This window comes from Erythrolamprus reginae, chromosome 1, assembly GCF_031021105.1.
Source record: "Erythrolamprus reginae isolate rEryReg1 chromosome 1, rEryReg1.hap1, whole genome shotgun sequence".
Lineage (NCBI taxonomy): Eukaryota > Metazoa > Chordata > Lepidosauria > Squamata > Dipsadidae > Erythrolamprus > Erythrolamprus reginae.
In genome coordinates this window covers 412,789,525-413,288,169 of record NC_091950.1, presented here as the reverse complement: position 1 = coordinate 413,288,169, position 498,645 = coordinate 412,789,525, and the positions used below count along the sequence as shown (strand labels likewise).

The window sequence follows — 498,645 nt, the reverse complement described above, 5'->3', positions numbered from 1 at the left end:
TTAAAAGATGTTTTAGCGAATAGCATATTAATACAATATAAGAAATCGGAGCAGCTATTTATTATCTAGATGTCAAAAGTAAAGGAGGTAGCATTGGATTTATATACCATAATGTTTAAAATTGAATTATTGATGTATTTAAACAATTTGATGTTGGTACTTTCATTGTACAGTACTGTGATTGGTGAGAAAATTTTTAAAAATGTGGAAAAAAAATATATACGTTGCCGAAATATGTTGATTGGTACCCGTGTTCTTTGATAGGACTGTATGGTGGGTTTTATAATGGGTTTTATAATGTTTTATAATGGGGGTTTTGTAGCTTAATATTTATATTTGACTTCTTACTATTATTGTTGTACTGTATTTTATTTGTTGTAAGCCACTCTAAGTCCCAATGGGATTGGGCAGCATAGAAGTCTGTCTGCCTGTCTGTCTAAATAAATAAATAAATTGTTGTGGTTAGCTCTGGCCCAGCTCCTGCCCCAAGGACTGTGGATGTGGGGGAGACATCCACATGCTGCAGGCCTGTTTTGCCCCCCTCCCTCCGTGGAATCTGCTGATGAAGGCTCCTCTGACCAAGAAGACATGAGTGACAGGGAGGAGGAGAGTGTGGCAGACAGCTCAGAAGGAGATCAATTATCTAGCTCCTCCTTGGATTCAGAACAAGAGTTAATGATACAGCCACGCATGCAGAGAGCGATGCATAGGCAACAACAACTGAGAGATTATTATCAAAGAAAATGAGGCCACCTGTGGTTGGGTGGGGCTGTGGTAATTAGTGAGGCTGCTATACATAACAGCCTGTGGGTTTGGCCATTGTGGAGGATTATCTGATCATTGTGTTTGGTGACTGCTTTGCTGCCTTTTACTTTTTGTGTGCTGATTTTTCCCTGCTTTGAAACTAAACCAGGGCAAAGTGTGTTTCACTTTGTGAAATAAGGACTTTGAATTGCCTCACAGCTGCAAGCTAAGTATCACAGGACTGATAAGGGACTTGTAGAAATTACCAGTTTGTTTGGAGACGAGTGCTCTTTTGCTATAACAAAAGAGGGCTTAGTTTAAGTGACTTTTCATTATAAAGAACATTGTTTTCAATTTTCAAAGGTGTGTGTGTCTGAAATTTGTACCTGTGAATTTTTGGGAGAAGTCTACCAGAGAGCCCGACAGAAAAATAAATAATCTTTCTTTCTTTCTTTCCTTCCTTCCTTCCTTCCTTCCTTCCTTCCTTCCTTCCTTCCTTCCTTTCTCTTTATCCCTTGAAGGTTGTGAAGCATCCAGAAAGATAGCCGTTCTTTGCAAACTTCGTAATGACCCATCACATTTTATTTTGCAGAGTATCTGCATTTAGCATTCATTGTCGGGTTCTCTTAAAATCATCGTTATTACTAAAACGTTTTTAGGAAGTCCATCTTCCTGCACACAGCTGAGGTTTAATTTGCTAACATTTGGAAGCAAAAAGAAAACACAATCCTGTGCAAATCTAAAACGGAATAAAATTGTACAAGTTTTACTAGGTTTCTTACTAGGTTTAGAAAACTATGTCGCCTTAAACACGACCTAAACATAGCCCATAAAATCATCTGCTGCAACGTGCTTCCTGTCAATGACTACTTCAGCTTCAACCACAACGCATGAGTACACAACAGATACAAACTTAAAGTAAACGGCTCTAAACTGAACTGCAGGAAATACGACTTTAGTAACCGAGTAGTTGATGCATGGAACTCACTAACAGACTCTGTAGTATCATCACCCAACCCCCCAAAAGTTTCCCCTTAGACTATCCACTGTTGACCTCTCCTGATTCCTAAGAGGTCAGTAAGGGTCGTGCATAAGTGCCCATGAGTGCCTTCCATCCCCTATCCTAATGTTTCTCTCTTACTAGTATCATGCAGGGGTGGGCAGCCTGCGGGACAGGATGGAACACAGTTCCACTGGCAAAAATGAAACCGTGTGCCTATCTATAGCTGACTATCCCTCCCGTCCTCCTCCTCCACTTTCCTATTAAAAACACTTCCCTCCTGAACCTTATTTAACCCTTTAACATATTTAAATGTTTCGATCATGTCCCGCCCTTTCCCTTCTGTCCTCCAAACCAGTGTTTGTTTGTTTGTTTGTTTATATTAGATTTGTATGTCACCCCTCTCCGTAGACTCGGGGCGGCTCACAACAGAATAAAACAGTTCATAACAAATCTAATAATTTACAATTTAAAATATTTTAAAAACCCCATTATTAAGCAGACATACGTACAAACATACCATACATAAATTGTATAGGCCCGGGGGGAGATATCTCAGTTTCCACATGCCTGACGGCAGAGGTGGGTTTTGAGGAGTTTACGAAAGGCAAGGAGGGTGGGGGTTCTAATCTCTGGGGGGAGTTGGTTCCAGAGAGTCGGGGCTGCCACAGAGAAGGCTCTTCCCCTGGGGCCCGCCAACCGACATTGTTTAGTTGATGGGACCCGGAGAAGGCCGACTCTGTGGGACCTAACTGGTCGCTGGGATTCGTGCAGCAGAAGGTGGTCCCAGAGATATTCTGGTCCGATGCCATGAAGGGCTTTATAGGTCATAACCAACACTTTGAATTGTGACTGGAAATTGATTGCTGGCTGGGGGTTTCTGGGAGTTGAAGTCCAAATATCTCCAAATTGCCAAGGTTGGGAAACACTGCTCCAGACTATACAGATCGAGTTCAATCAATCTTTTCTGGTCACAAAGCCAATCCTCAAAATGTCTTCTGCAACTAATCGTACTTCTGTCGACTGCAGACTGTCCACAAACAAACGTTTGTGAATGTTCTCCACAGTTTCTTTCTCCGCAGTAAGAAATTCAATGACAACACACTGTTTATAAGGTACATCACTTACAGACACCAGCTACGCTATCAGCCTGAAGAAACGCAAAATTTAGACACCCACTCCTGACAATTCAAATAATGTACAATGGTACCTCTACCTACAAACGCCTCTACTTATGAACTTTTTCTAGATAAGAACCAGGTGTTCAAGATTTTTATGCCTCTTCTCAAGAACTATTTTCCACTTACAAACCCGAGCCTCCAAAACTGTAACCGGAAAAGGCAGGGAGAAGCCTCTGTGGGGCCTCTCTAGGAATCTCCTGGGAGGAAACAGCCAGAAAAGGCAGGGAGAAACCTCCGTGGGGCCTCTCTAGGAATCTCCTGGGAGGAAACAGGGCCGGAAAAGGCAGGGAGAAACCTTTGTGGGGCCTCTCTAGGAATCTCCTGGGAGGAAATAGGGCCACAAAAGGCGGGGAGAAGCCTCTCTGGGGCCTCTCTAGGAATCTCCTGGGAGGAAACAGGGCCTCCACCCTCCCTGTGGTTTCCCCAATCGCACGCATTATTTGCTTTTACATTGATTCCTATGGGAAAAATGGCTTCTTCTTACAAACTTTTCTACTTAAGAACCTGGTCACGGAACGAATTAAGTTCGTAAGTAGAGATACCTCTATATATCTAAAGTTTCACATTTGTACTGTAGGCTGAGAAGAAAAATGTGGTGCATTGCTTTCTGGGCGACCCTCCTATTTAATGCTAAAGACAGCCATTGATTCTTCACATTGGAAGGACTAAGTCAGGATATTTCCTGCACAATCCACACTGGATCCTAATTCAATATCTGGCATTTCATTTGCTCACAAGTAATGGAGATAGTTACCCTGAAATGTTTGAGCTGCTGCCTTGGTTTTATTTATTTGCTTGTTTGGGAACGATATTGATCTGCTGCCAAACCGAACGGATTCACAATATTGTACAGTGCAAAAAAACCCACAACATTCAATAAAATCTAAAACAACATAAAATTAAAAAGCTCGAAGCAGCGATGTTAATAGGACAATAATTAATAATAATAATAATTAAGGGGCGTGCATAAGCGCACCATTGTGCCTACCGTCCCTGTCCTATTGTCTACTTTTTATCATTACTTATCTAATGTTTTATATGTACAAATTATCACCCTATAATTGTTTTACAAAGAAAGAAAGAGAGAGAGAGAGAGAGAGAGAAAGAAAGAGAGAGAAAGAGAGAGAGAGAGAAAGAAAGAGAAAGAAAGAAAGAAAGAGAAAGAGAGAAAGAAAGAAAGAAAGAGAAAGAGAGAAAGAGAGAGAGAAAGAAAGAAAGATACCCCAGGCACCAACCCTCATCTACTTGTCAGCAAATTAAAATTTGAAGGCTCTTCAAACCTGCTCCTCTTGAACTGTGGTTCAAAATAATGTCTCTTAACTGAGCTTCCGGGATGGGGTCCAGAATGGAAAAACTCTGATTTAGAGAACTTATTATTATTTTTATTATTATTTATTAGATTTGTATGCCGATTCTCTCTGTAGACTCGGGGCGGCTCACAGCAACAATAAAACAATGTACAACAAATCTAATAATTTAAAAAACACTAAAAACCCCATTATTAAAAGCAAACATACACACAAATATACCATGCATAAACTGTTTAGGTCCGAGGGAGATGTCTCAGTTCCCCCAGGCTTGATGGCAGAGGTGGATTTAAGGAGTTTACGAAAGGCAAGGAGGGTGGGGGCAGTTTTAATCTCCGGGGGGAGCTGGTTCCAGAGGGTCGGGGCCGCCACAGAGAAGGCTCTTCCCCTGGGTCCCGCCAAATGACATTGTTTAGTCGACGGGACCCGGAGAAGGCCAACTCTGTGGGACCTAACTCCATAACTAATCTATTCATGCACCTGTAGCACAGATATAGTTTGAAAAGATTGGGTAAAAAAAATGTTCCTCCATTTCCTTGCTCATTTTCAAATGCTTTCTTTTTATGTTCCTTCACAGAAGGTTGCTAGCAATAGCACTTAGACATGTACACCACTTCGTGATACTTTACAGCCCTCTCTGAGCAGTTTAGAGAATGAAAATATTGCCTCCAACAGTCTGGGTCCTCATTTTACCAACCTTGGAAGGATGGAAGGCTGAGTCAACCTTTAGCTGGCCAGAATCGAACTGCTGGCAGTTGGCAGAATTAGCCTGCAATATTGCATTGTAACTCGTAATGGGCTGCTGCCCCCACGGGGGAACAGGTGGCGGGATACAGTGGGGGTAGTAGGTTTATGCTCTATCTATCTATCTATCTATCTATCTATCTATCTATCTATCTATCTATCTATTAGATTTGTATGCCGCCCCTCTCCGTAGACTCGGGGCGACTCACAACATACAATAAAACAATTCATAACAAATCTAATAAACTTAAAAAAAAACATTAAAAAAACCCATTATTAAACCAGACATACACACAGACATACCATACACAAATTGTATAGGCCGGGGGAGGGGGGGGAATGCCTCAATTCTCCCATGCCTGACGGTAGAGGTGAGTTTTAAGGAGTTTACGGAAGGCAAGGAGGCTGGGGGCAGTTCTAATCTCCGGAGGGAGCTGGTTCCAGAGAGTCGGGGCCACCACAGAGAAGGCTCTTCCCCTGGGACCCGCCAGACGACATTGTTTAGTCGATGGGACTCGGAGAAGGCCAACTCTGTGGGACCTAATCGGTCGCTGGGATTCAATACTTAATATTGAATACTTAATCGCTTTTTATTGTCTTTCCTTCTCTCGTACCTTAGTATGATCTTTAGGAAATAATTGAATAATATGTTTTTACCCATAAACGCTTTAATTATTTTAATCATGATCTAGAACTGAACTTTTATAGCAATGAAAGAAAATTGAGCTACTTGACTAATCTGCTATCATACTGAACCTTGTGGGTTCAGTACAAAACCTCTTTGGTGGTACAGTGGTTAGAGTGCAAGCTACTTCTGCTGATCACCAGCTGCTAGTAATTTGGCAGATCGAATCTCAGCAGGCTCAAGGTGGACTCAGCCTCCCATCCTTCCAAGGTCGGTAAAATGAGGACCCAGATTGTTGGGGGCAATAGGCTAACTTTCTGTAAACCCGCTTAGAGAGGGCTGTAAAAGCACTGTGAAGCGGTATATAAGTCTAAATGCTACAACTACTACATCATCATCATCATTATTATTATTATTATTATTATTATTTATTAGATTTGTATGCCGCCCCTCTCTGCAGACTCGGGGCGGCTCACAACAGTGACAAAAACAATATATACTGACAAATCTAATTATTAAAATCTAAGATAACAATTATACATCTAAAAATCTAAAAGCAAGGAACCCCAATATAAAAAACATACATACAGTCATATCATGCACTAGGACTACATAGGCAGGGGGAGATGTCTCAGTTCCCCCACGCTTGACGACAGAGGTGGGTTTTAAGGAGTTTACGAAAGGCAAGGAGGATGGGGGCAATTCTAATCTCCGGGGGGAGTTGGTTCCAGAGGGCCGGGGCCCCCACAGAGAAGGCTCTTCCCCTGGGTCCCGCCAAACGACATTGTTATCTCTTAAGTGCTGACATCTGCTGTGGGCTATTGAGGAGTGTGGGGGCTATTAAGATGTTCTCCTTTACGAATTACAAGCTGAAAACAGAGACTGGCTTATGGAGTAGCACAGCTCATTTCCGGACCACGGGTGCATTGGTGGGGTGGCGATTAATGAATATAAGGTGATGGGAAGCACAGCAGCCCTAACAAGAGTTTTTCTTTGATATTGTCAGTGAGTGCCAGGAAAGAAGTAAAGCAGACACTAGCAAACCAGGTTTGTGTTTGTTTGTGTTCCTTTCTCTTTTCTTTTTGTTTTGGAACCTGACAGAATTGGTTTTTTTAATTTATTTTTAAAAAAAATATCTTTATTGATTATTTACATTACCAGAGCTTATAAAACTTTCGCTAGACCCATCCTAGAATATAGCTCATCTGTTTGGAACCCATACCTCATTTCTGACATTAATTAATTTAATTTATTTATTCATTCATTAGATTTGTATGCCGCCCCACTCCGAAGACTCGGGACGGCTAACAACAATGTAAACAATGTAAAGACAATGTAAACAAATCTAATATTAAAAATAATCTAAAAAACCCCAATTTAAGGAACCACTCATATATACTAGCGTACCATGCATAAATTTTATAAGCCTAGGGGGAGGGAACATGTCAATTCCCCCATGCCTGACGACAGAGGTGGGTTTTAAGGAGCTTGCGAAAGGCAAGGAGGGTGGGGGCAACTCTGATATCTGGGGGGAGCTGGTTGCAGAGGGTCGGGGCCACCACAGAGAAGGCTCTTCTCCTGGGTCCCGCCAAACGACATTGCTTAGTAAACGGGACCCGGAGAAGGCCAATTCTGTGGGACCTAACTGGTCGTGGGATTTGTGCGGCAGAAGGTGGTCCCGGAGATATTCTGGTCTGATGCCATGAAGGGCTTTATAGGTGATAACCAACACTTTAAATTGTGACCGGAAATTGATTGGCAACCAATGCAGTGGTTAGCTCTGGCCCAGCTCCTGCCCACAGGTCTGCTTTGCTCCCAGTAGAATCTGCCGACAAAGTCTCCTCTGACCAAGGAAGCGTGAGTGACAGGGAAGAGGGGAGTTTGGCAGACAGCCCAGGAGGAGATCAGTCATCTGTATCATCACTGGATTCTGAACAAGAATTAATGACACATCCACGCATGCGTAGAGTGATGCATAGGAGACAACAACTGAATGATTATTACAAGAGAAAATGAGGCCACCTGTGGTTGGGTGGGGCTGCTGTAATTAGTGCTACAGATAAAAGTGCAGCCTGGTGTTTTAGCCTCATGGCAGTTTATCTGATTCATTGTTTCGTCAAGATTGTGGGTTTTGCTGTTCAGGATTGTGTGTGTGGACTCTCTGGACTTTAGACTTGGACTCAATTTCCCAGTTATTGGGTGAGCAATTGGACTGCATTTAACCTGTGCCTTGTGTGTACCAGAAAATCCCTTTGACATGTAAAAAGGGAGCTGTTTCTGTTTTTCTGTTTATAAAAACTTTTGGGTTTTTCTTTTATCGTGTGGTGTATGTCTTCTTGGACTAATTACCCTGTAATTACGGGTGGTTGAGACACGCCGGCAGAACAAATACCCTCGAAAATGTCCAGAGATACTTCACCAGAAGAGCCCTTCACTCCTCTACCCGTAACAGAACACTCTACGAAACTAGACTTACAATCCTGGGTCTAGACAGCTTAGAACTAAGACGCCTCAAACATGATCTAAGTATTGCGCACAAGATCATATGCTGCAACGTCCTGCCTGTCAAAGACTACTTCAGCTTCAACCACAACAACACAAGAGCCCACAACAGATACAAGCTTAATATTAACAGCTCCAAACTTGACTGTAAAAAATACGACTTTATTAATCGAGTTGTCAAAGCATGGAATTCACTACCGGACTCTGTAGTATCATCCCGTAACCCCCAACACTTTACCCTTAGACTATCCACGGTTGACCTCACCAAGTTCCTAAGAGGTCAGTAAGTGCACCAGAGTGCCTACCGTCCCCTGTCCTATTGTTTCTCCTATATCTCCTATATCTTCTCTTCTACTTCTGCTATTCTCTCATAGTTATATTTCACTCCTTTATTTTCTCCTCTATTCCCCTTTTAATACATTCTACCTGACTATATCCTCTATAACCCTCATTGTGTATTATTGTGTATTGGACAAAACAAATAAATAAAATAAATAAATAAAATAAATACATACAAACAAGACAAAATAAAGCATTATGCTTTATACATTAAGTAACTTTGGTATCAGAACTTAGAATGGATACCTGCTATATAGCAGGATAGTTTTATTTGCAGCGTATTCATTTGCAACCATTTAAATTCCTACTTACTTACTTACTTGCTAGGGAAATTATTTTACACTTTGCCCTTCCTCTGAGTTGTATTTATTTATTTTATTTATTAATTGGATTTGTATGCCGCCCCTCTCCAAGGACTCGGGGCGACTCACAACATATCAAACAATATACAATGTACATATCTAAAAATCCAATTGATATCACTAAAAATCTTAATTAAAACTATTCATTCTCATTCACTCCACAAGACATGCTACACTTGTCAGCTAGGGGGCGAGAGTCTAATGGACCCAAGCCTGGCGGCACAGATAGGTCTTTAAACTTTTACGGAAGCGAGAAGGGTGGGGGCAGTGCAAATCTCTGGGGGGAGCTGATTCCAGAGAGCCGGGGCCCCCCACAGAGAAGGCTCTGCCCCTAGGCCCCGCCAAACAACATTGTCGAGTTGACGGGACCTGGAGAAGGCTGACTCTGTGGGACCTGACCGGTCACTGGGACTCATGCAGCAGGAGGTGGTCCCACAGGTATTCTGGCCAGATGCCATTTAAGGCTTTATAACCAACATTTGTTTTTTCCCTGAGAAAATGTGGTCATTGTTAAATAGATCTAGCAACAATCTTTTAAAAAGCAACCTTGAAGAATAAAGGGGGACCTAGACCTCTGGCAACCAGTAGAGGGCACTGCAGCATTGCAGTTTGTGAGACGGTTGCTAAATCTCCCTCAAAAGGAATCCAAAATCTCTGGTTTGGAAGAGTCTGTAAAAGATTCAAGAGATTGCAGATCCGTTGCTGGTTACAACTGCTCCAGTCAGCAATATGCTAGGCTTTCAGAAAGCTGAGTCTATCCTATCAAGATCTGCCTTTAAGCATGTTAAGTAGAAACAGGTTGTGAGATAGATAAAGATAGATAGATAGATAGATAGATAGATAGATAGATAGATAGATAGATAGATAGATAGATAGATAGATAGATGATAGATCTCATCACCTCGAGGCTCGACTACTGTAATGCTCTCTACATGGGACTACCTTTGAAGAATGTTCGGAAACTTCAGATCGTGCAGAATGCAGCTGCGAGAGCAATCATGGGCTTCTCTAAATATGCCCATGTTACTCCAACACTCCGCAGTCTGCATTGGCTGCCGATCAGTTTCCAGTCACAATTGAAAGTGTTGGTTATGACCTATAAAGCCCTTCATGGCATCGGGCCAGAATGTCTTCGGGATCGCCTTCTGCCGCACGAATCCCAGCGACCGGTTAGGTCCCACAGAGTTGGCCTTCTCTGGGTCCTGTCGACTAAACAATGTCGTTTGGCGGGACCCAGGGGAAGAGCCTTCTCTGTGGTGGCTCCGACCCTCTGGAACCAGCTCCCCCAGAGATTAGGACTGCCCCCATCCTCCTTGCCTTTCAGAAACTCCTTAAAACCCACCTCTGCCATCAGGCATGGGGAAATTGAAACATCTCCCCCTTGCCCATGTAGTTTTTGTGTATGATTTGATTGTGTGCTTGTTTTTTATATATTGGGGCTCTTTTGGATTTTTTAACTTAAACCTGTAATTTAGATTGCGAAATATTAGATTTGTTACTATGTTTTGTTTACCATTGTTGTGAGCCGCCCGAGTCTACGGAGAGGGGCGGCATATAAATCCAATAAATCTAATCTAGATAGATAGATAGGTAGGTAGGCAGGCAGGCAGGCAGGCAGGCAGGCAGGCAGGCAGGCAGGCAGGCAGGCAGGCAGGCAGGCAGGCAGGCAGGCAGATAGATAGATAGATAGATAGATAGATAGAAAAAAAGAAAATGTTTCAGAGTAAAATGGGCCGGAAAAGATAGGGAGAAGCCTCCGTGGGGCCTCTCTAGGAATCTCCTGGGAGGAAACAGGGCCCCCACCCTCCCTGTGGTTTCCCCAATTGCACACATTATTTGCATTTACACTGATTCCTATGGGAAAAATTGCTTCTTCTTACAAACTTTTCTACTTAAGAACCTGGCCAAGGAACAAATTAAGTTCATAAGTAGAGGTACCACTGTATGTCTCCCAGGGGAGTGGGAGATGTGTGGAATGTCACATAGACAAAAGGTCACACAAGTCAGAGTGCTTTGGGTTGATATTCCTAGAGGGGTCTGTAATATGGTAAATGATTTAGCTTTACTAGATAAATGGTCAAAGCAATGGAAACTGCAGTTTAATGTTTCCAAATGTAAAATAATGCACTTGGGGAAAAGGAATCATCAATCCGAGTATTGCATTGGCAGTTCTGTGTTAGCAAAAACTTCAGAAGAGAAGGATTTAGGGGTAGTGATTTCTGACAGTCTCAAAATGGGTGAGCAGTGTGGTCGGGCAGTAGGAAAAGCAAGTAGGATGCTTGGCTGCCTAGCTAGAGGTATAACAAGCAGGAAGAGGGAGATTGTGATCCCCTTATATAGAGCGCTGGTGAGACCACATTTGGAATACTGTGTTCAGTTCTGGAGACCTCACCTACAAAAAGATATTGACAAAATTGAACGGGTCCAAAGACGGGCTACAAGAATGGTGGAAGGTCTTAAGCATAAAACATATCAGGAAAGACTTAATGAACTCAATCTGTATAGTCTGGAGGACAGAAGGAAAAGGGGGGACATGATCAAAACATTTAAATATGTTAAAGGGTTAAATACAGTCCAGGAGGGAAGTGTTTTTAATAGGAAAGTGAACACAAGAACAAGGGGACACAATCTGAAGTTAGTTGGGGGAAAGATCAAAAGCAACGTGAGAAAATATTATTTAACTGAAAGAGTAGTAGATCCTTGGAACAAACTTCCAGCAGACGTGGTGGGTAAATACACAGTAACTGAATTTAAACATGCCTGGGATAAACATATATCCATTGTAAGATAATAAACAGGAAATAGTATAAGGGTAGACTAGATGGACCATGAGGTCTTTTTCTGCCGTCAGTCTTCTATGTTTCTATGGTAGCACATGACCAGCGTGGTACGCCAGCCACTGGCCTGTGTCTTTCTGTCTCCACGCTATTCACACCCAAACCACTTTCTTCTCAAATAATCCTGCCTGGTCATAGTTCTGCGCACCCTTGAGTCTATAAGTCGCTCTTTGTCATCTCCTGAGTCACTCAATAACATCTCTGGAGGTGCCACAGTCTCTGGTTGGCTTTCAGCCTTTAACTCCACATCCTCTTCACTCTCAGACTTGGGTGTGAAGTACACTGGCCTAGGATACCAAAACACGCCTGTCTTCCGATCCTCGAAATCTGTGATCAGCTGAGCAGGACGTGGATGGGTGACAACACTAGGTATGTTCATTACCTTGTTATTTTAAAACATAAAATAGAAACATAGAAACATAGAAGACTGACGGCAGAAAAAGACCTCATGGTCCATCTAGTCTTCCCTTATACTATTTTCTGTATTTTATCTTAGGATGGATATATGTTTATCCCAGGCATGTTTAAATTCAGTTACTGTGGATTTATCTACCACGTCTGCTGGAAGTTTGTTCCAAGGATCTACTACTCTTTCAGTAAAATAATATTTTCTCATGTTGCTTTTGATCTTTCCCCCAACTAACTTCAGATTGTGCCCCCTTGTTCTTGTGCTCACTTTCCTATTAAAAACACTTCCCTTTAACCCTTTAACATATTTCAATGTATAATTGCAGGCTGAATTACTGTCAAATAGAGAAAACAAGAACAAGGGGACACAATCTGAAGTTAGTTGGGGGAAAGATTACAAGTAATGTGAGAAAATATGATTTTACTTAAAGAGTAGTAGATGCTTGGAACAAACTTCCAGCAGACGTGGTTGGTAAATCCACAGTAACTGAATTTAAACATGCCTGGGATAAACATAGATCATAGAAACATAGAAACATAGAAGACTGATGGCAGAAAAAGACCTCATGGTCCATCTAGTCTGCCCTTATACTATTTCCTGTATTTTCTCTTACACTGGATATATGTTTATCCCTGGCATGTTTAAATTCAGTTACCGTGGATTTACCAACCACGTCTGCTGGAAGTTTGTTCCAAGCATCTCCTACTCTTTCAGTACTACTACCACTACTACTCAATCTTCTATGCTTTTTCTCTCACACCCATACTATCCCCCTCAAAAATGGGGTGTTTCACTGCCAGGACCCAGGATGTGAGAATACAAATTTAGTGTTTGGGTTTCAGCTGTGACTAGATACTTGTCATTTGGCATAATAAGGGACCAAGAAATGGAAAGAGAGGCCTGCCATAATGGAAAGTGAACGAGAACTAGCAACCAAGAAGCAAAGCCTTGTACAAAGGACTGGACCTAGATGCAGAATTATCTGGTTAACAGTGCTTAAGGCTTAATTTGTTGACCTAGAAACATAGAAACATAGAAGTCTGACGGCAGAAAAAGACCTCATGGTCCATCTAGTCTGCCCTTATACTATTTTCTGTATTTTATCTTAGGATGGATATATGTTTATCCCAGGCATGTTTAAATTCAGTTCCTGTGGATTTACCAACCACATCTGCTGGAAGTTTATTCCAAGGATCTACTACTCTTTCAGTAAAAATAATATTTTCTCAGGTTGCTTTTGATCTTTCCCCCAACTATCTTCAGATTGTGTCCCCTTGTTCTTGTGTTCACTTTCCTATTAAAACACTTCCCTCCTGGACCTTATTTAACCCTTTAACATATTTAAATGTTTCGATCATGTCCCCTTTCCTTGTGTCCTCCAGACTATACAGATTGAGTTCATTAAGTCTTTCCTGATACCTTTTATGCTTAAGACCTTCCACCATTCTTGTAGCCCGTCTTTGGACCCGTTCAGTTTTGTCAATATCTTTTTGTAGGTGAGGTCTCCAGAACTGAACACAGTATTATTCCAAATGTGGTCTCACCAGCGCTCTATATAAGGGGATCACAAAATAAACCAGTCTGATGTCAAATCCGTGGCCATAATTCAGCCTTTTGAACCTGGTGGCCTCCAGATGTATTAGGGCTGTGATGACGAACCTATGGCCACAGGTGGCACGCAGAGCGCTCTCTGCGAGTACACGAACCGTTGCTCAGATCTACCGCGTCTGCGTGTGTACCTCTCCCACCAGCCAGCTGATTTGGTATCTGCCACGCAGGCATGGAGGGCTGTTTTGCAGAAGCTAAAAAAAAAAAGAAGCCAAAATTCGTACGCACGCACATCCCTTCACGAGATTTTGCTCCCTGTACATGCACAGAAGCAAAAAGACATCCCAGCAGACGTAAGATAACTGAAGCTGCACACGCAGTGCACCAGTAACAGCAGTAATAGGAATCTGCCCCGGCTTCCACAGGGGTTTTGTTGCATTAAAAAGAGGAGGAAGGACAGCGATGGGCTCCTACGGGTTACAGTCAAGTACGCAGAACCGGTAGAAAAGTTTTAGTCAGGTATGTAGAACTGGTAGAAAAAAATTGAATTTTTTTTCTTTTTTCCCCCTTCTGGGCTCTGGGTATGTTTTTCCTATCGTAGTAAATGAGGTTGAATGTGTATAATTTTAGAAGAGCTGTATATGGTTGTGCATGTATACATACGCATAGTTTGTAGATAATGTATATTTTTGTGTGCCTGTGTGTAATATGTATGTACGGGGGGGGGGGGGCGTTTGCCCAGGTTCGCCTGGTGCACCAGTTGCGGCCCTATCTGGACCGGGACTCATTGCTCAGAGTCACTCATGCCCTCATCACCTCGAGGTTCGACTACTGTAATGCTCTCTACATGGGGCGACCTTTGAAAAGTGTTCGGAAACTTCAGATCGTGCAGAATGCAGCTGCGAGAGCGGTCATGGGCTTACCTAGGTATGCCCATGTTTCACCATCACTCCGCAGTCTGCATTGGCTGCCGATCAATTTCCGGTCACAATTCAAAGCGTTGGTTATGACCTTTAAAGCCCTTCATGGCACTGGACCAGGATATCTCCAAGACCGCCTTCTGCCGCACGAATCCCAGCGACCGATTAGGTCCCACAGAGTGGGCCTTCTCCGGGTCCCGTCAACTAAACAATGTCGGTTGGCGGGCCCCAGGGGAAGAGCCTTCTCTGTGGCGGCCCCGACTCTCTGGAACCAACTCCCCCCAGAGATTAGAACTGCCCCTACTCTCCCTGCCTTCCGTAAACTCCTTAAAACCCACCTTTGTTGTCAGGCATGGGGGAACTGAAACACCTCCCCCGGGCATGTACAATTTATGCATGGTATGTTTGTGTGTGTGTGTGTTTGTTAGAAAAATGGGGTTCTTTTTTAAATATTTTAAAGTTATTTGGATTTGTTATGAATTGTTGTGTCTTGTTGTGATCCGCCCCGAGTCTGTGGAGAGGGGCAGCATACAAATCTAAATAATAAATAAATAATAAAATAAATGTACACATATGGGTAGAATTAAATAATATATTTTGCATGTTCAGTAATAGTAAACAGATAGGAAAACTGTATCTCTTTGAGGCGAGGAGAGGCCAGGCACCCTAACCCTTGACGTGACATCAAGTTGGCCACCTTTAAGTCAGTCACATGACCTTTAAGCCACCCCCAGTCACGATTGTCAAGCCACTCCCACCTGGTCACATGTTTGGCAAGCCACACCTACAAAACAAGCCACGCCCACAGTGTGGTAGTAAATTTTTTTGCAGCCCTTCACTGAGGAAGGAGTATTATGTGTGTTCACCTCCTTGAATTATTTATAAAAACAATAAAGTTGGGATATAAATAAAAGTAATGGAGCGCATGTATGAAGAGTATGTAGGCACTATGCCTGCCTCCAAAAGTGTGCACGGATACCCATTCTTCCGGTCACCCAATCATAAATCTTCCAAACTGCAGAGCTCAAACATGCACTGCCTTGGAGCTGTACAGGATTGTAGACGGGAGGCGAGGAATCGGTTTTTCAAAACAGAGACTCGGAATGGGAAGTAGTAAGGTTTATAATACATGGTGTTAAGTTTATAGTACACAGCATTGCTTCCTTTAAATGACAGAACGCAACAGAGGGAAAGGAGGAGGTTCGTACATTAACCGTTACTAAACACTAAAGATCATCAAATCTTGTTATGTTATACATGTACAGCAACTAACTGCTTTACAAAAAGCAAAATAATACAATATATCGTCACATGTATTTACAGTATAGTAAATATACTTTGTTTTCTGTCAAATTTTACACAAAAATATTTACAGGGTGAATATACGGCATTAAAAAAAGGATGTGGCAGATGCAAAAAAGGTGAGTTCTGTTAAAGTCTGTTGCATAACATTAAGACGTGCTTCGTGGAGGGAAGGCAAAATTAAAGCAGAAACGATGTTGGGGGTGTGGTGGGGAGAGAATATCTCTAATCCCCCCCCCCACAAACAGATCACGAGAAGAGCACCGGCCGTATCCTCAAATATTCCATCCTGCAGCACATGGGTTTCTCAAATGTTCCCTGCTTATGGGAAATAAAAGGATGCACATCCAAGTGGAAAGAAAGCACAGATGGTTTCAAAGGAATTTTTATGCGCACAGGCACACGTTAAAAAAAACAAATTGCATCGTGTTTGAAATTCAAACTCAAGGAAAGATGGCAGAAAAACACACACAAAACCATCTCCCAACCCCACAACCTGCTAAATATTTACAGTACTTGAACAGCACATGTGGAAACCTATGTTTTAACATATTTTAAGGAGTGTCAAGAATTTAACTCCCCCCACCCACATTTTGAAGTTCTGACAGTTCTACCCTGCAGGACAAATCTAGGTTTTCATGGTATTGAAATCCTAATGGGATCGGGTCAGGTGCAACACAGTCAAGTTTCTAGCCCTCTGCCAACACCTGCTGATAACCAGAAGTTGAGACATGCCGGTTGAGAAGTGCAAATTCACACTACACTTTTGCACAGGCAGGAAATCCCTCTACTCTCCAGCAAGTTACGTAGAAACACTTTTATTTCATGGATCTATCCCTTAAAAAGAGAAGGCACATGGATACTCCCCGGGCAAACACCCACTTGGCAAAAGACACACTTTCCCCACCCCTCCTATGCTCATTGTCGTATTTTTGGGAGGCAATTTTGATTGGCTGAAATATCTCGATTCCCCCACGCCAGGGGTAGGCAAAGTTGGCTCTTCTATGATTTGTGGACTTCAACTCCCAGAATTCCTGAGCTAGCATGATTGGCTCAGGAATTCTGGGAGTTGAAGTCCACAAACCATAGAAGAGCCAACTTTGCCTACCCCTGCCCCAACACCAATGCCTCCTCCAACTTAAACAAAAGGAAAAGGGAATTTTTTTTAAGCGGGCGTGCCCAACTTTTGGAAACTTTTAAGAGCTGCGGACCTCAACTCCCAGAATTCCTCAGCCAAGACAGCTGGGAATTTGGGGAGTTGAAGTTCACAGGTCTTGAGTTTGGATGGACGCCCCTGTTTGAAAGCAAGGGGATATTTGAGGGTCCGCTATCCAGTGTGGCTGATACCAAGAGGGGAGAAGATAAGAAAAAATGGGGGAAAGGGCCAAAGCTGGGGGAGGGGACGACAGAGGAGAGCCCCCCTCCCTAAATGAAAGCAAACAAGAGTTAAGGCACTGAACAACTTAGCCAGAAGTTATTTTAAAATAGGAGGGGGCACCACTTCTGCCCCCAGGTGGAGGAAACAAGCATTTCCAAGCTGATTGAGAGACTAATTTAGATTGACATCTTCTTCAAACTGCCAATTGTCATCAAACTGCCCTCAAGTGCTTCGGTTTTGGAGTAGTCCCAAGCTATCTTAGGCACATTTTTTTCTATCAGTCTTATTTCAAATCTGCGCTATTTTGCGGGGCCTAAAAAACTGGAGAGGGTCATACATTTTAATCACAACTTTCCGGGGTTAACTTTACCATACGCAAAAACCTTAGAGCAGTGATGGTGAACTTTTTTTTTGCTGGGGTGCTGAAAGATCATGGCCACGTGCTATCGTCCATGTGAGAGTGCCCATGCCCATAATTCAATGCCTGGGGAGGGTGAAAGCCGCTTCCCCCGCCCCCTGGAGGCCAGAAACGGCCTGTTTCCTAACTTCTGGGCCCCCCGATAGATTCGTGTTTCACCTTCCCCAGGCTCCAAAGGTTTTCCTGGAGCTGTGGGAGAGGGTAAAAACGCCCTTATTCCACCCAAAGGCTCTCTGGAAGCCAAAAATTCCCTCCCAGAGCCATAGTTCCCTCTAAGCTGAGCAGTGAGCAATCGCTCACTTAAAAATCATCATCAACTCAGAGTTTTCCAAACCTGCCCAGAAGCCGAGAGGGAAAGAGTGAGAGGGAAGGAGAGAGAGAGGAAGAGAGGAAGAGAGAGAAACAGATAGAAAAAAGAGAGGAAGGAAAAGAGAAAGAAAAAGAATGGGAGTAAGGAAGAGAGAAAGAAAATCAAAATCTAGTTTGAAACTAGCTCAACTATTTAAGTGGCATTTTGATATTGATAGAGTTGCCCTATTAAGAGCTCACTGTTATAGACACACAGTACAGTATTTTATTTTGAAATTCTCTGAGGCAAAACAGGGTGGGTTTTTTATTTGTTTATTTGTTTGTTTGTTTATTTATTTATTATTTCTGTGCCACCCAGTCCCGAAGGGACTGCCGCTCAGACACTATACTTTTCCGCCCACCCCCCCAAAAAAATTAGAGGGAACACTGCTCAGAGCCCGTGTGAGCCAAAAATCAGCTGGCCAGCACACACATACACGTTGGAGCTGAGATGGGGCAACAGCTCCTGTGCCAGCAGATATGGCTCCATGTGCCATCTGTGGCACCCGTGCCATAGGTTCACCATCACTGCCTTAGAGCATTTTGGAAAGGAAGCAATAGACGGGGACCCAAAGTTCTCCGGCTTGGCTGAGAGAAATGGTCAGTGGTGTGAAACAAGTCACATTTTGGACCGTCTTCATGCAACCTATTCAATCCTAAACCCAAATTCTTGTGGCTGTTTCCATAACAGGATCAAACAAAAATTGGTAGGTATGCAGGAAGTCCTTGACTCTCAAGAGTTTGTTTAACGACCATTCTGTTAAGATGGCACTGAAAAAAAAAAGGGACGTTCGACCATTTTTCAGAGTTACGACCTTTGTGGCATTCCCCATCATCGTGTGATCAAAATTCCAACGTTTGGCAACTGGTTCATCTCTAGGACCGCTGCTACGTCGTAAGGTTACATGATCACCATTTACGACCATCTCATAAAACAAAATCAATGGGGAAGGCAGACTCACTTAACAACTGGGTTACTATTTATTTATTTATTTATTTATTTATTTATTTATTTTATTAAATTGGACTCGTATGCCGCCCTCTCTGTGGACTCGGGGCAGCTACCGTGTTTCCCCGAAAATAAGACACTGTCTTATATTAATTTTTGCTCCAAAAGTTGTGCTATGTCTTATTTTTGGGGGGTGCTTTATATTTCTCAAATAAGACAAATTTACAGGCAGAAAAGCTGACAGCCCCAAAGAAAGTGTACCGTACAGTACACTGATTACAGTACGGTACCCGTCAGTATGGCACCCACACACACAAACAACGGCACTTATATGGTACAACAGTATACTCCCGCTATTGCAGCTTCCGGCCACCAGAGGAACTACAGTCTACGCACTGTAGTGGAAACTGTAATGGCGGTGAGACAGCAGCAGACTGTGTCTGCTGTACTGGATGGTACAAAGCGATGGAAGGGCCAGCAGGGGACGCCACATTATTACGGTACCGCTATGAACAGCTTTGAATGGTACCGTATGTTTTTCCACCGTACTGTATGTAAACTTGACTACGCCTTATTTTTTGGGGGTGCCTTATATTAGCAAATTCTGCAAAACCTCTGACATGCCTTACTTTCGGGGTATGTCTTATTTTCGGGGAAACAGGGTAGCTTATCAACTGTAGTGATTCACTTAAAAACAGTGGCAAGGAAGGTTTGTAAAAAGGGGGCAAAAGTCACTTAACCAATGTCTCACTTAACAGAAACGTTGGGCTCCATTGTAGTCATACGTTGAGGACCACCTGTAGTTTAAAGCAGGGGTGTCCAACCTCAACAACTTTAAGACTTTAGGGCTTCGACTCACAGAATTCCTCAGCCAGTAATTGAAGTCCACAAGTCTTAAAATGTTGCCCACCCCTGCGTTAAAGTGTTTTCCGAGCTCACCCAACATGGCTGGATTTCTGAACCACAAACTGCCTTACTTCAGCTCAGAGTTGATGTGTGAACCTATCCTGATGGTTTTTAATAAGGGGAGACTTAGCTACATGCCATGGAGAGCATTCATACCTGCAAAACCTCTCTACCACCCCTTTTCTTTGTAAAGCTGAGCCCACCAAGCACTTCAAAAAATCCCCTAATACCCAGAAAGGGCAACTCTTGCAGATGAAAAACTTGTGGCTGTGCATGGCAGACCGCAAAGATGCTGCAACAAAACTAATTCTAAAAAGGGATTTAAAATGTTCTTGTAACTAGGTTGAGTTTATGCCTTTTAAAAGTTCCCTGGGTGAAGGAAACCAGTTTCAGCAACTCAATTTTTTTTTTAACTTGGCTGGAGATTCTTGTTTTGGGATTAGCAGAGGAAGGGAAAGAAACAAAGCAGAGGGCTTTTTCTCAAATCCTTCTGGAGTAGGACATGTACTAATCGCAAGGTCAGCCTACAGCAGTGATGGCAAACCTTTTTTTCCACGGGTGCCAAAAGAGCGTGGGGGTGCACTATTGTGCATGAGTGAGTGCCCACACCCATAATTCAACGCCTGGGTAGGCGAAAACAGCTTCCTCCATCCCCTGGAAGGGGCGAAAACAGCTTCCCTTGCCCCCTGGAAGCCCTTTTGAGGCTGGAAACCTTCCCAACTTCTGGTGGGCTGGACTCTTGTTTCATCCTCCCCAGGCTCCAAAGGCTTCCCTGGAGCTGGGGAGGGTAAAAACGCCCTCCCCCATCCCCCTGGGGGTTCTCTGGAAGCCAAAAGCGCCCTCCCAGAGCCTCTGTGCAAGCCAAAAATCAGCTGGCCGGCATACACATGCACGTTGGAGCCTGCATGCCAGCAGATATGGCTCCACATGCCACCCGTGACACCTGTGCCATAGGTTCGCCATCACTGGCCTACAGGCTGTTATCAGCTTTTGCCAGCTTTCAGAGCAGGGAATCTCCAAACCTGGCATTGTTAACACTTTTGGGCTTCAACTCCTAGAATTCCTCAACCAGCATGGTGAGCAAAAGAATTCTGGGAGTTGAAGTCCACAAGTCTTAACAATTGCCAGGTTTGGAAAGCCCTGCTCTAAAGAGATTGGACTACCTCTCTCCAAATCCCTAACCAATACTGCCAGCATGTCTCATTCCATAGGTGGTACACTTCGGCCTCTAACTGATTGATATAAGTACAATCTGGTTTCCTAGTTTCCAGGCAAGACCAAACATCCCACTGGCTGGATGGGCAGCAGCTCTTCTACATCTAGAAAAGCCCAGTCTGGAATAAACAGGCATATTTGGAATAAGATGTTTTGGCTTTAGATGGAACCACCTCTCCAGGTGTGGTTCAGGTTACAGAATGGATGCAGGTAGCCAGGCAGAAGTTTAAAAGATTTGGGGCCTTTTGAAGAAGCTTCCTTGACTGCCAGGGAAATTTCCCCCAAATCACCGACGTTTGTTGGCACTCAATGACCATCCACTTGGTTTCTACCTTTCCACACCACTGGTTTTTGGCATGTGGTCGTGTCATCTGTGTGGCACACGGAGTAATTTTGGCAGCGTAGGTGTAACTTCTCCAAAACATCGGATTTGGCACGACAACATAGCTCACAAAAAGACCAGGAAAGAACTGAGTCTTGGGACAACGCTGGGCCTCCTCGGAGCACAGAAATCTTCACTTAAAACCTGAAGGAACTTCCCCTTCCATCTTTTCCACTTGTGCGTCAATTAATTCGGCTGGAGATCCAGTGGACCAATCACCTTATTTGTGACTTTTCTTGGTTTGGCAGACATTAGCATCTGACACTGCATTCACAGCCCACCTTCCCGGACATAACAAGATTAAAACAAGTTCTTCTCCATACTGGTACAATAAAAGCAATTATTTTTATATATACAAAAACACAAACTACGTTTCGAATGATTTGCTAATATAACATGCTACCCGACAGTAATAAATCTGGACCTTCATTGTACCATCTCTGAAAGGTTTAGCTGTGGAATTTCACTTACTGAAAATCGCACTGAAAGTTCATTACAGGGGTCTTAGGGGTATAAGTTTGGCTATTTGTGGAGGTGTGGGAGTATAACTTTCAACCGTTAATTCATTTCTGTTTTTTCCTCCCCGTTTAAAATCAAGAGGTTATGGCTTTCCAAATTCAGACAGACGGAGCCTTTTCGGACATAGTTGGCATGGTATGGCTAGCCGGCCTTCTTGTTTTTGTCGGCTGAGGCTTCTCAAACCTTGATGGAAAGCAAGTGGCAAAATTTATTTATTCATCAGATTTGTATGCCACCCCTCTCCGCAGACTCGGGGCGGCTAACAGCAATAATAATACAATGTAAATAAATCTAATATTTAAGTTAATTTAAAACCCCGATTTAGAAACCAATCATACATACTGACATACCATGCATAAATTTTATAAGCCTAGGGGGAGGGAAAGTCTCAATTCCCCCATGCCTGACGACAGAGGTGGGTTTTAAGGAGCTTATGAAAGGCTAGGAGGGTGGGGGCAACTCTGATATCTGGGGGGAGTTGGTTCCAAAGGGTCGGGGCCGCCACAGAGAAGGCTCTTCCCCTGGGTCTCGCCAAATGACATTGTTTAGTTGACGGGACCCGGAGAAGGCCAACTCTGTGGGACCTAACTGGTCGCTGGGATTCATGCGGCAGAAGGCGGTCCCGGAGATATTCTGGTCCGGTGCCATGAAGGGCTTTATAGGTCATAACCAACACTTTGAATTGTGACCGGAAACTGATCGGCAACCAATGCAGACTGCTGAGTGTTGGTGTGACATGGGCGTATTTAGGAAAGCCCATGATAGCTCTCGCAGCTGCATTCTACACGATCTGAAGTTTCCGAGCACTTTTCAAAGGTGGCCCCATGTCAGAGAAAATAACAAATCCAGGATATTCCATCTCCTTTTGGCCATAAAAATTCAGGGGGTGTTTATGGGTCAGTGATTTTTCTCTGTTTATTACTTCTACTTTACTGTGAAGTGTACGAAGCATAGCAATCAAAAAATGTTCTATAAAAGCACTTACTATAATTTAGGTCAGCCAAAGGGATGTATATGTGTGTTTGTCTAGGGAATCTAAAAAAAAAAGTGGTGGAAAGTTTAACAAAACTCAAAGAGTTTGTTCGATCTTGCACAAAGTGCTATTTTTGGAAGCATCAAGGGATACACCTCCTCAAATATCTAGATCAGTATTTCTCAACCATGGCAGCAATTTCTGTGGGAGTGGACTTCAACTCCCAGAATTCCACAGCTAGCGTGGCCACTGAAGAGAATTCTGGGTGTTGAAGTCCACCCACCCTGATTTTTGCTCCAATTAGGAAAACACTGGTTGGGGACGATTAAATAAAGGAATATCTCGACAATCCAAAACTGTGTTCCCTTTACAACATTCAGAACTGGGCTCAGAGGACCAGTAAAAGGAAGTCCACAGCTAAAGAGGACACTACACTATGCAAGTTTATTGGCTTTTAAAAAAAATCTCACTACTGTGCAAACAAGATTGAATATTAACACTTGGGGGGGGGAAAAGTAGACACAAAATAAGCTGTAAAAAAGAAACAACCCCCCCCCCAATCAAAATAATCCCTCAACTTACAAAAAAATAAAAATAAAATTGAAGCTATCCGAAGTAAGATGACCATGATTTCTGCGTCTTCGGATACAATGATCATCACTTCTGCCTATAATTCTCCCCCCCCAACACCCCCCAAAGTTCCTCACGTAGTCCCACTCGTCAGCTTTGAAACCACTGGTTGGAAAATGATCGGAGGAGGAGCAAGTCTTTAAAAAAGAAAAGAAAAGAAAGGCAGCTGTATGAAATCGAAGTGAAAATCCAAAAGAAATGTACAGGAACTGTTTTAAAAGTTAATTGCCTGGCACCATGTCGGAAAGGCGTGAGGAGGTGGGAGGGTCAAATATAAGTGCGGCGTGATTGTTTTGGGGATGTGGGCCAGAGGGAAGAAGTCAGGGTTTGGTTTGGTTTAAAAAAAAAGAAGAAGAAAAAAAGCTTCACATCATCTTCTTAACATTGTGGCGCTTGAAACTGCCGGTGCTCCGTTGCTTCTGCACTTGGCTAGCTGACCCGTGGCGAGTCCTTCCGCTGTTGGAGTGTGCGGCCGTTGGGGAAAGTTCCACATTCTCCTTGTCGATGCCTTGAAAAAAAACACAAATGCGTCAAGAAAGAAAGAGGCAGCCGTGGGCAGATTAGCAGTAAAACCTTTGGCGGTTGATTATACAAATGGTAAAATAAGGTCAGTGGCTGCATCAAGGGGAAGGAAGGAAGGAAGGAAGGGGAAGGGAGGGAGGGAGGGGAAGGAAGGAAGGAAGGAAGAAGGAAGGAAGGAAGGGGAAGGAAGGAAGGAAGGAAGGAAGGGGAAGGAAGGAAGGAAGGAAGAAGGAAGGAAGGAAGGAAGGGGAAGGAAGGAAGAAGGAAGGAAGTAAGGGGAAGGAAGGAAGGAAGAAGGAAGGAAGGAAGAAGGAAGGAAGGGGAAGGAAGGAAGGAAGAAGGAAGGAAGGAAGGGGAAGGAAGGAAGGAGGAAGGAAGGAAGAAAGGAAGGGGAAGGAAGGAAGGAAGGAAGAAAGGAAGGGGAAGGAAGGAAGGAAGGAAGAAGGAAGGAAGGGGAAGGAAGGAAGAAGGAAGGAAGGAAGGGGAAGGAAGGAAGGAAGTGCATAGAAATGCATATGGAGCTGAACTGAATTGGAAGGCAGCAGAAACCTAAGCACTCTCCTCATTCTTGGAATCCAACGTCACCATCCCACTGGTTACAAAACAAAGGTAGCTCAGGATACAGGTACCATCTAATTCCAGGGAAACTGACTAAAATAACTTTTAAATTCATATATAAAGGCAAAGGCTGCAAGTTCAAATCCCAGTGAGGGTATGGCTAGCTGATGAGGCCAGAACAAGGCTGAAATAGATCTATCCTAGTCTCCCTTAATTTTTCAAGTTCAGCAAAAACATGTGATATGTACAGTATATAGTTAGTCGGCTATGAATAAATTAACTGCCTTGGAGTTGAGCTGAGAGGCAAAAAGGAAGCTGTGATGCTCCTTTAATACACCAAGGTGATTCGACAGAAAAAACATATAACCCCTCCCTGTTTCAAAGCTGAGGGGATTAGATACTGTAGCCTAGAGGTTAATTCTCTGCCTTACAAGGCAAAGGCTGCAAGTTCAAATCCCAGAGAGGGTATGGCTAGCTGATGAGGCCAGAACAAGACCAAAATAGATCTAGTCTAGTCTCCCTTAATTTTCAAATTCAGCAAAAACATGTCACACATGCACATGCACACACACCTATAGATTATAGTGTAACATATAATATGTTAGATTTATAAATTATAGTTGTTGGCTATAAAAAGCTTATCTGCCTTGGATACATGGCCCCTAGTGGGTCCGAGAGGCAAAAAGGAAGCTGTGATGCTCCTTCAATATACCAGGTGACTCGAGAAAAAACCCACACATAACCCTTCCCTGGTACAAGCTGATACAGGAGGCGAGCCTGTAGCCTAGAGGCTAAGGCTACTGCCTTACAAGGCAGAGCCCCAGGTTCAAATGCCAGTAAGGTTATGGCTACCTGATGAGGGCAAATAAGCCCGAAATAGATCTATTGTAGTCTCCCTTCCTTTTCATTATCAGCAAAAATATGTTATATGTGTGTGTGTGTATATGTGTGTAACATTGTTGCTGATAATGAAAATGGAGACTAGTATAAATCTATTTCAAGCTAGATGGACCATGAGGTCTTTTTCTGCCATCAATCTTCTATGTTTCTAAGCTATTTAGCTCTCATCAGGTAGTCATACCCTCCTGGGATTTGAACCCCGGGCAGCCTGCCTATAACTCTCACTTCTCTGTCCCCCTGCCATTTTTTCAGTATAAATTTTATTATTTGGATTTGTATGCCGCCCCTCTCCGAAGACTCGGGGCGGCTAAATTAAGGGTGTGAACTGAATCTTTCCCAAAGGATATGTAATTTGCATCTCTTTCTGAAGAGAGAGCATTATTGGGATTTTAAATCCCACTTTGGAACTTTTAAGATTTGTAGACTTTGCGGTACTCCCAGAATTCCCCAACCAGCCAAAATTGCCAAGGTGGGACACCCCCCTCCCCGGTTTTAAACCAAATTAATGTGTGGGGATAAGAAAAAGTTTGGAAGGAAAGAGAGAAATGGGTCAGAAAATGAGAAAAAGAAGTAGGATGGAAAGAGAAATACAAATACTCCTATCAGAAGATGTAAGCTAACATTCAGGGGAGGAAATTATAGAAACTGTTCAAAGGACTTAAGTAGTCTCTAAAGAACGAAGAAAGAATAATATATTGACAGCTTTTGGGAGCAGAATTCTTTAAAAGGTCAACTAAGGTATTAAGACAGATATGGGGAGGGGGGAGAAGAGAGTTATTTCCTTTTTTCTCCTGTCACTTTAAAACTGGGGACCATCCAAATATAGTCAATTTAAAAAGATTTGGAGCAGATAGGAGAATGTCCCTAGTATAATTCATAATTTCCTGGAGGAAGAGCCGTTTAGTTGTTGTTGTTGTTGTTGTTGTTGTTATTATTATTATTATTTATTAGATTTGTATGCCGCCCCTCTCCGTAGACTCGGGGCAACTCACAGCAACGATAAAAACAATATATAATGACAAATCTAATAGTTAAACTCTAAAATAACAATAATACATTTTAAAAAGTCTAAAAACAAGGAACTCCAATATATAAAAAACATACATACAGTCATATCATACACAGAAAACTACATAGGCAGGGGGAGGTGTTTCAGTTCCCCCACGCTTGACAACAGAGGTGGGTTTTAAGGAGTTTACGAAAGGCGAGGAGGGTGGGGGCAATCCTAATCTCTGGGGGGAGCTGATTCCAGAGGGTCGGAGCCGCCACAGAGAAGGCTCTTCCTCTGGGTCCCGCCAACCGACATTGTTTACGGGACCCGGAGGAGACCAACTCTGTGGGACCTAACCGGTCGCTGGGATTCGTGCGGCAGAAGGCGGTCTCGTAGATAGTATTTGTCTATAACCCGAATATCACAGTCAGGTGGAACTATCTTCAATCTCCAGGACTAATAATAACTAAGTCCTTGACTTAGAACCACGATTGAGCCCAACATTTCTGTTGCTATGCAAGACAGTCGTTAAGTGAGTTTTGCCCCATTTTACAATCTTTCTAGCTACGGTTGTTAAGTGAATCTGCTTCCTCATTGACTCGGCTTATCAGAAGGTTGCAAACGCTGATCACATCACACCAGGACACTGCAACCATCATAAATCTGAACCAATTGACAAGGGTCTGAATTTTGATTGCGTGATGCTGCTGTGTGTAAAATGAGTCATCGTTCACCTTGTTTCATAAATAAAGATAAATGGTCAAAGCAATGGAAACTGCAGTTTAATGTTTCCAAATGTAAAATAATGCACTTGGGGAAAAGGAATCCTCAATCTGAGTATTGCATTGGCAGTTCTGTGTTAGCAAAAACTTCAGAAGAGAAGGATTTAGGGGTAGTGATTTCTGACAGTCTCAAAATGGGTGAGCAGTGTGGTCGGGCGGTAGGAAAAGCAAGTAGGATGCTTGGCTGCATAGCTAGAGGTATAACAAGCAGGAAGAGGGAGATTGTGATCCCGCTATATAGAGCGCTGGTGAGACCACATTTGGAATACTGTGTTCAGTTCTGGAGACCTCACCTACAAAAAGATATTGACAAAATTGAACAGGTCCAAAGACGGGCTACAAGAATGGTGGAAGGTCTTAAGCATAAAACGTATCAGGAAAGGCTTAATGAACTCAATCTGTATAGTCTGGAGGACAGAAGGAAAAGTGGGGACATGATCGAAACATTTAAATATGTTAAAGGGTTAAATAAGGTCCAGGAGGGAAATGTTTTTAATAGGAAAGTGAACACAAGAAGAAGGGGACACAATCTGAAGTTAGTTGGGGGAAAGATCAAAAGCAATGTGAGAAAATATTATTTCACTGAAAGAGTAGTAGATCCTTGGAACAAACTTCCAGCAGACATGGTTGGTAAATCCACAGTAACTGAATTTAAACATGTCTGGGATAAACATATATCCATTGTAAGATAAAATACAGGAAATAGTATAAGGGCAGACTAGATGGACCATGAGGTCTTTTTCTGCCGTCAGTCTTCTATGTTTCAGTGCTGTTGTAACTGACTGGTTATTAAATGAATGGTTGTAAGTCAAGGACTACCTATATATTATCTTAACGAAGATGGGTGGTTTAGCAAGGAGGAAGAAGGAGGCTTGCCAATGCTTGAGAAGAAACTTATCACTGTCTCATCCTAGAGTTGAAATTATCTGCTATAATCATTTTCGAAATTGGGGATTGAGTTATCAGTTTGGAAAGCCGGTTCTTGAAGGTGGTTTGAGAAATGCAGGGTGGGGGAGATGTATATTGATTACAGGTGAGACTTACATTTGGTCTTTTGGACTTATGTTTGTGGATGTTTCACTCCCCAATATCGCACTGAAGATGCTACCTAGAAGGGTAATGAAATGTCTACAAACAATCAAGCTCTGAGAGTATCAAAAACTCCAGCAGAGACAGGTTCCAGACTGATTCAAACAGTAACTTCTCAGATGGACTTCCACCACTGCTGATGCATCTCAGGTGGACTTCCACAATGGCTCAAGCTTCTCAGATGGAAATCCATCATGGCTAAAGCTTCTTAGAAGGACATCCACCACTGCTAAAGCATCTCAGGTGGACTTCCACAATGGCTCAAGCTTCTCAGATGGACATCCATCACAGCTCAAACTTCTCAGATGGACATCCATCACGGCCCAAGCTTCTCAGATGGACATCCATCATGGCTCAAGTTCTCAGCTGGACTTTCACCACTGCTAAAGCATCTCAGGTGGACTTCCACAATGGCTCAAGCTTCTCAGATGGACATCCATCACGGCTAAAGCTTCTCAGATGGACTTCCACCACTGCTCATGTATCTCAGGTGGACTTCCACAGCGGCTCAAGCTTCTCAGATGGTCATCCATCATGGCTAAAGCTTCTCAAATGGAACTTCCACCACTGCTAAAGCTTCTCAGATGGACTTCTACCATGGCTAAAGCTTCTCAGGTGGATTTCTACTACTGCTAAACCTTCTCAGGTGGACTTCCGCCACGGCTAAACCTTCTCAGATGGACTTACACCACCGCTGAAGCAATGCGGTTCATGCTAACTTTTCCTATTAACCCAACCTTCTTAGAAAGACAGGGACTGGGGATGGAGCTGTGACTCAACAATGGCAGAGCTCCAGAATTCACTACACTTCCACTGTGCCTGGCTTCAGTCCCCAAGGTAGAACGATTAACATGCACAAAGGACTCCAAACAGAATTAACAGAGCCGGTTCAGTCTTTTCTAGAAATGAAAGCAAGGCTGACTGCTGACTCTGTAACATCAACCCCAAATTAATGTCCTGCCCCGAATATGGACAAGTACAGGAACAAAAGGGAGATTAAATCAAAATGCAGCACAGAGTCCTTGCAGAACCGTGCAAGGACGAACAGTTCTTATAACACTTTGGCCAGATTCCCCAGGCATCACTTGGATTAATATGTCCTGCAGCAGGAAAAGAAATATATACCCACTCTATTCTTGGCAGAAATTGTGTTAAGTTGCCATTTTTCTGCATGTAAATAAGTCTGCCCAGAGGCAAGGCTTTTACTGAGGATAATCTGAAAATCTCAAAGAAAGGGGGGAAATATTGGGTTTAAGAAACAAAGCAATTCTTATTAAATTGAGGCTCTGTGAAAAGCTCTCAGAATAGATGAACAGCTTCCTCTCCACTACTGTTCTCCTGAGAGATTGCAATGATTTGAACAGTTGCAAGTATGTAAGACATATTTGTGGCACGTGGAGGTGATCTGGAATCAAGAAGAATACAAGCAGAAATCTCATTTTTAAAAACTTCAGTCATTGTCGTAAGGTACTGAGCTAAGATAAACACGTCTCGCACAGACTGAGTTTGGAAACTGACTCATCATAGTAGGTGGAGTAGGGCATCTTTTATTCACTCAGTCTCCTTGGCAACCGAGGAAGTTAATCCCATGCTTGGACTCTCCTTAGCAGCGCACAGGAGAACCAGCCAACCTCACCCTCTTAAACATCAAGATTTTGGGGAGGAAGACCACAGAATAAGGCAAGCAATGCTAGCAAAGAAAAACAGAGAAGAATACATCTACCGTATTAAAATTGGTAACCCAAAGAGCCAAAAGGAACTTCTGTTCAGGAGTCCTGGTGATGCAGTGATTAGAATGCAGTATTGCAGGCTGACTCTGCCCACAGCCTGGAGTTTGATCCTGACAGGGCTCAAGGCTGACTCAGCTTTCTGCCTTCTGAGATCAGTAACACCAGGACCCAGATTGTTGAGGGCAAGATGCTAATGCTATAAACCATTTAAGAGAGTGCTGTGAAGCATCATGGGACGGTATATAAGTCTGAGTGTTATTGCTATTGTTCTGCCTCTCAATACTAGTCTCTGCAGAACAATGACCAGAAATGGTTTCCTTGAGTTGGGGCCTTCTGGGAAACAGTTTGCAAGACTCAGCTTGGATCCTTGTCTTTTTCAAACCCCATCCTAAGATCTCAATGGGATGGGGTTTCATTTTTTTCTAAGCCTCTCCTCTTCCTGTAACAATGACATTGGCAAAAAGAATCCTAACCACACATACGAACTGAATAAACAACCTCTCATGGCTAACTCACATTCTGTAAAAGACCTTGGAATACTAATATCGAATGACCTAAGTGCTAAAGCCCACTGCAACAATATCGCCAAAAAAGCCTCTAGAGTTGTTAACCTGATCCTACGCAGCTTCTGCTCAGGCAATCTCACTCTACTCACAAGAGCCTACAAAACTTTTGCCAGACCCACCCTAGACTACTGCTCATCTGTCTGGAACCCACACCACATCTCAGACATCAACACCCTTGAAAATGTCCAAAGATATTTCACCAGAAGAGCCCTTCACTCCTCCACTCGAAACAGAATATCCTACGAAAATAGACTTACAATCCTAGGCCTAGAAAGCCTAGAACTACGGCGTCTAAAACACGATTTGAGTATTGCCCACAAGATCATATGCTACAATGTCCTACCAGTCAATGACTACTTCAGCTTCAACCGCAACAATACAAGAGCACGCAACAAATTCAAACTCAATACGAACCGCGCCAAACTTGACTGTAAAAAATATGATTTCAAGAATCGAGTTATCAAAGCGTGGAACTCATTACCGGACTCAATTGTGTCAACCCCTAACCCCCAACACTTCTCCCTTAGACTCTCCACGATTGACCTCTTCAGGTTCCTAAGAGGCCAGTAAGGGGTGTACATAAGTGCACTGGTGTGCCTTTCGTCCCCTGTCCAATTGTCTTTCCTTTCTTTCACCCATCTTATATATTCTCTTCCTGTCATATATCCTCTCCTCTAAGCCCACTTTCACCCTTTTACAGTAGTCCCTCGCTATATCGCGCTTCACCTACTGCGGCTTCACTTCATCGCGGGTTTTCAAGAGATATTAATGAGAAAAATCATTCACGGATCTTCGCTGGTTCGCGGGTTTCTGAGGAAGTCGATCGGCAGATTTAAACAGCCCGCGGAACTCGATCGGCAGGTTTTTCAAAAAAAATATATCTAAAATTGTAAATACTGTATTTAAATACTGTATCTAAAATAAATACTGTGTGGGAAGGGTTTATAAACACTTAAAACAATGAAAATATACCAAACAATTACAATATAAATACATAAATAAGTACTATCAGTCAATAAATTCCCCATCGCGGATTTCACCTATCGAGGCCGGGTCTGGAACGTAACACCAGCGATAGGTGAGGTCTTACTGTATATTATCACATGTCTATTTTCTTCCTATATACTTGTGTATTGGACAAATGAATGAATAAATAAATAAATAAATTTGCTAAAATTCAAGACACCAGTCCAGAAGGACCTCAGAATTTATAACTCAGAGGCGCACCAACATTTTCAGGGTGAAGGTGGCACGTGGCACTCCAGGGAAACCCTCCCAAAAGCGAACAAGCCAGGGCAGAAACTAAATTTGATGTAAACTTAAGTAACATTAAAATCACCTGCATTTGTGTTCTCTCCCTGTGTATTTAATAATTTATTCATTCTACCCCATTTGGTTTGGATTGTATGGATGGGATGCTTTCGACAGGAATAAGATGCAGGTCAGTGCAGATGTTTAATGTGAGAGAAAGAGGGCGAAGGCAGCTCCTCTGCAATAGTTCCCAAGATAATTATGAGTAGATGTAGATAACGTGTTTCCCTGAAATTAAGACACTGTCTTATATTAATTTTTGCTCCAAAAGTTGTGCTACGTCTTATTTTGGGGGGTGCCTTATATTTCTCAAATAAGACAAATTCACAGGCAGAAAAGCTGACACCCCCAAAGAAAGTGTACCGTACGGTACACTGATTACGGTACGGTACCTGTCAGTATGGCACCCACACACACAAACGACGGCACTTATATGGTACAACAGTATACTCCCGCTATTGCAGCTTCCGGCCACCAGAGGAACTACAGTCTACGCACTGTAGTGGAGACTGTAGTGGCGGTGAGACCGCAGCAGACTATGTCTGCTGTACTGGATGGTACAAAGCGATGGAAGGGGCCAGCAGGGGATGCCACATTATTACGCCACATTTAGCAAATTTATTTATGAACAGCTTTGAATGGTACTGTATGTTTTCCCACTGTACCGTATGTAAACTTGACTATGCCTTATTTTCGGGGGGTGCCTTATATTAGCAAATTCTGCAAAACCTCTGACATGCCTTACTTTCGGGGTACGTCTTATTTTTGGGGAAACAGGGTAGTAGAGTGCTTAGCCTGGCAAGTTTCTATGGATAGATTTTATTTATTTATTTATTCATTCGATTTTTATGCCGCCCTTCTCCTTAGACTCAGGGCGGCTTACAACATGTTAGCAATAACACTTTTTTAACAGAGCAAGGCTATTGCCCCCACAATCCGGGCCCTCGTTTTACCCACCTCGGAAGGATGGAAGGCTGAGTCAACCTTGAGCCGGTGATGAGATTTGAACTGCTGACCTTCAGATCTATAAGTCAGCTTCAGTGGCCTGCAGTACAGGACTCTACCTGCTGTGCCACCCCGGCTCATGCGGAACATTAAAGAACTCACCACATGTCTTTCTTGGTTTTGGAGTCTTACATCAAATCTTGCCAACCTGAAGCACTGCCATATACTCTTGAGAATTATTAGGGAGGGCCTGTCTTCACCCTCCTTCTCTCACACAACATGTCAGGACTGACCGGCCTCTTATTCCTCTGGCATTCATGCCCCCTCCCTCCTGGGAATTCAATCCACTACATTCTATCATAATTGGCAACTTTTGAAGAAATTTGGGGAAATGCCCCGGAGGCTTTGAAAGGGAATAGAACTAGAAGTTAACAGAGCTGGGGTGGCGCAGCAGGTAGAGTGCTGTACTGCAGGCCACTGAAGCTGACTGTAGATCTGTAGGTCAGCAGTTGAAATCTCATCACCGGCTCAAGGTTGACTCAGCCTTCCACCCTTCCGAGGTGGGTAAAATGAGGACCTGGATTGTGGGGGCAATATGCTGGCTGTGTTAAAAAGTGCTATTGCTAACAAGTTGTAAGCCCCCTTGAGTCTAAGGAGAAGGGTGGCATAAAAATCGAATGAATGAATGAACAAACAAACAAACAAACAAACAAACAAACTGATCTCCTTTGGAGATGGAATGGGTACAGTGATGGTGAACCTATGGCATGGCTGCCACAGGTGGCATGCAGACCATATCTGCTGGCATGCAAGCCGTTGCCCTAGCTCAGCTCCAATGTGCATGTATGTGCTGGCCAGCTGATTTTTGCCTCACACTGAGGCTCTGGGAGGGTGTTTTTGGCTTCCAGAGAACGTCCGGTTGGATGGGAGAGGAAGATTTTACCCTCCCCCAGCTCCAGAGAAGCCTTTGGAGCCTTGGGTGGGCAAAACATGAACCTACTGGGCCCACCAGAAGTTGGGAAACAGGCCGTTTCCAGCCTCCAGAGGGCCTCGGGGGGGGGATTGTTTTTGCTTTCCCCAGGCATTGAATTATGGGTGTGGGAACTCGGACATGTGCGATAGCTCGCGCCCACGTTCTTTCTGCACCTGAGGAAAAATTGCCATCACTGGAATAGGACATCCACTCAAGGCCCAATCCCCTCTGCTGTTCCTGAACATGTCCTGTCTCTTCAAACATTCCTTTGTCAAGGGAATCATAGAATCATAGGGCCAGAAGGGACCTTGGAGGTCTTCTATACCAATCCCTCGCCCAAGATAGGAGTCCTTATATCGTCCCATACAAATGTTTGTCCTATCTTTTTTTTTTAAAGCAATGGAGCTCTCCAGGAAACAACTTCAAGGAGACAAGCCATTCTCACTGACAGGGAATGAGCCGAGGTGGCACAGTGGGTAGAGTGCAGTACTGCCTGCCACTAAAGCTGACTACTAGATCTGCAGGTCAGCGGTTCAGATCTCATCACCGGCTCAAGGTTGACTCAGCCTTCCATCCTTCCGAGGTGGGTAAAATGAGGACCCGGATTGTGGGGGCAATAGGCTGGCTCTCTTAAAAAGTCCTGTTGCTAACATGTTGTAAGCCACCCTGAGTCTTAAGGAGAAGGGCGGCATAAAAAAAAAATCAAATAAATAAAATGAATAAATAAATTCCTCCTTATTTCCAGGTTGAATCTCCCTCTAATGGCTTCTTGTCCCACTCTAGGGTGCCATGGAGAATAAATGGAAGGCCCTCTTCTCTGTGACAAGCTCTTCAAGAGGGTAGACATCATTTGATTAGCCATGTTATCCACCCACTCCCCAATACAGTGTTCCCTTGATTTTCGCAGGGGATGTGTTCCGAGACCACCCGCGAAAGTTGAATTTCCATGAAGTAGAGATGCGGAAGTAAATGCACTATTTTTGGCTAGGAACAGTATCACAAGCCTTCCCTTAACACTTTAAACCCCTAAATTGCAATTTTCCATTCCCTTAGCAACCATTCAGATTATTACTCACCATGTTTATTTATTAAAGTTTATTAAAAAAAATTTTTATTAAAGGCAGACGAAAGTTTGGCGATGACATATGACGTCATCGGGTGGGAAAAACTATGGTATAGGGAAAAAAACCCCGCAAAGTATTTTTTAATTAATATTTTTGAAAAACCGTGGTATAGACTTTCTGCGAAGTTTGAACCTGCGAAAATCGAGGGAACACTGTATTACTTTCCTTTTCCAAAAGCTCATGCAAGTAGAATGGAACAGATGGAGGGGGAGAGAGAGAAAGAGACACAGAGAGAGAGAGAATGTGTACCTGGGTGAGGAAGGTTGGATGAAAACAGCTGATTTAGAGCAAGGCAGAGATGCTTCACAGACAGACACAAGATGAGAGAGGTAAGATGAGCGATCAACCGTCAGGATTGGGGGAAAGATACAAAACATTTACTAGACAGGGATAATGTGTACATCGCTCTATCCCTCCCGGCGTCCTTCCCCTGCCCAACTCAAGCAAATCGGATATATAGAAAACCTTCAACGTGTTTTTTGTTTGACTGGTACACTTTTCAAGAGGAGAACATTGGAGAAGGCCTGACTCGGGCCCCAGGACCTGTTTTAATGCAGAAGGAAAAGGCAAGCAAATCCACTCACTTTGTACATCTACCATGCTGCGTGTCAAAAGGAGACATTTTTTAAAAAGGTTCCTTTTTGATGTCTCTAGCTCACTCTTTCTCAATTTTGACAACTTTTTAAGATGCATGGACTTCGACTCCTAGCATTCCCCAGCTAGCATGATGGTTGAGGAATTCGGGAGTTGAAGTCCACACATCTTAAAGTTGTCAAGAAACCCTGTTCTTAGTCTAAAACAGAGTGTTGTATTGGAACTCCCAAAGGAACCTCAACTAGACGAAGTAGACATTATTATGCATTGAAATAACGGAACATACTTGTAGCTTGGGTTTTAGACTTTGGCAGTGGTTTGCTCTCCAATTATTATTATTATTATTATTATTATTATTATTATTATTATTATTATTGTTATTATTATTATTATTATTATTAGTAGTAGTAGTAGTAGTAGTCATCGTCGTAGTATTAATTAGGTTTATATGCCACCCCTCTACGAAGTATACTCTTTTTTATATGCTGTAAACCAGAGGTCCCCAACCTTTTTTGCACCAGGGACCGGCTTTCAACTAGACCAGTTTTCCATGGCCCGGTGGGGGGGGGGGGGAGCTAGCTGTCAGCGGCGCCGTAAAAAGGGCGATCAAGAGAGGAATGGGTGAATGAATGGACGGAGGGTGGGAAGGAAGGAAGGAAAGAGGGAAGGTACAGGAACAGAAGAAGGGTGCAAAGAAGCAAAGAAAGGTGTGAAAGGGGAGAGTAAGAGAGGAAGGAGTGAAAGAAGGGAATGAGGGAGGAAAGAAGGGAGGAAGGAAAAGGAAAGCAAGAAATGGAGGGAGGAAAGGAAGGGAGGAAAGGAAGGAAGGAAGGAAGAAAGAAGGAAAGAGGGAAGGGACAGGAACAGAGGAAGGAAGCAAGGAAACTTATGAAAGGGGAGAGTAAGAGAGGAAGGACTGGAGGGAGGGAGGGAGGGAAGAAGGTAGGAAGGAGAAAGAAAAGAAATAGAGGAAGGAAAGGTAAAAGAGAGAAAGAAAAAGAGCAAGAAAGAAAGAAAGAAAGAAAGAAAGAAAGAAAGAAAGAAAGAAAGGCAACTTCAAAGAAAGGCTCACTGAGCATCTCTCACTCTCTCTCTCTTTCTATCCCTCTTTCTTTCTTTCTCTTCCTTTCTCTCTCTCCTCTTCCTTTATCTCCTCTTTCTCTCCCCCCTCTCTCCCCCTTTCCCTCTCTCTTTCTCTCTCCCTCTCTTGCTATCTCTCCCCCCTTTCCCTCTCTTTCTCCCTCTCTTTCTCTCTCTCCCCCCTCTCTCTTTCTCTCTCTCTCCCCCTCTTTCTCTCTCTTCTTCTCACTTTCTCTCTCTTGTTTTCTTTCTGTCTCTTTTGCTTTCTCTCTCTCTCTCTTTCTCTCTTGTTTTGTTTCTCACGCTCTTTCTCTCTCTTGTTCTCTCTCTCTTGCTATCTCTTTCTCTCCCCCCCTTTCTCTCACTCTCTCTTTCTCACTTTCTCTCTATCTTGCTGTCTGTTGCTTTCACTCACTCTCGTTCTCTCTCCGTTCTTCTCAGCGGTGACGCGCGCACGCCCTGCCCGCCTCACATTTGCCGAGAGGACTTTCGCCCCGGGCTCTCAGCAAGGGGGTTTGCATGAGAGGCGGGGCCGGCGGAAGGTGATATTCAATGTCGGGGGCGCACGGGCGGTCTTGCGCGCGCTCCCTATCTCCCTGCTAGCCCACTCGGAATACGTATTCAAAATAAGAAAAGCCTTTGCCGGCGAAGGCTTTTCTTATTTTGAATACAGTATTCCGAGTGGGCTAGCAGGGAGATAGGGAGCGCGCGCAAGACCGCCCGTGCGCCCCCGACATTGAATATCACCTTCCGCCGGTCCCGCCTCTCATGCAGCCCCCTTGCTGAGAGCCCGGGGCGAAAGTCCTCTCGGCAAATGTGAGGCGGGCAGGGCGTGCGTTCCGGGTGCGGGAGGAGCTGCGGTGAAAGGCAGGAGGTGGCAGAGGAGCAGAGGGGGCAAATCGGGCGGGCGGTGGGCAGCGTGGAAAGGCCGAGGGGGCCCTGGCGCCGCGGACCGGCTGAAAACCCCCAGCGGCCCGGTGCCGGTCCGCGGACCGGCGGTTGGAGACCCCTGCTGTAAACCACCCCGAATCTTTGCAGAGGGGCGGCATATAAATTATTATTATTATTATTATTATTATTTATTAGATTTGTATGCCGCCCCTCTCCGTGTAATTAATACATTTAAAAAAAGCTAAAAATGCTATTAACAAACACACATATCCATTCAAACAAATTCACTATACATTCATCATTATTGTTTTGAGGGTTTTATAATTGAGGATTTTATTTATCTAGTAATTAACATTAGACTTCTTTGTATTATACTGTATTGCATTTTTTATATTGTTGTATTGTTGCATTGTTGTATTTTTTGTACCGTTGTTGTTGTTTATATTGTTGTTGTCAACTGTGCTGAGTCCCACTGGGATTGGACGGCATAGAAGTCAAATGAATGAATGAATGAATGAATGAATGAATGAATGAATGAATGAATGAATGAGCAGGATTTTCTTGTCCTATTCTCCTTTGCTTATGAAATGTCTTCCGGGACAGTTTGGTCAGTTGGTTGTGTGATTGGTTTTTCACTCAGAGTTAAATTTAAATTCCGAGCAGCAACAGGAGAACCAATCACCTGCTCGGAATTTAAATAAGTTCCAAACGAGCAAACAGTCACACCAGCAACTGACACAACTGTCGCACAAGAAATAAGCTAAGGAGAATAGGACAAGAAATTCCTGCTGATGGTGTTACCTAGTTTGGTAAAAAAATATATTCAGAAACTAAATTGAAATAAGCTTGGAGAACGAACCACTGCCAAAATTATTATACCTTCTCCAAAAACTCCCAGAGCTCTCCAAACTTCTATGATTGAAGCAACCCCTTTTTGACAAATCAAGAGATTTGTCCTGCGTGTCTTACTAAAAGTTCTCTCTCTACTTCTGATGTAACTTTAGGAAGTGTAGAGCAGATACTTGGTCCTGCTTCAGACATTCACTTTGGGGGTCAAATTCCTGCTTTCCCGATTTTTGTTTTTCATGGAAAACTTACAGCCTTCGCTAGAGCAGAGATCTCCAAACTTGGCAACTTTAAGACATGGATAGCCTTGAGAAAAGGAGGGCCAGAGGGGACATGATAGCTGTATACAGGTATATGAGGGGTTGCCACAGAGAGGAGCGGGTCACTCTATTCTCCAGAGCACCAGAGGGCCGAACGAGGAACAACGGCTGGAAGCTGACCAAGGAGAGATTCAATTTAGAAGTAAGGAAGAACTTCCTGATGGTCAGAGCGATCAGCCATTGGAACAACCTGCCTGCGGAGGTTGTGAACTCCCCAACTCTGGACACTTTCATGAGGAGATTGGACTGCCATTTGGCTGGGGTGCTTTAGGATTCCTGTTCAGGCAGGGGGTTGGACTTGATGACCTGCATGGTCCCTTTCAACTCTAACAATAAATAAAAATAAATAAAGACTTGAGAACTTCTGCTTTCAGGCAATGGACAACTGTAAACTCAAGTTTTTAAGAAAATGTTGGATAACTATTTGCCTGAAGTGGTGCAGGGTTTCCTGCCTAAGCAGGAGGTTGGACTAGAAGACCTCCAAGGTCCCTTCCAACTCTGCTATTCTATTCTACTTATTCTATTCTATATTCTGTTCTATTCTATTCTTCTTCTAGTCTATTCTTATATTTTACATGGAACGGGAGAGAAACCATGCAGCCACTTCTCACATTACACCCTAAAAGACAAATAGGAAGGGGCTTAAACTATTTCTGTTTAGGCTGCATTCATATAACATGAATTACAAGTCAGCTGGGTAGGAACAGCAGTAATAAAAATGCAACAATAAAACAACCTATTAAACACGAAAAGCCTAGTGCCCAATCAATAACATATATCGAACTATGCAACCTCTTGCTATCCCACTACCTGGGAGGAAAAGTCCAGCTCTTACCAGCATTCTAGGAAAACAAAAATTGTAAGCTTCAGATTGTGCAGAATGCAGCTGCGAGAGCAATTATGGGCTTCCCTAAATATGCCCATGTTACTCCAACACTACGCAGTCTGCATTGGTTGTCGATCAGTTTCCAGTCACAATTCAAAGTGTTGGTTATGACCTATAAAGCCCTTCATGGCACCGGACCAGATTATCTCAGGGACCGCCTTCTGCTGCACGAATCCCAGCGACCAGTTAGGTCCCACAGAGTTGGTCTTCTCCAGGTCCCATCAACTAAACAATGGTGTTTGGCGAGACCCAGGGGAAGAGCCTTCTCTGTGGCGGCCTCGGCCCTCTGGAACCAACTCCCCCCAGAGATTAGAATAGCCCCCACCCTTCTTGCCTTTCATAAGCTCCTTAAAACCCACCTCTGTTGTCAGGCATGGGGGAATTGAGATATCATAGAAACATAGAAGTCTGACGGCAGGAAAAGACCTCATGGTCCATCTAGTCTGCCCTTATACTATTTTCTGTATTTTATCTTAGGATGGATATATGTTTATCCCAGACATGTTTAAATTCAGTTACTGTGGATTTATCTACCACGGTGCCTCCGGCCAAACGCGCCCCTGGCTTCTCCGCCCTGCCCCATTGCCCGTCCGATCCGCCCACTCTCCTCCGCCGCCGCCTCCTGCCTTGGGGCGAGCAATCCGGAAGTCCGGGACTGTGTAGCTTTGCGCCATGAAGAGAAAACGGCCGACTTTTCCCTGCTGCCGTTTTCTCTTCATGGCGCAAAGCCACACAGTCCCGGACTCCCGGATCGCTCGCTTCTCCGGTCAGCAAAACCATCTGCCCAGGAAAGCGCCGCGCTGGCTGGAGAAGCGAGCGATCCGGGAGTCCGGGACTGTGTGGCTTTCGGCCGGGCTAACAGGAGGCGGTGCGAGGCCGGGCGCTGGAGACGTCTGGGAGGGCGAGGAGGCTGATGGCTGCTGCGCACTCCACTCTCTCTCCGGCTCTCTCTCGCTCTTTCTTTTTCTCTCTGTTGCTGGCGTGGTGAACGAGAGAGAAAGAGAGAGAGAGAAAAAGGAGGGGAGAGAGAATGAGAGAAAGAAAGCAAGAGAAAGAGAGGGAAAGAAAGCAAGAGAGAGAGAGAAAGAAAGGGGGGAAGGAGGGAGAGGGAAAGACATAGAGGGAGGGAAGGAGGGAGAGAGAAAGAGAGCAAAAAAGAGAGGAAGAAAGAAAGAAAGAGGGATGGAGAGAAAGAAGGGAAGGAAGGAAGAGAGAGAAAGAGGGAGGGAAAAATAGAGTGAAATGGAGGAAGAGATATTTTTTTTGTCCAAACTTTTCTTTAGCCCCCCCGCCCCCCCCCTTCAGTGTTCCCCAGAATTTTGAAAACATGAATAATGTGCCGCGGCTCAAAAAAGGTTGGGAAACACTGCTCCAGACTATACAGATTGAGTTCATTAAGTCTTTCCCCCTAAGCTTCTACAATTTATGTATGGTATGCTTGTATGTATGATTGGTTCTTAAAATAAGGGTTTTTAGCTGTCTTAGTATTGGATTGTCACATGTTGTTTTTACCACTGTTGTTAGCCGCCCCCGAGTCTATGGAGAGGGGCGGCATACAAATCCAATAAATGAATGAATGTATTAATGAATGAATGAATGAATGAATGAATGAATGAATGAATGAATGAATGAATAAATAAATAAATAAATAAATAAATAAATAAGCAAGCAAGCTTTTAGATACCAGGGAAAGGATGTTTCACTGCACAGGTGCTACAGAAAAGATATGCTTCCTAGCTACCACTAGATGGCGATATTTGAAGAAGGAAAGGAACCTGGAAGGTGACTGTCACTCTATCTTAACTTGGCTGCTAGGGCCTACACAAAGATGCTTTTTTCCAGAGGCAACTGGACTTTCTTGGTTTTTTTCTTTCTTCAGCTCTGACCGGATAACGGCATGGCATCGGACCAGAATATCTCAGGGACCGCCTTCTGCCGCACGAATCCCAGCGACCGATTAGGTCCCACAGAGTTGGCCTTCTCCGAGTCCCGTCGACTAAACAATGTCGTTTGGCGGGTCCCAGGGGAAGAGCCTTCTCTGTGGCGGCCCCGACTCTCTGGAACCAGCTCCCCCCAGAGATTAGAACTGCCCCTACCCCCCTTGCCTTCCGTAAACTCCTTAAAACCCACCTTTGCCGCCAGGCATGGGGGAATTGAGATATCTCCCCTGGGCCTATACAATTTATATATGGTATGCTTGTGTGTGAGTCTGTTAGTTTGTGGGGTTTTTTAAATCTTTAAAATTTTAAATTGTTGATTACTTATGATTTGTCTTTTACATGTTGTGAGCCGCCCCGAGTCTTCGGAGACGGGCGGCATACAAATCCAAGTAATAAATAAAATAAATAATAAATAAAGTATATATGTCTGATTAATAATGGAGTTTTTAAAAATGTTTTTAAATGATTAGATTTGTTATGAATTGTTCTATTGCTGTTGTGAGCCGCCCCGAGTCTACGGAGGGGCGGCATACAAATCTAATAATAATAAATAAAATAAAATAAAGTTCAGGAAGCTTCTTGGATGAGAAGCGAAACATCTTTGAAAGAAAAAAACCCCAGGAAAGTCCAGTTGCCTCCTGAAAAAAAAGCACCTTTGGGGCAACCATGACCTGGATGACTGACAGTATCTACAGACTTGTTAGGGCCTAATTAAGGAACTCCCAAGGGAAAAAAACAACACCCTTACCAACACTGACAGGGCAAGCTCCTAGTACAGTGTTTCCCAACCGTGGCAACTTGGAGATATTTGGAGTTCAACTCCCAGAATCCCCCAGCCAGCGAATGCTGGCTGGGGAATTCTGGGAATTGAAGTCCAAATATCTCCAAGTTGCCAAGGTTGGGAAACACTGCCCTAGTACACTGTGTAAATAGAGAACAAGTCCTACTTCAGTGATGGCGAACCTTTTTGTCCTCGGGTGCTGAAAGAGCATGTGCGCACGGTATTGCACATGCGTGAGTGCCCACACCCATAATTCAATGCCTGGGGAGGGCGAAAACAGTTTCCCCCCACCCAAAGGCCCTCTAGAGGCTAGAACGGCCTGTTTCCCAGCTCATTGATGGGCCCAGTAGGCTCGTGTTTTGTCCTCCACAGGCTCCAAAGGCTTCCCTGGAGCCAGATGAAGGTAAAAACACCCTCCTCCATCCCCTGGAGGCTCTCCCAGGAGACTCCTAGAGAGGCCCCACGGAGGCTTCTCCCCACCTTTTCCAGCCCTGTTTCCTCCCAGGAGATTCTCAGAGAGGTCCCACAGAGGCTTCTCCCTGCCTTTTCCGATGACAGTTTTGGAGGCTCAGAGAGAGAAGAGGCAAAATAATCTTGAACACTAGGTTCTTATCTAGAAAAGTTCGTAAGTAGAGGCGTTCTTAGGTAGAGGTACCACTGTATATTAGTTGGTTCTTCAACCCAAGCTCATGGGTCTCCTTCAATAAGTGGGAATGCCAAACCTACCGAAGACGGGGACTTCTGGTGCAATGGGTGAGAGAAAAGATCCACCACCCACCACCTGAGAAGAGGGCTCAAAGCAGAATTGGAATGGGGTGACCTCAGGTTGAGAAACGGAATGGGCAAACTGACCTGGGGAATGCTGGGAAGTTGCAAGGGAGGTCATGGAATTCGAAAGGTTCAGGTTTGCAGTGATGCTGAGCTGGCTCTGCACTGCAGGAGGGTAAGGAGAGGTTGGGGTTAGGAGGGACTCTTCACTGATCTCCTCATCCATTCCGGGCAAGTAGGTGTCGATCAAGGCGTCCAGGAACTTCACAATCAGCTCAGCGTAGTCGGGTATTTGACTTTGCTAGAAGAAAACGAAAAAAGAATGAACTCCCTATATCTGCAAGTCTGCGGAGAGGGGCAGCATACAAATCCAATTAATAATAATAATAATAATAATAATAATAATAATAATAATCTGTTTGTTTTTGGGTGGTGTCCGTGGTGGACTTGGAGGGTTTTTCTTTCTTGCAGATGTTTCATTACCCAACTAGGTAATATAATCAGTGCTGGAAGAGAGTGGTTTCTGTTTTCTATGTGTAGGTAGCCTACCCTGTTGATATGGGTGGGAATTATCTTGGGGGCTCCTTGGTTAGGCTGTTGGCTCAAGGAGCCACCAAGAAAATTTCCACCCACTAACAGGATAAGCCACTAGAATATAAACCCTCCTCCCTTCTAGGACTGATGTTGTTATCTAGTTGGATAATGAAACCTATACAAGAAAACAACCAAGTTCAGAGACCACTAAGGACCCCATAAATTCAATGCTGAGCTACAAATATTTTATTTTATTGGAATCATCTCCCTCCCCCTTATCTTAATCAATGGATCCCACACTCCCCAAACGGTCTTCCCCAACTGGGACAACTCCTTTTACCCCTTGCCAATGTCAAAGTAGTCCAGATCTACTAGTTTTTCTCATCATTCCTTTCACCCATTTCCTCCCATGTTGACTGTATGACTTTAACTTGTTGCTTATATCCTAAGATTTTTATTAATATTGCTTCTTCATTGCTTATTTGACCCCTATGACAATCATTAAGTGTTGTACCATATGATTCTTGACAAATGTATACTTTATTTTATGTACGCTGAGAGCATATGCACCAAGACAAATTCCTTGTGTGTCCAATCACACTTGGCCAATAAAAATTCTATTCTATTCTATTCTATTCTATCTAAGGCCAAATCTCCTCCAACTAAAAGAGCAAATGGTCAGCCAGAAACTATGTGCTCTGAATCAAGCTCTCTGAAAAAGGTCAACTGGATTGCATGTGGTTAATTATTTGACTTTTTCCTCAAAGTAGGGAAAAAAAACCCAACATTCAACTTCTTTTTATAGATTTCTTATGATATGGCTGCCTATGTCAGTTTTTTATGCTACCAAAGCTTTATATAATTGGATTTCAGGTCTATAGGTCATAATGGACAGAACCCCTCAGTTAAAATAAGATTTTTTTAAAATCATGATTAACTTACACCACCCACTTCTGAAATCAGGTTTCTTAGTTTCTACCAAGTCAAAGTCAATTTGAGGTTGTGTCCATCCAATGTCACCTTGGTGATAAAACCATTTCTAATGTAGCATGTTAAGCTAATGCAATATTTCTCATTTGGTTCATGGCTCAATAATTCTAGAGGATTGTTAAGGAGAGTCCTCTGGAGAAAGGGGTGTTTGGGTTTCAGCTAGATACTTGTCATTTGGCATAACAAGGGACCAAGAAAAGGAAAGAGAGGCCTGCCATTATGGAAAGTGAACGAGAACTAGCAACCAAGAAGCAAAGCCTTGTACAAAGAACTGGACCTAGATGCAGAATTATCTGGTTAACAGTGCTTAAGGCTTAGTTTTTTGACCTAGAAACATAGAAACACAGAAGTCTGACGGCAGAAAAAGACCTCATGGTCCATCTAGTCTGCCCTTATACTATTTCTGTATTTTATCTTAGGATGGATATATGTTTATCCCAGGCATGTTTAAATTCAGTTACTGTGGATTTATCTACCACGTCTGCTGGAAGTTTGTTCCAAGGATCTACTACTCTTTCAGTAAAATAATATTTCCTCATGTTGCTTTTGATCTTTCCCCCAACTAACTTCAGATTGTGCCCCTTTGTTCTTGTGTTCACTTTCCTATTAAAAACACTTCCCTCCTGGACCTTATTTAACCCTTTAACATATTTAAATGTTTCGATCATGTCCCCCTTTCCTTCTGTCCTCCAGACTATACAGATTGAGTTCATGAAGTCTTTCCTGATACGTTTTATGCTTAAGACCTTCCACCATTCTTGTAGCCAGTCTTTGGACCCGTTCAATTTTGTCAATATCTTTTTGTAGGTGAGGTCTCCAGAACTACATACAGTTATTTGGAGATTCTTGTTCTACAAGCATTTCTTATCCTGGAACAACTGGTATTTGGGGAGGAAGGGCACAGATATTCTTATTATCATAGTAGAATGCTATGACAACTAGCTACATAGAATCCTAGAATTATCAAGTTGAAAGGACCATCTAAGCCCAATCCTCTGCCCTACAGGCAATCTTCAATTTACAAATGTTCATTTAGTGACTGTTTGAAGTTACAACAGCACTGATCAAAGTGGCTTACGACCCAGTCCTTGCACTTACAACCATTTGCAGCATCAGATCAAAATTCACAATATACCCAGTTTCCCTGAAAATAAGTAACCCCCAAAATAGGAGAGATTTCGTAGAATTGCCTAATATAAGTCATCCCCCGAAAGTAAGACGTAGGAGACGTTTCGTTTCGCAGCATTGCCGAACAGAACATATATAACATATATTTGAAGAAAGTATAATTGTTGTACATGGAAATAATGGTACGGTAGTAGTAAGAAATTCTTGATAGGATTCAGTTTGTCTGGTTAGGCTGGTTTGTGATGACAACTACTGTACAGTATATAATAAATGTTCTTTTTTTGTTGTTCAGCAATAAATGTGAATTCTTCTTCATTGAAAAAAAATAAGACATCCCCTGAAAATAAGACGTAGCACATCTTTGGGAGCAAAAATTAATATAAGATGCTCTCTTATTTTTGGGGAAACAGGGTATGAATACATCTTATGTTATATACCATGGGTCTTCAACCTTGGTCACTTTAAGACTGGTGGGTTCTGGGAGTTGAAGTCCACAAGTCTTAAAGTGGCCAGGGTTGGAGATCCCTGATATGTAGGACTGTAAAATATTTCAAGTCTGAAAACATTTATTATTTGGACTTATATGCCACCCTACTCCCAGAGGACTCCAAATCAGAAACATCCATTCCAAGATCAGAACAGCCAGTTTGCCCCACCTCTCCACTCTCAAAACTGCTCTGAGATGAGACCGTTTCTAGTGGCTACTGATATTTCCTTATTAACTCTCTAGTGAGATTCGGACTCTCATATCCACCCTGATTTTACCAAGTCCTGCTCACAGTCACGCTCTCTACATGGGGCTACCTTTGAAAAGTGTTCGGAAACTTCAGATTGTGCAGAATGCAGCTGCGAGAGCAATCATGGGCTTCCCTAGGTATGCCCATGTCACACCAACACTCCGCAGTCTGTATTGGTTACCGATCAGTTTCCAGTCACAATTCAAAGTGTTGGTTATGACCTATAAAGCCCTTCATGGCATCAGACCAGAATATCTCCGGGATCGCCTTCTGCCGCACGAATCCCAGCGACCGGTTAGGTCCCACAGAGTGGGCCTTCTCCGGGTCCCATCGACTAAACAATGTCATTTGGCGTGTCCCAGGGGAAGAGCCTTCTCTGTGGCGGCCCGGACTCTCTGGAACCAGCTCCCCCCGGAGATTAGAACTGCCCCCACCCTCCTTGCCTTCTGTAAACTCCTTAAAACCCACCTTTGCTGCCAGGCATGGGGGAATTGAGATATCTCCCCCGGGTCTATACAATTTATGTATGGTATGTTTGTATATACAGTGATACCTCGTCTTACAAACGCCTCATCATACAAACTTTTCTAGATACAAACCCGGGGTTTAAGATTTTTTTGCCTCTTCTTACAAACTATTTTCACCTTACAAACCCACCGCCGCCACTGGGATGCCCCACTTCTGGACTTCCGTTGCCAGCGAAGCACCTGTTTTTGTGCTGCTGGGATTCCCCTGAGGCTCCCCTCCATGGGAAACCCCACCTTCGGACTTCCATTGCCAGCAAAGCACTCATTTTTGCGATGCTGGGATTCCCCTGCTGGGATTCCCCTGCAGCATTGCAAAAACACAGAAGTCCAGAGGTGGGGTTTCCCATGGAGGGGAGCCTCAGGGGAATCCCAGCAGCACAAAAACAGGCGCTTCGGCTGGCAAAAGGGTTGAATTTTGGGCTTGCACGCATTAATCGCTTTTCCATTGATTCCTATGGAAAACATACAAACTTTTCACCTTAAGAACCTCGTCCCAGAACCAATTAAGTTTGTAAGACAAGGTATCACTGTATGTCTGATTAATAATGGGGTTTTTAAAATGTTTTTAAATTATTAGATTTGTTATGAATTGTTCTATTGCTGTTGTGAACCGCCCTGAGGCTATGGAGAGGGGTGGCATACAAATCTAATAAATAAATAAATAAATAAATAAATGAATAAATGAATAAATAAAAAATAAATAAATACAAACAAACAAACAAAACAAACAAGTAGATAGATAGATAGATAGATAGATAGATAGATAGATAGATAGATACATACCTACCACTATGTGGCATTCAATCTGAAAATAGACCAAATCACTCACCTTAGAAAATGGTCCTGCAAACCTCCACAAACCGTTAAATCCAAAACCTGAAAATCAACAGCAGCAGCAACAAAGAGAGAATATTTTTAATTAGGAAAATGACGAGAGAAATGGAACTGCCTCATAATCTGCAATCGTTCCTTCTTATTCTTTGAAGCCTGGTCTACACATCCTGATTAATCCCTTTGATGCCTGCACCACCCCATGAATCCATCAAGGGATTCACCCTTTGGGCCATAAGCACCATTGGCTTATCATATCAGAGGTCCCACAACTCCATTCTATACCTGGAGGTTAGTCAACCTAATTAGATAATTCAGTGTGTAGCAGACAAGGGAGATTCAATTCACACTTCTAAACCAGTTTGAGTGTGCAAAATGTGACATGCTTTTCAGCCCCTGAAATGTTGTGATTGCTTAACATTCTTTAACGGTTCAGCTCTCTATCCATTTATCTTCAAAATCCTAACTACTACAACAATGTCTCAACCTCAGACATTTCTGATATATGCGCAATAAAATATAATAGTTTGATGCCTAAGGCAGGAGCCATAAAACTAGTAAAATGCAATTGTTATTGTAAACCTTATTTTAAATTAGCCTTCTATTTGCTTTCTTGCAGCCGTTAAAATGGGACAGAAGGAACAATTTAAAAGAAAGTGAAGTGAATTGAGACTGTGTGTGTGTGTGTGTGTGTGAGATATTCTTCTGAAATTCTCACTGAAGGGAGATTGTTTTACTTTGTAGGTGAGAGGCATTTGTGTTGTTTTAAAACCTTCTTTTACCTTTTTGTAGTTTTTACCAACCTTTCTTATAAAAAATCTGCATGAAGGACAGTCACTATGAAGGAGTATGGGCCCAAAGGGCATTATTTTTAAATGTAAAAAAGTAGAATTAGTACTCCTTGGCCATTACTTTTAAGATAAGGCAATCCTTTTGCAAAGCTTTCAAATGAAATTATATGTCTTTCCGCAAAAGATGTCAGGAAAGGTTTGGCGCAGTGTTCATTTAAGCCAAGGCACATAGAACTGGAATGGACCATACAGTCCAGGGGTCTCCCAACCTTGGCAATTTTAACCCTGGCATACCTACACTCCCAGAATTTATTTATTATATTTTTTTTATGACACTTTCTCCTTAGACTCAGGGAGCTTACAACATGTTAGCAATAGCACTTTTTAACAGAGCCAGCATATTGCCCCCACAATCCGGGTCCTCATTTTACCCACCTCGGAAGGATGGAAGGCTGAGTCAACCTTGAGCTGGTGATGAGATTTGAACCGCTGATCTACAGATCTACAGTCAGCTTTAGTGGCCTGCAGTACAGCACTCTACCTGCTGCGCCACCTCGGCTCTCCCAGCCAGCTAAGGAGTTGAAGTCCTCCAGGCTTAAAAGTTGCAGACCCCTAATACAGACCATGGATTCCAGTTCTCAGTGGAGGAATACAAAGCCTTTTCAAGAGGTGGCTGTTTAGCCTTCAATGAAAGGGAGCCCATAAGTTCCTAGGACAGGGGTCAGCAATTCGCGACTCTGGAGCCGCATTTGGCTCTTTCATCCCTCTACTGCTGCTTCCTGTCACCAGTTGGCTCCACAATTGATATTCACAATTGAATTCAGTTAGGACAGATAGAGGAAAAAGTATGCCGTACTAGGAGGAGACTCTATGGTGGGGGAACTGGACTTCTGGTCAGCTCCAGAATTGAAGGGGGGGGGGGGGAGGGTGCTTCCGGTTAGGAGGTTTGTGATTCTCTGAGTGTTTAAAGTTGCCAACCCCTGTCCACTATACCAGGGGTAGGCAAAGTTGGCTCTTCTATGACTTGTGGACTTCAACTCCCAGAATTCCTGAGCTAGCATAACTAGCTCAGGAATTCTGGGAGTTGAAGTCCACATGTCACAGAAGAGCCAACTTTGCCTACCCCTGCATTATAGTATCAAACTTCCTTCCCCAGAAAATGTTTAAAAGTGTTTTAGGTCTAAATGGAGAATGAAAAAATCTATCCTTCAAAAAGCCTTTTGGCGTTTTACTACAAGTGACTTTCTTTTGAAAGGTAGCCTAAGGCAGTGTTTCCCAACCTTTTTTGAGCCGCGGCACATTATTCACATTTAGAAAATCCTGGGGAACATTTGGACAAAAAAAATCTCTTCCTCCCTTTCGCTCTATTTCTCTCTCTCTCCCTCTTTCTCTCTCTCTCTCCCTTCCTTCCTCTTTCTTTCCCCCTCTCTCTCCATCTCTTTGTTTCTCCCTTCCTCTCTTTTTTGCCCTCCTTCTCTCTCCCTCCTTCCCTCCCTCTATGTCTTTCCCTCACCCTCCTTCCCCCTCTTTCTCCCTCTCTCTTTCTCTCTCCCTCTCTTGCTATCTTTCTCTCTCTTTCTCTCCCCCCTCTCTCCCTCTCTTTCTCTTTCCCTCTCTTGCTATCTCTTTCTCTCCCCCCTCTCTCCCTCTTGCTATCTCTTTCTCTCCCCCCTCCCTCTCTCTTTCTCTCTCTCCCTCTCTTGCTATCTTTTTCTCTCTCTTTCTCTTCCCCCTCTCTCCCTCTTTCTCTCTCTCCCTCTCTTTCTCTCTCTTTCTCTCCCCCCTCTCTCCCTCCCTCTCTTGCTATCACTTTCTCTCCCCCCTCTCTTTCTCTCTCTCCCTCTCTCTCTCTTTCTCTCCCTCCCTCTCTCTCTCCCTCTCTTGCTATCTCTTTCTCTCCCCCCTCTCTCCCTCTCTCTTTCTCTCAGCAGCCGCATTGGGCAGTAGCTGTGGGGCGGTGGCAAGGTCGTCAGCTGTGAGGCGGAGCTCCGGAACTGAGGCACAGACGGCGGCGGCTAGACGTGTTGCTAGACGCTGTACATGCCGGCGTTGCGCTGGGCATGGACGTGGGGTTGGAGCCTTCGTCCCGGCCCAGACAGCAGGCAAGTGCCAGCCACGCAATTCTAGCATGTCCAGCCGCCGCCGTCCGTGCCTTTGTTCCAGAGCTCCGCCTCACAGCTGACCACTCTGCCGCTGCCCCACGGCTACTACCCGCTTCGGCTGCAGCTGCGGCTGCCGTCACCATCACTCTCCCACTGCGCGCCGCCCTTCCGCTGCCGCTACCCTCCCACCAGGCCCCAAAGCTCACCTGCTGCCGCCGCCAGGGAGGCTCCAGCCGGGCGGGGCGCTACAGTTGCCGGAAAACTTGGAAGGCGCTAAGAAGGAAGCTCAGCTTCCGTTCTCACAACTTTTTGCTCTTCGCAAAAAGTTTCGAGACCAGAAGCTGAGCTGCTTTCTTCGCGGCACACCTGACCATGTCTCGCGGCACACCAGTGTGCCGCGGCACACCGGTTGGGAAACACTGTTCTAATCAAATCCTTTTGGGACCATTATCTGAGTCCCTCTGGCTGCATGAGGCCTGGGAGCATCAGTGTGCAGACAATATCCAGTTATGTATCTCAACTGATTTGCAGGGTGATGATATTATGGACTTCTTCTGGTGCAGGAAGGCTGTTAAGGCTTGTTGGTAAGCTCTGTGATCATTGTGTTGGTTCATTGACGCAGGCACATTCTGACTATTTTCTCACTTTTTTGTTTTAAATTTATTTATGATTTCCCATTATCTAAAACAGTGATATTCAACCTTTTTTGAGCCGCGGCACGTTTTTTACACTTACAAAACCATGGGGCACATTGAGGGGGGGGGGGGGGGCGGCTAAAAAAAGTTTGGACAAAAAAATTCTCTCTCTTCCTCCCTTTCGCTCTATTTCTCTCTCCCTCTTTCTCTCCTTCTTTTTTTTCTCTCTCCATCCCTCTTTCTTTCTCTCTTCCTTCTTTCCTCTTTTTTGCTCTCTTTCTCTCCCCCACCCTACTTCCCTCTGTCTTTCTCTCTCCCACCTTCCCTCCTTCTCTTTCTTTCTCTCTCTTGCTCTCTCTCTTGCTTTCTTTCTCTTGCTCTCTTTCTCTCTCTTTCTTTCTTTCTCCTGCTTGCTTTCTCTCTTGTTTTCTTTCTCTCTCTCTTGCTCTTTCTTTCTTTCTCTCTTTCTCTCTCTTTCTTTCTCTCTTGTTTTCTTACTCTGTCTGAGCTTCGCGGCACACCTGACCATGTCTCGCGGCACACTAGTGTGCCACGGCACACTGGTTGAAAAACACTGGCCTAAGGTACCTATGAAAGATATTTTAAAAAAATATAGTTTTAAATGTTTACAGTTTTTTACATTTTTAAATGTTATTTAATAAGTTTATTGGATTGTTTTTCACTTGTTGTGAGCCGCCCCGAGTCTTCGGAGAGGGGCGGCATACAAATCCAAATAATAAATAAAATAATAATAAATATGCGCTACAGTTGCCGGAAAACTTGGAAGGCGCTAAGAAGGAAGCTCAGCTTCCGTTCTCACAACTTTTTGCTCTTCGCAAAAAGTTTCGAGACCAGAAGCTGAGCTGCTTTCTTCGCGGCACACCTGACCATGTCTCGCGGCACACCAGTGTGCCACGGCACACTGGTTGAAAAACACTGGCCTAAGGTACCTATGAAAGATATTTTAAAAAAATATAGTTTTAAATGTTTACAGTTTTTTACATTTTTAACTCACCACTTTGAGTGACTCCAGGCCTCTAAATCAGTGTTTCCCAACCTTGGCAACTTGAAGATATCTGGACTTCAACTCCCAGAATTCCCCAGCCAGCATTTGCTGGCTGGGGAATTCTGGGAGTTGAAGTCCAGATATCTTCAAGTTGCCAAGGTTGGGAAACACTGCTCTAAATCACATCAATGTTTCTCAATGTTGACTGCTTCATGAGGTGTGGACTTCAACTCCCAGAATTCCCTGGCCAGCTTTGCTGTCCGGAGAATTCTGGAAGTTGAAGTCCACACATTGGAAAGTGGCCAAGGTTGAGAAACGCTGGTTAACATGCCATTAAGAACACATATTGTGGGGAATACCTAAAATAGTCTTACATAACCTATATCTGAGCCGATCTCTCTCCCCCCCCTCCCAATTCTTAAAAGAGTTGTAAGATACATACTTTGCAGATAAGACGTCTGGTACTGTGGTGGAGATTCTTCATGGTAAACCACACTCTGTACAATCCCATGAATGGGATTCAATAAATTTGGATCCTGACATTGCGATAAGAGAGTATTTATCTTGAAGTCCAATAAATTGTGCCTAGACAACGAAATAAATGCAATGTGTGATCAGGTTTTATCTCCTTCAAGTTTTTTCTGCAGCAAATAATTGGGTTTTCAAGGGTGTTTATCCATCAAGGTTTTTATTACAATATAGAAATGAATATTGACATAGAAGTGGCTGTGAAAGTCATTCTTGCCAGGGAATTTCACTTCCAATCCTACTAAGCTAACTCCATCAAAATTTTAAGCACCATACCAAAGTACAACCACCAAAATTCTAGGATGCGGGTGTAGGTAGATAAACTCACAATGATCATGTTCATCTCAAAAGCAAACACTATTTTTTATTTTTTTTAAAAAAAATCTTTATTAAATATTTATATAAAAACAAAAATGACACACAAACAAAAAACATACAGATATATAATATAGCTACTACTTTTGTATCAGTACTTAAGCATTTAATGATTAACATACAGTATATAATAATAATAATAATAATAATAATAATTATTAATAATAATAATAATAATAATAATAATAATAATAATAATTTAATAGATTTGTATGCCGCCCGTCCCTGAAGACTCGGGGCGGCATACAAATATTGTATGGGTATTCCCATACAAATGCCAGCTATCCTGCTGGTCCTTATTCCTTACAGCCTATTTATATTGTTATATTTCGTTTTCAAACTTTCTTATAACATACATTTCATAATATACATATATGCTTTCTGGGTTGTATTATTTCTAGTAACTGTGAATTGGTATTTCAGTAAATCATTAAATCAATAGTGTTGTGGTTAGCTCTGGCCCAGCTCCTGCCCCAAGGACTGTGGATGTGAGGGAGACATCCACATGCTGCAGGCCTGTTTTGCCCCCAGTGGAATCTGATGATGAAGGCTCCTCTGACCAAGAAGACATGAGTGACAGGGAGGAGGAGAGTGGGGCAGACAGCTCAGAAGGAGATCAATTATCTAGCTCCTCCTTGGATTCAGAACAAGAGTTAATGATACAGCCACGCATGCGGAGAGCGATGCATAGGCAGCAACAACTGAGAGATTATTATCAAAGAAAATGAGGCCACCTGTGGTTGGGTGGGGCTGTGGTAATTAGTGAAGCTGCTATAAATAGCAGCCTGTTGGTTTGGCCATTGTAGAGGATTATCTGATCCTTGTGTTTCGTGACTGCTTTACTGACTTTGAACTTTTGTGTGCTGATTTCCCCCCGCTTTGAAACTAAACCAGAGCAAAGTGTGTTTCACTTTGTGAAAGAAGAAGGACTGTGAATTGCCTCACAGCTGCAAGCTAAATATCACAGAACTGACAAGGGACTTGTACAAATTACCAGTTTGTTTGGAGACCAGTGCTCTTTGCTATGCCAAAAGAGGGCTTAGTTTATGTGAATTTTCATTATAAAGAACATTGTTTTGAATTTTCAAACGTGTGTGTGTCTGAAATTTGTACCTGTGAATTTTTGGGAGGAGTCTACCAGAGAGCCCGACAGAACAGTTAGATGGGTTTGGCAACAGTTTGTCTACATTTTTGAATAATCATAGTTAAAGGATTTATAAGATTACTATTTGTTTTCACTATTTTGTTTTAAAAATCTATGATCCCAACAGCTATACTATACTGTCCTTGGAAACTGCATGACAAATTTGGGTGGGTTTTTGGAGGATTCCACAAATGTTGGGCTGGGTAATTCTGGGAGTTGACGTCCACCCATGGCTTAAAATGGCTAAAGTTGAGAAACGCTGTTCTAAAGGCTGCTTCAGACATCACACAATTTAAAACTTGAACAAGGTTGTTGGAACTTTTAAATATTTATGTCCCACCAAATATATACATCACATTTTTTCTTTCTGCCTGGACAATTTCAAGTGAACTCCGCCAGAGCCAGAGTACACAGGGAGATATTAAAAAAACACAGCTTGCAGATTATTTTTGGGCAAGGAAATTACTTCCTTTGGAAAAACTCAACACTTACACAACAGGAAAGACCTTTGGGAAAACCACACTGGCTTCTGCTAAATACTCGTACAGGATTCGCTGGTCAAACTCATCTGCTGTGTACTTTACCAATGTTGCCTGTCCAAAGAGAAAAATGAGAGAGGGAAAGAGAAGGAACGAGAAACATCAGTTTGCGATTTCTAATCAACTGTTAGATTAAATCAACTATAGTTGCAGATATGCAGATAGTCAAAATGGGCAGGGCTTTGATCATACAGACACAGAATATAGAATCACAGAGCTGGAAGGGAATTTGGAGGTCTTCTAGTCCAACCCCGTTTATTTATTTATTTATTAGATTTGTATACCACCCTTCTCCGTAGACTCGGGGCAGCTCACAGCAACAATAAAACAATGTACAACAAATCTAATAATTTAAAAAACACTAAAAACTCCATTATTAAAAGCAAACATACACACAACCATACCATACATAAATTGTATAGGCCTGGGGGAGATGTCTCAATTCCCCCATGCCTGACGGCAGAGATGGGTTTTAAGGAGTTTGCGAAAGGCAAGGAGGGTAGGGGCAGTTCTAATCTCCGGGGGGAGCTGGTTCCATAGGGTCGGGGCCGCCACAGAGAAGGCTCTTCCCCTGGGTCCCACTAAATGACATTGTTTAGTCGACGGGACCCGGAGAAGGCCAACTCTGTGGGACCTAACTGGTTCCTGGGATTCGTGCGGCAGAAGGCGGTCCTGGAGAGACAAGAGACCCTGTACTGGGGCCCCCAAACTTGGTAACGTTGTGGATCAAGTCTTAAAGGTGCCAGGTTTGAAGATTTCTGCCCTGTACCATCCCAGGCAAATAGTTATCCAGTCTATCCAATCTTTTGAAAACCTCTGGTGATGGACCACCCACCAGCTATTCCATTGATTCATTGTTTTCACTGTCAAGAAATTTCTCCTTACTTCTAGGTTGGTCCTCTCTTTAACAAGCTTCCACCTGTTACTTCTTCTCCTGCCCTCTGGTGCTTTGGAGAATAGGTCAATCTCCTCTTCTATGTGACAGCCCCAAAAGTTTTGAAAGACAGACAATCATGTCTCCCAAATCCTCCTCTTCAATAGGCTAGACGTATCTAGCTCCCTCAACCATTCATCCTAGGATTTAGCCTCCAGATCCATTAGAACAGTGAATCTGACTTCCCGATTGATTTTGCTATATGAGACGGTCGTAAAAGGTGATCATGTAACCTTGCGACGTAGCAGCAGTCATAACTATGAACCAGCTGCCAAACGTTGGAATTTTGATCACACGACAATGAGGAATAGAAACATAGAAACATAGAAGACTGATGGCAGAAAAAGACCTCATGGTTCATCTAGTCTGCCCTTATACTATTTCCTGTATTTTATCTTACAATGGATATATGTTTATCCCAGGCATGTTTAAATTCAGTTACTGTGGATTTACCAACCACGTCTGCTGGAAGTTTGTTCCAAGGATCTACTACTCTTTCAGTAAAATAATATTTTCTCATGTTGCTTTTGATCTTTCCCCCAACTAACTTCAGATTGTGTCCCCTTGTTCTTGTGTTCACTTTCCTATTAAAAACACTTCCCTCCTGGACCTTATTTAACCCTTTAACATATTTAAATGTCTCGATCATGTCCCCCCTTTTCCTTCTGTCCTCCAGACTATACAGATTGAGTTCATGAAGTCTTTCCTGATATGTTTTATGCTTAAGACCTTCCACCATTCTTGTAGCCCGTCGTTGGACCCGTTAAATTTTGTCAATATCTTTTTGTAGGTGAGGTCTCCAGAACTGAACACAGTATTCCAAATGTGGTCTCACCAGCGCTCTATATATGACACAAGGGTCATAACTCTGAAAAATGGTCGTATATACCATTTTTTTAGTGCCATCGTAACTTTGAATGGTCACTAAACAAATTCTTCTAAGTCAAGGACTACCTCCGTACCTACCGGTTTTTGTTTGATCCTGTTATGGAAACAGCCACCAGGTTTCCTTAATTTGGGTTTAGGATTGAACAGGTTGCATGAAGATGGTCCAAAGTGTGAATTATTTCACACCACTGACTATTTTTCTCAGCCAAGATGGAGAACTTTGGGTCCCCGTCTATTGCTTTCTTTCCAAAATGCTCTAAGGCAGTGATGGCGAACCTATCGCACGGGTGCCACAGGTGGCATGCGGAGACATATCTGCTGGCACATGAGCTGTTGCCCCATCTCAGCTCCAACGTGTATGTGTGTGCTGGCCAGCTGATTTTTGGTTCACACAGAGGCTCTGGGAGGGCGTTTTTAGCTTCCCCCAGCTCCAGGAAAGCATTTGGAGCCTGGGGAGGGCAAACCATGAGCCTACTGGGCCCACCAGAAGTTGGAAAATAAGCCATTTCCGGCCTCCAGAGGGCCCGTGGGGAGAGGCGGGAGCTGTTTTCACCCTCCCCAGGCATTGAATTAGGAGTGTGGGCACTCTTTCATGCGCGATAGCGCATACACATGCTCTTTTGGCATCCGAGGGAAAAACGTTCGCCATCACTGCTTCATCATCTCTGTTACTCTTCTCTGCACACTTTCTAGAGCAGGGGTATCAAACTTGATTTCATTGAGGGACATGTCAGGGTTATGAAGCTGACTGTAGATCTGTAGGTCAGCGGTTCAAATCTCATCACCGGCTCAAGGTGGACTCAGCCTTCCATCCTTCCGAGGTGGGTAAAATGAGGACCCGGATTGTGGGGGCAATATGCTGGCTCTGTTAAAAAGTGCTATTGCTAACATGTTGTAAGCCGCCCTGAGTCTAAGGAGAAGGGTGGCATAAAAATCGAATGAATGAATGAATTATTATTTAATTTATTTAATTTATTTAATTTATTTAATTTATTTAATTTATTTATTTATTTATTTATTTATTAATTTATTAATTAGATTTGTATGCCGCCCCTTTCCGTAGACTCGGGGCGGCTCACAACATAATAAAACAGTTCATGACAAATCTAATAATTTACAATTTAAAATATTTAAAAACCCCATTATTAAACAGACATATATACAAGCATACCATACATAAATTGTATAGGCCTGGGGGAGATATCTCAGTTCCCCCATGCCTGACGACAAAGGTGGGTTTTAAGGAGTTTACGAAAGGCAAGGAGGGTGGGGGCAGTTCTAATCTCTGGGGGGAGCTGGTTCCAAAGAGTCAGGGCCGCCACAGAGAAGGCTCTTCCCCTGGGGCCCGCCAATCGACATTGTTTAGTTGACGGGACCCGGAGAAGGCCCACTCTGTGGGACCTAATCGGTCGCTGGGATTCGTGCGGCAGAAGGCGGTCTCGGAGAATGAATGAATGAATGAAATGAATGAATGAATGAATGAATAAATAAATAAATAAATGATTTCCAGGGTCCACGGTAAGTATGGCCAGTGTGGATGTGGTCAGCTCAACATCACTCATGTTGGGGGCCAGAGAAAATAGGCTCCATTTTTGGCTGCAACAGTCTCCTACAACCCTCTGCCAGAGCTCCGTTTTCACTGGCAGAGGCACCGTAGGGCCAGTCCTTTGCTGTTTCCAGGGCAGCAGATCTAAACGGACCAGATCTAAACATCCCATGGGCCGGATCTGACCTGCAGGCCTTGCGTTTGACACCCCTGTTTTAGAGCATCTTTTTTTGTATTGAAGATGTATGACATCTTGACATGTTTTGATCCTCAGCCTACCCTGTTTTGTGCCGAAATTATTATTATTATTTATTATTATTTATTAGATTTGTATGCTGCCCCTCTCCGCAGACTCGGGGCGGCTCACAACAGTGATAAAGAACAATATGTATTGACAAATCTAATAATTTAAAATCTAAAATAGCAATTGTACATTTAAAAAATCTAAAAACACGGAACCCCAATATAAAAAACATACAGTCATATCATGCACTAAAACTACATAGGGAGGGGCAGATGTCTCAGTTCCCCCACAACGACAGAGGTGGGTTTTGAGGAGTTTACGAAAGGCAAGGAGGGTAGGGGCAGTTCTAATCTCTGGAGGGAGCTGATTCCAGAGGGTCGGAGCAGCCACAGTGAAGGCTCTTCCCCTGGGTCCCGCCAGACGACATTGTCGACGGGACCTGGAGAAGGCCAACTCTGTGGGACCTGACCGGTCGCTGGGATTCCTGGGGCAGAAGGCGGTCTCGCAGGTATCCTGGTCCGGTGGCATGAAGGGCTTTATAGGTAATAACCAACACTTTGAATTGTGACCGGAAACTGATCGGCAACCAGTGCAGATTGCGGAGTGTTGGAGTAACATGGGCATATTTGGAAAAGCCCATGATTGCTCTCGCAGCTGCATTCTGCACGATCTGAAGTTTCCGAACATTCTTCAAAGGTAGCCCCATGTAGAGAGCATTACAGTAGTCGAGCCTCGAGGTGATGAGGGCATGAGTGACTGTGAGCAATGACCCCCGGTCCAAATAGGACCGCAACTGGTGCACCAAGTGAACGCCCCCCTCGCCACAGCTGAAAGATGTTTCTCTAATGTGAGCTGTGGATCGAGGAAGACGCCCAAGTTGCGGACACTCTCTGAGGGCGTCAATAATTCCCCCCCCAGGGTGATGGACGGACAGATGGAATTGTCCTTGGGAGGCAAAACCCACAGCCACTCCATCTTATCAGGGTTGAGTTTGAGTCTGTTGACACCCATCCAGGCCCCAACAGTTTCCAGACACCGACACATCACTTCCACTGCTTCGTTGATTGGACATGGGGTGGAGATGTAAAGCTGGGTATCATCAGCGTACTGATGATACCTCACCCCATGCCCTGGGATGATCTCACTCAGCGGTTTCATGCTTGATCAGGATTTGTGTACTTTCCTTTCCATAAGTAGCCAAAGTAAGGACTTCTGGAACAAGTCTCCTTTGGGAAAGGACCTCCTATCATTGCAGTTGCTATTCTTCAAGCAATATTTCCAGGAGGGGATGGCCATGTGACCTGGATGATATACTTACAAGGACAGTCAGCAGCAGAGCTTGGATTTTGGGATCAGTGAGGACTTCCTCATCAAGGAGGACGTTAGACTCGGATACAGATACTTTGCGGAGATGGGGATGCTGTTGGGGTGATATCCTTTGTGTTTCTGCAGGAAGGAAACAATTATAACCAGGGGTAGCAAGAACAGACAACAGTTATGTTCTACGTAGGGCTCCCTCAATAACTATGAGTTTTGAATGAAAGAGCTGGGAACACCATGGAGGATTCAGGTCCACTCTTATCTCAACCATGGAATATCACTGTAGCACAGAGTAACAATCATTGCCGTAACTAGACTGGAAAAAGGGCCATTTTTCTGCAAGTGTCTTTCACACACTTTTATTTATTTGTTAAATTTATTTGTCACCTCTCTTGCCATGGAGCTTCTCTAGGTAGCTTACAACAACAACAACAAAAATGAAGAAATAGAAACATAGAAACATAGAAGATGATGATCTTCTCATGATCCATCTAGTCTGCCCTTATACTATTTCCTGTATTTTTATTTTTATTTTTTATTATTGATTGATTGATTGATTGGATTTGTTGGGCCACCCCTCTCTGTAGACTCGTAGACTTTTATCTTAAGATGGATATATGTTTATCCCAGGCATATTTAAATTCAGTTACTGTGGATTTACCAACCACGTCTGCTGGAAGTTTGTTCCAAGGATCTACTACTCTTTCAGTAAAATAATATTTTCTCATGTTGCTTTTGATCTTTCTCCCAACTAACTTCAGATTGTGTCCCCTTGTTCTTGTGTTCACTTTCCTATTAAAAACACTTCCCTCCTTATTTAACCCTTTCACATATTTAAATATTTCGATCATGTCCCCCCTTTTCCTTCTGTCCTCCAGACTATACAGATTGAGTTCATTAAGTCTTTCCTGATACGTTTTATGCTTAAGACCTTCCACCATTCTTGTAGCCCGTCTTTGGACCCATTCAATTTTGTCAATATCTTTTTGTAGGTGAGGTCTCCAGAAATATGTAAACAGAAGATAACAGAACAATAAAAAAACCCCAATGATAACATCTCACATGCAATTTTTAAAATTCTCATTTAAGCATTCAATTAGTGAGGTCTATTTTATACTTCTGTAAGGTCTCTGATTTTAGGCAGAAGCCGATGAACAATTTCTACTCCACGATTCTCTCTCATGAAACGGGAGGAAGGAATTCTTCAGAGCATCCTTAAAATCTTTTCAGAAGGTGCTACGCAGGGCAGATTCAGGGTGTGAGGTCCGCTGCATAAATTAATTCCAACCGTGGGAAACTTTGTTATATTGTGGATTTGTTTATATTGGCCGATTTTATTGTATTTTAGCATACCAAGTGAGCAACAGCAAAATAAATAATTATATAAGGCCCTTAATTAAATATACATAACAATTAGCTCTAAGGGTGTTGTGCTAGAAGCCTTACCCATTTCGTAATCATTTTCTGCCACTCTCCTCATTTTTGGTGGTGTGGTGATCCCTGATTCCATTTCTTGCCTTTTAGGGGCTTTTGTATCCGACACTAAGTGGTCAAAACTTTTTCGGGTACCTGTGAAAATGAAACCAGTTAAATTTGCTTGCTCCTTTAGACCACTCCTTTGCAGTCCTTAGAAACATAGAAACATAGAAGTCTGACGGCAGAAAAAGACCTCATGGTCCATCTAGTCTGTCCTTATACTATTTCCTGTGTTTTATCTTAGGAGGGATATATGTTTATCCCAGGCATGTTTAAATTCAGTTACTGTGGATTTATCTACCACGTCTGCTGGAAGTTTGTTCCAAGGATCTACTACTCTTTCAGTAAAATAATATTTTCTCATGATGCTTTTGATCTTTCCCCCAACTAACTTCAGATTGTGTCCCCTTGTTCTTGTGTTCACTTTCCTATTAAAAACACTTCCCTCCTGGACCTTATTTAACCCTTTAACATATTTAAATGTTGTGATCATGTCCCCCCTTTTCCTTCTGTCCTCCAGACTATACAGATTGAGTTCATGAAGTCTTTCCTGATACGTTTTATGCTTAAGACCTTCCACCATTCTTGTAGCCCGTCTTTGGACCCGTTCAATTTTGTCAATATCTTTTTGTAGGTGAGGTCTCCAGAATTGAACACAGTATTCCAAATGTGGTCTCACCAGCGCTCTATATAGCGGGATCATAATCTCCTTGAGCTTGGTTGTATGCTTGAAGACATTTCATTACCCAACTAGGCAACACCAACAGTGAACACCAAACACATTGAGGACTAAGAATTCCACAATTCAACCCTGAGCTACATATATTCTCTTCTATTGGAATCCACTTTGTAATCTGGATAAACAGAGATTGCAAATAATAGCTTGTGGTTCAAAGAATACTGGCAGGAAATTAAGCAGTGTTTCCTTTTCCTCCACTAACAACAGCATCCATGGGCTGCAAAGCCTGGTGGAACTGAAGGCTCAATGCATGGAACATGAGATAACATGATTCTAGATTCCATCCTCTCTATTTAATACAGGTAGTCCTCGACTTACGACCGTTCGTTTAACAAAGGTCCAATGTTACAATGGTCTTGGAAAAAGTGATCCCATGACCTGAATTTGCACATAGGACCGTCACCTCACCCAACTTACGATGGGAATTCCATTCCCAACTATGGTCATAAGTTGAGGAATATCTGTACAGAAAACAAAAAGGTATATTTGATGAGAACGTCTAAAGCAAGTTTGCAAACGGGCCTTTTGTTCTGTTCTGGCCCAAGTCTTTGTGGTTAAAAGAAGATGATTGATTGATTTTATGGGCTGCCCTACTCGTTGGCGGCTCGCAACATCTAAAAACAATATAAAAAGACAGTTTAAAACCCATTTAAAAACCCCATTCATATCTTTTTGTGGCAGGATCTAGGTGGTATCACATTGATCAATAGCCCCAGCCCTGCCGGCAGAGCCAGGTCTTCACGGCTTTCTGGAAAGCCAGTCGGGTGGAGGCAGTATGGATCTCAAAACATAGTTGGTTCCAGAGAGCTGGAGCCACCACAGAGAAGGCCCTTCTTTGCAGTCGTGTCAGCGGACATTGTTTAGCTGATGGGACTCAGAGAAGGCCAACTCTGTGGGTCCCTATCGGCTGCTGGGAGCTATGGGGCAGAAGGCAGTCCTGAAGATAGTCTGGCCCTAGGTGATAACCAACATTGCATCTAGAGACTGATTGGGAGCCAGTGCAGTTTGTGGAGAGTTGGTGTGATGTGGGTGTAACCTAAGTGCATACACAACAGCTCTTGCAGTTGCATTCTGGACCAGTTGTAGCCTCTGAATGCTTTTCAGGGATAGCCCCATGTAGAGCGTGTTGCAACAGTCTAACCATGATTGACACACCCAACCAACCTAGCAGCTTTTTAGTGTTGGCTTGAGAAGGCTGTCCCATATCCAGGCTCATGGATTTCCTTGTGCGGGGACTGATCTGCCCAACAGTTGGGTAGCTAGCAGCGAGATGTCTGTCAGAGTTCTTGGGAGAAGACCAAGGCTGGTTTTCTCTTAGTGTCCTAAAGAGAGAGAAAAAAGGAAACCAGTCATTTCAAAAACAAATCCTCTCCACACAGCCAGACATTAATCGGACACGTGAGCTTTCTTCTTTTTACTAAACTGAGATGCTACCCATGCAGTACCTTACATCTAGTGCTTTGGCCCGAAGCTGGGAAGAGAGATGATTCAAGGCCACAATGGATCGGACCATTTCACTTAGACATAACTAGAACAAAATATTCAACTTTATCTCTTAGAAACATAGAAACATAGAAGACTGACGGCAGAAAAAGACCTCATGGTCCATCTAGTCTGCCCTTATACTATTTCCTGTATTTTATCTTACAATGGATATATGTTTATCCCAGGCATGTTTAAATTCGGTTACTGTGGATTTACCAACCACGTCTGCTGGAAGTTTGTTCCAAGGATCTACTACTCTTGCTGTGCATAAAAAGTGCAAGATTCACTGTAATACAAGAGTTTGCTCAGGACACAGGCTCTATAAACCTGGATGTTTGTATGATCTGTCAGCTTCTTATTAAGCCATACTCTCTGAGTCTAGAGAATGTGGTAGATATAATATATCTAATATACAGATTATTATACACTGCTCAAAAAAATAAAGGGAACACTTAAACAACACAATATAACTCCAAGTAAATCAAACTTCTGTGAAATCAAATGTCCACTTGGGAAGCAACACTGATTGACAATCAATTTCACATGCTGTTGTGCATATTCAACTTTGTACAGAACAAAGTGTTGAATGAATATTTCATTCATTCAGATCTAGGATGTGCTATTTGAGTGTTCCCTTTATTTTTTTGAGCAGTACATACTGTATATAAAATTCTCGAACGCCATCACTCTGCTAAACAAATAATTCCCTCAATAATATCAAACTATTTACTAAGTCTTCACTACTATTAATCTGCTCATGATGCCCATCACCCGTTTCCTCCCACAAATGAGTATGACTATAAATCGGTTGCTTGGATTGTCATATGCTGTTTACTACTGTTGTTAGCCGCCCCGAGTCTACGGAGAGGGGCGGCATACAAATCCAATCCAATCCAATCAAATTCCTTAAAGTTCTTGACGTTTGCTTGCAACTGTTTAATTACCCAGCTAGATGGCATCATCATCATAAGCACAACTGATAATATGACCTAATTGGGCCATGAAAGCTCTGCAAGCAAAGAATCAAGCTGGGAGATCACCAAGAAGCCCACAATTCAACCTCAAAATGTAGATATTCTCTTCAATTGAAACATGTAGATTAGCTAGAATGAAGTAGAATAAATTATGGTCTAGCATATTATGAGAACCAGCCAGATTACGGTGTCTTTCATAATTTATTTCAACACAGCATGTCATGTAAATATAGCCATTACGTTACATTAAAAAAATATTCTGTAAGAATCAAACTAAGTCGTCATAACGCATATTCCTGCTAGTCTGTAGGTACTACCCCCCCTCTCTTTTTCTCTCTTTTCTTTCTTTCTCTTTCTTTTCTTTCCTCTTTCTTTTCTTTTCCATCCCACTTCCAACTCCCTTTCCTTTCCACATCACCCTTGGACTACTAAATACTAGAGTTATAAGATTATCCAAATAAGAATATTGAATACAAAATAGTTACCTATAGACAAATATTTGGAAGACCCGTTGTACCTACCTGAACGGTCTTCTCGATGCACTGGAAGGAGAGTCCAACATGGGTATTTAACCAATCCGATTGGTAGAGACTGAGTAAAAATTTACATAATAAAAGTTACCGCCCCCTTGCGGTCCCCCCATGAGCTCAGTTTTAAAAACGAAAGGCACTTAAGAGGATAACCAACTTTTATTGACCAATGCAATAACTCAGGAACCAACCCAACCTCCGGTGTCCCTGAACTTCAACTACCGGGTGGGTTTGGACTCTCCTTCCAGTGCATCGAGAAGACCGTTCAGGTAGGTACAACGGGTCTTCTCCACTGCATCTGGAAGGAGAGTCCAACATGGGATATACCAAAGATCTTTAAAGCCCATGGGAGGGAGAAGGTCTAACTAGGGACTTAGGAGAAACACAAACTCTTTGAAGAACCCTCCTGCCAAAGGCCGCTTCCGCTGAAGCAAAGGAGTCCAACTTATAATGTCTAATAAATGTTGTAGGGGCTGCCCAGGTTGCAGCTCGATAAATGTCCTCTATCGATGCTTGAGTAGACCAAGCCGCCGAAGTCGCCGCACTCCTGGTTGAGTGAGCTGTCAATCCTTCTGGAACTGTGTGTCCTCCAGCCTTGTAGGCCTCCGAGATACAGTCCTTAATCCACCGACTAATGGATTTCGCCGATAATCCAAGTCCCTTCCTATATTCAGAAAATGAAATAAAAAGATTCTCAGACTTACGAAATTCCTCTGTCCTTCTAATGTAAATCTTTAGAGCTCTCCGGACATCCACCTTATGCCACAGTAACTCTGATGGATGACTCCCGTGAGAGCAGAAATCTGGGAGAATAAGTTCCTGTTTCCTATGAAACACTGTATTTACCTTTGGTACAAAGGTGGGGTCCAAACGAAGAACTACCCTATCCGGATAAAAGACACAGAGGTCAGGTCTCACGGATAACGCTGATAACTCCGACACCCTGCGTGCAGATGTAACAGCTACAAGAAAGGCTGTCTTGATGGAAAGTAGCCTAATTGGTATAGACCTCAATGGTTCAAAGGGAGGTTTAGTTAAAGCCTTAAGTACCCACGTGAGGTCCCAGGATGGAAATCTCCTGACAGGCGGAGAATGTTTATTCGTGGCTCCTTTAATAAAATCTCTGATCCAAGGATGCTGAGCCAAGGGACGAGACTCTGGAGTTTGAATCATGGTGGCTAAGGCTGCCACCTGTCGCCTCAAAGTATTAGGAGCTAAGCCACGTTCCACCCCGGCTTGCAGAAACTCTAAAACAGTTATTACAGAAGCTTCCCTAGGATCCTGTAAATCCTTGTCGTAAAATTTACAAAACGCAGCCCAGGTCGCCTGATAAATTCGTGAAGTCGATGGGCGCCTGGCAGCCTGCATGGTATCTATAACCTTCTCTGGTAAGTCCAACTGCTTTAATTTATGCCTTTCAAGTGCCAACCTGTCAAGTGTAGCCACTGAGGATCTGGGTGTTTCAGATTCCCCTGGCTCAACGAGATGATCCGATCTGGAATCCTCCACGGGGGTGACACTGAAAGTTCCACCAAGTCCGCGAACCACGGGCGACGTGGCCAATATGGCGCTAGTAAGATCACTTCCGCCTCCTCGTGAAGGATCTTTTCCACCACCCTCGGGATGAGATTCACGGGGGGAAATGCGTACAGGAGACCTGGAGGCCAAGGTGACAGTAGGGCGTTGGTCCCCTCTGCTCCTGGATCCGGAAACCGTGTGAAAAACCTCGGAAGCTGAGTGTTCTGGCCGCTGGCAAATAGGTCCACTAGGGGGACCCCAAATCTCTGGGTCAACTGGTAGAACAGGTCTGGATCGAGTCGCCACTCTGACGGATCCAGGGTAGCCCTGCTGAGCCAATCCGCTGTGGAGTTGCTGATCCCTGCGATATGTTCCGCGGTCAGTGACGCCAAATGGGTCTCGGCCCAGGTGAAGAGCCTCATAGTTTCCTCCATAAGACGTTGGGACCTCGTGCCCCCCTGATGATTCAGGTGGGCCCTGGTTGCTACATTGTCTGTTAAGATAAGTATGTGTTTGCCTTCTACTAGGGGGGCAAAGGCCAACAGGGCTAGGAACACTGCTCTTAGTTCTAAGAAATTGATATTGACCGAAGCCAATTCCTCTATTGTCCATTGTCCTTGGGCCATATGACGTCCCAGGTGGGCACCCCACCCGTATAAACTGGCGTCTGTGGTCAGAATGAGATGGTCCTGGGTACGAAAGGGGGAACCCTCCTGAATTGTTGCGGTGAGCCACCACTTCAACGACTCTTTGACCCTCCTTGGTAGGAAGATAATCCTTTGCGAGTGACTGACCCTGGCCCTCTGGGCTGGCAAAAGAAACCACTGAAGGCCTCTTATATGGTGTCTGGCCCAGGGAACTATACCTATGGCTGACACCAACGTACCTAGCACCTTTGACAATAGCGCCATCGGGGCCCGTCTGAGGCGGATCAAGCCGGCAACCAGGCGATGAATGTTCTCCTGCCTCTCGGGAGAGAGGGTTACCTTGCCTGATATGGTGTCGATGATGGAACCCAGATGTTGTAGTCTGGTTGTTGGAGACAGCTGACTTTTCTCCACGTTTATAGTGAAGCCATGCGCTTCTAAGGTCCGTATTGTTCTGGCTAAGTCCTCTCTGGCCTGCCTGGGAGACCTGGACAAAATAATTATGTCGTCCAGGTAGGCCATCAGTCTGATAGAATGAGACCGAAGACTGGCCGTCAGGGCGTCCAGCAACTTGGTAAAAGTCCGTGGGGCCGAGGAGAGGCCGAAGGGCATTGCCCTGTACTGGTAATGTACGCCTTCTGAGCAGAACCTGAGGAACTCCCGGTGTGTCGGGTGTACAGGTACGTGGAGGTAGGCCTCCTTTAAATCTATTGAAGTCAACAGGTCCCTGGACCGTACCGAGGGAAGAATAGTCTGTAAGGAGTGCATATGGAACCTCCTGTACTTGATGTAGATGTTGAGTTGTTTCAAATTCAGTATCATTCGGTATCCTCCTGAAGTCTTGGGTACCAGGAAGATCCTGGAGTAAAATCCCCTGCCAACTTCCTGCTGAGGTACCTGTTCGATGGCTTGTATTTCCAGTAAATGGGCAATCTCCTTGCGGATCTGCTGCCTCTTGTGTAGGTCCCGAAGCCTCGGGCAACTTACAAAGCGATGAGGAGGGGGCCCCATGAATTCCAGACGAAGTCCTTCCGATACGGTGGCTAAAACCCACTTGTCCGAGGAAGTGAGCAGCCAGGAGGGGCTGAAGTGCTGCAGCTTCCCTCCTAGAGGTAGGGGCCCGGAGGAGTCATTTGGAACGACGATATCCCCTCTGGTTGCCTCCACGAAAGGGCCGCCTGGACTGCTGGAAGCCTCTGGGACGATCCTGATAAGATCCGCGATCATTCCTGAATGATTGCTGGGAGTACTGATTCTGGTGAAAACCTCTCTGCGCCTGTCCTTGTCCGGTAGAAGCATCCCAACGTGGGTTCTGCCGTCTGGTGTAGGGAGTAAAGCGACGGTCCTGGCGTCTATTGGACTTAAGGAGGACCTTCCTCTTGTCCTTGTCCTCTATGAGGACTTTATCCAAAATGTCACCGAAGAGCATCGATCCCTGCAGTGGAGCTGAGGCCAGGCGCCATTTTGATTTCAAGTCCGCTGGCCAATTTCTCAGCCACAAAAGCCGGCGCGATGACAGCGTAGTGGCCATGCCCCTACTGGCAAACTTAGCTGCGTGTAGGGTGGCGTCGGCGGAAAACTCAGCTGCGGCCTGTAGTTTGCTGATATCCTGGCGAAGTCTGGCTTCCTCCGGGCCAAGGCGTGACTGCAGTTCCTGGAGCCACATGATGGAGGCCCTGTTGAAGAAGGAGGCCGCAGCAGCCGCTCTGAAACCCCAGCCCGCCATTTGGTGGGTCTTGCGTAATAGGGTTTCCGCCTTTCTGTCCTCTGGTTTCAAGCTCTCCCCTGTCTCTGACGGTACAAGGGCACTGGAAACCAGCGTGACTACTGGCTGGTCAATGGGGGGAAACTCCAAAAGTTTTTCCACCTCATCGTCGAATGTGTAGAACTTGCGCTCCAAATTCGAAGGGCCCTGAGCCGCTGCGGGGTGTTGCCAGGGCTTTTTGACTCCCTCAACGAAGATATGCGATGCCGGGATGTGGTCCGACTCGGGTTGGGGTTCTCTCAAAAGGGAAGCAGATGTCTTGCCGGTCTCTGCTTCTGGTGTCTTAGCCGCTCCCTGCAGGTCCCTTACCTGCTTTGCCTTAAAAAGCAGAGTCCGAAACAGCGTGGGCTTAAACAGTCCGGCCACTGGCTGCTGTTCTGGGGTGTTCTCATCCTCTGAGAACTCATACTCTTTATCACTGTCCTCGCCAAAGTCCGGATCCTCTGAGAGAGACCCCAAACCCGAGGGGGGCGGTACTGGCCAAAGGCTTCTTGCCTGAGTCTGAGGTCGGTTCACTTGCTGGCCTGTCCCGGCATTTACTCCTTGAGCATAGACATTTGCAAACATCTCCTGTAATTCTGGAGCCATGTGCTGCCACGAACCAGACTGGGGGCGCAGCCCCGCCGCTGTGGGTGTAAATGTGGCAGAAGGTGCCTGGGTGCCCCTCCTTGGGAGCCCGGAAGGTTCAGGTCTAGTCCAGGACAAGGCTGGAGACGGGGCCTGTGGCAATGACATGAACTGTCCCTCTGGGGACCAGTCACCCTCCTGTAGGGGTCCCAGGTGTCCAAAGGCTGACTGGGGGGTCCCAGGTTCAGGTGTGGTTGGCTGCCTCTGAGTCAGAGGTACTGGAGAAGGGGAGGGGTGCAAGGCTGCCTCCAATTTCTTCTCTAGTGCCTTTATGCGCTTTTCTGCCTCTTTTAATGAGGCCACCGAAGCAGGGGACTGGGAGGGCTTTGACCTCTCCTTATCCTTCCCCTTAGCCTTCTCCTTGCTCACCACTGGGGAGCTGGCCTTCTCGGTATTGGGCTTATCCTCCATTGTACTCACAGCTCCGGTGTTATAATAGGAGTATCACGAGAAAATTGCCTCTCAACAGCTTCGTCACGAAGGAAAAAATGGCTGCCGATGCTGGCCTCGCCCTTGCGGCTGCGCATTAGAGCCGTAGCCCAATTCGCGCCTCTCAGCTGCCGGAAGCCCTTCCGGATGGCGCTCCTGCGCTCCGTGGGGGGGTGTAGTCAAAATGGCGCTGCCCAGCGTTTTCGCGGGTCTTTTGCGCTCACCCCCCCTTTCGCCGCTTCTTCGGGCTTTCCCAGCCCGGTCTCTGCCCTCCAGGGCTCGCCCAGTCCAGCCGCGGCGATCCCAGCGCTGGTGGTGGCGGCGGCGGCGGCAGCGGAAGTCTCTGCGGCATTCCTCGCTGCTTCACAGCTGATTCGGGCTCCGGCGCTGCCTGCGAACCCCTCCGGGGGTCGCCGTTCTCCCCGAGCCTCCCAGTGGGGGGGGCGGACCCCCCCACCTTCGGCTCGCAGCCCTTGTTTGACCGCTGAGGCCAGGGACTCCGGGCTGAGGTGCTCCTCTTGGGGGCAGTTCCCTCGGGGGGAAGCAGCCCCTAAGGAGATCGTTGGGGGTGTTGTCCGCGGAGGACAGAGACCCCTGCCTCCAACGTTGATCAGATCTGTAAGGAGACAAAAGAAAAAAGATTAAACTGGTAATAACACCTTAAAATTTATTCAGCAAAACTCAGTATGTCTCTACTCTGGGACTGAGTTTTTAAAACTGAGCTCATGGGGGGACCGCAAGGGGGCGGTAACTTTTATTATGTAAATTTTTACTCAGTCTCTACCAATCGGATTGGTTAAATACCCATGTTGGACTCTCCTTCCAGATGCAGTGGAGAATGTATATACAACAATATATATAAGCCACTGTATAAAAATATTGTTTACCCCATCCCCCTCCTACTTCTTTTTTTGTATGCCCATCCCCCCTTTCCCTTTCTTTTTTTTCTTTTTTCTAAATAATCTTATAAAGTATATTATATATGGTATGGCTAGCTGATGAGGCCAAAATAAGGCCGAAATAGATCTATCCTAGTCTCCCTTAATTTTCAAATTCAGCAAAAAAACATGTGACATATACAGATAGAATTGTCGGCTATCAATAAAATTAACTGCCTTGGAAATGGCCCTGGGTTGGGCCGAGAGGCAAATAAGGAGCTGTGATGTTCCTTCAATACACCAGGGTGATTCGACACAAAAATATGTAACCCTTCCCTGGTGCAGAGCTGAAGGATTTGGATACTGTAGCCTAGAGGATAATTCTCTGCCTTACAAGGCAAAGATTGCAGGTTCAAGTCCCAGTGAGGGTATGGCTAGCTGATGAGGCCAAAATAAGGCCGAAATAGATGAACCGTTGTACCTACCTGAACGGTCTTCTCGATGCCCTGGAAGGAGAGTCCAGCATGGGTTTAGCTCAAGTCTTATTGGTAGGACTGAGTTTCAAATTAACATAAATAAATAATAATTAGGTACCGCCCCCTTGCTGCCCCAAGTACCCAGTTTTAAAAAACGAAAAGATGTAAAGATAATGAACTTTATTAACAACCATAATATCATAAGAAACAGTATCATCAAACAAAACCTCCCATGGTTCTTCGGGAGGGTATGGACTCTCCTTCCAGGGCATCGAGAAGACCGTTCAGGTAGGTACAACGGTTCTTCTCCCATGCCTCCTGGAAGGAGAGTCCAGCATGGGATATACCCAAGGTCCAAGGTTCAGGGAGGGAGATTGTGAACCATGGGTGGTACCTCCCCGCACACCTTCTGGAGTACACGTCTGCCAAAGGCAGCTTCAGCTGAAGCGAAGGTATCCAATTTGTAATGGCGAATAAAAGTTGTGGGTGAACTCCAGGCCGCGGCTCTGCAGATATCCTCAAGGGGAGCTTGTGACGCCCAAGCTGCCGAAGAAGCCGCACTCCTTGTTGAATGAGCCTGTATACCACTCGGTGGAGTCCTTGCACTCGCCTTGTATGCCTCAACTATACATAGTCTCACCCACTGGCTGATGGTATTAGAAGATACCTTGAGGCCCAGTTTACTAGCACTAAACGACACAAACAAAGCCTCAGTTTTGCGTAAACTGCCGGTACGCCTGATGTAAAGCTTCAATGCTCTGCGTACGTCTATCTTGTGCCACCTAAGCTCTAAAGGGTGAGTACCATGAGCACAGAAATCCGGTAACACCAGCTCTAGAGCCCTGTGAAAGTGAGTGTTGATCTTTGGGAGAAAGGTGGGGTCCAGACGTAAACAAACTCTGTCTGGATAAAATTGACACAAGTCTGATCTGACCGACAGCGCGGACAGTTCGGAAACCCGCCTTGCCGAGGTGACTGCCACCAAAAAGGCCGTCTTGAAGGAGAGGTAACGCAATGGAACAGTTCTCAACGGTTCAAATGGTGGTCCCGTGAGGGCCTGAAGGACCAAGGTCAAGTCCCATGTGGGAAAACGACGAACAGGAGGGGGATGCATGTTGGTAGCCCCTCTAAGAAAATCCTTAATCCAAGGGTGACTAGTTAAAGGTCCCCCATCGTCCCGCTTTATAATGGTGGCAAGCGCTGCGACCTGGCGTTTTAGCGTGTTTGGCGCCAAACCTTTCTCCAAACCTTTCTGCAAGAATTCCAGGACAGGGATGACTGTGGAATCCTGTGGTCGAAGGTTCCTGTCATTGCAGAAGGAATGGAAGGCTGCCCATGTTGCCTGATAAATTCGGACTGTGGAAGGGCGTCGAGCCGCTTGAATAGTTGCGATAACATTCTCGGGAAGGAGGCAGCTCCTCAACCTGTCCCCTTCAAATGCCATGCGGTTAAGTGGAACCATTGGGGTTCCGGGTGGTACCCGAACCCCTGACTGAGGGATATCCGGTCGTCCGGTATCCTCCACGGTGGAGAAATGGACAGTTCTCTGAGGTCCGCAAACCACGGTCTCCGAGGCCAATGAGGCGCTAGCAAGAGCACCTCCGCCTTCTCCGACAGGATCTTCCTTACCACTGATGGAATAAGTGGAATCGGAGGAAAGGCGTACAGTAGGGCCTTTGGCCACTGAAGATGTAGGGCATTGATCCCTTCGGCTCCCGGAGTTGGAAATCGGGAGTAGAACCTCGGGAGTTGGGTATTCTGGGGGGTGGCGAATAGGTCCACCACCGGTTCCCCGAACCGACGCGAGACTTCTTGAAACAAACCTGGATCGAGCCGCCACTCCGCCGGGTCCAGTTCCTGGCGACTGAGCCAATCCGCTTGTTTGTTGTCCTCCCCCGCGATGTGCTCTGCATGGAGAGAGCAAAGATGAGTCTCCGCCCAGTCGAAGAGGAGGACCGTCTCTTCCATCAATCTGAGAGAGCGCGTTCCACCCTGGTGATTTAAATGCGCCCTGGTCGCTACGTTGTCCGTGCGTACGAGGACGTGATGACCTTCCAGTAGGGTGGCGAAGGCCAGCAAGGCCAAGCGGACAGCTCTCAGCTCCAAAAAATTGATGTTGATTGGACATAGCTCCTGGGGACTCCAGAAGCCTTGAGCCACCTGAGACTGGATGTGAGCGCCCCACCCCAGCAGACTGGCGTCCGTGGTGAGGATCGTGTGCTGGCATGGTCCGAAGGGAGTGCCCTGCCGTAGTGCTGGAGATCTCCACCAGCGCAGGGAGAGTTGCAGCTCGCGTCCCACGAAGGTTAAACGGTGGGTATGGCTCAGTCTTCGACGCTGGAACGGGAGCAAGGTCCACTGGAGCAGTCGATAATGGTAACGGGCCCAAGGGACAATGTCCACACAGGAAACCAGGGTCCCGAGCACCTTTGACAGGAAAGACAATGGCACTGTTCGTTTCTGTTGAAGGCCACCTATGAGAGAATAGATGCGGTGTTGTCGCTCCGGGGATAGATATACCCTCTGAGAGACCGTATCTATCACCGCACCCAGATGAATGAGTCTGGTGGCAGGAGTCAAATGGCTTTTTGGCATGTTGATGGTAAAGCCGTGACGTTGTAGACAAAACATCGTAGTTTGTAAGTCCTTGTGCGCCCTCTGGCGGGTTGGAGACAGAAGTAAAATGTCGTCCAAATATGCGAGAATCCGGATTGGCCGGGAGCGCAAATCGGCCAGCAGTGCATCTAGTACCTTCGTAAAGGTACGCGGGGCCGATGACAGGCCAAAGGGCATGGCCCTGTACTGGTAATGGACGTCGTGTAGACAGAACCGAAGAAATTGTCGATGGCTCGGATGTATGGGGATATGCAGGTAGGCCTCCTTTAAATCCACTGAAGTAAGAAGGTCCCCTGCCCGAACAGAGGTCAGGATGGAGCGGAGGGAGGCCATCTTGAACCGTCGGTACAGAATATACTGGTTCAGACGTTTGAGGTTCAAGATGAGCCTGCAACCCCCGGAGGCCTTGGGTACAAGGAACACCTTTGAATAGAATCCCGTACCCTTGGAATAGTCCTGAACAGGTTCGATCGCCTGTATCTGTAAAAGATGGAGAATTTCCTGATCCAACAGAGACCGCCTTTCGAAGTCTCTGGTGACAGGGCAGGTGGTAAAATGATGTGGAGGATTGTGTAGAAATTCGAGCTTTAGTCCGTGTGAGATAGTGGCTAAGACCCAAGGGTCTGAAGTAGTAGCTCGCCATCTCTCGCTGAACTTTTGTAGCCTGCCCCCCAAAGGAATGTCGTCCAGGCAGTCACTTGGCACGCCTGGTGTTCCGTTGCTGGTATCCCCGGTATGGTCGTCTCGTCTGGGAGAAACCTCTGCCTCGTTCCTGGGAATACTGTCGGTCATTCCTGTAGGATGTGGAAAAGGCCCCCTGTGAGTAAGGTCTGGCCTGCTGTGAAGGGGCGGACCACGAGTCCCACCGAAAGGGCTGCCTACGGGAGTACGGACCAGCCCTTCGGTCCTGGCGACGGAAAGATCTTGGGAGGACCTTCCGTTTATCCTTATCCTCCACCAGGACAGGATCTAGGGCCTCCCCGAACAATTTTGTACCCTCAAAGGGAGCCGAAGACAGAGTCCACTTCGACTTGGCATCCACCTGCCAGTTCCTGAGCCAAAGCAGGCGCCTTGACGAAATGGTGGAAGCCATAGCCCTGGAGGCAAATTTCGCGGCATGCAGGGTGGCATCTGTGGAAAATTCCGCAGTCGCGAGGAGTTTATTCAAGTCCTGCCGCAGTCGAGTCTCCTCAGGAGCCAGTCTCGCCTGAACCTCCTGAATCCACATAATGGATGCCCGACTGAAGAAGGAGGCAGTGGAAGCTGCTCGAAGAGCCCAAGCGGCCATCTGGTGGGTCTTTTTGAGAAGAGTCTCCGCTCTCCTTTCATCCGGTTTCAAATTGTCCGCCGTCTCTGAAGGCACAACCGCGCGGGAAACCAAAGTGGCCACCGGCTTGTCCACGGGGGGGAACTGGAGTAGCGTCTCCATGCTGTCATCAAAGGTATAAAACCTGCGTTCCAGGTTAGAAGGCCCTTGTGCCGCCGCCGGATGTTGCCACGGGCGCTTGACATTCTCGAGGAAAATCTCCAATGCAGGAACCTTGTCCGATTCCTTAGCGGGTTCCTTGCATAAAGCAGCCGAGGTGCGTGGCCCGTCTGATGGCTCCACTAGTGGCGTTGCTCCTGGCACATCTAAGGCTTGCTTTGCCTTGCGCAATAAAACCCTATACAAGGAGGGTTTAAAAAGTCCCGCCACTGCTGGCTGCTCTGGAACAGTGAATTCATCATCTGACAGGCCATCACCGTGGTCACTGTCTTCCTCAAAGTCAGTGTGGTCAATGGACATAGAACCCAACCCAGTCGGGGGCGGTGGTGCTGACCAGATGTCTCTGGGCTGGATAGGCTGAGAGGGAAAGACATTGGCTCGTTGTGTTGCCGCAGCTATGCCCTGCGTAAATGCATTGGCCACAATGTCCTGTATAGCAGGGGCAAAGGCCTGCCAAGCATCTGCATTGTCTCTAAGCCCCGCTGCCGTGGGGGTGAAGGTAGATGAAGGCACATAACATGGTGTCTGTAACTCCCCCTGAGACAGTGCCTGCCTATGAGAGGAGGTAGGCCTCTCAGGCCTTGCTGCAGGTGATGGCAATGGAGGGGGAATCTGCCTGTCAGGGGACCAGTCTCTCTCCGTTGCGGTGCCCTGGAGCCCCATGGAAATAGCAGGTGAAAGAGCAGATGGAGGAAGAGGCTGGAACGGGCCTATAGTCAGTCCCCCTACGATGGGGGGGGACAAGGCCGCCTCCAAACGCTGCTCTAGGGCCTTGATCTTCCTCTCAGCCTCACGAAGAGAGGAGCTCGATTGGGAGGACTTATTCCTAGGCTTGCTGGCCTTATCCTTCCCCTTGACCGGTGTTTGAACTGGCTGGGCCTGCTCCTCCCCACTAATAAGTTGGTCTGCCATATTAATTATTATATGGGGCAGCGTACTCACGAACGAATCCACAAAAAACAAGGCACATCCACAGTCGCTTATCAGTAATAGAAAGCTCTCACTCTCAGTAAAGCATGCAGGCAGGGCTGACAGCGAAAACGCAGTTTAATTGGCTGCCAGCCTACCACGTGACCTCGTCGACTGTCTCTGGGCAGATATCACAGCACTGACAACTTGGCCAGCTGCCCAGTTCGCGCCTATTTAAAACGGTGATTGAAGCCGTTTGCGCTCCTGGCTCATTGCCAAACAAAACATGGCGGCATAAAGCTCGCGCGAAGAATCGCCTCATAGGGCGAGCAAACCAGCAGCACAAGGCCCGGGAAACAGCTCCTTCGCCGCCATCCGACTCCCTGCCGGCCGCCAAAGCCTCCGTTTGTCGCTCGCCGTTTTGCTAGCGCTCGATCAGCTGTTCGGCGGCTTGTAATAGCCGCCGCGGCTTTTTTTATCGGCGTCCGAGTCTTCCGCCGCCCCCGGCAATGGGGAGGGACGGACCCCCCCCATCTGGGGTGAATTGGGCTGATTAGACCACCAGGTCATAATCTAATAACAATAGTAGCCCGGTTGCTCCTCGGTGGGCAGTACCCGCTGAGAGAAGAGGCCCCAAAAGGAGGAAAGGTGGGGGTGGTGCCCGCGGAGGGCAGAGACCCCATCAGAAAAGCACGAACCTATTAAAAGACAAAAGGAAAAAATTACAAGGTTCAACATAATTAATTTAATTACATACATTAACATTAACATACTCCACCAAAGGGGAGAGAAAAAACTCATGTCCTTAACCTCGACTGAGTTTTTTAAAACTGGGTACTTGGGGCAGCAAGGGGGCGGTACCTAATTATTATTTATTTATGTTAATTTGAAACTCAGTCCTACCAATAAGACTTGAGCTAAACCCATGCTGGACTCTCCTTCCAGGAGGCATGGGAGAACTATCCTAGTCTCCCTTAATTTTCAAATTCAGCAAAAAACATATATATTCTGTAAATTCAGCCCAGGAAACTGAATTCAGTTACCCTGGTTAAACTAAGTATGATTTAGCATATTGTCTGAATACAGCCAGCATATGAATCTGGCTAGTGAAACACCATGCTTGAGCCTTCCAGGGTCAAGTCCTTTACAGCTCTTTTTTTCTCCCAGAATTATTTTAGTGGCAAGTAATTTTGTCTTTTGCCTCCCACCCTTCTCCATTTTTTTCCTCTGTGTGATAAATCATTTAGCCATAAATTATCAGACGTCTTCCATAATTTGCAAAAACAAACAAATTCTCTCCTGGATGGAGTGTAATGTGTGGGTTGAAGTGTCTTTCCAAGTCCCTTCTTAAATGTCATTTGGCATCAAAGAACAGCAGCAAGGGACAGATGTCTGAATTTAACACACGATTTCTATTAGGTAGAATATTATAGAACTGTCCATATCCTCTAATAAAGTTTTGAAAAGTCCACTGACCTATAACTGGCTTCATTGTGGTGTAGGGGATATGTCTCCATCGGAACGTTTTCCATTGAAATGTCCGTCAAGAGGAGTGATTTCCTATGTTTTAAGCTGCACCGGCTCCTAACTTCCTCGGACATAGTTAGCAGAGCTGAACAGACAAAAGGAAGCACAGAAATGTTCAAAGGATATTTGACATATTTCACATCCAAGCAGCAGAGACAGCATTCTTCTTCTAGTATTTAGTGAACACTCCCTATCAACCACGGTATTAGAAACATAGAAACATAGAAGACTGACGGCAGAAAAAGACCTCATGGTCCATCTAGTCTGCCCTTATACTATTTCCTGTGTTTTATCTTAGGATGGATATATGTTTATCCCAGGCATGTTTAAATTCAGTTCCTGTGGATTTACCAACCACGTCAGCTGGAAGTTTGTTCCAAGGATCTACTACTCTTTCAGTGAAATAATATTTCCTAACGTTGCTTTTGATCTTTCCCCCAACTAACTTCAGATTGTGTCCCCTTGTTCTTGTGTTCACTTTCCTATTAAAAACACTTCCCTCCTGGACCTTATTTAACCCTTTAACATATTTAAATGTTTCGATCATGTCCCCCCTTTTCCTTCTGTCCTCCAGACTATACAGATTGAGTTCATTAAGTCTTTCCTGATATGTTTTATGCTTAAGACCTTCCACCATTCTTGAAGCCTGTCTTTGGACCCGTTCAATTTTGTCAATATCTTTTTGTAGGTGAGGTCTCCAGAACTGAACACAGTATTCCAAATGTGGTCTCACCAACGCTCTATATAAGGGGATCACAATCTCCCTCTTCCTGCTTGTTATACCTCTAGCTATGCAGCCAAGCATCCTACTTGCTTTTCCTACTGCCCGACCACACTGCTCACCCATCAGAAATCATTACTCCTAAATCCTTCTCTTCTGAAGTTTTTGCTAACACAGAACTGCCAATGCAATACTCAGATTGAGGATTCCTTTTCCCCAAGTGCATTATTTTACATTTGGAAACATTAAACTGCAGTTTCCATTGCTTTGACCATTACATCAAGAAATCAAAATCCTTACAAACTCAGTTCCGTTCATTATTTTTAAAGAAATAAAAACAAAATTCAAGGGAGGCTTTATGCTGCGAATTCTCCACTGTGACAAAATTCTAGTCCCTAAGATCCTAAAGCCTGATATGACTCTTGTTAAATCCTCAACAAGAGATACCCACCCTCAATATTTTTATAAATGCCTTTACAACTTGGCAAACCCTCTACATGATTTTGGCAATCTAGGTTCCCACATGATGACAATTTCTACATATAAAACCTCCACGAAATACTAAAATTTCACCAGATTTGGATATTTCACAATATTTAAATAATATATTATTATTATAATGTAGGAGTGCAGACATGTTTTAGGATCACTGGACGCTACGATGTCTTAAAGAAAAGATTTATAGACTTAAATGGGTACAGGTATATCCCTGACTTAATGCCACAACTGAGCCCAAAAATTTCTGTTGCTAAGCGAGACAGTTGTTAAATGAATTTTGCCCCATTTTATGACCTTTCTTGGCATAGTCGTTAGGTGAATCTCTGCAGTGGGAATTTAATAACACGGTTATTAAAGGAATCTGGCTTCCTCATTAATTTTATTGGTCAGAAGGTCGCAAAAGGTGATCACATGACCCTGGGATGCTGCGAGTATCATAAATCCGTCCATCACCCTGGGGGGGGGGAATTATTGACACCCCCCCCCCCCGGAGAGGGTTCGCAACTTGGGCGTCCTCCTCGATCCACAGCTCACATTAGAGAACCATCTTTCAGCTGTGGCGAGGGGGGCGTTTGCCCAGGTTCGCCTGGTGCACCAGTTGCGGCCCTATCTGGACCGGGACTCACTGCTCACAGTCACTCATGCCCTCATCACCTCGAGGTTCGACTACTGTAATGCTCTCTACATGGGGCTACCTTTGAAAAATGTTCAGAAACTTCAGATCGTGCAGAATGCAGCTGCGAGAGCAGTCATGGGCTTACCTAGGTATGCCCATGTTTCACCAACACTCCGCAGTTTGCATTGGTTGCCGATCAGTTTCCGGTCACAATTCAAAGTGTTGGTTATGACCTTTAAAGCCCTTCATGGCACTGGACCAGAATATCTCCGAGACCGCCTTCTGCCGCACGAATCCCAGCGACCGATTAGGTCCCACAGAGTGGGCCTTCTCCGGATCCCGTCAACTAAACAATGTCGGTTGGCGGGCCCCAGGGGAAGAGTCTTCTCTGTGGCGGCCCCGACTCTCTGGAACCAACTCCCCCCAGAGATTAGAACTGCCCCTACTCTCCTTGCCTTTTGTAAGCTCCTTAAAACCCACCTTTGTTGTCAGGCATGGGGGAACTGAAACATCTCCCCCGGGCATATACAATTTATGCATGGTATGTTTGTATGTATGTTTGTTTAGTAAATGGGGTTTTTTTTAAATCAAACCGGGGTTTTTAAAATATTTTAAATTATATTTGGATTTGTTATAAATTGTTTTATTCTGTTGTGAGCCGCCCCGAGTCTGCGGAGAGGGGCGGCATACAAATCTAAATAATAAATAAATAAATAAAATAAAATAAATATGAATTGCTTGCCAAGCATCTGCATTTTGACCAGCTGACCATAGGGTGGCTGGAAGTTGAAGTCCAGCTCCCTTAAAGTTGCCAAGACTGAGAACCCTGCAATATAGTCAAAATATTCAAAGAGGGTCTCTAAGGTATTACAGCTAGGAGTGGGGAGATTGAGTAAGGGTGGGGACCAAATCTTTCCATCTTAGGCAGTGTTATTATTATTATGGCTCACAACATATCAGAACAGTATAACAATACATCTAAAAATCAAATTAATATAGCTAAAAAGACTTAAAAACTCTAATATAATTTTAAAAAACCATTCATTACCATTCACTCAACCAAACATACTAAACATTCATTGATCAGGTGACTAAGCTCTAGTGGCCCCAAGCCTGGCGGCATAAATGGGTCTTTAAACTTTTATGGAAGGCGAGGAGGGTGCAGGCAGTGCGAATCTCTGGGGGGAGCTGATTCCAGAGGGCCGGGGGCCCCACAGAGAAGGCTCTAATTACAGCAGCCCCACCCAACCACAGGTGGCCTCATTTTCTCTTGTAATAATCCTTCAGTTGTTGTCTCCTATGCATCACTCTACGCATGCATGGATGTGTCATTAATTCTTGTTCAGAATCCAGGGATGATACAGATGACTGATCTCCTCCTGGGCTGTCTGCCAAACTCCCCTTTTCCCTGTCACTCATGCTTCCTAGGTCAGAGGAGACTTTGTCATCAGATTCTACTGAGAGTAAAACAGGCCTGCGGCATGTGGATGTCTCCCCCACATCCACCTCCACATTCCTTGGGGCAGGAGCTGGGCCAGAGCTAACCACAACATGCATCAAGACAAATTTCTTGTGTGTCCAATCACACTTGGCCAATAAAGAATTCTATCTATTCCACTACAATTTTTTCCTGATTATTTGGGTTGGTGGGTTGGATATAATGCCTTTGGAGTACAGTAGGTTGTGGCAGTTAAAGTGTTGACTTTGTTATCAAGAAGATCTAGGCTTAAGTCCACTGTACATGAGGCAGTTGGGACCCTGAGAAGGCCGACTCTGTGGGACCTGACCGGATGCTGGGATTCATGCGGCAGAAATAATTGGAAGTAATCTGGCCTAATGCCAAGCAGGGCTTCGTAGGTCATAACTAAAACTTTGAATTGTGTCTGGAAACTAATAGGCAACCAACGCAGTTCGCAGAGTGATGGTGAAATATGGATATGCCTTGGAAGGCCCATAACTGCTCACGCGGCTGCATTTTAGATGATTTGAAGTTTCTGAACACTCTTCAAAGGTAGCTCCATGTAGAGAGCATTGCAGTAGTCATTTTGTTATGAATAGAGAGGAATACTTTCACGCTGTATATTACCCAGTCTGGGTTGGACTGGATTGGATTCAAAACCTCATAGATTTGGGGGTTTTACCTGCAAGGTAAGCCACACTCTGGGTATTCACCTCAAACTTATCACAGTTCCTATGTTTGTTAACCAGAGCGAGGAGTGTGTGCAGAATCCTTACTGTTCTTGCTACGATGGCCGGAGATGGGTGCCGGTAACCTAGTGAAATAAACAGTGTAAATACACAATCAGGTGTCTGCAAAGAAAGAAAAGTGTCAGTTGAAAAGTGGGAGAATGCCTTAAAGAGAAGGTGCATAAACTTAAATGAGGATTCAGAAACTAGGATGGGAGTTGAAGGTTTACCCATCCAGACCCTTTGAAACCTGTTTGCAAACGTAATTTTATTTTAATGTGTACTGATTGCTGTACATTCAAAGTGACAATAAAGCTATTCTATTCTAGAAACATAGAAACATAGAAGTCTGACGGCAGAAAAAAGACCTCATGTGGTCCATCTAGTCTGCCCTTATACTATTTTCTGTATTTTACCTTAGGAGGGATATATTTTTATCCCAGGAATGTTTAAATTCAGTTACTGTGGATTTATCTACCACATCTGCTGGAAGTTTGTTCCAAGGATCTACTACTCTTTCAGTAAAATAATATTTTCTCATGTTGCTTTTGATCTTTCCCCCAACTAACTTCAGATTGTGTCCCCTTGTTCTTGTGTTCACTTTCCTATTAAAAACACTTCCCTCCTGGACCTTATTTAACCCTTTAACATATTTAAATGTTTCAATCATGTCCCCCCTTTTCCTTCTGTCCTCTAGCCTATACAGATTGAGTTCATTAAGTCTTTCCTAATACTTTTTATGCTTAAGACCTTCCACCATTCTTGTAGCCCGTCTTTGGACCCGTTCAATTTTGTCAATATCTTTTTGTAGGTGAGGTCTCCAGAACTGAACACAGTATTCCAAATGTGGTCTCAACAGCACTCTATATAGCGGGATCATAATCTCCCTCTTCCTGCTTATTATACCTCTAGCTATGCAGCCAAGCATCCTACTTGCTTTCCCTACCGCCTGACTGCACTGTTCATCCATTTTGAGACTGTCTGAAATCACTACCCCTAAATCCTTTTCTTCTGAAGTTTTTGCTAACACAGAACTGCCAATACAATACTCAGATTGAGGATTCCTTTTCCCCAAGTGCATTATTTTACATTTGGAAACATTAAACTGCAGTTTCCATTGCTTTGACCATTTATCTAGTAAAGCTAAATCATTTACCATATTACAGACATATTCTACATATTCTATTCTATTCTATTCTTCCCTATCCTATCCAGTAAAAACTGGACTTTAGTAGCCTGCAAGACAGGTTGCTGATTCTCACAACCAAAAGGAATAAGCACTGATTATGCAAAGTTAGCAATGCTAACTACTAATATTTAGTGGCTTCGATAGTTGGTGTGAGTTTCCGGAAAGGCAGCAATCCTTAGAATCTGGGACACTGGAGAGCTGGGTGGCATATAAATTTAATAAATAAATAAAATGCAATGCCTCTTTGAGGCTTTTGCACACAAGGAAGATGTATTGTTCACTGGTATTTAAAATCCCAAATTGGAATGAAAGGACACTGAAAGCAATTAATTGTGTTGATTGTCAGGGAGGTATGTCACATCAATCCCAAGAGAATGCTAGGCCTGATTAACACAGAAAGGTAACTATAGAACAAACACTACAATATGAGAAAGCCAGAATTATTTCTAAGCATAATTCCTCCTTAAATGCAGTTCAAATTCACTTTGGTCAGCATCTTCTTTACTTATACTTACGTATAAATATATTTTCACTATGTATTTTCACTTTGCCCCCTAACGCGTAGCAACAATTTCCCTTTGTAATCCAGAAACAACTCTTCAACAATATACAGTGTTCCCTCGATTTTCGCGAGGGATGCGTTCCGAGACTGCCCGCGAAAGTCAAATTTCCGCGAAGTAGAGATGCGGAAGTAAATACACCATTTTTGGCTATGGACAGTATCACAAGCCTTCCCTTAACACTTTAAACCCCTAAATTATCATTTCCCATTCCCTTAACAACCATTTACTCACCATTATTACTGGTACTCACCATTGAATAAGACACTTAGTGATCCTGATATTTATAAACATAATTATTTATTACCAATATTTATTTTTTTTGTTATTTATTTGCAAAAATTATTAGTTTGGAGATGACGTATGACGGGAAAAACCGTGGTATAGAAAAAAAACCGCTAAGTATTTTTTAATTAATATTTTTAAAAAAACAGTGGTATAGGCTATTCGCGAAGTTTGAACCCGCGAAAATTGAGGGAACACTGTACATTGTTATACATTGTTTTATTGTTGCTGTGAGCCGCCCCGAGTGTACGGAGAGGGGTGGCATACAAATCTAATAAATAATAATAATAATAATAATAATAACAACAACAACAACAACAATAATAAACAGATCTCCCCTTTTTACAAATGACCCAAGTCTCAAACCAGGGCTTTGTCTGTAAAAATTGTGTCGTTTCCTGAAGCGCATCTCAGTTTCTCGCACAAAAGTTCCTTTCAGCCTATTATTCTATGTATTTTTTTCCTCTTTCCCACTCCAGTCTTTCTCTTCAGTATCTTCTGTTCCCCTTTGAGGAACTCTAAAATGCTCTAAGATCCTTTTCTGATGCAATTCATTGGCACAATATACAGAATTCCTTCCCACAAACAATGCTGTTGTGTCCAGTTGACTGGGCCCGACAGCAACATAGAAACATAGAAAATTGATGGCAGAAAAAAACGTCATGGCCCATCTAGTCTGCCCTTATACTATTTCCTGTATTTTATCTTAGGATGGGTATATGTTTATCCCAGGCATGTTTAAATTCAGTTACTGGGGATTTAATAACCACGTCTGCTGGAAGCTTGTTCCAAGCATCTACGATTCTTTCAGTAAAATAATATTTTCTCACATTGCTTCTGATCTTTCCCACAACTAACCTCAGATTGCGCCCCCTTCTTCTTGTGTTCACTTTCCTATTATTTATGAACCTTATTTAACCCTTTAACATATTTAAATGTTTCGATCATGTCCCCCCTTTTCCTTCTGTCCTCCAGACTATACAGGTCGAGTTCATTAAGTCTTTCCTGATACGTTTTATGCTTAAGACCTTCCACCATTCTTGTAGCCCATCTTTGGACCTGTTCAATTTTATCAATATCTCTTTGTAGGTGAGGTCTCCAGAACTGAACACAGTACAGTAGTACCTCTAGATACGAGCTGCTCCACATGTGAGTATTCCAAGTTACGAGCCACGACGGGAGTGAAATTTCTGTTCCAGACCCGAGCTCAAATTCAGGATATGAGCCGAGCTTCCACTAGGTGGCGCAATAATCCTTGCTTCTGGTTATCTCCGCGGGGGGGGGGGGGAGGAAGAAACAAAGTCTAAAGCCATTTGTTCCAGATACGAGTTGATCGACATACGAGCTCTGTTCTGGAACGAATTAAACTCGTATCTAGAGGTACTACTGTATTCCAAATGTGGCCTCACCAGCACTCCATACAGCGGGATCACAATCTCCCTCTTCCTGCTTGTTATACCTCTAGCTATGCAGCCAAGCATTCTACTCGCTTTCCCTAGCGCCTGACTGCACTGTTCGCCCATCTTGAGAGCAAGAAAATTAAGCCACCGCATCGCCTTCCTACCTTTTAGCAGATGTCCCACAAGTGCAAAGTTGAAATTAGAGTTGAAATTGAGTCCCACAAAGTGGTCCATCTGCTTGCAGTGCCACTCTAGAGGCTTCCTGATCTCCATGAAGACTTCCTCGGGGCTCTGTCCAGGAAGAGGACAAAGTACAGGCATCACTCAGAAAAAGACCCACACTTACTCTTGATTCATTCCATGTAGATGCACTCAGCAATCAACTTGTAAGGAGAAAATATTTGTAACTCAAGTCTGAACTGTGGAGAGCCTGGGTGTTCTCTAAGCTTGGTTGTTTGCCTACAGGAATTATTCAACTAAGTAACATCATCGGTGGATGCCAAGGATTCCACAGTTCATTTCTGAGCTACTAACCTTCTCTTCTTGCGGAATCCACTTTGTATGCAGTATAAACAAGGACTGCAAATAACAGTCTGTGGTTCAAAAAACACTCACAATTAATTCTGCTGCACGAATCCCCGCGACCAGTTAGGTCTTCTCCAGGTCCCGTCAACTAAACAATGTCGCTTGGCGGGACCCAGGGGAAGAGCCTTCTCTATGGCAGCCCCGGCCCTCTGGAACCAACTCCCTCCAGAGATTAGAATTGCCCCCACCCTCCTTGCTTTTCGTAAGCTGCTTAAAACCCACCTCTGCCGCCAGGCATGGGGGAATTGAGATACTCTTTCCCCTAGGCCTCTACAATTTTATGCATGGTATGTCTGTATGGTTTTTATAATAATGGGTTTTTAACTGTTTTTAGTATTGGATTATTATTATATGCTGTTTTATTACTGTTGTTAGCCGCCCCGAGTCTGCGGAGAGGGGCGGCATATAAATCCAATAAATAAATAAATAAATAAATAAATAAATAAATAAATAAACAAACAAACAAACAAACAAACAAATAAATAAATAAATAAAATAATAAATTAAGTAGAGTTTCCTTTTTCAGCAGCACCTGTGGGCTGCGAAGTGCTCAGGTTTGAACTGAGTACTTAGTACTCTCTAAGCTTGGCTGTTTTCTTGCAGACATTTCATTACCCAACCAATATTGGTGGGAGTGTCCTTAGTGGTGTTGTGGTTAGCTCTGGCCCAGCTCCTGCCCCAAGGACTGTGGATGTGGGGGAGACATCCACATGCTGCAGGCCTGTTTCCCCCCCCCCGCCGGTGGAATCTGATGATGAAGGCTCCTCTGACCAAGAAGACATGAGTGACAGGGAGGAGAGTGGGGCAGACAGCTCAGAAGGAGATCAATTATCTAGCTCCTCCTTGGATTCAGAACAAGAGTTAATGATACAGCCACGCATGAGGAGAGCGATGCATAGGCAGCAACAACTGAGAGATTATTATCAAAGAAAATGAGGCCACCTGTGGTTGGGTGGGGCTGGGGTAATTAGTGAGGCTGCTATAAAGAGCAGCCTGTGGGTTTGGCCATTGTGGAGGATTATCTGATCATTGTGTTGCGTGACTGCTTTGCTGACTTTGATCTTTGTGTGCTGATTTCCCCCCCGCTTTGAAACTAACCCAGAGCAAAGTGTGTTTCACTTTGTGAAAGAAGGACTGTGAATTGCCTCACAGCTGCAAGCTAAGTATCACAGAACTGATAAGGGACTTGTACAAATTACCAGTTTGTTTGGAGACGAGTGCTCTTTGCTATACAAAAAGAGTGCTCTGTTTATTTGCATTTTCGGTATAAAGAACATTGTTTTGAATTTTCAAACGTGTGTGTGTCTGAAATTGTATCTGTGTATTTTTGGGAGGATTCTACCAGAGAGCTCGACAGAACACCAATATTGGTGGGAGTGTCCTTGGTGGATCCTAGAAAAGGTTGTGTGAACACATCCACTACGTTTTATTTTATAAACCAGGGTTAAAAAAAAATAGCAAGAACTTTTGAACAGTGTTTGGCTGGATTCACAGATGAGACCAACAAGATTTTTAAATTGTGGCTTCGTATCTATGAAAATTCAAAGTCACGGTTGTCCCAAAGATGCTTTTTCAAGAAGCAACTGTACTTTCTTGTTTTTCTTTGAAGATGTTTTTCTTCTCATCCAAGAAGCTTCTTCGGTTCTCATTGGATGGTGAGGGATGGAAAGATTTATATTCCTTGCAATCATCTGGTCATTTGCATTCCTTTAGAATACACTCCACATGTTGCAAGAATATTTGCAAAGTCCAGGTGGATTTTTTCTTTCTTTTTTTTTAAAAAAAATTATTGAATATTTACATTTAAAACAACAGAGACAGAGACACACACAGGAAAAAATATACAAACAAAACATAACATACAAAAGCATGCAACTTTATGCTACATAGGTTACTTTGGTATCAGAACTTAAGCATCTGACGATTACCATATATGCCAACCATTCTGCTGGATCTTATTCCTTACAGCCTATCCATGTTTTATTCTATTTCATTTTCTGATTTTATTATAAACTACGCTTTTTAGATTACTTCTGTCTCTTTGTGTTTCTTTTTCTGGGTTACATTATTTCTTATTACAGTGGTACCTCGTGATACGAACCCCTTGTGATACGAACCCCTCGTGATACGAACCCAGGGTTCGGAAAAATTTTGCCTCTTCTTATGAACTTTTTTCGGCTTACGAACCCACCGCAGATTGCAAAATGGCGCTCCGCTGGGCGCCGCCGCCTGGCTGTCACCTTTTAAAACAGCCAGGGGCTTCTCGGGGTTCTCCCGAACCCGAACTTTTCGGGTTCAGGAGGCCGCCAAGAAGAGTCGCCACCTGGCTGTCACCTTCTGAAACAGCCAGGGGGCTTCTCGGCATTCTCCCGAACGCCGAACCCGGAAGTTTGGGTTCGGGTTCCGGAGGTCACCGAGAAGCGCCCGGCTGTTTCAGAAGGTTACAGCCAGGCGCCGCCGCCCAGCAGAGCGCCATTTTTGCAATCGGCAGCGGCGTTTTCGACCGATCTGGAGGCTGGAAAGGAGGTGGGGAATCCCAATAGGGAATTCCATGGGCGGAGCTTTGACGTCACGAAGATGTCCTTCCTGGAGGCCACGTTTTAAAAGGTGACAGCCGGAGGGCGGCACCCAGCGGAGCGCCATTTTGCGATTCCCCCCCCCCTTTGTACGCATTAATCGCTTTTACATTGTTTCCTATGGGAAACAATGTTTCGTCTTACGAACTTTTCGCCTTACGAACCTACTTCCAGAACCAATTAAGTTCATAAGACGAGGTATTACTGTACTCTGAATTGGTAGTTCAGTAGGCATCAATTGGTGAGTTTAGTAACAGTTTGTCTGCTTGTTTAGTTGACCATAATTAAAAGGATTTATAAGATTACTCTTTATTTTTATTTGTTTTCTTTTGAATGTGTGTACAGTGTTAAAGTTTCAAATATTTTTTTTTACTTAACCGGTCGTACCACCTGTCCCAAGTGTTGTAAAAGATTTATATTCCTTGCAATCATCAGCTCAGTTGCTGATTCTTATAACCAAAAGGAATAAGCATTGATTGTGTAAACTTAGCAATACTAACCACTAATATTTAGTGGCTTCCAAAGTTAGTGTGAGTTTCCGGAAAGGCAGCAAGCATATTCTTACTGCAAGTAAGCAAGCCTTAGAATCTGGTTAGGTCCCACAGAGTGGGTCTTCTCCGGGTCCTGTCAACTAAACAATGCCGCTTGGCGGGACCCAGGGGAAGAGCCTTCTCTGTGGTGGCCCCGGCCCTCTGGAACCAACTCCCCCCAGAGATTAAAATTGCCCCCACCCTCCTTGCCTTTCGTAAGCTCCTTAAAACCCACCTCTGCCGCCAGGCATGGGGGAATTAAGAATTCTTCTCCCCCTAGGCCGTTACAATTGTATGCATGGTATGTTTGTATGTATGTTTGGTTTTATATATTAAGGGGTTTTAATTCGCTTTTAGTATTGGATTACTATTGTATATTGTTTATGATTGTTGTTAGCCGCCCCGAGTTTTCGGAGAGGGGCGGCATATAAATCCAATAAAACTTGAAACTTAAACTTGAAACTTGGGACGCTGGAGAGTTGGGTGGCATATAAATTTAATAAATATATAAAACGCGGCTTTTGCACACAAGGAAGAAGTATTTGTTGACTGCAATTTAAAATCCCAAGTTGGAATGAAGGGACACTGAAAGGAATTAATTATGTTGCTTGTCATTTGCATTCCTTTAAAATACATTCCATGTGTTGCAAGAATATTTGGAAAATCCAGGTGGATTTTAAACCAACGTAACATGCATGCACACTTTCAAACCAAGAATACATTAAGGCAGAAGCTTGTCCACCACAAGACACAAACTGAACAACGTGATCTATGCAGTACAATGCAGTGAGACATATACAAATCTGTGCATTGGGGAAACAAAACAACCACTTCACGGATGCATGGCAAAACATAGGCGAACAAACCCATCAGGACAAGATTCTGGGGTCCATCTACATTCTGCCACACAAATCCCAGCGACCGGTTAGGTCCCACAGAGTTGGTCTCCTCCGGGTCCCGTCAACTAAACAATGTCATCTGGCGGGACCCAGGGGAAGAGCCTTCTCTGTGGCAGCTCCTCTGGAATCAGCTTCCTCCAGAGATTAGAACTGCCCCCACCCTCCTTGCCTTTTGTAAACTCCTTAAAACCCACCTCTGTCATCAAGCGTGGGGAAACGGAAACATCTCCCCCTGCCTATGTAGTTTTTGTGCATGATATGACTGTATGTATGTTTTTATATATTGGGGTTCCTTGTTTTTTAGATTTTTAAAATGTATTATTGTTATTTTAGATTCTAACTATTAGATTTGTCATTATATATTGTTTTTATCACTGTTGTAAGCCGCCCCAAGTCTATGGAGAAGGGCGGCATACAAATCTAATAAATAATAATACAAATAATAATAATAATAAAAGACAAAGGCCACTCTTTTGAAAATAGCAAAGTCTATTTTGGACAGAGAGGGCCACTGGTTTGAAAAAAGGGCTCAAAGAGGCCATTTATGTCAAAATTAACAGCCTTTCTTAACTGTGTGTGTGTGTGTGTGTGTGTAGAGAAATACTACATCATTTCTCTCCAGTCTACAACACAGTCCTTTCAATAGGTCCAAGAAGGCTCCACGCCCATTTGCACTACTCAGGTCATCCTGAGGACACAGTGGGTTCAATGACTCTGCAAATGACCAGCTGCCTGCAAGCAGTATAAATCCTTCCCTTCCCCACCATCCAGCCAGAGCGGAAGAAGCTTCTTGGTTGAGAAGTAAAATATCTTCAGAGAAAAACAAGAAAGTATAGTTACATAGAAACATAGATGTCTGACGGCAGAAAAAGACCTCATGGTCCATCTAGTCTGCCCTTATACTATTTTCTGTATTTTATCTTAGGATGGATCTATGTTTATTTTTTATTTTTATTTATTTATTTATTTATTTTGTCCAATACACAATGAGGGTTTTAATGGGTATATATCAATATACACATAGTAAAATACATGATGAAGGTTATAGAGGAGATACTCATAGTAAAATATATCTAAGAAATAATAGAAAAGAAGATATAGGAATAGAATATATCAATGAAAGAATAGAAGAAGAGATATAGGAATAGAAGAAAGATATAGGAGATATAGGAGAGCAATAGGACAGGGGAAGGAAGGCACTCTAGTGCACTTGTACTCGCCCCTTATTGACCTCTTAGGAATCTGGATAGGTCAACTGTAGATAATCTAAAGGTAAAGTGTTGGGGGTTTGGGGATGACACTATGGAGTCCGGTAATGAGTTCCACGCTTCGACAACTCGGTTACTGAAGTCATATTTTTTACAGTCAAGTTTGGAGCGGTTAATATTAAGTTTAAATCTGTTGTGTGCTCTTGTGTTGTTGTGGTTGAAGCTGAAGTAGTCGCCGACAGGCAGGACGTTGCAGCATATGATCTTGTGGGTAATACTTAGATCTTGTTTAAGGCGTCTTAGTTCTAAACCTTCTAGGCCCAGGATTGAAAGTCTAGTCTCATAGGCGTGTTTAAATTCAGTTACTGTGGATTTATCTACCACGTCTGCTGGAAGTTTGTTCCAAGGATCTACTACTCTTTCAGTAAAATAATATTTTCTCATTTCTCTCCAGTCTACAACACAGTCCTTTCAATAGATCCAAAACATTATGGGATAAACATAAACTGTAGTTTGCTGAACAAGACACGGTGGCCTTGGTGGCCAGCTAAGGTAATTGGAATTAAATCTCACAAGAAATCAAAAGCAAACAAAGAGCACAAGTTCTGATTTGAAGTAGTCTAAAAATACTTCTGGGGGAAAAACCAGCATAAGGTGGGTGCGTCCAAGATCTGTTTGTCTTTGCTTTCGTCTTCCACGTTCTATTTTAGTCTGCAGCCCTACTGGTCAATTTTAGTATGCATCACCTAAATCTTACGACAGTGCTTGTAATACTGCTGAGATATTAAAAATAACCCTAGGCGCCATAAAATAAAAAATCTCATTTCTTGAAACTCAAGGAATGTCAAACAATATTACGTTCTCAAAACTCAAGCTACTTTTCAACAAGGAAGCAGCTCATTTTTCCCTCCCAAAAAAACTGATTCACCCCTGGTGAATAGATGACGCATATTACAGCAACGCTAAGAAAACATTCATGCTTTCTTTTGTTTCTTGTGTGCTTTGGGAAATGCTTTGCTTACTTTATCATTAAATACCCGGAGGTTGTCCAGAGTGTGAAGGTTCTGCTCAAGTAAAGCCGTGCCTGCGGAATACAGATTGACCTCGTCCAGCTGTAGAACTGCCATGGCCACCCAAAAGAGTATCTTGTGCATAGGTGAGTCCTGAACAGAAACGGAGAAATGAAACGACAGAACCGGAGCACATCATTTGGATAGAAGGGAATACATTGATACCTCGTCTTACAAACACCTCGTCATACAAACTTTTCAAGATACAAACCCAGGGTTTAAGATTTTTTTGCCTCTTCTTACAAACTATTTTCACCTTACAAACCCACCGCCGCCGCTGGGATGCCCCGCCTCCGGACTTCCGTTGCCAGTGAAGCACCCGTTTTTGCGCTGCTGGGAACCCCCTGAGGCTCCCCTCCATGGGAAACCCCACCTTTGGACTTTCGTTGCCAGTGAAGCACTCATTTTTGCGCTGCTGGGATTCCCCTTCAGCATCGCAAAAACATAGAAGTCCGGAGGTGGGGTTTCCCATGGAGGGGAGTCTCAGAGGAATCCCAGCAGCGCAAAAACGGGCACTTTGGCTGGCAAAAGGGGTGAATTTTGGGCTTGCACGCATTAATCACTTTTCCATTGATTCCTATTGGAAACATTGTTTCATCTTACAAACCTTTCATCTTAAGAACCTCTTCCTGGAACCAATTAAGTTTGTAAGACAAGGTATCACTGTATTTGTAAGTTAGGGTTGAATGGTAGGGTCCTTGGTGCTCTCTGAGCTTGGTTTTCTTGGAGACCTTTCATCACCACACTAAGTAACGTAGTCAGTGATGTGGCAATGAAGTATCTGCAAGAAAAACACCAAGTTCAGAGAGCACCAGGGACCCCACAGCACATTTGTTCTGCTGTGAAAGATACTGAACAAAAAGTCACGTCTTTCTCATGTCCAGAAAAGTGGGCGCATCTGGCATACGATCTCCAGGCTCCAAGGAACCTGTAACTGGAACCATGGGTAAAAAAACAAGATCGAATGGACATGGACACTTGGCCCAGTCTGGATGGGATGATCAAAAAGTGGCTCGAGAGTTTTATTCTACTGATGACTGGTAGCTGCTGCTGTCATTCTCTCGTTCTTTGGGTTGCTTTTTCTATAAACAGCCTTCCAAATTTATACCCACAGCCAAAACGAACTGTTGAGATATGTTTTCTTTTATGTACACTGAGAGCATATGCGCCAAAGACAAATTCCTTGTATGTCCAATCACACTTGGCCAATAAAGAATTCTATTCTATTCTAAAAATAAAAAAAGATTTAGGCCATGCTACCAATGTACAGGCATACCCAGAGAGAAAGACTAATATATACACCACAGATTCTACAAAAACAACAACTTTGGGCAGAGGAATATATGGGCAAGCTGGCCATTCATATTGCCCATGAAGCTGAGACAGGCTTATTTATTTTAGGAAAATTGACATGGCTACCTAACTCACTCATGGTGACTCCAGGAGGCTTCCCAATGTGAACCAACCACCTGGTGGGCTCCATATCACCGTGGGATCCCCAGGCCTGCTGGCAGAACCATGTCTTCAGAGCCTTTGAAAGAATATCAAGGTGGAGACCAATCTTATTTCTTAGGAGCCTTGGAGGTGCAGTGGTTAAGAGTGCAGTGCTGCAAGCTACCTCTGCTGATCACCAGCTGCCAGCAGTTTGGCAGATCGAATCTCAGTAGGGGCAAGATTGACTCAGCCTTCCATCCTTCCAGGGTCGGTAAAGTGAGGACCCAGATTGTTGGGGAAGTATGCTTACTCTCTGTAAACTCTACGGAGAGGGGTGGCATACAAATCTAATAATAATAAAATAAAATAAAAACTGCTTAGAGAGGGCTGTAAAGCACTGTGAAGTGGTATATAGGTCTTATTGCTATTGCTATTATCTCCACGGGGATGATGTTCCAAAGGTTTCAAGGGAGGAAACCACCACCAAGAAGGCCCTTCTTGGGTCTCACTAGATGGGACTCCTTAAGAGAGGAACCACCTTCACTCTGCCTCCCACATTTTTGGATAGGGCATGTTCTGTCTGGGTGCCCCCAGACCTCAACACCAACTGGAAAAAACAGCCGGACACGCTGGTAAAAACAAAGGCACTTTATAGTTTGAAAAATAAACACAGAGAAAAACCTGTTCTTCCCAACAGGCAGGCTATGAGACTTCACAGCAGAGTCCTGACGGCCAGACAATACAGCAGACTTCTTGCTGGCACACCCACCACTGTAGAGAATAAGACCCACACCTTTTTTCTCCCAAGGTTTCAGTATTCAAAGTCACAAACCAGAATTCCAATACGCCAAAGATCACAGCCAGGTCCCAGGACTCCCAAAGATAATACTCCACAAGCCAGGAAGGGTGGGTCTGCCTTTTCAGCCTTTCCAGAGAGCACCACACCCAAACCCAGCTGTTGCCTCTTTAGTGCTGAAAGTACCTGGCTAATTGTCCCCTTCGTTGTGTTGCTCTTCTCTGCCGGAGATCGATGATTGCTTGTGCATTTTCATCTAAGGAATCCAGGCTGCTTGCTGGGGAGAGCTCCCTCTCGGGGGACTCTGGCTGTCCTCCCTCTCCCTCAGCCTGAGATTCCTCCTCCCCGTCTGCCTGAACCTCCTGTTCCTCATCCTCCCCCTCTGAGCAGGAAGCCGGCAGAGGATCAGCCGTTCCCTGAGGGGCCTCAGACGGAATCACAACAGGGCAGATGTAACTTCTTGTCCATGGAGATTCTCAATCATCCTGGTCAAGAGTGCTTTGCCTTCAGTGACATATGCAGGCATTGTTCCAAAGATCTTTTTTTTTTTGCAAAAGGCAACTGGACTCTCTTGACCTTTTCTCTGAAAACGTTTCGCTTCTCATCCAAGGAAGTCCAGTTCCCTTTTAGAAAACAGAGCATCTTTGGGACAAACCTCCCTTTTCTTTCTCCCATTTCTTTCTCTGAATTGCCCCAACCTCTTTTCTTTTTTTGGTAAAAAAATAAATACGGACCTCAAAAAAAAGAAACCAAATAATCTGCTGGGGGCGCTACCAATTTACCTTATTGAGGAGTGGCTGGAGCTTAGTCAGGGCTATGACGGTGGCCTCTATCAGAACTTGGCTGTTGTAGTTATCGGGCCCTTTCAAGCAGCTCTCCAGACCCTGTCATTGGTTAAAAAAAAAGAAATATCAAAGTAATATCAGCTTGTTTATACTGATTTTTAATCCCTGCAGATGTGGGTTCCCCTTTCACATTGTGGTCTTGTTTCCTGGTGCCTCAGTCAATCCAGGATGCCTCTGATAAAAGGAGTCCTTTTGTTCTGCCTTGCTTTTTCTGGAATGGAGCCATTAAAACCATCAGTTTCAGTTTACCTTCTGCGTTGCCTAGTCTTGGCTTTTATCTCCTTCTATGCTGATTGGAAAGAAAATTGCTTGCACTTTTGATTCTTCTCCATGACACATTTCTTCCTAGTTAACCAAAAGCTCCAATCCCATGAGCAGAAACCTTCATCCTTTTTTTTTTAGTTTATCTGTTCTAACAATACACTACTGGCTAGCCCATTCCCACAGGTGTACAGCTGAAGCATTAGCACAGGGAATGAAAAAGCATTATGAGTGGATCAAAATAAAACACAATTGGGGAAAAAACAATCTCTCTCTCTCTGTGTGCTTAAAATGAGGGAAATATTTAGTATTTTAGTATCTAGTGGTCCCTCTGACCCAGGGGAAGAGCCTTCTCTGTGGTGGCTCCGACCCTCTGGAACCAGCTCCCCCCGGAGATTAGGATTGCCCCCACCCTTCCTGCCTTTCGTAAATTCCTTAAAACCCACCTCTGTCGTCAGGCATGGGGGAACTAAAACATCTCCCCCTTGCCCATGTTGTTTTGCCGCTTGATTGATTGACTGTGTGCCTGTTTTTTATATACATTGGGATTGTTTTATGAATTTTTAAACTTAAAATTGTAATTACATTGGTGGGCATTGGATTTGTTACTATGTACTGTTTTTATTATTGTTGTGAGCCGCCCCGAGTTTGCGGAGAGGGGCGGCATATAAATCCAATAAATCTAATCTAATCTAATCTAATCACATGCAGATGTGAAATATGATTTAGCACAGTGTTTCCCAACCTTGGCAACTTGAAGATATTTGGACTTCAACTCCCAGAATTCCCGAGCCAGCGAATGCTGGCTGGGGAATTCTGGGAGTTGAAGTCCAGATATCTCCAAGTTGCCAAGGTTGGGAAACACTGATTTAACACATGGAATTGAAGATGACCAGCACTGGAGATTTATTAAAAGCTCATTAGGTTTTATTTCCAAATGTGAGTTGATCTGTTTACACAATTTGCATTTGTCTCATGTGACGCTATACAGATAGTCCTCAACTTACGACCACAATTGAGCCCCAAATTTTTGTTGCTCAGTGAGACGTTTGTTAAGTGAGTTTTGCCCCATTTTATGACCTTTCCTACCATTGTTGTTAAGTGAATCACTGCAGCTGTTAACACGGTTGTTAGAAACATAGAAACATAGAAGACTGACGGCAGAGAAAGACCTCATGGTCCATCTAGTCTGCCCTTATACTATTTCCTGTATTTTATCTTACAATGGATATGTGTTTATCCCAAGCATGTTTAAATTCAGTTGCTGTGGATTTACCAACCACGTCTGCTGGAAGTTTGTTCCAAGGATCTACTACTCTTTCAGTGAAACAATATTTGCTCACGTTGCTTTTGATCTTTCCCCCAACTAACTTCAGATTGTGTCCCCTTGTTCTTGTGTTCACTTTCCTATTAAAAACACTTCCCTCCTGAACCTTATTTAACCCTTTAACTTATTTAAATGTTTCGATCATGTCCCCCCTTTTCCTTCTGTCCTCCAGACTATACAGATTGAGTTCATTAAGTCTTTCCTGATACGTTTTATGCTTAAGACCTTCCACCATTCTTGTAGCCTGTCTTTGGACCCGTTCAATTTTGTCAATATCTTTTTGTAGGTGAGGTCTCCAGAACTGGACACAGTATTATTCCAAATGTGGTCTCACCAGCGCTCTATATAAGGGGATCACAATCTCCCTCTTCCTGCTTGTTATACCTCTAGCTATGCAGCCAAGCATCCTACTTGCTTTTCCTACCGTCCAACCACACTGCTCACCCATTTTGAGACTGTCAGAAATCACTACCCCTAAATCCTTCTCTTCTGAAGTTTTTGCTAACACAGAACTGCCAATGCAATACTCAGATTGAGTTCCTCCTCTAGTCATGCTAGATGGACGTCTGTCATGTAATCACAATTTGGTGGCCCTGTAATTGGCAAACATTTACAACGGTTGCAGCATACCAAAGTCATGTGACCACCATTTGGGACCTTCCAATCCAGCTTTTGCCAACCAAAGTCGATGAGCAGGGAAGCCGGCTTCACTTAACAACTACAATGATCTGCTTAGCCGTGCCGAGAAACCCACAAACTCTCATAAAATCGGGCGTGTCTCACTTAACAATTGTCTTGCATCATATTGGAAATTCTGTCTCCGGCTGGGATCATGTGTCAAGGGCTACCTGTATGCAAATGCAGGAGAAAGAAAAGAAAGAACGTTCCGGTAAAGACAAAACAGAAAGACACACCTTGCTCAGGATCCGGATGATTTGTTTTATCTGTCCATGTGACACCCGTTTGCTAATGCAACCGAAGACCACAAGGGCTCTTGGCTGGAGGGATGGATTATACTGGAATGCAAACCTGTTAAGGGAGAAAGACGATAATTAAAGCCTGCAGGTATAAGACCACAATGAAATATGAAATAAGTTTTCAGATAATATGTACTATTACTATTTTGTGTGTGTGTGTTAATTCATTTTTGCTTTGTTTTACATTGATTGTTGTATGTTGTAAGTGATGATGTCCTTGATTATGCCTTTTGAACGGTATGCAGTATGTGTTGTTTAATGGAAAATTCAATAAAAAATATTTGCAAACAGAAAGTGCCTCAAACAGAAAAGAGGAAGGAACATAGTGACCCAGGCAGAATTTGTAGCTTAGGTGACCTACTTCTGAGCTAGTTCTGTCCACTGGTCAAGCCATTTGCAGGTCGGGATATCTCTCATGCACGCCTGCAGGAAAATCAAAAGGTCAGATGATCTGATTACGTCATACTAAAGCATTTATTCAACCGAAAGTGAGCATTACTTGAACAGGGATTACGGTGGTTTCGTATTCAGGGAACTGAAAAATGACACCCATCTTTATTTATGTTTCCTTGTTGGCAGCCTTAAACAATTCAAACAGCCCGCACTTAATGCCTATTCCTTCAGAGACTGTTCAAAATTACAACTGCGTCAGAAGGGCTTATGATCTGGGCCCAAAGTTATAATTGTTACAGCACCCACCACCACAGGTCATGTGATTGTGATTTGGGCACCAGGAAATCCGTTTGCACGTACGGTGGGTTGCTGAGTGCCCTGCGATCATGTGTGATTTTACATGTGCTTTTTTCCCCACTGGCTTGTTTATTTATTTATTGGATTTGTATACCGCCCCTCTCCGAGGACTTGGGGCGGCTCACAACGTAAAAAAAAAACAGTATACAATATCATAGAAACATAGAAGACTGACGGCAGAAAAAGACCTCATTATCCATCTAGTCTGCCCTTATACTATTTCCTGTATTTTATCTTAGGGTGGATCTATGTTTATCCCAGGCATGGTTAAATTCAGTTACTGTGGATTTACCAACCACGTCTGCTGGAAGTTTGTTCCAAGGATCTACTACTCTTTCAGTAAAATAATATTTTCTCATGTTGCTTTTGATCTTTCCCCCAACTAACTTCAGATTGTGTCCCCTTGTTCTTGTGTTCACTTACCTATTAAAAACACTTCCCTCCTGAAACTTATTTAACCCTTTGACATATTTAAATGTTTCGATCATGTCCCCCCTTTTCCTTCTGTCCTCCAGACTATATCAAAGTCTAAAATATAATTAATATAATTAACTACTCTGAAACCCTGGAACATTAAAAAATCATTCATTCACATTCAACAACAAGCATACATCGCACTCGTCAGCCAGAAGCTATGGTCTAGTGGCCCCAAGCCTGGCGGCATAGATGGGTTTTCAAGTTCTTACGGAAAGCAAGGAGGGAGCTGATTTCAGAGGGCTGGGGCCCCCACAGAGAAGGCTCTTCCCCTAGGCCCCGCCAAGTGACATTGTCTAGTTGATGGGACTGGAGGAGGCCGATTCTGTGGGACCTGACCGGTCACTGGGACTCATGCGGCAGAATTTCCCCAGAAAGTCAAACTGCTGCTTCCTGGCCAGAAGATTCCCGTTTGAGTCTTGGGGAGCTGGCTGAAGGTGGAAGGAATTCCAGGAGGGGCATTTTTCACACCCAGCTCCTTTGAGAGCAAAACCACGACCTGACAGATGTTCTGCAACAGAGTTTGTGTTCTCAAGGAGGGAATCCCTGGAGGTTTTTACTCTGCTAGTTATTGCTGATTACAAGGGGTAGTGCTCATCCCCCTTCAAGGGCCATTGAGAAAACACTGTCTAAAGATGTTTCCGTGGCCAGCGTGATGTTGCAGAGCACTGCTACCATCCCACTGAAGTGGTACCTATTTATCTACTCGCATTTGCATGCTTTCAAATGCCTAGGTGAGCAGGAGGTAGGGTGAGGATGGGAGCTCATCCCTTTGCGTGACACTCGGGCCTCAAATGTCGGCTGTTGGCTTTCCAGCCAATAAGCCCAGCATCTTAACTGTTTAGCCCAGTGTTTTTCAACCAGTGTGCCGGGGCACACTAGTGTGCCGTGAGACATGGTCAGCTGTGCCGCGAAGCTGAGAGAGAGAAAGAAAGCAAGAGAGAGAGAGAGAAAAAGAAAGAAAGCAAGAGAGAGAGAGAAAGAAAGTGAGAGAGAAAGAGAGAGAAAGAGAGAAAAAGAACAAGAGAAAGAAAGCAAGAGAGAGAGAAAGAGAGAGAAAGAAAGCAAGAGAGAGAGAGAGAAAGAGAGAGAAAGAAAGCAAGAGAGAGAGAGAAAGAGAGGGAGGGAAGGAGAGAGAGAGAAAGACATAGATGGAGGTAGGGAGGGAGAGAGAAAGCAAAAAAGAGAGGAAGGAAGGAAGAGAAAGAAAGAGGGATGGAGAGAGAGAAAGAAAGAGGAAGGAAGGGAGAGAAAGAGGGAGAGAGAAATAGAGCGAAAGGGAGGAAGAGAGAGAATTTCTTTGTCCAAACTTTTTTTAGCCCTCCCCGCCCCGCTCAATGTGCCCTAGGGTTTCGTAAATGTAAAAAATGTGCCGCGGCTCAAAAAAGGTTGAAAATCACTGGTTTAGCCATTGTGCCATCTTCCCCAAGGAGACTGGGTGAAAAAGTCCCACCTGAAATATTTCAGAACAAAACATCTGCAGCACAGGGTGTTTTCAGCCAGTCCCCATAAATGAGAAAGCTTCCTCTTGTTATTAGGGACTGAACCCAAACACCCAATGGTGCAAATGTTCTGTGCCAAAAATTCTACATGGATTTGGGGTCAGAGTGACTTTCTGCCATGGAGGAGAACTTCAGCACTAAGCTGGAGAAGAGAAACCTGGATCATGAAGATCTGAGCTGCGTCTGGAAGGGAGTCACCAGACCCAGATTTTTTGCACCATCCGCGTAAGGATCCAAGCAGTTGTTAAATGACTGCAATGGGGAGAGCAGTTGTTGAGTGAGATGATCAGTTGAACTGATGGCTGCAACAACTTATGACCTAATTGCTGAACTGTGTTTTGTCACAGAGCACCAAGGACTCTTCAACTGTTACATAGAAACATAGAAGACTGACGGCAGAAAAAGACCTCATGATCCATCTAGTCTGCCCTTATACTATTTTTTGTATTTTATCTTAGGATGGATATATGTTTATCCCAGGCATGTTTAAATTCAGTTACTGTGGATTTATCTACCCCGTCTGCTGGAAGTTTGTTCCAAGGATCTACTACTCTTTCAGTAAAATAATATTTTCTCATGTTGCTTTTGATCTTTCCCACAACTAACTTCAGATTGTTTCCCCTTGTTCTTGTGTTCACTTTCCTATTAAAAACACTTCCTTCCTGAACCTTATTTAACCCTTTAACATATTTAAATGTTTTGATCATGTCCCCCCTTTTCCTTCGGTCCTCCAGACTATACAGATGGAGTTCATGAAGTCTTTCCTGATACGTTTTATGCTTAAGACCTTCCACCATTCTTGTAGCCCATCTTTGGACCCGTTCAATTTTGTCAATATGTTTCTGTAGGTGAGGTCTCCAGAACTGAACACAGTATTCCAAATGTGGTCTCACCAGCGCTCTATATAGCGGGATCATAATCTCCCTCTTCCTACTTGTTATACCTCTAGCTATGTTATACCTCTAGCATCCTACTTGCTTTCCCTACCGCCTGACTGCACTGTTCACCCATTTTGAGACTGTCAGAAATCACGACCCCTAAATCCTTCTCTTCTGAAGTTTTTGCTAATACAGAACTGCCAATACAATACTCAGATTGAGGATTCCTTTTCCCCAAGTGCATTATATAACATTTGGAAACATTAAACTGCAGTTTCCATTGCTTTGACCATTTATCTAGTAAAGCTAAATCATTTACCATATTACAGACCCCTCCAGGAATATCAACCCTATTGCACACTTTAGAGTCATCGGCAAATAGGCAAACCTTCCCTACCAAACCTTCCCCTATGTCACTCACAAACATATTAAAAAGAATAGGACCCAGAACAGACCCTTGTGGCACACCGCTTGTAACCTGTCTCTGCTCAGAATACTCGCCATTAACAATAACTCTCTGATGTCTACGCTTCAGCCAGCTGCAAATCCATCGAACTATCCAGGGATTAAGTCCAATCTTCACTAATTTATCTATCAGCTCTTTATGTGGAACCGTATCAAAGGCTTTGCTGAAGTCCAGATAGGCGATATCCACAGCACCACCTTTATCCAACCCCCTTGTGACAGTCAATGATATCAATGAGATTAGTCTGACATGATTTGCCTTGTTCTCCTAAATTGAGGACTACCTGTACATAACCAGTGAGTGTGGCTGCAGTCCACACTTGTGTCTATTCTCAGATCCCCAGAGATAGAAAATAACTTAGTCTCTGCCACCTCTCTCTCACACACACAGACACACACTTTTACTTAGACATGCATAAATAATAGCCATCTATTATATTGGTTTACATAATAGCCATCTATGTTGCTTGAGGCAGGCAGGATTCCCTTGGGTACCATTTATTGGTGGTCCAGGGAAAGGGAGGGTTTTGCCTTCTCTTTCTGCTCAAGATCCCCATGTACAATTGGTGGGCCACCGTGTGACACAGAATACTGGACTCGATGGGCTTTGGCCCGATTCAGCATGGCTCTTCTTAGGTTCTTATTTCAGCAAGAGGAAATGAGACTTGAATTTTTAAGATAGGAAAATAGAATACTGTATACGGTGTTAAGTGTGGGAAAGCGTGATTTTTGAACGCTCTACCACATGAAAACACCACCCTAATCCACATTTATACATTCAGCATATGTATCAGGAAACAGTCTGAGCTAAATCCCTTTTCTTTATGTATATTCATTTGTTTAAAACCTTTAAAATATTATCCCTTTTCTGATGTGTAGATTCCATTCCACTGTACAGTGTTCCCTCGATTTTCGCGGGTTCAAACTTCGCGAAAAGTCTATACCACGGTTTTTCAAAAATATTAATTAAAAAATACTTTGTGGTTTTTCCCCCTATACCGCCTGATGATGTCATATGTCATCGCCAAACTTTCGTCTGCCTTTAATAATTTTTTTTAAAAAATAAACTTTAATAAATAAACATGGTAATAATCTAAATGGTTGCTAAGGGAATGGGAAATTGTAATTTAGGGGTTTAAAGTGTTAAGGGAAGGCTTGTGATATTGTTCCTAGCCAAAAATAATGTATTTACTTCCGCATCTCCACTTCGCGGAAATTCAAGTTTCGCAGGCGGTCTCGGAACGCGTCCCCCGCGAAAATCGAGGGAACACTGTATATGTGGACTAGATTGTGAGTGAGCACAAGTTCTCAATCAGATTAATTTAATATTTTCTTTTTTATTTCCTATCATAAAAATGTTATACTGTACATCAGAAAAAAAACAACTCAAAACACTTCAATCTTAATTCTGATCTCTGCTGTGTAAAATATGCACTTGCCATAACCGATGTACTAAGGGCTACTTGAATTATCTACAAATTACACAATTTTGCAACCCTAATATCTTACTCATGCTTGTACACACATATCCTGACGTCCTTGCCATACCTCCATAATTTCCAGCAATGCTTCTGTGACTGTTTCCAGAGATGTGAGTGCAAATGTTTCTCTTTCATAGGAACCAGGAGAGAATGACCGGTCTCGATAGCTGGATCGGAATGCAATGACCGCTGCTGATTTCACTTTGCTAATTCCAAACAGCAAGTAGAATTTGGGCAGTGAGAACTCTGTTAAACTCAGCCTCAAAACCTGCTTCGTTTCCTCTGTGGAAAGAAAAAAAAAAAGGAACAAAGACTTTGATTTCTGTTCCATCTTTGAAAACTGAAATGCTTCAATCTCCACAATGGATGAATGGCTGCAAAAATGGATGGAGTTAGCAGACATGGCTAAATTGACTGTTATGACAAAAGAAAATTATATAAATACAGTGATACCTTGTCTTACAAACGCCTCGTCATACAAACTTTTCAAGATACAAACCCGGGGTTTAAGATTTTTTTGCCTCTTCTTACAAACTATTTTCACCTTATAAACCCACCGCTGCCACTGGGATGCCCCACCTCCGGACTTCCATTGCCAGTGAAGCACCCGTTTTTGCGCTGCTGGGATTCCCCTGAAGCTCCCCTCCATGGGAAACCCCACCTCCAGACTTCCGTGTTCTGTGTTTTTCTGATGCTGCAACAGAAGTCCGGAGGTGGGGTTTCCCAGCGAGGGGAGCCTCAGTGAAATCACAGCATCGCAAAAACACAGAGGTCCGGAGGTGGGGTTTCGAGGACTTCAATGTTTTTGCGATGCTGCGATTTCACTGATGCTCCCTTCTCTGGGAAACCCCACCTCCAGACTTCCGTTGCCAGCGAGCTTGTTTTTGCGATGCTGCGATTCCCCTGCTGGGATTTCCCTGCAGCATTGCAAAAACACAGAAGTCCAGAGGTGGGGTTTCCCATGGAGGGGAACCTCAGGGGAATCCCAGCAGGGCAAAAACGGGCGCTTCGGATGGCAAAAGGGGTGAATTTTGGGCTTGCACGCAGACTCAAGCTCAACCCGGATAAGACGGAGTGGCTGTGGGTTTTGCCTCCCAAGGACAATTCCATCTGTCCGTCCATTACCCTGGGGGGGGAATTATTGACCCCCTCAGAGAGGGTCCGCAACTTGGGCGTCCTCCTCGATCCACAGCTCACATTAGAACAACACCTTTCAGCTGTGGCGAGGGGGCCGTTTGCCCAGGTTCGCCTGGTGCACCAGTTGCGGCCCTATCTGGACCGGGACTCATTGCTCACAGTCACTCATGCCCTCATCACCTCGAGGTTCGACTACTGTAATGCTCTCTACATGGGGCTACCTTTGAAAAGTGTTCGGAAACTTCAGATCGTGCAAAATGCAGCTGCGAGAGCAGTCATGGGCCTACCTAGGTATGCCCATGTTTCACCATCACTCCGCAGTCTGCATTGGCTGCCGATCAATTTCCGGTCACAATTCAAAGTGTTGGTTATGACCTTTAAAGCCCTTCATGGCATCGGACCAGAATATCTCCGAGACCGCCTCCTGCCGCACGAATCCCAGCGACCGATTAGGTCCCACAGAGTGGGCCTTCTCCGGGTCCCGTCAACTAAACAATGTCGGTTGGCGGGCCCCAGGGGAAGAGCCTTCTCTGTGGCGGCACCGGCCCTCTGGAACCAACTCCCCCCCGGAGATTAGAACTGCCCCTACTCTTCCTGCCTTCCGTAAACTCCTCAAAACCCACCTTTGCCATCAGGCATGGGGGAACTGAACATCTCCCCCTGGGCACGTTTAATTTATGCATGGTATGTCTGTGTGTGTGTCTGTTAGCATATGGGGTTTTTAAATATTTAAATATTTTAAATTTGTCTGATTGCTTATGATTTGTTTTTTACATGTTGTGAGCCGCCCCGAGTCTTCGGAGAGGGGCGGCATACAAATCTAAGTAATAAATAAATAAATAAATAAATAATCGCTTTTCCATTGATTCCTATGGGAAACATTGTTTCGTCTTACAAACTTTTCACCTTAAGAACCTCGTCCCAGAACCAATTAAGTTTGTAAGACAAGGTATCACTGTACTTTTATTTCTACTTGGAAACCACTTCTGGACTTTGTGCGTAAGGCGGAAAAAAACGTGAAACTTTGATTTTGGGTTTTTACCTATTAGATAGGTTTGTTGTTATAAAAAAGACCATTGAACTTACCTGAACGGTCTTCTCGATGCACTGCAAGGAGAGTCCAAGATGGGTTATACTCCAGTCTGATTGGCTGGGACTGAGTTTTAATTTAAATAATTATTAGGCAGGCACCGCCTCCCCCCCTTAGCCCTCCAGTCTAAAGTAAGGCGAAGGAGCAGTAAAGCAAAACCATTTATTAAACAATTAATGTTCAAAACCTCAAACCATGAAAATCAAACCCCCACAGAACCCTGGTCCCAACATCGGGAGGGTTTGGACTCTCCTTGCAGTGCATCGAGAAGACCGTTCAGGTAAGTTCAACGGTCTTTCTCCAATGCACTTGCAAGGAGAGTCCAAGATGGGATATGCCCAAGTTATGATCACAGGGAGGGACAGGACTGGACCAGGGGTTTCTCAAACGAACAGACCCCTTGCAGCACCCTTCTCCCAAATGCAGCTTCCTCTGAGGCAAAGGCATCAATCCTATAGTGTTTTATAAAGGTTGACGGCGCAGCCCATGTGGCCGCTCTACATATGTCCTCTAAAGATGCCTGGGTACGCCAGGCTGATGAAACAGCAGCACTTCGAGTCGAATGTCCTGTTATCCCCGGAGGAACTGGGGCTCCCTCAGTTCGATATGCCTCTGCAATACATTCCCTCAACCATCTACTTATCGTTGTGGAAGACACCTTGGTACCTCCGCTTCTGGTGGAAAAGGACACAAACAGGGCCTCAGATGTTCTAACAGGCTGAGTCCGTCTGACATAAATTTTTAGGGCCTGCCTCACATCCAGTTTGTGCCATCTCAAAATAGACGGATGAGTTCCTTGAGTACAGAAGTCCGGCAGTATGATATCCTGACTCCTGTGAAAAGCGGTGTTTACCTTTGGAATAAACGCCGGATCTAGTCTGAGCACAACCCTGTTAGGTTCAAACTTACAAAGGTCCGGTCTTGTAGACAAGGCGGCAATCTCAGAGACCCTCCTGGCTGAGGTGATTGCAACCAGGAAGGCAGTTTTAAGAGTTAGTAGTCTCATTGAGATCTGACGTATGGGCTCAAATGGAGGACTTGTCAAGGCGTGCAATACTAAAGGAAGATCCCACGAAGGAAACCGATGTATCACTGGTGGTTTGAGATTAGCCGCTCCCTTCAGAAAATCTCTAATCCAGGGATGTCTGGTAAGTGACCTGAACCCATCTGTTGGAAGGATTGTGGCCAGCGCGGCGACATGACGGCGTAAGGTGCTAGGGGCAAGGCCCTTGTCTAGTCCTGTTTGCAGGAAAGTTAGTACCACCTGTGGTGATGCCATCTGAGGGTCTGACTGTCGCTGTTCACAGAAATCGTGGAAGGCCTTCCAGGTTGCCTGGTAAATGCGTCTTGTGGAAGGCCGCCGGGCCGCTTGTATGGTCTCAATGACCGTGTCAGGTAGAGCTTGTTGTTTTAGATACTCCCGCTCAAGCGCCACACGGTTAGCTGCCACCACTGTGGCTCCGGGTGTGAGAAGGACCCCTGCGTCAGAGAGATCCTCTGATCCGGTATTTTCCAGCTGGGCGCCCTTGATAGTTGTACTAGGTCCGCGAACCATATGCGGCGGGGCCAAAACGGAGCTATTAGTATCACTTCCGCTCTCTCCTCCAGAATCTTCCTTATCACTCTGGGGAGGATGGACACGGGTGGAAACGCGTATAGGAGACCCGGAGGCCATTGAAGAGTTAAGGCATCCACTCCCTCCGCGCCCGGATCCGGGTAACGAGAGAAGAAGCGGGGAAGTTGGGTGTTTAAGTTGGTAGCGAACAGGTCTATCACCGGCTCCCCGAATCTCCTTACCACCTCTTGGAAAATCCCGGGGTCCAGTCGCCATTCGCTCGGGTCGAGTGTCTGACGGCTGAGCCAGTCCGCCCACACATTCTCCACGCCCGAGATGTGTTCCGCCGATAGAGAAGCCAGGTTCATCTCTGCCCATCTGAGAAGTAATGTTGACTCCTTCATAAGTCGACGTGACCGTGTTCCCCCTTGTCGGTTGATGTGGGAACGTGTGGAGACGTTGTCGGTAAGGATGCGTACGTGGCAGCCCCGTACTAAGTGAGCTAGGCTGTGGAGGGCTAATGAAACAGCCTTCAATTCCAGGAAATTTATGTTGATTTCTATTAGGTCCTGAGGGTCCCAAAGTCCCTGCACCATATGTGAGGAGAGGTGAGCTCCCCACCCTGTCAAGCTGGCGTCCGTTGTTATAGTAACAAAGTCCCTGTCCAAGAATGTGGAGCCCTTGGTCAGTGAATGGGACCTCCACCATCGTAGAGAGTTGCGAACTCTGGGACTGAGGGAAACTCGCCTGTGAGAGTGACTGGTCTTGAGTCTCTGATATGGTAGCAGGAACCACTGGAGTGGACGCAGATGGTGTCTCGCCCATGGTACTATATCGATACACGATACTAGTGTCCCTAGGATCTTTGATAGCAGGGCAAGAGTGGGATAACATTGAAGTCCCAGTTCCCCTATCAGAGTTCTGATTGTCCTTTGTCTTTCCTGGGACAGGAAAACCATCCCCTTGACAGAGTCTATAGTGGTGCCCAAGTGGGCGAGGCGATGAGTCGGTGTTAGATGGCTCTTGGACCAGTTGACTGTAAAGCCATGGTCTTGTAATGTCTGGATTGTCAAAAGAGAGTCCCTTTCTGCTTGCTCTCTGGTCCTTGACAGAATGACGATATCGTCGAGATACGCCATCACCCGTACCGACTGACGCCTGAGACTTGCTGTGAGGACGTCCAGTAATTTTGTGAACGTCCTGGGGGCGGAAGAGAGTCCAAAGGGCATCGCCTTGTATTGGAAGTGCGTGCCGTTGAGGTAGAACTGGAGAAACTGTCTGTGATGTGGAAATATGGGTACATGAAGGTAGGCCTCCTTCAGGTCTATGGATGTCATCAGGTCGTTTTGTCTTATGGAGGCCAGAATGGACCTTAGTGAGTACATCTTGAATCTCCTGTATTTCACATAGAGGTTCAACTGCCGGAGGTTGAGGATCATACGAACGCCTCCTGAGGCTTTTGGCACGAGGAAAATTGCTGAATAGAATCCCCTGCCTTGGTGATCCAAGGGTACCTCCTCTATGGCCCCTATTTCTCGGAGGTGAGACACCTCTTGAAGCAGGAGTCTCCGCTTTTGTGGATCTGACGGAATGCGGCAAGGGAGGAAGCGATGTGGGGGGGGTCGAATGAACTCGATCCGCAGACCCTGGGAAACCGTAGATGTCGCCCATGCGTCCGATGAGGTGGTCTCCCAGATGTCCGGGAAAAGCCGCAACTTGCCGCCTAGGGGGATCTCGCATTGAGAGTCATTTGCTTTTCCTAAAGCCTCTGTTGCCCCCTCTGAAGGAGCGACGACCGTGGAAGGATCTGCCCCTGTCGGACTGGTAGGGCCTGTCCGATCTGAAGGATCCCTGGTTGAAGGAGCCCTGGAAGTATGGCCTCGACGCCTGGGTGTTGGTCGAGGAGGGCTCCGTTCGAAAGGGCTGCCGGCGCTGATAGGGTGTGGAGCGCCTATCTTGTCGTCTGTTAGCCCTGGGCATCACCTTCTTCTTGTCCTTGTCCTCGACCAGTACATCGTCGAGGACCTCCCCGAACAGCTTTTTCCCTTTGAACGAGGATGAGGCGAGGCTCCACTTAGACTTGACGTCCGCTTGCCAATTGCGGAGCCAGATGAGTCTGCGTGAAGCCACTGAAGAGGCCATTGCCCGCGATGCAAATTTAGCGGCATTGACCGTGGCATCTGCTGAAAACTCAGTGGCCGCCAACAACTTGTTGAGGTCCTGCCGCAGTCTGCCGTCCTCTGGGTCCGCTCTGTCCTGGATCTCCTTGATCCATAGAATCATGGCCCTGTTGAAAAACGAGGCCGCCGAGGCGGCTCGCACTGCCCAGGCCGCCATCTGGTGGGTCCTGCGAGTCACGTTCTCCGCTCGCTTGTCCTCCGCCTTCAGTCCCTCCTGAGACTCAGAGGGCACTAGGGCATTGGATACCAGGCTCGTTACGGGCTTGTCCACCGGTGGGAATTCCAACAGTTCCTCCATCTGGTGGTCGAAGGTGTAGAATCTGCGGTCCAGATTGGAGGGGCCCTGGGCCGCCGCCGGGTTTTCCCACGGGCGCTGAATGGTCTCCAGGAATAAATTGGAGGATGGGATGTTCACAGTCTCCTGTTTGGGAAACACGAACAGACCCCCTGTTGGCTGAGATGCTTCTGGTGGAGCTGCCTGACCACTCTCGCCGGCCTGATCGATGGTCAGCTTGGCCTTATTTAGGATCACCTTGAAGAGGGACGGCCTGAAGAGACCCGTGTAGGCGGGCTGTTCCGGGGGTTGGTCATCCCCGGACAGGTCTTCCTCAGCCTCACTAAATTCCTCTCGGTAGGCCTCCTCCTCATCCATGGAATCTGTTACCGATTGCATGCCAGGAGCCGTCCAGATGTCCCTAGGTCTCATTTGGGGGAGGTCCCCTGGAGACCTGTTGGTGCTGTTGTGCCCCCGTGACCAGGCCCTGGTTGTAAGTGGAAGTAATCAGTTCCTGCAGGGCCGGGGGCATGTTCTGCCACGCATCCTGGGTATGGCGAAGGCCTGCCGCCGTAGGGGTGAAGGTGGCAGTCTGTCCGTATTGCAAAGGTTGAGTGGGGGGGTAGATGGAAGGCCACCCCACCGCATGCCTCCCCGGGCCATAATGCTCAGGCTTGGATGGTAGCCAGGTCTGGCTCCCTCTCTCTGGGGACCAATCCCTTTCTGAGGCAGATGTTGCCATCCCCTGGAATAACGTGGGGGAGGCACTGGGAGGATTGGCAGTAAATTGCTGGGTGGGGGGCAAAGCCGGGCCAGCCGCCTTCTGTGATGCCTCCAGCTGTTTTTCCAGCGCTCTGATGCGCTTCTCAGCCTCCCTTAATGAGGAGCTCTGAGATGACTTGGTCTTAGAGGACTTTTCCTTGGGGGTGCAAGGCTTGGGAACAGTAGCCTCCTCCCCAACAGGCGCTGCCTGGTCTGCCATGTCCCTGGTATTAACTCACGGTCTCCGCTGAGCCACAGAAACTAATTGGGTCAGCCACAGGGATCTTTGCAGCCGCTGGTCGCTACCGGGAAGGCGAAAGTGAAAATAGATCAAGACTTTTCCTCACTGCGCCTGTGCAAACAGCCTCTTTCCACGAGGCTTGTGTCCCGGTGCATTTCCAAGCCGGCGACCTCACCAACATGGCCGCCGGCTGGTTGTCATGGCGACGGGGCCTGATTGGCTGAGAGTAGTCAGCCGGGCCTCTCTGGACCATCCCAAGATGGCCGCCGGAGGACGTCACGGCGACCTCCCCAAGATGGCCGCCGGGCGTATCCCTGGCAACCAAGGGATACATTGCCGGCGGGCGGGAAAGGCGGCGATTCCCGCTCCCCTTGCTTTCCGCCGGCGAAATTCTCACATCCAAGAGCCGATCCGCTGCTTTCCCCCGTGGCTCGGATCGGCTCACGCCTGCCTTTTTCCTCGGGGGTGGTTGGCGCAGGGAAACGTCCTCCCTCGCGGGCCGCCGTGAGAGGAGCTTCCTCCCGGCCCCGTGGTGTGTTCGCCGGGGGGGGGACGGACCCCCCGAGGCGTCAACCACTTCCTCGACCTCCGGGTGCCACCTCGGGGGTAGGCAGCCCGGGCGCTCACTCCTGCACCCCCCGACGTGGCCCAGCAGAGTCTCCTCTGCCTGGGTGGGTGCCAGTGTGGAGGAGCTGCAGGCACTGGGTAAACCCACTGGAGGTTAAGAACCCAGGCCCGCCCGAGGCGAAAAACCCCCATATACCTAAAGAAAAGAAGAGAGAAAAGTTAGTAACATATACAAACACAAAAATTAAACTAATTACAATTATAATGTAAGAGCAATAACTCAGTAGTCCCTTTACTGCGACTGAGTTTTTTAGACTGGAGGGCTAAGGGGGGGAGGCGGTGCCTGCCTAATAATTATTTAAATTAAAACTCAGTCCCAGCCAATCAGACTGGAGTATAACCCATCTTGGACTCTCCTTGCAAGTGCATTGGAGAATGGCTAGTTTATACTATTTTGTAAAAGTAAAAAGTTGAGGTTTGAAGTTACTGTCTTTCTCTACTGCACCAAAGGGTATTAGAAGTCAATGCCTTTTTTTCTTTTTCGTTCTACATTTCTCCCTTCCCCTTTCCCCCCTACTATTTGCTTTTTCATTTTTGTATTTTATATTATAAACTAATTAAAAAGAAAACTGAAATGCTAAAGCAAACTTCTGGGAACTAGCTTATATTAATGTCTATTCCTGAAAGCTAACCCAATGTTTTTAGACTATATACAGACATTGTTCTGTGGGCCTTGGGAGTCACCCACCAGCCACTCCATCATTCGGACATGCAAGCCCATGATGCACAAGCAAGTTGCGAAGTTTGCATGACCACATTCGGTACCATCAATGGCAAAACTGTGGAAAAGCAAAATTCACTGGTTGTAAAGAGATGAATGACTCTTTTTACTATGTGAAATATATAGCTCCTTGGATGAATGGGGATACTGCACATAATGTATAATGCTGAACATCATACATAATGCTGAGTATCATCAGCACATGAAGATATCTCTCCCCCAACTTCTGGAAGAGCTCTAGCAGTGGAGAAAAGATGACTCTATGGGTCCACATGAGAGCCATCACTGGTTTGATCTTCCTTCCAAAACCATAGTTATTCACCGAAGAAGGTACAGAACCCACGACAAAAAACCAAGAAAAAAGTAATCTGCCTCTGCCTCCCAGCATCCACCTGTTATTTATCTGGCTAGCGTCCTTGCAGCAAACAGCCTGATCAACTTCAGCATGTGGCTTGTCAACTGAGCTGAGCTGCCACCGTTGGGGAACACAAGGCAAGGAGGGTGGGGGTAATTCTAATCTCTGGGGGGGAGTTGGTTCCAGAGGGCCGGGGCCGCCACAGAAAAGGCTCTTCCCCTGGGTCCCACCAAGCGACATTGTTTAGTTGACGGTACCCGGAGAAGACCCACTCTGTGGAACCTTACTGGTCGCTGGGATTCGTGCAGCAGAAGGCGGTCCCTAAGATAATCTGGTCCGGTGCCATGAAGGGCTTTATAGGTCATAACCAACACTTTGAATTGCGACCAGACACTGATCGGCAACCAATGCAGACTGCGGTTGGTGTAACATGGGCATATTTGGGAAAGCCCATGATTGCTCTTGCAGCTGCATTCTGCACTTTGTTAAAATCACTAGAAACTCTGCCATTATTAGGTAATTAATTGGGCATCAAATCTTAGAAGTAAAAAAAAAAAGAGAGGTTAGCAAAAAAAATACCCTAGCTATGCTGGCTACTTGTTTAGGAAACGTATCATAAAAACTTTCGGACAGATGGGGTAAGTTATTATTTTATTTTATCCTTTAAAATGTAATTTCCGCCTATAGAGATAAAATGGTAGGACTGAAGCAAGGAAAGCTAAGCAACCTTGTCAATGAGGCTTATCTCAGATCTCATTACACTGGGATTGACTGCCACCTGCCTACACCCTATTGTCTTCCTGCTTTTTTTACATTCAATAGCTGCATTCACATGACACGTTAATGATTAATCAGAGTTTACTAGATATTTATTTCTAATCTAATTTTACTCTGTTTGCTAGGTTCACTATCTATAAATGTGCTAAGCTTTGATTTAGTATGTGGTTCATTTTGGTTAACAGTCAGTTCTGGATGATCCCATGCCATTAGCTGGCGTGGAAAGTTGTGCCTCCCGGGGTTGCGGTTTGAGTTGTGCGGCCATACAAATCTATTTAATAAACAAAATGAATAGAAACATAGAAACATAGAAGACTGACGGCAGAAAAAGACCTCGTGGTCCATCTAGTCTGCCCTTATACTATTTTCTGTATTTTATCTTAGGATGGATATGTGTTTATCTAAGGCATGTTTAAATTCAGTTGCTGTGGATTTACCAACCACGTCTGCTGGAAGTTTGTTCCAAGGATCTACTACTCTTTCAGTGAAATAATATTTTCTCATGTTGCCTTTGATCATTCCCCCAACTAACTTCAGATTGTGTCCCCTTGTTCTTGTTTTCTCTCTTTGACAGTAATTCAGCCTGCAATTGTAGACCTAAATTGTGATGGTCAATGAGCAGGTCATCACATGGTTCATCACTCAAGTCTAGGAGGACGTTATTTGCAGGCCATTAAGCACATGGAATGTGTGTGTGGGGGGGGTGTTTCCCAGAAACTGGAAGTAAACACGAAGGCAGAGATCCTTTTACCATCCCAGCCAAATAACTATCCAATCTATCCAATCTCTTTTTGAAATCCTCCAGTATTTTATTTATATAAGTGTTGGTTATGACCTATAAAGCCCTTCATGGCACCGTACCAGAATATCTTCGGGACTGCCTTCTGCCGCATGAATCCCAGTGACTGGTTAGGTCCTACAGAGTTGGCCTTCTCCGGGTCCCGTCGACTAAACAATGTCATCTGGCAGGACCCAGGGGAAGAGCCTTCTCTGTGGCGGCTCCGACCCTCTGGAACCAGCTCCCCCCTGAGATTAGGATTGCCCCCACCCTCCTTGCCTTTCACAAACTCCTTAAAACCCACCTCTGCCGTCAGACATGGGGGAACTGAAACATCTCCCCCTTGCCCATGTTGTTCTGGTGTTAGATTGATTGTGTGCTTGTTTTTTTAATATTCTGGGGTTGTTTTCTATGATTTTTTAGCTTAACATTGTAATTAGATTGGTGGGCATTGGATTTGTTATTATGTATTGTTTTTACCTTGTTGTGAGCCCCCCCGAGTTTACGGAGAGGGGTGGCATAAAAATCCAATAAATCTAATCTAACCTTATTGGATTTGTATGCCGCCCCTCTCCGGAGACTCGGGGCGGCTAACAGCAATAATAAAACAATGTACAATAATAATCCAATAAATACTAAAAATAATTAAAAACCCATTAATATAAAAAACCAAACATACATACAGACATACCATACATTAAATTGTAAAGCCCCAGGGGGAAAGAGCATCTCAATTCCCCCATGCCTGGCAGCAGAGGTGGGTTTTTAAGTAGCTTACGAAAGGCAAGGAGGGTGGGGGCAATTCTAATCTCTGGGGGGAGTTGGTTCCAGAGGGCCGGGGCCGCCACAGAGAAGGCTCTTCCCCTGGGTCCCGCCAAGCGGCATTGTTTAGTTGACAGGACCCGGAGAAGACCCTCTCTGTGGGACCTAACCGGTCGCTGGGTAACTAGAGCACCTACACCTCTGAAAGACCAGCTGTTCCACTGATTAATCGTTCTTGCTGTCAGAAAATTCCTCCTGATTTCCAGGTTGGATTTTCCCTCTGAGGAGCTTCTACCTGTTGCTTCTTATCCTACTTTCAGGTGCTTTGGAGAATAAATCGACACCCTTTTCCCTGTTACAGCCCTTGAAGGTATCACGTCTCCCATTAATCCTTCTTTTGAATAGGCCTAGTTGACTGCCGGCTGCCTGCAATTTGGCAGTTCGAACCTCACCAGGCTTAAGGTTGGCTTAGCCTTCCATCCCTGGATAGTTCAGTGGATTTCAAGCTGGCTGAAGCATAGAGATCAGAGAGTTATTGTTAATGGCAAGTATTCTGAGCAGAGACAGGTTACAAGCGGTGTGCCACAAGGGTCTGTTCTGGGTCCTATTCTTTTTAATATGTTTGTGAGTGACATAGGGGAAGGTCTGGTAGGGAAGGTTTGCCTATTTGCCGATGACTCTAAAGTGTGCAATAGGGTTGATATTCCTGGAGGCGTCTGTAATATGGTAAATGATTTAGCTTAATGGTCAAAGCAATGGAAACTGCAGTTTAATGTTTCCAAATGTAAAATAATGCACTTGGGGAAAAGGAATCCACAATCTGAGTATTGCATTGGCAGTTCTGTGTTAGCAAAAACTTCAGAAGAGAAGGATTTAGGGATAGTGATTTCTGACAGTCTCAAAATGGGTGAGCAGTGTGGTCGGGCGGTAGGAAAAGCAAGTAGGATGCTTGGCTGCATAGCTAGAGGTATAACAAGCAGGATGAGGGAGATTGTGATCCCCTTATATAGAGCGCTGGTGAGACCACATTTGGAATACTGTGTTCAGTTCTGGAGACCTCACCTACAGAAAGATATTGACAAAATTGAACGGGTCCAAAGACGGGCTACAAGAATGGTGGAAGGTCTTAAGCATAAAACGTATCAGGAAAGACTTCATGAACTCCATCTGTATAGTCTGGAGGACAGAAGGAAAAGGGGGGACATGATTGAAACATTTAAATATGTTAAAGGGTTAAATAAGGTCCAGGAGGGAAGTGTTTTTAATAGGAAAGTGAACACAAGAACAAGGGGACACAATCTGAAGTTAGTTGGGGGAAAGATCAAAAGCAACGTGAGTAAATATTATTTCACTGAAAGAGTAGTAGATCCTTGGAACAAACTTCCAGCAGACGTGGTTAGTAAATCCACAGTAACTGAATTTAAACATGCCTGGGATAAACATACTGTACTGTATATCCATTGTGTTGTGATTCCGTCTGAGGCCCCTCAGGGAACGGCTGATCCTCTGCCGGCTTCCTGCTCAGAGGGGGAGGATGAGGAACAGGAGGTTCAGGCAGATGGGGAGGAGGAATCTCAGGCTGAGGGAGAGGGAGGACAGCCAGAGTCCCCCGAGGGGGAGCTCTCCCCAGCAAGCAGCCTGGATTCCTTAGATGAAAATGCACAAGCAATCATCGATATCCGGCAGAGAAGAGCAACACAACGAAGGGGACAATTAGCCAGGTACTTTCAGCACTAAAGAGGCAACAGCTGGGTTTGGGTGTGGTGCTCTCTGGAAAGGCTGAAAAGGCAGACCCACCCTTCCTGGCTTGTGGAGTATTATCTTTGGGAGTCCTGGGACCTGGCTGTGATCTTTGGCGTCTTGGAATTCTGGTTTGTGACTTTGAATACTGAAACCTTGGGGGAAAAAGGTGTGGGTCTTATTCTCTACAGTGGTGGGTGTGCCAGCAAGAAGTCTGCTGTATTGTCTGGCCGTCAGGACTCTGCTGTGAAGTCTCATAGCCTGCCTGTTGGGAAGAACAGGTTTTTCTCTGTGTTTATTTTTCAAACTATAAAGTGCCTTTGTTTTTTACCAGCGTGTCTGGCTGTTTTTTCCAGTTGGTGTTGAAGTCTGGGGGCACCCAGACAGAACACATTGTAAGATAAAATACAGTAAATAGTATAAGAGCAGACTAGATGGACCATGAGGTCTTTTTCTGCCGTCAGTCTTCTATGTTTCTATCCTTCCGAGGTGGGTAAAATGAGGACCCAGATTGTTGGGAGCAATATGCTGACTCCGTCAGCCGCTTAGAGAGGGCTGTAAAAGCACTGTGAAGCTGTATATAAGTCTAAGTGCTGTTGCTATTGCAAGTTCCCTAATAAATTCATCACCTGAATTTAGCAGTGAAATGCCTGCATAAGGGACATATGGTGTCCTTGTGCATCTCAACGTGATGGTAATATTTTTCCTACGCTAAATAATGCTTACACGGCCCTTCCACAAAATGAGATTAAAAATTGATTAATTGCTTCACATTTTCTCCACTACCGATCTCTGCGGCACTGCATTGTGACTTAACCACAGGCACAAGCCCTTATTTACCACTCTATGTTTAAACGTTGCAAATGTTACATGTGTTCCTAATTTACAGCCGTGGCAGGCTCTAAATTGTATCTGACAGTGCTAATTTGTAGAGTGGAGCCTGGATCGATCCTATACTCTTTAGAGCTTGTTCAGGGACTTTAAAGATCCCATTAAAATGTCACTTACTGAAAAGTACACTCTGTGTGTGTGTGTGTGTGTGTGTATCTCACTCACCTGCATCTAAACATGAGACTTGAATATTTAAATGTTGTGGATAAACTAAATTATATTTAGATTTGTAATGAATTGTTGTATCCTGCTGTGAGCCGCCCAGAGTCTGCGGAGAGGGGCGGCATACAAATCTAAATAATAAATAATAATAATAAATAAATAAGTTATAAGGAGTCTAGAATGACCAGAAAATACGATGCAAAGTATTCCATAACTCAATTCATACAATGAAGCTTGGTTGAAAATGATTTGTGGCAAGATCACTCGAGGCACTGGATCTTAAATCATGACTGATTAATTTAAAAAGACATCTGTGACATGTAACTTCCCCCTCTCACTTTATTTTAAGCAGGGCTAAAGTGAGGATAGAACTAATTTATTGTCTTAGTTTTACTATTTTTATGTCTCTAGTGCTGTTTTTACTATCCATGCTGAAGGGCCCTTTGTGCTCTCTAACTTGCAAACATTTCGTTATCCAAACTAAATAATAACATCAGCACTGAAGATGTTACTTACTAACAAAGTAATAAAATATCTGCAAGAAAACAACCAAGTCAGAGAGCACCAAGGACCCATCATTTCAAATCCGAGCTACAAACTTGCTCTGCTGTCAGTACTATTAATTATTCAATTCAATTCAATTCAATTTATTAGATTTGTATGCCGCCCCTCTCCGAAGACTCAGGGTGTCTCACAACAATGATAAAAACAATATTATAATGGCACAAATCTAATATTAAAAATAACTAAAACCCTATCGTAATTAAAACCAGACAGCACATACATACCAAACATAAATTATAAAAAGCCTGGGGGAAAGGTGTGTCAAATCCCCTATGCCTGGCGGTATAGGTGGGTCTTGAGTAGTTTACGGAAGACAAGGAGGGTGGGAGCAGTTCTAATCTCCGGGGGGAGTTGATTCCAGAGGGCCGGGGTCGCCACAGAGAAGGCTCTTCCCCTGGGGCCCGCCAGACAACATTGTTTAGTCAACGGGACCCGGAGAAGGCCAACTATGTGGGACCTTATCGATCGCTGGAATTTGTGCGGTAGCAGGCAGTTCCGGAGGTACTCTGGTCCAATGCCATGTAGGGCTTTAAGGGTCATAACCAACACTTATTATTTTGTTGTGATTAGCTCTGGCCCAGCTCCTGCCCGAAGGACTGTGGATGTCGGGGAGACATCCACACGCCGCAGGCCTGTTTTGCTCCCGTTGGAATCTGCTGATGAAGGCTCCTCTGACCAAGAAGACATGAGTGACAGGGAGGAGGAGAGTGTGGCAGACAGCTCAGAAGGACATCAATTATCTAGCTCCTCCTTGGATTCGGAACAAGAGTTAATGATACAGCCACGCATGCGGAGAGCGATGCATAGGCAGCAACAACTGAGAGATTATTATCAAAGAAAATGAGGCCACCTGTGGTTGGGTGGGGCTGGGGTAATTAGTGAGGCTGCTATAAATAGTAGCCTGTGGGTTTGGTCATTGTGGAGGATTATCTGATCCTTGTGTTTCGTGACTGCCTTGCTGACTTTGACCTTTTGTGTGCTGATTTTTCCCCACTTTGAAACTAAACCAGAGCAAAGTGTGCTTCACTTTGTGAAAGAAGAAGGACTGTGAATTGCCTCACAGCTGCAAGCTAAGTAGCTCAGAACTGATAAGGGACTTGTATAAATTACCAGTTTGTTTGGAGACGAGTGCTCTTTGCTATACAAAAAGAGTGCTTAATTTATTTGAATTTTCGGTATAAAGAACATTGTTTTGAATTTTCAAACGTGTGTGTGTCTGAAATTTGTATCTGTGAATTTTCGGGAGGATTCTACCAGAGAGCTCTCCAGAACATATTTGAATCATTTTTAAAGGATAATTTAAATGAATGAACTAAAAATGAATAATTTTTAAATTTTAAAACGCTCTTTTTTGTTTTATTAAATTGTAACTCTCTTGAGATTTCTTGGCACAGGATAGCCTAAATGGACATTTTCCTATTGAAAAACTCTCATCCCACAATCTGCCACTAGCGGATGGTAGCTTAGTATGGTATTTGTGGGTTTGGAGCACTGGAGGGTCTGTATGGCTTCATCCTATCCAATGAACGCAGCCTTGCACCCCAGCAGCTTGTGACACCATAAAAGTTGTCCCAGCCTTTCTCATAATATTAGCATCATCCCCATTTTAAAGAAAATAAACTGCTAAGCACAAGGTCACCCACCTTAGATCTCTTGTTATTTTAATATTATACATGGAGACAAATCCACACCCACTGGAGGTAGAGTTAAGTTTAGTACTGGATACAGGATTGAATCAGCTGAACCCTGGTCACACCCAAAGCATTAAACTATTCTTCAACTCCACTTGATTTGAATTGGAACTAAATACAGGTAGTCCTTGATTTACAACCACAACTGAGCCCCAATTTTTTTGCTCAGTGACACATTTGTTATATGAGTTTTGCTTCATTTTTACAACCTTTTCAGCCATAGTTGTTAAGGGAATCAATGCAGTTGTTAAGTTAGTAACCCGATTATTAAGCGAATCTGGCTTCCCCATTGAGTTTGCTTATCAGAAGAGACCACATAATAATAATTAATAATAATAATTTATTGGATTTGTATGCCGCCCCTCTCCGCAGACTCGGGGTGGCTAACAACAATGATAAAAACAGCATGTGACAATCCAATAATAAAACAACTAAAAACCCTTATTATAAAACCAAACATACACACAGACATACCATGCATAACTTGTAATGGCCTAGGGGGAAGGAATATCTCAACTCCCCCATGCCTGGCGGTATAAATGAGTCTTGAGTAGTTTACGAAAGACAGGGAGGGTGGGGGCAATTCTAATCTCCGGGGGGAGTTGGTTCCAGAGTGCTGGGGCCACCACAGAGAAGGCTTTTCCCCTGGGGCCCACCAAACAACATTGTTTAGTCGATGGGACTCAGAGAAGGCCAACTCTGTGGGACCTTATCGGTCGCTGGGATTCGTGTGGTAGCAGGTGGTTCCGGAGGTAGTCTGGTCCAAAGCCATGTAGGGCTTTAAAGGTCATGACCAACGCTTTGAATTGTGACTGGAAACTGATCAGCAGCCAATGCAGGCCACGGAGTGTTGAGGAAACATGACCTTGGGATACAGCAACAGTCATAAATATGAACCAGTTGCCAAGCATCTGAATTTTGATCACATTATCATACCTGTGAAAATGGTCATAAGTCACTTTTTCTGTGCCGTTGCATCTTTGAATGGTCACTAAACAAAATAAAATCAAGGACTATCTGTAAGATTAATTTTATTGGGATTCAACCTATATGTTCCATTCCTAAATTTTGATAAACCTTCATGGCACCGGGCCAGATTATCTCAGGGACCGCCTTCTGCCGCACGAATCCCAGCGACCAGTTAGGTCCCACACAGTGGGCCTTCTCCGGGTCTCGTCAACTAAACAATGTCTTTTGGCGGGGCCCAGGGGAAGAGCCTTCTCTGTGGAGGCCCTGGCCCTCTGGAACCAACTCCCCCCAGAGATTAGAATAGCCCCCACCCTCCTTGCCTTTTGTAAGCTCCTCAAAACCCACCTCTGCCATCAGGCATGGGGGAACTAAGATATTCTTTCCCACTAGGCTTCTACAATTTATGCATGGTATATTTGTATGTATGATTGGTTTTATAACAAGGGTTTTTAGCTGTTTTAGTATTGGATTTTCACATTCTATTTTTATCACTGTTGTTAGCCGTCCCAAGTCCACGGAGAGGGGCGGCATACAAATCCAATAAACAAACAAACAAACAAACAAACAAACAAACAAATAAAGTAGGATAAATTTATGATTTCTTGGCCAATTTCTTGGCTTGGTTGGCACATCCATCAGTGAAGAGCTGCAAAACATTTTACTACCACACTGTGGCGTGGGTTATTTTGTAGGTGTGGCTTGCCAGCCTTGTGACCAGGTAGGAGTGGCTTGACGATCATGTGATGGGCTGGTGGCTTAAAAGTCATGTGACTGGCAGGTGGCCAACTTGACATCACTCATGCCAAGGGTTTGGGTTAGGGTGCCTGGTCTCTCCTCAACTCAAAGAGATACGATTTCTCTTACTATTACTGAACATCCAAAATATACTACTTAATTCTATGTATATATGCCATATATGTATACAGTGATCCCTCGATTTTCGCGATCTCGATCTTCGCGAAACGCTACACCACGATTTTTCAGAAAATATTAATTAAAAAATACTCCACGGTTTTTTTGCTATACCACGGTTTTTCCCACCCGATGACGTCATAAGTCATCACCAAGAGTCACTTCTCTGTCTCTTTCTCTTTCTTTCCTGTCATTCTCTGCTTCAATCATTTTCTCATTTCTCTTTTTTTCTCCCCTTTTTTCTATCATTTCTCTCTCTCTTCCTTCCACTCTTCTCTCTCTTTCTTTCTTCCTCTCTCACACTCTCTTCCTCCCTCTCTCATCTCTTTCTTTCCTTCTCTCTCTTTCCTTCTCTCTCCCCCCCTCCACTTGCCCATGAGAAGAAAAAAAGCAACCTCTGCCGGGGAGCTCCCCTTGTGCCCCCGCTTTGTGCCTGCCTCTTTTGGGGATTTTTTTCTTTTTTCGCCTTTGGTCTCCCATTAAGCCTGCCACTTGGCCGCCGCCGAGGAGAAGCGCGGGGAGGGCGAGAGAGGGAGATCGTGGCATGCGAGGTCCCTGCAGAGCAGAGGGGGTGGCTGAGGCAGCAGAGGCGTAGCGGCGGTAGGCGAGCTTGGAGCCTTGCTTCGCCTCCTTCGCTGCAATACAAACGAAGGGGTCAGACGCAGCCTCGGCGAGCCGAAGGTTTCCGCGGCTCTGACCCAGAGCAGGAAGGGCTGGTGGGGGCGGCGAATCCACCTCCCCAGCCACCGGCTCCACCATCTGCGCATGCGCGGCCATTGAAAAAAGGGCGCGCATGCGCAGATGGTGTTTTTACTTCCGCACCACTATATCGCGAAAAATCGATTATAGCGAGAGGTCTTGGAACGTAACCCTCGCGATACTCGAGGGATCACTGTATACATATTATACACAGGCACACAAAAATATACATTATCTACTATATAAACTATATGTACACACTCATGCACACACAGCTCTTCTAAAATTATACAGCTTCAACCTCATTTACTGTCATAGGAAAAACATACCCAGAGCCAAGAAGGGAAAAAAAGAAACATAGAAACATAGAAGATTGACGGCAGAAAAAGACCTCATGGTCCATCTAGTCTGCCCTTATACTATTTCCTGTATTTTATCTTACAATGGATATATGTTTATCCCAGGCATGTTTAAATTCAATTACTGTGGATTTACCAACCACGTCTGCTGGAAGTTTGTTCCAAGGATCTACTACTCTTTCAGTGAAATAATATTTTCTCACGTTGCTTTCTCACGTTTCCCCCAACTAACTTCAGATTGTGTCCCCTTGTTCTTGTGTTCACTTTCCTATTAAAAACACTTCCCTCCTGAACTTTATTTAACCCTTTAACATATTTAAATGTTTTGATCATGTCCCCCCTTTCCCTTCTGTCCTTCAGACTCTACAGATTGAGTTCATTAAGTCTTTCCTGATACATTTTATGCTTAAGACCTTCCACCATTCTTGTAGCCCGTCTTTGGACCCGTTCAATTTTGTCTTCAGAACTGAACACAGTATTCCAAATGGGGTCTCGCCAGCGCTCTATATAAGGGGATCACAATCTCCCTCTTCCTGCTTGTTATACCTCTAGCTATGCAGCCAAGCATCCTACTTGCTTTTCCTACTGCCCGACCACACTGCTCACCCATTTTGAGACTGTCAGAAATCACTACCCACTACAAAAAAAATTCTACCGGTTCTGCATACCTGATCATTTTTTTTTAACCTGTTATGCATACAGCCCATCACTGACATCCATACATAAATATGACAAGTGGATGAGTTATATTCCAACCAATGTCAATGTCTGGGGCACTGGCAGTCATTGTGGCCAATGAAGAGAAATGAAATAAGGGAGAAACAGAACCGAAAGGGGCAATGGACCATCAGAATTGTACAATTAAGACACTGCTAATCTGGGTTAGCTTTCTAGTAAGTGTTAGAATTCCAATCAGACTGAGGAAACCTGAGCTACATGTTCAAAGCAAAATTCCTTTTGTTACTTACAGTAAATCAATAATCTAAAAGGTCCAGAATTGGGGAAGGATTCCAGGAATGGACTGTATGTTTAAAAATAAATCTACATAAAGAATTATCAAAATATTTATGACTGGGAGAGTCATGTTAACAAGTTAAATAAAAGCAAGTTAAATAAGAGTCACGTTAACAAGTTAAATAAATATGCCAATGAATAGGCATATCAACTGAGTCAGCCATTAGGAGCTAACCACCTCTGAGTCTGTGCAGAGAATCGAAACTGAAAGTTTAAGCTTAAGGCTGGGCATGGCTCAGTCCACCCTGCTCTCTTGTCCACTCTGTGCTTCTCTGCTGCGGAAATGGGGTAAAGGTGGATAAAAGGAGGGCCCGGATTGTGGGGGCAATATGCTGGCTCTGTTAAAAAGTGCTATTGCTAACATGTTGTAAGCCACCCTGAGTCTAAGGAAAAGGGCGGCACAAAAAAAATCAAATAAATGAAATGAAACTAATTGTTCTCTGCTACCTGTAACTGCTTAAAGAAGAATCTATATCGTAAAATTTATTTCATATATACTGCTCAGAAAAAATAAAGGGAACACTCAAATAACACATCCTAGATCTGAATGAATGAAATATTCTCATTGAATCCTTTGTTCTGTACAAAGTTGAATGTGCACAACAGCAGGTGAAATTGATTGTCAATCGGTGTTGCTTCCTAAGTGGACAGTTTGATTTCACAGAAGTTGGATTTACTTGAAGTTATATTGTGTTGTTTAAGGGTTCCCCTTACTTTTTTGAGCAATGTATATTAATAATAATAATAATAATGTACAGACTCTGTAAAGAAACAGATGAAACAATCGATCACATACTCAGCTGCTGCAAAAAGATCGCACAGACTGACTACAAGCATAGACATGATCCTGTGGCACAGATGATCCACTGGAACTTGTGCCGGAACTACCATTTACCAATGGCAAAGAACTGGTGGGATCATAAGCCCGAAAAAGTGGTCGAAAATGAGCAAGCAAAACTACTGTGGGACGTCCGACTTTAGACTGACCGAATTCTGAAGCATAACACACCAGACATCGTGATCGTGGAGAAAAAGAAAGTATGGATCATCGACATCGCAATCCCAGGAGACAGCAGAATTGAGGAGAAGCAGCTAGAGAAATTAGTGAAGTACGAAGATCTAAAAATCGAGCTGCAACGACTCTGGCATAAGCCAGTGAAAGTGGTCCCAGTGGTACTTGGCATGCTGGGCGCTGTGCCAAAGGATCTCAGCGGACATTTGAAAACCATCGGAATTGACAAAATCTCCATCTGTCAATTGCAAAAGGCCGCTTTACTGGGATCGGTGAACATAATTTGCCACTACATCACGCAGTCCTAGGTGCTTGGGAAGCACCCGACTGGTGATGAAATATGAAATCCAGCATAGTGATCTCGTTTGCTGTGTTGTACTGACATAATAATAATAATAATAATAATAATAATAATAATAATAATAATAATAATAATTTATTAGACTTGTATGCCGCCTCTCTCTGGAGACTCAGGGCAGCATATTGTATATTGTTGTATATAAAAAAGTTTAATGAATCTAGCTGAATCAGTCATCTGTATGTGCTTCTGGTTTTGATTTTGCAACGAACTCTAATAAGACTTACCACTAAAGTGAAGTTGTGAACAAGTGCACAGAGAATGAATGATGTTGATGACCAGGCCGTGGGTGGACGCTCTGAGAGAAAGAGGACCGGTGGCTACCAACAGAGTAACAACGTGGAAGAGGTAGGGGAGATGTGCAGCCACGTCGAGGGAATTGTTAAAAGACAGCATCAGCATGTAACGGGCGAGAATGGCAATGTCATCCCACATGAGGTGCTGCTCTAACGTAGCCGTTGGAGAGAGGCAGGTCTTGTCAATTATCTTGCACATCCGTCCAATTACCTGGAAAGGAAGAACCAGACACGTTGAGTTAGAAGGCGTGGGCTTTAAACAACGGAACAAAAAAGGTGGCTTTACGAACAAGAGGATTCTATGTGACCGTCTCTAATCAAGGAAGAAATATTGGATATTGTGGACATTGCCTATCTGGGCTTCAGCAAAGCCTTTGATACGGTTCCACATAAAGAGCTGATAGATAAATTAGTGAAGATTGGACTTAATCCCTGGATAGTTCAGTGGATTTGCAGCTGGCTGAAGCATAGAGATCAGAGAGTTATTGTTAATGGCGAGTATTCTGAGCAGAGACAGGTTACAAGCGGTGTGCCACAAGGGTCTGTTCTGGGTCCTATTCTTTTTAATGTTTGTGAGTGACATAGGGGAAGGTTTGGTAGGGAAGGTTTGCCTATTTGCCGATGACTCTAAAGTCTGCAATAGGGTTGAGATTCCTGGAGGCGTCTGTAATATGGTAAATGATTTAGCTTTACTAGATAAATGGTCAAAGCAATGGAAACTGCAGTTTAACGTTTCCAAATGTAAAATAATGCACTTGGGGAAAAGGAATCTTCAATCTGAGTATTGTATTGGCAGTTCTGTGTTAGCAAAAACTTTAGAAGAGAAGGATTTAGGGGTAGTGATTTCTGACAGTCTCAAAATGGGTGAGCAGTGTGGTCAGGCGGTAGGAAAAGCAAGTAGGATGCTTGGCTGCATAGCTAGAGGTATAACAAGCAGGAAGAGGGAAATTGTGATCCCGCCATCTAGAGTGCTGGTGAGACCACATTTGGAAAACTGTGTTCAGTTCTGGAGACCTCACCTACAAAAAGATATTGACAAAATTGAACGGGTCCAAAGACGGGCTACAAGAATGGTGGAAGGTCTTAAGCATAAAACGTATCAGGAAAGACTTAATGAACTCAATCTGTAGAGTCTGGAGGACAGAAGGAAAAGGGGGGACATGATCGAAACATTTAAATATGTTAAAGGGTTGAATAAGGTTCAGGAGGGAAGTGTTTTTAATAGGAAAGAGAACACAAGAACAAGGGGACACAATCTGAAGTTAGTTGGGGGGAAGATCAAGAGCAACATGAGAAAATATTATTTTACTGAAAGAGTAGTAGATCCTTGGAACAAACTTCCAGCAGACGTGGTAGATAAATCCACAGTAACTGAATTTAAACATGCCTGGGATAAACATAGATCCATCCTAAGATAAAAATACAGGAAATAGTATAAGGGCAGACTAGATGGACCATTATACCAGTATATTTTTCAATGTGGACACTGTTTCGTCCCATTCGGTTAGCACTTTCCTTACTTGACTGACAAAAGGAGGACAGAGGACAAGGGAAGGAGGAGAAAGAAATGCCACTCATTGATTTCCATCCACACATGAAGAGAGTAAATAATGAGATTCGCTTACTTTGCTGGAAACCAACTTCACATTTCCAGAAGCCAGAGCAACAGCTGTATCTGCCATGACCTCTGCTTTGATGGATCCCAGTCCTCCTGTGGCACTGGTTTTGATAAAACTGTCCAACACCACATCAAGTAGATCAGTTATCTGTCGAAAGGCAAGAAAACAGACGGGGTCAGTAATAGAATAATTCGTGGTTGAGCCGTGGTGGCGCAGTGATAGAGTGAAGTACTGCAGGCTCCTTCTGCTGACTGCCAGCTGACTGCAATTTAGCAGTTCGAATCTTACTAGGCTTAAAGTTGACTCAGCCTTCCATCCTTCCGAGGTTGGTAAAATTAGGACTCAGATTGCTGGGGGCAATATGTTGACTCTGTAAACTGCTTAGAGAGGGCTGTAAAGCATTGTAAAGTGGGATATACTGTACTATTTATTTTTTTTATTTATTTATTAGATTTGTATGCCGCCCCTCTCCGAAGACTCGGGGCGGCTTACAACATACAATAGAACAATTCACAACAAATCTAATAAATTTTTAAAAACATTAAAAAACCCCATTATTAAACCAGACATACACACAGACATACCATACATAAATTGTATAGGCCCGGGGGAGATATCTTAGTTCCCCCATGCCTGACGGCAGAGGTGAGTTTTAAGGAGTTTACGGAAGGTAAGGAGGGTGGGGGCAGTTCTAATCTCCGGGGAGGACCCGCCAGATGACATTGTTTAGTTGACGGGACCCGGAGAACGCCAACTCTGTGGGACCTAATCGGTCGCTGGGATTTGTGCGGCAGAAGGCGGTCCCAGAGATATAGGTCATAACCAACACTTTGAATTGTGACCGGAAATTGATCGGCAACCAATGCAGACTGCGGAGTGTTGGTGTAACATGGGCATACTTAGAGAAGCCCATGATTGCTCTCGCAGCTGCATTCTATACGATCTGAAGTTTCCAAACACTTTTCAAAGGTAGCCCCATATAGAGAGCATTACAGTAGTCGAATCTCAAGATGATGAGGGTATGAGTGACTGTGAGCAGTGACTCCCGATCCAGATAGGGCCGCAACTGGTGCACCAGGCTAACCTGGGCAAACGCCCCCCTCGCCACAGCTGAAAGATGTTTCTCTAATGTGAGCTGTGGATCGAGGAGGACGGCCAAGTTGCGGACCCTCTCTGAGGGGGTCAATAACTCCCCCCCCAGGGTTATGGACGGACAGATGGAATTGTCCTTGGGAGGCAGAACCCACAGCCACTCCGTCTTATCAGGGTTGAGTTTGAGTCTGTTAACACCCATCCAGACCCCAACAGCCTCCAGGCACTGGCACATCACTTCTGCTATAAAAGAGGTGGAAGGGACCTTGGAGGTCTTCTAATTCAACCCCTGGCTCAAGGATGAAATCCTATGCCCTTTCAGACAAATGCTTGTCCAATCTCTTTGTGAACTTTTTCTTTTGATGATGATAATTATAATGATTTTGATGATGATCATTTTGATGATGATAATCTTGCTGTCAATCTATGCTCATCTGAGTATTGTACGTAGCATCCTGGTAAGTATCATCATTCAGTATTAAATGTGAGTTACTTATACAGTAAGCCACCTAGAGTTACCTTAGTGAGATTGGTGGCATAAAAGTTTGATAATAGACTATAAATATAAAAACTTTTTATGTATTACTATGTATAATTCTAATATTTTCCTAAACCATTTGATTTTGTATCCTTTCCCTTTTTCTTTCCCTGTTTATATTCCCCTCCCTTTTTCATTAATTTAATAAATAAACTATTTTTAAAAAAGTTTGAGAATAAATAAATACATAAATAATCTGATGTCCGGAAGATTTAATTATATAGAAACCTTCTATATAATTGAAGGTTTATATAGGACATTGGATTAAAATCCATACTTAAATTAACTTAACCCTCCTGTTCTGTTTAAGAAAAGTAACAAATCTTATGTTCCCGGGTCACCCTGACCCGGACCGAAAACTCTTCATTTGCAGTGCTTATGTTTGGTCTTTTTGAAAGCTTTTTTCACTTGGAAAGTAGTCTGAACATTTCTGCACACAATGATATGAAAATTGAAATGAAAAAAGTAAATCTTATTGGTTTATTTTGCGGATATAATGCACGCCCCCCCTGTTTTTGTGAAATTTTTTTCAATTTATGGATAGTTTTGCTTGCAAAATGCATTCTATTTTACTAAAGTTGGTATGGGATTGGTAGCTTGAACATTTCTGAACATAATGATATGAAAATTGAACTGGAAAAATTGATGCATATTGGTTTATTTTGTTGATGAAATGCACGCCCCCCCGTTTTTTTTAAATAGTCTTCACTTTATGGATAGTTTTGCTAGCAAAATACATTCTATTTTACTAAAGTTGGTGTGGGATTGGTAGCTTGAACATTTCTGAACATAATGATATGAAAATTGAACTGGAAAAATTGATGCATATTGGTTTATTTTGCACATAAAGTATGCCTCAATTATTTCAATTTATATAAAAATTATGCTGTTAATTTCAAACTTACATACTTTTTTTTAGTAAAATGGATTTGTTTCATAAAATTAGTTCTCTGGCTACAATGTGGTTGATTTTCAAAAGGATATTCCAAATATTTCTAGACAAATATGTATAAACAGTGACAATAATGGCAAACAGCAAGGCCGAGGGGGGGTGGCCCTTTTGTGGCAAAAATAAACCAATAAGAACCATTTTTTTCAGTTCATTTATATTTTTCTTATATTCAGAAATGTTCAATTTAGTATATCAAACCTTTTTGGGGAAAATTCCTTAGGGATTTGTAGCCTTAAAAAATAGAAATTGACACGAAATTAAAAAAGGATGGGGGGAGGGGCTTTTTGATCAAAATAAAAATATAAGTCTCAATTTTTCCAGTTCAATTTTCATATCATTATGTTCATAAATGTTCAAACTAGTTTTCCAGTTGAAAAAGTTTTCAAAAAGATCAAATTCAAGTACCTAAAAAAAATATTTTTGGTCCGGTCACATACGAACAGAAACAGATTCAAAGTTATGATTTTTTTTTGCCCAGAAAACAATTAGCCACCACCCCAAAAATATTTTTTGATGATCAGCATTGTTAAATTGAGTAAATGAATGCCTAAGATTTTAAAGAATATTTCGGATTTGGAGCATAAAAAAATAAAAAGTGAAAATGGTTGCAAGCAGCCAAGGGGGGGGGGAGGCCTTATTTCTGATGTTAAAAAACCAATAAGAATCATTTTTTTCAGTTCCTTTATATTTTTCTTATATTCAGAAATGTTCAAGCTACCAATCCCACACCAACTTTAGTAAAATAGAATGCATTTTGCAAGCAAAACTATCCATAAATTGAAAAAAATTTCACAAAAACGGGGGGGGCGTGCATTATATCCGCAAAATAAACCAATAAGATTTACTTTTTTCATTTCAATTTTCATATCATTGTGTGCAGAAATGTTCAGACTACTTTCCAAGTGAAAAAAGCTTTCAAAAAGACCAAACATAAGCACTGCAAATGAAGAGTTTTCGGTCCGGGTCAGGGTGACCCGGGAACATAAGATTTGTAACTTTTTTTGCCCAGCAAAAACTAAGCCCCCCACCCCCCAAAAAAAATTCTCATAGAGAGAACCCCTGAAATGATGAACCAGCATGAAATTTCAAGTTTCAGATATGCAGGGAAAATTTTTTACAGGGACTCAAACTTGGCTTCGGGTCACATACGACCCGAACAGAACAGCAGTAAGTACGGATTAAAATTAAGTATGACAATTTTATTTATCTAAATATTTGTATTACTTTTATCGTAAGAAAATGGTTCAGTGTCAAAAGTCCTCTAAAATAATGGAATGAAATTCTTTAAATCAGGTAACCTAACCCAGATCTCTTGAATTTCACCCATGAGAATAATAATTTTTTTTTACAAAAAAATTTTTCACAACTGTGTGAAGCTGGAAGGTTGAATTTGTCAGAAATGCTAGTTTTTTATGCATATAAAATTTGATTCATTTACTACCTTATTATCAACAAAAGTTCTGAAAGACAAATCCAAACAAATGCTATAATAAAGTTTAAAAGATATTTAATAGTTTACTCTGAACAGGGAAAAAGTGGACATTGAAACCTACTTCCTTACAAGCCAGTGTGGTTAAGGTAGTAGAGTACAAAGAGGGATGAAGGAAATGACCAGGCTGAGTCCGAGGGAAGAGTCAAATGCATCATCAATCTTGAGTCCTTTCCTCCCCACAAGAGATCTGAGTCCAGCCCACCTTGAATTCCTATCTACCACCAATCTGCTTTTACTGTTAGTAGTTCAGATTCTTATAGAGAGCATCAGCCACACAATCAACCTGTGTTCATCTGAACTGCCTGGCTCCTGATTTCCTGTGCTGGATGATGCAGGTTCTAGTCCTCCCTTACGCTTAGAAACTGGCTGGGTGACCTTGGTCCAATCCTTTCCTTTTGGCCCAAGTCAGTGTCAGGCTCTGCAACCAGACGGTTCATAAACAAGAGCACCTATCTTATCGGGTAATGATAGCTTTGTTGGGAAAAAACCTAGGTGACACTGCAGAAAACAGCAGACCCTACAAGTATGGGGAAGAAATTGTAAAAAAAATAAAACAATGAGTCCGAACAGAGATGGAATGGGACTTTTTGTCTCCGACTTTTCATTCTCCTTGGGTATTTCTCCTCGGGCGATTATCCCCCCACCCCGTGACTTACCTCCTCAGGTGACACGCCTCCACCCACCGGACCAGACTATCTCAGGGACCGCCTTCTGCTGCACGAATCCCAGCGGCCAGTTAGGTCTTCTCCAAGTCCCGTCAACTAAACAATGTTGCTTGGCGGGACCCAGGAGAAGAGCCTTCTCTGTGGCGGCCCCGGCCCTCTGGAACCAACTCCCCCCCCCAGAGATTAGAATTGCTCCCACCCTCCTTGCCTTTTGTAAGCTGCTTAAAACCCACCTCTGCCGCCAGGCATGGGGGAATTGAGATTCTCTTTCCCCCTAGGCCTTTACAATTCTATGCATGGTATGTCTGTATGTATGTTGGTTTTACAATAGGGGTTTTTAACTGTTTATATTGGATTGTGATATGCTGTTTACTACTGTTGTTAGCCGCCCCGAGTCTACGGAGAGGGGCGGCATACAAATCCAATAAAATCAAAATCAAATCAAATCAAATCATTTGCCGTAGGCCAGTGATGGCGAATCTTTTTTTCCTCGGGTGCCAAAAGAGCATGGGTGTGCACAATCACACATGCGTGAGTGCCCACACCCATAATTCAATGCCTGAGGAGGGCGAAAACAGCTCCCCCCACCCCCTGGAGGTCTTTTGGAGGCTGGAAATGGCCAGTGTCCCAACTTCTGGTGGGCCCAGTAGACGTGTTTCACCCTCCCCAGGGTCCAAAGGCTTCCCTGGAGCTGGGCTAGGGTAAAAATGCCCTCCCTCATCCCTCTGGAGGCTCTCTGGAGGCCAGAAACGTCCTCCTGGAGCCTCTGCGCAAGCCAAAAATCAGCTGCTGGCACACCCATGCATGTTGGACTAAGCTAGGGCAACAACTCGCATTCCAGCAGATATGGCTCCTTGTGACACCTGTGGCACCAGTGCCATACCCTGTTTCCCCGAAAATAAGACATACCCCGAAAGTAAGGCATGTCAGAGGTTTTGCAGAATTTGCTAATATAAGGCACCCCCCGAAAATAAGGCGTAGTCAAGTTTACATACGGTACGGTGGAAAAACATACGGTACCATTCAAAGCTGTTCATAGCGGTACCGTAATAATGTGGCGTCTCCTGCTGGCCCCTTCCATCGCTTTGTACTGTCCAGTACAGCAGACAGTCTGCTGCTGTCTCACCCCCATTACAGTCTCCACTACAGTGCGTAGACTGTAGTTCCTCTGGTGGCCGGAAGCTGCAATAGCGGGAGTATACTGTTGTACCATATAAGTGCCATCGTTTGTGTGTGTGGGTGCCATACTGACAGGTACCGTACCGTAATCAGTGTACAGTACGGTACACTTTCTTTGGGGGGGGTCAGCTTTTCTGCCTGTGAATTTGTCTTATTTGAGAAATGTAAGGCACCCCCTGAAAATAAGACGTAGCACATAAGACAGTGTCTTATTTTCGGGGAAACACGGTAGGTTCGCCATCCCTGCCCTAGGCAATAGGTCACTGGCACCTGCGTCCTATACCCTTGGACACGGCTGTTTCACAGAAAGAGGGTCCGTCCTGAGTGTTCCATTCTCCCCTCCCCAAATAGTCAGCCCCCAACCAATCAGCAAGAAGAGCCCACACTTCCCCCTCCCCCAAGACAAACCCAGCAAAAGGAGAGAGGAAGTGATATCCTAGCGATCTTTTTGCTGAACTGGAGACCAGGCTATTTTGGGAGAGAGGGTCTTGCACTGTCAAGTATTGAATACAGTAGAACAGTGTTCCCCATATTACTCCAGCACTCCGCAGTCTGCATTGGTTGCCGATCAGTTTCCGGTCACAATTCAAAGTGTTGGTTATGACCTATAAAGCCCTTCATGGCACCGGACCAGAATATCTTCGGGACCGCCTCCTGCCGCACGAATCCCAGCGACCGGTTAGGTCCCACAGAGTCGGCCTTCTTCGGGTCCCGTCGACTAAACAATGTCGTCTGGCGGGACCCAGGGGAAGAGCCTTCTCTGTGGGGGGCCCGACCCTCTGGAACCAGCTCCCCCCTGAGATTAGGATTGCCCCCACCCTCTCTGCCTTTCGTAAACTCCTTAAGACCCACCTCTGCCGTCAGGCATGGGGGAACTAAAACACCTCCCCCTTGCCCATGCTGTTTTGTTGATTGATTGACTGTGTGCCTGTTTTTTATATATATTGGGATTGTTTTATGAAATTACTAATTTTAAATTGTAATTAGATTGGTGGGCATTGGATTTGTTATTGTGTACTGTTTTTTATTATTGTTGTGAGCCGCCCCGAGTTTTCGGAGAGGGGCGGCATATAAATCCAATAAATCTAATCTAATCTAATCTTGGCAACTTGAAGCTAGTTGGACTTCAGCTCCCAGAATTCCCCAGCCAGCGAATGCTGGCTGGGGAATTCTGGGAGTTGAAGTCCAGGTAGCTTCAAGTTGCCAAGGTTGGGAAACACTGCAGTAGAAAACATATTGTTTCTTCTTCAACCACAAACTGAGAAAAGGCAGGGGGAAGAAATCTATCAAAACCAGTACCTGTCCCAAACTACCCCATATCTTGGCTTGAATGGAAGGATACATCTGTTTCTCATTTATTGTCATTGTGATAAGCTTATCAAGAATGGCTGTGACTCGCTGGCGCCGAGCATCATCGTTATGTTTGCAGAAGCGGACCAGATTCAATAACCAGGGGGTCATATATTCCAGGCAGAGATGTTTTAGTTCAATACCTGAAATTTAAATAAACAAAGAGAGATGTATTAGAAAAGAGTCTTGAACAAAAGTTTGCCCAATTATCTTTGGGAACAAAGCTTGGAAGTTGGTGATGTTCAGGCCCCCATTTTTTAATTTCTTTCTATTACATTTAAAAACACACATAACATACAAACATATATTACAATCATTATGATTACAAATGAAGATTGGTTAATCAAAGTTAATAGGAATGTTATTTATATATCCATCCAATACATATACTGTATTTATATTTTCTACACTTCAATATGTACACATTTATTTTCTGCTCCTAGTTGATATATTACTACATACCCCTCTTATACATTTGTCTCGTTTTTTAACCCTTTGTAAAGTCTGTTCCATGTTATGTAATATTCAGAATATTCTTTATCTTGTAGCTCCTCAGTTTTTTTGTCCATCTTTGCACATTTGACATTTTTTAAAATATAATTTCTTCATCCTTAGGTGTGTCATTTTGTTTCCATTTTGCTGCATAAGTTATTTCGGTGGTTATGTACTATTAAATAATATATTTCTTTCGAGTAGTTGCCTGTAATAATTCCTAATGGATAAAATTCTGGCTCCCAGTCAGTATATATTTTTACTATTTCCTCTATTATTTTTCTAATTTTGATTCAAAATTTCTTTGCTTTTTCACACGTCCACCACATATGGAAATAAGTACCATGTGTATTATGACATTTCTAGCACAGCGGTGAGATTTTATTTGTCATTTTTGCTAATCTTATGTGTGTTAAATGCCACCTATAAAACATCTTGCACTGATTTTCTCTAAATATTGTGGCTACTGTTAATTTTGAGTTTCTTTTCCGCAATTTTCCCATGTGTCCAATTCAATGTTGTACCCTACATTTTGTGCCCATTTGATCATAGTATCTTTTACAGTTTCCTCTTCCAAATGTTGTGTGATACTGTTTCCCCGAAAATAAAACAGCTTATTTTTGCTCCCAAAGATGTACTAAGTCTTATTTTCAGGGGATGTCTTATTTTTCTTCAATGAAGAAGAATTCACATTTATTGCTGAACAACAAAAATGAACATTTATTATATACTGTACAGTAGTTGTCATCACAAACCAGCATAACCAGACAAACTGTGAATCCTATCAAGAATTTCTTACTACTACCGTGCCATTATTTCCATGTACAGCAATTATACTTTCTTCAAATATATGTTATATATGTCCCGTTTGGGAATGCTGCGAAATGAAACGTCTCCTACGTCTTACTTTCGGGGGATGCCTTATATTAGGCAATTCTATGAAACCTCTCCTGTGTTTTATTTTCGGGGAAACAAGGCACAATGCTGAATAACAAAAAACCTCTAACAACATTGCTTAGGACGGCAAACCTTTTTTGGCTCGGGTGCCAAAAGGCTGTGCACCCATGGAACAGCATGACCATGTGTGCCCACACTCATAATGCAATGCCCTCCCCCGCCCCATGCAGGCGCACAACCCCCCCGAACTGACCCCCCCCTGCGCATACGCAGAGGCATCAATGAAGCCTCTGGACTTCTGGGAGGCCCGTTGGGCCATTTGTTGCTGTCCCCAGGAAGCTTTACTGAAGCCAGGGAAGAGCGAATATGGCCGAAAAGAAGGCCGAAAACCAGTTGACTGCTTGAGTTGACGTAGGGCAATGCCTCATGTGCCCTCAGGTATGGCTCCGCGTGCCACCTGTAGCACCCATGCCATAGGTTTGCCATCCTTGGCTTAGGTATTCTGCAATGAACCGAAATGGGCCTTGGGCTGCAGATCAAAGCAGGGCACCTTCAAACACAATGACGCATATACCAGGCTTCGTGGATAAGACTTGCCAAATATTAGCAGAGCCGATAGCACACTCTTGACTTGATAACCTGTGTTGAATTTCTTCAGCAAGTTTAAGAAGAGAGACGTTTTCATGGTCACAATAATACAAACTGAATGTAAACCACTCAAAACTTGGTAGCAAAATTTTTTGACTTCAGCAACAGAGTGGTCAATGCCTGGAATACATTACCCGACTCTCTAATTTCTTCCCCAGACCCTCAAGTCTTTAACCTTAAATTGTCTACTATTGACCTCACCCCATTCTAAGAGGTCTGTAAGGGGCGTGCATAAGTGCATTAGCAGGCCCACTGTCCCTGTCCTAAAGTCTCTATGTATTCAAAAAATATCATGTACTCGGAACCATTTTTGTACTTATTATCTATTCATACTGATGTACCCTGTTTCCCTGAAAATAAGACAGCATCTTATATTAATTTTTGCTTCCAAAGATGTGCTACATCTTATTTTCAGGGGATGTCTTATTTTTTTTAATGAAGAAGAATTCACATTTATTGCTGGACAAAAAAATGAATATTATATACTGTACAGTAATTGTCATCACAAACCAGCATAACCAGACAACCCATGAATCCCATCAAGAATTTCTTACCACTACCATACCATTCTTAAGCATAAAATGTATCAGGAAAGACTTAATGAACTCAATCTGTATAGTCTGGAGGACAGAAGGAAAAGGGGGGACATGATCGAAACATTTAAATATGTTAAAGGGTTAAATAAGGTTCAGGAGGGAAGTGTTTTTAATAGGAAAGTGAACACAAGAACAAGGGGACACAATCTGAAGTTAGTTGGGGGAAAGATCAAAAGCAACATGAGAAAATATTATTTTACTGAAAGAGTAGTACATCCTTGGAACAAACTTCCAGCAGACGTGGTTGGTAAATCCACAGTAACTGAATTTAAACATGCCTGGGATAAACATATATCCATCCTAAGATAAAATACAGGAAATAGTATAAGGGCAGACTAGATGGACCTTTTTCTGCCGTCAGTCTTCTATGTTTCTATTATTTCCATGTGCAACAGTTATACTTTCTTCAAATATATGTTATATATGTTCTGTTCGGGAATGCTACAAAATGAAACTTCTCCTACGTCTTTTGGGGGATGCCTTATATTAGGGAATTCTACGAAACCACTGTGTCTTACTTTCGGGGGTGACTTATTTTCGGGGAAACAGGGTATATACTTTGCCTGTAATCATATACATGCTTGACTAACCAACTAACTAACTAACTAACTAACCAAAACCTCTAAATCTCCATCTTTTCAGTGAGTCTGAATTGTATTGTAAGCACTGGGAAAGAGTTCTTTTCCCTTTCCACCCACGCTTCCTACTGGAAAAGCAGAAGTAGATGTCAGGTGGGTGGGTTGCAATTTATTTTGAGCTTACAGACTCATGCGTGTTGGGGGGGGGGGAGAGAGAGGGCGGCTTTTTCTACTACAAATTGGACCAGAAGGAAATGAGCAGGTGATTAATTCATTATCTTCGCAATGAAAGCAACACGCATCATGACTTCTCAAATTTCATATCCTGGATGGAGGAATGCAAATATTCAGCAATGTATGTCCTTGGGTGTTGGCCAAGCCTGAATAGGATTCAAAACCTGTACCCCAAGTCTTAAGTTCGGCCCCCACCAAGATGGCATTTCTGAACATCCTTTTGTCCCTTCTTTTATTTCACATCGTATTTTATTTATTTATTTATTGAGAAAATTTATATGGCTGCCCAACTCATGGTGACCATAGGAGACTTGCAGAAATAAAACTCCTGGAATATCAAGCCATGTTTAAGGACCACCTAAATAAGGGATGTAGGAGCAATGGTTTTTAATGATTTTTCCCTAGGCATTTAACAAGCCTATTCAGATTGGAATAGAATAGAATAGAATAGAATAGAATACTTTATTGGCCAAGTGTGATTGGACTAACAAGGAATTTGTCTTTGGTGCAGATGCTCTAAGTGTACATAAAAATAAAAGATACGTTCATCAAGAATCATAAGGTACAACACTTAATGATTGTCATAGAATTCAAACAAGCAACAAGGAAACAATCAATATTAATATAAATCATAAGGATACAAGCAACAAAGTTACAGTCATACAGTTGTAAGTGGGAGGAGATGGGTGATAGGAATGATGAGAAAAACTAATAGTAATGCAGCCTTAGTGAATATTTTGACAGTAGTGAGGGAATTATTTGTTTAGCATGAATGCTGGTGTTTTAGGGGAAAAACTGTTCTGGTGTCTAGTTGTCTTGGTGTGCAGTGCGCTCTATAGTGTCATTTTAAGGGTAGGAGTTGAAACAATTTATGTCCAGGATGCGAGGAACCTGTAATTTTTTTCATGGCCTTCTTTTTGACTCGTGCAGTATACAGGTCCTCAATGGAAGGCAGGTTGGCAGCAATTATTTTTTCTGCAGTTCTGATTGTCCTCTGTGTCGGTCTTGTTGGGTTGCAGTAGTTAGGTGAGAAATGAAACCACTCTGGAGACCTATCAATTTGCTCAGACTGAAGAAACTACTAGGATAAACCCAAAGGTGTTTTTTTCAGGAGGCATCTGGACTTCCTTGGTTTTTCTTTTGAAGACTTTTTGCTTTTCCTCCAAGAAGTTTCTTCAACTCTGGCAGAATAGCGGGGAATGGAAGGATATTCCACTATCCTTGCCAGAGCTGAAGAAGTGTCTTGGATGAGCAGCGAAATGTCTTCAAAAGAGAAAAAGCAAGGAAGCCCAGTTGCCTCCCGAAAAAGCCACATTTGGGGACAACCATGACTTGGATGATTGAGAATCTCTACAGACTACTAGGATAGTGTAGCATAGACTAAGATAGACCTCACCTACAAAAAGATATTGACAAAATTGAACGGGTCCAAAGACGGGCTACAAGAATGGTGGAAGGTCTTAAGCACAAAACGTATCAGGAAAGACTGAATGAACTCAATCTGTATAGTCTGGAGGACAGAAGGAAAAGGGGGGACATGATCGAAACTTTTAAATATGTTAAAGGGTTAAATAAGGTCCAGGAGGGAAGTGTTTTTAATAGGAAAGTGAACACAAGAACAAGGGGACACAATCTGAGGTTAGTTGGGGGAAAGATCAAAAGCAACATGAGAAAATATTATTTTACTGAAAGAGTAGTAGATCCTTGGAACAAACTTCCAGCAGACGTGGTAGATAAATCCACAGTAACTGAATGTAAACATGCCTGGGATAAACATATATCCATCCTAAGATAAAATACAGAAAATAGTATAAGGGCAGACTAGATGGACCATGAGGTCTTTTTCTGCCGTCAGACTTCTATGTTTCTATGTTTCTAAAGTTTCAAAGAAAAGGAAAGAAGTTGCCATGATTCAACTTCCCGATGCTATTCAAGGAACAGATTGTTAAGAAGCTGTAAGTTGCAGAAAACGTTCTTCCTGCTTCGTCTGAGTCATGTGACCCTTTTGCCATCCTGACTAGAGAATTCTGGGAATTGAAGTCCACACACATCCTCAAGTGGCCAAGGCTGAGAAACACTGCACTACGCATTTCAATAATTCTGTCTATCCATAGATTTTTTTAAAAAATGGGAGCAGATGTTATATTTCCATATGTACTGTAAAAGAGATGGGGCTCATGTTGTTTTTAATGACTCGCCAGATTTGTAGAAATGTATTTTGCTCTATCTCTTCAGGGTGTTTTAAAGAAAAATTCTCATATTTCAATGTAAATCTGCCTTTATTAATTGCTGCACTCATGGATTCACTAAAACCCTTGATTTCATTAAGCATCTGCCTATATACACACTTCTCCCAAATCACTGATAGTACATTTTTCATGTAAAAGCAGGGGTCCCCAAACTTGGCAACTTTAAAACTTGCGGACTTCAATAATGCAATAAAAATGAAGGCATTACATCAGAGGTCTTCAAACCTGGCAACTTTAAAACTTGTGGACTTCAACTCTCAGAAATCCCCAGCCAGCATAGCTGGCTGGAGAATTCTGGGAGTTGAAGTCCACAAGTCTTAAAGTTGCCATGTTTGAAGACCTCTGATGTAATGCCTTCATTTTGCTGGCTGGAGAATTCTGGGAGTTGAAGTCCACAAGTCTTAAAGTTGCCACGTTTCAAGACCTCTGATGTAATGCCTTCATTTTGCTGGCAGGAGAATTCTGGGAGTTGAAGTCCACAAGTCTTAAAGTTGTCAAGTTTGAAGACCTCTGATGTAATGCCTTCATTTTGCTGGCAGGAGAATTCTGGGAGTTGAAGTCCACAAGTCTTAAAGTTGCCACGTTTGAAGACCTCTGATGTAATGCCTTCATTTTGCTGGCTGGAGAATTCTGGGAGTTGAAGTCCACAAGTCTTAAAGTTGCCACGTTTGAAGACCTCTGATGTAATGCCTTCATTTTGCTGGCTGGAGAATTCTGGGAGTTGAAGTCCACAAGTCTTAAAGTTGCCATGTTTGAAGACCTCTGATGTAATGCCTTCATTTTGCTGGCTGGAGAATTCTGGGAGTTGAAGTCCACAAGTCTTAAAGTTGCCACGTTTCAAGACCTCTGATGTAATGCCTTCATTTTGCTGGCAGGAGAATTCTGGGAGTTGAAGTCCACAAGTCTTAAAGTTGCCACGTTTGAAGACCTCTGATGTAATGCCTTCATTTTGCTGGCAGGAGAATTCTGGGAGTTGAAGTCCACAAGTCTTAAAGTTGCCATGTTTGAAGACCTCTGATGTAATGCCTTCATTTTGCTGGCAGGAGAATTCTGGGAGTTGAAGTCCACAAGTCTTAAAGTTGTCAAGTTTGAAGACCTCTGATGTAATGCCTTCATTTTGCTGGCAGGAGAATTCTGGGAGTTGAAGTCCACAAGTCTTAAAGTTGCCACGTTTGAAGACCTCTGATGTAATGCCTTCATTTTGCTGGCTGGAGAATTCTGGGAGTTGAAGTCCACAAGTCTTAAAGTTGCCACGTTTGAAGACCTCTGATGTAATGCCTTCATTTTGCTGGCTGGAGAATTCTGGGAGTTGAAGTCCACAAGTCTTAAAGTTGCCACGTTTGAAGACCTCTGATGTAATGCCTTCATTTTGCTGGCAGGAGAATTCTGGGAGTTGAAGTCCACAAGTCTTAAAGTTGCCATGTTTGAAGACCTCTGATGTAATGCCTTCATTTTGCTGGCTGGAGAATTCTGGGAGTTGAAGTCCACAAGTCTTAAAGTTGCCATGTTTGAAGACCTCTGATGTAATGCCTTCATTTTGCTGGCAGGAGAATTCTGGGAGTTGAAGTCCACAAGTCTTAAAGTTGCCATGTTTGAAGACCTCTGATGTAATGCCTTCATTTTGCTGGCTGGAGAATTCTGGGAGTTGAAGTCCACAAGTCTTAAAGTTGCCATGTTTGAAGACCTCTGATGTAATGCCTTCATTTTGCTGGCAGGAGAATTCTGGGAGTTGAAGTCCACAAGTCTTAAAGTTGCCATGTTTGAAGACCTCTGATGTAATGCCTTCATTTTGCTGGCAGGAGAATTCTGGGAGTTGAAGTCCACAAGTCTTAAAGTTGCCATGTTTGAAGACCTCTGATGTAATGCCTTCATTTTGCTGGCAGGAGAATTCTGGGAGTTGAAGTCCACAAGTCTTAAAGTTGCCATGTTTGAAGACCTCTGATGTAATGCCTTCATTTTGCTGGCTGGAGAATTCTGGGAGTTGAAGTCCACAAGTCTTAAAGTTGCCATGTTTGAAGACCTCTGATGTAATGCCTTCATTTTGCTGGCAGGAGAATTCTGGGAGTTGAAGTCCACAAGTCTTAAAGTGGCCATGTTTGAAGACCTCTGATGTAATGCCTTCATTTTGCTGGCTGGAGAATTCTGGGAGTTGAAGTCCACAAGTCTTAAAGTTGCCACATTTGAAGACCTCTGATGTAATGCCTTCATTTTTATTGCATTACTGTCACAATGGCCAGTGCCACACCCTCTCCCATTTAGTAGCAGCCACCCCTTGCTCCCCGCCATACTTTTGATGTCACAGCTACACTGGCCCGCTTGAGAACTGCCTGGGACTTTTGATTATCCCTTGGCTTCCCCATCAACTTTGTTTGCTGGCGGCTCTCAGGAAGTTTCCAGGAGGTCCTTACTTAATGACTCATGATCCTCGCTCAATGAAAACAATGGATATTGAATCAGGATTGCAAATTGCTAAGCAATGTGATAGAAACATAGAAGATTGACGGCAGAAAAAGACCTCCTGGTCCATCTAGTCTGCCCTTATACTGTCTTTTTGTAGGTGAGGTCTCCAGAACTGAACACAGTATTCCAAGTGTGGTCTCCCCAGTGCTCCATACAGCGGGATCACAATCTCCATAAGCAACTGCAATTATTCACTTAACAACTGTGGCAAGGAAGGTCGTAAAATGGGGAAAAACCCGTTTAAACAACGTCTCACTTAGCAACATAATTTTTGGGCTCAATTGTGGTTATAAATTGAGGTCTACCTTGACAGTGGTGCTGCGGATGATTTAACACAGATGTATGGGCTTCAAATCCCAGAATTCCCCAGCCAGCCTTGAATTCTGGGAGTTGAAATCCGCACATCTTAAAGCTGCCAAGGTTGAGAAACACTGATATGATGGTCAATTCTTGATGAGTTGCTGAAATAGATTTTAAATGAATTTCTATACTATCAGGATGACTCCAAAACCCGTCAGAACCTGCTGGAGAAAATTGCTTTGGGGTAGAAATTCTGGCTCCAATTATCGTTGTTTAGTGAGGATTCCCTGTATTATTAACTATTATTTAATACAGCCACCCCGCCTCCATTTATCCCCAGTATCTGCGCTGCTGACTTCCTCATTGGAGAGATCAAGCGATACTAGTTATTTTATAGTTGTGTATAGTTACACTTATACAAACAGGAAAAGCGAAGTAACATTACTTACTAGACTTGCTAAATCCAGAAATGCATTCTTCCAGAAACTCTAAGGTAAGGTGGGGTTCATTAGCTGCCAGAGTCTTACTAATGGAGACAATGAAAAGGGTGTTGTTTGCAGGGATACAAAGACCTGATGTTTCCAGTAATTGGCCTTCAATCTTTAAATTAAAAGTACAAGTTAAGGCACAGAGAAGATTATAGGCCGCAGACCTGCAACAAAAAACAAGGAATGCATTAAAAAAAAAAGTTTCCTCGGTGAGGTGCAGAAAGTCTATGTTCAGAAGCAGATTTCATTCATTCAATTTATTCATTCATTCATTCGTTCGTTCAATTTCTTTAAAAAAAAATCTTTATTGAATATACATTAAAAAAGACATAGAAAAATATAACAAAAAAGAAATCAAAGCAAAACACAAAAACAATGACAAAACAAACAGTAAAGAAAATGCAAATTCCATAGTGCGATGTAAATGGTGAACATCATAAAAAGGATAATAAGGCAACAATTTAAAGCGTTTTCACTACCTAGAGTTTGTTCATAGTAACTTATCAATATTTATTTTATTTATTTATTTATTATTTGGATTTGTATGCCGCCCCTCTCCGAAAACTCGGGGCGGCATACAAATCCAAATAATAAATAAATAAATATATAGTCAATATATAAGTAAATATATGAAATATAAATACATTATTATTTGTGTTTTCATATCTCCGGGAACGCCTTCTGCCGCACGAATCCCAGTGACCGATTAGGTCTCATAGAGTTGGCCTTCTCCGGGTCCCGTTGACGAAACAATGTCGTCTGGCGGGGCCCAGAGGAAGAGCCTTCTCTGTGGTGGCCCCGACCCTCTGGAACCAACTCCCTCTGGAGATCAGAACTGCCCCCATCCTCCTTGCCTTTTGCAAACTCCTAAAAACCCACCTCTGCCGTCAGGCATGGGGAAATTGATTCCCCCGGGCCGTTTCATTTTATGTATGGTTTGTTTGGGATGCATGACTGTTTTTTATAATAAGGGTTTTAAACTGTATTTTTAACCATTAGATTTGTACTATGTATTGTTGTTGTAAGCCGCTCCGAGTCTCCGGAGTGGGGCGGCATGCAAATCTAATAAATAAATAAATAAATAAAAAGTATGATTTACCTTTTTTTTTACATTCTCTGTGAGCAAATCCTATGTAATCAGTAGTCAAGCTAATCTCCCTAAGTTTATAATCAATTTTTATAGCTGTCCATAAATCTAACAGGTGAGATTACTGGTACAGTACTTTTCAATTTACAACAGTTCATTTAGTGACCATTCAAAATTTCACCAGCAAAAAAGGGGACTTATAACTAATTTTCATGCTTACGACCATTGCAGCGTCGCCGGGGTCACGTGATTCATAATTCAGGCGCTTGGCAACTAACTTGTATTTATGAATGTTGCAGCATCATCACCTTTTGTGACCTTCACTTAACCAGATCACTTTAACAGCCGGTGTTGCTAGCTTAACAACCGCAGTGAATTCACCTAACCACCGTGGCAAGAAAAGTCGCAACATGGAGCAAAACTCACCTAACTTTAATATCTACATGAAACCGCTGGGTGAGATCATCCAAGGGCATGGGGTGAGGTATCATCAATATACCGGTGATACCCAGTTATACATCTCCACCCCATGTCCAGCCAACGAAGCAGTGGAAGTGATGTGCCGGTGCCTGGAGGATGTTGGGGCCTGGATGAGTGTCAACAAACTCAAACTCAACTCACGACAAGACGGAGTGGCTGTGGGTCTTGCCTCCCAAGGACAATTCCATCTGTCCGTCCATTACCCTGGGGGGAGAATCACTGGCCCCCCTCAGAGAAGGTTCGCAACTTGGGCGTCCTCCTTGATCCACAGCTCACATTAGAGAAACATCTTTCAGCTGTGGGGAGGGGGGCGTTCGCCCAGGTTCGCCTTGTGCACCAGTTGCGGCCCTATTTGGACTGGGACTCACTGCTCACAGTCACTCACACCCTCACCACCTCGAGGTTCAACTACTGTAACGCTCTCTACATGGGGTACCTTTGAAAAGTGTTCGGAAACTTCAGATTGTGCAGAATGCAGTTGCGAGAGCAGTCATGGGCTTCCCCAAATATGCCCATGTTACACCAACACTCCGCAGCCTGCATTGGTTGCTGATCAGTTTCCGGTCACAATTCAAAGTGTTGGTTATGACCTATAAAGCCCTTCATGGCACCGGACCAGATTATCTCAGGGACTGCCTTCTGCTGCACGAATCCCAGCGACCAGTTAGGTCCCACAGAGTGGGTCTTCTCCGGGTCCCGTCAACTAAACAATGCCGCTTAGTGGGACCCAGGGGAAGAGCCTTCTCTGTGGCAGCCCCGGCCCGCTGGAACCAACTCCCCCCAGAAATTAGAATTGCCCCCACCCTCGTTGCTTTTCGTAAGCTACTTAAAACCCACCTCTGCCGTCAGGCATGGGGGAATTGAGATACTCTTTCCCCCTAGGCCTTTACAATTTTATGCATGGTATGTCTGTATGTATGTTTGGTTTTTATATTAATGGGTTTTTAATCGTTTTTAGTATTGGATTATTATTGTACACTGTCTTATTGTTGCTGTTAGCCGCCCCGAGTCTCCGGAGAGGGGCGGCATACAAATCCAATAAATAAATAAAATAAATAAATAAGTCTCTTTTGAAGGGTGACAACAAACCTACCTGCTTTTTATTCCCCGCAAGTATTTGTATACAGTACAATAAAGATTTTTTAAAAAACGTGCTAATCAATTGATCAGAACCAGCTTTTCCGTTCATCACAACGCTTCCAAACCGGGTAATCTGACTTTGAGCCCTAAAAATCAGGGAATTGGATACATGTCCTCTCCTCCTGCCCTCCCAACATACACCTTACAGAAACAATTTTTGGTGAAAGGCAAACAAATTGGGCACAGGTAGTCCTTGATTTGCAACAGTTTGTTCTGTGACCGTTTGAATGTTACAAAGGCACTGAAAAAAGAGACTTGGGATCGTTTTTTCGCACTTATGACTGTTGGAGCATCCCCATGGTCACGTGATTTACATTCAGACGCTGGGAAACCGACTCATATTTATGACGGTTGCAGGGTCCCGGGGTCATGTGATTCCCTTTTGCGACCTTCTGATGAGCAAAGGGAATGGGAAAGCCAGATTTGCTTAACAAATGTGGCCTGAAAAATTGTAAAATGGGGCAAAATTAAATTTCTCACTTAGCAACATAAATTTTGGGCTCCAACTGTGTCCTTTAGTTGAGGACTGCCTATAAGAGGGAGAAAAGGGTAGGCGGAAAGAATCAGCCTCGGTATCGAGTTAAAGAAAAACGAGAATTTGGAAGTGGAAGAAATTCTGGCTGTGCAGAACACCAAACCTGTGGTCTACATACAGGCAGTTCTTGACTTACAACCATTCATTTAATGACCGTTCATTAAGTTACAAGGGCACTGAAGAAACTTATGGACTTATGACCAGTTCTCACACATAACCATTGCAGCACTCCCAGAGTCACATGATCAAACTTTGAGGGCTTCGTACCAAGTGTACAGGGTACCTCTACCTAAGAACGCCTCTACTTACGAACTTTTCTAGATAAGAACCAGGTGTTCAAGATTTTTTTGCCTCTTTCTCAAGAACCATTTTCCACTTACAAAGCCGTCCCTCCAAAACTGTAACAGGAAAAGGCAGGGAGAAGCCTCCGGGGGGCTTCTCTAGGAATCTCCCGGGAGGAAACAGGACCAAAAAAAATGGGGAGAAGCCTCTGTGGGGCCTCTCTAGGAATCTCCTGGGAGGAAACAGGGCCAGAAAAGGCAGGGAAAAGCCTCTGTGGTCCTCTCTAGGAATCTCCTGGGAGGAAACAGGGCCAGAAAAGGTGGGGATAAGTCTCCATGGGGCCTCTCTAGGAATCTCCTAGAAGGAAAAAGGGCTGGAAAAGGCAGGGAGAAGCTTCTATGGGGCTTCTCTAAGAATCTCCTGGGAGGAAACAGGGCCAAAAAAGGTGGGGATAAGTCTCCATGAGGCCTCTCTAGGAATCTTCTGGGAGGAAACAGAGCCAGAAAAGGCGGGGAGAAGCCTCCGTGGGGCCTCTCTAGAAATCTCCTAGAAGGAAACATGGCTGAAAAAGGCAGGGAGAAGCCTCTATGGGGCCTCTCTAAGAATCTCCTGGGAGGAAACAGGGCCTCCACCCTCCCTGTGGTTTCCCCAATTGCACACATTATTTGCTTTTACATCGATTCCTATAGGGAAAATTTGCTTCTTCTTACAAACTGTTCTACTTGAGAACCTGGTCACGGAATGAATTAAGTTCGTAAGTAGAGGTACCACTGTATATTAAAAGATGGTGAGGTCCCATGGTTTGGGGATTGTTACTTTTAACCTTCCTATTGTTACTTTTAAGCTTCTGATAAGCAAAGTCAATGGGAGAAGTAAGATTGGCCTTACATATATGATTCACTTAATGGCTGTAGCGATTCGCTTAACAACCGTGGCAAAAAGGTCACAAAACGGGGCACGACCCACCTATCAACTGTCTTGCTTAAGTAATGGGAATTTTGGGCTCAACTGTGGTCGTAAGTCGAGGACTACCCGCAGCTGGACTCATTCAAAACGAGGCCTCCAAAATCCCTCCACCAATGCAAGCGAGACGTACCGTAGACTTGGGTCTGAGCTCCCTAGGTTGAGCAGGGCGATGTTCAGCAGGGTTCCTGGCACATCCTTGGGACGGATTTTCGTATGTTGCGGTATGGAGTCGGGCTGGGATAATTCCCATCGTGTCCGTATATGAATGATGGACTGTACAATAGCTTCGCACTCCTGGTGCATGAAAGTCAGAGGGGTGCCTTGGTTGGCAATGGTTAAGGTGAACTGGTTTTCATCAACAAGGCAGATCTCCTCTATTTCAGAAGCGTAGTAGATGTCGTTCAGGAACACGGTCTGGCCCAGGACTCGGGTGCGCTCAGCTGAAGTCACCTGGACAGCTGTGGAGCCAACCTGTGGAAGGCATTTATTTACTTATTTATTATTACTAAATACTAAATATGCCCATGTCACACCAACACTCCGCAGACTGCATTGGTTGCCGATCAGTTTCCGGTCACAATTCAAAGTGTTGGTTATGACCTATAAAGCCCTTCATGGCACTGGACCAGAATATCTCCGGGACTGCCTTCTGCCGCATGAATCCCAGTGACCAGTTAGGTCCCACAGAGTTGGCCTTCTCCGGGTCCCATCAACTAAACAATGTCGTTTGGCGGGACCCAGGGGAAGAACCTTCTCTGTGGCGGCCCCGACCCTTTGGAACCAACTCCCCCCAGATATCAGAGTTGCCCACACCCTCCTAGCCTTTCGTAAGCTCCTTAAAACCTACCTCTGTCGTCAGGCATGGGGGAATTGATACTTTCCCTCCCCCTAGGCTTATAAAATTTATGCATGGTATGCTAGTATGTATGATTGGTTTCTAAATTGGGGTTTTAAATTAACTTAAATATTAGATTTGTTTACATTGTATTATTATTGCTGGGAGCCGCCCCGAGTCTGCAGAGAGGGGCGGCATACAAATCTGATTAATAAATAAATAATTGCATTTGTATGCCGCCCTTCTCCGAGGACTCGCGGCGGCTCACGACATATATAAAAACATAGTAGCACATCTAATCCAATTAATATAATTTTAAACAACCCTAAAAATCCTAAAATAATTTAAAACATTCATTAAGCATTGAGTTTGGGTGGGAGGAAACAGAGAAACATAGAAGACTGACGGCAGAAAAAGACCTCATGGTCCATCTAGTCTGCCCTTATACTATTTTCCTGTATTTTATCTTACAATGGATCTATGTTTATCCCAGGCATGTTTAAATTCAGTTACTGTGGATTTACCAACCACGTCTGCTGGAAGTTTGTTCCAAGGATCTACTACTCTTTCAGTAAAATAATATTTTCTCATGTTGCTTTTGATCTTTCCCCCAACTAACTTCAGATTGTGTCCCCTTGTTCTTGTGTTCACTTTCCTATTAAAAATAGAATAGAATAGAATAGAATAGAATTTTTATTGGCCAAGTGTGATTGGACATACAAGGAATTTGTCTTGGTGCATATACTCTCCTGAACCTTATTCAACCCTTTAACATATTTAAATGTTTCGATCATGTCCCCCCTTTCCCTTCTGTCCTCCAGACTATACAGATTGAGTTCATGAAGTCTTTCTTGATATGTTTTATGCTTAAGACCTTCCACCATTCTTGTAGCCCGTCTTTGGACCCGTTCAATTTTGTCAATATCTTTTTGTAGGTGAGGTCTCCAGAACTGAACACAGTATTCCAAATGTGGTCTCACCAGCGCTCTATATAGCGGGATCATAATCTCCCTCTTCCTGCTTGTTATACCTCTAGCTATAATGCCTTTGTTAAGGCCACATGTGTGGATCCGATTTTGATCGCCATGATGGAAAAAGGATGTTGAGACTCTAGAAAGAGTGCGGAGAACAGCAGCAAAGATGATTAGGGAGTTGGAGCCTAAAATATATGAAGAACGGTTGCAGGAACTGAGCATGTCTAATTTAATGAAAAGAAGGACCTGGGGTGACATAATAACAGTGATCCAATATCTCAGGGGCTGCCACAAAGAAAAGGGAGGAGTCAATCTATTCTCCAAAGCACCTGAGGGCAGGACAAGAAGCAAGGGATGGAAATTAGGGTGGCGCAGCAGGTAGAGTGCTGTACTGCAGGCCACTGAAGCTGACTTGTAGATCTGTAGGTCAGCGGTTCAAATCTTATCACCGGCTCAAGGGTTGACTCAGCCTTCCATCCTTCCGAGGTGGGTAAAATGAGGACCCGGATTGTGGGGGCAATAGCCTAGCTCTGTTAAAAAAGTGCTATTGCTAACATGTTGTAAGCCGCCCTGAGTCTAAGGAGAAGGGCGGCATAAAAATCTAATTAATTAATTAATAAAAAATAAAATAAAATAAAATAATAAAATAAAATAAAGGAGAGAAACCACCTAGAACAAAGAAGAAATTTCCTGACAGAACAATTAACCAGTGGAACAATGTCCAAAGATATTTCACCAGAAGAGCCCTTCACTCCTCCACTCGAAACAGAATATCCTACGAAAATAGACTAACAATCCTGGGCCTAGAAAGCCTACAACTACGATGCCTTAAACACGATTTGAGTATTGCCCACAAGATCATATGCTGCAACGTCCTACCGGTCAATGACTACTTCAGCTTCAACCGCAATAACACAAGAGCACGCAACAGATTCAAACTTAATACGAACCGCTCCAAACTTGACTGTAAAAAATATGACTTTAACAATCGAGTTGTCGAACCGTGGAACTCATTACCGGACTCAATTGTGTCAACCCCTAACCCCCAACATTTCTCCCTTAGACTCTCCACGATTGACCTCTCCAGGTTCCTAAGACGCCAGTAAGGGGCGTACATAAGTGCACTGATGTGCCTTTTGTCCCCTGTCCAATTGTCTTTCCTTTCTTTCACCTATCATATATATTCTCTTCCTTTCATATATCCTCTCCTCTAAGTTCACTTTCACCCTCTTTTATATTACCACGTGTCTATTTTTCTTCCTATGTATTTGTGTATTGGACAAATGAATAAATAAATAAAGTTGTGAATGCTCCAACACTGAAAGTTTTTAAGAAGCGATTGGACAAACCATTTGTTTGAACTGGTATAAGGTTTCCGGCCTGAGCAGGATGTTAGACTAAAAGACCTTCAAAGTCCTTTCTCTGTTCTATTCTAATCCTAGATTTGAGTCCACTCCTCTTAAAGAGGCTATGGTTGAGAAGCACTTACTGCAAGATACCAGATTGGGGAAAAGCTGTGGTAAAACACCCCAAACACAATCAACTGGAGATCAAAAGCACACAACTTTCTGCAACACTCCGTGGTCTGCACTGGCTGCCGATCGGTTTCCGGCAACAATTCAAAGTTATGGTAACGACCTTTAAAGCCCTACATGGCATTGGGCCAGAAGACATCCGGAACCGCCTTCTACCGCACGAATCCCAGCAGCCGATAAGGTCCCACAGGGTTGGCCTTCTCCAGGTCCCGTTGACCAAAAATTGTCGTTTGGCAGGCCCCAGTGTAAGAGCCTTCTCTGTGGCGGCCCCGGCCCTCTGGAATCAACTCCCCCCAGAGATTAGAACGGCCCCCACCCTCCTTGTCTTTCACAAATTACTCAAGACCCACCTTTGTCGCCAGGCATGGGGGAGTTAGGATATTCCTTCCCCTAGGCCATTACAAGTTATGCATGGTATGTTTGTGTGTATGTTTGGTTTTTATAATAAGGGTTTTTAGTTGTTTTATTAAATTGGATTGTTACATGTTGTTTTTTATCATTGTTGTTAGCCGCCCCGAGTCTGCGGAGAGGGGCGGCATACAAATCCAATAAATAATAAATAATAATAATAATAATAATAATAATAATAATAATAACAACTTACTTTAATGGAAACTTTGGTGTCTTTGTGGGCCAGTTTGAGGGCATTGTGGAAAACCTTCAGGTCTTCTTCCAAAGCCAAAGTGGCCGCCGGAAGTTTCTGCTGGTCGTGGTCAATGTGCTCGGCCAATTTCCCGGGCGAGTCAATGAAAATGAGCCTCTTGCTGCCTTTCAGGCCCGTCAGGAGCCGCTCGTGGTACTTGGTGTACTCCCTCACCCACGAGTTACAGTTGTAGATGAAGACAGCAGAGACGTTTTCATAAGCGAATCCTGGGAAAACTACAAACCACTTGGACAGGAAGTCTGTTTTGAAACGGTTGCTGGGCCCGGCGTGAGTGAGGTCCACTACGATCTCGTATGGCTTGGCGTAGTAAGGCTTCAGCGTCAGCAAGACATGATATATCAGCAGGTCACCATTGATTTGGCCAGTCTTAAACCTAGGTGGAGGAAGATAAATCACAATTATATAATCGATTATAACAACAGATAATAAATAACGACGGAAATCTAATGTCTTGATTTATTTAATTGTGAATACAGTGTTCCCTCGATTTTAGCGGGGGATGCGTTCTGAGACTGCCCGCGAAAGTCGAATTTCCGTGAAGTAGAGAAGCGGAAGTAAATATACTATTTTTGGCTATGAACAGTATCTCAAGCCTTCCCTTAACACTTTAAACCCCTAAACTGCAATTTCTCATTCACTTAGTAACCATTTAGATCAGGGGTCCCCAAACTTTTTACACAGGGGGCCAGTTCACTGTCCCTCAGACTGTTGGAGGGCCGGACTATAAAAAAAACTATGAACAAATCCCTATGCACACTGCGCATACCTTGTTTTAACATTAAAAAACAAAATGGGAATGTACTATTTAGAGGGGGGGGAAGAAGTCTGAAATTCATACATGTTTATGTTTTGTTTTTAATTTTCTTTTGTTAACATCTGATTGGCTAAACAAGGTTTTCTTGGTTTATAGAAAAATGTATAAAATATTTATAGAAAAATATATAAAGAAGGAAGCACTTTGGCATAATGATTAATAAGTTGGAAATATAATTGGTGTTGTACTTTTTGAAGGAACATTAAGGAGGGAATTTAATTAAAAGAAAAGTATGTACCTGGATGACAACATTAGAAAAAAAACTTTTGCAACTTTTTTGATGATTGATATTAGTTACTGACAAAATACCGCATTTTATTCAGGGAAAATTAGATGGTACATTGTATTGGTTGAATGTATGTTGAGAAAAATTTAAAAAAATTTACACCCCCGCCCAAAAAAAGTCCTTCCTTCCTCCGCCCCCTCCATTCATTTCATTCTTCCTTCCTTCCTTCTTTCTTCCCTCCATTTCTTCTTCCTTCCTTCCTTCCTCCTTTCCTTCCTTCCTTTTCCTGCCATTTCTCCTTCTTTCCCTCCCTCCCTCCTTCCCACTTCTCTCTTCCCTCTCCCCTTTTCCCCTTCTTTCTCATTTGTTTTTTTCCCTCTCCCTCGTTCTTTCCCGCCATCATTTTCTCATTTTTCTCTCTCACATTCCCTCCCCCCTCACTTGTTTTCTCTCCTTCTCTCTTGCTTTCTTTCTCTCTCTCCTTTTCTTCTCTCTTCCTTCCTCTCTTCTTTCTTTTTCTGCCCTGCAACACGCCGCGGTGCAGTCGGTTGCAAGCAGAAGCTCCCAAGACGGTGGCACCGACGTCGGGTCGCAGTACATTGCTGGCGCTGGCCTGCTGGCTGGCCCAGGACGGAGGTGCCAGCCCCATGCCCAGCGCAGCGCCAGCAATGTACGGCGTCCTGCAACACATCAAGCAGCCGCCGCCGGTGCCTTGCAGCCAACCACTCCACCGCCGCCTTACGACTACTGCTGTGCCCTCCCGCTTGACCCACGCTGCGCCACCTTCGTGGCTTGCCCTGCTGCCCCGCGCCCACCAGAGCTCCCGGTGCAGCCGAAGCGCGGGGCAGAGTAGGCAGCGGCGGCGGCTGCTTCAGGCCCGCCCCCCGAGCTGAGCTTCCTTCGAGGCAAAACTGCAAAGCTCACCTGCCGCCTCGAAGGAAGCCGAAGGAAGCTCAACTCAACGAGGACCGGCTGTTGGTCCCTTGAAGCTGCCGCTGCCCACTGCAGAGATCCCTTCGCCCGAACGGAGGCGGCGGGCTCAAGGGACCAAGAGCCGGTCTTTCTCGGCGCTGAATTGTTGCAGCCTCTGAGTCCGCCTCCGGGTGAAGGGATCTCCTCGGGGAGAAAGGAAGGAAGCCAAAGGAAGGAAGCCAAAGGAAGCTCAGCTGAAGGAGGGCCGGCTGTTGGTCCCTTGAAGCTGCCACCGCCACCAATGCCCACTGCGGAGATCCCTTCGCCCGAACGTAGGCGGCGGCAGGTTCAAGGGACCAACAGCTGGTCCTCGTTGAGCTGAGCTTCCTTTGGCTTCCTTCCTTTCTCCCCGAGGAGATCCCTTCGCCCGGAGGCGGAGTCAGAGGCTGCAACAATTCAGCGCCGAGAAAGACCGGCTCTTGGTCCCTTGAGCCCGCCGTCGCCGCCTCCGTTCGGGCGAAGGGATCTCTGCAGTGGGCAGCGGCAGCTTCAAGGGACCAACAGCCGGTCCTCGTTGAGCTGAGCTTCCTTTGGCTTCCTTCGAAGCGGCAGGTGAGCTTTGCAGCTTTGCCTCGAAAGAAGCCAAAGGAAGCTCAGCTCGGGGGCGGGCCTGAAGCAGCCGCCGCCGCCTACTCCGCCCCGTGCTTCGGCCGCGCCGGGGCCAAGTAAGCCGGGCTAGGCCCGTCGCCTCCGGCTCCAAGCGCGGGGCCTGGGCGGCGGGCAAGCATCGGGAGGGCCTCCCCGTTGCCTGGCCGGGACGGTGTGGCCGTTAACAAGTTAGTGCGCGGGGGTCCTGATAAATTGTTTACTGCCCCCTCCAGACACTCTTGCAGGGCTTCCAGGCTCCCTGCGGGGCAGCGAAGAAGCAAAAAAGCAGCACTCTCCCGCTCTCTCTCTCCCTCTCTTTCTTGCTTTATTTTTCTCTCTCACTCCCTTTCTATGTCTCCCTCTTTCTCTCTCTCTCTCTCCCTCTCCGCAGCAGACCCCCCCAACACCAAAAGTGCCCAAACGCGCGCAAACTTCACCGATGCAAAAAAAAAAAAAAAAAAAGCAGGAGGGACCAAGACCGTCTGCAGCTGAGTGTCTGGAGAGGAGGCGGAAAGCCAGGGGGCGGGGAGGAAAGCAATTGGCCAATATCTTTCTCGCCTTTAGGGAGAGGAACTGTTGCTGCTCTGCCATAGGGTGCTTTCCTGCCCGCCCCCTGGCTTTCCTCTTCCTTGCCGCCGCCAGACGCTCAGCAGCAGAGTGGAGGGGAGATTCGGGAACTTAGTATATTATATGGTAAAATCTTGCACGCTGCTGCGGGCCGGGTAAATAGCCTCAGCGGGCCGCATCCGGCCCGCGGGCCGTAGTTTGGGGACCGCTGATTTAGATTATTACTCACCATGTTTATTTCTTAAAGTTTATTAAAAAAATATTTATTAAAAGCGGACGAAAGTTTGGCGATGACGTATGACGTCATCGGGCGGGAAAAACCATGGTAAAGGGGAAAAAACAGCAAAGTATTTTTTAATTAATATTTTTGAAAAACCGTGGTATAGCCGTTTCGTGAAGTTCGAACCCTCGAAAATCGAGGGACCACTGTATATAGATCAGTATTTCTCAAATAGTGGGGCGGGCCCCCCGGTGTATGCGTGTGTGTAGCAATGGCGGGGTGGGGGTGTGACCCTGGGACATGTGCTTTTTTTGCCACAGGGAGGAGGGATTTTTTGCACTGAACAATAGCACACAGCACAGAGTAAGAGATATGAAGTGCATATAACAAACCCTTAAGAGGCACCCTAGAAAAACATTTAATGGGGTTGAAAAGAAAGGAGGAGAGAGACGGAGATAATGAGACAAATGTAAGTCTCCCGAAAGCAAAGAGGAGGAAATATGACGAAGCGTTTGTAGCGCTTGGTTTCACTGTGACTACGGTGGGAGACAAGGAAAGATCGGTATGTTGACTGTGTCTAAAAATGTTGGCAGTGGACAGCATGAAGCCAAATAAATTAAGGTGTCACTTAAAGGCATTACACCCCAATCACACTGATAAGCCCCTTGAGTTTTTTCAGCGAAAACATGATGAATATTGCAAACAATCGCCCTGATGGAAAGTTGGGGGAGGATGCGAAATGTTTACTTCTTCCTAGTGGGGACGTAACAAAATAATTGAGAACACTGGTATAGGTTAATTTAGTCAAGTGATTATAAGAAGTATGTAGGATACAACACAGTAGTCCATCCTTTTGGCAGGTCTAGGCTGCAATGAAGGGAATTGTTTTGGGCCACATATAAACAGAATACTGTATACAGAAATCATGTATATAAATCATATAATAATGTTAGAGACTTATAAATCTTGTGGGGCCACATTTACTAGCTGTCCAGGGCCACGTGTGGCCTGTGGGTTGGATATAGAAATAAAACAACAATGATACAATCATATAGTACATTAAAATCTAACACAACATATACATATGGCTCAATTGATCCCATAAGTAATAATTCCATGCCTGATGCTGAGAAACACACATATTCATATTCCAAGCTGTCTGGAAAACTAATTTTTTGCTGGCAGAGGCACCACAGGCTGAAACTTCGCTGTTTCCAGAGCTGCCCATGGAGCAGATCTAAGCACCCCATGGGCTGGATCCAGCCTGCAGGCTTTGAGTTCGACATTCCTAGCTTAGGGCATCACTATGGTGGGACAAGTCTAGAATAGATCACTTTCTCCAAACATATGCAATGAGCTGCAACCCCACAATTCCCAGCAAATGACCATTTAGTTAATGAGGTTCTTCTCCCTCTTGGGGAATGCTGTTAAGACACGGAGATCTATGAATCAGAAAGGAATATTATTAACCCTATAAAAAAAGATAAGGATGTCCCTGCGGATTTTACTCTACTAGTGGTTGCTGAGTATAGGATGTGGTGTTCACCTCGTTTTCATGGCCATTGAGCCAACGCGGTCTGAAGACATTTCCGTGGTAACGTGGCCAACATCAAACTGCTTAGAGAGGGCTGTAAAGCACTGTGAAGCGGTATATAAGTCTAAGTGCTATTGGTATTATGTCGCAGAATACTGTTTCGTTCCCACCGAAGTGGTACCTATTTATCTAATTGCATTTGCATGCTGTTGAACTGCTAGGTTATTGTTGTTTTTTTAATAAAATAAAAATAACTAATAATAATAATAACAACGCAAATTATACAAATAACTAAGAGAGAAAAATCAAACTGTTGTTAAAAGTAAATATTGTCGTTTCAAGGCACCATTATACCATGGAAAAATATAGAGGAAATGAAAGTAATCACAAAGAAATGGATACTAATAAACACGAGATTTATGTATATTAATAAATAGGGGAAAATTGTTATAAATGAATAAGCTGCAAAAACCAATTATCCTGCAATTTAGCAGGTGCAACTACTAAGTTCTGATACCAAAAAAAACTCATGTATAAAGCGTAATGCTTTATTTTGTCTTGAGGGTATGTATGTATGTAATTATGTAATCTTATGTAATTTCTTTTTTGTTCTGTAAATGTCGTGTTGTTTCTTTTTTTTTCTTAATGTAAATAATTAATAAAGATATTTTTTTTAAAAAAAATAACTGCTAGGTTGGCAGGAATTGGGGCAAGGATGGGAGCTCACCCCATGGCATGGCAACTCAGGTCTCGAACCTGGGCTGCTAAGTTTATTTATTTATTTATTTATTGGATTTGTATGCCGCCCCTCTCCGGAGACTCGGGGCGGCTAACAGCAACAATAAAACAGTGTACAATAGTAATCTAATACTAAAAACGATTAAAAACTCATTAATATAAAACCAAACATACATACATACCATGCATAGAATTGTAAAGGCCTAGGGGGAAAGAGGATCTCAATTCCCCCATGCCTGACGGCAGAGGTGGGTTTTAAGTAGCTTATGAAAGGCAAGGAGGGTGGGGGCAATTCTAATCTCTGGGGGGAGTTGGTTCCAGAGGGCCAGGGCCGCCACAGAAAAGGCTCTTCCCCTGGGTCCCACCAAGCGACATTGTTTAGTTGACGGGACTTGGAGAAGATCCACTCTGTGGGACCTAACTGGTCGCTGGGATTCGTGCAGCAGAAGGCGGTCCCTGAGATAATGGACAAGCCCAGCATCTTAGCTGCTGAGTCACCACACCCCATTATTGATCCTACAATCTCAACCTATCACTTCGTTGCTCATTTGAAAATCTGCATGATGACACAAGGGGCTTCAAAGATCACACACAGAGTTTTCCCACTAAATTCAATGGTGAACATAGATAAAACAAAACAAAAAAGAGTCTATCAATGATTCAAAAAATTTGGGCCCATCGGACATTGACAAACAAATCGGAAACTCTCTCTCAGAACAAGTTCCACATGAAGTCCCTATTGAATTGTCCAGTCTGCAAATGTTCACATTACACCCATGCTTAAACATGAGAATAAGGTCACCCATAAGAGCAGAGCTATTGTAATTAAGTTAACTACTGGCATTCCACTTACAAGCCTGGCTATTTAATGAGATAATAATTCAGACGCTTAATTTGCTGGGAGCTGAAATGTGGTGTCCTGCTACTTAATTGGATGTGTCCAGAAGCATCCAAATGATTAGGAGGAGATGAGCAGAAATATGTAGACACCTTCGGGATATCAACAAGTTCATTTAAAGCAGTTATTCTAACCTAGTTTAAAAAATTCACTGTTGTTTCTGGAGGAAGATAAGATCTTGGAGGCATTTAGTGCAACAGATATTTGCAGATATTAACCAAATCTGGATTCCAAATCTGGAGGTATAGGTAGTACATTAACCAAGGAATAGTTGAGGGCTTCCTGGATTATTTTTCCGTACAGTTTAAATAATGCGCTTAGAATCAGAAATTGTTCTAGGATTAGAAAAATACCATTTTCATGGAAAGAAAAGACAATACCAAAAGATGTAGAAGTATTTCAAAACATTATAGAATGTGCAGAATTAGATATGATGACAAAACGTTTGAATAATCAAATTGAAACAGAATTTTATAAAATATGGGACAAAGTATATGATTGGTGGAATTTTAAAATGATGGAGACTCTACTGAAAAAGAGGATAAATCAGCACCTAAAAAACAATAAATTATTGGACCCAAATCAGCATGGCTTTACTGAAGGCAAATCATGTCAGACTAATCTCATTGATTTCTTTGACTATGTCACAAAGGTGTTGGATGAAGGTGGTGCCGTGGATATTGCCTACCTGGACTTCAGCAAAGCCTTTGATACGGTTCCACATAAAGAGCTGATAGATAAATTAGTGAAGATTGGACTTAATCCCTGGATAGTTCAATGGATTTGCAGCTGGCTGAAGCATAGACACCAGAGGGTTGTTGTGAATGGTGAGTATTCTGAGCAGAGTCAGGTTACAAGCGGTGTGCCACAAGGGTCTGTTCTGGGTCCTATTCTTTTTAATATGTTTGTGAGTGACATAGGGGAAGGTCTGGTAGGGAAGGTTTGCCTATTTGCCGATGACTCTAAAGTGTGCAATAGGGTTGATATTCCTGGAGGCGTCGGCAATATGGTAAATGATTTAGCTTTACTAGATAAATGGTCAAAGCAATGGAAACTGCAGTTTAATGTTTCCAAATGTAAAATAATGCACTTGGGGAAAAGGAATCCTCAATCTGACTATTGTATTGGCAGTTCTGTGTTAGCAAATACTTCAAAAGAAAAGGATTTAGGCGTAGTGATTTCTGACAGTCTCAAAATGGGTGAACAGTGCAGTCAGGCAGTAGGGAAAGCAAGTAGGATGCTTGGCTGCATAGCTAGAGGTATAACAAGCAGGAAGAGGGAGATTATGATCCCGCTATATAGAATGCTGGTGAGACCACATTTGGAATACTGTGTTCAGTTCTGGAGACCTCACCTACAAAAAGATATTGACAAAATTGAACGGGTCCAAAGACGGGCTACAAGAATGGTGGAAGGTCTTAAGTATAAAGCGTATCAGGAAAGACTTAATGAACTCAATCTGTATAGTCTGGAGGACAGAAGGAAAAGGGGGGACATGATCGAAACATTTAAATATATTAAAGGGTTAAATAAGGTCCAGGAGGGAAGTGTTTTTAATAGGAAAGTGAACACAAGAACAAGGGGCCACAATCTGAGGTTAGTTGGGGGAAAGATCAAAAGCAACATGAGAAAATATTATTTTACTGAAAGAGTAGTAGATCCTTGGAACAAACTTCCAGCAGACGTGGTAGATAAATCCACAGTAACTGAATTTAAACATGCCTGGGATAAACATATATCCATCCTAAGATAAAATACAGAAAATAGTATAAGGGCAGACTAGATGGACCATGGGGTCTTTTTCTGCCGTCAGACTTCTATGTTTCTATGTTTCTATGTATTAAAAATTAAATAAGTAAGAATGTATAACTATTTGAAGATTTCTAAGATAGAGTGAAATAGTTTATAGTGTGATAAAGTTAGAAGTGTTATTTTTTCCTACATCTTTTATATTTTATCTTTTTCAATAAGTATATGATATTTTATAGATAAAGAAATTTAATCAATATGATTAATATAACAAAAATAGAGTTAAATTTAATAAAAATGTAATCTACACGTGTGACATTTCTGTATTGATCTGACAACAGTCAGGGTTTTATATTTTTGTATTAGTTAGACTTCTACGACAAGCGGAGCAATGGCAGCTCCTTAAATGTTTAACGTTGTTTATCTTTGTTTGTCTTTTTTGAAAAATAATAAAAATATATTTAAAAAAAGAAAGAAAAAGAAAAATACCATTTTCTGACTAATCACAACTGGGGTGTAACGCTTTTTAAAATACTTTTGGTGCCGCAGCTGCATAAGATCATAAATTTGTTTGGAAAGATTATCATCATTAATAAGATTCAGAGAGCTCATTTGATAAAAATGTACTCTCATCTTACCCTGACGCTTTCAAAAGTATTTATTCAGAGGATCCTACGATTTAGGATCCTCTGCTGTGCACATATATTCATCTATGTACGTATGGGCCATCTCTGTGTTTGCTCACATGGCAAAGGTAGATAATATGAGGTGTATACGTGTGTATAGACAAGACACAGTTTATATACACTGTATGTAAAATTATCATGATCAGCGCCCAACCAGCTGGTAGCCCTTGGCTAAGTTTACTTATTTATTATTTTATTTATTTATTGGATTTGTATGCCGCCCCTCTCCCCAGATTCGGGGCGGCTAACAACAATAGTAAAAGACAATATGTAACAATCCAATTTAATAAAACAACTAAAAGCCCTAATTATAAAAAACCAGACATACACACAAACATACCATGCATAACTTGTAATGGCCTAGGGGAAGGAATATCTTAACTCCCCCATGCCTGGCGACAAAGGTGGGTCTTGAGTAGTTTGCGAAAGACAAGGAGGGTGGGGGCCGTTCTAATCTCTGGGGGGAGTTGATTCCAGAGGGCCGGGGCCACCACAGAGAAGGCTCTTCCCCTGGGCCTCGCCAAACGACATTGTTTGGTCGACGGGACCTGGAGAACGCCAACTCTATGGGACCTTATCGGCCGCTGGGATTCGTGCGGTAGAAGTTAATACTTGGATGGGAAAGCATTGGGAATATGAATGCTGTAAGCTAACTTGGGACATAAAAAGTAAAATAAAAAAATCCTAAGAGACATGGCAAACCATTTCCACGTTGTTACCAAGAGAACTAGAGAGTCATGTTCATCAAATTACCAAGAGTCAATCTGATTCAAATAAGGCTTTCATTTTTCCTAGCTAAAGTAACTGATTTCAAAAATGAAACAGAATAAGACCTGGACAGACCCTGGTTAGGAAACCACCAAAGAAATCCCAAGACGGCTAGACCAGAAATTGCAAAGACATTTGGGAAGAGCGCAACGACAAAAACGCTTCCTCATTTTTGCCTAGAAAATTACACAAAGATGTTCGCAAGGTCAGGAAATGAACAAGACTTATGGGGAGACTTTATTATTGCATCTCGGTTCTCTATGGACTCACAACAGAGTAGGTGATTTCTAACTGTACTTGCTCTTCTTTCAGAGAGCAAAGTATCCATAAATGGTCACTACAGTACTGATCAAATTCAATCCCACTCAATGTACATGGTGTCCAGGGGGAAAGCATTTTGAAATCCCCTGATATTTCCCTGCAACTTGTGACCTAGTTTAAGGCGTGATTGTAGATGACATCATACCAAACGGCTAAGCCATGGAGAAATATCGATAGCTGAGGAAGCAAGTTATTGCAACAGTTATGCTCATTTTTGCTTGATTCTGCCAGGCAGCCACTGCTGCTAGCGAAGCCACACTCTATCTCTGGGGATAAAACGCAGGGTTAGAGATGAATAGATGTGGCAGACAACTTATTCATCTTCCGGCCGGCAAGACTTTTTAGCCTGTGTTGAGGGAAAAACCTTTTGCCAGGGTTGCTGACGCTCCTAATAAAGGAAACTTTTGTGTTCACTCCTGTTCTGTCAGGCTCTCTTTGGACTCCTCCCAAAAATTCATAGGTACAAATTTCAGACACACACAGACACGTTTGAAAATTCAAAACAATGTTCTTTATAATGAAAATTCACTTAAACTAAGCCCTCTTTTGGTATAGCAAAGAGCACTCGTCTCCAAACAAACTGGTAATTTGTACAAGTCCCTTATCAGTTCTGTGATACTTATCTTGCAGCTGTGAGGCAATTCACAGTCCTTCTTTCACAAAGTGAAACACACTTTGCTCTGGTTTAGTTTCAAAACAGGGAAAAATCAGCACACAAAGGTCAAAGTCAGCAAAGCAGGCATGAAACACAACGATCAGATAATCCTCCACAGTGGCCAACCCCACAGGCTGCTATTTATAAATTAATTACCCAACCACAGGTGGCCTCATTTTCTTTGATAATAATCTCTCAGTTGTTGTTGCCTATGCATCACTCTCCGCATGCGTGGCTGTATCATTAACTCTTGTTCTGAATCCAAGGAGGAGCTAGATAATTGATCTCCTTCTGAGCTGTCTGCCACACTCTCCTCCTCCCTGTCACTCATGTCTTCTTGGTCAGAGGAGCCTTCATCAGCAGATTCCACCGGGGGCAAAACAGGCCGGAAGCATGTGGATGTCTCCCCCACATCCACAGTCCTTGGGGCAGGAGCTGGGCCAGAGCTAACCACAACAACTTCCGAGGCTTTGTCATGTTTGGGGAACTGGGTCAGACCAGAGACTCTGAGTTCTAGTCCTACCTTAATTGTGAAAGACGGCTTGATAACTTTGGGCCAGGCAGTCTCCCTTAGTCCAACCCATCTCACAGGGTTATTGTTGTGGGGAAAATACGGTAGGAGGAGGGAGAAGTATTGGGTGGGTGGTGAATTATTTAGAAAAATAATAAAGGTGGAATAAAACTTACAAACAAACGAAATATAGGAAGAGGACAAGGTGACATGCAAAATTCTTCAAAATCTGACATTTCTTGGCCTCAAGTTAGTGGAAGGTATATCTTATTTATTTATTTAGTTATTAGATTTGCATGCAGCCTCTCTCCGTAGACTCGGGGCGGCTCACAACAACAATAGAAAGACAGTTCATAACAAATCTAATAATTTTAACAATTAAAAAAGAAAACATTAAAATCCCCGTTATTAAAACATACATACACACAGACATACCATACTTAAATTGTATAGGCCCGGGGGAGATGATTCAATTCCCCCATGACTGATGGCAAAGGTGGGTTTTAAGGAGTTTACGGAAAGCAAGGAGGGTAGGGGCAGTTCTAATCTCCGGGGGGAGCTGGTTCCAGAGGGTCGGGGCCGCCACAGAGAAGGCTCTTCCCCTGGGGCTCGCCAAACGACATTGTTCAGTTGACGGGACCCGGAGAAGGCCAAATCTGTGGGACCTAATCGGTCGCTGTGATTCGTGCAGCAGAAGGCAGTCCCGGAGATATTGACATATTGAACAGCTAGCCTCCAGAAGTTATGAATGCTCCAACACTGGAAATTTTTAAGAAGATGTTGGATAACCATCTGTCTGAAATAGTGTAAGGTTTCCTGCCTATGCACGGGGTTAGACTAGAACAGTGTTTCCCAACCTTGGTAACTTTAAGATATCTGGACTTCAACTCCCAGAATTCCCCAGCCAGCATTTGCTGGCTGGGGAATACTGGGAGTTGAAGTACAAATATCTTCAAGTTGCCAAGGTTGGGAAACACTGGACTAGAAGACCTCCAAAGTCCCTTCCAACTCTGTGGTTATAGTTTATATTTTATTAGATTTGTATGCCGCCCCTCTCCGAAGACTTGTTGTTGTTGTTGTTGTTGTTGTTATTATTATTATTATTATTATTATTATTATTATTATTATTATTATTATACTATAGCATGCTATAGGGACAGCCACATTCATCTATTCAACTACTTAGAATCTGAACAGCAAAAGAGAAAGAGATCTTGTGCTAAGCAAACACAACGAAAACTGAGCAAAAGAAAAGCCTTCGAAACAAGCCCTGAGATGTTTTTCCCCCTTAATTCTGCAATCTTGACAGCAAATTTGGGCAGAATGGCGATGGTTCCTCCTCCACACCTTCCCTTCTTCCTCTAAACGCATCACATGCCTTCAGCAGAAAGGAAATGTGTCATCTTTGTGGTTTAGTTTTCTAAATGGAGAACTAAACCCCATGTTTCAGAAGCACGTTCACTTTTAATGTATAAAAACAACTCCAACATCCAGGCAGTGCCACGGTAAAGACAGAGAAAAATATTTCTGGGTTACATTATCAACGATTTTCACAATACTTTCTGCTCACGTCCCTCCTTCAGGTAAGTCTGCATTACTTTGGACACGAGAGAAGGGTTCCAATATTTGAGGGAGGGGGGGCTGTCACAAACAAGGGTGGTGGTGGTGTGGTCAACCTATTTTCCAGGCAGGAGAAGAAGCAATGGGTGGAAACTAATCAAGGAGCGAAGCAACCTAGAACTAAAGAGAAATTTCCCAACAGTCAGAACAATTAACCAGTGGAACGACTTGCCTCCAGAAGTTGTGGATGCTCCAACACCATAGATATTTAAGAAAAGATTAGATAACTGAAAGAGTAGTAGATCCTTGGAATAAACTTACAGCAGACATGGTAGATAAATCCACAGTAACTGAATTTAAACATGCCTGGGATAAACATAGATCCATCCTAAGATAAAATACAGAAAATAGTATAAAGGCAGATTAGATGGACCATGAGATCTTTTTCTGCCGTCAGACTTCTATGTTTCTATAACCCTTTGTCTGAAGTGGTGTAGGGTTTCCTGCCTAAGCAGGGGGCTGGACTAGAAGATCTTTAAAACCCTTCATGGCATTGGACCAGAATACCTCCGGAACCACCTTATATTTAACATTTAAATATATTAAAGGGTTAAATAAGGTCCAGGAGGGAAGTGTTTTTAATAGGAAAGTGAACACAAGAACAAGGGGACACAATCTGAAGTTAGTTGGGGGAAAGATCAAAAGCAACATGAGAAAATATTATTTTACTGAAAGAGTAGTAGATCCTTGGAACAAACTTCCAGCAGACGTGGTAGATAAATCCACAGTAACTGAATTTAAACATGCCTGGGATAAACACATATCCATCCTAAGATAAAATACAGAAAATAGTATAAGGGCAGACTAGATAGAAACATAGAAACATAGAAGACTGACGGCAGAAAAAGACCCCATGGTCCATTTAGTCTGCCCTTTTACTATTTCCTGTATTTTATCTTACAATGGATATATGTTTATCCCAGGCATGTTTAAATTCGGTTACTGTGGATTTACCAACCACGTCTGCTGGAAGTTTGTTCCAAGGATCTACTACTGGACCAGGAGGTCTTTTTCTGCCGTCAGACTTCTATGTTTCTATGTTTCTATACCGCACAAATCCCAGCGGCCAATAAGGTCCCACAGAGTTCGCCTTCTCCAGGTCCCGTCGACCAAACAATGTTGTTTGGTGGGCCCTAGGGGAAGAGCCTTCTCTGTGGCGGCCCCAGCCCTCTAGAATCAACTCCCCCCGGAGATTAGAACGGCCCCCACCCTCCTTGTCTTTCGCAAATTACTCAAGACCCACCTATATCGCCAGGCATGGGGGAATTAAGACATCTCCCCCAGGCTTTCTTATATTTTATGTTTGGTATGTATGTGCTGTATGGTTTTTAAATTGTTGGGTTTTTTTAATACAATTTTATTATTAGATTTGTTCCATTGTTATAAGGTTTCTATTATTGTTGTGAGCCGCCCCGAGTCTTCGGAGAAGGGCGGCATACAAATCTAATAAATTGAATTGAAGACCTCCAAGATCCCTTCCGACCCTGTTGTTCCGTTATGCATCCTTCTATACCTTTCAACTTGCTCTGTACCACATCTTACAGTACAAAGGAAGCAAAGGTCTCCTACTGAGATTGGCTGAGACTCAATGCAGGAAGCTTGTGGAAAAAAGAAAACAGGGCATGCTCCTAATTGTATCTCAAAGGTTATTAACACAGGAAAAGAGAGAGGGAGAGACAGAGAAAATTGCTTGGAAATTGGAAAGCTGTCAGGAACCCGTCAAGAGTAACTAGGGCAAATCCAACAAAACATTTTCTCAACAAAACAGGCATGCAGTCAGAGCGAGCTTCGGGGGATGAGGGGTTCTCCCTGGGCTTTTGTCTGCTTAGGGCGAAGTTCTGAACTCTACTATCAAGCACCACAATTAACAGTGGGAGCTTTGTGCTGGCAGTGGCAGCACTGTACACAGACAGCTCTGTAATAATCAAGGCAGGGCACATCTGCAGATGCTCTCAGTACAATGTTAATGGTCCAACCCCTTTGCAGCTTGGTGTTGGAAGGGAAAAAAACCCAGCCACCCCAAATTGATGTTAGTGGCAAATGTATTTATTACACGGGTTTTATTATTCTGCTCCTCCTTGTGACATACAAATGGGATGGGGTTTTAGGTGGGGTAGGGAGGAAAAATAGCAAGGCTTCTCAGAACGCATGCTTTGATCTTATAAAATCCCACATTTACTCCACAGTATCTCCAGTCCTGGAGATCTTAAAGAGAATATTTTTATTTTAAAAAAATTGTGCTAGCCACCAAATTAATGCCAATAATATGAGACTTCTGGCATTTGCCCAGAATTTTGATCAGCAGGATTATGAGGTCTCAAATCACACACAGAGAGACCAATATAATATAGCAATAAAGAAAAGAGCAACAAAGATGATTAGAGTACTGGAGGCTAAAACATATAAAGAACAGTTGCACGAACTGGATATGTCTAGTTTAATGAAAAGAAAGACTAGGAGTGACATGAAAGCAATCTTCCAATATTTGAAGGGCTGTCACATTTTTGGAGTTGAGTGGCTTATAAATCTAACCAAACAAATAAAACCAAACAATAAAACCAAACAAATAAAAATAAAATAAAATAAATAAAAGGGAGTCAACCTATTCTCCAAAGCATCTGAAGCAATGGATGAAAATTAATCAAGGACAGATCCAACCTAGAACTAAGGAGAAATAGTAGCTGTGAGAGCAATTAACCAGTGGAACCACTTGCCTCCAGAGGTTGTGAATGCTCCAACATTGGAGGTTTTTAAGAAGAGACTGGACAACCATTTGTCTGAAATGGTAGAGGGTTTCCTGCTTGATCAGAGGGGTTGGACTAGAACACCTCTAAGGTCCCTTCCTACTCTTTTATTCTATAGGGTGAGCACTTTAATTTATCTTCTTTGGTCTTTAGGAATGATCTTCTGTAGAATCACTTTTGATGGACAGGCGGAAACAGTCCTGACATTCATTCCAATTTTATCCAAACCTAAGACACACCAAATAATCTCCATCCATTTCCCCCCCACCCCAAATATCTGCAATGACTGAAAGTTAGAATTTGAATATATTACAATCAATCTTACATACTGTGCTATTTGCATATGTCTTCCTTAGCCTCCTTCAACTCTGTATTGTCTGGGTCAAGAAGGCTGGTAGTGTATTAAGCTTAGGTAAATCTTGCTGACTGCTAAAAGCCACTTTTTCTCAGCCTAAAATCAGGATGAACTTCAATTTGCTCTGGACAGCAGTCCTCTCTCTACCTCTTAATTTTCACTATAAACATTTTAATTTATTCATTTTATTTATTTGTTTTGTCACGTACGTATTGGGGGCATACAAAGATATAATATTAATCTATAGTGGTACCTCATGATATGAACCCCTCACCATACGAACAACCCGAGATACGAACCCGGGGTTCGAAATTTTTTTGCCTCTTCTTACGAACTTTTTCCGTCTTATGAACCCGCCGCTGCCGCGGAGAAGCCCCACAGCCCGGCTGTCACTTTTTGAAACAGACGGGGGGCTTCTCAGCGTCCTCCTGAACCCGAACACCAAACCTGAACTTCCAGGTTTGGCGTTCGGGAGGCCGCCGAGAAGCCCCCCGGCTGTTTCAAAAGACGACAGCTGGGCGGCGGGGCTTCTCGGCGGCCTCCCGAACGCCGAACCCGGAAGTTTGGCAAAGGTTTGGGTTCTGGAGGCTGCCGAGAAGCCCCGCCGCTCGGCTGTCGCTTTTTGAAACAGCCCGGGGGCTTCTCAGCATCCTCCTGAACCCGAACGCCAAACCTGAACTTCCGGGTTTGGGAGAACGCTGAGAAGCGCCTGGCTGTTTCAAAAGGTGACAGCCGGGTGGCGGCGGTTTTTTGCGTTTTTGTTGTTGTTGCATGCATTAAATCATTTTACATTGTTTCCTATGGGAAACAATGTTTCGTCTTACGAACTTTTCACCTTATGAACCTCCCCCGGTAACCAATTAGGTTCGTAAGACGAGGTATTACTGTACATGATACTAGTAAAAGAGAAACATTAGGACAAGGGATGGAAGGGACTCTGGTGCACTTATGCACATGTAAATTAAACATACCACAGGCTACTGCATGATTTATACATGCTTATAGTTAAAGGTTATCTTCAGAATAATTGGTCAAATAACTAAAGCCAAAATCGTTATAAATCCAAACCTAATTCTGCCATATTGTCTTTTTGCAGGGGGTAGATCTCTCATCAACATGAGGCTTTTGGATCACATGGGCTTAGGATTCATCCTGTGGATCATCCTTCCATCTTGCAGAAAAGTAAGAGTGACGGCGGATTTGATGACAACTCTATATCCTTCAGTTCCTGCTTCTCAGCCTCCAACATACCCACAATCAAATTCCATTCTTACAACACTGGATTCACAGGAGACAACCACTGACACAACACAGACTTCGGAATTTACTGCCACCGTTAGATCCAAACAACTAACAGAGACACCCACCCCTACTGCCCTACAATTATCTTCAACACATCCAACAGGGACGCTGCCTGCTTCCTCTGCTCTCGCTAATACAGATCCTGAACTCACAACTCTTGGGAGGGATCCCTCTAAAACCAATCCCTGCGAAGAAAATTACAAACAACAAACGCTGATCTGCCTGATCATAATTGGGGTGCTTGCGTTCATTTGTGTGCTACTGCTCTTGGTCATCGTCGTTATGACAAGCAAACTGTGCTACGACAGGAAAAAACAGGCTATCAAGCGTTTTCCGAGGAGCAATGGAGATTTTCTAAGCACCAACAGCTTGTGGCCCATTGGCTTAGAGACGTTACAGAGGTTGTCCACCGAGAGCCCAAAACCCCAAGGCCTAAGCCTGGAGAGACCGATAGAAGGCCAAGGACAAAATGGGGAGGACGTCAACAAAAAACTGGTTAGCGAAATAGCAGATCGACAGAAGCAGAAGGAGATATCGGCAAACGCGTACAAAACGGTCATCACCACTGTTGAAATTTAAGCCTCACTTAGACTTCTTATTTGGGAGAGAGGAAGAGGCATGGGAAATCTGCGGGCAGATGTACTGGTTCCTCGGTGCTGGTAATTTTTCAGGTCCATGTTAACATCAGAGGTCAAATCATCTTTACAACTACTCAAAGATGGTTTCATTTCAAGAAAAGTCTGATAGAAACACAGAAATATAGAAGACTGACGGCAGAAAAAGACCTCATGGTCCATCTAGTCTGCCCTTATACTATTTCCTGTATTTTATCTTACAATGGATATATGTTTATCCCAGGCATGTTTAAATTCAGTTACTGTGGATTTATCAACCACGTTTGCTGGAAGTTTGTTCCAAGGATCTATTACTCTGAAATAATATTTTCTCACGTTGCTTTTGATCTTTCCCCCAACTAACTTCAGGTTGTGTCCCCTTGTTCTTGTGTTCACTTTCCTATTAAAAACACTTCCCTCCTGGACCTTATTTAACTCTTTAACATATTTAAATGTTTCGATCATGTCCCCCCTTTTCCTTCTGTCCTCCAGACTATACAGATTGAGTTCATTAAGTCTTTCCTGATACGTTTTATGCTTAAGACATTCCACCATTCTTGTAGCCCGTCTTTGGACCCGTTCAATTCTGTCAATATCTTTTTGTAGGTGAGGTCTCCAGAACTGAACACAGTATTCCAAATGTGGTCTCACCAGTGCTCTATATAAGGGGATCACAATCACCCTCTTCCTGCTTGTTATACCTCTAGCTATGCAGCCAAGCATCCTACTTGCTTTTCCTACTGCCCGACCACACTGCTCACCCATTTTAAAATCACTACCCCATAATCCTTCTCTTCTGAAGTTTTTGCTAACACAGAACTGCCAATGCAGTACTCAGATTGAGGATTCCTTTTCCCCAAGTGCATTATTTTACATTTGGAAACATTAAACTGCAGTTTCCATTGGTTTGACCATTTATCTAGTAAAGCTAAATCATTTACCATATTATAGACCCCTCCAGGAATATCAACCCTATTGCACACTTTAGAGTCATCGGCATGATGCGCAGGGAGAGAGCAGGCATGGCTACAGCTGGGGGAAACTAAGTGGTTCCCACCTCTATTTACACCTAATCAGAAGTACGTCTGAAAAGGTGAGACAGGCTTTACGAATACAATCTTAAATATGCAATGTCCTCAGATGTCCATTCTTCATAGAAGCTTAGAAGATTGATGCCATCTAGTCTGCCCTTATACTACGTCCTGTATTTTATCTTAGGATGGATCTATGTTTATCCCAGACATGTTTAAATTCAGTTACTGTGGATTTACCAATTGCGTCTGCTGGAGGTTTGTTCCAAGCATCTACTACTCTTTCAGTACTCTTCCTCCGTTATTCATGAAAGCTGGGCCTCGGAGATGCTGCAAGCGTATCTATCCACCACCGTTCGCCTCCCCTTAGCAGCACGGACACCAATCAGACTGAAGAGGCTAAATGCCTCCCTTACCTGTTCTTGCATGAAATTCTGAGTTGCTTATCAGAGCCCTGCAGGGTCATTGGGTGCTTTTCTGGGCAGCTTCTCCAAAACGTTTGTGGGAGGATATGATTTCAACTCCTTATGATTTCTGTTGAACTGAACGCATATGTTCCAAACAAGGAAGCAAGCGTTTCCAAATCAATCTCGCCTTCTCCTTTGTCCTGTCTGTTGCTTAGGCAGAAATTCAAGCAGGACCAATAATAATACACAATGGTTGCCTTGACAGAGGCCAACTGAAGATTTGATCTGCATCTACGGGATAAACTAAGCTTATTTAGTATTAATTTTAAGTTATTCCTAAGGCTTAGAGCTGGTTGAGGGATTTTGAGAGATGGAAGTCCACCCATCTTCAAGCAGTCACGGCTGAGAAGTACTGACTTAGAAAGTTATGCCATCCCACCATTTGGGTTTATGATTTTGTCTTATTTTATGATTCTGAATGCTAATTGTTTCCATAAACAGGTTAAATGTACTATTAAACAGAGCTACTTTTCCCCTAAGGTGAAAAAAAACAACATCTCTCCCCCCAACCACACCCATCATTATAGCCTTATTACAGTAAAATATGCGTGCAACTTCTATAATCTCCTTCTTTGTGGATAATCTGAAATCGGGAAACTCTATGGAGACTCACATAGAAACATAGAAGTCTGACGGCAGAAAAAGACCTCATGGTCCATGTAGTCTGCCCTTATACTATTTTCTGTATTTTATCTTAGGATGGATATATGTTTATCCCAGGCATGTTTAAATTCAGTTACTGTGGATTTATCTACCACGTCTACTGGAAGTTTGTTCCAAGGATCTACTACTCTTTCAGTAAAATAATATTTTCTCATGTTGCTTTTGATCTTTCCCCCAACTAACTTCAGATTGTGTCCCCTTGTTCTTGTGTTCACTTTCCTATTAAAAACACTTCCCTCCTGGACCTTATTTAACCCTTTAATATATTTAGAAACATAGAAACATAGAAGTCTGACGGCAGAAAAAGACCTCATGGCCCATCGAGTCTGCCCTTATACTGTTTTCTGTATTTTATCTTAGGATGGATATATGTTTATCCCAGGCATCTTTAAATTCAGTTACTGTGGATTTATCTACCACGTCTGCTGGAAGTTTGTTCCAAGGATCTACTACTCTTTCAGTAAAATAATATTTTCTCATGTTGCTCTTGATCTTTCCCCCAACTAACTTCAGATTGTGTCCCCTTGTTCTTGTGTATACTTTCCTATTAAAACACTTCCCTCCTGGACCTTATTTAACCCTTTAATATATTTAAATGTTTCGATCATGTCCCCCGTTTTCCTTCTGTCCTCCAGACTATACAGATTGAGTTCATTAAGTCTTTCCTGATACGTTTTATGCTTAAGACCTTCCACCACATTTACAAAGAACGGACCTATTACACCCTACCACATACATAACATTACACTAACACTTTCATCAGTTGTTATTTTTCAAGACACTCTGGGAAAGGCCATATATTAAACTACTATTTGCAAGTGTCTAATAAAATCTTTGAATTCTTCCAGACAGAAGCTCTCGTGTTTAAACAGTCTCTCTTTAATTTATTTTTTAATTTCTTCACTTATGAATTCTAGGGATTAAACTTTTTCCTCTAGGATACGAGCCAAGCATGGATCTAAGCAGTCTACACATTGCTAATAATTCCAAAGGGACCTAAAGTAATTATGAATAGTGAAAATGAATTTGGAATGGGGAGGACTGGAAAGAATAAACTCCATTTCAGGGATTTTCATTGCCCCTAGAAACGAAGAATAAACTTTTCCAAATATGGGCAATGCAAAACAGCAAGCATCTGTCCAGAATACTTCATTCAGTCTGTGTTGAACGGAATTTGGGAAGGGGTTGTCACAGGTGTCCGAGAATGTGCCTTTCCTTCTGCCAAAATTCAGGCAGCAGAGGAGAACCCACCCTATTGCCTCACTCCCATCTGCTTTTCAGTTTTCCATGCTCAAGTTTCTATTTTGAAGAGCAACAGAGATGATCAGGGAACTGAAGGCTAAAACATATGAAGAACCGTTGCAGGAATTGGGTATGTCTAGTTTAATGAAAAGAAGGGCTAGGGGTGACGTGATAGCAGTGTTCCAATATTTGAGGGGCTGCCACAAAGCTATTTTCCAAAGCAGCTGAGGACAATAAGCAATGAGAGAAGCAACTTAGAACTAAGGAGAAATTTCCCGATAGTTAGAAATAATTAATCTAAGGGTAAAGTGTTGGGGGTTTGGGGATGACACTATGGAGTCCGGTAATGAGTCCCACGCTTCGACAACTCGGTTACTGAAGTCATATTTTTTACAGCCAAGTTTGGAGCGGTTAATATTAAGTTTAAATCTGTTGTGTGCTTTTGTGTTGTTGTGGTTGAAGCTGAAGTAGTCATCGACAGGCAGGACGTTGCAGCATATGATCTTGTGGGCAATACTTAGATCTTGTTTAAGGCGTCTTAGTTCTAAACTTTCTAGGCCCAGGATTGAAAGTCTAGTCTCATAGGGTATTCTATTTCGAGCAGTTACTTCTTTTAATGAAGATGAAAAAAAATCCCAATTTCTTGAGAAGAATCTTTGCAGGGCAATGGGTTCTCCTGAATGCTTTGTTTCCAATTTTGCAGGCTGGGGAAAAAGGAATGAGCCCCCCCCCCAAAGCACTGCAGTATTTTTAAACAAGAGGCCCTCTTTACAAGTGATGGAGTCAACTACAATTATCTATGGAGATGCTCAGTCATTCAGGCCTAGATGGTCCCAAAGGTGCTTTCTTTTTTCAAAAGATGACTGAATTTTCTTGTTTTTCTTGAAGAAAAATGTTTTAAAAAAAGAAAGAAAGAAAGAAAGTCCCATTGCCTTTTGAAAAAGCACCTTTGGGCCAATCAAAAGCAAAATTCTGAGATTGGGCTAAAGCCCTTAGTGGTCCAAGTTACAGTGATACCTTGCCTTACAAACCTAATTGGTTCCAGGATGAGGTTCTTAAGATGAAAAGTTTGTAAGACGAAACAACGTTTCCCATAGGATTCAATGGAAAAGCAATTAATGTGTGCAAGCCCAAAATTCACCCCTTTTGCCAGCCGAAGCGACCATTTTTGCACTGCTGGGATTCCCCTGAGGCTCCCCTCCATGGGAAACCCCACCTCCGGACTTCTGTGTTTTTGCAATGCTGCAGGGGAATCCCAGCAAGGGAATCCCAGCATTGCAAAAATGAGCGCTTTGCTGGCAATGGAGGTCCGGAGGTGGAGTTTCCCAGTGAAGGGAGCATCAGTGAAATCGCAGCATCACAAAAACACCGAAGTCCTCGAAACCCCACCTCCGGACCTCTGTGTTTTTGCATGCTGCGATTTCACTGAGGCCCCCTCACTGGGAAACCCCACCTCCGGACTTCCGTTGCCAGCAAAGCGTCCATTTTTGCACTGCTGGGATTTCCCTGCAGCATCACAAAAACATGGAAGTCTGGAGGTGGGGTTTCCCATGGAGGGGAGCCTCAGGAGAATCCCAGCAGCGCAAAAATGGGTGGTTTGCTGGCAACGGAAGTCCGGAGGCGGGGCATCCCAGCGGCGTCGGTGGGTTTGTAAGGTGAAAATAGTTTGTAAGAAGAGGCAAAAAAATCTTAAACACTGGGTTTGTATCTCGAAAAGTTTGTATGATGAGGCGTTTGTAAGATGAGGTATCACTGTATTTTCCCTTGTACTATGTTTGCTTCTTTGCTTTTAGAGAGGGAGTGGCAACACCTTTTGGTGGCCTTCTTTCAAATATTTAGGAGGAGACAAGGATGCAAAGCAGTTGGGAATATCTCATTGAATGAATGGAATCAGCAGTGTCGATTTTATATTTCAGGTTTTCAGAAACCCAAACCTGAAGCTGCCCAAATGTCTGAGTTATTCCTCTGCGTGACTCAAACATTAAGCAGAGAATTTTTTTATCTGGAAAACAGATCTAAAGTTTACTTTGGTATGATTTCCAAATGGAACTGGGGTTTCATTCTGTTACTTCGTTCACCTAATGAGCAATCAGACCCTTGAATGTACTTGGCACAGCAGAGCACAAGAATTGCAAGAGGCCGGGCCGTTGGGTGATGTCAGTTTTGGCCAATGTTTGAGAAAGCAGCTCTATTGCAGGTGATTTTCCTTGTTACAGGCTGCTCTTATCGTACTCTTTTCAATTCGAAGGTCAGGCTCACCAGACCTTCAAAATGTTACAACAGATGGACAGATTTCACCATAATTTCAGGTGGAAAACTATGATCATCCTAATCCAAGCCAAGTGCAAAGCATTTTAGAGAATTCTGGGAAGCCTGGCACTCTAATATTAATCGGCCATCATTAAGCAGGTAGACATCAACAGCAACAAATACAGTGGTACCTCTACCTAAGAACGCCTCTACTTATTAACTTTTCTAGATAAGAACCAGGTGTTCAAGACTTTTTTGCCTCTTCTCAAGAACCATTTTCTACTTACAAACCCGAGCCTCCGAAACTGTAACTGGAAAAGGCAGGGCGAAGCCTCCGTGGGGCCTCTCTAGGAATCTCCTGGGAGGAAACATGGCCGGAAAAGGTGGGGAGAAGCCTCTGTGGGACGTCTCCAGGAATCTTCTGGGAGGAAACATGGCCGGAAAAGGTGGGGAGAAGCCTCTGTGGGACCTCTCTGGGAATCTCCTGGGAGGAAACAGGGCTGGAAAAGGCAGGGAGAAGCCTCCGTGGGGCTTCTCTAAGAATCTCCTGGGAGGAAACAGGACTGGAAAAGGTGGGGAGAAGCCTTCATGGGGCCTCTCTAGGAATCTCCTGGGAGGAAACAGAGCCAGAAAAGACAGGGAGAAGCCTCCATGGGGCCTCTCTAGGAATCTCCTGGGAGGAAACAGAGCCAGAAAAGGCGGGGAGAAGCCTCCGTGGGGCCTCTCTAGGACTCTTCTGGGAGGAAACAGGGCCTCCATCCTCCCTGTGGTTTCCCCAATCGCACACATTATTTACTTTTACATTGATTCCTATGGGAGAAATTGCTTCTTCTTACAAACTTTTCTACTTAAAAACCTGGTCATGGAATGAATTAAGTTTATAAGTAGAGACACCACTATACTATTCAAAAGAAACCATCAACAAGCCAAAAGGGAACAAAAAGACCAAAACACTCCCCCACCAACAGTCAACACCCAGATGAGCAGAGATTAACATCAAGATTTACCTCAGACCAACAATCAAGAAGTGAACAATACCCCAATTTGCCAAATAAGCTACAGTAATAGTAAACAGGCCACTCCTACACCAACACTAACAGATCAAACCCAACTCCCTACTAGCACTGATGATGTTACTTAGTTTAGGTAATGGAATATTTCTAAGAAAACAACTAGGCTCAGAGAACACCAAAGTCCACTCACCAAAAAATCTGGACAACCTTAAGTAGGGAACAAAGAAGAACAGAAAATCCCAACTCTCTATTGTTATTGTCTAGTGGTCTTACTGGTTTGTGCAGCTTCAGTCTTTGATGGTCACTCTATAAAAGACAGGTTTAATTCTGTCCATCTCATAGATGATAGATACTTGCGGTGGGTTGTTAACAGAATATAATTCTTTATTGGCCAAGTGTGATTGGACACACAAGGAATTTGTCTTGGTGCATATGTTCTCAGTGTACATCAAATATTGATTTGTCAAGAATCACGAGGTACAACACTTAATGATTGTCACAGGGGTCAAATAAGCAATGAAGAAACAATCAATATTAATAAAAATCTTAGGATTCAAGCAACAAGCTACAGTCATACAGTCCTAAGTGGGAGGAGATGGGTGATAGGAATAATGAGAAAAAACTAGTAGAAATAGAAGTGCAGACTTAGTAAAACGTTTGAAAGTGTTGAGGGAATTATTTGTTTAGTAGAGTGATGGCGTTTGGGAAAAAACTGTTCTTGTGTCTAGTTGTCTTGGTGTGCAGTGCTCTGTAGCGACGTTTTGAGGGTAGGAGTTGAAACTGTTTATGTCCAGGAGTGATCAGGGTTGGTTAGAACCTTGGCAACTTGAAGAGATCTGGACTTCAACTCCCAGAATTCCCCAGCCAGTTGGTAGGAGAATTTTGAACAAGAAAGCAGCGTTCCAATATTTGAGGGGCTGCCACAAAAAAGAGGGGATCAATCTGTTCTCCAAAGTACCTGAAGGCAGAGTAAGAAGCAATGGATGGAAACTAACCAAGGAGAAGCGACCTAGAATTAAGGAGAAACTTCCTGACAATGAGAATAATTAACCAGTGGAACAGCTTGCCTCTAGAAGTAGTGCTCCAACTTTTGAATTTTTTAAAGAAGAGACTAGACGATCATTTGTCTGAAACGGGTTTCCTGCCTGAGCCGGGAATTAGACTAGAGAAGGCCTCAAGAGTTGTTAATCTAATCCTACGTAGCTTCTGCTCTGGAAATCTCACACTACTTACCCGAGCTTACAAAACTTTCGCCAGACCCATCATAGAATACAGCTCATCTGTTTGGAACCCATACCTCATTTCTGATATTAACACCCTTGAAAATGTCCAGAGATACTTCACCAGAAGAGCCCTTCACTCCTCTACCCGTAACAGAATACCCTACGAAACTAGATTTACAATCCCGGGTCTTGAAAGCTTAGAACTATGACACCTTAAACATGATCTAAGTATTCGCTGGCTGGGGAAATTCTGGGAGTTGAAGTCCAGATCTCTTCAAGTTGCCAAGGTTGGGAAACACTGGGTTAGAAGATGGGTGACTAAATGTTTCAAATAAATAAATACATATTATAAGGCTTTAAGTGAGAATCACCTAGAACTGTTATGGTGAGCATATGGCACATGTGCCACAGGGGGCATATGGAGTCATATATGGGGGGACACAAGGCATTGTCCTATGCCAGCTGATTTTCAGCCTTCTTTTCAGCCATTTTTCGCCATCCCGAGTTCAGGAAAGCCTCCTGAAGCCTGGAGATAGCGAAAAATGGCCCAATCAGAAGTTCAGGAATGAATTTTCAGTTGGCCTATTGTTGTGGTTAGCTCTGGCCCAGCTCCTGCCCCAAGGACTGTGGATGTGGGGGAGACATTCACATGCTGCAGGCCTGTTTTGCCCCCGGTGGAATCTGATGATGAAGGCTCCTCTGACCAAGAAGACATGAGTGACAGGGAGGAGGAGAGTGTGGCAGACAGCTCAGAAGGAGATCAATTATCTAGCTCCTCCTTGGATTCAGAACAAGAGTTAATGATACAGCCACGCATGCAGAGAGCGATGCATAGGCAACAACAACTGAGAGATTATTATCAAAGAAAATGAGGCCACCTGTGGTTGGGTGGGGCTGTGGTCATTAGTGAGGCTGCTATAAAGAGCAGCTTGTGGGTTTGGCCATTGTGGAGGATTATGTGATCGTTGTGTTTCGTGACTGCTTTACTGACTTTGACCTTTTGTGTGCTGATTTTTCCCCGCTTTGAAACTAAACCAGAGCAAAGTGTGTTTCACTTTGTGAAAGAAGAAGGACTGTGAATTGCCTCACAGCTGCAAGCTAAGTATCACAGAACTGATAAGGGACTTGTACAAATTACCAGTTTGTTTGGAGACGAGGGCTCTTTGCTATCCCAAAAGAGGGCTTAGTTTAGGTGAATTTTCATTATAAAGAACATTGTTTTGAATTTTCAAACGTGTGTGTGTCTGAAATTTGTACCTGTGAATTTTTGGGAGGATTCTACCAGAGAGCCCGACAGAACACCTATTGGCCCGTTGTTTACTCTTCCCAGTCTTCATGAAGTTTTCCTGAACACTGGGAGAAGCAAGAACCAGTCCAACGGGCCAACCCGAAGTCTGGGAGGGAGCTTCACTGAGGCCTGTGCGCATGGGGGAGGCCGTGCGCATGCACAAGGGCAGCACGGGGAGGGCCGTGCATTATGGGTGTGGGTACGTGAACACATGCTATCCCGTGTGCATTCATGTGCCAAAAAAAGATTCGCCATCGCTGACCTAGAGGAAGAACAGATGTTAGTGAAGCCGTTGCAAAAAAAAAAAAGAGTTTCAACAAAACTTGTCTCCTTAGTTTCAGAGAATCTCAAAGTTCTCCCCAAAGGGCGGATAGCTAAAGCAGCTGCCTCAATTCAGTTTTATTGAAATACGCGTAGAGGATTTCCAAGTGTGTCTGTCGAAGGACAGAGGATTCCAAGTTTAGGAGAAAACACCCTTTTCAGCTTCCTCACCAGGATTCCCAGCAATGATTCCCAGCAATCTCATGTGTAATGGCGAAGAAACATGTTTAAAGATCCCGGAAAACCATTGCGAGGCAAGATGATGTAATCCTCCTCATGAGATGGACTACAACTTCAATCATTCCTACCCAGCATGTTATTTCTGGAAAGAGTGAAAAAAATGAGCTGAGTGGGCCAGTGAATATGACTTACTAGGAGATAACTGTGTTTTTATGGTGGAATTGTAGTCAAGCACTGATTTAGAAACATAGAAAATAGAAACATAGAAGACTGACGGCAGAAAAAGACCTCATGGTCCATCTAGTCTGCCCTTATACTATTTTCTGTGTTTTATCTTAGGATGGATCTATGTTTATCCCAGGCATGTTTAAATTCAGTTACTGTGGATTTACCAACCACGTCTGCTGGAAGTTTGTTCCAAGGATCTACTACTCTTTCAGTGAAATAATATTTCCTCACGTTGCTTTTGATCTTTCCCCCAACTAACTTCAGATTGTGTCCCCTTGTTCTTGTGTTCACTTTCCTATTAAAAACACTTCCCTCCTGGACCTTATTTAACCCTTTAACATATTTAAATGTTTCAATCATGTCCCCCCTTTTCCTTCTGTCCTCCAGACTATACAGATTGAGTTCATTCAGTCTTTCCTGATACATTTTATGCTTAAGACCTTCCACCATTCTTGTAGCCCGTCTTTGGACCCGTTCAATTTTGTCAATATCTTTTTGTAGGTGAGGTCTCCAGAACTGAACACAGTATTCCAAATGTGGTCTCAACAGCGCTCTATATAAGGGGATCACAATCTCCCTCTTCCTGCTTGTTATACCTCTACCTATGTAGCCAAGCATCTTACTTGCTTTTCCTACTGCCCGACCACACTGCTCACCCATTTTGAGACTGTCAGAAATCACTACCCCTAAATCCTTCTCTTCTGAAGTTTTAGCTGACACAGAACTTCCAATACAATACTCAGATTGAGGATTCCTTTTCCCCAAGTGCATTATTTTACATTTGGAAACATTAAACTGAAGTTTCCATTGCTTTGACCATTTATCTAGTAAAGCTAAATCATTTACCATATTACAGACCCCTCCAGGAATATCAACCCTATTGCACACTTTAGAGTCATCGGCAAATAGGCAAACCTTCCCTACCAAATCTTCCTCTATGTCACTCACAAACATATTAAAAAGAATAGGACCCAACGTTTTAATTAAAACATTCTTCTCCCAAATAATTGTGAAATTTAAGTGTTGGTTTTGTACAGTAAATGGATTACTTTATAGTTACCATAAGTACAGGAAATTCCTGGGTCAAAAACAGAAAAGCTATGAAATTCAAATAACTTCAGTATATAAATTTGCACACATAAATTGCAATGGGCATAGATTTTGTTTTAATGTCAATTATAGAATAGTATATAATTTTATTGGCCAAGTGTAATTGGACACAAAAGGAATTTGTCTTGGTGCATATGCTCTCAGTATACATAAAATATCATTTTTAAGCAAGAAGGAATTAGGTTGTCTGGGTCTTGAGCTTTTCCTAGCTGCTATCTGTGAAATAGGTCTTGCCCTTCCTTTTCTGTGATCACTAGGGGCTGTGAACCCAATGATATGGGTTCAATTGTAGGAGGCTTGGTTGTTGCTGGTGTGTCTGAAATGAAGGCTGTGGAAATAGGTGACTGTAGTTTCCTTTCAAACTGCAGTAAAAGTATGGTGGGTGTTGTGATTCCGTCTGAGGCCCCTCAGGGAACGGCTGATCCTCTGCCGGCTTCCTGCTCAGAGGGGGAGGATGAGGAACAGGAGGTTCAGGCAGACGGGGAGGAGGAATCTCAGGCTGAGAGAGAGGGAGGACAGCCAGAGTCCCCCGAGGGGGAGCTCTCCCCAGCAAGCAGCCTGGATTCCTTAGATGAAAATGCACAAGCAATCATCGATCTCGGGCAGAGAAGAGCAACACAACGAAGGGGACAATTAGCCAGGTACTTTCAGCACTAAAGAGGCAACAGCTGGGTTTGGGTGTGGTGCTCTCTGGAAAGGCTGAAAAGGCAGACCCACCCTTCCTGGCTTGTGGAGTATTATCTTTGGGAGTCCTGGGACCTGGCTGTGATCTTTGGCGTCTTGGAATTCTGGTTTGTGACTTTGAATACTGAAACCTTGGGGGGAAAAGGTGTGGGTCTTATTCTCTACAGTGGTGGGTGTGCCAGCAAGAAGTCTGCTGTATTGTCTGGCCGTCAGGACTCTGCTGTGAAGTCTCATAGCCTGCCTGTTGGGAAGAACAGGTTTTTCTCTGTGTTTATTTTTCAAACTATAAAGTGCCTTTGTTTGTACCAGCGTGTCTGGCTGTTTTTTCCAGTTGGTGTTGAAGTCTGGGGGCACCCAGACAGAACAGTGGGAAGGAATTTTAGCAGGTTACTTCAGCCAGACCAGGATCTGTTTATATGTTTTTAAAAAATCCACAAATAGCTGGGATTAGAAATAGTCCTTTAAAACAGTTGTTCTGCAAAGGGAGCATCCAATAGAGGACATCCCAAGTCAAGTGATAAAAAGAAGTGGAGATGTAGACAGGACTCACATATGAAGCTAAAAAGCACATGGTATCTTCTAAGTATGCATCAGTCTGGAAATATAATATGGAATGGTTAAATTAGTTGGATGAATGTGTCCAGGAGGGAAGTGTTTTTAATAGGAAAGTGAACACAAGAACAAGGCGACACAATCTGAAGTTAGTTGGGGGAAAGATCAAAAGCAACATGAGAAAATATTATTTCACTGAAAGAGTAGTAGATCCTTGGAACAAACTTCCAGCAGACGTGGTTGGTAAATACACAATAACTGAATTTAAACATGCCTGGGATAAACATATATCCATCCTAAGATAAAATACAGGAAATAGTATAAGGGAAGACTAGATGGACCATGAGGTCTTTTTCTGCCGTCAGACTTCTATGTTGCTATGTTTTTTAAGATAATGGGGGTTTTAGAAATTTTTAGATTGTAATATTAGATTTCTACACATTTTATATTGTATTTATTATGTTGTAAGCTGCCCTGGGTCAGTTGAGAAGGGCGGCATAGAGAAAAAAAGAAAGAGAGAGAGATAGAGAGAGGGAGAGGGAGAGAGAGAGAAAGAAAGAAAGAAAGAAAGAGAGAGAGAAAGAAAGAAAGAGAAATAGAGAGAAAGAAAAAGAGAGAAAGAAAGAAAAGGAGAGAAAGAAACAAAGAAAGAAAGAAGAAAAGAAAGAAAGAAAGAAAGAAAGAAAGAAAATCTTGGTTTTGAGGAGATGTTCATCAGTATAATTGCCATGTAAGAATAACAGCCTTTCAAAGAGCACTCACTGTTCCTAATAGATGTCCATGCTATTGGTGAACTTTCCCTTTGTTTCCTTCCAACTGGATTCATGAAGTCCCTGCCCAATCCTGCAACGCAGGATTCTTCTCGTTCATTTCTAATTTTCTTCCAATTCACTCAGTCCTCTACTTCCCCAAACGTGAGAGCCAGGTTTCACATGATTAGAAGCAAACAGCCTAATCTGGCCCACAACAAGGCACAGATGGAGGCTGTTTTTTTTCTTTTCAAAAAGAACCAATGCTAGTCTTTAACATAAGAGTGGGTGGGAGGATGCAATAATCTCACAGTATAAAGAGAAGTCAAATTTGAGGACCAGAAAATTTTCTTATTAAGCAGTTTGGTTGTTAAGGGAGACATCACGCGACTTTTGACTTTCCCTGTTGGATTTTTTTGGGTGAGAAGCTGGTTGAAGGAAGTCACAAAAAATAATCACATGACCCCAGGATCCGCAACCACTGTCAATGCAAGCCAGTTGCCAACATCTCCAATTCTGATCACGTTACTAGGAAAATGCAATGGTTAAGTGCTAGGGCTAATCAAAAATCATTTCTTTTGACTGCCACTATAACTCTGATTGGTCATTAAATAAATGATAGAGGACCACTTCTACAAAAATCATCTTTGGAATGGTTTCCCTGCTATTCTACAACAGATTATTTATTTATTTATTTATTTATTTATTTATTTATTTATTTATTTATTTATTTATTTATTTATTTATTTATTAGATTTGTATGCTGCCCCTTTCCGTAGACTCTTTAAAATTTATTTATTAGATTTGTATTATAAATTCTTAGCATCATTATATGCCCATTTACTGATTCTACTCCAGCTGCTAGCAGAAACCCAACACCTATACAGTGTTCCCTCGATTTTGGCGGGTTCAAACTTCACGAAAAGTCTATACCACGGTGTTTCAAAAATATTAATTAAAAAATACTTCGCGTTTTTTTCCCTATACCATGGCTTTTCCTGTCCCGATGATGTCATATGTCATCGCCAAACTTTTGTCCGCCTTTAATAAATATTTTTTAAAATAAACTTTAATAAATAACCCTGGTGAGTAATAATCTAAATGGTTGCTAAGGGAATGGGAGATTGCAATTTAAGGGTTTAAAGTGTTAAGGGAAGGCTTGTGATACTGTTCATAGCCAAAAATAGTGTATTTACTTCCGCATCTCTACTTCGCGGAAATTCGACTTTCACGGGCGGTCTCGGAAAGCATCCCCCGTGAAAATCGAGGGAACACTGTATATCCAATCACTTACCTCTTTATGACCTTATCTTGAGATTACAACTTCTCTCCTGTGGTTTAGGAGTATCTAGTCATTGGGCAGAGTCAAGCCACCCATTGCCACTAACACAATAGTCCCCCAGCTTATCTCCTCAGTTATCTTGGGAATAAGCCAACAAGCTAATACCAATGGGTGACTGAATGGGTGCAACCTTTCATAGGACCATAGTAAAGTGAAAGCTTGCAATAAGAACTATCAGTGTACACTCAAATCAGGAAAGAGAGGAAGCAGAGAAAAATAAAAGAGCCTGAATTGAGGGGCCCTTTGTGCTCTCTGAGCTTGGTTATTTTCTTGCATACCTTTCATTATCCAACCTAGCTAACATCATTAGTGCTAGTCACTATCACTAATGACATTACTTAATTTGGGTAATAAAAAGTCTGTTAGAAATGAACCATGCTCAGAAAGTACCAAGGACCCCACATTTCAACCCTGAGTTACAATTATTCTCCTTTATTAGAGCCTGAATTGCATTTAAATGGCATAGAAACATAGAAGACTGAGGGCAGAAAAAGACCTCATGGTCCATCTAGTCTGCCTTTATACTATTTCCTGTATTTTATCTTAGGATTGATATATGTTTATCCCAGGCATGTTTAAATTCAGTTACTGTGGATTTACCAACCACGTCTGCTGGAAGTTTGTTCCAAGGATCTACTACTCTTTCAGTAAAATAATATTTTCTCATGTTGCTTTCGATCTTTCCCCCAACTAACTTCAGATTGTGTTACAGCTCCCTTTTCATAAGCTTCCAGAAACTGATTTATCCTCATTGGTCGGGGACAGAAATCACCCACATCAGTTACATCTCTGTCCCCTTTACCTACTTTAACTGTCCAAAAAAGTTCTGAATTCCTCACTGAGCACCTGGGTACCTCTGTATGATGGATGCAAACCATCCCTCTTAAACAACTCCCTATTAGACCACCTACTGACATCATGACTTACATAGCCAAAACCTTCAGCTTTACACCAACAGCCACCATTTATTTACTTACTTACTTACTTACTTACTTACTTACTTACTTACTTACTTACTTACTTACTTACTTACTGTTCTGCCGGGCTCTCTGGTAGAAACCTCCCGAAAATTCAAGGGAACAAATTTCAGACACACACACACACATGTTTGAAAATTCAAAACAATGTTCGTTATCCCAAAATTCAAAATAAACTAAGCACTCTTTTTGTATTGCAAAGAGCACTCGTCCCAAAACAACCAGGTAGTCTGTATAATTAACTTTAAGCAGTCATTAAGTGCCCCTTCTTCCAATGAAGTGAGACACACACACACACACACACACACACACGTTGCTCTGCATTGTTTTCAAAGGCGTGAAAAATCAACAAAGTCCAGAAAACAGCAACACAGGATTCCTGGCCAACTGCGATCAGATATTCTTCCACAACTGCCAAACCCACATGCTGCTATTTATAGCATCAGCCCTAATTACTGGAGCCCCACCGAAACACAGGTGGCCTCCCTTATTTCCTGTAATATGTTCTTACTTGGTCTCTTCTACGCATAATTCTGCACTTGCATGGGTCCAAAACGTCATCATCTGAATCAATGGAAGATAAGGGAGATTGACTGCCTGGGCTGTGTGCCAAGCCCTCCTCTGCCGAGTAACTCCCACCTTCTTTGTCCGAGGAAACTAAAGTCTGAACTGATTCTGTCGGCAATAACACAGGCCTGTGACATGTTGAATTTTCCCCTGCATCCACCTCCCCATTCCCTGGGGCAGGAGCTGGGCCAGAGCCAACCACAACACTTACTTACTCACTCACTCACTCACTCACTCACTCACTCACTCACTCACTCAATTTTTTAATGCCGCCCTTCCCCTTAGACTTAGGGCAGCTTACAACATGTTAGCAATAGCACTTTTGAACAGAGCTAGGCTATTGCCCCCACAATCCGGGTCCTCATTTTACCCACCTCCGAAGGATGGAAGGCTGAGTCAACCTTGAGCCGGTGATGAGATTTGAACAGCTGACCTACAGATCTAGCAGTCAGCTTTACTGGCCTGCAGTACTGCCCTCTACCCACTGCGCCGCCTGGCTTTGCAATGAAAAATGAAAATGTAAGAGAATTTTGAACAAGTAAGCAGCGTTGCAATATTTGAGGGGCTGCCACAAAAAAAGAGGGGATCAATCTGTTCTCTAAAGTACCTGAAGGCAGAATAAGAAGCAATGGATGGAAACTAACCAAGGAGAAGCGACCTAGAATTAAGGAGAAACTTCCTGACAATGGGAATAATTAACCAGTGGAACAGCTTGCCTCTAGAAGTAGTGCTCCAACTTTTGAAATTTTTAAAGAAGAGACTAGACGATCATTTGTCTGAAATGGGTTTCCTGCCTGAGCCGGGAATTAGACTAGAGAAGGCCTCAAGAGTTGTTAATCTAATCCTACGTAGCTTCTGCTCTGGAAATCTCACACTACTACTTACCAGAGCTTACAAAACTTTCGCCAGACCCATCCTAGAATACAGCTCATCAGTTTGGAACCCATACCTCATTTCTGACATTAACACCCTCGAAAATGTCCAAAGATACTTCACCAGAAGAGCCCTTCACTCCTCTACCCGTAACAGAATACCCTACGAAACTAGATTTACAATCCTGGGTCTTGAAAGCTTAGAACTACGACGCCTTAAACATGATCTAAGTATTGCCCACAAGATCATCACCGTCCCCTGTCCTATAGTCTCTCCTATATCTCCTATATCTTCTCTACTATATCCTCTATAACCTTCATGGTGTATTATTGTGTATTGGACAAAACAAACAAACAAACAAAAAGATCTCCAAGGTCACTTCTAACTCTGTTATTCTATTAATGCTTATGATAGGCAGTTCTACAATGCTTTGGGTAGCCTTCTTTGTCAAGTATCTTCCAAATGACTTGAACTGTTTTATTGTGTTGTGAGCCGCCCCGAGTCTACGGAGAGGGGCGGCATAGAAATATCAAATCAAATCAAATCAAAAAATAAATAGATAAACAGATAAATAAACAAACAAACAAATAAATAAATAAATAAATTACTAGCATGCGGGGGTTGGAGTTATAGTTCAATCCATCTAAGAAGCATATTGAACAGACTTTCCACTCCCCTACCAATAAAGAAGAAGCATCTGTTGCAAAGAGCCCCAAAGGGCTACTATTATTTGCCAAATGAAAGTGGTTATTTTCCTATTTGGCGCGAGCTTCCACGAGATCTAAGTGTTGAAAAATGAATAGCTCATTCCCAGAGGAAAATATGAGCGCATACTTACAAAGCAGGATGAGGCCGCCAAGTATATGCCACAGCTGAAATATTGAAGGATTAGATAAAGGGGCAAGTGTTGGTAATGACCTGAGTCCCAGCATCCGGTCAGGTCCCGCAGAGTCGGCCTACTCCAGGTCCTGTCAACTAGACAATGTCGCTTGGCGAAGCCTAGGGGAACAGCCTTCTCGGTGGGTGCCCCGGCCCTCTGGAATCAGCTCCCCCTGGAGATTCGCACTGCCCCCACTCTCCTCGCCTTCCACAAGAGTCTTAAGACTCATCTATGCCACCAGACTTGAGGCTATTAGATTCTAACCCCCGGCCGACAAATGTAATGTATGTTTGTTATGTGAATGCTAAGGATTGATTTTAATATTATTTGAGTTTTTGGAGTAATCAGTTTTAATTTAATTGGATTAGGATGCTCATATTTTTTCTTTTATATGTTGTAAGCTGCCCCGAGTTCTCTGAAAGGGGCAGCATATTAATCCAATAAATAAATAAACAAATAAACAAATGAATGAATGAATAAATAAATAAATAAATAATAAAGAATGATGAATGAAGGAAGGAAGGAAGGAAGGAAGGAAGGCTAGAAGGAAGGAAGGAAGGAAGGAAGGCTGGAAGGAAGGAAGGAAGGCGGGAAGGAAGGAAGGAAGACTGGAAGGAAGGAAGGAAGGAAGGAAGGCTGGAAGGAAGGAAGGCTGGAAGGCTGGAAGGAAGGAAGGAAGGAAGGAAGAAGGAAGGAAGGAAGGAAGGAAGGAAGAAGCAAGCAAACAAATAAGGAGACCCCACCATCACCTCCTTCTTACACTTATTTATTTATTTTTTTATTAATAGAGTTGAAAGGGACCGTTAGGTCATCGAGTCCAACCCCCTGCATGAGCAGGAAACCCTACAGCACCCGAGCCAAATGGAAGTCCAATCTCCTCTTGAAGGTGTCCAGAGTAACTTAGTTACTTAAGAATTTGCATTTTTATCATAATGATGTCTCGTAGTTTGAGCAGCCCAATCAATATGGAGACTGCAGTAATTCTCCAGTAAAGAACAGCAAAAACAATCCCTACCAGCAAGCAGCCAAGCAAACTCTCTAAGGAAACAAAACATCACTTAGTTAACTGTGGAGGAAGATGCCTGAGCTGTGCAGCAGCACCCACACGCAACCACAAAGGAACAGAGCGCTTCCTGCTCGCAGCTCCCTCCGTTGCTAACAGCCATACAAAAACTGCTCATCAGGAAATCCAGCCAGGCAAAGGGCCCTTAATGACAGCCAGATCAGTCTCACTCTCCTCTAAGCCCAATTGTTTGGTTTTTATATTAATTGATTTTTAATCATCAATACCAAATTACTATTGTACACTGTTTTATTGTCGCTGTTAGCCGCCCCGAGTCTCTGGAGAGGGGCGGCATACAAATCCAATAAATAAATAAATAAATAAATATCATTCCGAGCTCTCCTCACCTCTGTTATTCTGCATGCATTGGCATCCCGCGTCTTCGGAGAGGGGCGGCATACAAGGTCCAGGAGGGAAGTGTTTTTAATAGGAAAGTGAACACAAGAACAAGGGGGCACAATCTGAGGTTAGTTGGGGGGGGGGGGGGAATCAAAAGCAACATGAGAAAATATTATTTTACTGAAAGAATAGTAGATGCTTGGAACAAACGTCCAGCAGACTAGATGGATCATGAGGTCTTTTTCTGCAGTCAATCTTCTACGTTTCTATGTTCAGTTCTGTGTTAGCAAAAACTTCAGAAGAGAAGGATTTAGGGGTAGTGATTTCTGACAGTATCAAAATGGGTGAGCAGTGTGGTCGGGCGGTAGGAAAAGCAAGTAAGATGCTTGGCTGCATAGCTAGAGGTATAACAAGCAGGAAGAGGGAGATTGTGATCCCCTTATATAGAGCGCTGGTGAGACCACATTTGGAATACAGTACTGTGTTCAGTTCTGGAGACCTCACCTACAAAAAGATATTGACAAAATTGAACGGATCCAAAGACGGGCTACAAGAATGGTGGAAGGTCTTAAGCATAAAACGTATCAGGAAAGACTTAATGAACTCAATCTGTATAGTCTGGAGGACAGAAGGAAAAGGGGGGACATGATTGAAACATTTAAATATGTTAAAGGGTTAAATAAGGTCCAGGAGGGAAGTGTTTTTAATAGGAAAGTGAACACAAGAACAAGGGGACACAATCTGAAGTTAGTTGGGGGAATGATCAAAGGCAACATGAGAAAATATTATTTTACTGAAAGAGTAGTAGATCCTTGGAACAAACTTCCAGCAGACGTGGTTGGTAAATCCACAGTAACTGAATTTAAACATGCCTGGGATAAACATATATCCATTGTAAGATAAAATACAGGAAATAGTATAAGGGTAGACTAGATGGACCATGAGGTCTTTTTCTGCCGTCAGTCTTCTATGTTTCTAAATGTGTGGATTGTGTATTCCCCTCCTTTTCTTTCTAATGTGAATTCCTCCAGTCCATAATAGTTTTATTATTTTCAGTGCTAATTAATTCTGGCTTGCTTTGGTAAATGTGCATTGTGCATTTCCTTCAAGAACTTGAGTTATATGCTCCAACACACCCAGTCTTATAATTTACTGCAATTACCCATCAGACAACCTTAAGATCATAAGTACAAGATCACACAGATTGTCAAAGTGGAGCCGATGTCCGAACTGGGGTTTCCTCACCAGTTTAGCTCCCTGCTGTGCCATACTGGGTTTTGTTCTGGTTGCCATGACACCAAGCCACAAAGTGGTTTGAGTTCATCTTTTGGTTTGGTGTGATAATCTACCCATTATAGCTTTGTATTATCTCTAATCAGACTACAATGGCTTCTTTGGCAAATTGTAGCAAAAAATAGAAACAATAAGGATTTAGATGCATTAGTATTGGATATATCCCTTTTGAAACTATAATTAGGAAAGTGTAAAGAATGGCTGAAGCTATTAGTCATACTTGATTAAATCCTGACTTAATAAGCAAAGATATTGTGCTCTTTAAATGCAAATACACTGTACACAGCCTTTAAGCTTTCTGGTTCTCACGAGAAAGTAACAAATCCAGGAGGATGTGGTAATAATATCAAAAGCTATAATGTCCAAAGCTATGATGTATAGCTTCCAAACAAGTTATGTTGCTCTTTTTCAGAAATCATTAACCATGGTTCCTTGTTCTTATACACCCGGAATCTATATTTAGCTGCAATTTCTTGGCTTCCCCAACTTATATAAGAGGAGAAGTAATGGAGCTTTGCAGGCTCATGCAAACATCTCATGCCTATTTGACCTTACAAAATAGGGTTGAGGAAAGTGCTAGGAAATTCCTGGAAGCCTGGCACTTAGACAAATTGGCCATGAACAGATACATAGTGTTGAACAACGTTGAAGCACTATTCAAAAAGAGGCAATCAAAAGGCTAAAAAACCACAACACCTCCTGGCCAGTAATCAATGCTCAGATAAGATCAACACCAAGATAATAATACAAGATCAACAGTGAACAATACAGTGGTACCTCTACCTAAGAACGCCTCTACTTGTGAACTTTTCTAGATAAGAACCGGGTGTTGAAGATTATTTTGCCTCTTCTCAAGAACCATTTTCCACTCACAAACTCTAGCCTCCAAAACTGTAACTGGGAAAAGGCAGGGAGAAGCCTCTGTGGAGCCTCTCCTGGCAGGAAACAGGGCTGGGAAAGACAGGGGGAAGCCTCTGTGGGGCCTCTCTAGGAATCTCCTGGGAGGAAACAGGGCTGGAAAAGGCGGGGAGAAGCCTTCGTGGGGCCTCTCTAGGAATCTCCTGGGAGGAAACAGGGCCGGAAAAGGTGGGGAGAAGCCTTCATGGGGCCTCTCTAGGAATCTCCTGGCAGGAACCTGGGCTGGGAAAGACAGGGGGAAGCCTCTGTGGGGCCTCTCTAAGAATCTCCTGGGAGGAAACAGGGCCGGAAAAGGTGGGGAGAAGCCTCCATGGGGCCTCTCTAGGAATCTCCTGGGAGGAAACAGGGCCTCCACCCTACCTGTGGTTTCCCCACTCGCACGCATTATTTGCTTTCACATTGATTCCTATGGGAAAAATTGCTTCTTCTTACAAACTTTTCTATTTAAGAACCTAGTCACGGAACAAATCATAAGTAGAGGTACCACTGTACTTCAATTAAGGAAGTGTCAAGAAGCTAACAGTAAATAACAGGTTAATCAAGGAACCACGACCACCGCCATCAACACTGACAGGGCAAGCCACTACTATATTCAATGAGAGCAAATCCTTCTCCCCTTCTAACACTGATGATGTTACCTAGTTTGGTAATGAAATGTCTGCAAGAAAATGACCCCACAGGACTGTGATTGTCAAAACCAAATCAATGCAGAAACACAAACACACATATTTCCTAACCTTTACTAAGACTCCTGAGAGAAAGCTGCAAGGGATGAATGATATTCTCACAAGTGGTGGTGTAAGGAAATGGTGCAAGCAAGAAGTAGGAAACACATAGTTATGCCAGAGGTCTTCAAACTTGGCAACTTGTAAGACTTGTAAACCAAGTTGAAATCCACAATTCTTAAAGTTGCCAAGTTTGAAGATCTCTGAGTTATGCCAATATTTTTCACTCAACTTTTTAATAGCCCCTTGATTCCTCCTGTTCTTGTTAACTTTTTGGCAGGAGTTTTGGTGTGCTCTCTCTCATCTGTGGAAACAGCTATGCTAACATGTTTAAATATTTCTTAATTTGAGGGGCTTCCGGCATTGTCCGCTGATAAACTTCCTCTTTATTTCAGACTAAGATCCTTTTGCAATACCATTTAAAGTGTTTTGCTGCATTCTTACTTCCCTGATCGTTGAACGCTAAAAAGTTATGCTATAAACAGGAGATTGAGTAGTGCAGGAGAAATCTCAAAGGTAAGACAAGACTTAATTATACTTTTTGTTTTTTAAAAAATCTTCAAAACAAACAAGGAATGCCAGAAACTAATACCAAAAAAAAATAAAAATTAGGAATGGGTTGGCCTTCAAATGATCTTCGCTCCTTTGAATAGCAATTTAAGTGTCATGTGCTTCCTGTCATATGTAAAATATATTAAAATAAGTTACTTTCTCAAAATTTTATACTGAAGTCTGTTTTGTGACCTGGGGACTTTCACTTGGTTAAATTCTAACACTGGGATCCAAATTAGAGAATTGAGTCTGTGATTAGATCTCTTTGTACGTAAAGTTCAGTGCAAATAGGAGCAGAAAATTGGATAGTAAGAAACTCATAATTTCTGAAGTCTGCCACCTCCCTTCAAATTTCACCTTGTTCTGCCGAGCGGGTTACAAATGCAGTTTTAATTTTTGAATGAGACTACGCAGAAATTCTATAGTTTCTATATGTGGTGTTCCTTTAACCACAAGCCACACCATTTATGGCAGAATTTTATACATGTTTATTCAAAAGGGTGTGTTGGGTTCAGTTTTTGGAAATGCCAGGTTTGGCTGTTTTGACAGGCAGACAAATCACAGGGGGGGGAAAAGACCCATGATTCTTTCAAGTGTAGATGGCTCACTAATCAAGCATTGATGTGAAACACTAATTGTTGTAAATGGCAAATTACCCCCAATGCAAGAAAAACAAGACTCTCTGTAAAGGTCCTGCTCAATTCTTATGCTTATTTTGCTTATTTCTTATGATTACAGTGTTCCCTCGATTTCCGCGGGTTCAACCTTTGCGAATAGCCTATACCACGGTTTTTCAAAAAATATTAATTGAAAAATACTTTGCGAGTTTTTTTCTATACCACGGTTTTTCCTGCCCGATGACATCATATGTCATCACCAAACTAATAATTTTTGCAAATAAATAACAAAAAAAATAATTATTGTTAATAAATAATTATGTTTACAAATATCAGGATCACTAAGTGTGTTATTCAATGGTGAGTACCAGTAATAATGATGAGTAAATGGTTGTTAAGGGAATAGGAAATGGTAATTTAGGGGTTTAAAGTGTTAAGGGATGGCTTGTAATACTGTCCACAGCCAAAAATGGTGTATTTACTTCCGCATCTCTACTTCGCGGAAATTCGATTTTCGCGGGCACTCGGAACGCATCCCCCGCGAAAATCGAGGGAACACTGTATTTCCATGCATTGGGGGGGAGCCAACTTTCATGTCTAAAGTGAGACTAGAACTCACCATCTCCTGGTTTCTAGATCAGCACTCTCACCACTAGATCAAGTTGCCTCTCAAAAAGATCAATGTGCTTTTGTTCTTTTATTGAAAAAGAACAAAATGGGCTCTACGCTTGCTTATTTGTAGAATAAGAAAGTTGGAAGGGACCTTCGAAGTCTTCTAGTTTTACTAGAAGACTTCAAAGGTCCCTTCCAACTTTTTACTAAATCTGCACTTCCATTCTACTAGTTTTTCTCATCATTCCTATCATCCTTTTCCTCCCACTTAGGACTGTATGACTGTAACTTGTTGCTGGTATCCTAAAATTTTTATTAATATTGATTGGGTCTTCATTGCTTATTTGACCCCTATGACAATCATTACATATTATGCCCCATGATTCTTGACAAATGTATCTTTTTCTTTTATGTACGCTGAGAGCATAGGCACCAAGACAAATTCCTTGTGTGTCCAATCACACTTGGCCAATAAAAATTCTATTCTATTCTATTCTATTCCAACCCTCTGCTCAATCAAGAGACCCTGTAGCAGTGATGGCGAACCTATGGCCCAGGTGCCCCAGAGAGCTATATCTGCTGGCATGCAAGCCGTTGCCCTAACTCGGCTCCAACGTGCATGTGTGTGCTGGCCAGCTGATTTTTGGCTTGCACAGAGGCTCTGGGAGGGTATTTTTGGCTTCCAGAAAGTCTTTGGGGGAGATAGGAGAGGGCATTTTCACCCTCCCTTGGCTCCACGGAAGCCTTTGGAGCCTGGCCAGGGTGAAACACTACTGGGCCCACCAGAAGTTGGGAAACAGGCTGTTTCTGGCCTCCAGAGGGCCTCCAGAGGGCTTGGGAAGCTGTTTTCACCCTACCCATGCATTGAATTATGAGTATGGGTACTCAAACATACACAATAGCACACGCCCATGCTCTTTCGACACCCGAGGAAAAAAAGGTTCGCCATCACTGCCCTGTAGAACTGTTTCTTTAAAATATATGTAGCTTTATCTCTTCAGGCTTTTCTTTTTAAAGAGCAATTCTCATTTCATTGTCAATTTTTGCCTTTTACTAACAGCTGTAGTTTTGAATCCATTAAAACTATTAAATGTATCGCGAATATGGCTAGGTTGCCCTTACGTACATTTTCCCACCCCTACAAATATATATATATATATTTGCAAAGCCTTCATTTTTATTGAATTATATATATATTTCAGGACATGGTCTCCTTAACGTATATTTATACTGTACATTTTGTTCTATTGTTTTGTTCCTCAGGATGGCTAAAAAAAGATGTTCATAAATTAATGTGTTGTACACTGAAATGCATTTTTAAAACAGACAGCTTTAAAAGCAGCAAGTAAGTTGAAGCTAAACAATACACTCAACTAAGCATAAGGTTAAATGGGCAACCCAAGAAGAAAGAAGCCGTAATATCAAAGCCATGAAACAAAACTATTTTGAATATGCAAATAAACCTGGGAGATGATAGGCCCATAAATTAAGGAAAGAAAAAAACAAAAATAAATATCCAACAATTAAATTCAGTAACTGAATGTAAACATGCCTGGGATAAACATAGATCCATCCTAAGATAAAATACAAAAAATAGTATAAGGGCAGACTAGATGGACCATGAGGTCTTTTTCTGCCGTCAGACTTCTATGTTTCTAAGATGAAGTTGGAGAATTACAACATGAACTGGGAGGGGGGGGAAAACCTATTATCTAAAACATCTTTATAATGCTGTACAGATGAGAGGAAATGAGGAAGAGAAAAGCAATAACTACTTAGAAACATAGAAGACTGACGGCAGAAAAAGACCCCATGGTCCATCTAGTCTGCCCTTTTACTATTTCCTGTATTTTATCTTACAATGGATATATGTTTATCCCAGGCATGTTTAAATTCGGTTACTGTGGATTTACCTACCACGTCTGCTGGAAGTTTGTTCCAAGGATCTACTACTCTTTCAGTAAAATAATATTTTCTCATGTTGCCTTTGATCTTTCCCCCAACTAACTTCAGATTGTGTCCCCTTGTTCTTGTGTTCATTTTCCTGTTAAAAACACTTCCCTCCTGTACCCTATTTAACCCTTTAACATATTTAAATGTTTCGATCATGTCCCCCCTTTTCCTTCTGTCTTCCAGACTATACAGATTGAGTTCATTAAGTCTTTCCTGATACGTTTTATACTTAAGACCTTCCACCATTCTTGTAGCCCGTCTTTGGACCCGTTCAATTTTGTCAATATCTTTTTGTAGGTGAGGTCTCCAGAACTGAACACAGTACTCCAAATGTGGTCTCACCAGCGCTCTATATAAGGGGATCACAATCTCCCTCTTCCTGCTTGTTATACCTCTAGCTATGCAGCCAAGCATCCTACTTGCCTTTCCTACCGCCCGACCACACTGCTCACCCATTTTGAGACTGTCAGAAATCACTACCCCTAAATCCTTCTCTTCTGAAGTTTTTGCTATCACAGAACTGCCAATGCAATACTCAGATTTAGGGTTCCTTTTCCCCAAGTGCATTATTTTACATTTGGAAACATTAAACTGCAGTTTCCATTGCTTTGACCATTTATCTAGTAACGCTAAATCATTTACCATATTACAGACCCCTCCAGGAATATCAACCCTATTGCACACTTTAGAGTCATCGGCAAATAGGCAAACCTTCCCTACCAAACCTTCTCCTATGTCACTCACAAACATATTAAAAAGAATAGGACCCAGAACAGACCCTTGTGGCACACCGCTTGTAACCTGTCTCTGCTCAGAATACTCGCTATTAACAATAACTCTCTGATGTCTATGCTTCAGCCAGCTTGAAATCCACTGAACTATCCAGGGATTAATTCCAATCTTCACTAATTTATCTATCAGCTCTTTATGTGGAACCGTATCAAAGGCTTTGCTGAAGTCCAGATAGGCAATATCCACGGCACCACCTTGATCCAACACCTTTGTGACATAGTCAAAGAACTTAGATAACAAAAATTTGGCAGTCTTGCTAGAGGAGGCACAAACAATGCATAACGACAAAATAACATTAAGGGAGTTGAAAGGAGCCATCAAAAAACAAAAAGGCAAAAAATTAAAAATTAAAAAAATTAAAAACCGTCAGGGCCAGATGGGCTACCAGCAGAGAGATATAAAAAACTATAGGATGTACTGGAAGAAAAATGTTAGAATTATGCAATGAGGTATTGGCATCCTTCAGTCTCGAAGATCATGGTATCATAGGAAGCCTGGGTAGGTTAGTATGGAGGTATGGCATCGGACCAGAATATCTCCGGGATCGCCTTCTGCCGCACGAATCCCAGCAACCAGTTAGATCCCACAGAGTTGGCCTTCTCTGGGTCCCGTCAACTAAACAATGTCATCTGGCGGGACCCAGGGGAAGAGCCTTCTATGTGGCGGCCCCGACCCTTTGGAACCAACTCCCCCCAGATATCAGAGTTGCCCCCACCCTCCTTGCCTTTCGTAAACTCCTTAAAACCCACCTCTGTCGTCAGGCATGGGGGAATTGAGACTTTCCCTTCCCCCTAGGCTTATAAAATTTATGCATGGTATGTCTGTATGTATGATTGATTTCTTAAATTGGGGTTTTTAAATCAACTTCAATATTAGATTTGTTTGCATTGTATTATTATTGTTGTTAGCCGCCCCAAGTCTACGGAGAGGGGCGGCATACAAATCTGACAAATAAATAAATAAATAAATAAATTTTGGCAGAAAGATTAAAATCAATATTAAACCAAATCATTCATTCGGACCAAAATGGATTTCTTCCAAAATATCAAATTTGTAATAATACAAGGATGATTATGAACGTATTAGAATATTACGAAGTTCATTGAGACAAACAATTGGCTTTAGTATTGGTGGATGTGTAAAAGGCATTCGACAATCTGAATTGGAGTATTGGGAGAAAATTTGGGATGAAAATTATAAACTCACAATGGCAGCATCCTATAAAGAAAAACATGGGGCTACCTTTGAAAAGTGTTCGGAAACTTCAGATTGTGCAGAATGCAGCTGCGAGAGCAGTCATGGGCTTACCTAGGTATGCCTATGTTTCACCAACACTCCGCAGTCTGCACTGGTTGCCGATCAACTTCCAGTCACAATTCAAAGTGTTGGTTATGACCTTTAAAGCCCTTCATGGCACTGGACCAGAATATCTCCAAGACCGCCTGCTGCCGCACGAATCCCAGCGACCGATTAGGTCCCATTGAGTGGGCCTTCTCCAGGTCCCGTCAACTAAACAATGTCGGTTGGCGGGCCCCAGGGGAAGAGCCTTCTCTGTGGCGGCCCCGGCCCTCTGGAACCAACTCCCCCCGGAGATTAGAACTGCCCCTACCCTCCTTGCCTTTCGTAAGCTCCTTAAGACCCACCTTTGTCGTCAGGCATGGGGGAACTGAGACATCTCCCCCGGGCATATACAATTTATGAATGGTATGTTTGTCTGTATGTGTGTTTAGAAAATGGGGTCTTTTACATATTTTTAAACAGTAATTTAGATTTGTTGTAAATTGTTTTCACTTTGTGGTGAACCGCCCCGAGTCTACGGAGAGGGGCGGCATACAAATCTAAATAATAAAAATAAAATAAAATAATAAAACAGCTATAAAATGCTCTATAGATGGCATCTACTCCGGCAAGATTGGCGAAGTTGTCTCCAAATATAACAGCTAACTGTTGGAAATGTAAACACGATCAGGGGATGTTCTACCACATGTGGTGGACGTGCCAAAAGACAAAAAAATATTGGAGAAAGATTCAAAGATGAATAGAGAAAATTATAGAACAAAAAGCAGAACTAAAACCGGAATTGTTTTTGTTAGGGATTTTAAAAGGAAATATAAATAAAAATAATCAATATCTTACATTGCATATAACGACAGCAGCTAGAATTATTTACACCCAACATTGGAGATCAGAAATAGCCCCTTCAAGCACAATGGTAATTAAAAAGATATTAGAAAGTGCTGAAATGAATAAATTAACTATGGATATACATGACAGAGAGGAAATTGAATTTTACAAAATATGTAAAAAGGGAATAATTAGCTAGAACATAAAAGTAAAATTAACAGATAATGATATGACAATAAATAAATCAAAACAGGTATGGTTATTTGTATTTATGTAGATAGATGCATGAAAACAAGATGAAAAGTGAATATAGTTAGACAAGATGTTAGATATTAAGAAATTATATGTAGAACTTAGGAAATATAAAAATAATATAGGTAAAAGAGTAAGATATAAAAACGAAGATTGCGCAATGATATGGTATGCTATAAAATGAATTTTTTATGGTATATGGTGCTATGTTACATTTTATTATGTTATTTATATGTTGTTATGTATGTATAGTTTGTATTTCATGTTTTTAAAACTGTTTAAGAAAAACTATTTTTTAAAAATAAAAAGGAATAAATGTGTTGTACATTGAAATATAAATTTAAAACAGCATGTAAGTTGAAGCTAAACTTTTGTTTCCTCGGCTATTCTATTGTGTACAATGGTACCCAACTGCTTTGAAGCTCATCAAATTTGGTACTCAACACATGTAAACATTTTGTGCTGATACTTGTCATTTGTTTGGTACTGAATGCACAAGCTAGAATTTGTCAATGTCGGTTGCCTCGCCACTCACTACACTTTCTGGGTGAAACAAATGACACAGTAGCTCTTGCCCTGTGCACCTTCCCTACCTTTGCTTTGCGCTCATTTTATGTATTTTTATGCTTTTTTTCTTATCAGAACACGTAAAATGAAGTTTTTACTTTACTTAATCCAAGTATTGATTACTTTTTAGGTTTATTTCACATGTAAAGCAATGATATACAACCCTATCTTTTTACATATTACCCTAAAAATGTGCAATGTCTTTGGTTTGGGAACACATTAAATTTAATTACATTATTCCTTATGGGAATAATATGTTTGGTACTCATAGTTTTTGTTAGTCATTGCGTCTCCTAGAACCAATTAATGATGAGTACTGGGATACCACTGTATCACCTAGTCTAGGGGTTCTTAACCCCTGGTTCCTGGAGCGGCATCAGGCCATGGCATGCCAGAAACCGGGCTGTGCTAACAAGTGAAGACCCATCCATGGGATGTAGGCAGCACGTGAAACTACACCCCTTCTGGTCCGCAGAAAAAACTCTCTCCACGGAACCGGTCCCTGGTAACCAAAAACTTGGGGGCCTCCGGGGCCTTGCAGAGGGGCGGCATACAAATCTAATAAATTATTAGTAGATGTAGAAGTAGAAGTAGAGTAGAATTCTTTATTGGCCAAGTGTGATTGGACACACAAGGAATTTGTCTTTGGTGCATATGCTCTCAGTGTACATAAAAGAAAAGATACATTTTTATTATTATTATTATTATTATTATTATTATTATTATTATTATTATTATTAATTGGATTTGTATGCCGCCCCTCTCCGAAGACTCGGGGCGGCTCACAACAACAATAAAAACAATATAGCAGTGGAACAAATCTAATATTAAAAACATATAAAACCCTATCATTATTTAAAAAACCAAACAGCACATTCATACCAAACATAAAACAAAGTATAAAAAAGCCTGGGGGAAAAGTGACTCAACTCCCCCATGCCTGGCGGTATAAGTGAGTCTTAAGTAGTTTACGAAAGACAGGAAGGGTGGGGGCAGTTCTAATCTCCGGGGGGAGTTGGTTCCAGAGGGCCGGGGCCGCCACAGAGAAGGCTCTTCCCCTGGCCCCCGCCAAACGACATTGTTTAGTCGACGGGACACGGAGAAGGCCAACTCTGTGGGACCTTATCAGTCGCTGGGATTCGTGCGGTAGCAGGCGGTCCCGGAGGTAATCTGGTCCAATGCCATGTAGGGCTTTAAAGGTCATGACCAACACTTTGAATTGTGACCGGAAACTGATCGGCAGCCAATGCAAGCCACGGAGTGTTGAAGAAACGTGGGCGAATCTTGGAAGCCCCACGATGGCTTTCGCGGCTGCGTTCTGCACGATCTGAAGTTTCCGAACACTTTTCAAAGGTAGCCCCATGTAGAGAGCGTTGCAGTAATCGAACCTCGAGGTGATGAGGGCATGAGCGACTGTGAGCAATGACTCCCTGTCCAAATAGGGCCGCAACTGGTGCACCAGGTGAACCTGGGCAAACGCCCTCCTCGCCACAGCCGAAAAGAATCATGAGGTAAAAATACTTAATGATGGTCAAAGGGTACAAATAAGCAATCAGGAAACAAGATTATTATAAATCATAAGGATACAAGCAACAACTTGCAGTCATAAGTGGGAGGAGATGGGTGATAGGAATGATAAGAAGACTAATAGTAATAGTAATGCAACAGTGAATAGTTTGACAGGGGTGAGGGAATTATTTGTTTAGCAGAGTGATGGCGTTTGGGAAAAAGCTGTCCTTGTATCAAGTTGTCTTAGTGTGTAGTTTGTAAATGTTTCTTGTTACTAGGCCTTTAACAGGCAAAATGCTTGTATGTATGATTGGTTTTTTAAATTGGGGTTTTTATTTATTATTTATTTATTATTTAGATTTGTATGCCGCCCCTCTCCGCAGACTCGGGGCGGCTCACAGCAAAACAAAACAATTCATCACAAATCTAAATTGAAGTTAAAATATTTAAAAAACCTATTTGCTAAAAACATACATACAAACATACCATTCATAAATTGTATATGCCTGGGGGAGATGTCTCAGTTCCCCCATGCCTGACGACAAAGGTGGGTTTTAAGGAGCTTACAGAAGGCAAGGAGAGTAGGGGCAGTTCTAATCTTTGGGGGGAGTTGGTTCCAGAGGGCTGGGGCCGCCACAGAGAAGGCTCTTCCCCTGGGGCCCGCCAACCGACATTGTTTAGTTGACGGGACCCGGAGAAGGCCCACTCTTTTTAATATTAGATTTGTTTACATTGTCTTTTTTTATTGTTATTAGCCGCCCCAAGTCTTCGGAGAGGGGCGGCATACAAATCTAATAAATAAATAAATAAATAAAATGTGGTGCTGATATTAACATCTACCTTTTGTCTTCTTCATGCCACCCAAAGAGATTCCCCGGAATTTTGACAATGGCGATCAAGGCCGTCATTCTAATTTTCATCTACGCACAACTGTGGTGGAACTCCATCGCTGCAAAGGGGCCTGGAGGCGTGTCGCTCAGTGCTGAACCCCAGAGCTTTTCATCCGAATTAAACCAATCAAAAGATCCTGCCAAAGATGTACAGCAAGTGCCGTCCAGCAAGCCCCAGCTTCCTACCACAACAAAAGAACCTAAGCGTGTAGACGAGCATTTAATAGCCGCCGTGGTCATTGGGACCATCTTGTTGCTCATGATTGTGATTATGGTTGCCATCTTCCTTTGGAGGCAACGGAAAAAGTCAAATCTGCCTCTTCCCCACTGGGCAGGGCGCTCCCCGTTTGCCGACGGAGACCTGCCTGACGTCACTGTAGATAAGGAACAGCTACACGGCATAAAACGGATGTCCGTCCTCTCTCTTTTGCCCTGGAGGTTTAGCAAGGACACACAACTGCTGGAAAATGCAGAAGGACAACTGTCTGAATCAAGGAAGACCTTGGACGTTCCACAGGGGTCAAGTGAGGCCGGTACAGGGAGCGAGTCCAGCCAAACCGCCACGGCAACCTTGGATTCTACAGCCAGCAGCCAAACCCAAATTTCCGAGGATCCAAACAACTTAACTGACATTCCGCTTCAGCCTGAGAGTCCAAGGCTGCAAGATCCTCCTTCGGCCAGCTGGCCTAGTGGAGTCAATGGGGATATTTGTCTCCCCGAATCCCATCCCACGGAACAACGTGTAGAGATCCAGGGTTCTACACTACCGGATCTGCCGCAACAAAACGTTGATGAAGCGGTGCTACTTCCTCCACCGCCAGAAGATTTTTTATCTAACTGATTTTTATAGATGTTGGCACAAGTAATTGCTTCCTCCTGGGTTTTTTTTTAAACGTATACTGAAAAAACGGAGTAGATCCATTTACTTTCATCTTTTCATACAGGTAGTGCTCTGACCACAATTTCTCTTGCTAAACAAGGTAGTTGTTAGATGAGTCATACCTAATTCCATGAGCCTTTTTGCCACCATTATTAAGCCAATTGATCCATTTATCAAAACATATATATTTAATCATACCTCTGAAATGGTATAGGGTTGCCTGCTGAAGCAGGGGCGTGGATTAGAAGACCCCCAAGGTCCCTTCCAGCTCTGTTATTTTATATTCTATGTTCTAAATCATCACAGCTAACCAATTCACCTGATGTGAATTCAGCTTCCCCCATTGCTTTCGCTTGTTGGAAACCATCAGGTGTCATGAGTGCTCCTCATCCAACTCTGATAATGATAGATTCTGTTGTGGTTAGCTCTGGACCAGCTCCTGCCCCAAGGACTGTGGATGTGGGGGAGACATCCACATGCTGCAGGCCTGTTTTGCCCCTGGTGGAATCTGCTGATGAAGGCTCCTCTGATCAAGAAGACATGAGTGACAGGGAGGAGAGTGGCAGACAGCTCAGAAGGAGATCAATTATCTCTCTCCTCCTTGGATTCAGAACAAGAGTTAATGACACAGCCACGCATGCTGAGAGCGATGCATAGGCAACAGCAACTGAGAGATTATTATCAAAGAAAATGAGGCCACCTGTGGTTGGGTGGGGCTGGGGTAATTAGTGAGGCTGCTATAAAGAGCAGCCTGGGGGTTTGGCCATTGTGGAGGATTATCTGATCATTGTGTTGCGTGACTGCTTTGCTGACTTTGATCTTTGTGTGCTGATTTTTCCCCCGCTTTGAAACTAACCCAGAGCAAAGTGTGTTTCACTTGGTGAAAGAAGGACTGTGAATAGCCTCATAGCTGCAAGCTAAGTATCACAGAACTGATAAAGGACTTGTATAAATTACCAATTTGTTTGGAGACCAGTGCTCTTTGCTATACAAAAAGAGTGCTCTGTTTATTTGCATTTTCGGTATAAAGAACATTGTTTTGAATTTTCAAACATGTGTGTGTCTGAAATTGTATCTGTGCATTTTGGGGAGGATTCTACCAGAGAGCTCGACAGAACAGATTCTGAGGAGGATGAGCCAAGCCCATCTTGGTACCTTGGGCAAGTGGTGTTGCCAGCTGATGCAGAGAGTGAGAGTGAAGGAGAAATAGACCTGGATGAACTCGAAGGACCACCACAGGTGGCAGATATGCCAATGACATATCTGACTTAGAGGAGAAGGAGGAAGATCAGGAGCCCTTGCTAGATGCCCACTTTAGAAGATTAAGAAAAAGACAAGAATACTTGTATGGAAAAATGAAGTAGTCTGTAGTTTCTTAACCCTAGGGAAATGTTGACCACTCCCTATAGGTATATAAGGGTGGCGTATGGGTAATTTGCGGGTGGAGTTCCAACATTTTGCAATGGAGTCGGATGACGTTTGAGGTTTTAGCCAGGTTACGCTAGCCACCTGTTATTTTCCTGCTCAAATCCTTGGAGTAAAAGTGCCCTGTTTGTGGATTTGCTGGGAAGCTGTAAAAGTAGGTCTGTGAAACTGGAGACTCCTTATCTAATGAAGAAATGCGCAAGTAGCTTTGATCTTTTGCAGCAGCCTAGCCGCTGAACTGTTATTTCTTAACTACTCTCACTGAGCAACTGCCAAGATTATCTCACGTGCATGACTTTGGCTTGTATAACTGAGACTTTCTATATAAAAAGATTGATTTGAAATATCAGTGCGTGGATTCCTCCTTTGTTTTCAAACTGCGTAGGCCCGGGATAGAACATCAGGGAACATCCCAAATGGTGAAGACGTGACCATGGGACACAACAACTATTATACACAACGCACATGCCAGTTGCCAAGTGCCGGAATTTTGATCATGAGACTTTGGGGGATGCTGTGACAGTCCCTAATGCGAGGACTAGTTGTAAATCACTTTTTTCAGTGCACATTATAACTTCAAAGTCACCAAATGAATGGTGGTCTCAATTGAAAAATACATGTACATTCAAAGATGCTTTCAGGAAGACTCCTTAGCCCAGAAGTTTTTAAACTTGGCAACTTTAAGACTTGTGGACTTCAACTCCCAGAATTCTCCAGCCAGCACATGGGTTGAAGTCTACAAGTCTTAAAGTTGCCAAGTTTGGGGACCCCTGCCAAACATTCAGAACAACAGTGTGAGCTGGGGTTGCAAAGACAGATTTCAGGAACATAGAAACATAGAAGTCTGACGGCAGAAAAAGACCTCATGGTCCATCTAGTCTGCCCTTATACTATTTTCTGTATTTTATCTTAGGATGGATATGTGTTTATCCCAGGCATGTTTAAATTCAGTTACTGTGGATTTATCTACCACGTCTGCTGGAAGTTTGTTCCAAGGATCTACTACTCTTTCAGTAAAATAATATTTTCTCATGTTTCTTTTCATCTTTCCCCCAACTAACTTTAGATTGTGTCCCCTTGTTCTTGTGTTCACTTTCCTATTAAAAACACTTCCCTCCTGAACCTTATTTAACCCTTTAACATATTTAAATGTTTAGATCATGTCCCCCCTTTTCCTTCTGTCCTCCAGACTATACAGATTGAGTTCATTAAGTCTTTCCTGATAAGTTTTATGCTTAAGACCTTCCACCATTCTTGTAGCCCGTCCTTGGACCCGTTCAATCCCGTTCAATCTTTTTGTAGGCGAGGTCTCCAGAACTGAACACAGAATTCCAAATGTGGTCTCACCAGCGCTCTATATAGCGGGATCATAATCTCTCTCTTCCTGCTTGTTACACCTCTAGCTATGCAGCCATCTTTCAACCCCATGGATTTATTGCTCCTAAATTCTTATGTTATATTTTTATGAGGTTTTTTAAAAGCCTTTATCACCCTGGAATTCTTCTAATCTAGTGTGAACTTTTTCTAATAAAAAAACCTGCACTTAACGTGACTATTTAGTGCTTTTAAATGATCACTCAGGAAAGTAGAGGTTTGACATTGGTACCCTCGCTCTGAAGTCTTGACCCTTCTGAGAAATTTCGTATTTTGGAATTAGAACACAACTTCTGACTGAACAGTCATTTTTAATTTCATATTTCTTTTCCTTCCTTATTACCCTTAGATGTTTGGCTGTGGCCTGTGTATCCACAAAGTTATCAAGAATTTATTCTCTCCTAGTTTCCTTTTTGCTTGAAAGCCTATTTATATATCTTATCTAAAAAGCTGTGCCCCCACCTTTTTTAAAAAATAAAAAAGGCACCTGATTACAACCTGAACTATTTTCAGTTTTCAATTTCTATACATTGGCCGATTGCGATACATGGTGTTCTATTACACATATTAGGTGGTAATGATAAGAATACAGTACAGTGATACCTTGTCTTACAAACTTAATTGGTTCCTGGACGAGGTTCTTAAGGTGAAATTTTGTAACACGAAACAATGTTTCCCATAGGAATCAATGGAAAAGCGATTAATGCGTGCACGCCCAAAATTCACCCCTTTTGCCAGCCGAAGTGCCCGCTGCTGAGATTCCCCTGAGGCTCCCCTCCATGGGAAACCCCACCTCTGGACTTCCGTTGCCAGCGAAGCATCCGTTTTTGTGCTGCTGGATTCCCCTGCTGGGATTCCCCTGCAGCATCACAAAAACACGGAAGTCCGGAGGTGGGGTTTCCCATGGAGGGGAGCTCAATGGAATCCCAGCAGTGCAAAAACTGGTGCTTCGCTGGCAACGGAAGTCTAGAGGCGGGGTATCCCAGAGGCGGCAGTGGGTTTGTAAGGTGAAAATAGTTTGTAAGAAGAGGCAAAAAAATATTAAACCCCGGGTTTGTATCTCGAAAAGTTTGTATGACAAGGCGTTTGTAAGACGAGGTATCACTGTACTTATTTAGCTGCAGCTTTAGTGTGTGATGGGTTTTCTTGCAGGTTTCAGAAAATGGTGTACTTGTGCAATTGCATTTCTCCTCATTTTATTTATTTTATTTATTTATTGGATTTGTATGCCGCCCCTCTCCGAAGACTCGGGGCGGCTAACAACAGTAACAAAACAATGTACAATAAAAATCCAATAAATACTAAAAATGATTAAAAAACCCATTAATATAAAAAACCAAACATACATACAGGCACACCACAAATGAAATTGTAAAGGCCCAGGGGGAAAGAGTATCTCAATTCCCCCATGCCTGGTGGCAGAGGTGGGTTTTAAGGAGCTTACGAAAGGCAAGGAGGGTGGGGGCAATTCTAATCTCTGGGGGGAGTTGGTTCCAGAGGGCCGGGGCCGCCACAGAGAAGACTCTTCCCCTGGGTCCCGCCAAGCAGTATTGTTTAGTTGACGGGACCCGGAGAAGACCCACTCTGTGGGACCTAATTGGTCGCTGGGATTCGTGCAGCAGAAGGCGGTCCCTGAGATAATCTGGTCCGGTGCCATGAAGGGCTTTATAGGTGATGACCAACACTTTGAATTGTGACCGGAAACTGATCGGCAACCAATGCAGACTGTGGAGTGTTGGTGTAACATGGGCATATTTGGGAAAGCCCATGATTGCTCTCGTGCATTCTGCACGATCTGAAGTTTCCAAACACTTTTCAAAGGTAGCCCCATGTAGAGAGCGTTACAGTAGTCGAACTTCATACATAGAGAAGCATGCCAACTGTTTTAAGTTATTAATGAGAGGGAATCAGATTACTAACTTTCAAGAGACCAGGGTTTATTTTACCACCAAAAGAGCCGCTGCTTTATTTAGTATGATTTATTTATTTAGTAGGATTTATATGCTGCCCAATTTCAATGAATTCTGGGCATCTCACAACTCTTTTGTTCTCTCACAAGGACAATTATTCTTAGATGCATTTAAAAAAAGAATTTGGTCCAGTTGTCACAAAACATTAGAAACTTTTAAGCCAGCATTCCTCAATTTGTTGGGCAAATTGTAGGAGTTGCTATCCCCAAAATATGTGAAGGATATCGAATTGGGGAAAACTGGATGCTATGAATTAAGAACCATAATTTTCCCTTAATGTCATTCAACAAAATGTTTGCAACTCAGGGGTGAAATCCAGCAGGGTCTAAACAGATCCTGGAGAACCGGAAGCAGGAATTTTGAGTAGTTTGACCGGTAGTGGAAATTTTGAGTAGTTTAGACCAGTGGTTTTCAACCTTTTCGGAGCCGCGGCACATTTTTTTACATTTACAAAATCCTGGGACACACCGCCAACCAAAATGACACTCTAAGACACTCTTCTCTCTTTTTCCATCCCTGCCTCCCCCCCCCCCCGTGTGTGTGTGTGTGTGTGTGTGTGTGTGTATACATACACACTCTTGAACTATTTCCAAAAACAGGTGAGGGCTGGGGGGGTTTTCTCTCTTATTCTTTGGGTGCTTTTTATCATATGCTTTAAATCAAGAGTCACTTCTCTCTTTCTTTTGTTTCTCTCTTTTTCCTCTCATTCTCTGTTCTCAATCATTTTCTCATTTCTTTTTTCCTCCCCCTTTTTCTCTCATTTATCTCTCTCCCTTCCTCTCCTTTTCTCTCTCTCTCTTGCTTTCTTTCTCTCTTGCTTTCTTTTCTCTCTCTCTCTCTCTCTCTTGCTCTCTTTCACTCTTGCTTTCTCTCTTTCTTTTCTCTCTCTCTTGCTTTCTTTTCTCTCTCTTTCGCTCTCTCTCTTGCTTGCTTTCTCTTACTCTTGCTTTCTCTCTCTTGCTTTTCTTTCTCTCTCTCTCACTCTCTTTCTCTCTTTCTTTCTTTCTCTTTCTCTCTCTCTCTCTCACTCTCTCAGCAAAAAGTTGCGAGACCGGAACCTGAGCTTCCTTCTTCGCGGCACACCTGACCATGTCTCGCGGCACACTGGTTGAAAAACACTGGTTTAGACAACTGGTAAATAGCACATGTGGCTGGCCCCAGAATGGGGTGGGAATGGAAATTTTGCAATATCCTTCCTGGAGAGTGGGGTAGGAATGGAGATTTTGCAGTATCCTTCACCTGCCACGCCTCCAAGCCACGCCCACAGAACCAGTAGTAGAAACATCTGGATTTCACCACTGTTGGAGTTATTTTATTAAGCTAGCCTGGGAAGTATTTGGTTTGGGAGAATTTTTACTAAAGGAATACTACAGGTGATCAGAAGCAACATTTGAAAAGTCTGGTTTTTAGCCAGGCAGGAGATACAGAGACCAAATTTTTGTCTTTAGTAGGTCACAGAAAAATGTATGACTGAGACAGGAAAGAAAACGGTAGGTTTGTTGCTACAGATGAAGTATACAATACAATGAATAAACCTGGATGATTAAATGTTTTATGGAGACACAAAGTTGAAAGTTGATTGCTGAATGAGATGAGGGGGGAATATGAGGGCAGGAAACCCAATGAGGGAATAAATAGCATATTTGGTTCAACACAGAGCAGAGGGTAAGACAAAACTGATATTCCCTTGTTTCTTTAATGTAGTTATCAAGAATGTTTTTGTGGACTTTAGAAATACATTAGGCAGAGAAATGAAAGTACAGCACAGCTAATCCTGTGTTCTTGGAAAATTTGATAGTGACATTTAAAACAGCAGTGAATAGATAGAAACATAGCAACATAGAAGTCTGACGGCAGAAAAAGACCTCATGGTCCATCTAGTCTGCCCTTATACTATTTTCTGTATTTTATCTTAGGATGGATATATGTTTATCCCAGGCATGTTTAAATTCAGTTACTGTGGATTTATCTACCATGTCTGCTGGAAGTTTGTTCCAAGGATCTACTACTCTTTCAGTAAAATAATATTTTCTCATGTTGCTTTTGATCTTTCCCCCAACTAACTTCAGATTGTGTCCCCTTGTTCTTGTGTTCACCTTCCTATTAAAAACACTTCCCTCCTGGACCTTATTTAACCCTTTAACATATTTAAATGTTTCAATCATGTCCCCCCTTTTCCTTCTGTCCTCTAGACTATACAGATTGAGTTCATTCTGAATCTGTTTACTTAAGGCAGGAAAACGGATGGAGAAATATTAAGACATCGCAAATACTGGTAAAACGATACAGGCAGTCCTCGACTTACAACCACAATTGAGTCAAAAATGCTCAATTGCTCAGTGCTGTGATATCTGTTAAGTGAGTTTTGCCACATTTTACCACCTTTTTTTGCCACAGTTGTTAAGTGAATTCCTGCAGTTGTTAAGTTAAAACACAGTTATTCAATAAACCTGGCTTGACTTTGCTTGCCAAAAGTTACAAAAAAATAATCACAAGACACTGGGCACCCTGCAACCATCATAAATATGAATAAGTTGCCAAGCATCTGAATTTTGATCACATGACCATGGAGTGGCTGCAACATTCATAAATGTGAAAAACAGTCGTAAGTCATTTTTCTTCTAATGCTGTTATGGTCACTAGACCAGTGATTTTCAACCTTTTTTGAGCCGCGGCACATTTTTTACATTTACGAAACCCTGGGGCACATTGAGCGTGGGGGGGGGGGACTAAAAAAGTTTGGACAAAAAGATTCTCTCTCTCTCTCTTCCTCCCCTTCACTCTATTTCTTTCTCCCTCCCTCTTTCTCTCCCTTCCTTCCTCTTTCTCTCTCTCTCTTTCCATCCCTCTTTCTTTCTCTTCCTTCCTTCCTCTCTCCCTCCCTACCTCCCTCTATGTCTTTCTCTCTCTCCTTCCCTCCCTCTCTTTCTCTCTCTCTCTTGCTTTCTTTCTCTCTCTTGCTCTCTCTTTCTTTCTCTTGTTTTCTCTCTCTCTTGCTTTCTTTCTCTCTCTCTCTCTTGCTTTCTTTCTCTCTCTCTCTTGCTTTCTTTCTCTCTGAGCTTCGCGGCACACCTGACCATGTCTCGCGGCACACTAGTGTGCCACGGCACACTGGTTGAAAAACACTGCACTAGACGAACTGTTGTAAGTTGAGCATTATTTCAAGTGGTCAGTTGTAAGCAATGAGTAACAAGAAAATAAAATGCCTTGTTTAAGAGCATGTTTTTGGCCATTCTGCTATAAAGTATGGGTTGGTTAGGTCAAGAAAAACAAACGTATTTGCAATGAGAATGGGACTCTTAAATTCACGCAAGAACAAGTAGTAATAATCTCCAGAATAAATGTGGACTAACTACAAGGGGTGGACAAAAAATGGAAACACTTGACTTTTTGGCATCATAATGTTTGAACATGTTCAAATCAATCAAAGCTTGACATATTTTAATGTTGTTGTTTTTTTAAAAAAAAATGTTATTTGATATTGTTTTATTAAACTACCTTTTTTAAAATAGAAATTTAAGGAAATTGGTTATAACCTTCTAGAAATGGCAGACCTCTCAGACTTTCAAAGAGGCCAAATTGTTGGCGCTCGAATGGCAGGCGCTAATGTAACAGAAAGTGCCCGAATGTTTGGCGTTTCAAGAGGTAATGTCTCAAAAGTAAAGACTGCTTTTGAAAGAGAAGGTCCTCAGCCAAGCACAGGTCTAGTCGAAAGTCGAAGTTGTCTGAGAGAGACCGTCGGACTCTAAAGCAAATTGTTAGGGCGGATCGCAAGACCGCAGCTCCTAAAATCACTGCAGAGTTCAATAGACACGTAGAGAACCCAGTTCCCACAAAAACTGTTCGAAGGGAGCGTCACAAATCTGGATTCCATGGAAGAGCTGGAAGGTGTTTCCATTTTATTGTCCACCCCCCTGTATAGCTGTAAATTAACATAATGAGGGTGATTTGGAAAAAATAATAAATAAGGATTCAATCACAAAATAAATAGACATATGCAGGGGTTAAATGCTCCCGGTTCGCTCATGCCTATAGGTCGGCGGTGAGCTGGTCGCAAAGGGAGCATGAGGCTCTGTCCGCCTGCCCAGATGCCATGTGGGTTTTTTACCCTCTGCGCATGCGCAACGTATTCTGTGCATGTGCAGAGGGTAAAAGAACCCAAATGATGGTGTTTGGGCAGGTGGGAAGAGCCTGGCGCTCCCTTCTCAGATGACCCATAGGCACAAGCGAACCGGGAGCATTTCACTCCTGGACATATGAAACAAAATAGGCTGAGAGAAAAGACAAAATGAAAAAGTAGCAGTTGGGTGGCTAGAAGTATAACAAGCAGGAAGAGGGAGATTATGATCCCGCTATATAGAGTGCTGGTGAGACCACATTTGGAATACTGTGTTCAGTTCTGGAGACCTCACCTACAAAAAGATATTGACAAAATTGAACGGGTCCAAAGACGGGCTACAAGAATGGTGGAAGGTCTTAAGCATAAAACGTATCAGGAAAGACTGAATGAACTCAATCTGTATAGTCTGGAGGACAGAAGGAAAAGGGGGGACATGATCAAAACATTTAAATATGTTAAAGGGTTAAATAAGGTTCAGGAGGGAAGTGTTTTTAATAGGAAAGTGAACACAAGAACAAGGGGACACAATCTGAAGTTAGTTGGGGGAATGATCAAAAGCAACATGAGAAAATATTGTTTTACTGAAAGAGTAGTAGATCCTTGGAACAAACTTCCAGCAGACGTGGTAGATAAATCCACAGTAACTGAATTTAAACATGCTTGGGATAAACATCCATCCATCCTAAGATAAAATACAGAAAATAGTATAAGGGCAGACTAGATAGATCATGAGGTCTTTTTCTGCCATCAGTCTTCTATGTTTCTATTAAGAAAGTCCTCATTTTTTTCTCTCACGCCTTCAATTATTATCCAATAGTGTTGAAATATTATTCCTTACTCTTTTTTTGTGCTCTGCATAACCCTGCTTATTTTGAAAGGGTGCATATATGCAAAAAAAGAGAAGTTTAAACAGGAAACAACACTATCATGACCTGGAGGACTTGGCATCATTGAAATACGTATAAAATTAGGTGTCATATCGCAGAATGCTGCAGCAGAATATCCGGCTATCTATTGATAAGTTAAAATGAAGTGCCAGGGGACCATAGAGGGAAAATACACTGCTCAAATACACTGCTGCACTTAAACAGCACAATATAACTTCAGGTAAATCAAACTTCTGTGAAATCAAACTGCCCACTTAGGAAGCAACACTGATTGACAATCAATTTCACATGCTCTTGTGCGCATTCAGCTTTGTACAAAGTGACCAGTATACATTCCCAAGTATACAAGAGGGTGAAGAAGAACAAATGCAATGGTTTGGTTCCAGATCTAAACTGCCCAAAATTTGTGGCAGCATCTGAATCAAAGCCAGCAAACAGAGCTGGCAAAACCTCAAATGTTATTACCGTAAGTCGAAATAACTGGCCACAGTGGAATGGGTTAAAATTCCTATAGAAGGCTATGAAAGGCTAATCATAAATGAGAAGTGCTTGGTTGCACATATGGCAAATACACTAAAGGCAATACAACCAGTTACTGAATCTAAGGAAGTACAGTAATTATCGTTTCACAGTGGTATGTCCCAGGCTGGATAATTTTGTACAGAAACATATGGAGCAAGCACTGTATGATGGCGGTACTTGTTTACTCAGACTTCCTTTACATATCAGCAGGACTCCTATTATAAAGCTCTGATAACATCTGGTGATAAAGAGTGGGAAAAATGAGAGAAAATGGAAAGAGGGCAATTACTTTTTCATAAAACTATACATTAGAGCAGGGGTCCCCAACCACCGGGCCGCGGACCAGTACTGGGCCGCGGGGCATGTTGCACCGGTCCGTGGTGTCAGCAGCTGCCGGCCCTCATGCCGCCACCCCCTCCCTCCAGCGCTTCGCCTCCCGCCGGGCAAGAGGCGTCGGGAGGCAGGTTCTGCCGGCCACAGGACGATGGACGGGACAGAGGGACGGGAAGGACCGAGAGGCTCAAGCCTCTTTTGGCTTCTGCCGCGGGGCGCTTTTGCGTTTTTGGCTGGGGGGAGGCAGGAGGGCCAGCCTGACCCCCTGTCTCCAGCGCTTAGCCCCCGCTGGGCAAGAGGGCTTGGGAGGCAGGTTCTGCCGGCCACAGGGAAATGGCGGGAAAGAGGGGTGGGGAGGACCAGCACCATGCTTAATCCCGCCCCCAACCACACCCCTTTCCGCCCCCACCGGGCTATAGAAAAATTGTCTTGCTGAAACTGGTCCCTGGTGGAAAAAACGTTGGGGACCACTGCATTAGAGTACCAATTAGCGCAGGTGAAAAGAGACGTAGCCTCTCATGGTATTTAACTCAGTTTAGTTTGAGGGTGAAGATTCATTCATTTGAGGGTGAAGATTCATCCAGTCAACAAAGCAGTGGAAATGATGTGCCCCAACAGCCTGGAGGCTGTTGGGGCCTGGATGGGTGTCAACAGACTCAAACTCAACCCTGATAAGACGGAGTGGCTGTGGGTTTTGCCTCCCAAGGACAATTCTATCTGTCCGTCCATCAACCTGGGGGGGGAGTCATTGACCCCCTCAGAGAGGGTCCGCAACTTGGGCGTCCTCCTCGATCCACAGCTCACATTAGAGAAACATCTTTCAGCTGTGGCGAGGGGGGCGTTTGCCCAGGTTCGCCTGGTGCACCAGTTGCGGCCCTATTTGGACCGGGAGTCACTGCTCACAGTCATTCATGCCCTCATCACCTCGAGGCTCGACTACTGCAATGCTCTCTACATGGGGCTACCTTTGAAAAGTGTTCGGAAACTTCAGATCGTGCAGAATGCAGCTGCGAGAGCTATCATGGGCTTTTCCAAATATGCCCATGTTACACCAACACTCCGCAGTCTGCATTGGTTGCCGATCAGTTTCCGGTCACAATTCAAAGTGTTGGTTATGACCTATAAAGCCCTTCATGGCATCGGACCAGATTATCTCAGGGATCACCTTCTGCTGCACGAATCCCAGCGACCAGTTAGGTCCCACAGTGTGGGCCTTCTCCGGGTCCCGTCGACCAAACAATGTTGTTTGGCGGGACCCAGGGGAAGAGCCTTCTCTGTGACGGCCCTGGCCCTTTGAAACCAACTCCCCCCAGAGATTAGAATTGCCCCCACCTTCCTTGCCTTTCGTAAACTTCTTAAAACCCACCGCTGCCATCAGGCATGGGGGAACTGAGATATTCTTTCCCCCTAGGCCTTTACAATTTACGCATGGTATGTCTGTATGTATGTTTGGTTTTTGTAATAAGGTTTTTTTTAGTTATTTTAGTATTGGATTGGATTGTTACATGCTGTTTTTATCATTGTTGTTAGCTGCCCCGAGTCTATGGAGAGTGGCGGCATACAAATCCAATAAATAAATAAGTAAGTAAGTAAGTAAGTAAGTAAGTAAGTAAGTAAGTAAGTAAGTAAGTAAGTAAGTAAGTAAATAAGTAAATAAGTAAATAAGTAAATAAGTAAATAAGTAAATAAATTCTCCATGCTTGTGGGTTGGTTTCCAAACGTTTCATTACTAGGCTGGGTAACCTCTTTGGGCCAGCTCCTGCTCCAAGGACTGTGGGGGTTGATGTGGGAGAATCCTCCCATTGTCAGAGGCCAGTTTTACTGCCGACTGCTTCCGACAGCGAAGCGTCTGTAGCAGATAGTGAAAGTGAAGTGGGATCCACAGAGGAGGTAATTACAGGCAGCCCATTAGATAGTCGCCCGTGAGTGATTCATCATCATTATCATCATTGGATTCGGAAGGGGAGACATTCATTGATGTGCTCAGACGCAAGAGCAACTGCGGAAATACTATAGAAAATAAGAGAGATTACCTGTGGCTGGGGGTAATTAGACTAATGGGGCTGCTGTTAAATTTATTTATTTTATTTTATTTATTTATTGGATTTGTATGCCGCCCCTCTCCGTGAACTCGGGGCGGCTAACAACAGTGGTAAAAACAACATGTGACAATCCAATAGTAAAAAACAGCTAAAAACCCTTGTTATAAAACCAATCATACATACAAACATACCATGCATAAATTGTAGAAGCCTAGGGGGAAAGAATATCTCAGTTCCCCCATGCTTGACGGCAGAGGTGGGTTTTAAGGAGCTTACGAAAGGCAAGGAGGGTGGGGGCTATTCTAATCTCTGGGGGGAATTGGTTCCAGAGGGCCGGGGTCGCCACAGAGAAGGCTCTTCTCCTGGGTCCCGCCAAACGGCATTGTTTGCCAGCGTTCTTGCATCTGGGTGTGGAAGTTTATCCGTTCGGTGAAAGAGAGACGTGTACTTTGCATCAGGATTCTACAAGGACTCTTTGAACTCTTTTCACGACTTTTGAACTAAATCATAGTTACGTTTGTGACTTGAGAACTCTGGAAGGGGGTTGGCTGTGACGTCTTTACAGCTGCCTTGAATCTGCTTTGTGTTTGTTTATTGTTCTTCAAGCATTCAAGGCTGTTGCTTTGAAGGAGAGCACTTTGACTGACTAAAAGTGTGTTTGGCTCGTATTTTCCTTTTGATAAAACAGTGTTCTTGACTTTACAACTGTGTGTATCTGACTTCCTACTTTTGAACTTAATTGGGGGCTCGTGTCGAGAAGCCCGGCAGAAGAATCTTCAGCAGAGTTTAGGGCAGGTGTCCTCAAACTTGGCAACTTTAAAGACTTCTAAGAATTCTAAGAATTGAAGTCTACAAGTCTTAAAATTGCCAAGTTTGAAGACCTCTGGTTTATGGGATGTCCATGTTCTTTTGTTTATAAGGGCTGCAGGTGTGGGTGTGTCAAGTAAGGGTCTTGTGATGGGTCAGTTGTGGGTCATCAATGAGTGTTGTGATGGGTCTTGTGATGAGGAGGTCATATCAAGTTAGGACAGGGGTAGGCAAAGTTGGCTCTCCTATGACATGCGTACTTCAACTCCCAGAATTCCTGAGCTAACATTATTGGCTCACATGATTGGCTCAGGATTGGCTCAGGAATTCTGGGAGTTGAAGTCCACAAGTCAAAGATGAGCCAACTTTGCCTACCCCTGTGTTAGGATCATTGGGAGGTGAATTACTGCTGGGGGGCAGTTGCGTGGGTTGTTTGAGGGTCAGTGCTCTCTCTGGTTGGCTGTGTGGTTGAAATGGATTCTGAGGGGTTCGTAGGCCGGTTGTAGGTCAATGTGTCAGTTGATGGAATTGCTTGTGGAGTGCCAGGCTTCGATGAACTCACAAGGATGTGGCTTGGGGTAGTGGTGGTAGCGTGGCCAATTAATTTTTTCGTTGCTCCAGGAAGTCTTGAGTAGTTGGGTAAACACTTGTTTGGATCTGATGTGTACTAACTCCTACATCGAATCTCTGCAGGAATTTTAGAGAAGCGAGCCTTCCTTATTTTTCAAAAGCATTTTCGTGTTTTGAGATGATTCATCGGACAAAAAGAATGGTCTGGCTTGATTGGATAATGCTTGTATAAATTTCTTGTTTTTACTTAACTAAAATTTTTCCCATCTTGTATCATGGGGCTTTACTTCCTCAAAGTAACTTCAGATGTAACAGATAAATGCACTGCTAATAAACTACATCTGCATCATGTCTGCTGTTAATCTGCCCAGTTCTAATTGTTCAGTAATGGAAATAACCAGACAGGAATGCTATTTCCTGATAGACAAATTTCTGATTTACTCTGTCCTCCGGGGAATTCATATGTTTGAATAAATATATGAATCCAGACAACTTCTCATAAAATATTCCACGCTTGTTTCAAACACGCTGAGTTGATACTGAACCTAATTCTTGAGTAAACACATTGCAGTAAATAATTCTTCAATTATTTATTAAATAAACAGCTATTGGCTGGGTTCGCACAACATTCTAAGCTAAAATCAAACAATATATTACAGGGCACTGTAAGATACGAAGCGAAAGAAAGGAAATTAATGTCAGAATAAACAACATACAGGGTCTGTGTGTTCACTTGACATGTAAAACATAATATGCTATAACATATGATCTCCGTAACGATGATTTAGTGCAGTGTTTTTCAACCAGTGTGCCGTGGCACACTAGTGTGCCGGGAGACATAGTCAGGTGTGCCACAAAGCTCAGAGAGAGAAAGAAAACAAGAGAGAGAAAGAAAGAAAGAGAGAGAAAGCAAGCAAGAAAACAAGAGAGAGAGAAAGAAAGAGAGAGAGAGAAAGAAAGAGAAAGAAAGAGAGAGAAAGAAAGAGAGAAAGAAAGAGAGAGAAAGCAAGCAAGCAAGAAAACAAGAGAGAGAGAAAGAAAGAGAGAGAGAGAAAGCAAGAAAGAAAACAAGAGAGAGAGAGAGAAAGAAAGAGAAAGAGAGAAAGAAAGAAAGAGAAAAAAGAAAACAAGAGAGAGAGAAAGCGAGAGAGAGAGAGAAAGCAAGAGAGAGAAAGAGAACAAGAGAGAGAAAGAAAGCAAGAGAGAGAAAGAAAGAGAGAGAGAGAGAGGGAGGGATGGTGGGAGAGAGAAAGACATAGAGGGAGGGAGGAAGGGAGAAAGAGAGCAAAAGAGAGAGGAAGGAAGAGGGATGGAGAGAGAAAAAAGAAGAAGGGAGAGAAAGAGGGAGGGAGAGAGAAATAGAGCGAAAGGGAGGAAGAGAGAGAGAAAAATTTTGTCCAAACTTTTTTTACACCCCCCCCACTCAATGTGCCCCAGGGTTTTGTAAATGTAAAAAATGTGCCATGGCTCAAAAAAGGTTGAAAATCACTGATTTAGTGTATCAACAATAAACCCCGAATACAAATCACTCTTCCATAAAAAAAACAGGCTAATCCTCAAACAAGTAAGCACTTTATCTGTTATTTGTTGTGTGAACCCAGTCAAGGTCTCTATAATTTCATCCATTAAATGGAGTTAGAGCAAATAGTACTGGATTACTTGGGCCACGAAACCTGTTTATGAGGAATTACATCTATTTAAAAGCTCAATTAATTAAAATTGGAGGCTAATTGGATACTAATGTTAGGGAAAGGGCAGAACTGTGTTTAGAACGGAGCCAAACCACCAGCCCTACCACCTGCAACAATACACATTCATATGTTGGTCCAGATACACCTACGGTATTAGCTGTACAAAAATTGTTGTTTATTGTTCTTAAAGGACTTGTAAAACAGGAAATTGGCATTTCACTTGTGGCCAATTTCTTGTCAAATATGCAAAGAGCGTGCTATTTACTTTCCTTCCATCCAACCAATCATCACTGTTGTTGTTCACATTGTCCACATATTCACACAGAAACTAGAACAGTGAGTGCTGCATTAATCCTACAACCATCAAAAGTTTCATCCTGGTCTGGATTTGCAAGTGTCACCTGTGCCTTTCCACCTGTCCTCTTCCCAGACACCAATAATGCAGGTGAATAGAAGGAGAAACCCAGATTAGAGTACAGGTAGTGGTTACAATTATGACCACAACTGAGTTCAAAGTTTCTGTTGTTAAGCGAGATAATTTGTGATGAGAGCCATCATGGGGCTTCCCAGATTCGCCCACGTATCTACAACACTGCATTGGCTGCCAATCAGTTTCCGGTCACAATTCAAAGTGTTGGTTATGACCTTTAAAGCCCTACATGGCATTGGACCAGAATACCTCCGGAACCGCCTGCTACCGCATGAATCCCAGCGGCCGATAAGGTCCCACAGAGTTGGCCTTCTCCGGGTCCCGTCGGCTAAACAATGTCATCTGGCGGGCCCCAGGGGAAGAGCCTTCTCTGTAGTGGCCCCGGCCCTCTGGAATCAACTCCCCCCCGGAGATTAGAACTGCTCCCACCCTCCTTGTCTTCCATAAACTACTTAAAACCCACCTATACCGCCAGGCATGGGGGATTTGAGACACCTTTCCCCCAGGCTTATTATAATTTATGTTTTGGTATGTATGTGCTGTTTGGTTTTAATTATGATAGGGTTTTTAGTTTTTTTTAATATTAGATTTGTGCCTGTATAATACTGTTTTTATCGTTGTTGTGAGCCGCCCCGAGTCTTCGGAGAGGGGCGGCATACAAATCTAATAAATAATAATTATTATTATTGTTGTTGTTGTTGTTGTTGTTGTTGTTGTTGTTAAGTGAATTCTGCCCAATTTTATGGCCTGTTTTGCCATCCTTGTTCAGAGAATCACTGCAGTTGTTAAATAAGTAACAAAGTTGTTAAGTGAATCGGGCTTCCTCGTTGACTTTGCTTGTCAGAGGGTTGCAAATGGTGATAATATGACCCCAAGACGCTGCGACCATCATAAATATGAGCCAGGTGCCCAGGGTTCAAATTTTGATCACAGAGGTTTTGGGTTGGCCCTGAAATTTCAATACAGTACTAGAAAAGGATTTTCCTTATTTAAAAGTCACTGATCATTGTAATCAAATCTATGCCAGGTAGTTCATAATCCAGAACAACCAGATACAGGCGGTCCTCAATTTATGACTACAGTTGGAACCAGAATTTCAGTTGATATGCAAGGCAGCTATTGAATGATGTCCAATTGCCACAGTTGTTAAGTGAATCATGCAGAGATTAATTAAATCTGTTTTCCCCCACTGACTCTGCTTATTAGAATCTCGCTGGTAAGGTCATAAATTGTGATCACATGATCTCGGGCTGCCAAAATCATTGTAAACACCTACTAGTTTCCAAGCACACCAATTCTGATCATGTGAATGTGGAGATACTACCGTAAGACTTATGAGTGTAAGGGCAGTTGCAAGTCTTTTTCCCCCCCCCAATGCGACTGTAACTCTGAACAGTCGCTAACTGAACATTGTATGTCGAGGACTACCTGTACACACAAAACAGCAATGAAAACACAAAGGAGAAATGCAATAGTAAATAATATAAATTACAAAGTATACGTTATCAACTAAACCATTGCTGTTAATACCGCTAAGAACAAAGGGAGGCTGACAACATAGCCAGCCGTAGTAGGGGAGGGGAGATATATTATATGCTCGTCTTTCAATTTTCATGTGTGCATTGTACATTGTTTAAATGTAATGTTATGTCTGTTTTTTATTGTTTTTAATGTTTATATGTAAATAAAAATTATCATTTTTTAAAAAAAAGAAAACACAAAGAAGAGAGAGTGAAGCTATTCTCCAAAGAACCTGAGGGCAGAACAAGAAGCAATGGGTGGAAACTAATCAAGGAGAGAAGCAACTTAGAACGAAGGAGAAAATTCCTGACAGTTAAAACAATTGATCAGTGGAACAGCTGTCAAGAAGAGACTCGACTGCCATCTGTCAGAAGTGGTATAGGGTCTACTGCTTTTGCAGGGGTTGGACTAGATGACCTACAAGGTCCCTTCCAACTCTGTTAATCTGTATATTCTGTTATAATCTCCATATTGAATTCTACTCTTGTTCCACACAGTTCTCCTCGATTCCACCACATTTGCCAGTGATCTTTTGTCAAACTCAATTCCTATAGTGGCATAGAGGTTTTTTGAGTGGGTGGGTAGTCCTCAATTTAACAACAGTTCATTTAGGGACTGTTCAAAGATATAACACTGAAAAAAGTGACTTATGATCATTTTTCATGCCTATGACCATTGGAATGTCCCCACATGATCAAAATTCAGATGCTTCATTATGACAGTTTGTTTGTAGTGTCCAGTGGGAGGGTCACGTCATCACCTTTTTCTGATCTTCTGACAAACAGAGTCAATTGGGAAGCCACATTCACAACAACCGTGTTACTAACTTAAGAATTGCAGTGATTCATTTAACAGCTGTGGCACCCTTCATGGCATCGGACCAGAATATCTCTGAGACCGCCTTCTGCCGCATGAATCCCAGCAACCAGTTAGGTCCCACAGAGTTGGCCTTCTCCGGGTCCCGTCGACTAAGCAATGCCGTTTGGCGGGACCCAGAAGAAGAGCCTTCTCTGTGGTGGCCCCGACCCTCTGGAACCAGCTCCCCCCAGATATCAGAGTTGCCCCCACCCTCCTTGCCTTTCGCAAGCTCCTTAAAACCCACCTCTGTCGTCAGGCATGGGGGAATTGAAATTTCCCTTCCCCCTAGGCTTATAGAATGTATACATGGTATGCTTGTATGTATGAGTGGTTCTTTTAATTAGGGTTTTTTAGATTGTTTTAATATTAGATTTGTTTACATTGTCTTTTTATATTCTTGTTAGCCGCCCCGAGTCTTCGGAGAGGGGCGGCATACAAATCTAATAAATACAATACAATACAATACAAAAGTTCATAAAAGGGGGCAAAATTCACTTTTTAAATGTTTCTCTTCAGCAACAAAAATTTTGCCCTGAATTGTGGTTGCAAGTCGAGGACCACCTGTATTTAAATATTTTAAAGTATTTTTTTGCATATCTGCAAATCTCTGGTTTGTCTACCTCCCCACCTCACCCAATGGAATACATAATGTCTCCTTGCTTATACAGCCAAATTAAGGTTCCTGAAATAGTCATCAGAAACAGAAGGATTTGCACTGTGCTGGATCTTCCCACCAGGCAATGATTTTTTTTACAACCAGAATCCATGCCGTTTCTGCTAACTGGGTGCAACTAAAAAAGCATCGCGGAGGATTGCAAAGCAAGCTGGTAATTATGGAGGCAAAAGTCTGCCAGAAAAGAAGGCAGCAATGCAGAGCTAGGAGTAGCCAAAAACTGTAAAATAAGTAGCACTTTCAATGCTGCAAAGTTCATAAAAGACCATAGACTGAAATAGACAAAGCCAAACATGTCCTTGGGCCAGGAAGGATCGTCCCAGTTTAATCAAACAGAGAAGTGTCCCTAATGCGACTATGCCTTAAACACTCATAGAGCCTATCTACCTACCTACCTACCTAAAATATCTAATGATATTTTATATAAGGTGAATGTGTTTAGTACTAGTTAAGATTTTTTACTGTATTGGCCATTTATGGAAAAAAGAGGAGGAGGAGGTGGAAGAGATGGTGGTGGAGGAAGAGATAGTGGGGGAGGAAGAGGAGGTGGGGAGGAAGAAGTGATGGTGGAAGGGGAGGAAGTAGGGGTGGTGGTGAAGGAGGGTGGTAGTGGTGGAGGAAGAGGAGGTGGGGAGGAAGAAGTGATGGTGGAAGGGGAGGAAGTAGGGGTGGTAGTGGTGGAGGAAGAAGTAGTGGGGGAGGAAGTAGAAGTGGAGGAGGAGGAAGAGGAGGTGGAGAAAGAGGAGGAGGAAGAGGAGGAGAGGGAGGAAGAAGTGATGGTGGAGGAAGTGGAAGTGGAGGGTAGCAGGAAGAGGGGGAGGTGGTGAAGAAGGGGGGAAGTCGAGGTGGAAGAGGAAGAGATGGTGATGGAGGAAGAGGAGGAGGGGGAGGGGAGGAGGTGGGGGGGGGAGGAAGAGGTGTGGTGGTGGTGGTGATGGAGGAGGAGGAGGAAAAGAGGCTACAATCCCCAAAAATTGACTCCATTTCATGGACCGCCTTCTGCCGCATGAATCCCAGCGACTGGTTAGGTCCCACAGAGTTGGCCTTCTCCGGGTCCCGTCGACTAAACAATGCCGTTTGGCAGGTCCCAGGGGAAGAGCCTTCTCTGTGGCGGCCCCGACCCTCTGGAACCAGCTCCACCCTGAGATTAGAACTGCCCCCACCCTCCTCGCCTTTCGTAAACTCCTTAAAACCCACCTCTCCCGTCAGGCATGGGGGAACTGAGATAACTTCCCCAGGCCTCGATTGCTTATGTATGGTATGTTGTGTGCATGTTTTTTTAAATTATTGGTTTTTTGTTTTAATTATTAGATTCGTATTGTACATTGTTTTTCTATTACTGTTGTGAGCCGCCCCGAGTCTACGGAGAAGGGCGGCATAAAAATTTAATGAATAAATAAATAAATAATCTAGGGGAAGTTTGCACTGGACACCTAGTGTTGGGTATTGGGCTGCAGTGAATCCAAACTAATCTCCCCCAGAGTGCAGCCCTTGATCAGTGTGGGGCCAGGCACCTCCCATCCAGCGTCAGATTGCTGACTCCTGCTTCCAAAAACCTCAAGAGATTTGCCTGCAAGGATGAAACCACAGCACTGGAAGCGATTACTCCAATTATATTACTCACTCAAATGTGTCCACAATTTATACCTACATCAATATTTTTTTCACTTATGACACTTGGGACTTTTCATCATTTTGGTTTGCAATGCAGGAATCAATTTTGATACCCACGTTTCATCCCCAACTGAAAGATTCCTTCAAACCTTAGCTTTGGCAAGTGCCTGCAACAATCTCGGATTATTATTAGCAAAACACACAAGCTGTTCACCTTGCAAAGCAACAACGACAACAAACCAATGACATAACTCCTAACCAGAAAAACTGAGATAAACCGTAGACTTGAGACGGCTTACAGCAATGATATAGTGTTATTTTATTGTTGTAAGCCGCCCTGAGTCCCATTGGATTGAGCGGCATATAAATCAAATAAATTAAATTACATTAGCTTCTACCATGTTTCCCCGAAAGTAAGACAGTGTCTTACTTTCTTTTTATCCCCAAAAGCCCCACTATGTCTTACTTTCGGGGTATGTCTTATATTGGAAAAAAATTGTCGAATTTTTTGTTTTAACCATAAAATTAACATTTAGACGCGGTGATGTATGGAGGGGGGGCGGCGCGGAAGTGGGCAGGAGGCAGCGCTCATTAAGATCAGAGGGAGGTGGCAGACGCGGCGACGTATGGAGAGGGGGACGGTGCGGACGTGGGCAGGAGGCGGCGCGCAGCTAGATGAGAGGGAGGCGGCAATACCCCCGTGTTTCCCCGAAAGTAAGACATATGTCTTACTTTCGGGGTACGGCTTATATTAGCCAACCCCCCTGAAACCCCCGATACGTCTTACAATCGGGGGTGTCTTACTATCAGGGAAACAGGGTATCCCCTGAGCCCTTAGTTCTTGTCCTATCTTGAAGCCCTACAGAGCAGAGGTCTCCAACCTTGGCAACTCTAAAAACTTGTGGACTTCAACTCCCAGAATTCCTCAGCCAGCAAAGCTCTTCTTCCCTGGGAAAGCAGTATGACTAGTTCTGTATATTATATTGTATTCATTTTGGATATTTCGGAGGAAGGTACGAATTCATTTTTAGGGGATTTATGTTCCATCGATTTATGGTGCAATATTTCTATATTTTCATTTTATTTGGGTACGAAAGGAAGAAATGTCTAATTTTGCTTTTCTAGTCTGCCCTTATACTATTTTCTGTATTTTATCTTAGGATGGATATATGTTTATCCCAGGCATGTTTAAATTCAGTTACTGTGGATTTATCAACCACGTCTGCTGGAAGTTTGTTCCAAGGATCTACTACTCTTTCAGTAAAATAATATTTTCTCATGTTGCTTTTGATCTTTCCCCCAACTAACTTCAGATTGTGTCCCCTTGTTCTTGTGTTCACTTTCCTATTAAAAACACTTCCCTCCTGAACCTTATTTAACCCTTTAACATATTTAAATGTTTCGATCATGTCCCCCCTTTTCCTTCTGTCCTCCAGACTATACAGATTGAGTTCATGAAGTCTTTCCTGATACGTTTTATGCTTAAGACCTTCCACCATTCTTGTAGCCCGTCTTTGGACCCGTTCAATTTTGTCAATATCTTTTTGTAGGTGAGGTCTCCAGAACAGAACACAGTATTATTCCAAATGTGGTCTCACCAGCATTCTATATAGCGGGATCATAATCTTCCTCTTCCTGCTTGTTATACCTCTAGCTATGCAGCCAAGCATCCTCTCCTCTAAGTTCACTTTCACCCTCACATATATTACCACATGTCTATTTTTCTTCCTACGTATTTGTGCATTGGACAAAATGAATAAAATAAATAAATAAAATGGATAGGTGCTATCCAAGAACAAACACAGAGGACTGCTGTGGGAAGAAATGACAGCAAAATCTGCAAAGGAAACAACCAAAACCGGCAAGCTAACTTAAGGACTGGAGGCGTGGGAGGTGGCAAGATTGTGTGGGTGAACAAGAAGTGGCACAGAATTATTTCGCGCATCAGAAACCATTTAACTGGCAAAGAGCTGCCCCTCCCCTGAAATCCAAAAATCAGCACTGAAGAAAAACAATCACTGCCAACCTGCCTTCCATTGAGGACCTGTATACTGCACGAGTCAAAAAGAGGGCGGTGAAAACTGACCCCCTCGCATCCTGGACACAAACTGTTTCAACTCCTACCCTCAAAACGTTGCTATAGAGCAGTGATTTTCAACCTTTTTTGAGCCGCGGCACATTTTTTACATTTATGAAACCCTAGGGCACATTGAGCGAGGGAGGGGAGGGGGGCTAAAAAAAGTTTGGGCAAAAAAATTATCTCTCTCTCTCTTCCTCCCCTTTGCTCTGTTTCTTTCTCCCTCTTTCCCTTCCTTCTTCTTTCTTTCTCTCTCTCTCCATCCCTCTTTCTTTATCTTCCTTCCTTCCTCTCTATTTTGCTCTTTCTCTCTCCCTCCCTACCTCCCTCTATATCTTTCTCTCTCCCTCCTTCCCTCCCTCTCTTTCTCTCTCTCTTGTTTTCTTTCTCTCTCTTGCTCTCTCTGTCTTTCTGTCTTTCTCTCTCTTGTTCTCTTTCTTTCTTTCTCTCTTTCTTTCTTTCTCTCTTTCTTTCTCTCTCTCTTGCTTTCTCTCTCTCTTGCTTTCTTTCTCTCTGAGCTTCGCGGCACACCTGACCATGTCTCGCGGCACACTAGTGTGCCACGGCACACTGGTTGAAAAACACTGCTATAGAGCACTGCACACCAAGACAACTAGACACCAGAGCATTCATATAAGTGCGATTGGGCACGCAACAATTTGTCTTTGGTGCAGATGCTCTCAGTGTACATAAAAGAACAAGAGACATTTGTCAAGAATCATGGGGTACACAACACTTAATGATTGGCATAGGGGTCAAAGAACCAATAAGGAATCAATCAGTGTTAATATAAATCGTAAGGATACAATTAACAAGTTACAGTCATACAGTTATAAGTGGGAGGAGATGGTTAATGGGAACGGTGAGAAGACTAACCGTAATAGTAATGCAGCCTTAGTGAATAGTTTGACAGTGGGGAGGGAATTGCCGTATTTGTTTAGCGTGAGTGCTGCTGGTGTTTTGGGAAAAAACTGTTCTTGGGTCTAGTTTCCTTGGTGTGCAGTACTCTATACCGATGTCGTTTTTTGAGGATAGGAGTTGAAACAATGGAGGTGAGGTGTAGAAGAAAGAGGTATTTGATTGTATTTTAACAGACAGTGGATAATTGCTAATGTTGAATATACCTTTTGTATGGAACTTCCTTCCTTCCTTCCCTCCCTCCCTTCTTTTCATCCATCTATCCCCCTCACCCCGACAGGGGAAAATTGCTAATGTTGAATATACCTTTTGGATGGAACTTCCTTCCTTCCTTCCTTCCTTCCTTCCTTCCTTCCTTCCTTCCTTCTTTTCATCCATCTATCCCCCTCACCCAGACAGGGGGAAATTGCTAATGTTGAATATACCTTTTGGATGGAACTTCCTTCCTTCCTTCCTTCCTTCCTTCTTTTCATCCATCTATCCCCCTCACCCAGACAGTGGAAAATTGCTAATGTTGAATATACCTTTTGGATGGAACTTCCTTCCTTCCTTCCTTCCTTCCCTCCCTCCTTCCCTCCTTCCTTCCTTCCTTCCTTCCTTCCTTCTTTTCATCCATCTATCCCCCTCACCCAGACAGTGGAAAATTGCTAATGTTGAATTATACCTTTTGGATGGAACTTCCTTCCTTCCTTCCTTCCTTCCTTCCTTCCTTCGTTCCTTCCTTCCTCTCTCCCTCCCTCCCTTTCATCCATCTATCCCCCTCACCCAGACAGTGGAAAATTGCTAATGTTGAATATACCTTTTGGATGGAACTTCCTTCCTTCCTTCCTTCTTTTCATCCATCTATCCCCCTCACCCTCCCTTCTGCATTCTCTACGTATTTTTAAAATATATTTCTGTACAAAAGCTCTTTGTATCTTGTTAATGCTTCAATAAAATTGTGCTTAAAAAATAAATGAAGGCCCATTAATAATCTTCACTCATACTTCCCCACTATACCACAATTCTTCCTGCAAAATGGCAGGAATTATTTATAATTTATAACTTTCGAAAATCAAAAGAACCATCAACCACACTTGAAAAACTTCACTTGACAATCAACAATAGCAGTTTACGAACAATTCCAATAGAGTTCTAAAACAAAGAGTTTTTCTGCCTATAGAAAAATATGCTGGCCTATATTTTACCAGAAAAGTTCAGCTTTCACAGCAAATGCAGAAAATTCCAAAAAACAAAAACAAAACCCCCAACCACCTTCTTCTTCCAGTCCAGAGAATTTAATTCATTTCCGTGTGCTGAATTTACTGAAGCCCCTGCCACGATGAAGAGATGGCGACTAGATTAAATGACTTCATAATAATTTCATGAAGGGCAGTATCAACAGCTGCCATCACCGAGGCTTTATGAAACTCGTATATTCAGGCAAGATCTCTCTCTCCGAATGATAGAGGCCGTCTAGAGAAGGTTTCAGTTCTTATAGCAGTGATGGCGAACCTTTTTTCCCTCGGGTGCTGAATGCGTGAATGCCCACACCCATAATTCAATGCCTGGGAAGGGCAAAAATAGCTTCCCCTGCCTCCCAGAGGCCCTCTGAGGGCTAAAAATAGCCTGTTTTTCAACTTCTGGTAGGCCCGGTAGGCTCATGTTTTGCCCTCCCCAGGCTCCAAAGGCTTCCCTGGACCCAGGGAAGGGTAAAAACGCCCCTCCCCATTCCCCCTTGAAATGGAGATGAGCACTGCCCCCTAGAGTTGGGAACAACTAGCACATATGTGCGAGAGGAACCTTTACCTTTTGTTTATACGTGGGTCACCCAGAAAGTAATGCACCACTTTTTTTTCCCAGCCTACAGTAATGGTACGAAAGCGAAACTTAATTCGTTCCGTGACCAAGCTCTTAAGTAGAAAAGTTTATAAGAAGAAGCAATTTTTCCCATAAGAATCAATGTAAAAGCAAATAATGTGTGTGATTGGGGAAACCACAGGGAGGGTGGAGGCCCTGTTTCCTCCCGGGAGATTCCTAGAGAGAACCCATGGAGGCTTCTCCTTGCCTTTTCTGGCCCTATTTCCTCCCGGGAGATTCCTAGAGAGAACACATGGAGGCTTCTTCCGGCCTTTTCCGGCCCTGTTTCCTCCCAGGAAATTCCTAGAGAGAACCCATGGAGGCTTCTTCCTGCCTTTTCTGGCCCTATTTCCTCCCAGGAGATTCCTAGAGAGGCCCCACGGAGACTTCTCCCTGTCTTTTCCGGCCCTGTTTCCTCCCAGGCGATTTCTAGATAGGCCCCATGGAGGCTTCTCCCCGCCTTTTCCAGCCCAGTTTCCTTCCAGGAGATTCCTAGAGAGGCCCCACAGAGGCTTCTCCCTGCCTTTTCCAGTTACAGTTTCGGAGACACGGGTTTGTAAGTGGAAAATAGTTCTTGAGAAGAGGCAAAAAAATCTTGAACACCCGGTTCTTATCTAGAAAAGTTTGTAAGTAGAGGCGTTCGTAGGTAGAGGTACCACTGTACATTATTTGAATCGTCAGGAGTGTGTGTGTAAATTTTGTATTTCTTCAGACAGATAGTGTAGCTGCAGCAGTGTATTGAAATGGCATTTGTAAGTGATGTACGTTACAAGCCTCCATCCACCCTACAGCCCTGAGCTAGCTCTAATGTTTGGGCCATTAAAGGATGCCATTCACAGACGATATTTTGAGGATGACGAAGAGGTGATTCGAACAGTGCAGAAATGGCTTCATGACCAGAACAAGGAGTGGTACCAACAGGGCATACACACCCTTGTGTCTCGCTGGAGGAAGGCCATAGAACGGGACGGAGATTACGTGGAAAAATAGGGAGTGTAGAAGAAACATCATTCTTTCTTGTGTGTAAGTTTCATTGTGTTCAATAAATAATTGTTGAAGAAAACAAATGTGGTGCATTACTTTCTGTGTGACCCTCGTATTTATCCTGTTGTGTTTTTTCTGAAGGCCTTATATAAGATGTAGAATTCATATCAGTCATGTGAACACAGTCATGTGCTCTCACGAGTAACTACAGTTGTGACACCAGCGGTTCTGTGTTAGCAAATACTTCAGAAGAAAAGGATTTAGAGGTAGTGATTTCTGACAGTCTCAAAATGGGTGAACAGTGCAGTCAGGCGGTAGGGAAAGCAAGTAGGAGGCTTGGCTGCATAGCTAGAGGTATAACAAGCAGGAAGAGGGAGATTGTGATCCCCTTATATAGAGCGCTGGTGAGACCACATTTGGAATAATACTGTGTTCAGTTCTGGAGACCTCACCTACAAAAAGATATTGACAAAATTGAACGGTCCAAAGACGGGCTACAAGAATGGTGGAAGGTCTTAAGCATAAAACGTATCAGGAAAGACTTAATGAACTCAATCTGTAGAGTCTGGAGGGCAGAAGGAAAAGGGGGGACGTGATCGAAACATTTAAATATATTAAAGGGTTAAATAAGGTCCAGGAGGGAAGTATTTTTAATAGGAAAGTGAACACAAGAACAAGGGGACACAATCTGAGGTTAGTTGGGGGAAAGATCAAAAGCAACATGAGAAAATATTATTTTACTGAAAGAGTAGTAGATCCTTGGAACAAACTTCCAGCAGACGTGGTAGATAAATCCACAGTAACTGAATTTAAACATGCCTGGGATAAACATATATCCATCCTAAGATAAAATACAGAAAATAGTATAAGGGCAGACTAGATGGATCATGAGGTCTTTTTCTGCCGTCAGACTTCTATGTTTCTAAGAAGGAACTGGTTTTCCATAAAGTCTTGTAACCGCAGAGCCCTCTCTTACATTCCTGCGTATTCCATGCCACTGGGAAGCTTCAGGAGGACCAGTACAGGTAGTCCTGGACTTATAACAGTTCATTTAGTGACTGTTCTGAGTCACAGCTGCACTGAAAAAGTGACTTATGACCATTTTTCACATTTACAACTGTTCCAGAATCTCCATGGTCACATGATCAAAATTCAAACACTTGGGAAACTGACTCACATTTATAACGGTGGGAGTGTCCCAGGGTCATGTGATCACCTTTTGTGACCTCCTTACGAGCAAAGTCAATGGGAAAGCCAGATTCACTTAACAACCATATACTCACTTAACGTCTGCAGTGATTCACTTTACAACAGTGGCAAGAACAGTTGTAAAATGGGGCAAAATCCTACATGGCTTAGGACCAGACTACCTATGGGACCATCTTCATGCATCCCACTGGTCAATTAGGTCCCACAGAGTCGGCCTTCTCCAGGTCCCATCAGCCAAACAATGTCGGCTGGCGGGGCCTAGGGAAAGAGCCTTCTCTGTGGTGGCCCTGGACCCCTGGAATGAACTCCCTCCGGAGACACATACAGCCCCCTCCCTCCTGGTCTTTCGTAAAGCTCTGAAGTCCTACCTCTGCTGGCAGGCATGGGGACCATGAGCCACGAGATTGTCCCCGGCCGATATGAATAATTGAATTGGATGAATGTGGATGACTGCATAAGGGGGGTTAGATTTTTATTAATTTTGTATATGTCCTTTTAAAATAATTAGATTAGAAGGAAAAGAAGACTCAGATTATTATAAAATATGGGCAAAATTTTATGATTGGTTAAAGAAAAGAGCAACAAAGAAATAAATAAAAATTTATGCAAAGCAACACGTCGAATAAAAGAATTGAAAAATTAATACTATGTGAAAGAAAGAAGTAAAATTCTCTGATCGAACACCTTAAAAGTGGGGAAACTTTCATTTCCCAAATGTTGTATGTGTATGTTTTTCTGTATGTTTTTTCTTTTGTATGTTATATTTGAAAAAAACGAAAAAATAAAAATAAAATAGAAACATAGAAACATAGAAGACTGACGGCAGAAAAAGACCTCCTGGTCCATCTAGTCTGCCCTTATACTATTTTCTGTATTTTATCTTAGGATGGATATATGTTTATCCCAGGCATGTTTAAATTCAGTTACTGTGGATTTATCTACAACGTCTGCTGGAAGTTTGTTCCAAGGATCTACTACTCTTTCAGTAAAATAATATTTTCTCATGTTGCTTTTGATCTTTTGAAATACTGTAATTAGATTTCTCATATATATTGTGTGCATTTACAATGTTGTACACCACCCTGAGTTGTTTCAAGAAGGGCGGCATAGAAATCAAATGAACAAATAAATAGATAAATAAATAAATAAAATTCACTTAGCAAATGTCTTGCTTAGAAGCAAAACGTTTGGGCTCAATTGTGGTCGTACGTCAAGGGCTACCGGTGTGTGGAATGAAAGTACTGTACACTGATAGGATAAAGGAAAACTGGGTTCAAAATAGACTTAAGATCCAGATGGATCTCGACAGACTCAAACTGGAAATTCAATGGAGAGAAAAATAAAGTTTTACACTCAGGCGAGAAAAACCAAATGTGGATTAGGTGAAATTTGGCTCCATAGCAATAAATAATGAGAAGAATCTTGGAGGAGTCCACCTACCTGGAAATAACCGAGGTTGGGGAAAAACTGATCTACATCCTTAGTCTCTATACACACAAGCAAAACTGAAAAGAACATGTTATTTTAGACTATGAAAGAGGACATTAATAAAGGAAGGTTTTGGAGAAGAGAAAAGAGTGAAGCCAGGAGCTGAACCCTACATTAAAAGAGAAGAGATATTTAAAACTCTTCTTAGAAGGGGAAAAATAAAGCCACTGTTGGCTGTGATAGTAAACTTTAGCCACGTTCTTAACCTAGATTAAAGCTACCATCAGGTTTAGTTACCCACTCTCAGTAGCCCAGACCGGTCAAAATAAGCCAAAAATACAAAGCATGCTAAAAATATAGCTAAATACATATAATTATGGCAGTGTATTTTTAAAGCAGCTACTGAAATAGGACAAAATAAGGAAATGTAGTTGGGAAAAAATGAAGTTTTACTGATACTTTTAATGTACACATGGCCTTTCTAAAATTCCTATGCATCAATCGCTGTTGTGGTTAGCTCTGGCCCAGCTCCTGCCCCAACGAATGTGCAGGTGGATGTGGGGGAGACGTCCACATGCCGCAGGCCTGTTTTGCTCCCAGTAGAATCTGCCGACGAAGTCTCCTCTGACCAAGGAAGCGTGAGTGACAGGGAAGAGGGGAGTTTGGCAGACAGCCCAGGAGGAGATCAATCATCTGTATCATCCCTGGATTCTGAACAAGAATGACACATCCACGCATGCGTAGAGTGATGCATAGGAGACAACAACTGAAGGATTATTACAAGAGAAAATGAGGCCACCTGTGGTTGAGTGGGGCTCCAGTAATTAGGGCTGCTGCTATAAATAGCAGCGTGTGGGTTTGGCCTTTGTGAAATAGTAGTTCTTCAGGAATCGTGTGTTGTTGTTTTCTGGACTTTGTTGATTTTTCACGCCTTTGAAACCAAAGCAGAGCAACGTGTGTGTGTGTGTCTCACTTCATTGGAAGAAGAAGGGGTGTGAAGTTTCTTCACAGCTGCTAGCTAAGTACTTAATGACTGCTTAAGGGAAATGGTATAGACTACCCGGTTGTTTTGGGACGAGTGCTCTTTAAAATACAAAAAGAGTGCTTAGTTTATTTTGAATTTTGTGATAAAGAACATTGTTTTGAATTTTCAAATGTGTATGTGTCTGCAATTTCTACCCTTGAATTTTCGGGAGGCTCCTACCAGAGAGCCCGGCAGAACAAATCGCTAAACGTTATCTTAATAAAGATGCCGTTCAAACCGCCTGCTTCACTCTGGAAAAGACAGTTTTAATAAACCGTCTCGACTTAAATCATGCTAGGAATGTTTCTGATTTTTCCATGAAAAATGGATGGGACAATTGGGAGTTGAAAGGAATGAAGGCTGAGTGGTGATTCACATGAACTTCTGATAGAGAGGATGAGGCTGGACGACATGATCCTTGGCTCTCTGAGAAATAAAATTTCATTTAAAACCGCCAGAGTCCATTCTTTCTTCCTTTTTAAAAAGAGTTCCTGTTTGGAAACGTAGGATGATTTCAGAAAGACAAAATGCTTCGACATGAACGCAGAAGGAAAGAGCCAAAGGCTGATGGAGCGATATCACACATGCAGATAAAAAGGTGGAACTGGATGCAATTTGCACAAACTACGCTCGCTGCATCCTAACGCCCTGAAAGACATCCCAGAGGAAGAGACAGAGAGAGAAGGGGGGAGACACATAATGTAAGAAGTTTAGAAACTTGGCTTTCCCATAAAAGAAAGGGGACTGCCCATTTTGTTGAGCGTGCACCCCTCGCAATAAATTTGAGTCAGCACCACCACAACGGCTCTGCAGTCTTCCGAAGGGAAGCTGATCAGGTGGTTGCAGAGCCCCTGGAAACGGCAGTACGATGCAGCTGAAGAGGCAAAGCACAACCCACAGACAAACTGTGGCTCGGCTGGAGAGCAAACCGAGCTTCCCCTCTGAATCTTCCAGAGAAACGATGCACTAAACGCTACAGTGGGGGGAGAGAGAGAGAGAGACAGAGAGGTGAGTTGCTTTGGCTCTTTTCTTTGCCTCCTTTCATAACCCAATCCTCTTGCCAAGGAATGAGCTGTGTGCGCGCACGGGGGTGTTATGTGCCTAAAATAAAATTAAAAAAAAATAAAAATCGAGAGAGACAAGAGAAAAATACCACAAGGAAACTGTCGTCTAACTTGGCAGTTCCCGGCATTAGCGATCTGCTGCAGCGACAGCTACAAAAATCTCCGCTGAAATCTTTGATTCGGTCCTGAAAATGTTTTTTTTTTCTCTTGGAAAAAAGGGGAGAGGGCTTGGGTGAGAATGAAAAGCATCATCCAAGAGAGGGAGGAAACACAGACAGGGAAGCATGCCTCAATATTCTCCGAATACCTCTTTGAGAATTGGTGAGAATATCCTCCCCGATTTCTAAGCCTGCCTTAAAATTGCTCCAGATATGCATTCTCGAACCCATGGATGCCGTGTGCTCTTGCGTGCCTTATACCTACGGCACGGGTAGGGGGGCTGCTATAATGACTGCTGGCATTTTAAGACCTAACGCTGACACCCAGCTGAGTCCTGCCTGCCACCTTCGCACAGAAGCATCGTTTTATAACAGAAAGAATATCCGAGAGACAAACAGGGGATTCAGATTGCTCGAGAGAGACAGATAGAAAGAAAGCGGATATTGTACGACATTTGGAAGATCCTAACAGTTTGGCAAGAATGCTACCATTAGGAGCTGCAGGAGGATGGGATAGTGGAAAGGGGGAAGGGAGAGAGATGAGATGAGATGGACACTGACAGACAGCAAGACAGGAGGGTGGAGAGCTTCCCTAGAAATAAGCATGTTCTTTCGGCACCATTAAGGGTGATGCCACAGAGGTGAGAGTATGTCTGACTTTATTAAGATACAATTCCACTGCCGAGGGGTAAGTGCTTTCCCAAACCCCCACCAAAAAACCCCCCCAACCAGCCTTCTAAAATGTGCAATAAACTGGGCATGTGTTACATTTGCTTCTAGGCAACGATGGAGAACCGGATCTTGAAGGCATCGCTTGGCGTCTTGGCTCTTCTCGTCTCCATACCAGCCATTCAGGGTATTTGTCCTCTTTTGTGTTCATGCTCAGGAAATGATAGAATCGTGGACTGTTCCGGCAGTAACTTGACCGCGCTGCCCTATGGACTCCAGGACAACATCACCTATTTGAATTTGTCGTATAACCGTTTCGTGGACCTCGACTACCAGCTGACTCAGTTTGCCCATTTGAGAACCCTGGATGTTTCCAACAATTGGCTCCGGAGCCTCCCGGCTCAACTGCCCCGATCCCTGTGGGAAATATACGCCACGCACAACAGCATCAGGGTTCTCCAAAAGCTTGACACGGCTTACCAGTGGAATCTTAAAGTCCTTGACGTGTCAGAGAACCTGGTGGAAAGGGCTGTGCTGATTAACAACACGATGAGCAGCCTCGTATTCCTGAACCTCAGCAGCAACAAGCTTTGGACCGTCCCCACCAACATGCCTATCAATGTGGAGACAGTGGATCTATCCAACAACTTCTTGTCCCAAATCCTTCCTGGCACGCTGAGAAGACTCACCCATCTTTCCCAACTTTATCTGCACAACAACAAGTTCACCTATATCCCTGATAAAGCATTTGACCAGCTGGCTCAAGTACAACTCATCACACTTTACAACAATCCCTGGGCGTGCCAGGATAAAACGCCAGCCCTCTCTTATTTGAAGGATTGGATAGGTAAAACGCAAGCCACGATCTTTGGGGTGCTGTGCCCGGAGGAGGAAGTGGAGGAGGAGGAGGAGGAGACTGTATCATGGGAAGGCTCCGGGCCATTCTCAGCTACTCCAACCCTGGCGCAGAAACACCTCTTCGTGAAAGCCATAAAGGCAGCGGATACAACTGACTCCGCGGAGGCAACCGAACAGAGTGAATTAATGTATGAACAACAGTCCGGAATGGCAGACGTCAATGTAAATGCCACTGATGACCCAACAATAGCATTCACCAGCAGGCCACTGGTTCCCTACCCAGAAAATTTCAGCACAGAGAACCTTAATTCTTTCGAAGTGGCTGCAGCCACGCATATGGTCTACATCCAAGAGACCACCTCTGCGAAGCCCAGCCCGAAAGGTCTGGCCGAAGCCCCCACGATTCCTATGACCTTGAGGATCACCAGCGGGGTGCCTACGAACTACCCAAAGAAACCACAAAGCACAACAATCAAGAAAGAAGAACGCCCCACAAAAATTAGCCCGCGGGCACCCTCTAAAGCAAATGTGCCCAGGGGGTATTTGTTTTCGGCCGTCATGCTTGCTGTGGTGGCCGTGGCAACTGGCAGTGAATTTGTGTTTAAATGAATGAATTACTTCATTATTCCATATTAATAACATGTCCGGGGAAGGGGAGGGGGAAGAGAAATGCTCGTGTTCCACAATGAATTACTGTAGATGCAAAAAAGAAATGCCTGTTTTAAGATTCTGAAATATGACCGAAGACTATAATAACTCCTCTTGAATGGCAGGGCTGCAGAAAATCACGTCTTGGTAACCAAGCTGCTACTCACTTAAATTATGTCTTACTGAATTAAGAAAATAAAAAAAAGGAAGAAGATTATACCCATTAATACGATTGTTTGTATGAAATTTGTTATTTTGTATTTACATTTTTAATTTTCTTCACAAAAATATTTAAAAATGTCAGTATTTTCTGTATTGATTATGAATAGTTTTTGTCATTAAACATCTCGAAACAAAAACATTTGAAAGGCCTGCGTTGTACATCTACTGGGGGGAAGAGCGGGGGGATAAAGATAGCTAAAACACAATGACTTCTAACTATGGTTTGTTGCCATAATTCTTGTTAACATCCTAGAAGAGATGAGGCATGCCAGCTCCTATCAAGTTTTCATTTAATATTAATATCTAATTACTGTTTTAAATAGGCCTGGGAGCATGTAGTCCGGGGCTCCTCAAACTTGGCAACTTTAAGACTTGTGGACTTCCACTTCCAGAATTCTCCAGCCAACTAGGTCAACTGGAGAATTCTGGGAGTTGAAGTCCACAAGTCTTAAAATTGCCAAATTTGAAGACCTCTGCTCTAGTTCTTAAGAGGTTACACAAAGACTTTACTTATTCATTAGAGTTATGTCACATTTCCCTTTCATTCAGAGCTAAAGGTCGTGCAAGAAGTGTTCTCCTCTCATTGTTCCCTTTTCATCTTGAAAGGTAGGCTGGCCCGAGAATGAATGACTGGTTCAATATAATCTCAATGCTCCCATCCCTCGGTATCTCCTGGGCCAGCGAGGGCAACTGACTGCTACTTACAGCAAACAAACAATGGTTTATATATTGCATACCTAGCCCATAGCTCTCTTCAGAGAGGGGCGGCATACAAATCTAATAAATTATTATTATTATTATTATTATTATTATTATTATTATTATTATTATAATAATATTCCACGCAGGTTGAAAGTCAACGTCCATGGCCCCATGCTCACTCAGCATCAAGCTGGGGAGAGGGGACCTATTTTATTTCCTTCCTCAAATTTCTACCCATCGGTCAGCCCTGCGAGGCAGGAAAGATCAACCACACAATAATAATAATAATAATAATAATAATAATTTATTAGATTTGTATGCCGCCCCTCTCCGAAGACTCAGGGCGGCTCACAACAATGATAAAAACAATATTATAATGGCACAAATCTAATATTAAAAAACTAAAAACCCTATCATAATTAAAAACCAAACAGCACATACATACCAAACATAAATTATAATAAGCCTGGGAGAAAGATGTCTCAAACCCCCCATGCCTGGCGGTATAGGTGGGTCTTAAGTAGTTTACGGAAGACAAGGAGGGTGGGAGCAGTTCTAATCTCCGGGGGGAGTTGATTCCAGAGGGCCGGGGCCGCCACAGAGAAGGCTCTTCCCCTGGGGCCCGCCAGATGCCATTGCTTAGTCGACGGGACCCGGAGAAGGCCAACTGTGTGGGACCTTATCGGCCGCTGGGATTCGTGCAGTAGCAGGTGGTTCCGGAGGTACTCTGGTCCAATGCCATGTAGGGCTTTAAAGGTCATGACCAACACTTTGAATTGTGACCAGAAACTGATCGGCAGCCAATGCAGGCCACGGAGTGTTGTAGATACATGGGCGAATCTGGGGAGCCCCACGATGGCTCTCGCGGCCGCGTTCTGCACGATCTGGAGTTTCCGAACACTTTTCAAAGGTAGCCCCATGTAGAGAGCGTTGCAGTAATCGAACCTCGAGGTGATGAGGGCATGAGCGACTGTGAGCAATGACTCCCTGTCCAAATAGGGCCGCAACTGGTGCACCAGGCGAACCCGGGCAAACGCCCCCCTCGCCACAGCTGAAAGATGATGTTCCAATGTCAGCTGTGGATCGAGGAGGACGCCCAAGTTGCGGAACCCTCTCTGAGGGGGTCAATAGTTTCCCCCCCCCAGGATGATGGATGGACGGATGGAATTGTCCTTGGGAGGCAAGACCAACAGCCACTCCATCTTGTCTGGGTTGAGTTTGAGTTTGTTGACACCCATCCAGTCCCCAACAGCCTCCAGGCACCGGCACATCACTTCCACTGCTTCATTGACTGTATTCAAGTGAATGCTCTTTTACTGCCGTAGAGCAAAATAATAAAATCTGGCGAGTCATTTTGAGTATCTCTCTGACCCAACTTGCACTAAAAACAAAATCCAGGGGTTGTTTTGAGTTTCTTTGTTCTTTGTCACGCTGAGTAATATTTTCTGAAAGTTCCACCCTACAACAGTTTGCTCACTCCCTCTTCATTCCTTATGCCAGCTTTCCATTCTTTCACCGGACGGGAATCATTTTTCATTGATAAATGAACACCGTGACTTAGTGGTCTGGAAACTAACAGCAAAGCTCAAGGTGAGGCAGGGTTGAATTTTGTTCAGGGTTTAGAACAGAGGTGGGGAGCTATGGCCCCTTGATGACGTGCGGACTTCGACTTCCAGAATTCCCCAGCCAGCCAACAAGTCATAAAAGGGCCATAGTTCCCCACTCTTGGCTTAGAACCACAAACTGAGATAGATAAATAATGTTTGCATCATCTAATCAGGCGAACATGGGATATAATAAAGTGTCCTGACATTCCCTGCAAGTGTGGGTACCCAGAGCAATCAAGGAAAAAGATATTGACAAAATTGAATGGGTCCAAAGACGGCCTACAAGAATGGTGGAAGGTCTTAAGCATAAAACGTATCAGGAAAGACTTAATGAACTCAATCTGTATAGTCTGGAGGACAGAAGGAAAGGGGGGACATGATCGAAACATTTAAATATGTTAAAGGGTTAAATAAGGTTCAGGAGGGAAGTGTTTTTAATAGGAAAGTGAACACAAGAACAAGGGGGCACAATCTGAAGTTAGTTGGGGGAAAGATCAAATGCAACATGAGAAAATATTATTTTACTGAAAGAGTAGTAGATCCTTAGAACAAACTTCCAGCAGACATGGTTGGTAACTGAATTTAAACATGCCTGGGATAAACATATATCCATTGTAAGATAAAATACAGGAAATAGTATAAGGGCAGACTAGATGGACCACGAGGTCTTTTTCTGCCGTCAGTCTTCTATGTTTCTATGTTTCTAATGTCTACCTAGCTCTGGATGGAGCCCCATCTCTGAAGGTGTCCATTATTCACTCATGTGAAGTGTTAATACTACTATATAATGCCTTAGTAAAGCCACACTTGAAATACTGCATTCAGTTTTGGTCGCCACGATGTAAAAAGGATGTGGAGACTCTAGAAAGAGTGCAGAGAAGAGCAACAAAGATGATTAGACGACTGGAGGATAAAACATATGAAGAACGGTTGCAGGAACTGGGTATGGCTAGTTTAATTAAAGGAAGGACCAGGGGAGACATGATAGCAGAGTTCCAATATCTCACGGACTGCCACAAAGAAGAGGGAGTCCAACTATTCTCCAAAGCCTCTGTGGATAGGACTAGAAGCAATGGGTGAAGACTCAACAAGAAGAGAAGCAACTTGGAATCAAGGAGAAATTTCCTGAAAGTTGGAACAATTAATCAGGGGGAATCAATATGCCTCCAGAAATTGTGAATGCTCCAACACTGGAAGTTTTAAAGAAAATGTTGGATAACCATTTGTTTGAAGTGGTGCAGGGTTTCCTGCCTAAGTAAGGGGTTGGACTAGAAGACCTCTAAGGTCCCTTCCAACTCTGTTATTCTATTCTGTTCTGTTCCTTAATGGGTGCCTTCAGAAGGTACAGCCTTGAATGATTGCCCCAAACCCCAAGCCTCCCTTGTTTAAGGTTAATGCTCCTTCTATTCAAAAAGCAGGGATGCGGTTTTTTCAATATCAGACTCTAACAAAAGTGGTCAGGTAGAGGTGGCATTGCCTTGAAGTTTCACTGATGAGAACCTGGCTGGCTGGAAGGAGTCCAAGCCTTAGCATCTTCTCTGCAAAACCATCCTGGTGTGCTCCACATACTGGAGTGCTATAAATCTAAGTGCCAGTACTATTGCTACTACAGTGTTCCCTCGATTTCCGCGGGGGATGTGTTCCGAGACCGCCCGCGAAAGTCGAATTTCCGCGAAGTAGAGATGCGGAAGTAAATACATCATTTTTGGCTATGGACAGTATCACAAGCCCTCCCTTAACACTTTAAACCCCTAAATTACCATTTCCCATTCCCTTAACAACCATTTACTCACCATTATTACTGGTACTCACCATTGAATAAGACACTTAGTGATCCTGATATCTTTAAACATAATTATTTGTTAACAATAATTTTTTTTTTTGTTATTTATTTGCAAAAATTATTAGTTTGGCGATGACATATGGTGGGAAAAACCATGGTGTAGGGAAAAAAACCGCGAAGTTTTTTTTAATTAATATTTTTTGAAAAACCGTGGTATAGGCTATTCGCGAAATTTGAACCCGCGAAAATCGAGGGAACACTGTACTCCCAAACTTTCTGGGCAGCAGAGACTGGCTGTACTAACGGGAATCTGGGAGATTGCAATCTTAATGTTTGGGATCTTAATGTCCCCCCTCCCCAATTGACTTCACTGATTGGAAGCTGGCTGAGAAAATTGTCAATATTGATCACGTGACCACAGGACACTACCACCGTCATAAATCCATGCCTATTGTCAAGCACCCAGATCATGTGCTCTGATGGTCGTGAATACGAGGGCCGCTGAACTCTAAACAGTCACTGAATGAATGACTATAAGTCGGGAACTATCTGTGATTGATATGTGGGCAAGAAATTAGGAAGAGCCACAAAATAAGTACCGTGGTACCTCTACTTACGAACTTAATTCTTTCCGTGACCAGGTTCTTAAGTAGAAAAGTCTGTAAGAAGAAGCAATTTTTCCCATAGGAATCAATGTAAAAGCAAATAATGCATGCGATTGGGGAAACCACAGGGAGGGTGGAGGCCCTGTTTCCTCCCAGGAGATTCCTAGAGAGGCCCCACGGAGGCTTCTCCCCGCCTTTTCTGGCCCTGTTTCCTCCCAGGAGATTCCTAGAGAGGCCTCACAGAGGCTTCTCCCCACCTTTTCCGGCCCTGTTTCCTCCCAGGAGATTCCTAGAGAGGCCCCACAGAGGCTTCTCCCCACCTTTTCCGGCCCTGTTTCCTCCCAGGAGATTCCTAGAGAGGCCCCACGGAGGCTTCTCCCTGCCTTTTCTGGCCCTGTTTCGTCCCAGGAGATTCCTAGAGAGGCCCCACGGAGGCTTCTCCCTGCCTTTTCCGGCCCTGTTTCCTCCCAGGAGATTCCTAGAGAGGCCCCACGGAGGTTTCTCCCCGCCTTTTCCGGGGCCCTGTTTCGTCCCAGGTGATTCCTAGAGAGGCCCCACGGAGGCTTCTCCCTGCCTTTTCCGGCCCTGTTTCCTCCCAGGAGATTCCTAGAGAGGCCTCACAGAGGCTTCTCCCCACCTTTTCCGGCCCTGTTTCCTCCCAGGAGATTCCTAGAGAGGCCCCACAGAGGCTTCTCCCCACCTTTTCCGGCCCTGTTTCCTCCCAGGAGATTCCTAGAGAGGCCCCACGGAGGCTTCTCCCTGCCTTTTCCGGCCCTGTTTCCTCCCAGGAGATTCCTAGAGAGGCCCCATAGAGGCTTTTCTCTGCCTTTTCTGGCCCTGTTTCATCCCAGGAGATTCCTAGAGAGGCCCCAAAGAGGCTTCTCCCTGCCTTTTCCGGTTACAGTTTCGGAGGATCGGGTTTGTAAGTGGAAAATGGTTCTTGGGAAGAGGCAAAAAAATCGTGAACACCCGGTTCTTATCTAGAAAAGTTCGCAAGTAGAGGTGTTCTTAAGTAGAGGTACCACTGTACTTGCAAGATGCAGCTGCTGCAAGTGCTTCTCAAGCTGGACAACTTTAAGGCACGTGGAGACTTCAACTCTCAGAATACCCCAGCCAGCTTTGAGTTGAAGTCCACGTGCCTTAAAGTTGTCCAGCTTTAGAAACGCCGAGTTGCTGAAGCTGCGGGACGTTTCTACTTGGTGAATACAGTGAGGATCCTGCTCCACAGAGCAATTATGGTGGCGCTGCTGTCTTTGCATCGCTACTGTGCTTGCTTTCTAAGCAATGAAGGCTGCAAAGAAACCCAAGCCCCGTTTCCTTTACGGAGAGGCTGCGGACGGCAGCACCCTGACCAGAATGTAAATTTCCCGAGCTGGATGCAAAAGGTAGAGAGAGGGGCAGGATTGGCACCACTGCCTGCTCTGCCTAAGTCCTCCTCTGCAGCTTCCCCAACAGGTTACATACTGCAGCAGACATTTCCATGGTTACCCGAAGCAGAGGATTTTCAAGGGGTGGGGGAAGGAGGGCCACTCCTCATTAGAAAACCATATATTTTCCCCACTGTGGATCAAAGAGAGAAGAAGAAGAATGGCAAAAAACAACAACAACAATGAAGGCGGGAGAATTGACAAGCTGGGTACATAGCTAGACAAAGGCTGCATGGCAATTTCATTAAGACTAGTGGCAACGGGGTCAGCTCAGGGAAAGGAACAGCCAAGGGGGTCTGGCGTCGGTCACCTGTGCCCAGGCCAGAAAGACAAAAGCAAAAATAAGACGCAAATCACACACACACACACACACACACACACACACACACACACTCCTCCAAGTCCTTTAGCAACCTCTTCTAAGTCAGAATAGGATTAAACAGATGAACGGGGTTGGAAGGCACCTTGTAGGTCATCTATTCCAACCCCCTGCCCAAGCAGGAGACCCTGCACTAGGGGAGTCAAACTCTTTTCATAGTACAGGTATGACAGTCTTGGTATATTCGGGTTTCTTCCCGTGTAGGATTTGGAAATTTCTGGCGATGTTTCGATGAGGTCCCACTCGTCATCTTCAGGCTGGTGTTTCTGTCCTTGTTCTAAGGCGAACACTGCGAGACCTAAGCTGCCTTCCTTCTATAAAATACTGGTGGCTGGGTGTGGTTTGATGGCTCAGCAATTGCCTGCTGTGTAGAAACTTCCTGGTGAGTCAGTGGGGTAACATCTGGGGTCGTTGATGTAGCTGAAGTATGCTGATTAGTTAATGGTTGTTGATTAGGCGTGATATCCTGAGTATGCCTGATATCATGCCTAATCAACAACCATTAACTAATCAGCATACTTCAGCTACATCAACGACCCCAGATGTTACCCCACTGACTCACCAGGAAGTTTCTACACAGCAGGCAATTGCTGAGACATCAAACCACACCCAGCCACCAGTATTTATAGAAGGAAGGCAGCTTAGGTCTCGCAGTGTTCGCCTTAGAACAAGGACAGAAACACCAGCCTGAAGATGACAAGTGGGAAATGGCCCTGGGTTGGACCGAGAGGCAAAAAAGGAGCTGTGATGTTTCTTCAATATACCAGGGTGATTCGACACAAAATGTAACCCTTCCCTGGTACAGAGCTGAAAGGATTGGATACTGTAGCCTACAGGTTAATTCTCTGCCTTACAAGGCAAAGGTTGCAGGTTCAAGTCCCAGTGAGAGTATGGCTAGCTGATGAGGCCAAAATAAGGCCGAAATAGATCTATCCCAGTCTTCCTTAACTTTCAAATTCAGCAAAAACATGTGAGACACACACACACACACACACACACACACATATATATATGTCACATGTTTTTTTTGCTGAATTTGGAAATTAAGGGAGACTAGGATAGATCTATTTCGGCCTTATTTTGGCCTCATCAGCTAGCCATACCCACTGGGACTTGAACCTGCAACCTTTGCCTTGTAAGGCAGAGAATTATCCTCTAGGCTACAGTATCCAATCCCTTCAGCTCTGCACCAGGGAAGGGTTACATATTTTTGTGTCGAATCACCCTGGTGTATTGAAGGAACATCACAGCTCCTTATTTGCCTCTTGGCCCAACCCAGGGCCATATGTTTTTTTTAGCTGGAATTTTAAAATTAAGGGAGACTAGGATGGTCCCATTTCGGCCTTGTTCTGGCCTCATCAGCTAGCCACACCCTTCCTTACTGGGATTTACACGGGAAGAAACCCAAATATGCCAAGACCTTCATACCTGTACCTGCGAAAATCTACAAAAATATGTATGTATGCATGTATGTATGTATGTATACACCCATACACATACATGTACCATAGTATCAAAACATCCATAGTTATACATTTCTATCCAAAATGCCATAAATACTGTATATTTCTTTTATACTCTTATCTCTCATGTTTTCCTTCCATATGTCATACTACTCCCCTCCCTCTATCTCCCTCCCCTCTACCTTCTTTCTCCCTCCCTATCTCTTTTCTACTTCCCTCTTCTCACTCTCCCCTTCCTATCTACTTCCCCTTCTCTCTCTGAACCTTCCCTGAGTATATCTAATTATAGTCCATTTTATGGGCAGCAGACAAACATTGGAGCTATTCTTAAACTTATATATTTCCCCTTTCCCCATACTTACATGCAGGTGAAACTCGAAAATTAGAATAACGTGCAAAAGTTCATTTATTTAATTAATGCAACTTAAAAGGTGAAACATAATCTATGAGACTCATTACATGCAAGGCAAGATAGTTCAAGCCGTGATTTGTCATAATTGTGATGATAGAAACAGAAACATAGAAGACTGACGGCAGAAAAAGACCTCATGGTCCATCTAGTCTGCCCTTATACTATTTTCTGTATTTTATCTTAGTATGGATATATGTTTATCCCAGGCATGTTTAAATTCAGTTACTGTGGATTTATCTACCACGTCTGCTGGAAGTTTGTTCCAAGGCTCTACTACTCTTTCAGTAAAATAATATTTTCTCATGTTGCTTTTGATCTTTCACCCAACTAACTTCAGATTGTGTCCCCTTGTTCTTGTGTTCACTTTCCTATTAAAAACACTTCCCTCCTGGACCTTATTTAACCCTTTAACACAGGGGTCCCCAACCACCGGGCCGCGGACCAGTACCGGGCCGCGGGGCATGTTGCACCGGTCCGTGGAGTCAGCAGCTGCCGGCCCTCATGCCGCCACCCCCTCCCTCCAGCGCTTTGCCTCCCGCCGGGCAAGAGGCCTCGGGAGGCAGGTTCTGCCGGCCACAGGACGATGGATGGGACAGAGGGGCGGGAAGGACCGAGAGCCTCAAGCCTCTTTTGGCTTCTGCCGCGGGGCGCTTTTGCGTTTTGGGCTGGGGGGAGGTAGGAGGGCCAGCCTGACCCCCTCTCTCCAGCGCTTAGCTCCCGCTGGGCAAGAGGGCTTGGGAGGCAGGTTCTGCCGGCCACAGGACGATGGCGGGAAAGAGGGGCGGGGAGGACCAGCACCCCCATGCTTAATCCCGCCCCCAACCACGCCCCTTTTCGGCCCCACTGGGCCATAGAAAAATTGTCTTGCTGAAACTGGTCCCTGGTGGAAAAAACGTTGGGGACCACTGCTTTAACATATTTAAATGTTTCAATCATGTCTCCCCTTTTCCTTCTGTCCTCCAGACTATACAGATTGAGTTCATTAAGTCTTTCCTGATACGTTTTATGCTTAAGATCGTCCACCATTCTTGTAGCCCGCCTTTGGACCCGTTCAATTTTGTTAATATCTTTTTGTAGGTGATTATGGGGTACAGCTCATGAAAACCCCAAATCTACCATTGTAGAATGTACAATCCTTGTTTTTCACCTGTATATAATATATTCTTCTAGGTATATCTACCATTATTGTAATGCTGCCTCCTTCCCCCTATTTTTGGGTATACCACCTTTAATTTTCCACTTTCTTTCAAATTAATTGCTATAGGTAATCTTCCAAACATCCTTGTTGTCTCTTATATCTCTTAATTTTGGGCCATACTCCACCCTCTCCTCGATTTATATCTTTACTTATATCTTTATATTTCTAATCTCTTTTCCAATTTCATATCTTCCTTCCAACTTTAATACTCAATTTTTTAATTTTAACTCATTCTCCAAATTTAAACAAATTCTTTTATTTCTGCCCATTTTCTGATAGGATTCCCAAAGAAGAGAGGAGGATGCTGGCAGGCACAAAGAAACGCAGGGGGAAGAGAATCTAAATTTCAGAATCCTATGCAGATACCAATTCATCAATGTTATGCGTTGATAACTACAACGCTTTATGGGTGCTGCAATTTTCACTGTGAAGTTTCCGGATGAAATGTGCTAGTTTTGAACTTAAAATATCCTAAGGCTTGGCACTTACAAGACTGCCCTGTCCACCCAGAAGCAGCCACTGAATTTGGCCAATGTGGACTTGCTGCCAACTTCCACCAGACAGATGAGGCAGTTTTGTTTGGCGGCAGCCTCTGGACATTAGGTTGGCACCGTCACTATTGGCTTTCTAGAAATTATTTAAGACATAACATTTAATAGGGCTTTTTGGGTGCATCGAGCGTTTTTCTTTTCTTGATGTTTATGCGTTCACATCCAAGAAATTATTTATCAAAGATCTCATCTACTAACTTCTGGTTTTTTATTAATCTTTTTTCAAGTTAGCAGTACAGTGATACCTTGTCTTACAAACGCCTCGTCTTACAAACTTTTCAAGATACAAACCCAGGGTTTAAGATTTCTTTGCCTCTTCTTACAAACTATTTTCACCTTACAAACCCACCACTGCCACTGGGATGCCCTGCCTCTGGACATCCGTTGCCAGCGAAGCACCCATTTTTGCGCTGCTGGGATTCCCCTGAGGCTCCCCTCCATGGGAAACCCCACCTCCGGACTTCTGTGTTTTTGCAATGGTGCAGGCGAATCCCAGCAGCGCAAAAACAGGCACTTCGTTGTCTGGAGGTGGGGTTTCCCAGCGAGGCGAGCCTCAGTGAAATCGCAGCATCGCAAAAACACAGAAGTCCGGAGGTGGGGTTTCGAGGATTTAGGTGTTTTTGCGATGCTGCAATTTCACTGATGCTCCCTTCACTGGGAAACCCCACCTCTGGACTTCCATTGCCAGCGAAGCGTTTGTTTTTGCAATGCTGAGATTCCCCTGCAGCATCACAAAAACACAGAAGTCCGGAGGTGGAGTTTCCCATGGAGGGGAGCCTCAGGGAAATCCCAGCAGCGCAAAAACGGGCGCTTCGGCTGGCACAAGGGGTGAATTTGGGGCTTGCATGCATTAATCGCTTTTCCATTGATTCCTATGGGAAACATTGTTTCATCTTACAAACATTTCACCTTAAGAACCTTGTCCCGGAACCAATTAAGTTTGTAAGACAAGGTATCACTGTATTTTGAAGAGAAGGGAGAGCTATTTATTTAACTGAATACAGAATAACAGAGTTGGAAAAGACCATAGAAATCTTCTAGTCTAACCCCACCTGTGAAGCAGGAGACCATATATTATTCCAGACAAGTGACTATCCAGTCTTTTCTTTAAAACCTCCAGTAATGGAGCACCCACAAGTGCTTCATTAACACCAATACCACCGATAACACAGCTACTCTCCAAAAAGACCTTGGCTTTGTGACTGAATGGTCAAACATCTGGCAACTCCACATCTCAACCAAAAAATGCTCTGTCCTCCACATTGGCAAAAAGAATCAGCACACAAAATACAAGCTGAATAAACAGGATCTTAGAGACAATCCTCACTCCGTAAGAGACCTTGGAATACTCATATCAAATGACCTAAGTGCCACTGCAACAACATCACCAAAAAGGCTTCAAGAGTTGTTAACCTAATCCTACGTAGCTTCTGCTCAGGCAATCTCACACTAATAACCAGAGCATACAAAACTTTCGTCAGACCAATCCTTGAATACAGCTCATCTGTCTGGAATGACACCGCATTTCGGACATAAACACTTTAGAAAATGTCCAGAGATACTTCACCAGAAGAGCCCTCCACTCCTCCATTCACAACGGAATACCCTACGCATATAGACTTACAATCCTAAGTTTAGAAAGCTTAGAACTACCCCACCTTAAACACGACCTAAGCATAGCCCATAAAGTCATCTGCTAAAACGTCCTTCCTGTCAACAACTACTTCAGCTTCAACCACAACAACACCGGAGCAAACAACAGATACAACTTAAAGCAAACCGCTCCAAATTCAACTGCAGGAAATAGTAACCAAGTAGTTAATGCACGGAACTCACTACCTGACTGTGTAGTATCATAACCTAACCCCCAAAACTTTACCCTTAGACTATCCACTGTTGACCTCAGCTAATTCCTAAGAGGTCAGTAAGGGGTATGCATAAGTGCACCAGCGTGCCTTCCGCCCCCTGTCCTAATGTTTCTCTCTTACTATTATTATGTATATAAACATTGTTATACCTTTGTATACTACCAATATGTACTTGACAAAATAAATAAATAAAAAATAAATAGAAACATAGAAGACTGACGGCAGAAAAAGACCTCATGATCCATCTAGTCTGCCCTTATACTATTTTCTGTATTTTATCTTACAATGGATCTATGTTTATCCCAGGCATGTTTAAATTCAGTTACTATGGATTTACCAACCACGTCTGCTGGATGTTTGTTCCAAGCATCTACTACTCTTTCAGTAAAACAATATTTTCTCATGTTGCTTATGATCTTTCCCCCAACTAACCTCAGATTGTGCCCCCTTGTTCTTGTGTTCACTTTCCTATTAAAAACACTTCCCTCCTTATTTAACCCTTTAACATATTTAAATATTTAAATGTTTCAATCATGTCCCCCCCCCCCCTTTTCCTTCTCTCCTCCGGACTATACAGTTTGAATTCATGAAGTCGTTCCTGATACGTTTTATGCTTAAGACCTTCCACCATTCTTGTAGCCCGTCTTTGGACCCGTTCAATTTGGTCAATATCTTTTTGTAGGTGAGGTCTCCAGAACTGAACACAGTATTATTCCAAATGTGGTCTCACCAGCGCTCTATATAAGGGGATCACAATCTCCCTCTTCCTGCTTGTTATACCTGGAGTTCTGGAGGTGAGCCACTCCACAGGTTAATTGCTCTCACTGAAAAGAAATTTCTCCTTAGTTTTAGGTTGGATCTCTCTTCAATAAGTTTCCAGCCATTAGTCCATGTTCTCTCCTTTCTAGCAGCCCCTCAAGTATTGGAAGACTGCTAGCATGTCACCCCTAGTCCTCTTTGTTAGACTAGAATTTTTACTGATGTACAAATCTTGTGTGTTAGTAGATGTCTGGGATAGCAGAACAATTCTCCTGTTATATAGAAACACAGGAAACTGGCCACAGTGATTAAGGTGCCTCTCAAGGAAGTTTGTCCTCCCACAGGACTCTTTTAAGACTTTGAAAAAAATTTAAGAGCTACCATGACCTTACAGTATGCCACTAGCTCAAACCATGGGCCTCCAGCTTCAAACCTTATGATTGAGCAGTACAGCTATGCCACCTTTTCTCTCACATCATATGTGAACTCATGGCTTTTTGATTGCTCTAGCTCGATATCTCTGTTAAGGAGTGTGCAAAACCCTTGAGTTATGAAGGAAAACATGGGATTCCAGCAGGTATCAAAGGAGATACAAGACATCAGTCATACAAGACAGGATATCAATTATACAAGACAGATACAGTAAAGTGTATATAAAATAGTGCCTATTTTAGAAATGGCACTGTCAAGTTAAATAGTCCGGTCATATACATTCAAATCAGATTCCTAGAGAGGACCAATGGAGGCTTCTCCCCACCTTTTCCGGCCCTGCTTCCTCCCAGGAGATTCCTAGAGAGGCACCATGGAGGCTTCTCCCTGCCTTTTCCGGTTATAGTTTCGGAGGCTCAGGTTTGTAAGTAGAAAATGGTTCCCCTAACTGTTGGAAATGTAAAAAAGAAATTGGCACATATTTTCATTTATGGTGGACGTGCCCGAAAGGAAAGATTTTATTGGAACAAGGTGGAAAGATGGTTGAGAGAAATAACTCAACAAGAAATTAAGAAGACTCCAGATTTTTTTAAATTAGGTATTACAAATGATGAATATAAAAAAGAAATATATTATTTAATAATTCATATTTTACTTGCTGCAAGGATTGTTTTTGCACAAAAATGGAAAGACATGGAAATTCCCAAGGACGATGAGGTCTTTAGTAAGATCATGGAATGTGCAGAATTAGATATGATGACGAGGCGGTTGAATAATCAAGTGGAAACAGAATTCTATAAAACTTGGCAAAAGCTTTATTGTTGGTGGAACAAAAGAAATGCTTAATGAGGTTGAAGTACAGAGTTTACTAGTTAAATGTACTAGATATAGAATAGATTATATAAATAAAAATCACAGAGATGTTTACTTTTCTGTATTGATCTTAATAATAATCAACTTTTATTTTCCGTATTAAGATGACTTCAATACTGAACGGAGCAATTGTAGCTCCTTTTTATGTTATGTGTTATGTTTTGCCTATTTTATGTTTGTTTGTCTTGTAATGTCTTATTATTTTGAAAACAATGAAAATATTTTTTTAAAAAAGAGAAGAGGCAAAAAAATCTTGAACACCCGGTTCTTATCTAGAAAAGTTTGTAAGTAGAGGCGTTCTTAGGTAAAGGTACCACTGTACTAGAAGTTGTTCTCTGGTAGAATCCTCCCAAAAATTCACAGGTACAAATTTCAGACACACACACGTTTGAAAATTCAAAACAATGTTCTTTATAATGAAAATTCACTTAAACCAAGCCCTCTTTTGGTATAGCAAAGAGCACTCGTCTCCAAAGAAACGAGATTAGATAAGATTAGAACTAACGTGGAAAAAAAAATTATTTTACTGAAAGAGTAGTAGATGCTTGGAACAAACTTCCAGCAGACGTGGTTGGTAAATCCACAGTAACTGAATTTAAACAGGCCTGGGATAAACATATATCCATCCTAAAATAAAATACAGGAAATAGTACAAGGGCAGACTAGATGGACCATGAGGTCTTTTTCTGCCATCAATCTTACGTGTTTCCGTAATTTGTACAAGTCCCTTATCAGTCCTGTGATACTTAGCTTGCAGCTGTGAGGCAATTCAAAGTCCTTCTTTCACAAAGTGAAACACACTTTGCTCTGGTTGAGTTTCAAAGCAGGGAAAAATCAGCACACAAAAAGTCAAAGTCAGTAAAGCAGTCATGAAACACAACGAATGATCAGATAATCCTCCACAATGGCCAAACCCACAGGCTGCTGTTTATAGCAGCCTCACTAATTACCACAGCCCCACCCAACCACAGGTGGCCTCATTTTCTTTGATAATAATCTCTCAGTTGCTGCTGCCTATGCATCGCTCTCCTCATGCCTGGCTGCATCATTAACTCTTGTTCTGAATCCAAGGAGGAGACAGATAATTGATCTCCTTCTGAGCTGTCTGCCACACTCTCCTCCTCCCTGTCACTCATGTCTGCTTGGTCAGAGGAGCCTTCAACATCAGATTCCACCGGGGGGGGGGCAAAACAGGCCTGCAGCATGTGGGTGTCTCCCCCACATCCACAGTCCTTGGGGCAGGAGCTGGGCCAGAGCTAACCACAACAGAAGTCATGACCTAAAGTTTTTGAATCTGTTTCTACAAGACAAGCAGAGACAGAGTCTGGGGGAGAGTCAAGATGGAAATCAGCCTGGAGTCCTTGCGTTGTTACAAGAGATTGGAGTCCAAGCACCCTCGAATTCTGTTGATTCTTATCTAGTGCCAAATTTGGGCTGACAGTTGACTAAATTTTTGTGCCTAAGTGCGAGCAATAAATCTTCTTCGAGGGAATTTAACATGTGGTCCTGATTCTTTCAGCCTGACAATTTCTAAGCTCCACGTACATACAGAGTAGGGAAAAACAGGTGTAAACAATATCCAACTTCCTTCAGTAGAATATGTTGTATAACCTGATTATTTGCAGCAATATTTACCAGCGGTTTATTTTCAATTTTGCACGCCAAGTTCAAAAAACAAAAGAAAAAGTGCAGAGCCAGGAAATGTTGGTCCCACCATAGCATTACAAACTTAAAGAGGTCAGCAGCCCAAGGCCTGCATTTCTGCAAAAAACACGCACACGGGCTGTCCTGCAAAGGTCAAAAAGTTTCACACCAAAGAAAAAGAGCCACGTGCTACTTTTAAAAAAGGCAGAGGCATCTGAATTACCCACCACCCACTTTCCTTTCTATGATTGAGTAACTGTCAAAGACAGAGAGAGGGAGGGAGGGAGGGATGGAATACTGTGTTCAGTTCTGGAGACCTCACCAAAAAAAGATATTGACAAAATTGAACGGGTCCAAAGACGGGCTACAAGAATGGTGGAAGGTCTTAAGCACAAAACGTATCAGGAAAGACTTAATGAACTCAATCTGTATAGTCTGGAGGACAGAAGGAAAAGGGGGGACGTGATCGAAACATTTAAATATGTTAAAGGGTTAACTAAGGTCCAGGAGGGAAGTGTTTTTAATAGGAAAGTGAACACAAGAACAAGGGGACACAATCTGAAGTTAGTTGGGGGAAAGATCAAAAGCAACATGAGAAAATATTATTTTACTGAAAGAGTAGTAGATGCTTGGAACAAACTTCCAGCAGACGTGCTTGGTAAATCCACAGTAACTGAATTTAAACATCCCTGGGATAAACATATATCCATTGTAAGATAAAATACAGGAAATAGTATAAGGGCAGACTAGATGGACCATGAGGTCTTTTTCTGCCGTCAGTCTTCTATGTTTCTATGTTTCTAAGGGGACACAATCTGAAGTTAGTTGGGGAAAAGATCAAAAGCAACATGAGAAAATATTATTTTACTGAAAGAGTAGTAGATGCTTGGAACAAACTTCCAGCAGACGTGCTTGGTAAATCCACAGTAACTGAATTTAAACATGCCTGGGATAAACATGTATCCATTGTAAGATAAAATACAGGAAATAATATAAGGGCAGACTAGATGGACCATGAGGTCTTTTTCTGCCGTCAGTCTTCTATGTTTCTATGAGAGATAGAGAGGGAGTAAGAAAAAGGGGGAGGGAGGGAGTAGAAAGAGAGAGGGAGGGAGGAAGTGAGAGAGGCGGGAGAGAGAGGGAGGGAGGGAGATGAAGGGAGAGAAGGTAGGAGAGGGAGGGAGGGAGGAGGGCAGAGAGGAAGAGAAAATGAATGCACACCTAAAACTTGGATGTTTTGAAAAAGGATTAGAATATAATACGAAGGGGTGGAGCCTTTTGGTAGGCAAGAGCCACAACAAACTGTTTTTTTTTTTGGGGGGGTGGTGTCAAAATGAAGTATTGCAATACAAAGGGAAATAGCAAAAGCTTCCAGGGCTGGGATTTCCCTTTCCTAAAATAAAAAATAAAAATCAGGGGAGGCTCTGCTTTAAAAAAAAACACATGCTATTATATCTATTTTGAGATTTGTGTTACTGTTTTTATACGTTTCCTCCTTCAACACTGTAGGGTGGCCTTAGAGGTCTATACCAAAAATGAATCATTAAGGATTTTGGTTAATCAGGCTACAAAAGTGAACCAAGTACAACATAGGACTGTCAACACTAAAATACTTATGCTCCTAAGCCATTTGTAGTTTTAACTAATGCTCACGATCAAAACCTTGTTGCCGATTTCTCTTGGGAGAAACCCAAGAGAGAAATTCCGCTCAGGGGTGGGTTCCAACTTACTTCGCTGCCAGTTCGCTTCTTCCCGTACCGCATGGGTGTGCCGTGTGAGCGGGCATTCGGTAACAGGGGGAGGGAGCCAAAAAGAAGATGGCGACCTCATGCACAATGCCAGAACTCAGCTACTGTGCATGCTCAAAAGAAAAAATTTAAAAAATAATAATTAATTTTATTTTTTTTTTAAATGGCATTGACCGATCCGGTTCGGTGACATCACCAGCGGATTGCTACAGGTTCGGGAGAGTCAGTCAGAATCGGGAGGAATCCACCCCTGGGAGAACTTTCGTCTTGTACAGGGGGCATTCCATTTACTTCCTTTCTACTAATTGTGATGTATATACACCCACAAGCCTGTGTAAATAAGGCATTAAGAACTCTAGCTGATCAGATTACGGAAGCTAAAGCCAAATACCCCAATTCACTGGCCACTGGGCCGAATCTTCAGAGAGGGGCGGCATACAAATCTAATAAATAATAATAGTAATAATAATAATAATTATTATTATTATTATTATTATTATAATAATAATAATAATAATAATAATAATAATTATTATTATTATTATTATTATTATTATTATTATTATTATTATGTCAGTACAACACAGCCAACGAGATCACTATGCTGGATTTCGTATTTCATCACCAGTCGGGCGCTTCCCAAGCACCTAGGACTGCGTGATGTAGCGGCGAATTATGTTTGCCAATCCCAGTAAAGCAGCTTTTTGCAATTGACAGATGGAGATTTTGTCAATTCCGATGGTTTTCAAATGTCCACTGAGATCCTTTGGTACTGCGCCCAGCGTGCCAAGTACCACTGGGACCACTTTCACTGGCTTATGCCAGAGTCGTTGCAGCTTGATTTTTAGATCTTCGTATTTCACTAATTTCTCTAGCTGCTTCTCCTCAATTCTGCTGGGATTGCGATGTCGGTGATCCATACTTTCTTTTTCTCCACAATCACAATGTCTGGTGTGTTATGCTTCAGAATTCGATCAGTCTGAAGTCGGAAGTCCCACAGTAGTTTTGCTTGCTCATTTTCGACCACTTTTTCAGGCTTATGAACCCACCAGCTCTTTGCCACTGGTAAATGGTAGTTCCGGCACAAGTTCCAGTGGATCATCTGTGCCACAGCATCATGTCTATGCTTGTAGTCAGTCTGTGCAATCTTTTTGCAGCAGCTGAGTATGTGATCGATTGTTTCATCTGTTTCTTTACAGAGTCTGCACTTTGGATCGTCTGTTGATTTTTCAATTCTGGCTTTGACAGCATTTGTTCTAATGGCCTGTTCTTGTGCCGCCAGTATTAGTCCTTCTGTCTCCTTTTTGAGTGTTCCACTTGTAAGCCATGATGATGATGATGATGATTGTTGTTGTTGTTATTGTTATTATTATTATTACTATTATTATTACTATTATTATTTTGGGAGACTAAAACAAGGCAGACAAGAAAGAGCTACCAAAATACAGTGTTCCCTCAATTTTCGCGGGTTCAAACTTCACGGAAAGTCTATACCACGGTTTTTCAAAAATGTTAATTAAAAAATACTTCGCAGTTTTTTCCCCTGTACCATGGTTTTTCCCACCCGATGACGTCATATGTCATTGCCAAACTTTCATCTGCTTTTAATAAATATTTTTAAAATAAACTTTAATAAATAAACATGGTGAGTAATAATCTAAATGGTTGCTAAGGGAATGGGAAATTGCAATTTAGGGGTTTAAAGTGTTAAGGGAAGGTTTGTGATACTGTTCATAGCCAAAAATAGTGTATTTACTTCCGCATCTCTACTTCGTGGAAATTTGACTTTCGCGGGCGGTCTCGGAATGCATCCCCCGCGAAAAGCGAGGGAACACTGTACTTTCAGCATATCAATTGTCCCAATACGAGCAAGAATAGTTTAGATTATCGCTGATGTTTATCCATCGTGTTCGAAGAGGACCTTGACATCTAATGGCTTGTGGGCTGTACATGATGTGTCCACAGGTGGGCAGACATGTGTGGGCACCATTGTTACAGCATTTGTAGCTCTGGCTTTGTGGAGTGCTCGTTTCTCTTCTGCTATGTATGTTCTTCTGGCCTGAGATGTCTGGCAGCCTTAGAAACATAGAAACATAGAAGATTGACGGCAGAAAAAGACCTCATGGTCCATCTAGTCTGCCCTTGTACTATTTCCTGCATTTTTATCTTAGGATGGATATATATTTATCCCAGGCATGTTTAAATTCAGTTACTGTGGATTTACCAATCACGTCTGCTGGAAGTTTGTTCCAAGCATCTGCTACTCTTTCAGTAAAATATTTTCTCATGTTGCTTCTGATCTTTCCCCCAGCTAACCTCAGATGCGTCATGTTGGTCGATCATGCGCCATGCACCATGTTGGTTGATCTTGTGCCAGGGATTCCCAGGAAGTGGAATTGATATAGAGGGACTTGAAGGAGGCTTTCAACCTGTCTTTGTATCCCTTCATTTGCCCCCCATTCGATCACTTTCCTTTAGACAGCTCACCGTAGAGGAGCTGTTTATGGATGCGGTGGTCTGGCATCCTAGCAATATGGCCTGCCCAGCGTGTCTGGGCTTTCACCAGCAGGGTGGGAATTGATGGCAGGGCTGCTCTCTAGAGAGGACTTCAGTGTCAGGTACCCTATCCTGCCACCGGATCCTCAGAATTCTACAGGGGCAGGTCATGTGGAAGTGGTTCAATTGCGTAGCATGTCTCCTGTATACAGTCCACGTCTCACTGGCATGCAACAGGGTAGTTAGCACTATTGCTCGGTAAACTTTGAGTTTTGTAGCAAGGCTTTTTCCACGTCGGTTCCACACGTTGCTTGTTTAGTCTGCCAAATGCAGAGTTTGCCTTGGCAATCCTGCAGTTGACTTCAATGTCAATTGTCACTGCATGGGAGAGAGTGCTGCCAATGGTCCACTGGTATGTAAATTGGTCCACTGCTTGTAGCTTTTGTCCCTTTACTGTGATGGCGGGCTTGGATTTTAGGGTGAGGGTTTATAACTTACATCTGTAATTTTATTTTGGTTTTATTCTGCAAGCTGCCCTGAATCCCCTGGAGAAGGGAGGCCTAGAAATTTAATTGAGTGATAGATAGATAGATAGATAGATAGATAGATAGATAGATAGATAGATAGATAGATAGATAGATACTGTAGATAGAAAGATACTGTAGATAGAAAGATACTGTAGATAGAGATAGATAGATAGATAGATGATAGATAGATAGATAGATAGATAGATAGATAGAAAGAAAGATATAGATAGATAATTAGAAAGAAAGAAAGAAAGAAAGAAAGATACCGTGTTTCCCCGAAAGTAAGACAGTGTCTTACTTTCTTTTTATCCCCAAAAGCCCCACTATGTCTTACTTTCGGGGTATGTCTTATATTGTTAAAGGGGCACTGACAGCTAAAAAACCTGTGTAAAATGTGTTTTTTTAGTGTATATGCATTTTACCTTCTGTGACGGGCAGGGGGGGGAGGTTTCTTTGGAGTAGGGACGTGCCCAAGTAAATTTGCAGAGGCGGCAGTGACAAGTGCAGGGGACGGCGCGGCGACGTATGGAGAGGGGGACGGTGCGGACGTGGGCAGGAGGCGGCGCGCAGCTAGATGAGAGGGAGGCGGCAATACCCCCCGCGTTTCCCCGAAAGTAAGACATATGTCTTACTTTCGGGGTACGGCTTATATTAGCCGACCCCCCTGAAACCCCCGATACGTCTTACAATCGGGGGTGTCTTACTATCGGGGAAACAGGGTAGATAATAGATAGATAGATAGATAGATAGACAGACAGACAGACAGACAGACAGACAGACAGACAGACAGACAGACAGACAGACAGACAGACAGACAGACAATGCATGAGTCAAAAAGAAGGCTGTGAAAATATTTTTAGATACCTCACATCCTGGACACAAACTACTTCAACTCCCACCCTCAAAATGACGCTGTAGAACACTGCACACCAGAACAACTAGGCACAAAAACAGATTTTTTTTCCTGAATGCCATCACTCTGCTAAACAAATAACTCCCTCAACACTGTCAAACTATTCACTAAGTCTGCACTACTATTAATCTTCTCATCATTTCCATCACCTATCTCCTCCCATAAATGACTGTATGACTGTAAATTTGTGGCTTCTATCCTTACAATTTATATTGACTGGTTCCTAACATGATTTGATTGTCTGGATTATCATTAAGTGTTGTACACTGAGAGCATATGCATCACAACAAATTCTTTGTGTATCCAATCACACTTGGCCAATAAAATTCTATTCTATCCTATTCTAGTCTATTCTAATCCATCAATTCATCGAATAAAGCAGATCTAGATGATAAGGCGCATTGTTACTGTATAAGCAGTAGAGGTTAAATATGCTTTGAACATTTTTAAAAATACTTCCCATATAGATAGTCTTTCTATTTAAAACAATATTGACTTTGGATTTTGGTTTGCAAACAAGGAAATGAGTTCTTTGTTAGCTGCCTGCTTACATCACTCTTGACATAAATTGCCACCCTTGATATTCTGGGACAGCTATTTTGAAGTCTGGATAGTAGTAGTTAAACTAAGGAACAGCTTTCCATTTTCCAAGACAACGCTCAGAAGGAAAAGAGAAGGCAGAGAGAGAGGTATGGAATTTCATACAGTTGTGTAATTGCCCCATTCTGTAAATGACGGTAACTGATATCCTTTTGATTTTTGCCTACTTCATCCCAAGGACGTAGGGATTGCAACTTTGGTGCTGGTGGTTTAGATGGTTATTTCTTTTTGTCTGAAAAAGAAGTGTTAGGCTCTCAGGTGGAGAACAGGTACAGATTTTGCTTTGCCTGGGTGGTTGGATTTGGAGGGTGTGATCCTAATTTTGAAGGGAAATATTTGTAGCTCGGGGTTGAAATGAGGGGAGGGTGTCCTTGTGATGGCTGCTTTCTTGCAGATGTTTTCTTACTCAAAGGCAAGGCAACATCATTGGTACTAAATAGCACTATTGATGTTACCTAATTTGTTTGATGACATATCTGCAAAAAAAAACCCAAGTCAGAGAGCACTAAGGACCCCCCCCCCCCAAAAAAAAAATTCCTAACTTTATGTTTGTGGAAGAAAGAGTGATACGGGTTTTAGACAGTAGGTCTTGCAAATTTTTCCTCTTCCTGTGTGTGCTCCCCTGCTCGATGGGCAAAAGCTGAGGAATCGTAGGAGATGCTAGACTGTAAGAAGAATGTCAGACCAGAAAGCTTCCTTTAAATGCAGTGCCGTTTTATTCTTAATTTCCGGGTCCAAAGACGGGCTACAAGAATGGTGGAAGGTCTTAAGCATAAAACGTATCAGGAAAGACTTAATGAACTCAATATGTATAGTCTGGAGGACAGAAGGAAAAGGGGGGACAGGGTCGAAACATTTAAATAAGTTAAAGGGTTAAATAAGGTCCAGGAGGGAAGTGTTTTTAATAGGAAAGTGAACACAAGAACAAGGGGACACAATCTCAAGTTAGTTGGGGCAAAGATCAAAAGCAACATGAGAAAATATTATTTTACTGAAAGAGTGGTAGATCCTTGGAACAAACTTCCAGCAGATGTGGTTGGTAAATCCACAGTAACCGAATTTAAACATGCCTGGGATAAACATATATCCATTGTAAGATAAAATACAGGAAATAGCATAAGGGCAGACTAGATGGACCATGAGGTCTTTTTCTGCCGTGAGTCTTCTATGTTTCTGTTTCCATGTGACAAGAAACAGAAGAGGGCCATTTTCTAGATCTGTAGAATCATGTTTTTAGAATGGATTAACAGCTAGGTTTTTTTTTCTGGATTGGAAGTCTGCCAATGACTGCAAATTATTCAATTCTGGATGCTCACTTCCACATAATGCTGACAAGCAGCAGTAGGGAGAATGAGTGTTACTCAACCTTGATATTTTTTAAAATGCATGGATCCACTCTCAGGATTCTCCAACGAGAACATTCAGGGGGATGAAGTCCTTACATCTTGAAAGTCGCCAAGGTTGGGAAACACTGATCCAAATGGACGAATTTCTGATAGCACAAAAAGCAGCTTTCTATGCTTAAGAACTGACAAGCAAGGCTTCAGTTCTCCCAACATCTCTAGGAGTCAAAATTGAATGTAATATTGTCTTTAAAATAGTAGCATCCTTCATGTATGAGTGTCACTAAAAATCATATAAATCTTAGAATGAGCACAGAAGGGGGCATTGGGAAAGCATAGTTCAGTCTAACAATTGCTGTGAAAAACATAGAAACATAGAAACATAGAAGTCTGACGGCAGAAAAAGACCTCATGGTCCACCTAGTCTGCCCTTATACTATTTCCTGTATTTTATCTTAGGATGGATCTATGTTTATCCCAGGCATGTTCAGTTACTGTGGATTTATCTACCACGTCTGCTGGACGTTTGTTCCAAGGATCTACTACTCTTTCAGTAAAATAATATTTTCTCATGTTACTTTTGATCTTCCCCCAACTAACTTCAGATTGTGTCCCTTGTTCTTGTGTTCACTTTCCTATTAAAAACACTTCCCTCCTGGACCTTATTTAACCCTTTAACATATTTAAATGTTAAAACATCTGAATTTGCAAACAAAGAAGAAGGAGAGAGCAATTCGTATGTGGTCCTGCCTGTCTCACTTTGACTTAAAAGGGACAGGGGACACCTGACAGAATGACGCAGATTTTTATTGAACATTTCAGTAAACATCTGGTGATCTTTTCTAAATAGACTGCAGCCTAACATACAACAACCCACAACTGTCACACCAGATGTGCTCTACAAGAGCCCTTTAAGCCATCCAGAGATGAATAAATGCACTTGGGGAAAAGAATCCTCAATCTGAGTATTGTATCGGCAGTTCTGTGTTAGCAAAAACTTCAGAAGAGAAGGATTTAGGGGTAGTGATTTCTGACAGTCTCAAAATGGGTGAACAGTGCAGTCAGGCGGTAGGGAAAGCAAGTAGGATGCTTGGCTGCATAGCTAGAGGTATAACAAGCAGGAAGAGGGAGATTATGATCCCGCTATATAGAGCGCTGGTGAGACCACATTTGGAATACTGTGTTCAGTTCTGGAGACCTCACCTACAAAAAGATATTGACAAAATTGAACGGGTCCAAAGACGGGCTACAAGAATGGTGGAAGGTCTTAAGCATAAAACGTATCAGGAAAGACTTCATGAACTCAATCTGTATAGTCTGGAGGACAGAAGGAAAAGGGGGGACATGGTCGAAACATTTAAATATGTTAAAGGGTTAAATAAGGTCCAGGAGGGAAGTGTTTGTAATAGGAAAGTGAACACAAGGACAAGGGGACACAATCTGAAGTTAGTTGGGGGAAAGATCAAAAGCAACATGAGAAAATATTATTTTACTGAAAGAGTAGTAGATGCTTGGAATAAACTTCCAGCAGACGTGGTAGATAAATCCACAGTAACTGAATTTAAACATGCCTGGGATAAACATACATCCATCCTAAGATAAAATACAGAAAATAGTATAAGGGCAGACTAGATGGACCATGAGGTCTTTTTCTGCCGTCAGACTTCTATGTTTCTATGTTTCTATAAACACACACAAACCATGTACACTGAGAGCTTTTGCTCCAGCAAAGCAAGAAACTTCTTTTTAAAAAAACCCCAAAACTTGCATTCTTCTCCATACAATTCTCAGGCATTTGTAATGGATCAATCTAACCAAGGAGACATTCTTTCCACTGCACCAGTACAGTAGAAAGAGTTTTGATGAATTTAATTGAATACTTCATTTGGCCAAGTGTGATTAGACACACGGGGAATTAATCGCTGGAGCAAAAGCTCTCAGTGTACATGCAAAGCAACAGAGTAATGATAATCCTCACCATAATACCGTTCACCAATAAGAAGGGCAATAAAGAAGATCATCTGTATCATTTTTTAATCTATTCTGGGAGCAGTAACTGTAATCCTACGAAGTCTGAGGAATATCTGGGAGGACCTCCCCCCCCCCCCTTAAATCAAGGACAATATAATCATCATAGACAGCTTGGCATCTGTCAAGCTAGGAAGCAAATGAACCAAAATCCATTTATACTGCACAATAGTTTATACAGAAATGGTATTTTTAGGGCTTCTGAGCTCAATAAGGAGCCGATCCACTTCTTGCTGGAAAAGTGAAAAAGACAATGAAGTCTTCATTGCAATGCAGCTTTTCCTTTATAGGTAGTCCTTGCTTTACAACCACAATACAGCCCAAAATTTCTATTTTTTAAAAAAAAAAATTAAAAAAGATTTTTATTACAAGAAAACATTCACAAAACATAAAACAATGTGCTGAACGTGGATGTATTTTCTATATAGAAACATAGAAGTCTGACGGCAGAAAAAGACCTCATGATCCATCTAGTCTGCCCTTATACTATTTTCTGTATTTTATCTTAGGATGGATATATGTTTATCCCAGGCATGTTTAAATTCAGTTACTGTGGATTTACCAACCACGTCTGCTGGAAGTTTGTTCTAAGGATCTACTACTCTTTCAGTAAAATAATATTTTCTCACGTTGCTTTTGATCTTTCCCCCAACTAACTTCAGATTGTGTCCCCTTGTTCTTGTGTTCACTTTCCTATTAAAAACACTTCCCTCCTGAACCTTATTTCACCCTTTGACATATTTAAATGTTTCGATCATGTCCCCCCTTTTCCTTCTGTCCTCCAGACTATACAGATTGAGTTCATGAAGTCTTTCCTGATACGTTTTATGCTTAAGACCTTCCACCATTCTTGTAGCCCGTCTTTGGACCCATTCAATTTTGTCAATATCTTTTTGTAGGTGAGGTCTCCAGAACTGAACACATATTCCAAATGTGGTCTCACCAGCGCTCTATATAAGGGGATCACAATCTCCCTCTTCCTGCTTGTTATACCTCTAGCTATGCAGCCAAGCATCCTACTTGCTTTCCCTACCGCCCGACCACACTGCTCACCCATTTTGAGACTGTCAGAAATCACTCCCCCTAAATCCTTCTCTTCTGAAGTTTTTGCTTATACCACTTTAACTCAAAAGCAATATATCTTTTGACATATTATAAAGTAATTCTAATTCATTCTTTATAGCTTGGTCTCGAATTCTACTGACCACATATCCTCTGTCCTGATTTCTGTTCTTGAGACGTTTGTGAAGTGACCTTTGCCCCGTTTTACGACATTTCTTGCCACGTTTGTTAAGTGAATCGCTGCAGTGGTTACCTTAGCAATCCGATTGCTAAGTGAGTTTACCCATTGGCTTTGCTTGTTAGAAACTCATGTAAAAGGCGATCACGTGATGTGACCCTAGGACACTGCAATCGTCATAAATAGGAACCAGTTGCAAGCATCTGAATTTTGACCGCGTGACCCTGGGGATGCTGCGAAAGTCGCAACTGTGAAAAATAGTCATCAGTCACCTTTTTTCAGCGCTTGTTGTAACTTGGAACAGTCAACTAAATGAGCTGTCGTAAGTCCAGGGCTACCTGTATTAGCTGAGCCCTAAATAGCACCAGAAGCAATGGGTGTTAATCCCTTTAGATTATATGTTTTATTAAGTGTATAAAATATTTATTTATTTATAGCAAGAGCTGGCGTGGCGCAGCAGCTAGAGTGCTGTACTGCAGGCCACTGAAGCTGACTGTAGATCTGAAGGTCAGCGGTTCAAATCTCATCACCGGCTCAAGGTGGACTCAGCCTTCCCTCCTTCCGAGGGGGGTAAAATGAGGACCCGGATTGTGGGGGCAATAGGCTGGCTCTGCTAAAAAGTGCTATTGCTAACATGTTGTAAGCCGCCCTGAGTCTAAGGAGAAGGGCGGCATAAAAATCGAATGAATGAATGAATGAATGAATGAATGAATAAATAAATGTTTGTTTGTTTGTTTACTTATTTATTTATTGATTGGATTTATATGCCACCCCTCTCCGTGGACTCGGGGCGGCTCACAACAAACATAGAATACACAGTAAAACAATTTTATCCAATTAATTACGATTAAAAGACTTAAAAAGATCCTCAAAATACTTAAAAACATTCAATTTATCCTTCGCTCAATAGGTCACTCTATGCACAACTATTAAGCTCTGATCTAGGCAATATCAAACTCAGGCCAAATTTAATTTAATTTAATGTATTAAATTTATAATGCCACAAATTTGATTTTTAGAAAGGAAATAGGATTGTTGGGCTGGTCGTCAGCAGACAGCAATCCCACAAAGTCTGATGTGAATGTTCTTTCCATTTTATGTCTACCGCAGAACTGCATAATGAAGGCCCAACTCTACTCCATCGTGATTCTACTGCTAACCAGGATTAACTACGGGGAAAACGCTTCTATCCAAAATGCTACAGTTTCTGGCACATCACTGCCTCCGATTCCTACCGATAACACATCTGTTGCTAAAACCTTTGGTGATACCACACCTCCCAAAGACCACAAAACCTCTGGTCCTGGTCCTGGACCCACCGAGAACGTCACCTCTGGTCCTGAACCCCCCAAGGGCACCGTCACCTCTGGTCCTGAACCCCCCAAGGGCACCGTCACCTCTGGTCCTGAACCCTCCAAGGGCACCGTCACCTCTGGTCCTGAACCCCCCAAGGGCACCGTCACCTCTGGTCCTGAACCCCCCAAGGGCAACGTCACCTCCGTTATCAAATCCTCCGCTATAACTTTTGTTTCCAAAATCCCCACTGGCAAGTTCACGGTCCTTTCTGAAGTCCCCAACACCCAACCCACATCTACCCCCAGCAGGCCCCCAGTTCACACCACCAGAGGATTTACACCTATGAGTAGCAGCACACCAAAGGCAACCGGCACCACAGTAGGAACGAAGACATCGAATCCCATCGTGTCCGTAAATGCAACCACTCCGCGGAGGCACAATGTCACCAGCGCAGCCCCTAAGACCACAAGGCTGACTTCAACCAAATCAACCACTGGGAACAGAAGCAGCGCGTTAGCAGGGCCTTCGTCGTTTGCAATCGTGTTGCTGGTCGTTTCTGCACTCTGTTTTTAAGAAAGCCTTGTTCTGTTGCGCACTGCCATTCAGGGTGAAAAGGGAGGGCCTTTTTCCGCAGGCCCCTCTTTTTGCTGTTAATAAATGTGCCCTAGTTGATTCTTTTATAAGTTCTCCGGTGCATTTGCTACAGTCTTCTCTCTCGCCAGCTTTCAATGGAAAAACTGTCAATGGAGTATGCCATTTTTGCTTCGGTTAGGTCAGACTGAGCGACGGCTATGACTCTTTAATCAAAAGCACAGCTAAAATTATAAAAAAAGGCAAACACTCACGGCTTATTTGCACTGCTGGGTATGTAAATGGATCATCTTTAGCCATCGTTTCTTTAAGCATACGCATTAGTCTTCCTGTATGTAAATAGCCTTCTAAGAGCAAGGGCCAACGTGACTCTATCATTCCCTTCAGTTTGCTTTATTTATATTGACACTGCAGTAAGTGGAGGAAATGTCTGGATCGGGGTGACTTCCCGCTGTCTCTGAAACCCACGACTTCCTCCATTGGTCGAGCATCAGCTGTAGAAAAAGCCCTGAAAACAATTCGGAATATCTCCCTCAATACCCCTTAAGAGCTTTCATTTGTCAGGTCTACAAACAGCTAGGATAGTTCTCTAAGTTTACTACAGCTCATGACCACCGAAAAATTTGCAACATGCAACCGAGAAGCACTCTCCGAAAAGAGGCAGGTACTCATACCCTTGAGATCCCCAAAAAAAGGTTTGCAACCAAGTCACACCACGAGGAAAGCTGCACATGAAACCCTTTCTGGTTGGAGATTCCCTGAACGAACTTACAAGAGGAGCCGAAGTGGTGCAGTGGCTAGAGTCCAATACTGCAGGCTACTTCAGCTGACCGCTAGCTGCAGTTCGGCGGTTCAAATCTCGCCAGGCTCAAGGTTGACTCAGCCTTCCATCCTTCCCAGGTCGGTAAAATGAGGACCCAGGTGGTTGGGGGCAATATGGTGATTCTGTCAACCGCTTAGGGAGGGCTGTAAAAGCACGATGAAGCGGTATATAAGTCTAAAGTGCTATTGCTACAAAGATGGACAGTTGACCAGGACGCAGCTGGAAGACATTTCATGAGTCAAGGCCAAATGGATGGAAATCCCTCCAGAGACTCAAGTTCTGTTTTGGCAATCAACAAAATTTCCTTCCGACCAAGACTTCTGACTACAGATGTTACCTGCATATATATATATTTATGTACAGGAGGGTATATAATGTGTTCTCTGCTGTTGTGTTCATTAAAAGCAAACTGAATTAAGGTACCGATAATGCAAATTAAAATGGCTGCATAAAACTCCTTTCAGAAACCATCATAGAAACATAGAAACATAGAAGACTGACGGCAGAAAAAGACCTCATGGTCCATCTAGTCTGCCCTTATACTATTTTCTGTACTTTATCTTAGGATGGATCTATGTTTATCCCAGGCATGTTTAAATTCAGTTACTGTGGATTTACCAACCACGTCTGCTGGAAGTTTGTTCCAAGGATCTACTACTCTTTCAGTGAAATAATATTTTCTCACGTTGCTTCTGATCTTTCCCCCAACTAACCTCAGATTGTGTCCCCTTGTTCTTGTGTTCACTTTCCTATTAAAAACACTTCCCTCCTGGACCTTATTTAATTAACCCTTTAACATATTTAAATGTTTCGATCATGTCCCCCCTTTTCCTTCTGTCCTCCAGACTATACACATTGAGTTCATGAAGTCTTTCCTGATACGATCATGGTAGTAGCAACCAACAGATCTCCCCAGACTTTAGCCTTCTACCACTCTTGCGACTCCAAAAGTGCTGCCCACCCATGAATTATGGATGAACATTGTCTTTTTTTAAATGTTAATTTTAATGTGAGCCGCCCTGAGAAGGGCTGCATACAAATCAAATCAAACAATCAATAAATAAGGAGAATTTGGGGGGGGCGGGGCGGGGGGGGGGCTGATGGCTCAGTGGGTAATTTGTCCGCTGGAATGCTGACAGCCTGGTTTGAGACCCAAGCGCCGCGAGACAGGGTGAGCTCCCATTCCTTGCCTTAGCACCTGCCGATGTAGCAGCTCAAAAACACACAAATGCGAGTAGATAAATAGATACCCCTTCAGTGGGAAGGTAACAGTGTTCCATGCTCTTTAGTGTAAAAATCATGACCGTGGCCATGAAAACATCTTTAAGAATGCTGGCTCCCTCAGTGAAGAAATGGAGGTGAGCATTGCCCCCTAGATTTGGAAATGACCGGGCAGGTGAAACCTTTACCTTTAGCCTTTACCTGTCAGGAGACTATTTAACTACTCAGGGACATTGTATCTGAATTGGGCCATTCCTTTCTCCAGGCAGCCTTACAACTTGCCCCAGGAACATAATTGATTGCAATGACCTTTGGATAATAAATCAGTGAAATCATTTGTAAGGTACAATCTGTTCTATATGTTTGCTTAACTAGCAATAATAAAAAAAACTTTGCCATTTAGAAAAAACTAACATTTGCTCATAGCTGTTATGTGCAACATTTAATGCTGCGGGTTTTCCCCCCTTCTTATGCTGATAAGACTATGTCTATTTCCATGTACTCTTAGGCTTTTAATTTTGTGGACACATTGCTTTGTGTTGGGTTCCTTCTCTCTCCTTTCACAAAACATTATTTGTAGGAAAACCTATGTCCAAAGTGGCATTAACCATAAACAAATCGCAGCTCGAAATTAGGGAACTGGAGGCTAAAACATATGAAAAAAGGTTGCAGGAACTGGGCATGGCTAGTTTAATGAAAAGAAGGACCAGGGGAGACATGATAGCAGTGTTCCAATATCTCAGAGGTTGTCACAAAGAAGGGGAGGGGTCAAACTATTCTCCAAAGCACCTGGGGGTAGAACGAGAAGCAATGGGTGAAAACTAAACAAGAAGAGAAGCAACTTAGAACTATGGAGAAATTTCCTGATAGTCAGAACGGTTAATCAGTGGAACAGCTTGACTCCATAAGTTGTGGATACTCCAACATTGGAAGTTATTAAGCAGATGTTGGATAACCATCTGTCTGAAGTAGTGTAGGGTTTCCTGCCTAAGCATGGGGTTGGACTAGAAGACCTCCAAGATCCCTTCCAACTCTGTTGTTGTTATTATTATTATTATTATTATTATTATTATTATTATTATTATTATTAAGAGAAAAAACTTTTCCTTCCCTCCTATTTATTTCTCTGCTAAAGAGAAAAATTTACTTGCATGGTTTTGAACATGATTAGAGCAGGGTGGAGGAGAAAGCATGTAAAAGTGGACCTCCCTTCAGCTTCTCCCTAAAGAAGAATTAAGCCTCTACTTTTACATATTGTTCAACCTTGTTAAGAAGACAGCCACCGCTTGAGGTTTACACAAAGCAGAGAACAAGTATCCTTCACTAACATAAAATATTCTTCGCATTTAGAGAGGTTATCATTTAAGTGCCATGGCCTTCAAGGGGCATCCTGCACATTTTCCAAAAGGAAAAAAAAAAGATGTACTTTAATAAATAAGGACAATATGAGTTGGAAACAGAGCAAAGAAGCCTGTTTGGTCTGGGGGTGAAGATAGCAATAGCATTTACACTTATGTACCCCTTCATAGTGCTTGACAGCCCTCTCTAGGCAGTTTACAGAATCAGCACATTTCCCCCAACAATCTGGGTCCTCATTTTACCCACCTTGGAAGGAGGGAAGGCTGAGTCAACCTTGAGCCAGTGGTGAGATTTGAACTGCTGAACTAGAGCTACCGTGTTTCCCCGAAAACAAGACACTGTCTTATCTTAATTTTTGCTCCAAAGGTTGTGCTACGTCTTATTTTCAGGGGGTGCCTTATATTTCCCAAATAACACAAATTCACAGGCAGAAAAGCTGACACCCCCAAAGAAAGTGTACTGTACGGTACACTGATTACGGTACGGTACCTGTCAGTATGGCACCCACACACACAAACGACGGCACTTACATGGTACAACAGTATACTCCCGCTATTGCAGCTTCCGGCCACCAGGGGAACTACAGTCTACGCACTGTCGTGGAGACTGTAATGGCGGTGAGACAGCAGCAGACTGTGTCTGCTGTACTGGATGGTACAAAGCGATGGAAGGGGCCAGCAGGCGACGCCACATTATTACGGTACCGCTATGAACAGCTTTGAATGGTACCGTATGTTTTTCCACCGTACCGTATGTAAACTTGACTACGCCTTATTTTCCGGGGGTGCCTTATATTAGCAAATTCTGCAAAACCTCTGACATGCCTTACTTTCGGGGTACATCTTATTTTTGGGGAAACAGGGTAGCAGTTAACTGAAGTAGCCTGCAGTGCTGCACTCTAACCACTGTGTCACTCCAGCTCTTGATACCAAGCTAGAAACCAGGGGACTGAGAGTTCGAGTCCCACCCTAGGCATCACAGCCTGCTTGGTGATTTGGGCCAACCACAGTTCAAAGAGCTGCTGGGTTCTTTTGGGGGGGGGGGCAAATCAAGAGAAAAGAAGTATTAGGCAGGTTTGCTGCGTTGAGTTGCTTATAAGAGTAATAAAGAATCTTAATGCAGATAGTCCTCAACTTACGACAATTCATTGAGCGACTGTTCAAAATTACAATTGCACTTTAAAAAGGGGCTTATGATCTATTTTCACACTTCCAACCACAATTGGGGCATCACCATGGTCATGTGATCAAAAATTCAGATCTCTTGACAAATGACTCAGAATAGAATAGAATAGAATAGAATAGAACAGAACAGAACAGAACAGAACAGAATCCTTTATTGGCCAAGTGTGATTGGATACACAAAGAATTTGTCTTTGGTGTAGATGTTCTCAAGTGTATATAAAAGAAAATATAGATTTGTCAAGAACCAAGAGGTTAAAAAACATGTAATGATTGTCAAAGGGGTCAAATAAGCAACAAGGAAACAATCAATATTAATAAAATCTTAAGGATACAAGCTACAAGTTATAGTCATACAGTCATAAGTGGGAGGGGATGGGTGATAGGAATAATGAGAACAAACTAGTAGTAATAGTAGTGCAGACTATAGTAAATAGTTTGACAGTATTGAGGGAACAGAACAGAAAAGAACCGTTGTACCTACCTGAACGGTCTTCTCAGTGCACTGGAAGGAGAGTCCAATATGGGTTATTCTCAATCCTATTGGTCGAGACTGAGTTTAAAATTAGCATAATATTAGGCACCGCCCCTTGCCTGCCCCCAGTGAGCTCAGTTTTAAAAACGACAGGTAATATAATCCAACACTATTTTATTGAACTAATATTTATAACATCAACCAACTCAACGAACCCAGCTTCCCTGAAACAATCCAATACTGGGTGGGTTTGGACTCTCCTTCCAGTGCACTGAGAAGACCGTTCAGGTAGGTACAACGGTTCTTCTCCATTGCATCTGGAAGGAGAGTCCAATATGGGATATACCCAAGTTCCAATTAAATGGGAGGGAGATTGTTAAGGCAGGGCAGCTGGAGAGGAACACACTCTCTGTAATACCCTTCTCCCAAAAGATGCCTCAGCTGAAGCATAGGCATCCAGTCTATAATGTTTAGTGAAAGTAGAGGGAGTCTTCCACGTCGCAGCCCGACAAATGTCCTCGATCGAGGCTTGAGTCCTCCAAGCCGCTGACGTGGCTGCGCTGCGAGTAGAATGCGCCGTGACTCCTTGAGGTGGATTCTGAGCTCTAGCCTTATACGCCTCCCCTATGCAGTCCCGAATCCATCGGCTGATTGAACTGGGAGAGACGCCCAGACCCTTCTTTGGTTCTGCAAATGAAACAAACAATGACTCGGACCTTCTAAAGGCCTCGGTCCTTCTAATGTAGATCTTAACTGCTCGCCTAACATCTAGTTTGTGCCACCTAAGTTCTGTAGGGTGACTCCCGTGCGAGCAAAAGTCCGGCAAAATTAGTTCTTGCTTCCTGTGGAAAAGCGAGTTAACCTTAGGAAGGAATGATGGGTCTAAACGTAGAACCACCCTGTCCGGATAAAATATACAAAGGTCTGGTCTGATGGATAATGCAGCCAAGTCCGATACACGTCTGGCCGAAGTAATTGCCACTAAAAAGGCCGTCTTGATGGAAAGGAAGTTAAGTTGAACAGTTCTCAGAGGCTCAAAGGGAGGCCCAGTGAGGGCCTTCAACACCAGGGATAAGTCCCACGATGGAAACCTATGAAGAGGTGGGGGGTGACTGTTAGAAGCTCCTTTAAGAAAATCCCGTATCCAAGGGTGAATTGCCAAGGAGCGGAATTCTGGTAGCCGGATGACGGTTGCCAATGCAGCCACTTGTCTCCTAAGGGTATTTGGAGACAGTCCCTTTTCAAGGCCTGATTGTAAAAATTCTAGGACAGTCAGTATTTGGGCTTGTCCTGGTTGTATGTCCTTCCCATCGCAGAACTTACAAAAGGCGGACCATGTGGCCTGGTAAATTCTGGACGTGGATGGCCGGCGGGCGGCTTGCATTGTGGCAATGATACTGTCCGGTAAACAATGCTCCCTCAGTTTGTTCCTTTCAAATGCCAAACGGCTAATTGCAGCCATTGAGGGTCTGGGTGAAAGACTGACCCTTGACTGAGGGAGATTATTTTGTCCGGTATCCTCCAAGGTGGGGAGATCGACAACGCTACCAAGTCCGAGAACCACGGGCGGCGTGGCCAATGTGGGGCAATAAGTAGCACTTCCGCTTCCTCCACTATAATCTTGTCGATCACTCTCTGTACCAGATTTGTCGGAGGGAAAGCGTACAACAGACCGCGCGGCCAGCTCGACCGTAAGGCGTCGATCTTCTCCGCCATAGGAGAGTGGAACCGTGAATAGAACCTGGGGAGCTGTGTGTTGCTGTGAGTGGCGAACAAGTCCAACAGCGGTGTCCCGAATCGCCGTGTGATCTTGCAGAACAGCTGCGGGTCCAGCCTCCACTCTGTGGAGTCCAAGGTTGTTCGGCTGAGCCAGTCGGCCTGGACGTTGTTGACGCCTGCTATGTGCTCCGCAGATAGAGAAGCCAGGTTGTGCTCGGCCCAATTGAAGAGGGCCATGGTCTCCCTCATGAGGCGAGGTGATCTGGTGCCTCCCTGATGGTTAAGGTAGGCCTTTGTTGCCATGTTGTCCGTCAGGACTAAGACGTGACGTCCCCGAACCAAGGCCACGAAATGTTGGAGCGCCAAAAACACAGCCCTGAGCTCTAGGAGATTGATGTTCACAGGGTTGAGGTCCTCCTTGGTCCAAAGTCCTTGAGTCACCTGGGGACCGATGTGGGCGCCCCAACCCGACAAACTTGCATCTGTGGTCATGACTAGCTGGTCGGGAGCCTGGAACGAACAGCCCTGGAACAGTGCTGGAGAAGTCCACCAATCCAGGGAGATCTTGACACTGTGTGGTAGTCTGACCGGCCGGTTTGACTGGCTGAGTTTCGCCTTTTGTGCCGGTAGCAGAAATCCTTGCAATGGGCGAATGTGATGCCTGGCCCATGGCACAATCCCTATACAGGAGACCATGGTGCCCAGTACCCTGGACAAAAGGGCCCGAGATACCTTTGGCTGTCTCCGGATAGAAGCTATCAGAGCCAAGATATTGTCCAGTCTGTCTGGCGAAAGTGTCACCCTGCACGCAGCGGTGTCTATCACCGATCCCAAATGTAGGAGTCTTGTAGAGGGGATCAATTGGCTCTTGGGAACATTGATGGTAAAGCCGTGTTCTTCCAAAAAGGTCATCGTAAGGTGGAGGTCTCGGAGTGACCCTGCCTGGGACTTGGACAACACGATAATGTCGTCCAAGTATGCCATCAGGCGGACGGACCGTGCACGGAGATGAGCTGTGAGCACATCGAGCAATTTTGTGAAGGTACGAGGAGCCGATGATAGGCCGAATGGCATGGCCCGGTATTGATAATGCGTCCCTTCCACACAAAAACGTAGATACTTGCGATGTGGTGGAAATATCGGTACGTGTAAATAAGCTTCCTTCAGATCCAAGGAAGTGAGAAAGTCCTGAGGACGCACTGCTGCTAGAATGGTGTGCAGGGTGTGCATCCTGAATCTCCGGTACAGGATGAATTGGTTTAAATGTTTCAGATTCAGAATCAATCGACAGCCCCCGGATGCTTTGGGGACTACGAAAACCATAGAGTAAAATCCCGTGCCCTCTGCGTGTTTTGGCACCGGCTCTATGGCTTGAATCTGTAGGAGGTGAGCTACTTCTTGAAGTAGTTCCTTCCGTTTGGAGGGGTTCCTTGGTGTTGGACAGTGTAGGAATCGGTTGGGCGGGGGCTGAATGAATTCCAACCGTAGTCCTTGTGTCACTGTTGATAGAGCCCATTTGTCTGATGAGGTGGCTAGCCAGGAGGCGCTGAAAAGGTGTAATTTCCCTCCTACTGGCTGTGCCAAGGCAAAGTCATTTGGGTCGTTTGAACCCACGCTGGCTGGAGCCACGAAAGGGGCGTCTGTTGGACTGATAACCTCTGGTCCTGTCTGGGAAGGAGGTACGGTCATTCCTATAGGCATTTTGGTTGTAATTGCCCTGGGGAAATGACCTAAATTGCTGGTTTGACCGTGAGGTATCCCAACGAAAGGACTGACGTCGATTGTACGGAGCCTGACGACGATCTTGACCCCTCTTGGACCTTGGAAGTATTTTCCGTTTGTCCTTGTCCTCTATGAGGACTTTTTCCAATATGTCTCCAAAGAGTTGAGACCCCTGAAAAGGCGATGATGCCAGGCGCCATTTAGATTTCGTGTCTGCTTGCCAGCTGCGTAGCCATAAAAGTCGGCGTGATGCGAGGGTGGCGGACATCCCTCTACCCGCAAACTTTGCAGCATGTAAGGTGGCATCAGCTGAGAATTCTGCTGCAGCCAACAACTTACTTAGATCTTGGCGCATCCGACCGTCCTCTGGCCCTAAGCGAGACATCATATCCTCGATCCAGACGATGGAGGCTCTATTAAAAAAGGAAGCAGCCGCTGCTGCGCGAAACCCCCATCCAGCCATCATATGGGTCTTCCTGAGGAGAACCTCAGCCTTCTTGTCTTCTGGCTTCAAATTGTCTCCCATCTCGGCAGGGACCAGAGCGTTGGAAACCAGTGTCACTACTGGTGAATCTATGGGAGGAAACTGTAAGAGGGCCTCTACTTCGTCGTCAAACGTGTAGAACTTCCTCTCTATCACTGATGGTCCCTGGGCCGCAGCTGGATATTGCCACGGTCTCTTGATACTTTGCACAAAAATTTCAGATGCCGGGACATGGTCTGTTTCAGGCTTAGGCTCTTTTAATAGAGTAGAGGATCTTGATGGTACGGCCTGAGATGGTTGGGCCGGATCCTTCAACTCCATTGTCTGTTTTGCTTTATATAACAGAGTTCTAAATGAGGATTGTTTGAACAGTCCAGCTACCAGTGGCTGTTCTGGAGGTGCCTCATCCTCAGACATATCGTAGTCTTTGTCACTATCCTCCATTAATACGGGCTCCTCAGTCACTGATCCTAAACCTGAAAGGGGCGGTGCAGACCAGAGGTCCCGGGTTGGTGCTTGTCTTGGTTGTTGAGGCCCTTGTTGAGCTCCAACCGCTATGCCCTTTGTATAGACATTAGTTAATAGCTCCTGAAAGGCTGGTGGCATATCCTGCCACATATCAGGTTGATCCCTGAGCCCGGCAGCTGTAGGTGTGAAGGTAGCTGCTGGAACCGCTTTGGCCTGAGGGGAGAAACCCCACACTGGTCTCTCTTGGCACACTGATCCGGGCCTGCTTCTGGGTGCCTGCAGCTGAGCAGGGGTTGCATGATCAGGGGACCAGTCTCTATCCACCCTCTCCCTTGGGGTATGTGGGTCAGCAGCTACATCAAAGCCCAGTGGTGGTCCTGGTTTGGCCAAAGGAGCACTATTGAGGGCTGCCTCTAACCTTTGCTCAAGGGCCTGAATTCGCCTCTCGGCCTCCTTGATGGCTGAGGAAGATGATTGGGAGGATTTTGCTTTGACCTTCCCCTTTTCCTTGGGCTTGGGCACCGAAACAGAAATGGCAGAACCCGAGGCTGGGGCTGGATCTGGAGTGCCACAGACATCCATTGTACTCACGGTGAGGTAAGAGAAGATGGTAACGAAAGGCAAAGAAAGCACGGAGCTTTAATTATTGCTGCTTTTTACCACTTGCAAAAACACCTCAAAATGGCCTCCGGTGCCTGCCCTGAAGGGCGCATGCGTGACCCAGCCCTCCCAACTGCTCCTCGCGCCTAAATGAGGCCGTTGAAGAAAACAGGCTGGGAGGGGGAGCGAGTCATTCCCGCCAGCCGTCCAAAATGGCGGGCGCGGGTTGCCGTTTGTTAAAAAGAGACGCGAAAAGGGCTGCTTGCCCTACAGCCTCTACTGCCGCCTTAAACGTGGGGGAGATCATGCCCTCGCATTCCCCCTGGCTCGGGTGACCGCCAAACAGGTGTTAAGTAGGGCGCTCGCTCTCCTGTCTCTCCTGTCACCCAGCCTTTGAATTGCGCGCGCGCGCTCGGCCGCCGAACATATGGTCGGCGGCAATTAGCTCTTTGAAGTCTGCCGCGTTGTTCTGAAGGCAGCGGCTGCGGCGCTGAATTCCGTTTGAATTCGCCTCTCGGTATGCATTTTAGCTCTGTGAGCCTTTTAACCAGGGAATTCTTTCTTCTTCAGGGGAACTCCGTGTCCCCGAGCCTCCCAGTGGGGGGGGCGGACCCCCCCACCTTCGGCTCCCAGCCGAGTTTGGCCACGGAGGCCAGTGACACCAGGCTGATCCCCTTGTGGGACGGTACCCTCTATGAGGGAAGAGGTCTCCTGGGGAAATTCGATGGGGGAATCTGCCCACGGAGGGTAGAGACCCCTTCCAACTTCTGTAGTACCTGAAGAAACAGGAAAACAAGAAGAGAAATAGTTAAAAACAGTTAAAAAACAATTTAAAATAAAACATTTCTTTATTACAACAAACTCATACGTCTCGTTACATTGACTGAGTTTTTAAAACTGAGCTCACTGGGGGCAGGCAAGGGGCGGTGCCTAATATTATGCTAATTTTAAACTCAGTCTCGACCAATAGGATTGAGAATAACCCATATTGGACTCTCCTTCCAGATGCAATGGAGAAGAACAGAATTTATGACAATTGCAGTGTTCCGGGGTCATGGGATCACATTTTGCGATCTTCAGACAAGAAAAATCAACGGGGAAACCAGACTCACTTAACAACCATGTTACTAACTTAGCGACTGCAGTGATTCACTTAACAACACAGAGAGGGAGAGAGAGAGAGGGAGGGAGGGAGGGAGGGAAGGAGGAAATTGGGGGCAAAATTCACTTAACAGATGTCTCATTTAGCAAACAGACATCTGGGGGGGCTCAATTGTGGTCGTAGGTTGAGGACTAGCTGCGCCAGAGAAATGGGATGGTTCGGTCCGCTGTTTCCTTTGGCACCGTTTGAAATCTTAGCTCTGCAAAAGCCTGGCTCAGCTCAGATGGAACAAGCTCAGGGAGGAAATGGCCGTCTGTTACTCTTGTTTTCTAACAACCATGCCCTGAGAGACTTCCCAAAAATGTCATGGCTCGCTTGCCAGGTTTAAACCATGCCAAAACCAAAGATCTTCCAATCTTCTGGTGATTCAGTGCAAATGTCTCTTTAGATGCTTTGTAAACTTTCTCCTGCTCAGAGGATTAACAGAAACATACTTTAAAATAGTCTCTAAAATAATCCAAGCTCATTTTTTTTCTGTTAATCTTTTTTTCGGGGGGGGGGGGGGGCAATCTTTTGGCTTGCCTGAGCCACAATAAGCAAAGAGGAATTGTCCTGGGCCAAATATAAAATACAGGTACCGGTATTCCTCAATTTACAACCACAATTGAGCCCAACATTGCTGTTGCTCAGTGAGAAGCATAGAAGATTGATGGCAGAAAAAGACCTCATGGTCCATCTAGTCTGCCCTTATACTATTTCCTGCATTTTATCTTACAATGGATATATGTTTATCCCAGGCATGTTTAAATTCAGTTACTGTGGATTTACCAACCACGTCTGCTGGAAGTTTGTTCCAAGGATCTACTACTCTTTCAGTAAAACAATATTTTCTCAGGTTGCTTCTGATCTTTCCCCCAACTAATTTCAGATTGTGTCCCCTTTTTCTTGTGTTCACTTTCCTATTAAAAACACTTCCCTCCTGGACCTTATTTAACCCTTTAACATATTTAAATGTTTCGATCATGTCCCCCCTTTTGCTTCTGTCCTCCAGACTACACAGATTGAGTTCATTAAGTCTTTCCTGATACGTTTTATGCTTAAGACCTTCCACCATTCTTGTAGCCGGTCTTTGGATCCGTTCAATTTTGTCAATATCTTTTTGTAGGTGAGGTCTCCAGAACTGAACACAGTATTCCAAATGTGGTCTCACCAGCGCTCTATATAAGGGTATCACAATCTCCCTCTTCCTTCTTGTTATACTTCTAGCTATGCAGCCAAGCTGCTTTCCCTATCACCTGACCACACTGTTCACCCATTTTGAGACTGTTGGAAATCACTACCCCTAAATCCTTCTCTTCTGAAGATTTGCTAACACAGAACTGCCAATACAATACTCAGATTGAGGATTCCTTTTCCCCAAGTGCATTAAACTGCAGTTTCCATTGCTTTGACCACTTATCTAGTAAAGCTAAATCATTTGCTAAATCATTTGAAATATCTTGTGCCGATTTTGCCCTATTTACGACCTTTCTTGCCACAATTGTTTTAAGTAAGCAAAAAGTTGTTTCGATCATGGAGTACAGATGGAGTTCATGAAATCTTTCCTGATACGTTTTATGCTTAAGACCTTCCACCATTCTTGTAGCCCGTCTTTGGACCCGTTCAATTTTATCAATATCTTTTTGTAGGTGAGGTCTCCAGAACTGAACACAGTATTCCAAATGTGGTCTCACCAGCGCTCTATACAGCGGGATCATAATCTCCCTCTTCCTGCTTGTTATACCTCTAGCCTCTAGTTATTGCTATTATTATTATTATTATTATTATTATTATTATTATTATTATCCTTTATTTCATGTTTTTTATGATCTTATGAGGCTGCGTTACTAGCTGTCCAAGACTGCATGCAGCCTGCATACAACAGGTTGGACATGCCTCTGTTAAACAAAAAAATAAAAAAACAAAATGTGTTTTCCTCTCGCTCTCCCAGGGAACCAAAACACCTGACTTGCAGGCTTCAAACAGAAAGCGGGTGCTGAACAGATTGTCCTGGAAAGCCTCCAGCAGGTTCAATTTTATCAGAACTCGGTCCAGCTCGGAGAGACTAAAAACCTGATAACATTTAGGTGACCTGCAGTTGGAAGGACACATGATCAGGGAGCGGGGGAGGCAAATGCCAGTTTCTGAACAATAGCAGGAAACCTTCAAAACTCAGAGACCATGGCCCTGATAACATTAAACTAAACAATGCTTCCACCTACAGCGTAGGAAAAAGTGGCACGTAGCACTTAAGACGGCAAATGACCCTCCGGACTGCTGAAATCATGCCCCCCAAAGGAGCAATGCACAGCAAAAATAGAACTTAATTGTTACATGCAAGGGACAACAGTACAGTACTTTTACCAGTTTCAGCAAACTTCAGGGAGACACACTTTGGGAAGTTTACTACCGCAACTTTGGCTAAATCTACTCTCCCCCCCAAAAACCCCCAACTGTAACGGAAAAGTACTATATTTTTTGGTGTACAAGATGCAGTTTCCTGCCCTGAAAAGTAGGTGAAAATTGTGGTGTGTCTTATACACCGAATGCTGAAGCCCCGCCTACCCACCAGCCTCTCCCTTTTGGCTGCTTTTGGCGCCCATGCATCATATTTGTGATTGGTTCCAGGCAGGGATAGGAACATAGAAGACTGACGACAGAAAAAGACCCCATGATCCATCTAGTCTGCCCTTATACTATTTTCTCTATTTTATCTTAGGATGGATATATGTTTATCCCAGGCATGTTTAAATTCAGTTACTGTGGATTTACCAACCACGTCTGCTGGAAGTTTGTTCCAAGCATCTACCACTCTTTCAGTAAAATAATATGTTCTCACGTTGCTTTTGATCTTTCCCCCAACTAACTTCAGATTGTGTCCCCTTGTTCTTGTGTTCACTTTCCTATTAAAAACACTTCCCTCCTGGACCTTATTTAACCCTTTAACATATTTAAATGTTTCAATCATGTTCCCCCTTTTGGTGGTGACCACTGAGGCCCTGCTACCGGAACAGTAAGGTGCTATGTTCCGGTAGCGATTTTCGACATGCACATGCATGCTCCTGCGCGAGATTTGGTTCCTGTACATGCGAGCAAGAAAAACCTCACATGAAGACGCTCATGCAAGCAATATTTCAGCGATTTTCGTCAATGTTTTGCTTCTGTGCATCCGAGTCCACGGAGAAGGGCGGCATTCTAATCTAATCTAATCTAATCTAATCTAATCTATAAATAAAAATTGCCAAAATCTCCCACGCGTGCACGTCCTCACACAAAGTTTCGCTTGCTGAGCACGCACAGACGCCAAATCTCGCGCCGATGGGTGCGAGTGCACCCAAGGGACATGCGGGTGCCAGCGACGACCTTGGAGGGTGCACCGGTAGTGCCGAAGACGATAGTCCTTTGCTGGTGGTAACAAATGGGCCACAGCAGTGGTGTACAGTCTATGCCAAACGGGCAGCAGTGCCGAATAGGCCATGCTGAACGGGGCCATGCCAGCAGCAAACAGGTGGCAGTGAGTGGGCCACAAAGTCAGCAAATGAGCTACAGCAATTAGGTCCTGCCAGCAGTGAACGGTAGCGGCGAATGGGTCTCGGAAGCGCTGAATGGTCTGTGGCGAATGGGCGAGATGAATACCGGATGGATACTGGGAGGCAAAAGCAGATTTTTTTTCTCCTAGTTTTCCCCCTCAAAAAAGATAGGTGGGTCTTATAGTGTACAGCGTCTTATACGCCGAAAAATACAGTATATCCTGTGACACTCGGGCAACCAAAGCTCAACCTCCATATTATTTTTCATGCTTAGGTTTCAGGTGCATCCCTGAATGATAAGGAAATGCGTTTTCTTTGTCCATAAGGACAGCTGTTGCAAAAGAAAGTGAGGGCAGGGTTTCTTCCAAAGCTGATGCCCAGATTACAACTCCTGGAATTCCAAGTGAATAAAAGCAATGTGGCTGGAATTCACTGTTTTGGGAAGTACAGTACTGTACTTCTTTATCAATTTATCTGTGCTTCTGCTGCCTAACTTTTCTCCTTCCTTCACCCCTCCCCTCTTTACTCTGGCTGCCCCTCCCTCCCTCCTCAGCCTCCCTCCCTCCCTCCCTCCCTCCCTCCCTCTGGATTTGAGTAACATTGCTCATTTACAAATCCTAAAAAACAAAAGCCCCTTTTAAACTAAATGCAATCCAACCTAGCTAACAAAAAGAAACAAAAGGGATATATAAACTAGCAAAATCAATTATTGAAGGAAGAAATAGGAAGACATTCTAAACAATAAATCACAAGTTACGTGTCATCCTCAATGGAGGGACCAGCAAGAGCGAGCAGCAGGAAAGGAGCGCAAGGTGCTCATGCCCCCCTCTTGTGGCCACATTGAGAAAGCATCTGTGCTTACTTTTTAGAAATAGAATAACAATAGTTGGAATGGACCTCGAGGTCTTCTAGTCCAAACCCCTGCTTAGGCAGGAAACCCTACACTACTTCACACAGACGGTCATTCAACATTTGCTTAAAAACTTCCAGTGTTGGAGCATTCATAACTTCTGAAGGCAAAGCGGTTCCATGGATTAATTGTTCTAAGTATCAGGAAATTTCCCCTTAGTTCTAAGTTACTTCTCTCCTTGCTCAGCTTCCATCCATTACTTCATAAACTGATGATTATGTTGTCTATGATGATTACACTGGGATTTAATGTGACAATAATAATAATAATAATAATAATAATAATAATAATAATAATTTATTAGATTTGTATGCCGCCCCTCTCCGAGGACAAAAAGAGAATAGAGGGAGAATATTGCTATTGGATGGTCCTGGAGGTCCCTTCCAACTCTATGATTCTATGATTCTGAAAAATTTAAAAAAGAAGGGAGAAATAAGGAGAAGAGAATAAGAAAAGTTGAAGGTTAATATACTTAAAGAGAAGAAAAGGAGTTTGGAGGAAAAGAAGTTGGGGGTACGAATGTAAAAGGAAGGGGAAAAAAAATAAAAAAGTGGGGGATGGAATTCAAAGAAAATGGATTGATAGCAAAGAATAGAAAGATTTCCCCCCCATCATAATATTATTGTTATATTGTGATTAATATTAATAGTGAATAAGACTTGATTAAATATTTAATCCAATTTTTAATACAGTGATCCCCCGGGTATTGCGGGTCCCGATCATTGCGAAACGGCTATAGAGTATGGCGATTTTTTCAACCCGGAAGTAAAAACACCATCTGCGCATGCGCGCCCTTTTTTCTATGGCCACGCATGCGTAGATGGTGTTCCCCACCGGGCAGATGAGCTGCTGGGCGGCTTCCCTGGGTCAGCGTGGGGGCCGGTAAGACCCCAGCGCCGCTTCCCAGCTGGGAAGCGGCGCGAGCGAACGGCGGGCAAAGGGCGGAGGCGGCGGAGCGAACGGCGGGCGAAGGGCGGAGGTGGCGGACAAGCGGCGGGCACGGCAGCAGCGAGGAGTTTGCGTGGGCGGCGGGGAAACCCCAATCTTCGGCTCCTCGCTGCTGCGGTGGAAGTAAAAACACCATCTGCGCATGCGCAGATGGTGTTTTTACTTCCGCACCGCTACTTCGCGAAAACCCGATCATTGCGAGGGGTCCTGGAACGGAACCCTCGCAATGATCGGGGGACCAGTGTACATAGTTTTTTTCTGTGAATCTACTGTTTTATTATAGACTGGTATAAAATGGCTCGATTTAAATTAAAATTAAGATTGATGGAATTAAATATTTGTGGTATCAACAGAGGGAAAGATAAAATATAAGAAAGAATGGAAAACGGGTCAACTGTTGGGAACATACAGAGCTTGAATATATTATTCTTCTTTGTATAGGATGAGACTTGTGTAGGAATTTTGATGATCAATACAAAAAGTTGAAATTAATAATTAACATTATAAAAATAATTAACATTATATAAATCTTATATAAAGATTTTCATATAAATTATATAATTGAAAGATTGATTTTTACGAGGAATTCAGAAATGATGAAAACAGGAGGAAAAGAAAAATGGAGGACAAGTAAAGAGATTAAGGAAGGGGAGGAAGCAATACAACACAAAATTAAGAAGCAGGAGAGAAAATAACTATGTTGAAAGTTAAGCTATAGCAGTTAATTTGGAGTTAAAATTGGAAACTACTGTAATTAGTGGTAGACACAAAAGACATATTGATTGATTGATTGATTGATTGGAATTTTATGCCACCCCTCTCCGAGGACTTGGGGTGGCTTACGACAGAACAATATATAATGTCCTAAACACAATTAATTTGAATAAATAATCTAAATAAAATCCAAAAATAAAAAGACAGTCATTCCCATTCAATCATTTACTCACAATATATTTGCCGGCCAGGATGGCTAGAATCTAGTGGCCCAAGACTGACAGCAGAGATGAGTCTTAAAGACTCTTGCAGAAGGCGAGGGGAGGGGCAGTGCAAATCTCTGGGGGGAGCCGATTCCAGAGGGCCAGGGCCGCCACAGAAAAGGCTCTTCCTCGAGGCCCCGCCAAATGATATTATCTAGTTGACCAGACCTGGAGAAGGCCGACTCTGTGGGACCTAACTGGTCGCTGGAACTCATGCGGCAGAAGGCGGTCCCGCAAGTATTAGATTGAAATAACATTGATTTAGCAATGCATACCTAGTTTACAGAGCTATACATATAGAAATGATGCTAGAACAACAATTTTAGAAGAGGCACTGTTAATTTAAAATTTTGGGATATATTATCAGTCCGTTCAAGAGGGGACGAGGTTAGGACAAAGAGCACTCAGGGAAAGGTAGAAGAGGGGAGAAAGAGGAAGTAGAAGGAGGGAAAGGAGAAGGAGTAAAGAGAGGTAGAGGAGGAGTGAAGGAGTAAGAAGGTAGAAGGAGGAGATGGAGAGGAGTGTAATGAAAAGAAGAACAGACTGATGTACAGAAGTGAAAAATATGTATATTATTGTTGATTTATCTTAAGGTATGTGTATATTGATATATAAAAATGGAGTTGTGGAGAAAAAAATAAAAACTTTTTGGAAAAACTTCAAAATGTTAGCCATCACACAAGCAATATATCTGACTCCAGCCTTTACCAAAATAACTTTTCCGCAATGCTGAAAACAAGAGCAAGGGTAGGCAAAGCTGGTTCTTCTATGACATGTGGACTTCAACTCCCAGAATTCCTGAGCTACCATGATTGGCTCAGGGATTCTGGGAGTTGAAATCCACAAGTCATAGAAGAGCACTTTGCCTACCCCTGGCCTAGAGTGAAAGTGAAATTGAAGGATCCCTGCAAAGTACGGAAGTAGAAGAAAGATGGCTTAATCTTGTAGGTCAGATTTCACCAGCTGCAATGCCCCAGCTTCTGGAGACAAATGATGCCATAGTTACTTTGGGAAACAGTCACTGTTTCATTTCTCTCACCATGAAACCACAAATCTAATATATACATATATGTATATCTTCATTCCTCTTTTGTTGGGTAAGGATTAGCTTTGTAAAGAGCCGACCATTCCAGGAAAAGGTTATACATAACCTGCACTCCTAAGATACAACAGCTACAAAACATTGTTACTATTGACACTATTAATCGGGGAAATGGCTTGCCTTCACAAGATGGAGTTCCCCAACTCACTGAAGATGTTCCAAGAAGAGGCTGGACAGCCATTCGTCAAAAGGGGATTTGGGGGGGGGGAGCAGGGGTCTCCTGCTTGAACAAGGGGGTGGGACTACATGATCTCCAAGGTCCCTTCCAACTCTGTTATTCTGTGTCATGTGGGCCCTTTTCATTTGGGTTTCAGGCCAAGGCAAGAAAGGGAAACGGCACAGGTTGCATTTTTAGATGATTTCTGGGAAGAGAGGGATGGGGCAAGTACATCCCACTTTGCTCTTCTTGACCTCACTGTGCCTTCATGCCACCAACCGTGGTATCTTTCTGGACCAGCTGTGAGAGTTGGACCAGATTAACTCAGGGACCGCCTTCTGCCGCACGAATCCCCAGCGACCAGTTAAGTCCCACAGAGTGGGTCTTCCCCCGGGTCCCGTCAACAAAACAATGTCGCTTGGCGGGACCCAGGGGAAGAGCCTTCTCTGTGGCGGCCCCGGCCCTCTGGAACCAACTCCCCCCCAGAGATTAGAATTGCCCCCACCCTCCTTGCCTTTCGTAAGCTGCTTAAAGCCCACCTCTGCCGCCAGGGCATGGGGGATAGGCCTTTACAATTTTATGCATGGTATGTCTGTATGTATGATTGGTTTTTATATAATGGGTTTTTAACTGTTTTTAGTATTGGATTATTGTTATATACTTTTTTATTACTGTTGTTAGCCACCCCGAATCTGTGAATCACTGCAGCTGTTAAGATAGTAACTAAGTAAATTTAGCTCCTCTCACTGACTATGATTGTCGGGAAGGTCGCAAAAGGGGGGTCACAGGTCACCAGAAAACAGCATCTGTGATAAATACAAAACAGTTGCGAAACATGGCATTGGACCAGAGTACCTCGGGAACCACCTGCTACCGCACGAATCCCAGCGACCGATAAGGTCCCACAGAGTTGGCCTTCTCCAGGTCCCGTCGACCAAACAATGTTGTTTGGCGGGCCCCAGGGGAAGAGCCTTCTCTGTGGCAGCCCCAGCCCTCTGGAATCAACTCCCCCGAAGATTAGAACTGCCCCCACACTCCTTGTCTTTCATAAATTACTCAAGACCCATCTATACCGCCAGGCATGGGGAGTTGGGACACCTTTCCCCCAGGCTTTTTTATATTTATGTTTGGGTATGTATATATTGTTGTTTTTTAAAAATATGATAGGGCTTTATGTGCTTTTTAATATTAGATTTGTTTTCGCTGGAATATTGTTTTTATTATTGTTGTGAGCCGCCCCGAGTCTTCGGAGAGGGGCGGCATGCAAATGTAATAAATTGAATTGAATTGAATCTAAATGACCATAGGGATTGAATAATGGTCACGAAGTCACTTTTTTCAGTTCCAACTCTGAACAAAACTGTTGGAAGTTGAGAATTACCTGTATTGCAGGCTAATTCTGCCGACTGCCACCAGTTTGATTCTGACAGCATAGTGTCTGTGGGAGATTCTCGATCACCCCATGTCACGTGTCAGGCCGAAGCCATCATTTTGAGTTAGAGACTTTGGCCTGCCACAAGTAGAATAGTTCTGTGGGAATTGGGGAGGAGTGGTTGCATAAGTTGGGAAAATACTAGCCGTAACAAATTCCTTCCAGAGGATCCAAGGTCATCCTTCGTTCAGCACTAGTGGAACTACAGGAAAGAAAGACTTAATGAACTCAATCTGTATAGTCTGGAGGACAGAAGGGACAGGGGGGGGACATGAATGAAACATTTAAATACGTTAAAGAGTTAAATAAGGTTCAGGAGGGAAGTGTTTTTAATAGGAAAGTGAACACAAGAACAAGGGGGCACAGAGGTTAGTTGGGGGAAAGATCAGAAGCAACATGAGAAAATATTATTTTACTGAAAGAGTAGTAGATGCTTGGAACAAACTTCCAGCAGACGTGGTTGGTAAATCCACAGCAGCTAAATTTAAACATGCCTGGGACAAACATAGATCCATCCTGAAATAAAATACAGGAAATAGTATAAGGGCAGACTAGATGGACCATGAGGTCTTTTTCTGCCGTCAATCTTCTATGTTTGTATGTTTCTACAGGGGAGGACTGTGAACGTTCAGAGAACTGGAGTGGTCCACGTGATGAACTTGTAGATGTGGGGACGAGGGATGAACCTTAACCTGGGTGGGGAACTGTAGGAAAAGTTAGTATCGGGTTGACTACTGTCCATATCCCACATGGCTCTGTTAGTAAATTGGAACTTGGAAGAAAGCCAAGGCTTGAACTCTGATTTAATTCTCGGATGTTTATTGGGACCCTGATATCATAGTTAGCCCAAAGGTCCTTTTTCTGGAGCGAGTGGACTTTTCTGGATTTAAAAAAAAAAACATTTCGCTTCTCCTCCAAGAAGCTTCTTGGAGGAGAAGCAAAACACATTCAAAGAAAAACCAGAAAGTCCAATCGCCTCTTGAAAAAAAACCTTTGGGACTGACAGCTCAAGGTTGACTCAGCCTTCCGTCCTTCCGAGGTGGGTAAAACGAGGACCCAAATTGTTGGGGGAAATATGCTGACCGTGTAAACCACTTAGAGAGGACTGTAAAAGGTCTATGAAGCAGTATATAAGTCTAAATGCTATTGCTACCCATAGATTGAATTACACTGATCTATTAACCAACATGCCTTTATGTAGAATCTCAAAATCATGTGGTCAACTTAAAACAGTTCATTTAGTGACCGTTCAGAATTACAACGGCCCTGACAAAAGTGACTTATGACTGTTTTTCACTTTTAAAACTGCTACAGCACCCCCTTGGGTCACATCATCAAAAGTGGCTCACATTTACGGTGGTCGTAGTCTCCTAGAGTCAAGGTGATCCCTTTTTGGCTACCTTCTAAGAAGTAAGGTCAATAGGGTAGCCTGGATCCCTTAAAAAACAATTTAAGAACAGCAGGGATCCGCTTAGCAACCATGCCAAGAAGAGCCGTGAAATGAGGCAAACCTCATTTAACAAATGTCTCACTTAGCAACAGAAATGTCAGGCTCCATCCATCCATCCATCCATCTATCCATTTACTTACTTGCTTGCTTATTCATTCAGACATAGGTCGGTTCACCCCCAAGCAGTTAGGGCAACCTTCTTGTGGGCGCTCGGCCTTCTGTTGGCTGGCATTCCTTGCTTTTTAGATTTTTTAAATGTACTATTGTTATTTTAGATTCTAATTATTAGATTTGTCATTATATATTGTTTTTATCACTGTTGTGAGCCACCCCGAGTCTGCGGAGAGATACAAATCTAATAAATACAATTACAAATATATTTCTTCCAGGAGCAGAGCAGCCTCGAACTCATGAGCTCAAGCTATCCATGCCAGTCTCAGCCTCTGCAGGTTGGATTACAGCCTCGCGCTACCAAGCCTGGCTTACTTACTTACTTACTTACTTACTGGATTTATTTGCCGTTCCTCCCCAAAGACTCAGGCGGCTTACAACATATAATAAAAACAATAAAATATAATGACAATTCCAACTAATTAAACTAAATAACTAGCCTAAAATCCCCAATACAGTGGTACCTCTACTTAAGAACACCTCTACTTAAGAACTTTTCTAGATAAGAACCGGGTGTTCAAGATTTTTTGGCCTCTTCTTAAGAATCATATTCTACTTAAGAACCCAAGCCCGGAAAAATTCCCCAGGAAATTTGAGAGCGGCAGGAAGGCCCGCTCAGTTTCCTGCCATTCCCCCTTTAATCCCGACCACCTTGGGCTTTTCTGGGCTGCCAGAGGAGCCTTTCGATGGTGCTTAAGGAAGCTTTGGCAGTCCAGAATGAATGAAGCATTTTCCTTTCTCTGGACGCTTGGGTAGAGAATAAACCTTTGCCAGTGCCCAGAGGAAAGAAACGCTCCCTTTGCTCTGGGAAACGACTGTCCTCCTCATCTTCTTCCTCCTCCTCCTCCCACCCAAATTCCGAGCTTTTATTTCTTTCCTAATGGTTTTGCATGCATTATTGGCTTTTACATTGATTCCTATGGGGAAAATTGCTTCTACTTACAAACTTTTCTACTTAGGATCCTGGTCACGGAACGAATTATGTATCACTATATTTTAAAAATCAATCATACACATTCAGACTCAGCCATTGGGAAGGGGGCCAATTGTGATCGTAAGATGAGGACCACCTGTATTTGTTCATCTAACTTTCCCTAAAGCTATTTTTAGACCACGCTGTGAAATGCTGCATCTTCAAAAAGTAAATCATAAGCATGTACAGGCATGTACTGAAACATCACAACACTTGAATCACACAACCTTTTCAAGCAACACGCTTTTTTTAAAAAAAATTTCCAAAGCCTTACTTTCTTTACTGAAATTTACTTTACGTTTGTTACCCTGGTAAAATGTTCCCAAACATATTTGCAAAGTGCAACAGCCAATCACTGGTCGGCGTTTATGATTACTTCATCAATCTGAAGCTTTATTTAAAGGGTAGAAATTAGTCAACAAGTATCAGACGCAACCAATATCTCAGAGGCTTCTCTGGATTTTTATTCTGATCACAAGCACCTAAAACTGAGCACAGGTATGGAATTAAAATGATTAAATAGATTAATGCTTAAGAAAATGGTATTGAAAGATATGCTCTTGGTGGTGGGGGTGATGATGATGATGATGGAATTTTATGTGTAAATTAAGTCCCTCGGGAAAAAACTTCCTGCAGTTTTAGAACAGTGGCATTCAGATGGAAATATGAGTCAATGCATCTAATGAGCTAGTAGAACTACAGAGGCAAATGCAAAATATAAATTCTTACAAATTAGTCCTGCAATTCTCCAATGACTCAATTTATTAATTACTCTACACATACCCAGGCATATCTTGGGGAACTCTGGGAATTGAAGTCCACATATTTTAACCGCCAAAGTTCAGAAACACTGATACAGAAAAAAAGGATGCCAACTCGCACAATAATAGAATAGATCAATAGAAGATTATCGATTCCAGATTATGTTTGCCAATTACTACTAAACCTGCAGATCTAATGGAATTTATTTATTCTGAAGATTTCCAAACAATGTGTCATATTGCAGACTTTTGGCACAGCAGTTCCAATAATTTTTTGCGGAAGTCTCAATTAATTGCGATTCTCAGTTGCCTAGAATCACTACAGTGAGATGGGTGGCTTGGAAATTGAATACTAAATAAACATATTAAAGCATGATAATTTATATGATACGTGTTGTAAGTGTTTGGGGAGGGGGGGACGCAGGATAAGATAGAATTGAGCCATTTGGGGGGACATTGTTAACCAGAATGCTAGCAATGAAATCATTGTCCAAGTATGGAACTTTATATTGCTGAAGTGTTTCCATCCATATCAATATAGACTAAGCAAACATACGTACACAGAGACAAAAGCATCAATGAAATTTGAGAATGCTCAATGATTACAAAATATCAACTGGGGAGGAAAAAGAAAAAAAATGGTTGATTGGCAGCTTTCATTAGCGTATGTCTGTGGCACTCCTAATTTACTGCCTATGGGTATGGACAAGGATAATTTTTTAGTAAATTTTTATATTGTAGAAATATTGGATTTCTTCTGTATTGTTATATTAATGGTGTACGCCGCCCTGAGTCGCCTCGAGAAGGGTGGCATAGAAAACTAATAAATAAATAAATAGATAGATAAATAAATAAATAGATAAATAAATAAATAAATAAATAAATAGTATAATGTAATAAATAAAATAAATAAATAATCCAGAAACCATTTTAAAGTCAGATTTCACTAGCAGATTCCAGAAAAGCGAATAAACTTACGTCAGCCTCCCAAGTAGACCAGATAAGAAGCACAAACAGATAAGTGAATTCTACTTTATTACAAGGCTACATTATTAGAATCCTGCAAGTCTGAAAATGCCTTTTATTACTTGATTAGTTAGGGCAGATTTATTTATTTATTTATTTATTAATCAGATTTGTATGCCGCCCCTCTCCGCAGACTCGGGGCGGCTCACAGCAATAATAACACAATGTAAACAAATCTAATATTTAGTTAACTTTAAAAAAAACTCAATTTACAAACCAGATCCTGTCTAAGTGTATTTCCTCCTTTTATCTTATGGTTTCCCGCACCTGGCAGAACCAATCAATCAATGGGAGGGGGGCTTGCCTTCAGAAGTGGTGGGTGCTTCATCCCTGGAGGTTGTTAAGAAGAGACTGGACAAACATTTGTCTGAAATGGGGCATGGTCTCCTGCTTGTGCAGAGGGCTGGACTAGAAGACCTCCGAGGTCCCTTCCGACTCTCCCATTCTGTTTATTCCAAGGTCATTCTCATATTCCATTACAGCTTGACATTTGTTTGTTTCCAACATTACAATCTGTGGGTCAGGGAATTCTGGGAGCTGCAGCCCATCTTAAAAGCTGTCATGTTTGAGAAAGGCGGGTCTATTCAGTCTCCCAGTGCATTCTGACTTGTTTTGGGTGCATGGGTTTTAATTCCTTGCACGGTGAACCCGCCAACTCTGGAAAGTCGCTTGAGTGAATCGACTAATGCTCATTGTTACAAATACAGGATGAAGAGGCAGATGAAATGGCTCTGGTGTCTGGTGATGCTTTCAGTCCTGAATGAACTTCTCTGGACCACTTCGGCACAAGGCGACGCCCCTAAAAATGCAACCACAAAAAAGCCAGCCGCAATACCAGCCACAAAAAACTCAACCACAGTCAAGGGACACAGCACTATTCCTACGCCTGCTATCCCTCTCGTTTTGACTGTTTCCTCTTTATGCATTTTTTTTGCCTCTCAATTTAAGCTTTAAAAAAAAATCCTGTTTATTAGAGGAATTGTATGTCAAAGTCAGGGAAAATTAATCTGTCTCGATCTGGCAAATCTTTTGAAATTCCTGCTGTGTTGCTTTCTTAGCAAATCCACAACGTGTGATTTTTAAAATTTAAATTGTTTAAGTTAACTTTCCCGGTGTGATGGTAAATAGAGACAATAGGCTACATTACTGTTACAAATTGTTCGATTGAATGGAACATCTTTTAAATATAATTATGGAAAATTGCTGTATTAAGTGGACTCGAGGACAGCTGGTTGACCAGAACCTGAGCTACAGAATCAAAGGCCGCATCGACAATACAAGAAAGATTTGTATCGTCATGGATGGACTATTTTGAAAAATAATAGAAGGACTCAAGACTTTTATGTAGCATGCCTTAAATTAAATGAAATCTGATGAAAAAATGTTTACAATGGTATTTATGAGAAAAATTATTTGAGGGGAGGGGGAATAAAAAGCTAGCCGGTTCTGAGATCTGTGAACACTGTTTCATCCATCAAAATAATAATTCCAGGAAAAATACATTCAATTTCTGCCAGGTAGCAAGCAACCAATCAACCCCAATCTATCCAGTGGTAGCACAAGTATGATATTTGGCCAGAAGCAGCTGTCTGACACATACTTCCTACCCAAACCTGACTTAGCTAAATAACAAATACTAGTGGTCCTCAATCACAACTGAGACTGAAATTCCTGTTGTTATGTCAGTTTTGCCCCATTTTGCAATCTGTCCTGCAACAAAACAAACTAACTTCATTTAACAAAATGAAATTCAATGGTGAAAAAAGTAAGGTTCTACATTTAGGCAATAAAAACAAAATGCACAGGTACATTTTATGTGGTACATTGCTCAACAGTAGTAACAGTGAGAGGGATCTTGGACTCCCGGAGGACGACCATATAAATATGAGCCAGCCGTGTGCAGCAGCTGCCAAAAAAGCCAACACAGTTTTAGGCTGCATTAACAGAGGGGTAGAATCAAGATCACGTGAAGTGTTAATACCACTTTATAAGACCTTGGTAAGGCCACACTTGGAATACTGCATTTAGTTTTGGTTGCCACGATGCAAAAAGGATGTTGAGACTCCAGAAAGACTGCAGAAAAGAGCAACAAAGATGATTAGGGGACTGGAGGCTAAAACATATGAAGAATGGTTGCAGGAACTGGGCATGGCTAGTTTAATGAAAAGAAGGACCAGCGGAGAAAATGATAGCAGTATTCCAATATCTCAGGGGTTGCCACAAAGAAGGAGTCAACCTATTCTCCAAAGCACCTGAGGGTAGAACAAGAAGCAGTGGGTGGAAACTAAACAAGGAGAGAAACAACTTAGAACTAAGGAGAAATTTCCTGACAGTTAGAACAATTAATCCACGGAACAGCTTGCCTCCAGAAGTTAGTTGTGAAAGTTTTTAAGAAGATGTTGCATAACCAAGGTCACTTCCAACTCTGTTGTTATTATTATTATTATTAACAGTTGTTAAGTGAATCACCACAGTTGATACATTAATAACATGGTTGCTAAGTGCATCTGGCTTCCCTACTGATTTTGATTGTCAAAAGGTTGCTTGTGAAAATCACATGACCTTGCAACCCTGCAACCGTCACCGTTCCACCTTAGCAGCCCACCTCTGCCTGCCCCACACTTACCTTTTGAAAATCTCCAGAGCTCTGCTGCTTTCTGCATCACTGTGAAGTCCGCACGAGGGAAGCAGGACAGATTCTTTGGTTGGCTGGCCACGTGGCGCGATCCCGGAAAAACTCGCTCAGAAAACGACTGACCCTGGTGGGATGGTGTTGCAATCACAGCAACAGAGCAGCCTGCTCCACTTTGCTCGCGGTTAGCCAAAAGAGCTTCTCAACTGCTGGAATTGCGGCGCCATCGCACAAGCGGCCATTCCTTGCTGGAGCGGGCGCTTGTGGGATGGCGCCATGCGGCCCAGCAATAACGCTGTGGAATCCGGCAAGGCTCTGTTGCTGGAATTGCAGCCCCATTCCACAATGGCCGACATTTTGGGATGAGAAGAGAAGATGGATGGTGTGTGTGTGTGTGTGTGTGTGTGCTGCAGTGCACCTGCGGTTGGTTTTGAGGGCTGCAGCAGCTGTAACTTCAGGACCAGGTCATTCATTCATTCATTCATTCATTCATTCATTCATTCATTCATTCATTCATTCAGATTTGTTTGCAATTCCTATCCAATTAATATATATAAAAACAATCCTTTAAAAAATCAAACTTTAAACACTTCCATGAACGTTCATTCAACAAATTGTACTAAAAACATTCATTGGTCAGGGGAGAAGATCTAGTAACCCCAGGCCTGGTGACAAAGGTGAGTTTTTAAGTTCTTTCAGAAGGCGAGGAGGGTGGGGGCAGTGCGAATTTCCGGGGGGGGGGGCTGATTCCAGAGGGCCCCTACCCAGAGAAGGCTCTTCCCCTAGGTCCTGCGAGCCGACATTGTTTGGTAGACGGGACCCTAAGGAGACCAACTCTATGGGACCTCACCGGTCGCTGGGCTTCGTGCAGCAGAAGGTGGTCTGGGAGATAAATAGGATAAGTCTGCTGTAACTTTTTTTTTTTAGGTGGGGAGAGGAGGAATCTCATGTTTAACATTTGTATTGAGTTATAAAATATTGTAAAATACAAAAGTAAATAAAAAAGCAATGGAGAGGAAAAGGGAGAAGAGAAGTCGGGAAGGATAAGGAAAAAAAGAAAAATAAACATTGACTTTCGACTCTGTTGCAGTAAAATAAGGCATTGACATCAAATCACAACTTTTTGTTTTTCATAATAACACGAACCAGCAATTTCTATAAAGATCTATCAATCTGCTCAGTAAAATCCAAAATCAAAGTTTCATTCTTTGAACGAAAGGGGGGGGGGGAGAGGAAAGAAGGGTTTGCTGTAACTTCGAACAAGCAATTGATCTTCAGGTGAGGGCTACCTGAAAGTAAAACTGGTTTTGAGACTGATAGTATTTATTTTCAAATATATCACTACAAACGCAGCTAGGTTCTCCTCTAGCTCCAGATATTATGTGGAAGTTTCATCATAAAAACTACAGGTAGTCCTCTACTTATCACCACAATTGAGCCCAACATTTCTGATGTTAAGCAAGACATTGGTTAAGTGAATTTAGCCCCATTTAGCTCTGCTTAACCAGTCCGCCTGGACGTTGCTGGTTCCAGCAACGTGTTCCGCAGTCAGTGAAGCTAAATGGTTCTCGGCCCAATCGAATAGGGCCGTGGTTTCGACCATGAGACGGAGCGACTTCGTTCCCCCCTGATGGTTCAGGTGGGCTCTGGTCACCACATTGTCTGTCAATACCAGCACGTGCCTGCCCAGAACCAAATGTGTGAAAGTTCGCAGAGCCAGGAAAACTGCCTTGAGTTCGAGATAGTTGATATTGACGGAATTCAAGTCTTCCGGGGACCAGAGGCCCTGGGTCATGTGAGAACCCATGTGAGCCCCCCAGCCTGATAAACTTGCATCCGTTGTGAGAATAACGCGGACTTGGTTGCAAAAGGGGGAGCCCCAAAGTAATGCTGGGGATGTCCACCATTTTAGTGATTCTCTGACCCCCGGAGGGATTTGTACCCGTCTGTGCGAATGACTCACTTTGGCCTTCTGTGTTGGAAGAAGGAACCATTGTAGACCTCTGATGTGGTGTCGAGCCCATGGATGACACTAGTGTCCCTAGAGCCGGGGTGACGCAGCAGGTAGAGTGCTGTACTGCAGGCCACTGAAGCTGACTGTAGATCTGAAGGTCAGCAGTTCAAATCTCATCACCGGCTCAAGGTTGACTCAGCCTTCCATCCTTCCGAGGTGGGTAAAATGAGGGCCCGGATTGTGGGGGCAATAGGCTGGCTCTGTTAAAAAGTGCTATTGCTAACATGTTGTAAACCGCCCTGAGTCTAAGGAGAAGGGAGGCATAAAAATCGAATAAATAAAAAAATAAAATTTTATGGCCTTTTTTGCCTCAGGGGTTAAGTGATGCACTGCAGCTGATAAGTTAGTAGCCTGGACGTTAAGTGAACTTGGGTTCTCCATTGACTTTGCTTGCCAGAAGGTCGTAAAAAGGGGATCACATGACCTTGGGGTACAGTGGCAGTCGCAAGTATGAACCAGTTGCCAAGCGTCAAGAGTTTTGGTCACATGATCATGGGAAAGCTGCAACGGTCATTAACTATGAAAAAAGGTCAAAAGTCACTTTTCTCAGTGCCATTGTAACTTTGAACGGTCAGTAAATGAACTTTTGTAAGTTGGAAACTACGTATACAATCTAAGGCACAGGGTCCCCAATCCAGGTCCATTGGACCAGCATTAGTCCACAGCATGCCAGCAACCGGTCTGCGCAAATACATAAGAACATAAGAACATAAGGAGAGCCATGCTGAATCAGGCCAAAGCCCATCGAGTCCAGCATTCTGTGTCACACAGTGGCCCACCAATTGTCCATGGGGATCTTGAGCAGAAAGAGAACAAATGGTACTCAAGGGAATCCTGCCTGATCCAGATCCAGCCCCATCTGTGGGATGCATGCAGAACACGAAGCTACGCCCCCACTTCGATCTAAGGAAAAACCTCTCTCCTTAGCACTGGTCCTGGTGCCCCAAAGATTAGGGGCAGCTGACCTAAGGTGCACATGTTGTTATTTTGAAAGGAAGTGACTGTTGCAGTATAGCATAAAAATGTTAGAATAGGATTATATCATAATTATATATATCTGGACCTCTAGCATAAAAATGCTCTGCTTACCCTGATTCCATTATAAGCCAGGATAGGACAGTACTAACTGCTTAGTCTGTATCTCTGGTGAACAAAAGGGCTCAATACACATCTCACTGATAAACAAGTTTACATCACTCCAGACAGGATGTTATACGATCAAAGGGGGAGACTTACATTGCCTGAAGCAAACATAGGACGAGAGGGTGATTAGGAGACTGGTTGTGATAAGGCAGAAGGCTTCAGAGAAATTAGGTGTGAGAAACATTTGCTCTGAGGAAGTGTTTCTAGGAAATTGGTTTGTGATATCTGGGGGAAAGGAAGAACTCAAAGATATGTCATGTTTGAAGTTATGTTATTGGATGTTTGTGTATCACTTGACATGTACGTGTAATTATCCCTGTTTGTTCACGCTCCCAAATAAAAAGAAGTACACGGCTCCATACTGTGTCACTTCACCCAGAGAGAGAATGTGTCCTAGTCTTCATTCTAGGATTCGCGTTCGTGAGTGATCCCACATGTCTGGGTTGCTCTTAGCCCCTCTGAAGACATCGTCTTCATCAGGGACTTTGACAGCATCCACAAGTGACTGCATAGAGAATCCCTCAAACAAAATATGTGCCTCAGCCAAAAAGCCACCAGATAATGGCAAACAGGATCATAAGAACATAAGAAGAGCCATGCTGAATCGGGCCAAAGCCCATCAAGTCCAGCATTCTGTGTCACACAGTGGCCCACCAATTGTCCATGGGGATCTTGAGCAGAAAGAGAAGGCAAAACCCTCCCTTTCCCCTGACCCCCAACAAGTGGTACCCAAGTGAATCCTGCCTGCCTCAACCAACACAGAGGCAGCACTTGGACATCCCTTTCAATGACCATCTATGATACACTTGGCATCCATGAATCTGTCTAATCCTGCCTTGAAGCTATCCAGGCTGACAGCTGTCATGACCTCTTCTGGAAGTGAATTCCATAAACCAAGGACCCTTTGGTGGAAGAAATATTTCCCTTTATTTGTCCTTGCTTTCTTACCTATGAGCTTTAGGGAGGGCCCCCTCGTCCTAATATTGTGTGAGAAAATAATTTTTCTCTATTCACCTTTTCTATCCCATGCATGATTTTATACACTCCGATCAAGTCACCCGTTAAACACCGTCTTTCAAGGGTGAGGAGACCAAGGCATTGCAACCTGATTTCCTAAGGGAGGGGCTCCATTTCCTTGATCATTCTTGTGGCCCTTTTTTGCATCTTTTCCAGTTCCATTATATCCTTCTTGAGGTGCGGTGACCAGAAGTGTTCACAGTACTCCAAATGTGAAAGAAAGAAAGAAAGAAAGAAAGAAAGAAGGAAGGAAGGAAGGAAGGAAGGAAGGAAGGAAGGAAGGAAGGAAAGAAAGAAAGAAAGAAAGAAAGAAAGAAAGAAAGAAAGAAAGAAAGAATCCCTCCAGTGGTTAAGAGAATCGTGTGATCGTTGAACGAATACAGTTTCCCCCATTTGCTTTTGCTTGTTGAAAGCAGCCAGAAAGGTTGTAAATAACAATCACATGCCCTATTCTAAAAACAGGATGGTTGCCAAGCGCCCCAAATTTTAAAAACGTGATCACCAGGATGCTCGCAAATGCAAAGACCACTTGTAAGTCGCTTTTTTCAATGCCACTGTAAATTCAAATAGTTGTTAAAGATCAAGGACTCCCATTATGCCCACCTCACCCGACTAACACTTTCAGAGTACAAAGAAAACACAACAAAACGGCAAAACAATTTGTTCAAAACGAAACAAAAGCTGGAACTATGAATCCTTACAATTCTCAGCAGTCTGGTTTAAGGAGGAAGAGAAAATTGTCTTACCGGCGAGCAATGTAATAGAAGACAGGGTTGCCAGCTTTGGTGGTCCCAGCTTGGTAAAAAATGTTGAGGGTTTTCAAGGCTTTGAACTCTTCTTTCTCGTGGACCTGGTGCCTAAGGACACAAATATAGGCAGGAAAGCAGAAATTTATTCTTGTGATTGTATCCAAGATTTCCTAAACTTTGCGGCTACTGGATTTGTTTGGAAGCACAAGTCACTGAAGCTGCCACAAAATGTTACCCAGGGCAAGCAAAGCATAGCATAGAAGAGTTGGAAGGGAGGTTGGAGGTCCTATAGTCCAACCCCCTGCTTAGACAGGAAACCCTGCACCAAGGGTCCCCAAACTTGGCAACTTTAAGACTTGTGGACTTCAACTCCCAGAATTCTCCAGCCAGCTTTGCCAAGTTTGGAGACCCTTGCCCTGCACCATTTCATACAAATAATAATAATAATAATAATAATAATAATAATAATAATAATAATAATAGTAGTAGTAGTAGTAGTAGTAGTAGTAGTAGTAGTAGTTGTTGTTGTTGTTATTATTATTATTATTATTATTATTATTATTATTATTATTATTATTATGTCAGTACAACACAGCAAACGAGATCACTATGCTGGATTTCGTATTTCATCACCAGTCGGGTGCTTCCCAAGCACCTAGGACTGCGTGATGTAGCGGCGTATTATGTTTGCCGATCCCAGTAAAGCGGCCTTTTGCAATTGACAGGTGGAGATTTTGTCAATTCCGATGGTTTTCAAATGTCCGCTGAGATCCTTTGGCACTGCGCCCAGCGTGCCAAGTACCACTGGGACCACTTTCACTGGCTTATGCCAGAGTCGCTGCAGCTCGATTCTTAGATCTTCGTATTTCACTAATTTCTCTAGCTGCTTCTCCTCAATTCTGCTGTCTCCTGGGATTGCGATGTCGATGATCCATACTTTCTTTTTCTCCATGATCACAATGTCTGGTGTGTTATGCTTCAGAATTCGGTCAGTCTGAAGTCGGAAGTCCCACAGTAGTTTTGCTTGCTCATTATTATTATTATTATTATTATTATTATTATTATTATTATTATTATTATTATTATCATTATTATCATTATTATCATTATTATCATTATTATCATTATTATCATTATTATTATTAATTAGATTTGTATGCCGCCCCTCTCCGTTATCCAAACTCTTATTTATTTGTTTGTTTGTTTGTTAAATTTTAATGCTGCCCTTCTCCTTAGACTCGGGGCAGCTCACAACAAAGGTTAATACAAAAACATGTAAGAAAACTAAATGAAAACGCTCTTAAAACCCCAACACTTAAAATGAATCAATCACATTCATCCCATCATGCACCATCCAGTCAGTCATCGGCCAGGGCTAGATGTTAAAACTCAGTGGCTCCAAGCCTGTCGGCAGAGGTGGGTTTTTAAAACCTTGCGGAAGTCGGAGAGAGTGGGGGCAGCGTGAATCTCCAGAGGGAGTTTGTTCCAAAGGGCTGGGGCTGTCACTAAGAAGGCTCTTCCCCTTGGCCCCACCAAACAGCGTTGTCTGGCTGATGGAACCTGGAGAAGGCCGACCCTGAGGGACCTGACCAGTCGCTGGGATACATGAGGCAGAAACCTCTTAAAAACGTCTTAAAAACCTCCAGTGATGGAGCACCCACAACTTCTGGAGGCAAGTCATTCCACTGGTTAACTGTTCTGTCAGGAAATTTCTCCTTAGTTCTGGGTTGATCCTTCCCTCCCTTTGCTCCTTCCTTCCTTCCTTCCTTCCTTCCTCCCTCCCTCCCTCCCTCCCTCCCTCACTACCTACCTACCTACCTACCTACCTACCTACTTACTTTACTTACTTACTTACTTAGTTACTTACTTACTTACTTTACTTACTTACTTACTAACTTACTTTACTTACTTACTTACTTACTTACTTACTTACTTACTTACTTACTAACTTACTTTACTTACTTACTTTACTTACTTACTTACTTACTTACTTACTTACTTACTTATTTACTTACTTACTTATTGGATTTGTATGCCGCCCCTCTCCGTAGACTTGGGGCGGCTAACAACAGTAATAAAAACAGCATATAAACAATCCAATATTAAAACAATTAAAAACCCTTATTATAAAACCAAAAATACATACAGACATACCATGCATAAAATTGTAAAGGCCTAGGGGGAAAGAGTATCTCAGTTCCCCCATGCCTGACGGCAGAGGTGGGTTTTAAGAAGCTTACGAAAGGCAAGGAGGGTGGGGGCAATTCTAATCTTGGGGGGGAGTTGGTTCTAGAGGGCCGGGGCCGCCACAGAGAAGGCTCTTCCCCTGGGTCCCGCCAAGCGACATTGTTTAGTTGACGGGACCCGGAGAAGACCCACTCTGTGGGACCTAACTGGTTGCTGGGATTCGTGCAGCAGAAGGCAGTCCCTGAGATAATATGGTCCGGTGCCATGAAGGGCTTTATAGGTCACAACCAACACTTTGAATTGTGACCGGAAACTGATTGGCAACCAATGCAGACTGCGGAGTGTTGGAGTAACATGGGCATATTTGGGAAAGCCCATGATAGCTCTCGCAGCTGCATTCTGCACGATCTGACGTTTCCGAACACTTTTCAAAGGTAGCCCCATGTAGAGAGCGTTACAGTAGTTGAGCCTCGAGGTGATGAGGGCATTAGTGACTGTGAGCAGTGACTCCCGGTCCAAATAGGGCCGCAACTGGTACACCAGGCGAACCTGGGCAAACGCCCCCCCTCGCCACAGCTGAAAGATGTTTCTCTAATGTGAGCTGTGGATCAAGGAGGACGCCCAAGTTGCGGACCCTCTCTGAGGGGGTCAATAATTCCCCTCCCAGGGTGATGGACGGACGGATGGAATTGTCCTTGGGAGGCCAAACCCACAGCCACTTCGTCTTATCAGGGTTGAGTTTGAGTCTGTTGACACCCATCCAGGCCCCAACAGCCTCCAGACGCTGGCACATCACTTCCACTGCTTCTTGTCCTGCCCTCATAGATCAGAAGGCTGCTTATGCTATTTCTAACTAATCTCTTTAGTTTTCTTTCATTCATTCATTCATTCATTTATTTATTTATTTATTTATTGGATTTGTATGCCACCCCTCTCCGGAGACTCGGGGCGACTAACAGCAACAATAAAGCAGTGTACAATAGTAGTCTGATGTTAGAAACAATTAAAAACCCATTAATATAAAAAACCAAACATACATACACACATACCATGCATAGAATTGTAAAGGCCTAGGGGGAAGAGGGTCTCAATTCCCCCATGCCTGACGGCAGAGGTGGGTTTTAAGCAGCTTACGAAAGGCAAGGAGGGTGGGGGCAATTCTAATCTTTGGGGGGAGTTGGTTCCAGAGGGCCGGGGCCGCCACAGAGAAGGCTCTTTCCCTGGGTCCCGCCAAGCGACATTCTTTAGTTGACGGGACCTGGAGAAGATCCACTCTGTGGGACCTAACTGGTCGCTGGGATTCGTGCAGCAGAAGGCGGTCCCTGAGATAATCTGGTCCGGTGCCATGAAGGGCTTTATAGGTCATAACCAACACTTTGAATTGTGATTGGAAACTGATCGGCAACCAATGCAGACTGCGGAGTGTTGGTGTAACATGGGCATACTTTGGGAAGCCCATGATTGCTCTCGCAGCTGCAGTCTGCACGATCTGAAGTTTCCGAAAATTTTTCAAAGGTAGCCCCATGTAGAGAGCATTACAGTAGTCGAGTTTCGAGGTGATGAGGTCATGAGTGACTGTGAGCAGTGACTCCCGGTCCAAGTAGGGTCACAACTGGTGCACAAGGCGAACCTGGGCAAACGCCCCCCTCGCCACAGCTGAAAGATGTTTCTCTAATGTGAGCTGTGGGTCAAGGAGGACGCCCAAGTTGCGAACCTTCTCTGAGGGGGCCAGTGATTCTCCCCCTAGGGTAATGGACGGAAAGATGGAATTGTCCTTGGGAGGTAAGACCCACAGCCACTCCGTCTTGTCTGGGTTGAGCTTAAGTTTGTTGACACTTATCCAGGCCCCAACATCCTCCAGGCACCGACACATCACTTCCACTGCTTCGTTGGCTGGACATGGGGTGGAGATGTATAACTGGATATCATCGGCGTATTGATGATACCTCACCCCATGCCCTTGGATGATCTCACCCAGTGGTTTCATGTAGATATTAAACAGTAGGGGGGAGAGGACTGACCCCTGAGGCACCCCACAAGGAAGAGACCTAGAGGTCGACCTCTGACCCCCCACTAACACCGACTGTGACCGACCAGAGAGGTATGAGGAGAACCACTGAAGAACAGTGCCTCCCACTCCCAACCCCTCCAGCCAGTGCAGAAGGATATCATGGTCAATGGTATCGAAAGCCGCTGAGAGGTCAAGAAGCACCAGGACACAGGACAAGCCCCTGTCTTGGGCCCGCCAGAGATCGTGACCAAAGCAGTTTCCGTGCTGTAGCCGGGCCTGAATCCAAACTGTTGAGGACCTAGATAATCAGCTTCTTCTAAGGGCCGCTGGAGCTGAAATGCCACCACCTTCTCGACAACCTTCCCCATAAAGGGAAGATTGGAGACTGGACGGTAGTTATTGAGTACAGCTGGGTCCAGGGAAGGCTTCTTGAGGAGGGGGCGCACAAGTGCCTCCTTATAAGGGGCCGGAAAGGACCCACTCCCCAAGGAAGCGTTGACAATCTCCCAGACCCAGCTCCACGTCACCTCTCGACTGGCCGAAACCAACCAAGAGGGACATGGATCCAGTAGACAGGTGGCAGAACACACAGCTGCAATGGCCCTGTCCACTTCCTTAGGTGTCACCAAGTCAAACTCCTCCCAGACAGATGGACAAAGATGTTTAGCCCCAGTCACCTCGACTGACTCGTTGTCAGTCGACTCTGCTTTACAATTGGAGTCGAGGTCCGCTCGAATCCGAGCAATTTTATCAGCGAAAAACGTGTTAAAATCCTCAGCACTACTCTGCAAGGGCTCCCCAACTCCCCCCTGGTTAAGAAGGGAGCGGGTCACCCTAAACAGAGCGGCCGGGTGGGATTCCGCTGATGCAATCAAGGTGGCATGATACGCGCATCTTGCCACCTTGAGCGCCACTTTGTAAGTCATAATATGAGCTCTTACAAGTGTTCGATCGGATTCGGACTTACTCTTCCTCCATCGCTTCTCTAGACGTCTCTTCTGGCGTTTCAACTCCCGGAGCTCCTCATTGAACCATATGTCTTCTCTTCCCCCACCTCCCCTTTATTATAGTCTGTTTCTAGGGCAAAATAAGCCAGCTTCCACAGATAATATTCTGTTGCAGCTGCCTCCCCTTTTTTATTTTCTAAGACTTCTGCTGGGGCCTGATCACCAAAGGATCTTTGGAATGAAAGATGTTTGCTCACTTTGCAGCACACTAGCTTCCCATTTAATGGCTAATCTAAATCTAAATCGTGCAGAATGCAGCTGCGAGAGCAATCATGGGCTTCCCCAAATATGCCCATGTTACACTAACAGTCCGCAGTCTGCATTGGTTGCCAATCAGTTTCCGGTCACAATTCAAAGTGTTGGTTATGACCTATAAAGCCCTTCATGGCACCGAACCAGATTATCTCAGGGACCGCCTTCTGCTGCACGAATCCCAATGATCAGTTAGGTCCCACAGAGTTTGTCTTCTCCGGGTCCCGTCAACTAAACAATGTCGCTTGGCGGGACCCAGGGGAAGAGCCTTCTCTGTGACGGCCCCGGCCCTTTGGAACCAACTCCCCCACAGAGATTAGAATTGCCCCCACCCTCCTCGCCTTTTGTAAACTTCTTAAAACCCACCTCTGCCATCAGGCATGGGGGAACTGAGATATTCTTTCCCCCTAGGCCTTTACAATTTACGCATGGTATGTCTGCATGTATGTTTGGTTTTTATAATAAGTTTTTTTGTAGTTATTTTAGTATTGGATTGGATTGTTACATGCTGCTTTTATCATTGTTGTTAGCCGCCCCGAGTCTACGGAGAGGTGCGGCAAAAAAATCAATCAATCAATAAATAAATAAATAAATAAAATGACAATAGCATTTAAGGCGAGAAAGGTACATTGACATCAGGCATCTGTTGAATCTATACAAGATGTTATTTGCATTTATTTATATAATTTGCGTTATGAGTGCCTTGGCTGCAGAGAGTTCACATTTAACATCTGGAAGGGAATACTCTGCCCAGCCCCTGCAGAGCTTATTCAGTCACAGCTAGCCAGCAACAACATTTGAATTCATTTACCTTGTCATAAATTCTTCAAACTTGGAACTGGTGAGGTTTATACTGGACCACTGCGTGTCTGCCACCGGTTTGTGCTCAGGAGGACCCAGGTATGCAAGCAAAGTTGCCATTTTGTCAAACGGTCGCCTTCCAACAGCCTTGTGGTCCCTAGGGGAGGATAATAATTCAGGGATATAAGAAGCTTGAGAGATATACAGTGGTGCCTCTACTTAAGAACTTAATTCGTTCCGTGAACAGGTTCTTAAGTAGAAACGTTCTTAAGTAGAAGCAATTTTTCCCATAGGAATCAATGTAAAAGCAAATAATGCGTGCAAATCCATTAGGAAAGAAATAAAAGTTCGGAATTTGGGTGGGAGGATGAGGAGGAAGAAGAGGAGGAGGAGAGTCGCTGCCGAAGGAAGAAGGTGAGGTGAAGGGAATCAAAAAAATCCAAACCTTTTAAGGCTTAAAAAAAAAAACAGGGACTCTGAGGCAGCGAGGAGGAGCACGCCCCTCCCATACACCTGACGCAAGGCTGCCTCCCATACACTGCCTCCTATACACTGGCTGCTGCTGCTGCTGCTACCTGCTTCCTCTTCCTTCCCATGCTGAAGGGCTCCCCTCTCCTCTCGCTTGCTCGTTTTGTAGCCGGCGCCTTTCTTTTGCTCTGGTAACTACTTGGCTGCCTGGAGCGAAGGGAGTTTCTTTTCTCTGGGCGCTGGCAGAGGTTTATTCCCTCTCCAAGCACCCAGAGAAAGGAAAATGCTCCGTTTGCTCTGGACTGCCAAAACCTCCTTAAGCACCACCAAAAGGCTCCTCTGGCAGCCCAGATGGCTGGGGTTAAAGGGGGAATGGCAGGAAACTGGCCGGGCCTTCGTGATAAAATAATGTGAAGTTAAACAAACTAAGGATACTAGCCACACAAATGCCTGGTAGGTTATTTCCCCCCCTATTTTCCTCCCCCCAAACTAATGTGCGTCTTACACTCCAGTGCGTCTTGTACTCTGAAAAATATCATATAAGTCAAGGTTTCTCAGTATTAGCAATTTATTCCCCATCCCGCATGGAGTTCTGGGAGTTAAAGTCCACGTATCTTAAAGTTGCTAGACTGAAAAACATAGCATACAAAATACTATTTATATAATTTTAAAAACCACTAAAAACCTGCTTGTTCACTACATCTAAAGGCTACATTTCTGGTATTAAATGCCAACTATTCCTCCTCCATTCAAAGATGTATTGATGTGTAGGAACAATTAAGTCCTATTCCATGTTGCATCTTTATCACAAAAAGGCAAAGGTTCTCCCTCTCAATTAAAGATTCCCAAACCTCCCATAAGGTTCTATCTATCTATCTATCTATCTATCTATCTATCTATCTATCTATCTATCTATCATCTATCTATCTATCTATCATCTATCTATCTATCTATCTATCTATCATCTATCTATCTATCTATCATCTATCTATCTATCTATCTATCTATCATCTATCTATATCTATCTATCTATCATCTATCTATCTATCATCTATCTATCTATCATCTATCTATCTATCTATCATCTATCTATCTATCTATCTATCATCTATCTATCTATCATCTATCTATCTATCATCTATCTATCTATCTATCATCTATCTATCTATCTATCTATCATCTATCTATCTATCATCTATCTATCATCTATCTATCTATCTATCTATCTATCTATCTATCTATCATCTATCTATCTATCTATCTATCATCTATCTATCTATCTATCTATCTATCTATCTATCTATCTATCTATCTATCATCTATCTATCTATCTATCATCTATCTATCTATCTATCTATCTATCATCTATCTATCTATCTATCTATCTATCATCTATCTATCTATCTATCTATCTATCTATCTATCTATCTATCTATCTATCTATCTATTAGATTTGTATGCCGCCCCTCTCAACTTACCTCAACTTATCTACACTTTGGGTCTGCTCTAAGCTCAATATTATTGGATAATTGACTGATTGAATTAATTTGCCTCCATTTGGTAAGGAAATGGCCCCTGGGAGGCTTCTAATTTAGCACTTTGTAGTATTACTTCTCAAAATAAGTCATTTTAGTTGGATATATTCAATTAATCAATGAAATAATTAATTGTGATGTTATCACAACTGTAAATTCTCTGTTGATTTAATGAACCTTTATTTTTATACTCATTATGTCCTTTCTAGTGTCCATGAGGCATTGTGGCACAGGGGTTAGAATGCAGTACTGCAGCTAATTGTGCTGACTACTGGCTGCCAGCCATTTGGCAGTTCGAGTCTCATAGGCTCAAGGTTAATTCATCCTTTCATCCTTCCATGGTCGATAAAATGAGGACCCAGATTGTTGTGGGCAAATACACTCTCTGAAAACCACTTGAAGAGGGCTGTAAAAGCACTACGAAGCAGTATACAAGTCTAGGTTTTGTTGCCATTTCCCAGTCTTTTTACCCCAAGTCAGGTATTATTTATTACCTGTTGCTGGAAAGGTACTGCCCGATCTTCTCTTGATTGTTCCACAGCAAACGATGTAGCGCAAGCACATTGCCATCACTGATGAAAGAGAGGCTGTGATTGACTGTATCACTAGCTGGACAATCGGAGGCAATGTCAAGAAAAAACCTAGAGGGAAAGAGAAGAAAATGGTGACTTTCTTATCAAAGCATCTGCAAATATAATGTGGATATGGATTACCAGGGCTTGAATTGGCTTCAGCATCAACAACTTTCCAACATAAGTCAACAATGTGAACTAACCAACCCAACTGCTTTTTAACAGAAACACAGTTGGAAGGGGCGTGGAAGCTCAAGCAGAGACGCTATACTATTTTTGAAGCAGTGTTGATTATGACCTATAAAGCCCTTCATGGCACTGGACCAGATTATCTCAAGGACCGCCTTCTGCGGCACGAATCCCAGCGACCAGTCAGGTCCCACAGAGTGGGTCTTCTCCAGGTCCCGTCAACTAAATAATGCCGCTTGGCGGGACCCAGGGGAAGAGCCTTCTCTGTGGCGGCCCCGGCCCACTGGAACCAACTCCTCCCAGAAGTTAGAATTGCCCCACCCTCCTTCCCTTTCGTAAGCTACTTAAAACCCACATCTGCCGCCAGGCATGGGGGAATTGAGATACTCTTTCCCCCTAGGCCTCTACAATTTTATGTATGGTATGTCTGTATGTATGTTTGGTTTTTATATTAATGGGTTTTTAATCGTTTTTAGTATTGGATTATTATTGTACGCTGTCTTATTATTGCTGTTAGCCGCCCCGAGTCTCCGGAGAGGGGTGGCATACAAATCCAATAAATAAATTAAATAAATAAATAAATGTAAATGCACTTGTGTTAGACCAAAACATTCATCTATTAATCATCATCCAGTTTCTTTAAAAAAACCTTAGGATGCTTCCAGGAAGCTCATAAGTAACCTCTGAAGGTAAAGCTCTCCCACTCAGTAGTTCTATTCCTGCATCTAATTTTAGGGCCATCTGGATATCCCATTGGCCAATAACACTAACTCCCTCTTCCCTAATGTTTGAAGACTTCCTTTAAAACTATCACAGCTAAAGAATTCTGTAGATTAGATCATCCACATAGGTTCTGGGTCTCTTTATTATTATAATAGTGGGTTGCACTGTCAGCTAGATGTTGAGACTGGATTTGGTACAGTAGTCCCTCGCTATACCGCGCTTCACCTACTGCGGCTTCACTTCATCGCGGGTTTCTGAGGAAGTCGATCGGCAGATTTAAACAGCCCGCCAAACTCGATCGGCAGGTTTTTCAAAAAAAATAATAATCTAAAATTGTAAATACTGTATTTAAATACTGTGTCTAAAATAAATACTGTGTGGGAAGGGTTTATAAACACTTAAAACAATGAAAACTTACCAAACAATTACAATATAAATACTTAAATAAGTACTGTCAGTCGATAAATTCCCCATCGCGAATTTCACCTATCGCGGCCAGGTCTGGAACGTAACACCAGCGATAGGTGAGGGACTACTGTATTTTTATCCACTGGGATAGGTCCTTGGGAAGGACTTGATAGATGGATATTTAATCTTGTTAAAGGTATCATTGCAGGATGTAGTCTGTTACAAATAAAGCTGCCTTTTGCAATTGATTGGTGCTGATTTTGTCAATGCCGATGGTCTTCAAGTAGAGCTATGGTTGTTTTGAGATGGCAAATCTCAAAACAACCTATTTGCAGGTCTTTATAAAGTGAGATCTCCTCTCTTCTCCTTTCACTGCAATTTCCACTTTGTTGTCTTTCTTATCAACAATTGTTAGATTTAGATTTATTAATTTTATTTTATTTTATTTTATTTAATAATTTAATTTAATTTAATTTAATTTAATTTAATTTAATTTAATTTAATTTAATTTAATTTGTATGCCGCCCCTCTCCGCAGACTCGGGGCGGCTCACAACTGCAAAATGTTTAAACTGATGTCATTGTTATCATTGATTGCACAATGAGCTACATGTTTAAACAGGATTTAGCATTTTTATTTTCCTATCAATTCCTTCCCAAAGACCTGGGAGAAGCAGATGTCATTTGATGGTATTAAAGGTATCCTCCTAAGCTGGAAGCTGTTCCAAGTAAAGCTGCCCTTTGCTATGGACTGGGGGTGATTTTGTCAATCTCGGCAGTATTCAAGTGGTGTATACTGGGACTCATTACCTGCCTCTAGCTTGCACCCTAACTCTGGCTTGAAAAACTATACGGGCAAAACTTGCTTAAAAAAAAAATATTATCTGTGAATTTATAACAAGATAAGCTGCAAAGAGGCAGCAGGGGAAGGGGGTGGGACGGAATTTTATGTTGTATCATTCTTTAACAGACAATCTACAATTGTATTCACAAGGGATATAGCATTGCTTCCAGCTGTACGGATTCAGCTCCAGTGATCTTAGAAGCCGATGTCTTAGAAGAACTTGAACGATTAAAGATAAATAAGGCAATGGGTCCAGATGGCATCCACCCCAGAGTTCTTAAAGAACTCAGATTTGTCATTGCTACCCCCCTGACTGATTTGTTTAACCAATCCTTGTTAACAGGAGAAGTTCCTGAGGATTGGAGAATGGCCAGTGTTGTGCCTATCCACAAGAAGGGCAGTAGAGAAGAAGCTGGTAACTACAGGCCAGTTAGCTTGACATCAGTTGTAGTTAAAATGATGGAGACTCTACTCAAAAAGAGGATAAATCAGCACCTAAAAAACAATAACTTATTGGACCCAAATCAGCATGGCTTTACTGAAGGCAAATCATGTCAGACTAATCTCATTGATTTCTTTGACTATGTCACAAAGGTGTTGGATGAAGGTGGTGCCGTGGATATTGCCTATCTGGACTTCAGCAAAGCCTTTGATACGGTTCCACATAAAGAGCTGATAGATAAATTAGTGAAGATTGGACTTAATCCCTGGATAGTTCAATGGATTTGCAGCTGGCTGAAGCGTAGACATCAGAGAGTTATTGTTAATGGCGAGTATTCTGAGCAGAGTCAGGTTACAAGCGGTGTGCCACAAGGATCTGTCCTGGGTCCTATTCTTTTTAATATATTTGTGAGTGACATAGGGGAAGGTTTGGTAGGGAAGGTTTGCCTATTTGCCGATGACTCTAAAGTGTGCAATAGGGTTGATATTCCTGGAGGCGTCTGTAATATGGTAAATGATTTAGCTTTACTAGATAAATGGTCTAAGCAATGGAAACTGCAGTTTAATGTTTCCAAATGTAAAATAATGCACTTGGGGAAAAGGAATCCTCAATCTGAGTATTGTATTGGCAGTTCAGTGTTGACAAATACTTCAAAAGAAAAGGATTTAGGGGTAGTGATTTCTGACAGTCTCAAAATGGGTGAACAGTGCAGTCAGGCGGTAGGGAAAGCAAGTAGGATGCTTGGCTGCATAGCTAGAGGTATAACAAGCAGGAAGAGGGAGATTATGATCCCACTATATAGAATGCTGGTGAGACCACATTTGGAATACTGTGTTCAGTTCTGGAGACCTCACCTGCAAAAAGATATTGACAAAATTGAACGGGTCCAAAGACGGGCTACAAGAATGGTGGAAGGTCTTAAGCATAAAACGTATCAGGAAAGACTTAATGAACTCAATCTGTATAGTCTGGAGGATAGAAGGAAAAGGGGGGACATGATCGAAACATTTAAATATATTAAAGGGTTAAATAAGGTCCAGGAGGGAAGTGTTTTTAATAGGAAAGTGAACACAAGAACAAGGGGACACAATCTGAAGTTAGTTGGGGGAAAGATCAAAAGCAACATGAGAAAATATTATTTTACTGAAAGAGTAGTAGATCCTTGGAACAAACTTCCAGCAGACGTGGTAGATAAATCCACAGTAACTGAATTTAAACATGCCTGGGATAAACATATATCCATTGTAAGATAAAATACAGAAAATAGTATAAGGGCAGACTAGATGGACCATGAGGTCTTTTTCTGCCGTCAGACTTCTATGTTTCTATGTTTCTAAACTAATAACACAACGTTCTGTTTATGTGTGTTTTTAAATATGTATATAACTCAATAAAATTTATATTAAAAAATATATACGGTGCTCCCTCGACTTTCACGGGGGATGCGTTCCGAGACCGCCCGCGAAAGTCGAATTTCCGCAAAGTAGAGATGCGGAAGTAAATACACTATTTTTGGCTATGAACAGTATCACAAGCCTTTCCTTAACACTTTAAACCCCTAAATTACAATTTCCCATTCCCTTAGCAACCATTTAGATTATTACTCACCATGTTTAAAAAAATATTTATTAAAGGTGGACAAAAGTTTGGTGATGACATATGACGTCATCAGGTGGGAAAAACCATGGTATAGAGGAAAAAACTGGAAAGTATTTTTTAATTAATATTTTTGAAAAACCGTGGTATAGACTTTTCGCGAAATTCGAACCCGCGAAAATCGAGCGAACACTGTACACTGTATATCAAAACACTCTTACTGGCTTACCTTCTTGCAGCTTCAAAGTTGCTTTTCACAAAGTCGTTAAAAGGCCGCATGTGTTCCTCCTTTGTAAACAAGACATGGTTAGCGATGCTCTGAAGTACCTGGACAAAAAGAAACCAACGGAGTGAGTGTGTCACACAAACAGCATTTGAAGATGTTTCCTTTCTAAACTTACATGCAAATTATTGCAGAAGATTTGTTCTAATCTAAGCTATTTGGTAGTATGAATGTATCAGGACTCATCAGCTGCCGATCACTTTCAGGTCACAATTCAAAGTGTTGGTTATGACCTATAAAGTCCTACACGGCATCGGACCAGAATACCTCTGGGACCGCCTTCTTCCACATGAATCCCAGTGACCGATTAGGTTCCACAGAGTTGGCCTTCTCCGGGTCCCGTGGACCAAACCATGTCGTCTGGCGGGCCCCAGGGGAAGAGCCTTCTGTGTAGTGGCCCCGAACCTCTGGAATCAATTCCCCCCCAAAGATCAGAACTGCCCCCACCCTCCTTGCCTTTCGTAAGCTCCTGAAAACCCACCTATGTCGCCAGGTATGGGGAAATTGATATACCCCCTCAGCTACTATGGTTTATGTATGGTTTGTTTGGGTTGTATGATTGCTTTTTATTGTAAGGTTTTTTTTAAACTGTTTTTTAAACATTGGATTTGTACACTGTATATTGTTTGTTGTGAGCCACTCCGAGTCTTTGGAGAGGGGTGGCATACAAATCTAATAAATAATAATGATTTTTTATTATTATTATTATTATTATTATTATTATTATTATTATTATTATTATTATTATTATTATTATCAGCATACTGTGAAATTCTATCAAATGCCCATTTCTCCTAAAACAGCTTCAGGCTAGGAACAGCTTCACTAGTTAGAAGCAGCCATCCCCAATCTGATGCTTATCTGATATACTGAACTCCCAACATCACTTGTCAGCAGGGAGAACAAACAACTTCTTAAGGGCATAGGAAAGTCCAGCACAACAGAGTAGGCACTAGATTGGTGAAATTTTGAATATGCAGACATGTTTTATTTGGGCAAAGAAGCATACTTCAGTGCATGCCAGGGCCATAAAGGTAATCCTCGGGTTATGACAGCAAGTGGGAATCAGGATTTCCATTGCTAATTGATGCAGTTGTAAAATATAACATCATGCAAATGGATCGCTTAGTGATGGCAATATCTGCAGTCCCTTTTGTCATTGTTAGGCAAGGAACTCATGGGACTGCAAGATGGGCAAGTAGGCCAACAGACAAGAACTACAGGTGAGTGGGTACTGTGGGCCGGTGCTATAAAGTTCTAGCAGAAGCTGCGGTGGTGCAGTGGTTGGAATGCAGCATTGCAGGCTGACTCTTCTCACTGCCAGGAGTTTGATCCTGACCAGCTCAAGGTTGACTCAGTTTTATAACCTTCCAAGGTTGGTAAAATGGGGACCCAGATTGTTGGGAGGCAATATGCTGACTCTGTACAACACTTAGAGCAGGGGTCCCCAAACTTGGCAACTTTAAGACTTGTGGACTTCAACTCCCAGCATTCTCCAGCCAGCATAACTGGCTGGAGAATGCTGGGAGTTGAAGTCCACAAGTCTTAAAGTTATCACGTTTGAAGATCTCTGGCTTAGAGAGTGCTGCTAAGTAGGCAGATACTGAAGGCTGATGGTACAGGGTGTGTCCAGGTAGGTGGCATGGGCAGGTGCTATGGAATATGAGATCCTCATGGCATCAAGGAACTCCTTGGGAGAAAAAGTGGTGGAAGGAACCTCAAGAAACAATTTCCTACCAGCTTCCCTACTGACTTTGCTGATGAGAAGCCAATGGAGAAGGTTATAAATGATGGTCATGGGACCAAAAGATTTTGCAATGGCCAGAACTTCAAGGGCCGGTTGTAAGTTTGGCTCGTTCAACACCATTGTAACTTTGAATAGTCACTAATTGGGCGGTTGTAACATGAAGACTACCTGTAATCCAAATCTCAAGTTTGTGGCAAACTATATTTGAATTTAATTTCTATTGAATGATCTATTGTTTATATAACAGAATATATAACAGAATTATTCATCCTACATTTAATAATTTTTCACTCCTGCCACCTATTAAAATCTGTGTCAATTGTGTTTACAGTATATATATATATATATATATTCGTATAAGTACAGGTATGAAGGTCTTGGCACATTCGGGTTTCTTCCTGTGTAGGATTCAGAGATTTCTGGCGATGTTTCGACAAGGTCGAAACGTCGAAACTTCGCCAGAAATCTCTGAATCCTACACGGGAAGAAACCCGAATTTGCCAAGACCTTCTCATATACATATATATATCCATGGTACAAGCTGATACCGGAGATGCGCCTGTAGCCTAAAGGCTAAGACCTCTGCCTTACAAGGCAGAGCCCCAGTTTAAAATCCCAGTAAAAGGGTGTGGCTACCTGATGAAGGCAAATAAGCCCGAAGTAGATCTATAGAAGTCTCCATTCCTTTTCATTATCAGCAAAAATATGTTGCGTACATACCTACATACATATATATCATTTGTTGTACGCTGTCCAGTGTCCATAAGGAGTTGGGCGGCTTACAAATTCAATAAATTAAATTAAATTTGGAGGGGCTTTAAGAATCATACCCAAATCTTCTGAGTTGCAAGTCGGTTGCTATCTCTTGAACTCGTTTACTTGAACTCTTCCATAAAAGCAGAATGCCCAATTCCACCACCATCATCATATCCTTGCTCTTCCCTGCCATCCAGCATAAAAGAGACACTGTTTCTCACCTTTGACATTAACTTCAGACCCCTCTCGATTCTCGGTGGAGGCTTCTTATCCAGTATGCCAGCCTCATACGGGGACACAATAGCCGGATTAATGAATCTCAAGAACATGGCGCTCCCAACCGCTCCAATGCTATTCTGGGGGAACCGCTGGCTGACCACCTAAACAGCAGGGGATGGGAATTAAAAAGCCATCATTTAAATGTAGGACAAAAAGCCAGAGGAGAATGCTTGGGCCAACCTTCCCTTACATGCCATTGTTTGAGAATGACACTAGACAAGTAACCAAATGGTTTCTATTGTTAAACAGGTTCCAGAGGTAAGAGCCAAATTGTTATAAGGAGGAAAGGAAGAAAGAGTTATTGAAAATAGTATAGAGGAGGCATGATTTAACAACAGGGGTTAAATTCGCTTTCATACCGACAAACATCTTACTGTGAAGCCACCGCGTGAGCAATTTGTATCTCCTAAAATAAAACTAAGAAGATATTTCTAAATATATTAATTAGGAAAAACAGTTACTCTGTGTTGCACCCAACATTTTAAAATTCTGATTTAAAAAAAACCTAATATAACCAATTGATTCCCACGCTCGGTTCGTGACAATTGAAGCAACAGAGAATGATTCTTAAAGCAACAACTTTCTACAAAACATGAATGAAAATCACCCATTCATTAAAAAAAAAATCACACATAACCTCTGTGGGGGAAATTAGCCACACAAAATGGTACTCACTCAGGATATGACTGAATTTACTTTACAGGCAAGAAAATCTGTCTCTCTCCCAACAGAGGAGAATATTTGTAATTTGGTGCTCTCTGAAGTTGGTTGTTTTTTTGCAGACATTTCATTACCAAACTAGGTAACATCATCCATTCATTCATTCATTCATTCATTCACTCACTCACTCACTCACTCACTCACTCACTCATTCATTCATTCATTCATTCACTTATTTATTTTCTATGCCGCCCCTCTCCAATGACTTAGGGCGACTTGCAACATATAAAAAAACAGCAAGTTACAATAAAAATCAGTCCAATTAAATTAAAAATTACATAACGATTTAAAAATTCCTAGCTATATTAAAATCAATTGCACCTATTCGTACAACAACCATAAAATCATTCGTTGGCCAGGGCCCAAGATTTAATCAGCCCAAACCTGGCAACATAAATCTTAAGGCTCTTAGGATGCTGAGAATCATCGTCCATTTATGATGTTACTTAGCTTGATAGTGAAACATTTGCAAGAAAAAAACCAAGCTCAGAGATCACCAAGGACCCTTCATTTATTTATTAAATTTCTATGCCACCCACCTCACTAATACAGCGAGACTCTTAATGGGTTATTTTAGAGAAAGACGAGGAGGGAAGGGGAAAGGATCTGAGCAAATACAAAGGATTTTCTTCCGCCCTGAATCAAAAGAGCTATTCCAATCAAAGAGAAAGGAATAAATAACCTTCAGGCTTAAAAACTTGCTACTCTCTTAGGTTTCCAGATCTTAGCTTCTAGGACAGAGATGGCGAACCTATAGCATGGATGCCACAGGTGGCACGCAAAGCCATATCTGCTGGTACCCGAGGTCAGCTCCAACGTGAACGTGTATGCTGGCCAGTTCATTTTTGGCTTGCACAGAGGCTCTGGGAGGGCATTTTTGGCTTCCAGAGAGCCTCTGTAGAGATGGGGGAGAGTGCTTTTCCAGGGAAGCCTTTGGAGCCTGCGGAGGGCGAAACACGAGTCTACTGGGCCCATTAGAAGTTGGGAAACAGGCCGTTTCCAGCCTCCAGAGGGCTTCCGGGAGGCGGGGGAAGCTGTTTTTGCCCTCCCCATGCATTGAATTATGGGTGTGGGCACTCGCACATGTGCGATAGTGCGCACCCGCACTCTTTCGGCACCCGAGGGAAAAAAGGTTCGCCATCACTGTTCTAGAAGACCCTGCAGGTAAGTAATCAGGATCAAAGCCCACCCCGACCCCATTCCCATTTTAGGTCTTCGGATCTGCTACAACATCCTAAAAAGCTGAAGAATTCTTATGCAAGAACAGACTTTATGCAAAGATTGGATAGCCCATGTTAATTGCCATTCATGCAAAGAGTGGAGAGTCTGCGTTAGTTGCAATTTCAGTGCACACAAAGAAGTTCCTGCAGACCCATTATTATCTATCACTGCCTTTCTTTCCATGCTTTAAAGCCGTGGTGGAACACTTTCTCTGTAATCTGCTATTCTAAAGACTGACCAGATTGAGAATTCTTCCAATCCAATAGAACTGCGTTGTTAATTCAGACACAGTTAAGCTCAACAACTCAACAGAATTGGCCTAAAAATATAGACTTCTAAGGGAAGCCCCGCAACCCCTTCCTGTTCTGGTTTCTGGTAGAAGTTTAGTAATTACAATTAGCTCTCATTAAATGCATCATTTAATGAATAAAGCAACTCCGTTTATTTCTCTACTCTCCTGTACTTCAACACATTCCAGACATCACTCGGTCCGTTATCTCTCTCTTAGCAGCATTTTTCACATTCCTTTTCCTGCTTCACTTAGACAAGATTTATTTCCTAACTACATAGCTTTCAATAAAACAGCAGCACTGACTAAATACAATACAAAATACTTTGGCTTACTTTAGTGTGGCGAAAACACATCCATATTTCTTTTCAGCAACATTGAAACTCCACCCTTCTTCCCCACTAGCCCCCTGACGTGCCAAATATCTCACTACAATATTTAACCCATTCCTCTCCTTAATATCTTCTTCCAGACCTTTGCTCTCTACGTTTCTGAATCCTTCTGAATTTAGGATTAACCCAGCGAGTGTCTGATTCTCCCTCACTAGATCCTGAACTCATAGCCCCATCCTGTGGCTGGCCTCCCACCTGTTCTACTTCCTGTAACCCCGGGCCCCCCACTACTTCATAAACACTATCTGAATCCGAGTCCTCAATATCTTCATCATCCTCCAACTGATCAGGAGTATGTACAACACTTCCTGGAGTCCTCGCATGGCCCGTTTTAGATGCAGGTAAGTGCAGGATGCGCGCAGAGGCTCAGAGAGGGGAAAAAACAAGCCTATCGGAAGTTTGGGAACTTCCGGTAGACACACTTCCGGCCTCCAGAAGACCTCCCGTGCCTGGGGAGGCCATTTTCACCCTTCTTGAGGCTTGGGGAAAGCCTCCGGAGCCCAGGGAGGGCAAAAATGCCACCACGCCCCCTCTGGCCATGATGCAGGAGGCCAATTTGGCCACACCCACCATGGCCACGCCCACTCATCAACCAAGCAAAGCGCCCTTTGGTAAAAATTTTGAAACCCACCCCTGCATGTTTCAACGAGTGGGTATCTCTGGGTCACAACATGACAATTATAGAAAATGGTTTACACTGTTAAAAAAAATGATCTAGAAACCAAAAGGCAAATTTTGGACCTTGTTGAACCGAGAGAACATTTGGGCAAGCAAGCAGCATGAGCTAAACAGGCAACACACTTTTCCTACCTTGACTGAACTGGGACACAAGAAGAACCACAGGGAGAAAACAAGTCAACAAATCTCAGAATCCATGATGATGAAGACCTACCAGAGTTGGCACTGAGGAACCTCCTCCATACAAAGAATCCAGATGGCCATGTGGTTGCATGCTCCCGCCTCCTCAAAAGCCAACATCTTGTTGGATCTTCCATATCATCACTCCTCTATGGAGATTCTCATCCAGGTCATGGTTGCCCCAAAGATGCCTTTTCCCCCCCTTGAAGATGTTTTGCTTCTCACCCAGGAAGCTTCTTCGGTTCAGAACAGAACCGAAGAAACTCAGAACTGAACTGAAAAAACTCAGAACTGAACTGAAAAAGTTTCTTGGATGACAAGTGAAATTTCTTCAAGGAAAAAAAAAGAAAATCCAGTGGGATTTTGAAGAAGCACCTTTGGGACATATCATCACTCAAATCTCATCAGACACCAGACTTTTGATAAACAGAAAGAGAAATAGAGGAAGCTGACAATATTCTACAGTGAATACCATGGACCATCAAAAAAATCTCCTTTGGTCAAAACTGCATAAGCAGGACACAATAAACCAAAGGACTCCAACCTTGGAAACCTTAAGACCTGTGGACTTCAACTCCCAGAATTCCTCAGCCAGCTTTGCTTTGCTGGCTGAGGAATTCTGGGAATTGAAGTCCACAGGTCTTAAAATCGCCATGGTTGGAGACCCCTGGTCTAAACTATCCAACTATCTGCATATGTTCAATGCATATGTAGCCAAATGTTTAATCTTATTAGGCAATAGAAAGTCATAAAGGAGTACAAGATGCATTTTTAAAACAGGGAAAACAATTTCAGCATTTCGCTTAGCAACCTCTCAAAATCCAGGCAAAGCAAACCAGCCCATTGCAAAGACCCCAGGTCACTTCTCTTCCTTGACCGAAGAAGGGAAGTTAGAAAGTAAGTTCACTCCACTTAGCAACCCATATTCCCTACTCCGCCTCCAAACTGATGCAGGAAAAAAAAGGAGTATAGGTAGTCCTCGAATTACAACCGTTTGTTTAGCAACCTCTCCAGGTTACGACAGCTAAAAAACAAAAGTGACTTGCAACTGGTCCTCACCCTTACAACCAAATTTGGGCAACCAGCATGTATTTATAATGGTTGTGGAAACCCGAAATCACGTGATCGCCATTTGAACTCTTCCAGCCAGCTTCCGACAACGTAAAAGTCAACGGTGGAGGGTGGATTCACTCAACGACCTCATGATTTATTTAACAACTGCAGCAATTCGCTTAACAACCAGGTCAAAAAAAATAATCATAAAATCCATTTAGGAGTTGGGCAGCTTAAAAATTTAACTAACAAACAAATAAATTAATTAAATCGGGCATCGCTCACTTAACTACTATCTTTAGCAATGGGAATTCTGGTCTCAGCTGTGGTTGTAAGCCGAGGACTAATCATAGCTGACAGTCATGCTTTTATAAATGCGGTGTTTTTCTCCCTACTCCTTTCCAGCTTTGAAAGAATGGTTCCATTGGAAAAGGTAAACTTCAAAACATGCATTACTGTACCAAGCAGCTCCTGTAACAACAACAAACGAGGTCCACTTTATCGGACACACACTTCAAAACCAACATTCCCTCCCCCCTCCCCTTCTCCAGTTGCTGCCGCTCACATTTTGATAAGCTTGATGAAAACCCTTGTGGTTTCCTGGACGGCTTCTTTAATGCCATTAAGGAAAAAAATGATACTCTTTGGGATAGATTATTATTATTATTATTATTATTATTATTATTATTATTATTATTATTATTATTTATTAGATTTGTATGCCGCCCCTCTCTTCGAAGACTTGGGGCGGCTCACAAAGAGGACTGGTCGTTCTCAACCTTTCTAATGCCGCGACCCTTTAATACAGTTCCCCATGTTGTGGTGACCCCCAGCCATAAGACTAGCGCCAATTCTCCCAACAGAGCTTTAAGCTGATTGGCAGGAAGGTCAGAGGGACGCCTCCCACTGTAAACGCCCGATTGGTCGGATTGTAAAAATATGTTCCAAGGCACCAGAATAGAGGCTTTAGTTCCTAACGCCATGAGAAATTTGTCTTTTCCCATGGTCTTAGGCGACCCCTGTGAAACGGTCGTTCAACCCACAAAGGGGTCTGACCCCCGGGTTGAGAACCACTGCTCTAGACCAGGGGTAGGCAAAGTTGGCTCTTCTATGACATGTGGACTTCAACTCCCAGAATTCCTGAGCCAATCATGCAGGCTCAGGAATTCTGGGAGTTGAAGTCCACATGTCATAGAACAGTGTTTCCCAACCTTGGCAACTTGGAGATATCTGGACTTCAACTCCCAGAATTCCCCAGCCAGCATTTGCTGGCTGGGGAATTCTGGGAATTGAAGTCCAAATATCTTCAAGTTGTCAAGGTTGGGAAACACTGCCATAGAAGAGCCAACTTCTAGTATGTATGATTGGTATGTAAGAGCCAAGAGCTAGTATGTATGATTGGTTTCTAAATTGGGGTTTTTTAAATTAACTTAAATATTAGATTTGTTTACATTGTATTATTATTGCTGTGAGCCGCCCCGAGTCTGCAGAGAGGCGCGGCATACAAATCAGATTAATAAATAATAAATAAATAATAAACTTTGCCTACCTCTGCTCTAGACAGTCCATTTCATAAAATCCATTTAGGAGATGGGCAGCTTAAAAATTTAACTAACAAACAAATAAAGTAATTAAATCGGGCATCGCTCACTTGACTACCATGTTTAGCAACGGGAATTCTGGTCCCAGCTGTGGTTGTAAGTGGAGGACTAACCATATCTGACAGTCATGCTTTTATAACTGCGGTGTTCCCCCCCCCCCCCTTTCCAGCTTTGAAAGAATGGTTCAAAGAACCATTAGAAAGGCAACCTTGTATTTAATCCCTGAGTTTCCCCTTAGTTTCTTAGCATTGCGATGGCTGGCAAAGAGGGTTATCGGAAAGCTGTGGTGGAGCGGCAGAGATTTCCTTCCAAAAGGAAAAGAAAGAGGCACATTCAGATTTTTGTATATAGAAACATAGAAACATAGAAGACTGACGGCAGAAAAAGACCCCATGGTCCATCTAGTCTGCCCTTTTACTATTTCCTGTATTTTATCTTACAATGGATATATGTTTATCCCAGGCATGTTTAAATTCGGTTACTGTGGATTTACCAACCACGTCTGCTGGAAGTTTGTTCCAAGGATCTACTACTCTTTCAGTAAAATAATACTTTCTCATGTTGCCTTTGATCTTTCCCCCAACTAACTTCAGATTGTGTCCCCTTGTTCTTGTGTTCACTTTCCTGTTAAAAACACTTCCCTCCTGAACCCTATTTAACCCTTTAACATATTTAAATGTTTTGATCATGTCCCCCCTTTTCCTTCTGTCTTCCAGACTATACAGATTGAGTTCATTAAGTCTTTCCTGATACGTTTTATACTTCAGACCTTCCACCATATATATTTTTTTAAGAAAAGCAAGCATCACTTCAACCGAGTGTTAATTCCATTTAAAAGCGCCTTTAGTGCCAGAATTAGTAGAACGATTTGACAATGAGTGTCAAAGGAGGTTGGAAGGAAAGAGTTTCGGGGAACGCAGAGCCAAAGCAGAAGGAAGAGGGTGTTCGTGTGCTTTGAAAGAAATGGCTTAATAAAACTTCTCCAAAACTTACTGCTTTTTTGTTTTCCTTTTTTTCTTTTACGGTAGCTTTATTCAGGAGAGAGTGGCAAGTTGCCTACAGAACAGAGATGAGCACAAACAAGTCACAGCACCAACTACATACAGCAAAAAAAAAGAAAATGTTGTTCTGTACATGAAATCACACAATCAAATGTTGACGGAATGAAACAAAAAAAAAAGGAAGTGGGCATACTAGCGACGGATGGAATTTCTATTTCATGTTGGTGACCACCTTCTAGTCACAAGGAGTAAGCAAGCAAATGTTGTTCCAATCACTTCTACTATTTCTGGCTGGGTTAAGTAGTTTAAAAAAGAGCATTTGCTAATGAGACACTTTAAAGGTCTGAATTGTTCCACAAAAAAAATTAACTTTATTCTTCCCAAAAAGCATTTAATTCTGTTTCTTCAGGGTTTATGTGCTTTTCCCAAACAGTAGTACCTAACAAATGTATAGATTTCTGTTTTTCATTTTACAAACTCATGATGAAGTTGTCTCCAAAGACAAATCTTACTACAGGTAGTCCTCGATTTACAACAATTCATTTAATGACCCTTCAAAGTTACAACAGCACTAAAAACATGACTTATTTGGACCGGGAGTCACTGCTCACAGTCACTCATGCCCTCATCACCTCGAGGCTCGACTACTGTAACGCTCTCTACATGGGGCTACCTTTGAAAAGTGTTCGGAAACTTCAAATCGTGCAGAATGCAGCTGCGAGAGCAATCATGGGCTTCCCCAAATATGCCCATGTTACACCAACACTCCGCAGTCTGCATTGGATGCCGATCAGTTTCCGGTCACAATTCAAAGTGTTGGTTATGACCTATAAAGCCCTTCATGGCACCGGACCAGAGTATCTCAGGGACCGCCTTCTGCTGCATGAATCCCAGCGACCAGTTAGGTCCCACAGAGTGGGTCTTCTCCGGGTCCCATCAACTAAACAGTGTTGCTTGGCGGGACCCAGGGGAAGAGCCTTCTCTGTGGCGGCCCCGGCCCTCTGGAACCAACTCCCCCCAGAGATTAGAATTGCCCCCACCCTCCTTGGCTTTCGTAAGCTGCTTAAAACCCACCTCTGCCGCCAGGCATGGGGGAATTAAGATTTCTTCTCCCCCTAGGCCTTTACAATTTTATGCATGGTATGTCTGTATGTATGTTTTGTTTTTATAATAATGGCTTTTTAACTGTTTTTAGTATTGGATTATTATTATATGCTGTTTTATTACTGTTGTTAGCCGCCCCGAGTCTGCGGAGAGGGGCGGCATACAAATCCAATAAATAAATACATAAATAAATAAAATAATGACCATTTTTCACACTTACGACCACTGCAGCATTACCGGGATCAAAATTCAGAGGCTTGGTAACCGATTTATGATGATTGCCACGTCCGGGGGGGGGGTGTCACGTGGCCCCCGCTACCGATAAGCAAGGTCAATGGGGAAGCCAGATTCACTTAACAACCATGTTCCTAACTTAACAACTGCAGTGATTCGCTTAACAAATGTGGCAAGAAAGGCCGTAAAATGGGGCAAAGTTCATTATGCTGGCTGGCAACATAAATTTTGGGCTCAATTGTTGCTGTAAGTCGAGGACTACCTGTAAAGACTAATGTCCCTAAAGAAGATGCTACTTCTATCTATCTACACAATATCTTGCACAGCAGATTTTGGCAAGCTATCTCCAATGGTGTGATGCTCAAGAGTTATGGTTCTGCAGTGTCTTTTACGGAAACATCCGCTGAGACAACAGAATAAGCTTGGCTGAGTAATAAACAACAGTAAAAAAAAGATGATTACCGAAGTCATTTTCCAACCAGTTGCAAAACTGGCTGTAAGCCTAAAGTTATTTTTCAAACTTTCAGAGACATTATTTTAACCATAATCAAATAAGGTCGCTTCTGTTTATTTTTTCCGTACCGTTTCATACATGCAGATTGTATAGTAGAAAGACAAAATACGAATGAGGAATCCTGTCATATTTTCAGATATTATAATATTTATTCCAACATTCAGATAAGAATAAGGAGATAGACTCATTACAAAAACAAAATCAATAATCAGATGTATTTTTATGATTTGTAGCTCGACTCCCACACCTGTACACTCAGGTCTCGTTGAATCTGAAACGGGGATTTTTATGGAGATACCTTTGAAAACAAACTGAAAGTTGCAGTTGTACAAAATATCAAAAAGGCAAGGCTACGCTGTTAAGCTGCTTAGAAAGCCCAACTTAAGTCATCCGTACTGACCTTCAAAACCTTCAGTTGGCTTAAGGCCCAAGCACCTGAGGAACACTCTTTTTAAAGAATTAAATAATTGTTTTATATAAAGAATTCTATTGTAGGAACCATACCGAAGTCATCCTCCCTGTGAAAGGTCTGCCAAGAGAAACTACACACCTATGTTTTCCCTGCCTACAGAATGCACCTCTTGTTTGACTTTAGAATTTACATTACTAATTTTAATGTGCATTCTTTAAAATGTAATACCGTAATACCTCGTCTTACGAACCTAATTGGTTCCAGGGGGGAGGTTCGTAAGACAAAAACTTCGTAAGATGAAACATTGTTTCCCATAGGAAACAATGTAAAATCCATTATTCAGTGCAACGAAGAAAAAAACCCACAAAAAAACGCCGCCACCCGGCTGTCATTTTTTGAAACAGCCGGGGGTGCTTCCCAGCGTCCTCCTGAACCCAAACGCCAAACCTGAACTTCCAGGTTCGGTGTTCGGGAGGCCACTGGGAAGCCCCACAGCTCAGCTGTCACGTTTTAAAACAGCCGGGGGGCTTCTCAGAGGCCTCCCGAACGCCGAACCCGGAAGTTCGGGTTTGGCGTTCGGGTTTAGGAGGCTGCTGGGAAGCCCCCCGGCTGTTTTAAAAGGTGACAGCTGGGCGGCGGGGCTTCCCAGTGGCCTCCCGAACCCAAACTTTTGCCAAACTTCTGGATTCTGCATTCGGGAGGCCACCGGGAAGCCCCGCCGCCTGGCTGTCACCTTTTAAAACAGCCGGGGGGCTTTTCGGAGGCCTCCCAAACGCCGAACCCGGAAGTTCGGGTTTGGCAGGCTGCTGGGAAGCCCCCCGGCTGTTTTAAAAGGTGACAGCCAGGCAGCGGGGCTTCCCAGCGGCCTCCCGAACCCGAACTTTTGCCGAACTTCCGGGTTCGGCATTCGGGAGGCCGCTGGGAAGCCCCGCCGCCCGGCTGTCACCTTTTAAAACAGCCGGGGGGCTTCTCAGAGGACTCCCGAACGCCGAACCCAGAAGTTCGGGTTTGGCGTTCGGGCTCAGGAGGACGCTGGGAAGCCCCCCGGCTGTTTCAAAAAGCGACAGCCGGGCGGCAGGGCTTCTAGGCGGCAGCAGTGGCGGGTTCGTAAGAAGAAACAAGTTCGTAAGAAGAGGCAAAAATTTTCTGAACCCAGGGTTCGTATCTCGGGTTGTTCGTAAGACGAGGGGTTCGTATCATGAGGTACCACTGTATTCTGCTTCTCTTTTTAAATGTTGTTAATTACTTTGAGGCTTGCTGCAGCCAAAAGGCTGTATTGACTAAATAAGGAAAAATATTAGCCTCAAACTTCTGGCTTTGAAGGATCACTCAATCCTTTCAACACACCTGTGTGTTCTCCAGAACTGTCCAGGCCAACGAACATTTGTTTATCAATTCATCCTCCACTTAGAACTCAAGGGTATTTGAAGAGTCTTCAGCACAAAGAGCCAAGGGACAAATCAACACAATACAAGCTGCTGGATCATTGCCAACATCCATCAACTTTACCATGTGATTTTTTTTAAAAAAAGCTCCATAATAGGAACTGGCTATACAAAGAAGGTTTGTTAGGGGTGTTCATGGTGATTCTTAGTCATCCAGGTCATGGATGTCCCAAAGGTGCTTTTTCAAAAGGCAAGTGGGCTTTGTTTTTCCTTGAAGATGTTTCGGTTTTGCTTCTCATCGAAGAAGTTTCTTCAATTCAGTTTTGTGATAGTGATCACATTTCATCTATTAGAATCATTAGCACAAATTACGACTAATAATAACACCTTCCAATCAAGTTTCAAGGTCGTAAAATCAGGGGGGGGAGAAAATTCACAACAACTGTTTGGCTTAGTAACAGAAAATTGGGCTCTGCTGAGATAAGTCAAGGACTATCTTTATATCCAGAATGGATGAGGGTAGAGGCAGGGAGAAAGGGAGATGACATCTCGGGCTTTTCTGGCCTGCTAGAGGAGCCTTTCGATGATGCTTAAGGAAGCTTTGGCAGTCCAGAGTGAACGAAGCATTTTCCTTTCTCTGGGCACTTGCAGAAGGAATGAACCTCTGCCAGCTCCCAGAGAAAAGAAACACTCCCTTCACTCTGGGCAGCGACAGTCCTCCTCCTCTTCTTCCTCCTCCTCTCCCACCCAAATTCCAAGCTTTTATTTCTTTCCTAAAGGGTTTGCACGCATTATTTGCTTTTACATTGATTCCTATGGGAAAAATTGCTTCTACTTACAAACTTTTCTACTTAAGAACCTGGTCACGGAACGAATTAAGTTCTTAAGTAGAGGTACCACTGTATTTTGAAATGCCAAAAAGGCTGTGAGACAAAACCATTATTGAATTTTAAGCCCTACCTTTTAAAAAAAAAGTTTGGGCCAAGATAAGCAACTGGTAACCAAAACAATTGCATGAGTCCTCCTCCCTATTAATTCCGGTGACTACAGACTGCACTGCCAAGCTTGACACTGCTTTGCCATTTTTCAAGTGCATGTTTTTGTTTTTTTTTAAAAATGGCAGATATAAATTGTTGTGGTTAGCTCTGGCCCAGCTCCTGCCCCAAGGAATGTGGAGGTGGATGTGGGGGAAACATCCACATGCCACAGGTCTGTTTTGCTCCCCATGGAATCTCCCGATGAAGGCTCCTCTGACGAAGGAAGCGTGAGTGACAGGGAAGAGGGGAGTTTGGCAGACAGCCCAGGAGGAGATCAATCATCCTTATCATCCCTGGATTCTGAACAAGAACGTATGATGGACCCACACATGTGTAGAGTGATGCATAGGAGAGAACAACTGAAGGATTATTACAGGAGATAAATGAGGCCACCTGTGGTTGGGTGGGGCTGCTGTAATTAGTGCTACAAATAAAAAGAGCAGCGTGCTGGTTTAGCCTCGTGGAAGATTATCTGATTCATAGTTTCGTCAAGATCGTGGTTTTGCTGTTTCACTGTTCAAGATTGTGTGTGGAATTTCTGGACTTTGGAATTGGACTCAATTTCCCAGTTACTGGGTGAGAAATTGGATTGCATTTAACCTGTGCCTTGTGTGTACCAGAAAATCCCTTTGACATTTAAAAAGGGAGTTTGTTGCTGCTTTTCTGTTGATAAAGACCTTTTGTATTCCTTCTATCGTGTGGTGTGTGTATGTTTGGGACTAATTACCTTGTCATTACGGGTGGTTGGGACATGCGGGCAGAACATAAATTAGTTATTTATTTATTTATTTATTTATTATTTATTTATTTATTGGATTTGTATGCCGCCCCTCTCCAGAGACTCGGGGCGGCTAACAGTGACAATAAAACAGTGTACAATAGTAATTTGGTATTGATGATTAAAAAGTTAGTTGCATTTTACCTCCAATTTCTATTAACCTAATAGTCTTGTTTTAAAGCATACAAACAAAAAAGGAACCAAATAGTTTGGGCACAATGCCTCACTGGTTAAAGATGTTGAACTTGTCAGTTGGAAAGTGACAGCAAGGGTTCAAGACCCGAGGATCATGTGACAGGGTGAGCTCCCATGGCAGCTCCTGCCCAGCTGTTCTTTCTTGAAAGCAGGCAAATGTGAGTAGATAAATAGATACCATTTCGGTAGGAAGGTAACAGTGTTCCACGTACTTTTGGCACATAACAATGTCGGCCACATGATCATGGAAAATGTCATTGGACAGCGCTGGCTCTCTCAGCTAAGAAGCCGAGATAACTATCATCCCCTAGAGTCAGACATAGAAACATAGAAACATAGAAGTCTGACGGCAGAAAAAGACCTCATGGTCCATCTAGTCTGCCCTTATACTATTTTCTGTATTTTATCTTAGGATGGATATATGTTTATCCCAGGCATGTTTCAATTCAGTTGCTGTGTATTTATCTACCACGTCTGCTGGAAGTTTGTTCCAAGGATCTACTACTCTTTCAGTAAAATAATATTTTCTCACGTTGCTTTTGATCTTTCCCCCAACTAACTTCAGATTGTGTCCCCTTGTTCTTGTGTTCACTTTCCTATTAAAAACACTTCCCTCCTGGACCTTATTTAACCCTTTAATATATTTAAATGTTTCGATCATGTCCCCCCTTTTCCTTCTGTCCTCCAGACTATACAGATTGAGTTCATGAAGTCTTTCCTGATACGTTTTATGCTTAAGACCTTCCACCATTCTTGTAGCCCGTCTTTGGACCCGTTCAATTTTGTCAATATCTTTTTGTAGGTGAGGTCTCCAGAACTGAACACAGTATTCCAAATGTGGTCTCACCAGCGCTCTATACAGCGGGATCACAATCTCCCTCTTCCTGCTTGTTATACCTCTAGCTATGCAGCCAAGCATCCTACTTGCTTTCCCTACCGCCTGACTGCACTATTCACCCCATTTTGAGACTGTCACAAATCACTACCCCTAAATCCTTTTCTTCTGAAGTATTTGCTAACACAGAACTGCCAATGACTGGACAGAGGAAACCTTTACCTTTAGTTCGACTTGAAACCTGTGGGGAAATGTCGATTGAATCTCTCATCTCAAACAGCCTCCAAGGTCAGTATATAAAAGGTTACTAGTCCTCAGGAGTTTACATTCTGCTATTTATGTGCCATCCATATCCCTCTCAATGCAAAAGGCTGGGTTCCAGGTAATTCTTCCTAGACTTGGCTTCAAGGAGTGAATATCTTCCCCACAAACGGGTGAATGTCTTCACTCAAAAATTCAGAAAGCAGTGAGAATAGTTTGTTTTTGAATATTGGGAGACTAGTAGCTGGACTCCCCGTGCTTCGCTACAAAACTATGTGATCGGGCTTGATAAATTGACAGTTAAAGCTTGAAAATTAATGAGTAGTTATGATTGGGCTTGATACATTGACACTTAAAGCCTGGGAGGGGGAGTAAAATGTCTAAACTCCCAGCCCACAGGCCGGATGAGTCATACGCTGGCCACACCCACTGGCAGTTGGAACAGAGTTCTTTTCAGGTGGGGGTAAGGAGTAGAATGTCTAACTCCTTAGCATCAGAATGTGTTAACAATATAAGAAATAACTGATGATCTGATGGACATTTCAAAAAATCATTTCTTAGCAAGTACCTAGAAGCCAAGAGGAACATACAAGCCAAGTTTCAAGTTTATAGGCTTTACACTTATGGAGATTTTGTGACGATGCACAAATGGTACTTGGCTTTTATATAGAGAGATGATGCAATGCCTGGAAGAAACACTGAGCTGGAGAAAGGAAACCACTGCCGATACATGGTCCACCCCCAAATCTACACAAGTTCTTGCTTTCCGAGCATCCTAGAAGATCAGCGCAGCTTAGGAAAAGTCTCATCCCTCTGTCTTCCAAAGGGGAGAACAAGAAAGTCTGCTCTTATAGAAGTGGGCAAAGATCCAGCCATTTTTTGAATACAGTGATACCTTGTCTTACAAACTTAATTGGTTCTGGGATGAGGTTCTTAAGGTGAAAAGTTTGTAAGACGAAACAGTGTTTCCCATAGGAATCAATGGAAAAGCGATTAATGCGTGCAATTCACCCCTTTTGCCAGCCAAAGCGCCTGTTTTTGCGCTGCTGGGATTCCCCTGAGGTTCCCCTCCATAGGAAACCCCACCTCTGGACATCTGTGTTTTTGCAATGTTGCAGGGGAATCCCAGCATCGCAAAAACGAGTGCTTCGCTGGCAACGGAAGTCCGGGGGTGGGGTTTCCCAGCGAAGGGAGCATCAGTGAAATCGCAGAATCGCAAAACATCAAAGTCTTCGAAACACCATCTCCGGACCTCTGTGTTTTTGCGATGCTGCGATTTCACTGAGGCTCCCCTCGCTGGGAAACCCCACCTCCGGACTTCCATTGCCAGCGAAGCGCCCGTTTTTGCGCTGCTGGGATTCCCCTGCAGCATCACAAAAACACAGGAGTCCAGAGGTGCAGTTTCCCATGGAGGGGAGCCTCAGGGGAATCCCAGCAGTGCAAAAAAGGGTGCTTCGCTGGCAACGGAAGTCCAGAGGCGGGGCATCCCAGTGGCAGCAGTGGGTTTGTAAGGTGAAAATAGTTTGTAAGAAGAGGCAAAAAAATCTTAAACTCCGGGTTTGTATCTTGAAAAGTTTGTATGATGAGGCGTTTGTAAGACGAGGTATCACTGTATATCCAAAATCAGAGCAGCAAGAAGAGAAATCCTTGCTCCTTGAGGATTGGTAACAGTGAGAACTAAAGAAGACTAAATGTTCTCCATCATCTAATTAGGCTCCAACGTCTCTCCCCAGGAAGCCATGAATTTGACTCATTAGTTCTCAAACATGACAGCTAATATGTGAGAAGATGGAAACCTACACCACTAACATTATAGTGTAGATCCAACAAGGGGTAGATGATCTGTGGCATTCCACTGTGCTCAACTACAATTTCCATAGTGTAGGAATTTACATTTAATGATATCTGGGGATGTTGAGCCTCAGGTGACTTATGCCTGGATTTTTTTAAAAAACAACGAAGGAGAAGAATTATGAGCAATGAAATAAGCATTTCCTTGAGCCAGCTGTTTTCTCTCAAGAGAGTCCAGGATAGACGAATATAAGTGGCCCAGGATAATGTTGCAGGATGCAATTTGGGTCGGTCACTGGGATTAGAGGTTGTGTCTTCTGAGCTTTTGGACTCATGCTGGAGCCCATCCTCAGGTAAATTCATCACACAGAGAACAGCCCAGAGCACACAGAGAAGTTCCTTTAGGATGAGCTCCAGCACGAGTCCAAAAATTCAGAATATAAAATCTCTGATGCCAGTGACCGACCTGGATTGGATCCTGCAGTCCTCAATGGGGTTCCTAAATTCCATTGTCTCCTATTTATTCTAAAGTTAACAGCAAAGTGCTTAGTCTCATAGAAACATAGAAGTCTGACGGCAGAAAAAGACCTCATGGTCCATCTAGTCTGCCCTTATACTATTTCCTGTATTTTACCTTACAATGGATATATGTTTATCCCAGGCATGTTTAAATTCAGTGACTGTGAATTTACCAACCACGTCTGATGGAAGTTTGTTCCAAGGATCTACTACTCTTTCAGTGAAATAATATTTTCTCACGTTGCTTTTGATCTTTCCCCCAAATAACTTCAGATTGTGTCCCCTTGTTCTTGTGTTCACTTTCCTATTAAAAACACTTCCCTCCTGAACCTTATTTAACCCTTTAACATATTTAAATGTTTCGATCATGTCCCCCCTTTCCCTTCTGTCCTCCAGACTATACAGATTGAGTTCATTAAGTCTTTCCTGATACGTTTTATGCTTAAGACCTTCCACCATTCTTGTAGCCCGTCTTTGGACCCGTTCAATTTTGTCAATATCTTTTTGTAGGTGAGGTCTCCAGAACTGAACACGGTATTATTCCAAATGTGGTCTCACCAGCGCTCTATATAATGGGATCACAATCTCTTCCCACTTTCCAATGTAACAACACTGGCGGACTGTTTTTCATACCTGATAAAGACAGTGGCAAACACTCCGCAGCTGGGGCGGGAACTCGGTGGAAGAGTTGATGATGGCGTGGAAGAACTTCTCAGTCATCTGAAGAAGGCTCCGCTGGTTACTATCGAGGCTTTCACTGGACTCCAACCTGTAAGACAAGCCCATGCTAGCTCTTCCAAGCTCCCTCTCGTCCATTTTAAAAAATAAGTCAGGTGTGGGAAGCTTCTGCACTGCTATATTGTTTTTATTACTGTTGTGAGCCACCCCGAGTCTTCGGAGAGGGGCGGCATACAATCAAATCATATCAAATCAAATCATAGAAACATAGAAGACTGACGGCAGAAAAAGACCTCATGGTCCATCTAGTCTGCCCTTATACTATTTTCTGTATTTTATCTTAGGATGGATCTATGTTTATCCCAGGCATGTTTAAATTCAGTTACTGTGGATTTATCTACCACGTCTGCTGGAAGTTTGTTCCAAGGATCTACTACTCTTTCAGTAAAATAATATTTTTTTTAAATCTGTTTTCTTGAATCCTGTGCCTTTTATTATTCACAGCAGTTGCCCCCCCCAAATCAAATCCAATCAAACAATAAACAAACAAACAAATAAATAATAAAGATCCTCTCTCCTACTTAGTGCTACCAACAAAGAAGGGAGTCAGACTTCCCCAACTTGGAAATTCCCACGTGAAATTAAAGTAGAAATTAATAACAGAATTGCCAGGCTGCTGAATTGTTTGGGAGTCGCCATTCCAACACACTGGATAGTACTGTAACTCTCTCCATCATTGATGGCGAATGTTTTGAGCTTCACATGTCAAAAATCCAAAAAAATGCCTGCCTGGACTCTGCTGGTGTGTCACAGACATAGATATACACACACCCCGGACAAACAAGACTCTCTGAAAGTCATGCAAGTCAGCTCTACACTCAGAAGGTCCCTGGAGCCTCCAAAGATCATTTTAAAATGCTCACATGACTCTTGGAAGCTCCAGAGAACCCATAAGGACAATGCCTTCTTGCAGGATATCCAGCGGGGCCAGAGGCCACAGGTGTCAAAAGTTCAACGTCACCAGACTAACATTCAAGATTCCAATTGTATCATCGATAATCAGTTGATTTGAGTCTTCACCATTAGCTACAGTATTCATAATCATCCACGTAACTATTTTTCCCCAGTGAATGGAAAAGGTTGGCTTTAGAACTTTATTACCATTTGCCTATGTCCAGGATAAAAAAGCACTGCAAATATTAAAACTAAATACAATCCAAACAATATTGTATATATGCAAGGATAGGCCTACATTTTTGTTATTTATCTGCCTTATCAAACTGTAGGTACCACCCATCTCATTTTCAGCTATAAGACTGCTCTGAGAACTAGTCTTGGGAGAAAAACAGAATATGCACATAATAAAAAAAGAAATGAGTCCTTCGCTAGAGTAATTTCATTTCAGTACAGTGGTACCTCATCTTATGAACGCCTCTTCTAACGAACTTTTCAAGATACGAACCCGGTGTTTAAGATTTTTTTGCCTCTTCTTCCGAATTATTTTCCCTTTACGAACCCAAGCCGCCGCTGCTGGGATGAAGGGGTTTCTTTTCCCCCCCTTTTTTGAAGAAAGAAAAGGGAGTGGTGGCTTGGAGGGGGAAAGACTTTGCATTAACAAAAGTAGGAGAACAGCATGCTTGCAGAGGCACTGAAAGAGTGTCTTTTGAAGAAAGAAAAGGGAGTGGTGGCTTGGAGGGGCAAAGACTTTGCATTAACAAAAGTAGGAGAACAGCATGCTTGCAGAGGCACTGAAAGAGTGTCTTTTGAAGAAAGAAAAGGGAGTGGTGGCTTGGAGGGGGAAAGACTTTGCATTAACAAAAGTAGGAGAACAGCATGCTTGCAGAGGCACTGAAAGAGTGTCTTTTGAAGAAAGAAAAGGGAGGGGTGGCTTGGAGGGGGAAAGACTTTGCATTAACAAAAGTAGGAGAACAGCATGCTTGCAGAGGCACTGAAAGAGTGTCTTTTGAAGAAAGAAAAGGGAGGGGTGGCTTGGAGGGGCAAAGACTTTGCATTAACAAAAGTAGGAGAACAGCATGCTTGCAGAGGCACTGAAAGAGTGTCTTTTGAAGAAAGAAAAGGGAGGGGTGGCTTGGAGGGGGAAAGACTTTGCATTAACAAAAGTAGGAGAACAGCGTGCTTGCAGAGGCACTGAAAGAGTGTCTTTTGAAGAAAGAAAAGGGAGGGGTGGCTTGGAGGGGGAAAGACTTTGCATTAACAAAAGTAGGAGAACAGCGTGCTTGCAGAGGCACTGAAAGAGTGTCTTTTGAAGAAAGAAAAGGGAGGGGTGGCTTGGAGGGGGAAAGACTTTGCATTAACAAAAGTAGGAGAACAGCATGCTTGCAGAGGCACTGAAAGAGTGTCTTTTGAAGAAAGAAAAGGGAGGGGTGGCTTGGAGGGGGAAAGACTTTGCATTAACAAAAGTAGGAGAACAGCATGCTTGCAGAGGCACTGAAAGAGTGTCTTTTGAAGAAAGAAAAGGGAGGGGTGGCTTGGAGGGGCAAAGACTTTGCATTAACAAAAGTAGGAGAACAGCATGCTTGCAGAGGCACTGAAAGAGTGTCTTTTGAAGAAAGAAAAGGGAGGGGTGGCTTGGAGGGGGAAAGACTTTGCATTAACAAAAGTAGGAGAACAGCGTGCTTGCAGAGGCACTGAAAGGGTGTCTTTTGAAGAAAGAAAAGGGGGGGCGCCCCCCTTGCCTTTCTTCCTTCCCACTCACCCTTTAGCCTAGCCTTGCTTCTTCCACCCGCCCACTTTAGCTGCTCCTCCCTGCCCTCTGTTCGCTTCCCTTCTAAAGTTTGGGATTTTCCTGAAGGATTTGCAGGCATTATTTGCTTTTACATTGATTCCTATGGGAAACATTGTTTCGTCTTACGAACTTTTCACCTTACAAACCTCCTCTTGGAACCAATTAAGTTCGTATCACGAGGTACCACTGTATCTCCTAGCCTGCTACACTTCAAAATATATCTATCTAAAGAAGGAACCAAAAAAATGCAACCATGAACAGTAAAGGAATGAGTGAATTCCCCCACTGCTCCAACAAAGAGACCGTGTTTCTCCACCTGTTTTCTGTCCATCCCATCATATACAGGACAGGCAGGCTCCAGGTGTTGATTAGAGAATGACATCTAGATGGGGTCTCCAACGTTAGCAACTTTAAGACTTGTAGATTTCAACACCCAGAATTCCTCAGCCAGAAAAACAGGCTGAGGAACTCTGGTAGCTGAAGTCCACAAGTCTTATAAGTTGCTAAGGTTGGAGACCTCTGGATCTAGATCAACCTTTCTCAAATTTGGCTCCTTTAAGATGTATGGATTTCAACTCCCAAAATTCCCCAGCTAAAATTCTGAGAGCAGAATTCCACACATCTCAAAGTTACAAAGGTCAAAAAACACCGATTCAGGCCAGAGTTCCTCAATCTTGATGACTTTTAAGAGGTATGGATTGCTGAATACATCCTGGCTCAAGTATTCTGGGAATTGAAGCCCAAACATCTTAAAGTTGATGAAACACTTTGATAGGCAGAATGCTCTTCTGCTACTTCTCAATTTTTCCCTATAACAATCCTACCAGACAATCCTGTTGGCCTTTTAGAAAACCCTTAACACCTGGCTGTTTTGCTGTCCGTGGAATTTTTTTAAAAAAGTGTTGAAAAAAGCAGTTTTGAAAGAAAGTTCATGTCTTGCCTCTTTTTAACAAAAATCCAAAGATACGACCTTTATTATGCAAAATTCAAAACCAGGGAGAAAAACAAAAAAGGGGAAAAAAATAAGAGTACAAACTCCCCCCTCCTTCTCCTCTTGCCCACCCTCCTCTCCCCATCACTATTCCAAAATCAAACCTTGTAGGGTCCACTTCGAAGCTCACAGGCTGCCATTCCGGAGATGTAATCACAGTCCTTAATAAAGGCTCCAAAAGCTTCTGTAGATAGGTTGCGCCATACACCTGCACAAGAGAGTTTGCCCCTGTTCAAATTGGTTTCAACCCAGGGAGGAGAAAGTACATGATCTTTCCTACATTTTGCTTTTTACCTTCTGACATAGAAACATAGAAGTCTGACGGCAGAAAAAGACCTCATGGTCCATCTAGTCTGCCCTTATACTATTTCCTGTATTTTATCTTAGGATGGATATATGTTTATCCCAGGCATGTTTCAATTCAGTTACTGTGGATTTATCTACCACTTCTGCTGGAAGTTTGTTCCAAGGATCCACTACTCTTTCAGTAAAATAATATTTTCTCACGTTGCTTTTGATCTTTCCCCCAACTAACTTCAGATTGTGTCCCCTTGTTCTTGTGTTCACTTTCCTATTAAAAACACTTCCCTCCTGGACCTTATTTAACCCTTAAACATATTTAAATGTTTCGATCATGTCCCCCCTTTTCCTTCTGTCCTCCAGACTATACAGATTGAGTCCATTAAGTCTTTCCTGATACATTTTATGCTTAAGACCTTCCACCATTCTTGTAGCCCGTCTTTGGACCCGTTCAATTTTGTCAATATCTTTTTGTAGGTCAGGTCTCCAGAACTGAACACAGTATTCCAAATGTGGTCTCACCAGCACTCTATATAAGGGGATCACAATCTCCCTCTTCCTGCTTGTTATACCTCTAGCTATGCAGCCAAGCATCCTGCTTGCTTTTCCTACCGCCTGACTGCACTGCTCACCCATTTTGAGACTGTCTGAAGTTTCAAGTTTCAAGTTTTATTGGATTTATATGCCACCACTCTCTGAAAACTCGGGGCGGCTAACAACAATCATGAACAATATACAATAAAATCCAATACTAAAAGCAAATTAAAACCCCTTAATATATAAAAACCAAACATACATACAAACATACCATGTATACAGTTGTAACGGCCTAGGGGGAGAAGAAGTCTTAATTCCCCCATGTCTGGCGGCAGAGGTGGGTTTTAAGTAGCTTACGAAAGGCAAGGAGGGTGGGGGCAATTCTAATCTCTGGAGGTAGTTGGTTCCAGAGGGCCGGAGCCGCCACAGAGAAGGCTCTTCCCCTGGGTCCTGCCAAGTGGCATTGTTTAGTTGACGGGACCTGGAGAAGACCCACTCCGTGGCACCTAACTGGCCGCTGGGATTCGTGTGGCAGAAGGCGGTCCCTGAAATCACTACCCCTAAATCCTTTTCTTCTGAAGTTTTTTTCTAACACAGAACTGCCAATACAACCGGTACCATATTTTTCAGAGTATAAGCTGCACCTTCCCCCTCCCCCCCCCCAAAAAAAGAGAATGGAAATGTTGGTGCGTCTTATACACTGAATACAGCAATTTCTGGCCTCTTGAAGCCCCCCTCCCCCCGCACCCAATTTTTGCAAAAAGTGAGCCCATTTTTCACAAAAATTGGGTGCGCAGAGGGTTTGGGAGGCATTCAGTCTCCTGGGGGATTATGCATTTTTGCATAAATCAGGCAAAACCTGGGGCATTTTTACATAAAACAGGCAAAAACTGGGATGTTTTTACCTTCCCCCAGCTTCCAGGAGCACTCTGCAGGCCTCCCAAATCCTCTGTGCACCCGGTATTTTGCAAAAATGGGTGAAAAAAAGGCCAATTTTTGGAAAAAAATATAAATATGAGGTGCACAGAGGGTTTGGGAGGCCTGCAGAGTGCTCCTGGGGGCTTGGGATGACAAAACCCTTTTTTTTCTTATTTAACCTCTTCAAAATCGTGGTGCATCTTATACACCGTTGTGTCTTATAGTCCAAAAAATACAGTAAGTGCGTTTAATGCTTTTGTACATTCCATCTGCAACACCTCTTCCGGGGGTCAGAAACCACTTTTTCCCTATGCAAATTTTCAAAATGTTGACATTTAGACATTAAAAAAGACAGTGTGCCACCCTAAACTGGATTTTTAAAAAGTCTGCCTGCATCCTTAATAACTGCCAGGCTGGGAATGCTGTTCATTAGTGTAAAAATCAACGTATAGAATCATTTCACTATGATTTTATTCAGACCACAGTTACAATTTCAACCCTGCATCTTAACAGGGAATGGCAGTTTTTCCCAAGTCCCTCTGTTTTGGTGTGTCTTGACCCTTTGCCCCACATCTCTCGGCACAACAACTAGATTCAAATGTCAAATGTACCTTAAAGCAGAAAGTCATTATTTTGCTAGCCAGACTGTTTCCCCTGAAGAGCGTCTGCATGGAATCGGCCAGCTCCACTTCTTTAGAAAACATGTTCCAGAGAAGCTGGTAAAGCAAGTGCCTCGAGTCAAAAAGGGTGACGAGGACACGAGCAAGTTCATCCTTCGGGGGGGCGGGAGGGGAGAAGAAAAACAAAGTTTTAAATTAGGTTTTGTTCTTATTATTATTATTATTATTATTTATTCGATTTGTATGCCGCCCCTCTCCGGAGACTCGGGGCGGCTCACAACATGTAACAACAAATCAGAATAATCTAACAATTTTAAAATGTTTAAAAATTTAAAAGACCCCATATACTAACAGACATACACACACGCATACCATATATAAATTAAACATGCCCAGGGGGAGATGTTTCAATTCCCCCATGCCTGACGACAAAGGTGGGTTTTAAGGAGTTTACGGAAGGCAGGAAGAGTAGGGGCAATCCTAATCTCCGGGGGGAGTTGGTTCCTAAGGCAATCCTAATCTCCGGGGGGAGTTCGTTGAATAAGTCAGTTAGTTGGGTTCATGTAGCATTCAAAACTACGAGGCAATAAAGTTAACAAGGCTGGACTTACAGTACATAGGAAGTCTTTATAATAATAATAATAATAATAATAATAATAATAATAATAATAATAATAAGAAGAAGAAGAAGAAGAAGAAAAAGAAGAAGAAGAAGAAGAAGAAGAAGAAGAAGAAGAAGAAGAAGAAGAAGAAGAACAACAACAACAACAACAACAACAACAACAGTTGGAAGGGACCTTGGAGGTCTTCTTGTCCAACCCCCTGGGAAGAGAGCAAGGAAGGAAAGTAAGAAGTAAAATGAGGAAGGAAGGAAGGAAGGAAGGAAGGAAGGAAGGAAGGAAGGCAGGCAGGCAGGAAGGAAGGAAGGAAGGAGGCAGGGAAGGAAGGAAGGAAGGAAGGAAGGAGGCAGGGAAGGAAGGAAGGATATAATGAAGGTGAGGGAGAGTCTCAGTGAAGTCCTACCTTAGTATTTGGCCACCACAGGTGCCTCCAACACGGGTCCTATGTCAAACCTACCATGGCCACATCCCCCCAGCCAACCCCTGCCCAGCCCTCTGAAGTCAAACACAACCCTGCCCTCAATAACATCAAATTTGATACTCCTGCCTAAAGGAATCCGTTCCTTTAGGCCAGGGGTAGGCAAAGTTGGCTCTTCTATGACTTGTGCACTTCGACTCCCAGAATTCCTGAGCCAATCATGCTAGCTCAGGAATTCTGGGAGTTGACGTCTACATGTCATAGAAGAGCCAACTTTGTCTACCCCTGCTTTGGGGGGTTATGACCTCCCTTCTGCTGGTCCCCATTGTGTGTAACCCAATTGTAATTCATGGTCCACATTCACCAATTTAAAGCCATAAAGGAGCAACTGACAGTGAGGTTCATCTTACCCACTGGGAACAAGGCACCACGTTCGCCAAGGCCATAGCAATGGGCAATTCTCCCTGGTCACCCATCATGGTGACCAACTCCACCAATCTCTCAAACCGATCCGCCAGCACGGTTTCCGCCAGGGTGTCGAACTCAGTGCCCTGTTGCAGAATTTTGGTGAGGACCTCCATGAACGTAGCTCTCGTCTGGAGATCTTTGTGATAGCCTAACCCTACCGGATCAACAACAAAAGATAAGAGTTTGGGTTTTGCATTTCCACAGTCCACAAAGTAAAGGGGAAGCCCCTCCATTTTTACCTATGGAGTGCATAAGGCCGCTATCCACGTTCGCATTGAGCAAGTTCGACATAGCCAGAACGGTGCAGTGCCGCAAGGAAGCCAGCCTTCGAGACATCCCACGTTTACGCCCGCCTGTTTGCGCACTCTCATCTTCCACTTCACTGCAGTCATTAAGGAGGTTCATAAACAGGGTGAAATACCTAAATGTATATTAAAAAAAGGTTTGTTTGGTTTTTTTAAAATATAATTTTATTGATTTTTTAAATTTTTTACAAAAGACAAAACATAAAGCATAAAGTGTGCCATCACCAAACAGAAAAATAAAAATTCCCTTCACCAGGGAAGATTCAATTTTGTATCCTTCATTTGCTTCATCTCTGGGTTACATTGTTCATTCTTTATAAAGTGATTGAATTTTATTTCTTACATTTGCATCGCTTACTGATGTTGTTAATATATAATTTTTGACCTTCTCCCACCGCCTCATTGTTGCTGCTAATTTCTCCTCATTGTAATTATGTAGTCTAATTTCCATAATTTCATAGTGAATGTGGTCCACCATGTATCTGCACCAATTTTTTATCGTCCATTTATTGTCATCTTTCCACCCAAGCACTATAGTTGCCTGGGCACTTTCTATCGCTGCAGTTTTGATTTCTTCATATTCTTTTACCTCACTATTTTTTATCAATAATGCTGCTTCCTTGGTTATTTTCCAGTTACCATTCGTAATTTTATTCACTTCCATTTGTATTTGTTTCCAAAATTTTTGAACTTTATTACATTCCCAAAACATATGCATAAATACTCCTTTTTCCTTACACCCATGCCAACAATTTCCTTTCTTCGTTGTTTCAAAACGTGCTAATTGTACTGGTGTATAATACCATTTATGTAATATTTTTCTTCTCATCTCTCTTATTCTTGTGTTTTTAATTCTTTTAATATTTTCAATTATGCCTTCCATATCCCATTCATCAATTTCTAATTCATCCTGCCAATATCTCGTCAATCCTTTTACTACTTGTTCTTCTGCTTGTAATAATTCTCTATATATTTTACCTGTTTGTGCTTTTATATTCTTACTCTTTTCCCTTAATATCTTCTCTAACTTAGTTTCTTGTCTAATGAATATTTCTTTATTTTCCCTTTTACTTAAATATATGCTTATTGCGTTGATTTGTAACCAATTTTTGCTTTGATTTGTAACCAATTTTGTTGTCCAAGGCACCTCTCTATTTCATTTCTATTAGTTCTTCTGTCCTTTTTGTATAACTGTTCTATTCTCTGTATACCTTTCCTCCTTAATTCCCTTATTATCTTTGTGAGGTTACTTTCTTTCTTTATATTTATCACATGCAGCGTTGCTAATTTAGAGTTTGTCATTTTCAATTTATCTTGCCATTTCATCCAACTCTCTATTATCGCTCTAGTAGGGTCTAATAATCTATTTATTTCTACCTTATTCCATTTCCTAAATAATAATTCCTGATTCTTAATATCATTAATTTCTTTCTCTAATTCTACCCATGGTTTTTCCTCTAATAATTGTAATTCCATTAGCCTATCAATTTGATATGCGTCCCTATAATACTCCAAGCTGGGATTTCCCCAACCTCCCTTAAAAAAACATTTGCATCGCTCCTGGAAGATCTTATAATCAACTAGTAGCTGGATACCCATGCTTCACTACGAAACTGAACTCCTTAGCATGGAGTAGAATGTCTAAACTCCCAGCCCACAGACCAGATGAGTCACCCACCGGCCACCTCCACTGGCAGTTGGAACAGAGTCCTTTTCAGGTGGGGAGGGGGAGTAGAACATCTAACTCCTTAGCATCAGAACGTGTTAATAATAATATAAGAAATAACGAATGATCTGATAATCATTTCAAAAAAATCCTTTCTTAGCGAGCACCTAGAAGCCAAGAGAAACAAACGTGCTAATTTTCAAGTTTGTAGGCTTTCCGTTTCTGGAGATTTCGTGATAATGTGTGAATGGTATTTGGCTTTTATATAGATAGATAAAAGTGGCCTCTTTCACCCAAACTCAAACTTTTTATCTGCAAAATAGACGCCTTTCTACATGTCATACTCAGCATTCAGACATGCACCCCCGCAGAATATATTCTCAAAGAGCAGATATAAAAGTCTAGATTTTCCTTGTTCTTCAGTTCTTCTTGGATAAGATTTATTATTTATTTTATTAATCAGATTTGTATGCCACCCCTCTCCGTAGACTCGGGGCGGCTCACAGCAATAATAGTACAATGTAAACAAATCTAATATTTAAGTTAATTTAAAACGCCAATTTAGAAACCAATCATACATACTAACATATCATGAATAAATTTTATAAGCCTAGGGGGAGGGAAAGTCTCAATTCCCCCATGCCTGACGACAGAGGTGGGTTTTAAGGAGCTTACGAAAGGCAAGGAGGGTGGGGGCAATCCTGATCTCTGGGGGGAGCTGGTTCCAGAGGGTGGGAGCCACCACAGATAAGGCTCTTCCCCTGGGTCCCGCCAAACGACATTGTTTAGTTGACAGGACCCGGAGAAGGCCAACTCTGTGGGACCTAACCGGTCGCTGGGATTCGTGCGGCAGAAGGCGGTCTCGCAGGTATCCTGGTCCGATGCCATGAAGGGCTTTATAGGTCATAACCAACACTTTGAATTGTGACCGGAAACTGATCGGCAACCAATGCAGACTGCGGAGTGTTGGTGTGACAATGCAGACTGCGGAGTGTTGGTGTATTTAGGGAAGCCCATGATAGCTCTCACAGCTGCAATGATGTGAAATGTTTTCATAGAAAACACCAAGAAAGTCCAGGTGCCTTTTGGGAAAAGGACCTTTGGGATCCCCATGGCCTGATTGAGAATCTCCACAGTCATTTCAGTTTGTTTTTCAACTGAATTGCGGAGCTTATACATTATGTTACACGTGGAAATTCTGGAGTGATTTTATCTTGGTCTAATCTTTTTATATCTCAAAAACCTGCCATTTTAACAGGGATGTAAAGTCCATTGTTATTATTACTATTTTATTATTATTTATTAGATTTGTATGCCACCCCTCTCCGTAGACTCGGGGCGGCTCACAACAATAACAAGAACAATGTAAAAAACAAATCTAATAATTTAAAAAAACACTAAAAACCCCATTATTAAAAGCAAACACACACACAAACATTCCATGTATAAACTGTATAGGGCCGGGGGAGATGTGTCAGTTCCCCCATGCCTGACGACAGAGATGGATCTTAAGAACTTTACGAAAGGCAAGGAGGGTGGGGGCAACTCTGATATCTGGGGGGAGTTGGTTCCAAAGGGTCGGGGCCACCACAGAGAAGGCTCTTCCCCTGGGTCCCGCCAAATGACATTGTTTAGTTGACGGGACCCGGAGAAGGCCAACTCTGTGGGACCTAACTGGTCGCTGGGATTCATGCGGCAGAAGGCGGTCCCGGAGATATTCTGGTCCGGTGCCATGAAGGGCTTTATAGGTCATAACCAACACTTTGAATTGTGACCGGAAACTGATCCGGTATACGTTCACGCCCAGGCAATGCTTATTGACCAAGTAAAACAGAAGTTTAGCTATTTCAATCTATGAAGTGCTAAAGAATAGGCCTTTACTTGAGAAATAACTGGGATTTAGCTTCCATCAATTCAACTCCATCTCCTTCTTCTGGTTGAAGTGGAAGCCCGGCCAGAAGAGAGACAACAGCTTCCATGCTTGCCTGGTCCAAGTCTCTGAACAGTAAAACAATGAATGAAATGATTCAATGAATCAATGAAAAGTACATTTTTTACATAATTTTCACATTCATTCATTCATTCATTCATTTATTGGATTTGTATGCCACCCTTCTCCGGAAACTCGGAGCGGCTAACAGCAATAATAAAACAGTGTACAATAGTAATCTAATATTAAAAACGATTAAAAAACCCATTAATATAAAAAACCAAACATACATACATACATACCATGCATAGAATTGTAAAGGCCTAGAGGGAAAGAAGATCTCAATTCCCCCATGCCTGGCGGCAGAGGTGGGTTTTAAGTAGCTTGCGAAAGGCAAGGAGGGTGGGGGCAATTCTAATCTCTGGGGGGGAGTTGGTTCCAGAGGGCTGGGGCCGCCACAGAGAAGGCTCTTCCCCTGGGTCCCGCCATGGGAAGCATGGGGTCCAAAGCAACCAAGAGTGTAAAGATTGTTTGTCTTAGGTTGAGAGAGAGGGGCCTGGTTAAAGTCACATGCAGACCTTCAATAGCTGAGCCTGGATTTGTACTTGTACTTTTCTAAACCAACACTTTCACCCCTATCTAACTTTTGGAATGAGAAGAAGGAACTAACTTTAATTTACCATGGATTCCATGACTAACAGAGGACTAGAACCTGGATCATTCCAGGTCCAATACCTGAACCTTATGTCACACAGTTTCTTGAGAGAGAAGGATGGCCTGTAGGATCACCACATACCTCCCCGGGAAGATCTTATACATGAGGAGGACTGGAATCAAGACTTCCACATTTCTACTCCTACACTAGTTTTAGCAGTATTATCACTGCCTCTTAGTCTGAGAATGAATGCCCCAAAATGACGCAGAGAATTACTGTGGCTGAAGGTGGATTAGAATCATTCACTTTTAGTCCAAATACATCAAACTGGCTTTTGTCAACATAAATACAATGAACCCAAACTAACTAACTAACTAACTAACTAACTAACTAACTAACTAACTAACTAACTAACTAACTTACTTACTTACTTACTTACTGAATGAATGAATGAATGAATGAAAGAATGAATGAATGAATGAATGAATGAATGAATGAATGAATTCATTCATTCATTCATTCATTCATTCATTCAGGGCATTCTTTCTCAAGACCAAATTCCATCTATTATTAATCAACCGCCCTATAAATTATTTTTAACAACCTGCTGCATAGATAGTGTAGGTGACACGGCTAATTTTACCTTGTCAGACATTTCACATCCTCATCTGTAGCCTGGTTGGATGTTCCCATAACCCAGTCAGTCAAATATTCCACCATCTTGTTCCTGGAGAGCAAAATGTATGGAAACAACATCTAACAAAATCCAAATTAAAGAGACGAGGTGGCACATTTTTCCAAATGCTAGATAAAATGCTATCTTGGATATCTCACATTGATCCCCCCCCTTGCCATAGAATCAATACAATAACATTCTTTTCTCTTATAGCAACCATGCTGATTTCCTGCCACTAGCTAAATAATTTATTAGTAGCCAAATATTAGAAGTTGAGTTTAATCTGAAGGAGACTTTATTTTTATTTATTAAAATGTTTTTTAACTGTTACTGCTGACACTTATGTTCCTCTTTCTCTTAAATTCCAAGAATGCTGTTGTTTTCACTTTCTTCTCTCTATTAAATTTATTTACTACCTGTCCACTAAATTTGTTTGCATGCCCTCAGCCATCACGATTCCAAAGTCAAACCTTGCAGGGTCCACATCAATGCTATCAGGCTGCCATTCTGGAGATGTAATTATAGTTCTTAATAAAGGCTCCAAAAGCTTCCATCACATCTCACCTGAATTTCATTTCTTGGCAGAAGGACAGATCATCTCGCCTCTCCATCATTACCTTCACAAGTTGGCAGAGTTTGGTTTTGATCTGGATGGCATGCACCAGATTCCCGAGGACACGCACGTACCTGTGAGATGAGATAAGGCCTCTCAAATAAACAAGCTTCCGAAAACTGCCTACATCCGCTAAGCATCTTCTCCAAAGCCATCACAGGCCAAGAATGAGAAGACTGTATTTTGCCTAATACATCAGCATCCCCATGCTGGTACCTGTGATGGACTGCACCCATGATAGCGAACCTAGGCCACAAGTTCTGGGTTCCAGTGCACCGGCCAGCTGGTCTTCACATGCGCGGGAATGCTAGAAATCAGAAGAGCAGCCCTCCAATGTGCCTGCATGTGCCAGGAAGATAATCTTCCAGTTTCCTGCACATGCATGCGCTCTGGCCAGGTGGTGTTTGCGTGTGCATGTATGCCACAAACCAGAAGACCAGATTTCCGGTGCTCATGTATACACCAGAATCTGGAAGATCATATTTCTGACACGAGTATGCAAGCCAGGTAACTGTTCTTCCAGTTTCTGGCACATATTCGTCAACACTGGACTACACTATTGGGGTGGAATGTAATGCTTGGATGCAGGGAGGAGGGGTCTTTCCCAAAAAAAACCCTAAAAGACAAATCAGCCTTGAATTCCTGGTATGCAGAAAGAAGTTGAGAAGGGATCCTCCCTAAACCTTTCATAGACGTATATCCCATAGAAACATAGAAACATAGAAGACTGACGGCAGAAAAAGACCTTATGATCCATCTAGACTGCCCTTATACTATTTCCTGTATTTTTATCTTAGAAACATAGAAACATAGAAGATTGACAGCAGAAAAAGACCTCATGGTCCATCTACTCTGCCCTTATACTATTTTCTGTATTTTATCTTAGGCTCGGGTTTGGTTCTTGAGAAGAGGCAAAAAAATCTTGGAACACCCGGTTCTTATCTAGAAAAGTTTGTAAGTAGAGGCGTTCATAGGTAGAGGTACCACTGTATATGTCTGCTATTGTTATCTTGCCTTCTTGGCATTTTTTTCTGGAACTTGGGTGCAACTGCTCAGCCGAGCACTCTACTTGCCCTTTTGTCATCTAAATTACAGTCCCATCATTCCATCAAATTCAGCTTGCTTCTGCGTGGTTGTTGGGTCTATAACAGGACACCCTCGCTCTGCTACAAACACACAGGCCTTGGGGAGAACCAGAGGAGTGAACTGACTTGCCTAACTAGATTCAGCATCATGGTTTCAATCCTGGCTTGCCCAAGGTGTTCCGAGCTGCCTTCGGTGTGGTTATCAAGCAGGTTCTTCATGATTGCTATCGTCTGCTCCACAAACTGCGTATTGGTGTCATTTAACAAGACCTGCACAGGAGCGAAAGATGCTGTTGGTTATACATTTCCACCATCTTTCCTTTGAAATTCTGCTTTGTGGTTCAGCAATGTTTTCAAACCCTGGAGAAATTTCTGACATTTGAGAACACAGATATTTTGCACAATTTGGGCATCCCGTAAAATCTCAATGGTTAACATATACAGTATTCCCTCGATTTTCGCGGGGGATGCGTTCCAAGACTGCCCGTGAAAGTCGAATTTCTGCAAAGTAGAGATGCGGAAGTAAATACACTATTTTTTGCTATGAACAGTATCCCAGGCCTTTCCTTAACACTTTAAGGGGGGGGGCGGGGGGGGGGCTAAAGAAAAGTTTGGACAAAAAAAATATCTCTTCCTCCATTTCACTCTATTTCTCCCTCCCTCTTTCTCTCTCTTACTTCCTTCCCTTCTTTCTCTCTCTCCATCCCTTTCTTTCTTCCTCTCTTTTTTGCTCTCTTTCTCTCTCCCTCCTTCCCTCCCTCTATGTCTTTCCCTCTCCCTCCTTCCCCCCTCTCTTTCTCTCTCTCTCTTGCTTTCTTTCCCTCTTTCTCTTGCTTTCTTTCTCTCTTTCTCTCTCCCCTCCTTTTTCTCTCTCTCTCTTTCTCTCTCGTTCACCACGCCCGCAACAGAGAGAAAAAGAAAGAGAGAGAGAGAGATGGAGAGAGAGTGGAGGGAGAGAGCCGGCGGCCGTTGTCTTCGCCTCCGCCCGCCGGCTCTGCAGCTAAGAGGCAGCAGCCATCAGCCCCCTCGCCCTCCCAGACGTCCCCAGCGCCCAGCCATGCGCCGCCTCCCATTAGCCCGGCCGACTTTCCCCTGCTGCCGTTTTCTCTTCATGGTGCAAAGCCACACAGTCCCGGACTCCCGGATCGCTCGCTTCTCCGGCTTTTTCAATGCGTGGCGCTTTCCTGAGCAGATGGCTTTGCTGACCGGAGAAGCGAGCGATCCGGGAGTCCGGGACTGTGCAGCTTTGCGCCATGAAGAGAAAACGGCTCGGGCAGCAGGGGAAAGTCAGCCGTTTTCTCTTCATGGCGCAAAGCCACACAGTCCCAGACTCCCGGATCGCTCGCCCCAAGGCAGAAGGCGGCGGCGGACGAGAGGGGGCAGATCGCGGCCCAAGACAGGAGGCGGCGGCGGCGGCAGAGGAGAGTGGGCGGATCGGGTGGGCAATGGGGCAGGGCGGAGAAGCCAGGGGCGTGTTTGGCCGGAGGCACCGTGGGGAGGCAGGGGCGGCCACGGCTCCCTTTACTCCTACTGCCGCACTTCCCCGCCCCTGCCCCCCCCCCCGCGGGCTGGCAGGGGGATGGGGAGCACGCGCCCGTGGAAAAGGGTGCGCGAGGGGGGTATTTGGGGGTGCGTGCCTGCTCACGGGCTGCCAGATGCTGCTGTTTTCAGCGCTCTCCTGCTGGGCCCCAAAGAAGGAAGGTGGGGAAAAGGAGGCGCGAAGAATGAAGCTCTCCTTTTTCCCGCCTTCCTTCTTTGGGGCCCAGCAGGAGAGCGCCGGAAACAGCTGCATCGGGCAGGAGCCGGGGGACAGCTGCGAGTGGGAGTTCCAGGTCGGAGGCACCAGCGGTCCGGCACCGGCAGCACCCCGCCCAGCTGGAGCTTCCCTAGGAGCTTGGCGGCACATCTGACCGTGTCTCGCGGCACACTAGTGTGCCACGGCACACCGGTTGGGAAACGCTGATTTAGATTATTACTCACCATGTTTATTTATTAAAGTTTATTATAAAAAATGTTTTTTAAAGACGAAAGTTTGGCAATGACATATGATGTCATCGGGCAGGAAAAACCGTGGTATAGGGGGGGAAACCGCGAAGTATTTTTTAATTAATATTTTTGAAAAACCGTGGTATAGACGTTTCATGAAGTTCGAACCCACGAAAATTGAGGGAACACTGTACTAACTATAATGTATACTTTAACTTCAGCTATATCTTTTTTTAAAAAAATAGTATTTCAATGAGCAATGACACCATCTAAACATGATAAAGGCATCATGTTTACATTTCTTTGGATAGAAAAAAGAACAAAGTGATTGATGTCTGTGGAAATTCTCAATTATCCAGTAACAGTAGTCCCAAAGGGACTTTACCCAAGGGCAATTGGATTTTGTTTTTCCTTGAAGAAAACTGAAGAAGCTTCTTGGATTAGAAGCAAAATGTCTTTGAAGAAAAGCAAAGTCCAGTTGGCTCTGGAAAAAGCACCATTGGGACAAAATGATTGATTAATGAAGAAAGGCAAGGCAAAAATAACTTTATCTAGATATTGAGGATGGAAAATCGGCTAGAACTTCTGGCCAAGGTCTGCTGACAACTACTCCCCAAAATTAATTTCCTACATATAAATCTCCAGAAATCAGCCAACTAACTAACTAACTAATCAACCAACCACCAATGAATCAATTAGGGCATCTTGTCAGTTAAACAAACTAATTCCAAGAACAAAAGATGGCTTATATGGACACCCAGCTGGTTATCATGGCTGAAATTATCATGAAACCGAGTTATTTTGTTTCTGAGCACTACCCTTATCCCAATAGTCAATCTGATTCGCCTTGTCAAATTTTAATATACATTTTCCCACTCCAGAATAACTTGTTAGCTAGAATAGAATAGAACAGAATTTTTTTATAGGTCAAGTGTGATTGGACACACAAGGAATTAGTCTTGGTGTATATGCTCTCAGTGTACATAAAAGAATCATAAGGTACAAAATGATAAGGTAGAAGTATAGTAAAAAGGAGGCATGTCAACTTACAACCATAATTGAGCCCCAAATTCCATTCCTAAGCAAGGGAATTGTTAATTGAGTTTTGACCTATTTTACAACCTTCCTTGCCATGGCTGCTAAGCGAATTACTGCAATTGCTAAGTGAATCATGGTCATTAAGCAAATCAGGCTACCCCCATTCACTCTGCTTGTCAGAAGCCAGCTGGGAAGGTTACAAATGGCAATCACATGTCCCCAGTACAGTGCAATTGTCATAAATATACTGCTCAAAAAAAAATAAAGGGAACACTTAAACAACACAATATAACTCCAAGTAAATCAAACTTGATTTCTGTGAAATCAAACTGTCCACTTAGGAAGCAACACTGATTGACAATAACAGAACAATGAGAATATTTCATTCATCCAGATCTAGGATGTGTTCTTTGAGTGTTCCCTTTATTTTTTTTGAGCAGTGTGTATGTCAGTTGACAAGCATCTGGAGTTTGATCACATGGCCACGGGGATGTTGCAATGGTTCTAAGTGTGAAAACCATTCATAAGTCACTTTTTTCAGTGATGTTGTAACTTTGAAGATGACTAAAGATTGTAAGTCGAGGACTACCTGTATGGTAGCTGCTTTGCAAGACAGTTTAATTAAAACTGAACCTTTACCTGTCCTTGTGAATCGAAGAACTTGCTGATGATATTCTTTAATTTATTGAAAAGCGATGGATAAAGGGCGGGGCTCAGCTCCAGGCCTATGAGGTCCTTGATGTTAGTCCGTATCTGCAGACCCACTTTCTCGTGGGTACAGACCATCAGGGACAACAAGCGATCCATGAACTTGCTCACAGGAGTTTCGATGTTGCCATCAGTCGACAGCATGGAGATCATGGAGCCTTTCCTCTCACTCACGGGACCCATGGGGGGACTATAGGATGGAAAGGGGGTGTTGCCGCGGTACTGCAAGCACACTCCACCAAGGGCACACAGAAAGCCGGTCATGTTGATCCACTCTTGCAAGGAATCTGTGTCTGACAGATCAATGGAACCTCCCCCGCTGACATGGGACATCCGCCTCTTGACTATGGTCTTGTGCAAACTTTCAGCAACCTGCAGAGAGTGACACAGAGAAAGGAGGGGTGGGGACAGCAGCCAGTAATTTTATAAACACAAAAATAGATATGGAATTAAGGAGAAACTTAATTAAACAACCTTAAATTAAGGAGAAACTTCCTAACAGTGAGGACATTAACCAATGGAACAGCGTGCATTCAGAAATCGTGGGCACTCCATCACTGGAGGTTTTTAAGAAGAGACTGACAAGTCACTTATCTGAAATGGTATAAGTCAGTGATGGCAAACCTATGGCATGGGTGCCACAGGTGGCATGTGGAGCCATATCTGCTGGCACACGAGCCGTTGCTCTAGTTCAGCTCCAACATGCATGTGTGTGCCAGCCAGCTGATTTTTGGCTCATACAGAGGTTCTGGGATGTGTTTTTGGCTTCCAGAGAGTCTCTAGAGGGGAATGGCGGAGGGAATTTTTACCATCCCCTGGCTCCAGGGAAGCCCTTGGAGTTGGCCTTCTCCGGGTTCCGTCGACTAAGCAATGTCGTTTGGCGGGACCCAGGAGAAGAGCCTTCTCTGTGGCGGCCCCGACCCTCTGGAACCAGCTCCCCCCAGATATCAGAGTTGCCCCCACCCTCCTTGCCTTTCGCAAGCTCCTTAAAACCCACCTCTGTCGTCAGGCATGGGGGAATTGAAATTTCCCTTCCCCCTAGGCTTATAGAATTTATACATGGTATGCTTGTATGTATGATTGGTTCTTTAAATTGGGGTTTTTTAGATTATTTTTAATATTAGATTTGTTTACATTGTCTCTTTATATTGTTGTTAGCCAAACCGAGTCTTTGGAGAGGGGCGGCATACAAATCTAATTAATTAATTAATTAATTAATTAATAAAATAAAATAAAATAATAAAATAAATAAAATAGAATAAATAGAATAAATAAATAAAATAAAATAAAATAAAATATGAGCCTACTGGACCCATCAGAAGTTGCGAAACAGGCTGTTTCCGGCCTCCGGAGAGCCTCCAGGGGGTGGGGGAAGCTGTTTTCCCCCTCCCCAGGCATTGAATTTGTGTGGGCACTCTCGCATGTGTGATAGTGCACGCGCACGCTCTTTCGGCACCCGAGGAAAAAAAGGTTCACCGTCACTGGTATAAGTTCTCTTCTAGTCCAGAAGACCTCCAAGGTCCCTTCCAGCTCTATTCTATTCTACGTGAATTCTCACAATGGAACAACGGGTGGAAAAAAATGGTGGAGTTGGTGGAAATAGCAAAGCTAACTGTTTTAATTAAAGAGAATTCAGCCCGTTTTAATTTCATTTTAGAAACTGCTTCTGGTTTCATGCACAAAAGGGTGGGGGGGCAACTTTGATCTTAGGTGCAGCACCAGAAAACACCAGCAAACAACATAATAGCCAACCATCAACACCCCAATCAACCAGTAAGAAGCCACACCCAACAAGACACCGCATAAATATGATGCACAGAATAGCCGAAAGCAGATATTCTGGGAGAAAGAATGATGGGCTCCAGCACGAGTCCAAAAGCTCAGAAGACTAAAACTTTGGTCCCACTGACCGACCCAGATTGCAAGGATCATGAAACATTACCCTGGGATACGTATATATGCCTATTAAGGACTCCCTAGAGCAGTGTTTCCCAACCTTGGCCACTTGAAGATATTTGGACTTCAACTCCCAGAATTCCCCAGCAAGCATTCGCTTGCTGTGGAATTCTGGGAGTTGAAGTCCAAATATCTTCAAGTGGCCTGGGTTGGGAAACACTGCCCTAGAGAACAAGCAGCTGGCTTAAGGAAATGCTTATTCATTGCACATCATTCCTTTGCTTTGTTTTTTTTAAATGCAGGCATAAATCACCTGCAGGTGTCAAGATCATTATCCTGGGACACCTATATTTATCTTCATATTTGCCACACAACAGTATTGGAAGAAGTTGCACTCAAACAGAAATGTAACTTTCTTTCTTTCAAATGCAAAATGAAATAGAATGAATAACAGAATTGGAAGGGACCTTGGAGGTCTTCTAGTCCAACCCCCTTGCCTAGGCAGGAAAGCCTACACACTTCAGACAAATGGTTATCCACCATCTTCTTTAAAACTTCCAGTGTTGGAGCATTCACAACTTCTGGAGGCAAGCTGTTCCATGGGTTAATTGTTCTAACTGTCAGGAATTTTCTCCTTAGTTCTAAGTTGCTTCTCTCCTTGATTAGTTTTCACCCATTGCTTCTTATGCTTGACTCCCTCTTCTTTGTGGCAACCCCTGAGATATTGGAACACTGGAAATTGAATTTTCCAGAGTGGAAACAGAAGACTTAAGGATAATGATAAGGATAAAGAGTTGTAGCTCAACATTTCTAAAGGGGATATTCCTCTAATGACCTTGGTCTTACCTGGCCATCTTCCATCTTAGTCTTTGGATAGTTGAGGATCAATTTTGTAGCTGCCTCCCATTTAAAATGTGTATCTTCCCAAGCCTACAGCAAACCAGAAAAGATACTGGTTGATCACACAGCTTAAACAAGCCTAATGCACAACAATGGCCGACTGTCAAAACAATATTTTTCTCTCTCTAAGAAAAGGAGGAAGCCTACCTCGGTGTTACCTGCTGTGGGATGTTCGATACGCCTGAGCAAGGCCATCACTCTCTTCTGAAGAGCTGTTCTTCCTACAAAGTGATAGAGTCAGAAACTGAGAACGTTTTCTCAAGATCTTTTCATTAGCAGCAGAAGTGTTTTCTATAAAACAGGTACAGACTTCAATGGATAGTTAGGACTGCAGAAAAAACAATGGCAACTTTCCATTGAGGGCTGTACGAGCCAGAAAGAGGGTTCAGAAAATATCTACATATGTTACATTGCTTATACGATTCATTGTTTGCCTTAGTAACATAGTTAAGCTGCACTTTTTAGCCTATATTTTTGTTTATTTTAATTTATTCGCTAATTAGTAGTGGAATTTTACAAATTCCAGGCGGGGAGTGTGCTGTCCCCAGAGACAGAGATAGTTGGACTGTATTTAGGCATGTTTCTTTAAGATATTGCAGTAGGGGAAATGTAGTGAAATTGCATTCTGGGTAATGTAGTTTTACATGTGACCACATTTGTATACTCCTATTGGCTCTGACTCGGGATGAGGGGTAATTGGAGAGAACATTCCAGTGGGTCCTTTGTCTTCACTCACTAAGCCAGCCAGCATGTAGATGCTACACCCAGAGATGGGGTCAATTCAATCTCTTTTTACCTGCACAATGGGAAAGGTTATACTGCAGAAGAATCGCATCATAACTGTGAGTTACTGTGAGAATGCCTGTAATAAAATGATCTGTGATACCTCATTGTGCTGAGTTATCTGACTGGGAAAAGTTGATTTTGTACCAGAACACCTCATATCTTGGACATAAACAGTTTCAACCTCTCCCCTCAGGATGCTGCTATAGGGCATTGCATGTCAAAACAACTAGACCCAAAGGCAGTTTCCCCCCCCTCGCACCATCACTCTGATGAACACTAATTCCCACAGCACTGTCTCATGCCTAAGGATATTTACCCATGTAGTAGGGCTATATTGCTACTATCATTCTCATCTTTCCTATTACCTATACTATTGGTATCCATTGACTATCACATTGTTGATTGTACTGTCAAGGACTACTTATATGAATTAAACTCTTCTATTATTATAACTGTGGTCACTCAGACCAAGTCCACATTCCAAAAGCATGCTTTTGAGTTTGTAAGTCTTAAATATTACATGGAAACTGAAACAACAGGCATCAAGCTACATAAACCTGTAACTCGCCTGTGACTCCAGTTGCAAAGGATTAAGAATTTAAAGAAGCACCCAATGTTTACCTCCTGAAAATATGGTGAATATACTGAACTCTCTTACATTTAATATTTTGGGTTTATGCCTATTGCAACGAGACCCCATCTTACCTGTAGACATCATATTGCTCACGGAAGCAAACTCCATAAAGGTGTTATAGTTGGGCAAGAAGTTGTGAACTGACACCTCATCTATTCCACACCTGATATCGGCTTCCTCACAGAGATGTCGGAAACAGGACATTGCCACAAGCACTGCCTCGGTGTCGGGGCTCCAGAGAGACATATACAAGGCAACCTCCAACTTCGTTTGGGCTTGGCGAAATATTGGCGTCCCACTGCAACCGACGGTGCTTTCCTTCGGAAGCAAAATATTGGATAAGTTGGCTGCTAGTTGTCCTTGCGATAATCATTTTTCATATACAGTATTGCGAAGCCTAATAAATTTTATGTTCACTGAGAGCATATGCAATTCCTTGTGTTTCTAATCACACTTGCCAATAAATAATTCTATTCTATTATTCTATTCCATTGTATTCTAATTCTATTCTATTATATTCATGTTGCTTAGCAATAGAAGGTCTGGTTACAATTGTGGCCATAAGTCAAGAAGTACCACATTCTAGCACATTACTCGGTAGTCATGGAATTCTCATCCAAAATAGGTTTTTTTATCACAAATTCACTAGACAAAAAGGAAATTTCTTTAACGGAAGAAACTATACTGCTCAAAAAATAAAAAATAAAGGGAACACTCAAATAACACATCTTAGATCTGAATGAATTACAGTGAACCCCCGGGTATTGCGACCCCGATCATTGCGAAATGGCTATATGGTGATTTTGCAACCCGGAAGTAAAAACACCATCTGCGCATGCGCGCCCTTTTTTTCTATGGGCACGCATGCGTAGATGGCGCCGGGCAGATCAGCTGCTGGGCGGCCTCCCTAGGTCTTCCAACTCTTGCTGGCGGGAGGGCGGGACGGCTCCTTGCTAGCGCTGCGGAAGTAAAAACACCATCTGCGCATGCGCAGATGGTGTTTTTACTTCCGCAGCGCTACTTCGCTAAAACCCGATCATTGCTAGAGGTCCTGGAACGGAACCCTCGCAATGATCGGGGGATCACTGTATTCTCATTGAATAGTTTGTTTTGTACAAAGTTGAAAGTGCACAACGGCATGTGAAATTGATTGTCAATCGGTGTTGCTTCCTAAGTGGACAGTTTGATTTCACAGAAGTTTGATTTACTATAGTGTGTTGTTTAAGTGTTCCCTTTATTTTTTTGAACAGTGCATTATGCTACCAAGAAGCAAACTTCTTTTTCTTTGGATCAATCCCCAATTCACCAGATGTCTGCAGAGGCTGGGAGAGAATCGTAGGGTTAAACGTTAGAATTTGGAGGGGGGCACTCCTTGAGAATTTCAAAGTAGTTGTCTATGTAGGCAGTCCTTGACTTACAACCATAACTGAAGCCAAAACCTCTGTTACTAAGCAAGACAATTGTAAAATGAGTTTTCTCCAACTGACAACCATTCATGCCATAGTTATTAAGTGAATCAATGCTAAGTTAGCAACATGATTATTAAATGAATCTGATTTCCCCCTCCCTGTATAATTTATTGAACAAGCTATCAAGACTGGGCACATTTAAAAAAGCTACAAGCAGAAAAAAAATCCAGACCGAATAGGAAGATTTTTATATTCTAATCATAATCTTAAAAACCACAGGGTGTACGAGATAAATCCAGTGCTATTATATATTTTAAATAGCAGAGAATAATGTATACTTCCAGAAAGCCACATCAATTTTAACAGCTTTGTAAAAGTATATGTCAAGCCGGTGCAGAAGTTGGTGATAAATTAATGGCTTGCCACTCTATCTATAGAAGGTCTGATGTTTATGGGAACAGATGCAGCCACAAAGCATTCTTTCGAGGGGTTCAAGGCCATCGTATGCCCACCCACCTGGGTGGAAGCAGAAGGAGGATTGGCCACACTGGCACAATCTGAGTGGGCAGCGTGACAAGTTTGTGGGTGGGGGACAAGGGACATGAACTTTAAACTGGGTGGGAAATTCAGATTCAGGTTTTCCAGTGTAGGTGCCAGGAGGGCTCCGGCGATAAATTGGAACTTTTGAGGATTGGACTGTGATTTAGCTTGGATGCTATCTGGAACCTTGGCAGTATAATCTGAAATGAAACAGTGTCCTGTTTTAGTATTAAGATAAGGTAGCTGAGTTAAACCCTGACGTAGTCACGTTTGGAGTAGATCTATTTAAATAATTGGGAGGAGTTAGTGTGACTACATTTAAGAAAACTTTATATAGAAACATAGAAGACTGACGGCAGTAAAAGACCTCATGGTCCATCTAGTCTGCCCTTATACTATTTCCTGTATTTCATCTTAGGATGGATGTCTGTGTGTTTGTTTGTTTGTTTATTGGATTTGTATGCCGCCCCTCTCCGTAGACTCGGGGCGGCTAACAACAGTAATAAAAAACATCATATAAATCCAATACTAAAACAACTAAAAAACCCTTATTATAAAACCAAACATCCCTACAAACAAACATAGCATGCATAAATTGTAAAGGCCTAGGGGGAAGAATATTTATTTATTTATTTATTTATTTATTTATTTAGATTTGTATGCCGCCCCATATCTCAGTTCCCCCATGCCTGACGGCAGAGGTGGGTTTTAAGGAGCTTACGAAAGGCAAGGAGGGTGAGGGCAATTCTAATCTCCGGGGGGGAGTTGGTTCCAGAGGATATATGTTTGTCCCAGGCATGTTTAAATTCAGTTACTGTGGATTTACCAACCACATCTGCTGGAAGTTTGTTCCGAGCATCTACTACACTTTCAGTAAATATTTTCTCATATTGCTTTTGATCTTTCCCCAAACTAACCTCAGATTGTGCCCCCTTGTTCTTGTGTTCACTTTCCTATTAAAAACACTTCCCTCCTGAACCTTAACCCTTTAACATATTTCAATGTTTCAATCATGTCCCCCATTTTCCTTCTGTCCTCCAGACTATACAGATTGAGTTCATTAAGTCTTTCTTGATGAGTTTTATGCTTAAGACCTTCCACCATTTTTGTAGCTCATCTCTGAACACATTCAATTTTATCAATATCTGACAATAACTTTCTGGCATTAATATACTGCCATAATGTACATTTTTCCAATTCTTTGCTATTTCTATGGGTCAGACAAACATGTACAGAAATACAGTGGTACCTCGACATACGAGTTTAATTCTTTCCAGACCCGAGCTCATAAGTCGATCAACTCGCATCTCGAACGAATGCCTTTAGACTTTGTTTTTCACGCCGAGATAACCGGAAGCAAGGAGATTCTGGCGCCACCTAGTGGAAGCTCGGTTCGTATCCCGAATTTGAGCTTGGGTGTCGAACAGAAATTTTGCTTGCGTCGCGGCTCATAACTTGGAATACTCGCATGTGGAGCAGCTCATATCTAGAGGTACTACTGTACAGAAATTATCATCTTTACTGTTTGCTGTTTGGCAAATTGCTGGGAGGCAGAGGCCTTTTTTCCTTGTTTTCCTGCCCCAAAACTAAGGTGCGTCTTATATCCCCATGCGTCTTATACTCCAAAAAAATATAGTCGCTAACTTAACAACTGCAGTGATTCACAAAACTATGACAAGAAAGATCGTAAAGCTCTTTCTAGCCACGGTTTTAAGGCAAAGTTCCCTTGACAATTGTTTCACTTAGCCACAGTAATTTTGGGAGTCTATTTTGGGCATAAGTCAAGGACTGGCTGTAGCCCAAGCAAGAAATGTTAGGGTTAAATAGCATTCCATGGGGGCCCTTTACTCACCATGCAGAAACTCCCTTTGCCCTTCCTGAGCGGAGCTCCCGGGATACAGCGCATCATCTCTTCGTGGTCAAGAGAAATTTGATTAGCTCCACCCCCGGAGACATCACATCCTACCCCATAAAGGAAGAGAAAAGGGCAGGAACTTCTATCCGATTGCTGCAAAGAGAAGGAAGAAGAACGTAAAAGTCATTCAACGTTTGAAAGGAGCGGCAAAATAACACAGGAAAATGGGAGAAAGGACAAATAGGTGGTCATTTATGAAGGGAGAGAAAGTACTTGCAATGTGAGTAAAAGCAATATGAACGATACTTGAGTAATTGATCCCCCCCCCCCTTTTCTTCTTCTTCACAAAAGAGGAGTCTTCAAATGAGAGGGTTGGAAATTTAACACCCACATAAGGGACTCTTTTCAGGGACCTGGTTCATGTATCTCAGGGGTCCCCAAACTTTTTACACAGGGGGCCAGTTCACTGTCCCTTGGACTGTTGGAGGGCCGGACTATAAAAAAACCTATGAACAGATTCCTATGCACACTGCACATACCTTATTTCTTTCTCTCTCCCTCCCTCCCTCTCTCTCTCTCTCTTTTTCTCACTCTCTCTTGCTATCTCTCTTCCTCCCTCCCTCCCTCCCTCCCTTTCTCTCTCCCACTCTTTCTCCTCCTTCCTTCCTTCCCTCCCTCCTTCCTTTCTCTCCACTTCTCTTTCCCTCGCTTTTCCCCTTCTCTTTCCCTTTTCTTTCCTTCTCTCTCTCTCTTTTCCCTCTTTCACCCTCCCTCTTCTCTCCCCGCGGAGGACTCACCCGACAAGCCTCCATCCTCCGACCCCGGACTCCCATTCAATCCTTATTCAGAAAATGAGAGCTAGCAACTCAAAGAGAAGGAGGCGGGTGTGTGCGTGTATGTGCGTGTGTTGTGCCCAGCTCGGCTTTTGGCAAGCCTTACTTTACCTCGGGTGAGATGAGATTGAGGGGGACGTTCTCACTGCTTTTCCAGTGCGGCCTTGGAAAAGACCCGCGGGCCAGATAAATGGTCTCAGTGGGCCGCATGTGGCCCGCGGGCCATAGTTTGGGGGCCGCTGATGTATCTTTTGAGAAAAGCTCATACTTGCTGTAATTCTGTGGTAGCCATTTCATACCTCAGCTGAAACAAATCTGCTACCAATCCTCTGTGCTTGTTTGCAATACACATAGTCCTCGAATTACAGCTGTATTTGAGCTCAGAATGATGGTTGTATGTTGTGCTGGTTATTCACTGGATCACCATGTGATTGTGCCTGATTTTATTACTTATTGCAGCAATTATTAGCTGAACACCACACCTATTTTACCTACACAGAGGAGGCTGAAAATACTAACTAGTCCAGGTTGAACCTCACCCTTCTAGAAGGGATCTGAGTTGTTCAAAGCTGAAATTCCTCCCCATAAAATCAAACGGGTCCCTGATGCAATCTGCTAAGTGCTTTCTCCTTGGGTGACTGTCAATTCCTAAACCAAGAGCTATCCATAAGATACCCATCTTTTCAAAAGAGAAGAGAATAGAATAGAATAGAATTTTATTGGCCAAGTGTGATTGGACACACAAGCATTTGTCTTGGTGCATAGGCTCTCAGCGTACATAAAATAAAATATACATTTGTCAAGAATCATGTGGTACGACACTTAATGATTGTCATAGGGGTCAAATAATTGAACTTGCTTGGGTTTTTCCCTGGAAAACATTTTGTTTCTTACCCAAGATGTTTCTTCTTTTGAACTGAACAAGCTTACTGGATAAGAAGCAAAACATTTTCAGGGCGGAAAAAAAAACCCCAAGAAAATCCGGTTGTCTTTTGAAAAGCACCTTGAGTCAACCATGACCTGGATGTTTAACAATTTTCATAGACAACTAGCCTAAGAGCTGTTCATCTGAAGAATTACTATGTTTCCCCTAAAATAAGACATCTCCTAATAATAAGCCCAATCGGACTTTTGAGTGCACAGCAATAAGGCCAAGCACTTATTTTTGGGTTCAAAAAAATATAAGGCAGGGTTTTATTTTCAGGGAAACATGGTACATATGAAATCCTTATAGAACTGCTGAATTGTGTAAATGCCCAACAGGATCATACACTAATAGTGTGCTTTGGTACATGGGATTATTCCAAATTCAAACTCCCCAAGCAGATGTGGAAAAGATAAATAGTAGCAATATCTGTTGTGGTTAGTTCTGGCCCAGCTCCTGCCCCAAGGACTGCGGATGTAGGGGAGACATCCACATGCTGCAGGCCTGTTTTGCCCCCGGTGGAATCTGCTGATGAAGGCTCCTCTGACCAAGAAGACATGAGTGACAGGGAGGAGGAGAGTGTGGCAGACAGCTCAGAAGGAGATCAATTATCTAGCTCCTCCTTGGATTCAGAACAACAGTTAATGATACAGCCACGCATGCGGAGAGCGATGCATAGGCAACAACAACTGAGAGATTATTATCAAAGAAAATGAGGCCATCTGTGGTTGGGTGGGGCTGTGGTAATTAGTGAGGCTGCTATAAATAGCAGCCTGTGGGTTTGGCCATTGTGGAGGATTATCTGATCATTGTGTTTCATGACTGCTTTACTGACTTTGACTTTTTGTGTGCTGATTTTTCCCTGCTTTGAAACTAAACTGGAGCAAAGTGTGTTTCACTTTGTGAAAGAAGAAGGACTGTGAATTGCCTCACAGCTGCAAGCTAAATATCACAGAACTGATAAGAGACTTGTACAAATTACCAGTTTGTTTGGAGACCAGTGCCCTTTGCTATACCAAAAGAGGGTTTAGTTTAAGTGAATTTTCATTATAAAGAACATTGTTTTGAATTTTCAAACGTGTGTGTGTCTGAAATTTGTACCTGTGAATTTTTGGGAGGATTCTACCAGAGAGCCCGACAGAACAATATCTTGAGCAACAAAAGAAATAAAGTTTGGAAAAGATTGACATCTTTTTGACAAGGAGATAAAATCTAGTTCACAATGTTAAAAGAACCGTTGCACTTACCTGAACGGTTTTCTCGCTGCACTGCAAGGAGAGTCCAATCATGGGTTATACTTCAGCCTTGCTGGAAGGGACTGAGTTAAAAATTAGCATAAATAATGGTCCAACCCCCTTGCTGCCCACTCCGGGTCAGTCTTATAATAAAACGAAGTCATAGTGATAGTAAACCAATAACATTTATTAACCAGATCAACTGAACGTTAAAGCAAACTATCAATAAACCCTGTGTCCCTGGGCTTAAATACTGGGTGGGTTTGGACTCTCCTTGCAGTGCAGCGAGAAAACCGTTCAGGTAAGTGCAACGGTTCTTCTCCACTTGCACTGCTTCGGAGAGTCCAATCATGGGATATACCCAAGCTCGACCAATTAGGGGGGGAAAAAACTATGGCTGGACCAGGGACGCAGTCTCCTTGCATACTCTCTGCAAAACTCTGCGCCCAAAGGCTGCTTCCGTGGAAGCAAATCTATCTAACCGGTAGTGTTTGATGAAGGTGTTGGGGGCTGCCCATGTTGCTGCCCGACAAATGTCCTCGATCGGCGCCTGGGTCGCCCAGGCTGCTGAAGTGGCAGCACTTCTCGTGGAGTGAGCCGTGATGCCCCCTGGTATAGGTGTGTGCCTTGATTTGTATGCAATGATAATGCATGAACGGATCCAACAACTAATAGTCTTTGGTGATATCTTGTTTCCCATGGAAGCCGGGAAATAGGATACAAATAATGATTCTGTCTTTCGAAAGGTACTAGTTCGTCGGATGTAAATCTTGATGGCACGCCTGACATCCAACTTGTGCCACCGTAGTTCCAATGGATGTGATCCATGGGTGCAAAAGTCTGGCAGGATAATGTCCTGTGATCTGTGAAAAACCGTGTTTATCTTTGGTAAGAATGAAGGGTCGAGTCGTAAGACCACCCTGTCCGTATGGAAGATACATAAGTCCGGTCTGACCGATAAGGCTGTCAGCTCAGAGACCCTTCTTGCTGACGTAATAGCCGTAAGGAATGCTGTTTTAAGAGATAGGAGTCTTAGTGGTATGTCACGCAGTGGTTCGAAGGGTGGCTCCGTGAGGGCCTGCAACACCAGTGGTAGGTCCCATGTCGGGAAGCGATGTACTGGTGGAGGTCGGATATTCGCTGCCCCTCTAATGAAGTCCCGAATCCAAGGATGTTGTGAAATAGGCCGGGAGAAGTCCATTTTGAGAATAGTGGCTATGGCGGCCACCTGCCTTCGTAGGGTATTGGGTGCCAAACCTTTATCGAGCCCGCTTTGCAGGAACTCAAGGATCTGGATTACCGAGGGGGATTGAGGATCTCGGTTCTGGGCTCTGCAGAAGGTGCAGTAGGCCTTCCAGGTCGCTTGGTAAATTCGAGTCGTAGATGGACGACGTGATGCCTGAATGGTGTTGATTACCCTGTCTGGCACTAGTTCTCTCCTCAGTCTCTCCCCCTCAAGTGCCACACGGCAAGTTTCCACCATTGGGGCTCCGGGTGGAACACAGATCCTTGCGTCAGGGCTACTTTGTGATGTGGAATTCTCCAAGGGGGGGAGATGGACAGGTCCATCAGGTCTGCAAACCATGGACGTCTGGGCCAGTATGGAGCCACTAATATTATCTCCGCTTGTTCTAGGAGCAGCTTGTTTATCACCCTCGGGAGTAGGCATGTCGGGGGGAAGGCGTATAACAGACCCTCCGGCCACGGGCAGCTCAGCGCGTTTATTTGTTCTGCCCCCGGTGTAGGAAACCGGGAGAAAAACCTTGGTAATTGATTGTTCAGATGGGTAGCAAATAAATCCACCTCTGGGGTCCCGTATCTGAGAGAAATCTCCTGGAACAGACCTATATCCAGGCTCCACTCCGCTGGATCTATAGTTGTCCTGCTGAGCCAATCCGCCTGGGTATTCGAGACGCCCGAAATGTGTTCTGCCCTGAGGGATACCAGATGAACTTCTGCCCACCGAAACAGAGCCTGCGACTCTCGCATGAGGCAACCCGACCTCGTGCCCCCTTGGTGGTTGATGTGCGCTCTGGTTGCCACATTGTCCGTAAGGATCAATACGTGCTGTCCTCTCACTTGCGTCTGGAAGTGGTGTAGCGCCAAGTGGACCGCTCTGAGCTCCAGGAAATTGATGTTTGGGGTCGCGAGCTCCGCTGGACTCCACAGTCCCTGGGCTACTCCCGCACTGGAGTGGGCGCCCCAGCCCAGGAGGCTTGCGTCTGTTGTAATGGTGATTTCCTGATTGGACAGGAAAGGAGACCCCTGCTGAAGAGCTGTTGACTTCCACCATGGGAGCGAGCGGCGCACCTCTGAGGAGATTGTCACCAGTCTCACGGAATGGCTGGTTCGGTTCCTTTGGAATGGTATGAGGAACCACTGCAAGGGCCTGGCATGGAGCCTGGCCCACGGTACAATGTCTATGCAAGAAATGAATACTCCCAGCAGCTGGGACAGAAAAGAGAGTGGTGCTGCTCTGTTCTGCTGTAGTTCCGTAACTAAAGTTCGTACTTTGGTCTGACGGTCTGTTGACAGGAAGACTTTGCCCTGCACGGTGTCTATATAGGTGCCCAAGTGTGGTAAACACCTGGTTGGAGTAAGATGACTTTTCTGATAATTGACAGAGAAACCTAGGGTCTCTAAGGTCCTTATGGTTTCCGTCAGGTCGTGTCGTGCCTTGTCGGGGCTGCTGGATAGTATAATGATATCGTCCAAATACGCCATGAGGCGTAGAGGACGAGACCTGAGATGTGCAGTGAGAATGTCCAGTAGTTTCGTAAACGTTCTGGGGGCCGATGAAAGGCCAAAGGGCATGGCCTTGTACTGGAAGTGTTGGCCCTCGATGCAAAAGCGAAGGTATTTCCTGTATGCCGGATGAACCGGGACATGTAGGTATGCCTCTTTGAGGTCTATGGACGTCAGCCAGTCCCGCCGACGGATTGCTGCTAGAATTGTCCTTAATGAATGCATTTTGAACCTGCGGTATCTGATGTACAGGTTCAACTGTTTTAGATTTAGAATGAGGCGACAGCCTCCCGAGGCCTTGGGCACGATGAATACGATGGAATAGTACCCTTGTCCCTCCTGATGGAGAGGGACTCCCTCTATGGCCCCTATGTCCATTAGGTGGTAGACCTCTTGGTGAAGGAGGGTTCGCTTGAGGGAGTTGAAAATAGTCGGGCACTGCAAGAATCGGTTTGGCGGTGTCTGCAGAAATTCTATGGTAAGTCCCTGGGCTATCGTGTTTATAGCCCAAGTGTCTGCAGATATAGACTCCCAGGAGGCGGCGAAATGCTGCAGCCGTCCTCCTATGGCTATGGAGTCATTTGTTCTTGCGATATCCTCCCCTGCTGGAGCCTCTGAAAGGTCTCCTAGATTGTTGAAACTGTCTGTTTCTATCTCCGAAGGTATTCCTGTCTGTTCTGTAAGAAGATTGGGAGAAGGACCCCTGGTTATACGACCTTCCGGCTTGGGGTGTAGTCGCGGAAGTCTCCGCTCGAAAGGGTTGACGTCTGAAATAGGGAGTCGTACGTCTGTCCTGCCGCCGATAGGTTCTGGGCAGGACCTTCTTCTTATCCTTATCCTCGATGAGTACCTTATCGAGGGCCTCTCCAAACAGCTTGCTCCCATCGAACGGAGCAGAGGCAAGGCGCCACTTGGACTTGGCGTCTGCTTGCCACGTGCGGAGCCAGAGTAGACGGCGAGACGACTGGTTTGTTGCCAGAGCTCGGGAGGCAAACCGTGATGCAGAGAGGGTGGCGTCCGCAGAGAATTCCGCTGCCGCCAGCAATTTGTTGAGATCTTGCCTCAGGCGCCCCTCCTCAGGGCCTAGCTTCGCGAGCATCTCCTGGAGCCATATGACTGAAGCTCTATTAAAAAACGAAGCCGCTGAGGCTGCTTTGAGTGCCCATGCAGACATCTGATGTGATTTTTTAATAAGCCCCTCCGCTCTTCGGTCCTCCGGCTTCAGGCCTTCTGACATGTCTGAAGGAACTAGGGCATTAGACACCAGGGCTGCTACTGGAGCATCAATGGATGGAAAGTCCAGTAAATTCTCAAGTTCTGGGTCAAATGAGTAAAATTTTCGCTCAGATGCTGTTGGGCCCAGGGCTCCAGCCGGGTGTTGCCATGGCCTTTTGATATTGTCCAGAAATATCTTAGGAGCAGGAATGAGATCTGCCTCCTTCTGTGGTTCAGACAGTACCCTGCTGGCAGGTTGTGGGGCAACTGCTGGGTCTGTGGTCTTGTCTGCTGCGCCTGGAGCTACTGCCATCCTTGCTTTATTGAGCAGTACTCGGAAGATGGATGGCCTGAAAAGACCCGTATAAGCTGGTGGTTCTGGAGGTGCATATTCGTCCTCCGATAGACCATCCTCTGGGTCTGAACCCCCTCTGAAGGCCACCTCCTCTTGGAATGAATCATGAGCTGGGGAGGCAGGAGCAGGCGCTGCCCAAATGTCTCTATGCCTTGCAGGCGTAGGTTGAGGAGATGGCGGGGGGCCAACAGTTGTAGATGATTGCTGAACTCCGGCCACTATGCCGTGTGAGTACGCGGAGGCAATCATGTCTTGCAATGCTGGGGGCATGCGTTGCCAAGTATCCGGGGAGGAGCGGAGCCCAGCAGCCGTCGGAGTGAATGTGGCTGTGGGTGGCAGTGGCGGTGCCATGTGCCATGAGGTTGAAGGCATGGCAAATTCAGGCCTTGGTACTTCTGCCACCTGTGTGGAGCCACCGAATCTATCTGGTGACCAGTCATTGTCGGTGGCTGTCCCCCTCCCTTCTGGAAGTCTTGGAGAGGCGACCCCACTTGTACCTGCCAACTGACCTGGGGTTGCAGGCGCATGTGGCCCTGGGACCTGTTTCTGAGCTTCAAGCTGATCCTCTAGAGCTTTAATACGCCTCTCCGCTTCCTTTAAGGCAGAGGAAGATTGTGTACTCTTAGATTTGCTTTTAGAAGTGTGAGACTTCTCTTTAGCTTTAACGGGGGGTTCTGCAGGCCCCTGTTGAGGTACGTCAGCCATTGTTAATGAGAAATAATTGCGCCCGGGAAAAACAGTAGCAACTGTATGAAAACTCCGAGAAGCTGACTCACCCAAAATGGCCACCGCAGCTTGAATACCGCCCCTTCCTGAGTTGAACAGGATATTCTGGGGTAACACTGGCATTCATTGGTGTCTGGGGCTGTCAATCACCCAACCAAGATGGCGGCCGGCAGTCCGATCGGCCATGAAGACACCCAAAATGGCGGCCCCCTTTAGGAAGCCCTCATGCGCATCTCAGTTTGAGGCTCCCCTAACTGATCTTAGCCTCTCCTGTTTCCCAGCGTGATCCGCGACCCCGTGGGCCGTCTGATGACTGGCTGGTCCACAATCTCCGCTCTCCGGCTCTGTGAGCTCGGATCTGGGCGGGAACTACAAATGCGACTTTTTCTTCTCTCTCTGGCGATCGCCGCTTTCCTCTTGAGCCGCTAGGTAAGCGAGAGAATGCGTCCGCTCCCCGGCTCCGTGAGCTCGGGTCTTGGCGGGAGTTTTAAAAGGGACCGCGGCTTTTCTGCTCTCCTGCAATCTCCTGATCGCTCCGGTAAGTCTCGATGGTCGCCTTTATGGGGTATGGCCACGCAGGCCGGGGACCCCCTCCTTCAACGACTCCCGGTCCTAGGAGCAGTACCCACGCAGGGAAGAGGCTCCGACCTGGGAAATAGGGTGCAGGCAATACTCCACAGAGTAGGGTGCCCGATCCTCGAAGTGACTGCAAATTCGCTGCACCTGAAAGGACAGGAGAAAAGAGAGAAAAAGACAGCATTAGTGATGAAATAAAACAAGCCATTTTAATTAGAATTGTACAATAAAACATAAGAGAAAAAACTCATGTGTCCCTCCACTATGACTGAGTTTTTTAGACTAAGACTGACCCGGAGTGGGCAGCAAGGGGGTTGGACCATTATTTATGCTAATTTTTAACTCAGTCCCTTCCAGCAAGGCTGAAGTATAACCCATGATTGGACTCTCCGAAGCAGTGCAAGTGGAGAAAAACTGTTATGGTTCATTTTCACTTCCTTTACTGAGCAAGAATGTTACAAATAGCTGGAGCTGGTCAAATTTTCTTCCCATGAACTTCCAAGCTTCCAGTAAGTAGAGCAAGCCCTAACTTCAAGCCTCTCTGAAATTTAGGCTTTCACTTACTTTGTTTTTCAGAAGAAATTTGTTCCTGGAGATCAAAATCTCTCGCAACCATTTGAGGATTTCCGTGCTGCTGAGAATCTGATTGCTGGTTAGTCTCTTGCATATATAAAACAGCATTTGTGAACTTCAGGAACATGCAAATAAGAAAATGGCCACAATAAGTTATCAATCAGAACATTATGTACTGTCCAAGGCAACAATTTAAGGAAGTTGTTTACTGCAATAGTCATGAACACAATTTACAATTTCCATACTCTTGTCTGCCTCCCCTTCAAATCCCTCAAATTACAACAGTACCCCAGGAAAGTGCTTATTTTTCAGAGTATAAGATGCACTTTTTCCCTCACCTAGAAGAGGCTGAAAATTTGGGTGCAGTACTATACTCTGGATGTAGCTTTTTCTAAGCTTTTTTTCCCAGCCTTAATGAGGTGCTATCAATTTTCCCAACTGTTCCCTGCTTATAGACTTGTTTACATTGCTACTACCGCTCAAGTAATTTTTTTTTTCAGCCCTAACTGGAAAAAAATGGGTCCTATTCTTTTTAATATGTTTGTGAGTGACATAGGGGAAGGTTTGGAAGGGAAGGTTTGCCTATTTGCCGATGACTCTAAAGTGTGCAATAGGGTTGATATTCCTGGAGGCGTCTGTAATATGGTAAATGATTTACTGGATAAGTGGTCAAAGCAATGGAAACTGCAGTTTAATGTTTCCATATGTGAAATAATGCACTTGGGGAAAAGGAATCCTCAATCTGAGTATTGTATTGGCAGTTCTGTGTTAGCAAAAACTTCAGAAGAGAAGGATTTAGGGGTAGTGATTTCTGACACTCTCAAAATGGGTGAACAGTGCAGTCAGGTGGTAGGGAAAGCAAGTAGGATGCTTGGCTGCATAGCTAGTGGTATAACAAGCATATAGAGTGCTGGTGAGACCACATTTGGAATACTGTGTTCAGTTCTGGAGACCTCACCTACAAAAAGATATTGACAAAATTGAACAGGTCCAAAGACGGGCTACAAGAATGGTGGAAGGTCTTAAGCATAAAACGTATCAGGAAAGACTTCATGGACTCAATCTGTATAGTCTGGAGGACAGAAGGAAAAGGGGGGACATGATCGAAACATTTAAATATGTTAAAGGGTTAAATAAGGTCCAGGAGGGAAGTGTTTTTAATAGGAAAGTGAACACAAAAACAAGGGGACACAATCTGAAGTTAGTTGGGGAAAAGATCAAAAGCAACATGAGAAAATATTATTTTACTGAAAGAGTAGTAGATCCTTGGAACAAACTTCCAGCAGACGTGGTTGGTAAATCCACAGTAACTGAATTTAAACATGCCTGGGATAAACATAGATCCATTGTAAGGTAAAATACAGAAAATAGTATAAGGGCAGACTAGATGGACCATGAGGTCTTTTTCTGCCGTCAGACTTCTATGTTTCTATGTTTCTAACCAGGGGGATAAAATAATGTGCTGAAGCTGACCAGACTAAGGACGCTAGCCAAATGAATACCTGGTAGGTAAATCTTTTCCTCTATTTTCCTCCCCCAAAATTAAGGTGCGTCTTATACTCCAAAAATACAGTAATTTGCTCAATTCTCTTTTGCAGACCCAAAGTTGGGGCTCACAGTTCTGAGTAGAAAATGATAAGACCTTCGCAAATCTGTGAATGTTTATACAAAACACTAGAAAGAAGCAGTTTCAACTATAATTCACACCACTGTGTCAAGGGTTGAGAATTGTTTCTGGTACGTTTAAGAGGTGAAGGCACAAAACATCCCTTGCAAACTTTGAAAGACATCCTGCATTCTTTGCTCTTATGAAAAACTGGCAGGAGGAGCCATTAGATAAATATTGGATGCGTGTAATTTTGCATATTTTTTAATCCCAATAACATCCTTGTTAGCACTTTAAGAATGTGAGAAGAAAAGGAAAAGGAGTGTGTGTGTGTGGAGGTGTAACAGAGGTACTCCCTATTTTTCTTCTATAGGTTTGGAATTCTTGCAAATCCACATTTGTGACCCTTTTGGAAATTAATTTCACTTGTTAAAAGAAACGAAATACAAAAGAAAAGTCTACAAAATATGTTATTTTGGTTAAAAGAAAATAAGCACAATCATGATTCTCAATTAAAGCATTCCATGTTATAAATACTTACATGAAATTAATTCAGTTGCTAAGCTCGACATTAGACTATACTATAGCAACGTACTTTGGCATCTTCTCATTTTTAGAACATAAAGAATTTTCAAAAATAGGTAACCTGCAAATCAATACGTAGCTGTCCTCATACTATAGCTGTTTAGTATTGCAACCCACATCCCCCAAATCTAAGATGAGCACTCCACAGGAAGAAAAGTATTATGAAGAACTCGACAACTGGCGTACAAGTTTGATGGTTTTAGACTGAGAAAAATGTATTACAGGTAGTCCTTGACTTACAACCATTTGTTCAGTGACTCTTCAAAGGTACAACAACAGTGGAAAAGTGAGTTATGACCATTTTTCATACTTATGTCTATTGCAGCATCCTTGTGATGCATGGGATCAAAATTTGACAACAACTGGCATGTATTTATGATGGTTGCACTATCCCAGCGGCATGTGGTCATCTTTCTGACAAGGAAAGTCAATCGGGAAGCCAGATTCACTTAGCAACCATGATACTAATTGAACAACTGCAATGATTCACTTAACGGGCGTGGGAAGAAATATCTTCAAACGGGGCAAAATTCACTTAACTGTCTTGCTTAGCAGAAGAAAATTTGGGCTCAATCATGACCTTAAGTTGAGAACTACCTGTACACTTGTTCTAAGACACTGCATTGGTTAGCAAGCAAGTTCCTAGACTCAACCTAATGGTATATCTTCAGGCCATGACTACCTTTCCCTAACCAAGACAGAAACTGAATCAATTCCCCAACAATATCACACTTGTCCACTATTGCAACTATACACCTTATAGATTAGAATTGTTGCTGTGCATTCTACTTTTTGATCCCTCTGAGGAATTCTCAGAAACTCCAATTTGACCAAAGAGTAGCAGGATTGGCATTAATAGACATGGGCCATCCTTATAACACTGCCCTAGTCCCCAATCTATCTGGAAACACAAATGGATGGCAACGTTCAAAAGCCCAAAGTTCTTTGGATGCAGGATATTTTAGAGATCAATTTTCCTGGACCCTTAGGAACTGATGGACAGGCCTTGAAAAGGAAGCAGCTGGGGGGGAAATGAAATTGCCTTATCTATAGTTGTCCCCACAAAGCTCAGCTGGCATCCCTTTGTTGCTTGTTTTGCAACAAAAACATTTAAAATGGATTGGTTACTTTGCAACAAATAGCCATTTTTTGGGGGGAAGGGGTTGTTGTGGTTAGCTCTGGCCCAGCTCCTGCCCCAAGGACTGTGGATGTGGGGGAGACATCCACATGCTGCAGGCCTGTTTTGCCCCCCCACCGGTGGAATCTGCTGATGAAGGCTCCTCTGACCAAGAAGACATGAGTGACAGGGAGGAGGAGAGTGTGGCAGACAGCTCAGAAGGAGATCAATTATCTAGCTCCTCCTTGGATTCAGAACAAGAGTTAATGATACAGCCACGCATGCGGAGAGCGATGCATAGGCAGCAACAACTGAGAGATTATTATCAAAGAAAATGAGGCCACCTGTGGTTGGGTGGGGCTGTGGTAATTAGTGAGGCTGCTATAAATAGCAGCCTGTGGGTTTGGCCATTGTGGAGGATTATCTGATCATTGTGTTTCATGACTGCTTTACTGACTTTGACTTTTTGTGTGCTGATTTTCCCCGCTTTGAAACTAAACCAGAGCAAAGTGTGTTTCACTTTGTGAAAGAAGAAGGACTGTGAATTGCCTCACAGCTGCAAGCTAAGTATCACAGAACTGATAAGGGACTTGTACAAATTACCAGTTTGTTTGGAGACCAGTGCTCTTGGCTATACCAAAAGAGGGCTTGGTTTAAGTGAATTTTCATTATAAAGAACATTGTTTTGAATTTTCAAACGTTTGTGTGTCTGAAATTTGTACCTGTGAATTTTTGGGAGGATTCTACCAGAGAGCCCGACAGAACAGGGGGGAGGAAGCCAGTCCTTTATTTTGGCAGACAAACTTTTTTCTGTGGGGTCTTTGGCGTCTCTTTGTCCAACTAGGTAACATCATCATTTATAGTTTGCAGCAAACCCCATTCCCTTCTAGCACTGACAATGTTACCTAGTAGGACAATGAAATGTCTGCAAGAAAACAAGCTCAAAGAGGACCAAAGACCTCAAAGTCCAACCCTGAGCTTTTTTACCTGCAATCTTGTTTTGTCTGCTGAATAAATACTGATTTATTGTCCCACTAGTCTATGGAAACACCATTTACCTGCAATCAATCTTAATCACTTCAATGGGATGATTAATGATTCAACTGCTGTTTTTTCTATGCTTAAGGATTCTAGCTGTGATACAAAGTCCAGGAAAAGGAGTCAGTGGTGACTCTGAACTGACCTGATTTCCCAGAACGTTTCGATGGGTGCATCAGGGTTCCACAAATCAATGCTGTCCAATTGATGAAGCACAAGCAAGGCCTGGAAGCATAAACATACAAAAAAGAATTTGCATGAACATAAACCTGAATGGAAGGTTTCTGCATCATGGGAATAAAAACATTAGACCCTCCTTCTTGTCCTGCCCTTAGATGCTTTGGAGAACACCTTGACTCAATAATAATAATAATAATAATAATAATAATAATAATAATAATAACAACAACAACAACAACAACAACAACAACACAACAACAATAATAGTAATAATAGTAATAATAGTAATAATAGTAATAATAGTAATAGTTCCCAGCGACCGGTTAGGTCCTACAGAGTTGGCCTTCTCCAGGTCCCGTCGACTAAGCAATGTCATTTGGCGGGACCCAGGAGAAGAGCCTTCTCTGTGGCGGCCCCGACCCTCTGGAACCAGCTCCCCCCAGATATCAGGGTTGCCCCCACCCTCCTTGCCTTTCGCAAGCTCCTTAAAACCCACCTCTGTCGTCAGGCATGGGGGAATTGAAATTTCCCTTCCCCCTAGGCTTATAGAATTTATACATGATATGCTTGTATATATGAGTGGTTCTTTAAATTGGGGTTTTTTAGATTGTTTTTAATATTAGATTTGTTTACATTGTCTTTTTATATTGTTGTTAGCCGCCCCGAGTCTTCGGAGAGGGGCGGCATACAAATCTAATAAAGAAATAAATAAAATAAAATAAATAATAGTAGTAATAGTAGTAGTAATAATAATAATAATAATAACAATAACAACAACAACAACACTTCATGAATGTGCGATTCTCTGACATTGAGAATTTCTGCCGCTTTTTGATTTGTAAGCTTTGTTTGTTTTGTTCCTGTAGCTCATTTGTCGATGGCTGCCCAGGTTCCACAGAAGCCACCGTGGTCCTTTTTATCCTGAGCGACGACTGAGCCAGTATGGACTTCTTTTTGTTTTGTCTCTCCATTAGTTTAAATGGGTTAGGTATGTTTAGTCTGGCTCCTCTGCTTTGACCACTCCGGCAAGGTTAGACCTACCAGTAATTTACACTACCACCGGCACAGCTCTCAGCTTCATTGAAGCACACAAGCCCCACTACCACGACAAGGCGTACCCATCAGTGGGTACATCCTGATTGTGGAGAAAAAGAAAGTATGGATCATCGACATCGCAATCCCAGGGGACAACAGAATTGAGGAGAAGCAGGTAGAGAAATTAATGAAATACGAAGATCTAAAAATCGAGCTGCCACGACTCTGGCATAAGCCAGTGAAAGTGGTCCCAGTGGTACTTGGCACGCTGGGCGCAGTGCCAAAGGATCTCAGTGGACATTTGAAAATCATCAGGATGGACAAAATCTCCATCTGTCAATTGCAAAAGGCCACTTTACTGGGATCGGCACATATAATTCGCCGCTACATCACGCAATCCTAGGTGCTTGGGAAGCGCCCGACTGGTGATGGAATATGAAATCCAGCATAGTGATCTCATTTGCTGTGCTGTATTGACATAATAATAATAATAATAATAATAATAATAATAATAATAATAATAATAATAATAATAGCAGCAGCAGCAGCAGAGTTGGAAGGGACCTTGGAGGTCTTCTAGTCCAACCCCCTGCTTAGGCAGGAAACCCTACACTAGTTCAGACAGATGGTTATCCAACATCATCTTAAAAACTTCCAGTGTTGGAGCATTCACAACTTCTGGAGGCAAGTTGTTCCACAGATTAATTGTTCTGTCAGGAAATTTCTCCTTAGTTCTAAGTTACTTCTCTCCTTGTTTAGTTTCCACTAAACAAGTTTCTTCTCTGTGGCATCCCCTGACATATTAGATTACCACTAGAGTTGGAAGGGACTTTGTAGGTCATCTAGTCCAGGAGTCCCTACACCATTTTGGACAAATAGAAGTGCAATCTCCTCTTGAAAGTTTCAAGTATTGGAGCTCTCACAACATCCACAGGCAAGCTGTTCCACTGGTTGATCGCTCTGTCAAAAAGTTCCTCCTTATTTCCAGGCTGAATCTCTCCTCGATCAGTTTCCATCCATTATTCCTTGTCTGGCCTTCTGGTGCTTTTGAGAATAGCTTGACCTCCTCCTCTGTGTGGCAGCCCCTCAAGTACTGAAATACTGCTATTATGTCACCACTGAATCATTGAGTCTGTCATCTGCACCTCTATAACTGTCTGGTTTGGTGCTGCAACCCAACAGGACCGACACAGACTTCAGAGGACAATCAGAACTGCAGAAAAAAGCAATTGCTGCCAACCTGCCTTCCATTGAGCACCTGTATACTGCACGAGTCAAAAAGAGGGCAGGGAAAATATTTACTGACCCCTCACATCCTGGACACAAATTGTTTCAACTCCTACCCTCAAAACGTCGCACTGTATACTAAGACAACTACACACAAGAACAGTTTTTCCCCGAACGCCATCACTCTACTAAACAAATAATTCCCTCAACACTGTCAGACTTTCTACTAAATCTGCACTTCTATTCTACTAGTTTTTCTCATCATTCCTTTCACCCATTTCCTCCCATGTTGACTGTATGACTGTAACTTGTTGCTTATATCCTAAGATTTTTATTAATATTGCTTCTTCATTGCTTATTTGACCCCTATGACAATCATTAAGTGTTGTACCACATGATTCTTGACAAATGTATATTTTATTTTATGTACGCTGAGAGCATCTGCACCAAGACAAATTCCTTGTGTGTCCAATCACACTTGGCCAATAAAAATTCTATTCTATTCTATTCTATTCTATTCTGGTCCTTTTCATGAAACTAGACATACCCAATTCTGGCAACTGTTCTTTACACGTTTTAGAAACAAGTTCCATAATCATCTTCGATGCTCTTCTCTGCACTCTTTCTACAAACTCAATATCTTTTTTAACATCATGGTGATGAAAACAGGATGTATTAGTCTATGTGTGGTCTTATACTGTAAATACTGATTCGATTTCCTTACCTCCATGGCCTCTTGTGCTATTTCTGGCATGCCGGCCTGTGGAACTAGCTGGACAAGACCTGTTATGAGTTCAGCTGTGCTGCCTTGTGTTTCAGGCCCCGGTTTCTTTGGATTCTATATAAAAAGACAGAGATGTTGGAGCATTGGTTCATTACTTGGAATTGCCCCCTGGATTCTACAAACATGGAAAGAGCTACACAAAATACAGCCAAATGGGTTGAATTGGTTTTGCATGAGGTTTGTGATTATGAGGAATCACTTCAGATACTGTGGTTTAACATTTTTAATCCAATATAATCTCCTGCTGAAACTTGGTCATCAGAAAAAATAGATGGCTTGAACGTAAGACTATGAACAGGTCTCAGGATCTATATGGAATTGCTGCAATATGTACCACAAATTTTTAAAAAGTGTTGCAAATCAAAAGGCGAGTGTTACATGTTAAGTTTCTATTTTCTGACAAAGAAATAAAGGGAGATTAGTATAAATCTATTTCAAGCTATTTAGTCTCATCAGCTAGCCATACCCTTCTGAGATTTGAAATAGATAGCTTGAAATAGATCTATATTGTCTCCCTTTATTTCTTCGTCGGTAAATATAAATTTAACACAAATTGTTACTGTTTTTATTTATTATTTTATTTATTTATTATTTAGATTTGTATGCCGCCCCTCTCCGCGAACTCGGGGCGGCATACAAATCTAAATGTTCCAAGGGTCAAGGCTATTTTTATTCTGGATTTTGCATATTTTCCAGATCAGGTAGCAACAAATATTAATCAAAAATAGTAATCAAGTTTTAAAAGTCTTTTATTTTAATTTCTGCATGTTACATTATGTTTATAGAAATGTATAGTTTTGGTTGAGAAACTTTTTTAACCCTGGTATTCCCCTCAGGTCTAAAAGGACCCGAAATGAAGTTTGAGACCCTGTAAAAAAATTTCCCTGCATATCTGAAACTTGAAATTCCATGACTTTTTCTCATTTGAGGGGTTCTTTCTAAGGGTGGTGGGGTTTTTTTTTTTGTGTGTGTGTGTGTGTGTGTGTATAGTTTTTGCTTGGCAAAAGAAGTTACCAATGTTACCCTCCAGGTTCTTTTAGACCCGGAGTATAAAAGGGTTCGTTCTAGCTACTGGAATGGTCTTTTTGAATACTTTGTTCACCAGTATACTAATTTCAACATTTCTGAACACAATGAAATGAAAATTGTAGTGAAAAAAAATAATGCTTATTTGTTTATTTTGCTCATCACACCACCACCACCCCGGTATGTGAAATTTTGTTCATTTTCATCTACATTAGGCTGCAAAATCTGACTTTTTTGACCATCTTTGGCATTGGGAAACTAATGTGAACATTTCTGAACACAATGATATGAAAATTGAAATGAAAAAATTGATGCTCATTTGTTTATTTTGCTCAGAAAAGGGTCTCCTCCCCCACGGCTGTGTGCACTTTTTTCAATTTATAGATAGAATAGCCTACCAAATCAGATTTTTTTGACCATCTTTGGCATTGGCATACTAATTTGAACACTTCTGAACATAATGAAATGAAAAAAAATTATGTTTATAACACTCGTACTCCTCCGGGTCATATTGACCCGGAGTATAAAAGGGTTGATTCTAGCTACTGGAATGGTCTTTTTGAATACTTTTTTTCGCTAGTATACTAATTTGAACATTTCTCAACACAATGATATGAAAATTGAAATGAAAAAAATTAATGCTTATTTGTGTATAGTAAATGGGAGGAGAATACCAGGGTTAAAAAGCAGTTTACAATCTTTTTTTAAAAACTGGATTTTTACTTACATAGAGTAAGAGTTTTGGGTCAGCATGGATCAGTTTTACAATAGATAACAACAAAACTTTATAACTTCTGGTTTCAACATCTGTAGGTTTTTCTTTAAACTTCAGGCTTGTCATTTTCTCTTTAAATGTAAGACTCTAAGAAAATTAAAACATTAACAAGGTAATAAATATTCCAAACATGGAGCTAGTTTTAAACAGCAGTATATCAATTTTTGGTTTTAACACATCTATTGCTGAAATATGAGTTGTACAGTTGGTTTCTCCCCCCCCCCCCACTTTTTCATTAGTCTTGAATTGGAATTTCCATTGTCTTCCATTATGATGCAATATCTCTTTAACTCATATCTCTTAAACCAGGGACAGGCAAAGTTGACTCTTCTATGACATGTGGACCTCAACTCCCAGAATTCCTAAGCTAGCATGATTAGCTCAGGAATTCTGGGAGTTGAAGTCCACAAGTCATAGAAGAGCCAACCTTGCCTACCCCGTCTTAAACTCATCCCTTTCATTACTCAAGAGAAGGATTCTGTGGTCACCTGAACAGGTTGAAAACAACAAGTCAGTCTGCAGCTAAACTAATAAAGGCTACACAGTATAAAAAATTATTATATGAGAAACAAAGAAGAAACTAGCATAGAGTCACAAATAGAAAAGGCGACTGAAACTACCATATCATATCAACCTGCTCAATGCAGAAATTAAAAGGTATCAAAAAGATTGAGAAAGGAAGACCCACCGGTGTCTAGAAACTAAGTTACGCTGCTCTGTTGTTTTTATTTGCTAAAACTTTTCAGATTAATTCCGTGTTTTCCAACTTTGAGAATTGGCAATGATCATGCTGCCTATGGAATTCTGGGAGTTGAAGTCTGCTCCTAGAAATTCCCATGGTTAGAAAATCCTGCCTTATTTATTTATTTTATTTATTCAATTTTTATGCCGCCCTTCTCCTTAGGCTCAGGGCGGCTTACAACATGTTAGCAATAGCACTTTTTAACAGAGCCAGCATATTGCACCCACAATCCGGGTCCTCATTTTACCCACCTCGGAAGGATAGAAGGCTGAGTCAGCCTTGAGCCGGTGATGAGATTTGAACCGCTGACCTTCAGATCCACAGTCAACTTCAGTAGCCTGCAGTACAGCACTCTACCTGCTGCGCCACCCCGGCTCTTATAGTTTAATTTAGTAAAGGGTCGTCATCACTGGCATCTATCTATGGTGCTTCCCAGGGCCAACGGGGGCATACATGCCCCCACCGCGTGTATGCACCCCCGCACCCCCGCCACAAGATCTTGCTCCTGCGCCTGCACCCAAAGCAAAACCTCATACAATTTCGGCAATTTTCGCCGATATTTTTGCTTACGCACCTGCGCGAAGTGAAAAATCACTGAAATCGTGCGAGATTTCGCTTCAGGCACATGTGCAGATGCAAAATCTTGTGCGTGCATGCATCTCCATTTTTTCTAACGGATTGCCAATCCCACCGGTACCAGGTGCAGCCCATCACTGGTTTAATCCCTCCTAGGTTATCAAATTGCCTAGTGATATCCATGCCAGTCTGTAAACAGCCAGGGGATATTTGGCTTCTCTTGTGTTTTCTTGCCAAGAGCTGAGAACACCACCAAGACGTGCTAAGTTTTTTCACCTTGGGTTTTACATTGGAAAGATCACAAGGGGAAAAATGGGGAGCAGATGTTCTTTTTAAGGCCACCAAATGGGTACCGCTGGAGGCAACATTAGAACATCAAAAAAGGAACAAGTGCATGTCCTCAAGAATTTGTGTCAACTAATTAACAAAAAGCAAGGCCTCACCGGGGTCATACGGATTGGAGTATGCACACCAGAGCCCTGTAAAGCTTTATGGAGAGTCTCACTGAACATGCTGCGGAGTTCCACGGAGTGACAATAGACAGCGTCGATCTTGGGCCACCATTCTAATGCAGACTGGATGAGGAAGAAGACAAAATATCAGCAGAGATTAGACAACGGGAGGATTCCATAGGGCACACAGTCTAGCAAGGAATTCCCAATGAAGTGGCCCACGTATGGCTGCGCCACTGCTTCCAGCAGTTTTCCTAAAGCAGGTCACAATGGTTTTGATGGTGACATCATCTTGCATCACAGGTATCAAGAAGGAGGCACAGTGGCTCAATGGCTTAAAGACACTGGAGATGGTCTTTGGTCCAGCAGTTCTAAGCCCTCATACAGTGATGGCGAACCTTTTTTCCCTTGGGGACCAAAAGCGCATACGCACACACACACCTGCACGAATGCCCACACCCATAATTCAATGCCTGGTGAGGGCAAATATTGCCTCCCCTGCCCCCCCACCCCGAAGGCCTATGGAGGCCAGAAACACCCCATTTCCCAATTTCTAGTTTATTTGTTTGTTTGTTTATTTATTTATCTATTTATTTATCTAACTATCTAACTATCTAACTAACTAACTAACTAACTAACTAACTAACTAACTAACTAACTAACTAACTAACTATCTATTTATTAGATTTGCATGCCGCCCCTCTCCGCAGACTCGGGGCGGCTCACAACAACAACAAGAACAATGTAAGAACAAATCTAATAATTTAAAAAACACTAAAAACCCCATTATTAAAAGCAAACATAGACACAAACATACCATGTATAAACTGTATAGGCCCGAGGGAGATGTCTCAGTTCCCCCATGCCTGACGGCAGAGATAGGTCTTAAGAACTTTACGAAAGGCAAAGAGGGTGAGGGCAGTTCTAATCTCCGGGGGGAGCTGGTTCCAGAGGGTCAGGGCCGCCACAGAGAAGGCTCTTCTCCTGGGTCCCGCCAAACGACATTGTTTAGTCGACGGGACCCGGAGAAGGCCAACTCTGTGGGACCTAACCGGTCGCTGGGATTCGTGCGGCAGAAGGCGGTCCCGGAGGTATTCTGGTCCGATGCCATGAAGGGCTTTATAGGTCATAACCAGCAATAGCCTAGCTCTGTTAAAAAAGTGCTATTGCTAACATGTTGTAAGCCGCCCTGAGTCTAAGGAGAAGGGTGGCATAAAAATCAAATAAATAAACAAATAAACAAACAAACAAACAAACAAACAAACCAGGGGTTATAATGACTTAAAAACTTACATTTGTAATTATGCGGTGGAGCGAATTCACCAGCACATAATGAAACGTGGATGGGGAATTCTGTGCCAGGCACGTCTAGAAAAGACAAAAGGAGGGGTTAACTTTCCTACAGAAACAAACCTGGAAAGCCAAAGTACAAACCCAGCAGCAACATCTGCATTGCAAGCAAATGAGCAAGACCAGGATTAGGAGGCACCATTGTGGGGCATGAACCCACCCACCCACCCCTACAAAGCAGGGATTTCATCAACGTTTCATCCACATTTTCAGAACTAGAAAGAAGAGAGTTCTTGGTTCGTCTTAAATCCCGTCCATTTGACTCACCTGTCCGATCCCATCCCCAGGACCACCTTCAGCTAGGGAACGGGGACCTAAGGAGCCACATCCTTACCTTGAAGTGTTGGTTATTGTGGGGGCTGATTCGGAAGCAGGACACTAAGCAGTCGATCATGAGGTCTATGTCTGCATTCTGGTTACCTCTGGAGAAAGGCTTGCTCGGGTTGAAGAGTAGGTTCTTTAAGGCAACAAACACAGTTTGTGGTTATTACAATCAGCCTTAGGCAATACTGGAAGTGGTGGGGAACCAACAAAAAGCGGTTGAGCATGGAAACATAGAAGATTGACGGCAGAAAAAGATCTCAGGGTCCATCTAGTCTGCCCTTATACTATTTCCTGTATTTTATCTTGTTCTGTCTGGGTCCCCCCAGACGTCAACACCAACTAAAAGGAGTAGCCAGACACGCTGGTAAAAAGCAAAGTCATTTTATATCTTTGAAAAACAAACACAGATAACAAAAACTGTTCTTACAAACTGGAATGCTATGAAGCTTCACAGAAAAGTCACGACGGCCAGACAATACAACAGGCTTCTTGCTGGCACACACACCACTGTAGATAATAAAACCCACACCTCTCCCAAGTTTTCAGCCTTCGAGGCCACAAACCAGAATCAGAGACGCCAAGGATCGAAGCAAGGTCACAGGACTCCCAAAAGATAACTCTCCACAATACAGGAAGGGTGGCCCTGCCTTTTCAACCTTTCTGAGGTGAACCACATCCAAACCCAGCTGTTGCCTATTAGGGATGGAAATACCTGGCTAATTGTCCCCTTCGTTGTGCTGCCCTTCTCTGCCTCATATCGATGATGGCTTGTGCGTTCTCATGTAAGGATTCCAGGCTACTCGCTGGGGAGAGCTCCCCCCTGGGGGTCTCAGGCTGTTCTCCCTCCTCCTCGTCCTGACATTCCTCTTCCCCGTCTGCCTGGTCCTCCTCCTCCTCCTGTTCCTCGTCCTCCCCCTCTGAGCATGGATCCGGCAGAGTTCCAGCCGTTCCCTGAGGAGCCTCAGGCTGAATCACAACATATCTTAGGGTGGATCTATGTTTATCCCAGGCATGTTTAAATTCAGTTACTGTGGATTTACCAACCACGTCTGCTGGAAGTTTGTTCCAAGCAGCAAAAAATTGTGTTAATTCCCTTGTAAGCGAAGGTAAGAAAAATAATAAAAGCACCATAGTGGTTTAAGCCAGATATCCATTTATGTCATGGACGTCCTAAACGAGGTTTTTTCAAAAGTTAACTGGGCTTTGTTTTTTCTTGAAGATGTTTCCCTCCTCATCCAAGAAGCTTCTTCAGTTTGAAGCTTTTTGGATCAGAAGTGAAATGTCTTCAAGAAAAAGCAAAGTCTAGCTACCTTTTGAAAAAGCACTTTTGGGAAAAACCATAACCTGGATGACTGAGAACCTCCATAGACATTAATCTCATGGGCAGTCACAAGTCCAGCATGTCATGTCAGGTGCAAAAATAGGCAATCATCATCATCATCATCATAATTTATTAGATTTGTATGCCGCCCCTCTCCGAAGACTCGGGGCAACTCTCAACAATGATAAAAACAATAGTGGCACAAATCTAATATTAAAAGAAATAACTAAAACCCTATCATATTAAAACCAGTCAACACATACATACTAAACATAAATTATAAAGAGGCTGGGGGAAAGATGTCTCAAATCCCCCATGCCTGGCGGTATAGGTGGGTCTTGAGTAGTTTAAGGAAGACAAGGAGGGTGGGAGCAGTTCTAATCTCTGGGGAGAGTTGATTCCAGAGGGCCGGGACAAACCACACACTGGTTCTAAAACTGTTTGAGATTTACTTTTCCATCCAGCCTTTTCTTGAACCAGTTTGTTAAGAGCCAGGTTTTTTTCAACAGAAAAGGCAGGACTTTCAGCAATGGATGTTAACTACCATTAATCAACTTAGACAATACCAAGCCAGGATCTGAGAGGCTGCCCACAAAAAATAATTAAAGGTTCAGAGTTCAAAATCTCACACATATAAAGCAGTATATATTTTTGAGTTTCTTTTATTTTTTTTTTACCTTGAGATCTAGTACCATGGACTGCAGTAGATGAAAAATGACTGAATTGTCTTCCCAGCTGATGTATGTCGACGCTTTGCACAATTTTACACAAGCAATGGCTGCACTTTCGGTTAGCTGCCTACTTCCGCTGTGGCCTCCCAGGGCCTTCCTGAGGTTGTCCAAGAATTGTTTCTGTAGTGTCCAAAACATATGAATGAAAAAAATAAGTTAAAATTGTATCAGACCCTGTTCTGCTTGAAGATGATCTTCCTTTGCTTGTAAGGGGGGGACATGATCGAAACATTTAAATATGTTAAAGGGTTAAATAAAGTTCAGGAGGGAAGTGTTTTTAATAGGAAAGTGAATACAAGAACAAGGGGACACAATCTGAAGTTAGTTGGGGGAAAGATCAAAAGCAACGTGAGAAAATATTATTTCACTGAAAGAGTAGTAGATCCTTGGAACAAACTTCCAGCAGACGTGGTTGGTAAATCCACAGTAACTGAATTTAAACATGCCTGGGATAAACATATATCCATTGTAAGATAAAATACAGGAAATAGTATAAGGGCAGACTAGATGGACCATGAGGTCTTTTTCTGCGGTCAGTCTTCTATGTTTCTATGCTTCTAAGCCTGAGAAAACAGGAGTCTGGGCAGTTCAAATGAATATAAAGGTTTATTGCATTGTTAGGGTACGTAGATTTAATAGCTGTAAGTTCATGAGAGGTTGTAAGCAAAGGCAATGGGAAGCTGATGCAATGGGAATGAGGCAGCAGGGTTACTACCATTTTAAGAAGCTGGGAAGAAGGGAAGCCTTTAGAAGGTGTGTCCCTTCTTCTCATGTTCTCTTAGCTCTTCTATGACATGTGGACTTCAACTCCCAGAATTCCTGAGCTAGCATGATTGGCTCAGGAATTCTGGGAGTTGAAGTAGACAAGTCATAGCAGAGCTAACTTTGCCTACCCCTGCTCTAGTATCTCTTTGTTTTTCTCCGTATATGAGTAACTGTATGATAAGGTATTTAGCAACATATAAGTTTGTATATATTTAACCATATATAAACCATTATTAATTATCTAAAGGCTGTGTGCTGTGTTTTTGCTGTTGGGTTTATCTCATAATACTAATACTATGCTTGGAACCCTGACACATCGTTTTTGCCAAAGAGCATAAGGATAAGGGAATGGGATTGAGCAACCTCAGTTGTATACAGTACTGTTATTGGTGGATGTAATTGCCTTGACTATTTTATGTATTTTATTATAGTTTTATTTATTTTATTTATTTATTTATTAGATTTGTATGCCGCCCCTCTCTGAAGACTCGGGGTGGCTAACAACAGTAAAGAAAACAATGTAACAAATCTAATATTAAAAAATAATCTAAAAACCCTGATTTAAGAGACCAATCATACAAACAAGCATACCATGTATAAATTCTATAAGCCTAGGGGGAAGGGAAAATATTTCAATTCCCCCACGTCTGACGACAGAGGTGGGTTTTAAGGAGCTTGCGAAAGGCAAGGAGGGTGGGGGCAACTCTGATATCTGGGGGGAGCTGGTTCCAGAGGGTCGGGGCCACCACAGAGAAGGCTCTTCTCCTGGGTCCCGCCAAATGACATTGTTTAGTCGACGAGACCCGGAGAAGGCCAACTCTGTGGGACCTAACCGGTCGCTGGGATTCGTGCGGCAGAAGGCGGTCCCGGAGATATTCTGGTCCGATGCCATGAAGGGCTTTATAGGTCATGACCAACACTTTGAATTGTGACCGGAAATTGATCGGCAACCAATGCAGACTGCGGAGTTTTATATGTCTTTTTATATTATTTGTTCTGTGTTTTCAACTACAACATTGGTTTGCTGTTTGTAAGCCATCTAGAGTCAAACACAGTGAGTGAGTGAGTGAGTGAGTGAGTGAGTGAGTGAGTGAGTGAGTGAGTGAAGGAAGGAAGGAAGGAAGGAAGGAAGGAAGGAAGGAAGGAAGGAAGGAAGGAAGGATGGATGGATGGATGGATTGTGGAACTTCAAAGGGCAAGCAGTCCATCTGAATGCTTCCCAATGTTTGCTATGTTTTTTATAAATAGTCTGAAAGAGAGATAGAAAGAATAAAGAGAAAAATAGTACTTCAGAAAACAAAAACTGTAGAAAGAAAGTAGTACAAAAAGAAAGTGACCTCCAACTTCTTTCACAAAAAGCTAAAGCTTAATTTCAACCTTTAATTTAGGATTATATTAAAGTATCCATTTTACAAATGGTCAACAGCTTTCATTGGTCAGCCAATCCACATGTTTGGTTCTTGATGGGCTATTTATCCACCACGCAGGCAGCATCCTTTACATACCAGCTGCTGGAGAAGAGTGGGAGATTGCCCTCTTCATGAAAGAGCTTCCCAAAGGGACCTCTTAAAGCAGACCGATACAGAAAATTACAGACGCTTGCTCCCAACAGGACTGCACATAGAAACATAGAGACATAGAAGACTGACGGCAGAAAAAGACCTCATGGTCCATCTAGTTTGTCCTTATACTATTTCCTGTATTTTATCTTACAATGGATATATGTTTATCCCAGGCATGTTTAAATTCAGTTACTGTGGATTTACCAACCACGTCTGCTGGAAGTTTGTTCCAAGGATCTACTACTCTTTCAGTGAAATAATATTTCCTCACGTTGCTTTTGATCTTTCCCCCAACTAACTTCAGATTGTGTCCCCTTGTTCTTGTGTTCACTTTCCTATTAAAAACACTTCCCTCCTGAACCTTATTTAACCCTTTAACATATTTAAATGTTTCGATCATGTCCCCTCCTTTTCCTTCTGTCCTCCATACTATACAGATTGAGTTCATTAAGTCTTTCCTGATACGTTTTATGCTTAAGACCTTCCACCATTCTTGTAGCCCGTCTTTGCACCCGTTCAATTTTGTCAATATCTTTTTGTAGGTGAGGTCTCCAGAACTGAACACAGTATTCCAAATGTGGTCTCACCAGCGCTCTATATAGTGGGATCATAATCTCCCTCTTCCTGCTTGTTATACCTCTAGCTATGCAGCCAAGCATCCTACTTGCTTTTCCTACTGCCCGACCACACTGCTCACCCAGTTTGAGACTGTCAGAAATCACTACCTCTAAATCCTTATCTTCTGAAGTTTTTGCTAACATATACCAACTCCCCCCAGAGATTAGAATTGCCCCTACCCTCCTTGCCTTTCGTAAGCTACTCAAAACCCACCTCTGCCGCCAGGCATGGGGGAATTAAGACTTCTTCTCCCCCTAGGCTGATACAACTGTATGTATGGTATGTTTGTACGTATGTTGGTTTTATACATTAGGGGGTTTTAAGTTAGTTTTTAGTATTGGATTTTTACTGTATATTGTTTATGACTGTTGTTAGCCGCCCCGAGTTTTCGGAGAGGGGCGGCATATAAATCCAATAAATGAAAATGAAATGAAATATACGTCTCACTTTTACGTTTGCTTTAAATCAACTCTTCATAGAAAGACCCCTGCTGGGAAGGTATTTCAGCTTTCTTTACCTTGTTCATTTTATTTTCTTCTACTACCTCCTTCGCAATGTCTTGGATGATTTCTGGACAAAGGACGAGGAGGATAATTTGCAAGGGCCAAACAGCTGCTTTGCGTTTCGTGCTTTCAGCAAACCCATCTACCAGATCAAACAGCTTCTCTGCACAATCTAAACCAAAGAAATGAGATGAGACAAAACATGCCGAGTTCCACTTACAGAAGAAGGATAAATTCTAAAATCCCTCCCGTGTTTAACACAGTATCAATAATTAACAGTACTGCAATGATGTGACTCCTGGATGAGAGAGGGAGGGAGAAAAGTCAGGCAGATAGGCAGGCAAAGGGAGGGAGGGAGGGAGGGAAGAAAGAAGGAAGGAAGAAGGAGGGAGGGACAGGGAGAGGAAGAAAGGAAGGAGGGGAGGAAGGAAAGAGGGAGGGAGGAAGAAGGAAGGAAGGGGAGAGGGGGAATGAAGGAAGGAAAGAGGGAGACAGGGAGGCAAAGAGGGGGGAAGGAAGGAGGGAGGGAAGAAAGAGAGAGAAAAAGACAGACAGAGAGAGAGAGAGAGAGAGAGAAAGAAAGAAAGAAAGAAAGAAAGAAAGACCTAAGTAATTACGACCTTCAAGAAGAAAACACAACACAACTTAAACATTTAGCCTGGCTTTTTCCCCCTAAGTAGAGGATGAAGAACATCTTGAGAAGTACAAACATTTCCTCTAAAAAAAACATTGAGTAGGACAAGTTTGAGATCTGCAGGCCAGATGTTAACACGGAAGACCATTTTTGCCCCAGTGACACAAGCTTAAATGTCAATTCCCCCACTCCCAACACCCCCAGAAAAATGCTGGGTAATCTCAAACGGTTCAACCAAAATGGCATGACTATTAACATTCTGGATGGGATTGAGAGGAACTGGATTCCTGGCAGCTACAGGGCCACAAATTCATCAATCCTTTTGAGATTCACATCCAGAGACCATGTTCAAAACAAGTCCCTTTAGAAGGTTATACATGGTTGGTTTGTAATTATGTGAGCTCAGCCGTGCAGGGAGACTCTCTTGGATGTAACAAAGAAAATTCACCCGGCAAGTCTCTTCCTGGCTTTTATAAACCCTTACCTGAGAGATCTGTCTGTGGTGTCTGGTATAGCTTAGTAAATTCATCCGGATAGTTTTCCACCCAGTTCCAAAAGGCCTAAAAGATATTTGTCAGAAAGCACAATGAATGCAAAGAATACATTTTGTACAGGAGCTACATTTCCAGATGATAAATGATGCAATCGTGTCCTTTCTGATTTCGCAGGAGAAAGCAAATACAGTGGTACCTCGGTTCTCGAACGCCTTGGTTTTCGTACATTTCGGATACCGAACAAAATTTTCGGCAAAAATTTGCTTCGGTATCTGAACAAAAATTCGGATACCGAACAGCCACAGAAAATTGTGTTTGTTATCCGAAATGTTACCACCCGCTTAACAGCCTCCCAGTCTCTATAGTCTAACCTCTCCAAGCTGCAGGAAGGGTGGGGGCGGCTGCAATACTGGCAGCTTCGGGGGGCTCCTTTCCTCAGTGCTTCGTCTTGTGCACCAACTTTCTCCTTCCCGGCAGCAGCGGTGGCGACAGCAGCGGCTTCCCTTCGAGGAGGAGCAGCGCCGGGAACGTCATGTGATGAAGGGAAGCCGGTGGAGCCATCTCAGCAGTTGCCGCCGCTCCACCGGCTTCCCTTCATCACGTGACGTTCCTGGCGCTGGTGCTCCTCAAAGGGAAGCCGCTGCTGTCACCACCGCTGCCGCCGGGAAGGAGAAAGTTGGTGCACAAGACGAAGCACTGAGGAAAGGAGCCCCCCGAAGCTGCCAGTATTGCAGCCGCCCCCACCCTTCCTGCAGCTTGGAGAGGTTAGACTGTAGAGCTCCTCAGATTTTTATCCCATAGGAAATAAAGAAAATAGATTTAATTGGTTCCCAGCGAGTCATCAGGGGCTGGGAACCAGTTAAATCCATTTCCATTATTTCCTATGGGATAAATTAATTCCGTACTCGACCAAATCAGTTCTCGACCACACTTCTGGAACGAATTGTGGTCGAGAACCGAGGTATCACTGTACAGAAAAGCAAAAGCGCATAAAATATTCCCCTCTTTCTCTGTAATGCATAAATCAACTCAGAATGTAACCAAACGTTCTACTGCACTTACTAAGTTACCATTATGAAGCGTATGATAGAAAAGAACATCATCTCATGTCATAATTCTGGTCTTTCGCTTACTTTAAACTCAAAGGGATTCAAATAAATTCCTTAGGACTCATGTATGTTCAATTAGCAAGGCAAACTAAGAGACGCTTCAAACCAACCTACATAAAATTCCAATAATAAATACATACGTTTCAAAAACTATAAATGAAAGAAGTTTTCCTTGTTTGATTTAAAAAAAACACACACAGGATATTCCAGCGTTTTTCAACTTTGGCCATTTGAAGATGTGTGGGAACCAACCAGTGGACTATGTTTCAAAAAAATTTACTGCCAGTTCTGTGGGTGTGGCTTTATTTATTTATTTCGATTTGTATGCCACCTATCTCCCTAGAGACTCTAGGTGGCTTGGTGGGCATGACTTGATGGGTTAGAGAATATTATTTTACTGAAAGAGTAGTAGATCCTTGGAACAAACTTCCAGCAGACGTGGTAGATAAATCCACAGTAACTGAATTTAAACATGACTGGGATAAACATATAACCATCCTAAGATAAAATACAGAAAATACTAGTATAAGGGCAGACTAGATGGACCATGAGGTCTTTTTCTGCCGTCAGACTTCTATGTTTCTATGGCAGGGGAAAGATACTGTAAAATCTCCATTCCAGAGGCTAAGAATAGATGGGAGTAGGGCCAGTCAGAGGTGGTATTTACCAGTTCTCCGAACTACTCAAAATTTCCGCTACCAGTTCTCTAGAACTAGCAAGAACCTGCTGAATCCCACCTCTGACTCCAACTCACAGAATTCCCCAGCCAGCATAACTGGTTGGGAATTTCTGGGAGTCAAAGTCCACACATTTCAAGGGTCCACGGCTGAGAAATACTGGTGTAGTATAAGTGAGTCAATTCTTTTTTTAACAGTCAATTATTTCCTCGGCTTTCCTTAACGTAATAAAGGATGGAGATAAAAGCTTCTCTAGTCATTATACTGCTAGACTAGGAAGGAGGAGACTGTATCTTGGGTACCGAGGTGAGCTGAATGATTTTGGGCCAGTGCTCTTGGGGGAAAAGGCAAATCGCAAACTACTTGGAAATGTTGCCAAGAAAGCTGCAGAGACGTGTCCACTAGAAGCCACTTAATTCAGGCAACTGCTCCAGTGCCCCAGGAGACAACTGGACTTTCTTATTTTTCCTTTGGAAGATGTTTCACATCTCATCCAAGAAGCTTCCTTCAGCTCTGTCAGGGTCCCCACCAAAAGAAAAACAAGAAACTTCAATTGCCTCCTGAAAAAACACCTTTCGGACAATCATGACCTGGATGACTGAGAATCTCAGAGAGGGGCAGCAAATAGATGGATGGATGGATGGATGGATGGATGGATGGATGGATGGATGGAAGCGAGGGAAATAACGTACCTTTTCAAGACTGTTGATAACTGCCAGTTGGGCTGCTTTCTTGAGAGTTTTGAACTTAAAGACCGTCTCTGTAAAATCAGAAAATGGGGCATTCATATTGTAAATCAGTTTTCACTTCTCTAGTATCCTTAAATGTGTTGGACTATGGTTCCCATCATCTGCAAGTAGCAATGTTAGGTTTGGAGGGGATGAAATAATTTAGAGCCCAACATATATGGAAAGTGTTAACTGAGGAAAACTTAGACCAGTGTTGGCTAACCTTTTTCGGCATCAATTGCCCATTGCTTTTCTGGGTTCTAGTACACATTTGTGCCAGCCAGTTAGTCTTTGCACGTCAGAAAGCGCCGGAAACCGGAAGAGCATCTCCCAGCATGCACCTGCGGGAGTGCCAGAAACCAGAAGAGCAAAACCCTGCCCTGAGTCTCAGGAGAAGGGCATAAGAACATAAGGAGAGCCATGCTGAATCAGGCCAAAGCCCATCGAGTCCAGCATTCTGTGTCACACAGTGGCCCACCAATTGTCCATGGGGATCTTCAGCAGAAAGAGAAGGCAAGACCCTTCCTTTCCCTTGACCCCCAATAAATGGTACCCAAGGGAATCCTGCCTGCCTCAATCAACATAGAGGCGGCACATGGACATCCATTTCAATAACCACTGATACACTTGGCATCCATGAATCTGTCTAATCCTGCCTTGAAGCTATCCAGGCTGACAGTTGTCTCGACCTCTTCTGGAAGTGAATTCCATAAACCAACGACTCTCCGGGTGAAGAAATATTTCCCTTTATTTGTCCTCACTTTCTTACCTATGGGCTTTAGGGAGGGCCCCCTCGTCCTAGTATTGTGTGATAGAGAAAAGAATTTGTCTCTATCCACCTTTTCTACCCCATGCATGATTTTATACACTTCGATCAAGTCACCCCTTAAACGCCCTCTTTCAAGGCTGAAGAGACCAAGGCATTGCAACCTGGTTTCATAAGGGAGGGGCTCCATTTCCCTGACCATACTTGTTGCCCTTTTTTGCATCTTGCGGCATAGAATTAATCAAATTAAAAAAAAATAAAAATAAATAGCAGTTCCCTGCGCGCCAGGGAGCTGCTCTTCTGGTTTCTACCATTCCCACATGCGCAAAGACTAGCTGGCCAGTGCATATATGCACGCCACAACCCAGAAGAGCAATGGGCGTCAGCTGGCATGCCCAGAGAGATAGCTCTGCGTGCCCCTTTCGCTACACGTGCCATAGGTTCACCGTCAGAGTCATAGATCGTGATAAGCAAAATGTAAATTAAAAAAATTGCCATTTGCATTTATACATGTGGGCTTCCAATTTCAACAGTACAGTGGTACCTCGTGATACGAACCCCTCGTGATACGAACACTTCGAGACACGAACCCGGGGCTCAGAAAAATTTTGCCTCTTTTTATGACCTTTTTTCGCCTTACAAACCCACTGCAGATCGCAAAATGGCGCTCCGCAGGGCGCCGCTGCTCGGCTGTCACCTTTTAAAACAGCCGGGGGGCTTCTCGACGTTCTCCCGAACCCGAACCCAAACCCGAACTTTTCGGGTTCAGGTTTGGGAGGCCGCCGAGAAGCGCCGCCGCCTGCCTGTCACCTTCTTAAATAGTAGGGGGGCTTCTCGGCGTTCTCCCGAACCCGAACCCGAAAGTTTGGGTTCAGGTTCAGGAGGCCTCCATGAAGCACCCAGCTGTTTCAGAAGGTTACAGCCGGGTGGTGCTTCTCGACGGAGCGCCATTTTTGCGATCGGCGTCGTCGTTTTCAGCCGATCTGGAGGCTGGAAAGGAGGTGGGGAATCCCAATAGGGAATTCCATGGGCGGAGCTTTGACGTCACGAAGACGTCCTTCCTGGAGGCCACGTTTCAGCCGACATCCAATGGGAAACATTGTTCCGTGTTACGAACTTTTCGCCTTACGAACCTCCTTCCGGAACCAATTAGGTTCGTAAGACGAGGTATTACTGTATAATCAGATCCACAGCTTTAAAATTTAAACAGACAAGAGCTTCGTTGCATACCTTGTAGTATCCGCTTTAATTTAGTGCAGTCCACACTGATGTATTGCAATAACTCAATATCGTGGACATCAGCATTGTCTTCAGAGCACACTGTCAATTCCTGAAGTCTGCAAAAATAAACATCCTTTTTAAAATAGAGAATAAAACTTGGCCGGTAAAGTGGGGAGGGATATTTAAAGTGGATTTGAAGCCAAAAATGTAAAGAAATCAAGGATAACTCTTCAACCTCTAGAATTATCCTATGTTGAAAATGTACAAACAATGGAACAGAGTTAGGGACTCAGGATTTAGTATCTTTCAAATGATTCAATAGAGGCAGTCTCCCGTATTGCTAACTCTGTCTTTCTCTTGAATTTGTATGCAAGACAGAATATGTACTTACAAATGAACTACATAAAAATGGCTATTTATTTATTTATTTATTTATTTGTTTATTATTTAGATTTGTAGGCCGCCCCTCTCCGCAGACTCCGCAATTGGGGTAGTCCTTCTGGGAGCCAACCAGTGTTCCCTCTAATTTTTTTGGGGGGTGGGTGGAAAAGTATAGTGTCTGAGTGGCAGTCCCTTCGGGACTGGGCGGCACAGAAATAATAAATAAATAAATAAATAAACAAACAAACAAACAAACAAACAAATAAAAAACCCACCCTGTTTTGCCTCAGAGAGTTTCAAAATAAAATACTGTACTGTGTGTCTATAACAGTGAGCTCATAATAGGGCAACTCTATCAATATCAAAATGCTGCTTAAATAGTTGAGCTAGTTTCAAACTAGATTTTGATTTTCTTTCTCTCTTCCTTACTCCCATTCTTTTTCTTTCTCTTTTCCTTCCTCTCTTTTTTCTATCTGTTTCTCTCTCTTCCTCTCTTCCTCTCTCTCTCCTTCCCTCTCTCTCCTTCCCTCTCACTCTTTCCCTCTCGGCTTCTGGGCAGGTTTGGAAAACTCTGAGTTGATGATGATTTTTAAGTGAGCGATTGCTCACTGCTCAGCTTAGAAGGAACTATGGAGCCAACAAACCACTGAATTCAATTCAATTCAATTTATTAGATTTGTATGCCGCCCCTCTCCGAAGAGCTTTCCCAAGCCCCCCAATGCTTTCAGGAACCATTGAAAATAGGTTTTATTTATTTGTTTGTTTGTTTGTTTGTTTGATTAATTGATTGATTTGTATGCCGCCCCTTTCCGAAGACTCGGGGCGGCTAACAACAATAAAGAAAACAATGTAACAAATCTAATATTAAAAAATAATCTTAAAAAAACCAACCCCAATTTAAGAGACCAATCATACAAACAAGCATACCATGTATAAATTCTATAAGCCTAGTGGGAAGGGAAAAAATTTCAATTCCCCCATGCCTGACGACAGAGGTGGGTTTTAAGGAGCTTGCGAAAGGCAAGGAGGGTGGGGGCAACTCTGATATCTGGGGGGAGCTGGTTCCAGAGGGTCGGGGCCACCACAGAGAAGGCTCTTCTCCTGGGTCCCGCCAAATGACATTGTTTAGTCGATGGGACCTGGAGAAGAGCCGGGGTGGCGCAGCAGGTAGAGTGCTGTACTGCAGGCCACTGAAGCTGACTTGTAGATCTGAAGATCAGCGGTTCAAATCTCATCACCGGCTCAAGGTTGACTCAGCCTTCCATCCTTACGAGGTGGGTAAAATGAGGACCCAGATTGTGGGGGCAATAGCCTAGCTCTGTTAAAAAAAGTGCTATTGCTAACATGTTGTAAGCCGCCCTGAGTCTAAGGAGAAGGGCAGCATAAAAATTGAATGAATGAATGAATGAATGAATGAGTAAATAAATAAATAAATGAATGAATGAATGAATGAATGAATGAATGAATGAATGAATGAATGAATGAATGAATAAATAAATAAATAAATAAATAAATAAAGCAAGCCAACTCTTTGGGACCTAACCGGTCGCTGGGATTCGTGCGTATCTTAAAAACCCGCAGGTTCAGCAGTTCCTAAAAGTTCATCGCCTTGAGAAAGAAGAATGCCATCCACTATTTTCAGTAATAGGCAGTTCAGTTGTATTTTGCCTGGGGAGGGTGAAAAACAGGCCTACCAGGCCTACCATAAGTTGGGAAGTGGGCTGTTTCTGGCCTCCAGAGGCAATTTCCGCCCTCGCCAGGCATTGGATTATGGGTGTGGGCACTTGCGCAGGCGCGAGAAGTGTGTGTGCACAAACTTTCGGCATCCGAAGGAAAAAAGGTTCACCATCTCTGCTATACACCAAGATGCACAAGATGCTATTTTCTTCCCACCAAAGTAGCACCTATTTATCTACTTGCGCTATATGCTTTCAAACTGCTAGGTTGGCAAAATAATAATAATAATAATAATAATAATAATAATAATAATAATAATAATAGGTTATTAGATTTGTATGCCGACCCTCTCTGAAGACTCGGGGCGGCTCACAACAACAATAAAAACAATATTATAATGGCACAAATCTAATATTTAAAAAAATTAAAAACCCTATCGTAATTCAAAACCAAAAAGCACATACATACCAAACATAAATTATAATAAGCCTGGGGGAAAGATGTCTCAAATTCCCCATGCCTAGCGGTATAGGTGGGTCTTAAGTAGTTTACGGAAGACAAGGAGGGTGGGAGCAGTTCTAATCTCCGGGGGGAGTTGATTCCAGAGGGCCGGGGCCGCCACAGAGAAGGCTCTTCCCCTGGGGCCCGCCAGATGACATTGTTTAGTCGACGGGACCCGGAGAAGGCCAACTCTGTGGGACCTTATCGGCCACTGGGATTCGTGCAGTAGCAGGCGGTTCCGGAGGTACTCTGATCCAATGCCATGTGCCATGCTGGAGCACATTAATGCCATGCAGCGCACGGTTCTGAGCTGAGCATTCCCTCAGTGATTAATTTAAATGCAATAAACCCCAAATCACTAATGAATTTTCCATGAGTACAGTTCCTTGATATCATTCACAGCTCCAGAATAAAGCCTGCCAAAAAAACAAAACTCCCTACCGTTCATGCCTTGACCCCAATTCAATTAATTGTATAATTAAATGTACATGTGTGTTTTCTTGTCTCATTTTTCAAAATGACCTGTATTCTGGTCAGGGAGCTACAAACAACTGAATCAAGTTATTGATTCAGTATAAGTTGAAAAACCAAAAGACCCATTTGCCTACGTTTCAAATCCACAGAGGCATATCTGAAAACAGAAACACTAAGGAGGTTGTGCATTTCATGCAGGCACAAAAATGTTTAATTGCTCCAGCCTGACGTGGGAATGTGATGGAAATTCCTCTGCAGATCTTAAAGCAGAAGCAGGGTTCTCCAGAGAAGCAGCAGCAGTATTATACTTGCAGATGGGAACCAAATGGCCACCTCTTTAATGTCTGTGCAACTGAGATCACAAATTGAAAACATCAATTGAAATCAAGCCCTATCCATCTTCCCAACCAATACAGCTAAGATGAAGAAAGGGGATGCCTAATGGCATAATTCAAGAAGCATATTTGTGTCTCCTGTCACCTGGCCCCCTCCTATGAATACGGGTGACATGATAGAAAACAAAGAAACATAGAAGACTGACGGCAGAAAAAGACCTCATGGTCCATCTAGTCTGCCCTTATACTATTTCCTGTATTTTATCTTACAATGAATGTATGTCACAATCTCCCTCTCCCTGCTTGTTATACCTCTAGCTATGCAGCCAAGCATCCTACTTGCTTTTCCTACGCCCAACCACACTGCTCACCCATTTTGAGACTGTCAGAAATCACTACCCCTAAATACTTCTCTTCTGAAGTTTTTGCTAACACATGATAACAGTGTTCCAGTATCTAAGAGGCTGCCACAAAGAAGAAGGGGTCAAGTTATTCCCCAAAGCAGCTGGAGGCCAGACAAGAAGCAATGGATGGAAACTAATTAAGAAGAAAAGCAATCGAGAACTAAGAAGAAATTTCCTGACAGTGAGAACATTTAACCAGTGGACCAACTTGCCTCCAAAAAGTGGAGATATTTAAGAAGAGATTGGACAACCATTTGTCTGAAATGGTATAGGGCAGGGATGGGCAAAGTTGGCTCTTGTATGACATGTGGACTTCAACTCCCAGAATTCTTGAGCTAGCATGATTGGCTCAGGAATTCTGGGAGTTGAAGTCCACAAGTCACAGAAGAGCCAACTTTGCCTACTTCTGGCATAGGGTTTTCTGCCCGAACAGAGGATTGGACTAGAAGACCTCCAAGGTCCCTTCTGATTCTATTACTCTGAATTATTTATTTATTAGATTTGTATGCCGCCCCTCTCCGCAGCGCCATCTATGCTAGACGCAAACTGTTGCCATTAAGAATTATAGTACAAAAGATAAAAGCCACTTCCTTCAAAGCTAGATGTGTGAAACAATTCTTTGGAAACAGATGTTACAAAAGGTCTCTGAAGTTTAGCTGACATAGCCTTTAATCATAGCTCTGTCACCCTGATGACTAGGGCCTGATGCTGTTCCTACCCAGAATGTATTTCCGCACAAAAACTTTGCCTAATCCCATTAGTTTTGGGTACGCTGCAGACTACATTTCCCAGAATTTTCAGTCAACGTGGCAAATTGTGTACATAACAAAATGTGGAAGGAGCTTTCCCACAAGTGTTTATGTTTATGTTTATTAGATTTGTATGCTGCCCCTCTCCGTAGACTCGGGGCGGCTCACAACACAATAAAAACAGTTTATAACAAATCTAATAATTTACAATTTAAGATATTTTAAAAAAACATTATTAAGCAGACATACATACAAGCATAGCATACATAAATTGTATAGGCCCAGGGGAGATATGTATTTCAGTTCCCCCATGCCTGTCGACAAAGGTGAGTTTTAAGGAGTTTACGAAAGACAAGGAGGGTAGGGGCAGTTCTAATCTCTGGGGGGAGCTGGTTCCAGAGAGTCGGGCCCCCCACAGAGAAGGCTCTTCTCCTGGGCCCCGCCAACCAACACTGTTTAGTCGACGGGACCCGGAGAAGGCCCATTCTGTGGGACTTAATTGGTCGCTGGGATTCGTGCAGCAGGAGGCAGTCTCGGAGATATTCTGGTCCGGTGCCATGAAGGGCTTTAAAGGTCATAACCAACACTTTGAATTGTGACCGGAAATTGATCGGCAACCAATGCAGACTGCGGAGTGTTGGTGTAACATGGGCATACCTAGGGAAGCCCGTGATTGCTCTCGCAGCTGCATTCTGCACGATCTGGAGTTTCCGAACACTTTTCAAAGGTAGCCCCATGTAGAGAGCGTTACAGTAGTCGAACCTCGAGGTGATGAGGGCATGAGTGACTGTGAGCAGTGACTCCCGGTCCAAATAGGGCCGCAAGTGGCATCAGTTTTGGATGCATTTGGTCATGAAAGCAATTGTTAAGCAAATCAATATATTGATATGGGAAAGTTTAAAGGAGGCTTTTAAGCCTTGGCAACATTTCCCCTTTTATTTTAGAAAGAGAAAAGAAATCACACCAAAATCTGGCGGTTGACCATCAGATTTCAGTGGTGCAATCTTGGAATAAAGCCCAAAGACTGTCAGACTTTTTCAAGGATAGACAACATGGGACAGGGTTTGGGATCAAAGCATTGATGGCGTCTGTGACAGAAATCAAATCATGGTTAGTGAGATCTATTGTGTTCATTGAGGAACTACTCAATTCTTTCTACCCATCTTCAAGTGCGTCCTTTCCACAGCTCACATTAGAGAAACATCTTTCAGCTGTGGCGAGGGGGGCATTTGCCCAGGTTCGCCTGGTGTACCAGTTGCGGCCCTATTTGGATCGGGAGTCACTGCTCACAGTCACTCATGCCCTCATCACCTCGAGGCTCGACTACTGTAACGCTCTCTACATGGGGCTACCTTTGAAGAGTGTTCGGAAACTTCAGATCATGCAGAATGCAGCTGCGAGAGCAATCATGGGCTTCTCTAAATATGCCCATGTTACTCCAACACTCCGCAGTCTGCATTGGTTGCCGATCAGTTTCCGGTCACAGTTCAAAGCGTTGGTTATGACCTTTAAAGCCCTTCATGGCACCGGACAAAGATACCTGCGAGACCACCTTCTGCCGCACGAATCCCAGCGACCGGTTAGGTCCCACAGAGTTGGCCTTCTCCGGGTCCCGTCGACTAAACAATGTTGTTTGGCGGGACCCAGGGGAAGAGCCTTCTCTGTGGTGGCTCTGACCCTCTGGAACCAGCTCCCCCCAGAGATCAGGATTGCCCCCACCCTCCTTGCCTTTCGCAAACTCCTTAAAACCCACCTCTGCCGTCAGGCATGGGGGAATTGAAACATCTCCCCCTTGCCCATGTAGTTTTTGTGTATGATTCGATTGTGTGTTGTTTTGGGGGTTTCTTTTTTTGGACTTTTAATCTAAAAGTGTAACCTAGATTTTTAAATATTAGATTTGTTACTATGTATTGTTGTTCACCATTGTTGTGAGCCGCCCCGAGTCTGCGGAGAGGGGCGGCATATAAATCCAATAAATCTAATCTAATCTTTCAAATGGCAAAATTATTGTAAACCTTCACTGATAATTGAAATCCAAGCAAGCAGCGTACTATAAATAGATTGCAAGGGCACAGGAGGCAGGCTACCTTGGGCAGCAATATTTCATTCAACAATGTCTTTATCTTATTTGACCACAGTCAGAAGGTGCCAGCACAACTTCAGTGACATTTTGAAGAATGCCCTGGTGTTAAAAAGCTCCTCGAACACTCACCTGGTAGAGATACGGCTGAATACCGCGTTAAAATTGTTGCAGCTGAGAGAAAAGAGAACCCCGGAGGCAGAATTGCGTAGCTCTGTTGCATGTTGATTCCCTTCACGGTAGGTGTGGATGAAATGGCAGATCTCTGGCAACAGCTGTTTGACCAACATTGTCTCATCCAGCCGCATGGTGTCTTTGGGTTGCTGGAAGACAAAAAGTTGAGATGGAACGGACTTCAGGCATTTCCATTGCCCTGATACTCCAGAGACCAAGGAAGTGTCCTTTACTCATTAGGCATCATCACAGGTCTCCAACCTTGGCAACTCTAAGCCTGGTGAACTTAAAGGCCTGGGGAATTCTGGGAGTTGAAGTCCATCAGGCTTAAAGTTACCAAAGTTGGAGACCCCTAAAGTATTTTTCTGTAAGAAAACCACAGAAACGTTCAAAAGCACAGCTGACTATTAAAACCTCTACACTTCCAGCTATTTATCTCAACTGTGTGTACTTCTAGGACCCAATTGGGAATGTTTTCGTTAACCATGTGGTGTAGTCATGCTAACAGCCTTTCCGCACACCACAAAAGAGGATGAAACCTTGATACTTCTTATAAGTGGTTGAAAACTGGAATTGCTACAGAGACAGTTCCTAGAGAGGATTCTAGGAATCCACAAGACATAAAGATGCCAAGGTTGGAGACTCCTGATCTAAGGGACATAGCATCTTATGTGAAAGCATTAGTGACTTCTGTTAATACAGTATATATTAACATTAATAAAGTATATTAATAATTAAGGATTAATTAATTTGGCGAGACCCAGGAGAAGAGCCTTCTCTGTGGCAGCCCCGACCCTCTGGAACCAGCTCCCCCCAGATATCAGATTTGCCCCCACCCTCCTTGCCTTTCGCAAGCTCCTTAAAACCCACCTCTGTCGTCAGGCATGGGGGAATTGAATATTTTTCCCTTCCCCCTAGGCTTATAGAATTTATACATGGTATGCTTGTTTATAGTTGTTGTTTAGTTTATAGTTTTATTGGATTTATATGCCGCCCCTCTCCGAAAACTCGGGGCGGCTAACAACAATCATGAAAATATACAATAAAATCCAATACTAAAAGCAAATTAAAACCCCTTAATATATAAAAACCAAACATACCTACAAACATACCATGTATACAGTTGTAACGGCCTAGGGGGAGAAAAAAGTCTTAATTCCCCCATGCCTGGCGGCAGAGGTGGGTTTTAAGTAGCTTACGAAAGGCATGATTGGTCTCTTAAATTGGGGTTTTTTAGATTATTTTTTAATATTAGATTTGTTACATTGTCTTCAAATCTAATAAATAAATAAATAAATAAAATAATGTTGTCTAGGTTTGTAGGAACCCTCAAGACTCTTATCTAAAAATAGAAGTTTATTTTATTTTATTCGATTTTTATGCCGCCCTTCTCCTTAGACTCAGGGTGGCTTACAACATGTTAGCAATAGCACTTTTTAACAGAGTCAGCATATTGCCCCCACAATCCAGGTCCTCATTTTACCCACCTCGGAAGGATGGAAAGCTGAGTCAACCTTGAGCCGGTGATGAGATTTGAACCGCTGACCTTCAGATCTACAGTCAGCTTCAGTGGCCTTGCAATACAGCATTCTACCTGCTCCGCCACCCCGGCTCTTTTATGGCAATGGACATTTGGCCCAGCTCGCCCCCCCCCAGCACCCCATTTTCTGCCTGCAGAGCCTCCTGCAGCACATTGCTGGCGAAAGTGGGGTATTGGGGGCATAACCCTAACCGCTGCAACCTGTTTTGGCCGCCAGGGTGCTACAGGAGCTATCCGGCCTGTCTGAACTACAATACCGATCCAGCCCTCAAAGAAATCCAGTTTGACAGCTCTGAGGTAGCTGATGAGCCGGGGTGGCACAGCAGGTAAAGTGCTGTACTGCAGGCCACTGAAGCTGACTGTAGATCTGTAGGTCAGCGGTTCAAATCTCATCACCGGCTCAAGGTTGACTCAGCCTTCCATCCTTCCGAGGTGGGTAAAATGAGGACCCGGATTGTGGGGGCAATAGGCTGGCTCTGTTCAAAAAGTGCTATTGCTAACATGTTGTGAGCCGTCCTGAGTCTGAGGAGAAGGGCGGCATAAAAATCGAATAAATAAATAAAATAAATACAGTGATACCTTGTCTTACAAACATAATTGGTTCCGGAACGAGGTTCTTAAGGTGAAAAGTTTGTAAGATGAAACTATGTTTCTCATAGGAATCAATGAAAAAGCAATTAATGCGTGCAAGCCCAAAATTCACCCCTTTTGCCAGCCGAAGCACCCGTTTTTGCGCTGCTGGGATTCCCCTGAGGGTCCCCTCCATGGGAAACCCCACCTGTGGACTTCTGTGTTTTTGCGATGCTGCAGGGGAATCCCAGTATCACAAAAACGAGCGTTTCGCTGGCAACGGAAGTCCGGAGGTGGGGTTTCCCAGCAAAGGGAGCATCAGTGAAATCGCAGCATCGCAAAAACACGGAAGTCCTTGAAACGCCACCTCCGGACTTCTGTGTTTTTGCGATTTTCCTGCAGCATCACAAAAACACGGAAGTCCGGAGGTGGGGTTTCCCATGGAGGGGAGCCTCGGGAATCCCAGCAGCGCAAAAACGGGCGCTTCGCTGGCAACGGAAGTCCAGAGGCGGGGCATCCCAGCAGCGGCGGTGGGTTTGTAAGGTGAAAATAGTTTGTAAGAAGAGGCAAAAAAATCTTAAACCCCGGGTTTGTATCTTGAAAAGTTCGTAAGACGAGGCGTTTGTAAGACGAGGTATCACTGTAAATGATTCCATTTTACCTCAGTCTGACTCTAATTATCTTCCTGCGGATAAAAAGAGAAACCTTCCGTTTCCTGTACAGCGGAATGCTATGTGAAAAGAATCACAGTGTCTTGTTTCGCTTTCCTCAGCCGTTTTAGACATTTCTGAAGAGACAGCATCAATCCCTGCAGCAAATTAGCCCGACTCTGAGGGTGGCCGATGCACTGTATTTTTCCACCATTAACTAAGACATTTCCCAATATTTCAGACATAGGGTGGCCTTGTCCATATATCATGCTTAATTGGTGCCTGCCGGATGTGGCCAGCACATTGTGTGGATAAAGAAACAAGGTCAGTTGAGCCAGTCAACTAATCTTAATTTAGATTTAGCTTCAGATAGCTCCAGCTGTGTTTGCAATTAACCCAAAGGTGCTCTTCAAAAGGCAACTGGATTTTCTTGGTGTTTTTCCCCCTCTTGGAAATGTTTTACTTCGCATCCAAGAAGCTTCGTGAAATGCTTTCCCGGGGGGGGGGGGGGGGGGGCGCCAAACTCAAGAAAGTCCAGTTGCCTTTTAAACAGCACGTTTGAGACAACCATGATCTCTATGGCTGAACATCTCCATAGACCTGTGTGATTAAAATAAAATATATTAATATAATATAATAACAGAGTTGGAAGGGACCTTGGAGGTCTTCTAGTCTAACCCCCTGCTTAGGCAGGAAACCCTACATTGCCTTCTGACAAATAGAAACATAGAAACATAAAAGTCTGACGGCAGAAAAAGACCTCATGGTCCACCTAGTCTGCCCTTATACTATTTTCTGTATTTTATCTTACAATGGATATATGTTTATCCCAGGCATGTTTAAATTCAGTCCCTGTGGATTTATCTACCACGTCTGCTGGAAATTTGTTCCAAGGATCTACTATTCTTTCAGTAAAATAATTTTTTCTCATGTTGCTTCTGATCTTTCCCCCAACTAACCTCAGATTGTGTCCCCTTGTTCTTGTGTTCACTTTCCTATTAAAAACACTTCCCTCCTGGACCTTATTTAACCCTTTAACATATTTAAATGTTTCAATCATGTCCCCCCTTTTCCTCCTGTCCTCCAGACTATACAGATTATAGTTATCCAACATTTTCTTAAAAACTTCCAGTGTTTGAGTATTCACAACTTCTGGAGGCAAGTTGTTCCACTGATTAATTGTTTTAGCTGTCAGGACATTTTCTGCTTAGTTCTAAGTTGCTTCTCAACTTAGAAGTCTTTTAACCCTTTCAAAAGAGGTCATATCTCCAGTCAGCTGTTTCATTGACACAACTAATTCATTGGCTTACTTACTAGGGCAGATATTGTGCTGGGAAATTGGAATAGAATAGAATTCTTGATTGGCCAAGTGTGATTGCACACACAAGGAATTTGTCTTTGGTGCATATGCTCTCGGTGTACATACATTTGTCAAGAATCCTCAGGTACAACACTTAATGATTGTCATAGGGGTCAAATAAGCAACCAGGAAACAATCAATATTAATAAAAATCTTAAGGATACAAGCAACAAGTTACAGTCATACAGTCATAAGTGGGAGGAAATGGGTGATAGGAATGATGAGGAAAAAGTAGTTTACCATGCTCAGTTATGGTTGTAAGTCAAGGACTACATGGATGCAACCACACCAGTTTTATATTTAAGTTGATTCACCTTGAATTTGCAGGCTAAAATAAGGCAATGATGAACGTTAGGTAGTCCTTGATTTACACCCATTCAGTTAGCGACTGTTCAAAGTTACAACAGCACTGAGAAAAGTGTCAGAAGGCTCCTGTGAGTGCTACTCGACAGGTCCAGGGTCAATGGTAACCAAAGCAAAGAAAAGTGTTGGTTATGACCTATAAAGCCCTACGTGGCATAGGACCAGATTACTTATGGGACAGACTTTTGCCACACGAATCCCAGAATCTGGTTAGGTCCCACAGAGTTGACCTTCTCTGGGTCCCATCGGCCAGACAATGTTATCTGGCGGGGCCTAGGGGGAGAGCCTTCTCTGTGGCGGCCCCGGCCCTCTGGAATCAACTCCCCCTGGAGATTCGCATTGCCCCCACCTTCCTTGCCTTCCAAAAGAATCTGAAAATGCATTTATGTCGTCAGGCTTGGAGCCACTAGACCCCAGCCTCTGCCCAGTGAATGTGTAGGATGTGGTAGTATGCATGTGAATGTTTGATTTTTAAATGTTTAGCTTTTTAAGATAATTTCTAAATTAATCATTCTATTAATTGGATTAGAAGTGTTTTATATCTTGTATTTTTTATTGAAATGTTGTAAGCCGCCCCAAGTCCACGGAGAGGGGTGGCATAGAAGTCCAATTAAGAAAGAAAGAAAGAAAGAAAGAAAGAAAGAAAGAAAGAAAGAAAGAAAGAAGGAGAGAGAGAGAGAAAGAGACAGAGAGAGAGAGAGAGAAAGAAAGAATGACAGAGAGAGAAAGAAAGAAAGACAGAAAGAATGACAGAGAGAGAGAGAGAGAGAAAGACAGAGAGAGAGAAAGAAAGAAAGACAGAGAGAGAGAGAAAGAAAGACAACGAGAGAAAGAAAGACAGAGAGAGAGAGAAAGAAAGAAAGACAGAGAGAGAGAAAGAAAGAAAGACAGAGAGAGAAAGAAAGAAAGAAAGACAGACAGAGAGAGAGAGAAAGAAAGACAGAGAGAGAGAGACAGAGAAAGAAAGACAGAGAGAGAGAGAAAGAAAGACAACGAGAGAAAGAAAGACAGAGAGAGAGAGAAAGAAAGACAGAGAGAGAGAGAAAGAAAGAAAGACAGAGAGAGAAAGAAAGAAAGACAGAGAGAGAGAGAGAGAAAGAAAGACAGAGAGAGAGAGAAAGAAAGAAAGAAAGAAAGACAGAGAGAGAGAGAAAGAAAGGAAAGAAGGAAAGGAAAGGAAAGGAAAGGGAAGGAAAGAAAGAAAGAAAGAAAGAAAGAAAGAAAGAAAGAAAGAAAGAAAGAAAGAAAGAAAGAAAGGCTTTTCAGTGGCAACCCCTTCTCAGCAGAACACTCTTCCCAGGGAGACTCGGATAATGCCAAGTCTGGCTGGAAGACTAAAGTTCTGTGTGCCCACATTTTCAAAGTGCTTCCTTTTTATGGAAATTTAATGCTTCACATCCATTTTACTTGCACTTGGTTCTTTTACTGTGGTTTTATTTCTCCCCACTTTGGAAATTCTAGTGTAAATAATTAATTCAAGCCCTTTGCAGCACGCCGGGTGGAGCCTGGCTGAAGCCTGGTGAGAAAGGGTCATGCGATTAAAGGACTAGAAACGGCATGCTAGGTTGCTGTCCTTTATTTGTCTGTCTGTCTGTTTGTTTATCAAACATGTATAGGATAGTAGTAAGTTTTATAAAAATAACATGTTTATAATGTAACGATAAAAGAGGACAATAGGACAGTAGGACAGAGATAGTAGACACAGTGGTGCGCTTATGCACGCCCCTTACAGACCTCTCAGAAAAAGGGAGAGGTCAATTGCAGACAGTCTAAGGTTAAAGTTTCTGGGGTTTGGGCAACGCTAACCAGGATAGCAGCATTGTCAGTGGTGTTAAAATAGTTTAACATCATCAGCAAAGAGAACGCAAAGATAGCTTATGTAGAGTATGAAGAATGTTGGTGCTAGAACACTGCCTTGAAGGATACAGCTGCGAGAGCAGTCATGGGCTTCCCAAGGTATGCCCATGTTACACCAACACTCCACAGTCTGCATTAGTTGCTGATCAATTTCCGGTCACAATTCAAAGTGTTGGTTATGACCTATAAAGCCCTTCATGGCACTGGACCAGAATATCTCCGAGACTGCCTGCTGCCGCACGAATCCCAGCGACCGATTAGGCCCCACAGAGTGGGCCTTCTCCGGGTCCCATCAACTAAACAATGTCGGTTGGCGGGCCCCAGGGGAAGAGCCTTCTCTGTGGCGGCCCCGACCCTCTAGAACCAACTCCCCCCGGAGATTAGAACTGCCCCTACTCTCCTTGCCTTTCGTAAGCTCCTTGAGACCCACCTTTGTCGTCAGGCATGGGGGAACTGAGACATCTCCCCCGGGCCTATACAATTTATGTATGGTATGTTTGTATGTGTGTCTGCTTAATAATGGGGTTTTTAAAATATTTTAAATTGTAAATTATTAGATTTGTTATGAATTGTTTTATTGTGTTGTGAGCTGCCCCGAGTCTATGGAGAGGGGCGGCATACAAATCTAATAAATAAATAAATAAATACCACTGTTGACAGGAGCACGATTTGATATACCACGTCCTATTTTGACCACTTATTGTCTGTTAGACAGGAGCACAGTTATCCAATCATGTAGGGATCCAGAAGTGCTATAGGATTTTAGTTTCATAAGTAGTTTGTCATTTACTACTGAATCAAAGGCTTTACAAAAGTCTATGTAAATTGTGCCTATTGTTTTACCTTGATCAAGTTGGGTGCTCCATATGTTTTTGCAGTATAAGAGTTGCAGATTACAGGATAATTTTTTTCCTGAAACCAAATTGTTTGTTGGAGAGTAGATTATTAGTTTCTAAGTGGAGTAAAATGGATTGGTTTATGGTTGATTCCATGACTTTGCCGGTTACACAACCCAAAGAGATTGGTCTGTAATTTTCAATGTTACTTGGATCTCCTTTTTTGAAGATAGGGATGACTGTGGCTAGTGACCATAGGTTGGGTAAGGAGCTAGTCCCAAAGGCTTTTTTAAAAATTATGCTTAGAGGTTCACCCAAGGTTGTGGAGAGCTTTTTCAACAAGTATGCACATAGTCCATCAGAGCCAATAGAGATGGTTTTAGGTTGCGTAATGCCTTTCTAACATTATCTTCAATAAAATCGATTTGTGTTAGATCATTGAAGTTGATTGTGGTATGGCTAGAAAATATTGGGCATGAGCCATTGCTGTTTACAAAGACTGAGCTAAAGAATGTGTTAAAGAGGTTGGCCTTGCCCATGTTGTTCTGGTTTTTAATTGATTGTGTGCTTGTTTTTTATATATATTGGGGTTGTTTTTATGAATTTTTTAACCTAAAATTGTAATTGGATTGGTGGGTATTGGATTTGTCACTATGTACTGTTTTGCCATTGTTGTGAGCCGCCCCGAGTCTGCGGAGAGGGGTGGCATATAAATCCAATAAATCTAATCTAATCTAATCTTTAACTGTTTCATCGTTATAGTCTTTACCATTTGGTCCTTAAGTGGTGGGATGGATCTTGACTCTTTGAGTTAATTGTTTACGAAGTTATAGAAGGCACCTTAGGCTTTGTGAGTAGGTTTACTTCTTGATTGATGTGATAATTGGTCCATTCAGTCTTTATTTGGCGACACAGATTTTTGTAGTGGCTTTTAAAGTTTGTAACTTAGCCTGTTTCATTTTTTCGCCAAAGAGATCTCTTTTTGGATTGGAGCTTCCTTATTTTTATCGATAATTTATTTTTCTTGGTTTGGGTGATTATTAGTGGTACATATAATTTAATGACCCTTTGGATTCCGAGCAAAGATATATTGTTCTTCCAAGAAAAGTGCAATTTAGTTTCACAACACTATTTTCAATTAGAGGTAGCACTATTTCTGTCCCGACCTCCTGCCCCTCCCAAATTAAATAGCAACCAAGTCAAGAGACTCATCAGCAAGAAGTAAAACTCCCCAGAAAGAAAAAGAAAAAAAAGTCTTATTCCAGTCCAAGCTGAAATGAGACAAAATTATTAGCATCGCCATTTTGACACATAAGTTGAGTTTTCTGAAAAGATTTTAGTTTTAATTATCCAAACACAAAACCAAGTACTTAAATTTCGGCTTTTGCATCATCATACTATACTTGAGTGAGTCATTAAGTAGTGTGGAAGGAAAAGCTGGCAAGGGCCAGCAGGAGTGCTTCCTTCCGTTTCTTCCCCCCCCCTCCCCCCCGGGTATGTGTGTGTGTGTGTTCAAGGACAGTCAAAGAGCAGTGAACCATACCTGGTTTCCAATTTTAAAAGGAGAATGCTCTGTGTGTGTGCAAATACTTCAGAAGAAAAGGATTTAGGGGTAGTGATTTCTGACAGTCTCAAAATGGGTGAACAGTGCAGTCAGGCGGTAGGGAAAGCAAGTAGGATGCTTGGCTGCATAGCTAGAGGAATAACGAGCAGGAAGAGGGAGATTATGATCCCGCTATATAGAATGCTGGTGAGACCACATTTGGAATACTGTGTTCAGTTCTGGAGACCTCACCTACAAAAATATATTGACAAAATTGAACGGGTCCAAAGACGGGCTACAAGAATGGTGGAAGGTCTTAAGCATAAAACGTATCAGGAAAGACTTCATGAACTCAATCTGTATAGTCTGGAGGACAGAAGGAAAAGTTAGTTGGGGGAAAGATCAAAAGCAACATGAGACAATATTATTTTACTGAAAGAGTAGTAGATCCTTGGAACAAACTTCCAGCAGACGTTGTAGATAAATCCACAGTAACTGAATTGAAACATGCCTGGGATAAACATAGATCCATCCTAAGATAAAATACAGAAAATAGTATAAGAGCAGACTAGATGGACCAGGAGGTCTTTTTCTGCCGTCAGACTTCTATGTTTCTATGTTTCTATGTGTGTGTAAGAGAGAGTGAAAGAATAGGAAAGGGAAAAGAAAAGAAAAGGGAAAGGGGGGGAAGGGGAAAGGAAGAAAGGGAAAGCAGGAGGAGGGAAAGGGAAGGAAAGGGGAGGGGACAGGAAAGATAAAGGGATGTGTGTCCTGGTCAGCTGATTTTTGGCTCGCACAGAGGCTCCGGGAGGGCGTTTTTGGCTTCCAGACAGCCTCCAGGGGAATGGGGAAGCGAATTTTTACCCTCCCCTGGCTCCAGGGAAGCCTTTGGAGCCTGGGGAGGGCGAAACACGAGCCTACTGGGGCCACCACAATTTCGGAAACAGGCCATTTTCAGGCTCCAAGGGGCCTCCAGGGGACGGGGGAAGTTGTTTTTGCCCTCCCCAGGCATTAAATTATGGGTGTGGGCACTCGCACATGCGCGAAAGCATGCGCACACGCTCTTTCAGCACCCGAGGGGAAAAAAGTTTGCCATCACTGCTGTAGTCTGTAGGATAAAGGGCAGATTTCTGAAGACCATATGTGTGCTCTTCTCTCCAGCAAGTCTGCAGCAGATGAGTTGGAAAGGGAAGCAGAGCCCATCAACTTAGCACTCCTGCAGAGATGCTGACAGCTATGCCCAGGTGCTGGTAAAGCACCTTCCTTCAACCATAACCTCCCAAAAGAAGTCACTGTCTTTGACTATGTCACAAAGGGGTTGGATCAAGGTGGTGCCGTGGATATTGCCTATCTGGACTTCAGCAAAGCCTTTGATACGGTTCCACATAAAGAGCTGATAGATAAATTAGTGAAGATTGGACTTAATCCCTGGATACTTCAGTGGATTTCAAGCTGGCTGAAGCGTAGACATCAGAGAGTTGTTAATGGCGAGTATTCTGAGCAGAGACAGGTTACCAGAGGTGTGCCACAAGGGTCTGTTCTGGGTCCTATTCTTTTTAATATGTTTGTGAGTGACATAGGGGAAGGTTTGGTAGGGAAGGTTTGCCTTCCCTACCAAAAGACCTCATGGTCCATCTAGTCTGCCCTTATACTATTTTCTGTATTTTATCTTAGGATGGATCTATGTTTAACCCAGGCATGTTTAAATTCAGTTACTGTGGATTTATCTGCCACGTCTGCTGGAAGTTTGTTCCAAGGATCTACTACTCTTTCAGTAAAATAATATTTTCTCATGTTGCTTTTGATCTTTCCCCCAACTAACTTCAGATTGTGTCCCCTTGTTCTTGTGTTCATTTTCCTATTAAAAACACTTCCCTCCTGGACCTTATTTAATCCTTTAACATATTTAAATGTTTCGATCATGTTCCCTCTTTTCCTTCTGTCCTCCAGACTATACAGATTGAGTTCATGAAGTCTTTCCTGATACGTTTTATGCTTATGCTCTTCAGCGCCTCATCTTGTTTTTCCTTCATCTGAATATTCACAAGCCACTGGGAAGATATTTTCCCAAACTTGAATGCTCCAGATGTGTTGGGCTAGAATTCACTTCGCAAGGGAACGATGGGAAGTTGTGTCCAACATATACAATGAGATCAGAAAGAGGTACTATAGAATTTTTGTTTATATAAGTGTCAAATAACCCGAGTCTTTTGTCTGCCATGGTTTGGAAATCAATCTTTCAAAACCATTCGTGGAGAATCAGAGGCAGCTTATGGAAGATCTGATTACATTAAACTTGGAACTTGCATTGAGGAAACCTTCAGGAATAAACATATATGCTTCAATTTCACGAAGCCCACGTTTTAGCTTCACAGTTCTGCTTCATACTAAGGCACGGACCCATAAGTGGCATTCCCAAAGTAACGATGGTGGGGGGATAAGGGGAGTGGGAGTTGACTGCCTCTGAGAACAGTACCAAATAAAAAATGGATTCGATCCCCCCAGAAAATATGAGATGTGATTCCCCCTAGAAGTTTAATGTATATGTTGTTTGCTTTTTAAAATATGATAGGGTTTTATGTGCTTTTTAATATTAGATTTGTTTTCGCTGGAATATTGTTTTTATTAATGTTGTGAGCCGCCCCGAGTCTTCGGAGAGGGGCGGCATACAAATCTAATAAATTGAATTGAATTAAATTGAATTGAATTAACAAACTGAAGAAATATAAATTAAAAGTACCTGCAAAAGTCATCTTTAATAAAGGGACAGATGTTTCACAATTATAATGCAGGTCAAAAAGACAAACCCATGCTGGTTTGGGGAACTAGTACATATGCCTTCTACGCCTGCCCTACATTTCCTTGCATTTCTCTGCATTGACTGCTCTGTTTGATATTTATATACTGCTCAAAAAAATAAAGGGAGCCCTCAAATAACACATCCTAGATCTGAATGAATGAAATATTCTCATTGAATACTTTGTTCAATGAGCATACAAAGTTGAATGTGCTCAACAGCATGTGAAATTGATTGTCAATAAGTGATGCTTCTTAAGTGGACAGTTTGATTTCACAGAAGTTTGATTAACTTGGAGTTACAGTATATTGTGTTGTTTAAGTGTTCCCTTTATTTTTTTGAACAGTGTATTTTTTCTCCTGGGGGGTGGGGGGAATGTGCTTGTATGTATGTGTGATGATGTGGATGGACTGGATAGAGTGAAGGGGTTGGAATGACTGAACTGGGCAGGAATGAGGGAACTGGGGGCAAGAATGCAATTCAATTCAATTTATTAGATTTGTATGCCGCCCCTCTCCGAAGATTCGGGGCAGCTCACAACAATAATAAAAACAATAACAGTAAACAAATCTAATATTAGATATATAAGAAAAATATATAAAACCCCAACAATTAAAACCATACAACACATACATACCAAACATAAAATATAAAAGCCTGGGGGAGGTGTCTCAGTTCCCCCATGTCTGGCGATACAGGTGGGTCTTGAGTAATTTGCAAAAGACAAGGAGGGTGGGGGCTGTTCTAATCTCCAGGGGGAGTTGATTCCAGAGGGCCAGGGCCACCACAGAGAAGGCTCTTCCCCTGGGCCCCGCCAAACAACACTGTTTAGTCGACGGGACCTGGAGAAGGCCAACTCTGTGGGACCTTATCGGTTGCTGGGATTCGTGCGGTAGCAGGCAGTTCCACCTCTGCTGAGTGTGCAAACAGAAGCAGACAGGGGCTCGGTTATGACCCCCGGCTTGGTATGAGGGGGAGGTTTTGCCTGCAGGGGAAGAGGAGGGCTGATGGGCTGAGGGAGGAGACCTCTGAGGAGTTGGAGAGCCCAGGTATTACGGTTATAACTGGGAGAGGTACATATGGCGGGAGCCGTGAGGTAGGCCGCTCCCAGGGAACTAGGACTCACTGTTTCAAAGCAATTACTTGTCTCAGCCCCTCTGGTTCTGGTTCACTAGGCTCATCTTGTATACCTGGTGACTCGGGATGTCAGGGCCCTGGGCTGAAGCTGCTGATGTTTAATGCCACATCTATTGTTAACAAGGCTCCCCTAGTTCGAGACTTAATCTTGGAGGAGAGAGCTGACCTGGCATGTACAGTAGTCCCTCACCTATCGCTGGTGCTACGTTCCAGACCTGGCCGCGATAGGTGAAATCCGCGATGGGGAATTTATCGACTGATAGTACTTATTTAAGTATTTATATTGTAATTGTTTGGTAAGTTTTCATTGTTAAGTGTTTATAAACCCTTCCCACACAGTATTTATTTTAGATAGAGTATTTAAATACAGTATTTACAATTTTAGATTTTTTTTTTTTTTTTTAAACCCTGCCGATTGAGTTCGGCGGGCTGTTTAAATCTGCTGATCGACTTCCTCAGAAACCCGCGATGAAGTGAAGCCGCAGTAGGTGAAGCGCGGTATAGCGAGGGACTACTGTATAACCAAGACCTAGTTGGGACAGGAGAGGGGGTGTCCCCCTCTCAGAGATGTGCCCAGACGGGTTTCAAGTACTGCATCAGCCGTGACCCCAGAGAAGGGGTGGAGAAGCGGAAATTATGGCCCGCAAGAATCTCCTTCCTTGCAGATTCCTTGCCCTGGAGATTGTTGGGTCTGAGTCCCTCCTCTTGGACTCAGGGGTTCCGTTGGGCTTATTGCTGACGTACCTGCCTCCCAGCTGTGTTACAATTGTGCTGCCCGGGCTGCTAGCAGGATTGGCGGTAAAGTTCCTCAAGCTTATGGTATTGGGGGACTTTAACCTGCCATGACTTGGTGAATCCTCGGAGGCGACTCAGGTGTTCATGGCTTCCATGACAACCATGGACCTGACCCAAGTAGTTCAGGGTCCGACTCATGGGAGGGACGACACCCACTTGATCTGGTATTCCTCTCAGGACAGTGGAGATATGATCTGGAATTAAGGGGTATAGTTGTTTCTCCCTTGTTGTGGTCAGATCATTTCCTGCTGAGGTTAGACTTTAAAGGGCTACTCTACTCCCCCACCGCAGGGAAGTGGAACCGATTAAGTGGTTCTGCTCCAGATGCCCAATGGATCCTGAAGGGTTCCAGAAGGAGCTTGGGGAGATACCTGACTCCCTTACCGTCAACCTGGCTAAGTCCCTAGTGGCTGCCTGGAATAGGGCGGCATCTGGGGCACTGGACCTGGTTGTGCCTTTGCAACCTCTCCATGGCGGTGGATCCAGGAAAGCTCCCTGGTTTATGGAGGAGCTCCGCGAGATGAAGCTTTTTAATATGTTTGTGAGTGACATAGGGGAAGGTTTGGTAGGGAAGGTTTGCCTATTTGCCAATGACTCTAAAGTGTGCAATAGGGTTGATATTCCTGGAGGCGTCTGTAATATGGTAAATGATTTAGCTTTACTAGATAAATGGTCAAAGCAATGGAAACTGCAGTTTAATGTTTCCAAATGTAAAATAATGCACTTGGGGAAAAGGAATCCTCAATCTGAGTATTGTATTGGCAGTTCTGTGTTAGCAAATACTTCAAAAGAAAAGGATTTAGGGGTAGTGATTTCTGACAGTCTCAAAATGGGTGAACATTGCAGTCAGGCGGTAGGGAAAGCAAGTAGGATGCTTGGCTGCATAGCTAGAGGTATAACAAGCAGGAAGAGGGAGATTATGATCCCGCTATATAGAATGCTGGTGAGACCACATTTGGAATACTGTGTTCAGTTCTGGAGACCTCACCTACAAAAAGATATTGACAAAATTGAACGGGTCCAAAGACGGGCTACAAGAATGGTGCAAGGCCTTAAGCATAAAACGTATCAGGAAAGACTTAATGAACTCAATCTGTATAGTCTGGAGGACAGAAGGAAAAGGGGGGACATGATCGAAACATTTAAATATATTAAAGGGTTAAATAAGGTCCAGGAGGGAAGTGTTTTTAATAGGAAAGTATACACAAGAACAAGGGGACACAATCTGAAGTTAGTTGGGGGAAAGATCAAGAGCAACATGAGAAAATATTATTTTACTGAAAGAGTAGTAGATCCTTGGAACAAACTTCCACCAGACGTGGTAGATAAATCCACAGTAACTGAATTTAAACATGCCTGGGATAAACATATATCCATCCTAAGATAAAATACAGAAAATAGTATAAGGGCAGACTCGATGGGCCATGAGGTCTTTTTCTGCCGTCAGACTTCTATGTTTCTATGTTTCTAAGCACCAGAAGAGACGTCTAGAGCAGTGGTCCCCAACGTTTTTTCCACCAGGGACCAGTTTCAGCAAGACAATTTTTCTATGGCCCAGTGGGGGCGGAAAGGGGCGTGGTTGGGGGCGGGATTAAGCATGGGGGTGCTGGTCCTCCCCGCCCCTCTTTCCCGCCATCGTCCTGTGGCCGGCAGAACCTGCCTCCCCCCAACCTGCCTCCCCCCTTGCCCAGCGGGAGCTAAGCGCTGGAGAGAGGGGGTCAGGCTGGCCCTCCTGCCTCCCCCCAGCCAAAAACGCAAAAGCGCCCCGCGGCAGAAGCCAAAAGAGGCTTGAGCCTCTCGGTCCTTCCCGCCCCTCTGTCCCATCCATCGTCCTGTGGCCGGCAGAACCTGCCTCCCGAGGCCTCTTGCCCGGCGGGAGGCGAAGCGCTGGAGGGAGGGGGTGGCGGCATGAGGGCCGGCAGCTGCTGACTCCACGGACCGGTGTAACATGCCCCGCGGCCCGGTACTGGTCCGCGGCCCGGTGGTTGGGGACCCCTGGTCTAGAGCAACGCTGGAGGCCCAGTAACTCCAAATCTGACCGAAGACTTTTGAGAGTCTTTATTAGTGGCGATACGGGTGGCAAAATGCTTTCATTTTTCTGTACTTATTGCATCCATTGATTTGTGCCCAGCTGCCCTTTTTAGGGTAACTCATTCCCTCCTCAATGTAGAGGGAATGGAGGAGCACTTCCAGGGTAGAGCTGAGGAATTTGTACAGATTTGCATGGTCCTGGACTCTGATTGGGCAATTTAGACTGAGATGATGGGGGGGGGGGGTGTCTTAGTCCCACTGTGTGGGATGAGTTTGAATCTTGTGACTCCTGAGGAAGTGAACAAGGCAATAAGAGCGATGAGTTCCTCCACTTGTCCGTTGGATCCATGTCCCTCCTGCTTGGTTTCGGCCAGCATGAGGGTGACATGAGGGTGACATCCAGGCTTTACTTAATGCATCCTCAAGTGAAGGTTCCTTTCCACAGCCATTAAAGGAAGTGGCTGTGCGATCCTTCTCAAGAAACCTTCCCTGGACCCAGCTGAATTGAAGAACTTTCATCCAGTCTCCAAGCCCTTTGTAGGGAAGGTTGTTGAGAAAGTGGTGGCACTCCAGCTCCTATGGTTATTGAATGAAACAGATGATCTGGATCCCTTTCAATCTGGCTTCAGGCCTGGCTACAGCACGGAAACTGCTTTGGTCGCCCTAATGAATGATCTCTGGCGAGCCCGAGATGGAGGCCATTCCTCAATCTTGGTGCTACTTGACCTCTCAGCTGCTTTCAATACCATTGACCATGATATCATGTATCATTGACCATGTTTTTAATATTTTATTCTGCTGTTAAGCTGCCCGGAGATCTTTGGGAGGTGGGCGGCATATAAATTTAACAAAATAGAAATAAATTTTAATAAAGTAAAACTAAAGCAATCCGAAATAAAAGCAGAAAGTCAGAGGGGAACACTAAACTTATTTTGCAGTCCCTAAATCGATGTTACCATGTTTCCCCGAAAATAAGACGAACCCCGAAAGTAAGGCATATCAAAGATTTTGCAGAATTTGTTAATATAAGGCACCCCCGAAATTAAGGCGTAGTGGTGGAAAAACATAAGGTACCGTAATATGCTTCCTTTCTTCCTCCCCCCCTCCCTCCTCCATGCCTGGTTTTACTTAACCCCAAAACTAAGCTGCTTGGTGGCTCACAGGACCTCTGACGCCGCAGATCTTACCACCGTGCCTTCTGTTGGCCGCTGCGGGGGCAGGAGGTGCAATCTGGGCAGTGGCGGCCAAGGCTCAGCCCCCTCGCCGGACCCGTCTTTTTTCGGCGCCGCTTGGGGAGAAGCCATGGGTGGCCATGGGTGTGCCTCCGGATCCGGAGGCATAAGACAGCCCGACGGATGGGCGGCTACCCGCCTGCAGCAGCAAAGGGGGCCCACGGTTTGGGCTGGTCAGGAGCTGCTCCTCCGATGCCACCGCCGATTTTGCTGCTGCCGATTTTGCTGCCGCTGGGCCTCTCAGCTGTCTGGCGGCCCACGTGTCTTCTGTCGGTCGCGCCAAACAGCTGAGGGGCCCGCCGGCGGCGAAAACATTGGCAGCAAAATTGGCGGCAGCGGGGGCAGTAAGGCTCTTCAAGTGGAGCGTACCAACGCTCCAAGAATTAAAGGGGAAGGATCGGAATATAAGGCACCCTCCGAAAATAAGACATAGCACAACTTTTGGAGCAAAAATTAGTATAAGACAGTGTCTTATTTTCGGGGAAACACGGTACTACGGTATAAGTAAGCCTCAATTGACAATCAGAATTGGGTCTGGAATTTCCACTGCTAAGTACGGTAGTTTTTTAAGAGGTCATGCCCAATTTCATGACCTTTTAGCCACAATGAAGTGAATCATCCAATTGTTCAGTGAATCATGCAAATGAAGCTTCCCTCACTGACTTTGTTAGAAATTGGCCAAGGAGGTCAAACATTGCAATCACATGACCCTGCAACCATCGTAAATGCATTACTTTTGCCATGCACCCTGAATTGTGATCATGTGACTATGGAAATGTTGCAACAGTTATATATGGGAGGACCATTGTAAACTACTTTTCTCAGTGCCATTGTAACTTAGAACAGTTGCTAAACCAATGATTGCAATCCAAGGACTACCTGATCACGCTCAGGCTATCGCACTCTGCCAGCACACACAACTACAATCCAAATAAACTTTGGTAACATTATCTGGGAGCACTGTCAATTCAAAGTTTCTCTTATACTAGCCAATTGTAATTTTTTGTATCCATTTGGGGCAGGGGGCTCCAAACTAGGCCATTTTAAGACTTGTGGACTTTAACTCCCAGAATTCCCCAGCCAGCTTAGCTTTGCTTTGCTTTGCTTTCCTAGCTGGAGAATTCTGGGAGTTGAAGTTCACAAGTTGTTGTTGTTGTTGTTGTTGTTGTTATTATTATTATTATTATTTATTAGATTTATATGCCGCCCCTTTCCGTAGACTCGGGGCGGCTCACAACACAATAAAACAGTTCATAACAAATCTAATAATTTACAATTTAAAATATTTTTTAAAAACCCATTGTTAAGCAGACATACATACAAACATACCATACATAAATTGTATAGGCCCGGGGGAGATATCTCAATTCCCCCATGCCTGACGACAAAGGTGGGTTTTGAGGAGTTTACGAAAGGCAAGGAGGGTGGGGGCAGTTCTAATCTCTGGGGGGAGCTGGTTCCAGAGAGTTGGGGCCGCCACAGAGAAGGCTCTTCACCTGGGGCCCGCCAACCGACATTGTTTAGTTGACGGGACCTGGAGAAGGCCCACTCTGTGGGACCTAATCGGTCGCTGGGATTCGTGCAGCAGAAGGCGGTCTCGGAGATATTCTGGTCCGATGCCATGAAGGTCTTAAAGTGGCTAGTTTGGAGACCCCTGATTTGGCATAAGAAAACCCATGCACAGCCGAGTCATACAGATACCGAAAATAAGTCCAATATGATTCACAACTGTATATAGCAAATTTGCTTGTTGATTTAACAATACAATAAACTTTGTACTTCAACTTCAGGAAAGCAACAACACAGCAAGATTGCCAGTTACTAAAAGTAACCTCCAGATTTGTTCAGCTACAATTCTCAGAACTCCCACAATTCAATTACAATTCTCAGCATTCACAGAATTCACTTTAGAAGTTGCAGCCAAACGTATCTGGAGGGCTCCTAGTTGACCGATGCTGTACTAAAACAATTGTAAAAAAAACATTACTTGCATGAGCTAACTGGTGTCTATGTCAAAATTTTGTTAAGAAAATTAAACAGGATACTCACCCCAGCAAGACACTTTTCCAGTGTATCCAAAATAATCAGCTGAGAAAGATACAAGTTCTTTTCGGCAGCTTCACTAAATATTCTCTATAAGGAAAAAATAATCAAAAGATTTTGGTAACGAAGTTGACTTCTACTGCCACCCACCTATGCTACTTCCAAAAGAACATAACTTCCCTGATAACCTCTAGAGCAGAGGGGTCAAATCTGATTTCATTGAGGGCTGCATCAGTGTTGTGTTTGACCTTGGGGGCTGGGTGAATATGTCCCGGGTGGGTATGTCCAGCTCGATGTCAATCAAGTCGGGATCACCTGTGGAGGCCCGCGGTGCCTCTGCCAGTGAAAACAGAGTACAGGAGACTGCGACAGCCTCCTGCAACACTCTGCCAGCAAAAAACAGAACTCACCCGAGCTCCGTTTTCCTTGGTGCAAGCACCGCGGGCCAGTCCTTCGGTGTTTCCAGTGTGGCCCTGTGGGCTAGATTTACGCACCTCATGGGCCAGAAATGGCCCGTGGGCCTTGAGTTTGACACCCCTGCTATATAGCTTTTGAACGAGCAACTTTTTTACACTTCATAGATCCTCCACACATAACACAATAAAAACTATAAGATAAACTATAAACTATAAACTCTCTACAGAGAGGGGCGGCATACAAATCTAATAATAAATAAATAAATAAATAAATAAATAAATAAATAAATAAATAAATAAATAAATAAAGTAGGAAGGAAGGAAGGAGAGAGAGAGAGAGAGAGAGAGAGAGAGAGAGAGAGAGAGAGAAAGAAAGAAAGAAAGAAAGAAAGAAAGAAAGAAAAGTCTATCCTCTTTACCAGTGATGGCGAACCTTTTTTTCCTCGGTTGCCAAAAGAGTGTGGGTGCACGCTATCGCACATGCGTAAGTGCCCAAACCCATAATTCAATGCCTGGAGAGAGCGAAAACAGCTCCCCCCCCCTCCAGAGCCACTCTGGAGACTGGAAACAGCCTGTTTCCCAACTTCTGGTGGACCCAGTAGGCCGTGTTTCACCCTCCCCAAGCACCAAAGGCTTCCTTGGAGCTGGGGGGAAGGTACAAATGCCCTCCCCCATCCTCCTGGAGGTTCTCTGGAAGCCAAAAACGCCCTCCCAGAGCCTCTGTGCAAGCCAAAAATCAGCTGGCCAGCACACACATGAACAATGGAGCTGAACTATGGCCAAAGCTCTCGTGCCAGCATATATGGCTCCGCGTACCACCTGGAGCACCCGTGCCATAGGTTCGCCATCACTGCTCTATACCAATGGTCTCCAACCCTGGCCACTTTAAGACTTGTCGACTTCAACTCCCAGAATTCTGGGAGTTGAAGTTCACAAGTCTTAAAGCTGCTAAGGTTGGAGACCCCTACTCTACGCACTAATCAATAAGCAATCCCAAAATACGATGTCTGCAAACTGCGAAAGAAAATTTAATGACAACTTCTGGACTTTGTGCTTGAGGTGGGGGGGAAAATGAAACTTTGATTTTAGGTTTTACCGATCACACTGATTTTTTTTTGTAGAAATGACTAGTTTATATTATTATGGAAAAGTAAAAAGTTGAGGTTTGGTGTTAATGCTTTATTTTATTGCAAGAGAGTTTGTCAGAAATCACTTTTTTGTATTTTCCTTTCCCCCATTTCTCTTTCCTCTTTCCCCCCCACTGCATTTTCCTATTTGCTTTTATATTTTTGTATCTTACTCTATAATCTAATAAAATATAGCAATAATTATTATTATTATTGTTATTAGTGATATTTGTGATACTTTTTAAATGTTCAGTTGACTGAGTTTTATGTGATGATGATGATAATGATAATAAATAATAATAATAATAATAAATCAAATAACCATTTCCATTGGTTTCAATCACAATCTGAGCTGCAAATTATAATAGGCATCCATTCTCATTAAAGATAGAATCAATAGATATTTATCTACCTACGTAGACTTAAAAAAATATTTATCTTGTTCTCTTGTTTCAAAAGTCAATGAGAAAACATCACTTACCATGTTGTTAACATTTTTTAAGATATTTGTGAGGCCACTAATAACCAGAGAGAATTTATACTTGGAAATGTTGATGAGACATTCCTTGTTATGTTCCGTGCTGACTTTGGTGTGAGTATTTTGCTGGCTGGTTTTGATCGGAAGCTGCAATAAAAGGAAGTTTGGAAAGCTGTTATACAGAATAAAATTTACAGTATAATAGAGTTTATTATGCAAGGATTAGAGAAACTAATGGCTAAGGTCCTGTCCTAGAAACCAGGAGACTGAGAGTTCTAGTCCTGCCTTAGGCATGAAAGCCAGATGGGTGACTTTGGGCCAACCCATTTTAATGAATATTTGACCCCTCTGTTACAGCCAGACACAGTTAAATTATTATCTAACATAGGGGCAGGAGGCCATGGCTACTCCAACGTTTACTTTAATAATCAATGCTTTTTTTAAAAAAATGAACAACCTTGATTTAAATATATCCAATATTTAATTCCTACCCAAAAATAAGCTTATTGAACTCAACAAGACTTTAGTAAAATATGACTTTAGTAACTAAGTAGTTGATGCATGGAACTCACTACCTGACTCTGTAGTATCATCACCTAACCCCCAAAACATTACCCTTAGACTATCCATTGTTGACCTCTCCCGATTTCTAAGAGGTCAGTAAGGGACGTGCATAAGTGCACCAGCGTGCCTTCTGTCCCCTGTCCTAATGTTTCTCTATTATCATGTATATAAATATTGTTATATCTTTGTGTACCACCAATACATACTTGACAAAACAAACAAATGAACAAACAAATAAATAAATATACAAGTTGACAACCAACATGTTCCATGTCCCTTATCAATTTCACAGGATTCTACTCTCTCCCACCTTTATTTATCATCTACATTAGGGGTTCCGAACCCCGTCTGTGGATCAGCGCCAGGCCACAGCAAGCCAGCAGCCAGTCCACCCAAACAGGCAAAGCCCCATCTGCAGGATGTAGGCATGTACAACCACATCCCCTCCGGTCCACAGAAAAGCATCCCTCCACAGAACCGATCCCTGGGGGTGGTGGGGCACTGATCTACATGAAGCTATTGGGTGACATAATCCATTAACATCAGGTTAGGTATGATTAGTATCTCTGTCCCAGTTCACTAAGGCAGTGTTTCCCAACCTTGGCAACTTGAAGATATCTGGACTTTAACTCCCAAAATTCCCAGCCAGCATTTTCTGGCTAGGGAATTCTGGGAGTTGAAGTCCAGATATCTTCAAGTTGCCAAGGTTGGGAAACACTGCACTAAGGGATCCCATCTCAATGCTTTCCCAATGCCCGAAGATTTGGGTTCTGGGTGGGGAAAAATGACTTCTTGTCACGCTAACCTTGACAAGATTAAATAGCTGTGGGGTTTATATTTTATTTATTTATTGGATTTATATGCCGCCCCTCTCAGAGGACTCCGGGCAGCTTACAAGATATAAAAGAAACAATACAAAATTACCTAAATCCAATTATTTTAAACTAAAAAATAACAATCTAAAACCCAATTTATTAAAAAAAAAAAAAACAATCACTCTCATTTTGACAGACCAAACATGCATTCCATTCATCGGCAGGAGTTCATGTCTGGTGTCCCCAAGTCTGTTGGCACAAGCGAGTCTTCAGACTCTTATGGAAAGCGAGGAGGGTGGGGGCCGTACACTCTTCCCCTAGGCCCCACCAAGCAACATTGCCTACTTGACAGGACCTGGAGAAGGCTGACTCTGTGGGACCTACTCATACGGCAGAAGGCGGTCCCATAACTAGTATTTTTCCATCACTGACTCTGGATGGAGTAATACTCTCTCAGACAGAGTTGGTATGCAATTTGGGTCCTCCTAGATTAGTGATGGCAAACCTATGGGGCCCATAGCAGAGGGCATGTGAGACGTTGCCCCATGTCATCTCCAGCAGGCATTCGTGTCCTGGCTAGCTGATTTTCAGCCTTGCGGAAGGCCATTTCGCCCTCTGGAGGCTTCAGGGAATACATTTACACTTTATATTTTATCTAATCTATTTGTTTTTAATCCATTCATACCATCTATTCCATACTTTTTCCATTTCTTTATTTCTTAATTTCCCTTGTCATCTCATCCATTTCTACACATCCATATTTTTTCCCGATGATATTACTCTCTGTTGGAATTGTTTCTTTCTTCCACATTTGAGCTATTGATATTCTGACTGCTGTTGTAATGTGTATCACTAGATGAAGTGTCTGTTTACTATATTTCTTTTTCCAAATTCCTAGTAGCATTCCTTCTGGAGTGAAATCGATATCTTCTTTTGTAATTTCTGTTAGCCAATTGTGAATAATATTCCATAATTTCCTGATTTGGGGGCAGGTCCACCATATACGAAAAAAGGTGCCAGTCTCCTTTTTTGCATTTCCAACATCTGTCATTTACTTTCAGATACATTTAGAATACATTTAGATACATTTAGAACTGCTCCCACCTTCCTTGTCTTCCGTATACTACTTAAGACCCACCTATACCGCCAGGCATGGGGGATTTGAGACATCTTTCCCCCAGGCTTATTATAATTTATGTTTAGTATGTATGTGCTGTTTGGTTTTTTAATTATGATAGGGTTTTTAGTTTTTTAATATTAGATTTGTGCCATTATAATATTGTTTTTATCGTTGTTGTGAGCCGCCCCGAGTCTTCAGAGAGGGGGCGGCATACAAATCTAATAAATTATTATTATTATTATTATTATTATTATTATTATAATAGAAAGTCTTGCAGGGGGAGATGCCATCTGTAAAATAGCTTGTAATAATTTCCCTTCTAGGCTGCCGATAATGTAACTTTACTGATAGTGCTCCAGGATTTTTCCCATTCTGATAAGTGTATAGAAGTTAGTAACCCGGCTCTTAAGTGAATCTGGCTTCTCCATTGACTTTGCCCGTCAGAAGGTTGCAAAAGGGGATCACATGACCCCGGGACCATAGTTCCCTCTAAGCTGAGCAGTGAGCAATCGCTCACTTAAAAATCATCATCAACTGAGAGTTTTCCAAACCTGCCCAGAAGCCGAGAGGGAAAGAGTGAGAGGGAAGGAGTGAGAGAGGAAGAGAGAGAAATAGATAGAAAAAAGAGAGGAAGAAAAAGAGAAAGAAAAAAATGGGAGTAAGGAAGAGAGAAAGAAAGTCAAAATCTAGTTTGAAACTAGCTCAACTATTTAAGTAGCATTTTGATATTGATAGAGTTTCCCTATTATGAGCTCACTGTTATAGACACACAGTACAGTATTTTATTTTGAAATTCTCTGAGGCAAAACAGGGTGGGTTTTTTATTTATTTATTTGTTTGTTTGTTTGTGTGTTTGTTTGTTTGTTTGTTTGTTCGTTCATTCATTTCTGTGCTGCCCAGTCCTGAAGGGACTGCCGCTCAGACACTATACTTTTCCGCCCACCCCCCAAAAAAATTAGAGGGAACACTGCCCGGGACACTTTCATCACAGGATCATGGGGATGCTGCAAAGGTCGTAACTTTGAAAAACATTTTGAGTAGTTCGGAGAACCAGTAAATACACCTTTGATTGGCCCAGCTCCCATCTATTCTCTGCCTCCTGAGTCCCAGCTGATCAGGACAAAATGGAGATTTTTCAGTATCCTTCCCCTGCCACGCCCACAAGCCATTTATTATTTATTTATTTATTTATTGGATTTGTATGCCGCCCCTCTCCGTAGACTCGGGGCGGCTAACAACAATGATAAAAACAGCATGTAACAATCCAATCCAATACTAAAATAACTAAAAAAACCTTATTATAAAAACCAAACATACAGACAGACATACCATGCGTAAATTGTAAAGGCCTAGGGGGAAAGAATATCTCAGTTCCCCCATGCCTGACGGCAGAGGTGGGTTTTAAGAAGTTTACGAAAGGCGAGGAGGGTGGGGGCAATTCTAATCTCTGGGGGGAGTTGGTTCCAAAGGGCCGGGGCCGCCATAGAGAAGGCTCTTCCCCTGGGTCCCGCCAAACGACATTGTTTAGTTGATGGGACCCGGAGAAGGCCCACTCTGTGGGACCTAACTGATCGCTGGGATTCGTGCGGCAGAAGGCGGTCCCTGAGATAATCTGGTCAGGTGCCATGAAGGGCTTTATAGGTCATAACCAACACTTTGAATTGTGACCGGAAACTGATCGGCAACCAATGCAGACTGCGGAGTGATGGCGAAACATGGGCATACCTTGGTAAGCCCATGACTGCTCTCGCAGCTGCATTCTGCATGATCTGAAGTTTCCGAACACTTTTCAAAGGTAGCCCCATGTAGAGAGCGTTACAGTAGTCAAACCTCGAGGTGATGAGGGCATGAGTGACTGTGAGCAGTGAGTCCTGGTCCAGATAGGGCCGCAACTGGTGCACCAGGTGAACCTGGGCAAACGCCACCCTCGCCACAGCTGAAAGATGTTTCTCTAAGCCATCCCACACCCACCAAGCCACACCCACAGAACCAATAGGGAAAAATTTTGAATTTCACCCCTGAAATGAGCCCAATCTTCAGAGAAGGGCAGCATACAAATCTAATTAATAAATGAATGAACGAACAAACAAACAAACAAACAAGATCTTAAGCTTATATGGAAGCACCCCTGTCTTCCCTGTGATCATAACCATGAAGAGACTTTGCAAAGTTTTAACTTCAGTTTTTGCTTAACTGAAACTTAGGTAAGCAGATTTCAAATGATAGTTTGTTTGTTATTAACCTCCCTTAAAACCACAGTTTGAAAATTAAATGGAGGCTTAAACCAAAACTATAATTTAGTGCAAGAAAGCAAAAAATTGTGACCTTAATGACATAAACAGCCATTCTGCAACACCTTTGGGACTTCCAGAGCTTCACAGAGTACACATAGCCAAATTTCAATTCCAGATTCTCTTTTACATTTTACCGTGGTTTAATATAAAGATAGTGATATTTTTTCCTGAGCTGTACATTTATTTTCCTGTTCTTTTGGGAAACAGGATGGCTCCAGAGAGCCCACATGGGCAAGAACAAATCCGCAACCTTTTTGGAAATTATTTGGGAGGGAATTCACTCAAAATAACTACTTTTAACTTGCCAGAGATTTGGAACATCAATTTTGAATATTGCATCAGTGAAATAAAAGCAAAACAGCTGCAAAAATGAGAAATTTCCCATCAAATTTCAAGAGCACAATTTTGGAGAGTGCAAAATGTGGTCTGAGTGCTACATGGACCTACAGGTTATTCAGGCCTGGTTTAGTGAATCAACTACATTTGATTGGGTTTGCACTAACACATGCTACTAAAACAAAACAAACTTCAATTTCCATAAAACCAGACTACACTCTGTGGCATCTAAGCAAAGAGACTATCATTGTTAGAACCTTTTCATACCTGAAATTTAACTCAAGCTATATTCATCGCCTATCTTTCACATAAAGAGATTGTAGAACTATTCAGTTCTTAAAAATTCAAATCCTGTGATTCACGGGAGAATTCTCTATGAACCCTGTGCGGCAAAATTCAAAGTTTGGAGAATTCCATGGTAGTAGAGATAAGATGTGTAATGATTCCATAGACCCAAGACACTAATCCTCCTTCCATGAACACTAGTCACTTTGTTCCAAGCTGCATCCACACATTCTTAAAAAGGTCACAGACCAATCATTTCCCTTATGCGTCATGTACCAGTCAGTTGGTTATAAGTAACCGTGAACCTCTGTAATAAAATTCTTTTGAAAAGTCCACTTTGAGGAAGTTGGATTTTGGATTAAAGTCAACAGCTTTGGATCAGAGCAATATATGAACCCGTGCAGCCGTACTCAATATTTACACACACACGCGCACACTCAGACAAACTATTGGACAGGAAATATGGATGCTTTTTAGCAGTAGGAACCTCGTGGCATTACTTTCCTCATGCTTCTTAACATTCTGGATATTCGACTCTACACACAGGAACTTTGTGCCATTGAACAATTACGTCTAGCTCTTAAGTCTCAGAAGCACAGGCAGTCCTCGAATTACAACAGCTTATTTAGTGACTGTTCAATGTTACAATGTCACTGAAAAACCTTTTTCACATTTTTTTCATCATTTTTCATCAGAGCCATTGCAACTTTCTCATGGTCAAATAGAAACATAGAAGTCTGACAGCAGAAAAAGACCTCCTGGTCCATCTAGTCTGCCCTTATACTATTTTCTGTATTTTATCTTAGGATGGATATATGTTTATCCCAGTCATGTTTAAATTCAGTTACTGTGGATTTATCTACCACGTCTGCTGGAAGTTTGATCCAAGGATCTACTACTCTTTCAGTAAAATAATATTTTCTCATGTTGCTTTTGATCTTTCCCCCAACTAACATCAGATTGTGTCCCCTTGTTCTTGTGTTCACTTTCCTATTAAAAACACTTCCCTCCTGGACCTTATTTATTGAATATATTTAAATGTTTCGATCATGTCCCCCCTTTTCCTTCTGTCCTCCAGACTATACAGATTGAGTTCATTAAGTCTTTCCTGATACGTTTTATGCTTAAGACCTACCACCATTCTTGTAGCCCGTCTTTGGACCCGTTCAATTTCGTCAATATCTTTTTGTAGGTGAGGTCTCCAGAACTGAACACAGTATTCCAAATGTGGTCTCACCAGCATTCTATATAGCGGGATCATAATCTCCCTCTTCCTGCTTGTTATACCTCTAGCTATGCAGCCAAACATCCTACTTGCTTTCCCTACTGCCTGACTGCACTGTTCACCCATTTTGAGACTGTCAGAAATCATTACCCCTAAATCCTTTTCTTTTGAAGTATTTGCTAACACAGAACTGCCAATACAATACTCAGATTGAGGATTCCTTTTCCCCAAAATTCAGACACTTGGCAGCATCCCCTGGGTTATATGAGCCCCTTTTGCAGCCTTTTAACAAGCAAAGTCAGTGGGAAAGACAGATTCACTTAGCAACCATGTTATGAGCATCTTTTTTGCATGTCTGTCTCTTTGTGCGTACAGCACAATAAAACACAACAAAACAATAACATAACAGAATCAGTTTGCTATAGTGGCTACTACAGGAGACTCTGAATTCTAAGTCCCACCTTAAGGATGAAAACTATATGGGTGACTCTATTCTAGGCCAATCACCAGGAGACTCTGGATGCTAGTCCCGCCAACCAGCTGGGTGACTTTGGGCCAATCAGGAGATTTTGAATGCTAGTCCCGCCTTAGGCATGAAAAAATGGCTGGGTGACTTTGGGCCAATCAGTAGGAGATTCTGAATGCTAGTCCCACCTTAGGCATGAAAAATGGCGGTAACTTTGGGCCAATCACCAGGAGACTATGAATTCTACTCCTGCCTTAAGCATGAAAAACAGCTGGGTAACTTTCGGCCAGTCGTACCATCTCAGCCCAACCAATTCATAAGGTAGTTGTTGTGGGAAAAATAGAAGAAGGAAGGAATATTATGTATGTTCATCATCTTGAATTAATTATAAAGTAATAAAGATGGGATAAAAATATGAATAATACATATTTTCTTAAAACAGGATGCCCAGTTTCATTAACATGTTAACATGCTAACATACTGAATGTCCTAAAAACACATAAAATCACCTATTACACATGATCCTACCAAAAAAGGACATATTGCTTGGTACGTTTCACCCAAAACTCGGTCACAGAAAAGGGAGGCTCTGGGGGAGAGTTTATTTATTTGTTTGTTTGTTTGTTTGTTTGTTTATTCATTCATTCATTCATTCATTCATTCATTCCTTCGATTTTTATGCCGCCCTTCTCCTTAGACTCAGGGCGGTTTACAACATGTTAGCAATAGCACTTTTTAACAGCATATTGCCCCCACAATCCAGTTACTTCTAGACCAAGTACGGTATGTAAAATATTTTTGAGGAAATTTTGGTTGGATTTCAGATCAATCAGCAGCATAGTTCCCTCTAAGCTGAGCAGTGAGCAATCGCTCACTTAAAAATCATCATCAACTCAGAGTTTTCCAAACCTGCCCAGAAGCCGAGAGGGAAAGAGTGAGAGGGAAGGAGAGAGAGAGGAAGAGAGGAAGAGAGAGAAACAGATAGAAAAAAGAGAGGAAGGAAAAGAGAAAGAAAAAGAATGGGAGTAAGGAAGAGAGAAAGAAAATCAAAATCTAGTTTGAAACTAGCTCAACTATTTAAGTGGCATTTTGATATTGATAGAGTTGCCCTATTATGAGCTCACTGTTATAGACACACAGTACAGTATTTTATTTTGAAATTCTCTGAGGCAAAACAGGGTGGGTTTTTTATTTGTTTGTTTGTTTGTTTGTTTGTTTATTTATTTATTTATTATTTCTGTGCCGTCCAGTCCCAAAGGGACTGCCGCTCAGACACTATATTTCCCCCCCCAAAAAAAAAAATTAGAGGGAACACTGATCAGCAGTGTTGCATGAACCAGCAGGTACCGCATTTCAAAAACAGACGTGGGACCAGAACAAATGATACATTTGATTTCATTTATCTTTAACTCAACAATTAAATATAGCTGATACGGTTATGTTATAGCAATATAGTTAATAATGTTCATAACAGTTCAGAACTGCAGAAAAAACAGTGGCTGCCAACCTGCCTTCTATTGAGGACCTGTATACTGCACGAGTCAAAAAGAGGGCGGTGGAAGTATTTACTGACCCCTCGCATCTTGGACATAAACTCTTTCAACTCCTACCCTCAAAACAACCCTATAGAGCAGTGATTTTCAACCTTTTTTGAGCCGCGGCACATTTTTTACATTTACAAAATCCTGGGGCACACCACCAACCAAAATGACACAAAATGACACTCTAAGACACTCTTAAGACACTCTCCTCTCTTTTTCCATCCATGTCTCCTCCCCCTTGTGTGTGTGTGTGTGTGTATACACTCTTGAACCATTTCCAAAAACAGGTGAGGGCTGGGGGGGGGGGTTTCTCTCTTATTCTTTGGGTGCTTTTTATCACATGCTTTAAATCAATAGTCATTTCTCTCTTTCTCTTTTGTTTCTCTCTTTCCTTTCATTCTCTGCCTCAATCATTTTCTCATTTCCCTTTTTTTCCTCCTCTTTTTGCTCATTTCTCTCTCCCTCTCCCTTCCTCTCTTTTTCTCTCTCTCTCTCACTCTTGCTTTCTCTCTCTTTCTCTCTCTTTCTCTCTTTTCTTTCTCTCTCTTGCTTTCTCTCTCTTTCTCTCTTTTCTTTCTCTCTCTTGCTTTCTCTCTCTCTCTCTCAGCAAAAAGTTGCAAGACCGGAACCTGAGCTTCCTTCTTCGCGGCACACCTGACCATGTCTCGCGGCACACTAGTGTTGAAAAACACTGCTATAGAGCACTGCACACCAAGATAACTAGACACCGGACCATTTTTCCCCCAAACACCAGCACTTATGCTAAACAAATAATTTCCTCAACAATGTCAAACTATTCACTAAAGCTGCACTACTATTAATCTTCTCATCGCTCCTATCCCCATCTCCTCACACTTATGACTGTATGACTGCAACCTGCGGTTTGTATTAATATTGTATTAATATTGCTTCCTGATTACTTATTTGTACCCTATGACAATCAGTGTTATGTCTCATGATTCTTGACAAATGTATATTTTCTTTTAAGTACACTGAGAGTATATGCACCACAGGCAAATTCCTTGTGTGTCCAATCACACCTGGTCAATAAAGAATTCCATTCTATAATTTTCACTTTCTATCATATCAAAAACTGTAATTTGGTAAACACTTTGGAGGTCACAGATAGCTTCATCTAAGATTTCCAAGGGCTAATGTAACTCTGGATGCTAAGAATGTGCCTTTCTCTTCGAAAACAAGCAAGAAATATGAAATCTGGAATATACATTTAGGCCCAAAAATGCTGATCAATTTATTTTTAAACTCCAAAGGAAAGACGTCTTCGGAGAGGGGCGGCATACAAATCTAATAAATTATTATTATTATTATTATTATTATTATTATTATTATTAATCCTTCCTAGAAATGAAGTAGAAATGCTTTCTAAACTGCTATACCACATATATAGTCTAAAAATCCTACCTGCTAATATTAGGCTCAGAGAGGTAATTTTTATGTCACTTAGAAATGAGGGAGAAACATAACCCTAAATCAGGGGTGTCAAACTCCCGTCAAGGCAGTGTCACGTGATGTATCATGACTCTTTCCCCCTTTGCTAAACCGGGTGTGGTCAATATGTGACACATCTGGCCCGCAGGCCGCGAGTTGGACACCCTGCCCTAAATGGCTGAAGATCAGGTAAGCCAGAAAATTGGAATATGGCAAACAAAACAATCCCAATTATGTTGATCATTGCAATTCTTGCATTTTGCAACCCAATTTATGTTCTGTCGGGCTCTCTGGTAGACTCCTCCCAAATATTCACAGGTACAAATTTCAGACACACACACACACGTTTGAAAATTCAAAACAATGTTCTTTATAATGAAAATTCACTTAAACCAAGCCCTCTTTTGGTATAGCAAAGAGCACTGGTCTCCAAACAAACTGGTAATTTGTACAAGTCCCTTATCAGTTCTGTGATGCTTAGCTTGCAGCTGTGAGGCAATTCACAGTCCTTCTTTCACAAAGTGAAACACACTTTGCCCTGGTTTAGTTTCAAAGCGGGGAAAAATCAGCACACAAAGGTCAAAGTCAGCAAGGCAATCACGAAACACAATGATCAGATAATCCTCCACAATGGCCAAACCCACAGGCTATTTATAGCAGCCTCACTAATCACCACAGCCCCACCCAACCACAGGTGGCCTCATTTTCTTTAATAATAATCTCTCAGTTGTTGTTGCCTATGCATCGCTCTCCGCATGGGTGGCTGTATCATTAACTCTTGTTCTGAATCCAAGGAGGAGCTAGATAATTGATCTCCTTCTGAGCTGTCTGCCACACTCTCCTCCTCCCTGTCACTCATGTCTTCTTGGTCAGAGGAGCCTTCATCAGCAGATTCCATGGGGGAAGGGTAGTATATGGGGTCTTTCTTAAATCTTTAAATATTTTAAATTGTCAGATTATTTATGATTTGTTTCCACGTGTTGTGAGCCGCCCTGAGTCTTCGGAGAGGGGCGGCATACAAATCTAAGTAATAAAATAATAATAAATAAAGGGGCAAAACAGGCCTGCAGCATGTGGATGTCTCCCCCACATCCACAGTCCTTGGGGCAGGAACTGGGGCAGAGCTAACCACAACAATTTAGGAGCATAGATTTTACCTCTCAGAAAGACCAGCCTCCAAGTCCTTCTAGAATTCAGAAGATAGACATTGGACAAAGAAGCCATTCCCTCTGCTCAGTTAAAAGTCCTATTCTATTGAACTCTTCCTTTCCCTCAATGTTTTTTAGTTGTGCAATACAAAGTTTATTTAATTTTGAAAATTTGTACCTAGAACTGATATTTTTCATCTTTCCCATTCCTTTTTTTCCCTTTTGTGTTCTGTTTTTTTAATAGTAAACCTATGAATAGGGAATGTCTTGTTCCCATTGACTGTACTTTCACACAGCACAGTGGCATAAAAATTCATTGAGCAAATAAGAGTGGCCTCTAAATACTCTCATTGTTGTACAAAACACAAGCAAATCAGATTATTAATTTGGGGAAAGTAACAAGGAGGTATTTCCAAAGACAACCTCAATAGTCATAATCTACCACTGTACACAGTGTACATTTCTTCACTAGAACATTTAAGGCAAAAGGCTTTAAAAAAAAAGTCAATTTAAGCCCATGTTCCAAATGAGCAACAATTAAACCAATCTATTACAAACAAAGACAGTAAAAACATCTTGCTCCCCAATCATTTCCCAGGGTCTATAATTAAACAATTGAATCTATATCATCATTCAGAGAAGCTGTATTGTGTTTATTCTTTCATATTCACAGGAACAATTCCCATTTTAACAACGTTTGGGGGAAGATTGGATTGCTCAGTCACTAAGAGAATGGATTCACATAGTGTAATGTCGTAATATGCTTTGTGTCATGAGAAATAAACTACTGTATATTATAAATCTTGTATCATGGCTTGTTACCTGGGTAACAAGTAACTGACTTAAATTTAAAGTGCTACATTATACAGTGATACCTTGTCTTACAAACCCCTCATCATACAAACTTTTCGAGATACAAACCTGGGGTTTAAGATTTTTTTACCTCTTCTTCCAAACTATTTTCACCTTACAAACCCAAGCCGCCGCCATTGGGATGCCCCACCTCCGGACTTCTGTTGCCAGCGAAGCACCCGTTTTTGCGCTGCTGGGATTCCCCTGAGGCTCCCCTCCATGGGAAACACCACCTCCGGACTTCCGCGTTTTTGCAATGCTGCAGGGGAATCCCAGCAGCGCAAAAACGGGCGCTTCGCTTTCCAAGGGAAGTTTAGAGGTGGGGTTCCCAGTGAGGGGAGCCTCAGCGAAATTGCAGCATCACAAAAACACGGAAGTCCGGAGGTGCAGTTTCGAGGACTTCCGTGTTTTTGCAATGCTGCAATTTCGCTGAGGCTCCCCTCGCTGGGAAACCCCACCTCCAGACTTCCGTTGCTAGCGAAGCATCCATTTTTGAACTGCTGGGATTCCCTGCTGGGTTTCCCCTGCAGCATCACAAAAACATGGAAGTCCGGAGGTGGGGTTTCCCATGGAGGGGAGCCTCAGGGGAATCCCAGCAGCGCAAAAATGGACGCTTCGGCTGGCAAAAGGGGTGAGTTTTGGGCTTGCACGCATTAATCGCTTTTCCATTGATTCCTATGGGAAACTGTTTTGTCTTACAAACTTTTCACCTTACAAACCTTGTCCCGGAACCAATTAAGTTCGTAATACGAGGTATCACTGTACTAACAAAATACACCTATATTATCCAGAGCATTATTAAAGGTAATTTTGATTGCTGCAGATAGTTAAATAAATCATGTCCTATTAATGTTCTATCTTGGCTGAATAATTTAAGTGTATCTAAAAGTTTCTCTGAGTCCTGCCTTGGTGTGTTTGTTCTCCCCTTCCTCACCCAACATAAATATTATTATTTTTTACATTAACAAGGAAAATAGTTAATCCTGGAGATAGACCTAAAGCATTTCAACTCAGATGAACAATTATAAGCCTATGCATACCATATGGTACACAGCATCCTCATTTAGGATACTGACTGACTCCATTTTTAGAAAAGTATGTGGGACCTTATTTAGAATAAATAAAATGTGCTCTCTATTTAAATACACACACACACACACACATATACAGACACATATATAGTTTCTAAATTTGTTTGAACATTTGGCAGAAGTCTAATTGTGCATTATAAGCCGCCCCGAGTTTTCGGAGAGGGGCGGCATATAAATCCAATAAATGAAATAAGCTCTATAGATCCACCCATTACAGCAAAATAAAATAGGAATGTATCACATTTCTTCTCAGACATCAGAAAACATGGGATTGAGGATCTTCATGGGATAGGAGAAGGGAACAATCTAAGGACTGTACCTATATTCCTCCCAAGGCAGTTTTTAGCTTTCCACAATCAAGGACCCAGAAATGTTTCCTGCATCTGCTGGCGGGACCCAGGGGAAGAGCCTTCTCTGTGGTGGCCCCGGCCCTCTGGAATCAACTCCCTCCAGAGATTCGAACAGCCCCCACCCTCCTCGCCTTCAATAAAATGCTGAAGACCCACCTTTGTCGCCAGGCGTGGGGATAATTACCACCTTCTTCCCCCTTTTTTTATCATGCTTTCCGCCTTACTGTATGATGGATTAGGTTGAATGTGTATGATTGTATAGTTAGGGATTTTACTATTGTTATTAATGTTTTTTAAATTGATTTAATTTTCTACTATTGGATTTGTAATGTATTGTATCACTGTTATGTTGTCAGCCGCCCCGAGTCTTCGGAGAGGGGCGGCATTCAAATCTAATAAACTATAACTATAACTATAAACTAACTATTACTCCCAAAAGTAACAAAGATCAAGCAAAGAGAGGGGGTGGTGTAGTAGGTAGAGTGCTGTACTGCAGGCCACTAAAACTGACTGTAGATTTGTAGGTCAGCGGTTCAAATCTTGTCACTGGCTCAAGGTTGACTCAGCCTTCCATCCTTCCGAGGTGGGTAAAATGAGGACCCGGATTGTGGGGGCAATATGCTGGCTCTGTTAAAAAATGCTATTGCTAACATGTTGTAAGCCACCCTGAGTCTAAGGAGAAGGGCGGCATAAGAAATGAATAAATAAAATAAATAAATAAATAAATAAATAAATAAATAAATAAACTTCAATATTTCTTAAAAGAAAAATAAGTGCAAAATAAGTTCACTCAAAAAAATAGTTCCCCAATTCTCTTATATTCTAACAACATCACTCTAAATATTGTTTGCATTGCTCCTTTCTAAATTTTTAAAAGTTATTTTTAAAAAACCCTCTCTCCCCCCACTGACATGCTACAAGAATGAGTTCAAGCATATCTGTAATTATAACTTTATTCCTCAAAGAATTCCTGTATTTCATAACAAAATTGTGGCAGCAAAGCCTTTACCCATGTTATCTGTGGAGACTTCAAATTTGACCAACAACATTACATGTTCTAAACACATTTAAAACAGAAGATTACATCTACTTTCTTAACACATTCCCTATATTGAGAGCGCAGAAGAAATTTTCAACTCTTTATCCCAGTGCCAGCATACCCAAAAGACAAATGTAAATGATCACAGTTGAGCCCAAAATTTGTTCCTAAGCAAGTCAGTTAAGTGAATTTTGCCCCATTTTACAACTTTTCTTGCCAGAGTTGTTAAGTGAATCATTGCAGTTAGTAAGATAGTAACACAGTTGTTAAGTCAATCTGGCTTCCCCATTGATTGTCAGAAGGTAATCAAACGATCCCTTGGGACACTGCACATTTTGCTCATGTGACCATTAGGCTACTGCAATGATCTTAAATGTGAAAAACGTTCATAAGTCACTTTTTTCAGCGCCACTGTAACTTGAACCACACCTCAGCAAACTGTTGTTAAGTCATGGACTGCTTTTACTCCTGTCACTGAATAGAGGACGAGGAACTGCCACCGCCACCACCAAAAAAGTAGGAGGAACTGTATTACATCCAGGTATTTTTATCATCTCACTCAAAAGAAATTTATCCAATATTTTCTTGGCTTTCCTCAAAATGAGTCAGTTAGAAACATAGAAACATAGAAGATTGACGGCAGAAAAAGACCTCATGATCCATCTAGTCTGCCCTTATACTATTTTCTGTATTTTATCTTAGGATGGATATACGTTTATCCCAGGCATGTTTAAATTCAGTTACTGTGGATTTACCAACCACGTCTGCTGGAAGTTTGTTCCAAGGATCTACTACTCTTTCAGTAAAATAAGATTTTCTCATGTTGCTTTTGATCTTTCCCCCAAGTTACGTGAATTTTGCCCCATTTTTGCCCCATGGAGACTCATTTTGAGAAACCCCTTTCTGTGGAAATCGGCAACCACCTATTCCAGACAATTTTAAAAGAAAATAGTTCAAATGACATCAGGAAATTTAAAATAACCAACATGCTTAAGATTTTCAACAAAGCTTCCCTCTCCAAAGTATTCCTCATAGAGAGGAGCTGTAGAACATCACTCAACTACCCACACAGCCCATTTCAAAATTTCATGAAGAAAAAACTACCAGATCACTTGCTTTCTTCTATGTCATCCCAGGGATCCTTCAAGAAATAATGAAAGCATGCTACTCACAAAAAAAGAGAGGAGTGGGATCATCACTTTAGAAATTAAGAACCCCTCCTTGAGTCCACGTTTTTAGCCAGACTATAACTTTGCTGCTTGTATCTTATGCTTTGAATTGTTTAATTAGTATCTTTGTATGGTTTATTTTGATTACTTATTTAGTATCCATGAGCTATCACTAAGTGTTGTATTATTATTATTATTATTATTATTATTATTATTATTATTGAGTTATTGTTAATGGCGAGTATTCTGAGCAGAGACAGGTTACAAGCTGTGTGCCACAAGGGTCTGTTCTGGGTCCTATTCTTTTTAATATGTTTGTGAGTGACATAGGAGGAAGGTTTGGTAGGGAAGGTTTGCCTATTTGCCGATGACTCTATAGTGTGCAATAGGGTTGATATTCCTGGAGGCGTCTGTAATATGGTAAATGATTTAGCTTTACTAGATAAATGGTCAAAGCAATGGAAACTGCAGTTTAATGTTTCCAAATGTAAAATAATGCACTTGGGGGAAAAGAATCCTCAATCTGAGTATTGTATTGGCAGTTCTGTGTTAGCAAAAACTTCAGAAGAAAAGGATTTAGGGGTAGTGATTTCTGACAGTCTCAAAATGGGTGAACAGCGCAGTCAGGCAGTAGGAAAAGCAAGTAGGATGCTTGGCTGCATAGCTAGAGGTATAACAAGCAAGAAGAGGGGGATCCTTGGAACAAACTTGCAGCAGACATGGTTGATAAATCTACAGTAACTGAATTTAAACATGCCTGGGATAAACATATATCCATCCTTTTTCTTTTTCTGCCGTCAGTTTTCTATGTTTCTATTATTATTATTATTATTATTATTATTATTATTATTATTATTATTATTATTTAGACTTATATGCCGCCCCTCTCCGAAGACCGGGGCAACTCACAAAATACAGTACAGAAAACAATATGTATACAAATCTAATAGTTAAAACTATAATCTAAAATCCCATTACTTTAAAAAGCAGTCAATTTACTCAATCACATCCACATATAACATTTAGGGGGCAAGATCTAGCAGCCCCATGCCTGGCGACATATATGGGTCTTTATTTATTTATTTATTTATTATTTGGATTTGTATGCCGCCCCTCTCCGAAGACTCGGGGCGGCTCACAACAAGTGAAAAACAATCCAATACAATCCAATTAATTAAAATATTACAAGTTTAAGAGAATCCCCAATACTAACATACACACATACAGGCATACCATATATAACTTCAACGTGCCCAGGGGGAGATATTTAGTTTCCCCATGCCTGACGGCAAAGGTGGGTTTTGAGGAGTTTACGGAAGGCAGGAAGAGTAGGGGCAGTTCTGATCTCCGGGGGGAGTTGGTTCCAGAGGGCCGGTGCCGCCACAGAGAAGGCTCTCCCCCTGGGGCCCGCCAACCGGCATTGTTTAGTTGACGGGACCCGGAGGAGGCCCACTCTGTGGGACCGAATCGGTCGCTGGGATTCGTGCGGCAGAAGGCGGTCTCGGAGATATTCTGGTCCAGTGCCATGAAGGGCTTTAAAGGTCATAACCAACACTTTGAATTGTGACCGGAAACTGATCGGCAGCCAATGCAGACTGCGGAGTGATGGTGAAACATGGGCATACCTGGGTAAGCCCATGACTGCTCTCGCAGCTGCATTCTGCACGATCTGAAGTTTCCGAACACTTTTCAAAGGTAGCCCCATGTAGAGAGCATTACAGTAGTCGAACCTCGAGGTGATGAGGGCATGAGTGACTGTGAGTAATGAGTCCCGGTCCAGATAGGGCCGCAACTGGTGCACCAGGCGAACCTGGGCAAACGCCCCCCTCGCCACAGCCGAAAGGTGGTTCTCTAATGTCAGCTGTGGATCGAGGAGGACGCCCAAGTTGCGGACCCTCTCTGAGGGGGTCAATGATTCCCCCCCCAGGGTAATGGACGGACAGATGGGATTGTCCTTGGGAGGCAAAACCCACAGCCACTCCGTCGTATCTGGGTTGAGCTTGAGTCTGTTGACACCCATCCAGGCCCCAACAGCCTCCAGGCACCGGCACATCACTTCCACCGCTTCGTTGACTGGGCATGGGGTGGAGATGTAAAGCTGGGTATCATCGGCATATTGATGATACCTCACCCCATGTCCTTGGATGATCTCACCCAGGCTCTTGCGAAAGGCGAGGAGGGTGGGGGGCAGAACGAATCTCTGGAGGGAGCTGATTCCAGAGGGCTGGAGCCGCCACAGAGAAGGCTCTTCCCCTAGGCCCCGCCAGACGACATTGTCTGGTCGATGGGACCTGGAGAAGGCCAACTCTGTGGGACCTAATGGGCCGCTGGGATTTGTGCGGCAGAAGGTGGTCCCGTAAGTAATCTGGTCCGATGCCATGTAGGGCTTTATAGGTCATCACCAACACATTGAATTGCGTCTGGAAACCAATCGGCAGCCAATGCAGTCCGCGGAGTGTTGGAGAAACATGGGTATATCTGGGAAGACCCATAACGGCTCGTGTGGCTCCATTCTGCACGATTTGAAGTTTCCGAACACTCTTCAAAGATAGCCCCATGTAGAGAGCGTTGCAGTAGTTGAACCTCGGGGTGACAATGTTTTGTGATGAATATATTTTTACAATGACTGTGATAATGATCTATCACTATTGTTGTAGGTATACTGAGAGCTTGTGCACCATTTGTTTCTAATCACACTTGGCTAATAAAGAACTCTAATTCTCATGAAGGAATGGCATATTCCTACATAACTGAAACATATACAACATCTATTTCTCCTTACAGGAGATGACGAAAATATCACATACATAAAGTCATCACACAAGTTGGCTAATTTCATCCTAACTAGAAAAGAACCAATCTCTTACAATTTAAGAGACCAATCATACCAACAAACATACCATGTATAAATACTATAAGCCTAGGGGGAAGGGAGAAAATTTTTTCAATTTCCCCATGCCTGACAACAGAGGTGGGTTTTAAGGAGCTTGCGAAAGGCAAGGAGGATGGGGGCAACTCTGATATCTGGGGGGAGCTGGTTCCAGAGGGTCGGGGCCGCCACAGAGAAGGCTCTTCTCCTGGGTCCCGCCAAATGACATTGTTTAGTCGACGGGACCCGGAGAAGGCCAACTCTGTGGGACCTAACCGGTCGCTGGGATTCGTGTGGCAGGAGGCGGTCCCGGAGATATGGTGTTCGGGGAAAAACTGTTCTTGTGTCTAGTTGTCTTGGTGTGCAGTGCAGTTTTGAGGGTAGGAGCTGAAACAGTTTATGTTCAGAATGCGAGGGGTCAGTAAATATTTTCACAGCCCTCTTTTTGACTCATGCAATATAACGGTCCTCAATGAAAGGCAGGTTGGCAATTGTTCTTTCTGCAATGGTCCACCCTAATAACCTCCATCAAAATTATATTTATATAGTAATGGTCCACCCTAATAATAATCCCCATCCAAATTACATTTATATAATAATAGTCCACCCTAATAATAATCCCCATCAAAATTACAATTATATATACTGCTCAAAAAAATAAAGGGAATGCTGAAATAACACATCCTAGATCTGAATGAAATATTCTCATTAAATAATTTGTTCTGTACAAAGTTGAATGTGCACAACAGCATGTGAAATTGATTATCAATCAGTGTTGCTTCCTAAGTGGACAGTTTGATTTCACAGAAGTTTGATTTACTTGGAGTTATATTGTGTTGCTTAAGTGTTCCCCTTTTTTTTTAGCAGTGTGGTAATAAATTACATTTATATAGTAATGGTCCACCCTAATAATAACCCCATCCAAATTACATTTATATATTAATAGTCCACCTTAATAATAACCCCATCAAATTACATTTATATAGTAATGATCCACCCTAATAATAATCCCCATCAAAATTACATCTATATAGAATAAAATAGAATAGAATATAGAATAGAACAGAATAGAATTCTTTATTGGCCAAGTGTAGTTGATCATTAATAATAATCCCCATCAAAATTACATTTAAATAGTAATGGTCCACCCTAATAACAACCCCCATCAAAATTGTATCAATATAGAATAGAATAGGATAGGATAGAATTCTTTATTGGCCAAGTGTAGTTGATCATTAATAATAATCCCCATCAAAATTACATCTATATAGAATAGAATAGGATAGAATTCTTTATTGGCCAAGTGTAGTTGATCATTAATAATAATCCCCATCAAAATTACATCTATATAGAATAGAATAGGATAGGTTAGAATTCTTTATTGGCCAAGTGTAGTTGATCATTAATAATAATCCCCATCAAAATTACATCTATATAGAATAGAATAGAATAGAATTCTTTATTGGCCAAGTGTAGTTGATCATTAATGATAATCCCCATCAAAATCACATTTAAAGATCCCTTTTTCTTTTACACTCTCCCTCCCAAGCGTGAAAGTCGGCCCCACTTTCCTCCCATTTAAGTGCCCTCAAGAGGTGAGAGCACACACCCACACGGAGGCCTTCATCCCCGCCCAGCTCCTTCCTACCTCTCCCCAAGCCAAGGAGCCTGGTTGGGCTCGTCCTTACCAGAGTCACCCCTGTGCAAGCTATCCATCCCAGGGAGCAGAGAGCAACCGCTTCGGCTGAGGAAAGGAGGCGGCGGCGATACCCCCCCCCCCTCCTCACACCCTCTTGTCACCAAGCCCCCCCCCCTTTTGCTTCTCCCTCCCCCCCTCCTCCCTAGAAGCCCATTCAACCCTGCGGGCTCCTTCTCGCAGCCCAGGCCGGTTTACCTGCTCGTCGAAGCGGTTCACCACAGCCTGCACCCATTCCACCGGCTTGTGGGCCGCCATCTCCCGCCGCCCGCCCAGGCCGAGGGAGACGGGGACAAGAAGGGTCCGGCGGCGCCCCCTGCCCTCCGGGCTCAGTGAAGCCGCCGAGCTCTCAGCTCCTCCTCCGCCTTCTCAGCCATCAAAGCCCACCGGCCACCATGACACCACACCGGAAGCGGGAAACCGAGTCCGCCCCCAACACCAGCCCGGGCCGCCAGAGGGGAGAGACAAGTGGGGAGGGGGAGAGAGAGAGACTAAAGGAGGAAAGGCGCATGCGTAACTAGCTCAGCCAAAAAAAAAGAAAAAAGAAAAATGGGGGACGGGCAGACGTGAGACCAGGCGCACGCGCGCCGGTGCACGGAGGCTAAGGAAACCCTCGGGCAGCAATGCGCATGAGCCGGGAGGGGAGGATTGGCCGCTTGCGCATTGGGGAGGGGGGGAGGCGGGGCCAGGTTCGAGGCATGCCCGCAGGTAGTATGGCCTCGGCTTGCCAAAGTGTAAGAAGTGCGCATGTGTAACAAAACGAGGCGAGACCCGGAAGTGAAGGAAAGGAGGAGGGGGGAAAAACCCAATGAGCTGCCGGAGAAGGCGATGACAGCCACTGCACACGCGTGGACTCGCCCGTAGGCAGCCGGGTGTAGAAGTACCGCGCACGCGCAAAAGAAAGGAGGTGTCTTCCAGGTGTTAACAAGCCTGGGATTATTAAATTAGTTAACTCACATATTTCAGCAGAAATTAAATAACTTTGGGGGATAAATTATTTAAACTGCTTTGCGGGTTCTAGGGTAAATAAAGATATATCAAATATAAAATGCATGGTATGTTTATTCCAGTGATAGGCTGCCAAAATTTTTACTGCCACACTGGGCGTGTCTTATTTTCTGGGTGTGGCTTCTTGGTTATGTGACCTGTAGAAGTGGCTTGCTGGCCATGTGACCAGGTAGGGTGGCTTGACAATCGTGACCAGAGGGTGGGGGTGGCTTAAGGATCAGGTGACTGGGTGGGAGTGGTTTACCAAACAAGGTAAGTTTTCAAATAGGTGTTTGGACTCTTTCAGTTGGTTAAGTCACATTATTTGAATAGCCACAAAAAGAACAAATGATAGACAGCATTATTTGCGGAGGAGCACAGTAACATTTTAAGGTTTTGTACTGAACCCACAATGTTCTGTATGATAACAGATTAGGCAAGTAGCTCAATTTTATTTCATTGCTATAAAAGTTCAGTTCCTGATGATGATTAAAATGATTAAAGTGTTTATGGGTAAAAACATATTATTTAATTATTTACTTTTTAAAAAAAATTAGATTTGTATGCCGCCCTTCTCTGAAGACGGGGCAGCTCACAAGATACAATATAAAACAATGCGTACAAACAAATCTAATTAGTTAAAAACTACAAGCTAAAAACCCAAAACTGTATATTAAAATCAATCACAACCATACTACAGTATACTAAAATTATTTTAAAAGTAATTAAGGATCATACTAAGATACAAGAGAAGGAAGGACAATAAGAAACTATTAAGTATTCAATAAATAGTGCATAAACATACTACCCCCCCCCACCCCCACCCCAGCAGCCTATTACTGGCTATTATATCTTAATTAAACCATCTCAAGAAAAAGGAAGGTTTCTACATTTTTCTAAATATTTTCTCACTTGATTAAAAATAAGACAGATTTGGAAGAATGGATTTTGCATTTTATGAGTGCTTTAAAAGAATGCAATAGCTTCCAAAACCTGATTAACAGCAAAAAAAAAAATATTGTCAGATGATGCAACTGACCAACATGTCATTAAAGGCTGCTTTATCCACATTATGGGCTATATTCCAATCAGTTGATTTAGAAGACAAGGATCTTTGGAAACTCATGTAATGATAAAACTGGTTGATGGCCTTTTGGTATTACATACTTCATTTGCAAGTTTTTGTTTTGTTTTTCAGAAATGGAATAGGAGGTAGCAAATACTGGTTGTCAACCTTTCTAATGCCGCAACCCCTTAATACATAGAAACATAGGAGATTGACGGCAGAAAAAGACCTCATGGTCCATCTAGTCTGCCCTTATACTATTTCCTGTATTTTATCTTACAATGGATATATGTTTATCCCAGTCATGTTTAAATTCAGTCACTGTGGATTTACCAACCACGTCTGTTGGAAGTTTGTTCCAAGGATCTACTACTGTTTCAGTAAAATAATATTTTCTCATGTTGCTTTTGATCTTTCCCCCAACTAACCTCAGATTGTGCCCCCTTGTTCTTGTGTTCACTTTCCTATTAAAAACACTTCCCTCCTGAACCTTATTTAACCCTTTAACATATTTAAATGTTTCGATCATGTCCCCCCTTTCCCTTCTGTCCTCCAGACTATACAGATTGAGTTCATGAAGTCTTTCCTGATACGTTTTATGCTTAAGACCTTCCACCATTCTTGTAGCTCGTCTTTGGACCCGTTCAATTTTGTCAATATCTTTTTGCAGGTGAGGTCTCCAGAACTGAACACAGTATTCCAAAGGTGGTCTCAATACGGTTCCTCATGTTGTGGTGACCCCTAACCATAGGTCTACCGCTAATTCTCCCAAGAGATCGTTATTTATTTATTTTTTAATTATTGAATTTTCAAAAGATTGACAAAGGACAGACAACATTCAACATTTAAGGAGCTACCATTGCTCCGCTTATCATAGAAGTCTAACTAATACAAAAAAGAAAAAAACCTAACTATGATCAAATCGATACAAAAACATAATATACATACTCTATATTCTTATTAATTTTAACTCTATATTCTCTATATTAATTAATTTTCTTATCTATCAAATCAAATGTTGAGAGATCTTTAAACTGATTGGCAGGAAGGTCAGAGGGACACTCCCACTGTAAAGGCCTGATTGGTCAGATTGTAAAAATATGTTCCAATGTGTCAGAATAGAAGCTTTAGTTCCTGACACCATGGGAAATTTCTCTTAGGCGACCCCTATTAAACAGTCATTCAACCACCAAAGGGGTTCCGACCCCCAAGTTGAGAACCACTGCTCTACTGAGTACTGAAATTGCTTTACACTGCATCAAAATCTCCATTGTTACATCATATATTTTCTCCTTCCTTATGTTCAGATTTGTTAACCATTTTGCCTGTCCCAGTTCCCCAAAACTCAGACAATTGCACAATATAAAGATCGGTGATGCAGGTCACAAAGGTTTATGCCTGTTGATGAAATTTATTAATTAGAAAATATGCTTTGAGGCTCCTGATGTTTCGTTATCAGACTAATTTGGGTTCCCAACTATAATGAATATGTCTATGTAATTTTTTGAACATAACACTTAAGAGTTTTGTAATTGCTTTTTTCACATACATATACATATTTCCTAATCTAGCCTAGAAACTTGAAATTTCCTAATGGTTTCTCAGCCAGGCCCAATTCTGATTAGATTTTGATCTGTGAAGCTTCTTTCTGCAGCCGCGCGAGCAGTCTTGGGCCTTCCAAGAAATGCCCATATCTCACCATCACTCTGCGGACTGCATTGGCTACCAATTTCTTTCCGGACACAATTCAAAGTGTTGGTTATGACCTATAAAGCCCTACATGGCATAGGACCAGAATATCTCTGAGACCGCCTTCTGCCGCACGAATCCCATCGACCGGTGAGTTCCCACAGAGTTGGTGTCCTTAGGGTCCCGTCAACCAAACAATGTCGGCTGGCGGGACCTAGGGGAAGAGCCTTCTCTGTGGGGGCCCCGGCCCTCTGGAATCAGCTCCCCCGAGATTCGTACTGCCCCCACCCTCCTTGCCTTCCAAAAAAGTTTAAAAACTCATCTTTGCCGCCAGGCCTGGGGTTCCTTAGACCTTCCCTCCTGACTGATTAATGCTTAGTTTGACTGCTGAGTGAATGATATTGATAGTTTTTAATTAGAATTTTAATTGTTTTTTAAGGTATAATTGGATTGTTATTATTGTTTCCTGTTTTTCTATACATGCTGTGAACCGCCCTGAGTCCTCGGAGAGGGGTGGCATATAAATCCAAATAGATAGATAGATAGATAGATAGATAGATAGATAGATAGATAGATAGATAGATAGATAGAGTGTATCCTAAAAACCACACCATTTTATCCTGCTTGTTTTATGCAGGAGATGAAAACTCTTCGCATTTACAACCTCAAACAGAACTTTAAACTGAAACTGAACATTTATTATAAAGTTCTTCCAAATGCCTAGTTTTTGAATTGGCAGTCATTCCAACCAAAATTTCAATTTCAATTTAGCAGCAAATTTCGGTACTGACTTTGTCCACTAGAGGTCACCAAAACATTTTTCATCCTGGAAATAATGAGGAAAAATGGTCTTACCCTTAAGAGTACATGGAATTCTGCATTTTTAAAATTTCCTTCATTTACTCTGAGGCAATCTGGTTGCCTAATGAAAATGTGTATACCACCTTTCTAAGATATGAATTGCAACTGGGTTGTGTTTTGGAAATCATCATTAAAAAGAAATGTATTCTTTTTCTGTATAAAAACAGACTTCTAAGATAAGAGGGGTCATTGCAACCCCAACTATATGTTAAATGTTTGTATGTATGTCTGTCATTTTTATGAAAACCAATAAAGTTTATATATATAAAAAAGAAATGTTAAATGTAAAGCTGAGAAGCAGACTAAAAGGAGATCTGTTCTCCGTGATAATTTGCTTCCTTTCCATTTGTGGATTCATATGCAGAGATAAATAATAAAGAAATAAAAGAGGCAAAATCACATTACATTGAGGTAAAAAATCTAGATAACAAGCGCATGCACATATTTATGGGTAAAAACATACTATTTAATTATTTCCCATGTTAAAAGAAATTAAGGATAATACTAAGATACTAAAGAAGGGAGGACAATTAAAAAACTATTAATTATTCAATAAATAGTGCATAAACGTACTACCTCCGCAGCAACCCATTATTGGTTTAAGCTTTCAAATCATGGTACAGTAATCACTCACTACTTCGCGGTTCATCTTTTGCGGATTCGCTACTTCACGGGTTTTCAAAGGGGGGCTTAAATCCATTCAATCCATTAAAAAATTTAAATCCATTAAAAATTCATAAAATTCTTCTACAATATTACTGTACTCTATTAAAGAAACTGGTAGGATATCACATGTAGTTCCAGCTGAGAAACATTATAGAATGACTGTTTAATGCAAAGGGTGGGTTTTAAAAGTCCAAATGCTCATTAAATACATTAAAAAATATATTTCCTCTACTTTTATTTATTTATTTATTTATTCATTCATTCATTCATTTATTTATTTATTGTTAGTGTTGGAAGGGACCATGCGGGTCATCAAGTCCAACCCCCTGCCTAAGCAGGAACCCTATAGCATCCCAGCCAAATGGCAGTCCAATTTCCTCTTTAAAATGGCCAGAGTATTGGAGTTCACAACATCTGCTGGTAGGTTGTTCCACTGGTTGATTGTTCTGACCGTCAGGAAGTTCTTCCTTATTTCCAGGTTGAATCTCTCCTTGGTCAGCTTCCAGCCGTTGTTCCTCGTCCGGCCCTCTGGTGCCCTGGAGAATAAAGTGATCCCCTCCTTTCTGTGACATCGCCTCGTATACTTGTAGACTGCTATCATGTCCGCTCTGGCCCTCCTTTTCTCTAGGCTATCCATGCCCAGTTCCCGCAGTCTCTCTTCGTAAGTCTTGGTTTCTAGACCCCTGATCATTTTGGTTGCTCTTTTCTGCACCTTCTCCAGAGTTTCAATGTCTTTTTTGAAGTGTGGTGACTAGAATTGAACACAGTACTCCAGGTGTGGTCTGACCAGGGAGTAGTAGAGTGGTATTAAGACCTCCCTGGTCTTGGAGTGTATTTCCCTGTTGATGCAGCTTAGGATTGTGTTGGCTTTTTTGGCTGCTGCTGCACATTGTTGGCTCATGTTTAGTCGATTATCCACCAAGACTCCGAGGTCTCTTTCGCCGTCGCTACTGCTGAGAGGGGTTTCTCCCAGGCTGTATGTGTGTGCAGGGTTTTTTTTACCTAGGGGAAGGACTTTGCTCTTGTCAATGTTGAACATCATTTTGTTGGTGTGGGTCTACTGCGTTAGTCTGTCCAGGTCTTTCTGTAATTTGAGCCTATCTTCAAGGGTTTTGACTACTTCACGGAAATTCATTTTTCACGGGTGGTCTTAGAACGCATCTCCCGCGAAAAACGAGGGATCACTGTATTACCTATTCTGTATTTCAGCATTGATTCTACAATTCATATTCTACAAAGAAAGCACCATCCCGCACTCCACTCGCCCACCTCCCAGGCAGCTCCCAGTTAGCTCAGCTGATCTACGGGTCACGATTAAGGGTCCCAGCTGCCATTAGCTGACCAGGGAAGAGGAGGACTGCCTCCTGTGCTGGTCACACTGACCACTAGGGCTTAGTTCCAGGGGAGGACGTATATTTACGCCCACCCCAAAAATCAGGTTTGCCCTTAGTTTTGGGACATGTCATATTTTGGGGAAAATATGGTACAACTGCAGAAGCATTTCTGTTCTTATCATTATTTCTACTTTGAATCAAATGTAGTAGGGGGCACAATCTGAGGTCAGTTGGGGCAAAGATTAGAAGCAACGTGAGAAAATATTATTTGACTGAAAGAGTAGTAGATGCTTGGAACGAACTTCCAGCAGACGTGGTTGGTAAATCCACAGTAACTGAATTTAAACATGCCTGGGATAAACATAGACCCATCCTAAGATAAAATACAGGAAATAGTATAAGGGCAGACTAGATCAGTGTTTCCCAACCTTGGCAACTTGGAGATATCTGGACTTCAACTCCCAGAATTCCTCAGACAGCATTTGCTGGCTGGGGAATTCTGGGAGTTGAAGTCCAAATATCTTCAAGTTGCCAAGGTTGGGAAACACTGGGCTAGATGGACCATGAGGTCTTTTTCTGCTGTCAGTCTTCTATGTTTCTATGTTTCTAGTACAGTAAAGTATAATGTCATAGTATAATCTCTCCGCCGGGATGATTATTTGCAATATTCGGCACGTTTTCACTGAAAAAGTCTAGCGGCTTATCAGCGTGATTGAACTGTGATGCTTTACTTTATTTGGCTTCATTCTGTCCACTGCCAATATTTTTAGACACAGTAAGTGTCGGTCTGTCTCGGTATAGCTAGGCTATGAGACCTTCGACATACACCGAGCAGAGATTAAGAAGAGTGTGGATGTGTTTGTGTTATAGCCAATAATGACACAGATTTAGTTATGTTGATTAAGTACTATTTACATATACAGTATACATAAAACAGATACAATCCATAAACTGCACATAGCAAGCACTAAGCAATACAATATAAACTGCATGTAACAAGCACTAAGCAATACAATACACTCCCCCCTCAAGGTAAAGATAAAAGTGAATGAGCAATTCAGCATCATTGTAGGAGAGAGTACTGGCGCCCTCTTATGGCGAACTAGCCAAAACTCTTAAAGTGACATTACTACTTAAATACAAGAAACTACAATAGGCAGTTTAACATGGCAATCCCAAATAACCATGTACCATGTACTAACAGTAAGCATACAGAACTTTGACTTATTTTCACATTTTCAGTTGTTGGTCAGGTGATCACAATTTGGGTGTTTGCCAACAGTATCCTGGGGGGGGTGTCATGTGATCTCTGTTTGCAAATTTCTGACAAGCAAAATCAATGGGGAAGCCAGATTCGATTAGCAACCGTGCTATGATTAATTTAACGGGTGTGGCAACAAGTTCATAAAATGAGGCACAGTTCACTTCACAACTGTCTTGCTTAGCAATGGAAATTTTGTGCTCAGCTGTGATCATAAATTCAGGATTACCTGTACATTCATCATGATGCAAAAATTCAGGTATGGGCTAAGAACAATTACGGGGAAGAAAGAATTTGGAAACCAGACAGATTGTGTGATTAAGAATCTTGTGACTTACAAAACAATCAGAATAGAGCTGGAAGGAATATTTCATGTCTCCTAGTCCAATCCCTTGCTCAAGCAGGCAACATTATATCACCTGAGTCAAGTGACTGTCCAGTCTCTTCTTAAAAATCTCCAGCACCCACAACTTAGAAACATAGAAGATTGATGGCAGAAAAAGACCTCATGGTCCATCTAGTCTGCCCTTATACTATTTCCTGTATTTTATCTTAGGATGGATATATGTTTATCCCAGGCATGTTTAAATTCAGCTACTGTGGATTTACCAACCACATCTGCTAGACGTTTGTTCCAAGGATCTACTACTCTTTCAGTAAAGTCATATTTTCTCACGTTACTTCTGATCTTTCCCCCAACTAACCTCAGATTGTGTCCCCTTGTTCTTGTATTCACTTTCCTATTGAAAACACTTCCCTCCTGAACCTTATTGAACCCTTTAACATATTTAAATGTTTCGATCATGTCCCCCCTTTCCCTTTTGTTCTCCAGACTATACAGATTGAGTTCATTAAGTCTTTCCTGATAAGTTTTATGTTTGAGACCTTTCACCATTTTTGTAGCCCGTCTTTGGACCTGTTCAATTTTATCATCATCTTTTTGTAGGTGAAGTCTTCTGCAGGCAAGCTGTTCCACTGGTTAATTGCCGCACGAATCTCAGCGGACAGTTAGGTCCCACAAAGCTGGCCTTCTCCGGGTCTTGTCAACTAAACAATGTTGGCTGGCGGGACCCAGGGAAAGAGCCTTCTCTGTGGCGGCTCCGACCTTCTGGAACCAGCTCTCCCCAGAGATTAGGATCGCCCCCACCCTCCTTGACTTTCGTAAACTCCTTAAAACCCACCTCTGCCGTCAGGCATGGGGGAACTGAGACATCTCCCCCAGGCCTATATAGTTTATGTATGGTATGTTGTGTGTATGTCTTTTTAAATTATGGGTTATTGATATTTTTAAAATATTAGATTTGTACTGTACATTGTTTTTTATTATTTTTGTGCGCCACCCTGAGTCTACGGAGAGGGGCGGCATACAAATCTAATAAATAAATAAATAAATAAATAAATAAATAAATGAACGAACGAACGAACGAACGAACGAACAAATAAATAAATAAATAAATAAATAAATAAATAAATAAATATCTTCACTGTTAGGAAGTTTCTCCATAATTTCAGGTTGGATTAGTTTCCATCCATTGTTTCTTGTCTTGCCTTCTGGTGCTTTCAAAAATAGGTTGACGCCCTCTTCTTTATGGCAGCCTCTTAAATACTAGAATACTGCTAGTCCCCCATAGTCTTTGTTTTTTCTAAACCAGCCACCCCCATTTTATAGACTTGGACATTCCATAATGATGAAGTCGATTCATTGTACATTCACATTGTGATTAAAAAACATGTCCAAGTCTGTAGTCCTCATGGATGTGAATTTAATTTGATTTAATTTAAATAACTTTTATGCCGCCCAATCCCAAGAAATCCTCATTGCATTCTTTCTTTTAATATAAATGTTTGATTTTATATTTTGATTTTCTTCTTTCTGTTGTGTTTTTTATTTATTTTTATGCATATTTTGTATCTTGTTGTAGGATGTATACATTCTTGAAAGATTGAGGGCAAAAGAAGAAGCGGATAACAGAGAATGAGGTGGCTGGATGGAGTCACTGAAGCAGTCAGTGTGAGCTTAAACACATGCAGGGGTGGGCAATTAATTTCACCATGGGGCTGCATGAGAAATTGGGATGGTTTTAGAGGGCCAGACTAATATAATTAACTCAGTTCTATCCAATACTGTAAAGACCCAGACCCTGGCCTGACCTAAACATCCAGACCCACTCTACAGACCCCTTATTGTTTGCTTTACGGCAACAGGGGGCACCACAGTCACTGCGCTGGAGTGTTTACGTGGTTTTTATGCTCGGCCACTCTCAGTAGGAGGTCGTGGTCCGCTCCAGTGCGAGGATGGAAGAGCTCACCGCGTCTGCCGGGACTCCTCCGGTTCCTGCTTTCCTCTTGATTCATCAGAAAAGCAGGAACCGAAGGAGTCTTGGCAGGCACGGTGAGCTCTTTCATCCTCGCACTGGAGCGGACCCCGACCTCCACGGACCGGTCACAGATAGCAGGCGGGTCGGTCACAGACAGCGGGCGGGCAAGATGCGGCCCAAGGACCGCCCCTTGCCCAGGTCTGTTCCAGAGGATGGTAGAGGACAGGAAGGCCTGGAGCATGGGTGGGCTACTGCCCGGAGGGTGGGAGACGGACGCAGTGGGGTAGTGAAAATGGAGCTCCAATCCAGAGCACCCAATTTGCACTGAATTATTTTATTTATTTATTTATTTATTTTGTCCAATACACAATACATATTGAAGAGGATAGACGTGAAGTATTATATATAAAGAAAAGATATAAAAGTAGAGGAGAAGATATATGAGAGGAAGAAAAGATATATGATATATGAAATAAGGAGAGACAAATGGACAGGGGACGGAAGGCACTCTAGTGCACTTATGTACGCCCCTTACTGACCTCTTAGGAACCTGGAGAGGTCAATCGTGGATAGTCTAAGGGAGAAATGTTGGGGGTTAGCAGTTGACACTACTGAGTCCGGTAATAAATTCCACGCTTCAACAACTCGACTGCTAAAGTCATATTTTTTACAGTCAAGCTTGGAGCAATTAATATTAAGTTTGAATTTGTTGCGTGCTCTTGTGTTGTTGCGGTTGAAGCTGAAGTAGTCATTGACAGGCAGGACATTGCAGCATATGATGTTGAAAGAAAATGCAGGGCATCCTGCATAAGCCACATCCACACTGTGGTAGCCCTTCACTGAGCACAACAACGCATCTTCTTGTATTTTGTTCCTTTTTTGTTGCTGTTATAATTTTGACAGAAATTCATTGCATTCTGAATACCAGTAGGTGCAAAACGTAGATAAGAGACCTTGCTTATAAGCCTCCTGGTGGCATCTGCTTAGATGAATGTAGGCAGGCACTTTTTTCCAATACAGATAGTTGTCAACTTATTTTCGGTCACTTAGTAACCATTTTAAGTTACGACGGACCCTGAAAAAGTGACTCTTGATTCAGAGATCTGATGCCCTCCCAGTCATGTGACCATATTTTGGGCCGTCAACAATTGGACTGCATTTACACCTGTTAATAATAATAATAATAATAATAATAATAATAATAATAATAATAATAATAAATAAATAATAATAATAATATGTATGTACACATATGGTATATATACATATAGGATTAAATACTATATTTTGGAAGTTCAGTAATAGTAAATATCTTGTATCTCTTTGATGCAAGGAGAGGCTGGGCCCCTGTTTTTAATACGAAAGTGAACACAAGAACAAGGGGGCACAATCTAAGGTTAGTTGGGGGAAAGATCAGAAGCAACGTGAGAAAATATTATTTTACTGAAAGAGTAGTAGATGCTTGGAACAAACTTCCAGCAGACGTGGTTGGCAAATCCACAGGAACTGAATTTAAAGATGCCTGGGATAAACATAGATCCATCCAAAGATAAAATACAGGAAATAGTATAAGGGCAGACTAGATGGACCATGAGGTCTTTTTCTGCCATCAATCTTCTATGTTTCTATCCCAAACCCTTGACATAAGTTTATTAGATTTGTATGCCGTCCCTCTCTGAGGACTCAGAACAGCTCACAAAAACAATACACAATGTACAAATCTAATGTTAAAAACAGTTTAAAACCTTATTATAAAAAACAATCACACAACCTAACAGACCATACATTTTTTTAAAAAAAACCATAGTAGCTAATGGGTCCTATGGTCATGCGAGCCCAATTTATGAGGTTTTTATCAGAAAACAGGCATTTATTTATTTATTTTATTTATTAAATTTGTATGCCACCCCTCTCCGCAGACTCGGGGCAGCTCACAACAGCAACAGAAAAACAGTGTAAAATACAAATTCAATAATTAGAAAGCTAAAAACCCATAATTTAAAAAACATTCACACAACATACTATACATAAACAGTACATGCTTGGGGAAGATATTTCAGTTCCCCCATGCCTGATGACAGAGATGGTTCTTAAGGAGTTTGCGAAAGGCAAGGAGGGTGGGGGCTGTTCTAATCTCAGGGGGGAGCTGGTTCCAGAGGGTCGGGGCCGCCACAGAGAAGGCTCTTCCCCTGGGACCCACCAAACGACATTGTTTGGTCGACGGGACCCGGAGAAGGCCAACTCTGTGGGACCTAATCGGTCACTGGGATTCGCACTGCAGAAGGAGGTCCCGGAGATATTCTAATCCGATGCCATGAAGGGCTTTATAGGTCATAACCAACACTTTGAATTGTGACCGGAAATTGATCGGCAACCAATGCAGACTGCGGAGTGTTGGTGTAACATGGGCATACTTTGGGAAGCCCATGATTGCTCTCGCAGCTGCATTCTAAATAAATTAAGTAAGTAAGTAAGTAAGTAAGTAAGTAAGTAAGTAAGTAAGTAAATAAATAAATAAATAAAACAGGCATTTGTTTGTTTGTTTGTTTGTTTATTGGATTTATATGCCGTCCCTCTCTGAAGACTCGTTTAATACTATAATGTAATTTACTTCCAGTGTCTAGAAAAATTGCCCCATAGTGAACCCAGGATTTACATACCAACTGCTGCATTTTTTAATCACGACTACATTTGCTTTACACCTGCTGCAAAAGAGGTCATAAAGTCAGTGTCAGATTTCATGACCATCATGACCCATGATCCTAATTACAGGCTCAATTACAGTTGTAAAACAAGGATTACCCATATGAATTTACTACACTGCAATTAATATCCCTTGAAAGGCAGTACCTATGATTATGTAATATGATATTAAATGGTATAATTATACTGCTATTAGGTAACATGCTGTATATTTTACAGGAGGAAAAAGCTTAGCTGGTATAAAATATCCTATTTAGTATCAGAGAAAAACTTCAAAGAGGCTTGCTGGTTCAGGGTGAGTTATCACCAATAAAGAATTGGCATCCAATCAAACTCCATTAAGAACTGAATAGAGGATGTAATGGAATCCCTCATCCCATGCTTGCAGGCTCTTAGGATCTGAGGGACAGCCTTGAACAAGATTGAATTTCAATTCATCTATGAACCCACTGAATCTGGAATTATATATATTATTTTGTGAGACACCCTGAGTCCCTAGGGAGTTGGGTAGCATATTTATTATTAAATTTATTTAGAATAAAATAGAATAGAATATAATTTTATTGGCCAAGTGTGATTGGACACACAAGGAATTTGTCTTGGTGCATATGCTCTCAGCATACATAAAAGAAAAAGATACATTTGTCAAGAATCAACTAAACAATGTGGTTTGATGGGGCCCAGGGGAAGAGCCTTCTCTGTGGCGGCCCCGGCCTTCTGGAACCAACTCCCCCCAGAGATCAGAATTGCCCCCACCCTCCTCGCCTTTCGTAAGCTCCTTAAAACCCACTTCTGTCGTCAGGCATGGGGGAATTGAGATATTCCTTTCCCCCCTAGGCCTATGCAATTTATGCATGGTATGTTTGGGTGTATGTTTGGTTTTTAATAAGGGTTTTTAGTAATTTAAATATTAGATTTGTTATATGCTGTTTTTATTATTGTTGTTAGCCGCACCGATTCTACAGAGAGGGGCGGCATACAAATCTAATAAATAATAAATAAATAAATGATTGTCACAGGGGTCAAATAAGCAATGAAGAAACAATCAATATTAATAAAAATCTTAGGATACAAGCAACAAGTTATAGTCATACAGTCCTAAGTGGGAGGAAAAGGATGATAGGAATGATAAGAAAAAATAGTAGAATAGAAGTGCAGATTTAGTAAAAAGTCTTTATTATTAATAAAAGTATTTATTATTAAATAAATAAATAAAATGCTTCCACCATTTTTCTAGCCTGTCTTTGCACCCGTTCAATTTTATCAATATCTTTTTGTAGATGAGGTCTCCAGAACTGAACACAATATTCAGTTGAAGTACAGCCTTCATGGATCTGTTGAAAGGTGTGTGAATGCAGCTGGTAACTTACAGGTGTTATCTGTGTCCACAATAGCCTCTTTTCCCTCCTACTTTTTCTCACCAAACCTGTCTTGGGCATTTTTACATACTTCCAGACTCGATCCCACATTGCATTCCACACATTCTGCTGGAGGGCATGGCCGACTCTCTGCCAAGCACATTGGGAAGTCCAGACAAGCCAGTTTGCCCTGAAAAATCAAAACACAGAATAACCATCACAGGATTCGGGGTTTCCTAAGCAGGAACAACGTCTTATAAACACAAGGCTTTGTTTTCCCACAAATTCTCAAGCTTGTTAACTTCGCACCCTAGAAAAGGTGTACAAAGTTTACTTTTTTATAGCATCGCCTTGTTTTTAATTGCCTGAGATCTCACATTGATAACAGTTTGTTATTCGCTGGAAACTTTGACAGGGTGGAACCGCTGATAGCTGCCAGCATCTTATATATTTGTGTTGAAATGGTTATTGTAGACAGGAAGGTTCTGATTGCTCCATCACATACTGAGGGTTTTCTTTGAAGTCTTTGCAAGATTTTGCAAGACAATGTGAAAGATCTTGCTTATTTATCCAAATATGTGCTTGGGTGCGGGTGTGGCTTTGTCAATATATACGAGGGTCGCCCAGAAAGCAATGCTTTGCTATACTGTATACTGTTTTACTATTGTTGTTAGCCGCCCCGAGTCTGCGGAGAGGGGCGGCATACAAATCTAATAAATAATCATAATAATAATAATGCACCACATTTTTTTTCTCAGCCTACAGTAATGGTACAAACGCAAAACATAGAAACATAGAAGACTGACAGCAGAAAAAGACCTCATGGTCCATCTAGTCTGCCCTTATACTATTTTCTGTATTTTATCTTACAATGGATATATGTTTATCCCAGGGATGTTTAAATTCAGTTACTGTGGATTTACCAACCATGTCTGCTGGAAGTTTGTTCCAAGGATCTACTATTCTTTCAGTAAAATAATATTTTCTCATGTTGCTTTGGATGGATGGATGGATGGATGGATGGATGGATGGATGGATGGATGGATGGATGGATTGTTTGCTTGGTATTCAATGCACAAGCTAGAAGTTTTCGATGCTGGCTGCCTTGTGACTCACTACATTATTCCTTACCGGAATTTATTTTTTTGATAACCTTTTTTGGGGTACTTGTTGCACCTCTCGGAACCAATTAATGATGAGTGCTGAGGTACCACTGTATTCTGTATTGCAGTATTTCTCAACCTTGACAACTTGAAGATATCTAGACTTCAACTACCAGAATTCCCCAGCCAGCGAATCCTGGTTGGGGAATTCTGGGAGTTGAAGTCCAGATATCTTTAAGTTGCCACGGTTGGGAAACACTGCTGTATTGTATATCCTAGAGGTCTAGACTTAATGGCGGGATGTCACGTCACCTGTTTATTTTCTGTTTAATGTTTTTGGTCCTCTGGCCCCTGTTCTTTCTGGCAACCATATTGTGAACCTTGCACTGGCCTCATGGCAGCTATTTTATTTATTATTTATTTAGGGAAGAAGTGATATTTGGGAAATAGAGCCACATGCACTCTCAATAAAGTGTTCGGAAACTCCAGATCGTGCAGAATGCAGCTGCGAGAGCAGTCATGGGCTTACCTAGGTATGCCCATGTTTCACCAACACTCCGCAGTCTGCATTGGTTGCCGATCAACTTCCGGTCACAATTCAAAGTGTTGGTTATGACCTTTAAAGCCCTTCATGGCACTGGACCAGAATATCTCCGAGACTGCCTGCTGCCGCACGAATCCCAGCAACCGATTAGGTCCCACAGAGTGGGCCTTCTCCGGGTCCCGTCAACTAAACAATGTCGGTTGGCGGGCCCCAGGGGAAGAGCCTACTCTGTGGCGGCCCCAACCCTCTGGAACCAACTCCCCCCTGAGATCAGAACTGCCCCTACTCTCCTTGCCTTTCGTAAGCTCCTTAAGACCCACCTTTGTCGTCAGGCATGGGGGAACTGAGACATCCCCCCCGGGCATATACCATTCATGAATGGTATGTCTGAATGTATGTTTGTTTAGAAAATGGGGTTTTTAAAATATTTTTAAACTGTAATGTAGATTTGTTGTAAATTGTTTCACTTTGTTGTGAGCCGCCCCGAGTCTGCGGAGAGGGGCGGCATACAAATCTAAATAATAAATAAATAAATAAATAAATAAATAAACAAACAAACAAACAAACAAACAAATAAATAAATAAATATTCCAAGTTGCCCCCATTGGCTCAAATTTTGCATAACCAGATCCAGGGTGACATCGTAGCTGATGTCATAAGAATGCCGCCGAAGGGCAGCGAAAGTCTTTTACGCAAACCGGATGAATGACGGGAAAAGTCTCCGTGTCTCACCTTTAATATAATTTCAGACAAACAAGGAAAAAAGAAGAGAAGAATGTACCAGATGACATACAGTACTTGTGCAATGTTGTATGATACAAGCAAGGAGAATTTTGTCCTGGGTGAAGCTATGCAAAGTGTGGTTTGACATTGACAAATCCTTACCTTACAGATGAAATTACATGTAGTGATTGTTCAAAGCTACAATGGCCCTAAAAAAAAAAGTGCCTTAGAACCAGTGATGGTCTCCTACAGGTACAGTCAGGTACGCAGGACTGGTGGAAAAAAAATGAATTTTTTTCTTTTTTTCCCTTCTGGGCTCTGAGTATGTTTTTCCTATCACAGTAAATGAGGTTGAATGTGTATAATTTTAGAAGAGCTGTGAGCGTGTGTGTGTGTGTGTGTGTACATACACTTTATATAGTAGATAATCAGGGGTGGGCTACTGCCCAGATGGGGGGAACGCAGTGGGGTAGCGAAAATGGAGCTTCACCCCAGAACACCCTGTTTGTTTGTTTGTTTGTTTGTTTGTTTGTTTGTTTGTTTGGTTAGTTAGTTAGTTAGTTAGTACAATACACAATACACATTGAAGAGAATAGATAAGTAGTAATATATACAAAGAAAACGATAGAAGAAAAGATATAAAAATAGAGGAGAAGATATATGAACAGAAGAAAAGATAAAGGAGATAAAGGAGAGACAATTGGACAGGGGATAGAAGGCACACTGGTGCACTTATGTACACCCCTTAATGACCTCTTAGGAACCTGGAGAGGTCAATCCTGGATAGCCTAAGGGAAAAATGTTGGGGGTTAGGGGTTGACACTACTGAGTCAGGTAATGAGTTCCACGCTTCGACAACTCGGTTGCTGAAGTCATATTTTTTACAGTCAAGTTTGGAGCGGTTAATATTAATTTTGAATCTGTTGCGTGCTCTTGTGTTGTTGCGATTGAAGCTGAAGTAGTCATTGACAGGTAGAACGTTGCAGCATATGATCTTGTGGGCAATACTTCGATTGTTTTGTTGAAAGAAAATGCATAAGCCACGGCCACAGTGTGGTAGTAAAAATTTTGGTAGCGCATCACTGCCGGAGAGCCATCACAAACTTCTTCTGCTCCCAAAGGTGCTTTTTTTTAGGCAGCAACTGGACTTTCTTATTTTTTCTTTGAAGACGTTTCGCTTCAAGGAAGCTTCTTGAGCTCTGACAGGAGAGTGGGGAATGGAAGGATATCCTGTCAGAGTTGAAGAAGCTTCTTGGATGAGAATCAAAACATCTTCAAAGAAGAAAACAAGAAAGACCAGTTGCCTCCTGAAAAAAAAGCACCATTGGGACAATCATGACAGGGATGACTGGGAAATTCTACATACCATTTATACCAGTGATGGCGAACCTATGGGACATGTGCACACATAAAGCCATATCTGCCGGCATGCATGCTGTTGCCCTAATTTAGCTCCAGTGTGCACGTGCACGCCAGCCAGCTGATTTTTGGGTCACATGAAAGCTCTGGGAGGGTATTTTCAGCTTCTGGAGGGCCTCCAGAGGGGCAGGGGAGGGTAGTTTTGCTCTCCCCAGCCTCTGGGGAAGCCTCTGGCACATGGGTAGGGTAAAAAACAGGCCTATTAGGCCCACCGGAAGTCAGGAAATGAGTAATTTCCACCCTCCAGAGGGCCTCCAGGCGGGAGGGGGAAGCCATTTTCGTCCTCCCCAGACATTGAAATTATGGGTGTGAGCACTTGCACCTGAGGGGGAAAAAGCTCACCATCACTGACCTATACTATAATGCAGGGATGTCCAAAGTTGGCAACTCTAAGACTTGTGGACTTCAACTCCCAGAAGTCCCCAGCCAGTCTACGAATGATCAAGTTGCCAAGTTTTGGAGACCTCCTGCTGTAATGGATCCAAGCGTATGTGTTGGGGAGTCCAATTATTGATTGATTGATTCAATTTATAGGCTGCCCTTCTCCTAGCGGACTCAGGACAGTTTACACTGCAGACGTCTCCAAACTTTAAGACTTGTGGACTTCAACTCCCAGAGTTCTCCAACCAGCTATGGATGGATTTGATTTGATTTGTATGCCGCCCAATCCCGAAGGATTGAGTGTTTGTTTCCGCGCATTTTCACTACCAGAACACAATGTGACACGTTCCTGCTAGGATCCCAATATTGATCTGTACCAGTGGTGAAATCCAAAAGTTTCTACTACTGGTTCTGTGGGTGTGGCTTGGTGGGCATGGTGTCACTTGGTTGGCATGGTTTGATGGGCATGGCAGGAGAGGGTTATGCAAAATCTCCATTCCCACCCCACGTTGTGGCCAGTCAGAGAGAGGTGGTATTTGCCGGTTCTCCGAACTACTCAAAATTTCCATTACCGGTTCTCCAGAACCTGTCAGAACCTGCTGGATTACACCTCAATCTGTATCTTAAAACCACAAAGTACCAAAGACGAATGCAATTAAAGAAATTAAAAGTAAAGATACCAATGAGGCTTGGCAAAAATGGCATGAATGGATCCGCAACAAAAATCAAATCTAACAAAACAGAGTACAGTGATCCCTCGATTTGCGCGTTCTCGATTAGCGCGAAACGCTGCAACGCGGTTTTTCAAAAAATATTAATTAAAAAAATAAAATATTAAAAAATAAAAAATAAGTCCACGCTAGTTCTCTCTCTCTTTCTCTCCCTGTTGCCGGCGTGGTATATGAGAGAGAAAGAGAGAGGCAGAGGTCGGGCGCATTACCGGGAGGTGGAGGCGGCGTGGGGACGCTGGGTGCCGGGGACTCCGAGGAGGGGGTGGACGTCTGTTCCCTGAATGGAGACCGCCGGCCGCTCAATCGGGCCGGCAGGGAACAGAATGGAGCCTTCCGCGGCGGGGCTGGTAAGGGGGGGAGCCGAGGGGGGAGCCGAGCCCAGCCCCGTGGCATTCGCTTTCCTCCCGCCGGCAGCCGACTGATCGTGGGCTCCTTCGCAACCTCGGAGAGCTTCCTGGTTTTCGTGAGCTTTCATGCCCTGGAAGCTCTCCGAGGTTGCGAAGGAGCCCACGATCAGTCTCGGCTGCGGGTGGGAGGAAGGCGAATCCCCCGTGGGCTCCGTTACATCTTCCGCTGCCAGCCAGGCCATGCTGGCGGCAGCGGAACAATCGCTGGCTGTCAACTTTTCTTTTTAAAACTGGGCAGGAGCTGACTTGCCTCCCCAGTGCTAAAAAGAAAAGTTGACAGCCAGCGCTGCGACTGACGGAATGCTGAGCCTCCCGTTTTCTCTCCCCCCCCTCACCCCTTCGCCTCCCTGTGTTCCTAGGAGAAGTGCTGGGGATTGAGGCAAGACAGACCTTCTGCTCCTCACCAGCACTTCTCCTAGGAACAAAGGGGGGCGAAGGGGCGAGGGGGCGGAGAGAGAATGGGAAGCTCAGCATTCCGTCAGCCGCAGCGCTGGCTGTCAACTTTTCTTTTTAAAACTGGGCAGGAGCTGACTTGCCTCCCCAGTGCTAAAAAGAAAAGTTGACAGCCAGCGCTGCGACTGACGGAATGCTGAGCCTCCCGTTCTCCCCCACCTCGCCCCTTCCGGTTTCGGCGTTCGGCAACGGAGTCCGGCGCTGGGGCCATGCGGGGCCGCTCATCCAGGGGGGCGTGGACTGGCAAGCGGCAAGCGGCAAGTGATCTGGCGGGAAGACCAAGGGAAGGTTCCTTCAGCCGCCCAACACCTGATCCGCTCCGCAGCGCGGCAGCAGCGAGGAGCCGAAGATGGGGTTTCCCCTTTGCCGTTACCCCATCTTCGGCTCCTCGCTGCTTCCGCGCTGCGGAGCAGATCAGCTGTTGGGCGGCTGAAGGAATCTTCCCTTGGTCTTCCCCGCCGCCCACACGCAAACTCCACCATCTGCGCATGTGCGGCCATGAAAAAAATGGCGCACATGCGCAGATGGTGGTTTTTACTTCCGCATCCAGTATAACGCGGAAATCGGTTAGCGCGGGAGGTCTTGGAACGTAACCCCCGCGCTAACCGAGAGATCACTGTATCAGTGTACACAAACAGAAAGAAAATCAGTATAAAAATATAAAGACACATAGAGATATGAAACAACTACCTATGTTTAATTATTGATCGCTATAAAACAAAGAATAACTTTGCTTGTTTCATACATGTAAGTGCATAGAGCTTAATTTAAGATAATGTGTAGAATTGACAATTCCAAATGTAACAGTCAGTGAAGCAGTGGAAGTGATGTGCCGGTGCCTGGAGGCTGTTGGGGTCTGGATGGGTGTCAACAGACTCAAATTCAACCCTGATAAGACGGAGTGGCTGTGGGTTTTGCCTCCCAAGGACAATTCCATCTGTCCGTCCATTACCCTGGGGGGGATCACTAACCCCCTCAGAGAGGGTCCAGAACTTGGGCGTCCTCCTCGATCCACAGCTCACATTAGAGAAACATCTTTCAGCTCTGGCAAGGGGGGCGTTTGCCCAGGTTCGCCTGGTGCACCAGTTGCGGCCCTATTTGGACCGGGAGTCACTGCTCACAGTCACTCATGCCCTCATCACCTTGAGGTTCGATTACTGTAACGCTCTCTACATGGGGCTACCTTCAGAAACTTCAGATCGTTCAGAATGCAGCTGCGAGAGCAATCATGGGCTTCTCTAGGTATGTCCATGTCACACCAACACTCCGCAGTCTGCATTGGTTGCCGATCGGTTTCTGGTCACAATTCAAAGTGTTGGTTATGACCTATAAAGCCCTTCATGGCATCGGACCAGAATATCTCCGGGACTGCCTTCTGCCGCACGAATCCCAGTGGCCAATTAGGTCCCACAGAGTTTGCCTTCTACGGGTCCCATCGACTAAACAATGCCATCTGGCGGGACCCAGGGGAAGAGCCTTCTCTGTGGCGGCCCTGACCCTCTGGAACCAACTCCCACCAGAGATCAGAGTTGCCCCCACCCTCCTTGCCTTTCATAAGCTCCTTAAAACCCACCTCTGTCGTCAGGCATTGGGGAATTGAGATATCCCCTCCCTCTAGGCTTATAGAATTTATGCATGGTATGTCTGTGTGTATGATTGGTTTCTTAAATAAGGGTTTTTAAAATTAACTTAAATATTAGATTTGTTCATATTGTTTCACTATTGTTATCAGCCACCCCGAGTCTACGGAGAGGGGCGGCATACAAATGTAATAAACAAACAAACAAACAAACAAACAAATAAATAAACAGATACGGAATATGAACTCTTTAGAAATGTATATATGCGATTCTTTTTTTTTTTTCATTTTCAAAATAAAAAAAAAACCCTATGAAGTACCAAAGACGGCACTTGTCAGCATATAGTATTACCAACACAGATATTGAGAATATCATTTTCAACATTTCTGTATGCATTGGTCTATTAGTGGAAGATCCAATTGGAAGGTGCTCGGCTAAAAGGATGGAGACCCAGATTCTAGGGGTTTTTTTTCTTTGGTACAGAAATCCCCAGGGTGACCTTGGTCCAGTTCCTCTTCCTCAAGCAATTGAAAAGTAAACTCCTTGTTGAATTTTGATGTCTTTCCCATGAGAATTATGCAAGCAGAATGCAAACATGCGCGGATGTTGCAACTAAGTGGAGCAAAAGCTAAGAACAATTAATCAGTAGAATGTCTTACCTCTAGAAGTTGTAAATAAAATCTCTGGAGGTTTTCAAAAAGGTTGAATGTGTATCCTTTTAGAAGAGCTGTGCGTGTGTATACATACACATACAGTTTATATAGCAGATAATGTATACTTCTGTGTGCCTGTGTATAATATGTATATACACATATGGCATATATACATAGAATTAAATAGTGTATTTTGGATGTTCAGTAATAGTAAATTGATAGGGAAATTGTATCTCTTTGAGGCGAGAAGCCAGGCACTCTAACCCTAACCCAAATCCTTGATGTGAGTGACGTCAAGTTGGCCGCCAGTCACATGACCTTTAAGCCAACCTCCCAGTCATATGATTGTCAAGACACTCCCACCTGGTCACATGGCTGGCAAGTCACACACCTATAAAATAAGCCACGCCCATAGCGTGGTAGTAAATTTTTTTACAGCCCTTCACTGGTTTTAGCCTCCAGTCCCCGAATTATTTAATTGATTTTTAGAAACCGCAGAATTCACAAAAAAAGGGAACATTTGGTTCCTCTTCTTCCAACACATATCAAACAAAACAAAGGGGTGAGTACCAACATACACACGCATACTGTGTACATGTACCAGAATGAGGAAGTTGCAAATTGTATGAATTGCCCGCAAAAAAATGTGATTGGGTACACAATGTGTTTGCTTAACTACCTCAACGTTCACAACATTGCAGAAAAAAGGTAAAATCGGATGAGCTGCTTAACAACCGCTATGACTTGTGACCAATAATGGACTGCTGCCCCCACAGGGGAGGGCAGTGGGGGTAGTACATTTATGCACTATTTATTGAATACTTAATAGATTTTTTTAATTGTCCTTCCTTCTCTAGTACCTTAGCATGATCCTTAATTACTTTTAAAATAGGAAATAATAATAATAATAATAATAATAATAATAATAATTTATTAGATTTGTATGCCGCCCCTCTCCGAAGACTTGGGGCGGCTCACAACAATGATAAAAACAATATTATAGTGGCACAAATCTAATATTAAAAGAAATAACTAAAAACCCTATCATAATTAAAAAACCAAACAGCACATACATACCAAACATAAATTATAAGGAGTCTGGGGGAAAGATGTCTCAAATCCCGCATGCCTGGCGGCATAGATGGGTCTTGAGTAGTTTATGAAAGACAAGGAGGGTGGGAGCACTAGTATGTTTTTTGTTTTTAATTGTTTTAATCGTTATCTAGAACTGAATTTTTATAGCAATAAAAGAAAATTGAGCTACTTGCCTAATCTGTTATCCTACTAAAAGAAAATTTATTTATTTATTTATTCAATTTTTTTGCCGCCCTTCTCCTTAGACTCAGGGCGGCTTACAACATGTTAGCAATAGCACTTTTTAAACAGAGCTAGGCTATTGTCCCCACAATCCAGGTCCTCATTTTACCCACCTAGGAAGGATGGAAGGCTAAGTCAACCTTGAGGCGGTGATGAAATTTGAACCGCTGACCTTCAGATCTACAAGTCAGCTTCTGTGGCCTGCAGTACAGCAGTCTACCTGCTGCGCCACCCCGGCTCATTTAATTGAGCTACTTGCCTAATCTGTTATCATACTGAACCTTGTGGGTTCAGTACAAAACCTTAAAAAGTGACTGTGCTCCTCCACAAATAATGCTGTCTATCATGTGGCTATTCAAATAATATGACTTACTCAACTGAAAAAGAGCCCAAGCACCTATTTGAAAACTTAACTTGATTGGTAAGCCACTCCCACCCAGTCATATGACCTTTAAGCCAGTCACATGATTGTCAAGCCACTCCCATCTGGTTACATGACTGACAAGCCACTCCTATCGGGTCACATGACCATCAAGCCACACCCACAAAATAAACCACACCCGCAGTGTGGCAGTAAAAATTTTGGCAGCCCCTCACTGCTTGTGACCCTAATTCTGATCTTATTTACAGTCGTAAGTCAAGGACCAACTGTATTCAATTCTTTAGTGCCTCTTCGCAGGATTTCTTGTCTACGGATTCCAACTGTACTGCTTTCAAACTGTTCTTTCATAATAGCTTTCTACAAAAGAGACATCATAGATTAATCAGGCAAAGGTCACTGCCGATAAAGTTTAACCCATGTGTTTGGGAGACAAACATAATTATAGTTTTCTTCTAAAGCAACCTCTGAATTGCAAACAAATATAAAGGATTTCTTGTTTGTTTTTTTAACCAGCTGTTTATTACAGCTGCACAGTATTTCACACGTCTTGGCAGCGGTACTATAAAAAGCCTTGGGAACTTGAAAATGTATGTAACCTTGAGTGAAAAAGGAATTAAAACAAAACACTCGCTTTAAAAATATCTATTGAAAGCTTTTGGAACACAGTTATTTATTTATTTATTAATTAATCAGATTTGTATGTCGCCCCTCTCCGCAGACTCGGGGCGGCTCACAGCAATAATAATACAATGTAAACAAATCTAATATTTAAGTTAATTTAAAACCCCAATTTAAAAACCAATCATATACAGTGATCCCCCGGTTATTGCGTCCCCGACCATTGCGAACAGGCTAATTTGCGATTTTTCAACCCGGAAGTCAAAACACCATCTGCGCATGCGTGCCCTTTTTTTCTATGGGCACGCATGCGTAGATGGCGCCGGGCAGATCAGCTGCTGGGCGGCTTCCCTGGGTCTTCCCCCTCTTGCTGGCGGAAGGGCGAAGCCCCCCCCAGCACCCGCTCGCCCGCCGTTCGCCCGGCCACCCACCGTTCGCCGCTCGCCCGCCCTTCGCCCGGCCACCCGCCCTTCGCCCGCCCTTCGCCGCTCGCCCGCCCTTCGCCCTTCGCCTGGGAAGTTCGCCAGGAGTCAGCGGAGAAGCAGCGCGCCTGTTTTAAAACGATCGGAGCCGGCCTGGGAGGGCTTTCCAGCAACCCCCGAGCCCCCAACCCGGGCTCGGGGGTTGCTGGAAAGCCCTCCCAGGCCGGCTCCGATCGTTTTAAAACAGGCGCGGGGCTTCTCTGCTGACTCCTGGCGAACTTCCCCGCTTTAGGAGTCAGCGGAGAAGCGGCGCGCCTGTTTTAAAACGATCGGAGCCGGCCTGGGAGGGCTTTCCAGCAACCCCCGAGCCCCCTCCCAGGCCGGCTCTGATCGTTTTAAAACAGGCGCGGGGCTTCTCCGCTGACTCCTGGCGAACTTCCCCGCTTTAGGAGTCAGCGGAGAAGCCCCGCGCCTGTTTTAAAACGATCGGAGCCGGCCTGGGAGGGCTTTCCAGCAACCCCCGAGCCCCCAACCCGGGCTCGGGGGTTGCTGGAAAGCCCTCCCAGGCCGGCTCCGATCGTTTTAAAACAGGCGCGCCGCTTCTCCGCTGACTCCTAAAGCGGGGAAGTTCGCCAGGAGTCAGCGGAGAAGCCCCGCGCCTGTTTTAAAACGATCGGAGCCGGCCTGGGGGATCGGAGCCGGCCTGGGGGGGCTTTCCCTTTCAGGGCGGGCGAGCGGCGGGCGCGGCAGCAGCGAGGAGTTTGCATGGGCGGCGGGGAAACCCCAATCTTCAGCTCCTCGCTGCTGGGAAGTAAAAACACCATCTGCGCATGCGCAGATGGTGTTTTTACTTCCGCAGCGCTACTTCGCGAAAACCCGCTCGTTGCGGGGGGTCCTGGAACGGAACCCCCGCAATGATCGGGGGATCACTGTATACTAACACACCATGCATAAATTTCATAAGCCTAGGGGGAGGGAAAGTCTCAATTCCCCCATGCCTGATGACAGAGGTGGGTTTTAAGGAGCTTACGAAAGGCAAGGAAGGTGGGGGCAACTCTGATATATGGGGGAGTTGGTTCCAAAGGGCCGGGGCCGCCACAGAGAAGGCTCTTCCCCTGGGTCCCACCAAACGACATTGCTTAGTTGACGGGACCCGGAGAAGGCCAACTGTTGCTAAATTCTGGATCAAATTGCAAAAGACATCTGATCGGTTTCAGAATGAACCTCAGAACTGAAAAAACATTTTAGCTTTCCAATTAAAATAAATCTGCTAGTACTGTTTTTCAAGTTTTAGACTACACTTACCCCCCACCCCAGATAGACTCATTCCTCTTTGCCCACTAATGTCAGACTTTCAAAAAACAGAACTCTCAACAGGTCACTGGAAGTCACAAATCTGGGGGTGGGGGGGGTGGGGGGAGATATGAACATTTTACAATCTCCCATCTTTCCTACGGTTAATAAATTACCAGCTACAATTTAAGATCGAGAGCAAAGAGCTTGCAAACTGCGAGTTGAGGGTGGATGGAAAAACTAGCTGGGAACAAACCCAGTGATTTTCCATTCTTCAATATTTTTTGGAAAGCGGAGAACAGATACTTTAGCTGGGGTGTGTGTGTAGCATTTGACCTCAATAGTCAAACCAAAGAAATATTTTCGTTTTACTCCAATCACACAAACGTTAGTGCTTTGCCAGATGTAAATATTTTGTAACTGATATGTCGACCTGCTGATTAAGATCTTCTGAATACCATAATTTGCAAATCGGGAGTGGACCTGTCCGTGTGATCTTTCTAGTATTATAAACACTTTTAAAACGATTTTCTTACCCTCATTTCAGTGTCCCTCTGAAAGAAATGACTCATCTTGGGTTGCAGCTGCTGCTGCTATAAAAATTTCCTACCAGTAGAAAAACTTGGTTTCCCTTATAGAAATGGAGAGATATTGCTTGGTAGGTAGTCTCAGTGATGGACCTAATTTTATCACCTTTTCTTGCTGTGAACATTAAGCAAATCAAAACGGTCATTAAGCAAATCTGGTTTATTTTATTTTTTATTTTATTTATTTATTTTGTCCAATACATAATACACATTGAAGAGAATAGATATGTAGTAATATAAATAAAGAAAAGAATAGAAGAAAAGATATAAAAGTGTAGGTGAACATATTTGAAAGGAAAAAAAGATAAATGAGATAAGGAGAGACAGTTGGACAGGGGACGGAAGGCACACTGGTGCACTTATGCAAGCCCCTTACTGACCTCTAAGGAACCTGGAGAGGTCAATTGTGGATAGTCTAAGGGAAAAATGTTGGGGGTTAGGGGTTGACACTACTGAGAGGTAATGAGCTCCACGCTTCGACAACTCGGTTGCTGAAGTCATATTTTTTACAGTCAAGTTTGGAGCGGTTAATATTAAGTTTGAATCTGTTGCGTGCTCTTGTGTTGTTGTGGTTGAAGCTGAAGTAGTCATTGACAGGCAGGACATTGCAGCATATGATCTTGTGGGCAATACTTAGATCGTGTTTTAGGCGACGTAGTCCTAAGCTTTCTAGACCTAGGATTGATAGTCTGCTTTCGTAGGGTATTCTGTTTCGAGTGGAGGAGTGAAGGGCTCTTCTGGTGAAGTATCTTTGGACATTTTCAAGGGTGTTGATGTCCGAGATGTGGTATGGGTTCCAGACAGATGAACTAACCCACTAACTTTATTGGAAAGCCTCTGGGAAGGTCACAAATGTTGATTAAGTGACCTTGGGACTCTGCAACCATCAACCATACAAGCTGGTTTGTAAGCATTCAAGTTTCAGCTGGTCATATAAGTCACCATTGCAACATCAAGTAGTCATTAAATATATGGTCATATGTTGAAGCCTATCAATGAGTGAAGAAGAAAATGTTCTGGCGAGACAGAATCGTGGAATAAGGAAATTCTAATGCTGCTTGTGGATTTAAGCCAAGCTGCAGATCTCCAGTTATTTATAACATTTCAGATCAGGCGGCATAGATATTACAATTGTTCCATCCATGCTAATCATAGGACTCATTCTTGCTCCAATATCATTCTCCAGGTGCCAACCAAACGCCCTGATTTTCCCAGGCTGTAAGGTTCTGTTTCTGTGAATCCTCCAACAAATTTTCTCAGCCATCAAAACAAACAAAAAATGATTAACCATTAACAGGTTTAGGCTATAGATCCAAAAGACTGAGGAAGGCAGGCAGGCAGGAAGTCAGGCAGGCAGGGAGGGAGGGAGGGAGGGAGGGAGGGAGGCAGGCAGGCAGGCAGGCAGGCAGGCAGGCAGGCAGGAAGGAAGGAAGGAAGGAAGGAAGGAAGGAAGGAAGGAAGGAAGGAAGGAAGGAAAGAATCAAACTTAATATTAACCGCTCCAAACTTGACTGTAAAAAATATGACTTTAACAATCGAGTTGTCGATGCGTGGAACTCATTACCGGACTCTATAGTGTCAACTCCCAACCCCCAACATTTCTCCCTTAGACTCTCCACAATTGACCTCTCCAGGTTCCTAAGAGGCCAGTAAGGGGCGTACATAAGTGCACTGATGTGCCTAACGTCCCCTGTCCAATTGTCTTTCCTTTTCTCATATATCTTATATATTCTCTCCCTCTCATCTACGTCTCTTCTTTTTTACTTACTGTCCCTATATATACTATTTAATGTCTATTTTCTTCCATATGTATTGTATATTGGACAAAGAATAAATAAAATAAAAATAAGGAAGGAAGGAAGGAAGGAAGGAAGGAAGGGAGGGACTTCAGTTGTGATTCACGCTGACATACCCTTGCTTTGTATTTCTTCAATTTTCTCTTTTGTTGCAATGAGCTTATTTTAAGATTGTTTAAGTTTCAAGATTTGATTTTATACAGGTCAGTTATCTAATTTCGTTTTCTTCCTAATCTTCAAGATGAAGTCGTTTTAGGCTCTGTTTCAAGTTAATTTCTGATTACGGCTCAACATTTCCAGCTTCTCCTTTATCAGTTCCTCTTTCAAAAACATTGACAGAAAGATATTTAGCATATATGCTTTATGGGGAAGTCTTGTAACTGTTTGTCTTTTAACCACATGATTGCTACAGGACATATGACTGTGGTTTCACAACATAAGCACACCAAATAAATGGTTATAAATCGCAGATGATGTAAAACTCTTCAACACCACCGATAACACAACTACACAGACCTAGACTCTGTTTCTGATTGGTCTAACACATGGCAACTCCAATCTCAACCAGCAAATGCTCTGTCCTACACATCGGCAAAAAGAATCAGAACTCCAAATACAAACTGAATAATCAAATTATCACAGATAACCCCCATTCGGTTAAGGACCTCGGAGTACTAATTACAAAAGACCTAAGTGCCAAAGCCCACTGCAACAACATCGCCAAGAAGGCTTCAAGAGTTGTTAATCTAATCCTACGTAGCTCCTGCTCTGCAAATCTCACACTACTTACCAGAGCATACAATACCTTTGCCAGACCCATCCTAGAATACAGCTCATCTGTTTGGAACCCATACCGCATCTCAGACATTAACACCCTCGAAAATGTCCAGAGATACTTCACCAGAAGAGCCCTTCACTCCTCCTCCTGTAACAGAATACCATATGAAACTAGACTTACAATCCTGGGCCTAGAAAGCTTAGAACTAAGACGCCTTAAACATGATCTAAGTATTGCCTACAAGATTATATGCTGCAATGTCCTGCCTGTCAACGACTACTTCAGCTTCAACCACAACAACACAAGAGCACATAACAGATTCAAGCTCAATATTAACCGCTCCAAACTTGACTGTAAAAGATACGACTTTAGTAATAGAGTTGTTGAAGGGTGGAACTCATTACCGGACTCAGTAGTGTCATCCCCTAACCCCCAACATTTTACCCTTAGACTGTCCACGGTTGACCTCTCCAGATTCCTAAGAGGTCAGTAAGGAGCATGCATAAGTGCACTAGAGTGCCTTCCATCCCCTGTCCTATTGTCTCTCCTATAACCCATATATCTTCTCTTCTATCCCTATATCTTTCTTCTATTCTCTCATTGATTATTTTATCCTGTACTCTCTCTTCTATTCTTTCTTTAATTCTATTTCCCCGAAGGTGTCCCCTATTACCTTCATTGTGTATTATTGTGTATTGGGCAAAATAAGTAAAAATTAATAAATAAATAAATTTACCTTCCCCACCAATTCACATCATGATGGAAGTGAACATTTTGCACGCATGCAATTACTTCACTTACACATGCGTGTCTCATCCCAAAAGTGACTCTCTGCACATGTGCAGAAGTCTTTGCGCAGTGGGTTTTTTTGGCAATCTGTGGTGACTGGAAGACTGGTTCGGGAACGTGGACCACCTACATGACATGGGACCAGATTACCTTCGGAACTGCCTGCTACCGCACGAATCCCAGCGACCGATAAGGTCCCACAGAGTTGGCCTTCTCCGGGTCCCATCGACTAAACAATGTCGTTTGGCGGGCCCCAGGGGAAGAGCCTTTTCTGTGGCGGCCCTGGCCCTCTGGAACCAAATCCCCCCGGAGATTAGAACTGCCCCCACCCTCCCTGACTTTCGTAAACTACTCAAGACTCACTTATGCCGCCAGGCATGGGGGAGTTAAGATATTCCTTCCCCCAGGTCATTACAAGTTATGCATGGTATATTTGTGTGTATGTTTGATTTTATAAGGGTTTTTAGTTGTTTTATTAATTGGATTTCTACATACTGTTTTTATCATTGTTGTTAGCCGCCCCGAGTCTGCGGAGAGGGGCGGCATACAAATCCAATAAATAATAATAATAATAATAATAATTATTATTATTATTATTATTATCACTGCCAATTTAGTGAACGGTACCAAATTTCCACTACGGATTCTAAAGAATCGGTGCAAACCACAGCAACCCACCACTGTTATAAATAAAAGATCATCTGTACTTGCTAATGGCAGATCATTGTCAATGGTATTTTTATTTCCTTTTTTGGCATCATGTGCTTAGATGACCTGACACTGGTGTTTCTTATCTTATGGCCAAAGCATTTTAGGGATGAGTTGTCCAATCTGTCCTTGAAAGCAAAACAATGTTATTGTATGCCAACAATAACAATCGGAAAGAAAAACTCTATTTTTTCATAGTCATTAAAATTCCACCAATGTGGAAATTTTACTTATCAGTTCTCTTACTCTGGAGCAGCTCTTCCTCCAGTCTCTCAAGGTTATTCCCACATACCATTATATAGTTAGAAAGATAAATGAGCATGTGGCCTTTTTACATAGAAACATAGAAGCCTGACGGCAGAAAAAGACCACATGATCCATCTAGTCTGCCCTTATACTATTTTCTGTATTTTATCTTAGGATGAAACATAGAAACATAGAAGACTGACGGCAGAAAAAGACCACATGATCCATCTAGTCTGCCCTTATACTATTTTCTGTATTTTATCTTAGGATGAAACATAGAAACATAGAAGACTGACGGCAGAAAAAGACCTCATGGTCCATCTAGTCTGCCCTTATACTATTTTCTGTATTTTATCTTAGGATGAATATATGTTTATCCCAGGCATGTTTAAATTCAGTTACTGTGGATTTACCAACCACGTCTGCTGGAAGTTTGTTCCAAGGATCTACTACTCTTTCAGTAAAATAATATTTTCTCATGTTGCCTTTGATCTTTCCCCCAACTAACTTCAGATTGTGTCCCCTTGTTCTTGTGTTCACTTTCCTATTAAAAACACTTCCCTCCTGAACCCTATTTAACCCTTTAACATATTTAAATGTTTCGATCATGTCCCCCCTCTTCCTTCTGTCCTCCAGACTATACAGATTGAGTTCATGAAGTCTTTCCTGATACGTTTTATACTTCAGACCTTCCACCATTCTTGTAGCCCGTCTTTGGACCCGTTCAATTTTGTCAATATCTTTTTGTAGGTGAGGTCTCCAGAACTGAACACAGTACTCCAAATGTGGTCTCACCAGCGCTCTATATAATGGGATCACAATCTCCCTCTTCCTGCTTGTTATACCTCTAGCTATGCAGCCAAGCATCCTACTTGCTTTTCCTACCGCCTGACTGCACTGTTCACCCATTTTGAGACTTTCAGAAATCACTACCCCTAAATCCTTCTCTTCTGAAGTTTTTGCTAACACAGAACTGCCAATGCAATCCTCAGATTGAGGATTCCTTTTCCCCAAGTGCATTATTTTACATTTGGAAACATTAAGCTGCAGTTTCCATTGCTTTGACCATTTATCTAGTAAAGCTAAACCATTTACCATATTACAGACCCCTCCAGGAATATCAACCCTATTGCACACTTTAGAGTCATCGGCAAATAGGCAAACCTTCCCTACCAGACCTTCCCCTATGTCACTCACAAACATATTAAAAAGAATAGGACCCAGAACAGACCCTTGTGGCACACCGCTTGTAACCTGTCTCTGCTCAGAATACTCGCCATTAACAATAACTCTCTGATGTCTATGCTTCAGCCAGCTTGAAATCCACTGAACTATCCAGGGATTAAGTCCAATCTTCACTAATTTATCTATCAGCTCTTTATGTGGAACCGTATCAAAGGCTTTGCTGAAGTCCAGATAGGCAATATCCACGGCACCACCTTGATCCAACACCTTTGTGACATAGTCAAAGAAATCAATGAGATTAGTCTGACATGATTTGCCTTCAGTAAAGCCATGCTGATTTGGGTCCAATAAGTTATTGTTTTTTAGGTGCTGATTTATCCTCTTTTTGAGTAGAGTCTCCATCATTTTAACTACAACTGATGTCAAGCTAACTGGCCTGTAGTTACCAGCTTCTTCTCTACTGCCCTTCTTGTGGATAGGCACAACACTGGCCATTCTCCAATCCTCAGGAACATCTCCTGTTAACAGGGATTGGTTAAACAAATCAGTCAGGGGGGTAGCAATGACAAATCTGAGTTCTTTAAGAACTCTGGGGTGGATGCCATCTGGACCCATTGCCTTATTTATCTTTAATCGTTCAAGTTCTTCTAAGACATCGGCTTCTAAGATCACTGGAGCTGAATCCGTACAGCTGGAAGCAATGCTATATCCCTCTATAGTATTATTTTGTAGTGTGTCTTTTGAGAAAACTGAACAGAAGTAGCTATTGAAATGGTCAGCGATCTCCTTATTCCCATCAATGCATGTATTATTCCCGGTACTAAGCTTTGTGATGCTGCAGTTTTTCTTCTTCCTATCACTAATATATCTGAAGAAGGTTTTATCCCCCTTCTTTACAGATTTTGCAATTTCTTCCTCTTTTGAGGCTTTAGCAGCATATATTATCTGTTTCGCCTCCTTCTGTCTCATTTTATACACCTCTCTATCAGCTATATGGATATATGGATATATGTTTATCCCAGGCATGTTTAAATTCAGTTACTGTGGATTTATCTACCATGTCTGCTGGAAGTTTGTTCCAAGGGTAGACTAGATGGCCCGTCAATCTTCTATGTTTCTATAATAATAATAATAATAATAATAATAATAATAATAATAATAATAACAACAATAACAACAACAACAACAACAACAATAATAATAATGAGATTCCCAAGGTAGGATCAAAAGAACAAACTGGGTCATCGCCCTATCCATGCAGGGAAAAGCATCTTTGAATCGCTCTTTTGAACAAACATAAGACTGAATTTCTGATTGTTACATTTCTTTCCTAATCTTGCTAAAGCTAGGACTTTTCCCCCCCAACCAGCCTACCAAAGATTGAAATGTTACTTTTGTATGTGAAAAGTAAAAAAAGCAACACCGAATTACAGCCTGGGTGGTTTTGTTGTTTGTTTAAGGAATGTCAAGAGGTTACTCAATGCAAAGGCATATTCTTTCTGTTGGGCCTGAAACATTTTGAGAACGTGCTTCAAGTCACTCAGCTGTGAAGGATATGAGAATGACTATTGAGTGGCTGGGATGAATCATTTCACAAGCATGTTCCTGCTGATACAGGCAAGAATTTAAATAATATTCTAGTTCATTGGGGAAGGCTTTTTAGCGAATATCAGAATGATAAATAAGTACATCCTATCCTATCCAGGAGATGCCTAGAGAGGCCCCATGGAGGCTTCTCCCCACCTTTTCCGGCCCTGTTTCCTCCCCACAGAAGCCCCACAGAGGCTTCTCCCTGCCTTTTCCAGCCCTGTTTCCTCCCAGAACATTCCTAGAGAGGCCCCATGGAGGCTTCTCCCCACCTTTTCCGGCCCTGTTTCCTCCCCACAGAAGCCCCACAGAGGCTTCTCCCTGCCTTTTCCAGCCCTGTTTCCTCCAGGAACATTCCTAGAGAGGCCCCATGGAGGCTTCTCCCCACCTTTTCCGGCCCTGTTTCCTCCCCACAGAAGCCCCACAGAGGCTTCTCCCTGCCTTTGCCGCTTACAGTTTCGGAGCCTCGCTTTTGTAAGTGGAAAATGATTCTTGAGAAGAGGCAAAAAAATCTTCAACACCCGGTTCTTATCTAGAAAAGTTTGTAAGTAGAGGCGTTCTTAGGTAGAGGTACCAGTGTACAATGAGAAGCTCTGCTGGATTCAGGAATCTGGATACCAGTGGTGGTTTCTTACCAATGTGGTTCGATGCACCACTCTGGTAGTGGCCTGCCAATTGTGAAATTTATGTGCGATGGCAACGGTGCTGTTTTTGCCGGTCTGTACGTGGCACCAATCTTTTTTTAAAAAAAATTCGGTTATTTTGTTTGCTCTCTGAGCATGCACAGAAGGAAAATTGTCCCTCTGCGCATGCGCGGAAGGTAAATCGCACATGCGCATGAAACATCACGATGTGCACACAGCGCACCGGTAGGAAAATAAGAGGAACGTGCCCCTGCCGGATACCAATGCTGCAGAAATAAGTTTATGGGCTTAAATGTCAAAAACTCATCCTGTAATTATAGAAACATAGAAGACTGACGGCAGAAAAAGACCTCATGGTACATCTAGTCTGCCCTTATACTATTTCCTGTATTTTATCTTAGGATGGATAGTCTGTGGAGAGGGGCGGCATACAAATCTAAATAATAAATAAATAAATAAATAAATATATGTTTATCCCAGGCATGTTTAAATTCAATTACTGTGGATTTACCAACCACGTCTGCTGGAAGTTTGTTCCAAGGATCTACTACTCTTTCAGTAAAATAATATTTTCTCACGTTGCTTTTGGTCTTTCCCCCAACTAACTTCAGATTGTGTCCCCTTGTTCTTGTGTTCACTTTCCTATTAAAAACACTTCCCTCCTGAACCTTATTTAACCCTTTAACATATTTAAATGTTTCGATCATGTCCCCCCTTTTCCTGCAGCTTTTCTTCCACATAGATTTTGGCTGCCTTAAGTTCCAAAAACAGTGCTGCTTGTTTCTGGGATAGCTAAGGCTCATCTTCAGTTCATAAGCGTTTCTTACGCAAATTGACATTAAGTGTCAGCAAATAAACTTCACTGCTGTTTAAACTGTTTTATTTAGGAATTTAGAACACAATTAGAAGCCTGAGGTTATAACTTGGTGCTTTGTCAAAATGGTTTGCCTTGTGATATTAAGAATGACAGAAGTTGCTTTTTAAAACGGAGCTCTTTCACCAGACTCCGCTGCATGCTTCATTTTATCGTCAGGCAGTTAAAGATAAATCTGCTTGCTGCAACTTTCTCCAGGCCTGGAAGTATTTGGAATTCTTTTTGACAGCCATAAATCTTAACAGAACAGAGACATACTGTATTAAAAAAGTTTCCAGATCTCCAATGGTTTCATATTTAGCAAACGCCAAGAAAAGGGTGCGGTTAAACTCCCTCTTGGCATAATGAAAAAGTTATTTCAGTTCTTTTAAGGCACCCCCCCACCCCCACCCCTTGGGCTCTACTGTTAGGATCAAAACATCAGAATCATAGAATAATAGGGCTAGAAGGGACTTTGGGGGTCTTCATTAAAACAGAACAATAAATCTATGTATGTTGGTCAAAATGCAAGTCTATTCTCAGAGCTGTTACCACAGACTGAAACCTTTGATCACAACCAGTGAAGGGCTACCAATTTTTTTACTACCAAGCTGTGGGCGTGGCTTATTTTGTGGGTATGGCTTGATGGCCATGTGACCAGGTAGGAGTGGCTTGCCAGCCATGTGACCAAGTGGCAGTAGCTTGACGATCATATGATTTGACCAAGGATATTCCAAGAGCCTCAAAACAATCCCCATATCAATGGACTGCAAACAAGTAGGACATCGACTTCACCCACATCCTAGAAGTGAGCAGCTATAGAACAGTGAAGTGACAGAAACATCTCACTTAGAATTTTGAAAGCACATTTTGAGCATTGTCATAAAGGTGCCTCCATGATTAAAATGGCCACTCACAAAATAATCTCTTACTCAAGGGCAACAATCTAAAGTGTTCCCAAAATGCTCCATTCCAAATAACATGACCGAGAGAGCAATCATGGGTGACACATCTTTCATGGATTGTTCAAACCCATTTGTGATGTGCTAGCAACACTGGCCGTATATTTTGGGATAAATTAAGTCCATTATGAGAATCAATTGCTGCAGAAGTTAAGGTTCAAAACCAAAAGATCATGAATACTAATCCTGTATTGGCCATAAGGCTATTCTCTTTCAGCCCTAGGACGAAGACAAAAAATACCACTTCCAAAAATGTTATCAAAAAGATTAGTTCAGGCAGTCACCAGGAGTCAATACTGACTTAGGCATACAAGGATATACACAATATATACAGTTTTTAAAACTGTTTTAATTTATTTATTTTTATTTTATTTATTTTATTTTATTTATTTATTTGTCAAGCAATTATAGGGTGGTAATTTGTACAAATAAAACATTAGATAAGTAATGATAAAAAATAACAAAAGAAGACAATAGGACAGGGACGGTAGGCACAGTGGTGTGCTTATGCACACCCATTATTATTATTATTATTATTATTAATTGTTAGTTTTTAATTGTTTTGCACTGTTTTAGAGGGTCTTATATTGTATTTTATGTGTATTTGGTTATAAGTCGCCCAGAATCCTCTGTGAGTGGGGCGGCATATAAATCCAAATCAATCAATCAATAGGTTGTCCCTAGATCAGAGATAGGCAGAGTTGGCTCTTTTATGACATGTGGACTTCAACTCCCAGAATTCCTGAGCTAGCATGATTGTCTCTGGAATTCTGGAAGTTGAAGTTCACAAGTCATAGAAGAGCCAACTTTGCCTACCCTTGCCCTAGATTGAATGTACTGTAGTTTATAAACTATCTTTCCCCGAACAAGTACCCATCCAGCTCTGCATGGGTACAAATTTCAAGCATGAGAGGCTTTACTGCCTAAAGAGGTAATGTGTCAGAGTTCAACCAGAGTGGAAATCAATGCCGAAATTGTATTGTGAAAAAAAGGCTCCGCTATTTCCTTAGCCCTAATAATAGCCTTTATTCCTCCTTTTCTTCACACAATAGATTCTTCCAACAGAGCATCTTCCCTGGTGGGCCTATCGCATTGCAACTAAAAAAGGGGGGAGCCTGAAGAAACAAGACATTTCACCCCGTTTAAGCGGCTGAAAGGAAGCCGCGAGCGAGCATCTTCTTCCCTTCCCCGCTTCACGCCCTTCACGCAGGGGCGTGGCTGGGCGGATCCTGGCCCAGCCACGCCCCTCCATTATAAGGTTTCCCGCGCCGGCCATTTTGTCTGTCTTTCTTTTGGCTGCGAGCGGGAGAGGCTGTCGGATCTGCCTCTTAATTTTTTTTGTTTCAATAAACCTTGTTTAGAGCCGGAGTGAAGGGCCGCTCCGTAGATGGCCAGCTTTCCTCCGAGTGTTAACGAGAAGCTCATTGGTAAGAAAGAGCCCTTTCACGTTTTCTTTCTTTTTTCCTAAATAAAATGTTTCGTTGCCAGGGTTATAGTGAATAAACGGCGGGACGGTTGGGAGAAATCCATTGAGTGGAGTATAGATCGACCTTTTTGGGGTGGGAGGAAAGTAGCTTCATGTCGTGCATGCTTGGTGAACGAAATCCCATTAATTTTATTGGGGACGGTCTTAACTCCCAGGTAAGTAAGCTCGATTTTATCCATCTGGCATTTCCCCCATTATTTTAGTTTTGCAGCTGAGGTTTGGTCTCAGCCACGGTTTGTCTCTTGGGGAGACAATGAGAGCCACTAATAAGTCTGGCGGGCGCCAGGTTGGGGAAGGGCAGGCAAGGCTAGCTAGCCCTTAATGCCACTTTAAAAAGAAAACCAAATAATTAAACGCCGTTCATATGCTGCCATATGAACAAAAGCTTCGTTTTTTTCCTGGAAAGAATAATGGTGGGCGAAGAATAATAGCCACCCTGAGTCCCAATAGGATTGGGTGGCATAGAAGTTGAATTAAATAAATAAAATAGATAAACAGTGGTGTGCAATAGGAATTGTTGGGGCGTGTGTGTGTATTTGTATAGTATAAATGCAGGTGTCAGCCTTTCCCTGTGTCTTAAATGGAATACAGATTGTTCTCGACTTATAACAGTGGTGACTACACTGCCACTGAAAAAAGTGACATGACTGTTTTTTTCACATATATATCTCCATCATGGTCATTATTTATCTATTACTTTATTTATCAAATTTCTAGGCCACCTTTCCTGAGGACTCAGGGTGGCTTTCATGTGATTTACGGTTGAATGCTTGATGGCTGACTCATATTTATGATGGTGACAGGGGCTCAGAGTCAAGCGAAGACAATGGGGAAACCAAATTCACTTTTAACAACCAAGTCACCAATTTTACAATTGCACTGCTTCACTTCTGGGAAACATTGTCGTAAAATGGGGGACAAAGCTCAACTTAACACATGGCTCACTTAACATACATTTTGGGCCCAATTGCAGTCACAGGTTGAGGACTACCTGTAATTGGGGCACAGGGAAAGAAAGCAAAACCAAGCTGTTTGCAAAGCAGAAGAAGAGGAACTTGATGTGGGCTTGCAGGGGTGTCGGGCTGCTTTTGCAGTAATAGGAATGATGCAACCCATTTCTGAGGAATTGCATCTGGGCGGCTATTGGAAGCAGCCCTACATTTATTTAGGGGAGAAAGGTTATGGTGACCCTAATTGCTCCACTGTAAGAGAATCTTTTGCTTTGCCCATTGTGGCCCTGCCATTCTAAAAATAGTGGCCCCTGACCTCTCAGTTATTTGAAGGATGTGGGTGTGATGATTGATGGGGAGGTGGGATACATTGACAGTGGAGCCTTTGTGGTCAGCTACCGAAAGGTATTTCCCACCATTCCCCTTTGCACACTAAAAAGGAGATGACGTGGACTGTAGTCCCAAGACCAGAGCGACTGTCATGCTGGCTGTTGAGCAGATTCAATTGTCAAATGGAGTTTTTCAGCTGGTAGGCATCTGGAGAATGAGTGGATGGTGGCCCTATTTTTGGATCGGAAGAAGGGATTGGTGGTTTAGAACCACCTGGAGACACCATGGCTGAAGAAAACGAAATTAGCTGTGGTTTACACTTGGGTTCTAAATTTAAATGGAGACGGGTGGGAGTGGACTTAGAGCCCAATCACAGGACAAGAAACATGGGAGTGGAGTAAGGAAGAGGCTGGTGTTGGGGATTGATCAAATGAGAATTTAATTTAATTTATTCGACTTCTATGCCTCCTGTAGGACTCGGGGCAGCTTACAACAATAAGTAAAATAAGTAGCAGAAGGTTAAAGAGTTTTTAACTTTGGCTATACAGTACTTGGATCTGCACATAATGCTACCTTCAGCCTGCGTAATAGCCAGTAATACTTTGTGTTGCTTGCTGTTACCATGTTTCGAAGGTGATTTTCAAAAGGCAACTGGACTTTGTTTTTTTCCTTGAAGATACAGTACTGTATTTTGCTTCTCATCCAAGCAGCTGCTTCAGTTCTGAAGAACAGAACTGAATTAACTGCTTGGATGAGAAGCAGAACTTCTCCAAGGAAAAAAACAAAGTCCAGTTTGCCTTTTAAAAAGCACTTTTGGGACAACTATGACCTGGATGACTGAGAATCTCCATAGACATTTGATATATCACGGATGTTCTTCCTTTCATGAGCATGATTTCAATGTTCCTTTTCTGACAATTTATGTGTTCCCCATAATGTGCTGTTCACCCTTTCAGGAAATTATAGCATACAGTATATATAAAAACAGTGTAATTTGAAGTAACAAACCAGGATATGAGAATTCAACTGAAATGCAAATTGTGACACGCTAAAGGGGAATAAATTATCTTAGCCAAGTAAATAGAAAAGCTAAGGATTTTATCTTTTTGATAATTTTGTTAATCTTTAAGATACCCAGAGAGACTTTAGATCTGCTGTAGCAGACAGATCATAATTTCCGGGAGTATATATGGATGAATTATCTCAGTATATAAACAGTTACTAAAACTTCCGTATTCAGTTTCACAACTCCTTGAAAGGAACAAGACTGTAAGACGACCTCAGTCACGTACAGGGTGCAGATTGCTTGCTTTTGTAAAATCATCTGCAAAGTGATACGGCGTTTCAGTGATACTAAAGCTTATGTGGTGTTTGAATAAATAGCGCAATAAATTGCTTCCCAGTTTCTACATCTAGTGTGGTCCACTGGTTAAGGTGCTAGTCTAGGAGCAGGGAAACCTGAATTCAGGTCCTGCCTTAGGCATGAAACCATCTGCCCACTCGCTCTGTCTTTGAAAGAGGACAATAGCACACCATTTCCACCAATGCTGCCCAAAACCTTCATGGATTTGTCTTTCGGGTGTCAAACTTGCAATGTCACATTTATTTATTTATTATTTAGATTTGTATGCCGTCATTGTCATGACGAGTTTGGCATTCCTGGTCTATTTAGTGGTCAGAAGTCTCATCTCACTTAAAGCAGCAGCAACAACAAAAATATTACCCACCCATAGTTTCTGCTCCTCAATCGTAGTATCTAACTTGTGCTGCAGATGGTAGCAGGAGGAATTGCAGCATACATACAAATCTAATAATAAACTAAATAAAACTGTTTTGTCCCTTGTAATTTTTGAAACCGACAAGCCATTTTCTTTTTAATATGCATAGATTCTATGCTTAGATTTATGTTGTTTATCATGTTTCTGACGTTGAAATTGTGTGTTTATATATTTTTTAATATTCTGCTGTTGTGGGGAATTGTGCATGGGTAACCTGAAAGCGAAATCGGATTACCCATGCACAGTTGTTCAAAACATTTAATTTCTGGTATGAAGTTATGCCTATTGAATGCCTGACAAATGATGAACTTTATTACTATTATTATTTTTTTAGGAAGATCACGGACTATAGGAGAACTCTTAGCTCCAGCTTCTCCTTTTGATAAGAAGTGTGGCCGTGAAAACTGGACAGTTGCTTTTGCTCCAGATGGCTCCTACTTCGCTTGGTCACAAGGCCATCGCATAGTAAAGCTTGTCCCCTGGTCTCAGTGCCTTAAAAACTTGTGAGTATGACTAGCTCAGAGAAACCTATTTGTTTATTTCTCTGAGACCTTTCTACAGTCTTCTCATTATAGTTTTTTTTTTAATTTAAATTGAATACAATGTAAAGGAAAGATAGGAGATTGAGCTCAGTTATATTTTGCCAGATCAGCATTTTGGTATCTTCAATATAGTAGTGGGGGGAAAATACAATTGTGCTAGAATAGATTATGGTTTGCTTAAACATACCATATATCATGACACATTAAGTGTAACGTAAAAACCACAGTATCTAAATTTGCATAACACACTACTCGGAGAGGGGCGGCATAGAAATCCAATAAATAAATAATTTACCTAGCAGCTATGTTATGTTTTACAAAATATGCCTTTTCTCGTTGGCTTCATGGGGATTGCCCTTCATGGGGATTGCACTTCCGCCTTTTGCTCTTCTAAATAATATTGGATAAATTCCCCAAATCTCTCAGGTTAGGAAAGGCTGCTCTGTTGTAAACAGAAGAGAATATCTAATCCAAAGGTGTCATATTTGCATCGTCAGGAATTTCCCCCCCTTTGCTAAAACTGGGGTGGGTGTGGCCAGCACATGATGCAACCTACCCGTGAATTTGACACCCCTGATCCAATCCAATAAGCTTTAGAGAGCGATTGAGGAACTAAAGAAAAGGATGTGGTTCTTCGGCTTAATCATACTTCCTCATGATGAAGCAAGCTAGTTGTAGCTCAGTGGGTTGACATTTGGATTTGAATCCAGAAGACATGGATTAATTCTACCTTGTCCTTGATATGCCTTCTACTTTGTTTCTGTCCAAAGCAGTGGCCATTTTCTTAGGGATAGAGCAAACATGCTTTCTTCTAGCTAAAATTCATCACCTTTCTTCATATATTAAATATTGGATTCAATTCAATACATAGAAACATAGAAGTCTGACGGCAGAAAAAGACCTCATGGTCCATCTAGTCTGCCCTTATACTATTTTCTGTATTTTATCTTAGGATGTTGATCCCAGGCATGTTTAAATTCAGTTACTGTGGATTTATCTACCATGCCTGCTGGAAGTTTGTTCCAAGGATCTACTACTCTTTCAGTAAAATAATATTTTCTCATGTTGCTTTTGATCTTTCCCCCAACTAACTTCAGATTGTGTCCCCTTGTTCTTGTGTTCACTTTCCTATTAAAAACACTTCCCTCCTGGACCTTATTTACCCCTTTAACCTATTTAAATGTTTCGATCATGTCCCCCCTTTTCCTTCTGTCCTCCAGAATATACAGATTAAGTTCATTAAGTCTTTCCTGATACGTTTTATGCTTAAGACCTTCCACCATTCTTGTGGCCCGTCTTTGGACCCGTTCAATTTTGTCAATATCTTTTTGTAGGCGAGGTCTCCAGAACTGAACACAGTATTCCAAATGTGGTCTCACCAGCACTCTATGTAGCAGGATCATAATCTCCCTCTTCCTGCTTGTTATACCTCTAGCTATGCAGCCAAGCATCCTATTTGCTTTTCCTACCGCCTGACTGCACTGTTCACCCATTTTGAGACTGTCAGAAATCACTACCCCTAAAACCTTTTCTTCTGAAGTTTTTGCTGACACAGAACTGCCAATTCAATTTATTAGATTTGTATGCCGCCCCTCTCCGTTATCTGTTATGGGATGATTGATGTTAGTGTTGACTGCTGACCACTTCCATAAAGAAATGTTTTAATATGGGTTTATTAGAAAGCTACCGTCTCTTGTCAGTGATGTTCTTCTTGATGTTCATGGGGCTTAAAAGTCCAAAGGGCTGGGATGTTATAACAGTTTATCACACAACATTTAAATAAACTGGCATGCCTTTAGGACCTTGCTCTTGCAGAACATTTACCATTATTTTTTTCACCCACAGTTCATTGCACGGTGCAAAGAATTTTGCCAACTTAAACCATTCCAAGCTTTCAAGGCAGAACAGTGATGGCGACCAGAAGAATAAACCCTGTGAGCAGGTCATAGATTGTGGCGACATAGTCTGGAGTCTTGCATTTGGGTCTTCCGTACCTGAGAAACAGAGTCGATGTTTGAATATAGAATGGCACCGGTTCAAATTTGGTCAAGATCAGCTTCTATTAGCAACAGGCTTAGCCAATGGACGCATCAAAATATGGGATGCCTATACAGGTAAGGAAGGACATTTTGACAGAATTCGTGTGTCTTGCTTTCCTTCTAAATTAACAATGAGATTAGCCCCCTTCAGATGTTGCCATAGTACAGCTTCCACCAGCATTACACCTACATGACTTAGGACCAGATTATTTGAAGGACCACGTCTCCTCTATTACTTCTACTCATCCCACCAGAACAGGAAGACAGAGCATGTTATAGGTGCCATTGATTGGAGAATATCATCTGGTTGGGCCATGATAAAGGGCCTTCTCGGTGGTGGCCCATTCTTTATGGGACATTTTCCCCAAGTGCATTTGCACCTTCCAGCCCCACTTTACTGCTTTTCTGAAAGACCCTAACAGATTTGTCAGCAGGCCTGGGCATCATGAATGGTGATAGAGCTAATCAAATGGCAAATTTAATTGTGTTCTTGCTGCCATTGGGAATGGGAGGGGGTGTTGTAATGAATTTTATTATATAATGATTTTTTTTCAATTTTGCAGGCTGCTGATAGTCACCTATTTGTTTAATTAATAAATAAGCAGTAAAATACTTGTTTTGTTGATTGGAATGGAAAAGAAGCTGGTAATATCTGGAGAAGCATTCTTATTTTTTATTTAGAAGAGCAAGAATGGCATACAATAAGTGAAAAGACTTGAGAGCCACTGTTTTATGTGTTCCTTTAGTATAAATTATTTCACTTCCTAAGTGTCTTTGCAACCTTAATTTTCATCCAGTTTAACTTTTATTTAACCTGAATGCAAGTTGATGCCCAGTTCTTCAAAATTGAAATACAGACAGCATAGTGCTGCATAAACCTTAAATGTTGAAGCAGTGGCTTTTGTATTAAAATCTTGAAACTGTTTGGGAGATAAGTTATCCTGGCACTTTTTAAATAAAGTTTATCCAATAGATAACTCAAATATATTGACTTAAAGGAGGCCTGTTTGGGATCAAAGGTTTCTTTAAAGAAACAAAATAAACATAAGTTATGTGTAATACCTCATTAGTTAAATATAGGACCCAAAGGGATATTGAAAGGATTTGCTTAGCTTCAAAAAAAAGACAGCCAGAGAGGGTACAATAACTGCCTTCAAATATTTGAAGGATTACGGTGAAGGTCAGGGACAGGCTGCAAAATGGCTGTTTTGTAACTTGCTATGGTTAACCTGTCAGCCATTTTATGACTAAGCAAGTTTTCTCAGGCAGCCATTTTGTGAAAATGCCCACCTCTTGCTAACAGAACTCAAAGTGCATGTAGAATGGCTACCCATCCCTGCTGCATCAAACTTGTCTTGTGTGGCAATATGGATGGCCAGTGGGTGTCCAGTCTGCATTTTAACTATACAATTTTAGGAATTTCCCAATGGTTCCAGGTCTATTTTGGGGGATGAGAATTCTGGAGACTGAAGATAAAATAGATATGCTTTGTTTCTCAAAAGCTCAGTACAATAATTTATTCCTTATTTTGGCTAAAGACTGTGGAAACCTATATCATCTGTTGTTGTTGTTGTTGTTATTTTGCCACAAGAGAATTTGCAGGGTGTTTGAACTATTCTGTAGACGTTGTAGGTGGGGTATTGCACATGCTTTGGATTTAAAACTTCAATTTATTATTATTATTATTATTATTATTATTATTATATATAATAATACATACAAATGGTATACAAATCTAATAAATAATAATAATAATAATAATAATAATAATAATAATAATGTGCAATTTGAAGATTAACGTGCATTTTTTCCAACAGGGAAGCTCCTCAACTTAATGGACCATACTGAATAATAATATATTAATAATATATTAATATATTAATATTATAAAACATAAAATAGCACTCAATTGCTTGTAAGCAGAGACAACAATATAAAAATTTGGCTTTCATAGCCTTGGATACTACCCACAACAGATACTATTACTTTTCAAGATTTATAAATGTACAGTATATGAATTATACGTACAAAGTAATGATAGAGAAAGGGAAACTATTGCAGCTTCTCAATTTAAAACTATCTCAAGAGCTGCAACAATTTCCTAAAATGATCTTTGTCCTCTCTGCCTTAACTATGGAATATCAAGCACAGAGTCATAAGTCTACAGAGAGGGGTGGCATACAAACCTAATAAATAAATAAATAAATAAATAAATAAATAAATAATTGCAATTTGAAGATTAACATGCATTTTTTTCCAACAGGGAAGCTCCTCCTTAACTTAATGGACCATACTGAAGTTGTCAGACACTTGACCTTTGCCCCTGATGGCAGCCTGATACTTGTATCGGCCTCAAGAGATAAAACATTACGAGTGTGGGACCTAAAGGATGATGGTATGTTTTCGGGAAAGGGACAACTGTGTTATAGAGCCTACAGTCACCAAAATCTTGGGTGTTCTAATTCTTGTAGAAGTCACCACTGCTGTAATATAACAAATATACCACAAATTGCTATACTATCCTAAAGTTTTAAAAAAGGCATATAAAAGACGTAGCCCTTTTTGGTTTGTACCTTGTAGCACGCTTCTTAAAGATTACACATGGTCCTTGGCAGATTATATTTCCTGAAATATATTACAGATCCTTTTAGTAATAAAAGACCAGGGAGCCATTTATACAGTTACAGCAGTATGTTCTAAATCAGTGATTTTCAACCTTTTTTGAGCCGCGGCACATTTTTTACATTTATGAAACCCTGAGGCACCTTGAGCGGGGTGGGGTGGGGAGGCTAAAAAAAGTTTGGACAAAAATATTCTCTCTCTTCCTCCCTTTCACTCTATTTCTCTCTCCCTCTTTCTCTTCCTTCCTCTTCCTTTCTCTCTCCATCCCTCTTTCTTTCTCTTCCTTCCTCTCTTTTTTGCTCTTTCTCTCTCTCCTTCCCTCCCGCTCTTTCTCTCTCTCTCTTGCTTTCTTTCTCTCTTTCTCTCTCTCTTGTTCTTTCTCTCTCTCTTGCTTTCTTTCCCTTTCTCTCTCTTTCTCTCTCTTGCTTTCTTTCTCTTTCTTTCTCTCTTGCTTTCTTTCTCTCTCTGAGCTTCGCAGCACACTTGACTATATCTCACGGCACACTAGTGTGCCGCGGCACACTGATTGAAAAACACTGTTCTAAATAAATTGAATTGGATTTTGAAATGATGTTTTGTACCTGTGAACCCCACTTTGGTTCAACCTCAGATGTATTGAAATTTGATTCCCTATGTGTAGGCAGGAACATGATAAGATATGGGTTAGTCTATTTGCAATAATATAACACTTTTTTGTATTTTTCATCATTTTTACTTGATTGTGGTGTTAAAATCTTTTTAAATGCGCAACTAGTTTAATTTCGGGCAGGCAAAAAGCAATAGGAATTACAAAGCCCCAAACCACTATAATTCAGAGAGTGATTGATACCAATCCATTTTCTTCTCTAATTTTTCCAGGAAATATGATGAAAGTATTAAGAGGACACCCAAACTGGGTGTATAGCTGTGCTTTTTCTCCTGATTCTTCTATCCTCTGTTCTGTGGGAACCAATAAAACAGTAGGTATCAAAGTTTCGTGATCTTCGGCTTGTATTTCAGTTGTGAGCAAAGAATAATTTGGAATCTTAAAATAAAATATGTTTGTGCTTGGCGTCATGCTGCTTTGATGATGATGTGAGGATTTGCATGACCAAAATATTTACAGTAATTAGCACAAGGTTGCTCAGTTACGCCTTACTGAGTTGACATTGCATTGCTTTTAGATTCAGAGAAAACGAATCTCTGCATGTATCCATCTGTTCCATAATTCTTTACAAATAAAATACAAATTTCAGTTTAAGAAGAAATGGTTTAATGTTAGTAGGAATACATGTTTTTGTTCTCGGTGCTTCTTATATTTTCCTCCTAAAGCCTGGGCTGCTCTCCTATTTAATAATACAATAGCATTCCTGGTTGGTATTTAACTACAAGCAACCCTTGTGCCTTGTAAAGAGCTACTATGATATACAGTATTAGTTTTAAATAAAATTGCAATGCCCTGCTGCAAAGTTCAGAATTAAGTTAATTTTCAACATAAAGGGCCTTCCCCAGCCTGATTCTCTCCAGATGTTCTTTAACATGGGATAGTCCAGCCAGGATGGCAAATGGTCAGTGATGCTATTGGCCAAACACCTTGAGAGACTCAGGTTGTGAAGACTGGAAGTCGTAGAACTAGCTCGGGAGGGAAGCCATTAGTTTTAGTCAGTGGGACTAAGTTTTGAGAAGCATATGTCAGAATGGGTTTTATATATATCATAATAAATTCCAGATTGAACTCGTATATGGGTGGGCAACTTGTGTCTCCTGAGGCTTATTTATATGGTGTCAAGAGTTTTGTGGGGACTGGGAATTCTTCATTTCCCACAAAGAGTTAAATTTCTTTAAAAATGGTTGGCTGTAAGCCTGGAAAAATAATAAGTAAAATCCAAGGCTTGCAATGAGCTGTGAGGATGGCTCACCGCCTTAAAGCTTTTCGGTTAAACATTAATTTTTTAAAAAACAGAAATAGAAACTTAGTTTGGGGTGTGGTTTTTGTATCCTCCTTCAAAGCCACCGCTTCAGAACTGATTTTATGGCACGGTGTAATTGCACAGCTCTTAATTACAGACATATCCCAGCCAGATTCTTTCAAAAAAGAATGTTTTGGCTTTCGGTGGGTGCTGTGGCTTATTAGTCAATTTTTTAAAATTCTCCTGCAATGGCTTTCAGCGTTTGACCAAGTTGTCCATCCAGGGCAGACTAGCCAGTAAAGTCTTAAAACAGAACAGATGTGGATGTATGCCTTGATCTTTTAGGCTGTGTGTTTTCCATAAGCTTCTTGCTTTCCCTGTCACAGGTGGTGGCAGCAATATTGGTGTGATTGAGGGTAAGCTGGCACCACTCAGACAAGCGCACAATGGTGTTAGCTGGGCAGAAAGATTGGCACCTCCGGCTACCAGGCTGGAGGCGAACTTTACCATAGGACGAAGTAACCTTGCATTCGGCTGCAGGGTGTACTGTACGTACGCAGGTGCTGGTTGATGTCCATCTTCTGCTTTTTTCCCCCCCTTTCTTTTCTTTTTTATTTTCTCATTGATGAGAGCCCCTGACCCCTTTTTAAAGAAAAATAAAACCCCTATCAACTTTAATGTCTTAGTTTTAAATCCATTCCTAGGAATGTTGGAGTCTTGTAACTTTAAGGCAATGGTCAGTTTACTGTAGCTGATTTAACAAAAGTTTTGTTACAGTAACATAACAAAGACTTAAAGATCTTACTTATTCTACATATTGTGCACAAATTTATGTTGTGCGATTGTATGTTTAAATCTCTGCCTAGTGTTAAGGCTCAGAGTGATTTACTCTATATATTATTCTTTTTTTAAAAAATATGTTATTAAAATAACAACCCATCTTCTGTGCAGTTTTGTTTTCGTTGCTAGACTGTTGATAAATAAATACACAGAAGTGTGTAGTATAAATTGGATAGTTAGAATTCTCCCAGACGTGCTTAAAATTGACCACAATGTGATAAAAACATTTAAATGCACGTGAAACTCTCTTTGAGCCATGCCTGCCAGTAGAAATATGCTTATTTATTGAAACCTTATTTAAGGAAAGAGCCTGGCAATAATGTTTGATTTTTATGCTTAAAAGTAAACTTAAAATGTCCATACTTTTAATAACTTGGATTAATTTTTGTTTTTGCGAAGTCATGTCATTTGGCTGTGACAATACCTGTTTTTGCTTGCAGTATCTGTTTCTCTTCCTAGGCTGTCGTTGGTGATCCAAGCCTCTTGTAAACAAGTGGTCTTAAACTCACAGGGAATTCCACGGGAGTAACAATATGTTAACCTTCCTTTTTTTTTTCTGTCTGTATATTTCTTAAATTTGGGGTAGATAATTGAACAGAATGGGGATGTTAGTACATTAACCCTTTTGCGGTTATTTTAAAAATAGATAAATATTATATGCCATTCAGTTAAGAACCCTACACTGTTAAATTTCCACTTGACACTTATCTTTATATATTATTGGCTTACATTACGAATAACACTTAACATGTTAGCATTGCATGTATACTTTAATTTCTGTAATTCTGAGTACGACATTGAGCGTATTCTTTAATTGTAGTAGCTCATCATGCTTGGCCTTTAATTTTAATTCCAAGTATTAGTACAAAGAGCTGGGGTGGGGGAGGGGGTGGGATATGTGAAAATGCTTCCCCTGGAATCGAGCAGAACTATAACACGGCCTTGTTTTGATTACAGGTATTCCTTTGGAATATGGATAAATACACCCTCGTCCGAAAACTGGAGGGGCATCACCACGATGTTGTAGCCTGTGAGTTTTCCCCTGATGGAGCCTTGCTGGCTACTGCATCTTATGACACCCGTGTCTACATCTGGGACCCCTATATTGGAGCAATATTGATGGAGTTTGGGTAAGCCTCTGCTTGGTCTGGCCCCCTCTTTCTTAACTTTGGCAACTTTGAGATGCATGAACTTCCAACTCCCAGAATTCCCCAATCATCATGGGTAAGCGCAAAGCGATGACAATAGGGGTACAATCGGGTGTGTTCGATTTTGTTCGTGCAGAATGTAACTTGCCCTCCTTTTTCTGTCTTGAGATTTTCTGCACCTCAGACTTCACTCCCCTAAAAAAAATAACAACCCCTTTCCCTGGGCAGTTTGGAAACACCTATAAACACTGATGGCTGCTTCTTATGGGGCAGCAGTGGGAAGAATTGTTAAGGTCAAAAGAACATAGGGAAGCTCTGGTCCATTTTGGAGACTTAGGATTCTGCAAACTGTTAAAGCTGGTAGAAATTTATTGACTTCTGCACGTCAATACAGGTGGTCTTCAATTTACAACAGTTCATTTAATGACATAGGTGGGTCTTTAATAGCTTATGAAAAGCAATGAGGGTGGGGGCAGTTCTAATCTCCGGGCGGAGTTGGTTCCAGAGGGCTGGGGCCGCCATAGAGAAGGCTCTTCCCCTGGGGTCTGCCAGACGGCATTGTTTTGTCGATGGGACCCGGAGAAGGCCAGCTCTTTGGGACCTAATTGGTTTGTTGGTAGCGAGCTCTGCGCCTTGCTTTACCAACCTCTGAACCTTCTGTTTCAGAGGCCTTTTTTCAGCCCTAAAACCTCTGTTTCAGATGCTTTTTCCCCCAGCCCTGAAACCTCAATTTCAGACGATTTTTCCAGACTCTGAAACCTCCAGTTTTCGAGGATTTTTCCAGCCCCCGAAAACTCAATTTCAGAGGATTTCCCCCCCAGCCTCCAAAACCTCTGTTTCAGAAGCCAGGCGGGGCTACATTCGGTATATAAGACGCTCCCAAATTTTCATCCTCTTTGGGGGGAGAAAGTGCATCTTAGACTCCAAAAAATACAGTGAATAAAATGCAACTGCTTCCAAAGCTCTGATATATAAAGTTTCATTTTTGTCCACAGGCATCTGTTTCCCCCTCCAACTCCAATATTTGCCGGAGGAGCAAATGACCGCTGGGTCAGATCTGTATCTTTCAGTCATGACGGGCTGCATATTGCAACACTTGCTGATGATAAGTACGTATAACCGAAGCATATAATGAAGCATGCTGGATTTTGCTAGTTCTTGCTGGTCGGGAAAATAATCTTGTTCATTAAACCCTGGCACTGGCTCATTTAAGTGGATGAGAAAAATACGGCCCTAACTGCCATTAAAGATGATCTTTCATAAGCAGATTAAAATATAATCATTTATTTATAATTTTGTTTTGCACAGCAGCTGCCTGAGCAGTAACTGAGCCAGAGGCAAGATAGTGTTATACTTGACAGCAAAAGAGGCAAATACAGTGATACCTTGTCTTACAAACTTAATTGGTTCGGGACGAGGTTCTTTAGGTGAAAAGTTTGTAAGACAAAACAATGTTTCCCATAGGAATCAACGGAAAAGTGATTAATGCGTGCAAGCCCAAAATTCACTCCTTTTGCCAGCCGAAGCGCCCATTTTTGCGCTGCTGGCATTTCCCCTGAGGCTCCCCTCCATGGGAAACCACACCTCCGAACTTCTGTGTTTTTGAGATGCTGCAGGGGAATCCCAGTATCGCAAAAACGAGCGCTTTACTGGCAACGGAAGTCCGGAGGTGGGGTTTCCCAGCAAAGGGAGCATCAGTGAAATTGCAGCATCGCAAAAACACTGAAGTCCTCGAAACCCCACCTCCGGACCTCTGTGTTTTTGCGATGCTGTGATTTCACTGAGGCTTCCCTCGCTGGGAAACCCCACCTTCGGACTTCCGTTGCCAGCGAAGTGCCCGTTTTTGTGTTGCTGGGATTCCCCTGCAGCATCACAAAAACATGGAAGTCCGGAGGTGGGGTTTCCCAGCTGCGGGCGGTGGGTTTGTAAGGTGAAAATAGTTTGTAAGAAGAGGCAAAAAAATCTTAAACCCCGGGTTTGTATCTCGAAAAGTTTGTATGACGAGGTATCACTGTATCTCAAATGATTTTTTTTTAAAGTCAGGTTTTTAAAAAGCTTTGAAAGCTCTCTTAAAAATCAAGAAAGGGTGTCAGCTGTTATGCTCAAGGATAGGATTTAACAAATGTTGCTGCTTGCTGTCATGGAATGGATTAGCCTTGTATTCTAATCAGCCACACCTGGGAAAGTTGTGGGGTAATCTAGATCAGAGATGGGGAACCATGGCCCCTTTAGGACCTGTGGACTTCGACTCCCAGAATCCTTTGGCATGCTTCCTATCAGAAAATACACCCATTCAGGAAATAAAACAGAACTGTTGTGACTCAGTGCCTATAGTCAGCCCCTTAGTCATTAAGTGGCAAAGGTTAGTTCATATTAGAAAAGAAAAGGGGGGAAAACTCAAGAGTTTAATGAAGTGCAATGCCTAATTATTATTATATTATTATTATTATTATTATTATTATTATTATTATTATTATTATTATTTATTAGATTTGTATGCTGCTCCGCTCCGTAGACTCGGGGCAGCTCACAACAGTGATAAAGAACATTATGTATTGACAAATCTAATAATTTAAAATCTAAAATAGCAATTGTACATTTAAAAAAATCTAAAAACAAGGAACCCCAATATAAAAAACATACATACAGTCATATCATGCACTAACACTACATATACAGTGATCCCCCGGTTATTGCGTCCCCGACCATTGCGAACAGGCTAATTTGCGATTTTTCAACCCGGAAGTCAAAACACCATCTGCGCATGCGTGCCCTTTTTTCTATGGGCACGCATGCGTAGATGGCACCGGGCAGATCAGCTGCTGGGCGGCTTCCCTAGGTCTTCCCCCTCTTGGCGGGCATCAGTGAGGAGTTTCCCCACCGCCCATGCAAACTCCTCGCTGCTGCCGCTTCGCTCGGCCGCTTCCCAGCTGAGTACTCAGCTGGGAAGCGGCCCGAGCGAACGGCTTGTCCGCAGCCTGCCCACGCCGTTCGCTCCCCCTCTTGCTGGCGGGAGGGCGAGAAGCCCTCCCCAGCACCCGCTCGCCCGCCCTTCGCCCGGCCACCCGCCGTTTGCTCGCTGCTCGTCCGGCCACCCGGGTTCTGGGGGGTGCTGGCAAGCCGCCCATGCCGGCGGCGACGTTTTAAAACAGCCGCGCCGCTTTCCAATGAGTCCCGAAGACAAACGCGGAAGTTTGACGTTTGTCTTCGGGACTCATTGGAAAGCGGCGCGGCTGTTTTAAAACGTCGCCGCCGGCATGGGCGGCTTCCTAGCAGCCCCCCAAACCCGGGTTGGGGGTCCGGGGGGTGCTGGCAAGCCTCCCATGCCAGCGGCGACGTTTTAAAACAGCCGCGCCGCCCCCAATCTTCGGCTCCTCGCTAGCGGGCAGGCAGGCGGCGGACAAGCCGTTCGCTGGCGCTCGCTCTCGCCGCTTTCCAGCTGAGTCCTGAAGCGAGGTTGGGAAACATTGCCTTAAAGTACAATTGCAATCTTTCACTGGGATTTGTGCTGGTTGGCAACACATTAGTTTAGCGCGTGCTAGAGAGAAGGCTCTCCATTTCATGATCTCCAGGAAAAGAAAGAGAAGCCCAGAGCCCATTGTTCTCCTGTAAGGCTTTCCACAAATACAGCTGAATAGAAGTTCCAAAGGTGCTTTTTCAGAAAGGCCAAGGGGATTCTCTCTTTTTCTTTCTTTCTTGAAAATATTTGCGTCTCGTCCAAGCTTCTTCAGTTCTAGGTGAGGAAAATCCAGTTTCCTTTTGAAAAAAACACCTGTGCAAACACAACCTAAATGATTGAGAATCTCCATAGAGTCCAGAGCAGATGTGTCAAAGTCCATTTCATTGAGGGCTGCATCGGATGTGGTTGATCTGGGAGGGGGTGTGGCCAACTGGGTGGGGTGGCCAGCTTGACACCACTCCCCAAAACTGCTGGTGCCAAGTTCCAAGGAATGCACCCATCACAAGCAGAACTCCGAGGGAGGCATTGCTTTCCTCAAATAACAAATTTATTTACATAAACTATCTTGGCGCTATTGGTGAAAAGCCAGTGTTGAAGCTCGCAGGCTTTTCACTCCAATATAAATAGAAACATAGAAGACTGATGGCGGAAAAAGACCTCATGATCCATCTAGTCTGCCCTTATACTATTTCCTGTATTTGTATCTTAGGATGGATATATGTTTATCCCAGGCATGTTTAAATTCAGTTACTGTGGATTTACCAACCACGTCTGCTGGAAGTTTGTTCCAAGGATCTACTACTCTTTCAGTAAAATAATATTTTCTCACGTTGCCAGTTTATTAAGTTTCTAAAACAATTGTCACATTATCCAACCAAGATGGGAACTGGTTGCGTGGCGACAACTCTTTCCTCCTCCCCCAGTCAGCCTGTCGGTGGAATGTGGTTGACTCACCAGCTAGGAATGATGTTTTGACTGAAGGCTCCATCCCCCCTCCAGCTCCAAGCTATGCCAAATTGAATACATGCCAGGGTATCCAAGGGATACAAACAATCCCACACCCCGTTCAAATTCAGGCTTGACAGCTGGCATGTTTCCTCTTTACACTCGGTAGACTGGGCCGAAGTGATATTGGCCTGATCTTTCCTCTTTCAATTGGGTAGACTAGGCCGAAGCGATTTGGGCTGCCTCCTTACATTTTCCAGGATGGTCCCGCAGCCCAGATCCAACCACATTGCAGGCCAAATCTAGCACACGGACTTTGTGTTTTACACCCCTGGGACACTTGAGTAAAAAATGCATAAATTGGATAAGGCAAGATTTGGGTTTGAACATACTAAAGTATTATTATTAGTGTTGTGGTTAGCTCTGGCCCAGCACCTGCCCCAAGCGATGTGGAGGTGAATGTGGGGGAAACATCCACATGCCACAGGCCTGTTTTGCTCCCAGTAGAATCTCCCGACAAAGTCTCCTCTGACCAAGGAAGTGTGAGTGACAGGGAAGAGGGGAGTTTGGCAGACAGCCCAGGAGGAGATCAATCATCTGTATCATCCCTGGATTCTGAACAAGAATTAATAACACATCCATGCATGCGTAGAGTGATGCATAGGAGACAACAACTGAAGGATTATTACAAGAGAAAATGAGGCCACCTGTGGTTGGGTGGGCATGCTGTAATTAGTGCTACAGATGAAAGTGCAGCCTGGTGTTTTAGCCTCATGGTAGTTTATCTGATTCATTGTTTCGTCAAGATTGTGGTTTTTGCTCTTCAGGATTGTGTGTGTGGACTCTCTGGACTTTAGAATTGGACTCAATTTCCCAGTTATTGGGTGAACAATTGGACTGCATTTAACCTGTGCCTTGTGTGTACCAGAAAATCCCTTTGACATTTAAAAAGGGAGCTATTTCTGTTTTTCTATTTATAAAAACTTTTGGGTTTTCCTTTTATCGTGTGGTGTGTGTCTTCCTGGACTAATTACCCTGTAATTACAGGCGGTTGAGACACGCCGGCAGAACAATTAGTAGTAGTAGTATTATTAGTATTATTATTAATTAGATTTGTATGCCACCCCTCTCTGGAGATTCGGAGCGGCTCACAACAATAAAACACAGTACAAATCCAATGATTAAAAACAGTTTAAATCCCTTAATATAAAAACAATCATATATCCCAGACAAACCATGCATAAAATGGAAGTCCATTTTTAAATAAGACAATTAGGTACCTCATAATTTGGCAATGGCCAATTATAGTTGCATACTTCACAAAACAACCCTTAAATTTGTTTGAGGTACAAGGGGACAGTCCCCTGCCCACCTCTAAAACTCTGTGGAAGGATGAGACTTCAAACACTGAACAAAAACAAGCTTCAGCAAGAAATACAATTCCCTTTCGCTCCTATAAAGGGTGTACATTACTTTGGATTGCTGCTGAGTTGCAATGGTTCCATTTGCATGTTATGGGAAGCCATTTTTTTGCCTTTGGATGAGTATTTAGCATAAACTAGTTATTGTAGTTTAAATACCGTGTTTCCCTGAAAGTAAGACCCTGTCCTTTTTTTAAAAAAACCTCTGAAATAAGCACTTGGCCTTATTGCCATGCACTCAAAAGCTCGATTAGGCTTATCATCAGGGGAGGTTTTATTTTGGGGGAACTAGGGTATCATGGTTTGTCACTTAGCAGGTGTCAGCCCTCCCAAGTAGACCAGACCAGGAAAACAAAGTATACAAGCTAATGCCACTTTTATTATAAGGTTTTAAAGAACAAAATCTTACAAGTCTGAATGTTTCCTCCCTTTTCTGCTCTTTATCTTCATTAGAACTGGGAAGGGTCTTGTCTTAGGCACTTAACTTGGGTTACAGTTCTGGCCTGGACTCAAAACTATTTTTACACTTTGCATCCAGTTGGCTGATCTAAAGGCACACCAAAACTGTATCTGTGTCCTTTCATGGGTCCTTCGAGAACCCTCTAGGAGCTCTCTTATGCATGGGATAGGCAAAACAATTTGCAAGAAACATCTCAATCAGGTCTTTAATTAGCCTGCTGCTGTTTCTTTCAGGCTGGTTCGGTTCTGGAGAATTGATGAGGATTACCCTGTGCAAGTTGCACCTTTAAAGAATGGACTTTGCTGTGCCTTTTCTACTGATGGCAGTGTTTTAGCTGCTGGGTAAGGAGACTTTGTTAAGAGAAAATATTATACATTTACAATGACTGACTTTTACTGTTTGCCTGTCTGTTCATTTGACTTTTATCCAGCTTTTATTTACAAGTAATTCGAGGTGACAAACATACATGATATTCTTGTTCTGTTTGTTTGAGTTGGAAGGGACCTTGTAGGTCATTAGTCCACCCCACTGCTTAAGCAGGAGGCCCTTTACCAGGGGTCGGCAAAGTTGGCTCTTCTAAGACTTATGGACTTCAACCCCCAGAATTCCTGGGCCAATCATGCTAGCTCAGGAATTCTGGGAGTTGGAGTCCACATGTCATAGAAGAGCCAACTTGTGCTTTATACCATTTTGGACAAATGGCAGTCCAACCTTCCTCTTTCTGTTTTCGCCACCACAACAATTCAGTGGGTTGAAGGAGTGAATGACTGGGTCATCGGGCTTTCATCCTAAAACAGGGCTAATATACCACAATGCTGGAACAAGGCAGTTCGTTGCATAAAATTTAAATTCTCAAAAAAGGAGCTACCATTTTAACTTACTCATTAGCTTTAGATCCCACCTTTACACCCTCCAGGAACCCAACGCAAAATACAAAGTGTGCCCACCTGCCAAGTCCTTTTCTGACCCCATAAAATCAAACAGGTTCCGTTGTGCCCTTGCAAGTTTGAAGGGCATCCTACAATTAACCAAGATTGGCAGTCTCTCAAGGTCTGGCTATTTTTAACATAGTATTTTGGTATCACAGAAATTGCATAATCATTAGCTGGGGGTATTAATAACCTTGGCAGCAGATGAGTTAGATGGGTTTTCTGGATCTAACTCATTGTTCTCTAGCAAGAGCTAAGAAATGTGTATATGTAATGTTTTGTATTTCTAGATTGCCCTCCTTCCTCAAAGAGGAGCCCTGGATGATGTACAGTAAAATATAAAATAGCATATAAAATTAGAATTAAAATATTGAAATTAATTTAGGATTTAAAAACTTAAAATTATAACATCATACAAAGGGTCACAAAATTCCCAGAAGGCAATTTAATTGTTTGTTTGTTTTTTAAAAATATTTTTTATTGTTTCTCTCAGACAAACATAACAAACACAACATATAACATTTAGTGGAGCTACAATCGCTCCGCTTAAAATAGAAGTCTTCATTATATAAAAAGAAGAAAGATCTTATTATTGTTTAACACCGTCTAAAAAATATATTAAAATATCTATTATAAGACACTACATAAAAGCACATCTAAAAGTTTATAAGAATATATATAGAAATTCTTAATTTGTAGATTAAATCAAACTGAAATAAAGAAGATACGAGAAAAAGAAATCACATTTACATTATAGGTAATCACAATCTAATAAGTTTTTTCTATGAAATTCAAATTTTCAAAATAATATAACAATAAGCTTACATCTTTTTCTTTTTATCCCACCAAGTATATACCTTCTGCCAAATATCGTAAAATTCTGAATCTTCTTGATTATTTAACCGCCTCGTCATCATGTCGAGCTCAGCACATTCTAAGACTTTCTTAAGTATTTCTGCTTCTTTTGGAATCTCCATTTCTTTCCATTTTTGAGCAAAGACTATCCTAGCGGCTACTAATATATGAACTATTAAGTAATATATATCTGTTTTATATTTGTTATTTGATATACCTAATAAGAAAAATTCTGGTGTTTTCTTAATTTCTTGCTGTGTTACTTCTCTTAACCATTTTTCTATTAAATTCCAGTATTCTTTTGCTTTTGAGCATGTCCACCAAGTGTGATAATAATTACCTATTTCTGTTTTGCACTACCAACAATTAGGTGACTGAGTTTGAAACATTTTTGAAATTCTATTTGGTGGCAAATGCCATCTATAAAACATCTTAATTTGGTTTTCTTTAAAAGAATTTGACAGGCAATTTAATTGTTAAAATTGGTCAATTGATTGGATGGTCTTTTGTGCCTCCCAGGCAAGTCCGCAGAGCCAAATTTTGACTCTTTTAACAGAAAGCCAGGGGCCATAATGTAGGGGAAGGCTCTCTTCCTATACCCCACTAGTTGGGTCTTTTTGACTGGTTTACAACATACCTTCCCTACCTGGTTAGTGAGACAGGCTGATACAATAGAGCAAAACCAGTTTTATTAAGTAGCCTAGCCCTATGCCATGTAGGGCTTTATGGGTGATGTCCAACATCTTGAATTAAACCTGGAAGCAAACCAGCACCCAATGCAGTTCACAGAGCAAGGGTGTTATTGTGCCCTTCTTTGGGCACCCAGTATACCTCACAGAGCCACACTTTACACTCATACTGACTGGTGAATTCTGGGAGATGAAGTTCAACATCTTAAACGTGGCCAAGGTCAAGAAAGATTGCTCTATAGCAGTGATGGCAAACCTATGGCATGCGGAGCCATATCTGCTGGCACATGAGCAATTGTCCTAGCTCAGCTCCAACATGCATGTGTGTGCCGGCCAGCTGATTTTTGGCTCATACAGAGACTCTGGGAGTGCATTTCTGGCTTCCAGAGAGCTTCCGGGAGGATGGGGAGGGCGCTTTTACCTTCCCCCAGCTCCAGAGAAGCCTAGGGAGGGCGAAACACGCGCCTACTGGGCCAACCAGAAGTTAGGAAACAGGCCATTTCCAGCCTCTAGAGGGGGTTGGGGGAAGGTTTTTTCGCCATCCCAAGGCATTGAATTATGGGTGTGGGCGCTCGAGGAAAAAAAGGCTCTCCATCACTGCTCTATAGAGATTGTATTCCATCCCCTTCCAGCTGAGGATGAGAATTGCAGTCTGTAGTATTTCTTGGAGATCAAAGCAAATGCATGGCACTTAATTTATTTCTGTGTATATATATATTTTTTCTCTTTCTCTTCCCCCCGCCCCCCAGAACACAGGACGGAAGTGTGTATTTCTGGACCTCTCCGAAGCACATTCCCAGCCTCCAGCATTTGTGTCGGATGGCTGTCAGACGGGTGATGCCTACAAGAAAAGTGGAGACCTTGCCTGTTCCTTCAGCCATCATCTCTTTCCTTTCCTACCGGAGTTAGAAAAAAAAAACCCCAATAGGAAATGAATTAAAGAGCGTCAGGCTTTTAAAAGCCCTTTGGGCTTCAGTGGTCCACATGTTTCTAACATGGCTTTATTTCCTGAGACTAGATCACCAAGTCCTCAAATATGGACCACTTTGAATTTGTAAAGGTATTATTTATAGAAAAAAACCCCCATCAGACTAGGTGTGTGTTCCAAAGTTGTGGAATAGCTTTTTCAAAAAAGAAAGCTCTTAACTGTGAAACTTTGTACATAATTGGATGTAAGCTGCTATGTGCTATTCATGTATATCTTTTGAGATTGCTTTTTTTAAACTAGTGGGTAGGTTGCATGCACAGACGGGAATCCATGTGTATATAAGTGTGTGCATGAGGGTATATTCACAGTACAGTACTACCTCTAGATACGAGCTGCTCCACATGCGAGTACTGTATTCCAAGATACGAGCCACGAGGGGAGAGAAATGTCTTTTCGAGACCCGCGCTCAAATTTGGGATACGAGCCGAGCGTCCACTTGGTGGCGCAAGAATCCTTGCTTCTGGTTATCTCGGAGGGGAAAAACAAAGTCTAAAGCCATTTGTTCCAGATACGAGTTGTTCGACATACAAGCTCCCTTCTGGAACGAATTAAACTCGTATCTAGAGGTACTACTGTATATTCTCTTGTCTCCGGAGCCACCAGCAAAATCGGTGCTGTGTAAAATAAGACAGTAATTCTCATGTTTGATAAAATGCTGGTAAAATCTTGAGCAGCTTTTGTTGTGTAAATTAAGACGCCGACCCTGCGTTGTTCATCTTGCAATAGGGATGGGCAACTATGGCCCCCTTTATGGCCTGTGGACTTCAACTCCAGAATTCCTGAGCTGGCAGAACTCAGGAACATCATAGCTGGCTCAGGGATTTCAGGAGTCAAAGTCCACGGGCTATAAAGGGACCATTCATGATCTTACAAGATAGGAGCAGGGAAGTTTCTTGAAGCCTCCAACACAGGATGGACAGTTCATTGAGCAGGGATATATCCTTTCCCAGGGAGGCCTTAATTTTCCAGCAAAAGTTTGTTTCCGAGCATCCTTAAACTTTTGAATTCCTGCCTGAAGACTTCCATTAAATGAGCTATCTGCAAGCTTTCTTTTTCATTATCCTGTGAGGCTTTGTCATGCCAAGGCAAAATGCTAGGTGAACTACCAAAGACAGACAACTTAATTTTTCCTAGGTTTTGCCTTCAATTTATCTGGACATGCAGATACAAAGAATGTATGCATTGCTTAAAATGCCTGACTATATATTTGTTTGTTTGTTTTTTATATGTATATTAAATCTATTGTACAAAAAAACCCCAATTCAGTGGCTGGTTATTTACATGTGGAGAGAACAAGGAAGGATTTAAAGATATGTGCGATTTGTGTTACAGCCACAGATAATTACTTTGAAGGTACCAAACACTTTCAAAGGACAAATGCTATTTTAGATTGGATAATTTGGAAAATACACTGATGACGATTCCGTGGTCATGCGGCTGGCATGACTAAATGCTGAAAGTTCACGGGATGTTACTTTCCCTATTTTTCTACTTGCATTTTTACATGGTTTTGAACTGCTAAATTGGCAGAATCTGGGGTAAGTAAAGAGTTTGTTATGCAGCACTGGGGATTTGAACTGCTGACCTTTCTTTATTGACAAGCTCAGGTTCT

The 498,645-nt window shown here is 43.0% G+C and overlaps 4 protein-coding genes and 2 long non-coding RNA genes across 13 annotated transcripts; 5 read left to right on the top strand and 1 right to left on the bottom strand.

The window, feature by feature from the left end:
- Window positions 1–21,742: 21,742 nt before the first annotated feature.
- Window positions 21,743–437,808, bottom strand: NF1 (neurofibromin 1). 8 transcript variants are annotated; one of them, XM_070735304.1, is made up of 58 exons: window positions 437,457–437,808; window positions 416,953–417,096; window positions 414,935–415,018; window positions 396,133–396,323; window positions 389,409–389,515; window positions 387,377–387,444; window positions 384,889–384,964; window positions 383,785–383,942; window positions 380,269–380,442; window positions 378,281–378,403; window positions 377,890–377,964; window positions 376,588–376,719; window positions 374,779–374,913; window positions 372,966–373,079; window positions 369,945–370,024; window positions 365,445–365,568; window positions 356,268–356,423; window positions 352,538–352,784; window positions 351,194–351,267; window positions 350,993–351,076; window positions 348,182–348,622; window positions 344,649–344,788; window positions 343,385–343,507; window positions 342,788–342,871; window positions 341,441–341,557; window positions 337,828–338,009; window positions 337,531–337,742; window positions 336,074–336,235; window positions 333,812–333,915; window positions 329,926–330,061; window positions 320,220–320,282; window positions 313,035–313,193; window positions 310,257–310,354; window positions 305,749–305,895; window positions 303,262–303,408; window positions 296,991–297,101; window positions 151,724–152,156; window positions 147,906–148,246; window positions 143,247–143,449; window positions 134,293–134,486; window positions 127,082–127,222; window positions 125,388–125,667; window positions 103,598–103,812; window positions 98,342–98,403; window positions 97,918–98,032; window positions 95,353–95,454; window positions 92,293–92,433; window positions 85,637–85,763; window positions 81,993–82,124; window positions 77,966–78,101; window positions 63,314–63,471; window positions 61,381–61,503; window positions 59,933–60,060; window positions 54,956–55,056; window positions 52,859–53,001; window positions 47,881–47,927; window positions 43,220–43,436; window positions 21,743–24,046 (listed from the first exon to the last, which is right to left on the bottom strand). In XM_070735304.1, the coding sequence occupies exons 1-58, from the start codon at window positions 437,514–437,516 to the stop codon at window positions 23,904–23,906; spliced, it is 8,514 nt and encodes a 2,837-aa protein (XP_070591405.1). In that variant the 5' UTR covers window positions 437,517–437,808; the 3' UTR covers window positions 21,743–23,903. The 8 variants fall into 8 exon arrangements, with proteins under 8 accessions (XP_070591405.1, XP_070591407.1, XP_070591406.1 ...); XM_070735306.1 differs by having other exon boundaries at window positions 143,247–143,323; XM_070735305.1 differs by lacking the exon at window positions 320,220–320,282 and having other exon boundaries at window positions 437,457–437,610.
- LOC139162328 (uncharacterized) lies at window positions 192,068–204,160 on the top strand. Its single transcript, XR_011558302.1, has 2 exons — window positions 192,068–192,159; window positions 201,489–204,160. It is a non-coding gene; the product is annotated as an uncharacterized lncRNA (long non-coding RNA).
- OMG (oligodendrocyte myelin glycoprotein) lies at window positions 233,218–236,463 on the top strand. Its single transcript, XM_070742560.1, has 2 exons — window positions 233,218–233,715; window positions 234,710–236,463. Exon 2 carries the CDS (start codon window positions 234,716–234,718, stop codon window positions 236,063–236,065), a length of 1,350 nt encoding a protein of 449 aa, XP_070598661.1. The 5' UTR covers window positions 233,218–233,715; window positions 234,710–234,715; the 3' UTR covers window positions 236,066–236,463.
- On the top strand, window positions 258,298–266,049 carry LOC139157993 (uncharacterized). The gene is made up of 2 exons (XM_070735313.1): window positions 258,298–258,399; window positions 264,032–266,049. The coding sequence occupies exon 2, from the start codon at window positions 264,041–264,043 to the stop codon at window positions 264,788–264,790; it is 750 nt and encodes a 249-aa protein (XP_070591414.1). The 5' UTR covers window positions 258,298–258,399; window positions 264,032–264,040; the 3' UTR covers window positions 264,791–266,049.
- Window positions 288,053–290,820, top strand: LOC139157994 (uncharacterized). The gene is made up of 2 exons (XR_011557593.1): window positions 288,053–288,149; window positions 290,146–290,820. It is a non-coding gene; the product is annotated as an uncharacterized lncRNA (long non-coding RNA).
- A 37,137-nt stretch (window positions 437,809–474,945) lies between the features above and the next one.
- Window positions 474,946–498,299, top strand: WSB1 (WD repeat and SOCS box containing 1). Its single transcript, XM_070735260.1, has 9 exons — window positions 474,946–475,089; window positions 478,541–478,709; window positions 480,594–480,862; window positions 483,051–483,182; window positions 484,268–484,368; window positions 487,096–487,268; window positions 488,282–488,395; window positions 493,806–493,913; window positions 496,795–498,299. Exons 1-9 carry the CDS (start codon window positions 475,050–475,052, stop codon window positions 496,952–496,954), a joined length of 1,266 nt encoding a protein of 421 aa, XP_070591361.1. The 5' UTR covers window positions 474,946–475,049; the 3' UTR covers window positions 496,955–498,299.
- Window positions 498,300–498,645: the final 346 nt, after the last annotated feature.

Coding starts and splice junctions, on each gene's coding strand:
- NF1 (XM_070735304.1), bottom strand. CDS start 437,516: ATGGCGGCCCACAAGCCGGTGGAATGGGTGCAGGCTGTGGTGAACCGC. Junction 310,355..313,034: donor GTCTGAAGTTAATGTCAAAG/GTGAGAAACAGT, acceptor CTTTTTGTCCAG/GTACTTCAGAGCATCGCTAA. Junction 152,157..296,990: donor TTCTATTACATTGCTCGCCG/GTAAGACAATTT, acceptor TCCTCCACCTAG/GTTTAAGACTGGCCAAATCA.
- WSB1 (XM_070735260.1), top strand. CDS start 475,050: ATGGCCAGCTTTCCTCCGAGTGTTAACGAGAAGCTCATTG. Junction 487,269..488,281: donor GCAATATTGATGGAGTTTGG/GTAAGCCTCTGC, acceptor TTTTGTCCACAG/GCATCTGTTTCCCCCTCCAA. Junction 488,396..493,805: donor GCAACACTTGCTGATGATAA/GTACGTATAACC, acceptor TGTTTCTTTCAG/GCTGGTTCGGTTCTGGAGAA.
- LOC139157993 (XM_070735313.1), top strand. CDS start 264,041: ATGAAGGCCCAACTCTACTCCATCGTGATTCTACTGCTAACCAGGATT.
- OMG (XM_070742560.1), top strand. CDS start 234,716: ATGGAGAACCGGATCTTGAAGGCATCGCTTGGCGTCTTGGCTCTTCTC.